General features: G+C 35.4%; 33 protein-coding genes and 17 non-coding genes across 67 annotated transcripts; 30 read left to right on the top strand and 20 right to left on the bottom strand.

Moving 5' to 3' along the window:
* Positions 1 to 1,179: 1,179 nt before the first annotated feature.
* Positions 1,180 to 21,564, bottom strand: LOC137581013 (uncharacterized). The gene is made up of 6 exons (XM_068295167.1): positions 21,104 to 21,564; positions 4,592 to 5,009; positions 2,176 to 4,523; positions 1,979 to 2,116; positions 1,712 to 1,919; positions 1,180 to 1,653 (listed from the first exon to the last, which is right to left on the bottom strand). The coding sequence occupies exons 1-6, from the start codon at positions 21,203 to 21,205 to the stop codon at positions 1,343 to 1,345; spliced, it is 3,525 nt and encodes a 1,174-aa protein (XP_068151268.1). The 5' UTR covers positions 21,206 to 21,564; the 3' UTR covers positions 1,180 to 1,342.
* Positions 21,565 to 28,345: 6,781 nt separating this feature from the next.
* LOC137580236 (uncharacterized) lies at positions 28,346 to 29,297 on the top strand. Its single transcript, XM_068294172.1, has 2 exons — positions 28,346 to 28,460; positions 28,523 to 29,297. The coding sequence occupies exons 1-2, from the start codon at positions 28,451 to 28,453 to the stop codon at positions 29,149 to 29,151; spliced, it is 639 nt and encodes a 212-aa protein (XP_068150273.1). The 5' UTR covers positions 28,346 to 28,450; the 3' UTR covers positions 29,152 to 29,297.
* A 152-nt stretch (positions 29,298 to 29,449) lies between these two features.
* Positions 29,450 to 90,082, bottom strand: Dyrk2 (Dual-specificity tyrosine phosphorylation-regulated kinase 2). 2 transcript variants are annotated; one of them, XM_068294171.1, is made up of 10 exons: positions 89,500 to 90,082; positions 73,929 to 73,989; positions 67,364 to 67,411; positions 44,257 to 44,460; positions 43,179 to 43,557; positions 42,002 to 42,174; positions 41,659 to 41,936; positions 34,221 to 34,359; positions 33,993 to 34,164; positions 29,450 to 32,333 (listed from the first exon to the last, which is right to left on the bottom strand). In XM_068294171.1, the coding sequence occupies exons 4-10, from the start codon at positions 44,278 to 44,280 to the stop codon at positions 31,318 to 31,320; spliced, it is 2,181 nt and encodes a 726-aa protein (XP_068150272.1). In that variant the 5' UTR covers positions 44,281 to 44,460; positions 67,364 to 67,411; positions 73,929 to 73,989; positions 89,500 to 90,082; the 3' UTR covers positions 29,450 to 31,317. The 2 variants fall into 2 exon arrangements, with proteins under 2 accessions (XP_068150272.1, XP_068150271.1); XM_068294170.1 differs by lacking the exons at positions 44,257 to 44,460; positions 67,364 to 67,411; positions 73,929 to 73,989; positions 89,500 to 90,082 and adding an exon at positions 43,637 to 43,794.
* A 72,789-nt stretch (positions 90,083 to 162,871) lies between these two features.
* LOC137580616 (laminin subunit alpha-2-like) lies at positions 162,872 to 164,340 on the top strand. The gene is made up of 3 exons (XM_068294716.1): positions 162,872 to 163,033; positions 163,145 to 164,135; positions 164,222 to 164,340. The coding sequence occupies exons 1-3, from the start codon at positions 162,872 to 162,874 to the stop codon at positions 164,338 to 164,340; spliced, it is 1,272 nt and encodes a 423-aa protein (XP_068150817.1).
* Positions 164,341 to 188,385: 24,045 nt separating this feature from the next.
* On the top strand, positions 188,386 to 223,513 carry wb (wing blister). The gene is given in 15 exon segments (XM_068294169.1): positions 188,386 to 188,943; positions 198,047 to 199,071; positions 199,073 to 199,178; positions 214,485 to 215,844; positions 215,905 to 216,160; positions 216,222 to 216,618; positions 216,682 to 218,372; positions 218,430 to 219,188; positions 219,245 to 219,527; positions 219,584 to 219,734; positions 219,794 to 220,451; positions 221,725 to 222,343; positions 222,402 to 222,535; positions 222,594 to 222,822; positions 222,884 to 223,513. Coding segments are annotated over 14 exon segments (7,725 nt in total). The 5' UTR covers positions 188,386 to 188,943; positions 198,047 to 198,144; the 3' UTR covers positions 223,039 to 223,513.
* Positions 223,514 to 224,495: 982 nt separating this feature from the next.
* On the top strand, positions 224,496 to 229,869 carry ms(2)34Fe (male sterile (2) 34Fe). Its single transcript, XM_068294874.1, has 8 exons — positions 224,496 to 224,794; positions 224,863 to 225,236; positions 225,298 to 227,946; positions 228,013 to 228,629; positions 228,699 to 228,853; positions 228,911 to 229,121; positions 229,179 to 229,286; positions 229,347 to 229,869. Exons 1-8 carry the CDS (start codon positions 224,536 to 224,538, stop codon positions 229,732 to 229,734), a joined length of 4,761 nt encoding a protein of 1,586 aa, XP_068150975.1. The 5' UTR covers positions 224,496 to 224,535; the 3' UTR covers positions 229,735 to 229,869.
* Positions 229,870 to 230,443: 574 nt separating this feature from the next.
* toc (toucan) lies at positions 230,444 to 334,078 on the top strand. 5 transcript variants are annotated; one of them, XM_068295269.1, is made up of 10 exons: positions 230,445 to 230,901; positions 252,322 to 255,428; positions 278,595 to 278,746; positions 295,613 to 295,753; positions 307,082 to 307,270; positions 324,744 to 325,051; positions 326,239 to 326,484; positions 330,240 to 330,435; positions 330,499 to 331,177; positions 331,259 to 334,078. In XM_068295269.1, the coding sequence occupies exons 1-10, from the start codon at positions 230,893 to 230,895 to the stop codon at positions 332,391 to 332,393; spliced, it is 6,162 nt and encodes a 2,053-aa protein (XP_068151370.1). In that variant the 5' UTR covers positions 230,445 to 230,892; the 3' UTR covers positions 332,394 to 334,078. The 5 variants fall into 5 exon arrangements, with proteins under 5 accessions (XP_068151372.1, XP_068151370.1, XP_068151374.1 ...); XM_068295271.1 differs by lacking the exon at positions 326,239 to 326,484 and having other exon boundaries at positions 230,444 to 230,901; XM_068295273.1 differs by lacking the exons at positions 230,445 to 230,901; positions 252,322 to 255,428; positions 278,595 to 278,746; positions 295,613 to 295,753 and adding an exon at positions 306,472 to 306,651.
* TRNAG-GCC (transfer RNA glycine (anticodon GCC)) lies at positions 298,122 to 298,192 on the top strand. The gene has a single exon. It is a non-coding gene; the product is annotated as a tRNA-Gly (tRNA).
* TRNAG-GCC (transfer RNA glycine (anticodon GCC)) lies at positions 303,397 to 303,467 on the bottom strand. The gene has a single exon. It is a non-coding gene; the product is annotated as a tRNA-Gly (tRNA).
* Positions 334,079 to 334,733: 655 nt separating the features above from the next.
* Positions 334,734 to 337,805, bottom strand: Acsf2 (Acyl-CoA synthetase family member 2). Its single transcript, XM_068294715.1, has 3 exons — positions 337,581 to 337,805; positions 335,113 to 336,565; positions 334,734 to 335,046 (listed from the first exon to the last, which is right to left on the bottom strand). Exons 1-3 carry the CDS (start codon positions 337,652 to 337,654, stop codon positions 334,807 to 334,809), a joined length of 1,767 nt encoding a protein of 588 aa, XP_068150816.1. The 5' UTR covers positions 337,655 to 337,805; the 3' UTR covers positions 334,734 to 334,806.
* A 2,441-nt stretch (positions 337,806 to 340,246) lies between these two features.
* LOC137580612 (beta-Ala-His dipeptidase-like) lies at positions 340,247 to 342,031 on the bottom strand. Its single transcript, XM_068294711.1, has one exon. The coding sequence runs from the start codon at positions 342,029 to 342,031 to the stop codon at positions 340,247 to 340,249; it is 1,785 nt and encodes a 594-aa protein (XP_068150812.1).
* A 126-nt stretch (positions 342,032 to 342,157) lies between these two features.
* LOC137580611 (cytosolic non-specific dipeptidase-like) lies at positions 342,158 to 343,939 on the bottom strand. Its single transcript, XM_068294710.1, has one exon. The coding sequence runs from the start codon at positions 343,937 to 343,939 to the stop codon at positions 342,158 to 342,160; it is 1,782 nt and encodes a 593-aa protein (XP_068150811.1).
* A 2,245-nt stretch (positions 343,940 to 346,184) lies between these two features.
* nompC (no mechanoreceptor potential C) lies at positions 346,185 to 376,392 on the top strand. Of its 3 annotated transcripts, none has more exons than XM_068294424.1 (17): positions 346,185 to 347,259; positions 350,103 to 350,204; positions 356,216 to 356,317; positions 358,705 to 358,821; positions 361,002 to 361,094; positions 361,801 to 362,014; positions 362,081 to 362,376; positions 363,060 to 363,362; positions 363,423 to 364,850; positions 365,863 to 366,399; positions 366,464 to 366,670; positions 366,825 to 367,518; positions 367,959 to 368,045; positions 371,274 to 371,503; positions 373,792 to 373,920; positions 374,808 to 374,916; positions 375,270 to 376,392. In XM_068294424.1, the coding sequence occupies exons 1-17, from the start codon at positions 346,876 to 346,878 to the stop codon at positions 375,542 to 375,544; spliced, it is 5,307 nt and encodes a 1,768-aa protein (XP_068150525.1). In that variant the 5' UTR covers positions 346,185 to 346,875; the 3' UTR covers positions 375,545 to 376,392. The 3 variants fall into 3 exon arrangements, with proteins under 3 accessions (XP_068150525.1, XP_068150526.1, XP_068150524.1); XM_068294425.1 differs by lacking the exon at positions 371,274 to 371,503 and adding an exon at positions 370,581 to 370,792; XM_068294423.1 differs by lacking the exon at positions 367,959 to 368,045.
* TRNAG-GCC (transfer RNA glycine (anticodon GCC)) lies at positions 364,905 to 364,975 on the bottom strand. Its single transcript has one exon. It is a non-coding gene; the product is annotated as a tRNA-Gly (tRNA).
* Positions 365,725 to 365,795, top strand: TRNAG-GCC (transfer RNA glycine (anticodon GCC)). Its single transcript has one exon. It is a non-coding gene; the product is annotated as a tRNA-Gly (tRNA).
* Positions 376,393 to 377,054: 662 nt separating the features above from the next.
* On the top strand, positions 377,055 to 406,379 carry LOC137581072 (apoptosis-resistant E3 ubiquitin protein ligase 1). Of its 3 annotated transcripts, none has more exons than XM_068295235.1 (8): positions 377,055 to 377,551; positions 402,295 to 403,244; positions 403,315 to 403,513; positions 403,593 to 403,729; positions 403,787 to 404,512; positions 404,586 to 404,909; positions 404,974 to 405,236; positions 405,305 to 406,379. In XM_068295235.1, exons 1-8 carry the CDS (start codon positions 377,302 to 377,304, stop codon positions 405,405 to 405,407), a joined length of 2,952 nt encoding a protein of 983 aa, XP_068151336.1. In that variant the 5' UTR covers positions 377,055 to 377,301; the 3' UTR covers positions 405,408 to 406,379. The 3 variants fall into 3 exon arrangements, with proteins under 3 accessions (XP_068151336.1, XP_068151337.1, XP_068151338.1); XM_068295236.1 differs by having other exon boundaries at positions 377,056 to 377,551; positions 403,805 to 404,512; XM_068295237.1 differs by lacking the exon at positions 377,055 to 377,551 and adding an exon at positions 390,484 to 391,023.
* TRNAQ-CUG (transfer RNA glutamine (anticodon CUG)) lies at positions 377,941 to 378,012 on the top strand. The gene has a single exon. It is a non-coding gene; the product is annotated as a tRNA-Gln (tRNA).
* TRNAQ-CUG (transfer RNA glutamine (anticodon CUG)) lies at positions 378,508 to 378,579 on the top strand. The gene has a single exon. It is a non-coding gene; the product is annotated as a tRNA-Gln (tRNA).
* Positions 378,750 to 378,821, bottom strand: TRNAQ-UUG (transfer RNA glutamine (anticodon UUG)). Its single transcript has one exon. It is a non-coding gene; the product is annotated as a tRNA-Gln (tRNA).
* On the bottom strand, positions 379,061 to 379,132 carry TRNAQ-CUG (transfer RNA glutamine (anticodon CUG)). Its single transcript has one exon. It is a non-coding gene; the product is annotated as a tRNA-Gln (tRNA).
* On the top strand, positions 379,565 to 379,635 carry TRNAG-GCC (transfer RNA glycine (anticodon GCC)). The gene has a single exon. It is a non-coding gene; the product is annotated as a tRNA-Gly (tRNA).
* On the bottom strand, positions 379,787 to 379,857 carry TRNAG-GCC (transfer RNA glycine (anticodon GCC)). The gene has a single exon. It is a non-coding gene; the product is annotated as a tRNA-Gly (tRNA).
* On the top strand, positions 380,154 to 380,224 carry TRNAG-GCC (transfer RNA glycine (anticodon GCC)). Its single transcript has one exon. It is a non-coding gene; the product is annotated as a tRNA-Gly (tRNA).
* On the bottom strand, positions 380,421 to 380,491 carry TRNAG-GCC (transfer RNA glycine (anticodon GCC)). The gene has a single exon. It is a non-coding gene; the product is annotated as a tRNA-Gly (tRNA).
* On the bottom strand, positions 382,974 to 383,045 carry TRNAQ-CUG (transfer RNA glutamine (anticodon CUG)). The gene has a single exon. It is a non-coding gene; the product is annotated as a tRNA-Gln (tRNA).
* Positions 406,380 to 410,056: 3,677 nt separating the features above from the next.
* Positions 410,057 to 413,231, bottom strand: LOC137580610 (uncharacterized). Its single transcript, XM_068294709.1, has 2 exons — positions 413,174 to 413,231; positions 410,057 to 413,082 (listed from the first exon to the last, which is right to left on the bottom strand). Exons 1-2 carry the CDS (start codon positions 413,229 to 413,231, stop codon positions 410,057 to 410,059), a joined length of 3,084 nt encoding a protein of 1,027 aa, XP_068150810.1.
* Positions 413,232 to 414,325: 1,094 nt separating this feature from the next.
* Su(dx) (Suppressor of deltex) lies at positions 414,326 to 422,561 on the top strand. 6 transcript variants are annotated; one of them, XM_068294612.1, is made up of 6 exons: positions 414,326 to 414,442; positions 418,200 to 418,548; positions 418,612 to 418,754; positions 418,816 to 420,908; positions 420,987 to 421,185; positions 421,248 to 422,561. In XM_068294612.1, exons 2-6 carry the CDS (start codon positions 418,341 to 418,343, stop codon positions 421,515 to 421,517), a joined length of 2,913 nt encoding a protein of 970 aa, XP_068150713.1. In that variant the 5' UTR covers positions 414,326 to 414,442; positions 418,200 to 418,340; the 3' UTR covers positions 421,518 to 422,561. The 6 variants fall into 6 exon arrangements, with proteins under 6 accessions (XP_068150713.1, XP_068150715.1, XP_068150710.1 ...); XM_068294614.1 differs by having other exon boundaries at positions 414,331 to 414,442; positions 418,203 to 418,548; XM_068294609.1 differs by lacking the exon at positions 414,326 to 414,442 and adding an exon at positions 414,460 to 414,612 and having other exon boundaries at positions 418,203 to 418,548.
* Positions 422,562 to 423,209: 648 nt separating this feature from the next.
* Positions 423,210 to 425,148, top strand: LOC137581153 (S-phase kinase-associated protein 2-like). Its single transcript, XM_068295333.1, has 2 exons — positions 423,210 to 423,339; positions 423,409 to 425,148. The coding sequence occupies exons 1-2, from the start codon at positions 423,306 to 423,308 to the stop codon at positions 425,019 to 425,021; spliced, it is 1,647 nt and encodes a 548-aa protein (XP_068151434.1). The 5' UTR covers positions 423,210 to 423,305; the 3' UTR covers positions 425,022 to 425,148.
* A 962-nt stretch (positions 425,149 to 426,110) lies between these two features.
* On the top strand, positions 426,111 to 429,130 carry Kebab (Kinetochore and EB1 associated basic protein). Of its 2 annotated transcripts, XM_068295338.1 has the most exons (4): positions 426,111 to 426,249; positions 426,304 to 426,648; positions 426,707 to 426,981; positions 427,048 to 429,130. In XM_068295338.1, the coding sequence occupies exons 1-4, from the start codon at positions 426,179 to 426,181 to the stop codon at positions 427,845 to 427,847; spliced, it is 1,491 nt and encodes a 496-aa protein (XP_068151439.1). In that variant the 5' UTR covers positions 426,111 to 426,178; the 3' UTR covers positions 427,848 to 429,130. The 2 variants fall into 2 exon arrangements, with proteins under 2 accessions (XP_068151439.1, XP_068151438.1); XM_068295337.1 differs by having other exon boundaries at positions 426,707 to 429,125.
* Positions 429,131 to 438,187: 9,057 nt separating this feature from the next.
* Positions 438,188 to 446,156, top strand: Or22c (Odorant receptor 22c). The gene is made up of 7 exons (XM_068294708.1): positions 438,188 to 438,711; positions 438,928 to 439,118; positions 439,194 to 439,375; positions 441,080 to 441,181; positions 441,402 to 441,554; positions 441,902 to 442,050; positions 446,041 to 446,156. Exons 1-6 carry the CDS (start codon positions 438,188 to 438,190, stop codon positions 441,950 to 441,952), a joined length of 1,203 nt encoding a protein of 400 aa, XP_068150809.1. The 3' UTR covers positions 441,953 to 442,050; positions 446,041 to 446,156.
* Positions 443,821 to 493,343, bottom strand: dpr3 (defective proboscis extension response 3). 3 transcript variants are annotated; one of them, XM_068295336.1, is made up of 8 exons: positions 493,110 to 493,343; positions 485,550 to 486,211; positions 453,839 to 454,305; positions 453,684 to 453,761; positions 452,729 to 452,861; positions 447,251 to 447,614; positions 447,073 to 447,170; positions 443,821 to 444,927 (listed from the first exon to the last, which is right to left on the bottom strand). In XM_068295336.1, the coding sequence occupies exons 2-8, from the start codon at positions 486,028 to 486,030 to the stop codon at positions 444,818 to 444,820; spliced, it is 1,731 nt and encodes a 576-aa protein (XP_068151437.1). In that variant the 5' UTR covers positions 486,031 to 486,211; positions 493,110 to 493,343; the 3' UTR covers positions 443,821 to 444,817. The 3 variants fall into 3 exon arrangements, with proteins under 3 accessions (XP_068151437.1, XP_068151435.1, XP_068151436.1); XM_068295334.1 differs by having other exon boundaries at positions 493,139 to 493,343; XM_068295335.1 differs by having other exon boundaries at positions 493,152 to 493,343.
* On the top strand, positions 468,936 to 470,194 carry LOC137581157 (RNA polymerase II-associated factor 1 homolog). The gene is made up of 3 exons (XM_068295339.1): positions 468,936 to 469,010; positions 469,079 to 469,970; positions 470,029 to 470,194. The coding sequence occupies exons 1-3, from the start codon at positions 468,979 to 468,981 to the stop codon at positions 470,098 to 470,100; spliced, it is 996 nt and encodes a 331-aa protein (XP_068151440.1). The 5' UTR covers positions 468,936 to 468,978; the 3' UTR covers positions 470,101 to 470,194.
* Positions 493,344 to 508,148: 14,805 nt separating the features above from the next.
* LOC137581029 (uncharacterized) lies at positions 508,149 to 509,099 on the top strand. Its single transcript, XM_068295185.1, has one exon. The coding sequence runs from the start codon at positions 508,279 to 508,281 to the stop codon at positions 508,924 to 508,926; it is 648 nt and encodes a 215-aa protein (XP_068151286.1). The 5' UTR covers positions 508,149 to 508,278; the 3' UTR covers positions 508,927 to 509,099.
* A 15-nt stretch (positions 509,100 to 509,114) lies between these two features.
* On the bottom strand, positions 509,115 to 511,410 carry phr6-4 ((6-4)-photolyase). The gene is made up of 2 exons (XM_068295183.1): positions 510,572 to 511,410; positions 509,115 to 510,507 (listed from the first exon to the last, which is right to left on the bottom strand). The coding sequence occupies exons 1-2, from the start codon at positions 511,239 to 511,241 to the stop codon at positions 509,540 to 509,542; spliced, it is 1,638 nt and encodes a 545-aa protein (XP_068151284.1). The 5' UTR covers positions 511,242 to 511,410; the 3' UTR covers positions 509,115 to 509,539.
* Positions 511,411 to 511,744: 334 nt separating this feature from the next.
* Positions 511,745 to 514,681, top strand: LOC137580303 (sperm-associated antigen 7). The gene is made up of 7 exons (XM_068294279.1): positions 511,745 to 511,933; positions 512,004 to 513,347; positions 513,426 to 513,500; positions 513,717 to 513,791; positions 513,986 to 514,092; positions 514,291 to 514,363; positions 514,557 to 514,681. Exon 2 carries the CDS (start codon positions 512,060 to 512,062, stop codon positions 512,837 to 512,839), a length of 780 nt encoding a protein of 259 aa, XP_068150380.1. The 5' UTR covers positions 511,745 to 511,933; positions 512,004 to 512,059; the 3' UTR covers positions 512,840 to 513,347; positions 513,426 to 513,500; positions 513,717 to 513,791; positions 513,986 to 514,092; positions 514,291 to 514,363; positions 514,557 to 514,681.
* On the top strand, positions 513,571 to 513,649 carry LOC137581599 (small nucleolar RNA Me28S-Cm2645). Its single transcript, XR_011033207.1, has one exon. It is a non-coding gene; the product is annotated as a small nucleolar RNA Me28S-Cm2645 (small nucleolar RNA).
* On the top strand, positions 513,839 to 513,917 carry LOC137581601 (small nucleolar RNA Me28S-Cm2645). Its single transcript, XR_011033209.1, has one exon. It is a non-coding gene; the product is annotated as a small nucleolar RNA Me28S-Cm2645 (small nucleolar RNA).
* On the top strand, positions 514,144 to 514,222 carry LOC137581602 (small nucleolar RNA Me28S-Cm2645). Its single transcript, XR_011033210.1, has one exon. It is a non-coding gene; the product is annotated as a small nucleolar RNA Me28S-Cm2645 (small nucleolar RNA).
* LOC137581600 (small nucleolar RNA Me28S-Cm2645) lies at positions 514,399 to 514,477 on the top strand. The gene has a single exon (XR_011033208.1). It is a non-coding gene; the product is annotated as a small nucleolar RNA Me28S-Cm2645 (small nucleolar RNA).
* Positions 514,682 to 514,808: 127 nt separating the features above from the next.
* On the top strand, positions 514,809 to 515,908 carry LOC137580304 (transmembrane protein 230). Its single transcript, XM_068294280.1, has 2 exons — positions 514,809 to 515,072; positions 515,144 to 515,908. The coding sequence occupies exons 1-2, from the start codon at positions 514,863 to 514,865 to the stop codon at positions 515,330 to 515,332; spliced, it is 399 nt and encodes a 132-aa protein (XP_068150381.1). The 5' UTR covers positions 514,809 to 514,862; the 3' UTR covers positions 515,333 to 515,908.
* Positions 515,876 to 521,083, bottom strand: brun (trafficking protein particle complex subunit brun). Its single transcript, XM_068294278.1, has 8 exons — positions 520,474 to 521,083; positions 518,849 to 520,413; positions 518,537 to 518,780; positions 517,416 to 518,472; positions 517,161 to 517,354; positions 516,903 to 517,094; positions 516,630 to 516,837; positions 515,876 to 516,346 (listed from the first exon to the last, which is right to left on the bottom strand). The coding sequence occupies exons 1-8, from the start codon at positions 520,667 to 520,669 to the stop codon at positions 516,097 to 516,099; spliced, it is 3,906 nt and encodes a 1,301-aa protein (XP_068150379.1). The 5' UTR covers positions 520,670 to 521,083; the 3' UTR covers positions 515,876 to 516,096.
* A 97-nt stretch (positions 521,084 to 521,180) lies between these two features.
* Positions 521,181 to 523,783, top strand: LOC137580307 (eEF1A lysine and N-terminal methyltransferase homolog). The gene is given in 8 exon segments (XM_068294283.1): positions 521,181 to 521,336; positions 521,423 to 521,545; positions 521,605 to 521,841; positions 521,898 to 522,724; positions 522,780 to 522,972; positions 523,031 to 523,170; positions 523,233 to 523,306; positions 523,308 to 523,783. Coding segments are annotated over 8 exon segments (2,022 nt in total). The 5' UTR covers positions 521,181 to 521,244; the 3' UTR covers positions 523,644 to 523,783.
* LOC137580306 (SUN domain-containing ossification factor) lies at positions 523,768 to 546,810 on the bottom strand. Its single transcript, XM_068294282.1, has 6 exons — positions 546,475 to 546,810; positions 545,666 to 546,391; positions 528,658 to 528,836; positions 526,598 to 528,597; positions 525,274 to 525,943; positions 523,768 to 525,203 (listed from the first exon to the last, which is right to left on the bottom strand). Exons 1-6 carry the CDS (start codon positions 546,525 to 546,527, stop codon positions 524,437 to 524,439), a joined length of 4,395 nt encoding a protein of 1,464 aa, XP_068150383.1. The 5' UTR covers positions 546,528 to 546,810; the 3' UTR covers positions 523,768 to 524,436.
* A 115-nt stretch (positions 546,811 to 546,925) lies between these two features.
* On the top strand, positions 546,926 to 549,620 carry IKKepsilon (I-kappaB kinase epsilon). Its single transcript, XM_068294520.1, has 6 exons — positions 546,926 to 547,089; positions 547,160 to 548,186; positions 548,242 to 548,521; positions 548,585 to 548,660; positions 548,719 to 548,843; positions 548,907 to 549,620. The coding sequence occupies exons 1-6, from the start codon at positions 547,006 to 547,008 to the stop codon at positions 549,475 to 549,477; spliced, it is 2,163 nt and encodes a 720-aa protein (XP_068150621.1). The 5' UTR covers positions 546,926 to 547,005; the 3' UTR covers positions 549,478 to 549,620.
* Positions 549,621 to 550,383: 763 nt separating this feature from the next.
* On the top strand, positions 550,384 to 553,261 carry CarT (Carcinine transporter). Its single transcript, XM_068294822.1, has 7 exons — positions 550,384 to 550,573; positions 550,630 to 550,854; positions 551,008 to 551,193; positions 551,355 to 551,613; positions 551,752 to 552,343; positions 552,411 to 552,809; positions 552,866 to 553,261. The coding sequence occupies exons 1-7, from the start codon at positions 550,478 to 550,480 to the stop codon at positions 553,140 to 553,142; spliced, it is 2,034 nt and encodes a 677-aa protein (XP_068150923.1). The 5' UTR covers positions 550,384 to 550,477; the 3' UTR covers positions 553,143 to 553,261.
* A 330-nt stretch (positions 553,262 to 553,591) lies between these two features.
* Vps52 (vacuolar protein sorting 52) lies at positions 553,592 to 556,043 on the top strand. The gene is made up of 7 exons (XM_068294366.1): positions 553,592 to 553,832; positions 553,892 to 554,493; positions 554,551 to 554,766; positions 554,825 to 554,980; positions 555,038 to 555,156; positions 555,227 to 555,347; positions 555,404 to 556,043. Exons 1-7 carry the CDS (start codon positions 553,679 to 553,681, stop codon positions 556,031 to 556,033), a joined length of 1,998 nt encoding a protein of 665 aa, XP_068150467.1. The 5' UTR covers positions 553,592 to 553,678; the 3' UTR covers positions 556,034 to 556,043.
* cl (thioredoxin domain-containing protein 17 clot) lies at positions 556,024 to 557,448 on the bottom strand. The gene is made up of 3 exons (XM_068294367.1): positions 557,098 to 557,448; positions 556,922 to 557,003; positions 556,024 to 556,289 (listed from the first exon to the last, which is right to left on the bottom strand). Exons 1-3 carry the CDS (start codon positions 557,243 to 557,245, stop codon positions 556,136 to 556,138), a joined length of 384 nt encoding a protein of 127 aa, XP_068150468.1. The 5' UTR covers positions 557,246 to 557,448; the 3' UTR covers positions 556,024 to 556,135.
* A 126-nt stretch (positions 557,449 to 557,574) lies between these two features.
* On the top strand, positions 557,575 to 558,675 carry LOC137580777 (mitochondrial import inner membrane translocase subunit Tim21). The gene is made up of 3 exons (XM_068294896.1): positions 557,575 to 557,761; positions 557,862 to 558,280; positions 558,342 to 558,675. Exons 1-3 carry the CDS (start codon positions 557,626 to 557,628, stop codon positions 558,531 to 558,533), a joined length of 747 nt encoding a protein of 248 aa, XP_068150997.1. The 5' UTR covers positions 557,575 to 557,625; the 3' UTR covers positions 558,534 to 558,675.
* A 328-nt stretch (positions 558,676 to 559,003) lies between these two features.
* On the bottom strand, positions 559,004 to 560,077 carry LOC137581315 (transmembrane protein 231). The gene is given in 2 exon segments (XM_068295524.1): positions 559,004 to 559,588; positions 559,590 to 560,077. Coding segments are annotated over 2 exon segments (1,002 nt in total). The 5' UTR covers positions 560,007 to 560,077.
* A 592-nt stretch (positions 560,078 to 560,669) lies between these two features.
* Positions 560,670 to 568,092, bottom strand: LOC137581508 (protein toll-like). The gene is made up of 3 exons (XM_068295783.1): positions 567,950 to 568,092; positions 561,184 to 562,874; positions 560,670 to 561,058 (listed from the first exon to the last, which is right to left on the bottom strand). The coding sequence occupies exons 1-3, from the start codon at positions 568,090 to 568,092 to the stop codon at positions 560,670 to 560,672; spliced, it is 2,223 nt and encodes a 740-aa protein (XP_068151884.1).
* Positions 568,093 to 573,015: the final 4,923 nt, after the last annotated feature.

The raw sequence follows: 573,015 nt of genomic DNA, 5'->3' as shown, positions 1-573,015 counted from the left end.
GAAACTGAGACAAAAGACAACAAGAATCAACCTCAAAATGTTAATGGTGAATTAAACACTGCTTCACAACAACAAGAAACTCTCCCAATCAATTCTGAGGTAGACAAATCTCCTTCAACACCATCCAAACTCACTGCCAATGAACTAAAAGCAGCTAAAGAATCGATGTTGGCTTATAGGGAGAATGCTGCAATATTACTCCGTCAAGCTGATCAAATCGAACAAATTTTACAACAGCAATAACAAAACGAATAAAGATGGAAATAATTAAAAAATAAATAGACTACAACATTCACAAATAAATTAAAATTTTTGCTAGCCATTTCAAATATAAATAATCTCAAACTGCAAATGTTTCATGAAGCTTTCACTCAAAACAAAAAGCTTTGCGCAACTTAAAAAATTGTGTTTAACTCTAACAGCTTTGAAAAAACACTGGCGACCTCTAGCCCATAACATTGAGTAACTAACTATGGATTCGGAACCAGTTCTAACATTTCAAATTGATTTAAACTGCGCCAAAAAATAAAGAAACCTTTTAAGGAATAGCCTTATCATAGACAGTGTCTTCAAGCTTTAGAGTAGGTCTTTTCAATATACCTGAAATCTGAAAAGGGTAATCGCTAAAACATTACATAGATCTCACGATCTACGTATAATATTTGGACGGTTTGGTAAATAACAACAACTTTATATGGAGCTAATTAAGTGAATTCTAAAAATTATTTATAAATTGGAAAACATTTGTTGAACATTTTCATTTCATATCAATTGTCTTCGGCATTTTAGCTTTTTAGTTAGAGTACTTTCAAATCAACGTCAGTTTTTCCCGAAGACCAACTTGCTTTCCATCCTTTTACTTGAATTGAAACAACATTTTTAAATTTACATAACTACATATGTTTAATTTGTGTTTTAATTTACAGAATTTCGTAAATTATGCTTCATTTGAAATATTATGCCCAAATAAATTAGATAAAGAAACTTAACTTAAGATTCCCATATTCGTTTTTTATATCTCATCTTTTTCTCTTTTTGTATTTGTTATATGATTTTCGTCTTTTCTTAAATTGAACTATATTTGTAATGACTGATTTTCGTTTTTTAGATGAAGGGTGAAAAAGATACAAAAAAAAAAAAGCACCAATCAAATCTTTTCTTTCGTTCTCTCTCTCTCTCTTTCGCTCTATGTATTACTTGTGCACCAATTGTGGTTTCTTGGCAAGATTTCACTAAACAAATTTTGCATGTGGTTGATGAAGACTTCTCCTCCTACTAATGCTGCCTACATCTAAGACTTAAACATAACAACTTTTGATAATATCTGCTGAATGGTTAACGCTCACGCCAGGATGCCATCCAGAGCATGAATCACTCCATTAGTGGCTGGAATATTGGATGTGACCATTTGGGCGTCATTCACTTTGATTTTGCCAGCAGAGGTCTTTTGTAAGATGACAGTTTTGCCCGTGTAGAGGGAGTCCTTGACCTGATAGAAACGCATGCCAGCTGAGAATAGAGCTCCTGGAACGATGTGCTTCATGGCAAACTGTTGGGCAGCCTCTTTGTCATTGTACAGTTTCTCGAGGGTATCCGAGTCCACATCACTGAAACTCTTATCGACGGGTGCGAAGACGGTGTAGGTTTTGACACCTGCCAAAAGATTTAGTTAGAATTTTTTTGCTAAATTTGGATTTTACTTTACTCTTACCCTTGCTCTGAAGTTTCTCGGACAGGCCAGATGTATAAAGGATTTTCAGGAAATTGCTGAAACGTCCCTCACGATCGGATTGAAGAGTCTGGAGAAGATCACCCACAGGTAGTGGGAACATTACACGATCCACAGCATGGGCCACACCCTGAGGAATTTTAATGTCCTTTTTGTTCAGCACAACCATTGCGCCGTTAATGGTGGTTAACTGAAAGGGTATTAAAAGGAATTAAGTAACTCCAAATATTCGGATTCATTCAGACTTACAGTCACATCATTCCATTCCTGATCGTGCATATTGTATTGATTGACACGCAGTTGTGTGCCAGCCAGCGATACGCCTGTCATCTCGTCCTGCAAAGTGGCTATTTCAAAGGATCCAGGAATAACGTGATGGAGTAGTAGCTGCAATTAAAAGTTATCTATAAATTAAGAGTCCGTCTTCCTTTACAAACGAATCTTACCCCACTAAGCAGTCTTGGATTCGATTGGAATTTCTCTTCGGCACGTTCAGGTCCTCCGAGCTGGACTAAAAGGTTTTTGAAGGCCTTGTCCGTGGGCACAAAAATGGTATAGGGTCCCGTTTCATTGAGTATGCTGTCTAAGCCAGATTGGCGGAGATATTTGGCCATGGCAAAAAGACCATTGGATTTCAGAATTTGCAATAGATCTTCACTTGGATTGGATAGAATTGAACTGGGAGCTCCGGGATTGACGTGAGCAGCCTTCTCTGTGTTCTCCGTGTTCTCTGTCTCTTGGACAAGGGCATCAGCGTATTGTGGTACAGGTGGCAGAAGATCCGTTGACTGGCTAAGATCTGAGAGTCGTTCGGTAACCACTGGCAGATGAGTCGATGGCCCAGTTAGGTAAGAAGATGATGTCACTGGTGATGAATTGTAAATGGGAGCTGGTGTGGTTCTCACCAGACTTGCAGATGCAACGCCGGGCGTGCTACTCTCATACACAGAGCTATAATAGGTTGAAGGTGAGGGAGTTGTTGTTGTTGTGGTCGAGGTGGTTGATGTTCTGGATGGATGATATTGACGATGATTGCTGGGAGTACCGCGTGAAATAAACGGAGCTGGTGTGGTTGTTGTCGTCGTCGTAGTTGTTGTTGTTGGCGCCTTAGTCGTTTGAATGATCTTGCCGCTCTTTATTTCCACCACTTCGTCATTGGGCAGCGAGAGGCGGGATACTGATGGAGGCAATTTAATTTCACCACTGCGTATCCTCTCTAGAATACTTTCTACCTCGGCTCCCGTTTGTTTAGTCTCCTTCTCACCATTAGCTTTAACACCTTGGATCTTGAAACTGCCATCAGATTGTTCTTCCAAGTAGACATAAGTGGCCTTTTTCTTGGGCGGCAGAGCAGCAGGAGCAGGTGTGGCCTTTGGCTTAGAGCTTAAGCCCTCAATTTCATAGCCGTCGGGAATGAGACCACGTTTGGCCAACTCCTCCAAGCTGGGTGGTTCATCCGAGTCAGAGGTAATCACTGCTGAGCTGGCAATGCTGTTGGCTCCATTAGTAACACCTTGAATATCGCCAGCTCCACCACCATAAAGCGCCGCCAGGCTGGACAGGTCCACACCGCCGGGCAATGATCCAGTTGGCAGTGTATCGGACTCTTGAGGATCTGGAGAACGTAGAATTTGTACCTTGCCTCCTCCGGGCAGTTCCAAGTCCTTGCTCTTAGTTGGTGCAATGTCACTAAGGCTCAATTTGGCTTCACCACCCAAAGCCTGTTGCGCTAGAAGTGTTTGCAATTGCTCTTGGGAATAAGCCTTTTGTCCTTGAACCAAATTGGGATCTGTGGTACGAATAACTTGCACTCTCTGACCATTGGGTAGAACCAAATCCATTTCATCGTAAGTCTTATTGCCTGTAAGCGGTTGCTGCGGGTTCTCGGATAGGGCTGCTTTTAGTTGCTTCAACAGATCATCGCGAGCAAAGGTCTTGACTGGTTTCTTCTGAGATGATTTTGGGCCGGGGTATTTGCTCAGTTCCGACTTGACTTGGGCATAGATATTCTTTTTGGGTGTTGTGGTGGCTTCAGTAGTTGTTGTTGTAGTAGTTGTTGTCGTGGTTGTGGGATGTTCTTTGTAATATTGCTGCAAGGCATTACTGAACTGATTATATTCGGTTGGATGGGCTACAGGACGTCCCCTGATATACTGATTGGGATTGTAGCTGCCTCCATTATGTTGTGTAATTATGGTAGGAAGGACATGAGTCTTGATCTGATGCTGTTTATTGAGGAAATCTTCATGTTGCTGACGCACTTTATGCTGAGATTTCTCATACTGCTTGGCCACAAATTGTTCATGCTTCTGGATGAGTTTCTGTTTATATTCCTGATCGGCAGATTGAGCAGTTGATGGAGCTGGAGCATTAACAAACTGATGCTGGAATTGGGTTTGGGGTGGCTGCTGCTGCTGTTGCTGGTAGGTCTCTCTCGATGGTTGAGCTGGAAAAGCTGTGGACTGAAGGTTACCGAAAATTGGGGGCACCGGTAGTCCCAGTTGGGGTGTAAGTTGATATTGTTGCTGCTGCTGCTGGTGCTGGTGCTGCTGCTGTTGTTGATTGCTTGGCTGCTGTTGGTAGACAAATTGAGGTTGTTGTTGCTGCTGCTGCTGTGGGGTCAAAGTCTGGAATGTTGGCACTGGAGCCTGACTGGGCAATTTCTGAGTGGTCTGGGGCAGAATGGGCGAGTTGAATTGCTGTGGTTGCTGGAAGCCAAACTGAGCTTGTTGCTGCTGAAGTTGTTGCTGATAAGAGGGTTGTGGTGGAAAAGCAGTTGATTGTAGGCGGTTATCTGGAAGAAAAAGAAGAAACTTTATTTGATTTGCTTACAAAACAACAAGGACCATGTTTTAAACTTACCGTATTGTTTTGGTCGCTGAGATAATTGCTGCTGTTGCTGCTGATGTTGCTGTTGCTGGTTGCCAGCAAAGTTACGCAAATCCAAGAAGTTTTGATGATGAAGATCTAGATTGCCGCCGGCCTGTTGTTGTTGTGGCAGTTGTTGCTGCTGCTGTGGAAACTGAGGAGCTGTTTGCAATTGATTCTGCGTAGAACGCTGAAATTGCTGATTGCTTTGGGGTTGCTGTAACTGCGGCTGCTGTTGCTGTGGGAACTGGCCAAAACGATGTTGCTGCTGCTGATGTTGATGATGAGCAAGCTGTTGTTGCTGTACCTGCTGACGATGGGGAATGGGCAATTCAACACCAGCCTGAACAAAGTTCTGTTGATTGTATTGTTGCAGATTCAGTTGACGGCGATTCGAATTGTGAAAGGGCGGCTAAAATGATAATCGAAAGAAGTAAAAGTCAGTTAACAAGTTTCCATCGAATAAACTGTAATAAGTAAGACATTGCATCATTGCAAAAAGAAAATAGTCAAAAGAAAACCAGATCCATAGTCTGGTTTTTGCTTACACTTGGCTATTGAATTCACATTTCAAACATTTCCCTCACCATTTGGCCAAAAATAGACATGAACCAGTTTTCAAACTGTTTGCTGTCTGTTCCATTTTTCACTTTTTCACTTTTTAGTTGCGCTTAATGGGAAAAACTAGATTTTGGTGCGTCTTGACATGGGTTACATGGATGGCATAGATTGTGGGGTCCTTGCCATTGAGGGTTAGTTGGTCAAGTTGAAGTGAATGTGCAACTAGTAACAGTAACTAAACTTGTATAATTTCGATTTGACTTTCAGCTGATTATTTAATAACTTTTCAGAGCTCATCATCATCCGCTTTAGCTTGGATCTTTACAAAGTCTTGAATAAATAATGAAAAGTTTATTACTTCTTTGGCTTAGCTTCCTCTTAAAATTGAAGTCACAATTGTAGCCCGTTTTCTTTTGTTTGTCATTATTCCATGGATCTCACAGTGTGACCTGCTTATACAATAACAAATCCCAATCCCCCATGCCAATCTCTCAAAGACAGGGCCCCTGTCCCCGACTCAAACTACTCTCAAATATGCTCGTCATACAAAAATTCGGACATCATCCGCCAGAAATTGCCGTTAGTTATACAACAACAACAACAACAAGTTATGTTCCAATATGTGTGTGTTTTTTTTCTGTTGATGTTTGGTTTATGACTAAACTGCTGTATGTATAATTTAATTGCCGGGTCCATAAATCTTTTCGATGCCAGTTTGTGTCTGATATTCCCTAACCTATCCAAACTTCCATCAAACCACGCCAGTAAAACTCTTTCTTTTCGCATGGTAATTATGTTGTTGCCACTAATGATGCGGCTCATCATCGTGATGACGATGCTGCTGCCGCTGCTGCCACTGGGCTGAAGAGATGAGGCTTATGATGATGCCGTCAATGTTGTCAGTGGGGCGTATTATTATGCAATCGCTATTGTAAAGAAATTATTCAAGTTGCTACAGCTCAGTTCAAGCAACTCACTGCAATTACTGTTTCAAGTGTTCGACTATTCAAGTGTGTTGCATTCAGTATTAGGATTTAGTGGGTTAGTTGAATATATGTATTTAAAACATTTTGGTCACAGACTAGTGGAAAAGACCAGAAACAATTTTCGTAAAGAGAACCTAAGGAGATATTGCAAATATCTTCATATAAAACAGATTTCTCAGATCGTTGTTTAAGTAACAAACAGTAAAGCCATCAATTTCATTACATATCAAAGTGCTAGTTACAACTTCTAAGTGGCTAATCAAGAGAACTCTACTAAGACTTACCCATTTAAAAATCATTCAGTTAACTTGTCGACTCCACACCCCTTATCTAGTGGCCTTTCAATGTCTTTCAAAGCAAAAAATTAGCCAAATTCATTTGTTAGGCAAGGTCAATCAATGGTCTGGCCCAAATACCTCACACAACATACACAAGAGCATCAAAATGCGACAAAAGCCTTAACACTTCGCATCAATTGCAATTGAAGTGTCTTCAATTCAAGTGACAGCCCATGAAAATGAGTAGACAAACAAATCCAAATTCAATGGCTTTCAATGAAACACAAAATTCGTTTCAAAGGTCTATTCCATGATGCCCAAGAGCATCTAAAACATAGGCGAAGGAAACGGAAAAAAAATGTTAAACAAAACGGCTAAAAAATGATTATGAAAGACCAACGAAAACAGTTTGCCAAAAAATGATGAGTACGCAAAAGGGCGTGATTTTATTTCTTTATGACCATTTTTTTATTTTCTGGGGAGAGGCTGTCAATGAAAATTTCACAGTGAAATAAAGTTATGAAATTTTTATGCCATTTCTTTTCGTTGGTTAATGCAAATCTCTTTAGCTTGAGCAAGGTCTGGGCAACGAAAGTGAATTCTTTTAATTGTATTTGCTTTTGCGTAGCTCTTAAGACTTGACGCTTCTGTCCATCAACATCAAAGTTAAACAAATAAATTTTGTTGGTTTTTTTCTCTGTTATTGTGGGCGCCACCAAATTCGCTTTGGACTCCTACTCAAGGCTAGGCAAGCATCAGACAAAGATATAGATACTTAGATAAAGATATAGCTACAGCCTCAAGACACGCAATTCGCATTCATCAGTTGCTGTTGCTGCTGCTGCTGCGTGAGGCATTTTTATTGAATTGGAAAGTAAAACTTGCATTGCATATTTAAATTTATTTCTTACAATTTAATATAATTTTTTATTATATTCATCTTCTGTTTTTTTTTTTTTTTTGATGTTCGCTTGGCACGCAATTTGCAATAATTATTGGGGATTTTTGACTTGAAAATATTATTATTTTGTTTAGATATAATTGTTTTGATTGAGTTTTTGAAAGTATGTTGAGGCTGGCAAATTGAGTTATTTGTTTTATATATGAACAGTGAAGGCCAGTTTTAGTGGTTATACAAGAAGAGGATAGTTGAGAGTATGGGCTAAAATATATTTTAAACTATGCTTAGATATTGGTTTCGATCATGGGTTTTCCCAGCTTAAAATAACCTATTAAATTAATAAAAGTCTTTTAAACTCTTCAAATGTTATTTTTTAATTTCTTTTACAAGTTTACTTTTATGTATTTTTTGTTATTTTGCCTCATTTAAAATCTTTTACTATTATTTTATGCATTTTTTTTATATCTCCACTCATTCATATTTAATGCCAATTACAGACAACAACCGAATATTATAACTAACAAAAATAAAAGGCATCTCTCATCTTATTTTGGTATGCCCATTGCAATTAGCCATATGAATATGTTAATTGCTACCAACTGAAACAACCAGAAGCAACAACTGACCCATTAACACGGATTTTCGCATGCAACTAACATTAAAGATGTGGGTTTATTTAAATTACAATTGAGCCCAGTTTGGGTTTTAGTATATTTCAGATACAAGATGCTAATGATATAATAAATCTTTTTGTGGCTCGTTAAAAGTGTCGGAGTATGTCAAATTAAAGAGCTGTGCGTTCAGATTTTAACAAAATGTCCCCCAAAGTGCAAGTGGAGTGTGATGAAGATGATAATGACGATGCCAGAGCCAAAGAGGTGGAAGGCAACAGGAAGCTTGCCAAAAAAACAAAGTGTGCAACTTTTGCCATTGGCAGTTTTACCCAATTTTCAAAACAACCAAAGAAAAAAAAAGTTAATTTAATTTATTTTTGTATGCCACTTTGTAATTTCAATGCATTAACTTGTTGTATTTTTTGTGGATTTTCAAGTAGATTATGCAATCTTTGTTGCAAATGATGAGATGCAGTTAGCCATCTGATTAAGTGTTTTACAAGCGAGCAAGACAAAAATTACAGGATGATCAAACAACTTTAACTTTATGAAATTTTTATAAAATGAGGTATGGCTTTTGCTTAATTACAAATAGACTTTAAATGTGATATAAAACTCATTCAAGTCGTTACAATCTGTTTGACTATTAAACCAAAAGATGTAATTGTTTCAAATACTTATCTCATCTCATTTTTTGTCTAACTCTTCTCAAATGATCTGCTCATAATCATTTGGATCTCATCTGTTACACAAAAAAAAACAAAAAACAAGCTAAAACATTTGTAAATGATGCCCAATTGTTCAAAGCTTGTTATTCCAGACAAATCGCGCTAATTTTTTAACAATTTAACCATCGTTGTGAGGTAAGGAAATGATAATATCTAACAAGAGTTGACCAAGTTTCTTTTTTTAGGTCTTGTTGATTTTTGTTTTGTTTGAGGCGATTGTTAAATAACATTTGTTTGTTTTTCGTTGTCTTTTGTTAGTGTTTGGATTGCAACTTCTTTTCTTTTCTTCTTTAATGTATAGATAACTAGTTAAGGTTTTTTTTCTCTTATGTTGGTGTAGGCGAAGCTACGCTTGAAGCAATTTCTAATTTATTTTTCAGTTAATTACACAATTTTATGTAAATTTCTCTTTCTGCGGACTAGAGGAGGTAGCATTCTTTGGGCTAATTACCTACATATTTGCCCGGCAATTAACATGAAATGGAATCTCCTCGCTTTGCACAAAATTGCAATCAAGCAATCGTCCAAAGTGAAAGGGAATTGCCAAATGTTTAAAACGATTGACCAACTAAACCAAAAGCCACACAATCGTCCAAAACGAAGCCATCAAATGGTTAATATGCACCATGTGGTAACTGTCAAGTCGAAGCTAACCAGTTCTCAAGTATTAGATCTGTGCATTTGCTAAGCTAAAAGTATTTAAATTTTTCTTACAATCGATGAGTTCGATTTGGCAATAGTGTGGCCACGATTTCCCAAAAGATTTCAGTTCAATTGAGTCATTGAAAATGAGGATAAAGTGATCATTTAATATTATTGGCACACAATAGACGAATAATGCAAAGCAAATGATGGTAAAACTGAAAGTAAATGATTTCTTCTTCTTCTTTTTTTTTTGAAAAGATAAATTATAAATAATATGAGCTTGATACAAAGACGTCAAATGGGAATATTATGCTTTTGTGATATATGAGTTTTTGTATTTTTATGGTGCAAGGTCATGTTGAATCGATATTATTTGAAAAACAATTTGCAATAGAAAGGAAATTTCCTGGATTCAAGGTGAAAACTTATTTAGATTAAAGACTTTATTTAGTTAGGAATTGTTGAAACATTTCTGAATGTGCTTATTTATCAATATTTTTTATCAATCAAACAAGTTCTACTTTGAAATATTTTACATTAAACTCATATAAACTGATATATGTATAATATAATAGTCATATATAATAAATGATCCATTAGCATTCTTTATTCAATTAAAGACATTTTGCTCATTTATTTCTCATTACAAGTGAATAAAAAATATATTTTCAATCGAGTGCTTATGAATTCTTGGTTAGCCTATTAATAAAAAACATCTATTGCATATTTGTTCATTAAAAATTTAAGCCAATTTGTATTAAACATATACAACGACATCTAATGACCCGGTTGATGGCTTGTTAACACATTAGAAATAAACAAAAATTGACATTTAAGTGGCCTAGTTGTCTCACACTTGCCATAATGATTTATTTCTTCTTGTTTTGTCTAATTCCCACAGCAGCGCAAAAACAAAAACACTTGGACATAAAACTGCCAAAAAATAACAGAAAAAAAAAAATGGTAAACGCTTGTAACAACCTTGAGACGTCACCGAATTACCAAAAAAAGAAATCATCAATTGGCCAGCAAAAACTAACAAACATCAACTAGGTACAACCAAGAGTCACAGAGGCCATAGGGGCAACCATGGATGATGATGAAGACGGAAAAAAATCTAGTGCAAGAGACTTAAAGGCAAATGCTGAGACAGGAAACTTAAAAACGGGGCCACCGAATTCCGTTGCCATTGGCCACATTGACAACATGGTTGAAGAAAAAAAAAAAACAACATCTCAAGTTGCGCAAGTTGCTTTTGAAGAATTTATCGTGAGCCTCATTTACTCATTCACCTCTTGGGTAACTTTTAATTAAGCCAACTTGGAGATTTTTTTACTATTTTTGGTTTTGATTTGAACTATTAAATTCTAATTAACATAAACAACATAAATGCTTGGCTAAACTGTCAGACAAATCACTTTCACTGCTCAAGAGAAGCAAAACCAAAACTAAAACCAAGAGCAAAAACAAAAAAAAAAAAAGCGAAACAAAACGAAACCAAAACTGAAACAGAAAAGAAATTTACAAAATTTTCGCTTTCATCTCATCATGCTCCTTCTGCATCTTCTGCCTCTCCATCTTCGTCTATGTGATGTGAAATCAATTATGAGTTATTAACAAATTAGCCGGCAAACTTTAGTCATGTAACTGACAGCTACTCTAATACATCTGATCATCAGCAGTGTGGAGATTAAGTTACGCCCTCTACAAACGATAGAAAAATTCCTATGCCACACTCACTCACAATCGGTTGTAAACTGGTTTCACTCTCTTTTTATTTTTGCTGCCTTCTACCTGTCCGTCTGCACAGGTATCTCACGCCCGGATCTACTCTCATTAGCATAATACCAAGTCAATTTGATTTGACAAGCCAAAGGCATTTTTCGACTAATATGCCAAACGTTGTCGTAATCAAGTTGGTCAAATAATTCGAATAGTGTGTGAGAGAGGGAGGGAGAGGAAACTTAAAATTTTCAGTCTGTATTATGGAACTTTCTTTGTTTTGCCTGATGTTTCTGGCTATGTCTATTAATAGAAAAAAATCTATCATGTAGTTAATAAAATGGAAAAATTTTGTTGCTTGTTCATAATTTATATTGATTCCGATGGGAGGGATTAAGTCTATGACATAACATTGTAAATACTTGATTTATAGCTGAATTAAAAAGTGTTGGCCGGAAATTTTAAGTATGTTATGTACATATATACACAATTCAATTCAGTTTCAGAATTTATTATCAAACAAAGCCCAGCTTTAGTTTTTTGAAAGTTGCACTTCAATTAAGGAAAACGCTTAACTTTATTTAGAGACTAGATACAAGCCAATTGATTTGCTTATCTTGCTATTTAATAAAAATGAACATTAGAAGAGACAAAAATACAACAAATACTCGTCTGTACATACATTATTATTTAAATTGAAACATTTTGTATATAATTTTAAAATTGAATCATATATTTTCAGCATTTTGTACAAGATAATTCATTAGACCTTGCCAAGTTTTAATTCCAAGCATTGGGCTCAATCTCTTGATAGATTAAAATCCATTATGACTAATACTCTATTCACTCTATGCTGATGGCCGCTGGGTTTTTTTCGCACTATTGATCAGACACTGGCCAAAGACGCCAACATTCAAATTGTCAATCAATTGACACTTTCGATCAACTTCACTTGCTATCTCCGACCTGATGTGGGTCGTCGTGTTGGCATTTAATGACAACCACAAGAGCACCTGTCCACCACAAACCCCCAACCCCAAACCCTAGGCGCAAGCGCATTGATTGTCTTTGGCATTTAACAGCAAGCGAACAAAAAAGAGGCAGAAAAGTAGAAAAACGAAAGCGTTTTTATATGCGCCATGCCATGGGCATGAATAGCAACAAATGCTCGAACGTGAAATTAACATGTTGCACACACAAAAGAAAGAAAGAAAGAGAGACAGAGCAGCAAAGAGTAAAGGAAAATATGCAGGAAAAATATGACAAAAACAAAAAATAACCCTAAGACTCTTGGGGTTCAGTGCCTTTTGGGTTTGGGTTTGGGATTGACTTTGCTATGCATGTTGATTGATGATTGATTGATGTTTTCACCAGAGAAAACTGATTTTTTTTCTCCCTTAACGTCCTATGACTTTGGGAAAAACTAAAGATGCTGAGGCATGACACAACAAGAAAAAAAGGCTAACCAACAAAGGTTAGCTTGGGTAAGGTTAGGATAAAAAAAATTGATTGTAAAAAGTTTTTTTATTAGCTAAACTCAATGAGTATTATGATTTGTTATAAGACATTACCATGCATGAAAAAAAAAAACTTTTGTTAATAAATGTCTTAATAAAGTTTTTAAGAGACATACATACATATATGATTTAGAAAGATGGTGGAAGATGGTAAAGGGACTAAACTTTAGTTTGAAAGACAACTTGTCTTTATAGTCTGAGCAATTTAACTTCAACTGTTAGTCATTTTCTTGTAGTTATATAAATCTAAGAAATATTTGTTTTGAAATGTTGAATGTTTGATATATTTTTAATGAGTTAGATAGGGGACATTCATTAATTACAAGAGCTTTGAATGTTGGGAAACGGTTAAGGAAAAGCGAGGAAAATTCCATTTTATAGGAGGGACCCACATTTAAATATTTTAAATGAGCTTTACAATTAAATATTGGTAAATAAATAAGTGATAAATGAATAATAAACGTCTTCATATCGAAAGATGTAGAATCTTGTAAAAAACAATTATAAAACCAATACAATATATATGATGATATATAAAACAAGTCCCGACAAGTCAAGTCACTCAGTTAATCCAAAAAGTTGCCCATACACATACATATGTATGTACATTCCAAAGCCACTGACTAAATTAAATTCATATTACTAACCAAATATAACTTTACGCTTTAGATATCTCTTGCAATGCCACATTATTTTTGCTAGTTATAAGTATTTCTTCTTGTAATGCATTAATTATATGGTATTAGCATTACCCCAGCATAGTTTTCGAGTTGAAGGCTCTCAGACATGCAATTGCATTGCTATCATCCTACAGTCCCCCCTCCTCATACACTTCTTCTCCTAACACCTCATCCGCTTGGCCATATCATTTGTCAGAAGGCAATGCCATTGTTTTTGTTTTCGGAATGGAAAAGAAGGGGAAAACTTTTTTGTGTTTGTTTTCGAATTCATAATTTATCGGTTAGCAGTGCTCTAAAAAAAAAAAAAAAAAAAAAAGAAAAGTCAGCAGTCTGAATGAGTCGAAAGTGAAGTTCTTTTTAATTTTAATTACATTTACTTAATCATTTGGCTTTTTGTGGCTAAACAATTAAGTCATTTCGTAGATTATATCGGGTCTCTAGGCTGGGTTTAGGAGTTTCAGGTCTTGCTTGAAATTCGCCAAATGCTGGAATGGGTTTCTGGGTTTTAGTTGAGTCTGGTCTCGTGTCTGTATTTGTGGTCACGCAAAGCTTTCTCAGAAAAAACCAAAAAAAAATAATGTAAAGCTTCATGCAAATTAAATACATTCGCTTGTGTCGCGGTAGGTCTCTAGGGGTCCGGGTCCGGGTCTGAGTCTGAGTCTGAGTGCGACAAATGTTTTAGATTGCCGCCAAAAAGCTTGCCCACTGAAGTCAGTAAACTGTAAACTTGGTTGCAGTTCGTGACAATATTCAGCAATTACCCCCGTCTCCCGTCTCTTTACTGCAATTCTCCGGCCAGCCAGTTGGCAAAATTGTTGACCATTGTTTTGGTCGGTTACTAACCTCCATGTGTTTGGAATTGTGAAATATATATGTATACACACAAATGTGTGAACGCATGGGCAATAGTTCTTTGATTATTCAGTTATTTGGTTATTCCACTCACTCGAATATTTCGCATATCTTTACTTCTTGCTGGCCCATTAAAATTTCTTTGAAATCGAAAGCAAGAAAAAATTGTTGTTGATTTTTCCTTTGCATGCCTAACTGATGCACTCAAATGAACAGAAAAAAAAAAGAAAAAAAATTAAAGGGAAAAATTGTTTACAACAAAAAAGACCGCAAAACAAATTAAAATTTATTATTTGCAACAAAACGAAACACTTTGAAATGAAATTGCAACTCTGAATACTTTTGCGGTGCAGCAAATTCAGCCAAGCCAAGCGAAAAGTGTTTTCCATTTTTGTTGCTGTTGCTGTTTTGTTGTCTTTACGCCATTTCAAAAGGAAAACTGAAAGTGGCAGACTCTTGGCTTCTACGGGGCAGGGAGTGGGACAATGAAGGCTTTGGGGCTATTCGGTCGGTCGCTAGCGATAATGTGGCATGAAGATGCTCGCCGCAGTCTAGTGTGAAGTGGGTTGGCTGCATCCATCCACTTCGTATGCATAAGCCAGCGAGTGAATGGGTGGGTGAGGGGCTCCATGACAGGTGCTAAAGAGACTCCCAAATTTGTGGGGTACTTTGACTTTGGCGTAGCCATAAAAAAAGGGGCAAGCCTAGGGGCTACCCATACGCAATTGCATCAGAGGTTAGCAAATAGCCACTATTGAAGTGGTAAGCTGAAGATGCGGAAACAATGTTATGCTTAAGCAAAATTATGAAAGAGCTTTTCAGAGAATCTGCTTAGCTTAGCTTTGGTAGGCTTCTTGGTCGGAACAACCATAAAATAATCACAACTTACATTCAATCAATTTGAGTTTTTATACTAAAGGCTGTCTTGTAACATTTGTAAGTAAAAGCAGGCCATGAGACTGGAACATAATCGACACATTCAATATTGACCATTCTGAATCTTTAGTTAAGTTATATACCAATTGGAAAGGGCTTCCTTTGCCTGACAAATATATGGAGTGAACTTGAGTTAACGTTCTGATAGTTAATAGTTGCAACGCTTAATGTAAATAAATGACAATACAAAAATTTGCGGATTCTGGAATATTTTTTGCTCTATATATCAGACTCTGTTTACCTTTTCGACACTTAATACATTGTTACAACACAAAATTGATATTTTCTTAATCCAAAAAGGCCAATTTTCCAAAAGCAGTCTCAAAAATCTTCTATAAAAAGAAACCGCGGACAATTTTTAATTACATTTGAATGAAAATTCTCGAAAAAGAAATTATTTCAACAACCACCAACAATTTTTTTTTTTTGCATAATTCACACGATGAAAGCATTTCAAAATCAATTTGTTTATTGCATCAGCATGTAGCAAAAGCCACAAAAATGTCATTAACTGAAAATGTTTTTGAAAAAACGCAAAAACCAAATGCAAAAAGAAAAACCAAATCAAATGGACAAGTTTCAAAATAATTTAACTCCCACCTCGGCAGTGGCAGAAGGCGAAACAGGCGAAGAAAAACAAATTATGCAACTTGCAACTCGTTGGCCTGGCTTGCAACATCCCAACGGCAACAGCAGCAGCAACAACAACAACAGTTGGAGATTCCCGCCTCGTTTAAATCTTGTTTTTTTGGGAACTCGATGCCAGGCAAATACACAAACGCTTCTTCATTTTCGCGCAATAAACTTTTCACCCAAACAGACCACAACAACAGCAACAACAACAACAACAACAAAAATGAAAGTGCATCAGCCCAGGCAAGCAGCAGTCAGACTGAGAGACAGACCAACAGCCAGACAGACAGATAGTCAAAGCAAACGACCATAACCAGTTGCCCAGTTTTGTGTGAACTCTCCTCTTGGGCTTGGCTATTGCATTACGTGGATGCCTCGTCGGAGGATCGTTTGACTTTTTGGCCATATTTGCCATACGATTGGTAAGAAGAAGATGCAACTAAAAAGCAACAACAACAACAATAATAACAACTTTAAGGAAAAAAACCCGTTTCATGCGGCGTATGAGTAATGCGGAAGTTGACACTTGTCTGGTTACGGATTGCATGGATGCACCACCATCATGGTGGGTGAAAATTGTCATTTTGCCTTGATATATTTACTGCATAGTAGGAGCAGCAAGACAACTAATTGCAGCATACATCAGGCAGCAACTGAACAATTCCTATAAAGCATAATTTGTAATTAGCTAAATTTGTTCAGAAACGAAAAAACAACAAAAAGTAGAAACTATGACAAAATGAGTTTTGTTGCCCAAACGATTTTTAATGACCTGGAAGACGATGATTCAACTGTCGCATTGCCTGTCAATAGGCAGCGATGAATTATGTTCCAGGCCCTTTTATACTTTCTTTTTCGTTGTCTTTGGAGACTTGAATGTGAAATTTTTTTCCGTATACCTTTCGATTAATAATGGCAAAAACAAAACAAGAAGAAACAACTTGAAGCATTTTGTATAATGACTTAATAATTGAAGATATTAAACGAAAGGGGGAAGTATCTCATCTTCCTTAGATCGCTTTTCTCACTGCTTCTCTTTCGGCTAATCAAATGAATCCACTCAAAGATGAAATTGATTTAATGCCCTAACCAGTTGGTGGCCACTTTTTTTCGGTCTCTGTTGCCCTCTCTCATTATCCAACACAAAAAAGCCAATCAAACGGAATCGCATCGAAGCGTTGAAAGAGGGAAGGTGATTAGCGTTCAATTATTTTATTTGTCTTGACGATGGCTAACTGAATGGCAGCAATAGCAATGGCTAAAACCAATTCGATTTACTTATTTGATTTTGTGGCGCCAGTTTAGGGCCAATTGAAGTGCTATAATGATACATGATTAGCTCTATATGAGTGGCTATGCAGACTGTTTGGTAACTTTCATTTTTCAAGCGCCCCACAAAGATCCATTAACAAGTTGTCACTTTACCAACTGAACAGAGACAGCGAGAGAGAGGGAGAGGCCCAGACCATATACTGAAATATCTTTCAGATAAATATGCAACCGAAACACAACAAAACAACAAAATATTTATAAAGATCTCTCGATTGACCCACTTTCCACCTGCCAACGAAAACCGAGGCAGAACCTCCAATGAGATGAAGTCGCAAAAAAACACAACAATAACAACAACAGCATTAACAGAAAATTAAAAGAAATTACAATGAAAGAGCACAACAGTCAGTTGGGGCTGGGCCGCCAATCTCTGTCAAAAAGATACAACAAATTATGGCCAACACGTTTTGAACGTTTTGAATGCCTCACTACCTCAGTCTCAGTTGATTTAAATCTCGTATTAATCATTCGATGATAAGCATTTTACAATAAATTATAATATCTTTAATCCCTCACACTACTGGAAGCTTAACTCACTACATTTTATATAATTTCGAATGTTTGTAGTAATGATTATACAATAATTGAAAACTCAGGAAAATTAACATTCAAGTGTTAAGCATTAAAGTAATCCATCAATGGCACGTTGTCGGTACTTTCTGCAAGTCAATATTTGGAGAAAATATTTCAACTTTTTGTTATGATTTTCAATGAACTGGAAACTACCTTTATTTTGTCAGCTATCACTTTATGTAATCGAAGCCTGTCATTAAAATATATACATATTATGTTGGTAATCATTAGTATTTGTATTAGCATTGAAAACGTTTACTTATCGAGAGAAATATTATATCTTATTATATGTATACCAAAATCGTCTTTAGCAAAAGTGGTTTTCAAGTAAATGATAAGCGTTTCAGAAGCTTAAGCTAACTTTGTTACTGCTTTTCTTAAGAAAGTAAACTCAAAGCCATTGATTAAGGCTACTAGACTAGGGTTCAAATCTTAGTGTTTCGGTTTAGTTTTAGTCTAACCTCATAGTTGCTAATGCTTCAGAAATGGTCATAGTTTACAAGTGTATCCTATACTAATAATAAAAATAATTATGGTATTTTTCCTTAATCAAAGATGTTAAGCTAGACAAATTGTAACTTTTTGAATTTTGAGTAAGACATTTGAGATACTTCCACATGACATGAGAGTGAGTAAATAATAGTGAATCAATTAATGTAACAATGTATGTATTAACAAAAAAAGTAAATATAGAAAACAATGAATACATTGTTAGTTAAAAAACAGAATGTAAATTATTTATATTGGGTAAAAAAAAAACATGAAAACTTTTATCTGTCAAAAAAGTTACATATCCAAAGTAGAGCATTCATTTAATATTTTTCTGTTTAAAGTTTCTACCGAGTTTCCCAACGGAAAATTGGTAATCAATGGCCAAATAAGACCCAAGATATTAGGATACAAGGATATGTAAGTAAGACAAAAAAAAGAAGAGTTTTAAGTAACAATTTTATTAACTACAATTGGTAACAGTAACCAGACATAAATATTGAACTAACGAGCTGACTTCAGACTTTAGTAAATTCAAATCATAAATCAGTAAGTTGCCATGTTACAAATATTCAATGCACAATTGAAATTGATCTGTATCTTTGGCTCGATTTTGCCATTGTCCTTAACCTTTTCTCACTGCTGTTGAAATTTCCTTTTTCTTTTTGAGCTCTTGCACAACTTTTGTCTTACGAAGAAAAACGTGTTGTTGTTGCCGCTTCACCTATCCTCTATTGATATAGAGTTTTGTATAAGGCAATGGCCTTCCGATTACATACAAATAGAAATAAAAAAAAAAAAACGAAAGAAACCATCATTATCATCTTCCTTTTGTCTGAACAGGAACTGGTTGCAAGCATACAGAGACAGAGACTTGGCTATTGCTTTTATATATATGTATATATATATTAACTATTTCTTAATTTCAGCTTTTATTATTTCTGCAGTCGTGTAAACACAAAATTGCTGCCACTACAACATCTGCTACAACTGTTGGGCCCAAACGTCCAGCAGCAGCTTCAATTCATTGCGCCAAGTCAAACCAAACCATGCCAAAGCCAAAAAAAAAAAAAAACAAAGAAGAAAAAAACACTCAACCGAATCCGCATCCCGAGAGTAACAACAATTTGCTGTCATCGAACATGTTCAGTGGGCATACTCATTGTTGTTGTTGTTTTAATTTTTTAATTTTTGCCATTTTATTTAAATTTTTTTTTTTATGTTGGGTTTCTTGGTTTGCTTTCACTTTTGTTTGGGGCCGCAAAAATATTTATGAAGATGCACGAAGTCAAAAGAGGAAAAGAATTAAGAAAATTAAGTAACAACTTATTGAGTTCCCTGTGGAGCCCTTAGGGGGTTTGGCACTTAAATCGATCAATGTGAATGGATAAATATATATATTTGAAAGCAAAGACTTCCTTAAACTGATAACATTGAAAAAATCGCACTAAAAGATTAAAGTTGTTAAGATCTCAATCCTAATCAGATTTGTGCACGTATTTTTGATTTTATAGTTTGAAAAACTTAAAAAAAAAAAAAAAAAAACCCTTGTTAAGAGTAAAATTAGTTATAAATTCTCGCTGTTTAAGAAATTATTTGTTAATGATTAATATAAGTTTCAGATCAAATCTTGAAGATGTTTCTTTCATTGATAATGCAAGCATTAAAAAATATTATATTATGTTTTGTTTCAATTGATTTAAAAAGTTTTTAAGACTTCATCGTGAATTTTTGAAGATTGTTCAATTTCGAAGATATTCTATTCAATTTTATTTTGGATAATTTATTTTTATTTCATTTTTTTGCGATTATATTCTAGAGACCTCAAGAAGCATTCAAGAGTTAAAGAATGCAGATCAACTATTTTTAAAATTTAGAAAATAAAACTTCCTATGACTTGCAATTTTCTTAGGGTTTTAGTTTTTTTTTTTTCTGTGTGATATATTTCTTTGTGCTTTTTTCTTTACTTTTGTTGTATTTGGCCTTTCTTTTGTGTGATTTCTTGACCAGTCCAAGTGAACAGGTTTATAATCTAAACGTTGTCTCATACCATTATGACTTTTACTCTCCGCTTCCTTTGCATCTTCATTTAATCACAATATACAAGACTTGGCATAAACATACATATGTACATATGTATGTATGTATGTTTGTATGTGTGGAGGCATATATAAAAAAAAAAAATTTTGTGAAAAGGGAAAGTTCATTGAGGCGTTGAAAATCATTTTCGTTTGCAGTTACAATTAATATGAAAATTTTATCGTTGACTTAAACAAAAATATTTTGAATAATTGAATTGTTAAATAGGCTCTAAGAGGGTCCCCCTCCACACTGGGCAACCTAAACAACGTCACAGACTCCCCCCAACTTTTGGTAAATATGTAAAGAAAGTCTTACGCAAGTCTAGGGAATTTTTGTTTTGTTTTTGTAGTTGCATAGTTGAGTTTGAGAAACTTGTCTAACCAAAATTTCTGAATTCAATTCCTAATCTAAGCTAGGTAGCTAACTTTCATTCGAGTTCCATTTCTTCTTGGCCTTAAACTGTGTCAAGCATGTGAAATTTTAGCCAAAGTCAATTCAAACCATAAATATTTGCATAACATTCAATGGGAAATGTTATTTGTGTGATAAATATTTCTCTTCATGATTGTTTGGCCATCTATGTATCTGGCCCAAACTGTATTGATCTATTGGCACATATATATGTGCCTTTTGTTAACGGATATGTGGAACAACTGACGACGTCTATGACTTTGTTCAATATAAAAAGAGACGAACGAACGATAACAATTTTAAAGACTGAAAAGTGAATCTATTGAAATGATATTGTTGATGGGAAGTAGTTTATAGCCATCAAATCTAGGTCAAATCTCAAATGTTGGTATTCCACAATGAATCATAATTTTAAAAAGAAAAAATATTTTTAAATCCTTCTAATCATTCAAATCTTTGCTTTAAACTGAACTAGTTAAGGTTTACGAGAAGAAAATTGAAAATTATTTCCATGATTCTGATCGGTTCTTTGTTGGACTTTCACAAAGGATTCGCATCCGACTTACCGCATTATGTAGTCCTGCATTCGGTGGTGGTATAAATCCTTGAGCATTCGCCGTTATCATCCATAGGCACAGAGTGCCCCACATGGCCAATAAAACACGCATGATTCCCAATTGAAAAATGCTCTTCGATATTTTCTTTTAGATTTTTAATTTAAATTTCACAATTTTTTTTTTTTTTTTGCTGTTTTAATTCTCAATAAATTAATGTGAGATTCAAATTTGTTTTGCACTTTTTCGAACTTTTTGTACGTTTCAAATGAAAAACTTTTTTACGAATTATAACACACGGAATATCAACTATAACGTTTTCTATTTGCCTTATGCAAATGAACAAGTCTAAAAAGAATTTCAATTTTCAAAATTCCGTTAACGTGTGCATGAGTGTGTGTGTGTGTGTGTTTGGGTCTAATGTTTATGTTTGTTTTTTTGGCGGGGGTTTTGTGATTTGCCGCAGACACAACTTGTCTGGTAAAAGTTCGATGCTTAACTGAAGATCATTAAACGTTTGGTAACAATTTAAGCCAAGCTTTGCAACGAAGATGCCAAAAAAACAAAACGCCAGCAACAACAAGTCGTCAACGACAGACGATGAGCAGAGACCCAGAGACTCAGTATGGTAGACGAGCATTCAGGGCTAGCCGGCAACATGTTGCCGGTAATGGCAAAATGTTGCACAGTTTCGGGCCAAAGAGAAAGCAAAGAGAGCGCCAAGCGACACAGTGAACACAGTGAAAGAGAAAGTATTACGAGAGTTATGTTACTCATTTGCTCGGCTTATCGAATCCAGAAATGTATTTGACTAGCCAAAAAAAAACACACACACACACACACAAATATGATGCAGACATCATTATTTGCAATTCCGATTTGCGCGATTTACAGAAATGATCACGTAATTACCCTAAGTTGGCGTACTCGGAAGTAAGATTTGAGAACATGCAGAACATTTAAGTTGGCGCAATGAAGGCGTTATGGCCATGAAGAAAAATGCTATGAAAATATTTTAAATTACATTACAATCATGTCTGAAAGCGATTAAAATTGAAATTCCACGACTACTTTTGGCATTACTGATTCATTGTTTTGGTTTGGCTTGTCTCTTTTTGTGTACATGATTAATGCGGAGCTAGCAGCTTCACTGTGATCTATGATTGAGTTGAGTTGAGTAATTCCCGCTGTGATTGTTTCATGAGACGATCTACTCATACTTACATCACTTTGAATAACCAGAAGGTAGCTTTGGACTTGATCGCTTATTGAGAGGATCACAGCTTGAAGCGGTCAATCATTGGTAGCAATGATCTATGGTAAAGTGTTTATCTCTTCGTTTACATTTTTGATGGATTGTATGTAATTTAAGAACTCATAATCTTAGTTTCGGCAGAGATTATTCAATTTTAATAACATACTAATCTTTTAGACATCTTTGAAATGATTTAATTTAGCTTTAGCCTAAAAGTTTAGGTTTAACTAATTTCTCAGTCACATTTTCTTAACCAATTCTCACATCTTAACGATTTCCAATCACTTTTGCTTAGCCCCCCTTCCACATCCGATCATTTTAATTGGAAAATTGATTTCCTCTTGTGCAAGAAGACAAGTCATTCTCAAATCCAGTCACTCCAGGGCATCCAACCACTGGCCCTTATCACACACACAGCCTAGGCCAATCAGTCACTTCAGCTTTCCACACAATTATCACCAGCAATTTTCACAGACATATTTGTAGCAATTAAATAAACATTTCATCGCTAGCTTTCATTAATAAGTTTTTTCATTTTTCATTTCTCAATGAACATGCAATTCTAAACCATCCAAAGACATGGCTCTACGATTGCATAAGTTTTCTTATCTGCCCTTTTTTTTCTTCTTCTTTAACTACCAGACAATGATAATGACTTCCAAAACCGAATGATGGGGCAGATTATTCAAGTCCGATGGCTACAAATTTTCCAAATTTTTCTATCATTTGATGTTCATTCAGGTTTTGTTGTTGTTGTGAAGTATTAAAAACTATGATGAAAAAAATCTACAAATGTTTTCACCTGTTTAAAAATAGAAAAGGAAGTTTGCTGTCTTTTTGATTGTCTTTCTTTTTTAAATCAATTTCTAATGACAATTTGAATGTCTTTACTAGCTTGTTTCCCACGTTTTTGTTTTTCTTCTGTATATAATTGGCAATTTCTATTACCGCTTATGATTTGTCATTAAATGTTAAGTGTTTGGGTCAAAATGGTCAGCTAAAGTAGCCAAAACAGACAGACAATTTGCGATAGGTAGCTAAATGAACATGTTTGATGATCAATTGCTTGAAGGGGAGTGAACATTATGTAAGAAAGACAAAAAGATATTGGTACAACATTTAAAAATGGTTTATTTTATTAAAATTAGCTTCCTGCTAGTTAGGCTAGGCATAAAAACCTTGCATTTATCACATCCTAAACTATTCAACTTTACCTTCAAATTAAGATAAGTTTTAATATTCAAAGTAATTCATTTTTATGGTCATTGTGATTTCAGTTACCGCACCTTAAACAGATGTCGCAACATACGAGGCCCAAGCTAATTGCAACCTTGGAAGTTCATTATTTTACTTATCATTCCTGAGGGACTTTGCTTTTTAGATGGTCAACAGATTGTTAATTGGCAATATCATCTTTTTCGCAAATTGATTGCAATGGTTGAATCTAGATTCTAGATTTTGTCGGTATAAAGATTTATAACATAATCCCGCCCCAATCTATATCTGTATCTCAGATAGCATTAGAAAGAACAATAATTTAGCAAACTTTTCCAAAAACTTTTTCTTCTTTTAGTTTAGATTTTTGTTATATTTAATTGAATATATATGTATGTGTTATCTAAGTTTAAGTTCAAGGTTCCGGAAATAGACTTCCGCTTTATGAAGTCAACTAATAAGTTTGTGATCTTTGCTAAATGTTTGCGTCTTTATACCACGTTTAAGATACCATTCGACTTGATAAAGTTTTCTAATGCAGTTGAGATCGAAACACGTACTACTTATATGTATCAACTTAGGTATTAAAGACTAAAAGATGGATAACAAGAACTTATAGATTAGCTTTGCGGATGTATAAAAAGTTGATGAAGTACATATTATCGAATAGACACTCTTTTTAATAGTGCATATATGAAAACAAAATAAAACGAAATCAGCTTATTCAGCATAACTCATCTTGCCAATAAAGAATTGATATATGTATATGACTTTGACCAACTTTTTGGCTAATTTAAAAAAAAGAAGATGATTTGGTAATACAAAGTTACGATAAGAATGCTTAAGTTGTTGATGCCATTCCCTAAAGGTTCCCAGCCAGTCAATGTCTTTGCAACAGATTAACCAACAACGAATCAAGAAAAAAACCACACAAAGAAACAACAAAAAACCCGAAAAGACTAAATGCTGTACAAATAACCAACAACAAAGTGCTTGAGGGAGAAAGACTTTCACCTTGCGACGAATGATCACAAGAAAAAGAAGACAGCAAACGAAAAAAAAAAAAAAGAAAAAAACACTCACACAGACAGAGAGACACATATAAGAAAGAAGCGGCCTTCGAGAGATGCCATGGACCTGAAACGAACCGAACCCGACCTGGACTGGCTTGGCCTCCACCTGGCAACAAGTGGCCAACTGCAGCAACAACCGATCATGAGATGATCATGATCACCAAGCAGCAGCAAAAGAAGCTACGTCAATAAACCTTTGACTCAATGAGTCTTAAGCGAGCTGCGTCTGGTGCTTATCACTCCAAAAGCCCATCTTTGGTAAACTCGATGTTTTTGCGGTATGTGTTCGGTGTTCGGTGTGAACGATCCGCTCCGATCGTGAGGTGGCGCAACTTTTACTTTTCATTCAAGAATGAGACAGAGCTAGGGATTTTCAACACATTTCTTGTTATTTGTTTATCTTTGAGTTTTTTTTTTTTATATCTTGTGGATTAAGTCATATTTTGGATTGTACTTAGAATTCTACTTTCCCTCGATGAGGAACACCCACGCAAAACACTTGAAATCAAACACACAAAAGAAATGTTGACCGAAAAGTGAAAACAATGTTGGGACAAGCACTCACACATGTCATTGTAGTATCTAGTACAGTTGTGCTTGGTCTACTTTATTAACTTGACCATAGATTTTGTTAATTGTTTAATCGACCATCATTTATTAAATAAATATTGAAATTATCTTAAATACATTTACGGTAATTACTTCAAACTTGCCGCATTTAAATGTTGACCAAAACAGAAAACCAATATTGCTGAAACAGCATAAAAAAAAATTGGCAATCATAGGAAATTGCATAATTTTAAAAGACCTGGAGAAAAAAAAAAAATATTAATAACAAAAACTAAATGAGCAAACTGAGAGCCAGGGTTCCCTCAGGCCAACTCTAATGGTGTCACGTGGAATCATTATTACAGACACCATCGCGGGGCAGAAAGAAATATCTGCTTGGTCTGCGAGTTGGAGAGAAAGAGGAAGTGGGTGAGGAAAGTGGACCGCAAAATAAAAGTTATACAAAAATGTTTTTCTTATTTGGTTTTTTTTTAAACCGTTTCCGTTTGCGTTTGATGAGGCAAAATAGACAAAGCAGATGCTACGCAATATGTTATGATAGGGAATTGAGAAGATGATTTCATTTGCCATAATAACCTATGGAATTAGAGCAACAATTTGAAATAACAAATTGGTTTCCATTTCTTTAGACATATAAGCTCAAATTGATAGGATTGGTTGTCTTCAAGCAACTCCATGGAAGGCTTCAATGAAATTTCCTGGGTAAATCTATTAAAGACTCAAGTTATATGTACATATAATTATATGTACATATTCCATCTACGTTTTAGAACAAACGTAAATCTTAAAACAAATTAAACGAAGCCTAAATATCGTATACCAAAGCGTCATTATACTATCTTCAATTGGTTATTTCATTATCAGTCAAAAGTTTGAGTCACATCTCGAAAATAGGTAAATGTTAAACATATGTACATTGCAAACTTACTAACGAGATGTTAACCAGACTCTTTATCATATACAGATACAGAGTTAGACTTTTCAAATGTTTATAGTAAAAACGCTCGGGTTTCAACTACGTATTTGTCTTTTCACACAGGTCATGGTCAATCTGACATTCAATTATCTAATAGCCTCGAGTGCACCATTGATGCTTCCTAGAAGCTTTCTTTACATGTTGTAAGTACTATCGTATCTACTTGAGTGGTTTAAGTGTTTGGTGTAATTGGCTGTGGCGATAAGAGTCCTCCAAGAAGCAATGCAGCAATGGTGAGTGGTTCGATCGGCAGTTGAAAACATGTCAACCACGTGGACAGGTTACAAATTGCATTGGAAACCGTAACTAACTAACCTCCCATACCGGACACAAGACGCAAACCGAATAAATGAAGCTACCATGATCCATGATTTTTGTTAACCATAATTACTATACCATATAAATTAAATGCAGCATTCAAAAAATCTATATATTTCCAATTTTTATTTCGAACATTCATGCGATATTTTGCCAAATTTCATCAGTGATCTGATTGATCTGAGAGACCGATTATCAAGATCGATTATCAGATAAACTAAGAAGATGAAATTAACTATTTTTACACTAATAATAAAAAAAATTGTACTCACCTCAGAGTTAAGAAGAGGAAGAGGTCTTAAGGTGAACTGCTCGTTTTTTGTTTCTTTTCTTTGTTTTAGTCTCCGATCGTTTATAATAGGTACATTTCGATTCTTGATCGGCACGACGAGACGAGTTCATTTAAGTCGTCCGTCTGAATCAACGCAAACTCTTTCTAGACCGTAAGAGCTACAGAGTGAAATTTTGCATACAGGATTGTATATCGGTTGGATCGCACCACTATATCACGAACAGCGACTTTTCTACTTTTTCTTTTGTTATTTTATAAGCTATTGTCGTAAAACTTAATATGTTTTAGTTTCGTATATTAGTGGCTGTTAACAGTTGTCAGTTTTTTAATAATATTGGAACACTGAAGATAACACAGGCCGACATTTTTGAGGTCATGGAAAAGTGTTTGAAGTTCAATAGGTCTCCTATAGTAATTGGGGCCTGCTCTTCACGGCCCTGTACTTAGTTTTTCTCCATCACGTCAGGATTTCGAAAAAAATGCGTTCAAATTATTCAAAATGACCTAATTTGCAAAATATTATTCCATGATATAGGCATAATATTGTACTAAAAACATTATTATTTTATCCTATTAATATATTAGGCTTGGTTTAACAGAAATTTACAAAATATCAAAGAGTTATTTCTTTGTTATAATGGATAATATCTTACACTCTGGATGTAGTTCTATAATGAGTAAAATTTCAACCAAAAAGTATGCTATAGGGATTCCAAGTATTGTCTGCTTTTTAATTTTAAAGAATTATGGAACTCTGCTGCGTGTAACATATTGTTTATTAGTTTTATCTGCAAACAAGAACTAATTTTCTTATTTTAAAATCTGTTAAAAAAGTAGAAAATTTTTGTTTTAACTTTCTATAGTATACTTTTGGGTGCCTATTTTCCAAGCCCAGATCTCCAGATTTCACAAAATCTGGACGTGATGGACAAAAACCAAGTATGCAGTCAGAATCAGCGTACCCGAATTAGTTAGGAACACCTCTCAAGTTAACGTCAGCAAAAATCATGTCGGCCTGTGTAATTTAGCAAAAATATACTCAAAGAAATCTTAATTTGATTAAGCTCTAATTGGTCTAATTTTTCGAGTTTTTAAAAAATTCATTTCTTAATTTTGAAGTTAGAATAATGTCATAATAATTTAAAACATCTGCTTAATAATTTTTGTTATATTTTGCTGTCTTATTAAAAGCGGTTAAAAATTGGCGAAATATTTGTATATAGTCTGAAAAAAGTTTGTTTACGTTTTTGGGTAATGTATTAAAAATTCTACAAAACATTGATTTATTTCGATTTACGATATCATCAGACAATTTTGCATTAATATACACTCCTTAATGAGTATTTTTAGGTCATTACAATTTATGAAAACTGTGGAATCCAGATCTACCAACTTATTGTAAAGATTAAAATGCGTAAATTGAGATAAAATTTATGTTACATTGTTGAAACGCGCTCGTCTTGTAGCTATTTGTCTAAATACACGTGTTTTTGGTCATTCTGACATCCAATTATCTAAGAGCAACAAGTTATTTTGAGTGACTGATTGAGTCTTATCATATCTATATAGTCGCCTGTGGCGACAAAAGTCCGCTGAGAGCAATATAAAAACAATAGATCGCAGTGTGAAGTCGCAAAGCCTATCTGGACACATAGCGAAAATGAGTGCTTGTAAGTTGAAAATTTTGAAATAATATTAGCTCTTTTAAATTGTCTTCCACTCTCATCTTTAGATACCTTGTTCACTTTTGTAACTGTGCTATTATATTTTACCGTATGCAACAAGGCATACCAAGTGTTGATCTGTGGAGACTATCATCATGGTCTTTCTTTTGCTGATCCACTGGGTTGTTCAGGCTTCTATGTCTGTTTACGGGGCCAATTACTCAGACACGAATGCTCAATCGGACTTGTTTTTGATCCCAAAACGCAAAGCTGCAATTTACCTTTTCTTGTGCAGTGCTTTAATGGCGATCGCAGCGGTGCTTTTCTATCTGGACATCAACTTGAAAATAATAGAAATCCTGTGGTAGACCTTCCTTACGAAAAACCAGCTGCACCGCCTCAACCGTGCGACAAACCACCGCCACCTACACCGTGCAACAAGCCACCGCCAGCTTTATCGACAACACCTCCTCCTTTCATTTTATCAACAGTAGCACCACTTATTTCCCCCAAGGACTGCATCGGCCTTCAAGATGGCACATTATTTGCAGATGCCAAGCATTGTCGTTGCTTCTATGTTTGCCGGCATAATCATGCCAAACGTCAATCCTGCCCGCCTGGTCAGTGGTTTGATCGTGAGATCAAGGCTTGTCGCATTCGTAGTGATGTTAAGAACTGTTTGGCCAACCGCAACTAAAGGACACAATTCAATTCAATTCAACTTGTTTCGAATAACAAGAAATGAGTTGGGTACAAAATGTATGTTGCATACTTTAGGGCTTGATTGTAAAAATTGTAAATTGCTTTATTAAAGTGAAACTTCGGTTTTGAAGCCGACTTTAAGAGCTTTTCGTCAAGTCTCAATTACTCGGGTATACCCAAATAGTTAACGAATTCGAATCAATAAATGATTCATACTTTAAATCTTTTTCAACTTTGCCTTTGTAAAGTTAAGGCTTACTTTTTTGTCCCCGATGATAAAACAAAAACGAAAATTTTTCATTTTGAGTACATAATTTGTTGTATCATTTATTTTTGTTATTGTAATTGATTACATGTTGTTGTTTCTTCGTTTTCTGTTCTATACAATTAATATGTTTATTCATTAATTTAAATTGATTATGTTTTTAGAATTAGAAATAATATGTTTTGTTTTGTTTTTTGCTTTTTAACTTTTGCTTGTTCCTTTTATTTTAAATTTAATACTAAACGTTAAATTCGAACACACTTTGTAAATCAAGTTCTTGTTTTGTTTGTTTTGAAATTGAATATTAACTAAAAAAAAGGATTCACATAATACATTTAAAACCAAACAAACAAAAAAAAAAAAAGGGCGGGAAAGTGGCAGAAAAGAATAATGCATATGCATATCGTAGATAGATACATATACAAAATGTATAAATAATACGAAACAAATTTCGAGAGAATTAAAGGATAAATGTGATGAGCAAGAATTGTTGCCTTGCATTTTGTGTACAGTGATGCCTAAAAGTAAGAATCGAATAAAATTGTATATATATATTTATATATGTATATAGAGTTTCCCATAATACGTATTACACTTTATAGTTGATAATTCTTTGTGATATTGGCCATAATTGTTGTTGTTGTTTGCAAGTTTCATTATATAATAAAAAGTTTTTCAAATATATTCTTGCATTTGGATTTTGTATTAGGTGAGTGATTGAAGAATTGATAAGTTGATACAAACTTACATTTATATAGTAGGTATATATATATGTATATATATTGTTATTATGTGGTATAATTTTTGTAATTTATTTTATTTATATATATATATATTTTGTATTGTATTGTATGTCGGGGTTTCTTCTTGGCCAACTCAGGGCCTTAGCTTACAACTTAACTTACTATCTATCTATATATCGTATATATGTATATCTATATAGATTTAGATACATTTTCTGCCTTCGCATATGTAACTACAATAATAACAGCCTGGATACTGTTGCAAAAAGACATGGAAGCTATATGAAATTGTTATCGATTTCTATCAATACATACATATATAGAGTTTCTTAACTAGATCGGGTGTTGGTGGTTTATTGAATGGATATGAGATGGATTTATGTACCTATATATTTTCTTTAAGTGTACTGCATAAATGTTTATCTAAGAGAGTGTGAGAGAGAGACACTATTAACTAGTTAATGTTGTTCATTTTGAGCTGGCTTCTCTGTGTTTATGTATGTAATTAGTTTTGTTCGTACATAGTATTAAATACATTTTATTATTTTATAGATTATATAAATCAGAAATGTGAATGGCATATGGCATATATAATCCTTATTATTGTTTTCCTATGACATTTACATCTCTAGCAGGATTGAAGGACTTGCAACACCTGGGAAAACTGGAGGGAAGGCTTTTCAGAATACTTTCAGGGAGGGGAAATACAATTATGGCAGTAGTGATACACAAAACAAAACACAAAGAGTAAAAAGTTAATGATAGCATAGAATACTGCAAAGTGTTGCAAGGGAGAAAGAAGATGAGAGAAAGAAAATAATATATATCTACATGTTTTACATATTTTCGAAAGTGCGGGGGAAAATACAACAGCAATGCGCTCACATACAAATACATATTAGACATACATATGTACCAGATCTGTATACATACATATGTAAACATATTCCTCTTACTTAACTTACATATAACAGTTGATTATTCGCGTCTTACTAAAAAAACCAAGTATCTATCGAAACGTTTAGTCCTCCTTTTCCTCGGCCAAATTAGCGCATTGCAATTGCGGCTGAGTACGCCACTTCTAGCTCCAGAAGTCCATCATATTGACCAGCTTGCATTTTTTGAGCTCCAGCTTGGTGGGCCGTGCCCGGAGTCAAGCACGCCCAAAGATGGCTCTGTCGGACACGTCGCCAGTGGATTGAGAATGCGGTACACCAGCTCCCGATTGCTGATTGACACCACCCGAACCCGCATGATGATGATGATGATGGTGTGTGGTTGTCGCAATGGTCGCTGTCGAGGCATTATGATGGGTCACATTGTGATGATTGTGCGCCAAGGTGGATGATCCATATTTGGATGAATTGTTGTTGCTATTATTATTATTTATGTGGCCATGACTGCCAACACCATTGAGATGTTTCCTTGTGGCCGCCGATGAGACATGATGAGTGCTACCACCGCCATTGCCCACTCCTCCGTAGATGCGATGCAGTGAATATTGCTGAACCGATTCCAAATCTGAGACACTTGATGTGATCTTGGAGCGGACTGCTACCTTTTGCATGCTATTGTATTTATCGCTGGCACTCAGCTTAATGTCGGGCAGGTGTCCATTGGACTGGGCATGTCCTTGCAATGGCCTCGACGATGACTTTGTGGTAATGGCCGCATTACTCACTGCTGTCGTATTCGTTATGGATGCGACCACAGGACCATTGCCCGGCGAGATCTCAGCGAAGTTGTAGCACGACGATTTCTGGGATACACTGTTTAGTCCCGAACTCGACGAGCTGGTTGACATGCGGCAACTGCGATGGCGACTGGAGGCGGAGGGCTGCAGGAATTCGTGATGGGCGGCCTCATCGGGCGTCATACGCTCCGCGGGATCCCATTCAAGACAACGCTGTAGGAAATCAATGAAATACCGATCCTGGCAATGTAGGATCTGTGCCAAAGATTTGCTACCCGGTGCCCGTTTTCGTCCCTTCGTATTGGTGATGCAACGTGGCGCATCTCTCGAATCAAAGAACAAACGACGACGTCGAGCCACCGAGATGAGCACCTTAGGTGGCAATCCCAATACTTCCATAATGCAGGCCAACTGCTCAACCTCATTTTCGCCGGGGAATAGGGGAAATCCAGTATACAATTCTGCCAAAATACAGCCTGCAATAAAAAACGGAAAAAGAAAAAAAACCAAAGATGAGTTGACATTGTAATTAGTATTGATTTTCGGTAAAGATTTTTACTGCAGTCCATTCCATTTGGCCTGGTCAGACAAGCGCATTAGCCTTGACTCTTGAGTGGACACGTGCACGTGTGGCCAGACAGTCATACCCTCAGACAGGTTGAACTGACTCTGACTATTTAGAATCAGCCTTTTCTCATCAATACGTAAATTTAATATGCAACTTTTCTAAATAATAAAAGATGACCTTAAGAGACTAAAACTGACTCTGACTAAATGAAACCTTGACCTCGACCCTTAGAAAGTTTGCTGCAAAACTTTATTCATTTTCAATTACCATTTTCTAAATGTGTTGGCCAAATGAAAATAAACTTACAATTTTCTCTATGAAAATTTAATTAGAGCAGTTGATAAACTTCTGACTAAAATAGTTTGAGATGATAACAGATTAATTAAGGGTAAATAAAAGACTCATAAAATGTTTAACTAAAATACAGAATTAACAAATATTAAACTAGTTATTTAAAGCATTTCAATACAATTCTTCGCAACAATTGTTTCTTATCTTTGAATCATTTAGAAGTCCTTTTTCTGTTTGAAATACTCATATGTATGTGAGATACCCGCGACTATTCTTTAGAACGAATAATTAACAAGAATTGAAGCTGATTCCTTAATCAATATTCAATTATGTGGCAATGTTATAACATAAATCTGCTTAAAGCTTTTTATAAGAAATCTGCACCACTGACCGACTGACTAATCGAAACCCATTTCTCTAATAAACTATGTACTTTCACCTGCTTACGTAAGAAGATATCTATTACATCGCATCCTTGAAACCCTTTTGGCCAATTGGTTAAGAGCTCACATAATTCAACACGTAAACCATGTTCATTGGGTCTTGCTATAAATGCTGTAACTCAAACCCACTAGACAGCGACTAAAAATAAACTCACTTGCCTTTTATTAGACTTTTATTACACTTAACCAAACACCACAAGGAAGCAACCTCAACCTCTCAAGCTCATGTCCGTGTGCTTGCACTTAATGAGTCTTTTGTTGTTGAGCAATATTTTTGCACATTTCTTATTCTGCCATTGACCGGACACGGTTGGACGTGGTCGGAAATGGGCGTTTAAATGAATGTGGATAACGAAAGGAGGAGGACGAAAATTATTATAGCATACTTGTTGAGTTCACATCAAACGAATATCTAGCTAACAAGTTTTTGTCGATATATTTTTGCCTTTGTTCTGGCCACTTGAAAAGAGGTTTGTCTAATTAGGTGCGCCATTTCCCCCGTGTTACCTGTTGCTCGCTCATTTTTATAGACTAATTGGCCAAGTGCGTTTCATAGACAATTGTTTTTGTAATTGACGATACTTCTATTTTTGTCTGTTCACGCTTGGTAAAGCATTTTTCAATTACTTGATTTAGTTGGTAACACTTTAAGCTGCATCAATGACCTAGAAACCTTAACTCTCATTCAATATTCAATGCACTAACAGACCGAGAGACCGACCACACGAGGCCACCAGGCAATAAATTTCAGGTAAAAACCACTTTCAATGCAACCTTTTAAAAATTCATTGCCTTTTGCGGGCTTGCTTCCCTTTAATTAAAAAATAACTCACCTAAGCTCCACATATCGATGGCTGTGCCATATTGCAGTCCTAGAATCACCTCAGGTGAGCGATAGAAACGAGATTGAATATATGTATAGATTTTGCGATCCACATAGCAAGAGCTGCCAAAGTCGATGACTTTAATTGAGCTACTGCCACGTTGTTTGAGCAAGATATTTTCCTGCAATTGAAATCAGTGAGTAATTTTTTTTTAGAGTTTTATTTTGAAGTACTTACCGGCTTGAGATCACAGTGTATTATATTCTCTTTGTAGAGCAGACGCAGGCATTTAACTATCGAATTACAGAATCGTCGTATAAGACTCATGCTAAAACCATTATAGTTATTCTTCTTGATTAGTTCATACAGATTGAGACTGCAACGAGACAAAAAAAATACATATAAGTATATTGCTGAGTGCTTGTAGAGTAAATTTTCCAACATCAATTTGAAAGAATATGAGTCAGAGAGGCATAGGGAAACACACAACAAAGTGCACAAAAAAAAAAAGGAAAAATAAAAAGAAGAAAACAATGAATTGAGTATAAACAAACAAAAAAGTGCCGGCCGCTTAAAGTAACGACAGACAACAATAACATGCATTGAATTAATTTGCATTGCATGTCGACGGGAAATTTTGGGCCATACAACTATAACAACGATCCACAAATGTTTCACAATGTTAGAGCAGTCGACAGAAAATGGTGGCAAGTCAAGCCGAAAAAGAGCTGCAAACATTGGAGCAAGAGATCTATGACCAGAGAATTGTACAGCCTTGAAGAGCTTATGTCTTTAAAAAATACCCAAAAAAAAGGTGCCAAAAGTAAGAAGTGATTCTAAAAGCTGATTCACATATTATGAGTTTCTCTTAGCAGCTCGTCGGGGTCACCACAAGAGAATAGAATAGATAGATACCTGAGTAAACATTTAACATTTGTATATCCTAGGAGAAGAGAACTTTTTTTGTCAGTCTTTATCGACTTCGTTCCAAACAAATACCTCTTGGACCACAGTTAACTTCTCATACTGTCTAATCTCTTGTATTGTCAACCCTTTTATTTTACTTGTTTCGCATTCGCAAATTTTAGTTTTCTTTTTTGTTTTCCCCCTCGTTTCTTTTTGTTCTCTTGCGATTAATTAACTGATAACCAAAAAAGAGTTTTATTTGCCCTTCAATGTCATTGCAAATATAACGATTATAGCAAATTGTGGGTATGTGATGCAGAAAACCAAACAAAAAAGAAAAAACATCAAAGTTTGGTCAATTGTTGTTGGCAATTTTTCCTTCTATCCCTCCATTTTTTATATTTTCTTTATTTTCTGCTGAGCAATGATGTTTTTGATTGATTGACGATAAAGTTTGGTTTCGGAGAAACAGCATACATCGTTTATTGACACAGATTCGTCTATTGCTTTGCTCTTGAGCTCTAAGATATATGAGATATTTTCTATCTGCTCATAACTTCATCGACAAGCTTATTGAGATGTGTGTGTGTGCTACTGACGTGCATTTTGTGTGATAAATGCTTTTGACCTATTTGAAAAAGAGCGAGACCAAACAGTGATAAGCCAAGATGGGTGGGAGTAAATAGATAGATGGCCTCAAGGATTAAAGAAACACATTAAAGGACACTTTATTGAAAATATTTTTGAGCACATTGCACATCGAATGTTCTCATAGAATTGAGAAAGTCAAAGACAGACTTAAAGCATTCCTTTTGCTTGGTTTGCTTTATTTGTGACCATGTTTTAAGGACCACAGACTTGTGTTCAAGTTCTGTCACATCATAACAATAAGGACAAATCTGTTCACACTTGCAGGTTTTATTCGTATGTTATACAAAATGTTCGTAGGAGAAATCCAATTAAAAATCATGTCAGCTCCTTACTCACTTCTCCCGCTACTCCTCTCCTATACACATTAAACGAGCTGCTTAACGATGCCTAAAAGCGAGGAAAGCTTTCATGGCTTAACCCGCCATCAAGGACATCGAATGAATGAGTGTCAAAGTGGGCCTGCGGGGGAGAAAAGTGTACTCAAAAACGACCGCAAATGTATTTAATTTGAAAAGTTTTTCATGATATTTAAATTTTTTTGTTCCAAGTTTTGGCTGGCCTGATTTTTATTGATTTTCTTTTTTCTTTTGCCCGGCGAAAAAAAACGGCTATCATAATAAACCAATAAGAAAATCATCAAAATGTCATAATTTCAATCGTTGAATCAGAACAATCATATATATATATATATACATATATTGAATATATATGCAAGACGGTATGTTTATATTTAATATGAAACTGCATCATGACATGCCAATGTCAAAAAGTCCATGAACTTGAAAATTGTTTATATGCCTCGGTCTTTTATTCTTCGTTACTTTCTTTCCCTGCTTTTTCTCTTTTGTTTCGTGCTGAAATTCCTTTGGTAATTTGATTGATTTGCTTTTTTGCCAAAGCCAACATGCAATTGTAACGAGCCACTAATGCCAGGCATTTAGTTAGTATACATCAAACGAGAATAGGAAAAACAAAAACCGAATTACAAATATAACATACAAATTTCGAATCCAACGTCCACATTCAATGAACTCATTCATGCCTAGAATTGTGTCACCCTTGGCCAAAAAGGAAAAACTTTTATTTTATGAGCAAAGCGCGAAGCAAAAAAAATATATAAATGAGAAACATGTATATATCAAATAGGAAAAAGAAAGTAAAAAGTTTATGCCAAAATTGATTGACAGGTGAAAAGGTAGAATGCAAATAAAGGAAACCGACTTTCTCTGTTACCAAAAACTGTTCTCTCTAACCAAAAGTACAGAAATTGTTGAAATTTCACGAAAGATGTAAAGTTTCTGCATTTAATACAGAATTAGGAAGAAAGGAATAAGTTTTAATAGAAATTAAAATAAAAGAAATGCAATGCAAAATAAAATATTTGACTTCAATTTTTCGAAATTGGTTTCATCAGCTAATTTTGTTTTAATTTGCTGCAATTTCTGAATGTAATTCCCATTCCAATTTTGTTTTTAAATTGCCTATAAATATTAATGGAAAAGCATCTTAAAGGGGATCTCGCAAAGCATAGCGACTGAAGACAGGGAGAAAGAGAGAGGGACAGAGAGATAGAGAGAGTAAAAGAGGCAGAGCTTTCTAATTAATAATTCTGTGCCCGTTGGGAATTGCCTGACCTTGATTTTGGCTACGGCTCAAGGATTTTAATCCTCTATATACGTATCTATGTTGGTCTGTGTGTGTGTGTGCTTGTATGAGTGTGGGGTTTTGCGGCAGTTTTGTGTGACATTTTAATTAGGCAACGGCATTTTGTGTTGCCTACTTTATGGCACTTTGGTGACTGCCAAATAACCCAAACATGAAAAAGATTAACAAAATGTGAAGAAAACTTGAAACTGCAAGCAGCAAATCAAATTATGAAATGAATGACTTGACCTTGGTGCCTGCATTTGGGAGCTCACTCTCAATTAATAGTAATTACTGTGCCCTGGCACGACAATAATAACAATACGAATACAAATACAAATACTAATAATAACCTACATCAACAGCCATTCAACTGTCTAACCAATAAACTTGGTAAACAGCTGACAACAGTCAACCACACCCACACAGACCCAACCTGCCAACTAAATAGGTTTACACCCACATTTTAGTATGTTTACTCTCCTGGTAACTCAATCCAACAACAGGCGAGCGAATGATGTCCTTGTAGCTTTACTCTAATTGCAATTTACATGCGTTAAGTGCAAAAATTAATTTAACAACAAGTACATCAACACGTCAACGAACTGCAAATACCCTTGCGAGCCATAACTTGAATGGTCTACTAAAAGTGAGGGCATAAAAGAGCCCTTTCTTATTTGTCCTGGACATTTGCATGACGCATCAATACACACACCCCTCATATATACACACATACATTCACGTTGCGTGTGTTGCATTTTAATTAAAAATCGCCCCCAACAACATGATGACTGACTGACTGACATCCATGTGGTGTTGCTGGCAGCTGTCGTTGAGACCATGTCACTTTCCAGTAAGTCAAAAATAGTCAATTTCAACCATGATGACACCACACAGTTGGAAGCTGGTAAACATTGAGGGTAGAATATTGATTGAAGAATTAAAATGGAAAATCCCAATGTAAAATAACAATTACACATTGCAGCAGATGCTGCTCTCTCTCTCTCCCTGTCTCTTACTTTTACTCTTGCCAAGTATAATTGTTATAAGTGATTCGGCTAATGTCGCTATACCATGGCAATCAGAATTTGTAAAGGAAAAACAAAGCTTCTTGAGATTTGTTTTATACTAGACTTGACTAATTTAAGTTAAGACTAGACATGACGAAGTTAAGTTAAGCAAATCTTAACTAGCTATATAATCTTATTTTGTGTTTGTTTGGTTACTTAGACTTTAATTTAGAGAGGAGAATTTTCAACCCAAGTCAATTTTCTTGTCTTCTGAATCGGTAATTGTTGGATTATATTTAAGAAATCTAAATCCCTATACAAAATGTAATCAAGAGAGTGGGAGATGATTAACTCGAACTTAGTTTTTTCCGAACTAGACATGCCAAATATAGATTTAACTATAATATGGTTAAAAATCCACCAATAACTTAAGCAGAATGTTTAATTAATTACTTAAGACTCCATAAAATACAAATTGGACGGTTGCCCAATGTTTTATTGAGATGTTAAATTGATTTGGAAGCATTTGGGATAACATTTAAGCTTTGGACTACTTTCTCGTCCATGCTAAGACCAAGAAAACCAAATCTATGGCAAGCTCATAAAGTTTACTAACTCAATTTGGCCACAGAGAGAGCAGATAATATAAAGGATGTCTAAATTGATGCCAAATGACACATTTTAAAGGCACAGAAACATGCACACACATACACACACACACAGAAAGCCACAGCTCCTTATTGACCCTGGCTACCTGAAAATGCTTTTGCTGTGTATTCGAGTCCTTGTTCATGCCCATGAGAGAAGGTTATGAGAGAAGCAACCACATAATTTACAGCGACAGCATGAGAATGAGAGCTGCCAAAACTGCCAAGAACAGGCAATAGAGGGCGTTTATTATGGTCCCCATAACTATGCAGCATATTGTGCAGATGACATTGCTGCTTTTTTTTTTGGCCAAGACCAAAATAAAATGAGGATGCTGCTCATGATGATGATGATGATGATAATGATGATGTTGCTTGGGTGGGTGTCAAGGGCCATAAATTTCAGCTTAATGTTGAATGGAAGAACAAGACAAGGCAATATGTCAAGATTGTTGCAAGTGAAAATGCCAACGAGCAGAACAAGAACAACAACTACACTAACAACGGCAAGATAGAAAAACAATCAATGATAAAAGCAAAATGAATTTAATTTTTAAATGGACGTTGACCATGTCCTTGAAATTAAATCAACGAAACGTCTACTTGAAATAATGTAAATTGCAAAGTTGCCAACTTTAAATCAATTTTCCTACATACATCTCCAGTTTAATTTCCATTTGCAAAAGTAAATGATACAATTAAGCCAACTACTAAGTAATTCAATCTGGTAAAAGTTAATCTGAAATCTGCCCCAGCCTTCGGTTTATCCGCATGTTTGGTATGGTGGGGAAGGGGGGTTAAATTAAATTGCGTGCACGTAAATTTAATTACGTAAAACTTGCTACAATTTTTGTTTACTCGTTCAAAACAAACTTTAAAAAGTTTTTGTACCAGTGGTTTGTCAATACCAGAACCTTGCCTTTGCCTCTCTTCTCTCTCAGGACTCCTCCTTTTTGTCGAGTTAGTAGTTTCCACTTTCTTTTTGCATTCCTTTGTCATTTGCATTGAAAACTCGCATCAAGTGTGCCACTTGAAAAAAAAAAGGAAACATCAACAACCAAAACCATTTTGCAGCTAATTAGCCGCAGGGCAAATAATTAATTAACTTTCTTTACAAAGTTGACCAAGTCAAAAACCATTTAATTTAACTACATATATTGATTAGTTAATTTGGCGATCTTCCTTCCATTCTCTATTTCTCCTTCTGTTTTAACGTGATGTTAACCCATTCGGGGGTAAATCAGTGCTCAAAAATGTCAAAATAAAATACCAAGTTTAACTTTGAGGCTTTGCAATTAAGACAAATTAGTTGGCCTCCTGACGGAAATGTCAGAAACGGGCAAAAAGGATACAAATTACAAAGCCTAACTCGCGACCTTCAAAGCACTGAAAATCGCGTGCACCATTTTTAGCCGGTTTTGCTTTTTTTCTGTTTCAGTTGTTAACTGTTTTTTGTTTCTTCCCGCACACAAATAGTTCTTGCCATATTTGCGTTGCCTACCTGTCTAAACTTTGACATATGCAGTCAGGTGAGTGGGTGTGTGAGTGTGTGTGTGTGTGTGTGTGTGTGTGTGTTGTGGATATTAAAGGGTATAAAACGGGAAGTGGGTTGAATACTGCCAATCAATTAGATTTCTGCATTCAGTAAAACCCAATACAACAGGTTAAGATAAATATAGACACAGCACGCGCTAGAATGTACGTGTATGTGGGCGTTTGCATGGCAAATGGGCGTGGCATGTAGGCCACACAACATTCAACATTTTAAATTGAAATTGATAGCCTACTACCCCAAAGGGGTAAATGTCTGTGGTTCGTATTGGCTGACTGCGTCTGTTTGCACTTTTCTGGCATGAAAATAGCAGAGTAAAAGAAAATTAAATAGAAAATAAATCCATTTAGATTTTCATACAATTGGAAGTGCAGAAAGGAAATGCATTTGAAATAGATTATCGCAATCAGTGAAAGGATTTGCAGTGAATAACATAGAAAATGAAAAGCATTCTAATGGACTTTATTGTTAGTCAAGTGTTTGAGTTAATAGCAAACTGTGGCGATAAGAATAAGAAGTTATCTTTCAACGAGAATATTTTTTGTACAAGACTTTAATAACATGTAGATTACCCAATTTATGAATTGAATCTAATTCCAACAGCAAATAAATTAATTCTAATTTATGATAAGTGGAGTTCATAATTGAAAACAATTATAATAACTATAGTTTGATCGCCCTTTATTTTTGTTTTATTTTTTTCCCATGGTTAATTAATAAAACAATTAAAAAGAATCATCAAAAAAATTATGAAAACCACTTAACATTTATTATGGCCATAAAAAAAGCCAAAAAGCTGAAAATAACAAAAGATTTATTAGCTCATGAAAAAGGAAAACCGAAACCATATGAAAACCAAACCACACACACACACACACGCACATAAACACACACACAACACGCAGAGAAAACAAAAACAAGTTGCCAGGCAAATTGGAGACAATTTACATGAGCGTAGAAGGGGCTAACCAACCACCAACCAAATAAGAGGTATGGGACCCAGGCGACTATTTTTATCACATGCCGAAAAGTAGGCAATTATACGCACATACGACAAAATGGAAACAATATATAGGATCTAAGGCAATGCGTGTTAGGGGTACTTGGGAAAACGAAGAAGAAAAAATTCCATATTTCGAGACCAGACCCATTTGATGCCCGATTACTAGTAAACACGCAACCAGTTGCGAATTATAATATGTATGCCCGTAATAGGAATTAGTGGGATATATTGACGACTTTTTAATTGAATCTTTTTAACTCACCTCATCAACTCGAAAGTAATGCACAAGTGTTTACGGAAATATGTGTAGTCCAGCATATGTATAACATTATGAGATCCATCTGCATCCTTTTCTCGCAGCTCATCCAATATATTGAGCTCGACCACAGCCTGATTAAGAAAACGCTTCTTGTTCCTTATAATTTTAATGGCCACATGTGTATTGGTCTTATGATCCAAGGCCCTAATAACCTGACCGAAACTTCCCTTGCCAATTACCTCTAGTATCTCATACCTAAAGGCTATATGATCGTGTTCAATCTGTAAACAAAGTGGACACTCATTTAATGTATATGTAATCATAAAGTTATATGCATTCATCTTACGATCTTGTAGTTGCCATTATCATCGTCGTAGCCCATATTTGTGGTATTGGCTGTCGGGGCGGGCTTATTGTAATTCTTGCTGGCATGTTGGCCAAAGTACCAGACCTCTTTGTATACCTTTAGCTCTTCGAATTCCAAGTCGGTCAGATAGTTGCGATATTTTTTTACCAACTCTAAGTAGCGTAAAGACACAAAAATTATAAAATTAATATTAATAAAATAATTCATCAAAAAATTGTTATTATTCATTTTCAGTGTTATTTGGTGATTGCTCTAAATCTTAGTCCAATCAGATTATCTTAAATAATATTAAATCAAATATCTTGGAAGAATAAAGATTATGTAATCATTAATTTTAAAAACTAAGAAATTTGTGGGTTAACTAAAAAAAATACACAAATAATTATTTTAAATAAAGAAACTATTTAGGGTGGAATTGTTGATTAATTTAAAGATAAAACTTTTCAAAAAAGCACTAAAAATTTAGCTAAGGAGATAAAATTTTACAAATATTCTAGAGACACAAAAATGAAACGAAATAATAAGTATATTTGTATTTGTTGTTGTATTTAGTTCTGTGTATACTTAGAGGAAACTTTTATTGCTGTGTGAATTCTGTGTTGTCTTTACTATTTTGTTTTCATTTGACTAACTATTTGCTCTACATAAAATTAATTCAAAAAGCGAAAGTGTACGGTGCTATAATATTAAAAGTTACCATACGAGTTTTTACATTAGAATTTTCCCTTTTAATTAACTTTATTTTTATAAACTTTTATTCAAAGAGCCTTTTTTCATTTGTTACAAAACAGAAACTTGAACAAAAACTAAAGAATAATTGTAAAATTTCCCATGTGGCAATTCTGAAAAATCTCCTGTTAGCCCTGACCTTTTTTGTACTTTTTGATATTTAGTTTAAGTTTCGTTTCGTTTTTTTTTTTTGACGAAAAAGTATATAATATTAATTAGAGAGCCAACATAGAAAGAGAGTGAGAGTCAGCAAGAGGATTGCGATTCCAGCCAGCAAATAGCTAAGGGGCCTTCTCCACTAATTGGCATTGGGGGTCAGCGATGCAAACGCACGAACGCAAAATCCTTTTTTCCCGCTTAAACAAGCCCAACCACCAGCCTCCCCAAAAAAAAAGAGAGAGAGGAAAAGCATAGCCCTTTTTCATACCTGATGGTGTCATGGGCGTATTGCATTTGAGCTCGGCACTTCCTGTGCTGCTGGCCGAATTGCCAGAGCTGCCACTTCCACTGCTGCTATTCGATTTGGTGGATGAGCCACGCTCATTGCCAACGCCATGGCTGCTGCTGTTTGTGGTTGATGATGAGACAGGTGAACCAATGTTGTTGTTGTTGTTGTTATTATTGTTGTTGTTGTTGTTGCTTGCTGATGTCATTGTTGTTGTTGTTACAATTGCCGTTGTATCATTCGTATGTACATGATTGTTGTGGGCATCTAAACGACGTGTCCCATTGCACAATTGTGGCAAATCCAAACGAGAACTGGACAGACGCACATCGCGTCTCAGCTTCTCGTTGTCCAGCTGTATCTGCAGAGAGAAAGAGAGATAGAGAGAGAGAAAAATGTAGAGAGGAGCCGAAAAGTAAAGTAGATGTTTTATGGCCTACTTTTGGGCTCCAGCTGAGATCTTGTTGCAACGGTTTATAACCCAACACTCTAAATCGCCAAATTTTGCATAACTTTTGGCTAAAGAATAGCGTTTGTAAAGCGTTTTTAATGGTTTCCATTTTTTCATTTCGTTTATTTTTTTTTTTATTAGTATTATTTGGCAGGTGTTTTTAGTTTTCGTGACAGGAAATTCCTTATAACATTTTGTATTTCAATTGATTTTAAGCATGAAACTCGTTAGACTAAATGATTCTTATACAGAGAGTAAAAGAATGAAGAGCATATAAAAAAAATTTCTTCAAAGTCTACAAAGTTTTGTAATTGACGCAATCGTTAAGGATATAACTCTTATTTATTGGGGTTACTATTGTTAAAAATTGTTATAGAAGTTAAGTATTATTATTTTATCTAGGGACATCGGGGGATATCTTCAGTATCATTTCCTTTCACTTTAATTGATTGCATAGTTCAAATTATGATAACATTCGCTTATGAATTTCTCTGAGTTACAATTTATTGTTTAATACACAAAAGGTTGTTTTGGTTAAACTAAGAAATAGTTGGAGCTCATTTTCTTCGTTAGTTAATTCTAAGAATTCCCTCAACTGGTTCAACTTACCGGCATTTCACATCGATCCAACATTGTGTATTGATATTGTTTTTTGTATTCTACGAAAACTTATAGAAATTATAGCACCCAGTGCCCTTTTAGTGGTTGGATTTCCTTTATTCCAAATGTGAAATTATTATTGATAAGTTTCAGTGTAATATATCATCGGTGAACACATTTGCATTTGTTTTGTTTGTTTAACTTCAAGTCGAACTGCAAAGAAACAGAGAGAGAGATGCAGGTTAGAGTGAGACGAACAGATAAATATTTTTATTAATATACGAAATGGACGAAACGAAGGTAAATATTTAAACCCTTGACTTTAACCCCATCGGGGCGGTAACTAACCACAACCAAAAAGCCAAAAAGAGAAATATGTAAGTGCACATCATAAATAAAGGTAAACAGGTAAACAGTTTGAAACGGAAGTCAGGTGAACCGGCAGGCAGTTAGGTTGGTAGGAAGGAAGTAAGTAAACGCGCCGCCTTTTCCCACCCACCAAATCCAAAAAAAAAAAAAAAGAAAAAAAAACATCAACAACCTAAGCCCAAAAACTCATCGAATGTCAGTCAACAGCAGTTAGCAGTTTTCATTGTCAAGGCGGGACCAGGAGCGGCGTCATCAAAAGGACTAACCAAAAACTTTCCTCATATATTTCATTTATAAGGGGTTCGTAGGTCTTCACCATAGAGGCGACTCCCCTTTTCTATGGGGCTGTTGCAAGCGGTCGGCACGGACAGGGCAAAATAAAGAAAAGAAGAAAAAAAAAACACAGGAACTTGGAAACCAAAGTCATGGCCAATTATTAGCTTTTTGTGTGTTTGCCTCGTTTGTGCATTTTGATTTGGGTTCTCCTCCCTTTTGCCCCCTTCCCAATAATATGCATAATAATAATCCTAACCCTTTGACTATGGCCCGCCAATAACCAGCCAAGCATATACTAGAAGAGGGATGGTTGGGTAAGTGCAATGAAAAGTTAACTTTGTTTGACAAGTTTTTTCCAATGAATAGAGGGGCATAATGAATTGGGCAGGCACTGACAGATATTTGATCCATAAATAAAATTGTACTAAAAGAGTTTTTTGAGTGTAGACAAAATATGAGTTAGCTAAATGTTTTTGAGTCTTTTCTGGAACTTCAAAATTTATAGTTTGTAACTTTTTTTAGTTTTATTCATAGTTTTTCCCAGTGTTTTCTCAATTTCAGGTGCAAAGTTTTCTTATTCTTTCTACCTTCTACTTTTCAACCTGTGTTACCTTTTGCTCTCTTTTTTCTGTTTACTCTTTTTTAATGAGCACCAATTCTTTTGGGGGGGTTTTTCTTTATGTTAAATATTTGGTTCCGCCTTTTGCATGAATTGAGGCAAATTTATTGGCTTTTAAAACTTTTCTGTCATAAAATCATAATTTACAGCATTCGTTTTCCTCATCAAAACTGACAGTCTTTTCCCGCCTACTTTCTTGCAATAGGAGTTGTTGAGTTTGAGTTTTGGTCGTTATTTTGCTTCTTTTTTTGTGTTTTTTTGTTTTGCTATTTATCATAAAGTATATTTTTGAGCTGGTTAAGTCGTTAGCTAAGCTTTTCTTTTGCTCTTCTTTTTTCATGATTTTGTTTTGGTGGGTGAAGTTTTTTGGTTGACTTTTAAAACTTAAAGAAAAAGACTCACTCAACCAAATAGTCATTCAGTCAGTGAGTTAGTCTGTCATTAAATGCACTTTTCTCATTCAATTTCGTTTGCTTCAGTTTTGGGTTTTGCAATTTTGTGTAGAAAGCAATGAGTTGGGCAACAACAACAACAACATCAAGCCAGACAAAGACCCGGGAGTCAAGAGTCTTAGTCTTCGACTGAGTTGTCAGTCGACAGTGTCTCAGGTTGTGACTGTTGTAATTTGATAAGCGAAAGTTTTTTGAACCCACTTAAAGACCTTTAAGCTGGTGGCAAGGCTTTTTTTTCTCAACTATTGGACTACATGACTATATATAGACTGAATATAAAAATGGTACACAAGTACAGGGCCACAAATCAATTGTGATCAATTGCAATTCATTTCCAACAATTATACGCCTCGGAAATCAATTCGAAATAACATTTTGCATTGATTTCAATTGTCAATAGTTTGCCATTGCTTTGACACCCACCCGATCTAGAGACATATACATATATATATAGATATCTGCAATAACTATTAATGACATTGAAACTACATAAACGAATGTCTTTTTTGTTTTTGAATTTCAAACTCAAGTCTGACGAAGATGTCTGGTGTTTTGGGTTTGGGTTGTGTTTGGCATTGAACACTTTTTTTTGCATTTGAAATACATGAAATGTCTGGCAAGAAAAGCCTCCAAATTGGCAAGCTAGATTTAAGATAGTGATCTCTAAGTGATGCCAAATCGATCACGTCTCACAAAAATGGTTAGTTTGGATTGTAGAGATCCATGTAGCAGTAAATAGTGGAAAACATCACACCAAAGGTGTTGGCAAGTCTTTAGAGCTTGTAGTTTTTTATCTGTAATCTAAAAGTGAATTGGAAACAATGATTAAAGGTTAATGCTGGCGAGCAATCTTAAAAAACTAAAGTCTCAAACATGCAAAAATCTATGGAACAAGATAAAGACAAAATAAAGTACATATTCCAGAAGAAATTCTGTAATTGACTGTGACACAGGATCAAATACTTTAACTAACTGACCTAACAGTAATAATCTTTGTTTCTAGTTTGGATTTATATAACAAAGTAGAACACATTTTTGAAAGCCAATGTCAATTGGTTTGAAAAAAAATTCTAATATTAAAACGAATTTCTCTTTCGCACGTTTGCCATAAAAGTTTCTTGAACCCTGCCAAAAGAAGCGACAAAAAAATTAAACAATTAAGAAAAGAAAGAAAAAAAATTGTTTGCGGTCTGCCGTTTAATTTCACCCATTGCATAATCCACTTAATTTAGCCAACTCAACTTGACCCTCCCCCTTGCTATAAAAAGTTATTAAAAAAAGTCAAATAAATATCATGTTATTCATTTCTTAAATTTCTACACCAAATTCGGCCACTCAAGGGAAAAATTAAGAGAAGAAAACTGAACAACAAATTGCAAATTTGATACAAAAACTTTTTGTTGAGTCAATTTGTGAATAAATTATAGTTTAGTCGGTATGTCGATCAAAAGCATTCGTTGTGAATTCATTTTTCAAGTGCATTTTGCAGTCTTTTTCGGTTTCTTTTTTTATTATTTTTCTTTGTTTTTTTTTTTTGTGGTTTTTTGTTTAATAAATGTCAATTGCTCATTGAAAGAAAAATAAAAACAAAACAACAAAACGTGACATTTTGTTGTTGACTTTTGACACTTGCCATCGGAGTTTTTGGTGGCAGAAGATTTATGTTTTATATAGCGTTGACTCGGCAAATCTTTTATGTAAATAATCTGAAGTCTTCTTTTTTTGTTTTCATTATTTTGCATGTAGGAAAAGAAACCTTCGACAGCTGCAGCAAAATGTCAAAAAAAAAAAAACTTTTTAATGGTAGGTAAGTTCGACTGGTTGATAGATGGGGAGGAGAGTTGTGAGGGGGAGTTGCCATTTATCAACAAATGATTCGTTTATTTATCAAGTGTCACTTGAGGTAACAACAAAAAATGTACATAAAATTGCCTATAAAAATTCTTTTGAAATCTTTTTCTGATGCTCTCTCAGCGTATCAATAAGCTGTCTATAATTTGATCTCTTGTCCATTGTTCCATTTGATTTATTGAAATGTTTTCTTTTGATTTTCTGACACTTCAAGTATCAGCATGTGTGTATGTGTGTAAAGCGTGAGTGTGTGGCTGTGTGTGTGTGTAAAGCGTGTGCATGAACTGTCAAAATGTCCAATTCAAAATGATTTACAAAGGGGCAGATCTAAATAGACCTATAATGATGATCTTATACTCTGACCTATGGGAGTCTATTAGATTGTAGTTATTTCATAATAATTTTAAAACTTTTAGATGACCTTTTATTTATCTTATTTGATTATAGTTAAGTCCACTTAGCCTTAACTATATCTTTAGTGATATAACCCCCTTATGGGCACTTTAAAACTATCTATCAAACTGTGTGACAAAATGTCAAAAGTTGCTTAAGATTGGTTTAAGTCCTAGGGAATTTTCAATCAAAAATATCTAGTTTTAGTATAAATTGTACAATATTTCTTTTAGAAAGGTAATTTTCTGAACATAGCCTATATACATTTGCAGTTAGGGTATTATAATTTCATGTGTCTATTTGTGGGACTCGAAGGCATCACACGTCAAAGGTTTTCAGCTGTTTGGGGGCAGCAAAAGCAAAAGCAAAAAAATATGCATACAAAACCAAAATTTTCAATTGTTTTCTGAAGGAATTTTTATTATTTTTATTGATTTGTTTGCACTGTGGCCCAAAAATGTCGAACAATTATTGACACTTTGAAAATTCTGTTTTGGGGCGCTTTGATCTTTTGTTGATAAACAATTGAAATATTGTAATTATCATTATTCGTAAATGATATATAACTGAATTACAACTAATAAAACTTTGAATTTTCAACTTATCTGTTGTTAAATGATTAGTTTGAAAACTAGAAAGTTTGAACAAATAATTTTTTTACCATAAACTTTATTGAGGATGTAAAGAGCATTTTTAGCTTTATGCTCATGTTCAAGATTAGCTATTGCAACAGCGAAAACCAAGTGGAACTAGTTAAATTCACAATACTAAAATGTTAGAGCTTTTTATGATTTCTGTGTTCATCCTTATGATTTTTGTGGCCAAGCATAACCGATTCCATAACATGGCAAGATATTGAGTACCTTTAGTTAATGTGGCCAACTCATTTGCATGCCTTTTCCTCCATTGTATGGTGTAATTTAATAGCAGCTTATTGTGTGTGGTTCGTTTATTATAGGAACTAGAAATGTGCATGTTTGGCTTAAATTTCTCATGTAAATCGATTCGATAGGCAGGCAAACCTTTTTTGGCACACATGACCCAAATAAGTTTTACCATAACTGACCTAACCCGCTCAAAGCTCGTTGGGCGGAGGCAATTCCCTTACCATTTAATTATAGCATCATTTGTCACAATAAAAATTTCGGTTAAGTATAAGCTCGCGTGGCCTAGAAAAAAAAAACAAATGGCGAATGCCGAAAACCAGGCGACATGCTATAAACATTTTTCGCTCACATTTAATTTCGCTTAAACATGAAATGGCAGCATAAGTGAAATTTCATTTACTTTTCATTATTATTATGGTTACTACGCTGGCGTTGATGGCGATGGCGATGGCGTTGGAAAAAAGCGGGCCAACAAATCGTATTGCATGTTAGCATAATTTGGTTACGAATGGAAATTTGAATCGGTGTATTAACTGGCTTAACTAGCCACTCGTTCAACAACCAACCAACCACCCACTCACCCATCCATAAGCCACCAAGGATGACCTGATAAACCATTGACCCACTAACCCCCAACCCTGCTAAGTAATGACCTCAACCAACAAGTAGCACCAGAAGCACCAACATCAACAACAACAAAAATGTCAACTAATCGCATATACTTATAGTATATAGATTTCAACTAGTTGTAGTATAGTGTCGACTAAATGGTTGGCGGGGTGGACAACCCATTGCTAGCGGAAACGCCCAAACGTTTTGCATGACAGCTTTGGACAACTCGTGAGGCTTTGGGGGCTATGGTCAACATAAAATTGAGCAAAGGTAATTGAATCAGGTTAGTAAAACTTTAGCCATTAGTTTACTAAAATTCTAAAATTTATAGAAATTTGCCCCAAAATAATTGGACTATCTCAGAGTATCATGCAACAGTTGTTAGACTTTCTCGCTTGACACATAAACCTTAATACCGACAACATAGCAACCCCCTCCCGAACTAGAATATCCGCTTTTCTTTTGGCCCTATGTACAACGTTGCGTATGTGTAATGGTAGTCAATGCACTGTTTAAATAATGAAAAATGCAGCAAACAAGAATTGGAAAAACTAAGCGTAACCCCACCATTTTGACCATTACAACAAAACGGGGGAAAAAAAAAAAACAAATGGCAACAAACAATTTTAATAACTTCCGTTCTAGAAACACTCAGAGTTTGGATTCGTTTCACAAAGACAATGGGAGCCAGTAACAGTCACATGGAGGATTGGATATTGGAGAGAGCCTATGTACCTCGGGGCAGCAGGTTGATGGTATTCCATTGTTGTTGTTGTTGTTGTCGGCTTGGGGGGGAATTATGCTTTATTGAACCTAACTGGGGGAAAATTGTGTGCCCCGTTTTGCTTTTTTTTTCGTTGCCCCTCCTCCACACCACCACCTAACCCATTTTGGGTGTAGAGTGAAGTTTGTTTGTCGGAAAATGACAATTAGCTTGTGTTTCTCTATTTGACAGTTGAGTGCATTTCTCTGTCTCTCTCTCTCTCTTTCTCTCTCTCTCTCTCTCTCTCTTTTTACACTCTTTCTCTATTTTGTACCGAAATGCAAATAGGAAGTCTTTAAATGTAATTCCCAGATTGAGTAATAATATGGATACACAAACGAATGAAGCAGCAGCTGCAAGCCTATTGCAATTTTTTGTTTTTGTTTTTTTTTTTGTTCATTTAATGACTCTTTCGACGTTTGGTGTTGTGTTGAGAAGGCAAAAATGCAGGAAGCAAAAATAAAAACTATTACAAACTGATTTAAAAAGTAAGCCTAAGGGGGCTTTAGCACTATTCATTGGCAATAGCAGATCCAAAAATAAAGAAAAACGCCAGCAACAAGCAAACAATGGAAAGAAAAGCTTAAGGGCTAAAGCTATTTGACTTTGATGGGTAATTTTCTTTCATAGATCAGTAAATAAGTTTATTAGTCTCTACTTGATTGAAAACAAAGAGTAGTTGCATTTTGAAGAAGTTAAGTACTTTAAAGTAACGGATACTGTCCTACAGGTTGAGATAATTCGTGATGCATGGGCCTTGAAAGTATTTTCCCATGAGGCAGCCTTTGGCTAAGCCTTTGTGTTTGTAAGTAAGAAGTTACAGTTTATTGACTAAAAGACCTCACTGAAAGAATTAGTTAGAATATATAGAACTCCTTTTAAGGAATCTTTGATTGTTATAAGTCCTTTCAACACTAAGCAAACTGCATTTAGATTCGATAGATAGATTTTCTTAGTGTGGAGGGTTGGGGATGTTTATTAGTGTTAGTGCTGGCTAAGTTAATAGAGGAAATAGATAAATAGTTTTCCATTTGTGACTATTTGTGGGTGAATCTACAACTGATTGATTGCTGTAACTTTTTATTAAGAGGGAGTAGTCTAATTATGGGAATTAAATCAATTATACTTTCATTATTTCACAACACACTCAATTTAACTCATTCAGTTTATGGTTATTGGTTCTTTTTGCTTAACCTTGATGCTCATTAAAACCACCAACAAGACCCTCAAGTTCAATAATAATATCAACTAATCAAAATGTCACACTTTCCATAGCCTAAAGTGATATAAAAAAAAAACAATAACAAAAATAAAAGCAAAAAAATCTGCTGACAGCTGACAAAACCAAACCAAAGTAACCAAGATGATGTGTAGAAGGTAGACGGGTTGGGAGAAATGATGGGGACGAGGCAACATTTACAATGAGCCATGGAATATACGAGCAATTGCTCGGCGTGCGACAAGCTGACTGAAAGTGATGACAACAACGATAGGAGGGAAGGGGTGGTGATATAGACACACACACCCATCATGTGAGTGTGTGAGTGTGACGTAGTGTCGTGGGATGGCATGGAATCGTATGGGAGGGAGAGAGAGATAGATAGCGAAAAGACCGTGCTCAGATTACAGCAGACACTGACGAGTGGCGACAATTGCCTCAACTCAACTTTTGGCATTAATGAACATGAGCACACTTATTTGAGACGCTCTGCGAGACGAAATGGATGCTGTGCCAGCTATTGCCAGTAGTGGATCTGAACCTGAACCAACAGAAAAAGTATTTTAACACATAATAATATGAAAATAATTGAAGCAATTATTAAAAAAGTTGTCGTTGTCAAGTATGAGCGAGCTGGGCCAAAGGCATGATCAACGCAATTAGTGAAGCATTATATATGTACATATATAGTTTTCTCTATGAAATGACTATTCCTTGACTCTCGTCTCTGTGTGTGTGACAAATGCTCGTTTACAAGACAGGGGAGGGAGACAGAAAAACAAAGATGGAGTTTTAATTAAACAATCCATCAAAAAAAAGTATCTTGTGCTTTAACTAAAACCATTTCAAGCATTTAAATAATCACCAAAAAGCCATCAAGTTCACTGAACCTCATAAACATGTTGACCAATTTGGCATGACAAAAACCAAAAACACCGCAGAACATAAATTCACTTCTGTGTCATCGAAACAAAATGTTTTTGGTTCTTGTTTTTATTAGTATGAAGTCTGAACACTGTGTAGTCCATGTAAGCTGTCAAAAATTAACCATAAAATCAATCAAATAGCCATATAAATATAAAATCATAAACTGAATCGCACTAAAAACTGGTTCATAATTCACCGTCAATCCGTAAATCATGCTAATTTCGGCTGTAAGGTGAAACGTTTATATAGCCATTTGATTTCAACAAAATATAGATATCTTAGCCGATGTCAAATATTTGTATGTAACTTTAAACTTGGTCATAAAATCTTGTTGCATGAAATCTGGCAACTGAAAAATATTATTTCACTAAAAAGCGAAACAAATTTTAGAAGCAAAAACTATTAATTATTTTGTCTGACCTATTGAACGAGTTTTTTGATATAACAAAATACCCCTTTTTTTTTGCAAGTGTATACAAAAATTTACATATTGTAAAACCAAACTGAAAATTAGAACATCAAACATGATGTCGACCACTTGATAATTTCATTAAAAGACTTTTAAGACTTTTACCCTCTAATTAGTTTTATATTCAAATTTGATGCCATATCTTTCCCATCCATCCCCTGCCACTGTCGCTCTCTCTCTCTCTCTCTGTTTCTTCTCATCTAGCGGTTTTGCCATATCATTCACATGTCAAGTGGAAACAGAGATTGTGACCCAAATTTCTCAAGCATTATATTCTTTACTTGATTTGGATTTTTCTTTACGAAAAACAAGACATTTCTCAATCAATTCTTCAAACTTTTGCTCTCTATCGAAATCGAAAGCAATTTCATTTTGCTGCCATCTAATTGTCAAAAATATATAGATATATAGATATATATTTGACAAGCAACTGTCTGTCAATCAAATGTCAATTGTTTGGCTTTTATATTATTTTTAAGGCAAGAAGAAGGGCCACAACAGATTGAAAGTAAAGATGTAAGATGAGATGGGTAACTAATCGGGACCACAATATATATTAACTAAGATAAGAAGCAGACTACCAAATACTCTATATTAAGAAGGAAAAAGTATATTTGCAATTTTAATCTCTTTATTAACAAAAGCTTTTTAAATTCTATCTGAAGGATTTCAGGACCAGGACTTCAAAATTATGTTAAAAACCTTTCCTTTCCAAATTATTTGAACCTTTTGCTTATAGAGTATTGGAATATTTTAGGCATATTAAAACTTTTACTTCATTTTTTAGCATTTGTCTCAAAAGAAAAAATTGAGTTTTTAATTACAACTTTGACATTACTTTGTCAGACTTTCGAGAATCGCATGTCTAATTGCTTTTCGCTTCACAAAGTTTTTAGTTAATTTACAAAACCGAAAAACAAGCAGCAGCAACAAACAAACCATAATATAAATGTGTAACTTCTCTTTGGTATTGTTTAGATGAATGCTAGAAATTGAAATTGCAATTGGTGAATAATCCAAGTGAATGGATTTCTATGCTATAGCCTTGAAACAGAAACTTGGAATAGGAGGCTGGTCTTTGGGGCTGGTGCTTGGTCATCGGACCTAGCCAGGTGTTTCTTATGTAACTAATCATTAAAATGACTGCCAAAACAAAAATCGTCAACAATAAAAAAGACAGAAACAAAATCTTTGGCTTAAATTTTAGTCATCCAATTAAACTGGGTCAAGTTTTTAATTGATACCATGGCGAAAGAAACAAAATGTTAACAAACAATTTGTTTGTTCTCGGTGAAGTTGAAAATGCAGTCAAAACAACACATAAAAAATTAAGCGAAACATTATCGTAAAAAGTTAGTTTTTTAACGCCCTTTTGTTGTTTTTGTTGTTGGGGCCAACAACAATAGGCTTTTCGCAATAACCATATATTTATTTGTCCCTAGATTTTTGTTTCACTCACGACAAGGCTAAAGGAAAAACTACTACTAAAACGATTCTCGAGAGGCTGCTTGCCAAATGCATTTCAAGTTGTTGTTGTTGGTATAGTTTTTGCTTTGGCTTAGTTTTGAGGTTTTTCTTTTAACTGAAGGTTGTTATCCACCCTCGAGTAGATGTGTGCAGTGAATGGTTTGTTATTCAGGTTTTCCTTTTATATTTTGTTCAGTTTGTGTTCTTTTTTCTTTCGCTGTTTTTTTTTTTTTTCTTGGTTTCGGTAAGCTAAGCAATTTGTGGTTTTTATGGTTTTTCATGTGCACGTTGTTGCAGCAGTCACGTAATCGATGCCGTTTTTAAGAGTGAGAAATGAAGATGAAGCTAGACTTTATGTGCTGGCCAATTTGAGAAAAAAGGCCAAAGTAAACACTAAAGATAAGATAAAGTAGTTGGCTAACGGAAACTTTAAGTAACCAAAAGTAATTCCAGATGTGAAAATACTTTAAAGTAAGAAGATGGTAAAATTTCTATTTTGGTGGGTTAATTGGGAATAAAACATTTAAGTTTAAATAATCGCAAGCCAGGCTAAGCCTTAGAGATTATGTCTAGTAATAGGATAGAGATTGAGATCTACTACAGAAAAATGATAAGACAAGATCTGGACAATAATTACTTTGAATTTGGTAATTAGAGTAACGAAATGTGTATAAATATATATTCTTCTCTCTTAGGTTGATACATCTCACCTAAATTAATTGCAGAAACAAATTCAATTATGTCAACATTAAAATGTTTATCCCACGTTAAGTCCAGCTCATCTTTTGTGATTCATAAAAAAAGTAAGCAAATGTTTTTTTTTTTCATTTCGATTTGGTTTTTTAAATCCTAAAGTTAATTATATTTCAGTGAATCGTTCGCCAACCACAATTTGTGATTCTAGCAAACAATTTGTATGGAATTTATTTTAATAGTTGCAAACCGGTTTAGTGTTTCATGCAATAAGTTATTAACAACTTTCCATCTTTCTATTGAACACTTGCAAAATAATTCGTTGCCCTTTCGCCAAATTTTTAATAGCTTGTGAGTTATCTTCGGTTTTATTCCTTTTTTTGATCGTAAATATTCGAAAGACAATAATGACTATTTACCAGTAGGCGAAGCTTACTCTTTCTCTTGAAAAACAATAAAATGTCATTGCCAAGTAACTAAATAATATATGACTACTTCACTACCGAATCCCTATGAAAAACAAAAGTAACCATGTGTGCAAGTGAAAGTAACAGACACAACACTTTCTTGCACACAAAACATTTTCCATCAAGTCAAAAATTAAAGAAAATTTTGAAAAATAACAAAATTATCAACATACAACACTGCGTATGCGTAATATTTGTCAAAAGATAAATTGCAATTGGCTTGTTCAAAGTGAAAACTGCAACAAAAATGCAAAAGCAAATTGCCAATGATGTTTTTGGCTGTTGTTGCTGTTGTCGGAGATCTGTCAGAGTCTAACGGGTAATTATATTTTACGCATTTATTGGTGCATAAAATGTAAATTGCGACAAGATCACGATAGTAGGAGCCAAACAAAGTAACAGCAAAACAACAGCAGCAACTTGCCACAACAACAGCAACAACAGCAGCAACTATAACAACCTGACCAAGTTTGGTCAGCAAAGAAGCGACAACGAACTCAAGTGCATTAACCTTAACAATCAGAGGCACTTAAGTGCATGCGTTTGGCGACAACAACAACAACATCATGAGCAGCAACAGCAGCAGCAATTGCAACTTGTTGGCATGGACCATGATCTTCAAAAAGCAACAACAACAACAACAAAAACCTACAAACATCAGAGGAAAGAAGAAGAAAAAACTCGCCACTCGTATCCACTGTCCAAGCCAGTTTAGCAAGTTTTAAACTAAAGACTGAAGAGTCAAAAGGATTTTAGTCTCTTTGGTTAAAACTTTTTCGTTTTTTTTTTTTTTTTTTGCCCACTAGTTAAGAAACTTGTTAGGGTTTTCGTCTTTATACACAATCACAATTAAGATCAAATGTGAAATGCAACAATTTGTTGAAGAAACAAATTCTTAAGATATTTAACTTTTTATAGGAATACGATTTAGCTTAAGACTATATCTTTCCATATAGTCACAGCTCCGAGTTTTACTTAATAGAAGTCAAAGAATTAAAATCTCCGCAGGAAATTGTAATCAAATTTGGGAAGCCAAAAATGAATTATTTTAAATATTTATTTATTAACCTCGAGTCATCTAATAAAAACTTTGATCAAACATCAGAAAGGTCGTCATGCCATAACAGTTTTCCACAAAAGATAATAATTAATCTAATGCTTTAAATATGCAAATATATCGTTTACTCAAACTATTAATTATTTCCATATTTTTTTTTTAAACTTTTGACAAGTTATCAACTATTTTTATATAAATTTAATGAAACTCTGTAAACTGTACTATTTCATTTAAATGATTTAAATTGTCTTGGTAATTGTTAACTACAATTTGTTATTGCCCCGTTGCTATAAGTTTTTCCTCTATGCTTTCATTTCAACTGATTTTTCCTTTGTAATTTTCATTTTTTTTCGGATTCACCACTCTTTCATTTTGCTTTCCCATCATTTAAATATCCATGATAATTTATTTATTACATTTTAAAGTGTTGCATAAAACCAAAAAAAGAAAATGAAAAGCGCTGACAGATCTCGGCAGTTGCTGTCTTTTGCCTATAAATTTTGTTTTTACTTTCGGTTGGAAAGGCTTTCATATGGAAATTTCTGTGGGACATTTTTCTTTTTTGTTTTGTTTTGCTTTTTATTTACCAAAGATTTTTTGTCTGTCATCTTGTGGTTGTTGTTGTTGTTGTTGTTACTGCTACTATATGTGGTCTTTTGTTTTTTCATGACTTTTTGGCGGTATTTGGCCATTTGATGAGGCAGGCAACAACAACAGCAGCAACAGGAGTGGCGCATGGCGGCAGATTAAGATGATAAATGAATGGATGAATGTCACTTTAAGTGTTTAGTTCAAGAAAGATAAATAAAAAACACTTATGCCATATGAATGTCAATTTCGTAAGAGTTGCATTAGCAAATTTACCAGAAACTTTTCTAAATTGAATGTCTTTCCGATCGCTTAGGGTATCGAAATTGCGATCTTGGTTCAATCTTTTGACTTTACGACTAATAAACAAATGCCTTGACAAATCCCTTAAAAATTTATTTCATTTGTTTATTCACTCATGACTACAAATCATTAAAACAAGACAAAATAAATTTTCTTTTTTTTTTTTGGCAGTTCTTTTTCATATGGGCCTTCATAAATGGGTCATTCTTGTCAGCTGTTGCTGTTGCTGCTGCTGATTTGGGTCAAATGTGCCGAGAATACAATACGAAAATAAAAACTCATAATGATAATCATAATTATTCTGGCCATTTGCAAGACAATAAAAAAAACGAAAATTAAAAATACCAACTCAAGCGATGGTCAAGAGAGGAAGTTGTTAATTAATACTCGTCGTCGTCGTCGTCATCATCGTCATCGTCTTCATCATTTTGTAACTGGAAAAACTTCTGTTTGGTCTTGAGCTTTGGTTTCCTCTATGTTTGGTTTTTAATTAAAAACGTGAAACAAAAACAATATAAAAAAAGAAAAACTTTTGCTGCCTCTTTTTGCGTTCTATGCATTCTATTTCTTCGTCTATTTCTGGCCGAGTAATTTGGTTACATTTGAGTTGTCTTGAGGGTTACGGGAAGAAGAATTAATGGGCCATTTTAGAGGTATGACCCCTTTTCATAGTGAGAAGGCTGCAAAATATGCGGATACCTGATAATAAACTGGCATTAAATAAACCAAATGCCTTTTGCGGTATGCAAGAGATCCAAGAGAATTTTTCCATTAGCTTACCTGTAATGAAAATAAAGTTGTAAAAACTATTATTAACGAAAAACTCGTAAATATAGAGAAACAATTTGTTAAATGAAAACGTTTAGATATTTTTTTTTTTAATGTGTGTTTCTCAAGGTGTATATGAATTCGGATGCATACTTTCGGGAGCATATATTTTACAATTTATCTAAATTTAGTTTCTCTTTCGATTCGACCCAAAAAATTTGCCTTTACCAATGATCTAGTTACATTTTTCTAGCTGCTTTCTATCGACTATCCCGTTTTTTTGTTTCCACTAACTGAAACTTCCGCCCATTTCCTGCATGGTGACAGCTCCTATACACCTAGCTTTGTATCTATCTATCTATCTGTTTATCCATCCGTCTGCCTGAACGTCTGTCTGGCCGCATAACTTTCCTCAAACACACATCGAGGAAAAAGACAAACATCCGTAGCTAAACAGAGCGTATTGCCGGCATTTTAAGGGCAGCCAGGGTCGTCTTGGCTATTTATAAGAACTTTGGCATTTTCTTTATATCTGTTTTTGTTTTTTTGTTTGTTTCGGTTTCAGTTTTGCTTCTGTTTCATTTTGGCATGCAATAAATTTGTGTTTTCTGGTCACTTGCAAAAAACGACAAAAACCAAATACAAAGTTACGCGTTGACAGCTGTCAGTGTCTGTTGCTGTTGGGTTTCTGCCGCTTTGTGGACTGAAAGTATCTCAAAGATTTTATTTCGCTACGCATTGAATGGAGTGGAAAAAAGTGATTTTTAACACATTTTCCAATTTCATTTCCATTGAAAGCGACAAATGTTTTCACTTTTCAACTGCCACGCCCATTGCATTTCCTACTTCTCTCTCTTTTAGAGTAAACAAAAGCAATGCAACAAAATAAATTGAAAACCAACATTGATTGATGGCTTGTTGGTAAGCAATTGTGTGTGTGACGCAGACTTAATCAATTATTAAAACTGTCATTGTCAATCAGTCAAACTTACATCATCTCATAACTGACAGATTGGTAGATCAAGACAGAGTCAATATCAAGAGAGTTGCATTTAATTATTTCCATCAAGTTGTTGCATCAAACCCAACTTCAAGTCAATGAACTGCAACCCAATTTCCTATCAATTTAATATACCATAGACCAGATTTAAACAACCAACCAACCAACCAACAACAAACCAATCAACTATTTTCTTTATCTTTTTGTTTTTGTTTTTGTATTGACCATTGACCAGCATCAAATGGACTGCAATGGACTGCATCATGCAGCCATTTGGCTTTGCCTGCTTAATCATAGTGTGGAGCGAGACTTGAAGACAAAAAGTCGAACAAGGAGCTCACTTCATTTTACCCACCAGCAGCAATTTTGTTGCAGTTGTTGGATGATTTTTTGACCTACGATAAGTTATGCTCTGCGCTTGATTATAGACTCCCCAATATGCTTTTCAATATCGAAGGCATAGATAATTGTGTGCAGTAGATACGTCGCAACAAGGCACCGAAAGGTAGGTCATTTTGAGGTTGATTTCAATGGTAATTTTACATGATTGAATTTTTAAGTTTAAGGAAATTTGTAATACACATTAGATCCAGATGCCCAAAGACATACGAAGCCCAATAGGAAAAGAATGAACCATTTTCCAGCTGACTTTATGCATTTGCAATGCAAAATGATGTCTAAAATTTGAATTTTCAATTTGAACAAAGTGAATTGCTAATTCAAACTCGCTCAGCGATCAAACAAAATAACTTCGGAGAGTATAAGAAGATTTGGTTGGTCATAAACAAATATCCATTGATATTTCCAAATATCGATCAATCCATTGAATAAGATAAAGAAAAACTCTTTTTAACCATTTTGAATGACTTCCACCTGTTGCGATATCCAACTGACTAAGACTATAAAAATACCAAGAAAATTATTCATAAGTAAATAAATACAAATTGGCCAAGAAGAGAGCAAAAGAAAACACTTGAAAACCCAAACAAGAAACAGCAGGGAAATAAGCAAACAGAGGAATACTTCAGTTCAGTTGAGATTAGATCAGATCAGATCGTGTGGCCCCCAGACAAAACGACAATCGACCCAGTGACCAAGTTATGTTTAGTCTAGCACCAAAGAGAGAGAAAGAAAGAGATGGAGATTGGAAGAAAGAGAGAAAAGAACGTGAAAGGAATTTATGAGATTTTCGTTTGCAATCTATCTGAAAAATATACACTCACTTTTATAATAAATGGATTGCAACTATCTAGAACACACTAGCAGAGGCCAGCCAGGCAAACAAATGGGAACAGTATGTGGCATGTGTGTGTGTGAATGTGGCGCCCCCCTGTTGGCTCAAATTGTCATTACAAAACTGAAAATGAAAATGAAAAGCGACTGCTGCAGCAGCAATGGCTGCAATACATGCTTGAACGAGTTTTCCACAGTGAAATCGATATGATCGAAGTGTGTTTGGCACGTACGTGTCCATCTTCACTCGATTTATAAATTATTTTGTTTTATTTTCCAACATAGAGAAATCTTCCCCTGCTTACTGCATGCTGCTTCTTTTTGTTTCGTTACTCATATTTATTCGCTAATTAACGCTTTCCAATTGGCAAATACAACACAAAACACAAAACAAAATGAAAAATCAAACAAAATAATTTTCACGCGCCAATTCCTGCCAATAGTTCTTTCTCTGTCTCTCTGAGTGTTTTAATCAAAGCGTAAGATGAAACAATTTTTGATTATTTTTAGCGAAAATTCACAAGAGCCAAAGGCAAAAGAGAGAGAGAGAGAGGGGAAGACACGTGTCAATGTAAAATAAAGCAATTTCGTACATCATTTTCTCAAACCAAACATCTGGTTATTCTGAACCGCACACTTACTTTGAAGGGGGTTCCCAGCTGCATCATCATCAATTGATACATACTTCAGTCTATCACCAAAAACGAGTTGTAAATTTTCAAACAAATTTGTCAAAAATGCCATAAACAATTTTTACACAAGAAGCACTTAAATGACCAAAAAGATAAAAACATGTGGGTCAAACACTTATAGGGAAGTTCCAAAGTGAGGGAGTGAGAGAGAAACAAAGATGGGGATGGGCTTTTGGAATCAAGTGAGAGCGGGGAGATGGGGAGGAAGACAGCCCACACACCAAGACCGAAACATAAACATAATTTCTGTTCTGCTAAAGTCAAGTTAAGTTCGACTAAAAGATACCCTCTGTTTAGGTAAAGAAACATTTCACATTTCGTTTCCCAAATCTTTTATAGTTTCCTGATCATACCAAAATACTCTATGAAACCCCAATGAATACTAGGGTACATGGCCAATTTATGACACTTCTCTAAAAATACTGAACAGAGAAAGAATGCATGAACGAAGCCCAAATGAGAAAGACCATAAGAATGAATAAAAACTAATTGCATTTCCTGTCAATATAGAGGGGAAAGACACACACACACACACACACACACAGACTCAAATACAACAAAAAACATGCACCAAACATATGTATGTACCTACCACAAGTCATAAATTAACAAAACAACTTCCGATATACCAAAATACGAACAAAAATTTTAAAACACCAAAACAAAGCATAAATTGAATAAAATAGAACAAATGAAGCATAAGCAAACCTAAACAAAAAAAAAAAAAGTAGTTAGTTGTCAAAGGGTCGAAAAAAAGTGAGAGACAAAAAAAAAAGGGTGAAAGAGTTCCATTAGAATTTTTAAAATTTCATTGCGGTTACTGCCATGTTGTGGGAAGTTGTGAACAGAAGAAAAGAGCCGTTAAACCATGACCAAATTAGAGATGAGAACGTGGCTATGTGACTTATCGCAGCGTGACTAGAAATCGATAACAAGTTAAATGAAGGGCAACTTAGACATACATATATAAATATTAATCAAATAAGTTTTAGAAACTTTACCCATTATAGATAAATCTCTCAACAGATTCAAGGATTTATTTATTCTTCTGTTTTAATCGTATTATTCCAAAGATTCGCTATTATCTTTTTAAGCCAAGGATTTTTAAGTGTGTAAACCAAATTGAATCATGTAAATTTTATTTAATAGCTGGTAATATCTTTTAAGATTTAGGATTTAATAAAATTTTCGATTTAAGTACTAAGCAATCAACCTATTTATGGTTGTTGTCCATTCAAACTCATGTTAAAGAGCTAAGTATCCATAAAATACTAGAAATTTGAATTTCCTCGTGACAAGAGTTCGATATTTATCCCATGGTGCCCATGTGCCCCGCCTAGAATCTATGTTTTGGGTTCTGCGGATGACCGCCTGCCATATATTTCACAGTGCCGCCTGTTTGTATACACACACTCATTACACACATAAACACATACATATACATACATATGTGCAATCGACCAACTTTAATTTTTAAACTCCATGGAACTATACTGAAAGTCTGTGGAGCTTGGGAAGCTTGGGAATGTTAATTAGTTCTGTTCTGTGCTATGTTGCCTGGTTTATGCTCTCTGGCAGTTTATGTTGCTTAATTTTTATGCTCTGTATAATTAAATTCCTTCCTGGACTTCATTGCCAGACAAGCAGACAGACTCTACCTCTTCTTCTTGCTATTTTACGATCCTTGGTCCCAATCAAATACAGTTTCTGGTTAAAAAACCATAAAAACTGAAGAATGATATGTTTATGGGGAGACAACTAAAAAAAAGTTGAGAACAACAAAATAAGTAATAGAAGGAAAGACCAAAACATTTTCGAGTTGCTGAAGCGTGTTGAAAATTAGAATTTGCATAAATTACAAGTTGTAATAGATGACGAGTAGAGATGGAGAGGGATAGATCTATTAAGATCTGGTTATGGACTTACTCAGGCGAAACAAATTGTATACAGAGGGAGACAGAATCTATCTAGGTTGAAGGGAAACAAAACGTTTTTGAATAGCCAACAAAATTGTCAAGATCTTTACTCTAAATCACTTTGAATATCTCATGCAATTTGGCATAGATTTTGATACGAATTGCAACTTAGTTACACGTATACATATATAAATTTAGACTGACAGACTGCAACAAAAGGCAAGTGACAGAATGCATTTCCCTTCACCCACCCATCAACCTCTCCCCAAACCCATCACCCTTCACTTGTGCTCTTCTTTTTGTTGCTTTGTTGTCTTTTTTTTTATCTGGCAAGATTACGAAACGGAATGTGAATACACGCCCCGCGTAATTCTATATAGAAAATACTTTTGTGTGAATTGAAAGGCAAAGGGGAAACTAGGCGAAGCCGGGGTGAAAATTGACGTAACTTTTTCGGGCCAAGAAGATAATTATAAATAAACTGCAGATATCTGTGCAATGCAATTCGTTAGCTAATAGTTTGCTAAAAGACAATGCATCGGCCAAAAATGACGTTGCAAATCCCCCAACAAGTCGAAGGTCTTACCTCACTATCGAATAAGTGGTCAAGGTTCTTTGAAATGATTATATTTAGTCATCAATTGCAAAATAAATAAATAAAAATGCGTCATTCATCAATACGAAATCTAAAATTTATGTATGGTTCATTTATGCATAATAAAGAGGAAATTGCAAAACTAATGAAAAGTAACGCTATATCTTAAACAAAACGTGCAAAAAAAAAAAAAGGTTTGTTAGAAAAATCGAATAAATTTTTGCGCATATTTACATAAACATTCATACCCTTTCGATGGGGTTTATGAGTCTGCCATGCATGGACCCTACTTAAATAACTTGGGCACAAAGGAATCAACGAACCAGAAGCGGTCATTGCTTCTTAAGTCATTAAGTGGGCATATCTAATGAGAATGAGTAAGAAAGAAGTTACCACATTGCACCATTTATGAGGGTGCACACAGAAATATGAGTGGGTAATAGTCAATATCTATAAATTTAACAAATTTTAGTCAAACAATGTAAACGTTTTTTAACTTAACTTTTCTTTAAGCAATGCAGATTCAGTTTCTTTGAAATTGGTTTCAGTAATTTGTTAGGGTATATATCTATATACAATCTTGTTAGGGTATATCGATTTCGTCACATATAAAAATGCTATAGACCCTTTAACTCTCTGGCTTCTCTCACACATTGCCAACTTCATATGCTTAGTTTAAGCTTTAATTGTTGCTACGTGTAGTAGAAGAAGAAAAAAAATGTTTGTTGTCTTTGAGGTAATTGTTGCTCATTTGCCTGTTCGGAGTTTGCTTGTTGTATAATGTCAATTACTTGTGATTTACGACAATTTAATGATAGACGACTCCGACTCGGACTCTGACTCTATGACTATGCCATGTGAGATGCCTTCTAGCGAATAAATAAATGCGTTATATTTGGTGAATGGGAGTATACATAGATGAGTTTATGTGCAACATGATGCAGAGAGTGTAGCATGTGATTGATGTGATATTTGCAGTCATTGGTCTTGTGCCCAGTGTTGCATGTAATTGGCCCCATAAAACCTTGCCGAAAGAGAGAGACAGAGGGAAATAGACTAAGGCAATGTCAGCAACTAAATAACAACAACAATTTTTTGGGCTTAAACTTTAAACTAATGTGTTTTGTATATTCATAAGAAATCCACCAAAAAATAACAGGTGTGAGGCGTCTCTTTGACAGTCGCACTAAATAACAATTAACCTTATATGGGGAAAATGGTTTATTTATTGCTTTTGGCTAAGCTAAACTAACGTCATTTGGCTAACGAGTTTGCCCCTTCTTTTTATTTTTCTGCAGATGATCAAAATTTAGCCACACATTGAAAACTGTTCGACAAACTTTTCAAATAAAAATTTGCATCAATTAAAAAGTCTTTAACTTAGTAATAACATTTATAATACAATGGCAAATATTCTTTTAATTATTTCAAAAGGTTAAGAGGATAATTTAAATTTAAAATTTTTTTCAGTTTAAAGCAATAATTTCTCATGATATTTTCCATATGCTCTACTCAATAATCATCCATAGATGGTTATCTCGAAACAATCAAGATCAAATTTACATTTACTGATAGCAGCATCCTAAAATCAAATTTATTTGGTTTTGTTTTATTCATTCTAAAAATTTATCTTCTCATTTTAAGGCTCATTTCACGTGGAGATGTTTTTTCACCATTGTGCACGAATTGGTTTCGTATTTTGAATCACACTACTCTATGGTTGATATGTATCTATGAGTAACTAAGCCAACTGGTTCTGCTTGAACATATCTTTTTCTGTTTGGCTGATTCTAAACCAAAACCGACTACCGAAAGGGAAACGAACTCATTGAAATTCTTGACAGGTTACGCGCGCGAATTGTGTAGAATAACAAAAGAAACAAAAAAATACATAAAACATACAGACATATATACATAGGAAATGAGAAAGAGGAGAGAGAGAAAGAGAGATGGCTCATCTGTTTTGGATATGGTTTTCAGAGTGTATTGTTAAGGGGGGACCACATGTGGTGTGGCAGAGCCATAATCATACGTGCCACACGGCTTTTCCTTTTTGACGCGCCAAAGTGAGAAAAATTCGCTTCATTTCAAATAATAAGCTTATGAACAAAAAAAAAAACTTTTCCATTTCCAACTGACTGACTATATATGAAGATAAAGTTTAATTACACAAAATATATACCCAAATTCGTATGTATAAATGACAAGGAAAACTTTTAAAGCCCTCTCATGGCGTAGGGAAGACCCTCACAACAACAATAGAGAAAAGGCTCAATGACAGGGCAGCCATAGAAATACGTTGCGAGGGAGTTTTACTATGCATAAAGTTGGTAGACAATAAGTTGACACATATTGGAGAGCATTGCCATTGCTTTTGTTGTAGGGTTTTCTGCTTTATCACCAGCAGGAAGCTTCTGGTAAAGTTGAGGTTATTACACTTTCAATCCAACTACTAAAAGAGCAGACAATTTTTTCATTGCATTTGCATTGCGCTTTGATTTTTGTATGGAAGTTGTTTTATCATTGGACACCATTCCACTCATAACTGATTAGAGGGAGAGAGTCGCGCCGTCTGTGGAATTGGGTCAGCAGCCAGTTGTTGACTCAAAAGAAACATTGGCGTCGGCAATATCTAAAAGACTGAGTTTTTTTTTGGTCTTTCTGATATTGATAAGTAATGCAGTTGCACATTATGCATTTGTGATGAAATTGTTTATTTAATTTATGTCACTGAACCACTGTGCCTCTGTGACTCGGTGAAGTACTCGATCTTTTGTATTGTTTTATGGTCTAAAAGTATTTACGATTCTAGCGAGGGTGTTGCAAGTTTATTGCATTCAATGATTTTGGGTAGAGGAGACAGGTAGAGGATAAGGTGCAGCATTTTAAGTGGCCAACATCATCAATCAAGAGGCGATGGCAGTAGGTTAGTGGAACATTGAGTCAAAAGATAACGTTCGGAATAGTAAATGGGTAGAATATGTAGCAAAAGGGAGTTATGGTATTTTTATCGATAATTTCTATTTGTTTATGTATTGTAATTAGACAAATGGCGAGACACAAGTTAAGTCATTTCTGGTAAAAAATAGAGCAAGCCTCTGCTTTTTATCCTCACAGTGAGCCTATATTTACATAAAAGTTTCATTTCTAATATTGAACTCACTTCAGAGAGAATAACATGTTCTGCATTTTGTCACTAACTTTTAATAACTTATACATTCTAATCAAGTTTTCGAATATATCTTATATATTCTATATCTCAACACATTACGTCTTTTTTCGCCTCAGAACTCCGATTTTTTCCTCTTGAATGCTCTCTCAATGCTTGCTGTTGACCAAAAGTCTAATGACCTTTAACTTTTCGATTTGACCATTTCTTGCATAAAAACTTAAGTCTCATTGCCATTCGATACGCCTCCGTACAAAATCCAATTAATTATAATTTTTGTATGTATTCTTTTTTTCGGGGGGTAACCCGAAACTTTGGCAGTTCAACTTACCTTCAAAACAGAAATGTTGATGATTCTTGTGCAATTTCTTCAAGACGTCTGCAAAAAAAAAAAAAATTGAAAAAAACGAAATATTAGATAAATGCCAGACAGAATATTACAATGTGATTATTAATCAAGTATTTGTGTTAACCAACAAGGCCATTAAAATTAATCAATGTAAGTATTACAACTCATTACCATGTAAGAGACAAGTCATATAATAAATTATAGTGACTATTCTACCTGAACCAACAGCAACTAAACACCCACCCAAAACGACCAAAGGAAATGGCATGAAAACCTGTCAACTGTAACGCAAGACAATCAACGAAAATGCATAAATTAATAAAGAAAGAATGCATGAAAGAAATAAAAAAGAAAGAAATAAAGAATAAAAGAAAAGTAAGTACATGATACTGACAATAAAAACCCAAAGTAAAAGTCAGGGTTGGAAATTGAACAGAGAAGGGGTCGGTAGGGTTTTGTCTGGCTCACGCAGCTAATTTCATGCTCAGTTGATTTACCTCACTGCTATAATTGATAGACTTTGTTACTTTATAGTGTGTGTGTGTGTGTGTTTGGTTGTCGGACTAACTAAATGTCTCTCAAATGGTAATATGATAGGGCATTAAACCAACTTTAGTTTAGTTTTGTAAATTACAAAATGAGCAATGGCAAAGAAAAACGGTTAAGATAGGCAGACCTTGATGACAGCCATCTGCTGGATGGAGTTGTAGAGGGGTGGGGCGGGGGTTAGGTGGGGTCATGAACGAGAAATACGCAATGCGTCATTAAAACTTTATAAAGTGAAGAGCTTGACATAAAGCCGTTTCCCTTGGGCGTAGTCATAAGTTGTTGATTCCACTTGGGTAAACATGAGAATATTTGTTTTTTAAATAGAATCAAAAGCGGTTAAAAATGTATTTACATATATGAGGACATTCGGTTTCTTGCAGTGAAATAGTTCTTTGTTGATCGGTTTTGTAGATTTGTTATCTAATTGAGAGTTTCAAAGCTTAAAAAACGATAATATTTCAAAAGCTTCCTTCAAATATATCAAACCTAAGCCTATTTGAGGTGCTTCTTAAAAAGAAAATCAAACACAAAATGATGATAGAACTTGGTGGTTCTTGAAATAGCTAAACTCCAAACATTTTTAGCTGCTTCGGCTTAAAAATGACCCCTAGCCGGATTAAAGGCAAGGTTTCCCAAATATCAAAAGAATTTCTAAAGAGTTTTTGTTTTTAAAGACAAGTGTTTTGAATATTTCTTAGCAGAAAAAAAAACGTTGCTTAAGAATCATGAAAGAACCTTTGAGTATTGGTACTGAAATGAATTAACTAAATAAATAGGTAAACGACGAGTTTATAAGGTTCAACTTGTCAACTACCAAGTACAACCTTGACTTAAACTATGCACATTTATTTGAATGGAGTCAAAGTACTTGTTAGCTATCAAAACCATCAACCAAACTAATAAAAATCAAAAGAGTATTTAATTTAATTGTGGACGTAACTAACTTGCCTAAAAATGTGCCTCTATCTATCTCAATTTGAATATTTTTTGCTCAATCTCGCTCTCCCGCTATCACTTGTTTCTACCCATTGTAATAATTCAATTTAAATCAATGCGCCTTATGACGCACTTTACTGTCATCGTATACCTCTCTCCCCATTGAAATTTCTTCGACGTTGTAATAAATAGAGCAAGTTTAACCTCAAGTTCGTTAGCACCCATAAGATAGACGAAGAAAGTGGTTAGCTCGGTGAGGAAAAAGTCCCCTAAATCGAGTAACTAACTAACTACTACATAGAGTGACTCGAACAAATTGCCAATCAACATTCAACCATTGTCGCTGCTGTTGTCCTCGTCGCAGTTAACGCCGTACATTGAACCTCCTAGCCCCTCCCTACCCTACACCAACCACCCTATCACACAACATCAGGCTCGCCCACTTGTACGCTGTAACAACAACTGATGACACGCACTTTGCGTGTTTATTTAATAAATAAAAATTTACATAAATTTGCTGAAAGAAAATTTGCCGTTTTCTTATTTTTCCATATACCAAGCTCCATTTGCACTTTATGCAAAACAAATTTATTCAAAAACGTAAGGATTTCATGCGAAAATGTCAAACAATATTAAGAAGACTGCAGACTAAGTCATAAATCTATCAAGAATTCTATTAGGTGAGGATGGGTTTAAGTCTAATCTCCGAGCTTATAGAGAACACACCTCAACAAAGCACTTAACCTTGACCCTGGGCGTCTACAAGTAACCCATCATCATCATCATCAGCAGCAGCATCATCATTAGCATCATCATCATGAAGTTTAAAAAGTGCTTTGCATCATCGCTAATAGCCCTAAATATATATAGTAACGAAAGCGCCTCAGCGCCCCTTCTTGGTTGCCTCCTGCTAAAGTGTAACTAATATGTGAGCTTTATAATTCATACAAGAACGACCGCAAATCTTCCAACAACGAAACTCGCATGGGCCTCAAGTGAGTGCCTTTTGATTAATGATGCCACCGCTACTGTTTTGGAGTGAGGAGTGGAATGGAATGGAGGAATTGTACGATATGTTGGGGCCGTTCTGATTCGAAACGCACAACGGGCGTGTTATAAGACTTCCCTCCCATATTCCTCTTTCTCTCTATTATTCTAGTCTATGCATGATGTACGCAAAATTATAGAAGTTGAGACCACTCACTTGCCGAGTTAAACGACTGATTTTAACGACTTTGGTCGGTCGGTCTTTCGGTTGTTCAATCGATTGGCCAAGTCAATTCAATGTTAAGCATATCATTTATCTTAACTGTATGGCTTAAGAAATAAGAACAAAGAATCGGCGGGTCTCCAATTAGCGACAATCATTTTTCATTTCAAATCTGTAGTTTTAGGTTTCTTATATTTTGTGTTGTGCACTTATTTCAGCTTGTGATTAACTCAAACTCAATGTCAACTTGAATCCCTAGCTACCTTTTTCTCTCTGTTTCTCTGTCTATCTCTTGACCAGTTTTTTTGTGTTGACGGTTTTATATCTCACAGAATACAAGTTTACATGCAATTTACATACATTGCAGCAACATTTTGCATTCTTTTGTTGGGTGTAATTATGCCAAATATTCAAATAAATTATCAACTAGAACAAATTGCCAGCTGCTGCTGCTACTGCTGCTGCTCACAGTGGCTTGTTGTTCACATTGTTGCAATATCAGAGTGTATATCAGTCTAGACTTTTAAATACCTCGTTATAAACTGAGGGGCGTACACAATTTTTAATTCAATTTAATGCTTTATTTCGCAGAATAATGAATTCATGTCTTCTCAGTAGAGTGTATTCAATCATTTTAGTCATTTGGTTTATTTAATTTTAATGAAATGCTTTCAATTAATAGAACAATTTTTTTGAACTTGAGCAAATGATTTATGTGAAAAAGGCGTGGCAGACATCTAAAGAAAGCTTGCACCGAATAGATGAGTACTAAATTGTCATAGTACGTACCTAATATACCCTTTCATTATTTTCAAGGGTATGAAAAAGTTTTACATGATAATAAATTTTCGTGTTTTCTGTGCGTCACGAGTAGCACACAAAAATGCGTGTGATGGGGGCGATGGGCGGTCTTTGCTTGGTCTTTTCTCGGATAAGCTGGAGATGCTGGGGCATTGTTTGAATTCTTGCTTTTCAGTTCTCACAATGGCGAGAATATTGCATACTGTAAACTGGTAACAAAAGCCACAAATAATAATAGAGATAAATTAGATTGTTTTTTCTCTATTTTTGGTTTTTTACTACAACAAAAATCTACTGGATACTTTTATGAGTTAACAGAATGGCAAAAAGAAGTAGTTACTAGTAACGGTAGTCTGAATATATTTATGACTAACTCAATTAAACAAGCAGTTAATTTGTTAGTTAGCTATAGTATGTACATAACAAGTTTGTGCAATTTTTTGTTTTTAAAATATTTAAACAGGACATCAACACTGACCGTCTCTAATCTAATCTAATCCTCGCAGAAATTAGTGTTTCTTTTAGTCTGTTCTATGATTGATTAACACACATACATACTTGCAAATAGTTTTCTATCCGAGTTCATTGGATTTCTGAACTTGCTGCACCTTAATCAGGGCACCTGTTTTAACTACAACTTTTGTATTAATTTCCGCATATTCTGGTTTGCATATTGAAAACGGGGGCTAGACATAACTTGATTATTCACATGATTACATATATATATGTATATGTACATATGTATTTATTATTACAATTGGTTATGGCAAGTAATGAAAATCAATCTGCTTTTGTCTGCTCATTGTCTCTTTGGATTTGGCACAAAAAGTTAATATGAAGTGAAACGATTTATAGCCCAAAGGAAAGTCTAACTAACTAACTAACTGGGTGACTAAGTGATAAATCTTTAGGTGAGAATTAGCGGAAATATTATGTTGATATGATATGATGGCGATGGTGGTTAGGGGGTGCGGCTTTTGTTGCCATTGCAATTTTGCCTTCAACTCTCTTTTTATTTTGTTTTGTTTGTGGTTTGTAGCTTTCTGTTTGTAGCTTGCCGACTGCTGCTGACATATCAAATATTTAATTATCGTATGTTTTTGTTTTTGTTTTTGTTTTTTATTTAACAAATAATTCTTTTGCGGTGTTTTTACGAGCACTTCTCGTGTGCAATAACCTTGCCAAACAACCAGCTCAACAAACTTGACATGGAAGCCTTTACATAAAATACAATTAAAGAAACAGAAACAGTATGAGCTAAACTATTAAAGAGTCGAAGTGAAAATGCTCTCTCTAAAGAGCTATTGTTTTTATTCTAAGGACTATTCTTAGATGATCTTTAATGTCCTTTTTTAACCATCATATAATATCGTTTGCTCTATATGAGGAGTTAAAAATGAACTTTTAATCAGACTCAATTCTCGATTCTCCTTCAAGTTAAAAGTCCACTACCCTTATGTTAGAGTAGATTTAAGGCAGAGGAGTAGATACAAAGTGCCAAATCTTAGATAAGTCAGAATCAACTGTTTCTTTATATTTGTTTGCTGTTTCTTGTTGCAAAAAAAATCGCGGCAAGCATGAAAAGTGGCTTATTTAATACGTCGTTATTTAAACGTATTCCGTTTTATTTTATTGTATGTACACATACTTGCTTGTACATACTCGCCTTACTGTGTTTACACATTTCACTCTGATTTATTTTGCTTCCTAGATACCACAAGGTTGAGGTTGACTTTCACGCATCATGAAAATGAAACGTTCACGTATCGGCGTCGTCGTCGTCGTCGTCCAATTCATCGTCATTGTTTCCTTTTACAGTTCTATGTGTACATACATAATTTTCAAATTGATTTCTATTACAAAAATTTGCAATTTGAGTGCGCAACAAGGTTGTTGTTGTAGTAGACACTCATCATCGATACGATACGATACGAGGTTCTTTATATTCTTATCGCCTTATTGAATTTGACATTAATGCTTATTGCAACCATGTGAGACTTCTTTAAGGCCATTGAAAGCGTTTCGGTTTACAATTCATAGAAAATTGCAGCCACACTTTTAAAAATTTGCATTCAAATTGGAAATATGAGTGTGCAACAAGGTTGTTATGGTTAGCCGTCATTAAAAAGAAGTTATTGATGATCCAATAAAGATATTGCCTTCAAAGTTCAACTTGTATAATGAATCTTTTTTTAGAAACTTTGTTCAAATTTCATTATAAATTTACTGCCAAACTATTTTCTTTTCAAATGTATTGTCATAACTCTTTTCAAGTTCAGCTTGGAATAGATTATATGAATCTAATCCTCAGAGATCATTTGATTCCGTTGTTTGATGAAATCACTTATAAAAACTATAGATCTAGATATAATCCACATTAATTTCACATAAGATTAATATCAGGCAAATATTGGCACTAAAATCCAATCAAAGTTTATGGAAATACATTATCCATAGGATGCTATTAAGCAATCGTAGCTTAAATAGTAAAATGCGACTTAAAATACAAACGTCCCAGCCTTCCAATGGTTGAATTCAGACTGTATGTTTATGATTTAAAAAAAAAAATTGATAACATTTCATTTTAAAGTCTGTTTTTTAATGGCTTATCAAAAGCTGTGCCAACCAGTAATTGATATCTGCGATACTTCAAAACATAATCCGCCTTCTGGTCGTCAAATTTATTGCGCCGCATCATAGGAATAAGTTCCATATAAAATTTTCATTCTAACCATTTGCAATTTGTTATGGAGGAATCAGAAATACAGATTTCCATGAGTAATATACTACAGCGAGAAGTATCTACAGCTGTTTGATTATGCTTTTTTATCGCGCAATTTCTTACGCTTCAAATGCAACTGGAATTTGCATACCAATAAAAACAGAAAAAAAGTGAACGAAATAACAAGGAAAATGTATGGTAAATGTGGCGGAAATATTAGACGAAAAAATGTAAAAATATATAAAAAAAACCTGAAGTCATTACGTTTATGTGAACGAGTTATCTGAGTTTTAAAAAACGAAAAATGTTTTTAAAACAGAAAAACTTACTTCGAATTGCTAGCAAATTATTCAGTTTCCCCTTCTATGCCAACGTAGAGCATATAGATATCTGCAAAAGAAAATAAAAATAAATATTAGGAAAAGTTATTAATTAGTATTTCTTATGATTCAACTACACCCAAATTTGACCTACTTCCCACATTCCTTGGAACAAGTTAATTATTTCAGCGATCTGCTGCCCGACATTTGATCTAATATAAACATTAAATTTTTTATATGTCTACCGCTTTTTTCGTTATCTTTGACTGATAGCCTAAATCCACAGAATATTATTTTTACCCAATCAGTACAAATTTTTCTTTTTTTGGGGGAGTTTTTGTGATTCACATGCTAGGCGAACGTCTGATAAGACCGAAAAGAATTCACTATCAATAGGTAAACGCATACAAATCTAGAGTAATAAACATATTACACAATCTAATAGATAAATTTATCGAATTTTTGAGGGCATTGGGGGTACTATTTATAAGTAAGTGTAAAGAGGGTTTTTGTTTCTTAGCATTTTCGTAGGAAAATGTACTTTGAAAGATCCCCAAGGCGTAGAATAAAAAATTAATATCTATAATACAATTTGATATTTTAAGGGTTCCTGTTTGTCGAATCATAACAATCTTTGGCTGTTCCTCTGGTCATAACTTTAAAAATTAGGCCAAGAAACATAATTGTCATGTGTCGTAGTCTTTTAGAGATTCGTAACTAAAGTTATTATTCATTGTTAGGATTCCATTTTAAGTTTTTATTTATCTAATAGCTTGTTATATTATTTGTTAATAAAGTTATCCATTTGTTAACTAACAGCCATTGTCCTGTGAGTTCAATACTCGGCCAATCCCCAAAGACATTTCACTTTAATGATGCTTCAAGTTCCGCTTAGATAATATTTCACCAGTATTATCTTTTGAGGATCATAAATATCTCAGGCTGACCACAAAAAATGCAAAGTTTGGCAATTTATTAACTGCTTATAAAAAAGATTTGCCGCTCCTCCTCTCAAAAACAGGCAAAGAGGAGGCATCAGACGAGAGAGTATGCAAAACTTTGTGGCCATAATCACGTCATTGGTCAGGCAATATATATTTTTTTTATTTTGGTTATTTTTTTTTTTTTTTTTTTTTTATAATAATTTTGCATGCTTAAGCAATTTTTCATATTGTATATTTTGTTTGCAAAGACCGAACACAATCAAAAGGCTTCCTTATTTTGAATGCCTTTGCAACAATGAGGAATATTTACTTTAGCAAGCGGTTTGTAATGGATATTTCAAATGTTGTTTACAAAATGCAAGGCGAATGTGAAGAGAGGAGCCATAAAATATAAATAAATAAAACGCAAGGGTATTCAAGTTTCATTATATCCCAAACTGTGCGATTTTTGAAACGTAGAAACGAGCCTCTACATGAGAAATTCACAAACATTCGAAACTGCAAATAAATCAGGATTATTATTTTTCCTTAAACAAAAAACTTCATTTTGCACATTTAGCATTTTTAATTGCTTAAAACTCGCAATGACTTCAATAAAAACCGAAACTTAAACTTAAAGTGAAAGCGTTGAGCGTTGAAAAAACAACAATTGTAAACAACAAAAAGAAAAAAACAAAATATCGGAAATAAAAATAATGTATTGCAAAGCAATTTTTGTTTTGTTTTTGATTTAGTATTCATGGAATGGAGAAGAGGCAATGAAAATAAATACAATTTTTAAGTGGCTCTTGAGTTAATTGCAAAAAAAATAATAAATAATCGAAAATCATTGACGCAATCGAAATAATAAGTGGTATATGGTACCTACACACACATAGATATAAAGTAGAGCAGTTCGTATGATTTAACTTTCTCACACGTGCCAAAAAAAACATTCATCAAGCCATCCTATTGAAAGACTCAAAATACAAAAGAAAAAATCTGACAATCCGAAGAAGAACAGAAACAGAACAAGTCAAAACACAAACATTGAAAACTGCTGGTGGGAAAATCCAATTAGGGAAAATCGCATAAAATTCAACGAAGCGGCGAACAGACAAACCAAGCAAAAAGGCCAAAAGCCGAAAATGAAAGACCCCGAAAGAAGTGTGAAATGGAAAACCGCAAGCAAAAATTTAATCATTCCTCAAACAGACACGAGGCAAATGAAACAAATTAAGTATACGCAATGTGGACACAAAATGTGTGCAAAACTCTTCTTTCCTTGCTGTCGATTTGTGTGGTGTGAATTTTGCAGTGCAGCTGCTAATACTTACCATGAAACTATGATTAACCGCAAAGTATCTGTAAGATACAAAAAACCCCCACAGAGTGTTGCAATCCTCCGACAGACACACAGTGTGCAACTGTCAGTGATACAAAAGGCACCGAAAACCAAGCCAACGCCGTTGCATGATTTTTTTAAATCTGTTTTTTGTTTTTCCTTTTCGATTTTCCAAAAACTCTCATAATGAAACCGAAAGCAACAAAAAGCTACAAAGGCTAGTCAGCAAGTTGGCGTAAATTAACGTAAAATAGTCGAAAAACAGTTACCAGCAATCGACACACACACACCACACCACACCACACACACACACATACACACCTTGATTTTAAACTGGCAAACACAGTAGTTCAATCATCCGTAAGGAAAAAAAAAGTCAGCTTATGATCTCTTACTCTCTTGTAAAATAGTCATTACGGTAAATGGACATGATTTCGAGGGGAATTGTTGGAAAAGTTAACATGAAATGGTAAGAGAATGAGACGGGGGATGGCAGGGGGCAGGAGGAGTGGCGACAAGTTTCTGGCTAACTTATCTGAATCTATATGGTTTCTTTCAATTTCAAACACGTGCGACGCTAAGTAAAATGTTAATACAAAATTATGATAGGATTTGTGGATGAAAACGAAACAAACAAAAAAAGCCACAGATTGTGTTGGTTATGCCCGATCGACTTTATAATAGCATAAAATATGGTGAGATATGTAGATTAGTCAGCAATTAGGAGACATAAAATGTCTATTACTATGATAATTATATTTGTGAGCAAAAATTACAATACACTTTTTCCTGTATTGAGATGTATGGCACTTACTTGGAAGTAAAAGTTACTGCGGTGACAGCAATATTTGATTATTATAAATAATAAGTTTTCAATAGCTATTCGATAACCCGAAAGACGGAGATTAGGAGGCCAAATTTACCTTTGATATTCCCTTAATGTCAATCTCCTACCTATCACACTGTATGCATATCGATAACATAACATCATAACATTTATTGAAATGATATTTTGCCCCAAAAAGAAAAGGGCCTTAATGTAAAGTTGTAGTTCTGTCCTAATGTGATCACCAACTACTAAAGCTTTCGTCTCGCATGTTGATTGGTATTTTTTGGTTACTTATTAAAATATATAATTTTATACTTTTCATTAATGTCCAATTGCTGTAAAATGGTAATGCGTCGTAGTCCAAAATATATATTGATGAGCATTAATCTAGAGTCGGCAATATCAGAAGAATGTTTAAATTCGGAAAGATTATTTTGTTTTGACAAAAAATTGTTTGGGTTTACAGATATACACAAGATCACAATGTTTGACTATTTAAAGAAATATTAAACAATTTGTTTATGGCAATTAATAAGCTTTTTAATGACTAGTAAAGTTACGAGTTATACAGTTTTTAGTTAAAACTTTAATACACTAAAAAGTGAATGTATTTCGATCCCAATATACCTAGATATTTGAGATCGCAGGATTTAGGTAAAGCCGAAATGAACTTGAGTCTTTTTAGCCACTTACTTTTGAAATCGTCAGTTCTTTAGTAATAACTAAATATAGTCGATTTGAAATGATTAAAAAAGCTCTTACCCTACATGAAAGGAAACCTAGTTTAATTTATTTCAATTATTTATTATTTGGTTTCATGAAAATAAAAATAACATTGTTTCCCAATAAGTTTACAGATTTAGAAACGTCTTCGAAAAATTCAAAATTTTAGATTTTTATGTTCCAAGATTTAGAGCTTGTAAATACAACAAATTCAATGTCAATTCAATAAACATTTTTTATTGCCATGCAATTGTAAAAACGCAAAGTATTTTCCTTTTTAGGTTCTAAGCCACAACAGGAAAATGATGAGCTGCAAACTGAAAACTAGAATATTTAGCTAGACGCATACAAAGTGCAGCATAGAACAGGCAAAGGGAAATGGAGAGACAGATAGATCATGTTGGTGGGGGGTGTTAAGGAGGGAGAGACAAAACAGAATATAAAGCTTTAACTGAAAGACGCGACTTTCGAACAAAGGCGTCGCCTATGAACCTGGCAACCGGTTTTAATTTTTGTTTTACCTCCAACACACACACACACACACACACAGATACGCAGATGCCCAGTACAAGATACAACAAGACAACAAGTATAGTAAGTATTATAGACTACAAACAAAATAGCGAAAAAAAAAACTTGAGTGGCCATAAAGCAAACAAGCCTCCCAGTTGTGAGCGCCAAGTTGATTTGAGCCAAGTTGAGTTCAGTTCAGTTGAGTTAAGCCGGAGTCGAAGTCGGGCTGAAAAGGGCAGCAGACGAGACTGGCGAGACTTGCACTTTGGGGTAGAGACGACAAAATCAAGTTTTTCCTCTTCTTACAGGTAAAGGAGCCAGAAGGAATAGCTCCAAGTGTTTGGTTTTTTCTCTGTGTGTTTCTTCTGGTTTTTTTTTTTTTTGTTGGTCAATGACTGAAGCAAGTCTCCCCATCATTATCATCATTCATTTTTCATGGCTGAGTGCCTTTTGGCCACTCCACTTTGATTGTTTACAGCTGCCGTCGTAGTCCATAAGTAAACCGGTTACGGTTACCCACAGCTGTTTTTTTTTTCTCTCTCATTTTTTTTGGTTTTCTGTTGTCAGTTTTTTTTTTTTTCGATGGTCAAAAAGTCCAGAAATTTAATATGCTTAACGCAGGATGCAGACAAAAAAATAAGTATCATACGGGTGAGATGGGGCGGAGAGGTACGGGAGACTATAAGCTACAAACCAGGAGCGGGTGCGGTTTGACCTAAAACGAAAAAATGATGAAATTCTCCTCAAGCTTCTGTGCTTCTTCTCCTCTTCTTGGTGTGGTTGTTGTTGTGGCTTTTTTTGCGGTTGAAGAATCATTTTAAAGTGCATAAATATCATGAGTTTTTTTTTTTTTTGCTTTCTTGTTTTGTTAAAACGGTAAATGATCTCTGCCAAGTTAGTCAGATTTCAACGACAGCCAAGACGCTGTGTAGTAGCAAGGGGTTAACCAAGAAGCAGCGGTTCTTGTGGGTGATGAAATAACTTGATTGCCTCTTGTGGTCAGTCTGTGGGGAAGAGACCCGCAGAAAGAGGGCGGCAGAAGAGGATGCTAACTAACGGCTTATTCTTGTGAAATTTATGTCAGATGGCCCCCATTTTTCCCTTTTTTTTCTTTTTTTGATAAATGTCTGATGATTTAATTAATATCATTTCTTCGTATGCAGTTTTCTCTCCTTCTCTCTGTCAATTTCAATTAAACTTAATTTTAACCAATTTCACTTTTGGTAAACCTCAATGAAGTCTCGCTGAGTCATCAAGAGATTACCCCAAAAAATGCATCTACACGCATCAAATGCTCAATCAAAAATTTCCAATCTTTTACATCGATTACACCCACAAATCTTTAAGCCATAGAAAAATGTCTTGAGGCTACATTTTCAATTCAATTTTCAGAGTTTTTTTTTTTTTTTTTTTTGGGCCTGTCTGTCGATTGAAACAAACCTAATTAGGCGTCTCTGCTTTGCAATTGTTGGTGGGCAGCTAGTGCAAGTTACCGCCCCTCCTCGCCCCCTGGAAATCTTTCCTTGGTTATGTAACGTACGTACAAGCAAACGAACTTGGGCCTGACACTGCACTTTGTGGCTAATACCAATTTACTCAAAAGCAGCTACAGCAACAGCAAGTGCCTAGAAAATATGTAAAAAAGAAGAAAAAAAAAAAAAAAAAACCTAGAGACAGCAAAAAAAAATGTCAAATGGCACAAAAAAAAGTGTGGGGGCTACGCCTAATGATGATTTAATAGATCTACAGTGTATATACATATATCTGAATATATTTTTAGCCTCCTGTATATGGAAATCTGTTGAGTATTTTAGCCAAGCTTGCAAAATTTAAGCAGAAGTTCATTTTACCCTTAAGACTTTAGGACTAAACTTTTAATGTTCTCATTTTCTACTTTATATATTGACCAATTACTAAATGGGAGAACAAAATTAAAAACAAACACAGCATTTCGAACATTGTTTTAGCAGAAATAACTTGGAAGAGTCTCTTTACAGATAATTATTTTTATAATTGATTCAAAGAAGACTAAAAAAAGACTTCCTTATGCTCAAAACATGATTTATTTAAATTAACACCCTGCAGACACTTTAAAGTGTTAGAGGACCAACTAAAAGTTGTTATAGACAAATTAATAAATTTGGTCTTCAACTATTTCTATATGTACGTATGTATGTAAGTCGTCTAATTCAAAATTCTTGTACTCGTTCAGCTTACTCAAGGTCCACATGCTTCTTTTGTATTCCTCATTCAACAAGCTACCATAAAAAGATTTCAAACAGGTTGAACTTTTCGAGAGAGCGAGATAAAAAAAAATGAAAGAGGAAAACGAAACGAAAAACTTACTTGGCATTGCACATTTGGTGCACATATCTGCCGGTTTCTCTTTATGGCCAAGACAAGTTCTTGGACAAAAAAAACAAAACAACAACAACAAGACAAGATACATAATATGAATAGGTACATATAGTTTAATACCAATGTAAAGTATATGTATATAGCACATCGACTACACTTGGTAGAGAAAATTTATAAGAAATTTTACTGTGAATTTTCTGTAAGCATTATGCATTCAATCAACTTCATCCTACTAGTCTAAAGTGAATGGTTGTGATACGGTAGTAAGGATTTGGTAAAGAGTTTTTAGTGTGGTTGGGGGCGGGGTGGAGTAGATGGTAGATGGATCCAACGAAGCGTGCCACATAAGGTAACATGCAATGTCTGAGCTGGTTAAGTAAAAAGTAATTTCAAGTCGAATTGTAGTCATTATTATTATTAAGATTGCCCACATAATAAATGATGTAAAAAGTGGGCGGACAGTAGCACAAAAAACAACCCAGAAGAAGGGGGAGGAGAGTACCTACAAGTGGGTGGAAAGTGTTTTTAGAGCATGCCACAAACCTTAGTCCAAAAACTTTGACTATAATTACATTTTCTTTTAACAAATAAAGTTAGAAGTTAATTTGGCCTAATCAAAGATTCATCTCCTCCCAACTTTCTGGTTTATGTCTAGACTTTCAATGTCAAACACTTTGTCAGTTGTAAGGTGTTAGTTAAATAATTATATGAGAGAAAATGCAAAACACTTAATTACATATACACAGTGAGTGGCTAAGAATCTTATGACAAAAGTGTAAGTGATAATTAGAGGGGAAAATAGAGGAGAAGGCAAGTGAGATAGAGTAGAGAAACAAATGTTGGATGATTAAAATTTAATTACTAGCTTTTAAAGTAACATTTTTGCGCGATTTCACTTTTTGTTGAGTTTTCTATTAACAAAAGTTTTGTTGCCTTGCCATTTTAGACTTGACCCACTTGTGAATATGAATATATATGAACATATATATCTAAAGAACGATAATTATAAATTGAAGATAGAAATAGAAAGAGAGAGAGAGACAGTCACTTTAACGCCCTCATGCGTGTATCTCAAGATGACGATGACGAACAAATGCGACCAAGACCCAAATAATTTGTATGACAAAAGGAAAACATTTCATTTTTGCCGCTAAACTTGGACTAGAGTATTGAGTGTCTTTTTTTTTTGCATGGTGAATGGTCTCAATTACAAAGGTCTTGGGCGACAATTAAACGCACATTTCATGTGTTATTTTTTGCCGAATGACCTCAAACACGCAAATCTTTTAAACAATTAGTTCGATCCACCCACAAACAGATGACAGACGACAACCAAAAACCAACTATGTCTGTGAAAAGCAGCAGCTGCTGAAGGTCTTCCACCACCATGATCGTCAAAAACAATAATCGAAAAATCAGATATCATATCATGACAATTTGTCTTTTGATTTTTTGTCTCAGTCTCTTTTTGTGTGTGGGTAGTCAAAGAAAAACCTCAAGCTTGGGAAAAATCCAATAAAATAAAGAGAGACAGAGAAATATATTCAAAGCTGTTTTGTCATTTTGTGTTAATTAAATAATTTTGTATAATTTTTAATTTAAAATATTTTTAGTGTGTCTGTCTCTGTGTGTGTGTAACATTGTTCTTCTTTCTATGATCAATTTCAATTGAAGTTGTCAAGCTAGGCCTATTTACCAAGTATATACCAGACGAATGACATGGAAACTGACGTAGGCGCTTTGAATTTCGGAAGGTTAAAAATATGAAGATAGATAAAACATACAATACAACAACATAGACATAGAAGTTGACAAGGTCACAAATCTGAATTGATTGATGAAGATGAAGAAGCCAAAATTTTCTATGATTTTTTGTCAGCTTTAGACATTTTCAAGTGTTTCAATGTTTTAAGGGATTACAATCTTGTAATGAAATATAGCAGATTGACAACTACTTAGATTTTAGAAAAAAATAACTTTTTTCCTTTCCTCCTATTACCAACACTCAAAAATTTCTAGAGCTATCTTCAGTTATGGTTCCTCATTTCTTAGAGAGTATCTAAAGAAGTTGTAAAAAGCTCCATTGTAAACATTGTAGGCAAGATGTTCTGCAAATAAAGGAACTCTGAACTTTAAACTTCATTTTGTTTTCCTTAACATTCTCTTTCGATTCCAATTTTTTGAAATTTGTCATCAAAAAGGACAAATTGAGACTTGATCGCTTTTTTGGAATATTTTACTACTGCAGGGGGATTCAATTGATCCTGTGATGGTTACATAATTTAACTTGTTTCCGTTTAACGTTTTGCTAGAGATTCCGCACTAAATTTTAAGTAAAATTCCATTGTATTGTGTTTTAATCATTCATAAGTTAGTCATTCATATCTAAATATTGCCACCAAACAAGCTTAATCAGACAAACCGAATTCCATTGCATACAACTAAGAAGAATTGGGGACTTTTTTATTTCAAGATTGTGAGTTATGTGAATTTTCATTTAACGACTTTAGTTTTTAATAAAAATAATTTTCCCTAGAAATAAGTAATAACAAGTTTACTCTTAGTAGAGCTTACCCAGGCTTAATTTCATAATTAAACTACTTGTTCTTCACTCACCGAAACTGCAAAAAGAAAATAAAAAGAAAATTAGTTTAATAAACACATTATTATACCCTTGCAGAGGGTATTATAAAATTGGTCAGATGTTTGTAACGCACAGAAGGAGACGTTTCCGACCCCATAAAGTATATATATTCTTGATCAGCATGAGAAGCTAAGTCGATATAGCCATGTCCGTCTGTCCGTCTGTCCGTCTGTCCGTCGGTGCGTACGCGTTTTACTCAGCCATCTTAAGAGCTATCGGGATGAAATTTTTTTTGGGAGCTTTTTTTTTACCCGGGTGAGATAAAGTATGAAAATCTTTGGGATCGGACTACTATATCATATAGCTCTGGAACAAAAATTTTTGCAAAAATTGGAGTATCCCCATGAAATTTACCAATATAATAGAATTTGATATAAAATCTCAGATCCCAAAATTTGACCCTGATCGGATAAATAGAACACAAGTTACAGTCTATATAAATCGGTTCAATCGCTGCCGGCAGCTCTGCTTGCTGCCTACTACGTCACCATCTGTTAACAGAGCACATGCATACACACACAGACGCAACGCTACATAAACTGTATGTGTATGCGTGCGTTGCTTTGCTTAGGGAATGAGGGAAGAAGAAGAACAAATTGTACATAGTATGAAGAGTAAAATTGTTTTGTTTGTATATTAATGAATTGAGTTGCAGAAAAGAAATTTTGAACATGTGAAATTATTATTGTCAAGGACTGCAAGGGTATATAAACTTCGGCATAGCCGAATTTAACTTCTTTGATATTTTTTTATGAAAAACAATTTGATTGTGGGATTATTGAATATTTAACTAAATTTCAGTGTTGTGACTACTTTAATTGCAATTTATCAGATTAATTTTTGTTATTCGTTAAGCATTTATCTTCTTTTAGATTTTAGATTAGAATATATGTTTAACAAAATGTTTATGTTAATGACATTTTGTTTAATTAGCATTTCCAGTTTGAAGTTTAAGTATATTTTTTTCCACCCAAAAGAAGTTTTTATCATGTTCTGACTAATTAAGTGAAGCACTTATTGACTAATTTCTATGTTATCTGTCGACGATAAAAGAAAAACTTGGTTGAATTATATATTTCCCGCATTTTAGCTAAATAAATAAATAAGCTGAGCGGTTTCACAATTAGTTTTGGACGTGATCGAGAGAAGCCTTAGAAATGCGGCAAATACAATATTTGCAATCAGGCCAACACTTGCTGATCGTTTGTTTACTATAGTTTATACTATGAAATTATCGGACGATTGTGACGCACTTGATGCCACAATATACATACAAACATATACGTATATATTTCTATATACAAAGTTAATGCTAAAATTAACATGGCATTCGCAGATCATAAATTAAACGCTTGACAACTGATTATTATGATTTTGTTTGTCTGTATCTTTTGTAAAGCAATTTGCGTATCAATCAGCTGAGCTCCTAAGCACCTGTCTCTACATCTCTCTCTCTCTTTCTATCTCTCTCTCAATCTACTCGTTGGGTTTTTTCGTTAGAGATTCATTCGCCATTTCATGAGAATCATAAAGTTTGTCATCAAAAAATTCAGAGGAACCTCTTCAAAAATTTCGCATCGGTGACGTATTAAATCAGTAATCACTAATCAGTAATTCAGTTTATTATGATTGGCTTTCTGTTGATAAGATTCTGCCACTTTGGCAACCAATTTGTAGTTTTTATGCCCTGTAATCCAGAAAAAAGGTTCAACAAACGAGTATATCACGAGTATATCAGCACAGGAGATTCCCAGCCTCTAAGTTAGAAGTTTAAGTTTGTAACCTAGTCTCAGAAGAATAGGAAAAATAAGGGATATTTTACATCTAGGTTAATATTTCCATATCCATAAGCAATTTGCTCTTCCTTTTAATGATCTCGAAACCTAAACCTAATTCAATATTCCTTAAAGTAATACAAATTTCACTAATTAGAGATTTCAGTGTTGGCAAGTGTAAAACGACGGATAAATCGGCTAAATCAGCCGAAAACAGCTACTTTTAGCTGTAGTTTAAATATTCTTTTTCTTAATTACACAAAAACTAGGCAATAAATCATTAGTACGATCCTATATATATACATAGGGTAAAACAAAGTCGTTGCCACCTTTAATCAATGTCGTTCTTCTTGTCATTCTTGTCTATCAATATTATTACCGCCAATAAAAGTGTTTTTGAAACTTTTATTAACAGAACTTTGGCCCACAGTTGTTTAATTGAGCTGATAATACAGTAGAGTAAAAAAAAAAAAAAAAAAGGGGGCGCGGTTAGTCATGGTAATTATGATAATGTTGAGTGTCGAAAAATGTTAAAACAGAATCAAGCACTTGAACTTCAAGTGGACTCCTCTCCTAAACATTCTAATCAAGTTTTTGGTAAGTACTAGTCCATTGAACTTAAATTCTTTGGGTAGGTCTGAAAATATGAAATTTTAATTTTCTTTTGCTTGATTTTCTAACAAGTTTTTCTTCTCTTTCATTTTTGGCACTTTGTTTTTGGTGTTTTTTTTTATGACCACATTTCATGCAAATTTTATTTGTTGCTTTTTATAGTTTTTTTTTTTTTTTTGTGTTTTTTGTTCAAGATCCCCTCGAGGCTTGCCCATTGGCTGGGCTATGAGGGGGGTCACCTAACGGCACTTTCGTTGACTATTTATTTTGTTTTAGCCAGAAAACTTACTCCACTTCTCCTTAAGTCGAGGCCAGCAACTTTTGCGCACTTCACAAACCAAAAAAAAAAAAAACATAAGAAAACTACAAAAAGAAATAAATACTTATGTATAATAACAATTTTAGGACCGTTAGAGTTCGAGTTCGAGTTTTTTTTTTTTAAGGGGGTTCCAAAATATGGGTTAAAAGCAGCAGCCTAGAGGAACAAAGAGTGAGAGAGGGAGGGCGACTGACTCATATGCAAATGGAAAAAGTCATAAAAAATACTCTCAAACCAACACACATACACCTGAGGGCATCTTCCCCTACGTCATATAATTGTGTCACCATAAGTATGTGGAATGGTTTTTCAGAATTTCATCTACCTGACATCACATGAAAATTTGCATAAAATGATGAGGAGTTCCGTAGCACTCAGACTTTTGTAGTCCTCCTTGTTTTTATACCCTTGCAAGAGGTATTATAAAATTGTGAATGACTTGCTGATAGAAGTCTCTATAGGGCATCAAAACTTCGTTGCACTAAAAACGAGCCGTTTTGTTTTTCGTTGGAATTTAAATGTAAATATTTATAAATATTTAATGAAACTTGAGTTTCATCAAAAGGAATTCCATACAAATTTTATTTGCACGAGTTTTCTAAATGTGTCAGGCACTCGCTTCTTTTTCATTACAAAATAAGAACATTCTAAGAAAACTTTTAATAACAATTACCAAAAAAAAAAAGTAAACAAATTGAATTTTATTCTTATTAAGTTAATAGTGCAATATCTCTTAAAAAAAAAAAACCAATTTAACTTTTCTGTTCGTCAATCAAAATTTGTTCAGTTAGTTTTGACCTTGTTTAATCTACCAGCATTTGGCCCAGGGCGTCCAGTTTTGAAACTCTTTGTGTGGAAGAACTCCACGATTTTTCAAATGAAATGGAAAGTTAACAATAGTTTAAAGCAAACACAAAAACGTGTTGCAAATTGTAAGCATCTGGCAAAAGATTAATAACACACAAAAACACAGAAGAAATATTTTTAAGACAAACCAAACGTTGATTAGGTTACCCTAAGGGTATAAGCCAGAGATATATACATTTCTATCAGATACACGAGTTTTGACGCTCGCTAAATTTCACTGCACTAGAATGACATGAGTTTTTATTTTTTTTCCCTGTCAATCTTTATTTAGTCAATTTCCCAGAGTCGAGAGAAAAAAAACTAAGCAAACTCATTAGCTCTATGGAAACGATTATAAATTAGACTTGTTTCGTCTTTGATTTTTTGAGTTTTTTGCTTTGTTTTGATCAAGCCAAAAAAAGTTTCACCCGCTTGTTTTTTGGTGCTTTTTCTCTCTTTCGTTTGCTTTGATTGTTTTTAAATATGTTGACTTTGGATAGAAGCAACAAAAAGTTAAGAAAGAGAAAGATTATAAAAAGCACACGATATTAGAATTGGAATAAAAAAGAAAACTTAGTTCGACCGAAAGATTCTCTTTTTCGAATATTACATTCTTATTAAAGTATTAAAATAGAGAAGTACGTAGGATATATGTTGATAAGGATGAACTTTCAATGGGATATTCCATTTGATAATAATTTCTAAAAAATATTGTAAATGCCTATTAGAACCTGTTTCGATTATGTTTACGAGGTATACAAAAACATTAAGCAAATGCCAAAAATTCAAGGAAAATCGATTTTTAGGTCTTTGCTTCAAAGATTCTTAATGCTTACAGATCAAAGACCACAAAAATTAAATCAAAATTTTGATGGTCCATAGAGCAACACGTAAAATTAACTTTAATCTTATCAGTTTGCCAGTGTCCCTCTCTCTCCGTCTCTCCTTCTATCTCTCTCCCACCCCATGCCTTGTTGAAAACAAAAAATTATTAATGAATATTCTCAACTGCCGGCTTTTTTATGTTTGTTTATAAACAAAATGCTAAACAATTTGTAAAAACAACAGCAAAAACAAAAGCGAACCAACGAAATAAAACAAATTTTGTGATATAATACACGTAATTATTTTGTATATACAATGTTTTATAGTCCGAATATATAATACATGTATTTGTTTAAAGTGTCATTGTACCCCAGTAGCAACAAATTGCCATACAATTAATTGTGATTATTATAAAAGCAAAAAACAACAACAAAAAATCAGCTGAGATTGTTGATAAGCAGCATTACAAGCCACAAAAAAAAGAGTATACAATTTCAAAAAGGAACAAAAACAAAAAACAGATGTTCACACAAATCGTAAGGAAATATGAGTCCAAAACTTCCGACTAAAATCATTATGTACCCAAAAAAAACCAACACTTGTTTAATTATTTATCTAAGCAAAAGCATGAATTAAACCATTTATTCTAAAGAAATATTAACAGTTTGTTTACTTTTTCAATAGTTTATAAAAAATATGAATCGAAACACTTTTTCTTGGGAAATTTTTAACGAACTTTTTTTTTTTGCTGAATGAAAAGTTCTTTGAAATTAATTTCGTTCCACAAAAAATGCTGCCATAGAGTAATGCAAAGTTTTTAATTAAGACTTTAGCAATTACGAAAATTTGTATTATTATAAAAACCAGAAATAACAACAATAAAATAACTCCTTAATAAAAAAAAAAAAATAATAATAATTTGCGATTTTTATTAAAATTAAAAAAACGAATAAAATTTATTTTCTGAATATTATTTGTAGTTTTTATTATAAAATTAAAAAATATATTAATTTCTTTTAATTGAAAAAATTTAAATAATTGTTTTTTGGGAGTCCCTAATAATTTTTGATAAAAAAAAGAATTACCCTTTCTTAATAGCAATAACAGGGAACATTTTTTCTGACTATTTTTATTATTTACTTTAATAATATTTTATATTTTCGACTTAAACAACTCTCCACTTAAAGAAAAATAGAAAAAACTCCACAAAGAACTGAAATATTTGCAATATTTACTCCTTTGAAATTTGATTTTGTTGAATTGACAACGAAAACTCGTAAACAAACACTCGTAAAAAGTTCTTTTAGATTTTCGAATATTAAACTCCATTTCCATTCACATATTTCGATGTTGTAAGGCCAAAAAGGAACTTCAATATGAAATTTTTTTGTTATCAATATTTCCGCACTCAAATTCGTCCCTGTAACGCACACTCACAATTTGAGTGGCAAAGGACATGTTTCTGAGGAAGTCCTGCAAGTCGTGCTCACACACGCACACACAAACAAACACTTTGAAAGGAAGCTGCACAACTCTCTGCTGCTCTCCTCACTGTTAAAAACTCTCTCTCTTTCTCTCTGTTTATCTCCCATCTCTGTTTAACATTTGCTCTCTCGCATGGAGTGACAACTAAAAACCATAAAAAAAAACTTCATTTTTGGAGTCTGTACATAGAAAATCTCTCACATACAAAATTGTTGCTGTTGCTTTTGCTGTTGTTGTTGCCTTCATTTATGAATGCATGGAGTTAGTGGGGGGGCAGGGGTGGGGGAAGCTTGAGTGGGAGAAGAGACACTGCAAAATCTTTTGAATATAACGTGTGTATACCGTTTTTTTTGCATGTGTGTATGTGTGTGTGTTTTTTTTACCTATTTGGATGGACCGGGATTTCCTTCTTCTTCTCGTATGTCTGATGCTTTCTGCTTCTTCTTTTTCGTCTGATTGGTTTTCTCAATATTAAAATTTTATTGCACACCAAATCACGTAAATTTTTACTGTTAAACACTTTAGTAAACTCCAAAATTGTAATACTAATTATTATAAATTTCTCTCTTTTTGCCTTTTGTTGCTGATTTGAATTATTTGTATTTCCTTTATTTTCAGCGTTTCATTCAAAAAATTTCTTTGCGCGTCGCTTGTTGTATTTGTTTAACCGTTAAACGACAAATTTTCACTTTCAATTTTTTTTTTTTTTGTTTTCGTTTTGAATTTTCGGTGTATACCGCGTTTTGGCTTTTGATACGTATTTTATATTTTTTCTTTGATGACTTTTCTTTCGAAAAAATATCAACAAAAACCTTTTGATTCGATGTGTGTGTGTGCGTGAAGTGTTTTGGGACAATATAGTTGAAAGGAAAACCCGTAGAGGGAACGAGACTTCTCGGTCGTCCGCTCGCACAACCGCTCAGCGCGAAAAAATCTTTTGAACTCCGCCCGCACAACCTTCCAATTTGAAATCAAAATCAACAATAAAAAAAAAAAAAAACCGAAACACACAAAGCCAACCGAACTTCGGTCGGTCGAGCGACGGTCCTCTGTTAACCCTCTGTCTCTCTCTCTCTTCTCTCAAATGCAACAACAACCACAAGGCGCGAACTGAAATGTTAAATCGACTGTTGTCGCTCTGCTAATAACGAGAAATAACAAGCAGCTGCATGAACAAAATACAACAAAACCAGAAACAGAAACGCAAGCGCACAAAGCAAAAGAGAGAGAGAGAGAGTAAGCGAAACAATAACATGCTGTGAGAAGAGTGTGTGTGGGGAAGAGGAGTGAGTAAAAACAAATGTAAATACAATCCGCAGAGATGCCCATTTAGCCATTTTTTTTATTAAAACCATTCAACAGTTCACACAAATTTCAACTTGACTTAATTGACCTAATGCCGGCTCAAACCCAGTTTTGATTAACTTCAAAATGATCGAAATCTAGAGAAACAACAACTTTATATACTTACATTTAAATAACACTTACTTTTTAATTAAAAATACGTTAATACTGGACAACATTTGCCATACCATTTCTTCAACGCTAAAAGTGTTTGGGAATTACAACTACATAAAGCAAAACAAGAACGGAAAAGCTCGCAACTGAAGATTCCAGCTTTTTAATGAGCGTTTCTTGGGCGCCATCACGATAATTCTTGGGCACGTCCGATAATTTGGTTATGGTATATTGTACCATATTCAAAAACGATGGTTAGATGGTGTTTCCGTTTTTAGTGTCTGTGTGAGTTAGGATCTTTTTGAAGTTTACATAAACTGGGCTTATATCTGAAGTTAGTAAGAGTTTAAATTACTTGGGCTAACTGTTAAGAAACTATCCCCAACGCGTAGGCGAATCTAGAAGATAGAAATGAGCAGTAAGCAGTCCTAACATTCCATTTTCATAAACATATAAACAATCTTTTGTAAATTCTGTGGATTAAAAGACTTAAGAAATTTATTCGGCATATAAAAAGTTAGAATAATGAATACTCTTTATCCCTTTGGATGCTTTCCCCCATTTCACAGTCCTATATCCCCACCATTCATCTCTCGATTTTAAGTAGATAAAAGGTTTTATTTTTTAAACTTTTAGTCCTAAATACATAGTTGTTTTATGATCTGTTTTATTCTAAAAACTAAAGCCAACTCATTGAAACTTTTGATTTTCTTAAAATGGCTTTTTGATTTTGTCAACTTAAGTTTTTCTAAGTAAAAAAGGTTTCTATTTTCATCAAATAAAGCTGGTTTGACTCTACTAAAATTATAAACAAATTCTTCAGTGCATCAGGAATACGAAAAACTACCTAACTTAAAGGTGTCGAAGCAGCTGCTTAGGTGGAAGTACCCATAAAACAGCCAGAAATAGAAACAAAGTTTACCATATATTTAGAGTACCTGGATTTTACAATGTTATACCTGTAATTTCACCATTTTATTAGCACCGTTGCACATTTGACTTTAGAAATAAACAATGGTTAATCCAAAGCAATAAATTTCCAAATTTCTATACAAATTTTCTGTACAAAATAGATCCAATTTAATGTTCCTTTATGCATTATTTATATTTCTTTTACTAGTTCTCAAATTTGTAGATGATCACAATGAAAACCATTCTCAATTTGATTGGAATATTTCATAACATTTTATCTGTCAAAGTTCCCACAAGACAAACTTAAGTGCCTGGCCCAATATTAACCACTCAACCAGAAGGTAAAGTTCTTCCACCCTGACAATTTCGAACCACAGCAAACAGGAGAAAAGCCCACATTAAATATACATTACCACGATGTTTTGTGGTATGTTGTGTGTCTACTGTCCGCTGATCGATCATGTTGCATGTGGCACAAACTAACAAACTACCCTTATGGACATCTAAAGTGTTTTATTGTACAATGACAAGAAACTCATTAAATTACATTAACGTTATTAGATGGAACAAAAAGCACTTCAAAGACACAAGCCCGCATTTGATCCAAACGCCCCTGGAAATCGGCCCTAAAGTCATGACAAATCAATGCGAATCCAAAGTTCATAATGTTGAATCATTCGAATGGGACCTGCGGCCATCTGGCAACACAAAAACGGCAAACACAAACGCAAAACCAAACACAAAAGCAAATGTAAACGCAAACACAAGCACAATAATGCAAAAGCAAATGTTTAACATTTTCCCGCTCTCTTTCTCTGACTGACTGTAACTCTCGCTCTCTCAATGTTTGTCTCGTTTTATCCCTCTCTCTCTCTCTCTCTCAACGTGTCTATGTTGTTTTCCAGGTGTTAACAGAACTGCGGGTGGTTCATTTACCGTGTGTGGAATTGTTTTTATTATAAATGAATTATGCATTTGAAATTATAAGTATTTTGACATTTTTTTTTTTTGTTTTAGATTTCATAGAATAGCGACTTTTGGCACATTTCTTGTGATAATGCAACAAAACAAAAACAAACATATACATATATAAAATCCGGATCTGAAATAAACTTCTGCAGTCTCACATTGTTCTTATCATCACCAAAAATAAAAACAACAAACATACCGGAAGACAATTTGTGGCAATACGAAATTTGTATACCCTATCTGATAGACTTTTTAGACAAAACACAAACAAACAAAACATTGAACACCTTTAAATAATATTACTTCATGATGGAATCTAATTAGATTTCTCTCCGGAAATTGGTTAATACAAAAGATCTTTTATTATTTTATCTAACTTAATCGATATCTCAAAGATTATCTAAATCAGGCTTAAAAATTCAAGGTTTGGTTAAAAGATTCCGAAATTATTGTAATAATATCTTACAAAATGCTGTAGTTCTTATGATCCGAAGATATTTAGAATAAATTATATAGAAATTTCACATTTTTGCGATAATTACTTAATAAAAGCAATAAAAAATATCTATAAACTTTGTTTTATTCAAATATTCTGGGTTTAACTTAATTCTGTGATAAACTGATTTAGCTTTTTAAAAATAGTTTTGCTAAAAATTTTGTAAGTCTTTTTAATACCTACACATCTAAAACACATAATAATCATGATATTAATTTTAAATAATATAAATATTTTAGTATTTTATATTATCTTAAACTTTTTTTGGTTACAAACATATGTATAAGCAAAGCTGTAATACCCTCAATAAGTGGTTATGCGATTTGTTTCAATTACAACATGCAAACAGCTGGGCGACAAGTCAAAAGAAGAAACCAGAAAATGAAAACAAGAAATTCAAAAAGAAAATAGGCCAAACCCAATTTGGGTATTTAAATGAGTGGAGAGGGGAAGATGTGGGGGAAACTCGGTACATTACTTACCATATGCAATTGATGTTAAAAACCCAATCATATGTGTCAATATGTTGGGAAAATGGGTTGGGATGATGATTGTTAAGCCAAAAGCCATCCAGATAGTAGTCTGACTGTTTGTATTTGCATAAGAAATGGTTTGTGGAAAGGAAAATGGCAAAAACTTTGATGAAAAGCTGGAATATTTAAGATTGTAAGTTTGTTAAGATCTAATCTGAAGTTTGTTGCTTAGACTGAAATCCTTTGACCCGCAGACTAAATTAAAATAAGTTGTCTTAAATTAAGTAGAATAGATGCTAATAAAATGGTCTTCGGCTTACATTAGACAACACTTTAACTATAACTATTCCATTTTGCAGTGTTGATTTCATCTTTTGTCAATAAATTACCTGGAAAAGTACTGGACATTACCTGATTTTTATTTCGCTTAATACTGACCTTAAGATCATTACATGAAGCTTCAAGCAATTAGAAAATAATTAATGTTCTATCGATATTAAATAGTTTAACCAATTTCTGTAATAAAATAGCTGGTTATAACCTTCAGATGTTACTCATATCACAAATTGCTTTTGATTCAATCATTCACAGACAGACAGACCCAATTATCATTTTTCGGAGCACAACAAGTTCAACAATTCAAAGACATGTTCTCAACAATTTGATGCCCTCATTAAAAACGCAGTCTTATCAATTATATCGCTCTTTCCTGGCACGTCCAGTACAGGTCAGTTCCAATTAAATGTGCTCAAGTCTCAAGTAGCTACCAGAAAGTCTTAAGTATGAGTGGGTGGCTGCTTAACCAACAAAAAAAGTGGAAAAAGAACTTTTGTTTCATCTCAACTGACTCGACCAGAGGCCAGACCAGACTAACACACAAGAGAAATATCATAATTTCTTTCCAAGAAATCAGCATAGGTCGGTCGGCCAAGACCCGTAGACAGACAAACGGACAGACAGACAGAAGTCAGCGCCAATCGCCCAGTAGTTGGAGACAGTAAACGGTTGACGGGGGGGCTGACTTTCCTCCGTTCTGCTCAGTTCGCAGTCGTCATTTCGATTCGATTGAATCAAGACCCCAATGCACGACCCCAAGATCCCAGACAACGCAGACAGAGTCAGCTAAATATACACATCGTAATCAAAAGAAACGCAATGCAAGGAAAATAAAGAAAAAGAAGACTTGCGTAGGATCTGCAAGATGAAGACCCTACATCAGTTCCTCCTCCTCCGTTCTTCTCTTCTATAGACTCTTTCATTCCCTTTCTGTTTTTTTTTTGTTTTCTTCGTTTTTGATAAATGCTGCTCATCATGTAATTTTAAACGCGCAGCGCATGTTAAAACAAACAATTTCCCGTGACAGTGTAAAATGGTAGAAAAGATAGAGACAGAGATGCAAAGAGGGGCAGCAAAATGTGTGTGCCAGATGAGAGGGTGAAGAGGAAGGTAAGGGAACGGGGCAGAGAGGTTAGGCAGCTAATGTAAAAGGGCCCCGCCATCGGCCAGAAATTACAACATGACTCCGCAAAGAAAGCGAGTGTTAAATGCAACTTTTATTCCATGTTTTTCTGTCAGTTTTGTTAAAATACCCTGTAAGGTTTTGTTGTGAGAGAGTATATGTGGTCTGCCATACAGAAATGATATTGAAATTAAGTTTAGAAACTTATTTTTATAGTTTTTCGGGTAATTTGAGACCATATGTTTCCAGGGTCTTAAAAGTAATTAAGTACTTTTCTCTCCTTCTTTTGTGTAACACTGAAGATGGAAAGAGACAACAGATATTCAGGCTTTTTTAAGCGGTAATCAAGCCACAGAATTACAGTCAACACAAAGTATTTCGCTTCACATCAAGATCAGAAGGATATAGACAATGAGATGACATGTCGTCAGTAGAATATTTGTTTTATTACAACAACCTCAGTAAAGGGTAATTCAAAGTCGATCTGATGCCCTGAAGCTTAGATTTTTTTTTTTTTATAATGGCCTAAAGGCCGTCCAAAGAATCGTGTTGATGGATTTCTTCCTGTCGTAAATGTAGTTGGTAAAAATATGTCCAAGCATTGTGCTTTTTCTCTTCTTCTTTTAACTTAGTCAAGTAGTTTTTTGTGTTAACCTTTTCCTTATATTGTCATTCAAAATGCGTTTAAAAGTGAGGGTCTACAAGTGCCAAAGTAATTTGGTTAATATCTGCAAAAGCAAAATTAGCAAAAAAAAAAAAAAAACTATTCAAAAATATTTATTAAATAAAAAGTTAAACATTTAGCTTAGTTAAGTTAACTCTGGAGTTATTTTATAATATTTTAGGCTCTAATCTTTTCAATTTTTAAACTTAACTTACTTTTCCATTTTTTTGGATCACAAATTTCGAAAATGAAACCTTCTGTTGATATCAAAGTCAAATACAATTTATTAAGAAATACAAGTAGCTATTTGTAACTACTTAAACTAAGAACCTTACTGAAAGTGAGTCATTGGAGTTTTTCTCAAAAGATATATCTTTCATTAGAGTTTTATGCGACAATTCCTTTGGGGTTACTTCAATAAATATTCGTACAGAATCGTAAATCTTCATTAATGTGCATTTTAGTGCCGCCCTCAAACCGACATCAACTACTTGAATAGTCACTACAAGCACAAATGAGTCCTCCCCAATGAACCCGCGATGTATTTTGCCTCATTCCATTCCCTTCCAATGTTGACAATTAATCACAAAGAAAATGAGTACGGGTTTGACTGTATATTCTTATTTACTATAAAGCACATGTGGTCCGACCCATAATTACAAGAGTACTCCCCATTCCCCACCCCAACAACCCACTTTGTTGGACAAGCTCAAGCTCTGGTCCGCACTTGAAATGTGGTTGCCAAGACACCGACTCTTAATCGGCTTTCAAATGCGACAGATAATCGGATGGTGGGGAGCGGAAGGGGCTACCGATGGACAAGATGCCCACTCCTTAACTTTTGATTCTTCTTATTGCCTCAGCGTAGTTTATTATCAAGTAACGGTTAATGTACGCATAAATTAATTATTTCACAACACACACACACACACACACAGAGGTCCAAGCCGAGACAAGAAAGTGGAAGGAAAAAACAAAAATCAAATGTCGAAATATGTAAACAGAAGATCAACAAAAATGATTAAGATAAATCTTTTGATTCCCTTCTTTACATCTGAAAGCATCAAAATGCACTCTATGAAATGAATTAAATAAATCAATTTGACAAAGAATTTCCAAGAAACAAATCCAAGAAAATAAAGAGTTTTCTTTGAGAAATAGTTCCAAGTATGTGTCATCCATCCACTTGATTAGTCAAAAGTCTTCAGACTGCACTTGAGGGGAAATGCAGAAAAACTGCACTTCAATTGCCTTGCAAGTAATTTAATATCTGGCTTGCCACACACCAAGGGAAACTACTTACATGGGAGTACAACTTTCCTCTTGGGTGTGCCAAGAGAACAGCCGGCTGGCGGGTGGCGGGGAACGTGGGCTGTGCCGCCTTCGCCTTCGTCTAGTCTACTCGGTGATATGATTTTTTACGTCTCGTTGCAATTGCAAATTGAGCGAAATAAGAAAATTTTTATGAGTTGTGGCAGGGTCTACATGAATTTTCGATGACGCTGTGTGGGAGACGACAAGAAACTGCAACTGCTAGTTGGTAATTGGGTTGACAGAGCTGATAATGAGATGAGGCTAAAGAAGATGGAAATTATCTAAATGTGCATCGCATCAGCAGCTCATTCATGCAGGAAGTTAAAGAAAGTTCAAAAGGGGATAAAACAAGGATAATCAAGAAAATTGGAAGAAAATGTTATAGGAAGCTAGTCTCATTTAAAAATTCTGCCAATTTGATAACTTTTGTCAAATTTCGGATTGATATCAAAATATATAAAGGAACTGCCTCGAGGCTCTAATCTCTATTACAAAGATAATTCCCGGCAATGTCTGTCTTAAAAGTGAAAAGTAAATCTTCGTTTTCCAAATGGATCACTTGGAAATGGAAGATTATCCTTTAATTGGAAAGAACGTAGACAAAGTCATTCTAAATTCTTCTTAATTTCTTTCTTTATAATGAGGACATCTCTAAGTACTGGTAAAACTGGTTATTTTTTATTTAATTTTCATTTGTTATTAAAAATCACTGCCCTTGAAATAATGTGTTTTTGAGATATTTTTGTTTCAATTCTCAATATATATATTTTTTTAGCTTAGTTTACATGTTTGAAAAATTTTCTAATCTTTTTACATAAACAATTTTCAAGCACATTGTTTTATTTAGACTAGATTAGCTATAAATATATAAATGTAATGCAAATTTTGTTGAAAATATATACAAACATAGATACATATGTCTGTACATTTTGAAAAAATATGTTTTCGGTTCAGTTCAGAGACCTTCGCATGGTTCCTGATCTTGACTAATGAAAATAGATTTATTCATTTTAGTTTTGTTTTGATTTCAATTTTTCCTCCACTTGACCTACTCTCAATGCAATTGCCATAATTAAAACCTTCAAGAAACAAAAAGAAGGCAGACAAATCGCGGAGGCCTCTCTATACATTACACAGTTTACAGTCCAGAAGACACGAACAGCATACCCATTCAGAAAGATACAGACCCAGAGGGGAACAGGGAGCGACAGAGAGGGGTATAATCCAGACATAGACCTTACACAATCATGAGATCAACCAAGCAAACCAAAAAGGCCCGACCCGACACTGAAAAACTGCGAAAAAACGATGAAAATTACTCAATTTTTTCTTCGTAATTTTCATGTAATGGTTCAAAGTACCCAAAATTCACTATAAAAACAAAAAATAAAAAAAGGTCAGCTCAAGATAAGTGAAATGTTATGTTTAGTGCTCCCAAAAGGTCGCTTTCTGCGCACACTAATGATTTAATTACAAAAAGGCAAAGTGTGAATTACAATTTTATCCCCATCCCCCTCCCCACACTATTTTGGCGAGAGCAACTACGAAATAAGAGCAAAAACAAATTTGCTTTGCACAATATGAAAAGAAAAAAGGAAATTAGAACGCCTCATAAAATATTTTCACTCAACATCTCGAAAACTATAAAATGCACGCGTTGCAGTGGAAAACTACAACAAGAAAAAAGGAAACAGGCCGCAGCGGGTGGCAGTGGGTTGGATGTGGAAGATAAACACAGCCAGAAGGCACGCAGCACTCTGCCACGGCGCACGGTATACGGTCCAGATGGTTTCGTAACTTTCAAAAAGTGCGAAACAAACAAATTTTAAAGAAAATATGGCGCCTAATGCAGGGCGCTAACAGAAGGTTCCGGCATCGATCTCAAGGGAACCATGAGAGAAGAATATAATAGCCAGGAACTGAAAGTGGTAAGACAGACCCTTGCTGGTTAATCAGCCTTAACTATTCTTTTCTTAAAGAAAACCTATACAAACCTGACAATGTTGTGCCGATTTAAAGGTTATCCAGTGCCCCAAGCATTAAGAAGAAATATCTACTCTTATTCAGTTGAAACCCTAACTAAGGTAGTGTATTTCCACATAGTAAAGCAATATTTATATAACTATTCTTTCTATTGTATAAAGTAATTTCAAGACTTTTAAAAGTATTGGGTTTGTTGTGTATTTAAGGATATAACGAAACGGAGTTAAATATGAGTGCATGTATGATTAGGAAGTTGGAAGTTGTCCTTTTGTTTAAGGCAAAGAATATTATCAGAGCTAACATTCGAATAGTAAAGTAATTCCAAATGTGGTCTAGGAAAATCTAAGTCTAAATTTATTGTTCATGTCATGAATCTAACACTGCATACTTAAACTGGATGTGGCTCAGTGCAGGAATCCACAAAAGAGGAAATTGGAAGAAATTCCATACAAGAATGATAGTTTATACTCTAAAACTAGCGATATTTAAGACTAATATCCTTCCCTTAATTTATCGATTTCAAAATCTACAAGCAATTTTGAACTTTGTGTGGCTTACAGTGAATCCTTTTAAGCAATGATCAAGAACCATTGGAATAGAAGCAGTTTTCTAATAATTGTTCTATTCCATTCTTATAAGCTATTAATTTTGATATTGAACATATTCCAGCCCTCAATCTGAAATGGCATAGTTTCTGCCTTTTTTCCTTTCAAATTTATGCAAATATATTTTCATGCAAAAATCTCAATTTATCACTTTGTGTGCAACAAGAAAAATCAACAAACAAAGAAAACAAAAAATATATATACATACATATACATTTTTTGCAACTATTGTCCAACGCTTTGGGCCTTTGTTATCATAAATATTTATCAGACAAACACTCATGAAGATTCAGATACGCAAAAGCAATTGCAATTTTGCAAAAGCTTGAAAGTGAAAAATATGCGGCACAGATTTGTCTGTTCTGTATTTGGTTTCTGAATAAAATCCAGCAAAATAAATGCTGACTTTTTCAGTGGTACGAGATTTTTGCATTTGTTTATCAATAGTCACAACAAATGGAATAAAAACAAAAATAGTTGGGAAAATGGAAATGGAAAACCACTTTGAGGGAATATTTTTTCTGTTAGATAGACTTTTTTTGGTTTTTAGCTAAAAATAGACCTTGAACTTTACATTTGTCTAAAGGTGAGCAGTTGAATAGGTGGGTGAGACTAACTAGTCAGTCTTAATGAAGTGCATTAATTTTAATGCAAAGCCATTTGAAGGGTTGCCTGGTTCCTTACATGAAATTAATGAGTTGCTGTTTGAGAGCATTTTCCCGGGCCTCTGCTGTTTGCTTCTTGATGTCAGACTGTCTGTGTGTGTGTTAAGTGTGTGTGGGTGTAAATGTTGGGCACTCAATCACAGGACAAACACAGACATAAGAGCAACTGAATTAGATATGTATGAACATAAGATTGAGCAAAGATTCAGTGTCCTTATTATTTTATAACAAACTGTACGAAATTGAAAAAGTTTTTATTTCAGCAAAATCTTTTAAGAATTGCTTGGGTTATTGTATGATATAAATCACATCTGACCCCAAAGGTATGCAACAAAGTTTCAAGCTCCTCTTATTTCACATGAATGCCTTTATTATTGCTTTTATGAAATGTGTATGAGCTAATGTTTGAATGATGCGAGTGAGGTTTGTTTTAATGGATGTCAGTGGTAAGCAAAGGTTTTGCATTTAGGTTTAGATGACGGCTCTTACAGGTAAATGCCAGTTGACATGAGAGCATCATCTGAATGCATACTTTTAGAAATATGAAATTAATTAGTTAATGCTTGAGGCTAAAAGCAAGAGGACTTGATGTTGGATATTTAATCAACAGCGAATTGTTATTAAATCATTTGGATAACTAAAAAATTAAAATGCTCGAATTAAAAAAGTTTTATTTTAGAAGAAACTAAAAGAAAATGCTTTGAAGCCTGAGCTAATTATCAAGCCTTCAGTGAGCCTTTAGTTTTAACTTTCCTTATAAGGTAAATTGTCAGCTTGGAATATTGAAATTCAAACATAAATTTGGTTACACTACAAAATAATTGTTGTTTTGTTGTTTGCTGGAGATAAAATTCATTAAACTTAGTCCTATCCCCAATCTGACTAATATTATATTGCCATTGCTTCTTCAGAACAAAATCTTAGAGGAAAAGCAGCTTAAGTAACACAAAGGATAACTTAGGTCAATTGCTTTAATGCTGATTAAACATTAAACCTGGTTTTGAATCCTTTAAGCATCTTTCAATTTTAATATGTAAGTATATCGAAGTCAAGAACTTTAAGATTTGGTGAAAAATTTCGAGATTTTAATTCAAATCGTAAGTATCGACTTGGTTTCGTCATAGGCACACTTGAACGAAGTTTAGCATAAAAGTAAGCATTCTTAACTTAAGCTAAAAGGCAGCTTAGACGGGTAATTAGAAGGTAATAATTGATAGTTTAGGTTCTATTCAAAATTAAAACAAATTTACTTTCCAAACTTCTGTTTTAGAATCGAGAAGCCTAATTCTAGACAGATAATTTAGCTATCATCAATTTTTTACAGCCACTAAAAATCGAAATAAATAATATCATAATGCAAAAACATTTTATTTTTCTCATGAAAAGATTCTTTAAGTAATAAATTTTCATTTCAACTAACAATTTGTACAAATTTCGAGTGATTTACGATGCTATTCGAATGAAAATCTCATCATCATTAACATCATTTGGCCACTTTTATCTTATTTGTTCTTAACAATTTGTTAATTGACTCATTTCCCTGAGGAGGTTGACACTTTACATTAAAAGTCATTATAAGTTTAAAATTTTTACTTGGAATTTATGATGAAATGAAATGAATTTGTTCATTTTTCTTATTTGTTTGTTTTCATTTCACGGAAGCACGAATGAAAAACATTAATTTTATCTTTTTTCTTCTTTTTTTTTGTTGTGATTTTTCTTATGAAAATAGCCAAGCGTTTTTCGCATGCAAATTTTTGTTTTTTTTGTTTTTCGGTTATGGTTATTCATTTTATTTTGTATGAATGAATTTTTCGTAAGTACCTACATAATTATATTATATTTTCATATGAAAACAAAGCACTAGGAAATGGACAGGTCAGCAACCCGCAGAGAGAAAGATTGCTATAGATGAATGTGGCTTTTGCCTATTAATCAACACATGACACACGGACAGTCAGGCAGGCGGGTGTGGCTTTCTCAAATGACAAATATATACTTATAGATATACATGGACTTAACTGCTAATTGTTTAAATGAGATTTCTTGAAAGCAAAGTCACGCAAAAGTATAATATTCAATGCAATAGCGGAAATTGAAAAATTTCGCCAAAAGCTAAAAAAAAAGGATAAATGAAAGTAAGAAAGACAAAAAAAAGTATCAAACATATAAATTGCATGCTCAAGACAAACAAAGCTTTGCGTGTTGAATTTTTGCACTTAAATTAAATTATTAAGCAGCCAATGACAAGGTAAGGAAAATTGGCTTATAAATGATTTATTGAAAGTAGATAAGACTCCACAAAATGAGTTAATCTAATTGAGTTGATAAGTTCCGGAGCTAAAAGTTTTTGAGTGAAATTTTTCGTAATTTTTCTTTGTTTTACTCTAAAGAAAAAGAGTAGTTTACTTTAATCTTAATACTCCTAAGTAATAATGCAATAAAATTAAGTGAAATATTTAGTTTATATCTGCTTATATTTTAAGAAGGTTTTTTTAGTTTAGACGCCAAAATTATTAGTTAGTCTACATTGCCTTTGGTCATCTTTAATCACACTCAAGATTAAACACCCATCTAATATCTTTATAACTAACTATTTACTAAATAAAAGAGTATACAATCTTCAGGATAACTTGTGAAACCCAACCAACTTTAGTTATTTATTTATTGAATAGCCAAAAAAAACAAAAAGGTAAATCAAAAATCTCTCGCAAACGTTTATAAAAATTATTAGAGTGCGTCAACACCAAACCAGCTCTAAAAATTGTTCACCATGATGATGATGATGATGATGATAATGGTGATAATGACGATCATCATGTTGATCATTGACCGTCACGCCTGATGCCGCCAATACCCATAGAGAAAGACAAATAGCACAAAAAAATAAGAGACCCAATATGAAGCTTTCCAAATTCGTGTGCCGTTTTGGCCAATTGAGTGGGCGGGCAATAACAGAGAGCGCCAGCAAAACATTGAAAATATATAAAATATTTGCGATTTGGCCAACTGATGGCCAGATTTAGATCAAACTAAACATAACGTTTGTTTTTTTTTTTTGTTGTGGCCAGACAGTGGGAAAATTAAATTATAAAATGTGAATAAACTTTTTGAGCCTAAAAATCACACATCAAACGGGGCGTATGAGTAATGCGAACTATGAGGCTAATGTTGATGATGAGTGTGTTGATGTGTTTAGATTGAAACTAATTGATTGGTCAAAGGTTCGTTGCTATGTGCGAAACTATATAAATATAATCAAATTGATCAATCAAAGGGTAAAGCATAATAGATAATTGATGTTAATGGGAACTTTTCCTAAATGTCTTAATAGAATTTGCATTTAAAGGAAAAATTTCCGATGTTACTTTGAATATTCCTAAGAAAATTAGTTTAATGGATTATTAATATCTTCATTATTTTTTAGACAATTAAGAAAATAAGCATTAGATAGTCCAAATTATATACTAAAGAGTAAGTAAACGTCTTCTTTTAGAATGTCAACAAAATTGTCGTTTTTCCATATTTTCTCGCACTTTTGCATATTTTATTATCTCACCATTTTGTTTCTTGCCCATTCTAAATGGTTTTTCTTGCTTTTCATTCCTCTTTTAGCCAAGGCTATGTTGTCCATGACCAATAAAAAACACATTGTACGGTCGAACAAGCCACAGACTTCCATTTCCTGCCTCCTTTCTCTTCAGCTCTAACCTAAACAATTTTTGTGTGTGTTTGTGTGTTTTTTCTTTCTTTTTTGGGCAGACAACATCATCGTGATGGTACATAGGCAGGATGTGAATCGATAAAAAAGGGAGGGAAATGGCATTAGGCGCGTTGAGCGAAGGGATGAAAAACCTTGTAATGGCCAGCCACCAAAAGCCCATCAGGGGAAAAAGTAGTTTGAGGTTGCCTCCCTCGTACCATTTGTCTGTCTGGCAAAAAAAACCGAAAGTGTAGCCAAGTTTACGCTTAATTAGGCTAAAATCTTATCCTAACATAGAAGAGAATGCTGCCAGCAACATTTGATGATGACTCATCTAGGATTTACTCTCGACTAGCTGACTTGTCTGTCGATTGCCAAAAGACAGGGAACGAGCAGAGAGTTGGAGTCCTTTATGTTGATGTAGGCAAGCGCCAGGAGAAAGTGATACATAATGCTGAGCTTTATATACTCACATTTTCACCATGTGAATGGGATTGCTGCCTTTTGTCTGGGCCAAGCTGTTGATTGTTGTAAGGGATTTTCATGGAAATGGCTTTCAATGGCCCAACAAGACAATTTGTGGGATTTTCAATTTTATTTCCTAAGAATAACTAAAAAGTTCTACATAATAAAAAAAAGTTTTCTCAACTTTGAGAAATGTATCAAAAGGACTTTCTCAGTCCATATGGATACAACTTAAAGAAACTAATGTGAAAAACATTTGCTTAAAATTTAAATTTGCGGTGAATTTTTATTGGTAAATAAAAATCTATTCAAAAATCTAAATATATAGAAATTATTTCAGATATTTCCGATTAAAGTCAAAGTTTATTGGAACTTATATTGGGGCTATTGACCTTCCTAAATTTAATCAAGCCTGTTTACCTGTGTTTAAGATACAAAATCTTTGATCTATCCCAAATTTTTTTCCATTGTCGTTCAAGTGGATTTTTGTTGCATTAAGTACTGCCTTTTTAATTCACTTGGAACTTTTCTTTTTATACACTTTTTGTTTATTTACAATAAAATGTTCTATAAAAAGAAAACCAATTTCTTTTGTTTATTTTTCCCATCCTTGAGCTACAAACGAAATTACATACTTTTGAATCAAGTCAACCTGAAAATATTGTCAAGTCCAATGACCTCATCGAGTCGAATTCGATTTGGGGGGAGGCTTGAGAGAAAATGAGTAGGGAAATTTAATCTATGCCCACATTGGAAATTTGATCTTTACGAATTTGTTAATATTTAAACATATTTGCCGAAAACAGCACAAGAGAATTGTCCAACTGACATGTCCTTCTGCAACATTTTCTTGTACACACAACACACAAATGTGTACAAGGGCAAATGTCGTTGTATGGCTCGCAGGTCACATAACCAAGATATATATCATATAATAAATGTATTACATAGGTACATGCATATGCATATACATATATTTGGTACATACAAATGGTAAATATATATACGAAAAGTATCTCTGGCCTCGACAAATGTTGAGTTCAAGGAGACGTCACTGATGAAGTCGTCGCCAGCTTCCTTCACAGCTGTTACAAAAAGGACTCGAGTTCATCTCTCTCTCTCTCTCTCTCGCTCACTGGGCATGCTCTGTAGAAGATTGCATCTCCAGCAACAATTATGCAATGTTAGGCAACATTACGCTTGGCAGAGTTTCTTTGCTGTTATGTTATGGACCTCAGAATGTCTGTTAATGGCAGTCAGTACTTTCCTTTACCTAACTTTCTATTCTTTTGCTCTCTTTTTTACATTTATGACGTCAAATGCCTGCAGGGAAACTCTCCTGACTCAACTTTTCTCTGGTTATTACACAAGAATTGCTGTCTCGTCTGTTGTTGACATTTTTTTACTCAACACAATGACGTCAATTTGTAGGGATGATGCTTCTGGCCATATTGAAACTTCAGCATCAGTTGGCAACGAAAACAAAAACTTAAATTTATGGTAGCTGTTAGAAGGAGTGACTTTACCATCAGGGTAACGATTCTTATACTTATATTCCATTAAGATATAAATAATAGATAAACTAATGGTTGAAACTTTGGAAACAGTTCTCATATTCTAAGTTGTCGCTTTACCAACTCACCGATGAGTATAGAATAGTGATGCAAGAACTTCGATATTTATCGAAAATCAACTCCATAATGATAATATTCTGGAAAGTAGTTAATATATTTATCAGTTTTTGTGAGAACTTGCTTTGCAGTAAACGTATTTTTATACACTGTATATCTACTTTACTTCCGGAAGAAGGTAATTTACTTTATTTAGCTTAAATTAAGTAAGGTATGTAATAACCAATTGTCATATATACTCAGCAAGTTGTTCGAGTAAAGGATAAAGAAATACGTACGCTTAATTACCAATTATAAGCTATTTTAAATACCCATGGAATATTCAATTAAACTGTAGAGCGTTAAATATAACCATATGGAATAATAATTAATAATTTTAACAGCAGTCCCAGATGAAATATACTTCCTATCGGACGCACATCTGTAAAGAACAACTATAATGAAATTGCCACTTTGGCTGTGCATTTTGGCAATATGCTTAAACTTGATTTTGGCAAGAAAGCATGGGATATTAAATCTGAGAACTGAATGTGGTGACGACTGTTCACTAAGTTCAGAAGAAGAAGAAGAAAAAGAAAAGAAAGTCGAAAAGCCGTCTAAAAGCAAAAAACAAGCTGAAGAAGGATTCTCAGTTAAATTTGCTGATGATCTTCCCGATGTTGATGATGGTTCACATGAATGTTTCGATAGGAATCCAGATTGTCAGAAGCCCTTACCTTCTTTTAAAGGCAATTGTTCTGCCAAATGGAGAGTTTACTCTTATATAAGGAAACGAAAAGTTTGCTCTAAAATAGAAAAGGAAAAAGGATGTGAAATGTGGGGACTCAACTACTTTACGAGTCGCGAATCTTGTATTGCGAATTGCCGGGGATTTGATCCAAAAGTTGACTATTCGCCAACCTACGACAGCGAGAAATACGAATGGAATGCTTCACCTGATAAAAAAACCAACGAATTAATTCATCCGCTGGTGGAAAAGCAATACTGTATAGTTAAAGGAGAGAGATCTACATCCGATTCGAGTAAAAAAGAATTAAAGCATACACTGGACTGCAGTGATATACATATGAGTTGCTTTGCTAACCATCCGACTATGAAAGGCAAATGTAAAACAGAGTGGACTTACTATTACTTCAATCATGCAAAAATGCAATGTCAAAAAAAAACTTCCACCGGTTGTGAGCTAGTGGGTGACAATAGCTATTCGAGTCGACGGGTTTGTAAAAACAATTGCATGGCCGTTGACGCAGTCGTAGAGAGCGCTGCTCCAGAAAGCGAAGAATCACCTGATTGGCAAGAAAAGGATTTTGATATATATGCGTATTATCGAACAGGTAGCCAGAATCCAAAGGCATATGACAAGAAGAGGAGAAAGATTTGTCTCGAAATGTACCAGAAAAGAAGAGGACTGAAAAGGCATATTTTATCGTGGCGTAAACCGAAATATAATGATTACCCTAAGGCAAAAAAAGTTGCTTTAAAGCATGAGCAACGGCGTAAAATTTGGCAATTAGCTGCCATTAAAAGAAAGCGTGTAACAGTTAGAAGAGAATAAATAAAATTGCAAATTGCGCATTGATTGCTTTTCAATCCATTCTTTAAAGTTTAATTTTACACATTCAACACCTGAACAATAGAAGTGCCTTAATTTGGCTGACTCTTAAACAACAAAATCAAAAGCAATTCTAATGAAATTTAGCGATTAAGAGTAGGTCCATTGATGAAAACATTGGGACAAAATCAAAAATATATTTACTTATTTAATTAAAAAATGTTTTGCTAAAAGAAATCTGTATATGGTTTATCTATGAAAAGATAAGCAGATCCTTTTAATAATATACATAAATGAATTTGAATTTAATCATATGATGAGCATGTTATAGACATCGGTCTGCTGAGATCGGATCGATAATGCCAGCAATATCTTACACAGCAATATCAATAATTCTGATAACTCATTATTCCGATGATTTAACGCCCAAAGAAAGATATTTAGAGAGTAAATTTAATGCAAAAATCAAACATAAATTTAATAATAGAAACCAAAATCTCTATCAACGGACACCAGACAAAAGAAATGCCTAAAGGAAATTGAAAGAAATTATGAAACGCCATAACGAACATACTTTAAAGTGCATCTATGAAAGTATCATTAAATGTGAAACAAAAGACCAATCCAAAAATAGTTTTAAGTTCAAACATAAATAACCTTTTCATCATCATAATTGATTATTCAACATTTTTGGCTCATTAACGATTACGTAAACACACAAACTGTGACCGTTTTCCATCTATGTATCAGCTAATCAGCGATCAATGTACGACAATATTTTTCTTTACCCATGTCTTCCAAATGCATACGAATTATTAATTAAGAGCCAATGCAACGTTAACTTCAACTTCAAATCATCCAAAAATCGCCCACAAATTTCGCTCACAATTTATGGCCTACAATGGTCTGAACCTTGGTCAACGAAACGAAATTCAACATCAGCATGAACATGTGTGAAGTCACTCCACATTGCCGCCTCCATTTCTTCTGTTGTAACAACAAAAACAACACGAACCCAAAAACTCGAAAAAAAATTGAAAGAAACTAAATGGCTTTATTTTGTTTAGGGAGCAAGAGAGAGAGAGAGTGAGAGACAGCGGGGGCTACAAATAGATACAGCTACCTAAATAAACGGCTCTTATCTATAGCCAACTACATGAAAAAATAAAACACATAACTAACGTAATATTTGAAACGAAACGAACCCAAAAGTCTAAGGAGGATGAGAGTGAAAGTGCCAAAAATGAAGAAGAAAAAAAAAAAAAAAAAAAATAGAAATAAAAATTTAATAAGTTTAACTTGGCCATCGACTTAAATAATACCTCAGGAAACGTCTATAGTTTTGATACTATATTCAAATGTCTCTGTGTTAAGTAGTATATATACTAAAGTAGTATATATACTAAAGTAATAGTCGTTTTATACCTCAAAATGCTTTCACTTTTACTTATCCTAATTGTTGCCCTTTCCATCTTTCTCATTTTCTCCTCTACATATTGAAAATCTTTGTATCCTGATGGGATCCAATTTCCACATTTGGTTTTTGGGTTTCGTTATTACTGAACTAAAAAATTTTGGTAAAAAGTTAATAACTTTTTTAACCCAGCTTATTTTCTGGTTTCAGAGTCATAAACTCTGTGAAAAACTATGTGAAGGAAATTTTTCCAAAAGGACATTTCTAAGTTTTGACTTATTTCCTTTGTTGCTGGAGCTAAGTTTCTTATTCTTTTCTTTTGATAAATTTATTTATTTTTTTAAACTAATGAAATGATGATGATGTTGAGTAAGTAACTTTAGTTTCACTTCTTAAGTAGGATAAATAAAGTTTGTAGATTAAAGGAATTTCTAGCTCATCTAAAATATAATTACCAATATCAATACTTACTATATATGTTTAATAAGTAAGTAATTTATAACCAAAATCTACTTAACCGAATGTCTTAATTCATTCAACAGTATTTTTTTTAGATACTTTTGAAACTCCTTGGTTAACTTGGTATACCCACACTAAAAATTGGTTTGCAGGGTATTTAAATCAACAATAAATAAACAAAACGCACTGCAGCCGGTTTTAACCTCACCCAACCCCACACCAATCACCAGTTGCACCCCCCTGCCTCGCCACACCTCTCCACACTATACATTAGCAACAAAATGATTACCGCACTCGTCAGAGACAACAGAAGCAACTCCAACCTCTTGCTCCCTCTCTCTCTATCTCCCTCTCTCTCTCTCTCTCTCTCTCTCTATCTCACTCTCTCTTTCTACTGCGTGGCCCCATGGACTGCACTTTTTCAAGCGTGCAAGTGAAATTTTCCATATGAGGCAACAGTCAGTGAAATTTTCGTCTCGACTATGAAAAACGAAAAACTCAAAAAAAAAAAAAAAAATCAACTAAAAAACAAAAAAAATTACTTCTCGTTTCTTGGCGCGTGCGTTTTTGTTGTTATTTTGTTTACTGTTGCAGGCTTTTGTTATTGCTTTGTTGCTGTTGTTGTTAGACAGTCAATGACTGCACTCATTGTTGTTGTTGTTGTTACTATTTGTTTATATCTCAACAAGTTGATCAGACTGGGGAGGCAATGTAGTGGGGGGGGATTAAATTCAATAACCGATTTTAGTCTGTGTCTTGCTTAATCAATTTCCTTGGAAAAAAAAAACTTGTGAAAAATAATCTCGAAGGCGGAAATGACTTGCTTTTCACATCAATCTATATCTAAATCCATATATCGACTCATCTCGAAACCCCATTTCAATAATATCTCGATTGTAATTCGTATTGTCATTGCTTTCAATTGTAAAGCTTATTAAATTGATTCGATTTCCTTTCCGATAGATGATTTGCCTTATTTGTCAATTTCAAAATATTTCCTCTTTATGTAAGAAAACAAATTGTGTAGAAAAATGAAAATAAAAAATATGAAATATGAAAACTGTAATTCGAAATATTGAAGCTAAGAATGACTCTAACACTTTGAATATAAATTCAAAGTTCCTTAAATTTAAGCTTAATGAAGCAAGTAAGTCGACTCGTCGACTCGGGTATACCATACACCAGGTGAAACAAATTTTTTTAAATTTCGAAAACCAAATGTACATATGTATGTCTATTAAATTGTTTTTACATGCTTCATACTATGTGCTACCTCGCTGACTCTACAAACACACGAGCACTCTAGCGCCGCCACTAGCCAACGGCCAATTCTGGCCTTGTGGACCGCGTAGTAAAATACGTTCATACGCATATTTTGCATGTTTCTAGTCCGATTTCAATAAAATTTGGTAGTTTTGTAGAAATAGATAAGATTAATTAGTCTGCCGAATTTGAATGCGATAGTCAAAACACTACAGGAGAAAATCTGTTTTTTCTTAATTATGGAGGCGGAAGTGGGCGTGGCAAAATATGAAAATATATATACTCTGCGCGAATACTAAGCCAGTATACATACTAAATTTGGTGACTTTAGCTTTGTTTGTTTTTGATAAAATCAGTTTTGTTTGATTTGCGGGGGCGGAAGTGGGCGTGGCAAAATTTTTAAATAGCCAGTTTCTGCGCGTCTATTAAACTAGTCTGCATACCAAATTTGATGTCGGTAGCTATCATAGTTTTTAAGAAAATCAGTTTTATGTAAATTACGCGGGCGGAAGGGGGCGTGGCAAAAAGTTTAAACAATTAGTTTCTGCGCGCCAGCTAAACGAGTATATAAACCAAATTTGATGTCTCTAGCTGTTATACTTTTTAAGAAAAACAGTTTTATGTGATTCCTGGGGGCGTAAGGGGGCGTGGCCGAAATTCCAATTAACTCTGAACATGTGCATACTACACGAGTATACATACCAAATTTGGTGGCTCTAGCTCTTATAGTCTCCGAGATCTGCGTGTTCATACGGACGGACGGACGGACATGGCTAGATCGACTCGGCTATTCATCCTGATCAAGAATATATATACTTTATAGGGTCGGAGAAGCTTCCTTCTGCCTGTTACATACATTTTGGCGACTTTAATATACCATTTCACCCTATGGGTGCATGGTATAAAAACTGTTTTTTATGCAATGTAATTAGTAAACTTTGAGCAGTCTGACATCAAATTTAATTATTAGAACTTAAATATGTTGCAGCTTAAGTTGGAATATAGATAAATAAATCTAAAATATTTACTGTGAAGCTTAATTAATATTGTTATTAAATAAGTTAAAGTAATGTCTGATGGAAAACTAGAAAAGATTTTATCCGCAACTGACATGAAAAGGAATCTCGTAGAAAAACAGCCAAAAGGCACTTGAAAATTGTCACTAACTGATGAAAACTAGTTGGGAATTATAAATATGCAGGCCAAAATCTTTCCACAAGATCCTTCTTCCTTTTTTTGTAGAGAGCAAGTTGCATCAGGCGAACCGATTACGAATTTTTGAAGTAAATGTGAATCTGTAAAAATTGTTCAGGCATAAATTTATCTATTCTCGTTGATATTTCAAAATATACTAAACCAAAAACTGTCTGAATGATTTCTGCCTTCACAGTTATAAATGTCGATAGTTCTACATCTCTATAACAAAACATTCTTATAACAATTATAGTATTTTTTCTTATTTGACAGACTCAAAATGGTTTCTTATAAAATTTTTATAAAAATGACAACAAATTGAGTTTTGAAAAGTTTTCCATTCAATACTTTAGCAAATTTCAAATGTCAAAACGTTTGAGAGGACGTATTTCTCTTTACAATATAACATTTCTACATTCAAAAGAATAAACAATTTTCAAATAAATTCGAACATTTAATGGAGTCATGCTAAAACTTATTCCTTCTGTTCTTTCCAATGACATATTTCTTGGTTAAATTTATCTTTCAACCTCACATACCTTTCAGCTTTGTGACCATCATAATTGGTTTTCTCCCATTTAGTCAAGGGATCTGTATTAAATGGATATTTGCTTTCAACTTTGTTTATTGCACATTGCTTAAACAATAATAAATAAATACCACCCAGGAAACTCAAAATGAACCTTGGCAATGCATGCAACGAGTTGAATAAGTTACAGAGGAGAAGGAGGAGCTACATAAGCTGGAGGATGCAGTGGAGCATCTGTTCGCCACATGGGCGCTACCTTGTCCTCCCCATTGAACTGTCAGCGGCAATGAAGTCAAATTGCAATTTGTAAATTTACTTTCGTCTGTCACTCCCCGCCAATTCAATCTAGTTCTTGCTTGTAGTTTTTATTAAGTTTTGCCAATTCATTTTCCCAGCTGCATGGGTAAATATATATTTTCCATATGCAAATGCATCTTTGAGATACATTTGTATTTCAAAAGTGTTTCTGTCAAATAACAAAAACCAAAAACAAAAAAAAAACCCAAGTGATTAATAGTCTACGCATCCGATTTATGTGAGGGCGTTACAAAATGGGCGTGCCAGCTGTCAAATGGAAGCGTGTGAAAATTGTTAACAAATTGCCGCGTCGAAATGGTTTTAGAAACCACAACAAAACGAGAAGAAAAACCAACAAAATTTTCATTTGAAAATATTTATAAATATTTTACAAGGCGCTGGCGCTGCATCACTGAAAAGTGCATTTCACAAAAGTGAAATGTGTGAGAAATTGTTATTAATTATTTTTCAGGTTTTCCATTGATATCTGAACGCGTGGGTGGAAAATTAAATTTAAATTGACAATTCACTTGAATGACATTTTGATGAATGCTTTTAAGTTTTGGCTTGATGAAGAAATAAAGAAATTGGAACAATTTGAAATAATTCCAAGTGATAAATGCCAAAGGTAGCAAATTAATTAACATTTCAAAATAAATATTTGACTAACAGTAAGATGGACATCTCCCTTGACTTTCATTCCCCAATTCATCGATGTCAAAGATCCAAGTAATGCATTCTTTATCATATGTAAGTAGGTCACTAGTTTATATAGGAAAGATGATAAATTCAGTAGTTTTACGTTAATTTATAAGACTTTTTATTTAGAAATGGCTCAATAAGAAAATAATCCACAAAATTTAACAAATAAAAAAGTTATTTGAAAGAAACAACTGAAGTAGACTCTTAAAAATGTATATACTTTATGGCGATAAGATGATGTTATGACTTATAATCATTTATTAATGTAAAACGTTGTTCAAGTAACTAAGTTATCAATAAATTTGTCTACTCATTTGTATGGAGTGATCTTTCTTCCTTGAAATGAATAAACACATTTTTCTAGGCTTAGTAAGTTTTTCTCTTTTTCTGCCTTTGCTTGAAATTCTTGAAACCGTCTATAGAATAAAACCCCAAAAGGAATTTCATCTAAATCATAGTTAACCTTTGCTTTAAAATGACCAAATTTGGCTAAAGGCCACTTGGACATATCTTTTCTGGAGTAATTCAATTTGGGATTGCTTATAAGTGAGTCAATTGCCTCAGCCCACACCTTAGGTATCACATATGTTCGTGTGGACAGCATCAGAAACTTCTTCTATAACAATTGGAATTGTTATAATGCAAAATTGAGGCTAAGCAAAGAACCTGCTTAGACCTTGAGCCGAATTGCAGCAATGTCTAATAGTAAATAAAGCCACATCACCGCAATTACAAAAGAAATCACGAATATTGCCAAAGATGGGTAAATATGAACATACATATATAAAAGTAAATTGTAAATGTACTCGATTTAAACTGAGGGGAAATCAGGGTACTAAATTGATAACAATTTACACCTGAAAATGTTACGAATTAAGGGCAATTAACCCACTTGTTATTGTTGCTGGCTGATGATTTTGTCTGGCTTTATGCCAGAATATTCCCGGGGACTCAAAATCTTGCAATTTGCACGTTGTTGTGAATATATACATATATTTGAATACTCTTTGGTTTAGGAGTCTATTTATTTTGTCAAAAGGTTTGTCGATCAGAAAGATTTATTTTTATTAGAGTATTCAATTTGATCAAATCTATCAAATATCTCGACAAAAATCTATATTAAATCTAAAAAATTTTTAAGGGTGTGAATTTCTTTGCCTTTTTTAAGAGTATGGAAAGTGCGGCTTGTGGGGGTTTTCAAGCAAAAGCCATCTGCTCTTAAGTAATTATGTGAGAAATTACAGCTCATCAGGTCGAGACATTTTATTGTTATTATAACATTTTGCAAGTAACTTGAAATACTTTCGCTTTGGGTTATTTTCTTTTTGCGATGCCATTTAATTTTGCTTGAAATTTATGTAGTGCTCTTTGCTTATTCTACACACACGCACTTTCTTTCAAACTTGACTTGAATTCAAGTACAATCTGCTCTCTCTCGCTCTGTCTATTTTGGGTGTTGTAATTTCACAAGATTTTGTAATTTGTGCGCATGCGGAAGCCGGTTTGAAGCGTTAGTGGGCCGGCCCCTCCCCCTTGTGAAATAAATAACAAATAAGATTTTGCGTAAAAGCAAAATTTCGCACCTCAAAATATGAGTCAATTGGTTATTTGTGATTCATTGGAAAGACATTACTTGGGGGTCGCTCATCAACATTTGACAGCTCGCGCCGGTTCATTGTGTTGTTTTTTTTCTTCGCTTTTTTGGAGCAAGGACGTAAAAACCGTTTTATTTTTGAACTTTGTGTATTGTATTCGCTTTCGGTTAGACCTTGTATTTCCTGCTTTCACCCTGTTTTTAGATCCGCCCACGATTGTGCGATGCGATGCGATTCAGAGAGCCCCCCAAATATGGTTACGCTGCTTGAATGTGTGTACTGTGTGTGCTGTGTGTCTTATGGGCCAAAAGAAAGCGTCATTAAAATAAATCAACTCTTTTATATGCCAAATTGTGGGGGGTCGACGGTGTACCATCTGACAAATTCAATTTGCATTTAAATGCAAATTGAAATTGCATCACACTCAATTGGCTTCAGGATTAGAGAGGTCACTTAAGACCTGTTTCCAGTAGCTTAACAAATAAAGTTTTATAATGACATTTGATTTCTATCCTTGAATTTGCAATTGATTAAAGTATTTAAAGACAAGTCACCAGGTAAATAAAAGTCTTTGCAATAATCGTTAAGATTTCAATTACATTTTACCACAAATCAAAAGGAAAACTCTTGCTACTGAATTTTCATTTAAGTTGTGATCAATTTTCTGCCTGCTCGAGACCCCAATAATCAATAATGACCTTTGATTGTCTGTCGGACTGTTTGACTGTTATTTTTCGCATTGTCATTTTATTTTATGTCATTAGGTAAAAAAACATACATACATATAATAAATTAATGTAAAATATTATTCATTCGCCGTGTTGTCTATCAAAATAATTCATTGAGTTGTTTTTGTCTATTATTGTTAGTTGGTTTCATATTTGTTGCTGTCATTGTTTTTGTTTTTGCCATTCTGTTAGCTGCTGTTTGACGTTTGGCGCGTGAGTTAAAATGTCAAACTGTCAGTTTCAACAATTGTCAAGTTTGTTGGTTGTTGTTGCTGTTGCTGTTGTCTCTTGGTGCGTGTCTTAGTCTCTGGTTTGCCTCGATGCTCATTTCTCGCTGCATTGCATTTCCTGATTTTTGCTGCATATACATATAATTTTCTATACCCTGCACTTATAAGATAAATGAGTATATGAAAAAAACAGCATGCAAAATATTCTTAATGAGCTTAAGAAAATTGGCTAAGACAATCAATTGAGCTAAAAAAATCGTTTATTCAGTTAATTTACTCCTCGAACAATCAAAGAACTGAAAAACAAAGAATATTCTTCCAGTCTATTGCATAGTTTAAGGGGCAAAGTGTCCCTATTTCATAGACTTTCTTTATTTGGTTAAAAAAAAGTTCTCAAAAACTTATTGAAATGGGAAATGAGATGAAAACTTGTGTGAATTTCCTCTTTTTTAAATAATGCAGGGTATAACAAAGTCGCCATTTTATGTTGAGGTAGTGATTTTTTGTTTTTGTTTTTACATTTTCTTAACACTTTTCCCTTGTCTTTCCGCTGTGACGCATCTACCCCATTCTCTGTGACGTTTTGCACGTTTCAGTTTTGTTTTTTTGTCGTTTTTTTCTTTGTGTGTGTTTTTCTTTCTTGTCAATTTCCCGCTGCTTTGCACGTTTCCAAGTCGAATGTCACGAGCGAGGCATGTTCAAGTGGGTCAACTGATGGGTTTGGGTGCGGGTGTTGCGAAGACCGGGCCTGGTCTTGTGCTTGATTAGCCAGCGGCTATTACCGACTTATCCACGCCCACCTTTCGCACATATGTACATATCTCTCGTTTGACTATGGTTTAAAAATAGATACAGGTTTTCTTTTTTAACCCTTCCTTTTTTGATCATAGCTGACTTTGTCACGTGTTTGTCTAGCCTCATCAGCTTATCCAAGTCGTTTGTGTGCAGAAGTTGCCTTGTTCTTTACAAAAATCAATATCCATTTAAATCCGGCAAGGTTCTCAAATGCTTCTCAATTGCAGGCGACGTTAAGGTTGTCGTCGTTGAGGTGAGCGTCTGGTTGGGTCTCGAAATTGAGGCTTTTAAGCGGATTAGTTTGATTTTGCAAAATGAGACTGACTCTCTCTCTGTCTCTCTCTCTCTCTCTGTTTTTCTAAATAGCTGGTAAGGTGTTTCATAAAATCAATAGGCTATTGGAATCAAGAAGGTTTCATATTTAATTGAATGTAAGCTGAGCATTGGAAATAGTTACTAAGGAATCAAGAGACAAAAGAAACCAATTAAGTTATCCCTTTCCATTTCTAAGCAAATAGCTTTGAATTTGAAACTTAAGGTAAATAAAGTAGTATTAAATTCATCACCATGGAATTTATAGAGAGAAAATTCTTTATGGAAATTACCGCTCTTATTGATTTAAACCTCTAAAATAAGCCAAAAACTTATTTAAATTAGAAGTTAGAAATCCGTTTGTAGAAATTGGTTAGAAAATTGATTTGATTCATTCGAGGGCTTCTTAACTTTCGCTTGCCTAGTAGTTTTCTATCAATTTAGTAGGTTATTAAGAGGACAAAATTGATTTGTCAGCTTAGAAACATTTGTCAGCTTTTGCGGACAAAAGCTATTTCAGTAGTTTTCCATTTCCACCTCCTAATGTGGTTCGGTCATTTAACGATCTGACTTAAGAGCTTGCTAAAGTGCTAGACATTTCTTCCTGGTCACACTTGCACTCATTGACACACACACCCACACCCACACCCATGGACAGAGAGACAGACAGACGGATAGACAATTTCATTCCATTGTTCAACTTTCTTTCTTTAGTGCAGTCACTTGGACACTTAGCATGCCTTTCTATGCCATGTCATTTCTCTATTTGTGTACAATTTGTTCCTATACATTGAGTTCAACCCACACAAAAAGATGGGTTCATTGCATCTATTCTCATCAGTCTCTTTCTTCTCTTATGTTCTTTTGCTGTTGGTCAATTTACACACACACACACACACACACACACACGCACAGACTGCACATTTGCGACAATTGTTATTAATTTGTAGCTGTCATATCTATATGTATCTGTAACTATATCTGAGTGTAAACTACGTATCTATGATATGGCTTGCAAAACTTGCACGCGACTCTTGTCAAAGCGGTCACATTCCGCACGTTCTGGTCAAGGGGTCAACTAACTGCGGGAATGCCTTAAGGTGTCGATGGCATTTCATTTAATTGATTTTTATTGTTCTTACCTTCTTTTGACATTTTACGAGTATTTGTCCTTTCACCTTAGTAAAAAATGAAGAAATATATATTTTTGCTTACGACAAACTTTTTGGTATTAACTTTTCCTTAGTTACCACAAATCCTGACTAAGTAATATGTCACAGAAAATTGCGTTTGCTTGCCTATGACGACAACAGCGACCTAAAATAGAATCCTTTTACATATCGCATATGTAATTGGCTAAGCGTGTCAGTTATGTCTACACCATATAACAAAATTTGCCATAAAAACCACATATTAAGCCCTTTTATTAGTATGTTGTCTTTCGCAAATTCTGCTGCATACTTTTTGGCAGACAACAAGAAAGTGAAGGAAACAAAAATAAAAGGAAAAAGACACAAATTTGCATTATGTGCGTGCGTCAACAAAATTTAATTTGATTTATTTTGCGTCACGAAAACAAAAGTACCAAAAATTTCTTCTTTTTTTTTAACCAAAATAAAAATGGTAAAAGTTGACGATTTATTTATGAAAACATGTCAAAAAACTGTTGCAGAATTTGTTGTGAAAGCGTGTGGAATTAGATAATTTTGTATGTATATGACGTCAATGAAGTAGCTTATTTTGAATGCGTATTCAAAGTTGTATGAGTTAATAAGTCGTAGCATACTTTGCGGCATACTCGTAAAGTACTAGGAGATACAGTGAGTCTCAAACTGTAAGAAATGAAGTGACTTAAATGATATGATTAAATTAATGGGCTTTATGCAGAAAGACAGTCCTTAGTCTAGAAAAGATTACTTGGTTTTCTTTTATTTGTAACTAGCATATGACAATGTCTATCAGGATGCTTCGGGATGTCCTTAATATTTTGAGCCTTAAACCGACCTCAAGCTGAACTTAAGGCAAGGTTTAGTCTTCTTCAGTCAGTCGCCTACTGAAGAGAAGGACGAGTGCGTAAACGAGTTGGAGTCATAAATCGATCGTGATTCAGATTTGGATGAAGTCATCTACGATATAGAGATAAATGATGAAAAATATGACATTTTACATTTCGAGAGATTTCTGTGAGATTTTTATACTTTTCAAAAGGAATTTAGGACTCCATTCGTAAACTAAGCCAAAAAGTATGCAAATATTATCATATATAAACTAATTTTTAATTTTAGTTTAATGCGTCTTCCGTTGAAAATTTCATTCTTTATATTTTGAATCATAGTTCATGGCTCAAAACCGAATTTCCGTCAATAGTTCTTGGCTTTAACAGAAAATAAATGCATTAACCGTATTCCTTGATCCTTTTCAACTTGAACTAACGATTTTCAATTTTAAGTTAGCTAATTAGCATGTAATTCGTTTGAGTTACAGCAATGCCGCGAAACTGATTCCTTACATTTCAACACACAGAAGCAGAAGGTAAAGTCAATAATTTTCGCAAAACAAGCCAAAAACCAAAGATTTTTATCAGAGTGACAACAACAACCAAAACCAAATTGGCCCAGACTGACTGCTGCCGGAGCTCACTTTGCATATCAAGTTCATGCTGGGTCTTACTGCTTTTGGTGGTGGTAACACGATCATCAACAACATCATCATCATCATGGTTAGCCATGGTCGTAGAAAAGCAATCGAAAAGGCTAAAATTAATGAAGCACTTATTATAAAAATTTAATATAAATACTAACAATTAGTAGTAGTCTCTTAACGAATTTCACGAAGCTCAAAGTTTTCTTTAAATTTGTCCTTTTACCCATTCCACACAGTTATATAGGGGATCCAATCGAAAGCTCACCTGGGATACCTTTCATATGATCTTATTCCAATTTAACTGTAATTTGAAGCAAAAGTTAAATCTTTGGATATTTTGTATGAAGTTTCTTAGTCAAATGTCACTGATTATAATATTTTAGCGGCTTTTAATAATTTCAAATACCTGAATACCTGTAATAAATTTCTAACGCAGCAAAGTCGATGAGATGCTTACCTGTCTGGCAAAGAAATAAAAAGTTTGATCCCCCCTTATGAAATGCCCATGACATCATCCTCATTTTTGGACAACTGCTAACTCGGCTGCTTCTTGGCGTCATGCTTATTGGCCCAGTTGGTTCAACTGTTTGACATGTTTGCCAAGCCGCTTTTGTATAAGTTTCAGGTAAAAAGAACAAAAAGGAAAGAAAAAAGCCTCCGAGTTTTGTTAGGTGAGCAGAATCTCAGGTTTTCGGTTGCAAACATATACAAAATGCGGAAGCTTTGCGAAGGTGTCATTGTTTGGCGATATTCACTCTTCTCTTGCGGATCGGAGAACATGATTGATTGAACCCCGATGGTTGAGAGTTGTGTGAAGGAATGGTAATTTATATTACCACCATTCTCATGCTTTGCTTTCTCTGTACCAGAAATTAAAACACCTTGCCTTGCCGCTTCACTTTAATACCTTCAATTACGCCCCAGTAACGCGTTGCCTCCGATGCAATCTGCTATGTTTAATCAGCAAAGTAAAGAAAACTAAAATGAGACTTGGAGTAGGTGAAGCAGGAGTGCAGCTACAGACTGGAATGTGCTATCAGTGGCCACTGATCAAAATAAAAAAAAAAAGAAAAGCAATTACATTGCCCCCAAAAACACTCTCAACCACTGCGACTCCTTCTTGAACATCTTCAAGCTGACAATGTTGCAGCTAGTCGCGTCTCAACTTACCTTGAACTCAACTGAATGTTGTTGCTATTCCTGCTTCTGTTTCGATGCTCCATGCCTCCTGCCCCATTCCCCCCGCTCAATTATTCCTCATGAGGCATGCAAATTGTCCGTTTAATAGGCGTTAATGTATTTTTGCGATAATTTACAGTTTACTTTAGCGCAATTTTCCTGCCCACGCGACCGAATCGTAAATATTCAAGAAAAAAAATATCGTTTACGTTTTTATTTTTTATTTTTTACGAGTTTTTAATTGTTGGCGCCCAAGGTGTAATGCTTTCAGAGTGTACAACAACGTGAGTTGTATTTTAGTAAATATTTGTAAGTATTTCAAGCAAAGTGTGAATCCTGCAATTAATTAAATGATTCAGCAATGCAAATGGGCTTTTGGGTCAATGTTCGGACCTGATATAGTAAATATTTGACTATATTAGTCGATTTATTGCTCTTAAAGTTTTCGGCCTCCTTTTCTTCTGACTCGATGCGGAATCATCTAAAGCTTAAGATTAGTCACGCGTTTAATTTGGCATAGACTATAATTAAGATCGGAACCAGAACTATGAATACTCTGGTTCGATTGTACTTTAATTTCGGAATTACAGGCAAGGTTCCTGCCTGCTTAAGAAAAAGGAATACCCGGATTAATACTTATCAAAAAGGTCAGGATTTAGACTTGATAGATTTGTTAAATATTAAGATTTCAAAGGAAATGTCAAAAGGGAAAATCATACGAGAAATATAGTCGGCGGATTTCTCGAAACATTTTATAATATTTTGTCAATAATACAAAAAAATAGCCAATGCTTTTAGTCGGTAGGTACTTTATTTTCGATTTTATTCGCTGGAACGATTCAAAAACTGTGAAACCAATAAAAGTTTTCAATGCAATTTTGAAAATAAAAATGTAGTTAAGAATTGACAGAGTAGATCCGATACATGATTCTCGTATATTGTCTCATTTACTTTAAAATAAACCATTAAAATGATTAAAATAATCAAAATTTTTACTATCAATGTATTTAATTCAACTTTACTTCAATGGCCTCTAAAAGTATTTCTGATACACAAAAATTTCTTATTAAGACTTCAATGACTTAATTAAGTCACATTTATAAATAAACGCAATCGTTCCTTTAAGTCTACAACAGGTGAAAGTTTCCTTTGTATTTTTGTTGTGATCACACCTCCAGGACAATTTACAAAGATCGACGAGACAATAATCGAAATTATGTACAACGAAAATCGCTTAATTTTGTGGGCAAGTTTTTCGATTTTGCAACTTTACAGTTATGTATGAATGTCTGAAGAAAGCGAAAGACAAGGCAATTGCAACAACATACGTTAACCTCTCTGTCTGATCGATGGGATGGTTCGTATTTTGACATTATCATGATCATGATCATGATCATGATGCGATTGTGATTGTGATCTTCAGAAATGGTCAAGGAAAACTGATGAGATTTTGGTTTTCATCCATATTTGGTCAACCCTTTTTGCCGTTGGCTAATGAACACCTTAAATGGTCTGCCCAGGAGTTGGAATGTGGATTTATCAAGTTGAATTGAGAGAAAGGTATACAGTGTATGCATACACACACACACACACACACACACACAAAAATAAGTATGTATCTCATGGATAGGTACACGCATTTTGTCACATTTTGACATATCTGTGGGCAAAAGGAAATTCTTTTTATCGCTACTCTAGGCCATATTTGGTGGCAATTAGAGAGCAGAGAGCCCTTTTACTTTTCAGGCTTTTCAAGCTTTCTGGTTTTCTGGATTTTTCATTGGCACGTCTCTTTCCTAGCTGCCCCTTTATGGCGGCGCAAACGGCATATTCCTGGGAAGTCACGTTGATGTCGAAGATAAATTGTTGACAGTTTCATTTAATTGTAGAGGCAACAAGACAAACAGAAAAAAAAGCTCTCGGCCTTTTTTTAATTGCCACAAAAATGTGTGTTCACCATAAATGGTCTTCACGGCGACAAAGAAAATATCCCGATTAAATGACACTTTTATGTAGGTTTTTTATGACTCTATTAGATAAGAGCTTCAAGTGTCTCCCCTTCTCACAGTCTGTGTCTATTGAATATTAATTTCCATACATGCCCACATTTAGTATAATTGATATTGCTCAAGATTACAAGAAGTACCTCAATGCCTGGACAAGAACAAGTTTCGAGCAAAGAACAAGTTAGTTTCTTCCTCACGGAAGTTGTCTGTCTCCTTTTGTCGTCTAATTACCTTACTACACTTGAAGTCTTCATTGGAGTTTCCTTTTTTTTTTTGGGGTTTTTTCTTTATTTTTTTGGTCTTTTGTTTGGCTGATTTGGCATTCATATTCCTGTTTTTACTTTGACCTCTTCCGTCGACCTTTGTCTGCATCTTGTAATTGGCGAAATGTTTCAATTCAAAGTCATGCCTTCAAGTGCTTTGAGTTCCAGGCAAATCAAATACAAGTCATCATCAGGAAAACGTCATTGTGGGAGCACAGAAAAAATAAAAAACATATTGAGAAACTATTCAGGTCAATAGTTTAACCAGCCAGACACCGATGGTTAAAAGTCATGAAAATGGGGATTTCTTATATTTTCTTTACAGTTTTTTCTTTTTGGTTTTTGGTTTTTTGATTGCTCTACAAGCAAAGGTTAACTGCGTGGGATGGTAACAACAATAAATAAATTGACTTGTAATGAACTTATTTCTATAATTTCAACAGAAAAAAAAAACCATACAAGATCCAAAGAATACAAAAACTGAATGAAGAATGGTATATAAAGTTAGTATTTCGAGCAAAAGAAGTCAGAATCAGAATCGCTTTAGGCCAAAACATTTATTAAACAAGTTAATTTAAAATAAACTGTTTTAGACCAATTTCTTATTGTCTTTTAGTATTTCACTCAATTTCTTCATTCATAAGTCCCAATAAAGTAAGATTAAAAGTTAATCCCTTTAAATTTAAAAACCCCTTTAAAATGCCTATAAAAATTCAATATCCCACACACATACTGAGAGACACAGAATAAGAGGGAGAGAGAGCGAGAGAATTGTAGTTAATCAACGAATTCGTTGAGACTTTAACCTCTCGAATTTCTTTCAGCACATTTTACAACTTAATTCTCTACCATTGTGCAGAGGCAACCGCAAAATGCATTCAGAGAAGATAGATAAATGGACAGACAAACAGACAACACAATAAAGAGGAGTAAGAATTTGCATTCAGCAAAGAGTAAGAGAGAGGAAGAGAGAGATGGCAAAATTAACTGCAATCAAGTAAAACGTCATTCAACTCTTGTCTCCCCCATTATTGGCCAGAGCGGAAAGTCAGAGCTGTAAAGTTGCTAAATTGCCAACATTCAAGACATTCTTTCAGCCGCTAAAATCAAGAGGAGATGCGCATCGAAATGGTCTTTAGTTTGGAGTGAAGTTCTATTCCCTGTAGGCTCTGTGATGAACCTTTACGAAATAATAAATGAAAAGAGTTCTCTTCAGTTTCTGCCTTTTTAATTAAGCTAATAAAATTGTCTGTTTTGGGTTTGTATGCATCTCTATTAATTGCTTTGTTAGACACACCAATCAATGAATTGAGGTCATTAATGGTTGAAACTTTGTAAAGAGAGTAGCAAAAAATTGCAATTTGAAATGGATATCCATATATATAGACGAATACATCTTCTAGAACTATTGGTTATTTATTCTGACACCTTTTAAAATGAATTTTAACTATATAACTTACTTATTACTTTTCTTTATATTCTAAATCAGATGTTGCTCTCAAAGATTATAAAGTTTTCAAAATTAGTAAAAAACTACAAAAAGCAAGTTGTGACCTATGAGAAAAGGTTTAGCACCTTTAGGGATAGTAATTGTATTTCCATTGAAGTCCCATTAACTAAGCTAGCTTAGCACAAATATACCTAAAAATAGACTTATCAAAGTTGGCACTCAAACTAAAGCTAGTTTATGTTAACACTTAACTAAAATTTTACCTGCAGTGGCAATTTTGTGTGGTCTTCGTTGGCCATAACATTCCTCTATAATTTAGTCTAATCATTTCTAGTCTAATAACAGAAAGTAGCACACCTTGATGCAACTATTAAATCTCATGAATATATCTGTTTTGTTTTAGTTTTATATTTTTGTTTTGAGCTCTGTCAGACACTTTCCTCTACTTAACGAAAGGGAAATGCCAGATCACGCCCCAGAACTGTTCAATGTTGCGTGACGCGACCAGCGGCAAGTAGGTCAACCACAGAGACAGAGATTTCGAGAGCAAAACAGGAAAGGGGGACCAAGCAGTGGAAGGAGAATCGGGTCCAATCAATGCAGCTCGCATAAAAGGCATTATCAATCCCTCAATATATATGTATATGTATATAAAGACGCCGCCACAGCCGCCGACATTCAGGGCCTGGGGCATGTCGCGCATGCGCAATTACAAAGACCCCCTCCAAACTTCAATGGGTTAACTTCCCCCCCACTTACTTCTCTACAATGATTAAGCTCATTCGTTAAGTTGCATATTGTTTAATGCAATATTATGAAATGATCAAGCTGGTGAGTTAGTAAGTCAGACAGAGACAGAGAGAGGGGAAGGAAGAGAAATATGAGATGGACAGAGAGAGACGACCCCCATTTGGCTTTTCATAATTTATGAGATAAAGCTGTTGGATGCTGGGGCTCATCCTTTTTCCTTTTCAAGCTATTTATAGCCTTTCAATTGAGATTCCCTTAGTTGAATGGGGCATATTGAATATGCTAAATTTCCATTCAGTGAGGCGAATAAACTGCCAATGAATCAATTAGTCAATATCGTTATTATTGAGATTCGTTTGATTCCTTTTTAGGGTATTTCAACTTCGTCATTCACAAACAGATTGCAATTTCATGTATTAGCCTTCAGGCAAAACTATTTTAAATATTTTGATTAAACGAACAGACGACGCCAGTTTGGTATCTTAATGCGTGTGTGTGTGTGTGTGAGTGTGTGTTTGTGTAGGAGTAGAAGGTACAAAAAAAAAAAAGAATATTCTTCTCTTTTCGCTACCGAATGATCATAAATTTAAATTCACATTTAGTCCTTGGTTCTTGCAGTCAATTTACTTATCGTATTCTTTCTGAGTGTGTGTAAGAAATTAATTCGAGACAAATCACTTACTAACAAGCTGAGATTGTGAGAAAAAGACACAACCTTGAATATCAAGTGGAATTCACTCTTCCTCGTGACCCAAAAGGGAACACATGACTTGGCATACAAAATCATAATAAACTCCTTCATCGCATGCGCAGACGCAACCTGCCCCAAAATCATAAAAAATCAAACTCAAAAACTAAGAAAAAAGAAACCAAATTCCTTTCAAATGAGAAAAATATGCACACAGAATTCCTAATCAGAGATGAAGAAAAACTTCTTGAACAAGCCACTTGAAGACCAAAGACCACCCTGTGAGCCTTTAAATGTGTTTACCAATTTTCCACTGACTCTACAAAAAATCAAATTGATCGGAGAAAGGTTGGGGGTGAGAGAGAAAGGGTTCATCTCATGTTTATGACCTTTTCAGTGTCATGCAGCGCATTCTAATATTGACACTTGTTTTTTTTTTTTCTTCTTCTTTTATTCTCCTTTAAAGATATCCCATCTGGTTTTATAGCCACCAGCTGTGCCCTGAGGCGGCGCTTTGAATGGACCTTCTAATTAGAGAATTTTATGAGAAATTAATATGATTACACCCCAAAAAGAAAAAAGAGACGACCAAATTGGTTACGAAATCTTGTAAAATTAAGTTATAATTATGGCCACAAAAGGGGAACTATATATGAATTGGTTGTAATCAGTTGAGAGAGGCGTTATTTTGGGGTAATTTAATTAGCCATCATTTTAAACGATGCTTCACCTAAAGGGCAAGATAACACGTGTAAGAAACAGAAACTTCTACCAAGGAATGATCATCGTTGGCTTTTGTAAAACTGTTCTTTAAATGAGTTTTTTGAAGATCAAGGTAACAAGTTTTCAATATAATGATCTTTGAAATTGGAGAAGAAATATTTTCCATATTTTTGTTCTATAAGATACTTGAGTAAAGATTTTTAAGCTGTGTATTCAAAATCACAAATCTGTTTTCCTACCACAAAATTTTTCGAACATTCGTTTTGATATAGTTTTTGTCTGTTAAGGTTAAAGGGGTTGGTATTCAAAGTAATTCTTGAAAAAGGCATTCCTTTCAAGTACATTTGATAAAATATGTATATTGAATAAAATTATTATAGTTCATATAATAGGATTGATAACATCATTTACCAACCTTGAAAGCAAGTTCAATTGCGGAGAATGGGCAGGGTTAGCGTATATTTTGCTTCCATCTCTTGCATCTTAGACAAGACCTTTGGTTTAATACCAGAAAAGGAAAAGTCTTAAGTTATATTAAACTGCGGATATTAGTTAGCTTTTTAAATCTCATATACTTATATTAATCAGCTTCTTAATAAAATATTTGATAGCAAACATTAAAACAGTTGATGAGCTGTTTGCTCTACTTACTTGGTTAAGATGATGTTTTTATTGTGATCATAAAAGTGCAGGGAAGTAGTGGATCGAGTTAGTATTATGGTCGTTCTAATTTAGGAATAAGTTAGTATAGAAAGGGTATAGTATAGCTAGTAATAATATGAAAAGGTTTTCTTGACTGTGAGCAAAAAAAAAAAATCTAATACATATGTTATTTAAAAACTTGCCTAAACCCTTTCTAATGTCGAACAATGTCTGACAATGGGAAAGGCTAAGAAAAAGTAAAAAATATTTATAAAATTATACAAATTGAATACTAAAATTGTAATGCTAAAGACTTACTTTTAAGTAATAAGTTCATTGACGACTCAAAACATTTTAGTTCGAGTTGAAACTAGAAAAGATGCTGCATACAAAAATGTTTGGAATTTCCGAATCCTTGTATTTAGGGTAACCGCTTTTTGTGGAGACTTGTAAATTGTCTTGGGTCTCTCTGTTTTTAAAGCGCAAACACCCTGCCATAGTCAAAGTAATCATTTATTATTACGCCCCCCCGCCCGACATGACTCAGTTCTCTCACATGTCTGGAATTGGGTAAGTCAAACTTAACATATGTATTTGGACCATTAATCTAGTTGAATACTAGACAAGAAAATCCTTGAGGCATCAAGCAAAACAAATCATTTCCTAGAAGAAAAACAGAAAAACACAATCTTTATAAAGAGTGCTACCTTATGGTCGCTGATCACTCTTGATTTGCCACTGCTTGTTAGCACTTGGAGTGCACTTCACCCACGAAACAGAAACCAAAAACTAACCAGCTACAACAACAGCAACAATGTGGGGGAGGGGAAACAAAAAAGAAGAAATACTTGTCGGTAATTTACATAACAAGACCAGTTCCCAAGGCAGCAGCTGGAGCAACTGTGAACAGACAAGGAGAGACAATCAGTGGCGCTCTAGAAAACCCAAAAAAAGCCTGTCAACGCATAATCCATCAAAAACAATCCCCAAAGAGACAACTGGGAATCGTACTGTATGTGTACATATGATACGATTCCAACAGAGTGGCGAGAAAGAAAGGGGAGCGGAGAGATAGTAGTAAATACCCCTTGGGCGATCGAAATCAATTTGGCTCTTTACCACACCACAAACAACTACTGCCTCCTCACACATGACACGCCCACCAGTTCCAGTCGGTTTATGTTTCTGTCTGTCTGTCTATCAGTCTTTGGAGTCAACTCCAAGCAAATGCCCCACAGGAATTGCGGGATTCAGGACCGGTCTGCAGTCCAGTCAAAAACTTTGCCTAACTCTAATTGGGCATAATTTAAATTCCGCTCGTGAGCGCCATGAATTGTATTTAACGTTTTGGCGCTTCCCAAGTTGGTTGTTTGGTTGGTTGGTCGGTTGTCGGTAAATTTTATTTGATTTTATTTGCTGTTGTTTCTTGCCTACTTCTATTTTGGCTACCGCAAGGCGATTTTCCGCAAAGATCGCAGACAGCGATCCGCATGGAAAACTTCCTTATTTGTTTCGAACTTTGTTTTTATTTACCCAATTCGAAGCTTAATTGGTTTTGCGCCTTCAGCTGAAGAGAGCGAGAACCTGGACCCCAAAAAATGTTTCGATGCCTTAGTTTTGATTAGGAGGCGTCTATTAGAAAATTGAATATATTTACCAATGCTAGTGATTCTAATCCAAAATGGCATCCGAATGGAAGAAAGCCACAAAGGTGACAGGCAGGTTAAGTACGTATGTACATTATGTTATGGAATCTGAACAGTTCGTGACATAGTCAGTGGGTCATTTACAAGAGCCAAGTGAAAGAGCTGGGCGAAAGGCATTTACCTTCATTTCATTATACATCTAAAAACAAAATCTATACGAAGATTTAGCATTGTTTTCCCTGTAAGATCAAGGATCAGGAAAAAAATGTTAATTGGGCTTCATCATTTCATTAAGTATAAAGTGAACATAAATGGGAACTACTTTAAATTGACAATTATCAACGAAAGATAACAGTTTTTAAATATAGTCTAAAATACTTATTTATACTTAATTTGGTGATTTAGTTTCTGAAAATCTAATTTATTGGTGATAAAATGGGGATAAGGGTAAAGAATTTATCTCAATTGCCGCATTCACTTACCAACAGGAAGTTGTCAGTGCTATATCAAATATTTATCCTAACATCCCTTTTTTACTCAAATATATGAAGGTACTTGTGCTCCTGTCATTCTAAGAAATCCTTTTTTTCGTTTGTGGCATTCGAAGGTCAAATGATGCTGTCCTTTATTCGATAACTAGCACTTGCTCTCTCTCAACAATTTGTAAGCCATCATTTCAATTAAGATGCATAAATCACGCCGAAATCAGCAGCCTCATCTGTACTTCCTCATCATCATTATCATCACGATCATCCACTACGTACACATCGTTATCCTCAAGTACGCTCTGGGCACTTAACAAAAACCTGGCAAAGAGAGCTGAAATCCAAAACAGCATTGGGCATGCGCACAACCTACGCAACCTTTCCAAAAGGAACCTTTTCGTTCTTCCAACTCGTTTCATTTGATGCCGCCTTCCTTTTTCAGTTTTTGGGTAAACGAACCAATTTAAGAACCGAGGAAGGGCTTAAACTCAATCCTTGTCAGGCAGCAAAAGGGTTTTGTAATGCAAGTGCAATTGCTGTTTCACGCTTCGACAAACGCCCCTCCATCTCTCTTTCTCGCTCTTCTTTAGTGTGTGGAAGGCAACAAATTGCATTCAGATACAAGCAATGGAGACGACTTCGAACGTATTAGGAACAACGAGGTATTTATGTAAGTGCCACACGATTGAGCTGCAAATAGCCAGCGGGCAACATGAAACGTGCGCCACTGTAAAACACGAAAACGAAAAACAACTACAACAACACAGAATCGAGAAAGAATAGCGACGAACAAAGTACATATCGTATCTTGCATGTTCCTCTACGGATACTTTCTGAGCCTGGCGTTAAGTGCCGCAATTCGTTGCGGACCCTCTTGAACCTGCTAGAGCGGCAAGGATAATCAGAAACGATTCACGAAACTGTCAAAACGTAAAATACAAACAATAAAGTGTAAAACATGTGACGAAGCGACAACGAATGTTAAGAATAAGACAAAAATAACAAAGAACTCTCAAGGATCCTCCTTTTTTTTTGTATTTTCGTTTTTCTTTTTATTTTCCTTGCCACTTTGAGGTGCTCGAAAAGGGAATTTCCCATATTCTAGTTAGTTACTACCTGTAAAGTCAGAAAAACGTCATGAGCCACAGTGTAACAGGTAAACCAAAAGGTCACTACCAACAAAAGCCGGCTGGCAAAATGGGAAATCAAAGAGAAACACAGCCCAAGAGAGTGTGCTGAGAAGAGAGAGAAAGATCGGTGGATCATATTAACAGAAAAACAAATGAAATTTGTATAATTCCATTATAGTTTTAGAATGAAAACAATTTAATTTGCATAAGGAGTTTAATTTATGTTTAATTTTTAATGAAATTTTTAAGAACTTGAGCCTTTGTCTTTAGAAGAACAAGAGACTTGAATTGATCGATTAATAGTTAAAGTTAAGGTTAACAGGTTCTTATTGTATTTAGCTTACTTCGACTTTGGAATTTATATAGTGCATATATTCGAAATAATCTTAGTCCAATTTATTTAAGCCGAATCTCTATTGTTGAATGAATTCAAGTGATCTTACTTCATCAGACATTGATAAGTTTAAGAAATTATTGGAACTCTTTTTATTGATTTTCTTCTTTTAACTGTAATGAAAAATAGAAATTAATGAAATATTTTGGAATATTAGCCGAATAAAAGGAAATTCAATTGACGATTGGATCAATGGAGAACAAATATATAGTTATAATTAGAACAAAGAAGTTTCCAGGACCCATTCAAACATCCTTTTCAATTCATAAATAAATTTGTTAAAAGATGAAGATAATTTATATAATTAAATGCCAGATAAAAACAAAATTAATACTGAATTCTTTAAAATTGCTTAATCCAAGCTTAGATAGGATAAGGATAGGATAGGATAGGATAAGATAGGATAGATAAGGACACATCAAGATTCAAATTGTTATACTTTAAAAATCAAAAATAATAATCAACATTGAGGGTTTTTGTAACAATTATTAAATCGATGACTTTTTTTAAAAATATTTTGGTGCCTGCTTTGAAGTAATTTAATCGAAAGTAAGAGTAGTTAAAAAGTATAAGTATTTATTGCTTGGGGAATCCCTCAAGTCAAAATCTCTTTCCCCTTAATTGAAGCAAGTTCTAAATATATAAAACCAAAGGACATCATCTGAAAGATCTGTCTAAGATGGGTGTTATTATATGGAGATCTTAGTCTTAGAACTACTTTAATTACTCGACTATAGCAAGTGGCTTAGATTAATTGGTTCTAAATTGTTAACTTTTATTTACCTGGATTGAAATGGAAGTGTCTCTAATTACTTTTGATTAATCTGTGTAAGTATCAAACCATTTAGATAAAAAACCGTAAATGAAGGGAATCTAAAATATTCAAAATTACTTGAAATTACTATTTAAAATTATTGGATTAGATAAGTTATAATTTCATAAAGTTTTGCAAATAGGATGTGTTTAATTCATTAACATCACTTCATCAACCTATCAATAGCAATCTATTATTGACAATTAATTTAATCACTAATTCCGCAAATAAAGAGATTATTCTCAATTAGTTGGAATGGAAATAGATGTGGAAATGAAATGCATTTCAAATCACAGTTCAATTGGGATTAGAGAATAAAAGTATCTTTCACTCGTCATAAAATCAAATCAAGAGGTGTTAGTTTTTCTTTTACTTTTTTCCAAGAATTTTCATTCTGCAAGTGCAACAAACATTTCGTAACTCTGCGGAGACCAAATGCGATCCACAAATGCCACAAAACAGTGAAACCAAAACTCACTCATTCACGATCATCACCTTCAGATCGGAGTGCAACGAACAAGCCTTTTCTTCTTTTTGGTCGTAGTCAGGCAAAGAGCCGACACCCGGCCCGGCCCGGCCCGGCCTGGTCGGGACCGATCTACACGATCGTGTGTCGCATCAGTTTGTGTTTGACGGTCGTTTGCGTAGGACGCAAGTTCGAAATACCTCGAGCGCGCTTGGAACGGGAAATCTGTAACGAATCGCACCAAATCTAAATGTAATAGAGATCGGCTATCGGAAAGTATCTCTATCTATAAACGACGACTCGTAGGTTAATTGTGATAGTGAGTCCCCCTTTCGAAATTGGCAATTCCTAAATTGATAAGCATCAAACCAAAAATCAAATCAAATTGTGCATTTTATGCAACGAGAGTGAAATTTATTTTGAAAAAAAACAACAAAAAAATTGCATTGAGGATATACGAAAATAGCAAAAAAAATATTTGTCGCTGTCTCTGTGCAGAAATAAGAAAAATAAAAATAAAAAATGAAACGTGGGGAAACGAAAATAAAATTAAATAGTGCAAAAATTTTCAAATAGAAGTGTTTGAGTGTCTGTGTCTGTGTGTGCTTGAAAAGTCTCGACAAGCGGAAATCGCTAAAAGAGAAATACAAGAAATATTTCCCAACAAAAATAAAATAAAAGAAGCGAATTAAAAAAAAAGAAGAAAATAAATTTAAAAATTAAAAAAAAAAAAGAGTTGTAAATGTAATGCGTATTCTCGGAAATGTGCTAAGGCGTTTTAATAATAATTAAAAATAAATAAAAAAAAAAATTTCAATTAAATACCAAGTTCAAAGTCAACTTGTTGGCCATGTGTGTGTTGCTTTAGCTTTTTGTTTTTGTTGGCCATTAAAAATTTGTGAAAATGTTAACTAGACCAATTTTAAAATGGCCTTTAGCCATTTTACTGCTAAGCCTGCTCATTGCATGTGAGGCGAAACGCAAGTCAAAACGTTTGCAGGCCGTTTCACCGGTCAAGCTGCTTAAGGAGTATGAATTGAGTCTTAACGAAACCTCCCTAGATGTTGTATCCTGGACAGGAGCAAGGATACAGCAACAGCAGCAGCAGGAGCAGCAAGAGCAGCCCAAACAGTCAACGAAAAAATCGCGACGTCGCAAAACCAAAAGTGGTCTACTCATAGAAAGTAACATTTCCACCGATGAGGAATCATTGTCGTCTTTGGATGTAACTTCTAAGAAGAAATCCTCTGGCCAACCATCTCGTCGCAAGCGGCCCAAGTCGAATGCCAATGGTAAGTCTAGCTTCTAAATATGGTTACTCCCTCCCCCCACTATTGATCGATTGCACCAGAAGTCACTGCCCACTCCTGGGCCGATCTCATGTGTATCGTCTCAAACCATATTTGGTTGTTGCTCCACCAAGTTGAAAGAACTTTCATGTGAAAGTTGTTGTTGTTGTTGCTGTTGCTGGTCAACAACAGAAGGAAGAGATTTTTGCTTTTTGTAATTCTATACGTTATTACGTGAGAGGTCCAGTTATGGGCCAGCTATGCGGTTGTCGTCTTAGTTTTAGTCATAGTTCTTCTCTTAGTTAGTTGTTTGCTACGTTTGTTAGTTTGGCCAGCTTTAGTTTTTTCCTTTTTTTTCTGCTCTTGCACTTTGGCTTCACTTTGTTGGTCCACAACTATGTGAACTTGGCTTATTAGGCTGCGGGCATAAGGCCTTAACTAAGTTACCAACTATTGGATCATTTGTAGATACAATTTGCTAACTAAAATTCTATGAAATTTATGAAAATCTTTGACTTTATGTAGTTGCTAAGCATTCCCAAAGCTAAAATGAAAGGCTGAGAGAGGAAAATACTGAAACTACATTCAAAGAATTAAAACAGATCAACTTTAAAACATCTATTTATGTATGTGGTATTCCCGTGTTCCCTTTAGACAACTTCAATTAGAATAAACGACAATTTGAAGCTTAATTTGTGGTATTCTCTATTCATTTCCCCAAACAAGTCACTCACTTTGTTCATACACTTTGGCGCATTCCATCTCATTAAAAACATAACCAGATTCCGCAGCAGTCAAAACAAATTACAGTCTTGCCTCCATACAACGAACAATGAAAACAATTGCCAAGTAATTGAGAACAAAAGATATAGAAGAGGCAACAGCAACAACAAAAACCACAACATATGTTCTATGAGTGTGAGTTTGGTATGAGAAGGCTGCGTGGGTTGTTGTGAAAGGGTCACCCAAAACCTTTTCGTATGGGTGAAAGAAGCAGGAGGATAACAACAAGAACAACAACAATAGCGCCAGCCAGGGACTACATACAATAGGCAATTGTTAGGCCTAGACAAGGATAATAAATGTGGAGGGCATGCGTATGGGCTAATGGAAACATATGTTCTTAGGGCCCAGTAAGTGCCACACAACTCATACACATGTGTCTGTGTGTGTGTGTGTGTGTTGTGGGTGGGGTTAAGGGTGAGGATAGGCGGATTAAACTAAAAATATCTTTAACGTTCTGGCCACGGTTATAAAAATTAAGTGGCTTATCATGTCCATACCAAAGAGAGGAATGAAATAAAATCAAATATATAAATATAAATATAAGACAAACCTGGCCATAAAAATTAAACACTAAATTTCTGTCTAGATTTCAGCCATATCGAAAAAGCATCAGCGATCGGCGTGACGAAATGATTTTCAAAAAAATAAATAAACATATTCAATTCAAATGTTTTATGATAATCATTTTCTAATGCCCGAGTGTGTTTAATAGACAATTTTCCACGACGATTAACCCAATAAGATAAAGAAACAAGAGGAAAAACCACAATCGAAATGTGAATGTGAGGAAAATCTTCATCATTTGTCTTTTCATTTCAACTTGCTCAACTTTCAATCAATACGATAATGATTGTAAATCAAATGCGACTAATATAAATTCTGAAAAACAACTCGATATCAATTATGTATGTAGTTGGAAATGTGTTTAATGAAATGAAAAACCTAAATACGATTCAGGCACAAATTATTTTGCGATTAATTTTCTCGCTTTTTCCTTTTTTTATTTGGCAAACTATTAACGCCCAAACAAGTCTTAATTGATTGATTGGCTTGTTTAGATTAATGAAAATGAAAGTTTTACACACAAGAAAAAAAGATATACATGTCTATATGGATGTGTAAACAGAGGTCTCAGTTCAATTCTTAGAGTACCGAATCGTTTATACTCTTTAAAGTTAAGTTAAGCTTTTTTATTGATGGGATTTATGTGGAAAACTCGTGTATAAGTTTCACAAGCTTCAAAAGACTCAGCTAACCACTTGCCAAATGATAAGTAATAAAAGTAATGAAACTTAATTTAATTTTCCAAATAATCAAAATTAATGAAAGGGCGCTCATGGCAATCTTTAGTGATAGATGGTTATATCTAAATTGTCAATCAAGTCTTTGGACTAGTCACTAGACAGTAGCAGACACTATGAGCTGCTAAGAAGTTAGAGATCAGCCTTAAAACGATTTCAATTCCGGATTCTAATTTGTTGATTTATAAAAGTGACTATAAACTGAGTTTGGAAAAACTATAACATCTTAAACAAAACTCTTACGATATGTATTAAGTTTGCCTTTTATAACTTGTTTAATCTAAACCTTACACTAATCTTAAAAGTGGACCTTTAGACCATGTTGAACCGATGTTCCTAAGCCCTCTTACGATATGTATTAAGTTTGCCTTTTATAACTTGTTTAATCTAAACCTTACACTAATCTTAAAAGTGGACCTTCGGACCATGTTGAACCGATGTTCCTAAGCCCTCAGCTTCTGTTAACTTTAGTTTAGTCTATTATGAAGTATTCAGATCACATTAAGGATAATTTAGTTAAGTTTGCTCTGGGTATAGAAATGGGTCATTTCCATTTAGACGAAGAAAAAAAATCACCAAACAGTATCTTTAGGCTTACTTTTGCTCACTCCTCTTGCCCAATCAGGCAGAGTGACACATTTTATCAGCTCATTAGGAGACAACATTCCTTCCTCCCTCCGATCGATCCATACATACATACATAGGTACATAAGTCATGGCCAATGGTCAATATGTTTGTTCATCGAAAAATATTTGAGAAATTCATTCTTTATGCTTTATCTCTCTCTCTTTCTGTTTCGCTTTTTCATTTTCTTTCATTTTTGGTTTTGTTTGTTTCTTGTTAACTGCATTACACAAGGCAACTTATAGTTGTTATTGTTGTTGCTGTTGCCGTTGCTTCTGGAAATTTAGATTGGTGGGAAAACTGTGCAGCAAAGACCTTTAGTTCCCGGCTTGAGGTCCGTTCGCCCCTCCCCCCTCACCGTCCCTTGTCTATTGGTGTTGTCATTGAGTCTTTGAGTTTTTATTTGTTTTTAATTTTTTATTGACATGTGAAGTTCGTAGAAGTTTAGTGAACTTTATTTTCTTCATTTGCTTCACCCGTTTGAAAAGCGTAAAAAGCAAAAGTTTTTGGACTTGACAAGTGGAAAAAAGCAAAAGATTGATGAAGGAATCCGCTGCTGTGTGAAAAATTGTTAAGAAAAGATATTTGTATATTGGCCAAGAGTTTCTGGTTAACTGAACGAGTGAGTTAAAGTGCATCAAACAATATTTATCCGTGAGATTTTCAATCAGAAACATATTCTTTCAGCTATGTTAAGTTAGTTGGTTATTTTATTCTCTAATCTAATTCTTGCGCCCGTTTCTTGAGAAATATAAATGTTATATTAAAATTTATTGTCTAAACATTTTGATTTAATCTTTCACTCTTTCTTTTTGTAAGTTATGACAATGATATGTGGGATGTGCAAGCATATGTAGATCATCTTCTACCTCTATGATGAAGTATTTCCCCTTTTCGCTTATCGTTTATATAAATCTCACAATTCTCCCCTGGATATGGTTGAGGCCCTTCACGGTGAGAATTTATTTAAATGCACTTTTTTTTTATAGATCATTCGAAACACCTGGCAAGCAACTTCAACTGCAATAATTTGCCCTTTTTTTTGTGAGTTGGTTTGGTTTACAGGAAGTGCAACATCAACTGATGAAGACAGATGGCAAGCAATTGGATTGTAAAATATAAAAATAAATCAGTTTTTGTGAGGCGATGTATCAACTTGATAATACTCTGTATAAAAATTAAGTAGACATAAAATATACAGTGGAAAAAGAGGCTTAGTATTGATATTTAGCTTGGTCAGCATCCCATTGTAGGAGAAGTCGTTGTCCCATCCTCAGTTATTATTTATAAATTTCGCTATTTTTAGTCCTTATTTGCTGATTTCAGACTTAAATCTGCCCATTCTGCACCCTTAATCGTATATTGATCCCTATGTAAGGCATCCTTTAGCATCCAATATATTAACCTTCATTCAAATTGAAAGATATAATAGATAATATAACTTTTCCAGTTCGACTTCACATTTAATTATATGTTAAAACGACTGAAACATCCTTTTGCTCAAAAATCCCTTTTTGGAGTACACTTGAAGAAATTGTATTATGGATATTTGATATTTGATGTTATTTCTTGAACACATGTCAAAACTTCCCTAAAAACAATATACTTAACAACAAAAGAAGGGCACAAAAAAACAATTGTTGAACTCTCATTATCGAGCAAATAAACAAAAGAGTTCGAAAGTTTGTTTTTGTTTTGTTGTTTCTGTCTTTGAGTAATTTGATAGTGAAACTTAATATATTTCTTTCTATAATTTTGCCAAGACTCCCTCTTTTGAAGTCTTTAATAAATAAAGTACTCAAGGAGATTGAAAGATGGGAAAAAGAAACAGAGAAATGGAGAGAGTAAAAGAAAGATCTCCTTGCTTCTCCCTCCAGTGTGAGCATTAAAATATTTTTATAGACCACAGAAACAGAAATTGTAAACATTGGTCGTCGTTTTTTTTTACTTTTTGGTTTTTTCTAAACAGCAAACAAACAAACAAAAGAAAACAACAAATTTTCGGACTAAGGACAGAGAGAGGAGTGCAACATAATGCAACTCCAAGAACTAGGGAAAAAAAGACTGACCAAGAGACGCCGCAGACGCCACAAATGATCTATGGAAATTCCTCAACTTTACGTTTTAAAGAGTTTACATAAATGAGAACAGATTTTCTTATGCTTAATTGCTGATGGGAAGCAAAGATGCTGGACCCCGAAGAAGGCCCATTGGATCATTCTTCAGGGACTTTTGAAGTGGTTAGCCCGCCGTCTCCGCCTGTGAGTGTGTGTGTGTGTGTGTGTGTGTGTGTGTATGTGTGTCTGTTTGCATTGGCCATAAATTAATGTTATAGACCAACTTTTGATAAGACATTGACGCCGGCCGTCTGCTTTCTGGCGGCCACTCTATGTGCCCCAATGGCCACCGGAACATTTAACGGGTCAGCGCGCGACTGTTGATGTCGAGAGAAGAGAACCGGGAAGGGGAAGTGGGAGACTAACAAATTCGAAGCTCGTTAGTTCAGACACTTGAGATAAGACGAGAAATGGTTAGAGAAGCGAATAAATTGTTTTATATTGAGATTCTTCTTATTTTCTTTTAGTTAAGTGGGTCAAATATTTTTAATCATTGAAAGGGAGAAAGATGAAAGAAGAGAATCAATAGAATGAAAGTTTACTAAATTGATTTTGATAATATTAAATAAAATATAGTTTGATTCAATTCTGATTGAATAATCCATGTTTTGTTTCTATTGTTCAGATATTGAACTGTCATAACAAAAGCCTTTAAAGAGATACACACATCAATTGATCTAGCAAAGGATAACTCAAAGAATGAATAAAGAATGAAGTAAATTAATAAGTAAATCTAATATCTTTAAATCTTAAATGTTTCATATTGTTAAACTCTTTGTTAGAAAGCTCTCATCAGGCTTAACAGAACTTATTGCTATTAAAAATTAACTCTAGGTATCTAGTATATGAACATAAAGATCCTTTCTTCTCTCCTGACTTTAAAGACTTTTAATACTAATTTCTGGCTAACTGTAATAATATAAGTTTCATGCCATTTTTCTAAGATTTTAAAACTTGTGTTGAAAACTTAAATTTGTTACTTTAAATTGCTCAATCTCTCAAACTTTATGAATAGTCACAACGAAAATTGTCATGACCATAAGAGACATATCAAAATTTGAATTCAAATCTTCAATAAATCACGACCAAACAAGATTCTTTTTTGAAAACCTAATACTTAAATAAATCTTATGCCAACTTATATGCAGATTCGAAATCAAATACCAAATTAAGTTGACAGATATTGTAAAATGATCTACAACATTATAATAATTAAGTTGATTTCAAGTTAAGGTGAGAATTCTCGTTCGAATGGCATATCCAATAGCCCAATCTCTCACTTGTGTACTTCCTCAATCCAACATTGGTGAATGAAACATTTTTCAGGTTGTCATTTTTCCGTGTATCTATATCATGTAACTGTGTCTTCAACACGTCGGTGTTTTTTATCAAAAACTGTTTTGTCAATATTTAAAGGCGATAAACGATCAGCGTATCGACAACGCCACGACACAACTGTCATTGAACTTCATTGATAAATCGGCCCATAGGAAAAGCGTCGATCGACAGTCCAAAAACCTTGCCTCGATCCAAATGATAAGCTAAACATACAAGCAGAGAGCCAGAGAGACAGAAACACACAGAGGAGTCCTATCCAGACATATCAATTTACCATTTCTACCTGTTGCCCCTCTTGCCATCAATTCCATCGAGTCCATCGTGAAACAGACATCGCTTTTAACGACCTTAAATCGTGGCAAATATTTCAATATCAAGCCTCTGCATGTCAACACATGGAACAACACCCACACCACTCCGAATAGAGATCAAAACGCTTTCCGTTTCGTGGAAGGGAAGTGTCTGCTTTCTTTTGGACGAAGCGAAACACTTGAAAGTGTTGTGTAAATATTCCAAAAACATTCGAAAAGATTCTAAACGAAACGGAAGCAAATCGGTTAAGCTGTCAGGGCTCTGAACTAATTATGCTTTATGTTTGCGTTGAATGAAGATCTCCACTGACTCCTCCAACTCCTAACCAACTAACTCGCTGTGGCCTTTCTTTGAGCTAATTTCTGGTAATATCAATAGTGATGAAAGGAAGCATTAAATGTTTTCATGGAATTGCTTGATTAGTGTTTTGCGTAATTGCACAGGATGTAAGAAATTTCATATCTAATGGGCTACAAAAGACCACCCATTTATGATGAGCTTGAATAGAATTATGGATCAGTTGGGTTATTTAGATCTATGTACTGTTAAAGAGGCACAAACGCGATCAGTTTAATAAAATTATCTTCTAGTATTCTGATAAAATCAAACCGACCATATAACATTCTATTCATAATTGAGTAATTAAGACAATAAAATACTTTGGTGGACTAATAATTACTTAAACTATGCTTCAATTACTCATCAAGGGGTTAGAAATTTATGATTTGATGTTTAAAGGACTTAAATTGTTTTATTAACTTGTTTGGTTTAAGTAAATGAGGCCTTTAGCTCAAGATTTATTACATTATTCTTTCAAAATATATTTTTTCAACAAGTAAATAATATAAGGAAAAATTTGTATATATTTATGATTTATTTTTCAATATATAGAGTTACTTTAATCTTTTATACAGCAAAGATTTATTATAAACATTTTTTCAACACTTTGTTTTTTTTCGAATCTGTTGAAAACTACTCATACATTGCTTACCAACACTTACGTTAATTTAATATTTTTTGATCATTTTACTTGGTTTAAACTTTAAACGTATTTAATCGTATAAAAAGTTAGGTCTATAAGAACTTCTCAAGATTTTGGTTGGTCTAATCCTTAAGTGTTTTAGTTCTCGTTTCCCTCCCCAACGACAAATGCTGACTCATCAATCAGACTCACACACACACACACACATGCGACCTCCAAAGTAAATCCACTTTGTGGTGTATCTTTTAGCCATTTTACAAATGTGCCGACAATTGACGACAAGTTTTCGCCAGTCTATTTTGAATATGGACACGACGACAGACAGTGTGGCGCATCCATCAACAGATACCCCCAGACAAATGCTCAGACACTGGAAATAATAGACAAACGGCCAGCTGCTGAAACGTGCCTCCAGACATGAGTCACGCATAAAGGAAAAAAATAGTTGAAAGATTTTTTATTTAGCCCAACATTGGATTTTCCCTCTCTCACATACTCTCTCTCTCTCTCGTTATCAGTGTTGGGACACTGGAAAATTATGCTGTGAGAAGATTTCCATACAATTTTCTTATTAAAATGCCAAGCATCAAGGAAACAAATTGTCCCCAGACACGCGTTGAGAACCTCTTTGAGGTCCGATGGGGATCAGGTTTAAGTTGAAGTTTTTCCTCTCTCTCTTAGCTGTCGTCTGCCGTTGGTCGTTGATCTGATCTGATCTCTGACAACTCTTAACGTAGTTGCTGCTGCTGCTGATGGTTCTGCCTTCTTTCCTTTCGAAATCGTTTTGCGGCATTTCGAATTGAAACATTTGGCACTGCCATTGATTAGTGTTCTAAATAAATAACTGAATGTTCGTGCCTGAGGCCTCAGGCGAATGGCAATCAATGTGAAATTGACACGCTACATGTAAAGCGATCAGGAATATCGGGAGGGATCAGAAAAACTTCAACGTTGACGCTTGACAAATTGCTTAATTAATACGCATTGAAGGCTATTTGGGTTTATGTTGCAAACGAGTTTTGGTTTTGTTTTTTCTCCATTTTTTTGACATTTCATTAATTAACACTCGTTTTGAAATAACATTTTCATTTTTTTGTAGAATGTCAGTCGTAATTATTTTGCGGTTTTAGCTTATAAGGCGGCGGCATCGGCGGCTAAGATCCTTGAAAGTGTTTTTGCATAACAAATGTGCAAAAATATTTCAAACAAAAGTCAGTCATGAGCTAATGAGAACACAATCATCAATAATATGCAACCGCAAAACTCAGTCAAAAGATTATGACGGCATTTCTCTAAATACATGTTATAAGTAAATGAGTTTTGGGCTACAAGAACAAATGGCATCAAGAGTAGTGCATAAATTCGTAACTCATTAGGCTTTTGTCTTTAGTTTTAGAAAAAACCAAATAAAGTTAGATAATACTTTTTGGTATAACAATTCCATGGGAAAATAGGTGATTGAGGTGTCGATGTGTTACGCTTATCTTTAAACTCAATCACATTTTGTCAAAAGATGCCCACGTTCTGGCTGAGAAAGAGCTCGATAACCTACCACCGAAAAGAGTTAAGACAAGTTACCGCTACGTTAACCATTCGTTTAATTAACCAGCACGTTTTCGGCTCTTGAGTGCTAAAAGCTGGCAACTGTTTTTCTTATCTAATCTCTGATCAACGAAATTGTGTAAGCCACTGAGAGAGAAACACAAAAAAAATTTAAGAAAAACGAAACGAAAAAAAAAATACTTTTTAATAATTTAATAAGCGCCACGAAATCACGAAATGCACTTGTTGTCTGTTGCTGATAATTATCACGATTTATGAACCAAAAGTTATGTGAAAAAAAGAGCTCTCTTATCGAATGCTTGCAATCATTTGCCTTGTAAAGTGCATGAAAAGGCGTTGAATTGTCCATTTAGGTATTAACGGGTAATATATGAGGCATTATCTCATAATGTTTGCCAATCACTTGAAATGCATTTGCGTTCAGCTGTGAGCAAACATTTATCTTGGCCACGTTTACCAACACTGTAAGGGAATGCTGCACATGCGCCAACCCAAGAAATTAATTTTTTGTGTGATGCCGTTGAATGGCTTGAAAGTGGGCACACTTGAAGGAAAATGGGGCATATTGGTTTGGAGTTGAACTTGGTTACCTTTCCATTATTATATCCTATATTCATTCTTGTTCAATAGGACTATATCAAAGGCTAATCTTGCTTGGTGATCAAGATCCTAAACTCAAACAATCTTGATCAAAGTCGAGGGCGAAATGTTTGTCCTAATAAACCGATCTACTTGCATAATCTGGCTAAAACTAGTTTATTTACTTAAAAAACTTATAGGACTCACTTATCCATTTATTAGTATGCGAATTAGAAATGATTATTTTCATGATGACTTTCATATTTACTTTATTTTGTCATTCATACTGAATGTTTGTGATACAAAAGAAATGTTTAACAAGCAAATGACGACTAAAAGCGCAGAGGGAGGCAGGCAAGCGAAGGTTGTTCGCGGTTATCAGCCATAGAACGGTTTGAAGATCCAAAAAACTTAAACTACTTAAAACTGGCTCCATTTTGTTGGACGTCCTAACCTACTGAGTCCAAATTAATGTTAAATTCAGCTTAAAGTAATTTTTTTAGGGTATAGAAACTTCAAAATGATTGAAGTTAACTTTTAAAGCTTCGTTGGGGTTTCGTTTTTGGATCTCACATTTGTTACGTCTGAGTGAGTTTTTTGGGTGAGCTTTGTGATATCGGATATCTAAAGCCGCAAGAGCAGAGCCAAAGGAGACACGAGTCGCCCACACTTTTTGTTTTTGTTTCTGTTTTTCTGTTGCGACTTGATTTTGCCTGTTAATTTGTCAAAAAGCTGTCAGTTTTTATTAATAACTTGTCGTTGTTTCATTTTTTTCTTCGTTTGTCTGTTTATTTTCTTATGCATTCTGCGAGAGTCGCATAATAATGTCATAATTAAATTTATATACTCTGAGTCATTGTGACTAAAAGGGGAGGAGGGAGGACGACTGGCACGTTTGTCGCCAACATGGACATGGTCTAGACATGTGTGGATTAAGTTGTAGATGGGCCATGCAGAACAAAAAAACAACTGAAAGGAAGTTGACTGTGTTAAGGAATTTCTTCTCTGCCCACTCGAAGGCAACTCAATCCATTGGATAATTGCAAAAGACACTATAAAACCATTACCATTTACGACTGCGGTCAATGTTTATGGGCATTAAACTGGGTTTGCCGGTCATCAACTGGCCATTTAATACCAAGCGATCATCTGGCCATAAACAAATTATTTCCCTCGTCCGACAAGTTTATAAAATAAAGTCAAATAAACTTCAATAAATCTCTATTTCTGCTCAGCCCCCCACAAAATAAAAACAAGAGTCAGTGAGAGAGCGAAAGAGAGATAAGGAGTAGGAGTAGGAGTGGATGCAATGCATACAGAAGGAGGCAATCAAGTTGACTTGTAAACTATTTAATTAGCACGTAACGCCAGAGTTGTGTAGTTTTCGATGTTGTGGCAAGTCCGTAAGCGTGTTAGTTTTGGTTGTTATAAAGGCGCCGACCAGGTTAACCCACGATCACTTTTAGGCGCCACTTTTAAACCATTTGATGGCGCCGCTGCCACTGTCAATTTTTTCGTCTCCTGACTGAATTAGTATCCTATGTACATACTTACATATATGATTTTTTCTCCTTTTGTCTGTGGCATTTCGTTTAATTGTCTATATATTGAAGAAATTGCATTAATTGGCTTGTTTACGTTGCATGTCGCTTGACGCCAGTTGATGATACATATCTCTATATATGTATGTATGTATGCGTTTCTCTCTTTCACCTTCTGCATCTGCATCTCCTTCAAGCCATTTCCATCAATTTTGACTACAAATTTTTATCGCCTTGTCTGTTGCCTGGAAATGAATACGAATTGTTAGTTAAAGTCATCTAACCAGTTTTCTAATTGTCAGAAAACAAAAATGTTGCTCTTTGATTAGCAATTAACGATTTATATTTCACTATGGAACAAGCCAAAAAGAAATTCAAGATTAGCAATTCATTTGAATGGCCAATAAACTGTTAAGCTGCTTATAAAAGTCTTATGTCTATTTGAGGATTATTGAATTGGTTATGATGTGAGCAATTGGCTAATACAAACTATATGTTTTAAGAGGAAAGAAAAGTCTAGACAATTGTACAAACCAAAACATAGCCAAACTTAACAAGCAACTTTAATTTAATTTCTATTTAATTGTTACAGCATTTACCAAATAACAGATGATAGATAACTTACTTAATTATACCATACACCCATAGGGTGAAATGGTATATTAAAGTCGCCAAAATGTATGTAACAGGCAGAAGGAAGCTTCTCCGACCCTATAAAGTATATATATTCTTGATCAGGATGAATAGCCGAGTCGATCTAGCCATGTCCGTCTGTCCGTCCGTCCGTCCGTCCGTCCGTCCGTCCGTCCGTCCGTCCGTCCGTCCGTCCGTATGAACACGCAGATCTCGGAGACTATAAGAGCTAGAGCCACCAAATTTGGTATGTATACTCGTGTATTATGTACATATATAGAGTACATTGGAATTTCGGCCACGCCCCCTTACGCCCCCAGGAATCACATAAAACTGTTTTTCTTAAAAAGTATAACAGCTAGAGACATCAAATTTGGTTTATATACTCGTTTAGTTGGCGCGCAGAAACTAATTGTTTAAACTTTTTGCCACGCCCCCTTCCGCCCCCGGAATTTACATAAAACTGATTTTCTTAAAAACTATGACAGCTACCAACATCAAATTTGGTATGCAGACTAGTTTAATAGACGCGGAGAAACTGGCTATTTAAAAATTTTGCCACGCCCACTTCCGCCCCCGCAAATTAAACAAAACTGATTTTATCAAAAACAAACAAAGCTAAACTCACCAAATTTAGTATGTATACTGGCTTAGTATGCGCGCAGAGTATACATATTTTGATATTTTGCCACGCCCACTTCCGCCTCCATAATTAAGAAAAAACCAATTTCCCCCTGTAGTTTTTTGACCATCGCATTCAAATTCGGCAGACTAATTAATCTTATCTATTTCTACAAAACTACCAAATTTTATTGAAATCGGACTAGAAACATGCAAAATATGCGTATGAACGTATTTTACTAAGCGGTCCACAAGGCCAGAATTGGCCGTTGGCTAGTGGCGGCGCTAGAGTGCTGTGTTTGTAGAGTCAGCGAGATAGCACATAGTATGAAGCATGTAAAAACAATTTAATAGACATATGTATGTACATTTGGTTTTCGAAATCTAAAAAAAAAATTTGTTTCACCTGGTGTATGGTATACCCGAGTCGACGAGTCGACTTACTTGCTTCATTTTTATTAGTAACATTCATCTTTGATCTAGCATTTGGATGATTAGAAAGACAAGTACTTACGAAAATAAAAGTTTTTAAAACCTGAAACCCCATTTTAAAGGTTCCAGTCTATTGATGAAATTAAGTTTGATATTCACTTATGCTTTTCCCTTTATTTTTAGATGAAATAACTAATTGTAAGTTAATTATCACAGTAAAAAGAACTTAGCCACAAGAGTTTTCTGTTGTATCACAGATGAGAGCTAAGATCTCAAATTGTCTTATCGTACTTTTAGTCAAACTCAATTTTTTAAATTTTTTCAAGCTAATTTTAGAGTTTCAATCATTGTTCGAACTCTTCCTCCTTCTTCTTTTCATACAATCCCATACAGAATTGTTTTTCTTGCAGTATTTGCTTAGATTTCGTTTCTGTTCTGAGTAACCTTTTCCATTTCATCTTGATCATTTCGATCTCTTAATAAATACCTCAACTGTGTGTGTTAGCCACCCAATGCGTTTGCCACTTGAATTAGTGTCGCTGTCTGCCAACTCCCAACTTCAACTTACTTCTCACTTCCTCTTTCTGCTTCACCCACACTTCGTTTTGGAATTGAGATTCGTTGCGGTGTTGTGAGTCATCGAAAAACAAACGCCAAGTGGCCAACAGGCAGTCAACTTGCAGGCAGCTACCAGTCTTCAAATACCAAATCAAGCATTACTTGCATAACCCAACAAAGTCATCGACCATCAAGCATCGAGCATCGGTCCATCGTCATCATTATCATCATCGTGCAGGCATGTATAAATATTTTTCTAAAACACAACTTGAACATGAAGCCTGAGAGACTTGGACTTGGTCTTGTATGTGGATTGTGGATTGGGAATCGTATGCCAACTGGCACTGGACCTGGGAGTTGGGTGCCACTTGAACACGTCACAAACGCCGGTAGTTCCAACAGGGAAGACATCATCTTGGTTTAGTTGGTTGGTTGGTTGGTTGGGGGACATGGCATGTGTTATTCTCACTGTTTTTTCTTCGTCTGTCCAGTTCGGTTGGTTGGACAATCGGTTAGCGGCTTTTGAAGCACCCACCTTCCAGCCTACCAGCCATCTAGCCTACCAGCCATCCACTTGGCTCAACCAATCTTAACCCGTTCAGCATTTCCCAAGCTCTTTGGCTCCGGCTTTTAACGCAACGCCATGCACCATACTGATGCATGTCCAAACATCCTCAGTTCTGGTCAGTTTGATGTCCAATGTTGTTCTTCTTTACTCCATCTCCATCTTCTCTTTCCTTTATTTTATTTCTTTTCTTGGAAATGCCGTGTGTCCGTTCGTCCGTCCATCCATCCGTCCGTCCGTCTGTCAGTCGTTGTCTTGTTTGTCAGTTTGTTTATTTGTTTGCCAAGTTTTGTTTATTTTCAATAAATATTTGACATTTGTCTATGCATTTTTCCCCAAACCAAAAACCAAACACAACACGAAGGAGCGGGTACATTAATTTTTCAAGTGCCCGCCCATCGGAGAACCCATCGTAAAAAACTTTGTGTTCTTTTTGCCCCCCCCTGTTTAGGCTGCCTGTGTCACCTTAGGAAAAGTTCCAAGTTCTAGGTTCTTGTCACGTTGCATTTTTTTTTTTTTTTTTAAGAAAAAGGCCCTTTTTTCTCCCTTTCGATGTGTGAGACTCAATGCGGATGTTTGATTTGAACACTTCTTTCTCTTTGCGTCTGTCGCGCAAACTTCTCTATGTGGTCATGCGAGATTGTCATTTGTCGCTTTAGTTCTGATGTAATATGAGAAAACGAGTGACAAGTATTTTGGAAAAAGTTCTTAACTTAAGATGTAAAATGTTTCGTCAACTTTTGGAATTGAAGTCTATGGTCTTCTGACCATATCGTTCCTGTTTAGATTTTTCCAATAAATGTTTCCTAATTTTTTACCACTTTCAATCTTAGATAACTAAGGCTTAAGGGTTAGTTTGTTTCTTCAATCTTTGTCCACGTTTCAGAAGCATATTTAGTATCATCTTCTTGTTGTAGCATAATAAGAAATAAACATAGATAAACAGAGTTCAGTGATTTAATTTTCATCTTGAAATATCAGAAAAGCACAATATTTTAGTTGATTTTAATAGATTATTCTCATCCTACAGAGATAATAGATAATTAAGCTAATAACATTTCGTATATGACTCATCTGCTGCTCCTACAAAATACCACTGGATCTCTAGAGATATCTAACAAGTCATTCTAGAACCCCTTAACTTATTTTAATTCAATAGAAACATTGTATATCAGCATCTAATTTAGAAAACCAACCAAAAGCGAATCTTCAATGCTGAATAAGCTATTCGTAACGATCCATAAAAGTGCATATGGCATATCTTTGGCTTCTTTCACCACCTCCTTCCCCTTCTGTCCAGTTATTTCTTGATTAATTACGAACCATTATGGGCACACGCACAGTCGATGAGTCCAAGGAGTTGGAGATGGAGTTGAAAGACTCCATGAAGTTGAAAGCATTTTACTGTTTTCTGCATTTCATTCATATCATCGACAAGCAGCAAGCAGCAGCAACATCAGCACCAGTCCCAACCCAGAGACCGACCATATAAAAATACAAAAATATTTTTCACTATTTTTGGTCTTGGCAGCTGTTTGCATACAAACCCCGACCATAGAGAGAGAGAAAGAAACTTGTGAGTTGAAAATTATAGAGTACGTGTAGCATCGTCTTATTAAGTCGTTTCAGTTGTTCGTCGATTGTGGGTTACGAATAGACAACCTGATTGCCAAAGTACATAGTTATCTCTAGTTATTTTCGACTTCCTGTTCCTTCCCTACTAACTAACCAAAAGAATTTCTCTCTCTCTCTCTCTCACAAGAATCAATTTTCGCCCCACTCGTTTTGCATAACTTAATTTAAATTTTCAGTAGCCAAAAAAAAAAGTAGCAGACATGCATATAATAAAAAAAAACTTTATAATACATGGTACGAGTATAAAAAATAACCCAAAACGATGATGATGATGGCGACGACGACGACGATGATGGAATCCCAATTGACGGCGCGCAGCATGACGAAAGCAGAGTTTATGCATCTCGACAGCTACCGCAAACGGAGGATGAAGGCCAGGATGACTGAAAAGACTCTGGACTCTGGAGAGTGGCATCAAGTGCCGTGACGGGGACCATATCAATAGACTTCACTTGGGAAGCTTTTGCAAACGGCTCAATTACTAAAAATGGCGACAACAAAAGAGTTGAGAGATCGATAAAAGGAAACACTGAGAAAGGGGCGAAAGACACAATCTTAAAATTAATGGAATATTTATATTTTGGTCAGAAGACTCACATAAAAATTGCCATAGGGTTTCTTAATGGAATGTAATCAAATTGTTTTGTTTGGAGGGCGTTGATTCAAGAGAATTGGCCATCAAATTTAAAAGATAATATATTCAACGAAATCATCAGTAAAAAATTCTTGAATATTTTTCCGTAAAACATTTTGAATGACACAATTAAAAAACAAAATATTTCAACTTCTGCACTTAAATGAGAAAATTTATAAACAAAATCTATCAACTTCTGAAAACTAGAATTAATATTTTTTTAAAAGCCTAATTGAAAATGATATATCGTTTATTTTGGGGATAAAATTTAGATTGGAAACATAGAATAATGATTTTTCTGGGTTTTCTTTTTAAAATTTTGATTTTATAATATTTTCTTTTATTAAAATATTAAGGAAATATTCTTTATAAGTACTTAATGCATTCATTTAATAGATTTTTTCTCACTTTCAACCATAAATATATAAACCAATTAATGATCGAAACTTCCCACAATCTCTTGAGAGATATAATTGCAACTACTTGAGGCACTTAAAAAATGCTTAAGTCATTCATTCATTTCTTACTTAACCTTACACCTAAAACAATTTTCTTTCACACAAAAGAAAGATACGAAAATAAGAAAGGAAACTCCCTAAACTGGCAACTGGCGACCATTAAAGTCATCAATAATTGACAGAAGACACGCAATGCCATAAAGCTATACAAATTATCATCCAATCACTTTCACTCTAAACTCTGAATAAAGAAAAACAACAAGAAAAATAGTGTACAGCTTTAACAATGTATGTACAAAACGGATAGTGAAAACTCTAAAAACTGAAGGTTAATAATTTGTCAAAAAACGATCTAAACAAATGCCTAGAAAGCCACTTAGAAGAAGACGAAATATTGCCCGGGGCCAGAGTTCAAGACAAAAGTGTTAAAAGCGGTTTGTGGCTAAGAAAGAGATGGAGAGAGAGAGAGATAGAGAGAGGTAGGAAAATAAAAAGATACAAATAAAATTTATCGGCAGCTGTCAAAATTGCCGCCCAACTTGAGAGCCAACTTGCCTTGGTCCAAATGGCATTTAAATGTTTTGACAAATGACAAATTTGCGGTAGCCAAAAATATGTTTAGAGGCTGCACATAAAGAGAGAGAGATACAGAGAGAGGGAGGTCTTTTTGGAGGTGGTCATTTCAACACGTTGGCTGACTGGCAGCCAATGCAATCGACAACCGAAAAACATTTTCTAAAGTCATGCCTAGACTTGGGTAACAGCCCCTCCACAGCCCCCTCTATGTTGGCCCCTTTTCCATCCCGTTGAAATATTCATGCGCCTTTTCGAATATGAATTCATGTTTTTCCATAGACTCGAGCGCTGACAGCTTAAGTGAGAAAAGTTTTGCTGATTAAATATATTTGACAAATTGAATTGGCCAACTGAAATGTGCCGCCAAAAAGAAGAGAAAAGGTAAAAAAAAAGTTGAATATAAAATTATATCATGCTGTTAAGTGTTTGATAACGAAAAAGAAAAGTGGGCTAAAAATAAAGTAAATTTGTCTTGAAAAACTTTGGCCTAGCAATCGGGGAAAAGTTTTCTCATTCTGCAAGTTTCATTCTTGCAAATTTAAAATGAATTACAAACAATTTGTTGTTATGTTTTTTGTTGGCAAAACAAATGCAACAACTTTTCTATTGACAATTGCCAAGAAAAACAGCAGCCGAAACTGCAGCAATTTTGCAGCTAACAAACATGCAAATTGCATACCAGGTCGATATGTCTGTCTGACTGTCTGTCTGTCTGACTGAGTATGTCTGCCCAGCTGGTGCTGCTGGTGCTGGTCAAGCGATAAAGTTTATCTCGAAAGTTGCCTTGTATGGTCTACCCATGAGATACATTTTTCATGCGTCCCCCCCTCTTCTGTCGCCCTCAAAGAGCAATTGCCAAATCAATAATTCACATGGAAAAACTCTGAAGGAAAAACAGCTGCTTGATTTTTCATTTTAAAGTGATTTATGGTGCTTGAAAGTTGGTCTTGGCATGGGAAAAACTGTCAAAAAAACTGTAGAACCTTTGCGAACAAAAGAGTTAACACAATTACAATTTCTTAATAACTGATTGATGGATGTTTATTTGTTTTAATTTACAGCCCTTCGTCTACTTAATAGCCAACAGGCAGATGATGGCAGTGGCATTGGCAGTCCATCGAACTCTCTTGGCTTGTATCCGCAACTCTTCAATGTAGTGTCACGTGCCACGATCACTGTTAATGCCACCTGCGGTCAAAATGGTGCCGAAGAGTATTGCAAGCTGGTCGATGCCTATCCCCATCCCAATTGGGCCAAACAGTGTGGCACCTGTAATGCCCACTCATCGGATCGCAGCAAACAGCGTCCCATTGAGTCGCTAATCTCATCTGGTTCCAGCTACGATGAAAGCTGGTGGCAATCACCAACTCTGCAGGGTGGCCGACAATTTGAATATGTCACCATCACATTGGATCTAAAGCAGGTGAGTTTTATCTCTTCTTCGTGTCATCTCTCTAGCATCCTTCTCATCCATAAATAGGCTCTAAGCTCTTTTGACAGATGAGCTGTGATCCAGTTTGTAATTAAGCCGCTGACTTGTCAGTCATTTACAAGCGATTTAACACACCAGAGTTTCCCATTTTGATCCATCTTAGGCTGGTCAAGAGATGGTTGGGGAAGGGGCTGGCAAGGGATTATATGAAATATGAGAGCTATGCCAATGGCAAACTGGTTCATCGACTATTCAAATTCTAATGCTCAAAATGGCAAACATAAATTCAATTTGATGGAGTTTTGATTAAGACATATCGTTTTACCTGTAATGTTATATTCATGTAGGTAGGGACTTTCTCTTGAGCGAAATGTAAGTTAAGATTTCCGGGTATTAATGATGGAAAAATATGTCCGAAAACTTAAATTAAAGACGTTGTAAGAACAAATTAAAATATTCATAACTATACTTCAGCTTCTTTTGGACGTTTTAAAAATAGAAAAATGTGTTATGCAGAAATAAAGTGTAAAAATGAAGTGCCCAACAGGAAAAAATAGGTTCTCTATAGTTTCACATAAAAAACAACGAAAAATTAAACTTAAACTTTATTAAAACATTCAGCGAACTCAAATCCAACATCCAATATCGAAAGGGTAAAATAAACAAACAAACGTCATTATCTTAATACTTATTTTGATAAATAAGTTTTTGAGCAAAATAAATCATCCATTCTTACTGATTAAACGGGAAAAAAAGTCAAAAACTTCTCATTGTTCTGACATTTAAATTGTCTTAATAGTTTTCAGGATTGTTATAAGCTATGCAGTAAAATGAGTAATAGTTTTCTTCTAATCTTATTTCTTCACTAACCTGCTTTCTTATTCTCTGATCTATAGGAAGTAAAGAACATCTACATAAACAGTTACTTTAATCAAATCGCTAAAAAAGATCGAATAAGTAAGTTAGATTGAGCTGTAGCAAGTTTAGACAAGCTACTTTCCCACCATTTAGTTCAAATTCTCAACTAGTTTTAGCGTTAAAGTTTCGGTAGGGCCATTGCAATTCTTAAGCAAAGACCGCTCATGATAAATCTTACTGGTTTTTGAAATATCTACACAGACACACAGCTCACGATTGACTTCAATCCGCCATAAAATTTTTGTTTCTTATATAATAGTTTAAATATTTTTCTAAGTTCAGACTGTTTGAAATTAAACAAATAGCACTTCAGGTTTACAAACATTGATAAATGCCATAAAAAATCAATATTTCATTTTGAACTTTGCTCAACTTTTGCACAAAAAAAAAGAGCAAATCAAACCGATGTCATCTAAAAAATTCTGCTGGAAAAATGTTGTGAATATGTCTCGTCGTCACTCAACCAAATCAGCGTAAAGAGAGCGTGTAAATTTTGACACATTCCGTTGATGTCTCTGGCTGGGAGCATCCCACTTCCAATTCCATTTCATCTCCATGCCAATCCTTCTGCACTCTGTTCATTTGATTTGTTGTCGCTGAAATAGGCCCGTCCTCACGGCGTCTGGCCCATACGAATGGCATGGGAACCTTTTAAAACTTGTCTGACCAAAAAACAAAATGTTTTCTTTTTTTTAAATAACAAAAAAATGTAGTTCAACATGTGACAATTTGGTTTATTTTTGGTTTTACTTTCAAACTTTGTGACATTTGCATATCCTCAGTTAGTCATAAGCCATAAAAGGTTATGCTAAAACTAGACACTGTTCAAAATAATTAAAAAATATAATAAAACAAAATAATTGACACAAAATGGCGGAACCAATTAAAATGCTTCTTTCTTTCCTGCCTGGTCTAGAGTTTATTAATAAACATTTTCTTTTTTTTTCTGCATGAGGTTGTCATAAATCTTTCCATACTTGTGGCATATGCAAAAAACAATATTATTTTCATACTCTTTTAGAAAAAGGTATATAACTTTTTAAAGGATATTTTTTATAAACTCGGAATACTAGATTTTGAGAGAAACAAGTGATCCTTAATGAGATACTATAGATTATCTTTGATACGCTTTGGTTAATTTCTCAAGACTTGTCTTAAAAATTTCTTATGCAAAATTGGTTCGAATCCATTTTTCAACATGGAAAATTAGCTTCTGCCCTCTACAAATAAAATACATACATATATAAAGGGTATTTAGTCTTCACTACTCATTGAATAAGTAAGTTTTCGTTTTCATTTTAATTTTAAATCTCGGCGAGTCAGTGCAGACGCTCGTTGCTTTAATTAAGTGCAGTCTTTGTCCGTTGAGTTTTTGCCTCTTCCACCTCCGGCATATGGCAATGAAAGAATTATATCCAAAACATTGAAAATATATACTCTTCACCTCGTTCTGCCTGTGGCTCTGTGGCTTTGCGTTGAGTGCAAACTGCACTTGAAATGTCAACTTTGTGTCGGCTGATGTTAAACAGATGATTTTTCAGCACATAATTGCCATATGCCATACTTAGTAGACGATGGAAGATGGTGAAAGTATCGCACAATCTGAATATCAAGATGATAATGATGACGACGCTGACGCCAACGCTGATGCTGATCTTGATTGGATGTGTCTGGAAAGGATCGATGCCTGGTCGTGCTATGGAATTCCAATTAACACTATCTCAAAAGAAACTATTAGCACTCTATTGAATTTTTAAAAACTTCCTTAAGAAGTGAAAACTGATGCATTTTGTGTGGCCCCCAGTTTGATTTGAATTGTGGAATTTAATGAAAAATGCTTTGAATATGGCAACAATGTAACTTACCTGTTAATTTATGGTAAACAGGGAAGTCTAAAGAAATTTGATTTGGTATAGGAAATCTCACTGGATTGAGGCATAAGGCAAAAGCATTTCCAGGTTAGTTAAGATTCTCAACTGACCAATTGAGACAGTAATGTGATTCACAATTCACTTAATCATCATCCATTAAATTACTACTTAATCTCACTGTCATTTAAACAGATTAGGTTAAATCAAAAGGCACGGATGGTAAAATAGGAGAAATGTATTCAAAACTTACCTATAATGAATTTGACCAACAAATCATTCAAAACTCAAACAAGAATTCTAACTATCATGTGGATCTTCTTACATTGTACTTCTACATTTAAGCTACATTCCTGACTTAGAGGAATAATCTAAATTATCGTATACCCTTAAAAAAAGCAACCACAAACATTTCTCTGCCATTTAAGATATTTACAATCAATGAAACAAGATCCAAATCGAATATATTTGTGAATTCAACCATCATTTGAAAGAATATTCCCAAGCTAATATTTAACAATTAGAATTGAAAATGATTGCCATGCCTAATTTAGGACTTAAGCACACAATTTCAATATAAAATTATTATTAGAAGAACCATTTTTAATGAGGCATCCATCTTTAATAGAAGATTTCCGATATAGTTTTACCAATTAATATCTATTTTCACACATCTGCCATAAGTCACACTCAATTAGGAGTCATTGCCATCATTTCCCATTCCCATTACCAACTCCCCAATGAACACTAATTAGTTTGTGTGTTTTTGAAAATATTTCAAACATTTGTCACAAGATGTTTAAAAACACATTTGGAGCAGAGACAGAGAGAGCCTGATATCTTTGCCACACCAAGCGGAAATTTATGACCTCTAACGAAAACTTGACATTGACGTTGTCTGGTGTTGGTTCGCTTTTCATGGGCGACAAAATTCCATGTCTTTTTTTGGGGAGTTGATTTTAACAATTAGACTAAATCGAGTGATTTTCAAACAATAAAACACGAGAGGGGAAACGACAGGCATGTGTCAACGATTTGACAGCTTAAAATATTTTTCTTATGGAAAAAGGCGACCACAGAGACTGGGGCACTTCAATACTGTCCGGCCAGAACTGTAGCCAACCAACCAACAGTCGCAGCTAAAAACTGTCAGACAGTTTGTGAGTCTGTCAGCCAGAAAGTGAGGCAGTCCGTCAGTTGGCAGTTGGTCTGTTTGTTCGGTCACCATACAACAAAGTCTAGATTTATGCTTCAATGACTTTGGGGCGCGCGTGACTAATTGAGAGTCTAGCGAGCATTCTGAGAATTGCGATTATGTGAGCAGCTTAGGGAGAACCAGTGATTCTCAAACTGCATTCAAGTGATTCAACAAATTTTAAACAGGAAAAACGCACTCAATGCAATTAAGGATGGAACAATATTGAATAATTGTGTTGAGTAGAACTCAAGAATCGGATCAAAGATATATTTTATCATAAATTTAAATAAAATTCCATTTTAAAACAATAATTAAGAAATAAATTAAGCGGGGGGGGGGACTTAATAACGATTGGTCCGAAAAAGTAATCAATATCTTTATAAATTTAATTGAAAGTTTTAAATAAACAGAATTGATATTCATAAGACCTTAATAAATAATTTTATAAGCCACTTTTCAACTCCAGGATGAAAACACTCTTGACTTTTAATAAATAGAATTTTTTGAATTCTTTAAAATATATCAGGAGTTAAATCAAACTGAAAACTGCCTATAGAAGAATCTATAAAAGTATACATTCTATAGAATACTTTTCATAGGGTTAGATTAGTTAGATCCACAGGTCCTGATAGATTCCACAACGACTTTAAGTACCGTAGAGCATATGGCTCTGATATCTGATGACTGTTTCAAACCATCTTTTAGTTTATTAACCTGAAGATTTCTTAAAACTTAGTCAACCAGTTTAAATTTTCTGACCATCTCTGTCAAAATATATTTAGTTTCGATTACTTTTTTTGGGCGGCAAACATCTGAGCAAATTAAAAAATATGTTTGTTTTTCAATTTTCAATGTTTAATGTTTATTTGTTGTTGTAATTTTTTTTTTTTATAGCCATTTAATTGCTTCATTAAATTTGGCCAAATTTGGCTACACGAAAAAAATAAAAGAAAAACAACAAAAAGTATTGACTTCTTGGGCAAGCAAAGACCAAGTTTACGTAACTGTAATTCAAATGTTTGACAAGTTGTTGCAACATTCAACGGCAGCAACAGCAGCAGCAACAGCAACAACAACAACCAAAGCGTGTTACAAGCCACGTTCGGGACGCATTTTAGGCGCAGCAATTATTTTAATGGTCAATTTATTTATTTGTTTTGGCTGTGATTTAAGGTATTTTATTTTTTGTTGTAGCTCCAACGTTTATTTTTTTCTCTCTGAGTTTTCTTCGAATTTGCCTATTAAAGAATGTTTTGAAGTTTATGTTGCTGTTGTTGTTGTTAAAGTTGCCTTTGCTGTTCCAGTGGAATTTGCATAAATTTCTGTAAAGTTTATCGGTTGGAAACTTAACGTGATTGAAGCCTTGCTTGAATTGTTTTCATGTTGCTGATTTCCTGCTACAAGTCGTCAAGGTGGAGGCCAATAAAGTGAAAAAAATGGCTTGAAGGAAGACTAATCCAACTTTTCTGTTTCCCTTATTTAAATATTAGGACTTAAGAACTAAGTTCGAGTTGAGAAATTATCATTTGGATTGATTAACTGAAGTCTTGTTTTAATTATAGTCTTTCTGTTTAACTATTACTCCCAAAGGTAGGCTACAAACTTACCAGCAAACTATCTTTAGTCAAAGTTTTTTCTACCCCAAATGGATTTTTGACACCAAATCATATTCAACTTGTATCGAATTGCAATTGCAATTGGGTTCAATTTGAATTTCAATTCAATTTAAAGTTTAATTGACTTATAATTGAATTTTAGTTGAAGCCAAATTTAAATTGAGCTGAGTTGCCTTTAAATTGAAATACATTTTGAATTTTTTCATGGCAGTTTATTGAAATTTAACATTAATTGCCCAATGTTTGACAGAGTTTAAATAGATAATTAATTTTAGTTAAAATGTAAGAGTATTAAAGAGCAATATTAGATGGAGAAACAATCGAAATTTACGGTATTTCAACTACTTCATCTTAGGGTTTGCATTTAAGTATCTAAAAGAATCAATAAGAAAAACATAAGTTTATCTATTATTTATAAATATTCCATTTAGGAACTCAATCAGTCTTGGTTAAATGTCTTTATGACTATTTTTATATTCAGTTGCAAAATTAAAACCAAGTCAAACAACATTCTTTAGCAATTGCCACGCTTGAATTAAAATTTTAAATGTTTTAATTCCTTTTTTTTTTTTTGTTTTTGATTGTGCAGAAATCTTAATCACATAAACAAGTTAGACAAAACTTGGTAAATTCTGTTTTTGTGGTTTTTTCTCTTCTTTTCGACTGCATTAATGCGCCAATTTGAGAGAGATAAAAACTTGCTGCAGACATGAAAACTTTTCCATTACTTGGGCATGAGCATTGAACTCTTTATGGCCAAAAAGAAAATTTTTGGAAAATATGTCTGCCATATGTTTTGGGTTCATTGTCTTATCTGGAGAACGTGCCAATGAACGAACGCTCTAAATAGAAAATTCGCCTGCAAAAAAAAAAAAAAAAAAATTAAAATAAAATATAAGTTTCTTTTTTTAGACATTTGCCTTTCGTCTAGTTTGTTCGACTAATTTGGCTAATTTATGACATGCAATGTGTCACTTTTTTCTATAACTCAATTTACCGCTATGATGATGATGATTCCCAATTAACTTGTCTATCGAATTGTATGTTTGTGTTTTCTTCAAACAATTTTGTTGTCTAATTTGGTTTTTATCAGTTGACAGTTGATCTGACTGACTGGCTATAACAGGTTTTCGCAAATCGCAAATCGAAATGCAGATATACATATAATGTGGAAATGTAAGAAAAACGTATTGATCAGAAATACAATCTGTAGATTCTCCCTGTGTCTGTGTAAACAAGTTTGTTGTTTGTTGTCTCTGGCTGTCAATTGGCAGTTTTGACCATCGTCTGATAAAAACGTCAAAATGTTACCTCGCGGCTTCGATCCCAATCTGTAAACAGATTCTCACATCTCATCCCATGTACATGAGACGGAGGAGACTTCAATTTACCCACTAGATGGAGTGGCTTCAACCTTTATTTTTCTTATCTGCAACATGTTTCTCTTTCTCGCTCTTTAAATGCCTGGCAGAGGCAGGAAGTCATCGCTAGCCAAGTCACAGAAGCATGAGTTTCCTTTTGGTTTGGTTGATTGTGATCAAGGTCTGGTTGCAATTTAATGGAGACAACATAATTTTGTTATCAGCGATAAGTTATCTGTTAAGGTATGAGTAAGGTGACTTAAATGAACACCAATGTCTAATAAGGTGATATATATCCTAAAGAATACATTCCCTTTCCACTAGCATCCAACAAAAATTAAGTTTAATGACTTCTTTGGCACAACATTTTAGCAATTTCTTAGCCTAATCTAAACAAATTCAAGTCTTTTAATTAAAAGCAAACATTCAATACTTGAAGCCAAGACCTTATCGACCCCATGGGGCTCAATTTATTTGCTCAGAATTCACCTTTTGCTATAAAAGTAATCGTCCTTTGCAGCCTAGACCTTTAGTCTGTGACCGTTGGGGGTAAGTTATTAGCCAATCGGCTAGTTGCATCCATTCAATACGTCTGTGTGTGTGAAACTTGCAAGAAAAAAGGCTGCAATCGAAAACATTTAGCGAGCATTGCTCAAATTGTAAAATATATTTACATAAACATAAATTTAAGAAAATCCTTTAAATGCCAATATTAGGGATCAAGTAATTATCCTATGGAGAGACCCATTCCCTCGAAATTATTGTCTTAGTAAACGAAAACATGGTCCATTCCAATTATCGACAATTATTGGAATCAATCTATCTTGTGTTCAAATTCATTATGTTGCCATGAACTAAGGTATTAAATTATACTTTTAATTTTCTCATTTAACAAACTAGTTACTAAAAATGCAAGCCCTTTGAGTTATTCTTGAAGAAAGCAATTTAAACATAAGACCTTATTCCATAATGATTTGCTAATGGCTTCATATATATACATACATCTGCAATACCTGGCATCATTTTTCTCACTTAATATGTATCTTTGTTTCTTTGATTGCTCTTAGCAAATTTTGATGAAGTCTCATTCAAATAAACAATTTTCAATTTCCCTGATCAAAGTCCGTAGACAAATTGCCGCAAGACAAATAATTTCATTTGGTTATCCCACAATTTTCCAGCCCAGTCAAACAGTTTCCCCTAATCTAATCAGCCTGACAGTTGCTGTAATCGAATACCAGGCACCATGTACGCATGCTCAGTTGGACTTCTTGTAATTTATTTGTTTTATCAGTTCGTTTAAATCAGCAAAGAAGCAAACACAATCCAAAAAGGAAAAAACATTTTCAATAAAATTGCTGTTGATGCTATTAACTACTTAAGAGACATTTCGGGGTAAACAAGTGGCTGTGAAATTTGATAGAGTTGTTTGGCTTCTTCCACAGCCTCATCCCTCTGCTGATATGCCATGACATTTTCGTGAAGCAAATATAATGTACAAAAAACTTAAATCTCTTTTAGATGGCGCCTAGACGTTTGCGTCGTAATCAATTATCCACCTGGCCACACCTAAGTCGCCTCACACAAGTCGCCTCGTCGACAAAATTCAATTGCATGCCTTTTATTGACTTTTCCTATTTATTTATACCCTTGCTCAAAATTGCAATGTGGAGTTTGCCTTGAAGATTGCTATTTAAGAAGGGGAGAAATCATAAAGTTACGTAATTTATTTTCTCAACAATTAAATAAATTCTAGGCACATATTGTCCACTCCTAGAATTGAAGATGGAAAGAAATGAACTTCATAATTGCTTTCAATATAGTTTTACATTTTATTTTCAAACACCCTTTCATTGTCCATTTATTTCTTGCGGATGAAAATAAGGAGCTTCTATTTTATATTTTAGAAAATTGTTTTCTAAGACAATAATTATCACCAGAATCAAAAATTCATATTTGTTTTGTTTTACTTTGTAGTTAATCAAAGACAAATGACAAAAGCCAATTGATCATTCATATATGTATAAGCGAACCCCACTATACCTTTGATGTTAGGTTCGCTGTTTATTTTTTCACAATATAGAAAATAAAGTACATTTATAGTGTCAAACCCAATTAACTAGACGACATTCTTTCAACCGCATTTTACAGTGATGTTTACTAAGTCTACTCATCGATATATGTAAATATAAGATCAGATAACCCTTTGTGGTTGACTTTATAGAAAATATCCTACCATGATTTTATCTGTAAAAGCTGTTAAAGCCAGGTTTCTTACTGGTCATCTTATATGGACTGCATAGGCCACTGGATAACATTCAATAATAAAATGGTTCCGTGACTCACATCTTTTAGATCTATGTTGCAGGTTGAAGATGGACTTTTGAGCTATGACAACAGCGACAAGAATGATTTAATTATTGAAGTTTGAATCGTAAGGACAATCGATAATTTCTTAAAACATTTGTCAAAAACCATAAACTTTCGAATAAATGAAGTGGAGAAGAAATAACACTAAAGTTTTTTGATTTAAATGACTGTGTTTCACTAGATAGAGCTATGAGGGTTCTGGAACCTATTCACTTTTTGTATTTCACTTATATATAATTGCGAAAATCCATCACATTCCAACATGAAAACTAGTTTGAGTTAGCAAGTCAAGGTTGACTTTAAAACATAAAACTTTTACAAGCTGAAATAACATTATGGCATGTCTTAATGACTTAACTGCCAAATACCTTATATGCAAGGGTATATAAACTTTGGCATTGTCTCGATTTCGCACTAGACCTCCAGTTGATCACCGATCTTCGATAGGCGCAACATTTTCAACATCTCGATGCATGCGAGACGTTTTTGGCATTTCGGTTGTTGTTTTTTTTTTGTGTGTTGAACAATTTTTCCAACTTCACACACACTCACGCACACACACAATACATACCTAATATAGATAAATATGTATGTGTGTATAAATATCGTTTGTCAGCTGTTTGGCTGCCGGGCGTAATGGTCCAAACAGCAGGGGGAAGTAACGTTTTGTGGGAGGGAGGTTGCCAGTCGGCAAAATTTATGACGCGACGATGGCAATGTTTTTGGTGGTTTTAAAGCCTTTACAAACGGCGGCTTTTTAGAGGCCTGGCTTTTGGTTAGTAGTAGCAAAGATAGAAAACCAAATGGAAATATCAACATTTTGCGGAAAGTGACAGAAACAACGACATTTGGGTGCGTATATAATTTATAATGCATTTTCGACACAGTGAATGTCAAACTGTAGTTATAGAATGGAGGAACTTTTATACAATGACAGAAATTGATACTTAAAAGTCAAAATACAATAAATGAAAGCAGTCAAATCCTAAAACTAAACTTTATATTTCTTACATCTCTTGCAGACCTATCAGATATTCTTTGTCACCCTGAAGTCGGCCAATTCGCCACGTCCTGCCTCTTGGATACTTGAAAAATCTCTGGATGGCATTGAATATGAACCCTGGCAATATTTTGGCTTAAGTGATGCAGATTGTAAACGACGCTGGAATCTTTCGGGCGAGAATGGCAAATATTTCTTTCAAAATGACACCGAAGTGATATGTTCGACTCAGTTCTCGAAACCCTTGCCACTGGAGAATGGAGAAATTCATGTCTCACTGCTAAAGAACCGTCCGGGAGCCATGGAGCAGACACCGGAATTGCAGAAATTCATCACAGCTCGTTATATGAGAATACGTTTACAGGGTATGCATTCGACGGCAAATTTGGATAATAGTGTGGATTGGCTATTGGATTCGCAGTCATTGGAGAAACGCAGTTTCTACTCCCTCAAACAGCTGAGAGTGAGTGCTCGTCTCGATTGCAATGGTCATGCAAATCTCACAGACGAAGTGAAGGGGGCATCATCGAGTGTGTTGAAGTGTCAATGCCAACATAATGCCTGCGGCTTGCAGTGTGAGGAATGTTGTCCATTGTTTCAGGATCGACCCTACAGTTTGGGTGGCGAGTGTGAGATATGTCAATGCCATGGCCATGCAGAGAGTTGCATGTATGATTCGTTTCTGGAAAAAGGCATTTGCCAAGGATGTGGTAATCACACGGCAGGAAATGACTGCGAGTTCTGCGAGAGTGGCTATTATAAGGAGTTAGGTGCTCCCCTAACAGAACCATGCCTGCCCTGCTCTTGCAATCCACAGAGATCGACTGGTAGCTGTTCGCCTGCAGGTGGAAGTTGCCAATGCTTGGAAGGATTCGAGGGCAAACAGTGTGAGCAATGTGCTCCTGGCTATTATGGTGACAATTGCAAGCGTTGTGAATGCGATGAAAGGGGTTCCATTCCCACATCGGATGGATCCTGTTCGGATAACTGTCAATGTAAGCCCCATGTAGAGGGTAAAACATGCTCACAATGCTCAGCAGGCTACTTTGACCTGAGTGCCGAGAATCCTTTGGGTTGCTCCAACTGCTGGTGCTCTGGAGTCTCGGAGACGTGTCACAGTTTCCAACTTCAAACTCTTGCCTTTGAGACACTAAATGGTTGGCATATAACTGATATACGAAGGAGTCAAGCCACAGCCATTGCTATCGATGTGGAACTTAAACGCTTAATATTTGGCAATGAACTGGATGAAGTTGAAGCCATCTATTGGCAAGCACCGCTGGGTTATCTGGGCAATCGTCTTACCAGCTATGGGGCCAGGCTTCAACTGCAACTCTCCTGGGAGGTGATGAGAGGAGACACTTCTGGCAAACCCACAACTGGACCCAATGTAATTCTCTTTGGCAAAAATGGCCTAAAAATTGCCTATGCTGATGAATCATTTGAGAGCATGCAAGCCGATTTGAATATCATTCTGTCCGAAGAAACAGGCTGGTATCATGTCCCGCAGGACATTAAGGACATAAAAACTCGTCTACGTCGCACCGAAGGAGGAGACTATCATGGTGAGATAGTCACTAGAGCGCAATTTCTCTCTGTTTTGGTATCACTTGAGGCTCTGCTCATACGAGCAGCTTTCCATACCGATCAGGTGGAAACATCCTTGCACCGGGCTGTCATCTATTCCGGTGGCATGGAGCTGGGTGCTCAGGCTTCCAGCCGAGTCGAACAGTGCATCTGCCCGGCTGGCTACACGGGCTTATCATGTGAATCTTGCTCTTTTGGCTACAAGCGAATCTATGAGAATACAACGTCACATCAGCTGGTGGGCAAGTGTATTCCTTGTCCTTGCAATGGCCATTCAAATTCTTGTGATCTTCAGAGCGGTCGATGTGGAGATTGTATGCATAATACATTCGGCGAAAGGTAAGTCAAAAATATCAATATTGTCATGAGCCCTTAACCAATTTTCAGCTAAACCTTAACGCTATAAGAAGCAAAGGTAAGAATAAGTAAGCCTTACATCTCATCATTGCCGATCTGTTAGCTTCTCCCTACTGCAAATTCAGGACTGACAAGTCTCGACTTGAAGATTAGCACCGTTAACACAACTCCATTTAAATCTTTGACTAACGGCAAGGCTGAGGTGAAAACAGTCGTGGTGAAAGCTGATGTAAGCTTTCTTACTTCAGATAAAAAGCTTTGCTCAACATGCGCAGCTTTACTCAATTATTGTACACTTTAAATCTAAGAGCTTAAAAGCTATACTCCAAATTGAAAGCTTCTTAACGGTAATCAAGTAATTTAAACGAGAAATTCGTATTTCCCCTATTTAGGTGTGAACGCTGTCAGCTGGGATTTTATGGGAATCCCCTGCAAGGAACTCCAAACGATTGCAAACGCTGTGCTTGTCCACTTCTCGAAGATGAGAACAATTTCTCGCCCAGCTGTCAATTGAAATCCTACAATTACATGGACCTCAACCCACAATTTGAACTGATTGAGCATGCGGAATACATATGCACACAGTGTCCCGAAGGATATACAGGTGACCATTGTCAGGACTGTGACGACGGGTATTATGGCAATCCCCTCCAGTTGGGCAATAAATGTCAACGATGCGATTGTGATGGCGGACCCTGCAATGTGACGACCGGAGAATGCATTACCTGCCAAGGCAATACGGAAGGATGGCACTGCGAACGTTGTAAATTGGGCTACTGGGGTGACCCTGCTGTCGGTTGTGATCCTTGCCATTGTCACAGCGATGGCTCCGAGAGTGGTCTCTGCGACAGTACGAATGGTCAGTGTCTGTGCAAGCCGCGCTATGCTGGCCAAAAATGTGATCAATGCGATGTGGGTTATGCCCATGTAGAGCTGCAATGCTTACCCTGTAACTGTGATCCCCTGGGAGCAGCCATTTTGGACATTTGCGATCCCCAGACAGGACAATGTGCTTGCCGAACAGGTGTCATGGGTGTCAAGTGTCATGAGTGTCAGAACGGTTACTTTGGCATGAATGTAAATGCCCAACAATTGGAGGACCTGGCAGCCCTCAGGCATGCAGAAAATGATAATGATTGGGAACTGGTGCGATCCGACGATGTAGACGATGATGATGATGATAATCTTGATGACGGCAATCCCGTGGCTTGTGAGGGTGAGTGAAACGAAAAAAAAAAAAATAGATTATAATTAAACTGGCGAGTACAAAGAAAAGAATGTTATGACTATTGCCCACCTATGAAAAACAGATGTGGAATGTGAGTGGGGTGGGAGGGAGGAAACATAATTGAATTGGCGTTCTACTTTAAAAATTGGAAGTGAAGAGTCTGTGTTATATGTGGGGCCTCTCGTGTGGCCTCAATTTGTCTTCTTAGATGCGTTTTTTGATCGTTTGAATGCATATATCAGTCAAATTCTAAAGACGGGCATCTGTTTTTCACTTATTTTTTCATGCAAGTTCATCAAGAGGAAGGTAATAATAAAATTAAACAAAGTCAAATTAAAACACAATTTCAATTCACAAATCGAGAGGAGTTTTTTTTTAGCCATTAAAAACAACGCATTGCATGACTCTTTTTCTATGGTAATAGTATCTACCTGGTTGTAGTTCTCCTTGAACGTATTTTCAACTGTAAAACTTGGACAATGGGTAGAGAACAAAAAAACTTCAAACACACAACTCATCTCAAATAACCTGACTCTGTCTAGATGATGAGTGTCTTTTCCATTGACTCACTGTTGGATGGTTTTACTTGTACTTGGGGCCAGAACTCGTATTGCATAACCCAAAGAAGAGGCATCATATTGTCCATCCTCCTACTCCGCCTACTCCACCTCCTCCTACTGTATCATTGTATTGTGAGCAAGTATTTTCCAAAGTGTTTTACATTATTTTCCCTTTTTTTTCTGTGTTGTTGTTGCATCTAATTGTTTGTCTGTCATTGGCCTTTGGTCATGCCTTAAGAAACACACAAAACCAAAAAACAATATTCATTTAGATAGTTTATGAGCGTCAAATACTAAAAATTTATTTTATGCTACTTGTTTTGTTTGTTTGTCAAAAGTTATGTTGCACAACAATTTTGGATTGTTGATTTTTATGCAAAAAATTTTATAGATTTTTTATTTTCCATGGGCTTTTCCTTCTGCAATCTGTTTGTGGGAGGAAAATCAGCAGATTATCGCAAATGAATATGACATTTTACATATTTAATGCCGAAAGTTATATAACAATTTTAGTAGTAAAGAAGTTTTGGAAGCTGAAATTGTTAACCTTCTTTTTGAATGCCACATTCATCTTATAGCCCAATTGAATATGGCTTAGTATTATAAGGAGTATCTTTTGAATATCTTTGAACCTTTTATAACAATCTCATCAATATCTCATTCATGATAATCTCAAGAAATCGTTCTTAACATATTTTATCCAATAGATCTCAACTAAAAGTCAGATACCCTTACATTTACAGTTGGCTGAGTATTTAAACCAAATTATGACCGAAATACTCAATTTTTGTTACGAAAACTAATTAAATTTTCGACTTAAAACCGTTTTGGCAATATAAATTATGACTATGCATTAAATTTGTCTAGCATAATAGAAATATTTCATTGGTCAAATAAAAATAAACTTGAACATAATTGGTGGAAATTCCACAAAGTCGTCCAAATAATAATAAAGCCACTCACACGCTACACAGTTTGGCAGTCATTGCATTTAGCAACTGGTTTGGCAGTCATCTGGGTCATAAATCTTCTGCACTTCTGTGTAACTCTCCATTAGATAAAAACCACAACCGAACAACGAAAAAATCGAATTAAAGTCAATAACCAGAAGCCAGTTTTCAGGCAAAACTCCTATCGGAGCATCAAACAAACAAACGAAAGAAAGAAAACAAGTAAAACCATTACAATAGAAACTAGTCATGACAATTGGACCGAGATCAGACCACAGACACCCACGTGAATTGCTTTGGAGAAAGACCTGCTAAAAGCAAGAAATGAGAAGAATTGATCCTGGCAATAAATATTAATTTAAAAGGCCAAATAATGATTTGAAGAAATTGATAAGAACAAAAAAATGCACCTTACGTTTTTGGCCTCTTAAAAACTATGAGAAAGGAATTCAATTGATGTAGAAATCAAACAATTCTTTTGTTATTTATAAACTTATTGGGTTTCTTTTTCTCAAGACTTTATTAAATTGGTCGAAAATCTAGTGTAAATTATTTGCAGCTCATTTAAAGTCCCCCCATTATTATTTTTTGCCAAAACCACTCACTTTGGTCATTAGGCAAAAAAAAAAGGAAAAAAAAACCACAACAGTAGCACGTGCAATTTTATATTTTTTTGTGGTTTTTTTCTACTTGATTTTGGTTTGTTTTGAATTTTTACTGTTGTCTAATTTATAACCCACGCATAAAAATTTAAATTCGTAGGCAATTTTTTTCTTTTTTTTTTTTTTTTTTTGCTTGAATTGGTGGCACTTATCTTGGAAAGAAATTAAGCAGCAAACTACGAGATACATTTAGCCGCTGGTCATATTTTGTAATCAGTTCCATTTGCTGCCGCTCACCAATTGCCGCAAGCACACAGTGTGTGTGTGTGTGTGTGTGTGTGTGTGTGTGGAGAGGTAAAGTTACAGCAGACTGCATGGAGCCAGAAATGTTGATGGTTGTCGTTGTCCAGCTTGAGAGACCACAAGCCAAAAACCAAAACGAAAAACCCCAAACCCAACCTCAAACCTAAAACCAAAGTCAAGCCATAGACAAACCACTTTGGCAATCCAAGTCAAGCGGCATATTTGTGTGTAGTTGTTGTTGTTGTTTTTGTTGTGGCCAGCCTGCGTTGACATTTTTATGGACATTGGAATGCTCAGAGTCACAGACTCACAGACTGAGACTGGAATCGACTTCGATTCCGATTCCCATTCGAAGCTCAAATTGTTTCCACTTTGACTTTGTGCCCCGTTTAACGAGACTGATTAGTTGAAAAATTTCAAATATTTGTGTTAAATAACTTAACAATTAATTGCATTTGGCTTGTGCGATGCGAATTTTGTTTTTTCGGCGGTCATTTCAAATGAAGTTATACAATTTGATGTGATATGGCATCTTGGCGGTGCCTTAAAAAGCATCATCAAAAATTTGCCCAAAAAAAAAAAGGTAAACGCACCACTCACTCTACATCACATGAAAAACCAAACAACTTTCCACCCACCTAAGAAAAAGCCCCACCCCCTAAAAAAAGTTTAAAGGCATTGCATGCCATTGCAATCTATAGCCGGAAAATTGGAACATGTATGTTGTAGCTGGCCCATAAATCTTAGACCATTGTCTCCTTTATAACATAGATTTGCACTCGAAAGTCCACAAACGTGGCGCATGCGCGACGAAGAACATTTGTAAGAGCAATTAAAATCACACCACGACCGAAAAGGCGAAGGAGACGACGTCAACGACGACTACGACGACTACGACGACAGCAGCAACAGCAACAGCAACAGCAACTGCAACTGCAACATGGACGTACCAAAAAAAAAAAAAAAAAAAAAATCACCTAAAGATAAAGTTTAGTTACACAGAGACTTGGTTACCCTTACTACTCCTTGAGTGGCAAAAATAAATATAGCTAAAAGTACGTCGTTTATTCCTAAACTAAGTTAAAGCTGATATCTTTAAAAAATATTAACGAAAACCTTTTAAAGTTTAGATAGAGCAAAAACTACAAGGAGTAGGTACATTCATATAGTGAAAAATTAAAGGATATTTATATAGGTATATGAAACCCTTTTCTCGCTGATGAATCAATTGATTATTCCCAAAGAACTTCCAAGTTTATTTCAGCTGGTGAGTAGTTCAGTCATTGTGTTAGAGTGTATCAAACACCTGACCATCTTTAAAATACCCTTAACAAGAGTGCATTGCCATAAGAAAAGCATAAAAAATATCATCAGCAGGCCAAGCAGGCAGCAAAATAGTTATAGATACCGAAAACTCCTTCTCATTGGGAGCGAAAGTCTTGCGGGCCATAAATTAGAAAGAGCAAAAATGAAAAACTTAACTCGACTACAGTTTTAGAGGCACTCGTGCCGTGGCAGCAATTGTAAACAAATTGTCATTTGACAATTACACTTTTGTGTATTTTTTCTTACATTCATTAGTGTCAATTGCATATATATATTTTTTTCCATGACATTTCCAACATTTACCGCTTTATGTGACTTCACTTGGCTGTTTGTCGTTTAGTATTTTTTTTTTTTTCCTGTTTGAAATTATATTGAGATTTATTGCCAATTGGCAATCGAATACGCGAGGATGGCCAAGATCCTCTTGCTCCCAATTGTACAAGTTGAGTTGCTGCTCCATTTTCACTCTGTCTTCATTTTCATCTACTCTGCTCGTCTTGTCGTTTTGTCCATAATGTTGTGCAGTTCACATATTTGTGTGCTGTGACAATTTTCGGTCTGACAAATGCCAGTGAAAAAAGATACTTTCAATATACAACAGATACTTGTCAGAGATGCGATGAGATTTTTTGTCTCCTCAGAAAAGATCTTCTTTTTTTGTCGTTTTTTTTGTTAGTTTTGTAATTGTTTTGACCCAGTTGAGAATTGAGGCATTTCAAATTGTTTGCACATGTGCTTTATGGATGAAGTGTTGTGAGGGAGAGAGCAAATACTTTTGGTATTTTTGCAAGGGAAAATATGTAGATGATCTTGTTGGATATACGTTTTTCTGAAGAAAACTTGTCGCATAGGAATGAAAGGCAACCATTTCTTATTGGGTATAAAGTACTTATTGTTCATCAGACAACAGATTTATAATGAAGTGATAGGTTTCCCAAGCTTTTCTTAGTCTCGTTTGTTTTCCTCAAATTGCTTATCGGATTTTTGTTCAATGATAAGGAAATTCATTCCCTATTAAGTATATTCATGTTCATGTTTTTGTTTTCATCAAATTTTAAACTGTAATCATTAACCGATTTCGATGGTGAAATGTTTCTTTACGTTTTCCATAACAGAAATCGATAAAAATTTATAAAAACTTCGCATACTTAGTGGACGATTTAATAGAAACTAAACAGACAAAAGACAATAAAAGATTTAGAAAAATATATAATAACATCAAAGACATAGAAACAAATTAGTTATGAAATATATTTTTCATCTCAAAATTTTTTTGCTTTTCAAAATTTAGTTAGCAAAGATTTTCTAGTATAAATAAGTACTATAGGTCTATTAAAAATAAAAAAAACTTGTCTTAGGACTCTTAAAGGCTTAAATAATTTAAATTCATTCAAGTCAAAAATAGTTGGAAAACACTATCCCTTATAATGTCCCTTAATGGTTTTCTTAGGTTAAATGTTTGTAATAGGAAAATCTATGTTACTATACAATAAAAGAGTTTAAAAATCTTTAAAATTCCAAAATTTATTTTAACGCTTATATTTGAAAAACGACAGATAGGTAGAAAGCTCATTTGATGTATTTGAGACAAAAAACTGAACTCACTTTTAGATATTTTATAAAATGATATTCAAGAAAGACAATATTGAATCTACTCTTAGTTTTAACTTAATTTACAATCCGAAATCTTAACATTGTGTTAGTAAACTTTCTGATAATAGACTTAAATATATTATAACTTTCAAACTCTTGAAATTATTTGCTTTACCAAAACAACAAGCAGTCAAAAAAATGTTGTCAATTCTCTGAGTACTCCAATCAAAACTTAACTTTTACTCAAACAAATATAATGAAAGATTTATTGAAACCAAAAATTTCAACATAAATTTTATGAAACAAACAATTTACTACACGTTTCAAATTATGGAAATCTTTCTTTCACTCAATGAATCCACAGAAAGCAAACCCAACATAAAGTAACGAATGTACTCTCTAGAAAGTGTATCTCCCAAATAATCTAAGCATTTATTATAATTATCAATTAAAAATGCCAATTGAATGTCTTGTCATTTGACACTTTGCATCATTTAATCAGCGATTACACAATCAACCATAATAAACTTTTACAAAAGGCCACCCAAATTCAAACAAAATATTTGAAAATAATCTTTAAAATATTTACCAAATAAAAATATATAGGGGAAACGTATAAAAAACAACAAAAAAAAAAAAAACTGAATACTGCTAAAGCTGAAGCAATTAATAAATTATTTCCAGTCAATAAACTTTCAAAGCATTGCAACATGTTTTGCTGTGCAGCGTGGAGGCGCCCCGCGGATGCACAAGCGCCTCACCAAGTCGGTTGGTTGGTCGGTTGGTTCATTAGGGTCAGACTATGAAGATTACTATGACGGGAGGAAGCTGAACTGAAGGAGATGCGAGTTGTGAGTCGAGACTTTGTCTTTACTCTCTGTGGGCAGAGAGTATTTACTTTGGCGGTTAATAAAAATTAGTCGGATCGTAAAACTGGGTCTCTCATAAAATCAACTCACAAATTGAATTGCAGTTCATTCATAAACTAAACATGTATTTTGTGATTCTTTTTTTTTTTCTTTAATTTATGAATCGACAAAAAAGAAATCAAAGAATTTGGTTGGAGTTTCTTAAAGAAGTGAGAGGCAGGTGTGAAATTTATCTATATGGACTTGCAGGTGAGAATATTCTTGTGTTTAGTTGCTACTAAATGCAATGGGAATGTTCTAAGCTGAAAGAAGTTTCTATTATGAGGTGAAGGGAATTGCCGTGTGAGTGACATAAGAGATTTCTTAAGTGGTATCTTCTGAACTTTCTCCTCTATCAAGGGGAATCCCTTCTCTTACCTTAAGTACGTATATGACAACTTGTTGGTGTGTTTCTTTTTTGGTTTTAGCGAAACATTTTCCTTTTGCAGTTTTGCTACTTGATTGATTACAAAACGTGCGCCAGGCATTTTCATGGCATCTGCAACAAGAACTGGCAATTGTTTTTTCCCTGCGATTTTTCCACAATGCCATTTTCTTCATTTGCGCCTAACAATGGGAACACTTTGTCACGATTTTTGTGGTCCCAAAAACTCTAACAAGACACGGGCAACATGTTGCTTAGATTCATTGTTGCCTGCTACTATTTAATGTTGCCATTGCTGCTGCTGCTGTTGCTGCCGTCTTGAATTATCACCCAGGCAAGCATGTGTGTGACTTGGGCTCCCGAGGCGGTGCATAACAAAAAGGCCAAAGTCAAAGAGCCTCAACGAAGTGCCGCTCGCTTTTTTCGGTACGCTTTCTGTGCTTTCCTCCAGAGAGTTTCAAGTCCAACCTGCTGATGCTTCAGTCATAATTTTTACTGCCACACGTTGACAATTGAAGGGGAGGGGGAGAGGAGATAGCAAGATTCCTTTTTTATTTATGATAGTACCGAGCTACTGTGACCATCAGCAAGCCCAAACGTGGGCTTTAACATGGATGGGGACCTGGTCCTGGAGCTGGACCTGGGCCATGTGGAACGTTAATGATCTTGTTACCCCTGGAGAGACTGCCTATGTATATGTCGGGGCCCTTTTTGCATGGCATAGAATCAAGAGTCAAGATGAGACCTGTGAGATGAGCTGTGCCAACTAACGAGCCTTTTTTTTGCCGCACCGTTAATTTGTGATTGTGTGCAGTGCTAGTTAGATGATGAATCAGTGTGAATCATTCATAATTGGCGGCGTGAAAAAGGCATTCAAATGATTAGAGTTGCGAAAATGTGTCTAGTGAATGAATTTTTAATAGGAATTGTGAAAAGATGATGATAGTTGGCAAAGGCAGAAAGAAATTTACAACTAAAAGGGGAAAATAGTTCTTCATCAATATTTAAAACAAATTGTCGAATTTGAAGGCAAAGTTATGCACTTGTAAGTTAGTCACACATTCTTAGAGTTTTCTTCTCCCTAATATCAACTTTATTACCACGAGACTATTATTTAGAAGTACTTCATCTTAATTACAGGATGATTCATTTATTAAAATTTCATTTAGTGTAAACTCACAGAATTTTATTGCATTCAAAGAGAAGAGAAGATGAGTTGCAATCTGTTCTCAAGGTACATAAACATTGCCCAAGTCAGTGCAACCACCGACAAATGTTGTTATTCTCAGACTTAGAGGAACTATGTATGTATATACTGTATAGAAAGTTTATATTTATAATAAAACATCAAAAGAAAGTTAACAAATAAAAAAGTAAAAAGATGATGACGAATATTACAATTAATAAGTAAAATCAACTTAAACCTTTGACAGCACAAATCAAAGACAATTCTTAAAGTCAAATACAGAACAGCTTCTCCTTACCAATTCCTAAAACCTCTTAATGCCTGTCTTTAAATACAAATTGCTTTTGACCCGCTTGAGAGTTAATAGTTCCATGAGTTTGTCGCACTTTAGAAAAACGTAAATGAACATTGTACAAACAATTAGTGGATCGCTCCCCTTGGAGCATCTTGATTTTCATCAACATAATGTGAACGTGTTTCGTGCCTTGGACGATTAGCACTTCCCATGCATTTGGCTTGTTGTTGTTGTTGAATTTGTTTAGACTGCTGCACTTCCGTTTCGTGGCCAGCTGGAACTAGAGTCTATCCCCACTCCTTCATGGAAAGATAGAGAGAGGAAAGTCATTCGTCTTTGCAGCAACCACAGCAAACAGACACGACACGTCATCAAGCTGACATTTAAATTGTGCTCTTGATAAAGTTGCCAACATTTTTTTTGTGTGTTTTGTTATGACAAACTATGAGAGAGGAGAAAGAGAAGCAGGGAGGCAGAGAAGGTGATTGCAGAGGAGGAGTGTATAACAAATGGCCAACATTGTTGCCGGCAATACAATGTTATATCTGTTGTTTTGGTTTTTGGTCAGCTGTCATAAGAGTCTCTAAATAAAGGCCTCTAAATCACACATCGTGTATCTGATGTGTGTGGTCCATTTGGATGTATATCATGCAAGGCCAATTAATGTCAGCAATTGTGACAGCCCACAATACGTGCAGTCCTCAAAAAATTGTTCAGCTTTCCAGGTAGTCTCTGTGATATTTTTGTATGCAAATTTCTCGCTTGTATTTCGAATTTGAGAAGGCTCGTAAAAAGTCTATCCGGCGTTTCTTTCTTTCTTTTCATCTTGAGTCATCTGGAAAGAAAGCTGCTACACCTTTTCAACTTGTTTTCCATCCGAGTTCTGTTATGTTTTACGGTTAGTATGTAGAAGTTTTCTACAACAAACAAACACATTAAAATATCATAAAAAAAATACATATATAAAATCAACAACAAAATGCTCAAGTAGTTGGTAGGTACATAGAGAGAGTGGTCAGAGATGTTGTTCCATTAGTCTTTTTATATGAATGGCCGCAAAACATGTCAAATGCATTTAGATAGCAATTGGTTTCAGGGCAAACGTTATGCCGTTTGGGTGGGCGTTAACTAATGCACTTTCCCCCTGGTGCATCATGCTTAATCCATCACCATCTTTCGGCTCGATGGCATGGCACGCAACTCAATATAGCCAACTCCTCCCACTTTATCATCTCATACTCCTTCTCCTTTTCATTGCAAATATTGGCACACACGACAACGTAAATCACAAGTGCAATTAACAACTTAAACGACGACGATCATCCAGGCAATCAATTTGTAGTTGGCATCGTGTTTCTTCTGTGTTTTTTTTAGCCGGAAATTGTTGTTTGCTCAATAAAACTAAATTGCAATTAAACAAAATTGCTAATTTCGAATGATGACAGGCTCCATAAATTGGTTAAAAGTGGGCACGCAAAAAGGGGTTAACATTTTGTTGATAGGTTTTTTTTTTCACTGTTGATTTGTTCAATGAAATTGCCTGTTGACATTTGTGAGAAAACCAAATGAGTAAGTGGGCTTTATTTGATCAATAACCGTTTCGGCAATGTTACAACAGTTTGAAAATTTGATTTGTAATTAAAGTCTGTGAGAGATTCAATTGACTAAAGCTTTAACCAATGACAAATTACATAGATTGGCTAACAAACATTTTGAAAATTGAAGTCAAATGCTTTCTAAATTCCCAAGTACAACATTTAATTTAATTACTAATTGTGAATCTTAAGAACCTCTAAGCGAAGTCTTCATTAACTCAGATTGAATTTATTTATGTTTCTTAACATTTTTAATAACTTTTTTGGCACAGTTACCAATTTTAATGAGGCTAGAATTGATAAGAAGAGAAAAGAGACTTTTAAAATTGATTTTTACATAAAGAGAATTTATTACTTTACTCTTATGCTTTATGTGTTAGTCTCTAATGATGTGAAATACTTAAAGATCTAATTACAATGACCGCATCAAATTTGTTTTTTTCTTTTCTTACTAAATTTCGAACTTTCGCTTGATGGCAACACATTCTTTCTCTCAACAAAAAGCTTTTACCGCCGAGTGCAATAAAAAATTGCAAAAATCAATTAAAATCAAGACGACAGCTGCCCCAACAACAACAACTACAACTTAAAAGAGATGGAGAGAGAGAGTGAGAGAAGATGTTTAGGATTTTTGGTCAAAGTCAAAATTTAATGCATTTGCACTTGACACGCAAAGGAAGTTAGCAACATCTACAAGCAACAACAACAACAGCAAAAATGAAGCAAGTAAGTCGACTCGTCGATTTGGGTATACCATACACCAGGTGAAACAAATTTTTTAAAAAGTTCGAAAATGTCTATTAAATTGTGTTTACATGCTTCATACTATGTGCTATCTCGCTCACTCTACGAACACACGAGCACTCTAGCGCCGCTACTAGCCAACGGCCAATTCTGGCCTTGTGGACCGCTTAGTAAAATACGTTCATACGCATATTTTGCATGTTTCTAGTCCGATTTCAATAAAATTTGGTAGTTTCGTAGAAATAGATAAGATTAATTAGTCTGCCGAATTTAAATACGATGGTCAAAAAACTACAGGAGGAAATCGGTTTTTTCTTAATTATCGGTTTTTTCTTATGGCGGAAGTGGGCGTGGCAAAATATAAAAATAGCCAGTTACTGCGCGTCTATTAAACTAGTCTGCATACCAAATTTGATGTCGGTAGCTGTCATAGTTTTTAAGAAAATCAGTTTTATGTTAATTCCGGGGGCGGAAGGGGGCGTGGAAAAAGTTTAAACAATTAGTTTCTGCGCGCCAACTAAACGAGTATATAAACCAAATTTGATGTCTCTAGCTGTTATACTTTTTAAGAAAAACAGTTTTATGTGATTCCTGGGGGCGTAAGGGGGCGTGGCAAAAAGTTTGAACAACTCATTTCTACGCCCTAACTAATCGGGTATACAAACTAAATTTGATGTCTCTAGCTGTCATACTTTTTAAGAAAAACAGTTTTATGTGATTCCTGGGGGCGTAGGGGGGCGTGGCCGAAATTCCAATTAACTCTGTAAGTGTGCATAATACACGAGTATACATACCAAATTTGGTGGCTCTAGCTCTTATAGTCTCCGAGATCTGCGTGTTCATACGGACGGACGGACGGACGGACGGACGGACGGACGGACGGACGGACGGACGGACGGACGGACGGACAGACGGACATGGCTAGATCGACTCGGCTGTTCATCCTGATCAAGAATATATATACTTTATAGGGTCGGAGAAGCTTCCTTCTGCCTGTTACATACATTTTGGCGACTTTAATATACCATTTCACCCTATGGGTGTATGGTATAACAACATCAGCAGCAGCAGAAACAGCGGCAGAGGCAACGAGCCCAAAAGTCTGGACTTGGATAATGCCTCATGGGCAATAGCATCGCGTAGAAACAAGATCAAAAGGTCGAAGATTGCGCTAACCCAGGGACGCCCACTTTTTCGCACGCTCCGCGCCGGATATGCTCGATGGTATTGTGGTACATGGGCTACATATAGATAGATAAACATAGAGTCTAATCTATAATAATGCAGCTGGCGACCGCTTACAAAAAAAATAGAAAAATTTTCGAAATTGAAAAAAATAGAGGGAGAGAAAAAGTAGCCCCTGGTAAAATTCTTTCATCAATACAAGCTAAAAGCACTTTGAATGAAGAAGCAAAGCACAATTCCTCTTTCCAAAAGAAAGATTGGTGGCAAAAACGCTTTAGGTCAAGCGATGATCATGAATATGCACTTGAGTTTGGTAAGCGTTTCGAACATTTTCCAGTGCGCAGCTCGACAACCCTACGCGTTTAAGAGCCATGCGTAAATCCATTCAAGTTTCAAGTTGGCTTAATGCAAAGATGAAGAAAAAACCAAGACAACCACAATAAATAGTATCAATCACAAATGATCGCAAAACGAGAGAGTCTTTTGGACTGCACCCAGAGGGTTTTAACTGGCCAAACTTGCAGCTGGCTCAATTGCCCGACGATCCTCACCCCCACTCCTGTCCTATCTTCTCTGGAGAAGCTCTGGGATCGCCAACTTCTTCTTCATATTTAGCTTTAGCACAACAAATAATGATTCATGCGAGAAAAGTAGCGGCACAAGAACAGGTTCTAAGTGGCCAAACATCGAAACGTGACTGGATTCAAGACTCAAAGGTAGACTACACAATAAAAGTAAGAAGAAAAAAAAGGACAAAACTAAAGAGCCGGTCCCCGTGGGAGAGCCATGGAAGAGGAAGAGGAGATCCTTTAGCGGCACATGTGCACACCGTGCACATGCATTATGGTTCAATAGGTCAACAATGCGTTGAATGACGTTCACAATGTTGTAGAGAGATGCCATAAACGAAAAGATCACTGCATGAAAAATTACAGTAAGACACGTCAATCCTCCTTGCCCAACGATGGGGAAGCTGGAACTTCTTTCTTCTGTTGTCCAAATATGCGAAACCAAAAAGCCGAAACGAAACCGATTGCGATCGCAACAAATCAGAAGAAAAGTTGTCTTGAATGCGATTCGACGATTCCTCACAGAGACCACCAAAGGGGGACAGGTATGGCCCAAGCAGAGACGCGCCAAATTGTGGCTCAGCATTTCGCAGTTTGTCAAAAAGATGTTGGCGTTTTGATAATATACATACACACACACAGACACATCCACTCACTCACACACTCACTTTGGAAAATTTAGTGTGTAGGATTTCCTGTTTCTAAACAAAGTTTTTCATTTCTATTCGTTTTGGCCGCAACAAATCTGCGGCTGATTTAAATCTTTTGCATTTACTTATTGTTAGTTTGTAGTTAGAGGTTTTAGAAAAAACCAAAAAAAAAAAAAAAAAACTAAAAGATATCCACATGTGGGCTTGACTTTGACACCGAACATTGGTAGGGTGTTTGAAATGAGATAAACCGACTTAAAGTCCACCAAGTTAAGAAAAGAAAAAATCCAAGGAGTCTGTAAAGCTCATTAGAAATCAAAGTCCAAACAACTTTTTAACTGTATTTCAATATGGCTTTGTTTTTTTATCATAAATTTATTTGTCTGATGTTTCGTAAGAACTTACACATTTAGATAAAACTTGTCCATAAGTATAATATTAAAATTTTCACGCATAAGATTATTGTATATTGATTTTGGGTCATGTTTTGATACTAAAACAAGCAATACCTCCTAAAGGTCCAATTAGCATTTAAGTTCGGCATATCCGAATATCGTAAAATCCCAAACGAATGCTATGAATATCGTATTTTAGTTAAATTTCACTTTAAATCACGCAGATGTCGATAATGTTAAGGAAGAATGTCTTGAAAATCTCTTAATTTAAAGCAAGCATCGTAAAAATTACAAATTTTCAATTTCTACCTACAGTGAGCCCAAAAAGTATAGGCACACTTAAAATTTTCATCTTTCTTTCTTTCGATTTCTGTTTTATTCGTCGGTACCCCAAAATAAAAATGCAGTTTTGTAGAATAAGGTTTAAATTATCTAATTCACAAATAAAAATTAATTTTAATAGCATTTTTTCGCAGTTATGTTTAATAAACTAAAAAAATAGGCACACCTTCACGTCAAAAAAGTAATAGCACAATGTCAAAATAAACTAGAAATTAATATTTCGTTGGGCCACCTTTGGCTTCTATGACAGCTTGAAGGCGTCTCTTCATGCTTCCTACCAAAATCGTCATCTCCTGGCTCCAATTTTCTCCCACTCTTTGCTAGGATGTATATATTTTGAATCATTTCTTTCATATTCATTTTATTAGTTAGCTTTACGCATCTTAGAGTTTAGACTTATTGAATGACTTTAAAGCTGAGATACATACTTATATCTTAATATGAGGATTTATTTTGTACAACGATGACTGTATGAATATCGTATCAAGATTTGAGAGTTAGTCATAGAACTCATAATCTTGATAAATATCCCATCATAATGTCTCTTGTACATTTCAATATGGTTTTTAGTATCTTTTTACCACCTAATGCTCGATCAAACAACAAAAGATGATGCGTTGTTTTTACTGCTGGATATGATGCAATGGAAAAAAAAAAAACAGATAGAAAGAAAAACTTGCAATGCTACAAGGAAAACATCTAACAATTTTTCTCCATAATCAGCGAAATGAGCTACAAATAGCTTTAGTTGTCGTCTGCATATGGGCACCGCACCTTGCTACCAGCAGCAGCAGCAGCCGCAAAGGCAGCCACCAGTCAGCAATCCGCACCAGACATGGCCAGACGACGACGACGACGACGACGACGGCAACGACGATGAGGACGGGCGAATGAACCAGGCTAAAGCTAAAAAGCCGGGCCTAGACATAGACCTGGACGAAACAAGCATTCCATACCATGTCACAAATGCAGTTATTTATGCGCTTTAGACATTTCTGACTGCCGCTAGAAGTATTGCCTATCTCTTTCGCTCCCTCGCTGTCTGGCTGTCTGTCTCACTGTCCCTGTCTCTATCTATCTGACATTGTCACATGAACATGTCGCGTTAACCTTTCGCGCCAAACCAAAAACAAACAGCAGGAGGCCCAATGAAGACACAGCGATCAGAGAGAGAGAGAGAGAGAGCGACAGAGAGAGAGAGAGAGAGAGATAGATAAACTCTTTATGCATGTGCAATCTTAGACAAAACTTATTATTCTTCTCTATGGAAAAACTGTCAATATTTTAATTGCCAACTTGTGAGCCGGTCCCAAAGTCCGATTTCAAGTCCACTGCGTGTGTCCGCATTCTGCGGGAAAATCATTTTTTTTTTTTTTTTTTTTCTTCCCCTCTCCAGTTTTTTCCATTTTTCTTCTTTTGCTGCTGCTGCTGGTTGCCACTTTTTCCAATAAAGCAAATCGTCTTGGAAACGTGCCAAGCATTTCAAAAGCTTAAAATTGATCTAAAAGTGGTTTCATGTGGTTCAGTGAGTTTTTTTTTTTCTTATCCTAACCTTTTTGTCTCGCATAAGTGAGCTATAAAAATGTCAAAAAAAAACAAATTTAAAACAGCCAAAAAAAAAAAAAAAAACACGAATTTCTTTTTTAAAATTATGGCCTATAGCCGCGACGTGGATCGCATTTTGAAAGACGAAAGCTTTTTAAATTTCTTGCTTTTCCTAAGAAATTTTACAATAATTCGAAAAATTTCGTATGCAAAAAGGAAAACACAAGAAATGAATCTGATCTACAAATGCAAGGCGGAAAACACACGTGTTGCACCCAAGTGCAGTCAAAGATAATGCTTTTATATGTAGATCGGATCACCCTTTACCCCTGCTTCATCTTGGCAATTGAAAATCATAATTCAATTCTATAAATAGGACAAAACTATGAGGGGCGATCTCGAAACGTTGGCATAGGGTGGGAAGTGAATTTCAAAAGAAACAAGGTCAAGAGCTAGATAAGACGACGAAAGGGGCAGAAATGCGATTTCCTACACTTCTTTTTGAGAATTAAACAGTCGAGAATATCAAATTAAATTAATAGTCCATATGGGTAGTTGCATTGCCTTTGTCTTTGATATACCAGAATCTAGAAAATTTCAATCGATTCCATGTGCATTTGCTTCTTATATCAACTTTATGTTGGCTTCAATTAAAGTTTGTTTAAGATTTCTGCTCTTAATATACTTGGGTTTCTTTTAGTAAGCTGTAATTGTATCTTTTTTTTAATTGGGTTTTCTCTCAACAAGTGTCAACCTTTTTCCATATTTTTATATAAATTAAAGTATTGAGCATACATTTTCCACAAAATTCTAACTTTTTGTAGTATTAGATCCATAAATGCTTAGATTAAATGTTAAATTTAATTTACTTACGTCAACTTTATTTACTTTTACCTAGTTTCAAATAATAGTATAATCACGTATACGCAGAGTACGCCAGCTTGAAAGATAGAACTGCAGTTTTTATAACTCAGAGATATATAATTGTTCACTTGAACGTTTAATGAGATTCTCGAAACTAGATTATATAGAAATAGTTTCTGATCTATGCAAAAAGCAGGGCATAGACTTTGAAGTATTTTAGATGCAGAGGTCAAACAAAAAGTTCTGATGAAGTTGATCGATAAAATGATGATACTTTCCCTCCTTAAATTGGGATGTTAGTTTAATGTACAACCAACGATTTCCCTTTAAAATTCCCGATTTCCCTCATTAAAATGATAAACTAGTTTGGCTAATCAGACTAAAGAGAGATTAAAAAGACTAAAAATATTCTCTTAAAATCTGATAACTAAGAACTAAACAAAATTTTTTTTTTTTTTTTTTTTTTTTTTTGTTCTATAATTTATTTGCAATCTATCCTAGGAGGACAATAAGCAAATTAAGTAAGGGGGGTTAACAATAACTTGAGGTGTAGTTGTATATGTATGGGAGGAAAAGGGATAGAAAAAATAAAAAAAAAAAAAGATATTGGGTAATTATGTAAAGTTACAAAAGTTCAAAATTTAAAAAATTTCATGTCCAGCTAAATGGGGTTCACCAGTCCTCTTCTTGCCTGAAGGGTAGGTCCAGGGGGTGACATCTTTTGAGCCGCCTTGTTTGGGTGCTGTTATCTAGCAGGGCGAGTGCCAGAATGTTGTCATGCGTCTCCAACCTGGAGCAGTGTCGAGTGCCATATCTTTTAATTTCGCTGCTTACTGATGGGACGTTCAGGTCTCTGTGGATGACCGAGTTGCGAACGAATGGAGGCGCACCAACTATTTTGCGGAGCAGCTTGCTCTGGAAGCGCTGTAAGATGTTTACATTCGAATCTGAGGCCGTGCCCCAGAGCTGGATGCCATAAGTCCACACTGGTTTGATAATGGCCTTATACAGCAGCACCTTGTTGCTAATGCTGAGCTGTGACTTGGTGCCGATGAGCCACTGCATCCTAGCCAGCTTCATGTTGAGTTGAACACGTTTGGCTTTAAGGTGCGCTTTCCAGTTTAATCGCCTGTCCAGAGTAAGGCCCAGATATTTGACCGAATCCACGCTCGGGAGAAGGGTTCCATGAAGACTGACTGGGGGGCAGTCGAGTCTGCGTGTGGCGAAGGTCATGTGCAGCGACTTGTCTGTGTTAACAGCGATGTTCCACCTGCTTAGCCAGGGCTCAAGTGTGAGCAGTTGTTCCTGGATGATCGCTGACGCCTCCGTAGGGTTTGGTGCACTGGCAATGAATGCTGTGTCGTCTGCATATGAGGCAATCAGGAGTTGCGGGTGTTGCAGCACTGGTAGGTCAGCAGTATATAAGGTGTATAGTATAGGGCCCAGTACACTACCCTGAGGGACGCCCGCTTTGATGTGCTCTATTCTTGATAGAGAACTCTCACACCTAACGTAAAACCGTCTGTCCGAGATGTATGATTTTAGGACCATGTAGTACGGGGCGGGAAGGAGCAGTTTTATTTTGTGCAGGAGCCCATCATGCCAGACTCGATCAAAGGCCTGCTTCACATCCAGAAAGACAGCGGAGGAATACAACTTGTCTTCGAAACCATAGAGAACCTTCTGCACGATGCGATGGCATTGCTCAGGAGTGCCATGGTGTTGCCGGAATCCAAACTGGTGTTCTGGGATCGTGTTTCCTTCGTCCAGTAGCGGCAACACTCTGGCCAAAAATATTCTTTCGAATATCTTGGAGAGTATCGCCAGCAAACTGATCGGACGGTACGAGGTTACTTCGTTCTCGGGTTTCCCAGGTTTAGGAATCATTATAATCTCTGCACACTTCCATTGGGTGGGGAAGTGGCAGAGATCAAAGATCCTGTTGAAAACGTTGGCTAGTAGCTGTATCACTCTCGGCGGCAAACATTTGATGGTGACTGCATCAATGCCATCGTAGCCAGGGCTTTTGGTTGTCTTAAGACAGTTGATTTCCAGTTTAATTTCCTCAGGAGTAACTCGATCGATGGGAAGAGCCATCTGAAGGGGGGCCTCAAGGAAGGACAGGGTAGCATTGACATTTTCTGCGCTGCAGGTGCTGAAGGGTTTGAACGAGTTGGCTAAATGGGTCGCAAACTCCTCAGCTTTGTCCTCGCTCGATCTGCACCATAGACCATTTTGTCCTCTGATGGGGACTTTCCTGATGGTGGGCCTTTTAAGGTATTTAGTGGCTTTCCAAAGATTATGGTCAGGATGGTTGGGCTCGAGTACTTGGAGGTATGCGGCAGTGGCTTCATTGCGGGCTTGAAAATAGAGTGTTTTCAGCTCCTTCGTGGCACGGTTGAGGGCCCTTTTGTGTAGAGGGTTACGGCTGAGTTGCCAGACACGTCTCAAACGTCTTTTCTCCCGCAAAGCGTTGTTGATCTCGTCAGACCAGGCGAACATGTCCCTCTGAGGTGTTGGTTGGTGTCTGCTGTTAGTTGGGGGGCTACAGGCGCAAGCCGCTTCACAGATGTCTCGGGTAAGCTTTTCCACAATCTCGTCGATGTCCTCTCCACTGTTGAGGGAGGCGTTGGGCTCAGTGATCTCGTCAAGCATAGTTTTAAAATGGTCTATGTTGGAGTTTTTCCTGAGTAGCCTGGTGGTGCGAATTGTCAACTCGACTGGGATGTCTATCCAGAACTTAACAGCGCTGTGGTCGGACTGCAATTCGTGGTCTGCGTTTGTGTAAATGGAGCTGCTGTTGATGCCTCTGGTAATAGCAAAGTCCAAGACATCAGGTGTCTTGGCCGGATCGGTCGGCCAGTAGGTAGGTTGGCCAGATGAATGGGTGGTCAGGTTGAGGGTACGTATGCATGGGAAGAGTGCAAGTCCCTTTGGATTATTGAGCCTGGACCCCCACCAGGTGTGCTTGGCGTTGAAGTCGCCTCCAGCCAGGAACCTTGGGCCAAAACTGCTGAGTGCTTGATGGAACATCTGTGTGTCGACTGCATGTCTGGGAGGGACATAGCAGGAGGCGATGTTGATATTGCCTATGGAGGTGGCAATGTGGAGGGAAGTCGCTTGAAGCCACGGATGACAGAGAGGCGCGTTTGCAGAGTATTTCAGTCTGGACTTTATGAGGATGCCAGAGCCTCCTCTGGCATTGCCGCTTGGGTGGTTAGCGTGCAGTAGGTCATAGCCGCTGACTATGAAATATGACTGGTCTGTGAGGTGTGTTTCGGAGATTAAAAGAATGTCGACATTGTTCCTTTTCAAAAACAAGTCGACCTCTGGCCTACTTTTACACAGGCCGTTTGCGTTCCATAGGACGATTTTGAGACCTATTTGCATAATGATGTCATTAGCGTTACCATCATTTTGGTCATCTGCTCCATTTGGGCCTGGAGAAGTTTGATAATTTGCTCAATATGAGCAACGGTGGGGCCTCCCTGTTGCAACGGCGAAGGAGCATTAATGTTTTCAGCGGGGATACTTGCTGAGGCCGAGTTTTTGGTCACTCCGGCGTAGGACATTCCGGGCTGGGTGAAGCTAGACGGGAAGCTATGAGGCATGAAAATAGTCGGTGCAGCTCGATTCTGCGTGCGTGGTACGGAGCGTGCCTGACCTTGCTCCCGTAATTTTTTTGCCTCTTTGTACACTCGACATCCTCTGTACGATGCGGCGTGGCTTTCCCCGCAGTTTACGCATTCCGGGACCTGCTCGTTGTCCTTGGTGCACTTGCCTGGCTCGTGGTCTTTGGTACATTTGACGCACCTACGCAACTTACCACAAAAGTTTTGCGTGTGGTTAAACCCTTGGCACTTATGGCATTGAGGAACGTCGTTATTTTTTCTCGGCGGCTCGACGGTTACCACAGCATTGCAGAGGCGTTTGACTGAAAAGATTTCCTTATTGTTCGAGGCCGGCTCAAGGTCAATAAAGAAGATTGGCATCGGGTTTTTGGAGTGCCGGTGCTTGGCGTTTGTGAGGTGGCGCACGTTGTGTCCCAGCTTTGCCAGTTCTTCCCGGATGTAGTTCGTAGGAGTGCTGTGGTGTAGGCTACGAATAACAGCCCTGTATGCCCTCTCCTGCTTGAGCTGGTAAGTATGGAACGGAGTCTTTTTAGCCTCTAGCGCAGATACCAGGCTCCTATAGTCCTGAACACAGGTTGTCATGATCCGGACCTGGTCATCTCTGCCCGCCTTGTAGGTGAAATCATCTCCACCAATATTTTCCTTCACGAAGGAAACCATGCCAGTGATGTTGCTCACGTTGTAAATAAAGATGGGGGGTATTTTCGGCGGCTTTGGTGTAGCTGGTGATGGAGCCACGGCTGGCTCTGCCTCGAAACTCAGGCCACTTACGGGGTTGTCGGTTGGGGCAAGCAGGGAAAATCTGTTGCTATTGGCAGCGGTGGAAGATGCTGGACCAGCAGCAGACGATCGTCTGATTTCACCAGGCTCCATTTCGCCTAAGGAGTCAGAGTCCGTGGACATGGAGTCAGTTGATGGGTGTCTTGTTCTCGCATTGGCTGGGACCTTAGCACCCTTCTTGCGATCTGCTTCTGGCGATGACGTGGCCTTCCTTTTGGTTACATAGAACCATTGAGCAGAGCTGGAGGCACTGCCGCTGGGGACATCATCTAATCCCATTTTGATCTAAGTGGGACCCGGTGATATTACTTTAAACTCCCGGAGGAGTAAAATAAATAAGTTGCCTCAGCCTGAAAGAACACCACAAGTTCCAGTGGGCTCTTTGGGGTTATGCAATGGAAAATTTTTTATCAATGCCTAAAAGTATGCAACGATTTTAGCAGCTTCTCCGATTGGCTGGCCAATCACAGCACACTAACGGGGCTTGCAGAGCAAGAACCGAATTTGAGCACGAAAGTACCGTTTATTATTGGTCTTTTTGTTTTGCTACCCAATTCACGATAGAAAACTTTTAACAATTTGAGGCAAATTACGGCTGTTTGTAGTCGACTTGAAACACTAATTGCGAGATTCATCCGCGATAGATGTCCGAACACTTCGACGGTCACAATGCAATGACTAAACAAAATGACTTCTTACAATTAGAAGTGACAGTATTATTATGAAAAGTTTTTAGTCCCTGCTATAAGTGGAATAATTATACAAATTCTTAGGTTTTGAATGGTCTATCCGAATCACCCGACTGACCCTTAGAAACTATAATCAACCTGTGTAGTATACATATATATTCAAATTCATAACTAGATTTATAAATGAACTTTTTACACGTGTCGTATGAGTAATTTGGAGTTCTATAATAAATACTTCTATATCATCACAGAAAAAGTATATATTGTTATAATATTAGGATTATTAAAGAATTAACCGTATTATACCGTCTACTAACTTTAATATTTAATTTTTATCTTTATTAATACGATTATGTGTTTTATATAAAACGACTATATGTACTTCTTGTTAGTAGTCGAAGTAATATTTCTGGGTTTCGAATGGCTTTCATACGAATGTTATATGTTAAATGAACTCACATATATGTAAACATAATAAAAAGATAGAATAGTGTAAAATATTAAAAAAAAAAAAAAAAAAAAAATCGTTTTAAGTTTTTTAGAAGTCAGTGGAATATCGTTAAATACTTTCCCACTTTTTTTTTTAAGTGAAGCATAAATTACAAAAAGGACTTTGTTTAAAAAACGACATTAAAAAAACATTCTATTATGAACATTATATGTATATGGTAAACCAGAGATTGATTTTGAGTTTGAAATAGTAATATAGATAAAGAAAGTTGACGAAAACTTTAAATTACGTAGAATCTAAAATAATTGTAGAACAGTTTTCCATTTAATCCTTTTAGAGATCGTTTTTCATTAGCTTATTTGGTTTGATATTCTCAAAAAACAAGTTAAAGTACATTTGCTAAAAACTTAGTAGTGGAAAAGATTAATATATCGATATTTAATATTACCAAAAAATAAGTTTGAACTATTCACAGTGTTCATTTAGTCCAAATCGTTTTTAATTTTCACATTTTTCCTCATATTTTCTGAGTTTTTAATAAATATATTTCATATTTTTACTTCTTGGTAACGAATTCTCATTGAATTAACGAATATCGTAAGAGAAATGCCTCCAAAATGTTGCTAGCAACAAAAGTTTAAGACAGTATGACCGTTTCTTAGCATAGCCCAAAAGTGCTAGCAACATTAGCACACACACACACACACACTCTCTTTTCTCTCTCTCTCGTTTGGTGGGTCTTTTGCGTTCTCAGTGCTTGATCCCCCAGCAAACAGTTGGCCGTTTGGAGGCTCGCAAGTTGGAGCTGAGCCAGAAACCAAATCAGTTGCAACAAGACGACGCGTGCGTTCGGTTTCCATTGACTGAAACTCGCTTGCGGTTCGCATGTGTCGCGAGTGTCTCGAGTGTAATCCGTCGTGTGTTTTGTGTGTGGGAAATTGTTTATGCAAAAAAAGAATATAAATAAATATATATACACGTGAAAGAAAAAAAAATTAATAATAATAAAAAAGGTTTAAATTTGTTTCTTTTGCAAATTCTACGAAAACGATGAAAAGGGCCGAGAATATAACTGAATAGGCAGTTTGTTTTTTTTGTTTTTCTGTTACAATTCAACTTTTAGAACGCGTGTCGGCACGTACGTAAAGAAAAGGCTTTTCATTTGCCATAGAGATTGGGATTGATTGCTTGATTGATCTATTTTTGCACTTGATTTGCGACGCACGCGCCGTGCCATTCGCGACGTGACTGGCGCTTCACTCCAGTTGGAGTCGACAAGACGGCGATGGCGACTCCTCCTGGGCAATTATGTTGATTTGTGCAACGCGTCTTCGTCTCCATCGGTTACCCTCATCACATCACCACCGCTTCATCGCTTGATTTTCCAATGCTGATAAAGAAAATAAACAACAACAACAACAACAACAAATTTGCAATGCAAAGAGAAGAAAATTGATTTGATGATCGCTCATCTCAGCGCCAAATCTTTTTTTGATCTTGACACGCCCACAATTTGATTATATCTTGCAAAAGTGTTTATTATATGTATGTATTTTTGGGCGTTCACCGAAACGTGAAAATCAAGAAAATAAATATGTGAAATAAAAGTGAAAAATCATCAAAGAAAAGTTCAAAAAACCAAAATCAAAAAGGTGCACAAATTTTGACAGTTGCAGCAATTTTATTTTTTGGAATTAAATCAATTGGTTTATTTTTCTTGTTAATACATTATTCTGGTTAAACGGAGTTTTTTTTTTACAATTCAGTTGAAATTTAGTTAAGCAAAGAATGACAGATATTTGATCTAAACAAGTATTAAATAGTTTTGAAATAAATACTTAAAATAAGAATATAAATTGAAAGGAAAATTAAAATTGATTCGAACTATAAAACTCTTTTTTTGGGAAGAAGAGGGAACAATTTTAAGTAATTGAAAATGATATTGTTTATGAGAAAAGTTTGTCCAATTGTAGTAATTCAAAATTGAAAAAGTCATTACATCGAAGTAGATAAGATTCCAGTGCTTCAAACATAAGTGATTTCAAAACTGTAAACTTAGAAATTCTGAATGAAAATTTCTTCTGAATCAAATTTTTTATCTCATTTAAAGTTGTCAAGTCTTTCCCTTGTCCACAATAAAAATCTCGTAATAATTTGAAAGTTTTATCAATCGTTAATTATAATTCTAGAATTTATATATATTTAAGAAGAATAAGGTTCAAGGTTTGAATGAAATCTACCAGCCCTTTTTTGTTTTAGGTAGCAAAACGAACAAGTTTTGCCCTTAATAGACCCATGATTAAAGCTAAATCTTACTTATGCAGCTCTTGGGTCATTACAAAATCAGTTTTATTACGGAATCCAAGCATTTGTAGTACTAAATGATACACTCATCGCTTTGAAATTCCCATTATATTTCCATCTTAAGCTCTTCACATAAAAGTGCTTAGTTTTTTAAGTGATTTTTGAGGGGCAAACCGGGAGCAGAAACTTTACGATTGGACTGAAAAGGCCTCAAGGTTACTTCTTCATCATTTTATGTAACACAAACGCCTCTGTCTAGTTTCCAGCTCAAATACAATACATTTACATATGTAATTACCAGCTGCTGCTGTTTTTCTTGCCTTAATTAATAAGCAGCTTTTTGGTTAACCCCCTACTCAGACTCAGACTCCTACTCCTCCTTCTGTTCGGAGAGAGACACCTCCAATGAGACTAAATATAGCGTAATAAAAAGCCGCTTAATTAAAAGTACCAAATCACTGACAAAAATGATCAAGAGCTAAAAGATTACGCAAAATACTAACCATAACTCATTAGTAAAAAACCAAAAAAAAAAAAAAAAGAAACAAAAATAAAGGAAAAGCCCTTAAGCTTTGACTTTAAGTGATGATTGGCTTTGGACATCATGATGATTAATGGCCAAGTGAAATAGATTTATGGTTGGCTATCAACTTGTTTTTGTTTTTTCCCCCCAAACTCACTGCTTCGTTCTCTCTCTCCCTCACTCATGTTCTGGGAATGCTAATAGAGTTGCAAGTTGCAACTGGAGCAACAGCAGCAGCAACATCAATGATACCCGGAAATCTTTTACAGTAGTGGCCTTTTGTCTAGAAAACAGATTCTTTTATTTACCTCAGATAAAACATTTACAAGTTACAACAAAAAGAGCCAAAGATAAATTGAACAGAGACAGAGACACAGAGAAAGAGAGGGAGACCCAGAGAATGGCATTTAGTTAAGCTGATAAGCATTTGGTATGCCACATCTAAACAAAAGTTGAAACATTGCTTCATGTACCTAGTCTTCTCTAATGCCAAACTCATGGCCAAGAAAAATCTTTGTTGTTTTTGTTATGATCTATGACTCAGTGTACGTTAAGCGAAATATAATCAAAAGGCGGTAATCCAATTAAATGGCTCAAGATCAACACAGACCGGCTGACCCAATTAGGCTCGCCTTCTCCCCTCGCTCCTTCTCCTGGCCATTGTGTGTGTGTATCGATCGTCATCGCATTGAACTTGAAAGCGGCGGCAAAAGGCGCCTGGTCCATTGTTCGTCTTGATATTCATTGGATTGGCTTGGTTTTCATTTTTTTGTGTTTTTTCTTGTGGCAAAAACAAGTTCTAAACTCCCTAAAATAAAAACGATCTCGTATTGAAGCTTCGATCTAACGGCCGCCCTGTGTCTGTCTGTCCCGGCATTTCAAATTGTAGATCAAAGATCAAGCTATAACAAAAAAAAAGGAGGAAAACAAAAACAAAAATCTTAAATTGGCATACCACAAAAGCCAAAGGAATAATAAGCAAAGGCCCATAACGAAGATTTTGTTACCCTGTAAAACAAAAGTAATTCAAGTATTAAGGATTACCTACAACAGCTAGAAGAAAGAATAATCATTGATCTTTTGTTTAAATGCTTAGATTACAGCTTTTGAAATTTATTTTTATGGCCAACCATTACTTTTTCAATTTAAAAGGCTTTAGTTTGATTAGGCTTTGAATCTATAGAATCGATTTGACGTTCATACGATTTCCATTCTAACCACAAAGTGTACCCACAAATCATGATAGTCTTCTTGTCTTCCCTTAACTATTGAGCACATCTTGCAGTCAGTTGTTCTTTCTTACCCATTCAAGAGATCACTTTAAATTCCCTCCCCCACAGATCATATCACACTTGAATCGATCAAGGAAAACCACCCACAAATTTAGCAAAAGATCACATAAATCTAAATTGCCGATCAGTTTGAAGCGAATTCTCGTCTTCAAAATGGAACTCCTACTCACTGACATACATATGGAATGTGTCCAAGAGATCATTGGGGATCATAAAGTATACACAAATAAACCAAAAATGGCAATCAGTTTTGAAAGTAACCATCTGCCAAATGCATCTTCTTATTTGCATACGAGTGAAATGAGTGAGTGCCACTTTCTATGCTCTAATAAATGAAAAATGAAGAAAATTTTTCAAGTAGAAGCCCTTTACTTTCCCATGGCCCACTTGACACACACGATTAATCACATGACGCGCGCACACACGATCCATCCGATTGTTATCGACAAAGAGCCCCATCAAATTGACACAGAGTCAAAGTCAAAGTTAAACAATGCAACTTGGCTTGAACTCTTCCTTCTTTGGCCAAAACGACAACTTCGACGACGACGACGACGACAACGACAACGACAAAGACGATGATCATGCTGTGTGCGATCTTGACAATCAAGATCAATATCAGGCATTTACAATGTACAAATATTTTGCCTTCTCTACTATCTCTGTCTGCCTCTCTGTCTGTCTGTCTGTTGGTACGGGGGACTCGTAAAACGTTGCCTATTTGCCTCAAGGGTAGAAAATCGAAAGAAAACAAGGCTGCGAGAAAAAATTATAATATAGAAATTATGACGTTAGGTCTATACTCTAAAACAATTTGCAATAAAACTCAGTACAAGAAATCAATGAAAAACTAAATTTTCATAGGAAAATCTGCTCAAATAATAATGAAATAGAGACATGGAGGCAAAGACCTATAGATAATATAATAAACATCTATGTATATGGCAAGATTTATAAACTTATATTGTGTCTTCTGAAAACATTTTCCAATTTTCGCTGGATGGCCTAACTTCTTGCTTTAATCTCTTGTCATAAGGCATATAATTTTTCAAGATTCTTTATACCCTTTCTGATGAAAAGTGTATTTGAAAACCTATTATGCTATACAAATAATCGACCAGCATTATGTGGCAAACCTATGTTAAACAAATTAGCCTCAACCTAGGCCAACTTGAAATGTGGATGAATGGTTGTTTGGACGGTTGGACGGATGCAAAAGAAAAAACTTTGCATGGCCGGAAAATGCTATAATTATGCAATTCCTCAAAGGCGCTGATGGTGGTCGATGGTACCAACGGGCAATGGGCTACATAGATGATGCCCTGCTCCTTCTCCTATATACTCGTAGCTATATATGTATAATCTGCAAATGATTCGCGTTTTGGGGGCCTTACAAATTATTGACTTGCAGTCATAAGTCCCAACGTTGAGGTTGTAGGACTAAATTGCCGTAAATCTTTATTTGTGTGCAGCTACTTAGATGGCCCCTTCCCGCCACCCATTCTTAGACTGAGGTTAACAAGCCGCCAGCGATTAAGTCATTTCTTATGTTGGCTCATTATTTTTGCCTCTTTCGTTGTTGCTTTTTGACCAAGTAGTCTGCGTAGCTACTGGGCTTGTCTGCTTGGCTGCCTGCCTGCTTGGCAATTGCAATTTTTTTTCTTCTCCCCAGTCTAAGCCCAAAATTTAATGTCCCTCCTTGTGGTGAAAACTTGTTTTTCCGCCAGCAGATTGCCTGAATCTTTGTTAGTGAAATATTTTGCCATAGTTTTTATCTTGACAATGGACATCTTGAGCTTCAGCTACAGCTAGAGCCTGAGCTGGTAGTGTCTGGTAGTCAGTCTGTATATGTTTAAGTCCGTGTGTTTTCCTTCCGTATTTGTTTTAATTCAAAGTGACAATTCTACGTAATTAGCTGGCGGTTATTTCTTAACACTTGAATGATTTTTGGAAGATGGAGAAAGAGTGAGAGACCGAGACCGAGGAAGCCAGAAAGGTTTCATCCCAATCTTTATAATATCAAATTTCCACTACTTTATTTGATTAGGTTATTTAGTATATTCAGTTAATACATTTGGACAGTTTTGCTTCTGTTTTAATCTCAAATTTATGTTTAGAATAAGTGACAAATGAATGAAATGAAAATATAGGAAATTTGATCTTTTAGCCAAATAAAATATACTCAAATTTTGATAATTAACTGATATTTGGACTGTTTTTGCCTTAAGTCTTTGAAGTCATATTCAATTTTACATTCAGACATTTTCATTTACAAAGTTCAATACCAACAACCAAAGACGCTTGAAAGGGTTTCAAATCTTGCACTTCCCATATGGGATAGCTAAGAAATATGTAGATATGTTACAGAGGATATTTTCCAGGTAATCGATTTGCTTATGGCCTAAAGTAAGAAAGGTTGCTATAAATTAAATCTTCCCATACTTTTGGTTAATCTAATACATTAAATTTTTGACCTGTTGAGAGATCTTACCAAATATCCTAAGTATAATATATTCTTACCTTTCTATCCATAATATCAGTTTGTTTTCTTAATACATTCTAACTGTATCCTTCAAAGTTTTTAAAGCCTTTTTCTAATGCCTAAATGATATCTTACTAGCGCCTAGTATACAAATCGAACACTATTTTGTTTAGCAAAACTATTTTCTATAGTACATCGAACATTTCAGCCTTTCGACTTCAATAATGACTGTTTCTTTCCGGTTAAACCTTTGTCTGATTGTGAGTCATTTATGTATACTAGAATATAAGTATGCACACTATAGCAAAATCAATTTGCTGGTTTCTAATTTTTACTATTTACTGATGACTAATATTTTGGATGTGTTTTTCTAAATCATCCAGAAATACACGAGTTAAATTTTCACTACAGACTTGTTGGCTTCTCTGATGAAAGAGATCTCGTATGGTGCTAGCTCATATCTAGCCTTATTTAACTCACTTCTAATTGCCGATAATTCAAGGTTTTCTTCACTTCATCTTGTGCCAAACTCTTTCAATGGTTTGAGGCGAGAAAAAATCCTTTCCGCATTGTTTCGTACTTTGTATGCCATTCACCTGCTTAGAGGTTCCGTGCTCTCCTCTGAAATAACCACACATCTCCATTAAATGTAACCCACTTTATGTGAACTGTTGGACATTTCGCACATTTGCAGTGTTCATTTCATTTCACACCATAAACACATTGAAGCGGCGCGCAACTAAAAACAGGCAGGGAAACTCATCTTTTAACGCCTTCATCATACGACTCCAGGAAGGAGAATGGAAATGGAATGGAAAAAGGAAAAGCACAAAAAAGAAAACTGCCAAGTGTTGGCTTCATAAACTATTTGAATATCTTTCAGTGCGGACAAACCACAGCAACGGCAACGGCAACGGCGGTGGCGGCAACCACCCGCTGACCCGTTTGATCAGTCTATTTTGCCCCACCGACTCAACATGGACATGACCACATGTTGCTTCTAATATATATGTACCAGTATTTGGAGTATATATATATATATATCTTTGCTTTCCACTTTTTATTGCATAATTGCAATTGAATTGTTTTGCTTTTTGCGTTTTGGTGTATTTTTTATTTCTTTCTTTTGCTGACTTTTCGAAATGTGTTAATTATTTGATTTAGAGGCTCATGGGCTACCAGATTAGCAAACACATTAGACTTGTTGTATTTGCCATATATTTTGTTTATGAAGACATTATTTTGTTATTTTACACATTTCCTTTTTGGCAATTGTTGTTGTTCTACATGATGCTTTCCGAGCTCAATTAAAGTCTTTGAAATCCAAATCAACACCATCTGATTCCGAAAATGAAGTAGGACATATGTATACAGAGATATGAGGCGCACAGCATGAGATTTTGGAGAAAGGTTTGAAATGGAAAATCAGTGAAATTCGGGTCATCGAAATTGGGTTAATGAGAATGATTTGTGTTGCGTTTTGTTGCCTTTCGGAGGTAAATGAAAATTCTGATTTATAATCGGTAATCAGTTTTAAGTGAGTTTAGAACTTGGTTGAAATTAATCGACAACACTGTTTGTTTTGGATAAATGATGAGGCTATCAGGGATCTTATCAGTATTTAGTCTTAATCGGATTTCCACCATATTTTGTTTTCTTATGTTAGGAGTTTCCAAATATTTAGATTAGAAGCTTAGAAATGGAAATGTGAATACGTAATTTTTTTTCTATTAAATTTAATAAAAATGGCATCCTTTCCTATTTGATTTGAAGGCCCTTTCGCCTGAAATGAATCGTTAAATAAATTATTCTGTTTCACAAATGTGTTGCCCTTTAGATAATTACCTACACCATTAAAAATGTAATATTTTAAAAACATTATGTTGATTACTTTTTGATTCTTTTTTAGTACAAATTTAGTTATCGATTCAAGTTCAGCTAAATGTTTATCCTATTAAAAGAATTTATGTGGCATTAGATGAATGACAAACATTAGAACTTGATTAGCCATTTTAATAGCTTTTCTATCAAGGAAAGTAGTTACTAATTCCACAAGCATTAATAAATTCGTTAAGTACTTCCTCATAGTTCATTTGAATTTCCTTCTCGAACATAAAGACATATTACTTAACGTCCACTTTAAGTTTTTCCTATTTCCTATTGCTTCTCTTAGGAGGTCTACTTCAAAGCCTTTATTTAATAGATTGTTCTACAAACTATCAACTTACGAAATAAATAAACATTCCTAAGATATTAACCAACTTTCTTTTTAAGTGAATTCGATTAAGAACAACAACTGCTCTTATTAAGGCAAATATGTACATTTACCTTACAAGCATTAAATCAAAATAATTGAATAACTTTCATATCTTGACTTTTTCCATTGCCCAAAAGAGGGTCGCAAACCCATGTCAAGACCCCACACCAAATTAAAATCACATTCAATTAAGCACAATTTAAGATACTATATAATTATACACGCACTCTTAGCTCAGTTTCAGATCAGCGTTTATATTCTGACATTTATGAAATTCCTGAAATGTTACATTAATTTGCCACTAAACTGTGAGGCGAACGAACGACGATCGACTCTTGATGAAGGGAGAGAAAAAAAACCGAGACAGAAAACGGTATAAAAGTCAAACAAGTTTTCAACTTGAAAATTTAATTGTAATGTGAGAAATTTAAATTAGGTAGCCAAGCCAAGAGACGGACAGACTTCTCCACCTTCTTCTACTCCTTCCTCTCCACACATATCGGACATCTTCTACTCCCAGACCCACTGGACAATGACTAAGAAACCTTCAATGGCAGCAGCAACAACTACATGAACGGAAGATGCCCAACAAAAAAAAAAAAAAAAAAATTTATGAAAAAATGTTGCTTTTTGTTTTGTAGTTGAGTGAAGACGAGAAAAACGAACGAAAAAAACACACACTAAAAAGATCAAATAACGAAAAGCCGCTAAATTTCAAAGGAAAACAAAAGCTTGCTCACTTTTTTCTACGTTTTTTTTTTTTCCTAATTTTTTTTTTGTTTAATTTTTTTTATGGGGCTCAACTAATTTTCCACTTGTGAATAGTGAAAGAGAAAAGATCTAAAACGATTTTCGCTTGTTTGTCAGTCGCCCATGTTACGATTATTTACGATTTTTTGTGTCTTTTTTTGATTTTGAGATTTTGGCTTTTGGGTGAATCGAAAACGAATTTATTACATCACGATTTCTATTTGTTTGCTTTACTATGATTTCTCAGTTTCTTTAATATTTTTTTTTTTTATACAGATTTCTGAAGTTCTTTTGTAGTTTATGGGCATTGTGATCTCTTTGACGTGTTAATACACTAGACCAAAAATTGGGTATATTTAGTTTGCAATATAGTTTGAATATATGTAAATAATTTTTGCATACATATTTGATAAACACAGCGACCTTTGGGTTATCAATGTGAGGTTTTCTTAGTTTCAAAGATTTTTTTTTTTAAAGTCTATTCCACCTCAACTTCATAAATAATTGAAAGCCCTTGTTTATGTTTTGAAACGATGTAAATTGAACTAAGATTTGCAGCTTCAGTAGACAAACTCCCTCAGATATAGTCAAAGCTCAACAAAAACCTTTCAAGATCTATATGTAAAGAGTATAATATCTTCGTTGTAGTCAATTATTTGTATGATTATGCGAAATTTTTGTTTGCAGCTGGTCTTCCTGGAAAATATTTATGCTCAGCTGGCCAAATGATATAACCTTTTTTTTCCAAATTTCTATCTCATTTGTTTCTTAAATAAAGTTTTCAACAATAAAGTTTATGTGTTTTGCCAAACGAATTTATGTTTCACCAGAGAAGAAGATAAAACTATTTTCGACGGTTTTTTCTTTCTTCAAGTTGGTTTTTTTTTCTGTTTTTTGTTTTTAATTTTAGGTTGAGTCAACGTAAACAAGCAAGTCATTTAAACAAATTGTAACACATTTGTTGAAAAAAAAAATGTTTTTTGTTGCTATTTTTGTTTGTTTTCACTAATTAGCTTGCCACATGTATATGTATATTTATCAAGTGTCAAAAGTTGCTTGATTAGTTAGGGCAAATTGTTTCAAAAGATAAACTAAATGCTGCAACTGTCGGGAATTAGTGAAAAAACTATCTTACGATTAACTTTAGCGAGATGAATAAACCGAATAGAAGCGGCACCACAAACAATAACAACAACAACAACAGATAACAAAATGAAAAGATTAAGAAACTAAACGCAAAGAGAAATGACCATAAATGACAAACGAACTGTCAAAATGACAAGAATAAGATTAACAAAACGACGATACGAAAATACAACGAAATTGCTGCACTTATGCATTTATCTCATATGCATAGCACAGACGTTACAACAGGAGCAACAGCAAACGCAACATCAACATCCACGACAACGGCAACATGTCTTGCCGCAGGGCAACATGTTGCAGCAACATCAACAAACTAGTGTAAATAGTAGTGTAAATATCAATATAAGCAGCAAATTCAATGAAATTGTACAAGCAACAGCTGTGGCAGCGGCAACGGCAACAGCCTCAGCTACAGCCACAGCAACAGCTACATATACAGCAGCAGCAACAACAACAACAGCTGTGACAGCAGCAACTATAACAACGCCATCAAGACGACATAAATGGCGACGAAAGTTGGCCTATCAACAGAATCGAAATTCTACATTAGGCAAAAGACGAAAACTTATGCGTCCCTATCAAAGAAATTTAACGCATGCCACAAGAACAACAACAACTAGGGTGGCAAGTGTTGCCACTACAGCGACAGCAATAGCAACAACAACAACAAGCACATTGATACCAAAGATAAATCAAAAACAACAGCCACGCTTTAGCTATGGCTACCATCAGCAGCAACAGCAACAGCAGCAGCAGCAGCAGAATGTTGCAGGCGTACATCAACAACAACAACAACAACAACAGCAACAGCAGCAACATATTGTTGCTGTAACCCCAAGACCACCGCAACAACAAAGGCCTGGTTTTGCCATAGTTCCAGCCTACTATCATCAACAACATCAGCAACAACACCAAATTCTCAGCAATGTCTCTCAGCAGCAGCAACAACAGCAGCAACATGTCTACGTTCACCCCGGCAACAGTAACATTTTGTTGTATAGCAATTTGGGTTCAATACCACCTTGTCCCCCCCGGCTTGCTGCCCAATGCAGCGGGGGGAATGCGTATTTATCCCCAACAGCAACATTTCATACCCCTGCGACCCACAACAACTCAACGCTCCAGGCATCGGGGTAAGCAAACCACAAAAACTAAAACAAAACTTGCAAAATATTCTCATTTAATTGTCTTCGGGGCCAGTTGTGGACCATCATCTAGCGAAGGAAAGGTGTTAATTACGCTAATAAAAATTGCATTTACAGAAGGCGACAGACGCAGGCAGAGAGACAGATAGATAAAGGCAAAGAGGGAGAGGGAGATAAGTAGAGACCTGGCGCCTTCAATGCCGCCATGTCCACTAATTACCCCCAACGGCTAAAGTCTGTGATAGAAAGCAAGGCTAATTGGTTGAGTGAGAGGCTACAGAGATGATTGGCGGAGTAATCGTAATTAAAAGTGTTGTACATTTTTCAAATGCTTTTTTCCTCGACACTCAACAACACTGAAAGTGAACATTATTTTGCTTTTTAATAGATTTTTGAAAAGTTTCTTTGGAATCTCCATGGATTCCTTCACAAAATTAATAGCCAAATAGGGAAGAGGTAGTCAAAGAAACACTTTTTGAGGATGCTTTTTACGATTCTCCAAGCTTTAGCCAATTTGCTCAGTTCTTTTATCCAAAAGTTTATCAAAACCTACTCAATGCGAGTTCTTTGCATATTTGATCATGTTACCAAATTCCAAAGAGTTTTGAATCAGATTTAAGATAAGTGCATCCTTCGAAAAATTGTTAAACTACAACTTTTCCATAATTTTGTTCTCCATGGTTAACCAGTTGTGCATTCCCAAGACTCACAACATGGCAGAGAATGTCATCATCGCATACCTCTTGTTGGGCGCTACTTTACACACCAATAACCAAATCAAAAAAAATATGCTGGCCTAAAGGCGCCCAACTGGCTGACTTCTCTAACCATATAATGCCAGATTCGTGCTCGTTTGCGGCCATGTCTCAAAGTCTGTCTACCCCTTAAAATGCTAATTGACCAAGAGCCCCCCAACCAGGCGCCAAGTGTCTAACCAAAACAATCTATCAATATGCAGTAGCCAGAAAAACCAAAAGACAAACTATGTATAAACCTATATAGAAAATATATGTATGTATGTATGGCTGTGTGTTTATGTGATATATAAAGTATGTGTAATTTGATTTGCTTGCAAATTTGTTGAGTGAATTTTTATTTTTTTTTTTTTTTTGATTACATAAGCAGAACGACAAGAAAATCAATAAATTTTTGCAGCAGCCAAGTCAAAATCTCAATATCTCCCCCTCCTTTTTGTAAGTGTTTTAGGCCAATTGATTTTTTTGCGCCAGCTGCATATTGAAAATTTTATTTTAGGCCAGTTTATGGATTTTCTCTTTTTTCTCTCTAGGCTGTCAAATGATTTGCAATCAAAATGTTTTTCTTGTAATATTTCAAATTAAAGACACTAAAATTGACGTATCGATAAGCGACATAACTATAATGTTGAGAACAGGTTGTGACAATGTGTTGATGATTTCCAATTCAAATATATTTTCAAAATATTGTTGAAGGTGTTTAACTAATTGCATTTTTATACTCTAATGGTGGAAGTTTGTTGAAAATGTGTAGCAGTTTGTAATATAATTTGCTATGGACTAGAAGAGAAGGAATATGAATATCTTTCTTAGGACTTTATTTGTAGTATCTAAGAGGAATAATATCGATCTGTCAAATTATTTAAACAGTCTCAACGACCAACTAGTTAGTCTTAGTGACAAAATGGCAAGAGTGAAATTTCCAACAATCTTGATATCGGTTTATTTTATCATCTAATGTAATCATCTAGACTCATACATCTTTCAAAATAATTTCAGTTATATGGAATAAACCATTAGCTATTGTGATCAGTTCTAAGTAATTCGAACGATTACAACATTTTTATTTCTTTAATTGAATTACTATTATTGTGAATAAGTTAATACATTTTTAAATCAATCAATCAAAATACCCTGAATGTTGTCAGAAAAATTGCTTTAGTTACAACATTTTTTCCCCCAAACAGTATTTGATTACTAACTAATTGTAAGTTCTTTTCATATACTACGATAATATTATAATGTTGTAATGATATAACGATAATTGTAATCAAATCTATTTCCAATTTAAATCTTCTATAGAAATTATACTCGTATATCAATGATTTAGTTAAAAAATATATAAGAAAATCAAAATACTTCAAGTCCGTTTGCATTAATGAATATAAGGAATACATTGAGACCTCAATTAAGCTTTCTGGCCAACCCAAAATAAACCGCCAAAATCTTTTTACCCAATTCAGACTTAATTTCCAAATAAAATACACAAAATGATCTTAAAAAGAATAATGAAAAGATTAGTGTCGAAAAACTGCTGAAGCTTATTGTCTACAAATTTGACACTTGCATTTTGTCGTTTTGTATGAAATTTATGGCCAAGCTTTTGTCTTTTCCTGTTGTATATAGAGTCTATATTTTCTTTGATCGAGTTTTATGTGCAATTAGCAAGAGCATTGTTTGTTTGTTTGTTTGTTTTTTTTCGTGGCACGTTTCATTGTAATTAAAAAATCGCCGAAAAACGAAACCCAAAACCAAAACTTTAACATGTTACACAGAGAAAGAGTCACACAGAGAGAGAGACAAGGAGAAAGGAGGGAGGCTATGATAAGGTTAGCTTGGAGGAGGGGTAAGACTGCGATTTGGAACACCATGTAGGTGTCTGTTGTGGTTACATGTCTGTCTGCCTATCTGTCTGTCGTTTGGTCTATCTGTCTGGTTTGCCTGGCGTCTTGCATTTGCCGGAGATCTGAGACATTGGAAATGTCAATATTTGTTGCTGCCAAGCCAGTCAGACGCTTGGTCTTGGTCTTGGTTGGTTTTTGTTTGTCTGTATGGGTTTTGTTTATTTGTTTTGTCGCTCACATGTGGCATGCCCGAAAGTTAATGACTTCAACTATCTGCAGTTGTTGCGGTTACTAACCGCTAGAGGGAGTCTTGTTGTAATGTTATTCTATTTTAGCTTAGGAAAATGTGCCACAATGTGTTCATTAGTTTTACCTTCAACTAATAAGGCAGCTCATTGTTTGCTGATGAACTTGGCCAAAAACAAGGGTACTTCATTCATTGAGGAATTGGGTCAAATTATTTGATGTCATGGAAATGCACAAGCGAATTCATATAGAATATATATCTGTACCTAAAATAAATCTGTTTAGAATTTAGTCCTGGACAATCTTATTAAAGTTTTTTTTTAAAGAATACATCAAGAAGTTAAACAAAACCTTTGGATCTCTGTTCCTGGATTCCTTGAAGTCCCTGAAACTCATCAGAAGTAGAGAATGTTTTCTGTTGTGTAGACCAGATTTCAGTGTTTTATAACAACAAAAGAGGCGCTAAATATTCTATTGTAATTAGTCAACACTTTTTCTATCCAAAATGGGGCAAAAATAACCATTTTCTTTTGAAAATCAATCAAAAACTCGCAAAATCTGCCTACAAATTTCTTTTATTGTTAAATTCTCCCTCATTTCACTTAAATTTCAAAATATAGGTTGTTAAAAAAATGTTTCTATATTCATTATTATAACTGTGAATTCAGATATAAATGATAATTTGATTAACAAAAAGTTTGCCATAAAAAGAAAAAGAGACATTTCTGAACCAATCCCAAAGTTCGCTCTCTGTATCTTTATTGCTTTTGACTTATCTTTTCTTTACGGCCATAAACCTTAAACTTTTGCAAATTTATAAACAATATCTTGCGGCACCCTCGCCATACATACATAAGTTCAAACTAAACAAAGATCTTTAACAGATGCATTTCACTTCATTTCGAAAGGTAAACTGCAGTCAAACTCTGTTGTCTCAATATTTTGCCATGAAAGAGAAATATTTTTTCTGCATTTCCCTTTCCTCCATCACACAAATGAAGCACATACATACATATTACGAATAGATGCCAACTTCTTTGCCGCTTCATCACAATTTAAATTTGCAAAAGAAGAAAAATTTTTGCCGTTTCATTTAAACACTGCCGCTCCGATGTTTACGCATCGGCACAAATAACAGACGTCAAACTGGGGAAGGAGAAAAACAACAGAAAATCATTTGAAGTGCATAGATCAAAGTGACCGAGGCGCCAAGCCAAGGCAAAGAGTTGTTGGTGGTTCGTTGCTGTTGTTGTTGTTGTTGTTTTCTTCTTATTTGTATTTTGCTGTCTTGTGCCTGTGGGGCCAGGCGTCGTCTCTGACCTCAGACAACCCGGCACACGTTGCGGAGGAACGGATTCGATGGTGAATTCGTTTGCAATTTAGGCCAAAGAAAAAACCCAAAATCAAAAAAAGAGTTACCAAACAAATATGAAAACGTGACTGCAGAAATACAATTTTCATACCCCTTAACCTTTGAGTTAAAAAGCATATTATATTTAATATAGTATAGATTGCTTTTAGAATGTCTATAATCTTTATTTCGTAGATTAAAGTTATAAACACTTAATGAGTTCTTAATTTTATACTAAAAAAGAAAATTAAATGACTAAAACGCTTCAATTCAAATACCAGAAACCTCAATAATCAACTAAGATGTTTCAGAATTTCATACTATATTCTAGATCTCTTGTAAATGCTTAAGTTCATATACCCTTGCAGACCTTGGCAATAATATTTCTATATGTTGAAAACTGTTTTTCTGTAATTCAATTCATTAATCCTCAGACAAAACCATCAAATAATTCGGGACAAAAGTTTTCTGATTCAGAGAAAAGAAACCTTATTCTTAATATAAGAAAAAATGTGCTAAACTTGCCAAAGTTTTGAGAAATTTCCAAACTACTTAATAGGGTATAACATAATCGATGCCCATTTGGCTGTAAAATTTTATTTACCACTTTGAACTTTGACTTGTCCACAGTTAAGAGGTCTTAATTAAAAAGTGAAATTTCCCTAAGCTTATATTTTTTATTTTCTTAACTATCTCCCCTTTTGTTTTTCCCATTTCTAAGCTATCTCAACATTTCCATTTTCTTTCTCTGTCGTTAGCTGATTAACCTCAATGTAAAGCCACAAATGAAGGTTTCACATTTCCGGTCTCTAATTGGAAATTGATTTATATATCTACATGGATACATATGGTATTTAGTTTCCCATTTTCATTTCCATTATCTCTCCCTCCCTTTTTTGTTGGTTGACTAATTTGACTGTTAAATGAGAAAATTATTCGTACAAGATTTTGAGATCTTGTTTAAGATTTTTGTTTTCTCACTTGGCAACACCTTAAAAAATGTTTTTCTGCTGTTTCGTTTTTTTCATTTATTTATCTAAAAGATATTTCTGATAGTGTTTTTTTTTTTCGGTCGTTGCAAAATGAATGCTTAATTTAAGCGTCAAAAATATAATTTGCTTGCATTTTTTTTCCTGTTGTTGTTGTTGTTTCTTCACGCCAAAAACTTGTTTGTCATAATCAGATTTAATGAAAATTGAATAATAAATATTATCATGCGCAATCAACAACAACAACAACAGCAAATAGGTAAGAAAATATCTTTAAAAAAAATTGTTGAAAATTGCAACAAAGTTTTCAGAAGCTGAAAAATTACCCAAAATGAGGAATTAATGTTAAAGTTGCCGTTTAATGATTGAAGATTAAAGATAAAAATAAGTTATAGAGGCTTGGCGGCTTTTTAAGTACCTTTAAAAGAGAATGCTAAGTCCAAAAGAACTGCATAAAGTTTAGCAATTTTTAATCAGCTATGTATAATAAACTTGGCTAAAACCAAATGTTTGTCTTTTTTGGGTCATAGGTTGAAGAGATTGCAACATAATCGATAAGCTGATTAGTTTTTTTGGCTATAACATTTGTTGAAATAGGACAGTTTCCATTAACCAATCTCAATGTTTCACTAATTTAGAAATCATATATCTATACATATCATATCTAAGAATTTAGCCAAATTTAAAATGTCATCTAAGAACTCTTACTATCCTGGAATTCGTATTGACGAGAAAAGAATACATAAATAAACTTAATGCAGCTCTAATATAACCATTTAAGACAGCTCCTTGTCAAACCTTTGTTGGTTTTCTCCTAAACTAATCGACAAATTTTCAGGGTATACCAACTTCGATCCAAAAAAAGCCGCTAGAATTTGGTTTTCTAATTTATTTACATTTCTTTTTTTAACATTATGAACTGAACTATTAACATTCGTTTTGGCTTTTCTGTCAACTAATTCACCTCCCAAAAAACTCGCTTAATTAAGCAATTCCAATTAAAATCAAAGATTTCAGTTTTAGTTTTGTGTTTTTTGTTTTGTTCCTTGAGACACGCCCACCCAGAAGGTAACACCCACCAATGAATACAGTGTGGTGTGCTTACTTTCGCCTATCGAGAAAAAGAAACCAACTAAACGCAGTCTAAAAAGTTTGGCTTACACTCGAATTGCATTTCCTGTCACTTTGGTCGAGATCAGCTTTAACTCTCTAGCTAAACTTATTGGGTGTGTTCCGTTGCCTGCCTAACTGTCTGGTATGGCCATGTACCCTTCCCTCCCCCTTTGCTAGAAAAAAAAAACTCTATACACACACATGAGACATGCAAAGTTTCATGTCAGAGTCAAGTCAGCCTCTGCGATTGCTCATGTGGGTGGGTGTGTCTCATGGGTGTAGAGATAGTCTGTGTGTGTGTGTGTTTGCGTGTGTGTGTAGTATAAGGCTACATCAACACCAACACCATATCCATAAAGCTAAAGCCAGTTACTGTTACATGACATATGATGTCAAAATATGAACAGCAATCGGATGATGTAAATGATAAATGAGTGGATTTTATGATACCCTTGAAAATTATCAAATTGTTTGCCAACCCCAGCAAAAGTAGCCAAACAAGAAAAATAGCTTAAAAATAAACAATACAACAAAGTATTAAAAAAAACTGAATGATATCTATCAATTAATAATTAAATCAAGATAGATATACTCGTGAGGCATTACGAATTTGAACTTGGCATTTAAGAAACTTAAAGGTCTTATAGGCTTTTGGACTGTGCATTTAAAATATCGTAAGATGTTAAAAATTTGTGTCATAAAATTAAAAAAAAAATAAAAGACATTAAATGAAGAAGTATAAAATACAGCATTAATAGATTTCTGGTTTGGTAATAAATTCCGCTTTACGACACACCAAAAAAAAACTGTAGCTGGAATTTGGGTTTTATAATTTTGCAGAATTGGACAATGTTGGAAATTCTTAAGTCGAATTGCCTCAAAGCTAATACTCATAATAAAGATTTTATATTATTCCCATATTATTTATTATATCCAAAGGAAAGTTACCCCAACATATGTTTTTTATACAAACTAGAGCCTGATTGAGACAGATCTTCCAAGACAGCTTTATACTTCACTTTTCAACACTTTATACTTCACATTGAAACAGATAAACAGAATTTTCCAACACTTATTGACTCAATCAGCTATTATCCACTGACTATTGTTTTGAGTTGCCTAGGTACTTAACAGGTACTTAATGTTTAACAAAAATAGTAATGGTTAACCGATTTGCAATAACGACTATAGTCATCAAACGACATAAACAGTGTGACAAAGACTTTCCAATTTATACGAAATCAAAAACCAACACAGGTCTACAAATGTCTTATTTAATATTAAAAAATAATTTGGTGAATGGGTCCAAGAAACTGAAACTGATTACCCAAAGTTAACTTCACTACACTTAGGCTTAGAGTAATCGAAATCTGGCAAAATCGTTTGGGGTAATTAGTACAAAGTAATTGTTTTTATTTCAATCAATTACCCCAAAAGTAATAAGAAATGTATTATTATTTCTTTTTATCTACTTATAGAAAGTTTGGCCAAATTGAAATCACTTCAACTCTTGTGAATTTAGTCACTCTTAGAATATTTTAAAACTTACTTAACATTTCTTTTAAAGAAGAGTCATGGGTTTATTGTTCTTTTGACATTAATTTCCCCTTATTCTGAATAGTCTTGTGACTACTGTAAAAGAAAACCCTAAAAGACAAGAAAAAACATTGGTTAAACAACTTGGCCAGGAGACTGAAATGAGTTTTTCGCCCCCCAAACCAAATATAATAAAAAGAAAACTATATATTTTCTACAGTCACGTTTTGATGGTTTTTGCCTAATTGCAGTTGATATTTAATTACAACGTTGCTGCCCATTTTGGCTAAATTTTTAATTAACTTTAAGGCAGACCACAAATTGCATATATATATATAGTCTCTAAGTATATATATATCCATTTTATCTTTATTAGCGACATGTATTTCGAATTTAAACTCCCCCAACAAGAGACCAAGAAAACCAAAAAAAAAAAAAAGCGAAAAGTGTTGTTGTTTTTCTTCTTATCGATTAAATGGTTTTTCATTTTATTTTTCTGACTGGTGGGAAAACAACGAAATTGAAAATGCCTCAGGTTATAGCGTGCATAATTCGTGGGTCTCTATCTGGTTTGGATTTGGTTTCATTTTGAAATGGAGGGGGGAGGGGTTTGGTTCGGTGAATTCAACAAATAGTTTCGTTAATTGAAATAAAATTCGATTTGACGTTTTTATGGCATGTGGAGATAGTTTGGTTAAATACGTAAGAAGTTGCGGTTTTTTTTTGTTGGTAAGTGTGAAAGTTGTTTGATTTTCCTTTTTTTGGCTAGAAAAAGATGCAACCAGTTTCAAAAAGTGCAAACGTAAAGTTTATTTACGGCGTGTGAATGGGCCATAAAATATATGGCAGACATTTACAACCGATGGAATGACTGACAAATAAAGAGCTTTTGATTGCTTTTGATTTTGTTTATTGTTAGGTACCAAAAATTTTCACAAATAATTTGACTAAAGAAACTTTAAAATTTACTAGTTTTCCCTCTCCCCGGTTTATTTGGCAACTTTTTGTTATACCCTACTAATAATATTCTACATCATTTTACCTAGATCTCAGACACTTCATCAGTCTAATCACTTGCAAAATATCTAAACGATTCACGTAGGCCACATTAAAAGCCATTCAAGACAAAAATCATCAAACACCACCGCCAAGCCACTTGACTTGTCTCAAACACTTCTCGTCTCTGTGTGTGCTGAGAAAAGCAAACTAACCAACAAAATTTGCCATTATTTCATCTCCTTCTCTCCTCCAAATGATGTGCCAAAAAGTCAGTTTGTAATTCAAAACTCAGCCAAACTAATGTGCATAAATTTGCACGCACAAAAACTGTCAACAGCCAAAAAGCAGCAAAAATAAATAATAATAATAAGAAAGAAAAAAAAAAACAACATTAAACACCCGCCAACACTTTCAATACAAAAAAAAATCTTTAAAAAAATTATTACCAGCAGTAGGAGAAACCAAAAATTGTATATGAAAATTCATTTTTTTTTTTTTCCCTCAGAGGTGCGCCAGAAATTTGGCACGGATATTTTTCTCGGGCATGTGAATGTGACATTTACAAAAATTACAAATTTTCAATCCGATCTGAGCATTTGCTTAGTCTCTTACCACGTCATAATTTATGTTTCCTGCTGCAAATTTTTGAAAATATTTCTTTCAACTGACTTGGCTCATTATTCAATGACAAGCGGAAAAATTAATAAATATTGTAAAAATTTTTGCCACATTTAAAATGCAAATTAATGTGCCATTCATTAGACACTGGCTGCAATTCATCATTTTCCTTCAGTTTTTAGCAGTTTGACAAGCTCATGGACCAAAGGTCAAGCCAAATACCCTGCATTAACATATTGCTATAAAATAAAGAGTGTATTGAGTACAATAAAATAAATCTGTGATATTTTATATATTTTGCAAAAGCAAAGAAGGGTTCAGTGTTGGGAAATGTGCTTAAAGCCTTATAGCTTAAAAATTTCCTTTAATACATCGTCAATAGGACTCATCCCTTTGTGTTTCAATATATTCAGAATAGAAAAATCTTGAGGTAAATGTTTAATTTTAAATTTGGGCTCCTTAGTTTGATGGATAGATTCTGCTTTAGTAGAAGCATTAAAGTTATTTTATTTACAATTGAAATTCTGAATAGTCTGTAGTCGTCGTCTTTAGTCGTTTTGTTACTGAATTTGAAAAAATCAAGTTTTAATATTTCTGAATGGCAAATGAAATAGAATTGTAACAAAACTTTGTACAGAAATCGAACTTTGCTTAGACCTTTAGACTTTAGAGACTTTTTATAGGGTAGCACGAAAGAATAGCTATTTTAACCCCAGTACTATCTTCAGTACACAAGCAGAATATAACAAAACAAAAAAACCCAAAAAAATACAAATTTAAAATTAACATGACATTATCAAAAGTACCATCAAAGCCGCAGAAGGGTCGGTCTTCAATCATCATCTGCTCAGACCTAGGAGACTAGCCCTACCAGTCAGGATCAGGCCTGAAAGGTAGATCCAGAGGGTGCAATCTATTTACTCTAGGAGGATAGTTTTTTTTTTTTTTTGGCAGGTCTGCTGCCAGCCGGTTGAGGTGATTGGTGAGTCTGCCGAGGTGGCAAACTCCGAATCTCAGGACCTCCTTGTGGACTGAGGGGATTTTTAAGTCCCTGTGTAGAACAGAGTTTCGGACATAGAAGGGAGCACCGACCAATCTACGTAGCAGCTTGTTTTGGAACCTTTATAGTAATTCCACGTTGAAGCGACACGCTGTACCCTAAAACTGGATGCCATAAGTCTATATGGGCCTTAAGATGGACTTGTAAAGTCCATTGAAAGTCATTTTTTGTTTTATTTGTTAAAATTTCTTACTTATTTGGAGGTTTTATTCAGCATAAGTCAAACTTCACCTCATGTGACCTCCAATATCATTTTTCTAATTTAAGTAAACTTGTATTCCTTGTAAACTCACTTCGATAAAACTTAGCCATGCAATTAAGAGATATGGCCAAAAAAAAAAATTATATGATGTAAAGCAGAAAGTGCCAGTAAAAAATTTCATAAATTTTTGTGCTATAAGCTTTGCTTTTCGAAGCAAAGTCGCCAACTTTGGCTAGTAATGCCATAGTTTATGATAGGAAATAAAGAGATTTTCATATTGAATTTGAAAATATGTACACACACACACACACGCAAACATATGTATATAAATATAGATACCAACATTTATTTTTATGGCCAATTGCCACTTGCATTTCGACTCGAGCAACTCGTGACTCCTGCCAAATGGCCAGACGATTGCCAGTCCAAGTTTAAAAATAGAGCGCAAAAAAAAAAAACTAGACATAAGTTAGATGGCGCGACATCTTAACGGTTTAACTGTCACCTGAATATGATCACATAAACTATATTATTTGAGATTTGGTGAACAGAAAATTATTGAGACATCAGGATTAAGATGCCGAATATTTATGAGCAAATAAATGAAAAACTAATCGTTTTTTTTTTCCTTCTGAAATCTTTAACACATTTTTGGCGTAACTTGCTGCAACTTTAATCACGATTTTCCAATCTCAAATTAAGACAACTTCTCAGAGATAAATGCATACAATCTTAGAGCTTAATGTTGGCACTTCCATTTCTGAGAGGCCGGCACTTATCAAGGCGCCGGCGCCGTTGACGTTGACGTCGACTTTGCTGATGCTGTTGCTGATCCGACACCCAAACACACACGAAACCATTCATTATGGACAAACCAAATGCCCATAATTAATTTTTTCTATTATTTTCCAAGAAGTCAAACACAATTTGCACGAGACCAAGCAGACTATGCCAAAGACTATTATGACATGCCAAAGCCGAGTTCGATCAAAGAAAGCATAAATAAAATGCGAAAAAATAAGGAACTGGAGGAACTGGTTACTCAGATCGAAATGAAATTTATGCAAACGGGTTAATTAACTACTACTACTACTACAAAAAATGAAACAAAAACAAGGAGTATAAAAAAAAAATGAAAATAATTTGGAACAACTACGTGAGTTTGGGTGGTCTTCACCGCCTCCTCTTGCTCCTCCTCCTCCTCTGCCTCTTGATGTAGCCACGTTCTCTCTTTAGCACCATCTGGGCGATAAAATGTGGGTCAATCCAGTGGGCGGTTAGCTAACGAGACAATAACCTGCAGTTAACTGCAGCTTAACTATCGCCGTCGGTTCCACCAGTTAAATTTGTATTCATCATTTTAACAATTCGAATGCCAAATCTAACATAAGCTCAGTCAGTCACTCAGTCAATCATTCATTCATTCGCTCAATCATTCATTCATTTATGCAGTCCTCAGTCCACAGCGTGTTGCCACAAGATTGTTATCGCAGTTGCCTACTGAGGCTTAATTGCTGCTTGATTACTTGTGGAAAAATATCAATCGACATTCGATACATAAAAAAATACACTAACTTTAATTGACTTTCCTTTGGGATTTTCATGTGGAGAAAATATAAATTGAAAGTGCTTATTGGCAAACAAGTTTTTTAGCCGCTCCTTTAAAATAATTTCTAGCAACCATTTTAAAACCAATAAAAAAAGGAAGCAAAAATATATAAGCCATTAAACAAACCGGCCCAAGAAACATAAAATTTATGTAAAAACAGAAAAATTTATGTAAGAAATTAATAAAGAAATGGTAACCAGCTGATAGATTCTTTTAAAAATTATGATAGAAGACGAATGTTATATTTTGATAGTGTATTTAAATTGGTCGCCTTGTAGATTTTGAATGTATTACACCGACTTTTTTCTTGATCTGAGATTTATGATAATTGATTGTCTTGCGCGTTGGTGCTGCAATTGACCATAAGCTTGCTTTTTCTTGATTTTTTTTTCTCTTCCCTCCTTCGTTTGGCAATCGCAGTCTGAATCGAATTCTACGCACTCGATTCGACTAAGCATAAATCATTTAATCAATATTTTGTGTCATGTTGTAAACAACAAAAGTTGTCAGTCTATGAAACACGTGCTCTAAATTTTGGCTGAAAGGATATATATGTATGTATATAGAATACATTATTCCTACGAGAGTGGTTTCAAAAGTAACTACCTTCTTATATCAAGACAGTGTAGATTAAACATGGTCCTTATTGTTAAGGACTTGTATAACTTATTAGTAGTTACGATTTGGTATCCCATTATAGACACCAAATGTAATGTTGATTTTCTGCCCTACTTTTCCAGCTGCCCTCGCAAATGCATAACTTTTTTGTTGTTGTTAAATCAAATTTATATGTCCATTGCAATTAAACTGTCAATGTTGTTATTTTTTCATTTGTTGAATTATTATTGTTTAATTGATAATTTATGTGAGTTGGAGTTTTGATTTGTGACAGTGTTGAAAAGAGCAAGACATGACATTTCCAGTGCTCAATACGTGCATATGATTAGTTTATGTCCAGAAGTGGCCAATGGTCAATCTCTGTGATAGATGCCCTTCGTCTTCGGAAGCAAATAACTTGATTGTCTAATTGCTACTTACAGCCCACAGCCGGACGAAGACAACTCGTCTCCAACTCCAATCCAATCAATCTCAAGTCGTACAAAACGCCCATACAAAATGGTTGGAATCAAAAAAGACTACAATTTTACGCACATTTCAAGTTAAAAGAACCGTTCAACGAACGGAAGTGCACTTAAAACTGCCCACAGGGATCACTGCTGACCAAATAAAAAACAAAACGTGATCATTAATACACAAAAAAAAAAAAAAAAACTCGTAACAAAATGCAAAAATAGAAACAACAACCCACGCACTAACTGCGACTCTCAAACTGTAAGGCATGACAAACGCAGTTTATACATTATACAGCTTAAAAGGAAGGAATCGTGTGATCAATGTGATTCTCGATTGTAAATCTTAATGACATCATTTTGAAAATCAGTTGATTGAACTCTTTCCGTATTGGCAATAGCCTTTCTCTTAGTCAAACATTGTCGATGTCTTTTCACTTTGGCTTTTTCCATTCATGAAAATGCAAATCTTCAACTCAAGCACTTGACAGCCTAAGCCAGTCTCAAAGATGCAGCCTCAAGTGTCTTGAGGCGAAGTTTTCATCTCCTTCGTCTCCTTCTCAAAGATCCAGACGACGACGACAAAGACAACGCTGCTGAACTACTATCACCAAATCGCCTTCGTCTTGTGTCGCGTGCTAGAGGCTAGGCTTGTTCATATATTTTTATATATGTGTATGTATACACTTCAATTTTGGTTACTCTATAAATTTCGAAAGTTACATGGGAAATTTGAATGAAGCTGAACAGAAAACATCCTCAAAACTTTTGAGGATAAATTTACTTGAATGAAATATGAATCCGTTTGCCAGCCACTTTTCACTATACGAAGGTTGATTGAAACACAATGGATATTTATAATTGGTTTTCAACACAAAATGTTTCTTGTCTTTATATTTCATTATCTTTCCAAATCATAAATCTACAAGACAACGAGGTGTAAGAAAGGATCTAAAAATATAAGATTATTATAAACGTGTTTCCCATTGAATTTGTCTTTGGGTTAAGTTTACAAAAATTAGATTGGAGAAAGCTATGGATAAGAAACTGACTAGATTAAATTGCTATCTCATAGATTTAAATTTAAGAATTCAGAAGCGGAAACGAACTGTCTGGAACTGTCTAGTAACAAATCTGTTGCTATTTGGTGTACTTTCCGACTTATGGAAAAGATCTATAAATTTTGTTTTTCAATTAAATCTTTGAGCGTCCGATTGCATTGCAATATATAATCGGCTTATTTGTTAAGATTTTTATATATTTTGTTTTTTTTTTTTTTAAAGAGCAACACAATTTCTTCATGTCTTTTGCTAATTTCTTAGCTTATATTTTACGATTCAGTTGTTGGAGATCGCGCAATCAATTTGAAAATTTTTGCGTTGGTTTTACCGGATTTATGAATGAATTTATTTTTGGTATATGCCTTCTCCGTCGCCGTCTCGTCAGTCACATATGGATGCATGTGTATGTACGTTTGACTAGGCAGGCAGACTTGTCTGGCTTGTTGCCCACCTCATCCTCCTCCTCCTCCTCCTCCTCCTCCCACAGTTTTGACTCTGTGTTCGGTCCGTCGCGTCGTCGCATTTGTCGTTTGTCGCCCGAATAGGAAACTCTATGCAAATGTGGGCGAGATGGCTGCCTACGCTGGAGAAACCAACCCACAACAACTGCCTGAATGAAGTTGGAGTAGAGCAATTTACCTAGAGGTGACCGGCTACCCGCTGCTCATATGCACATGCATCCAATATGTGGCCCAGTAACCGTAGAAATGAAAGCCAATATTTGATTAATTTGTCCTTGAATGATGATGAGGAAGGGGTTGAAAGTTAGTTAGTTAGTGGGGAATTGAATCCCTTTCCATTTTGCCATCAATAATGTGAAATTATTTCTTTTCTCTTACAGATTGTCATTGCAGTCCCGTTGGCTCGTTGTCTTCGACCTGTGATAAGCGCAGTGGTCAATGCGCCTGCTTTGAGAATGTCACTGGGAGAAGGTGTGATAAATGCAAATCGGGTCACTGGAATCTTACACAAGGTGTTGGTTGTCTGGATTGTCAATGCGATGCTCACGGCTCACGAGGACATGAATGCAATCCATGGACAGGACAATGCGATTGCAAGATTGGTGTAGGAGGCCAGCATTGTAATGAATGCACCGAAGGCTTCTATGGCTTTGGCACGGAGGGTTGTCATCGTTGTGCAGCCTGCACGGCAGAAGGACAAGTCTGTGATCCGCATAACGGTCGCTGCATTTGTCCGAAATTCACTCGCGGATTGGGCTGTGGACAGTGTGTGCCTGGAACATGGGGCTGGCAATCGCGTTTGGGTTGTCGCGAGTGTGAATGCGATCACATTGGTTCCATTGGGCAATTCTGCTCCTCTACAGATGGTCAGTGTGAGTGCCGTGAGGGATATGCTGGCAGAAGTTGTGACTCCTGTGCTGTGGGCTATTTTGGCTATCCAGAGTGCCGACGTTGTGGCTGCGATGCTGATGGTTCATTTGTGCGTTCAGATGGCCTTATAGCTTGCGATTCGAATGGCCAGTGCCCTTGCAAAAGTTTGGTTGTGGGTCTCAAATGTGACACTTGTATGCAGAGCACCTTTGGCTTATCTGCCCTCAATCCAGAGGGTTGTACTCGCTGCTTCTGCTTTGGTCGTTCGGGGGACTGTGAGCAAAGTGATCTATCTTGGGGTCATATACGCATGGCGGAAGCAAGGAATCTGAGTGTCCATCAATTGCATGCCCAGCATGCGGCTGGCGGTGATTATGAGTACATTGTTGTGGTTCAAATGGAGGGTAGCATTTATCATCGACAGGATGCTGAAATACAACGTATGAACGACTTGAATTTGGTTCCCAAATCCACTGGCAATGTATCGATTGGAGCCTACGGACAATTCTATCAACCCTTGTACTTTCAATTGCCACCACAATTCTATGGAGATCGCACAAGTAGCTATGGCGGCTATCTATACTTTACCCTACTCACAGAGGGCGCTCATACACCGCTGGAGAGAAAGATTCTATCGCAATATCCTTTGGTTCAATTTCATTCTCACTCCAAGCTAGTTTTGGATTTCTACGAGTATGAGGCATTTGAATATTCTCTAAACGTCACCCATCGTGTGCCACTGCATGAATCCTATTGGAAATATCATCACAATAATCAGGCCGTGGACAGAAGCACCTTAATGGCAGCTCTTCAGAATGTAAAACACATTTTTCTGCGTGCCTTTGCCTTTGCCGAATTCGATCAAGTTGTGTAAGTTTTGAAAAGAGGAATCTATGGAGGGGTCTATGTTAATGCGTTTACTATTTGCAGCCTGCAGAATGTCCACATGGATGCGGCCATCTATGTTCAGGGCTCTACCAATCTAATAGCCAAGGGTGTGGAGCGTTGCAAGTGTCCCAAACGTTTTGATGGTCTATCTTGTCAGGATCCTGGACGCTCTTTCTATCGTTGGCGCAATTCCAGTGATGTCGACAGTGTTTTCATTGAAGATCTCATTGGACGTGCGGCTCCTTGTCATTGCAATGGTCGGAGCAGTGATTGTGATCGTGAAACTGGCGTTTGTTTGGTAAGTAAAGGAAGAGCCCTTTAAAACTAAGCAGAATAATTTTTATATTCTCGTTTTGCAGCACTGCCGGCAAAACAGCGGAGGAAGTCATTGTCAGCATTGTGCTGATGGTTTCTATGGTGATCCAAACTCTCCGCATGGCTGTCAACCGTGTCCTTGCCCAGAGACAAATAGGAACTTCGCTCGTGGCTGTAAATTATGGGAGGGTGAAGTGAGTTGTGTATGCAAACCAGGTTATACGGGACGATTATGCGAGCGTTGTGAAGTGGGTTACTTTGGCAATCCAATGGTATATCCGAATAGCTCTTGTCAGGCTTGTCATTGTAATGCCGATGGCATTCGTGCTGAAGGTTGCGATGCAGAGACCGGTCAGTGTTATTGCCGTGAAGGTGTGACTGGTTTAAAGTGCAACAAGTGTCTGGCCGAGCGACATCATCTTGTAGAGACTGGCTGCAGGGGTAAGTAGAGAGACTCCATTATTTAGCACGGATTTGAAAACTTTCTCGATTCTTCTTTACCAGTTTGCGACAATTGCACGCTCTTGCTAATGGACTATGTGGAGCTTATAGGACATAAACTACGTCGTGGTCTACACAATATGGATCTAACTGGCATACCAGCTCCATATATGAAACTCACCGAATATGAAGTAGCCTATGACAATTGGCAAGGACGTCATCACGATTTCACTCAAGCTAAGCAGCTTATTTTAAGCTACGACATGGCAGGAATCTCAAAACTCGATGCTCATGCTGAAAATGCTAAATTTCAGTCCCGCAAAGCATTGACCACCATAGGCAAGCGTCAACATGCTTTGGGCTCAATGCTCTCCGATTCTCGGGTTCAGCAACAAAGTGTAAGCCAAATACGTTCTGGGATTTTGCATACGCTACACGATCTAAAGAACTATGGCCAGGGTGAGCAACATTTGAGCTTGCCAACTGCTTTAAAGCAGGCTCGTTTTTATCTGGAGGCTGTTCAAATGCACGACCATCAAGTTTGGAACATACGTAATACCAGCAACTGCGCCTGGATGCATTTCTATGCCACTGGCAATGCATCGGATGCTGCCTTCGATGAACAAGGACGTCTAGAGATGCTCTGGAGAGATCTTAATCAGACCAATTATCGTGTCTCGGATATGCGAATCCAAATTGATCGCACCCAGGAGGTGGAGAATGAAGCCGAGGACATTCTTGAACATATCAAGAACTTAAGTGTTCATGTCAGGGAATCTCATGAAGAGCTTCGAGGATTAGGCCAGAGCATAAATCAACATTTGAATCAGACGTTTGCCGAACAGGGTGAAACTGCCGTGCAGACTATTTATCAACTTCACAAGCAGCTTAATCAAGATCTTAATCAATTGGATGGCTCAGCATCACTTCTGAACTCCACGCTCGTTCATCAGGCTGAACAACAGCGTGAAGTGCGCCGTCACTGGCTGCCCAAAGCCGAGAAGCACGCCGATCATTTGCTAGGGCGTTCCAATGAGTATGCTCGACAATTTCAGCCAACAAGAAATGCAGCTCGCATTGCCATGTTGGCCAGCTCAGCGCATACGAACATCTCGAAGGCCATCAATGATGCACGTCTGGCCTCTTTTCAGGCCAAAGAACGTGTCCACGAGGCTCAGCGTACTCTCTATCCCACAGATGGCAATTCCATGATCGATCGAGCCAGACATTCTCTACATCGTTCGCAGCAACTGCAACAGGAGGCCATTAAGCAAATGCACAAATCGAATGTCCTTAAGCAAAAAGTTCAGCGTCAAGAGCAACAAGTTGAGGGCATCAAGACCACTATCATTGAGACCGGACAGCGCAACAATAACATTTCCAGTCAACTTCAAACCCTGACAAATGCGGCCACTGCTCATCGTCATGCCAAAGATAGTCTAGACTCGGCCCACCGAACCGGTGAACAGATGCGTGCCGAGTTGCGTAAGGTGAAAGAACTGCAGCACTCTATACACCATATGAGAAAATCATTTGCCATGCTAGAACCAGATTGGGAAATCAAACTGGGCATGGCCGAGGAGAATATTTCCCTAACCAAGACTAATCTGCGTCTGGCCAATGTTTCCCTAAGCTATATTGAGCAACAGGCAGCCAGAGAGCAAGATGTCTTTGAGGTTTGGAATAACTCCATGGCCACACAACTGCAACAATTGAGGGACTTGATTGCAAAGGCAAGACATGCGGCAGAGGCGGTAAGTTCCCAAATATAACTTGAGACAAGAATTTTACATTATTTTGACTTTTTGCAGATTGATGTCTCTCTGGAATCGGTGGGACCGAAATGCAGTCGCTTATATCTGCCAGCTTCGTATGGACTAACCACTTCCAATACTTTACATATCAGCTTCGCTCTCTCCAATCACATAGAGAGCTCTCCATTGATCCATGTGGCAGGCACCGAAGGACGTCATATTACCCTGGAGCTCTACAAGAGACGAGTGCGTCTTGTCTGGAATTTGGGTGGCACAACGGAGACAATAACACATCCTTTAGTGGTGCAGACAAGAGATCCCAAGTTCGATGATGCCTGGTATCATGTGGAGGCGAATAGAACTCTTAATCTTGGGTCGCTGCTGGTGCGAAGAATGAATAATTTTGGTGTATTAACTCCAGAGAATCCAGTGATTACCACGGGGTCAACAGATGCGGAGCACACACGTTTTTATCAGTCGCGCAATGAACGCATCTCTCTGGGTGGCTTTGCCTCATCCAAGGATCTACAACAGATGACAAAAGGTCTCAATGTTGTCGTTCATCAGGTCGTGGTAGATAACAAGCCATTAGGTTTGTGGAATTTTGTTGGCACTGAAGGACGTTGTGGCGGTGCCATGATTGGGGCCAGAGAATCGTCAGCTTCATCTGAGGCACGTCATTTCAATGGCCTGGGCTATGCCCAGCTGCAGAAAATGCGTCCACGACCATATCGCAAGCATGTGTTCTCCTTGCAGATGACTTTCCGTACCCTCGATGAGAATGCTTTACTCTTCTTAGCGGTTGATGACAAAAATGTGAGTTTCAATAGAAAATAATGGTAGATGAAATTAAACTTATCTTTCTTTTTCAGAATCGCTCGGTATCGGTAACCTTAAGTCGAGGCCGCATTATGTTCCGCATTGATTACGGCGATGAATCCAAGTTGGAGATAAATACCACCAAAAAGTATAATGTAGGACAATGGATCAAGATCGAAGCGGCGAGAGAGTTCTCGGCCAAACGAAGCACAGAGAATGGCATTTTGCGTGTCAATAATGATCGACCCATATCGGGAGCACCCACTTTGCCCATTAATGGTCATATGTTGCCAGATCTATCAAAGGCAGTGTATTACTTGGGTGGAGTGCCGCCAGGTAAGTGTTTCTATAGTCTATTTAAATATTCAATTCATTTCTTTTTGAATTCACAGGCTTTACATCAGGCACAACCAAAGCTCCAGGAGCAGATAATCCCTTCCTCGGTTGCATGAAGGATGTCCAAGTGAATGGTGAAACCTATGATCCACTTGAGAGCTCCATTTACTTTGGTGTAGAATCTTCGTGCAAGGAAATGATTACAAAGTAAGTATACCCCAAGCACTAAATAAAGAGTGTAAAGCATCTTTTATTTTCAAACTTAGGGCTGGCTTCTCAGGCAACGGTTATCTAGAGTTGCCTTCGCAATCCCTCCGAAAACGAGCCAACACTGGCTTAGTTTTTCGCACTTTACAACCCGATTGCCTACTACTCTTGTCTGCTTATCCACCCGAAGTTCTTGATGACTACGATTCCAAGGATATTAAAGGAAACTATTCCATGAGCCTAATCGATGGGCACTTGCAAATTTGGATTAATTCGGGACGCAGTTTCATCAAAATGTACTCGAATGGCAGTCAACTGAATGATGGGGAACTGCATGTCATACAACTAATTAAAACGGGTCGCAAACTGGAACTAATGATAGACGATGAACTGCAGGACACAAAGAGTTTGAGTGGCACACCAACGGTTATAAGTTTACCCCGAGATGCTGGTGGTCTTTACATTGGCGGTGCACCACCCTTTGAGAATTATAACCCACTGGCTCCGACTTTTGTTAAACTCGAAGGAGCCATTCGCGATGTTGTCTTCAATAATCGAACAGTAAACTTCAACGATGCCATAACTTTTGCCAATGTTCAGATAGGACGTAACGGACCAGTGATGGGAAATCTTAAGAGTGGCCTTTATGATGTTCTTCTTAAGACGGAGCCAATGATTGGCAAGAGCTTCACAGCCTCACCCGAAGGATGTAAGCGGGTAAGTTATTGAAAAGATCATTTTATGCTCTTCATTTTTGGTGGATTGTAGATCGGTGTGGTTGAAAACAGAAGAATATTATCGAAAAGGGAAATCGATTTGCATACACTTGAAGAAAATTAGAAATCAAATTTAGAAACAGATTATAAATGTTGAAAACTTTTATCAAAATCTTTCGATTGGCGTTACCATTGTCTTAATTCAAACTTTTTACCCTAATGAGAAATGATTGAAGAGATATCTACCCGAATCTAGTTTTAAAACCATTCGATTACTCGAAATCGATCGTTAATGTCATCGATCCATAATTTCTTTGGAAGATCAATTTAGCTTCCATTTTAATTTGATTTTTTAGTTTTTTCTAGTGGCATGCAAATTGATTGCATGTAAATAGCCAATTTGTCCTGCTTAACTTAATACGAAACCGAAAAAAAAATGAAAATGTTTTTCTTTGTTCTTATAGGATTTTAGTTGCTAAGCAATTTACAAGAATAAAAAGCTTCAAGCGCTGCGCTGAATATGAAAGCTCTTTTGTATACTAATTTCGCCTAACCTAAGCTACTCTCTATGTGGTCTCTACATGTGGATTAATCAAATCAGTCAAACAATCAATCATCAAAACAAAGAAATCCCCAAAAAATATATAAAAAAAAATACATAACCTCAATATTTAACCAAGAATAAAACTTCATCCCGATGATGGGGAATCATGATTTAACTTTAAGCCGCCATATAAACCTAGTCTCTAAGTTGGTAACTGAATTATACATACACATTACACATACATACATATAATCACACAATTTCTATTAGATATACAAACATGCCTTACGTATCCTGTAAATATATACATACATTTTTAAACATCAATCATTTTTTTATACCTAGTCATAAGTTTAAAAAAAAAATTCAATCAATCAACTGATCAAAGAGACATTATATATTCGCTTTTTGTTCATCTGATCACTCATCTTCATCCAACGCTTTGTGTACGTTTTTGCTTTCATAAATGTATCATACATAATATAATTAACTCAATTATTTTTCACACTTTCAATTGTTATTCATCAATAATAATAATAAAAAATATCATTTTAACCAATGCAAACGAATTTATTTTACTCGCAAAAAAAAAAAAAAACAAAATGTAAAAAATAAACCAAAAAAAAAAAAGCTCAGAACTAACACAAAGTCGTCGTGGGTGAGTTAAGTAACTTTTGTAACCACGGGCCAAGTTAAAACTGAAATTGATTCACGTATAATTCTCTTGCAGATTGGCAGCTATTCATATGAGCCTAATGCCTTCAAGTTTGGCGATGATTTGTATAGCTATTCCCAGTTAAAACTCCCAGAACGACATTTTTGGCAAAGGAATTTCCATTTCACATTCGATTTTCGATCTTTCTATCCGAATGGCATGCTATATTTATCTCCTGGCAGCAAGGAGAAGCCCAAACACTATGTGGCCCTGTTGCTGAAAGATGGCCAATTGGTGCTCATAGTGCGGGGACGTCGTCGTGAGGAGCTGCAGTTGACGGCCAAGCTTAATGATGGTGAATGGCATCATGTGACAATCACTTGCCATGAACGCAAGGTCACCATGTCTGTGGAGATTGGACGCACGGATCAAAAGACTTCGGCCCAAATGAAGGTGCCCAAGAAAATTGGAGCCGCCCAGCTAATGTTTGTCGGTGGCCTGCCCCAGGCACCTGTCAAAGTGCCCGCCGAACTAGTCGCCCGTTTGGAGGCCTTCAAGGGATGTATACGACGTGTGAGCATTAATAATATAACCCAGGATCTGGCACGTCCTGGCAAACATTCAAATGTGGGACAATGTTTTCCCACCGTCGAACGTGGCAGCTATTTCCCGGGCGATGCATATGCCATATTTAGTAAGTGATTGCTTGGAAATGTTTTATTGAAAACTAAATTTTCCCATATTTTGTGCAGAGAAAAACTTTCATGTGGGCAAATACTTGGATTTAGATATGGAGTTTCGCACATCGGAACTGGCTGGCATTCTATTAAGTGTCTCCGAGCCCAATGGCTTTCCAGCGTTATCTTTAGAGCTCAATAATGGAAATGTAAGCAACTAGTTAGCCATGACATGTCAAGAGACTAATTCGAAATCTCTTTATTTAGATTGTTTTCTCATACGATATTGGCGATGGAGTACCTTTGCGTGTGGAGTCGAGTTTGCCTGAGAAATATGCCCTGTGTAACAACAAATGGCACAATGTATCAGCTCTCTATGATGGTGAACAGTTAGTGCTACGTATTGACCAATTGCCAGCCACAGTAAGTGCGGGTAATCTGCGTAATGCAGGCAAAGTGCAAACACGTTCACCTCTTTTCATCGGTGGACTGTCAGGTGAGTTGTCCATTCAACAATATAGGAATCATTTAACTGTAACATAATCTCTTACACATAGACATGGCACCCAGTGGTTCATTGCTTACCCGTGAGAATTTCAAAGGTTGCATTCGCAATGTTTCCATACGCAATGAGAGACGCGATTGGATCGATATGGATGATCTGCATAATGTTTTGCTTAGCGAGTGTCTCATCTCCAGTGAGGACAACTGAGCCAAGCACTGAGAATGTTCCGACTATGCGCCACACACCAAAACTTTTTCCAAAATGTATTGTGATCGAATTTTATAGTAATCAATTTTGTACACTTAATTTTACACTGCCATACATAAGTTTAGGTTTAGAGTTTTTTTTGCAAAATTTTCTTAATTGCCAGTGACTGCATTTCAAATCGAATTTTATTTTCTTTTGATTTATAATTTATTATCTTAATTATTTATCATGCAGTTTTTATTTATTTTTCGTTTCTCTGAAGAGGCTTTAAGTTTGTAATTAATTTTTGTTTCTTAAACTATTTGTTTTAAATGAATCTCCTTTTATTCCTATTTGTACAGTGATTTAAGTAGATATTAGTATTTAAATTTTCATTTGTAAATACCTGACAACAACAAAAACACACAACGGCCATTTACTTTGTAATATTCATGTTATGATTAAGAGTTACTATTCTAATAAAGATGGACTTAATATAAATTGTAAATTCGGAAAATAATCTTCGGTTTAATTTCGTTTCGTTTGTCACTTTAAATAGATCAAAAATAATTGGAAAGTTTTCAAATTTTTGATATGGATATGAGAGTTTTTGGTAGAAGTAAATATTCCAAATATTCCCAAAAAAAAAATAATTACTTTCCAGCTTCTTGAATGTGTAAAGGAAAAGATCTTGGACCCTTGCTTAGACAAACTTTCTCTACGTTTACTTTCGTACCTGTTCAGTTTTTCACTTTACTATATATGTAGTTTATCATCTTTAAAAATTTATTCAACTGTTTGCAGAAACAATTCTGAAACAGCTTGAATCAAGATCTAGACCTGAGAAATCTTTAGAAAGTGGCCTAACAAAACAACAAGCAGGGCCGAGTTTAGACCGTCCTTGTCCTTGTTTCGTGGAATGATGATCTATTCCTTCTTTAGGTTACAGCATCTATCAGTCATCATTCTAATATCTTCCTTTGTAAGTCTTTTGTCTTTTTATGTCTTTTGGTCGTAAAGAAAGCTATTTTCCATTTCCTTGCCATCTTGGCTTAAAAATTTTGAATCACACTCAAGTCTCAGGGGCTAATCTTCAAAGAAAAGAAGGTAATTTTCTTTCTCAAGGAGGAGAGTTTACCTCTTAAAGTACTGAGATGTTGCTATACAGGAGCAATTGCTCTACGTTAAGAAAGGATACATGTAGTTATGAGGTCTTTTTGAAATCAGACCCCATTTCCCAATGAGGCGAAAGATCTAACGATTAATATTTTAAACTTTTTGCAGTTTAGTTTTTGAAGAATTCGCAAAAATCATAGATAATGAGAGTTGGTTCCCGACTCTGCCAAAACTTTTTCTTAACTCACTTTTCATATAGCTTTACAAAAGGACTTTTGCTTTCCTTTGTTTCTCAGTATATTTGTTACCAGAAGAATTTAATGTCATTTAAGTAGTTTTTGTTTTTCATTTGTATACATATATATATATTCAAGTCCTTACATAACTAAAAAAAAACTTAAAATGAGTTTAATTCAAAAGACAGACCGCACCTCTCGCCGTGTTAGACGCTCCCTTCAGGAGCCAGCCATTGGCTCTTCGTATCACGTATATTGCATCAACTTCTATGACAGTGGACTAACTGCAGTCCGCAATGAGTTCATACATCGAATTAAACTTGGTATGCGTCGATCCATGTTTGTGATTGATTTGGAGAGTGAAATACAATCTGCTCAGTCCCACAATAACAAAAGTTTGCGCTTGTCCAAGATCAAGAAACCAGGTAAGTTTTCTCACAATCATTTTACGCAAAGTTTACTATGTGAGAATATGTATATTTTCGAATGCTAGTGGAATTGAAGCCTACGGATCCGCTTATCATAACGAAGCAACGTATTCAAGAATGTCTAGCTGAATATGATTCAGTGACTGCCAAGATCGAAGCCGAGAATAATTTCGATCTCTATCAGTATTGGCTGAAGAATATGCCTGCCGATTTGAAGAATCGCCTCACTGAAATGACAAAGAGAAAGACCAAAATTGGTGGCTCGGAGACCAAACGTGGTGGAGGCAGTGTAACTGGAGCCCGAGTATCCAAGACGGCCAGGAGACAGCTAGGAAAGGAAACTGCAGAAGCCTCACCCATGGCAAAGATTGAATGTATGAGCTTGACGGCCAGAGAGCATAATAGAGTTGGCAAAGGAGAGCCCTTGGCTAGAAAATTGGTAAATAGTTGGGGGTTCAAAAGAAGTTTATATTCTTCATTTAAATTTAATTTGCTTGCAGTATATTAAAGACAATCCTGCATCATCCAAGTTAATAATTATGATTGTTGGAAATTTCGAAAACGACTTTTACACGGAACTACTTAGAGATAATCAGCCGATGCGAGGCATTGTACACTTTCTGCCAGAAGAGAGCGCTTATGACCTGCTAGTGCCACGACCTCGTCGTGAGAAGGCCTTGAAGGAGACAATTGAGAAAATCCAACATGATATACACTCTCTACGCAAACGGACGGCGACTAAGCCTGTGGGGATATTTCAACAACAGTTACCCCAAATGTCCATGTGCCTGGCCACTAAATATTCGAATGAGGTATTTGATCAATTAAGTTGGTATATCTATGATGTGGAAACATTGCGTCAACAATATTTGGACTATTATGTCGCACCCTACCAAGAGACCGATGTGAGAATGGATCCAGCTGAGAATATGCAGGATACTTTTCATATGGTCGAATCGTTGAGTATCCAGGGACATTATCTTAAAACCCAAATGCCAGCTTCATGCGCAGATGAGGGCACAGTTTATTTGTACCTGGAGTCCCTGATGAGTACGTTCGGTAATCCCCGAGAATTGTTATCCGAAGTGGAGGTCCTACTGCTTGCAAATCCTTCGCCAGCAATACAGGTGAAAATTCTCGATAAGATCAAGGTTTATGCGAATGCCTTCAAGAGCATTGTTAAATTGGTGAAGAACGAACGTTTATTTGTGGAACAATCGAATACCCTGCTCACCAGTCTTGTCTCGTATATGGATCAGTCATTTATGAAGAATATATATCACGCTTGCTTGGAATACAATCTACTGCGGCGTTACTTTAATACAGGCTATATAATAGATAGCATGCCATATAAATCATTTAATGCTGATACAGATCCCAGTAAATTACCCCAATATGCGAAACTTTATCTAACCGACGATGCTGTTAATCAACGTATTATTGAACTAGTGAATGAGTATGAAGACTTTACCGTTAGGGAGATTTATCCATCGGTTAAGCTATATACATTTCGAAGAGCTTTGAATGCGGTGATTGAGAACCAGAAGCAACATTATATACCCACACGACTGTGCTTTCGTGACTTTACGCTCTTTGAAATGGAGCAATTTTTACAAGAGCTGGTCACTCCCAAAATGTTTGAAGAGACCCTGGATGAGAGATCGGAAACGCTTGATCTCATGAGTGTGGCAACAATAACCGGCAATGTGGATCATGAACCCATGCAATATCGTCTCAAAGATGGCCAAAATATAAGCTTAGATCCCAGCATCTTTATACGACCTCAGTCACTGAAGGCCCAAAAGATGGCCCAACTGCAAAAGGAGCAAAAGGAACAAAAGGAGCAAGAGCCACAGCATCCCAAGGGTAAAACGATACGAAAAAATCATACGCCTGATAGTGAAATAAAACTCCACAACAAGCAATCGAAGGGTAGCCTAGTGGTAAATGATTCTGCAACTCGTAGCATGGGCAAGGGAGAAACAAGACGCCACACCTACATTGGTCTGGGACCTGATCACCCCATGTTAAAGGGCTACAATCTAGATGACACTCGTCAGACCATCAAAGGCAAGACCTCAAATTATTTCTTTCACGAGGGCGGCATAAGCTTGTACGAAGAGAAATGGAATTTCCGTCAGATGAACAAATTCCTCACGTTTCAGGTGAACAAACAGACAGTTCATTTTAATGCATCGCCTGACAACGTGGGACAAACTTCGGATAATGTTCGCATAACAACCCCACAAGGCATCAATTTGCGTGTCTTGGCCAATGGCGAAGAGTGCTCTAAAGCAGTTATAAACTATCCCAATGGTCTGAGTGTCCATTGTCATGACACTTACACGGAGCACATGTGGTCCGTACCGGAGAGTGAAATGGATGAATCCCGTCGTATTTGTACTCCACATGGTTGCATTATAGTTTTCTATAGCAATGCCGATCTTACCCTGATTATGCGCTATAATGGCGAGGTTTATTATCTCTATAATTATCTCGATGGCGATTCTAATGAAGAGGTCGAGGAGAATAGCATCGAAAACGGTAATGCCTGCTCCACATATAGTACCTATAGCAGCTACAAGCCTATCTCAACGGAGAAAAAGACAAAAAAACGTCGGACAGGGCGAAATCAAACTAATCGAAATTCGGGTGGCACAGACTTAACTGGAATCGAAGCTCGTTCAACTCAGAGTATTACATCGAAGACAGCGGCAGCAAGACGATCACGGGAATCCAAAAATCAAAAGGCTCAAGCTCTCTTGAAGAGCATCGAGTGTGAGCTAAAGTTTCTTAATTCCATGAAGGATGTTTACGGTTTGTCGTATAGACATTTAAAAATTATCACAGCGCAGGGCAGTGTTGTGCACCTGCAGGACGATGGCAAAATTTGGTGTGGCAAACCCTTTCATAATTCCGAGTGGCATGATTATTGTGCCAATGAGAGCTACGCCATGCGAGATGATGGCGTAAAAATAATATGGACTGCAAATGAAATGAGATGCTATCATAGCGATGGCTCTGTCATTAACACACGTCTTGAGGAAGGCTTGGACAAGGGAATTTTAGTTGATGAAATAGATCGCGAAATCACTTCGAGTAGTTCGCATGGTTCTCTTCAAAGAAAATCTAGTTCATCGTTATTCTCGGTGGGTACCCCTAAAAACACAAATCAATCTTATAAAATATATTTATTCGTTTTGTTTTTTCTTTAGAACATAATGTATATAAATGTGCCCAGTAAAATAGTTAGTAATACCAACCTCGAAGTGGAACAATCCAATAACCTTAACATTAATGAAACAACTTCAAACAGTTTTCAAAAAGTGAGTCCATATGTGAGTGAAGATACTGAAATTGAAGAGGATATAGACAGGGATGCACTCTATATTACGTATATGCCCAATAATTATGACATGAAACATCGCATCTATGCTGGAATACAATTCATATTCACACACACTAATGAAAACGATTTGAAGGTTGAGACGACAGTGAATATCCCCGATAATCTTCAAATGCGTATTTACAAGGATCGCGTAACAAGGAAATCGATTGACGAAGTTCCATTAAACGCCCAAGAGCCGGAACGTTTAAGCGCCCAAGAGCCGGAACGTTTATCCTCGGAAGCCGATGCCGATGAGTGGACAAAACCTAGAAAACTCAGTATGCAAAGTCGTAAAAGTAAAATGGAAACAGCGGAAAACTTGACAGAGATGACTGTATATCAAATTGATGGTGATAACATGCATTTAATAATGAATAAGGATTGTGTTTCAATCAATACTGAATTGCGTAAATTTGGTTGCGATGGAAATACGATTCTAGTAAAGTAAGTCCTTACACTAAGAGAACTAAGCAACTCTTTTAACTAACTAGCTAAAACTTCTTTCAAATGCAGCGACTCAATAGAATTAAAGTTGAACTTTTCTCAAAGTCTTTCGACTACTTTTCGCAATTGGGTTGAGGAATTAAATAGTTTTATTAACTGTTTTTGTCCCAAATGGCAGACAGTGCATTTCCTAGAAGCCACTGGCATTGATTGCCATAAGAAAGGTAAGTAATGAACATTACTGGGGAAAACAAGTAACTACTCAATTGCTCACATAATAGGTTTCGAATTAATGAAATCGATTCCCCCGTTGGGTAATTACAATTTTTGTGCTGGCAATTATTTTATTGATGTGGAACGACTGGAAACGGTGCATAATCGCATGAGAAATGATTTTGATTGGTATGACAAGGATATGTTGAAATTTCCACGTTTTCCACTCTACAAAAAGACCACCAATAAAGTCGATTTTCCCTTGGTCTTAAGCACTAAGTAAACAATTTTCTTATGCATTAGGTAGAGTGAAACTTATATTCCTTCATATTTCAGAATCTATGTAGAAATACCCAAGCAATTGGCGAGTATAGATCGTATACATAAATTTATAGATCCCTTTGATAAGATCAAGTTTCGTAAACTGAAATATCGTTTTAATGAGTGAGTCGTTGTATTATTTCTTAATTCAATAACATCTCTTAATCTGTGTGTTCTTTTAAGGGCCGTCCTCTTTCATATATATCCACGTTTGCGGCTTTTGGTTCAGCAGGAGATCAGTAAGCGCAGCTGGCGTAGTCATCATCTGGAGCAGAGTCGTCGTCGTTTTCTCGAACAGCAGCGTCTTAGTCTATATATGGCCATGTTGAAGCATAAAGTCTATCCGAACTATTTTCAATTCAAAGAACACTATCATTATCATGTACGTAATATTGACTTTTTCGAATTCATGGCATCGAAATGTAGCGAAAAGGCCAATCCTGAGCAATACAAAGAGTCAAACAAATCCGAAGAAGAGGAGGATGCAATAAGCCAACATTCAACTGTTCTGAAATTCAAGAAAAACAAAAAGTGCTATTGTCCCAAGTATATAAAGTCCATGAAGAAATAATCGATAATTCGGAGAAGATCTTGTCGCCTTGCAGTTTTTACAGGACTTGGATCCTTATGACTACAATACTAACTACAATAATAATTTTCATCTGTAAGCAAAACCCTCTAAATAAATTTCAGCTGGTGAGAGTAACTTCGTAATAGATATTATCAATCGAAGTGTTTGAATATAGGGATGATAATCCTGAAGAAAGACCTTTGAAGGGAGTATTCAGACCCATAAGAATCCTGATTGCAGGACACTTCAATAGAAAAATCTTGTCATTTAAGGTTGCTAAGCCCAAAACAAACAAATAATCAATATTATCTTATGTGTAAATTAATTAATAGTACCAAAATTACAAAATTAATCCCATTCAAATGTAAAAATAAATAACATAAATTGGTTAGAAATATTTTAGATTCAAACCTTTTCGGTAAATTCGCTGGCTTAGTTTGTTTTCACACCTTTCTTATTACTCGCACCCTTAGCACTATTACTCGCACCCTTAGGACTATTACTCGCACCCTTAGCACTATTCCCTCGTCACCTGTGCGAACATGTTGCAGCAGGCCTCATCGGTTCGGCGTTGGCATCAATTGTTCGATATTCATATTTTTTACGGCTTGGGCGAATTCGGTGCGCCGAGCGAATTGATTTCGCCATGTTGTTGTTTTTTTGTTGCTGTAAATTTACAGTTAGTTTCGGGCGAATTGTTTTTTTGATAGGTCGTGTCTGCGCTTCCGCAAAAGGCAAAAAATGTTTGTATAAGTTAAAAAATTAAAGGCAAAACGCGCCAAAAAAAAAAAAAAAACCAACAAATAAGAAAAAGAAAAAGTTAAAATCAATAAAATAAAAAATATTAACTAAATTCCAAAGAAAAGTTACAAAAATTATAAAACATAAATTTTCTATTCGGCTGCCTGGCTCCATCATAAGAAGTCCGTTTAACTTTTGTGTGTGTGTGTGTGTGCGTGCGCGTCTTCGTGTGTGTTTGTGTGTGTGGATGAGCATATAACTGTGTATGTGTGTCTTTTTCGATTTTACCGTTACAATTTGCAATAAGCAAACCAAGAAAAAAGGAAAAATTAAGAAGTCGTAATTGAAAACGAAATAAGGTTACAAATTTAATTCAAGCGCCTAAAGTTTTGTGTGTATTTCTCTTATCTATCAACCATGGCCAAGGTAAGTGATAAAGTCGAAAAGTGAAGCTAAAAAGCTTAGCTTCTTAATTTTATTAGTAAATTATTTATTTATATGTTTAGTCAGCAGAAGCAGAAACCGCCCAATGCGCTCCCCTTCAGTTGGCAATTTTACTCACTCTGTCTCTCTCCCTCTCTCTTTCTCGAAATGTTTGTCAATTTGGTTTTTATTTTATTTTGCTCGTGCATAGGTAAGAAGGAGGGGGACAGTTGGACATTTGGGGTGGAGTTTTGTCTTTATTCCCCACTTGATTTCCTTTGCTTTTCTCTCCCCCTTAACCAATGTTCGTCTCACATACATACATATGTATGTATATATGTGTGTGTATATGTATAAATTATGCATGTTTGTTGCTTTTTATGCGTCGTCTCGCATTGATTTCCGATGAAGATTTTCAAATCCTTGCAATTTTATGATGTGTAAAATTGCTTAGAACGTCTGCGATGAAGGGGGTCCAAGTGAAGTGGAGTGGATTGGAGTATTGATGGCTCGGGGTTGGTGGGTTGAAGTAAACTTGGTTAACTCAATTTTTTCTGTTTGCGTATTTGCTTGTTGTGTTTGTTTTTTATAGTTTTACGCTCATAAAAAAATGGGATTGTTTTTACTTGCTTACTGGAAATAAGCACAAAAATAGGAAAAATCTTCATTCCAATATTATTATTTTTTTTTTGGGAATTTTGTGCTCTTTGGTTTTGTTTTATGTTAAATTAAGTATAGAGAAATATTTATAATAGAATTGGATTTTCCTTTAGGACTAAGAAAAAAGTAAAAATTTTAACTTTAAATTCTTAAAACTTCTAATGTTTTTAATTTTTGGAAAATTTACTGAGGTTAGTCAGGTAATTTAATCCAAAATTATTGGAGTCTTAGTCCTTCAGGTGATGTTCTATACTAGACTGTTTTTTTCTTACCCGGTTTAGTACATGAGATTTAAAAAACTTTTTTGAGCGATAGTCAAAAAAGCTTGAAATTTCTGTTTTTAAATTAGTTAACTACTTAAATAAGGAATCATGATAACATATGTATATAAAAATGTTGGATTTCAATCAATATTCCAAATAAAAAATTGCATTAAATATCTGAATTTAAAAATTATTCGTCCAAAATTTTATCGTTTGAAAAGAATCCTTACAGAATTTTTATTCATATAGAAGTAATGCGCATTTATTATGCCCATTTTATTTACATAATTATTGGATTTAGTAGTTCCTAGTATCCTTTATTTATTTTGGAACTCTGCATTCGGTGGGTCTTCAAGGCCGAGAGGACTTTATCTATGTTCCGTATTCCATATGATTCCTTTATCAGTCGTATTATGGTGTAAGTTCGAATCTTCGAAAACGGTTCAAAATCATTTCCTTTATTCAAATAAAGCGAAATGTGTAGGTACTTTTTGGGTAAAAAATCTCTAGGGAGATTTTGACACACACATACATTCATATGTACATTTAAAAAAAGAAACCACTTTTTATACCCTTGCAAAAAGGGTATATTAATTTTGGTCAGAAGTGTGCAACGCATAGAACGAAGCATCTCCGACCATACAAAGTATATATATTCTTGATCAGCACGACGAGACGAGTTCAACTAGCCATGTCCGTCCGTCCGTCCGTCCGTCCGTCCGTCCGTCCGTCCGTCCGTCCGTCTGGATCAACGCAAACTCCTCCTAGACCGTAAGAGCTACAGAGCTGAAATTTTGCACGTAGGCTTGTATATACTGCAGGCGTTGTATATCTCGGATTCAGCCGGATCGGACCACTATATCATATAGCTCCCATACAAACGGCCAAGTCACAAACAGTGACTTTCTCAATAACTTCGTTATTTTCTGAGCTATTGTCGTGAAACTAAATATTAGAGAGTTTACTACGCCTATAAGCGACTATGCCAAATTTGATCAAGATCGGGTGACTATATAATATAGCTCCCATACAAACGGCCAAGTCACGAACAGTGACTTTCTCAATACCTTCGTTATTTTCTGAGCTATTGTCGTGAAACTTAATATTAGAGAGTTTACTACGCCTATAAGCGACTATGCCAAATTTGATCAAGATCAGGTGACTATATCATATAGCTCCCATAGGAACGATTGGTCGAAAACAGTGACTTTTGTAAATAACTTCGTTACTTTTAACGCGATTGCTTTCAAATTAAACATTTCTTAATTTAATATATCTGTTAATGACTGTGCCGAATTTGATAAAGATCGGGTGACCATATCATATAGCTCCCATAGGAACGATCGGTGGGAAACAGTGACTTTGATCAATATCTTCGTTATTTCCTATGATTGTAGGCCTTTCTTTCTCAAGCTTAAGCCTTTTTAGATAAAACGTTCTTCCACATTGATGGCTAATAGGTAAGGAAAGAGTTACCAAAAAAGTTGCAAGGGTATACAAACTTTGACGCGGTCGAAGTTAGCCCCGGCCCTCTGGTTTTTTGTTGATTTTTACCAACAATTGCTGCAAAATTGCATTTAATAATTTCGTAGACAAAAAAAAGAACCCTTTCTCAGAAAAAATACTGATAAATGTTGTTTTTGCATCAAATTTTTTATTATGTGTGATTTCTGAAAAAAAAACATTGCGTTGGTTCACTTTTTTTCTATAACTGTACTGCGAATTCAATTTGCATTTCAATGTTATCAAAACAAAAATAAAGTTTAAAAATCCATCAACTAAAAACAGCTGGTCAAAAGGAATTTACTGTGTGGTGATGGTTTATATGTTAAGCGAGACAATTTCAAGCTAATTTAAGACATTTAATATTCATTTCATGGAAATATCAAATGAAAGATAGAAAATTAGAAGCCACTTTAAATTCGTATCTGTATGGACACTTTTTCTATTAAACGCAAAATAAATTTGGATTGGAACTTGACTTTAATAAGTCAATTTGGAAAATCTTTGTAGATCCAGGATAGATATTTCTAAAAAGAAGTGGTGGGAACTAAAAAAAGGTCACATTACAAATGGCTTATCATTCAAACGTTTTGTTTGAAATTTAATACACCTTCATACTTAATATATGTACATATGTACATATATAACTTATTTCAGAGATTATTTTCCTCACTTAACTTAATGAAAAACCAAAATTAAGAAAGAATGCAATCAATCAATCTAGAGTCTCAATCAGGAGCAAAGTGCACACCAGAAAACAATTTTTTCAGTACATTGTGTGCACAGTGTAACATATCATTGAACCTGATGACAAAAATGTAGAAGCCAATTTTGAGTTGGAAACTTAACAATCTTAACTAAAATACTAACACCATTTCAAATATTAACAAACCATAATTATATTCTCGTATAAGTAGTTTTAGCCTATATATATTTGATTTTAACCGTTACACTAATATGGATGACAAAATTCAAAGTCACGATTCAAAATAAACATAAAATATAGAAATTCTTGTCAATTTTATCTCATGGTTTATTTTCCCTGAGAAATTCTTTTAACCTGTTTTTTAAATTTGATTTCCGACGACAATTTAGGGAATATTGTGACACTGTGCACTGTAAAAGTATGCTATATTTTTCTTTCATTTTTTGGGGTGTGTGAGATGCGCGGTTATTTCTTCTTCTTTTTTTACTGTGCTCAAGCAAATTTGGTAATACATTTTTTATGACCCCAAACTCGTTGTGCGCGGGAGAGATTGAGAATGTATTGGCCGAGTAAAGGAAATTTTCTATGTCAGTCAGTCGCGTGTCTGTTCAATGTATTTCAGTTGCTGCATTGACGTGATAAATTGCCTTTTTCTCTTGTCATTCTGAATAAAAGGTTTTTTTTCTTAAAGTATACGGTTGACTGAGGGTTTTTGAAGGATTTCCCGATTCTTTATGGTGAAAATTCCACATTTAAAAGGAGGAAAAAGTAGTTTTTATATAAATAACAAGCTTGTAATAACAAAAAGATTGAGTAAAAGAAACCTTCATGTAATGAAATGAAGGAAATTAAACCATAATAAAACATTTGTTGAAGTGTTTGCTTTGTCCTTGCTAAGAAATGACATGTCCATTACCTTTAGTCATGGAGAGCTTCAAAATGAATTGTCAATTTTTTGATATCTTTCGTACATGTAGATTGGAATAGATTTCAAGTGTCATAAATATTTATTAGCCACAATGTGGTAGACATTTTTCCTAGAGATGTATATATATTCGAGTTGTTTACTTGGTGAAGTGATAAATAAACTTTACCAACATTTAGTGTTTGTCATGTCTACAATGTAATGCAAGTACACACAGAGAGTGGATCTCAGACTACAGGCTCATAAATGCATCCTTACGAACATCCTTGAAGACCTTCATTTTACAGAAATTCATTCTTCATTGCGCAATTGTGTCGGATTTTGGAGGAGGCTTTTATTATTATTCTGCTGTTGTTGTTTGTGTCAACCGCAGGAGCTGAATGCCGCGGCCTGCCTACTTGTCGAGTGCAAGGATAACAAGCACAACTAACAATATTCCACTGACTGTGCTTGTTGCACAGCATGGGCGATGCAATCTTAGGAAAATTAGTTTTCCCCATTTCAATTTTCTTTTTTTGGTTTGCATACTTTTCGGCTGCAACATCTGTTTCAATATGGTGTCCAGAGCAAGAGAGAGAATCATTCTTGGTTCGCCATTTTGTGATTTATTTTCTGTATTGACTGAACGCACTGAAATGTGTTTGCATATTGCCTCCATTGAGCCTGCACCGCAACAACCGAACCCCTTCCCCCTTTCATCATAATTTATGGCCGCGTTTTGGGTCCATGAAAATTTATGGGTAACATTGCAATTTCTATATGCATTCATGCATCTGCATATGCAGAAATGGATACAAATATCCATTGAAACATGAATGTTCATATACAATATGTATGTATGACAAATATCACAAATGCAATGCTATATTTTGCGGTCTTTGATTACGAATGAAAACATGTATGCATTATTGTGAAAATGTTAATTAACCGTGGCTCAAATACATCATCAATAGGATACATATCGATTACCTAATACCAAAATTTTGTCAACTAAACAAATAGTCATACTCCAACACTGATTATCATAATTTTCCCATGAACGGTATTGAATTGAATCGAATATGATATTAACTTTCTGGTCAGGGTGAAAATCAAACTCGAGTTTGAATTCCGCACTTCATTCATACTAAGTAGCTAGCTATTTAATGTCATTCATATCGCGGTGAAACTAAGTTATATATTACCAAGGATCCGTCTCTTCCCGTACATGAATATTTGTGCAGGCTGCACACGATATATTTCGTTTAATTTGAAATTCCAAAGTAAACACGTGTGGGGTTGGCACAAAATATACGTGACTTTCGCCTACCTACCTACCTATGTACTGGACTAGGTATGGACCGAAACCGCAGCCTGTTGTAAGATTCTTAAGCTAATTTCATTAAATATTCATGGCCACGACACGAGCACACGTCAATGCACACATACACTCACACACAAAAGAGGCGTGGTCGTGGTGAGGAATGGGCGATGAGAAGAAAGCCTTAGGTTGCAGTTGGTTGCCATTTGGTGCATTGCCTACCCCCGAGCCCAACCACGACAATGTTGTCAAAATGTCAAACTGGCTGCAAAATTTTTGGTCTCGGGCTCACACACATACGAACACATACAAGCATACACACATTTGTGTGGAGAACGACCGTTGTATAAAGTTGATAGTGTTTATTTAGGCGCAGAAGGAGCATCAGCAGCAGCTGCTAGTGACAAATTATCATTTTATCATTTGGTAGTTTTAGTCTATCTAGTCAGAGTACCAGACCAGCGAGATTGGTAGCGAAAAAGACAAAGGCAGAGTTCAAGGTCATGTTGATTAGTTACTTCTTTGATTGATGGTAACTAAATTAAACCAAAAAAACTCAATCGGATAATTGATGAATGTCTATAATTTGAAAGCCAAACAAAAAACTTAATCTACTCTATTATCTGCTTTGGGAATGCTCTTTCACTATATTGCCTAACTACTTTTAGAATTTTCAAGGATACAAAATTTTAGCCATATTTAAGTTGTAAGCTGTTAAGTTAAGTTGTTGATGTGAAAAATTTAGAACTCAGCCTAAAAGCGGAAGATGAAAATAAGAGCTTTATGTCTTTTTACAGAAAATATTAACACTAATTTTTCGAAAAGTTGTATAAAAAACTTAATGAAAACTAATCAATATCTTACAAGAAAGAAAATAGAAAGAACAGGCGCAAAAGGGAGCTTTGATAATTAAATTTAAACAAATAATAATGTACTTCCATCATTTAACAATATTCTTTTTCCCACAGTATAGTAAAACGTTTCTAAACATATTTAAGATAATTTTGATTATAAATATGTCATTATCATCAAAACTAATGACTTTTTGTCTATACTTTCAACATTTGGCCAAAGTATATGTATTTGTTTTTTTTTTTTGGCACCCCATTGTCTACTGCAGCAATTTTAGTGGTTGTCTGTTGTTGAGATTTTGCCTCCTAATTTAATTAAGTGCGACATGAGAGAGGCAAATGTGCCAAAAACCAAAAAAAAAAAAAAAACCCCAAAAAGGCAAGCTATATGAACCCAAAGTTGCTCACTTATGTATAGACCAGTCATAAGTGCAGACATTGTGAGTGTATTTGTGTGTGTATTTTAGCCGGTTAGAAAACATTTTTCTTGTGGAGTTAAAAAGTGTTGCAGCCTGCTGCATAAATAAAATGGGCGCAGCGATAAAAAAAAAAATAAAGTCAGAGCGATGTTCTTATCGTTATGCCCCAAGGCTATAAAATGTTTTGCCTAATGGCATAGATTAGCATTTTACAAATTGTCGAATACGAAAAGTGTTTTTTCAGCAATGAGTAAATCGAATTGGATGACTTGCTTTGTTTCTTGAATATTCGTTTACCTATTCGTTACCTACAAATGTAAGTAGTCCTTGTGGATAGAAATCTTGCCTCTTTAACGTGTTTTCGGAATCCACTTGAATCGAAATAAAATCTTTTTAGTCCTTGTGTTTTAAAAGCAAGGTCGACAACGTTATAGATGTTAAGCGAATATGGCTAAAACTTTATATCTATATTTTCCCTGAGTGAAGATGTAAGGATTCTGATTTCTAGATCAATTAAAAGTCCTTTAATAATTTCAAAAAGCACGAAACCAAAAAATTCCATTATAAAATTATAAAATAATTTTCGATTGACGAGGCCGCACCACAAAATCTCAATTAAATATTAATATATTTTTTTATGGCATCAATTTAAATTAATTTGTTACATACACACACACAGACACACAGCTCGTGATGGTAAAAGCGCAATCAGCATATAAAATGAAATCAAAAAAAAATAAATCCACACCTAGGTGAGGTGGCCATGGGGCAGCCATAAAAACTTTGATATTCACGAAAATGTGGAAAAAACTATCTGTTTTTTTTTTTTACTTTGCTCGTTGGCTCATAAAAGTGGGAGATAATAATTGAATTTTTTATTCAGGTAAAAACAAAAAGCGCTGAGTTGCAGATTAGATAAGTTTTGTTTGATTATTTTGGAGCGATAAATGGTTGTGAAGCCAAACGTTATCCGCGCTAGAATTCAGGTTAGACTGTGGTTCCTTATTCCTTTAATTCTTTACAATATCTAGTTGTGATTTCCAACTAGTTTAATCGAAACCAACGAGTCTAACTTTCAATTTTTACTGAATCCTTTTTCATTCACTTTAAAGATCACAATACTCATTTGCAATTGTGTCTTAAGTCTTCTTGAAATGGCTCGAAACTAATCACCCAACATGGCAAGAGCCCATAATCCAAGTTCCATATAGAGGCATTCAGAGTGAATGCTTCGTAAAGCCGATTTGAAACAAATTAACCGCACATGACAGTACAGACACAAATACAGATAGGAACCCACGTACACACACATAAACACACCTATACACTCCCACACCCACATATAGGACTCAACTTTGTTCGGATTTAAGTGCATCGCTTGGTTTAGCTTGGCAATTTTCCAGTGCAACAGCAAATCGAAATGGGGGAATACGAATCACCTGACCAGCATAGCCAACGACTAGTTTCACTCCACACACTCCCACCGCCCCCTTTTTGTCCACTTCGTTCACACACACACACAAACATACCCACATCCTGCACGTCATCATTTCGTTGCACTGTTGGCAACCGTAGCCTTGCCCCCCGATGACAGGCGCTTAATTTTCAATTACAAACACATACTCGTAAAGTACTCAAAGGGCTAAAAGGGAGAGAGAGAGAGAGAGAGTGGCGGAGTGCCGGTAATATCATCATGTGGTTATATGGCCGGTTACACCTTTCGTTACATGCACACACACACAGAATATAATTTAACTTACTGCACATTTAACGGTCACATCAAATCATTTATATAATCATTGAATAAATGAGATAAAAGTTTTTAGGATTAAAGGATTGCGAAATTGAATATTTCCCATAATAACTCGAAGCCCCTTTCAATTTCCCCAAAAGTATGCTATATTTAGTAATGGGAATGAATGGAAACTAGAACAAGAAGTAGAAAGAAAAGGAACCCAACTACTAACCCAATTTATATATGTACCTATAAAAAGCACTTGTAATGGAAAAGCATAGTGGAAAACCGCACTAACAATAAAAGCAACAACTATTGGATGGAGGGACCGGGTAACCCGCAATTCTAACCAACTGTTTACACTGCACGCGATGCCCCGAAACCCCAAACTCCCGAAAGCCAAGTATAAAATATATGAACGCGCTGAAGGCGCAAATAAAAACGACGCAAACGGTCTTAAATTACGGAAATACATAGAAAAGCGAAAATAAAGAGACTCAAAAGAAGGAGTAGATGTTTGTGTGTGTGTGTGTGTGTTTGTGTGTGTGTGTGGTTTTACAGTTTGACTTTGTTTTGTTTATAACAATGTAGAGCTTAAAAACAGAACAGAATGAGGTCTTCTTTTCCATTTGCTTTCGAGCTAAGCGAAACTATGACACCCTAACACAATGTTATTTGAAATAAAAAGTTTTGTTTACAACAAAAAACCCCATAATTAAAAGTAAAATGCTTGTTAAAACTTGACAGTAAATCACTGCAGATTTCTGAGAATTTAAAATTGAGATTAATTAATATTGAGAACAAAAAACTGTCTTATATTTTCTAGAATCTATGCCTTTTCGAATCAGAAAGTATATATTTAGAGACACGAGCTAGTAACTTACCATAATAATATTATTAAAATAAAGGCGCTGAATGAAATGTTCAAGTTTTCATTGCATATTATTATAAGCCTTTATTGATGAATGTGACAATTATAAAACACAATTATTAATAGACGATTATTTGCTACTCAAGAGAGGCAAATAAGTTTTCATGATTTCTATTTGAGATACTAATAAGAACTTGAATAAATTGTTATAATTTTGCAAGTTTATTGCAAATTGATTCACAAATGCATAATGACGAAAATTATCATTTGTAGAGTATAGGTAAGAAATGGCTTTCTATTGTTTTGCTTGTCGGGAATGTTTGTTCCTACCGGAAGCAACAAAATGAATTTGCATTTGGGGACTTGGCACAGGCATTTAGTTAGTTTGAGCCAAAGACTAAATTTTATTATAACAATTTCTCACCAGTTGCTGTTGTTTGGGCGACCATTAACAAAGCGAAAGGTGAAATGAGGGGTTAGTAGGCGAAAAGAAGCCTTCGTGTTGGGTTAGAAGACAACTCTCTGTTAGGCCACAGGCGTCCGTTTTAATGCTCATTATAATTATGTGTGTGCATGTGAGGCCTTAGCATTTTTATGGCCGCCTTCCCGGGAAAGAGAAGAAAAAAGAAATCAGCACAAAACAAGCTCACTTAATGACTTGCACACTCTCTCTCTCTCTCTGTGTGTGTGTGTGTGTATGTGTTTCTTGCCATCATTTGCTCATCTTTTTCACCCACATCCTAATTTTCCGACCCGTTTGCCAGCGTGACATTGTTTTTGTATACACATATATGCATATATAAATGAATGTTGTGAATACTCAACACTCAGGTGCTGCTGACATGTCTTGGTCGCATTAAATACTCCTTGGTTGTAAATTATTCTTGCGTTTTTTTGTGTGTGTGGTGAATGGATATGAAGAGTGGGAAAGGCCAGTCAACTCTAGACGTCTGTAGTAAAGTAGAATGCATGGGAAAAACACAACTAACTTTATTGCATATTTCATTTACATGCAAAACGTTTTAAAAAACCCTCATGTATATTTTGGTCATGAATATGTAAAGCTGATTTGCGATATCTTCTTGGTTAAAGTTTGTTTTCTATTTCAATTCTGGCATCCTTGGCAAGCGACTATAACTGCCTTGACCTCTGACCTCACTGAAAACACCTGAAAAGTTGTAGACCGCTCTCGAAAGATTTCACTCTAAGTCTTTTTGCTTATCATTTCGAAACAGGAGTTTGCCATGTATGGTTGAAAATTTTGGAACCTTCTGGGTACAGTTTGAATTTATGTACCTATAAAGATGGAAAACAGAAGTTGAAAGTTTTTGTTGGGAGTGAAATGTCAAGAGTCCAAAAACTGAGATTATAGAATTTTAAAGAAGTAGACTCCCATCGAGATTGAGAGCTATTTGAGGCCTGTGGTTTCCCTACCTACTTTGGTCAATTTCTTCAAGCTTCATAAGAATTTTTAACCACTTTTTCGTCACCTTTAAGTTAACAAACTTTAAAAATGCATTTTATCAAGCGATCTACTTGCTATTTAATTTAGGTTTATGTACAGTTTATACATTTTGGCAAGGGCATAAAGATCCATATGGGTTTCTAGCATTTGGGTACACAAGTATACAAATATCTATGTAAGAAGCATGTATATAAATTTACATTAAGTTTGACATCAAATAAATGTAGCATACTTTTGAGAGCTACTTAAACGACCTTCATTCTTTGTTCATGAATGTAGTTACATTCTTTTACACACACACACAGAGAGATATGTACATACATGTGTGTAGTTTCATTCAAGCTGCATAATTGAGGATGCGATAAAGGGAAAGCAAGAGGAACAGAGACGTTCGAGCATAAAAAACAGAGACAAAGTGGGGGAAAGAGGGCACATTGCAAAAAGCAAAGCAAAGAAAGTGGAAACCCGTTTGACGGTTTGTCTCTCTGCGTCTCTCTCTGTGTGTGTAACTTTGTGTTTCTGCTTGAACATGCACTAAGGCAGCCACACATCCACATCCTGTACATCCTGCACATAGAGGAAAACATTGTCCTTCGACCTAAAAGCAAAAATTTAATGCTAAATTTGTAAAGGCTATTTTCTGTCCTCTTTCTCTCATCTCTGACTTTGTGCCTTCTGGCAAAAGGTAAATTATGGTATTTTGTTTGCCCTCCAGCATATGTGAAATCTTTCAGAATTTTAATGCAATTAACACTTATCGTTTCATCTGTTTGCTTAACGCGTAGAACGTCTTCTTACTTATAGTTGAAAGCTTTCTTTGCTTGTGGTTGAGAAAGTTTTCCATTACGTTCCATTTTTCTGTTGCCAAAAAACGTGAAAGAAAAGTTCCATGTGAACTATGCGAACTGCATTTTGCAATGCGGCAAGCATATCAAATAGACAGAAAGGACCAAAGAGTTTGAGAATGAAGGCAAAAGCAAGTTGTGTTTTGTGCTGCGGAAAAGTTAAGAAACTAATTTCAGCTAGGAAGAGTAGTCATTTCGTTGGTTATTTATGTAACCAATAAAAATTACTTGACCTCATATTATTTTTTGGGAGTTTGCAACACTTTTAAATTAGACTTTTAATTGCCAATGAATACATATACATAAGAACACAATACAAAGTCATAACTCATACGACATGTTGTCTGCTCGTTAGTTGAAAAATGACACAAGAATGTTTTGTTAAACACTGCGCATTTCAATCGTAAATCATTTTGGCTTCTTAGTTTTTGTTTATATACGTTTTGTGTTTCAATGTTGCCAAAAAGGTAAGCAATGTCACATAAAAAAGTCACACTGAAAAACAGTTGATATATGTTTTGTTCCATCTACCACTCTCTCTTCATTTTTGACAGCTACATCCACTGCAGAACTACAGAATGACAAACAAGAAACAGAGGAAAAAATTCAAAAAAAAAAGAAAAGTATTTTTTTTCTTCCTTGACTCTTTTGATGCCCTGTAGCACTGTTGGGGATACACACATACATATGTAGGTAGATAATAGACAAAGGAAAACTTTTTTGACCCTGCAGGGTGAAAAAGAAAAGAATTGTTGATCTAATTGTAAGATAACTTGGACTACAATAGTCATTGTCCTTAATAAGTTTCTAAAATTGCATTCCCCAACGACAATAATTATTTCCATTAAAAAATTGTAATAAAACAAATTAAATTGGATAGTTATAACTTTTGTCCTTGCAGAGTATTCTCAATTCGAGTTAGCTATCTGCACTTTTGTCCTTTTCTTTCTTGCATGTGTTTGTGTGTACGTGACAGTCAGCATGTTTTCTATTTCTTTTTTCTCTGTCAAAAAGCTTCGTTTTCTCTTCTTTTTTTTTTGGGTCAACTATCGAGTGGCATTTGAGCCTTTCAAACTGTCAACGCCAAACGGGCTGCAATAAGGTTTGGATAGGCATTGAAGGTGGTTTTTGGTCTTTGGTGAGTGGCTTGGGATGCGGTTCAGGAGAGAAATCCCTCAAGTGCAGTGAAATTTGATTTCAATTGCCATATGGTTTTGCAAAATATAAGAGGGAAAATTATGGAAACGTGGCAAGAAAATCAACTCCAAAAGGGCTGGATGGTATGGTGTAGTATCTTCTACACGGCTAATTTTATACACTTTAATGTGAAAAAATTGGAAGTAAACCAACAAATAATCATATTTCTTGCATTCTGCATTCTTAATTAGTTTTAAAATAAGCTTAACATTCTTCCAAATTGATAATAATGTTTTAGGCACTGTTACATATACTTTGCATATTTCCATATAACCATTTTTCCAAAGAATACATAAGAAATACGGAAAAAATGTTTTTGAATAATTTAAGAGAAGCCAACACAGAATAAGGAGAAACACTTTTGCCGGAAATGTCTGTGTCGAGAGTGAATGAAAAATTTCTAAGTTTGTATTGGGTCGTTTTATACTTTTTCATAGAAAATTCAAACGTAAAAATGACAAGATGCAAATTGACAAAGCAATTCAACATAATTCACTGAATATGTTAAATAATTTAATATTAGAAACATTTAAATGTCAACTCATTGCATCTTTTATGAAATGTTTATGAGTACGAGTGGTTATTTTTCGGTCCAACACTTTAAAATCTTCCTTCTACACAAAACTTGTTTACAGACAACATTTCCAGCCGACAAAACCGCATTTGATAGAATGCACATGTGTCTGTGTGTACATATGTCGGTATGTACATATGTATGTGTGCTCACATTTAGGTAGACAGACACACTACGACATTCTGTGAAAACCGCAGAAAAACTAAAAGTTGGTACATACACAATGAAATGACAGAAAAGTGTTCTGAAAATGGTTAGAAATTGCAGCTGATGCCACAGAGAACACGCCTAACAACAGCCACGTAAACACAATTGAAACATTGCCTACTGAAAAGACAATAAACATAACCACAAAATGTTCACTAGCTTCATTATTGTCAATTCAATTCATTCGGAAAATGCCAATTGCACAATAATTAAACGTATGCAATCGATTGGAATTGTTGCTAGTAAGAGGGATTGTATGCCAATTTTCAGCTCTTATCATTTTGGCAATTTATTAACTATTTGTTCCAAATGTAAGAAAGTTTATAAATCTTTAAATCAAAGTGCTAAAAAAAACAATTTTTATTAGAATTGTTTTAAATGCAGAGAAGGATGCTAAGTTCTTGGTCCTGTTCTAATGCCACACCGCATTCAGATCACTCAAACAATGTTTATATTTCTATTTTACTTTCATTTTAGCTATCGCTTCTAACAATACAGTCAATACCAAATGCCAAGTCTCTTATTTTTATGGATGACAAGCCAACTAATGGGGCTAGTAGGTTATTCCTCTGTTAATGATTGTGGCCTTGCCATTTACATAATTTATATCAATTGTGACCTTGATTGATTGGATGGATAGATTGCTTGCCACTGCCGCTTATAAATTCCATTGCATGCAATTCCATTAACTTTTTCATTTAATTTGTGTTTTCATTTTCATTTTGTTTTTGTTTTGACCACAACAAATTGTGCACCCGTCTGCTGTCTTGTGCCTGCTGCTTACCGTTGCTCGGTAATATTTTCTCCGTGTTATTCAAAATGCAATGGCACAAAACATGCTTTCAAATCAATTGCAAGTGCAATTTTCAAAATTGATTGGGGACAGCGAAGGTGTGTTTGAAGGAAAAGAAACCGAAACGAATCGAAAGGTGGAGTAAAGTCAAGAAAAAAGGAAAAAAAAAGAAACGATTTACATTTTAAATTTCGCCTTCCATCTGCTTTTTTGTAAATTGCATAAACTTTTTCCACTAGATAGATAAAGATAGCCAGTTGCACGTTCTCGCTGTTGCACATTGCAGCTTGATAAATGTCCTCGTCTTCATCGTCGGCGTCGTCGTCTTGGTATCGGAGAATGGTTGGGTTGAATAAGTTTGGGGCTTGTGTTCCCTGGGGCATGATAAATTATGCCCGAAACACTTCTTACATACCAAATAGACTAGCTTATTTCTAAGCACGAAATAAAAATGTTAAGTCATGAGGGAAATGTGCAGTAATCTATGTATGTGTACTAGAAAATGTCCTTGTCTAAATACAAGGAAATTAAACACACTATATCCCTAATGATTAATGAACTTAAGATTTCTTAGAAATTGTCGATTAAAAGAATTTGGATTCAGAAAATTGCTTACAATTATACAAAATAATAAGAATAACTTGGTCGTGATGTTAAATTCAATATTCTTAAGCGTTAGAATCGAATCATCATATTCGGATATACAACTTTGAAGAGGTCTAACTCGATATTTTTATAGAATGAGAAGCCATAATAAAGATTTATATAAGACTAAAAATAGTATCTACTCACATATTTAAGAAGCTTAATTTGTCTAAGCTAAAATAGCTTCATGGTTGTCTATATTAATTTTGCATAGATGAATAAAGGAAAATTATACCAAACACTTGTTAAAATCCTTACAAAGCTAATGCTAAGCTACTTTTTGTATATTTCGTACTTTGCAATTCACAGCATTTGATAATTTAATCTTCTCGTAATTCCCACTTGCCACACGTGTTCATGCCACGAGGAGAACAGGCAACAGATTAATTGCTGGTTTATTTACCAACAAACTTAATTAAAACAGCTAAAACACATAACGGCACATTAAAATAAATCGTAAAATAAATTCTCAGCTCAACATGGAGAACGTAAAGGGCAGCAGGCAAATACAATAAAAATTCTTATAACAATCATAAGAAACTCGTTTACATAACAACAATGGTTCAAAAAACAAAACAAAAAATTGGCAAGCAAAAAAAAGAAGAAGGGAAATGTAAAATGGCAAATGTTAGCTGCTGTTGCCTTCATTTGGCTTTTGTTATATGGTTTTTGCCTGTTTTTCGCTAGAAAAGCGTTTTTCTCCAACTTTCATGATGGGGCGAGACGAGATATTTAATCTAAGCACAGAAGTATGCAATATTTTTTGTTTGTTGTGTTGGCGTTAGCAATAACAGAGGAGCCCACGAAGCAAAAAAGGGAATAGAAATGAGAATGCAAATTAAAACTAAACAATCGGGCAACCTAAAATTAGAAAGGCGTATACAGACTTGGGCTTAGTGTACAAATGCGAAATACAGTAAAGTACAACAAAACAACTCTCTTGCATGTCCTTTGTTTAGAAAATTCTGAAAATACTTCAATTATCTTGAACTTTGTTCTTGCTTCGTAGTTTCTAAGAAATTTAAATGTTAAAAATACAGACAAGTAAAGAAAATATTATTTTTGTTTGTGTAGTTACCCAACTCGTTGTACATCCTACACAAGTTCACAATTTGCACCACCTCTTGAACACTCAATAAAAGTCGACTTAAAATTCTAAATCGTAGGTAGAATACATATTGATTTTTTCCATGTTGCGAAGTGTGCCGTGTTGAAATCTTGTACTTTAACAGGTAATTTCGTGTCGCAACAGTCGTAAATAATAATTTTTATAACTTTGTTTGCAATTTTATTATAAAAGCAGCCATAAAAAAGAGCAAACGAGTTAAAAGCTGAGCTAAAACGAGGCTAGTGTTACAATAAAATAATATACAGGGCATCAGGACAATGCTTTACAGTTTAAATACTTAAAAGGTGATAAGAAATGTGGGGACATTATCTTGATGATTCTTCTGAATTTCACCATCAACTTTTGCCATTGTTACTTTCTATAGAATTAGTACAAAATATTAGTCAGCTTCTAGCTTGGATAAACTCACTAATAATTTTTTCTTTCTGTCCTTGACATGGTATATTTATTTTAAGAGTTAGCCTTCCTATTTAATTAGACAGAATATCCAAATTAAAATATAGTTAAATGTACATACATACATATATGTACTTATGTAAAAATAAAGATGATTACAATTTCCATTTATTCTAAGCATTTTCTCATTTTTTTCATTTTTTTTTCATATTTTTTTTTTTTTTTTTTTGTTTAATTAAAAACTTAAAAAACAATTTTTGACTTGTGTTGCTCAATTTTAAGAATTTAACTTGTTAGAATTCTTAAAAAAAAATCGTATGTATATTAAATAGAAAAATGTTCATATTATTCTCCAGCGCTAAACAAAAGTAAAAACGACCCGTTAACTATACAGAATAAATGATTCATTTAAAAATATAAAGAAAACAATTTTAATTTCAAAGATTTAACGCTTTATGCTTTGGTTTTGTATAAACTAAGTTAAACAAATTCTTTTGAGATAGGGTCAATTAAGAAATTAAAATTCAAAACTAACAAAACTAAAAAAAAAACTTTGACAAACTTTCAGTTTAACGATTTCTGACCAAGCTTCTATACGAGGAATACATTACAACATGGCTTCAACTATTTTGAGAATAGTTTCGGTTTATTCTCCGGCCATTTGTTAGCAGAGTCGTTCCAGTTGCAAGTGTCCCCCAGCATGTGTTCTGTTTAACTGCTGCCACTTAAAACTAGTCAAAGATACACATAAATTACTAACACTCTCTGTCCCAGGCCGGACACTGTCAAGTATAAAATATGTAACAGGCCATCTACGTTTCACTCTGTCTCTTTCTTTCGCTCTGTCCTCTAAATCTTGGTCTCTATCGCTTAAACATTAATTGTCTGGCAGACGGGGGAAAATAAATCCCACTCTCTATTTGGCCATAAAAATGATTTAATTTTACGCACGACTTGAACAAGTGGCAAACAAAAAAAAAAAACACAAAAATAAAGAACACGAAGGATGGTCATAGCCTAGAAATAGCCGTGGAGTAACGAGGCACAGCTTGTCACATACTCCAAGCATATTAAAAATGTTATTTCTCATGATGTTGTTGTTGTTATTGTTTTTCGCAGACTTTTGCCGAAAAATTTATTATTGACATTCACAGCAGTTGTGTGTCGCAGGACTTACAAAACAACAAAAAGTATGATAGAAATATTCTGCAGATGCGCAGTCCTTTTTCATTTTTTTACTGCACCGAAAAGTATGCAAAGTGAAATATCTACATATTTGATGAGAATTTATTTTCCGTTGCAAACGGGTATATATAATTGTAATGGCAAATATTTACTAGCGTAAATTCATTTATTTCCTGGAAGTAGCCCATGGAGATAAGCCGCTTAGTTTCTCTTGATGGATATTCAGCTAAATGACCTGTAAAAATGTGCAAAAAGAAAAAGAAGAAATGAAACTTGAAATCGACCAATTTAAACTGATTGAGCTGTTGCCAGACTGGACGTTAACATGACTTGGTATCATGGTGTTTGGGAAAAGGGTTTAGTGTCCGTAAATGAATGGCTTAAGTTCGTTGAGTAATGACGTAGACACACGAACTTATCTGACTTGTGTGTTCTTTCAGCTTATCACATTTAATTTGGTAAGCATTAAAAGTCGTAGAGTCTTTAATGTGAAAAGATATTTCAAGCTGATTGATTTAAATGTTTTAAACTCCAAATTTTACTAAAGATTTTTCTTATACATTTATTCGGAATTAGCAATAGCTCCAGATTCGAAATAACAAAGAAAACAATTTGAAATTGGGAACAGGCCTAAACAACGTTGCTTTTATTATAGGTACCTATTGGATTTATCGTTTTCTCACAAGTCAATAAAACCTTATGGAGTAGAGTATGAATATTTATTATTGTGTAAGGCTATGCAACTTGCTTTATCCACTGCCGTTTCATGTTATTCAAACTTATTTTTCAAGGAATCATATACATACTTGAACGCTAAGCTATTTTGCCTTTTCCTATATAAGTGTATGTACATACATGGCTGTAGTTTGCTTTTCATAACCTCGAACAATCATTATTGATTGGCTATAAGAGTTGGCAAATGCAAATTATGCATGCATAAGCCGCCTGTTCCATATACAAATACACTAGCAACTCTTTGAATTTCTCTAGAGAGGGATGGGTTGGGGAAACTAAATCTGACTACAAGTGCCGCCTTCTCGAGCGTTAAACGATATTAATGCCAAAGAGAATTGATGGTAAGGGTGAACGGTGTAAGGAGAACCAGCTGCTGCTACTGCTCGCTTATGCATTGTACGAGTATGTTCGTATATATGAATCGATAAATTTTATTTAGTTCCGTTCCGGCTTTCCTTTGCACGGGACAACCTGTCATGCAACAAGGACATGCGTTTGCGCTTAACCCATATTCATTTCGTTGTTTTTTCTTTCCTTATTGTTTGTTAAACCACCCTCACTTTTTTTCACCACTTTTATTTTGGATCCTTTTGAAATCCTCAGTATTTATTTGTACGTCACTCGTCGCGTGTGTTTTTGTCCTCATTGTTTGATTGTTTTTCCTTTTTTTCCATATTGTTGTGTCTCTGGTGTCTTTTGGTGGTTTCGAGTGCCGTATAAATATTTCGTGACAAATATTTTTGCACCAATAGCAAATTGTTGGGTAATTTTTTCTCCTTTTCCGTATCCACTTCAAATGCCATCAATTTTAAAGCATCTGCTGAAAGGTTTTATTAGGCTAGACATGAACTAAAGTTTTAAAGGATTTTTTACAAAAATTACAGAATGACAATTGGAAATTATTAACCAGAAAAATTTGATTTTTTATTGTTATTTATGGAACTCGATCCGGCATATAGTAAAGGTTTGATGAAACTTGTTTGGTTTTTTCGAAAATGCATTTTTCAAAAGCCTTGACAGGGATAACTCGAATAGTTTCTAACTGATTTGATTAAAGCTGATGCTTCCTTGAGCTCAATTTGTGATCGTAGCAGTCTAACAACCTTTAGCCTTAAGTTTCAATTTCCATTTTCAGAAAAATAGTTATAATGGAAATATATACAGTAGATGTTGATTATAACGATCCCGATTACATCGACATTCCGCTAATAACGCAGCAAGGCTTGAAAGGCTTGAAACAGAATCGGCTATAACGAATATCGGTTACAACAAAAGAATATTGCCGGTCCCTTGCGTATCGTTATAAGTGAACGCATTTAAGTTTTTCCATATGGAACGCCAACGCTTGATTAAACAAACTGAACATATATTTTGGTATCAGAATTCTCTGTCTGAAGCATATGTCATATTCTTTATAGTCTCGGTTGGAATGATTATTTAAAATATATCATTCACAATTTATACCAATCCCTGCAATATAATGATTATGTAAATTCCCTGTGGGTGAACTTATCGATAGTCTCTCCCTCTCTCCTCTCTCTCTCTCCCCGGCCACATTTAATGGGAAAATAAAGCGGCAGCTGTTGGTTTTCGCCAGCCTCGTGTCATATGGCAATAATTATAGCCACATATGGGAGTTGGCTGCACAAAATGAACAGTTTGGTTCCTCCTTTTCTCACTTCTCTCCTATGGCTGGGGTAACTTTTGTGTGCACATTTTGCACTTGATAACAATCACGATGGGGTCGCCAAAACTTTCTCAATGCTGAACCCTCCTTCTCCCTATATCGCTCTCCCCTCTGTCACTGAGAGTGTGTGGGTTGGGTAGTAGTTGCCACGCGAAGGAAAAGTTCAAGGACATTAAGCGGCGTCTGGTTATGAAGAGGAGAGCAGGACGAGGGGCATACAAAGAAGTAGCAATATTCAGCTTGTTTAACTTGTCTGTTGAAAATTGCATTTTCGATTAAGGCGGCTGTGTAAACTGTATTGAGTGCATTTAATATTGCGGCCTGTACCTAAGGGAAGCCCAGATAAGAAAAACAAGAGAGAGAAAAATAACTCTTGTCTATATATGTATAAAAGGAAATGAAGACAAAAGTTTTTCATTCTCATAACCATTTAGCCCATCTTGGGGGAAAAAAAGTGTAACGGAAGTTTGGAAGCAGCTTAAAGAGTTTATGAAATTGATCCAGATAATTATTTTGCATAATTTGCATCATTTTAATCCCAATTATATAAACGGAAAGATGAATATTAAATTAACTAGATTAACTAATATTTTTTGCGTCAAAAACATTTAAACAAATTTTTGGTAGCTTCTGCAAGGGTATACCCTTGCAAAAAAGAGGTTTTTGTATTTGCCCAGGTAAAAAGTTTATTATCTTCTTTCTACCCTAATTCTGCGTCCGGTCTCTACATAGACAATTTCATATGGTCTTCATATATCTATTATAGTTTATTCTCCGACTCTGTTCTTATCATAAATCATCCCCTAGGTAAACAGGTTTAAGCATTATCTCATACAACCACACAAAAGTCTCCCCCCGTTACCAAAATATGTATGTGCATAATTAGCCAACATTGTTCTTCTGGCTGTAAATTCAGCTGTACGCTGTGCCATAAAAAGTTCAGCGTTGCCATAAAATCTCATCCCCAGAAGTATGCTTCACTTTTTTTGTCTTTCCCCCTTTTTGATTCGATTAAATTGCAATTAGCTTCTGGGTAAACAAAAACAAAACCCAAACCACCCTTCAGCATGTGACTGCATAGAAGTTGCGATGACATCAGTAGTTGAAGAATTTCAACCCTCATACGAAAAAGTGCGTTGAACTGGTGCCAAATTGGGCAGCAAAAGGCAACGCCCCAGTGAACTACTTAGAGTATAAAAGATAAAAAAAGTTAGCACGTACATAAAGGATGTGTCCTAGACAGGCGCCAAAACGCAACGAAAATTTATGTGGCAGGAATTTCTTTATGTCTCTCATTCTCATTTTGTTCTCGTCTCTTTCTTCTTCTTGCAGGATCCGGCTACAACAAGAATACCCCGCTTGGATGGACCATCGCGTATACCACCACCGGGGAGCTTTGGCACCACAACCTCGCATATTAAACCACCGACAAATACAGCAACTCTAAGGGCAACAAAAATCTTTCAGGCACCAGCTTCATCCACAACAACAACTGGAACAATTCCCACTAAGCCACGCCCAACCAGCTCATATACACAGAAAGCCTCCTTGGAGAAACTAAGCTCTAGCATCAAACGTAGTGCGAGCGGTGAAAGGCTAAACAATGCCGTGAGTCAAATAAAGAAATATTTTTGGCAAAGCAAAGCTCCAAGTTCTGTGAAAAGAAACGATATGACCACTTCTGTGCCCATAACACCAATGCCAAAGCCCAAACAAACAGTCCTTAAAAACAATGAACCCATGATCAGTAGTACTCCAATGCCATTAATGCGTTCCGAAACCTTTGTATGCAATGAAGATGAGGAGGAGCAGCAGCAGGAAAGTGAACAGAAGGCGGAGAAAGTTGTGGAAAAAGATAAACTATTAAGTCGATGTCGTCTTTCTGCCATAAGTTTTGGTCGTACCATGGATTTAGGTTCGCCTAGTGAGACAAGATCAATCAATAGTGAAACTCCGCCATCGGGCCTAAGACTCATGCATAATAACAACAATAATAATAATCTTACACAAACACTCAATACAAGTCCCTTAACGTCTTTAAAAGCATCGGAAAATCGTGAAAACACTTCACACGATCTCCCAATGAATGCCACACAAACACTCAATGCCAATTTGGGTAGAACAATGCCGGTGATTTGCGGCAATGATGTAACACAAACCATAAGTGGGACCCCGCATGGACTACAAGAGACACAAGTGTACAGTAAAATAGCAAATCTCACAAAGACCATTGATTCTGGCAAAGATCAAGTGGAAGATGATTTGGATTCCACACTGGATGCCACCTTGACGGCATTGGCTCCGGATAAATCAAATATGAAACTGCCATTGAATTCCACTTTGAATACAGAACGTTTGCTTAACATTACGGGTCTTCATTCACCAGCTCGTCATATACAGCTCCTGAATTTGACACGTGAATTTATGGAAGCATCGCCACATAAAAATGCTGGAACATCGCTATATCGTCGCTCTACGCCGCAGCATTCGTTGATATGCTTTAGTCCCAAATCGCCAGGAATTTCACCACATGGCGGTGGTCCTTTGGGTTGTCAGAAGACACCGGAACCCCTGCATCTGCTGTCGCCCTGTGACTTTGGACTACACACTCGAACGCCCGATGGCGAAATGGTGCTCGATAGCACACTAATTCCATCGAGTGCGATCAATAAAAATGGACGTACACGTTATAGTTTTGGTTTAGATTTGCCGGACACAAATTTAGACTGTTCCATCGAGTTGGTGGATAATTCGTTTTCCTCTTCACAACAACAATTGCATCAGCAGCAACAGCAATTATTCAAAAAACAGCATTCATTTGATATGGATGAAAGTTTGGGGATATTGACACCCGATCAAATGAAAGGATTCTTGGACTCGGCACATAATTTGGAATTACAATTGGCAGCGCAACAAAGTAGACAAATGCGATTAGAGCAGACACCATCGCCAGAGGAATTACCCTTGGATCCGGTCGAAATAACCACAACATCATTACTAGCAGCAAGAACCACAACAACCACAACAACAACAAAAGTTGTAGAGAAAATTGAGAAATCCATTCAAGCCATCAGCAGCAGCAGCAGCAGTAATACGAATACCCAATCGAATAGTTTTATAACCAGTGTGACTAGTGTTACCAGCCTGGATACAGGCTATCAAGGTGATGGTGAAATGTCACGCCCTGCCTCACGTGGAGCCTGCGATCATTCGCCCAGCAATGGTCCCCAACTGGGTCGAGTGAGTCGTCAGCCAAGTTTTCCACCGCCGATACCAATGCGACGCCAAGACCCGATGACCGATTCAGATTTCTTTACCGAATCCGATGCCGATGATGTATTACATGGTCGTGGCGGTGATCGTCGTGCTCAAGTGATTGATGGCCAACTCTATGGGCCAACTATGCAGCCAAGTGCCTCGGTGCCCCAGCTAGAGGACTCTTGCATGGAATCATCGGGCATTTTCACTGATGTCGAGAACCGTTGTGACGAGGAAATGCGTCGTCCCATGGAAATGGAGTTTGATATGTCACCCGAATCGGACTCGAACCATACAATGCGAAAGGCAGCCATCCCAGCCACTTCAGCAGTAGGGGGTCAAGGTCAACAGCAGCGACCTCCCAGCAGTTGCCTCTCCTCGTCATCGGCGGCCACAACTCTCTCGAATCGCACCTCCTATTGCAGCGTCGACGGTGGCAGCACTAAAAGCTTTTGCGATGAAGCTTTCAGCAATGTTGGAGTCGTCGGCGATCAGCCCCAGCGATCGTCAATGCTTTCAGTTCAACTTAGAGCATCGCCGCGTCCGCACGCTTCATCGCTATCGTCGCTCTGTACTGCAGTAGAGAATTCAGTTTCAACCACAACATCGTCGTCCGCGTCGTCGTCGTCGTCTCTTGCCGCCTCACCCAAATCGTGTAAAGCGCAAAAACCAAATAAAAATTCAAACCATAATCTTAACTCACATCCAACCACTCCGCGTAGTGTTAAATCCTCTGGAGTAACGCGTAAATCGCATACACCCAATAAATGGGATGCCGTTATGAATAAAATAGCCAGCAACAAGTCGCTAATTAAAACCAATTACAATGATGTGAAATCAAAAGTGTCCAGCACACGTGCTATGACCTCGTCTCCGACAGCAACAACAACAACAACAACAACCAATGGAAGCACCACAACGCCAGCATCGAGACGCTCGCCCTCGGTTACGCCCAAAGCATCGCCAAAAACGACGTTGGTCGTCAAGCGGAGCCCAAGCAAAACTGCCACACCTTCGCCTCCACCGCTCGCATTGGCACGGCAGCCACAGGATAAAGGCTCAGTTGGTGCGAGTGGTGGTGCAGGTGGTGCAATTGGAAGAACGTCTCTGGTGAAATCCCCCACAACGCCAACATCTCCGCCAGCCAAAAGATTGCAGCAGCAGGCGGCGCTTATCAAGCGGTAAGTTCTCAATACCCAAACTTTTTGCATATCTTATCAATCGGTGGACATTCCAAACTTATCTCTCTCTTCCTAAGTTCCTTATCACTCAGTTAATTGATTTCTTTTGTATCAGTTTCTTAACTTTTGATAGGTCTATCGAAATGTTTTAATGGCACATTGCTTGTAAATTAAATAATGAGTTCAGGGTCACCCAAATATTTGATAGGCAAGCCTCTTAAGTTTGGACTCAAGGGAAACTCTTTTATTTTTAATTAGTTATCTTATGATTGACCAAAATGTTAAATCAAACTTAAAGTTTAAATGATGAATAGATGTTTTTTTTTTTTTTTGGTTTTTTTGCTGCACCATAATGATTTTTAATGGCACTATAACAACAAAATCTACTAAACTGCGTTAGGGTATATATATTCAGTCTAATTGAACTTGAACTTCTTTGCTTCTACTGCTAATTGCAATTAAGTATGATTTCATCTGTTGTCAGGTTATAATTAGAATTTTTTGACTTAATTCTTATCATTTTATTTGTCCACTGCGACGGTTCATTCACTTTATTCAAAGTGAGTATAATATGCATATATTAAATGAATTCAAGTTCAAAGTGAATAGATAAAACAAGTAAAAGCAATTACATTACTTAAATGATTTTTTTAACATGTTGCGAAAAGCAAAATATAAACAAATAAAAAATAGAGACTTAGTTAACAAGTAATCATGGGCGTTTTTCACACACTCACACACAATATTTAAATTTGTTTTATTTATTATTCACAGTCATTATTCGCTTTCAAAAATAAATAATTATTCAATTCTATGAAAATGTGTATACAAATAAGTGTATGTATATATTGGAAAGAGTATACGTAGCATTGTGCTGTAGTAAAGTAGTTAAACCCTAATATATACAATGTTTCGGATCAGCTTACTTAAGTCTTCTAAACCTTTGAGACCTCTAATTTCTGAATAAAATAGAAAATTTCATACTAAAACTTTGAAATTCTATAATTTACTAATTGGTAATATTAATCTTTCTCCAAGAAGTAAGGCATAGATTAAAAACCTCTACTTGCAAGTAATGAAAATGGCTTGAATCTAAAGTTCATTAAAGAAATGTATTTAATAGGATGTTTACTTTTGGCAGAGTGTAATAACACTGATTTTCTTTATATTCCAAGTTTGATAAATAAATACAGCAGCACCTTGAATAGACCGTAACATCAAGTACCTTACAGAAACAAATCCGTATCATGTAATCAGAGCCAAGTGTTTTAGTCCACACTTTGTATATAGATATTTAAACTCATGATTTCAATTATGTACACATTGAATCCTCACATAGTTTAGAATTTGTACAAGACATTAATTTAGTCGAGGGACATTGTCATTCCTTTAATATTCCTACAATAAGATGATTTCTTAGTATATGTAAGTAAGAAAGAAACTTTCAAGAATAGGTAACCGTAACCAATCAGAAAAATACAAAATTGTAGGGTATAAACACATTGATTTGCTTTGACTTGAGTTAGCCGGTTATTTTTATACCCTTGCAAAAAGGGTATATTAATTTTGGTCAGAAGTGTGCAACGCATAGAACGAAGCATCTCCGACCATACAAAATATATATATTCTTGATCAGCACGACGAGACGAGTTCAAATAGCCATGTCCGTCCGTCCGTCCGTCCGTCCGTCCGTCCGTCCGTCCGTCCGTCCGTCCGTCCGTCTGGATCAACGCAAACTCCTCCTAGACCCTAAGAGCTACAGAGCTGAAATTTTGCACCTAGGCTTGTATATACTGCAGGCGTTGTATATCTCGGATCGGACCACTATATCATATAGCTCCCATACAAACCTTAAAGTCACGAACAGTGACTTTTCTCAATATCTTCGTTATTTTCTATGTTATTATCGTGAAACTTAATATTAGATAGTTTATTACGCTTATAAACGACTGTGCCAAATTTGATCAAGATCGGATGACTATATCATATAGCTCCCATAGGAACGATCGGTCGAAAACAGTGACTTTTGTAAATAACTTCGTTACTTTTACCGCGATTGCTTTCAAATTAAACATTTGTTAGTTTAGTATATCTGTTAATGACTGTGCCGAATTTGATAAAGATCGGGTGACTATATCATATAGCTCCCATAGGAACGATCGGTGGAAAACTGTGACTTTCCTATGATTGTAGGCCATCCTTTCGCAAACATAAGCCTTTTTAGATAAAACGTTCTTCCACATTGATGGCTAATAGGTAAGGAAAGAGTTACCAAAAAAGTTGCAAGGGTATACAAACTTTGACGCGGTCAAAGTTAGCCCCGGCCCTCTGGTTTTTTTTTTTGCGGTTTCTTATTGCTGTGTCTCGTCATCAACTGAGAGATTTGTCTATATAATTTGTGCCTTGTTGAAACTGCATACATTATTGACATTTGATGAAGCTTCCTAACGAAACGTGAGCTCAGCTCTGATTAAAATCTCTCACTGTCTCTTATCTAATGAAATTTTATAGAGCTGTAATGTATGATATCATGTAGAGGAAGAGAAAGAGAGAGAGAGAGAGAGCGAGACAAGCTCAACTGCTAATTTGTGGTTGCAATTGTTGAGAGTTTGTTGTTATTTTGTTGCCATTCGATGTGGAAAATTTTTAATGGAAAATGTTTTGCATGTTAAGCTAACTACAACAACAAAAATGAAAATAAAACACGACCCTCAGAATACAAAATCAAAGTGAACGACAACAAAAATTTCTGAGGGCGTTTTGTCAAAGTTCATTCGTGTGTTTTTTTCGTTGGATTTCGGTTCAACGATTTCAGTTCACATGACAAAATAACAATAATTTCAGAAGAATTACTAAGAAATTAAGCAGCAACCACTAGACGTGTTTCACCCCAAGTCTCTCCCCTCTTGGCTCCCATAATGACCATAAGTTAATCGCACCAGACGCATGATGTTTAATAAACACGACACGGGTCCAATAAATTAAGTTGCCTCCAATGTGCGTCTTTTTTTTTTTTTGGCATTTAGTTTGCACAGTTTTTGTGTTTACCCTTCAATGAGGTTACGTGAGGATGGTGATGATGATTGCGTCTAGGGGGCTTCCTAGGTGCGGCTGTACGGTTAACACTCATTATTAAAGGCAATTTGGCAGGCCAATGTGGCCAATTAGTGAGTTGTTTGTGTGCTAACAAAAGCATATATGCATATGACGTCACAATTTTGTTTGCCATATTGAAGCTAAACCTTCGAAATGCAAATGTCGGTTAAACAAAATAATTTAATGCCACATTTAATGCTTAAAACACGTTTAACACACGTTTGCGAGAGAAATATTACTGAGTTATGTGGATAACTATTGAAATTAATCTATCCTTAATTTTTCTTATCTAAAGAGCAGTAGATTGGCATATGTTGGCGGATTAGAGTTGACTCAGAGAGCACTTATAGATATACATAAATCCTGCAGATCCTTTTATCAACAAATACTCCACAAAAAACACCTTTTATTAAGTGACCATAATCAATCTTTTTGTTATCTATAGATATACCTACATTTTTGCTATCTAAACTAGCGGACTTTCAGTGATAACATTAATGCATTGAAAACGAAATTTATTTTAACTTTAATCTATGAACGGAAGAATCCCATAGACACTCCAACAATATTCGATACGGAAACATAAAAATGCTTACGGCAACAGAAACATAAGCAAACTTTAAAAAAAAGACCAAAAAAGCAATAATTGCTGTTGGCTTAGACGTTTGTTAACACATGTTATCACCCAAACGGGAAGGGGGCGGATAGGAACAAAACAAAAACATACAAAACGTGTCTCAGTGTGTGTGTGTAAGTTGTAGATAAACAAAAACTAAAAAAAAAAAGAAAAAGTGAAAACCAAAACTTAAACCAAACAGACATAAATTTTATACAAGGTCAAAAATAACAGCAATTAAGCGAGACGCACAAAGAATTACAACGAGCATAAAGAAGATTTTCAAATTTTATACTCAATACAAATGCAAATATTGATTTTGACCAGAAATAGAAGGAAGATCTATCACTCTAGCAGCAGATCTATATGAAAATGGATAAAAAAAAAATTCAAACCATAAAATTTTAAAAGATTTAATAAAGAAAGGAAGTTAAACTTGTGGTAAAGCAAAAAGTAGTGTACTATTTTCCGTTACTTAATAAAGTTTTATAGTTTTGTTTAGGGAACAATATAATATAATATAATAATATTTTTTATCAGTGCTGGACTACGATCAAATATCAATATTTATATGGAGTTAACTCATATAAATCAACTTAGATAAAGATATCTACTTCAATTGATTCGGAGAATTCTTTTAAAATAATTTATTTATTAATTTCAATAAGTCTGTCAAACTTAAAGATAAATAATAAGCTTAGAAATCGTATGACATAAAGAAGAACCTTGGTTAAGGGCTGAAGCAATTTATTAGAACAATCTTTCATATAAAATTTCACACTTAAAAAACTCATTAGATTTGAGCATAAATATCTATAAAAAGAAATGTTTGTGTCTAAAGATGGCTTAAATGAATTAACATCTTTAGTATTACAAAGTCGTTGTCCCATAAGTTAAGACTCATCAAGTTTTCTCCGATAATTATAATTAATTGTAATGTAATTGACTTTAACATAGAGGGAAATCAATAGTTTTCGCAACCTTTAGAAATCAATAAAAGGAAAAATTAAAAAAGAAAATGGTTATTAAAGATATTTTTTGCATTCTGCTTAAAGCTTGTCATGCTGAAAATGATTTATTGTACAGAAAACTCTTTATCAAAGTGAACCCTCTTTTTTTTTTTGGTGAAATATGTCAAAGGTTGAGCAGCCTCGCATAAATTTCACCCTAAATAATACAAACACACAAAACACATAATCTTAATGACAAAATCTTTGCATGGCAATTTATTGAAAAAACATTCGAAACATGCCCATAAATATACCTCTATATAAGTATAATACGCATTGATTATCGCATAAATATTCACACGACGCCTAATTGGCTATGCCGGGGCAAGTTCAGGGTCGAGAGATGGAGCCAACTCAAATGAAATTATAATTTACATTTATCCCAAATTTACTTACCAAAAACAAAACCGAAAACCAAAATGTTACCAAAACCCAAAAAGTTAGAGAATTCTACCAAATTTTGTATACTCTTTGAATAACAGGTTATGACTTATGAATAGTTTAATCATTTGTAAATTCATTCAATTTATTCAATCATTTATAAAAGCTTTAATTTTTTAAATGGATGTACAATTATTTTGAATTGAAACAAACTGCTGAACCAAGTGAATGTACCCCAAACTTATTTGAAACACAGAGTCTAATAAACAAGTTTCAACTCTTTTGTTGGTTTTACTTTTACTGAGTACAAATTACAAAAGCAAATAAAAAGCTTAACAAATTTGGGAATTTTTCAACCATGTTGGATGCCAAAAGGGATTCTTTACCGATGGAAAGAGAGAGAGAGAAAGAGGTAATGTTGAAAAGGCGGTGTTGTAAGGGGCGTGGCATTGTAGATAAGTTTTACATTGAATTTTTCCTGTAAATTTGCAGTTTACAGTTCCCTGTGTAAAGGTTTCTGTGCAAATTGTTGACTGTGGGGAAAAAGTTTTTCCCATTGTAAAAAGGAAAACAAAAAATGCTGAAAACTGCTTGTTGTTAATTTGAGGTTTTCAATCAACAGGAAACGAAAATTTATTCAAATTTGTAAAAATAGAAAGATGTATGTGCTCTAGTTGTTTTTAAAACTGATTCCTAATCAAATTGTATAATTTAGATTTTTCATTTGATTTGGCAATTTCCGTTCTGTTAATCAATTTAGGCCAAACTTTTAGTTTTTCTTTTAACTTTGACTAGAAATAAAAATACAAAGATCATCATAAAATGTGTAAAAATTTAATGGAAAACTATAAAATATCTTTAAGTTATTCATTTGGCCTGTAATTGACCATAACATTTTCTTTTTTATTTTCGTAGTTTTTACGACATTGACCTTTGTCTATGTTGATGTGGTTGTTGTTATAGCCGCTTAATGATGATGGCGTTTGTTGTCTGACTCTGACTCTGATAAACTATAAATGTCATGGTGTTATTAATAAAAGTTGCCCATCATACTCAATTGAAATCATTCAGATGTGAATGCTAATAAAGCCATATCATATCATTCAGTCGGGTTTCTCCTCACTCTTCACTCCACTCCACTTTACTCTACTTTTTTGCTTTGGCATCTTTATCTGCACAGCTGTAAATAATAATGATATTCATGGCAGGGGCGGAATAAGAGTTCAATAGGGTAGTGTCTGGATATTGCGTGTCAAATTTGTTTTTAAAGCAATTCGACTGCTTTAGATTTATCGTTTTCCCCTTCACTACACAAGTTAAAAGAAATGTTATATTAAAGTTTTGCCTGGGCAGAGCCACTTTCTCATAACTTCGGCTTCGGTGTCGTCTCGTATCTGTGTGATTTACCGATTGTGTGGTACCATTGCGGCCACTTCTGAATATAGCAGCCCCTAAGATTCCCCTAACCTCTTAAATTCCCCAAACCGACCCTGTTTTTGACAAATACTTGTCACGTCATAATAGACAACTCTTGTTTTGACAAGTGTCTTGAGAGCTGTCAACACGTTAAATGCAGATAAAAAAGAAGAGAAATATGAACCATACAACGGGGTTAAAATGAAGAGAATACCATGTGAAATATGAAAATATGGCCATTTTACGCCCACTAAAAATGTTGTTGTAATTAAAATATACAACCAGTTTTCTCTCTTTATCTCTTGTTTTCCTCCTTTTTTTAGTCAATTTCATTTTGTTATTATGCAACTTTTTTGGTTTTTGTTTTAAAATTAAAAACCGTAACAAGCCCAATGCACAATTTTCCTTTTTTGGCCGCAAAGATAGACCGCGTGAAAATGTGAAAATAATGGTAAAAATAAAAGCCAAACATGTTTGGACCAAAAACAAAAAAGGCAACCCACCGTTAAGCTCCTCGAGCACTGCCAGAGTCGTTCTTTTTGCAGACCATTTGTTTACATATTTAATAAACAATTTTTCGCATTTTGCAGCTGGGTGAATTTATAAATGTTTAATTACATATATTTTTTTTTCGGCATTTTTGGCTTCTTTCAAAAATTGTTTATAAATATTAAATTAGACTTTGCCATGCCGTGCGGCCAAGTAGATTAAGATACACAAAAATTTTTAATGTGAGACAAACTGGATTGAGTTCAGACAGCTTTTTAGGCGCTGGACAATCAAGTTTTTTTTTTCTTTTCTTTTGTTTTAGTTAATTATGCTTTTAACAACAATTTATAAACAAACTCGTCAGAGCTATTATTATTAAGATTGTGTACCAAAGAGGCGTCCACCTAAATGATTGGAAAATGTTTTTTGATTGTTTAAAAAGTTCTATTCTAAATACTTGTAGCTTCATATTTGTACTAAATAACTTTCATTGATCAAATAAAGTCTCCAAGTTACCAAATACATTAATTTTATACAAATATAAGTAAAAACTATTTAAATATATCTTAATTAATCGCTGAAGTACCAAAAAACTATCCAAGTTTTCTAAAGTTTTCATAAAAAATACATTGTTGACTACTTTGTTTGTCTACTTTCTTTTGTTTTTGAATAAAATAATTACTAAAACTAAATTCGAGTAGTAAAAAGTCATCAAAGTCAGTGACTCGATAGACCCTAAAATAGCAGCTAAATTCGCAAATTTAATTGACTCCAAAACCAATGAGAAAAAATTAATTTTTGCAAAAGCTTAATAAGTTTCGTTTTTAATTTATAGATCAATTGTTTTATGGAGTTTCAATTTACAACCAAAAGTGTCTAAGTAACTCATTAAAACAAATTTGGCAAGTCTTAAGAACAATTCAATTTCAATAAATTAAGCTTAGAGACGAAATGGAACTTTCATTGATTATATAATTTCCGTTTTAGCTTTGGGAGAATTACCAAAGTTAAACTGAGCTCTTGATTACTGTAAATCAACCTGCTTGCCAGGTGAATTATTAAACTTTAATTCCTATAACAATTTTTGGGTCTCTTAGAACTTTGTTCCGCACTTATCTTTTGTGCGCTCTAGCACTTCTTGCCTGCCACAAGCTAATAAACAATTTTCTTTCGCCTGTCACTAAACTTTCCAGCCACGAAGTTTACTTTTACTCTTGCTTTTTGGTTAGTTCTCCAGAAAGGCAAACTTCATTATAATTTCAAATTTTTTGTGTAGCTAAGTACAGTAAACTCGACAGTCGCCACTTGTAATTACAGAGTGGGAAATATTAAAAAAAAAAATTGTCCAAATTGGCATAAATTGTCGATGCAAATGCGTTAGCTCATAGCCCTTTCCCCCTGTGACACTTGTGTGGCAAGAAAAATGAATGCAAATTTAATTCTAAAGGCGTTGCCATTGCTGCCTCTCTGTGGCAGTCTCAATGAAATGCTAATTGACGTCAGAAAATAAAAGTAAGGGATACCAAAGTGAATAAAAAACAAATTGAACATTGACTGCATTTGCATTTAACAATTTCATTAAGCGCTTTTGACCAATTGATTTGGTTACGCTTAAACGAATTGCATTGATCAGAGGGAAATACACAACAAAAAATTGATTGGGAAAAATTTGATTCAGAGAGGGTGTGGGGAGGGAGTGCTGAGTGAGCCAGTTTGCTAACCAAACCAGGCTGTCTGACCCATAGCTATCACTCTATTAAAACTCAAAACTTAGGTTCTGCGAAAACGTGCCCCATTGTAATGATTGGCTCAATGAAACTAGTTATAAGTCAGTCAGTCATTTTGACTGACTTGAAGATTTATTGTGTTTCATTAGAATTCTGATGGCTATTGTCAATGTATAACTTTTGTTTCACCATTTTTTTTTAAGGTCACACCCCAAAAATCAGTAAAGAAACTCGAATAAATTTGCTTAATAATAAAACAATTCTATAGGTAACCCAAAAATGTAAGTTAAGATTAATAGACACTTTATTATATCGAGGAATAGATCTATCTTCTTAGAAATTTCGATTATTTTTCCATGACATTTTGAGGTAACCCAAAAATGTAAGTTAAGATTAATAGACACTTTATTATATCGAGGAATAGATCTATCTTCTTAGAAATTTCGATTATTTTTCCATGACATTTTGAGCTTCTAGGCAAATTTTAATGAGTGAAAATATACATATGTAGCAAGCTTTAACCATCTATCTATAACTTCAATAGATATAACTTGGATATAAGACTTAATTAGTCTTATAGTATAGTAAAAGCTTCTTATAGCGATTTGATGCTTCTATGAGGCTTTTCGAAATCTCCATTGGCTTTTCAAGAACGTATGTATGTACCGTTTATTAATACGGTTAATGCCCTACAATATTGCTGGATCCTGTAGTGTATAGTTATAGCAGGTATCAACTGTATATGTATGTACATATTGAAATACTTTAACTGAAAATTGCGATTAATGCATTTGTAACGATAAGTGAAATTTATTTTTATCCATCAATATTCGAACAAATTAAGGCATAACTTAATTTGGATAACCGGAATTGATATAAAATACATATGCAATATATAAACAAAAGAAATTGACATAAAATAAAAATAAACTTTTTCATTAACTTAGTTACAGTGCAAGTAATATAATTAATCAGCAATGATTTAATCTTGACTTAAAAAAAATTAGTAAGATTGGTTAACCTATCGTTAATGGAGTACACTAACTTATGATAAGTCATTGAAGTAGTTGTACAATTAAGAGTCGCATGTAATATGCATATTATATGTAAAATTTTCAAATTAAATAAATAATTATTACATTTGAATAAAAAGCAGTCGATGAAGTCATGTGAAAACTAATACCTTAAAGCCAGAGTAATTTAGTCATCGTCCAATAAAATTAAACAGCCAAATAGAATACGCATCGAAATGATGATTAAATATTTATAATTATTTAACTAGGTTTAATCTTTAGCATACGCTTTGATTATGCTTGCATTAACATATAAAATAATGCAATTTTAATAGTTTTCACATTGATAATGTAAATAAATCCTAGCACATTATTTATGTAATGCCATAATTAATACCAATGAAGCTGATATTAAATCCCTTTTTTGAACTGCACACACATATGCATTGATGCATGTGTATTTGTCATTCCCTTCTCTAACTGAATTAAGGGCAAACATTTGTGCTTAACCTGAGCATTAATATGTAATTAACAAGCAAATGACCCAAATTTCTATTAAAGTCTGCAGCATCTGTAGTTCTCTCGATGATTATAGTTTTTTTTTTTTTTCGTTTTTTTTCTCTTCACAAAAATTTAAGTTACTCTATGTAAAGAGTCCCACGTGCCCAATGCCATTTGATGGCATTTTAAGTGCCAACGAATGAACAGCTGAGTAATGCTGCGGTCCACGTATTCAGTGGCCTCATCAACATCATCATCATCGCCGCCATCATCAACAAAAAGCTGAAAAAATACGCACCGCATGGCGACATTTGCACCACAGGGCAATTCAGTCGGGAAAAAGGAAAAAAAAAACATAAATTTATGTGTGTGTGGCAAACAAATTGCCTACCGTATGGGGAAATTATTGCTCGTGCAACCAAATATAGTGTCTATCTGTGTGTATGTGTGTGTGTGGGCGGGGAAAAGCTACTAAATGATGGGTGGACAATCTGTGAGACACAAAAGAAACACACACAGACTAGACTAGAGCAACTGCACGCACAGGAATCGATGACAAATCATGAATTTGTCACAGGCCATCAACATCAAGTTAGTTGAAGGAACACCTGCAATGGGCGCTTAGGAATGGGAACGTGACTTGAGAGTCTGAAAGTAATGAAATCGAATTGCATAACAATAACAGTAGTGAATTTTAATTATCGTTATGTCGTTTCAGTTTCTACATTTGTGACGTAATTGCTCGAGAATTATTGTTGTATAATAAATGCGCCAGAGACTGATACAGCAATAAATGATTAATAACTTTAAGAGAGTAAAAAGGGGGCAGAAAAGCAACCAGTGTCCATGGGCGAGAATTCTTCCTTCAAGGCGTATTCAACTTGATAGTGATCAAGGCCGACTGTTAGGGAGTAGGGACTATTTGGTTTTCCTAGAATTAACTTCTTTGAGATTTAAGAGACTCATTTTGATTGCACTTTATAAATAATTACACATTGTGGGGAGCTTTTCCAGTCACGCTCTCATCTCTAAGGGCTTTCAAAGGAGATATAAGCCTTCGACAGATTACGTCATTTCGTTTCCCATGTCTCAAAGGCGTCACATGAACAAACATTTATGCAATCAACGCATTGGCAACCTCCTTGACTTCCATCTGTCAGTTGTAACCGACTCCCAAATTCACTCCAATTCACTTTCTTCTCTGCCTGTTCCTCTCCTCCCATTTGTGTGCTTTCTGTCTTTATTCCTTTGGCGCTTATTGATTTTGTACTTAAGCATTTTTTGGCTTTGGCAACACATTTTGCTCTTTCAATCGTTCGCCGGCTTTTGCCCCTCAACGTTTCGTAATGTGTCAACACAGAATTTTCCACCGTCTCCGTAGCATTTTCTGCCGCCGACGTGTTGCAATCGTTTTTTGTGGGGGAAACTGACGGACGGAAAGACAGACCGACAGAACTTTTATTTTAATTTGTCGCCTTTTGTTGTTTCGAAAATGTTTTACAAGTGACTAAAATTTTCATGTTTCTTTTCTTTCGTTTACTTCTTCTCTTCACTCTTTCATTCGATCTGTTTGTCTGTCTCTGTTTGTGTTTTTCCTCTAATTTTTGATTAATGTTTGTTTGTGCAACAGCACAAAGGCGATTTGAGTTTTTCTAATAAATTGGATATTAACTAATGAGCTTAAGTGATTTGGTTTCGTTTCTGTAAGAGAGCATTGTGAAAGCTTTAGGCTGAAAGAAAAAGTGTTAAGACCTTATGTGATGCTTGCTCTGTGTGTGGTTCTAAGCGAAAGGGAAATTGAAATTGAATTGTAATTTGATTATGTGTGTGAGTGTGTGTATGTGGAAATTATCTATTGGGGAAAGTCATTGATAGATTGTCAATCTGATTGAAAGTGTAAAATGCTTTGAATTACAGTTTTCCCATGATAATGATGAAGATATTGGTAAATTAACAATTTTATTTTTTTGTTTATTTATTAACTCCTTAAGTTATTAGCTAAACCCTCTATCTATACATACATTTTACTAGTTTTTTGACTGAATTATTTATAGCTTAATAATATTTAAATTACATTTAATGCAGTCAAAATTAGTTCCATTTCTAGTTTGCAGCTTTTAATCTTAACAATGATATTAAAAAATCGTAATATATCATTCTCAATAATTCTAGAAGTGAATTTTATATAACTTAAGGACAGAAGTCCCTTTTAGACATTCTTCGAAGCCCTGTTTATGAACCTTTTAGCTCTTGTAGGAAAATTACTCAAACTTTTTAAGAAATTGCTGTGAAACGGTTCCGCCTTTGTTAGTTTCTTATCTCTAATCTAAGAACTTTCATTATCATTATCATTATTTCCTTTTGTTCTTCTCTCACTCTGTACCTATCACTCTTTGTATTTGCAATGCCTATCCCAATAAAATTTCTCTTGGTCGCCCACGCCATTTCTACGTATAGATTTCAATGTATTACTCACTTCAAAGCAAAAAGCAAAGTTCCTAAGATGCAGAGCAGCCACTTAGACGCCTATTATGAGATACGCTCGTGTGTCAAGAAATGTTTCGTCTTATTAAAATATACTTACAAAATCATGTCCTACACACAGGGCACACTTACAACTCATGAATCACATGGCTTATTTATAAAACGACACCGACGGGGCATCATACAAATCCCCCACCAAAAATAAAAGAAAGAAATATTGTAGATCACACACTCACATACATAAAAACTCTATTTTTGCCCAATATCTTTCGCCCGGTCTCATCGGTCCCGGCTAAATCAGCTACTTCGTGAACGAAGCAGCAGCAACAGCAACAGCAATGGGCAAACAAGCGAAATTAGTTCAAATTCTATAATTAAAAGTAGGACTGCCGGCAAAATGTTGCCGCAGTTTTCCAAACGAAGCGCAACCAGTGGAAAACACTTGTTTCGCTTTTGGTTAACCACAAAGAAAATTCATGTTGCTGGCAACTGACTCAGCCACGATGCAACATTATGGCAACATTGTTTGACAGGTACAACAAATACGTCTAACCTAGGCGGAATAGTAAACAATTTTCATAACTCTTATCATTCTATGGATAACAAAGTTAAAGTATAAAACAGACAATAAAGGAATAACGATTAACAATAAAATGCATATTTTAGGATTCATAGTTAAGAAGTTAGTGCAATTTGTATATTCTTTTCTTTTGACTCTAATTAAAATTTAATAAAATATAATAATTTTAATGCCATATTATCCAGTCATTGCCTAACAAAGTAAACCATGTATAACACTAGCTCTCAATACTTTCTCCTCAGGTTAATATTTCCGCAAAAACTTTCGTTTTAGACTTATATTTTGTTCCTGAGTTTAATAGATAAATATTTTCTAGAAAAAAGTTTAGTGAAATTTTAATGTGTTGGCATTAATGAAGTTTTCAACAAAAATGTTTTAATATTTGTTAAAGTTTAAACTTGTCTCAGAGGAAGTTTGTGTAAGAGAAATACCAAGTTTGAAGAGTCTCACAAACTTTTAAAGAGTTTTTCTTGTCTCTACTTATTTTCAAATGCATTCTCCTCTTAATTGACACGTCAGATTTGCTCTTAGGCTAAAATAAGCAAATAGATTTTAGTCATATTCGATAATATTTTAAACTTTAACGATTAGCATTAAATGTAAAAACAGTGCTTATCATCAGTCTAGCCAAAAAATGCTAAAAAGAAGAAATTTATAACTTGGGCAAACTTTTAACTAACCAAATAGTGAATGAACTATGTTTATTCTGTTTAATCAAAAAAGTATTTTATTGTCTTTTTTTTTGAAATTTGTCACTTTTATTAAATTTGTCAAATAAGGTGTTATAGATATTAAATGCAAAAATCATTTTACGATTATGCCGGAAGAAGCAAATCGTTTCTTTCCGCCTGGGTTTGTCCTGATACTTCAAGATTGACTTGAACTAATTTTGGTTTTTGATGTATCTAGGTTTGTTCTTCTCTCCTTTCCTTTTTTATTTTTGGCAACCAAAAGGCTATTTCCAGCTATGAGCTGAAGGCTTTTAAAACTAAAATATAATTATAAGGACCATTTCATTTTCCATTAAGAATTATAAAGTTTTTAAATTATCAATTGATTTTGATTATTTGTCGGTAAATATACTTAAATACTTAGAAATGCTTCTGGGCATAAAAATCAAGGAAATGTGTCTCTTGTAAACATTGTTTGAAATCTAAAGGGTATCTCAAAGCCTTCTATAGCTCCATGAGTAAATAAAACACACATTTTTGATCTTTTATCTTTTGCTAAAAACTTGTCGAAATGTTTACGCTCAGCTACGTCCAAAGTACACGGTTTGAAAAAGATTAACGGTTGCTCAAGCAGAACGACGCCGGTTGTTAAGGCCTAGAATCAATTAAGATTCAGCCTTTTTTTTTTTTTTGTTTGGTTTTTGCTAAAAGTTTTTGTTGTTGTGGTTGTGCCACATCTTCATGGAAATGAGTTGGTGTTGTTGTTTTCCTACTTTTCATTTTTCGCAAAACAAGCGTCGACGTCGACAATGACTACAATGATGACGACGACGACGACGCCGATGCCGACTTTCAAATTAATAAATTTATGCATTTGTTTAATGGACACTTTTCGCTAGCATATTTCCGCTCTCTGAAGTTCCAGCCGAGTGCGCTAATGTAGCAAAAACGAAAACACAGAAAAATAGAACACACACCCATCCATCTGTCCATCCATCTGTCCATCCAACCGTCTGTCCATCCATCTATCTACACCCCGAATTGGTGGCGACTCAACTTCGTGGTTGTGTGTGCCTCTTGTTTGCCAAAGCCATCTAAAATGTTCTTCTCTGTTAGAGGAAGAGAGAAATAAATATTATTTGTTCGAGTGGCTATTTATACAGTTAAATGCTTTTGCATGCTGACCGCAATTTGAATATGGAATATACATACAATATTCTCCATATAGTAATATTATTGTTGTAACATAAATTTGATTTTAATGGCCTATTGGCAATCATACGAAAATACAAGACCCTGGGGAAGAAATATTACAACAAATGTGTGTTTATTGTTTACTTCAAATAATTTTTTGACAAAAATGCGAACAATTTTTGTAATATTTCGAAAAACAAATCATTACACAATAAAGTAAATAAAATGTTTCCGCTGCGTTAATTGTTATGACTGAGTGAATGTTTCTTCCCATGAGAGAAAAGCAAATGGAAATCAAAAATATACAAATACATTTTAAATTTTTTCTGCTCATATGAAACAAATTTGTTTAGAAATCTTTGCCTGGGGGGAATAATACGAATATTGATTGAAATACTCCAATGAATAAGAAATCTGTTGACTTTAAATTCAATAATTATTATTTTATTTACAATCAAAGTCAAAAGAAGAAGCTATCATCGAGTCTTCTTTCTAATGTTATCACCTGCTGACTTCTGCTGCCATCGAATGGCTGGCATCTTAACTCCAACTGTGCTGATTATTTTAATAGCTAATGATAAGAGAGAAAAAGAGATTAGAATAGCTTGGAAGATTCCATCAGTTCGATCAATGAACTTTTGTACGATTTTTCTACACTTTAAGTTCATAGTATGATGCTACTTATACGATTTGGATTTACTTTTTAAGACTTGAGTGGTAAATAAAAAAGTAAGGGCAAAAGGTCTGCTCATCTTATCAGAGAGTTTCTTAAAGACTTTTAAAAAAATAGTCGACCAAAGTTATCTCATAATTTTATTGTATTAAATTATGTATATTTTACTGACTTATTCTGCGACCTCTACAGAAGGAATGCCAAAATAAACTTTACACTTAGATTAGATAAAAATGTCAAGTCCCACAAGTCACCTGATAAAAGAAATTTGGCTACTTTTATCTTGCAAATGTTGTGGCCTTTTAATATACATATGTAAATGGTTTAATTTTTTGTTTTGTGGCTTACAAAGATTTCATTTGTAAGATCTCTGAAATTTCCATTGTTCCACATTCAAGGGAAATTAGAACAATGCCGCTAATGAAAATATGCACGAAGTCTTACAGAGTCTTCCTAACAGAAAACCGCCAATTCAGTCAACGTTCCAACGGCAGCGGCCAAAGCATTTTCAAATGACGCCATAGGCAAAAAAAAACACAACATACGAGTATTTACATTTCTTATCGCCTCAACAATTTCAATTTACACATAGACAAACCCACTCACTCTCTCATCTCTTCGTTCGCCCTCTCTAGAGTCGGCTCTTTGTGAAGTTGTGTCTGTATTATATATATATATACCTATATCTATGACTGAACATCATAGCGTGCCATCATTAAGAATTGCAGTAACAGTATTCGCAATGGTTTCCTAACCTCAATGCTGTCAACTGTCATCAACATCGAAGCATAGTGTAAATTACAATTCCATATATGACTAAATGGGTAAAAGTGTAGAAGCAGTCGAAGCCAAGCATGAGTATGAGTATGAGCAGGTGCAGTCAGTTGTGCCAATTATGTTTGAGTTGAAAGAGTGTCGACATTCTGGTGTGTCAGGGGAAGTTAAGTGTATAGAATGCATAGAATGAAGTATAGGAGAATCGTTCAAATACATTTAGATAGATATAATATGAAAAGCCTTTTAATGTAGGCGACATAACTATCAATTTTACAAAATTTAAAATAAGATGTAATATATTTAAACCTAATTATAAGGTTATCAATAGAAACAAGTTGTGAAAGGAAGATTAAGAGATCAGACACATGCATATGTAATTATCCAATTGGATAATACTATATATTATAGAAAATCGATTTGATTTTGATTTAATTTACGTTTATGAAACTCAAAGACCACGACTAGAAACCATATTAAGTATACGAACTGTTGAACTGTTTAACCTATGTACATATGTATAGGCAATATATAATCTTTCAAGAGAAATGCTGTCTGTTTTTAGAATATTCTAAAAAATCATCAAACTCCCATTGACAAATTCTAAGATTCTAGCTGTGTGGATCTTTGCTAAAGATTCAATTTTATTTCCTTTATCGCCATAATGTTTGCCTCTAATGGAACTACTTTATTCTGAGTTCTAAATTTTTTTTGTAAATTAGGTAAATTATAATACTTTTTTAAACCATTGTTGTTCAAGAAACTGTTAATGCTGTACCCTTATTTCAAACTGAACCGGTTTGAAAGCAAGAAGCAAACTAAATTAAGAACGTGTTAAATCGAAGGCGGAACTACTACCAGCAGACAGAATGCTTCTTAACAACAATTCAACACCCCATAGAAAATCAATATTAGCTCTTTCAAAAAGTACTTATACGGATTGCCCTTCTTCTTATTCATGTGTGCGTTGTGTTGTGTTGTTTTGTTATGTTGTGTGCTTTTTGCCATTATGTGATGCTTCTTTTGTGGTTCATTTTGACGTAAAATTCTGCTAATGTTCATTAATAACTCATGCGTTAAACAAAAGTGTCGTGTGCTTGGTCTGGTCGTTTGAATGGTTGGATGGATGGGTCGGGGTCTGGTTTGGTTGGCTACCTCTTTGTCTCTTTCGATCTCTTTCTCTCTCCATCTAAACCGCAAGAGTGGTTCAAGTTGTTCGTCTGGTTATGTGTATGTTGTGATCTAGACAATGCGCTTTTCTGTGAAATAGACTATGGGCAAATTGATGAGGACACAATGCACAGAGCCATCAGCGGAAAACAAGAACTGAAAAACAAACGAATCACTTCCATCTACATTTAATTAAATTTTTCATTTTCCATACCCTTATCTACTTTCTCACACTTGTTAAAATAAATTAATCAAAATCTAGTTTTCCCCTCTCATTTTTGTGGCTCGTCGTTGAACTGCTAATTAGTATAGGAGCAAGTGCATAAATTAAAAACAAAGGTCACCTAGTTATTTCCAGAACAAAAGAATTGATTAATGGGAATTTTCACAAGCCACAGAAAAGTTGGCGAGCGAGAGACAGAGAGAGAGAATTAAAATATATATGCATACATAAATTCGCATAATGAAGAACTCATTGTGGAAAGGAAGTGAACAATTTAATTATTCTGCAGTGCTTTGAGGTTAATGGGCCAGCCAAAGCAATTGGCTTCGACTTCAATTCGAACAAAGTGAAAGTCCAAAAGAGCATGAAACTAAATTATAGATACAATTCAAAATTCAACTTCAAAAGACATTTCACAAGACCAGCAGCCAGTCAGAGAGTCAGTCATCCAGCCAGTCAATTGCCAATTGCAATTGGCTAAAGCAAAATTTCAATTAAATCCCTTGGAAAAAGGAGGGAGTCATAAGAGATATCAACATCCAGAATCTCATCATCCGTCGGAGTTGTTTGCTTTGTGCATACAAACTAAAGAAATTGCAATCATAATCGCATTCAGTGACGGATTAACCGATTAACACAAATGGGCCCACTTCGAAAAGAAATTGTATCACTTAAATAGATGCCTAAATTCCTCACTTGCCCTAGCCTCACATCTACATGAAGCATCTAAAACAGTTTATAAGAAGTTGCTTTCTTGAATATTGATTCTTAACTAAAAGTTTTATAAAGTTTTGGTTGCAAAAGTTAGGCCCCGCCTGGCCTGTGATTCCAAGTCCGTCACTGACCAAACAAACAAGAGAAGAGGAGCCAAAAGCACTGAGGCACTGAGTAGAGGGGCCACGGGTACTGAGCAAACAGTTTCAACTGCAATTAAGTTTAATGGAAGCTCATTAAGAAAACAAGAATTGTTACCAGCAGCAGCAGAAACATAAAGGCGACTATGGGTAATGGAGCTATGGAGTAGTTGTGGTTGCCAAATGGAAAATTTTGCACACAATTGCATAATATGCAAAAGTCTCCCTCTCATTCAGACTGCTGAAATTATTGAGGAAGCTGCCTAGCAAGTGGCAAGTACCAAAAGCGGAACTCACATAATTGTCATACAAAAAAAGAGTGAAGAGCACCACAGTAAAGAGCAAGGGTCAAATGGGCATAAGACCATAAAATCCATAGTGTTTATGGCTAGAGCCCTTGTGACAATATTCTCTTTTCAATTCTCAATGTCCTCGGATCAAACGACATGACAGCAATTAAAATGCTGCCTGTAGCATCAATAAACGAAAAAAAGAACAATTGTCGGATTGCAATTTGAATGGATGGGCAAAGGAAAGGGGTTCGAGTGAGATGTGTGTATAGCAGCTTAGACAGGAGAAAGCAGAAGAAAAAAAGTTTCGAAAGAAAGCATTTGTTAGAAGTGATGTAACACATAAAGACAAAAGCCATTTAACTTGATGAGTGATAAATCACACAGGATTTTCAATAAATTCTCAATGAAAGGCCAAAGCCCAAATAAAACTCAAGTACAAGGAGTAACAGACTGGCATTTTCAAGAATCAGATAAAACTTTAATTGCTTTTAGTATTGTATTTGCAAAACTCACTTTCAATTAGTTTCATTATTTAGTTTCAATTGGTTTTTGAGTTTGTTAAATATTTATTTAAATTATGAAAGTTTAAAACTTTAAAATACCAATCCTCATTCAAGTAATAAATAAACAAGCAAATCATTTAAATAAATTTAGAAATATCTAATCCTAACATTATCTAAACATTTTAAACTATCTGGATGAATCTCTACACGAAAGGTTCTGTAACTAAAAGGTTACATTTGAAAAAACTAAAGATTAAATATACTTACACCCAAAAATACGTTCGGAAACTATTTATAGGTAACAGACTGTATAATTTTAAAGGTCTAAATTAAAACGAAAATTTAAATTGATATATGCTTAATCGGGGAGCGGTTGCGTGCTTTAAAGTTAATTATGGGTCTCGGGTGGAAACTTGCACTAATATATACATTTCCTCTTTACCTTCAAAATGGTGGCCAACCCATCCACGAGGAAAAGGTTCCTTGTCAAGGTGGCCAAGGGCAAGGAGGACGACTAGAGTGACAGCTGCCGACGACATGAACGGTTGACAAATGTGACTGACTAGCTTAATACGAGTAGAGGGTGAAATTGTCTCATGAGGAAAATGTTGGAGGGGTCGAAGGGAGAAACTGAGTAGCAGCTAGTGTTGCATCGTCTATTTCATTTTACATTAATTTTCTCGACATTTGCATTTCATTAATAATGCATTTTAATTACGAGTTCGTGTACTTTGTCTGTGATGATATAATAAATATTTATAACAACGTCGGAGATTTAAGGCAACGACGAAAAATTAAACCTTAATAAAATGCAGTCCAACGTGACGAAATGTGTAAGAAGTGCTACACGGAAAACTTTTTAAACTTTTTTACCTGGACTAAATGTACTAAATAAAGAATTTTCTACAGGTTTTTCAAATGTCTTTTTGTTTGTGTTTTTTGCAAATGTCTTTAATTCACGGAAAATGTTATTAAAAATTTCCTACAAAAGTAAAATATGTGTAGACCCTCAATGTGTCGTTGCCATGACGAAGCTTTCCTCTTCATTATGTAGAAAATTGCATCTTAAAAGAAATTATAGAAACTTTAAGGCAAATTGGAATTTCTACAAGTCCAATTTGTGTTTGTTTGCTTTATATATATAAAAAAAAAACTATCAGGAAGTCCGTCCTGTATTAATTTTCCATGTTTTAAATATTTACGTTTACGCATTTCCCCCCTTTTGAAATTAGTTTAATAAATTAGGTGAATACTCTTTTTATTTCTCTTGCTCTTTATCTCGAATTCTCCCACTTTTCGATTCTCTCGTTCAATTTCCGCAAAAATGCTTAACGCTTGAGTGCACTTTTTTGCAGCGTGTTTGACTAAGGGGAATTTGTTCGTCACTCAACATTTTACATTTGCATAATTAAATCTATTTACCGGTCAATAGCCCCTCGTTTTCCTTATTTACTCTAATTCACTTGCCACTTTTTCGAAATTGTGTTTAAATAAAGCATAAACTATTTACTTAGTTTTACCTTACTTTTGCTTTACCTAGTCTAAATTGATGAACTTGTTGTAAATATTTATTACGGAAATTATTATTGTAGTTGCTGCTGCGGCGGAAAACTTTTCATTGTAAATTGCATTTATGGCAAGGCTTGGTTCAGTTCCAGGCGGCACCTTAAAAGGTAATTGGGTGACATTCACACACAAAAGGCACATGAAGAAACCTTGACAGTGAAAATGTCGTGTCGAAGAAAGGCCATAAAATCAGCTACGGATGGCTTTTACCGGGGGAAATAAGTTAACATGGTTTTTTTTTTAGCCAAAATTAGAGAATAATTTGCCATTTTAAGTTTATTATAGGTTGGAAAACTTGTTATAAAAATTTACAAAAAAAAAGTTTAAAGTCGTTTATTACTTTGGCTAATTTTGCATTAGCTGAAAGTTAACTAAATGCATTGAGCATTCTGCCAATAAATTGTGGTTTGATCTTTAGATTCATCTTAATCAATGTCATACTTTTATATTTTATAAAGGACCACATAAACCTTTAAAAAAGAAATGCCTAAAAACTAAATGTACCAATTCATTTTTAAATAATTAAGACGGAGTTATTTTTGTACAACATTTAATGATTAGTAGACGGATATATAAGATAGGAGTCCGATAAAATAAATAAGATTTCCGGCTTAGTTGTTTTAGTAGTAATCGATAAAATAATTTTCTCAGTACAAGGATTAATCAAAATTGCTCGAGTATTTCAAAGAATAATTTATTGGGACTTAAGCAGGCGTAAAAATTAAAACCTTTTTGAATTACTGACATTTTTTCTGAACCCCGGCACTAATTATTTCATTTTTGTATATTTTAATTGTGAATAAGTCAGAATATTGAGCTGGAGCTAAAATCTTAAGAAGGGCAATGGGAAGGCTTGCCAGAAAAAGTTAAGACTCGTAAAGGTGTCCATCATTCAAGTAATTGGGATTTTGGGTTTAATTCTATTAATATTTTAAATCGAATTTATAAACTAAATCTAACCGACATTATAGGGCTTGACTTCAAAGAAAATGTATCTCAAATGCTACTTAATGCGATCTACTTACAACATGACACCCCAAACCAATTAGCTCACACTTATGTATAACGGAATCCAATCATTAAAAATTCAATTTATAATCATTATACCTCATTCTAGCCACTCCTGTCCCATATAATTGTAGTGAGTTGTTTTTTGCAAAGTTTTTTTCCCTACCTTTTTGTCTCTTTAGCTCCATTCTCATTTGTCGGCGCTCGAGGCATTAATAATTCCAATAATTGCATTTAATTATGCTTTAAGAAATTGAATTAAATGTTGAGTTGTCATTTTTCCAACTTGGTTTTCCACTTGTTTTTCTGTTGCCCCTGAAAAAATGAAAAATGTCTTTTGTGCAAATTGTTGACAAGCAACTTTGCAATAAAAATTACAGTTATGTCGCCTTGCTGCCACAACGGAAACGCAACTTGGCAATGCTAATTTGGTCTTTTTTTGCATTTTTTGTTTCGTTTCCTGTTGAAAAATTCCTTTTTTTTTTTGGTGCATTGCATTTGCAATTAGTGAATTGAACGGAAGTCGTTCATAAGAAAAGAAATGAAAAGGAAATTTCACCCACTTAACAATCCACAAATAGCCCAGACAGAGCATAAATTTTCGTCATTTCGGGATGGGTTGGGGGTTTTCAATTGATTTTTCAATTTTCACCTCTTTTCTTTGTTTTTGTTTATGGTTTCCTCACATTTTTTATGATTTGCCAAGCGAGGCTTGAAGTCTGGTTTATGCGCATTTTTAAGTGATGCCTCATAAATAGATTGGAAATTAATTTAAAGTTTTCACATTGCATTGGGAAAGTGGTCATAAATATAATTAAATGCGAATAACTTTGTATTAATTTTTATGATTTCCTTTCGTTTTCTGTGCCACCAAAAAGTATGCTACAATTGCTTAAGATTTATTTCTGTTTCTATCTCTTACAGTGGTCGATCGTATAGCAAGGAGAGTCAAAAGAGCTCACAAAGCGAATTGAGTCTACTTTGCAATGTCCCTTCACAGACTGCCACAGGAGCAACACAATCTTCATCTGTCTCTGGCAGCGGTTATCCAAAGCAATTGGCTAAGACTCCATTGCGTAAGTTAATCAACTTTTACTTAATATTTAACTATAAGATAAAATATTTTTTTTTTTGTTATTGTACATTTTTACATCTAGTAAACAAGGCTCTCTGAAGAAGAAAACAAGAGCTGGGTAAAAACTATTTAAGAAAAGAATATTTCTCAAGAATAATATTCAATATTTTGAATCCCAGAGTCTACAATGGCAATTGAATGTTATTTTTTGGGCTCCTTTTGTTCCTTTTCTTACTTAAAAGTCACATATTTATACTCTGAGTTCAATGACTTTCCAGATCTTTGCTCTTAAGTCAACCTAATTACTCACATAATTATGATGCTTTTTATATCCTGTGACGTGGTTCATCAGCCAGGTCCATGGAATCTTCTTTTTTGCGGCTAGCCAAAGTAAACTCAAGTTAATTTAAATACTACACCAAAAATAAAAAACCTCCTTTGGCTACGTTTTGCTTGTTTCCATTCTTTGAATATTATTCACCTTTAGTTCATGCTTCACTTTTTTAAATCAAATTGAATTTTGAATGGGCGCCCACTAACTTTCAGAAAACAATTTCAACTCCGTTGCAAAGTATGCAACACAAAGAGTAAAGCTTTTTTCAAGTTAAATAAATGTTTGCTGCTCTCTCTACATTTCAGTCAATGTTGCGGCAACATTTTTGTAAAGAGACAAATGAAACTTGTTTCTCTCAGGAGAGGCTACAAAAATAAACCAGATATATAAGTATAAAACGTTGATCAAAAATGCAGAACACCAGAAAAGTTAAAGCCGTGAACCGGCTTTTTGTTGTGGCCAGCTGGTTGGCTGACCATTTAAGAGATTTTCTTTTGTATTCAAGAGTATTTTCTCTCACTCTCTATGAGGGCACAAAGATACAAATATATCTGAATCGATAAAACGGCACAACAGAAACACACACACACACACATACACACAAATTGAAGCGTTTTTTGGATTCAACTTTGGCTGCTTTTGTTTGTTATGTGTCTCTTTAGTCGGCGTCGAGTTTTCAATGTTGTCGTGCCGTTCCGTTGCGCTAGTTTATCGCAAAGTTCTTCGTGTTTTTATCGTGATCTTGATTAGAAAAAGAAAATACATATAAATTTCCCACCAAAATTGGCCATGAAATTGTACAAAATGCTTTAAGTGTGTGTGCGTGTGTGTGATTTGTGTGTGAAAGCTATGAAATGATAATGTGATAAAGAGAAAACAAAAATCAATCAATTGCAGGTTCAAAAGATCAAAATGCATGAATCATGAAGTAAAATTAAAGGGAATTTTACAACTTTGCTTTCTGCCATTCAGACCACTTTAATTATGCCAACTTGTTAATGTTAATTTTATTTCTCTGTATTTCTTTTTGACATGTACAATATCTGTGAGCGAAACGAACAGGTTTTCATTTCAATAGAATGCCGGCGGTTGCTGCTGTCTAAAATACTTTTTCAACAGAAACAAAAGCATCGTCTGGCATTTCAAGACCACCGACCACGACCAAAACCATTCAGCAACTGTAAAATGAAACCATCATTTAACCACCTTTTGCTGCTTGCATTCACAATTTCTTCCCCCGAGAGACGTTTCTTGACTCCTGGATGTAACTTTAATATTTAGCGGAAAAAATTCGCAAGCCCTTCATTAAAAGCTCCTATGAGTGATATGAGTTTTTCCAAGACTGTGTTGCCATGGTTTCGTCATTAGTTTAGGCCAACTTATTTGAAGTTACAAAGAATATTCACAGAGCTGAAACTAGTTGAGAATTACAATTCAACTGAAGCTAAAACAGATGGCCAGAAGAATTTCTATATTTCAATAAGTCACTTATTTGTTAGAGTATTCACATATTGTTTTACCTTTTTCAGCTCTGAAATTTTTCAAATTCTTTTTAAAGCCTTTTTTGGTGTTGACACGAAATATGCCTGGAGTTGAAGGTGTTTTTATACCCTTGCAAAAAGGGTATATTAATTTTGGTCAGAAGTGTGCAACGCATAGAACGAAGCATCTCCGACCATACAAAGTATATATATTCTTGATCAGCACGACGAGACGAGTTCAACTAGCCATGTCCGTCCGTCCGTCCGTCCGTCCGTCCGTCCGTCCGTCCGTCCGTCCGTCCGTCCGTCCGTCCGTCCGTCCGTCTGGATCAACGCAAACTCCTCCTAGACCGTAAGAGCTACAGAACTGAAATTTTGCACGTAGGCTTGTATATACTGCAGGCGTTGTATATCTCGGATTCAGCCGGATCGGACCACTATATCATATAGCTCCCATACAAACCCCAAAGTCACGAACAGTGACTTTTCTCAATAACTTCGTTATTTTCTATGCTATTATCGTGAAACTTAATATTAGAGAGCTTACTACGCCTATAAGCGACTATGCCAAATTTGATCAAGATCGGGTGACTATATCATATAGCTCCCATACAAACGGCCAAGTCACAAACAGTGACTTTCTCAATAACTTCGTTATTTTCTGAGCTATTGTCGTGAAACTTAATATTAGAGAGTTTACTACGCCTATAAGCGACTATGCCAAATTTGATCAAGATCGGGTGACTATATAATATAGCTCCCATACAAACGGCCAAGTCACGAACAGTGACTTTCTCAATACCTTCGTTATTTTCTGAGCTATTGTCGTGAAACTTAATATTAGAGAGTTTACTACGCCTATAAGCGACTATGCCAAATTTGATCAAGATCGGGTGACTATATCATATAGCTCCCATACAAACGGCCAAGTCACGAACAGTGACTTTCTCAATACCTTCGTTATTTTCTGAGCTATTGTCGTGAAACTTAATATTAGAGAGTTTACTACGCCTATAAGCGACTATGCCAAATTTGATCAAGATCGGGTGACTATATCATATAGCTCCCATACAAACGGCCAAGTCACAAACAGTGACTTTCTCAATAACTTCGTTATTTTCTGAGCTATTGTCGTGAAACTTAATATTAGAGAGTTTACTACGCCTATAAGCGACTATGCCAAATTTGATCAAGATCAGGTGACTATATCATATAGCTCCCATAGGAACGATTGGTCGAAAACAGTGACTTTTGTAAATAACTTCGTTACTTTTAACGCGATTGCTTTTAAATTAAACATTTCCTGATTTAATATATATGTTAATGACTGTGCCGAATTTGATAAAGATCGGGTGACTATATCATATAGCTCCCATAGGAACGATCGGTGGAAAACAGTGACTTTGATCAATATCTTCGTTATTTCCTATGATTGTAGGCCTTTCTTTCTCAAGCTTAAGCCTTTTTAGATAAAACGTTCTTCCACATTGATGGCTAAGAGGTAAGGATAGAGTTACCAAAAAAGTTGCAAGGGTATACAAACTTTGACGCGGTCGAAGTTAGCCCCGGCCCTCTGGTTTTTCCTCTGTTGAGTTTGTGTGATGAATAATAACCAAAAAGCAAAGCAAAGCAAAATGAACAAAAACAAAAAACATCAACCTCAAGCTCGAAAATCGCATTAAGGTAAAACGCTCAATCAATCAATCAATGAGAGCTCAGCCAAACCAAACGAAACGAGAAAAAAAAACACCGACCAAACAATAAGGGAATCCAGCAAAGAAAAAAAATGTGTTCTTGGGCCATAAATTATGTTGGCGGCCCCCTGAGAGAGCGTAATCATTTTGTTACAGTTTACTCTTTACCTTTCTCACGAAAGTTTCTATTTTTTGCACAAAACTCTAGGCAATACCGTTAGCTTTTGTTAGCCAATGTAAGCAGAAACAAGAGATGCGGGTGGGGTAGTAGCGGAAGAGGGCTAGAAGGGCGGCAAAGTTCATTTACCTATAGTTAGAAACGTGCCTCTTGTTCAAAGTTTGAGATCAGAAATGTAACCCCAACATTCATTATAATAAAGAGGGCTTAGCAAAGCAGGCAAGAAAAAAAAATAAACTAAAAAGAGAGCCCGGAAATATGTCCTATGCCGAAAATGATATGTCCTAGGCCATATGAACCCTTAATAATTGTCATTTTTATTGATTTTTTATAGAAATTACGTTTAAACAAAGAAAATTCTAATTTGAGTATAACTCTAATCAAAAATGATAAAATAAAATTGATTAAATTGGGATGGTTTGAAATTGTTTTGATCTTCTAAATTTCACAAAGTGGAGTGGAGCAGACTCTTTATAAATTTGTCAAAAACTTGAAAGATCTTTAAGTGAAATGAATTTAAAGCTGCTTGGTTTGGCAGTCTTAGGAAACAATAGAACCACAAAGAAGGAAATAACAAAATGCTTTACATATTTGCATTTCGGTTATGTAATCTTTAACTAGATTAACCTTTGTTCCCTTCTCCTCCTCCTAGAAAAAGAACAAGTCGTAATCTTGCAAGACACTTACAATTTCAAAGCAGTTGTTTGAGGTAGAGGAAATCCTTCTAGGACTTCCCGAGGAGCTTTTGTCACTTTAAAACTTAGATAAGGTACACATTCGATTCAGAAACGAAACTTCTATACTAAAATTGTAAGCATAGTAAAGTCATAAACGTTAAGCGTAATAAATCAAATCAAAAAATTCACTGTTAATATCCTGGAGGTGATATTTATGTATTTTGGTATTAGCATTGCTTTGGCTTTCTATAATTATTATACCCTTGCAAAAAGGGTATATTAATTTTGGTCAGAAGTGTGCAACGCATAGAACGAAGCATCTCCGACCATACAAAGTATATATATTCTTGATCAGCACGACGAGACGAGTTCAACTAGCCATGTCCGTCCGTCCGTCCGTCCGTCCGTCCGTCCGTCCGTCCGTCCGTCCGTCCGTCCGTCCGTCCGTCCGTCTGGATCAACGCAAACTCCTCCTAGACCGTAAGAGCTACAGAACTGAAATTTTGCACGTAGGCTTGTATATACTGCAGGCGTTGTATATCTCGGATTCAGCCGGATCGGACCACTATATCATATAGCTCCCATACAAACCCCAAAGTCACGAACAGTGACTTTTCTCAATAACTTCGTTATTTTCTATGCTATTATCGTGAAACTTAATATTAGAGAGCTTACTACGCCTATAAGCGACTATGCCAAATTTGATCAAGATCGGGTGACTATATCATATAGCTCCCATACAAACGGCCAAGTCACAAACAGTGACTTTCTCAATAACTTCGTTATTTTCTGAGCTATTGTCGTGAAACTTAATATTAGAGAGTTTACTACGCCTATAAGCGACTATGCCAAATTTGATCAAGATCGGGTGACTATATAATATAGCTCCCATACAAACGGCCAAGTCACGAACAGTGACTTTCTCAATACCTTCGTTATTTTCTGAGCTATTGTCGTGAAACTTAATATTAGAGAGTTTACTACGCCTATAAGCGACTATGCCAAATTTGATCAAGATCGGGTGACTATATCATATAGCTCCCATACAAACGGCCAAGTCACGAACAGTGACTTTCTCAATACCTTCGTTATTTTCTGAGCTATTGTCGTGAAACTTAATATTAGAGAGTTTACTACGCCTATAAGCGACTATGCCAAATTTGATCAAGATCGGGTGACTATATCATATAGCTCCCATACAAACGGCCAAGTCACAAACAGTGACTTTCTCAATAACTTCGTTATTTTCTGAGCTATTGTCGTGAAACTTAATATTAGAGAGTTTACTACGCCTATAAGCGACTATGCCAAATTTGATCAAGATCAGGTGACTATATCATATAGCTCCCATAGGAACGATTGGTCGAAAACAGTGACTTTTGTAAATAACTTCGTTACTTTTAACGCGATTGCTTTTAAATTAAACATTTCCTGATTTAATATATATGTTAATGACTGTGCCGAATTTGATAAAGATCGGGTGACTATATCATATAGCTCCCATAGGAACGATCGGTGGAAAACAGTGACTTTGATCAATATCTTCGTTATTTCCTATGATTGTAGGCCTTTCTTTCTCAAGCTTAAGCCTTTTTAGATAAAACGTTCTTCCACATTGATGGCTAAGAGGTAAGGATAGAGTTACCAAAAAAGTTGCAAGGGTATACAAACTTTGACGCGGTCGAAGTTAGCCCCGGCCCTCTGGTTACAATTTTCATTTCAACTTTTTTAAACCAGACCATTTTACCAATGATTATGTATGAATGTTTTACACGAAATGCGTAGACGACACCTGTTTCCGGTCATGGTCTTTGATGCTGCTTAGAAGTGCCTCTGGGCTTACGACTGAATCTGAGCTGCTTCTCTACATAGAATACCATTATTGCATCTTGTTCTACGTTTGTTCTCATTGAGTGACTGACTGACGTTAGAAGAAGAATGACGTTTTCCCCTCTTTTACTATTTTCTTCTTTGTGCTCTTTTTCTTAATTTTCACTTGACGTGCTTGTTTTTCCAACATTATCATTATCATATTTGCATTTTTTTTCCAACTCTTCTCATAGCCGTTTGCTGTCTGTCTGAGTTTTGCGGCTTTTGTTTGCTTTGCAATCTCGGTTTCTCTCTCTCTCTCTCTCGCTGTCTCCCTGTCTCTCTTTTAATAATTATGTGAGAAATTGCAAAATAATGCTAGTCAGAAAAATCTTTTTCATTCATTTCATTATTTCTTTTCATTTTCAACTGCTTAACTATGCGAGAAAGTGTTGTGGGGGCGTTAAGTTTTTTTTTTCTGATATTAAAAAGAGAAAAAAAAAGTAAGAAAATGCATGGAAAACTTTATTGCACAAATACAGAAAGTAAAAAAAAAAAAGAAAGGAATTTTTCAACATGAATTGGCAGACAAAGTACAATTATTTGCTGGGAAAGCTTTGCGCCTATTTAATTTTTTTATTAGAATTCATATCCAGTATGGAGTAAAGGTTGGGTAACCGAAACCATAAAGCGTTAACATAAATGTTGCAAATTTCAACATAATCGAAATACCGTAACGATAAATTTATGTATTTCAATGACTTTCGTTTCAATTTGGTTGGTAACAAAATGTTGCTGAAGGCATTTGTCATTTGTTTATAAATAGTCCCTTAGAATACATCTGACATCAAAATGTTGCCGGTTGTAATGCAACAGGAAGAAGCATATTTAACTATAGGAACAACAACAGGTAAACAAACCGGTAACAAAAACTTTAAACTTATCTCACTTCCGTTTACAAGCGTCTTTCCATACCATTCGGATACATTTCCTTTCGTAATAGTCACATTTTCAGGGAAATTGCAAGAAATCGAACTCTTACCCATAATCACAATAATTGACGCCCTTGTACTAAAACTAAACTAGCCCCACACTCATTATTGTGGGTACCTCAGGAACTAACAGAAAATCTGTTTAGTTTAAAAGTTCGAAGCGAAAGAGGAAAACTAGATCGCTGTCAACTTTCACTTGAAGAAATATCCGCTGAATGCTGCAGTAGGTACCACCGCTATGTAATTGTATTGTCTGAGGCGGCGTTGAGGTCTTTTCTTTTCTTTTTTTCTATATTTTGCATAATTTTTTGTCTGAGCTGCTTTCGTTTATTGAAAATGGAAACACTTTTCATTTTTGCCATAATGAAGCGCTTATATGCCATGAATATGTTGGCTAACGCCAATCACAACATACAGCGAAACAAAACTAAAAACCAAAACAGGCCACAAACAACTGAAGTCAAAAAAAATAACAAAATGGGACCACATCAGCTGTTTATTTATATAGTAACAAATTTTCACTGGTCAGTGAACCAAAATCCAAATACACGATGACGGCTTTGATTGTTGTCGATAAGTGTGTGTCTGTATGTGTGTGAGCCTATGTGTGTGTGTGTGCTGCGTGTATTTCTATCGCATTTCAATTCTAGCGTGTCCAAAAAACGCCACAGACATTTTAACGAGCGGCATTTTGTTTGAGATCCAACTCAATTTCCATACACTTTATTTAACATGATTTTTTAGGGTCTAATCAAATTTAAGTAGAACAAAAAAAATTAAGTTTTTTTTGTATCTAAAAGCAATCAAATTTTATGTTTTCCGTATAATTATAAATGTAAGCATCAAATACAAAATTTTTAAACTAGGATTACTTAGGGTTTAGGGCAGCTTGGATGTTACGATCCGACTATTCCGTTTGGGTTATTTAGACCTTTTCATCTTGGCAATAAGCATAAATCTATGTTTCGTAGTGAAAAATTTGTATTTATAATATGTCATCGAACTTGAATTGAAAGGAAAATTTCATTATTTAATATTTGTTGGAGTTATTTCATCAACTTGTTAGATTGAAGTTAATTAAACTATTAGAACAAAAGTATTTAAGCATTTCTGAGCTTAAACAAACAATGTCAAGAGTTTGTCTAACTATTTTAATATCAACTCTTGGCTAAACGTATAAAATATAACTTTAATTTTTAGAGTATACAATAGTCATACAAATGCCATTTTCATTAAGTCTCTAGTTCTTAGTCTCACCTGCATTCAGTTAGCTTTGATTGATCGCAAAGCAGTTAGAGCCGAAACCCACAGCTGTGGGCATCAAAATGTTTGTTGAGTTGTTGAATGAGAGATAAAGCACCCCTCAAAAGACCCGTTGACGGTTGCTCCCAGCATCTTGAGCCTTATCTCTTTAAATAGAGAGGGAGAGGTGTCTTCCTCCACCTATGTGTCTTGACTTTGCCTTATGTTTGGGCACGAACGAATAATGCATTGCGGCTAATTTGCATATCAAAATGAGCCATTGCATGCTTTTAGAGTTGTGACTGTCGGACTGGCTTTGTGAGTAAGTGAGTCAAGTGGTGGTCGTCTTCGTCTTCTAATATTTTACAAGTGGATTTCCTCCATAAAATGCATTTTACGCTGGGGGCCCTTAAGTGAAGTTAGCCCACCCCACAACCACAAGTCGTGGGGCCATATGCAATAAATTAATTGTGTCATTAAAGTCAGAGCGCAATTTCCTGTAAGGCCCTCACAACAGAGCAATTTCATATTGTAATTTGATGACCCACTCGTCGTAACTGCCCAAAATAAAGTTAGTGCGGTGTTCGGCCTGGCACGTGTTGTCTTTTAAACCGAAAATTTATTTGTTACTTATGGCCGAACAACCAAAAAACCGGAAGCATTAAGTTAGTGCTGGGCCTCTGCTTTTAGTCGTCACAATTCATTAGAGGGTCTAAGCACACATAAGTAATACAAATCTTATTTACGTTTCTAGTGTTTTAATAAATAATTTTCGATTTTTGTTTTCGTGTGACTTGTGGAATTTTCTTTGATTTATATATAGTAAAAGTTTATGTGTATATTCATTTCCTTTCAACTAATTACCCAAGTCAACTAATTACATAATTCTTACAACATCTTTTGTGTGAATTTTTCCATATCTATTTGTCTTGAGAACATTTTTCTTATTTGCTGCCTGGCATAATGAGAATAGAATTGTCAACCTCATTTTTCCACAAATTTGCCTTAACTTGGCGATGACGACAACTAACTCAATTAGACATCAAATGAGGTTGTTTGTCTTCATTTCAACACAAAAGACTAAGAGAATGGCATTAGCATTAACATTTGCTATATGTTGGCTTAACAAATTCACACAGAAGCGGCAAAACAAAGAAAAAAAAAACCAACTTGTATTTTGTATAGAAAATATTTCGTATATTTTCTATAACAAATTGCTGCCACTTGCTGCTGTTGCTCCTAGATGAAAAGTGTGCCAGAAACCAAAGCCAATGTGGATATACATAAAAAGATATTCAAAAGACACACATAAACTACATACATATATATATTTAGATATGTATACAAAGTGGTGAAAACGACAAAATTTTAAAAATAAAATTGCATTATGAGCGCATTTGCATTTGTCTGTGCCATTTGCCCCCTTTTTATACCCTTGCAGAGGGTATTATAAAATTGGTCAGATGTTTGTAACGCACAGAAGGAGACGTTTCCGACCCCATAAAGTATATATATTCTTGATCAGCATGAGAAGCTAAGTCGATATAGCCATGTCCGTCTGTCCGTCTGTCCGTCGGTGCGTACGCGTTTTACTCAGCCATCTTAAGAGCTATCGGGATGAAATTTTTTTTGGGAGCTTTTTTTTACCCGGGTGAGATAAAGTATGAAAATCTTTGGGATCGGACTACTATATCATATAGCTCTGGAACAAAAATTTTTGCAAAAATTGGAGTATCCCCATGAAATTTACCAATATAATAGAATTTGATATAAAATCTCAGATCCCAAAATTTGACCCTGATCGGATAAATAGAACACAAGTTACAGTCTATATAAATCGGTTCAATCGCTGCCGGCAGCTCTGCTTGCTGCCTACTACGTCACCATCTGTTAACAGAGCACATGCATACACACACAGACGCAACGCTACATAAACTGTATGTGTATGCGTGCGTTGCTTTGCTTAGGGAATGAGGGAAGAAGAAGAACAAATTGTACATAGTATGAAGAGTAAAATTGTTTTGTTTGTATATTAATGAATTGAGTTGCAGAAAAGAAATTTTGAACATGTGAAATTATTATTGTCAAGGACTGCAAGGGTATATAAACTTCGGCATAGCCGAATTTAACTTCTTTGATATTTTTCTATCTTCTTTGGCCACATAGAACAACTTGCAAGCTATAATTTACTTTTATTCGAATGTGGTTATACCTTGGAATAAATTTTGATAAAGCTACATATATATAGATCTTGGCAATAAAATCTCTAAAAATAAAGCATTGGCTATTCTGTCTAGTATGGAGCTGTCTTATGGAAATGTTAGATATATGTATATCTGAAGTTAGTTACACTATAAAGAAGAAACTTTTACCTCAACTAATTTTTGTACTTAATTTTTTGACAAGATCTGGATTTTTGCTTTATATTGTTGACCAAGTGTGAACCGTGTATTTATGTAGATGGATTCATCATTTATGCCTACCAAACTTTGAATATATTAGATATTGAATGTTATCATATGTAAGTTGTTAGAATAGCCCTTTGTAGGGCTAATGTTATAGTTTATTTATCCTTTTGCGATAATCACAACGTTCTAAAATCCTTATTTTTAAAATAGGGAACAACTGAAGCTCTAAGTGTAAACAAACAAGAGCACTTCGACTGTTGATTCGAAAGGTTTATAAACTTTCGTTTTAGCTATTTTCAATCTTCAATTTTGGCAAATAACTCTCACACTCTTATAGTTTCCATACCATGATAGTACCATATCAATGTGCCCAATATGCCCCAATTTATTTACATTTTTTGTATTAAATGGGTAAACTTAATATGACACACAAATCTATGTCAACGTCTAAATTTGTCTTGGCCCAGCGCCCTTTTTCTTAAATTTACTGGATCGAAATGCTAAAAAGAAAAACACTACAAGAAAGAAAAGAAAAGCGGAAGTTTTTCAATGACATCATTTGCGGACTGAGTTGCAAAATGCATTTATAACTGCATTCTGAGGGGAAGTTTTCTTCGCAGTTTTCCTGCTGTTTGGCCAGCCATTTCAGTTCGGTTTAATGATTTGTTTATCTCAAAATCTAGCAACCATTAACCAGACCGGACACCGAACTGCATTAGAGTTAATGAGAAGAGTGAAGAGGGGGCGGCGGAGGCTATGGCGTATCATCATATATGTATATACTTATCCGCGGCACATTAATTAAAATGCACATTTTCCACCTTTATATCCATGTTAATTGGTAAATTTAGTTTTTTATTGTCTAAAGTTTTGCTGCTTTGCAGTGCACTGAACTCACTCTGATTTATGGCTTTGCAATAGTTTTAGCTATTTTATAGGCCATAGAAAAAGGAAAAGCAAAGATCATAAATCGGACTATTAAATAGATCAAAACGGAGAATATAAAGAAACCGTCTATGGCCATTTGGCACAATTTTCATTATGGTTATCACAAAGACATAAAAATATATGTGGGTTTTTTTAAAATTTTTCTTAAAGATTTTAATAAAAAATGTGTGGGAAAAATATCTTAAATTCCAGACATTTTTTTCTTAATATATTGTATTGATTTCTTAGCTTTGTGTTAATGGGAATTTAAAGATTATATTTATTTATTTCAAGTTTTAGGCGTAACAGATTATAGCAGGCACTCAATTTCGTTATGGGCATTTCGGTTTAATGGTTTCAAACTGTTTTTTTAACGATAACGAAAAAACAGTTGAGTTTTCATTGTTCAGTGTTACTAATTTTAATTTTCCACGAGGTTCCCTCACCGATCAGTTTTACAACAAAATAACCGAAATATGATTGTGATAGACTGTTAAGTTTCGGTTATGATCCAGAAATTTAAAGTTTGGATAAACCACAAAAGAAGAACCGAAATAAATAATGTCCCTATGGCTATAAATTATGCTTCAAAAGATTTGCTTCTTCGGTAATAAACGGTTTCGGTTGTTTATTCTCTTTTTTATGCCCTCCTTTTTAATTAGTTTTAGCTGAGTCACAGCTGGAAATCTGCGTTTTTAGATGGTTTTGATGGTAGTTAGTAACTGCTGCAATTTGCACCTTTTCACACCTTTTGCACTTGCTGCAAACTCAACTTGCTCTCTACACGGAGAGTTGTTAACGTTACCGTTACTGTTGCCATTAAATTATGCATATTTATGCTCACCTGCTCCTGTACCTGCTGAATGCTTCGACCAACTTCCTTTTGTCGCCTGACTGTCTCTCAATTAATTGGTTTTTCTTCAGCGCCATCAGCGCCACATTTGCCTCCACCTGAGCTAAGGTGGGGGAAAAACTTGCAGTTGTTGTTGTATTTGTTTCATTTTTTGTTGCGTGGGCGTGGAGCCAAGTTTTAATTGAAAGTCAAATTCAATTTTTGCATATTAAATTAAATGGCCCCGCAGCAGCAGCAGCAACTTCATCAACATCAGCAACATCAGCCGCAAATGAATGACAGCAAATGCCCTTGAGGGCGGCCCACAATTTCCGCTTGGTGTGGAAAAACTTCCGGCATTTAAGGCGGATCATGTTCAATCATGTGCCAAGCATGTGAATTATGCTCTCTATTTAAAGTTTTTCCAATCGACTGTCATTAAATTTAGAGCATTACAGAGGCACAACAACAAGACAGACAGAGAGAGAGAGAGAGAGATCCATATAATGTGTCTCCCCTTAACATCGAACAGTTGACACCTTTTCCATGGGGGCTAATTTTAGTTTGGCCTGGTCGAGAATTGACATTTGCAGGGCTGCCTGTGCCCATCACTCCCCGCCATCCCGTCTCCCTTTCCCAACCTGCTGACTCAAAAAAGAGAGGGCGCCAAATGTATTTTTAGCCATTAGATTGCGCTCCTTTTGTGTTAGTATGCGTACATAGCTCATACAGTGGGGCTGTATTAAGGGGATTAGATAAGAAAATTTTATGAAATTTTTGTGAATTTTGTTTAAACTTATTTCTTAGAAAGTGACAAAGTAAAGTTCCTGGAAAGCTTTAACAAAAATTTAATCAACTTTAAGTTACTTTAAATTTATAAACCGCTTGAATACATATTTTGAAAATATGAACAGAAATTTCATTAAACAAAAAGCATTCTTGATTAATAGATCTAACGATCTAAGAAGGTTTCATATTTAGTATTGTTCCAATTATTTGTCTACATATTTACCCTTTTTGGCCCACTGTTCTCGACATTAATTTCCCTTTTTTTTGTCTTTGTACCTACTCTTTTTTTTCCTTTTCGTTGTTTGTTAGCCCGAAGTGTTCCCAATAAACCAAATGCTGCCACAAATCATAGCCCGCAATTTGTCAGCTCATTTCGTTTTGGGTTTCATCTGGTCTTTTTTTCCTCTCTCTCGGTGTCTTTTCTTTGAGACTTCTTTGCTTTTGTTAAGTTATGATGACATTCAAACCTGTCAGCAAAGCAGGAGGAGATCTGGTGTGGGGATATGTTGTGCCAGTGTGTGTCTGAGTCAGTTGACTTGAGTTGAGTTGGGGATATGCGGGCCCGCACATAGGCACGTTATAAATTTTTCTTCACTCCACTTGGAAGATTTATTTGGTTTATGTGGCAATAGTTTTCTTGGCTGGGATATAGGAGCACCTGCTAGAATGAAAAAGAAAAACGAGGCCGCCATTTATCAAAACGCTCAAGACATATTTCGTTTGCGAAATTCCTCTAGAAGTTAATACGCATTAAGAAGAGAATTTTTAAGTGAAATGCAACCATTTGAAGTACCCTGTGAAAAAAGATGACACTAATTTATTAAAAAAAAATCTGTCTGATATTAGAATCCGTTTTTGCTCTATTTCAGGCGTTGCTTTATTGAGGTGGAAAAGGTTGCCTCTGCTTATTTTTTCTTTCTTGACTTTTTGGTGAATTCAATAAAAAACCTTTACGCAAAATGAACATTGAGGTCACCCTGGGTGACATGCACTGATATACCCTTTGATCCTAAAAAACAGGGAACTAAAAATTCAGAGATTGAGATTGTTTTGACGGCAAATTTCGTGTCTAGGTTGTGGGTACTATAAAAAAAGAAGGAAAACTGTCTTTCTTTATTGAAAGAGCCATTAAGTTTGTTGGCATTAAACTAGATTTTCTTGGTTTTCAGTGGGTGGCATTTATGAGGCGGCTAATTAAATTGGTTTAATGGCTAATTAACTGAATCCATATTAAAAAAGTTATAAATTCATTTCATGTCACTTAGCTGCAGTTTCCAACCAACTTGAAATGTCAACCTTCAGTTAAATCAAACCAAGACACAAGACCAGAAAAACTAAATATATTAATATAAAATAATAGAAAAAAAGAGGCAAAAAATAATGAAAAAGGAAAAATAGAAAATGCATTCATGCGGCAATTGTCAACGACAACGACGACAACATCAAATTAAATTTGCCGACATCGTCTGGCGAATGTTGTGCGCGGGTGTTGTTAGTGTTCCTCTTCCTCCTTCTTCTTCTCCACTTGCATCTGCTGCTGTTGCTGCTCTGTGAAAGTGAAATTTAAAATATATTGTGATAACTATCTCAATAGATAGAGAGTAAAACGAGTGAGAGACCAGAGTACAGCATACAATCACAAAATGGGTGCACACAGTTCCAAGGAGAAACTGTCGCGTTCGTATTCCGAGCGATATATTCATACACAAATGATCGAACGTGAACGTTTTGGCAGCTTTGGCAAACGTACATCAAAAGCATCGACAAAAGGTGAGTTCCAAATGTCTCCATAGAGATTGATTGAAAGGAGACAATTCAGAAACAAAAAATGCACACAGGGTGAGATCAATAATGCCACAAGAGCCCACACAATACAGTAATTGGCTTTAATTTATAATGTTGAAACGTTAAATATCATTAAATTATATAAAAAATACAGTGGCGGATTCTTTGCCCGAAACCAGGTAAATGAATGAGAATGATAATAACGTATACGCACAGTGTGCCAGCTAAACTTATACCAAAAAAAATAATAAATGGCGTAAAAGTAAATAAGTTTAGTATGACCATCAAAAATTACGTTTAACATAATACAATTATGAAACGATTTACGGATCAAAAGTCAACAGAATTATCTCGGGTCTAACCCCAAACTCCAGACCAACTTAAAACTCAAGAGTTTAAACCATTTGAGGATTTGTGTATATCAAAACAATGTTTTCTTCCTTATAAGGGTTTCCCAACGCACTTCGATCTTCTTTAAGTCATCAAAAAAAGGTTTGTTATCACTCTTAAAAAGGTCGCGCATTTGAATATCTCTATATCTGGCTGCCCGTGGATCGGGACCTACTGTAGCCTATGGGTAAATCCGGCATACCTGGTAAGAAACGACTTTACTTATTGTAGTACTTCACAATGAGTTAAAGTCTAAGAGATAACTTTCGATTTTCGCCTAGAGGTCAGTAAAATCCCAAAAATGGAAATCATAGACCTTGTTAGATCTTATCATAATTCGCTGAATGAATAAGTAAGACATCTTTGCAAACTCTTTGCCTTTACAATTCTCCGCATTACAACATCAACACTTTGAGGCAATAGTTTTTGTTTTCTCTGTTTTTTTCGCACATCATATTGTTAAAGAGGTAAAATAGAAGGGGGCCAACAACGTGTTAAACGATGTCTACATTAAGCGGAAGAAGTTGAGACTGCTTCGTCGACGGTCAAAACCAACACAATGCATTCCCATTGCGGTTGCCGCACAGCTGCATAAAAATCTAATAAATTTTATTTTTAGCTCTAAGCTAATTGTACTAGACGAAAAAACGGGCTAATGGGGCAAGGGGCAAAAGTTGCACGCGGCTTTAGCAAATAATAAAAATGAAAAACTTTTATCAAGGGGAAAGATTGCCACACGATGTCACGTAAAGCTAAAAAGGAGGGCTTATCACGCAGAGACCATTCGAAAGGACGAAAAAGGAAAACTTTTGCTGGCTTACTCTAGAAACAAAAGTGAAGCGAAGAGAAAACTAATTTTAGTATTTAAGCGATAAAAATGCAATTATGAGATGAAATTTTTAAAATCTATTTTCGTATCTCTCTTTCATCTGCAAAGATGCCCCCCAGCAGGAGGGCTTTAATTGTTGGTGAAGAACATGCCATTGCATAATGCTCATCTAATTTTACCCCTTTCCCCCTCCTTTTCCACTTTAAACACTTCAATTATGGAAATGTTTTGCTTTAATCTACACAAAACATTTTGAGTTATCATTAAATGGAATATACCTATGACTGACTGTGTCTCCCTCTTTGTCTGTTTGTGTACCAAAACCCAACCCAGCAAGAAACAAGAGAAAAATCGCTTTAACTTTAAGCCCAAGCCCCAAACGTGTTGGCGCATAAATTATTTTGACATACCCTCCCAAAGTATATGAGTATTGATGGCATACCATTTCACTTTTATAATCTTCTTTATATATATTATTTTTTTCCTTGTCTCGTTTGCAGGAGCTGCCAAAAAGCGTGATGTGCGCAATTTGAGTATATCACCGACAGATCTGGGACCGCCACCAAAGACCCAACAGACTGGCAAGGGACAATCGACACGCAGCAAGTCATCCTCATTGGCGGCCACGCCCACAGCACTACGTAAGTGAAAATTAGTTGCATAACTCATAACCGTTAACCTTTAACTAATTTGCATCACATAACATAACAAAAGAAACTTTGGTTTAACATTTAATGCATGTCTGAAGCGAAATATTGTTAGGTAGTCATTAGATTTGTTTAAGAGGAACATCTTTTAAAATTATTGATTTTGGAAATAGCAGTAACACATCGAAGTTGTAATAACAATAAACCAACAAATCTTATTACTTTTAATTGTATATTTTAAAATGGAACCTATAAAAGAAGATTTACACAACATGTCTATCATAATAGTCTCAAAAGCAAACGAGTGATCTGCTATGCGTTGAGAGTTTAGATTATCTTCTTTAAAGGATTTATAGCAAGCACTTCAAGCATTCTAACTTTTAAATTAAAGTAATTTACAAGACATGTTTAACCTTTACGTTTGGGTTAACTTATTTTCAAATCTAAACTGTTCGATATAAGAGTTTTGGTTATTCTTTTGCGAAAACTATTTGGCTTGACCCAAATAACTCAATAGCCCTCAATGAAACACAGCTAGTTAACAGTAGTTTATCGTCTTTATTTGTGTTATTCATCATGGACGTTCACCTAAAAAAAGGGTTTTTTTGTGAGTCTTTTTATAGGCGACGCAAGTATCAAGAATCAAGACCCAAGAGTCACTGATTTGGTTTGGCCATTGTATTCTCACAAAAAAAAAACTAATGATGTAAGAAAATATCTCTACTGCTGTCTTCATATTAGCATTTGTAACTAACTCACAAGCATTTGGCCTTTCTCTCGATGCAAAAATTAAAGAACTCTCCTGATTGCATTCACAAAATTTAATTAGTCTTCTGCTTTGTGCCCACTAATTAAGCTCACGTTGACCTTCAATATACTTACCATGGCAATGGGAAATTATTCAATTTGTAAAAAACCTTCTCTCACTTTAAATGAGTTGCCAAATAGAGCCCCCCAGCGTGGGGCCTTGCCTTTTTTTTCTTAAATCTCAGGCTTCAATGGTAAAAAAAAAAAACTTCACTCTATTCCCACAGTTTTTGTTTAGTGGACCAACAGCTGGCGGTTGCATTGTCTCCAGGCCATGCGGAGCAGAGCTCTGAGCATCATGCCCCAAAATCAAGTTGGCCATTGCCCCAGACAACAATAATCTGTGCGAAATATGTTGGAAACGTTTTTTCCCTTAATTTTTTTGTTTCTGTTATTTTTGGTTTTGTTGACTCATTCACATGAGTCATCTAGTATTTCCAGTAGCAGAGACACAGTAACAAAAAATTTGCCCTCATAATAAATCCTTATTTAAATTCTAATGTGCGGGACATGCATGTCTCAAGTTGACAAGGGTTCTAAAAGAGAATTCTTAGATAAATATTAAACTAAGTTAGTACTTTAATTTTTATGGCAAAGTTATAAAAGTTTTCTATACAATCAATTCGGTTATCTAGTTCAAGTGAAAGGAGGCATTCAAAGGAACATAAAGGAATCACAATCACAATATAAAGAAGTCAATGTCTGTGGGTTTTATTTGACCACATTAAGAATTCTTTGATTTATTGTAAAAACATGACTTAAGTACGTCATTTTTATGAGGCCTTAGAAAAATGTATATTCTAGTTTTAACTAAAATTTATTTATTAGTCCTTTAAGCCTAACGAGGCTTAAGTTTTAACGATCCATTTTGGCTTTAGAAAAACAATCGAGATGCTTCTTAAATTTGCCAACTTTCTTCGTTCTTCTAGCTTTGTTATAAATTTGAAAGACGATTTTCCTAAAGTTAAGTGAATTATGGTAAAATTCTCGAAAGATCGTTTCATATTGTCTAATTATTATTTGGGTATAGATTGTAGAGGTTCCCATTCACTTAGTCAATACAAAAATCTTGGATTTAGTTTGTTCTATTTTGGTTGGTATACAAATTTATCCTAGACAATATGAAATTCAATTCAGTTATGATATGGTTATAGATTACAAAGATTCTGTTGATCTGAATCAACTTTCGTTTTCTTGATCAATTTATGAGAATTTATCTTAAAATACCAAAAAAAATTGTCTTAAGTTCTCATTACTATTTGCCAACATTTGGCAAGTGACTCAATAAATTATTGTTGTATATGATGGAACATCACTTTGTAGAGAAGTTGCCACATGTTCAATTAAAAATTTGTTGAAAAACAAAACTCCATTATCTCATTGATATTTTTGGCATATTAGTCGTTCATATCTCTCACTGAGTGCTCAGTGTTCTCTCATGACCTCATAAATCCCATAAAAGTGGGCCAGAAACTGATGCACAGTGGGTCTAAATATCAAATGTTGGTGGTTGAAGAATCTTGTCAAGCCATTTGGGCGAGTGAACCACAACGAAGCATCGGTGGTTCAGTGGTAGAATGCTCGCCTGCCACGCGGGCGGCCCGGGTTCGATTCCCGGCCGATGCAGATTGTATCTTTTTTGTGTTTTGCTCTGTCAATTTTTTTTATGGTATTTTGTAATATGTCTATTCGAGTAGAGGTTTATTAGAGACTAAACTTATGCATAAGAATATTCGCTGCAGCGCAGGCAGCGAGAATAAGAACGTAAAGCAGAAATGAAAGAATGTCCGTTACAATTCACAGATCGGATCATTCTAGAATAATATGAAAGAGATAGACATACTGCGGTGGTTATATACATATTTTAACACTCCTTCTCAACGCGAAGTCTATCTTGTACAAAAATTATTTTAATCCCAACATTTCTGTAAACTTTACATGTTTGACCTTACATAAGTTCTTTGTTAATATATCTGAGGTCATACTATCTGTGGGAATGTATTTGATATCTATTACATTTTCTTTATACATTTCCCTTACAAAATGATATTTTATTTCAATATGCTTGCTACGTGAATGAAATTTAGCATCTTTAGCAAGACATTGTGCGCTCTGGTTGTCACTATAAATTATCAGCTTCGCCATCGGCCCGAATCCCATCTCGTTGATCAGCTTTCTGATGTATATCGCTTCTTTGGCTGCTGTAGAAAGTGCTACGTACTCGGCCTCCGTGCTACTGAGGGCAACCAGATTTTGCTTCTTTGATTCCCATGACACCGCCGCTCCAGCAATAAGGAATGACCAACCAGTGAACGACTTCCGATCGTTGCAATCGCCAGCCCAGTCCGCATCAACAAAACAGTGGATAGGAACACCAGTTTTGCTATAATGGAGTCTCACATCTGAGGTACCTCTTAGATATCTCAATACCCTCTTGGCTGCAACCTCATGTTCCTTGTGCGGATCTGAATTTCTCTGCGCCAATTTAGCCACAGAGTGTATTATATCTGGCCGTGTAGTCAACGCCAAATACAATAACGAACCAATGAGTGATTGATAGCGTGTCTTGTCCACCTGACCGCAATCATCGCTATCGCACTTCGTCTGGAACCCAACCTCTAGAGGAGTCGCGTTCGGCTTGCAGTCCTGCATACCATATTCATGCAACAAGCCTTCGATGTACTGCTTGTGGCCTATGGAGACATTGCCAGTCTTGCCATCTCGCTCGATTTCCATCCCCAAAAAATGATGGAGTTCACCGCCGTCGACCACATCAAATTCGTTTGATATGAGCTGCTTTATGTAGGCCACGTCGTCTTTTCTGGTACATGCAAGTATAAAATCGTCAACATATACAACAATAATAGATAAATACCCATTGACTTTGCTCGTGTATATACACGGTTCGCTTGCACACGGAACGAAACCAATCTTCAAAAGAACGCTATCCAACTTTTGGTTCCACTCACGCCCACTCTGTTTCAAGCCGTACAACGATTTATGTAGCTTGAGTACACGCTTGGGATGATCAGTATCGACAAAACCTTCAGGTTGTCGCATATAAACGTCATCTTGTAGCTCACTATTGAGGTATGCTGCAGAGACATCCATCTGGTGCAAGTGCATCTCGTGCTCCACCGCCAACGCAATCACCAGTCTGATTGAGGAATAACGTGCAACCGGGGAAAAAGTTTCCTTGTAGTTAATTCCATATTGTTGACCACACCCTTTTGCGACCAATCTTGCCTTGAAGCGCTGAACTTTGCCACTCTCATCTCGTTTGGTGGTAAAAACCCATTTACAACCGATAACCTTTTTGTTTGCAGGAAGATCAACCAAACTCCATGTCCTAATGTTTTCTAGGTTGTCATACTCCTTCTGCATTGCTGATTTCCAGTTTTCCGACTGCTCTGACCTGAATGCCTCATTTATACAGGTAGGAACAATGACGTCTTTCGCATCTAGTACATTCAGCATATTGTACTCTCTTCGTGGACGACCAGCACGCCCAGTGCGAACAATCTTTGGTCTCCCTGGCCCTCTTCGGGTATATGGTTGCTCCTCCTCAGCATTTTCTTCGTCACCACTTTGCTCATCAACAATTGGAATTTGCTGCTCCACAGATTTTTCTTGGATTTCATCATTATGCTCGCAATCAAGTTTTTCACTTGGCTGAAAGATTACCACATCTGACTCACATGATGATTCTCGACCGTGCTCCAACTCTTTCATGAACTTGTGCTCCAAAAACACGACATCTCGGGATACTACTACGGTCCTTTTGACAGGGTTGTAAAGACGATAAGCCTTGGCAGTCTCGGAGTAACCTACCAAAATATGCTGCTTCCCTTTCGCTGAAAACTTGTTCTTATGAGTTTTATCTAAAACAATAGCTTTCATACCAAATACTTTAAGATGAGATACGCTTGGCTTTTTCCCATACCAAACCTCGTATGGAGTATTGTCAGGCAAAGTTGCAGTTTCTGCTCTGTTCCGTAAATATGCAGCCGTCATTATCGCCTCTCCCCAAAAAGATTCGCCAACTCCAGCATGCACTATCATGCTTCGCGCCATCTCCACCAAGGTTCTATTTGCGCGCTCCGCCACACCATTTTGTTGTGGAGTGTGGGGAACAGTGAGTTGTCTTTTTATTCCATGACTCGATAAGAACTGTTCAAATACATCGCTCAGGTACTCGCGACCGTTGTCGCTTCGTATGGCTTTTATACGCTTACCCGTCTGATTTTCTGCTAGAATTTTGAAATCTTGGAATTTCTGGAAAATATCGCTCTTATTCTTTAACATGTATACCGATACATAACGCGATTTATCGTCTATGAAAGTTGCAAAATAGCGCGCACCACCTTGTGACGCTGTACGCATAGGTCCACAAATGTCTGTATGAATCAAGCCCAACAATTCCTTTGAGCGACTTTCCGAAAACTTCGGAAACTTCTTAACGCAAATTTTACTTTTTGCACACGTTTCACATACAAGGTCATTTGTACTACACATTCTAGCATTGAGACCATAGACCATATCCTGCTTAATCATTTTGTTCAAACTATCGAAATTTAAATGTCCGAATCGATCATGCCATTTCACCAGCTGATTTACATTTGCTTCTGCAGCAAAAACTGTTTTTGTTTTACTTTCAAACAAAAACAAACCGTTGTGTTTCTCTGCGATCATTAAATCACGATTGTTACTGTCTTTAACGAACACTTTGTTTTTGACAAAAATTACTCTTAAGCCATTTTCTGTTGCTTTTGATACCGAAATAAAGTTACATTGTAAGTCTTTTACATATAGCACGTCAACCAACTCGATCGTGATATTTTTGCATATTAGTTCCACTGTACCGCAACCTTCGGCTTCTATATAACTGTCGCCTGCTAACTTGATTTTCTCTTTGTGCTCACGCATACTCGTGAACATTGATTTGTCCGCACACAAATGAGCTGTAGCCCCGCTGTCTACACACCACGCATTTTTCGACAAACCGATTCGTGTTCCAGAAGTAGAGAGCACCGAAAAAGATTTTTTACTGTTCTTTTCGCTCGCGTTGTCTTTTCTCTCTTTCGAACTACACTTCGACGCGAAATGCCCGCGACGACCGCACAACCAACATTCAATGTTTTTTGGTTCTCTCATTGCTTTGTTCTTTTTACCGTTTTCTTGACGCGACGAATACATTTTATTCTCACTTTTCTCGGCTACTTCGCCAATCTTGCGTCTCTCTCCCTCTTCAAGCAATTTAATTTTTAGAGCGCTTAGCGATGGCAACGAGTCTCGCGTTTCTATGGCAACTACAAAATTTTCGAAATCATCACTTAAACTTGCCAACAAAATTATAACGAGCATTTCATCAGGCACTTGTTCCTGAATTTCACTTAACTTTTCTACGACATTAGAAAAATTATTCAAATGCTCTCGAATACTGTCTGTAGCCAACATTTTAGAATACAACAATTGCTTAAACAACTGTATTTTTCTAGCCGGACCGGAGGGCATGTGAATCGCGGACAACTTTGCCCATGCCTCGTTCGCGGTTTTACAATGTTTTATACCGTTGATCTGCGACGGACTTACGCACAACAAAATACTTGCGAGGGCTTTCTCGTCTTTACTGTCAAACAACTCCTTTTGTTCAGCCGTATCAGACGCCACTTTTTTTAACCGACCACATGTCACCGACCACAAATCAGAATGAATCAACAGACTTTTCATCTGTACTGACCATACACTATAATTTTCACCATCTAGTTTTTCGATTGAAAATTGTGTACTCATCTTGAACAAATTAGTTAATCACAAACTTTAATTAACAAAACGAATCTCTTACAAGTCTTTCCGACTAACCCGCACAGTTTTACTTTCTGCTGCCTGGGCCCATAACCTATTCGAGTAGAGGTTTATTAGAGACTAAACTTATGCATAAGAATATTCGCTGCAGCGCAGGCAGCGAGAATAAGAACGTAAAGCAGAAATGAAAGAATGTCCGTTACAATTCACAGATCGGATCATTCTAGAATAATATGAAAGAGATAGACATACTGCGGTGGTTATATACATATTTTAACAATGTCTTTAATTGCTTTTAAATTGCCAACACGCAAAAGAAATGCCCCAGACACAACATGAGCGTGAGCTCGTTCAACAATAATAACTTTTGGCGCATTTGAATATGCAAAACACGTTTCTCTGCCCGTTTTTTTCTCTCATTCATATGCAAAGTAACTGAATAAGCATGCGCGCATTTTTGCATTCACTTGAGATCAGTTGACTTGCGGGCAAAAAACATTTAAATTAGTTTCTTTTGATTTAACTCCCTCTCGTGTATATACATATGTACATATATATAGAATAACCCAGAGGGCAAGAGAACTAAAGACGCGAATAAACAGAAAAGAAGAAACGTAAAGCGGAAAGGGGCGGCAAAGCATATTCTCTTAACGACATAATTTAGATACATTTTTGCAATTTAACTTCATTACAATGAATTTCCCTATTAAAACTAATTTGTGCACTCTGTGTAGAATTTTTATCATGGCAATGCCAAAGAGAATTATTTTATACAGCAAAAACACGGGAAAATATGTAAATAAAGTATTGAAAAATGTGTGAAAAACTTTAAAGCAAAAAAATGAAATTTACAACAATTAGACATTGACCCTGATGGAATCTGAACTAAACAACTGATGCACAGTGGAACTTTTGCTCAAGTTACTGATAAAGATTACAAAAATAAAGGCTAAGAAGAAGTAAGCAGAAAATGTCTAGCGTCAATTTGAATCTATTAATTATTAATAATTAAAAAAAAATTGGTTTGCATCGGCCGGGAATCGAACCCGGGCCGCCCGCGTGGCAGGCGAGCATTCTACCACTGAACCACCGATGCTTGTGGTATAATGTTGCCTCTAATCCACCAACTGCAAAAGCTTCAACATCTGCGAAGACTTTTCCACTCACAGCTCGAGACTCTCGTTTTGTCAGCTGTCTGTACTTCGGAGCTCATTGACCTTATCGCAAGTAAAGTATTGAGATAAGAGAAGAGACAAATGCGACACGGGTTTTATTTCTCGATCAATTAGAATTCTTTGCCTTGTCACTCAGTGATCAACAACTTACATTGCGTAATCGTTACATATCACACATAATTGGCAATCAACACTCCTCTTCAACTGTATATACCATGGCCAAGCGAAGAAACGTGTCTGAAATAGTCCCACGTAGTGGATAAATATCTTTGAGCAACCAATTGACCAACCCACGTCCAACTCGCGCTTACCTTAACTTTACTTCAATTCACTGTCATCAAGAGTGTTTTGCTAAACCGCGATTTTATTGGCATAATTGTGTAAGATTAAGCCAATCTGCACCTTTACCCAATACCCACACACCACTCATGAAATGGACAAAATGAGGAGAGAGATCCGGTTAGGCGATGGTAATTGCTTATCAATATGAAACAACAACAGCATGAACAGATTGTAAGAAAACAAAGAGAGCAAAGAATGTGATTTTGTCTTAATTATTAAAGTTAATTAGGCTAACAATAACTCTAAAAAGTTGTCCATTAGATTAAACCAATTACTTAACAGTTAAAAAGACTAAAGTAAAGACAGAGACTATTACATAGTTAGTTTGACAATTAAGTGACATTCCATAACAAAAGTTTTCAATAAAAGTTAAAAAATTCCAATAGAAAAGGCTTTGACGTATCTCGTTAGTTATTGAAGTACTCCAAATTGTTTGACTCTATTATTTTTAAATTTAGAACAATGCTAATAACAAAGTGAACGTTCAACTAGCCGAATTGAAATTATGATTTTTCAGGCCTGAAATAGCTACACCAACTGCAGGTCAAATGTAAAGATCTAAAATATATGTCTATTTTTTTACTTTATAACAAAAAGCTTTATTTTATATCTAGAAAATAGAAAACAAATTAGGTAATGTATGATCTCATGACATAAAATGTTATTACTTAAAAAACATTCCCAAATGGATTTTTATTAATTTTTTAATAGTCTTTTCTAATGGAAATTGTCAATTATTTAATGTTAGTTCATGCCCTTGAGTAGTTCTAGCGATGTCGTTTTTTATGTTCCGACTTTAAAACATTGTCTTGGGTTTTTTTTTCTTCCCCCTGTTTTTGCAAGGTTCAGTGCACGTTTCTGGCATTGGCCATTTGTAACATTGTAAGTCTTTTTTCGGCATGAAGTGAATATATCTAGAGACATTGCCGCCTCAGACTAGACTTGTACTAGCCATTTATGGCTTCTGGTTGCTGCTGCGGTTAGCATTGAAAACCAGGCACGAGTACTTGTAAAAAAAAAGAAGAAAAAAAAGCATCAACAGCAGAGAAAAAAAAGTTATCTTAAAAGGCAGAGACAAAAAGGCAAACATGAGGTCAGCCAGGCAGGCAGCCAGGCAAATAGACTTGGCCCAAGAGACAAAAGTTGCATGAAAAGCAAACAAAAGGCACTACCAAATTATGCTAATTATTATCACAAAAAAAATAAATAAAATTAAACCTGTATTTTTATCTCTCTTAAAACACAGAGTGACAAGAGATAGAAAAGTTAAAAGAGAAAACAAAAGTTGAAAGAGTTTTACTCTTAAGCTGATCGTTAGTCAGAGAGAAAGAAAGAGATTTCATTCACTCTTACTCCCTCTATTCACTTCTCTTTTGTGCACTCTCTTTAATTACAAATAATAATAATAATGGAAACAGGTGTTTTCGTTAATGTTGCACCTTGTTTCGGTGCTTTCTGTATCTTGTTGTTGTTGCGTTGTTAAAGCTCCTGCCAGCTGCCTGCAACTGGAAACTGGTTTCAGTCTAAGAATTCATTAATTTGGTCAATTTATGACATGGCTCCATGTTCAAGTTCGTGTTGGGGTATTCTTTTGCTGCGCTCCCTGCCTTGTGGAAAGTCAAGTGCATTGATAAACCAAAGACACAAGCTTGGAATTTTATGGATACCTTGGTACGGGATGTAGTCAAGGAGTTGGTCAATTTTATAATTTCGAATTGAATTTTGTTTTAAAACATATTTGAAAGTTTGATTTATATTCACTTTTGCTAAGACTATTTATTTTTGAAGGATATAAGATTAATCAACCTTGATAACGATATCATTTTAATGATGGCAATGAAAATTTATCGATTTGACTTGCTGGGATATCGATGAAGACTAAAGGACTACTGTAATGGTGACTTCCTTTTGAAACTAAAACAATCTTATTAGGTAAAAATCAAAATATATCCTTTAAAACTGTTCTGTCACCCAAAAAAAAAGGACAATAATCACAAAATTATTCTAATTAATTTTTTTGGAGTAATTTATTTGCATATAAGAATGAATATGGGATCTTTTCAATATTAACTTTTCTAAAGGATTAGCCCATTGGTTTTCACAAACTGCTCTACTGGATTTGACCTGGTTCTATCTGATTAGCAACAATTTTAATGCAGTGGCACTCTGAGATTATCACAATTATCATTCTGAATAAGATCTTACGATTCCGATGCATAAGCTAACATTGGAAATAAGTAAAAATTTATCTAATTTGCTCCCAAAGATAACTCAACCAGTTTTAGTATGGTTGTATTGTATATAAATAAATACAATAAACAAAGATCATAATACTTTAGAAATCGTGTTTAAAGCAACCACAAAATATGTTAATAAATCGTGACGTCACTCGATTTGCAAAAACTTTGAAGCAGAAGGCTTAGTATATTTTATCTTTTTAACTTCTCAATAAGTACAAAACTGAAGAAATAAACAAAACCAAATATCAGTCGGAAATTTGCTGTGATGCTGCTGCTAGCAAATCACCAAAAATATTAAAAAAAAAAAAAAAAAAAAAGGGTTTCCCTAGCAAAATTCGTGGCGTTTGTTTTTCCACATTTTCATTGTATTTGTAACTAATAAGTGAGTGTATCTCATAAAGAGACACAGTGAGTGAGAAAATGGGTTTCGGCAAGTTTATCAAGAGGCTTTTGGGCCGCAGTTCAATGCGTGATACAAGAAATAAAGAAAGGAGCAGCAGCCAGAACACAAATCCTTTATACAGTGAGTAATCGTTCCAAGTCCATCTGCAAACTAATATATCTGCTGAGGAAAAAGGGTATTACCTGTCTGACTGCTGTATGATATAGTCATCCGATCTTAATGAAATTTGGCGTAGACATTTGAAAAATGTCCACTCCACTGTGCACTTTGGACATTCATTGGGTTCTTTTACACTCTGTTAAATAAAATCATTCTGCTAACAGCCTGTTGAAAGTTATGAAAAAAAAAATGTGTGCATACTTTTAGGCTGTCTGAAAAAGTACACAAATTTTACAATTCAAAGTAAATTTGTTTGTATTTCACCCCAAGGAAAATGAATTAGAAAAACTAAAAAAGTTTTTATTTTGTAAATTTGACTTATTTTTAATTGCATTTCTTAGATTTATTAAATTTTGTTCTAATTTGATTTTTTTTTATTTGTCAATTGCAGAGAAACGTTTGAACAGTAACACGCTGACAACAGCCACAACAACAACAACAATAATATCACCAAATTCCAAGGGAAACACAAACAAATCAATTCAGAGCAGTAAACAACAACAGACGTCCACCAAACTGAAATCCACATCGATTAAAAACTCTACAACAATTTTGCCTCAGGCTGAGGGCATATCTGAAGGTAAGTTGAAAACATTCAGATACATACATATATCAATTTGTGGCAAAGTGAAAGCATATAAAATTCAAGAGCGATCAATATTTTGATATCAAATCGAATTAACGCATTGCCCAAGAGTCTTTTGTTATCAATTGCTCTCAATCCGCAACGAATCAGTAGTCACTTTTTCGCTATCAACCTAAACTACCTCTCACTATTCCTCTCCTCTTCGTGTCTGTTTCGGCCTCTTTCTATCTCTTTGGGGACACTTTTTGTGTGGTTGGCAAAACTTTTCATGGTGAAGTTGCATCAACGAACTTTGATAATTAAAATTAATGCCACTAATTAGACATTTGGGTAAGTTACATTCAGTTAGACAGAAACGTGCCTCAATAGTTTTTGTGGCCGAGAGCTTTGCTAATGATTGCATATTTATTATTTCCAACTTCTCTGTCAAACCTTTCTTCAATTTTCTCAGGGATACAACTTGCCACAACATAAAACAAAAAGTAGTCATTAAGGTATGTCCCGATATCATGCTAATAAGTTTTGTGTGTGGCTAAACTAATTCACATTACTGCCAAATCAAATCTAATGGCAGTACCTTAATGTTAATTAAAGACTTTCAATTTCGTCGAATAGACTGCTTTATGTATCTAAAATATTATTCAATCAGTATGCCATAGATTGAAGTGGCTTTGATGCAAGAACCTTTAAAGACAAATTTTGAATGAAAGACACTTATTACGAATCTAGTTTGAACTACATTTGAGTTATCTTTGAAGTAACATTTGAGTTAAATTTTGTCCAGGATTTGCATATATGTAAATATCTATAGACTTTTTTTCAAGTTCATATGTACATACATATATACGAATAAGTTGTATAAATCGAGTCCCTTGAAAATTGTTTCTTATGGAGTAAAGTCCTCAACTAATCTTGGTTTTATGTTTATCAGATCTGAACACAAGTATATTGCTCTAATAGCAAAAATATCTTATATTTAAATAAAAACTTTGGTAAAGTCAACCATTGAGCCAATGACAATTAATCATTTTCTCAAAAGTAAGTAATCAAATTCACATGGAGAGATAGAGGACCACACACGTTGTCAAAGAAATAAAAAGGGGGACCTAAATGTACCTTTCCCTCTAACTTACCACACTTTTTGCAATGCAATGGACCATGTGGGGTATAAAATGAATTGCAAACTCAATGGTAATGATCATAATATCCCCTACGATATTGGCTGTTGTAGTTGTAGTTGTTTTTCACTCCTTTTTTTTGGTTACGCATGATGGAGAAGTAAAAGTGTTTAACTGAAAGGTGCGTGTTGATGGTGTTGGCCTGGGTCTTTGATTTCACATATGGCCACAATTCGGCCATTAACTTTTTGCATTATACACACACTCACAAAACAATTAACGGGTCATAGCAGACAAAACTAAAATCAAGCTTGACGCGTGCCGTTGACAAAACACAATGTAGATATATAAATAAATAAATAATTGTTTTGTCAATTTAATTGAGTAAAAGCGTGAAAAAAGGCCATAAAAGAGATGGGCGTCCGAGACGGCCCACGAAACGACAACGAAATCAATGAACTTGATGTGTGTAGGCAATAAATTAGAGTGAAAACAAGCCGCCAAAATAATGGGCAAGGCTTAAGCCAAACCGACAACGGTCCAACTAACCAACCAACCAACCAAACAGACAAACACCCATCAGCAAATATACAAAGTGAAACAACAAAAATCATTTATGACAAAAAAAAAGAAATCGACTATCTTAATGTCCTGTAATTTCTCCTACAGGAATCTGGAATAGAAACCTAAAAGTGGAAAAATTTGCTTTGGTTCGATATTTATTCAGATTTATTCAGATGTACTCAAACTTAAGGGTTAAGCCAATTCGATGGTTGCCAATTCTGATATTCTTCAGTAAAAAAAGTAAAAGAAATACTTTTTAAAGTAAAAGAAATACTTTTGACCAGAAGAAAGGGTTTTTAAGTCATTGGAACAATTTACTAACCCATATACCACACGAAAAAGGGATATATATATATGGAAAGACAATCAAAATTAAATGACAACTTAATTGATTGTCTCTTCAGTTGACGGTGTTAAAGTCATAAATATTGTATATAGTATTGATGATATTGTGCCTAGGAGAAGACTATGGCGCCCAATGTGGGCCACACTCAAAACATTTAACGAACAATTTAACATCAAATAAGCCCAACCAAATTGAGTGGTGGTGGGGTTAAGGCGGCTGCTACGAGGGGGAATGCACTGGAGCATACACCAACACGCTCAGAATAAAACGCCACCTCCGACAACCACTCGTTGAACATCAAAGCAAAAATGTTGTAAAAAAGCGCCAAGCAGCGTATAGCGGCATAAACAAGTTGTGACATTACGAAGCGAGGGCCCGAGGGGCGGCAAATGAAGAGGTGGGGGAAGTAATGGTAGAGGGGGTTAGGTGTGGATGCCGTGGCAAGGTAATCCAAGTGCTTTGTGTGGCAAACACCTGTGAGTGTGGGTCATATACTCATATATACTCATTCATAAGTTTCCACAATTGAAGTGTTTTGCTCTGAAACATTTAGAAACATTTTGAAATATTTAAACAAACATTTTAATTACACAAAGTTTAAAATGAAAGGGAAAACAGTATCCTAATAATTTCAAAGGAAAGGAATAGCATTTACAGGACTAAAAAGTTATTATCGATTTATGACGAATTGTTTTCTTTTCTACCTCATAGAAACTTTGAAGTAACTTTCAGTTTGTCATATAAAACAAACTATCCCAATTGTTTAATGCATGAAAAAGTCCAAACTCCAATAGACCAAACTGAAAATCCGTCAACTTGCATTAATCTTAACGAGCCCTTGTCGTGAGCTCAGTTTATTATAATTAAAATTGCACTTAAAAAATGATTTAACAAAAGAAATAAAAGGCCTTCTAACTGTTTATGAGCAAGAGTAACTAAACTTCGTTGAAATTAATTTTGTGTTTGATTAAAATTTTCACTTATTGTGTGCAATTTCCCTTTCTATTTTTTTTTTTTTTGCTATTTTTGTGGGGCGGTCTTCTTTGCAATTTCTTTGTGTTTTTTAATTTTTAATATTAAAAGAAGAAAAAGTTGACAAAATAAAAAAGAGCCGTCACATCGCGTAGGTAATTGTAGAGACTCTAAGACTTTCGCGTCACACTTGGCCAGCAAAAAAGAAAAAAAAAAAAGCTCTGGCCATTTGAGTATGCAAAAAACAAAGCCGAAAAAAGAAAACACAGAACTGCTGCTAGCTCATTAAAAGCCACGCTCCAGTTAGAAGCCAGCACTATAAAGTTTTATCAAGCTTGCTAGCCAAGTTTAGAGATTTTATTGAATTTTTACCAAGCGACAAGCAAAATCTTTCAAATGCCTAGAGGCAAACTGAATAAACCACTTTGACCCAAATAAATGCCACAAAGTTTCATTAATTATATGATTTGAAATTGATTAACAAAAAATTTGCAAGCAAAAAATATGACAAACAATGAATAATGCCGGATATGGATTACTTTTTTTCCATTAACAAACAAGTAAGACGGAAAAGATTGTATTTTCTATAAATTTTTGATTGAAATGTTAAACCATTTAAAATATGTGACATGAACCTTCGAGTGGGTTTAAAATGATTTTCCGATTGCTAAATAAGAATAAAGTTTCTCACAGAAAATGAACCATCAAATTGAAATAAAAAACTCTTCCAGTTAACTCATTGACTTTCGCTACTTTTACCTTGTGGGGGAGGATAATCAAAACTATTTTAAAGTTGTTAGCTTCCGGAATATTTTGACGTCTCTTTTATATAAGAGCTACCAAAAAAAAAAAACAAAATATGGAAAGTTTCCCCCTTAATACTAATCCATAAAATTTTCCGCCTATACTCATAAATATTTTGCCATAAAACGCAATTCTCACGCTTTATCTGTAAATATTCAAAAATGAAAAGAAAAAAAAATAATTGCACAAGCACAAAGACCCAAAAAAAAGACTTCAGACACTTTATGCAATGTTTTCTTTATATTAGTTTGTCTTTGGATTTGGTTGGTTTACTTAAGTCAAAAGTTTCGTGTGCTTTGGCTTCTTTGCATAAATTTATCTACATAAATACATATCGTGTATATATCTATACAAGTATATAATAAATATGTATTAACTTTTGTGTTTGTCATGCGAATTAAACTTGTGAAATTTTTACATTTATTGCTGATAAATACAAATATACAAAACTTATTTGGGACAATCACAAAAAAGCGCTTTGTTAATGCATTTAATAGTTCTCTTTATTTTTGTTGTTAATTAAGCAATATTGTTATTTCTCTCATTTTGGGTAAACACAAATATTGCGTAATTCTGTTTTAAGCTTTTCCATGTTGTGGATTTTTCTGTGTCTTATAACTTAGAATATCACAAACTGTCTGAATCATCAGAGTGGAACAACATGATTTCTCTTTATATTTATTGAGTTTTTTGAACTGATTTTTAAGAATATTAGAGTAAATATTATAATAAATGTATAAGAGCTTTTGACCATTAACTTTTATTATATTTCAAGCCAAATGCAGATAAATGACACGTCAAAAATTTGAGTTGGTATCGAAATCGAGTCAATTTTCTTTAAAGATAAAGTAACCAATCGAATTTACAAATAAATTCATAAGCAGCCTTTAATGTTAGACAAGATCTTCATGAAATCGATTTAAGAAAAGCTAAACCTGTATATGTATATAGATATTCCATATTCCGATAACAAGTTGAGTGAATAAGAATACCAAATAAAGTTAAAGATTTTTATTGCACTAATCCTGGCTTAATTTATAAATTGGTTTTACCTTTTGAGTAAAACAACTAATTCATAAAAATATATTTAATATTTTTTTAATATAATGTTTTGCAAATAGCTTTCGAGTGTAATGATGATCATTTTCTATGTTAGTCTGTCACACGATTTGTAGGCCTTGTCGTTACATTTTCTTCTGCCATAATTACACCTATATTTTCTTTGTGCCAACTTTTTTTGCTTAGATAGAGATATATAATGGAAACATATTTTTTTGTACAGTTTTTTTTCGCATTTCACTTTACATAAGTTGTGTGTTTGAAGCTTTTGTGTGTGGTGTTGTACCTTGTGGTGGTGGCTTTCAAGTTGAAGTCGAAGTCGCTCTTGGCTGTGGCCGTTTCCTCCGATCTTTTGTGTGGTTTTTCCCCCATTTTTTTGAGTTTGGCTTGTAAAGTTAGTCGCGCGCCGCATTTTCAAACCAACGGACGTGTGTGTGCGGTGTCTGATGACTGCGGGTATAACAGTTGAGAGAGCGTCTGATATAGGCATAGAGATACATATGTGGACATAGTTTGACAGGCACTGCCTGGTGGTTGATTACTATTGCGCAGGCGCTCGTGCTCTTTGGCCAATTTTGTTTTTGTTGAAAATGGGTCTCAACGAATTTGTCTCACTTTTCTATGGTTCATCGCAAAATCTAGATGGCTCCAAAACGGCTTCCATATCAACATATTCATTGCCAAGTGTCGCGGATGTGAAAGAGTTTCGTTTGCAAATGTTAAAAAATCATAAAAATAATGTACAAACCAAAAAATATAACTACAAAGATTATCCAAATGAAGTGAAATATGGCAAAAATGTTATAACACCGAATGTTGGTGCTGGTGGTGGTGGAGTAGGAGGAGTAGGAGGTGGAAGTGGCATTGGAGTGGGTGGTGCTGGTGGCGGCGTCAAAAAGTTGCTCAGCAATCACAACAATAACAACAACAATAGTAATGCAAACAACAAAAATTTAAGTGGAAAATCTATCAAAGCGATGCCAGTCACAAGGATACCAACAAAGAAGGCATCTGCCACTGGCACCGATTTGGATCTATATCGTTCATATAACAGAAAATTATCCTCTTCCTCTTGCTGCTCAACATCAACATCTACATCCACTTTGGCATCAACATCAACGTCCGGCACGAATTCATCATCTTTTCTATGGAACTCATTTCGCTTGCCACGTAAACAGAAATCATCTTTGTTAGATCATAAGAAACGGGGTGGTGGCGGAGGAGGAGGAGGAGGAGCTGCAGCATCATCTGCTGGAGTAGCTGCTGCCGCCGGTAAGTGAAGCCAAGGGAAAAATCAATTCTCCATGCCATAAATTGCTAATTCGCCGTAGAGAGAGAAAAAAAAAAACATTATCTCTCTGGCTAGACATCATCTCGTCGTGATTATCATTAGCATAGCCAACTCTGACTCTGACCCATTTCAAGAGCTTCTTGAGAACAATGTAGGGGGGAATTCTCTTCTTGAATGCCTGGAAGCCAACTTCTTATTAACAACAAACAAAGACACCAAGCGGGAGGGAGAGATGCGAATCTTGGGATAGTTTTCAAATTGTTTTTTGCTGACCTATTACCCTAGGCAGAAAACTTTTTCAAACAACTGTTTAAATTATTTAATACCAAAATTTAGAGATTTTTACATGGTCTTGTTTAATGATCAGCAGTTTTTTTTTTTTTTTCTTGCTTTAAAGCCGATTTTTATTTATAACTTGTCTTCATATTTGTCAAGTAATGGCTTTTTGGCTTAATAGTGAAACACATTTATACATCGAAAGCTATATAGTCACTATATAAGCATACATATGGGAGCAATCGATGTCTTAATTACAAAAGTTTTCTGCAATTTGCGCAAGTCATTTGTGTTAAAGACGTGAGATATCAGCAATTTTTCAGACACTTGATATTTATTTTGGTTTCCCAATTAAGTTAACAATTCTTTTGCCAAAGTCTACCAAACTCAGTTAACACAACGAAAATGGTAATGGAATGACTCCCCATGATTGAAAGTTAAGCCAATTTAATTAGAAATTTTAAGCTGAAGCGATTATTTTTAGTATATTTAAATAAAGTTGATTGTCAATTATCAATTTCAAAAATAATAGCCACCTTTGTTTGAAAATTACCAGCCATAAAATTAGAGATAAAATTTGTATTTGACAGCCACAAATTAGAGCTGAAACATAAAGTTATACTCCGTTTCGATAAGGGTAATTACAATTATTGTCTTTATATATTTCTATGAATATAACAGATCATTACTGATCAAAATTTATGTATTTTGTTGTGAACTATTGGAGTTCATTTAGTATATAGTTTTTAAACCAAACTTTAGATAGTAAGTTAATATGGAAGACTAAACACTACTCTACTAAAGTTCAACGTAATTGTTTTCATATCTGATTTTTATATAAAAAATTATAATATGTGTAATTGCAATGAAAAGTCGGTTAACAGACCCCACTATGAACGAAAATACCTTATCATGGCGACAACTTCAACACTGTTTCAATCGTTGTGTCCTTTTTCAGTAGACTTTAATCAACGAGTCTGTGTTTCGTTGACTTTATGTCGTTATTTTCATAAAAGATTCACTAATTACATTAATCAATTAAATACTCTTAATTATTTACTCGTACAATCTCATAAATTACTTGTCCAAATTTCACTTAAATCAAAAGCTCTAGTCTTTGCGAAAAATCTCCAAAAAGTTTAAGCAAACTTGTTTACCAAAACGAAAGGTTTTGTTAGTGCTCTAGTTTTATTTAAAGTATTAAAATTTTAGTTAAAATTCATATTCAACTTCATTGACATAGGGTACGGACCATATTTAGTCCTTATCAAGCAAAGACTCTAGCCTAAATTGGGAATCTGCAATTAAGCATAGCATTTCCTATTCCCAATTTGTGTTGAGCAGTGTAAGACCAAATCACTTCTCATTTAAAATTAGCAAAGTTGTCTGTTAAGATAAGGCTAAGCTAGCATATTGCCATTTTCATTTGAATAATCAAGAGTCTTTTGACACTTTCCCAACTTTGGATTCTGCGCATGTCCCTCTTTTAGGCGCAACAAGAATATGGCTAGTCCATTCAGAAGAGACAACGACATATGTATCTTGTTTTTTTTTTTGCCGGCCCCTATGCCACAGTCGAATGGACCATGTATTGATTTTTACCGTCTACAAAAGCTTTTTTAGAATGTCTCTCTCATCATAATATGCGTGTTTTTACCAAGTGTGTGTCTGTACTTGGCCACAATTGGATGACTGTTGTTGGTGCTCTGTTTGGGGGCTGTTGTCAACCAACTGAAGCCCCTCCACCCCGTCCGTTCACTCAAATGTAACAATAATAAACAATGACTCATCGCCAGAGCTACCCCAACAACAACAAGTCGACTTTCTCAGTCACTTTCTCTCAGTGGTAGCATAGCATAAAAGTTGCATAATGTTGTATATATCATGCTTCGTTTTTGTCCTTTGACACACTGACACTCATTAGGTGCCCACGAGAGCGAGGGAGAGGAAGCGACTATGAGAGACAAGCATGCGCAGTTCATTCGAAACTGTTATACACTGCTTGTTTACAGTGACTCTCAAACTGTATATTAGTTTAGGGACCTTTGAAAATGAGTAAATAAAGTAAATTAAGAAATATTCAATTTAACTGAGTTCTCAGATCATAAAGACATACCTATTTTATACATTTAACCTAAATTTTCATTCTAAAACTTTGTTAACAGATAAAAATCTAGTCTCGACTAAAATTTAAATTTATAATTTCAGTTTATATCTTCTAATGTATAAACGAATGTTTTAACTTCATTCAACATCTTTATTGAAAAAGAAAACTATTTAAAAAGATACAAAATAATGTTTTCTATTGAATCATTTCCTTTTTTTACATTTTATAGAGCACAAATCTGTTTATTTTATGTTTATATACAAAAATATATTTCATAGATCACCAATCTGTTTATGTATATGTATATCTAGTTTATAATTTTAATGAACATTTCCTCCCTTTTGGTTTTTGGCAATTTCAAGTGGTTTTGCTTCGAAAATTTTCAATTTATTGACCTATTTTGCTGCGCAAATAAAAACAAAAATTTATGTGCCTACCAGCGAAAAAAACCAAAAAACAATTAAATCTCTCAGTTGCGTTAATTAACGGTATATGGGGGCTGCCTGCCTGCGCCTGGAAGCTTTTTGAATTTAACAAACTGTGACCACATGTAGCAGACGCCTTTGGCAGGCAGCAGCTGCAGCTAATGAAGTCAAGTGCAGACTTACTCTTTGTGTTAACGGTAATTCAGATCAAATGCAAGACCCAAGCAGCCGCAGCCGAAGCCGCAGCATTATTTGTGCAACAAAGCGCAACAAGTTGGGGAAGCATCGGAGAGAAGCGTCAGAGTAATCAGATTTGATTGATCAACTCAACTGACTCTGACTACTCCTCTCAGTCTCAAGTTGCTGCTGCTGTTGTGTAGTGTAACTTGTAGTGATTATTTTTGGCCGCTGGCCAAGTTTTATCCGATTGCTGCTGGTCACTCGAACATACAATGGGCGTAGGCTAGCGCAATCACATTAGCATATCGAAAGAGATAAGCAAACTGGGACTAATGTTGTTGAGCTACTTGCATTGAACTTGCAACAAGTGAACAACAAACTGTATGCAACCTTGCTTGGACGGCTTGGTGGTCATAATTAAGGTCGTGTGCCTGTTGCTTGCATTGGAAGTGTGCCGTTGTGAAACCGAACAACAATTGAATACAAGCAAAAAGTAAATAAGCGAAATTAAGATTTAACTTTAATGGATAGTCAAATTCACTTTAACTTTAATAAGTTTCAAAAGCGGAACACTAAAGTTTTTTTAACCAACCAGTTCTTCAATCATTTGAAAAAGAAATTAACGTTAAATAGTTTAAATTAAAAACTATTAAGAACTGTCAAGGCTTAGAGGGTTAATTATAATACATATTATCAGTTTTCCTCAACTGTTTTAGAATAGTTAAAGGATTGATAAAGCATAGCCGAAGAATGCTTATTATACGATTTTAAAAGCTTTTACTTTATTTTTTTCAAAGGATAATGTACTTGAATATAGTTGATATTATTGCAAATTAATGCTTTCAATAAAAAAAACATTCTTTCCCTATTTGTTGAGTATTTTTTCAAGTGTAATTTCATATTTTTCTCTTCATAAGAAAATCAGAGAACTGAAGTATGATGTCAGCTAGAGAAAGAAGCGACTATCTTCTGGAGACATTCAGATGTAATATGGCGAAGCAGAGTCTGTCATTCCAAGCATTCCCAAAGGGGAGGTCACTTAATTGTTATAGCAAGCGAGCGAGTGCAGGAGGCGTATGCGTAATATTATATTTTACACCAACTAAAGAGACTCGAGAAAAAAGAATCAAGAAAGAAAAGAACAGAGTGGGTGGGTTGTGTGAGTGTGTGTGTGTGTATTTCTGTCAAATTAATGACCCAAACATAAATCAAAATTTAATGCTTACCACAAAATCATAGACAGCTGTTGTTTTTGCTACTGTTCCAACGCACACAACACATTTTCTTGGTTTAACTCGAAACAACAACAACAACAACAATAGTAATAATATATGTATAAATAATTATTATACTTATGGGGCCATGCCATCCATGGCCTAGTGAACTTGTCAACGAGTGTTAATTGCGCGTCCGCAAGTGGGCAAGTAGAAAGAAAGACAGCCAGTGTAGACTTCTCTCCAACTAGTCAAAGAGGAAGGGGGAGGAGACATTGTAAAAATTAAATAAATTGTATGTGTTAAATCGTCTCGCATATATAAGTCCAAGCACGAAGTGTCGCCACATATTGGCAAATGGGCGAAAGACTCTGCATAGAGAGAGAGAAGTAATAATAAATTATTCAATTTTCCAACACGCACAATTCCATGAAATTATTATTAAAATTATAACCCACTGCGGGGGGTTGCCTACTGAAGTTTCTGTCTATGCCCAGGCCGTAACAAAGTGAATTGCCAAAACAATAATGATTTGAATTTTGCCCTCAGTGGAAATTTCCAGTTAAGACACAAAGCACTGCGAAATTATGTTAAAATTAATCAAAATTTTGGCGTAAAAAAAAAATTATCATAAAAACTATCAAATTTCCACAAAACTCAATTTGAATTCTATAGTTTCTTTCTATGGAGATTATTCTCACAGTATGTTTCAATTAATTAAGTTTTTTCTTTTGAAAAGATTTACGAATGTTTCTTTCGGATGGCTATTTTATAACCAAATTTATAGACCCAAAACCATTTTCTCACTGATTTTTAAAGACAATTCAAATCAAGGTTAGAACTTGTAAACAAGTTAAATATATTCAGACAGCAAATTCAAGATTTTTACCTGGTATTTAGATATATAAAACTTGTTGGGTCCAAGACTAACCTTTAGTTACTTAGAAATAGCTTTAAAAGACAAGAAGTGAATTCAAATGTTTGTTGAAAAACCCTCCAAACAATTTTCTTTCAGTGTATGTATATGCCTCTTTGTTGCCTTTGGCGATCGTGATATTAATCCACCATATGGTGGAATCGACGCCACAATTAGCAAAATGCTCGTCGTATTTTGTATAGAGCGCGCGCCTCTTTATTTGTATTTTTTTGTTTGAAAATTAAATTCATTAACAGTTTATGTTTAGAACTTTGTGAGTCCGTACACATAGTTTATGTGGTCGTCCGTCGTCATTTTCGGCGCGCTGTTTTGTGAATAGAATTCGAAATTGATTTTCGATTAAAAAAAATGTTTCGCAGTGCAGAAATTAACCCGTGAAGAGGTCATTAAACATGCCCCAAGTGAGATTGTCCCAAGCAATTAAAATCGAATTGTCATGCAGTCGTTAATTGAGTGAAAGAGTCACCCTGTGTGTGTGTGCGAAATTCAAACAAATAGAGCGGAAGTGCACTAAAGAGTCACCCTGTGTGTGTGTGTGTGTGTTAGTATGGAGCATAAAGTGGGCGGCGTAAATATTGATTTGTTGGCAAATGAAATTATGAACTCATCTAATGAGTTCCTTCTTCAGACCTGTGATTATGAGAACGCCGACGATGAGGGCATTGGCGGTGAGTTGTTCTTCTTGGCAGAAATGCATTGTGCGAATCTTCAAAGACTTTCTAACCGGTTTCAACTTGTTCAACATTTTGCGTCGCATTTTTCAATTTTAAGCTTACTTAATAATCATTACGTCTACACAAAATCACATAGAAAAACACATATGTTCATATGTTGGATGACGTATGACCTAGAACTTTTTGCCACACATCAAAAAACATTATTTTGGCATTAGATATTTCATTACTCTACCTCAAATGAGGTATGTTTGGTCTGAAATGTTATTTGATATAAGAGTTTTATGTTTGTTTATTAAAAGTAATAAAAATATTATCATTTACTCGGAAAAGTAAAGCCATATTCTAGTTTTTAATTAAATTTGAGGTTTTTTCTTGAGTAAATATAGAAATGTAATGTCAAAATGTCTTCAGATGTTTCTTCGAAAGATAAATTATATTTTGATATTGGTTTATTTGTTTGAATACTTAAATATATATTTTTGATGTTTCTGATTTTGCGATTGAATTATGATTCACAAATTTCTCATCTGATTTCTTGTCTAGTCTAGTGCTTTTGCCATTTTTGATCAAACTTAGAATCGCTAAACCTTTGAGATTTCATACTAAATTTTTGAATGAGAACTTAAATACTTTGTTTTACCATAAATTTGTCCGTTAATTCATAAATTTTTAAAGGCGTTTGCTAACGAGAATTCTAACGAGAATATCTTTGTTAAAATAATTTTAAGCATAAAACACAATTATCGACCTAATCTAATGTATTCATTATTATAGCCCACTGCAAATTTGCATTAAGTAATATAGTTTGAATATGCAATAAAGTGCATCATCCCATTCAATTGCCTCCTCTTGATTGTTTTACTCAATATGTTTTGTGGCCACCAAAAAGAAAAATATACTTAAAATATATACACAAATGAAAATCCAATAGACACATTCGCTACTCTTGGTCTACAATTTATCTAAAAATAAGCATTAGAACTTGTGCCAAAAACAAAAATTGGTGAAAAAACAAGAAAGAAAAAAAGGAACGATAAGAAAAACAAATGAAAAATTGCGCCAAGCACAAGCACAGCAGGCGGCAACACTGACCTTGGGAAAAGTCTCTCCAAAAGAGACATTTTTCACAACATTTTCATATACTACGTACGTATGTGTGTGTATCTCGAATTGAATACAATAGCCCATTCGGTTCGTCCTTTGATACGTGTCTTTCAACAGCATCTCGAGCATATCATAAAGAGTTGGCCTTTTGTTTTTGTGATTGACATTCAACAGAATCAATCGATGGGGGCATAAATGAAATATACATCCTGTCCTCGAAAAAGTTTTCTTCCCAATGGGGCTCTGCCCTGATTTTTCATTTGTTTTTTTTTTTGCTGCTGCCGTTTGTTTTATTAGTTTTTCTTCTTTATGTGTCAATGTTTACAATGTGAATTTTGTTTACGATAATCGAAATGCCTGCCGCCGGTTGCCTTTAAGTTCTCTTATATATACAAAAATCATATATAGGACATAACATGCAGTTTAATAATGAATGGATTGGTGGCTAAGTATACTTTAAACTGTCAAACTTTGAAAATTTATTGAAGAAAAATTTATTGCTGCATTCAAACACAGACAATGGAGAAAATGTTCCTCATGGAAAATAACAAATTTTCTGATGAGTTATGGGAAAATATCAGTTCTTAAGGAGTGTGCTTCGAATAAGAAACAAGTTGAAAAGATAAAACCTTTAATCAAAGTTATTTCTCTTACCTAGAAGTTGAAAACTTTGTCAATAGTTTTACATTATACTAGGTATGAATCGAAAATGTTGCCATCTTTTAATATTTATTTCAATTTAGAAAGTACATTCAAGTTGTATATGTGTATAAGTAGTAGAAGAAGGAACATATTTTTTGAGTCGTATCGAACCAAAACTTTACTTTATATGTGATTTATAGGACTTGATTAAGTCTAAGATAGATTACTTTCAAAAACATTAAACTAATTCTGAAAGCATTAAGCCTCAAAATGATATAAAAGAAAACCAAGTCTTAAAGCTAGGTAATTGTTTTGTGGGGTTTTTCTCTGCTGCCTTCACTTGTTCGCTCACTCACTCATTCATTCATTTATTCAATGAATTCGGACTTCGGTCAGCCTCAGAGCTCATAATGACGGTTTGGGTTTGAGTTTGGGTTTTGGCTTTTGGGTTTCAATTTCAACTAAAAACTCAACATGTGACAACCTCGTCGCTGCGGCACAGTGGGTTGAAAGATGCCTGACACCGACTGCCAGGCTGGACCGAGCGTTCACTGTGCACTCATGCGGCGAGAGCATTGCATTTGGGCGACAGCACTGAGAAATAATTGAAATTCCAAAATATCATATTTGGCATTAGGCAGGTCGCCTTCCCTCTCTCTCTCTCTCTCTCTGTCTATTTGACTGTCTGTCTGTTTCTCTGTGTGCGTTTGGAAGTTGTTTTGTTGTTTTTTGGTATAGGCTTAACCTGTCTTAACCCATGGCGACCCACAAAGCGTAATTAAAAAAAATGTGCAACTAAAAAACAAAAACAGTCCGCCTGGTAAATGGCATTTCAATTAAATGCGAGCAACAAATAAAATAACAAAAAACAAAAAAAAACACTTGAAACTGGACATGGACATACTTTTGTCCCCCTTTCTCATTCCTCTCTTTTTCATGTGTCTGTTTTTCTGTTTTGTTTGACGCTTAGGTTGAACTTTAATTGCAATTTAACTGCAAATTGCTTGGCTACGATGGAGATGGATCCAAAGAGGGTAGAGGGGAGGGCAGATGTCTTCCCTATGTAGGCGTCAATAAACCAAGTCAAGTGGCTCACATCCAAATCTCAGCTAAATTGCTCAAGATGAGTTATGAGTATATTCTAAATTCCATTCAATCTGATAAGACAAATAGTTCAAACTCAAATCATTTTAGGTAAATTGCTCAATGAGTAAAGAAGAAATAGAATGAATAGAAATGCTTAAATAATCTAAATGGAAAATTCTCAATTCTCCCAATGAAAATATTAAAATGGAAAACATGATTAGAAATTTGTCCATTAATTAGAAGTTCCTCATTCACTTTCTTTTAAACCTCATTGTCAAGTTGAAGAATAAACCAGGGCATTAGTTGGACGAAGTTTTCTAGATCTATTTAAATCGTATCGTATCTTTGTTTTTTTCTTTTGGGAAAATCCACGCGCCTTCCCTGACAACACTTTTCACACCAAAAACACAAAAAAAGCGAAAAAAGAAAAACCGAAACGTTCTCAATGAAAACACCCGCTAAGCTGAGTTTTTCCCCCATAGGGTCGTAAAAATCCCGGCAAAAGTAGTAAAAGGCAAAGAAAAATGGAAACTATAACTACTGAGGTGGTCGGTTTTCGTTGGTCATAAAATTTTCACTTGCTGTGAGTATACCATTCCCATCTAACCCCTAGAGAGGAAGAGAGAGAGAGAGAGAAAGCGACAGAGCACAACAACTTGTTGGCCAGAGGTCGTGAGAAAATCGAAAATGGGAAATCACATTGCAGAGTGCGAGTGTTCAGCTCAGAAGGAGGAGGATTCATTCTGTATTCTGGTATAGTATTTTTGGCCTTGCAATTAATTAGTCGTAGCTAATGTCATTTAATCGCCCAATTGCCAAAAAGAAAAGGAAATTTTCCGCCTGTCGTGTGCCAGACGCGCCTCATCTCACCTGCTGGCGTGTGTCAGGGCCAAGGTTTTAGTTTTGTCGTCTCACTTTTATTAATAATTGCCAAGGAATTGTTTCTCGGAATTATAGCTAGGAAACAAGGCAACAACAAATATTGCATTATATAAGAAAAGTATGAGGAAATCGGTATATGGACGCAATATGCACCCAAGACAAGTCAACTATCCGATCAACTTTGTTTTTGTGTCTCTTGTAGTCATTAAAGATTACACAATTTGTGGGTAAAGCGGTTTCAACCAAGTCCAGTTTCATTCAACGGTTGTCGCCAAATTGTCAAGCCATTCGTGTAACGCTAATTGAGTTAATGGACTTGATTTAAATTTGCAGATGACAATAAAACGGGAGTAGGATTACAAGACATTTTGATAGATGCAACAAATTCAACATGATAAAAGTAATGTAAAGTTTACAAAAAATTGTAAGTCTCCATTGACACGGCTCGAGATTATTGATTGGACTGAATTGAATTTTTATCTATTATTAACAATTTTTATCCATTATCTTCATAGGACTATATTCTAGCTAGTTTATCTATAACATACATTGGAATTCATTCTTTTTATTGAAATATTTTTGGTATATTTGAGTCTTTTCTTATACATACTACACTTTCTGGGTTACTTTTTATAACTAAAGAAATAAAAGTTTTTAGCTGAAAAACATCCCATAGGAATCAGAATCAGACCATACGAGGTTTCAAGATGACGGATATTTGTATGAAAATGAATTTTAATCTCTATTGACTTTCTAAGTCTCTATTTACTGTCCTAAAATGTAGAGCAGACTATCCCTAAATTATGTTAACTTTATCAAGCCAACAATATCTCTCATGAAATGGATAAAATCCAAGTAAAGCAGCAGGAAGCAATAACTTAACTTTGCAGCATTTCTGTCTTGAATCAAATTCCCATTTGTCAAAGCTATTTAAAATAACATTTCAAATGTTGCAAGAAAAAGGCGATTGTTTGGTAACTTTAACACCACCCAGACCCGCCCAATCTTTAAAGTTAAACCTGCCAGAGATGCCCAGGCACAGGCCGGAAGAAAAGGCACGTCAAACTGTATTTGTCTTCTCCATGGTAGAGTGACAATTTTTTATGTGTGTATATAAAATATTTTATGCCATAACCATAAGCAACGCATTGATTATGGTCTGCAGCAGCAAACAAACACAGCAGTAACAACAACAACATCTTCGTGAACATCAGTGAACAACGGCAACAACAGCAACTTGTTGAGGAAATTGTATAAATTATGGTCCGACATTCGATCAAAGCAACAAATCAGCGGTTACTGAACTCTTTCCAAGCCCCCAAAAGAGAGTTTTGTGGTTTGGTTTCTGGTTTTAAGCTCTACAGCTTGTCAAGGCCAATTTGTTTTGGCCACAACGCATCCTTCATTCATTAATTGAAGACATGTAGTTAGTTGTCAGCCTCCTCTCTGACCTATGGGTGGGACTCCGACACTTACAGCTAATCGTGAAGTTTGCTAATGATCATGATGATCATAATGATGATAACGATGATGGTGATGCTTTCCCTTTTGTTGCGGTTTTCATCTTCTTCTTTCTCGTTGTCATTTGCCAATTATTCATTCACTTGTAAATGACTCATAAGTCATTTTGTTAGTTGGCTCATCAGCTCAGCATGATGTTTCTACTGACAAGAGTCTTACGCCTAGAGAGATACACCATAACTTTCCCCTTATATACCTTAATGATTATGTCATATTTATCTAAAAATACTCATTTTTATTCGTTTTGTTTTTTCATTTGCAGAATCCCTGCGTTCCGGCGTTGATCAGACCGAATTGCAAGAGCTACCACCAGCTAAACAACAAAATGACAGCTCAACGCCAAGAGATTCAAAACGGGCTTCGATTAGCAATGAATTGCAATGCATTTGCGGTTCAGAAGTCGGTTGCAATTGCCTCCAGACAGAAGCCAAGGTGAAGAGATGTGAAACACCGCCCAGAGAAACAGCCATTGAAGGCGAAAACATTCAGCTCAATAATGATAATGATGATGGAGATAAGAATAAAGAAAATCTACAGGAGGATGCGAAATTTAATACTAGTACAAATGAGGTAAGAAAATGCCCCAAAGTGAAGAAAAAAAGAGTTCAAATTTCTAGAGTAAGACTCTTTCATAGATCTTTCAATTTTAATTTCGAAACCTTTTTGTTTACCGCTTTGAGGTGTTCTTAGTGATACAAGAAAAACCAAAAAAAAAAAAAACTATTGTATCCAAATAGTTTAAATATAGTTCGATCTTTCTCCGATCTTATTCTCGGAGATCCTCAACGTCTTCTAAATGTGTAATTAATTAACTGTGGTCTTGAATTCCAAATATTCCTCTCGGTGTCTTTGATGATGTAAAAATGGTTAATTAAGCGATTATTTTACTTACCTTATAGATGAGCAGCCCTTGTGAGAGGTTTTTTATATATTTTAATCAATTTAATATAGATTTTTTAGTAGATTTGCTAAGCTAATGGTCTAAAACTTATATTGGTTGCTTTCTGTTAAATATCTTTCTAATTTCTGTGACAATTATTCTATGGAAAAGTACTCGTTTTTCCCATGAAAACTTCATCGGTATATAAGAAAGAGTTGCGAAGAGAAACACTTCAAAAGAAAGAGGATTAAACTGCGATACACTGATACACCTAAAACGCAATTTTTTGATAAACATTTAAGATGTTTTGGATAGATAACGTAAACTTAGATATATTTCGATTCCTTGATTTAAACGATGTGTTAATTAAATATCTCTGTGATGAAATGGGAGCTTAAGAGGTGTGGTTAAAGAATGGAACGGCTTACGACTTTGTACATAAACATTTGGCAGTTTCTTCACTGAATGTTTTGATCTTTCACCTCATTGGAGAAGAGTTTCAGAGATAAATTGGCAGAACAAGAAACTTACTGAAACCATTTTACACTTTCTAAACACTTGTTTCAAACAAAATTTCAAAAACCCTTTTCTGATACCCTTTCAATAGTATGCCAAGAGTTTTGTGACTACAATCTGTTTGTACTTTTTTAAATATTTTTTATTTCGTCGTGTGTAAAGTAAAATTGTGATTTCTGTAGAAAATCTCTGTGTTGTGTGCAAATAAAATTATAGTAACTAAAGTTTCATTTTGAGATGAATATTTTCGATAGGTTTACCAAAAGGGAAATAATATTTTTTGAAGAGGTTTGATCTTATTTTAAAATTTCGTTTTTTACACGTTTTTTTATGTTTGATTTTTATTTGTTTTTATTTTCAGTCGCCAGCAACAGGCGGAGTTGTGGTTAAAATGTCATACAATTCATTACCGATGCTTGCCAACAATTACCTTCATTCCTCTGGGGAAGTTGCCTGCCAATATCCCGCCCTCAAGCCATTCACTGAAAATGGTCTATTCGATTTTGAGCGATTAGCCAAATTCTTTGAGTTGAACAAGTCTGAGCGTATCGAAGAGCATCGTCAAATTTTGGGACTCGCTATTATGGTGCAGTTTATGACAGAAGAGGTGAGTTCGAGCGAGTAACAAAAAGTCTAACGAGTAGCGAGTAAGAGTGAGACAAAAAAGCGTGAGAAGAGAAAGAGAAAAGGATCAATGTTAGGATTTATTTTACTATACACAGGCGCCAGGGATTTATACCTAAGTTATAGATAGACCTATAGACTCCTTGCGTGTGTGTGTGTGTGTAGCACCTTTTGGATGAACTGAAAGTTCACATGGCCATTGTTGTCCACACATGTGCTCGGGGGTATACGGAAGGGTCACCTGCTCTAATAATTTACAATAGAAGGTTTCGTTGTGCCATTGTTTGAAGATATTTGTCTTAAGCTCTGCTTAAATTTGAGCTAATTTTGTTTAATTGTAACAGAATGTCCTAAGCCACCTGGGATCACTTATTGTTTGTCCTAATTAAAAACTGAAATGGCACGAAAGAGATGGTCAAGACCAACAGCAGCAGCTGCTCCAGAGAATCCTGTTTTCCCTTTTGTGTCTTTTTGTTGAACATTTTTGGCAAAGCGAACTGCGTGAAAGCCTTTCTCTGGCATTAAATGAAAGGGTGTGATCCTTCGTACGAGATTTTAATTGTTCACATTATTCTAGGCATATGGATTTTAACATATATTTCAAATAATATATTTTCCACAAGGTGAGAGATTTAACACACGTGTCGATGTTTTTGTTAGGGTTAAAACTAAAGAAGAACAAAAAAGAAATATCTTTTTACAAATAATAAAACCCAAGCCAAACTACCTGCCATACCTTTGCAGACAACCGACCCTCCCTCACCTTACTCTCTCTTCAATCTCTATTAAATATCAATAAACGAGATCATAAAAATTTCGCGACAAAACATTATTTTAACATTTGCATACAACCATTTTACTTGGTAATGGGTCGACAGAGTCATCTTCTCGACTCTCGAGACATCATTCTAAATCGATTTATGATTTCCGTCTCCTGACTTTTCAACCACAAAATGTTTTCCGCCAAAATGCTTCATCCATCTTACATCCATCAACACAACAAGTAGTACGTATCTCTACTTAGGTAGCAAATGTTTCGCAGTTTCCTTTTTTTTCTCCTTTTCCATTCTGCTGTTGGCATTTTTTCCAATATTTTCGAGACAATTGCGTAAATCCATTGGCTTTGTTCTGTAAAGAATTTCCATTGCTTGATGCAAGAATCTAAATCCTTGCACTGCGTTACAGCAGCAGCAGCAGCAGCTGTTTTAAGCATTGTCTATCGATGTCATTTGCAGTGTAGATTTATGCAATTTGAAAGAAAAGTCAGAGAAGAAAAGAACAATCTATTGAAAATTCCAAAGCTACTAACTGGTATTTCTCTATGGATTTAGCTTACATAATACATAATATACGGAAATAACACACAATAGATTTGCTTTTATGTAACTATCTACTTAGTATTCATTGAAGAAAAGTTCTACCAAATCGTTTTGGGAGGATTCCTCATCAATTGTTCTGGACCAAGGTTCATTTTAAGAAGTCTAGTTAACATTTTATAGAGAATTCCTCAACGTACTTAAAATTTGTCTAACAATAAGCTGACTTGGTCTATGAAAGTCCACTACTTCTTTTGATTAGATATTTGATGCTTCAAAAGCTATACAAAGAATTTTATTCTGACAAAGATTGAGATATACGTTTGAAAAGTTCTTGAAGGCTTTTGAACTTTGGAAATCTTTGACAACTTCAAATTTAAACATACTTTAAAAGTTTAGATGATTGAAATTCTAAAATATTTAATCGATGGTTACAACTTATTTCACCTGTTCGGTCAATCATGTTTCGACAAAATTAGGTGATGTATTCATACATTGATGTATACTAAATCAATTCGACCTTTTTCAAGTGTTTTAGTTTAAATACAAACTTCCAAATATGATTTCGATTTAGTCAACCCAAAGATAACCCCTTTCTAATCTCAATTTTTGTCTAACAATTCATAGAGCCCGTTCAGACTTTACCTGTTGATTTCATCCCATGATCGAAAGTAATGAAAGTTTTTAAGAGATGTTTTGCATTCCTTACTTGTTTTAACAACTTGAAAATTCTTCTACTCAGTAAACACATTTCCTTTTGGGGTCTTGATTTTTCCATATTTCAAATAAAACCATCTAAAAGGAAAACCAAATTGTTTGTTAATCCATAAAAATATTTGGGTAACTTGCAGTAGTAAGAAAACAAGCTACCATCACGATGTTGAGGGATTTGTTTCGCTGGAATTTCAAAGATCGCGCAACCAAGGAATTGTTTGTTTTTCAATATATGTATATATATATTTTTTCCCACTAAAAGCCTAAACTGATGTTGTCGTGCATAAATATTTATTTAGATGTGATCCAGTGAGATTTCGCAGTTTGGTGTGAAAACCGACGGCAATGAAGGAAGAAAAGTGTGTAAGGTATTTTACAAGGACACACACGTAGGTCCCAACAAAAAGGATCAGGGCCTCGCACGCGTGTACCTTCGAATATTTTTATGAGGTGAAGGTCAAAGGAAGTAGTAACCATTGCTGGAGGCAATTCAAAATTGTCATACAGTCAAAAAGGATTACATGCAGACAGAAAGCAATGTAAAACTAGTTACACTAGACACTTTAATTGCAATGCCATCATCCAACCATCCATCCATCCATCCATCTCAACTCAGCATGCAAAAACAGGTAGACCAAGGCAAGACCGACTACTTTGACTGTCAACCCAAAAAGATACAAAATTGTCGGACGAAAACTATTAATTCAGTTTGGGACAGTTTGGCGTGGTCTGACAGATCAAGAGTTGATTCGGCCGTCGACTGAGTAAGATTTGTCTGTATTGTAATTAGCCTTCCCCGTTCCACCACTCGTCGAGAGAGGCGCCACACCCAAAATGTATCAATGTAGGCTGTGAAATTGAAGTGTTTTCGAGATATGTAGAGTAAGACGCCCAGTTTTGCCCCCCTTTTGAAAATAGAAACTAGGAGGCGAAGTAAAGACGCGCGTGACCAAATGTTAAGAAACCACATGAACTTGGCCAAAAAAGATCACTAAGCCTTACCAGAAGCCTCAAATCTCGTAAGGCGTAACCTCAGGCAGCCAATAACGCCCCCTCCATGGCCGAGTCCACACCCACTTTGCCTTTTGTTTTTTTTCCAATCGCTGGGGCGGCAGCATATCCGTTTCTATACCCTTTTTGTTAGTAGTATCCTCTCTGCATGTGCATCCTGTCGGACTACCTAAGTGATGTGTCCTCTATCCTCCTACCTGCTGGCTATAAAAACCTCTGCCGAGTCCTAGCAACTCATCAGTCTACTACAAGTATTCGTGTTCAACACATCACCGCGAGCAGAACAAAAATTTTGTTGTAAAAATGTTTGAAAATCTTGTCTTTACCAACGAGAATATATCGGCCGAGACTATGGACTTTGATTTGATCACTTGGTCTGTGCCTAGCACGCCAACTAATATTAACTTTATGGATCAAGGCTATCAACAGTTTCAGGTATGAAAATGATCAAATTTGCCTACTTGAGAATAAGTTGGTACTCAAAACGGCAAAGAGGACAAGAGATTTGGAATTTCCCCGGTTGTGACCTTCGGTCCATTGTTTTAAATAGGGAATTTCCCTGCTGCTCATTTGACATTTTTGCTTTGTGAAAAATAATTTCCACTTGAAAACGAAATAGGTTTCATTTTGATTGAAAATGTTTGACAGGTAAAAATAATATGTTAATTTTTATTATTTTTCTTATATTTATTTATAGCTGGATGCCTTTGCCTGCAGAGAGACCAAAGATCAATGCGCCCGTGCCAAGGGCACACTAGATGAGACAATTACTTTGTTACAACAGACGCAGCGTAGCTGCAAGGACCTGCGTCAGGAGTTACACAACAAGGATCTAGAATGGACGCAACGTGAACAGGAAAGGGATCATCTGCAGCGCAATCAATTAAAGCAATGTAAGTAGAGATAACTGGAGACAAATAGGGGAAGAGAGATTAATTTTCTGGACATTTTTGCAGCTGAAGACAAACTTTTGGAAATGCAAATGATTGCCCAGGAACGTTTTCAAGAACTCAAAACCCAAATGGCGATTAAAGAGGCGGAAACTAAGCAAGCACAAGAGTCTTATCATACAGAGATGAATCATAAATTAAATCTTAAGCAGGAGCAGTTAACAGCTGCTGAGGAGAAAATATTGATGCTACAGCAACGCATACAAAATCTGGAGACCCAAGATCAGGAGTTGCGCGATGAAATTAGTCGAAAGGAGAAGAGTCATGCCAGTCAATTGGCAGCCAGTGCGCAGCGTGAGGAGGAGCTGCAGCAACGTGTGAACACGCTCACCAAGGAGCTCAGCTCGCTGAGTGCCAGCAAAGAGAGCAACGAACGGGAATTGAGAGATCGTTTGGCTCTGTCAGAGGATGAGATCTCCATACTGAGACACACATCACAGAGACGCAGTCCAAGCACCAGTCTGCCCGACACCAGTGCCGAGCTGAGGCGTCTGACCAGCGAGGCTGATAGCCTGCGTTGTGTTTTGGAGCTGAAGCAGGCAGAGATTTCCACACTAACCAAAGCCAATGAGGATCTCAGGCGGGAGAACGATGAGCGCATGCGACTGAGCAGTCGTGTGGCTCTTCTTGAAGCCCAAAATGAGATGCTGCGCACCGAATTGGACACCAAGACGGAGAGGGAAAAGTAAGTAGTCTCACTTTAAGCTTTTCCTTTGAATGATTTCTAATTTACTTTTCCTTACTCTCTCTCTCTCTCCCTGTTCAGATCGTTGCAATTGAAAATGGATGAGATGCGTAAGGCATACGATCATGAGAATATCAAGCGATCCCGTCTTACCTGCGACAAAGAGGTGCTGGAATATCATCTGAAGCAGCGTTCAGAGCGACTGCAGCAGGTCGAGGCTAAATTGCAAGAGGTCTCCCAGGATATAGGTCTGAATTTATCTTCACATAGCCGCTGCTCGCTGGGCCGCAGCTGTGGAAATGTTGAAGATGGCGATGCCATCTCATCGCCACCTTCTTCGCCTGTGATCAAGGGTGTGATCGAACGCAACGAATCGGTAAGCTGGATTCTGGACATGGATGACGATGTACCCAAAGTGCCAGCACCCAAAATTGTACGTCGGGCTGGCTCCCTGCGCAACACCAGCGAACGTAGCCCCACCCAGCGACGACAATTGTCGATGAGTGCCACAACAAATGGCAGTGCCCACCATCATACACACAATGGAACAGCCGGAGGAGGAGGCTCTGGAGCTGGACCTATTCCACTGTCGCAAAGCATGTCGGCGGCGGCTTTGCTGCGTAGCAATCATTCCATTTCAAGCGACACTGACAATGGCATTGGTCAACCATTATCGCGTACTAGATCCCATTCAGTATGCATCAGAGCTTCATCATCATCCTCTTCGTCTTCGGATGCAGCAGTGGCAAACGAAAATGGTCGTCGTCAGCGCATTGAAGATGAGGAACTGCTTATGCCCGAATGGAATGCAGATATCCTGTGTTCGAGTTCACCACAACAGCAATCGGATATGCGTCCACGCTCCTCCACCATGAAATTAACTCCCCGTGATGCTAAACTCTCCAAAAAGTTCCAGGAGATTCAAGAATCTGCTGGCGAGGCCATGGTCTCTGGTGCCAATTCGGAAGATGAAAGTTGCTCAGCCTCATCGGAGGAAATGATGCGCAGCTCGTCAGCATCGAGCACGGCATCGGGTAATGGTGGTGGTTGTGGACTTGGCGGTGGTGATGCTGGTCGACCCAAGCAACCACTTTCCCGCATGTCCATTGAAGAAGCTTTACCGTGCACACCAATGGAAGTCAGCTGGTCCGAGGATGCTGCCGATGCGGTCGATGTCGATAGCACGGGAGCACCTGCAGCCGCTTTGCGGGCATGACAGCCGCCAGGCGATGCCCCCAGATTAAGAGGAGGCCGCGGCATGGGTGTTGGCTATGAGGAACGTGCCGTTATCGAGCAAATAGCCATAGCCGAGACAGCCGAAGAGGCCTATGAATTAACCGCCGCCGACGCCTATGCCCAGCAAGAGGAGCCGGATGCGGAGGAAGATGATGATGAGGATGTCGGGGACGAGGATGTTTTAGAGTTGGAATTGGAATTGGCGCTGCAAGAGCAGGAGGAGTGCGATGATGATGATTTTGAAAATGATGACAGCTTTTAAAGCGTCCAGGTTTAAATTAATTGATGAAATATTTATATACATATAGACAGACACACACAGATACAAAGAAAATAAAAAGTAACTATTACAAAAATTTGATTTCGATTGAACAGAACGCGTTTCTGTATGTAAATAATATGCATTAAGCATTTAACACTTTGAAAACTAATGGAAAACTGGAAAATTTAGCACACAGCAAGCGGATCCGTCACAGTAACCAACCAAAAAAAAGATAATGAAATGAGAAATTTTTTAACAAAGAGCAAGCCAAGGAGCTGCTAAAAGTAAAATGAATGCCAGGCTAAACCAAGTTTAGGGTCAAAATGAGTATAAAATATACTATCTATATACATATACATATATATACATACATAAAAATAATGTTTCAAACTATACATTTATAGTAATGGTTAGCATTTAGCTGAAACAGTATGAATATTTGCAGAAACAACAAGAAATATTAAGGAAAACAATGAAAGAAAATTATATATATTACTTATACCAACAACACATTGAAAATATATATATTATATATGTGTATGTAAATGTATTGATTAGCGATATTTCCCAAAAAAAAAAAAAAAAAAAAAAAAAAAAAATATCAACAACAAAAATATCCAAAATATTGTAAACTCTCTAACCGCAAAACTCGCTGATGATACTCCGCCCCTTCCATCTCCTCTATGAAATTGGCATCCTGGCCTGGCCTCTTACCCTCTAACTCACTTGATGTCCTTAAATTGAAGCCCGCTAATTAAAAATTAATATATATATATATTTAGAGATGATTGTCAAATAACTTAAGCTTTAATTTTGTCTACTCGTATTTATTATTTAGTTTTTAGATGCTCCCTCCCCGCCCCCCAGCCCATAAAAGTGTTAAAATTTAAGAATTTATAATTGAGGATGAAATTATATATATAAATATTAATACACTTAGTTCTTAGTTTACAAAATATATAAATATGTTTGTCTTAGTTTTAGTCTATCTAAATTTAGTTGCAGATTATGTTACCTTCTCTACTATTGTATCTAAAGTTTTTTTTTAATTTCACATTATATTTCTGTTATATCATCGTATTGAGGATTGTATCTAAACACACAAGGAAAGCATGCTAGTTTTGCTAGTGTGATTTGTTTAACATTCAGCATTGTCATTAACTTTTAAGCGATGTTATTATTACTTACTGTTTTCATTCTGTTTGTCTTTTTTTTTATTTTAACTACATATGTGTGTGAAAAGATTCCCTTAAATGAAAAGAGAAGCATCGTTTGAGCGGGGTGTAAGAAAAAAAAAGAACTAAAAACAACTTGAAGCAGCGAAATAAGATCCCTATCAAATATTTTTTGCTAAATAATTTCAAAAACTTAAAATAAAAATAGTAATTGTTTCAAAAACTAAATATGGACATGGCTTTTTTAAGGGTTGGAATTCCTTGGAAAAGGTTAATCAGTCGTAAATAAGTTATAAATCAATATGGAAAACATTTTGAGAAGTCTTTTTTGGATTTTCAAATAATTGACATTCAGTACTTTTTAAATGTTAAAAAAAATATATACTTTACATTAATTTGTATTAATTGGTCTAGAAACCTTTGTTCTTCTGCTTCCTTTTTGATTTTTTATGAAATCTTTTCAATATGTTTGGTTTCTCTTCATGGGATTATTTTTAGATGTTTGTTTGCCCCGCCGAGGAGTTTTAAATCCAACATAACTTTGGACTTACCTAATTTAGATAAAGTAATCAATTTTTTATCTGCCTAAAAGGTTTTATTGCCATATTAAAATATTGGAAAATAATCAAAAGAAACGAAAATCCAAAGGACAACTGAAGCATCGAAGACATCATTAAGTGCAAAGATTCTCTTCGCTTCGCTTTAATCTTTCCACATATTACTTCGGAGTGGAGCGTCCTGCAGTCGAAATCTGTCATCGATCTAAAGGCTCAGACACTCCGGATGGAGAGGCAACGGATCTTGATCAAGCGGTACTTCTTTGCCGTACTTAAAAATGTCTTTCAAATTTCTATATATTTTCAACGTGCAAAAAACTGATTAATTTTTTGTAGGAAAATTAAAAAAAAGAGTTTATTATAGAATCTACAACTTAAGATTATTTAACAGCCTGTGATTTAGTTTTTTTTACTGTTCTCAAACATTTGGGAGAGTTTGAATTTCTGTATTTTGCCGGAAGTAGTCTTGGGGAATGCATCGATAGGCACCACATATCTGGGCACCTTAAAATGTGCTATTTTACCCTTGGAATAGGCTCGCAGAGCTTCAACTGTAAAGCTCTTGGGATCCACATCATTGTGCAGGCGGACATAGGCAACGATTTCTTCACCCAAACGCTCATCGGGAACACCAATAACCTGGAATCATAGAGAAAAAGTAAATTTTATTCATTTAAAGTTTACAGAAATGAGGTTTCGACTTACGTGAGCCTCCACAATCTGCGGATGGGCATTGAGAAAGTCTTCAACCTCTCTGGGAAATATGTTTTCACCGCCTCGAATGATCATCTCCTTGAGACGACCCACAATGCGACCATAGCCATCCTCTTGCAATACAAACTGATCACCCGTGCGTAGCCACTTATCCGCTCCAATTGTCTCTTCGGTTTTCTCCTTGTCGCCATGATAGCCCAACATTGTGACGTATCCACGTACGCAGAGCTCACCCGGTTGACCAAATGGCACACAGTTGCCATCGGCATCTACGACCTTGACCTCTACATGATCTTGCAGATGGCCAACTGTATGAAGGACACTTTCCTCATGATCTCCAGGCATAGTTTGGAATATCACAGCAGTTGTTTCGGTCAGACCATAGACACTGCGCATTGACTCAACTCCGAGGACTTCCTTTACATCCAATATGAGCTGAGGGGACACTATGGCGCCTCCAGTGATGGCCTTCTTAATCCTGCCCAGAGGTACTTGCAGTTGACGTTGTGCACTCACCAAATCCACATACATTGTGGGCGTGCCATGGATCACAGTGCACTTCTCTTTCACAATGGCGGCCAGTGAGTCCTTGGGACTGAATCCAGCTGCGGGCAGAACCAATGTGGCTCCCTTCGACATGCCAGCCATAATTGTGATTATCACTCCAAAGGCATGGAACAAGGGGACTTGAACACAAATTCGTTCGCCTTCCAACTGATTGCGATTGCCCACATGAATGCCATTGTTTACGAAATTGTAATGGGAGAGCGATGCAGCTTTCGGATTGCCCGTAGTTCCCGACGTAAACTGTATATTACATGGTAACTCTGGACTGATTTTCTTTTGATACTTGCTTATCTCCTCCTGCTCGGTTCTATTACTCAAATCCAGGAGCTCATCGAATCGCAGAGCACCCTTCAAGCGGTTCTCGCTATTAATGATCACCGAACGCAAGTGAGGAAATTTCTCACTTTTAATTTTACCTGGCTCAGCATCGGCTATTTCTGGACATATGCCACGTAGAATCTCGTAATAGTTCTGCGATTTAAATGTCTCTGGGGCCACAATAGCCTTAATATCTACCTTATTTAGGCAATAGGCCACCTCCGGACCCTGAAAAGCGGGATTAATACCCACCGATGTCAGACCAGCCCGAGCTGCTCCCAACATGCCCAGATACCAGTGCACATAATTCGGAGACCACAGACCCACAGCATCGCCTTGTTGTAATCCCAGCTTACGGAAACCAGCAGCTAAACGATCAACTTCAGCCAAAAGACTCTTGAATGTGTATCTTTTGCCCTCATGGCATGAGACAATTGCCTCGACATCTCCATATTTACTAACAGACAACTCCAATTCCTGGCCTATATTACGATACACCAACGGTTCCTTAGCCACATGATGTTTGTGGCTAATGCTTGTAGACAACGTGGTAGATAAACTAAAAAGAACAAGAAAAGAAATATAATATTTTAATGATCTAAAGATAACCTGCTCATCTTTTTGCCATTTCTAAAGGCCGATAATGAAACACTTTTTGAAAAATGTCAAAACTTAGATGCTGGAAAAGTTATCATGTAACTAAAGATACTAAACAATTTATTACAATGTCTGGAGATAAATTCTACAATAAATTTCATTTTGCAATCAATTACTAAAATATCTTGGGGCTATGTAATTCTATATTTGATTTCATTTCATTTGACTTGAATAAAAACGTTTTCATTTCAAATCTAGCCTTGCCAGATCTCTCGCCCATATTTGTGTCTTTGCTTTTATCCAGGTGAATGGTTGGTGTCTTGGCTAAATTGAGATTTTAAGGCCAAGAGCTTTGCCATTCAATTATTAAGAACATTTACAAACAAAACGTTTGTACGTGTGTGTGTGTTTGTAACAGATTGTTATTGTTTTATTTATATCTTTTGGGTGTGTGTTTTTTATATTTCTTCAAATTGCAAACGTTCCAAACATGTTTACTAAGCCCTTAAATCGGGAAGGTTTTCTTATCGCTACATGATATTTGTCAAGTTTAAAAATATTAAAGAGCGGAAAATTTTTTTGACTTTTTTCTATCAATTAGATGACCAGTTTTTATTAACAGAATTCTCGATTATATTAATTAATTTTTTGATAATTTATTTTGCACCTTTTGCTCGGCTATAATTTTGACACTTTACAATAAAATGTGGGCGTGGCACAGGAGCGAAGCCCATGAATGGTGAAATTTTTGGGATTTTGCACAACTGTACCACGTAGTATAATGGAATCATTTATATGTATGTATGTATATTGGATGTATTACGCAACTTGGTCACCCCACCAACGCCCCCCTCTCTCAGCCTTATCAGATACTTAATTAATGTATTTAGATATCTGTAAGCTTATCACGCCAACTTTAGATTGTCATCTTGATAACTTCAGTCTACGAGGATGCCTCATTCAAGGACTTAACTCACCTGCGTAGAGCATTGATCCTAATCCCTTGCTTTAGAGCATATTTGGCCACTAATTCCAGTTTTTTGTTCAACATTTTCAATTGTTTTTAAACTAGCTTACGTATTTTCTTCCAGAGTTAGTTTCCTTATTTGATTAGTTATTAATTATGTGGCATAATATTTGCACTTGTATCAGAACTAGTATCAGAATTTAGTATGTATTCCAAGGAGCACATCCGACGTTTGCCAAGTTTAAGAACGAACTGAGCCAAATGCAGCTGAGAGCGAGACGTTTTTGTTTGCTCCCACAATTATCATGATCAAAGTTATCTCATTTTCGTTTTGTTTTCGTTCTCTCTATTATCATGCTCTCTATTTGTTATTATTCTCTATAAAACATTTGCTTTGTTTCGCCTATTCTAATGCCAGCACGTGTAGTTGGTTCTATGGTTTCGGCTGGCCGGCATCTGTTTTGCCTTTTTTTTTTGCGGCATTTTATTTGTTTTTCTTACTTTTTTGTTTTTGTTGTTATTTCGTCACCCTCTACTAAGGGTCCATAGCATGGGGTATATTGGCACCGTTCAACGTTTTGTCAGATTGTTGTTGATGTGACAATTTTCATTATACCTTGAACAATTTGATTCTAAATTTTTAACAATTTTTCAAATTGCTAACTAAATTAAATTTCATTTCAAGTTTTTACTACTTACGTTTTATTTGTTACTTAAATTGAAATAAATTGAATTTTATTCACGTTTTTCACAACTTTTTTCTTCATTTTTTGAAAACAAATATCAACAACTTAAATGTAATCAAAGAAACTTAATGTTTGAATATGTATTCACTTTTAAGAAATATCTTTTGAATAAATATTCAAAAAAATTTTTTAAAAATGTCTCAGACAAGTATATAGACTTATATTGGCAATTTGGATGTGTCTAATTTAATCTATTTTTGGCTTTTGTTTGACACATTGAACAACAAATATTCCAACCATTCAGTTGTCAGCAATTTTTGTCCCAATCTACTTGTCGTAAAAACTGATAAGATAAGAAAAATAATAATAATTGGTTAATTAAGCAAATATTTCGATTATTCGTATTGGTTTTTCTACTCCGATTCCCAACAAAAATATAATATTTCTTTAACATTTTGCTTGTCGTTTAATAATAATGCAAAAATTGTCCATAATTTTGAAATCTTTCAATTATAGGGTATGCCTCAATCGTTGTCTCGATCTTATTTTCTAACTCGTTTTTGTGTTTATTTATTTTTTTTTATGTTATGGCTTGACTATTCAGTTTGCTTTTTATGTTTAAGCAAAAGCTTTCTTCACATCGTTAGAAGTAGGGTGATTCTAAGAAACAGCTGGAAGAAACAGCTTTAAAATGCACATTTTGAGCAATTTTTATAATAATATTTTCCTGAATAATCCAACTGATAGTACCTACATATGTATATATTATATGCACTTAAATATAAACGAATTTCATAAGCTTATTCTTAATGGTATTGGATGGACTTTCTATAGTGTTGTTGTTGTCTGGTAAACATTTTTTTGTTGGACCTAGCGCAATTTTATTTGTCATCTTATCAGCAAACAGCTTTACGTATCAGTCTGGAAGACTTGTTATATGTATTCAGTTTCTTAACCTTGTGCTCTTATCTCTGACAATGAGACGACAAAAACTTTGGAATACCCTAAAGGAAAGAGGATATTAGTGATTAGATAGCGGGATGTAAGAAATTCAATCTTTGAAAGTTTCGTTTAGCAACTTGCAAAAGATTAGTCTAAAATTAATTAATAATGTTTTGGAAAACTTGATCAATTTATAAATAATGCTAACTAAACCAGATGTCGCATTTTTCGATCAACAAACAAAGCTAAAATAAATTTAGCTATGGTTTCCCTTAGAAATTCTTAAGGAACGCTCTTCATTTACCAAGGAGCAAGAAATGTTTCCGAAAGTTGCGACGTGTCATCCAATTTAGATATTTTGGAATAAGAAAAAGAAATGGTCATTGAAATTTCATAGATATTTCTAAGATTTTTCAACTAAATCCAAGAATTCTGACAGTAGAATTGATAAAGAATAAATAAATTTATAAATACGAGTGAATTTGGAGTAAAGTTTTTTGTTGGACATATTTAATTTACTAGTCTTCATAGTATAATGAATTCAGAATTCAGTTCAAACATTTTAATTAAGCCTTTTTCGAAATTTGTCAAATATTTCAAGCCTATTTCAATTATATTTTATTGGATTTAGCCAGGTATAGAAGTTCATTTTTTGAATATTATTTATTCGAATCAATTCACTGAAAGCTAAAGTTAAAGGATTTTCAATCAAATTGTTTGAGTAAAACATTTAATGATATTATGACTATATTATGACTTCCTTGCAGATATTGGATACAGGTAACCTTATTTATAAGGATTAAATCATAAGACCCTGTTTTAAGGACATTAAATTATTAGAACTTAATATTGCACTTTAATTTAATTAATTTAATAATAGTTTCAGTTAGTTGAAAAAAGTATCGCTATATATGGCATGGAGATTCCAAAGTCAGTTTGCATAACTAAAAGAAAGTTTGTTCTATGGTTAATTTGATTTGAAAATATGTAACTTTAAAAGGCAAAAGATTCGTCTAGAGATTGTGACAATTGAGCAAACCAATTACTTTCAATCAAGTTTCCTCCGCAGCTTATTTCCGAACCGAATATAATTCGAATCGGGCTTCTCCCCACTGGATTCCAGGGTAAACAGTTTCTGGTTCTGTTCCCAGGCATCCAGTTCATGGATGCCAATGGCAACGGATGGCTGACGATGCGCTATCATGGACATGAAGTCCAATGCGGTGTCGTTACCGCTTTCAAAGCAAAAATCTTCAACCACATCGCACTTGCAGCCGGGCGGTCGAAAGGAAATTTCATACATAATGTTCACAAAAAGATCGACGTTTTGAAAATACATTTCCTGTGGCAGACTCTCATTCGGCCTGCCGGGTTGCGAGTGAATGGAGCTGAAGGGCACACCCACGGAAAAGGCATGGGGCATACAATATTTACGCATTACGTTCACAATGGGCAGAGTAACACTTAAATTATCGGGTATAACCGCTTTGCAATTGAAGACTCGCTTAAAGGCAGTTCCAACGGTCTCTGTGAAAGGATTCCCTCGCGTTTCATTCAACGGTGGCATCTTATCAATCACACGCAAGTCAGCAGTGTGAACACATTTCAATTGGCGATAAGCTTCATCGAAATGGGACTGAATGAGATATATAACATACCGAAGACTTTGTTGGGAAACTACTTTAACCGAAAACTCGGCCATACAGTGACTGGGAGTGCGTAGGGTCCTTAAACTATCGGAATTAAAGGTCTTCACTTTGTGTATTGAGATGCTTGGCATGCACCAGCGATGCTTGAGAAATTCTGGTCGTGATTGCTCATGAGGTAGACGCTTAATATCCTGTGATTCTTTCAACTCCATGGGGCCGGATTCTATTTTACACAAGATATTCCAATCGTTTTGCGTCAGAGGTGTGACATGTCTTTGCAAATCTTTCACCAGGCTGCCTTTTTTGGGATCCATCAGAGTGTTGAGAAGTAGACACATCTCAGACATCGGATCGGATGGAAATGCTGAAGATGGCAAACTTAATGGATCTGTATCTCTGGCATAGACATTCAAACTGAAGTACACGTAGCCACTGTAACTACTGATGAGCATGGGTACTTTTTCGGCTATCCAGTAGTTGGTGCAGAAAAGAATTAAGTCCACTGATTGAAAAAACTCCTGACGTTCCTCTATCAATTGCCGCAAGCCACGACTGTTTTGATAATGATTGACTTCGATCACCAGACGCACATTGACTGGAATATCCGTGGTATCAGTTAGCCACGAATCGATGGCTTGTATCCATGCCAATATTGGCCCCTTTGAGGTAGCCAATCCCTGGCCAAAGAGCAAGTCATCCTCCTCGATTAACTTAAACGGATCATGTTTCCATTTCCCTAGGTCCTCAATGTCTGGCACATCTACATAACCGTAAAACAAGACCACATTCTTGATTGGTGTTGAAAAATAGTTGGCAAAAAGTACATATTGCATGGATAAATTCCCTTCATTATCCTTTGGCTTAATCTCAACTACATCGACCTCGAATTCACGTTCCTTTAGGTATTGAGCCAAGCGATCAATTATCTGTTTATTCTGCTTGTCATATTGTGCATCACTGGATATCGATTTGATTTTTATTATATTACTCAACTCCTTAAGGAATTCTTCGCTTCGCATGTACATGTTGTCTTGAACCTCCTCCAGATCGACTTCAGTCACAGGTTGGCGATCTTCCAAGGGTAAATCTGAGATGCACATTTCACGCTCACAAGTACAATTTTTACGTTCCAAGGCATCTGGCACAAAGATGCCGCAATTCTTGTGATCACCCCAACAAATCATTTTGGAATTTAGAAAATTTTTTGCGTTTTATTCCGAATCGAAATGAATGTATGTACAAATAAGTCACAAATCAAATACCGAATAATGTAAAAAGGAAAGCCAATTCAGAGTTGAGCAGACTTGTACTTAAAATCTCTCATTCGAACCAGCGAGTGGTTCTTGATCTTTCTTCTTGCGCCTAAATGGCATGCATAGGAACCTTTTCAATGGGCTTTCCGTTTCATCAGGGCCTTTGACCTTGACGGAGGTTTGTGATAACTTTGGTATTTGTAGTTTCATAGCTTTACGTGTGCCAGATGGCAGCATAGTTGTCCGAGCAGCTTCCAAAATTTCAGCGTTACCACGTCGATTGCAATACTCGTAGATCACATCACATTTACATTTCGCTGACAACATGGACAGTTCGTGCATGAGAGAGGCACAGGTTTTCACATAATTAATAAAACACTCAGCCGGTATGGACTCATTAATGATATCAGAACTGTCCACGCGTTGAGTGTAAGGCAAAAGTATGATGGGTTTTTTAACATGTTTGCAAAAGAGACTTGCAATAGGCAGACAGGTGACAATGCTCGATGTCAGCTCTGGTTTGAAATAAAATACATTCTCAATGGCCCTTATCGTGGCTTTGGTGAATCGGTTATCAAAAGGCCAGCTGTATGGATCACAAGAGTCCAAGACGTAAGTTCGCAGAATTGTATTCATTTTTTGCTCTAAGTGCTTGCCATATAAGTAATCTTCGACATAGCCCTGCACCTTCTGGACCTCCTGATTGGGTACGAGTTTAATTGAAAATTTCGCCAATACAGTCATTGGCAGCATGGTCGATGAGCCAGGACGACTAAAACAATTCTCAATGCCATGCATTGTGATATTGGAATGACACCAACGATGCTGCAATAGCTCAGCCTTGCCCAGTTCATAGCGAAGACGCCTTATGTCCAGCTTATCCTTGTAGTCGTAATCACTGAAAGCAGCCGATTCCAAGAGTTCCCATTCGTGGTGCAATAAGGGCTTGACCATTTCATTGACTTGGGTTATGCGTAACTCTTGACGATTATCTACCAAACTGTCCATCAAATGGCAGACATCGGTCATGGGTTCATAGACCAAACCACCAGCTAGGCCGCCCTCTAAATGCTTGTCTGCACCACGCAACTCCATCCCAAAGGTGGCCCAACCTGCCAGACTACAACTTATGACAGGACCCTCATCGTTCATCCACGAATTGTTGCCAAAGACTATTACGTCGACATCCAGAAAGAAGTTCTTTTTTATGTCCATATATTGCTGGAGCCCAGCGCTGCCCATCTCATGCATAGTTTCGACTATAATCTTTACATTTATTGGCAAGTCTTGATGCTGTTTTAGCCAGCATTCAATGGCATTTAGCCAACAGACGGTCATGCCCTTACCCGTCGTGACACCACGACCATAGAGTAAACCATCACTAATTTTCAACTCGAAAGGATTACTCAGCCAACCATCATACATTTTGGCCTTTGCTACATCCAAATAGGTATAGATCAGCAGCGTATTCTTCGTGGGCGATGAGAAGTAGTCGGCAAAGAGCACCTTCTGCAAGTGATCACTACTGCAGACCGAACGACTTAAGTTGATCGTATAATCATCCACATAAAATTTCATTTTCTCCAGACGCTCACGCACCATATCCAAGGCATCCAAACACTCCGGCATATACTGCACGTCCGATGAAATGGTTTTCCTTGCCACATAATCTTCCAGTTCCTCAACGATCTTGTCAGTCGTGTGATCGATCTCGGTCAGCACTTGCCAGAATTGCCTTTGCATCTGTAGACTGTTGCGTTCCACAGGCTTTCGTAGATGCATCTGACAATTCTCACAATGGCAGGCAGTTGGCGGTTCCAATTGTGAGTTATCCTCCATATTTTCATTCGGACGTTCCCATCTAGAGCGCCGAGAAGCTCGCGAAGCGCTTCGCGTCGAAAATCTTCTCGATCCTCTCGAGCCTCTCATTTGGAATTCTTTTTCTTTTAAATTTTCTTGACTAAAAAATTTTTAAAAACAAATTTTGATAATTTTTGTTTATTTGTTCAAAGACAACTAAAACATTTAATCATTTTAATTCTAATCAAGCTTTAACTTAAACCGAAAGATTTGGGAAAAATCTTTTGCTTTCAAAAATAAATGTTCAGTTTTGATTCAAGACTTTCATAATGAAAGAACAGTTTTACACATTACATCTTAAACTGATAACAGTGAGATTTTTATTTAAGAAGTGTATAATGAAAGGAATGTTTAAAAATTTTTGGTTTCGATTCGATTTCCAGTACTTTTTTGCGTGACCCAAAGCCTCTTAAAAATAAGTAAGTTTGTCCTTAACAATTACAGAATTTGTCTATGATTTCTCCTGCTAAAAGTTGACCTCGAGGCTGTTTATATCCAAGCTTTGTCACAGTTCATAAATGTTTATGGTAAATTGTATAATTCTCACTAAGTTTTGGCTTTAAAATGGTCATGGATAGAATCTGATAGAACTTAGATATAGTTCTATATACAGATAAGTTGGTCATTCTTTTTGGTGCATATAAAATAATATTTGTTCAAGTTTGTTAAGTCAATCTGAGAACCGACTTATAAGTAAGGTTTGATATTTTAATATTTTTAGACTTTTACGTATGTTTTGTTTGGATATATATTTGATCACATCTTTTGTTGGACAAAATAGACGACAAATTACAAATAAAATATATTAGGAAACAAAAATTAAAAACACAGTTTTTGTTTTGGAACTAGAGTCGTCAGAATCAAAAAAAAAGTTAATTTATTATTAAATTTTTGCATGTTTTGTGCCAATTATTTCTGTATGTACCTACATGCAATTTTAACTATTTATATTTTATCTATATAAAATATCTTCAATGTTTTTATTTTATTAACTTCAACAACTAAATTTTACTGAACTATTCATATTTAGTTAGGAAATTTCCCATTATAAATCCTAGATGAGAGATTAAAAAGTATTATTAAAATAAAACAAAAAAAGAAGCCAATTCGGGTTACGCCGAAGTTTATATACCCTTTCGAATGCAGGTCATTATAAATTGTTTATAAATTTGATTGAATAAGTTTTGTCTTTTTCAAATTCTTTTGGATTTTATAAGATTTCTATATTAAGCCTACTTCAATTTTTCTAAACTTCTATTGATTGTGAAATATACATATGAATAATGTTTTTCGATCGCTGGTTTTATGCAAGCTATGTATGTATATGTTAGAATAATCTTGATATCATTTATGCAGTGAAATACTTTTAAATCGACACATCTGAGTAATTTAATAATACCACCAAAAGTGATATAATAATATAAAATAGTAACTTCAAGACAAAGATTCTTATGTCTTTTACCAGAAATATTAATAACAAATGTTTATTTGTAAGACAACCCCTATCACATAAAGAATATTGCAATTGATTGATATATGGTTAGTGTGAATAATTGCCAAGATATACACACTAACTTTAAAAACAACAAGCCCATTAGAAAAGATTAATTCAAGTCAAAGCCATAACACAAAAAAAAAAGAATATAAATCAATTTCATAAGTAGATTTGAAATAAGGTCTTAAAGCTCTCGAAATTATTGTGAAATCTTTGTGATAGACTTGAGTAAGCTATGGCAATAAAAAACTTTCAGTTTCTATGTCTTATTAAATTAAATTCCGCATTTCTTTAAGTAGATTTATTGTGGTTTAAGTATTTTGAGAGTCACTGTATTTTAACTAATTAGCTTGATCGTTTAAATTGCTTAGCTTTTGCATATATCTCCTTGGCTAATCATCGAATGCAAATGAGAGAGCAACAAAAAAATAAAAGTCAATTTTAAATAGAAAGAGTATAATTTGGGTAAGTCAGTTAGTGGCATGTTTTGTTTACTTTTTGGCGCCAAAAACTATGTCAAAAACTATTAGAGGGGTGCCAAATGAGCAATGGGATGGGAGATGAGGGATTCAACAATTGTAAACAAACGCTTGCGCCGAAGTTTTGGCGTCCTTCTTCGGGAAAGTTTCTTTCGTCAGGTTGCCAAGGTATTTAGTTGCTGGTGTTTCTCTCGCAGAATGGGAGAATAAAGTTTTCAGCTGGCAAATCAGAAACTCACAGACGCTCGTGGCAGACGGTTGTATAGAATCGCGAGCTTCCCGTTCATAGAAGTGCTAACTGAGAGCAATGGTGTAACAAGGGGAAGCAAAATAGAAAGTTAAAGTAAAGTAAAGCAAAGTAAAGTCAAGCAAAAGCAAAGTAAAGAGGGAAATTCTTGCCGTTAACGCACACGCAACCAAAAACCATAAAGAAGGGCCAAACATATAAATTTTTGTGTAGTAAAAGTGAAGAAAGCAAGAAAAGAATCAAAGTGGAATTATAATGGTAAAACGGATGTGGATGTGGCTCAAGCCCAAGGAAACCTTCTAAAAAAGAAGAAGAAGAAGAAGCAGAAGAACCAGTTTTTGGTAGTGTTTGTGTGTTTTGTTGTTATTGTGTTGCCAATGAAAATGCAAATTGTTGGTAACAAATATTGGTAAAAATGCGGAGGCCAAAAGAATGTGCGAAATAAGCGAACAACCCGAAAGTATGCAACAAAATTTTGATCGAGTCACGTGCGAAATCAATAATAATAATCCAACAAGGATTCAACAAAATGCCAAGATAAACAACATTTAAAAAGCAAAACTAAACTTGAAATTGCAACACGGCAAAAACAAATTGCGATATCTTCTCCACTCCCCCTTAAGTTGTGTGTGTGTGTGTGTTGTGTAATGGACTGACTTGCATAGAGAAAGTCCATTGAAGAACCAGCGGCAACATGTCTCAACCGCGCGGCGGACGCGGTGGTAGCCGCGGCGGTGCCGGTGGTGCTGGCGTGGGACGTAAGACGCCATCCTCATTGACCGGCCCACCCGATGATTCCACAACGCCCAGCGAACGTGCTACACCAGCCAGCAAAGCCGATTCCGATCCCAAGGATGATAGTTCCAGCAATGGCGATAAAAAGGATACGGATATATTTCCAGCACCGAAACCGCCAAGTGCCGGTGCCTCTATACGGGATACGGCCAACAAGGTGCTCGGCCTGGCCACAAAAAGCGAATGGACACCCATCGAAGCGGAACTCAAGAAACTGGAGAAATATGTGGCCAATGTGGGTGAGGATGGCAATCACATTCCATTGGCTGGGATACATGATATGGTAAGTACATGATGACTAACTTCTTTGGAGCAAAAAGGAAGTACAAGTTGTATTTGGTTTGTAAAATCAATTTTGAGCCAACATAAAACAAGGTACAGGTACAAGGCGAAGGCAATAGTTGGAGCACAGTGGTTAAAACTTTACGAAAAACTAAAAGCTATAAGAATTATGTTCCCATAAGCAAAGGAATACATAATTCATAATTTGAAAAAGAATTCTCAGGTTGACTAATTTGAATAAGATATTTTGAGATAAATTTGTTAATTTAGTTTTGAATAGAGAAATAGGAAAATGAATATAAATTGAACAATATATTCTACACCGTATCAACAGAACATATTATAAATTCTATAATTTTTAAAAATCCTGCTAACAGATAAGCCAAAACGTAGTCCTATATTATTTCTTTAGAAAACAAAGAATTTTCACTTGATTAGAAATATTTTCTAGGGCAAAATCACTTTCTGACAATTTCAAATCATTCCTATGCCACTGTATGTCGCCCTTATCAACGTCGCTTGGTGGCGGCGGCGGCATTTTCATATTTGGTTGTTTACCAACCAAAATAACGGAACAGTAGCCAAATAGTTAGTTAGTTATTTGATAGCGCGTCCCAAATGTTTCGCTGCCAAGGCAATGAGGCGCCCAAGTCCTGCCACAAGTTGCTAACCCGCCCACCATTACCCCTTACTCCTTACTCGTAGCGATAAACTCATAAAAAACATCGAAATTGAAGCGCTTCGATTTCAATTTACCATAAAAAAAAACATACCTATATCAGAAAAAAAGAAGGAAAAAAGTCATTCACATAAAATTAGCGTTGCATAGACACAAATGGCAATAAAATGCAAGAAGAAGAAAGTCGAGACGACAAGAAAACAAGAGAAAATAAAGGAGAAATTGGAAAACAACAAGAAGCAAAATCATCGAAGCAGTAGCAGAGTGAAGAGAAGAAAAGGGTTTTCTGTCTTCCTGCAGAAGTTCGGCCGAGTGTCGGCTAGACTAGATATTTGCATAAATATAGCCCACAAACTATGTTAGAAGCTATTTTTGCCTTCAGTTTATTTTCAGAGAATCATTCTCCAGGGCCCCTTTTGGGCCATGTTTTTATGATTGTGTACTTGATTCGGTTATAATTATGAAAATTGCCTCAAAGTCGAACAAAACCCCAAACCATTATGGGGTGAAGAAATGTTTAACCCACAGAGCTTATCAGCTCAAATGTGTGGAAGAATGCGGCACGGCCATGGGCAAAATGCAGGAATAATGATGATTATATTTAAGAATAATTGGGTTACAAGGTTTTTCAATAAAAGAATTTCTTTAGTTTTCTTTATTATTGACTAATAGAATTTTAAGGCCTGATTAAACTAAAAGAAGAATAATTGTTAATTAAATAGAACTTTTGTTTTTATTAAAGGTTTCTAAATTGGGAATTGGAATAAAACCTGCTTATATTAACATTATTTTATACAATTTTTTAAATCTTTTCTAAAGATAAAGAGGCTCTAGTTTGGGAGCATTTACTGTAAGGAAGAATATCCTATTCATTAGACATTACTAATGCTATTTTCCACTAGGTTTGATTAAACTTAGATTTTGGTTTATGTTTTTTGTTTAGATAACACACAAGTGTATATATAACCAATAAGAGTAATAGAAACAAATAAGAGCAAAAGAAGGAAACAAAACTGATTAGGTTTATTTGATAGTCCCTGCTTAAGGTTTGATTAAACCATTTGAGAGACTTCTGAAAAACTTTTCTGTTGTTCTATTACTCTATGAAGCTTCAATAGTTCCTTTTTACCTTTCTTTATATACACACAGACAGGACGTATCTTTCGTTTCCTACTTTTAAAAGTATTTGGCCTTTAATAGTTTATGCAAAAATGTTGTTTCAATATTGTCATACATAGAGTTAGAAGGAGAAGAATTTGCTTAGAACTGACAGCAAAAGCCAATTAAATATGACTAAAGGAAGACTCTACCGACGATAAAAAAGTAAATTAACGAATATGACTTTAAGTTCTGTTTCTTTTTAAAGTTAAGTTGTAATTACAAATAACAGTTGCCTCTAATAATAGCTTTAATTACAGAGAAATTTAACTAGCTAATAGCTATTGGTACCTAAGCCAATTTGTCTTGTATTCAAATAGTAAAAATATTTATAAATTTTTCATATTTAATATATATGTTTCTCTCTTCTTATGCAGTGGCGTAGCCAGAAAATTTTTTGGGGGGGTTAACATGTTTTAGGATCAAAGATATTGAATTGGCTGAATCAATTTTATAAGAAATGAACCAATTTTCGGGGGGGGTTTTATCCCCAAAACCCCCCGTTACTACGCCACTGTTCTTATGTCATTTCTTAAGATTTTGTTAATAACAAGCAAAGAAGTTCTTAATTCCGATTTATATAGACCAAATTTATACCAGACAAAATTCAACGTTTCAAAGTCAGTAAAAATTAAATTGATTTGAAAAATATGTTTAAATATTTTCCTCATTTGATCATATTTGTGCAATATTTTTAAAATATTTAAATTAATCATCAATAAACTTATAAAATTAATATTAATTAACTGCGTAAACATATGAGAATTGACAATTTATAGTTTTAAGCGTTCGTAATTGAAACATTAATAGATTAATTTTTGATTGATAAGATTCTATCTCTATCCATCTATCTATTATCAAATAAAACTTATTAAATACATTTCACTTGATACTTTTTCTGAAGAAGTTTCATTTAACTAAGTTAGCTATTGCCTAAACTTACCTTCCAGTTCTAGTTTGATCTTTTGTTGATATGTAAATTATTTAATTTTTGTTTTGTTTTGCAGAATACCGGCATGACCCCTTTGATGTTTGCAACCAAGGACAATAGAACCGCCATAATGGATCGCATGATTGAACTGGGTGCCGATGTGGGTGCTAGAAACAATGTGAGTACAAACGAGTGTGTGGGACTCCCCCAGAATTTAAAGAAACCTCCAACTAGCGCAATATATTAAAGAAATCGCTGTTGAAATGGGAATGGCGAGAGCGAGGATGAAGGGTGTAGGGTGGAGGGGAAAAAACACCGCTAAAATTGTGTCAAATCAATAAAAACCGCATAATTAAATCTCATACGGGGGCGTCAATGGTATTCAGGCATTTGCTGGCCGCACGCGCACCTCAAGGCACAAGGCGGGAAAAAACGCTGGGTCAACCGAACTGAGATTGGCCAATGGTCGTCGAATTGAGTTAAGTTAAGTTAAGTTGTTATTGGGTGTAGTAGACCACAACAGGCACATATCAGCAGGGGAATTTCGTCAACATATTAATCAGGGATTTGTCCAAGCAATATCCCATTGTCCCTTCAAGTGACTTTGTCACTTTGTCAGTTATTTTTAGATTGTGGACTGTGAATCCCAACACACAAATGAATTAATAATGAAACTAAAGAATTTTATTACATCTATTTTAATTCTTTTATAAGCAATGCCTTTTGGCCATTGTGAGATATGGCCTTTGCCTTTGCCTTTACCTTCGCATGCCGCAATTACTTAGCGCAAAATTTCACTTCAATTGACCATATAACATATGTGTTTGTGTGTGTGTGTGTGTTACTTATGCGATAAAAATCCTTGACCTAATTACAAAATAATTGTTGCCAAAAAAACCCAGACTAGCGGCGAATTAAATTACCAAAACAAACACAGAAAACTAGGCGAAAAAGAGAAGTCAAAGTAAATCAAAATCAGATGGCAGTGTGCAGGAAATGTTAAAGGTAATTTTTGAAAGAAAATAAAGATTTGGTCAAAGTAATTCGTGTTTTTCTTCTTTTTCGTTGTTATAGAATATCCGAAGTGTAGCTACACTTTTGTAACTTTTCGAATGGGCAGGTGAAGGTGTAACTTTTGCTAAGTGAAATTGAAATGTTGATGAGGAAACTGTAAACTAATTTAAAAATAATTTTTTTATTTAAATTCTTGGTCTTGGATTCTTGGTCACTATCAGCAGTGCAATACTGAGAGTTCGCTAGGAGATTAGATTCGACCAAGTTTTGAGTTTAAAGTTCTGTTTCCATTTGATCTGATTGTTAGAGTATAAGTTAGCCAACAATCGAATACGTTAAAATGTTTTATCCATTGTTCCTTTTACTGCGCATTTATGCTTTTTAAGATGCATTTCAAGTTGATTTGTTGAGCAACTTTAATAACTATAATCATATCATTATCCATCATCAGTCAATTCAGTCTACCCATGCATTAGGCATCTTAATTTGCCAAATTAAACTCGTTGGCGGTAAATCAAAACAAACGAAAAACCAGTTAATATATATAATCTTTTTAATTAAGTATTTTTGAGTTTATGCTTAATTAAAAAAGACTAACGTCAATGAGCAAACAAGTTCTAAAAAGTACTACGTTTTTATAATTATAATAATATAAGAGACTGCACAATTTTTTAATATATTTTTCACCTTTTTATTACCAGTAGCTTAGTTGTTGGGCTTAATATTTTGACTTCACTTAAAAGTTAATACAAAAGACGAACTATTCAAAGTAAAAGTTAAGGATTTACCAGCAAAACTCCTTATTTTTGCTACAAAACACTATTCAAATAATATTTCTCATAGAGAGGAAATTTATTCCTTTGTGTGAATAAGTTCAAAAAGTTTTCAATTAAAAAATACTTTCTCATTTTTCTTAATGTCACTTTGATTAGAAAGTAGAAACACTTTTTAAGTTAAATAAGCAAAATTAACAACGTAAGACAAGCGATAAAAAAATTGCATGGTTTGCTTTATGGTTTTTTTAACTTACACTCCGATTCATTAAAAAAAAAAAAAAAAAAAACAGTTTATAGTAGGAATCAACTTTATGGCATGACAACAGAACAAAGAAAACATTCTCTAATTTTTGTTTTTGAAATAAAGAATGTTATTTCAGTGAGGCTAAAACATAAGTATAAACATTCATTATCAATCTCTCCATTTTCTAAAACTAAAAATAAATTGTAGATAGAATTATAAGATGCTAAGGCTTAAGTTTTGCTTCAAGTGTCTATAAGATATACTAGACAATATCGATCATTTCGATGTGACGTTCATATTTTCAACACCTATTTTTGTTTTGTCTCAGAGAGTAAAAAAAGTGGCATGCCAACTTGTAAGGGTGTTCAAAGTTATTCAAACATCGCGTAACTGAAACTTTCACTAAATTGTCACATAAAGTGCATTACATTGTTTGCAACTGCAAAAAACAACTAAAACTAAAGTTATTTAACAAGATGTTTAATGAGTGCCTTGTAACTTTTTTTAGTCCATAATTTGTTAATCTAATAGTTAGGTCTTAAACTTTAATTGACTAATGTTTGAAGGTTTTTTTGTGAGCCAAACCCAAGTACACACTGTAATTTGTCATGGCCCTTATTTCTATCATTTTAATTCTTTTAAGAGTAATTAGAAAGTAAATGTACTTGAAATAACGTCTCACCTAGAAGATGTTATCACATGGCTAAGAGCATTTATGATCTGCAAAACTTAATGAATTAAAATAATGACCTACCCAGTTAGACCTTAGCATTTCAACTTGCCATTTATATGTACATATATCTTTCTTTTTAATATTCTTAATTTTGCCACTAAAACTAATTCTACCTCAACACGAAACACACTCGAATTGTAAAATTCAGCGAAACTAGATGATGTAAGTGGCAGAAACTAATTAACATTTTACAGGGCGTATAAGGATGGGATGGCCGTGTCATTTTGATGGGGCGGTACTTAGCCATGTGGCAGAATATGGTAGCATTTTGCATTTGCAACTTAAAAGCCAATTAATCAAGCACATGACTTCCCCGAAATACGCCCAGAATTTCTAGTGGGGCCTGACCTTTTTGGTCAAAGGCAAAAGGCAGGACCTCGAAGGCGTCGCGTTTGGAGCATGCCAACTTCCGTTATATTTTTATGGCCAATTGCGTCATTAATATGCAATTTTAATTAAAACCGACTTCAAGTACTTTGAAGGTCGCACACTAAGCCGATGACAGCGTGAAAATCTCTTGAGTTAATTTGTCAAATAGCATTTTCTTTTGTGTTTTGTTTTGGTGCGTGTGTCAACTGAATTAATTAACAGAGCATATGCAAAGTCACATGCAAAACTCTGACATCAGTTCGTCTTCCTTTGCCAGCTTTTCCCAATTATTCTTACATATAGTACTTACATTTTTTGTTTTGAAGAAGGTGTGTGACAATGCAAAGTAATTGCTGCTGTTGCTCAAAATGACTTCATTTTGCAAAAAAGGGGCGTCAACTTTTCTTTGACTCTAAACGAAATCTGGGTCGCCTATGCCACCCACCAAAACACCCACCCACAACCCAGCCCTCACTTACCTCAACTCCTTCTATGGCTGGTAAAAAAATGTGCTGGAAAATTTTACGCTTCCGTTTTTGTTTTGTTTCCGGTTTTTGCTTTCATTCCGTTGCGAGCCAAACTAGGTTTTTTTTCTTCAACTATAAAGGCTTGAAGCATATGCATATCTTCCATATAGATACAGGTGAAAGCTATCTATGTAAGAGTGTATGCAAAATAGGAGCGTGAAATATTATCTGTCTTCTATGTTTGGTTGGCATTGCTTTCCTTTACCACAAGTTGTCTTCCATTCTTCGACCCGACAGCTGCATGGAGCAAAAGTCCTTCGCTTGGCTTCTTTGCCTTTGCCTGGACATGTGTCAAAGACGTCGACCTAAGCGTTTTTCGCCTACTTCATTTCGGTCTTCTATGCCGTTTGCCGCATATGCAAATTAGAGCAAAACCAAAACACACAACAAAAATACATAGAGCGGGCTAAAGCCAGAAATAGCCACAAATAAACTACAACCCGCAAAAGTAATTCTCAATGACCAACAGGGGTAACGAAATCTTTTTACCCTGCAAAAATTGCTATTCTCAAGAGCTCTCACAATCTAATTATATGCTTTTCCAATGTAACTTTCTGATGTTATCATCTATCTCAAGTTATACTCAAGTCGAGTACTTAGAGTTTGACGTATTTCAACTTATTTTTAGTTAAGTAGCAAACACAGAATAATGACCCTCATAAAACTAACAAGCTTAAGTGTTTGTTTTTTAATATGTTTTTGTAAACATTAGAATCTTTATTAACAATTTTGAGAAAACAATTTCATATTTTTTATCATCTGAATTAGTCAATATCGCTTACACATATTAAAAAAAAAACATTATTTATTTGAAAATTTTGAGTAAAGGCAAAAATAATAGACTAATGTGGATCTTATGACAAGTAAGGGCAAATTTAATAGATGTCCTTTTTGCTAGCCCCTAGGATCTTAATTTGGAAAGTAATTTTATATTTGTTTAATATAATAAACTAAATTCATTTAATAGCTTTTTTCGTTACTGTCTTTTTTTATTTCTTAAAAATGTTCTTTGTTATTGTCTTCTTTTATCATATTTTTGTCTAAAATTCAACGAACATACCCAAAAAAAAAAAAAATAATGATACTAATGTTACATAATAAATGCTTGGAATAGACAGCATTACACAAAGTTTTGGATAAGTAAAGTTGGTATATCTTTAGCCTCATCTGAAGTTAAAATTAAGTTTATCACTTGGATAAAAAACTGAATTGACTATGTTTAAAAATAGAGAACAGAACTTTCAACAACACGTTTCAATTTATTTCAAAAATAGATAGAATAGATAGATTTTTGTTACTACAAATAAAAGCATACTTTTCGGCATAAATAAATAAATCTCAAATAGTAGATACTAAGGCTTTAGTAGAATTAACTCCCATATAAACAAATGAGATAGAATGCACAATCGTGAATTCTATTCACATAAAACATAAAACATTTAAACTATTAAAAAACTGGTTTTTATATCTCGGATATGAAAACATAATGTCCATAATAACTCGAATGGATGAAACTATTTTGATAGCCACAAAGGAAGAGATAATAGTTCTGTTAGACTACTAAAGAATACATTTTTTTAATTATTATCTTATTTTACTAAATAAATCTCAAATATACATAGCTTAGTTTCAATTAACAGCTATAATAACTAGGAAATCGTTCAATTTAAACCTTAATACTTGGAACAAGAAGCATGAATTTTTAAAGGAAATTCTTAGTCTTTATGAAATTTTCAAATTCTAATATTTTATTTGCATGCGACGAAGAAATAATATTCAAGTAAATCGCTTGATTTTATACTCATTTCTTTCTATTAAAAGTCTTTTCGACGGATTTATGTTGGCAACCTCATTGAATACTGTGCAATAAAGAAAACTCACACACACACACACACACTCGCAAAGGCTCACACACACTCACAGCTATAAGTACATACATATGCATATAAAAATAAAAGCAGTTCACTTCCGTTTTGTGGTTTCGTTAGGCGCTGTTGTTGGTTATAAATTAAGCCGACCCACGGGGCGTATGTGTAACATATTGCGTTATGGCTTATTACATAAGGTAACTAATAAATAAAACCCCCAATTCCAAATCCAATTCCGAATTCCGTTTCCTAATTCAGATTCCCTTCATGTGAGTCATTTACGCTCTAGTTGTCGCCGTCACTGATTGTAGAATAATTCGAAAAATGTTCCCCTCTGACGTTATCTTAAAGCATTTTTTTATAGTAATGATTTGGTCAGGGTCATTTTTAGCCTTGGCGTCAATGCAACTTTTGCATGTGGCTGCGGCCATTAAGAGTTGCTGGTCAGCCAGGCCAAAAGTGAAAGTCTGCATGCAAGATTGTGGCTAAGTAATCACCACACCCAAAAGCCAAGAAACCAACACAACCGAAAAAACAAAAAAGCACTAAACCACTCGCATGCAAAGTGAGTAAGTTGACTTTGACCCATTGAGCTGAGAGGGTTTTACCAATGAATTGCAATTGATTGAAACTCATTTTCTTTTCTCTTTCCTTGCAGGATAATTATAATGTGCTACATATTGCGGCAATGTATTCGCGTGAGGATGTCGTCAAATTGTTGCTAACAAAACGTGGCGTTGATCCATTCTCCACTGGTGGCGTGAGTATATCAATATATACATATATATGTATGCATATAGACTTTTATTACGACGAAGAGAAATTTCTCTAATAGCACCCCCCAAATCCAGGCACTTCATTCGTCTTTCGATTTCTTTGACACGTAAGGCGCCGGTTTTCCTCACTCAAACAGTTTAGAATGTAAGCGTATTGCATACCTTTGCGGCATTTGAAAAGCAATTAGTAGACCCATTCTAATATAAACGCATTCTAAACAAAGGTCAGAGACCAAAAAAGCTAAAGAAAGATGCAACTCCGGGTCTTGCATGTGGCTAAAACATGTTTGTCGAGGACCGCCAATTAACTGGCGACAAGGTTAAGTTGGAGTGTTAAGAGTGAGGTTAACACCACGTTTCTAGCCCATTAATTGGCTTTTAGAGAGTCCTTTGGTGGAAAAACCAACAGAAATTGTGCCTAGTACCTACTGTTTATAAGTTTCTTTTAAGTAAGTAAGTAAGGATGAGAAATAGAGAAACTCAAACAGATAAGAAAAGCATTTTTCCAAACTGTAAAGAAAATTTGCAACGTTTCTTAGACTTTTAAACAGTTCTAATAACGAGAGCCATTTTGATAATAAAAGGGCTTTGAAAAAATTCTTTGCAGTATTTGATAATTGAAGTCCTAGACTACGAATGCAGCCCGAATAGAGTTTTAAAACGTTTCCACAGTCCTCCAAACTTTATTAAACTTTATTAGACAAGACAATAATTACAAACTTTTATAATAATCTTCAAACTTTTACAGATTTTTAATAGAAATTCCCAAAGAAATCATTTGCATTTTTTAAAATTCGTAAGTCAACAAAATGAAGTTTTTCTATAAATCTGCTAGTTATGATATTGTAGATGATAAAGCTAATAACTATTAGTTATTGTCCATCATTGCTAGGACAGATAAAAATTTTACTGATAACAACTATTGGTAGAAGGATAAAAAGGAAAAGAAATTAAACAAAAATTTCTAATTTTCTAATTGTTTTGAGAATTTCGTCAAAGTATCGAAACCAGCATCGATTCATTTAATTTGATATCATAAATAAACAGCTAAGTAAATTAAAGTTTCCACTAAAAATAACTTCATTACCTTAAATGGCAAAGGGATTCTACATATCTATTTGGTTATTAGTATAGATATATTCAACCAAATATATGTTCCTATGTATAATTCTTAGATCTAAGGATTCAATGCAATAAAAATACCAATTTTATTGCCTAAAATAATGCGTTAAAATCGTTTTATTATTCCGTTTTTACGCACGTCAGTTAACACCTGTTTTAAGTTAAATCGAATGATTAACGATTCACAGAGTCATAAAATTTTCAGTTTGTAAGAAACGCGTACTCCATTCGTGATCAGGAAATTCCTTTCTTAGCTTCTTGATGGACTTTCTTTCTTAACCAATGTCTCTAACTCAAGATGGCAAACTTTTTCATATGACCATCTGTACTTTCCTTAACACTGCAGTTTATTAATAAGTAGAAACTTTAGATTATGTGTAGTTGAACTTCCCTAAAGTATGCTATAGTTAATTTACTACTCTCTTCGAGGGTATATATTAGCCGCAATGCTTGTCTTACTCCATTTTTTATTGCCTTAGTCTTCGTGTTAGAATTATTTTTTGCCGCAACTGCAGGACAAATTTCTCTATATAAATTGCTTGGGCGTATTCCTTACGAAAATTACAGATGTTTATCGGAAGAAGAGAGTTCACCAAATACGAGGCCGAGAAAGAGAAACAGAGAGAGGGAAGGAGAGAGATGGGAAAACTTTGTAGGAGCAAGTAAGATGGCAATAATTCTCACACACATAGACAGATGTGAAACTTTTGTTTTAGCAACAGAGCAAAAGTTTGAAGTGTTGGTTGTGCTGGCGTGTGTAGGTAAATTGGTGTGGGTGTGTGTGTGTGTAGGTGTAGGAGTGTGCGTGGCAAACTCCAAAGCCAACACCTAGCCAGTTCCAACACCCTCCTAACCTCTCTAGCCCATCAACCCTAACGGCCTGTCAGTGTTAGTTTTCGTTTTTTTTTTTTTTCTACTTTTCTGGTGTTCCTTCTTTTAGTTTTGGGTGCTGTCAATCTGTGATATGAGCTTAGGTGAGGCAAATGGAGTGAGGTGAATAATAAAGAGAAGAGTGACACGAAATGTGCTTATAAACGCAAAAACGAGCCGTGCGCCTATTCAGTAGCAACTTGAATTTTGAAGCGAATGGCAATCAGTTGGCTTTGAGGTGCGAAACATACATATATTAAAAACCAAAAAACAAACAATAAAGTGTGACCAAAACGCCAAGTGCGTGTGTGCCAAAGTGTGACCATTCCATTGTATGATTATCGTATATTAATGTTGAAATTTTTATATCTCGTTGCAGTCGCGTTGTCAAACTGCAGTGCATTTGGTGTCGAGTCGACAAACTGGAACTGCCACAAATATATTGCGAGCTCTTTTGGCCGCTGCTGGCAAGGATATACGTATTAAGGCGGACGGTGTAAGTGTGACCAGGTGTACATATGTGTGAATGAAGTCATGTGCATAGACTTGGCCCACAAGTGTTGCTCCACAAGTGTTGCGCCACAAACCACACACATATCTTATCGAGTTTAAACATAACTCTCTGTCAATACTCTCTCTCTCTCTCTCTCTTATGTCTAAGTTTATGCACTCTTGCTGAAGTACACTCGAAACTTGTGCCAGGCGGTGCCAACGTAAACAAAGGTTTAATAAAAAATCATCAGAAAACAACACACAAAAATTGAGGGAAAAACGTCAAAAACAACAGCAAGAAGCATAAAGCAAACAAATATTGTTGTACGAAAAATCGATAGGCCAAAAGAATCCGTTCGCGGGTAAATGCATTCATGGAATTTATACCTAAATACGGCCAAGAAAGTCCATCAGAAATGAAAAAAGTTGTTTATTTAATAGGAATGCACTTTAAAAAATATATTTATTTAAAAAATTATAGAAATTTTTAGAGTGAAATTGAATGACTTTCACACTTAAACACAAAATGTGAGAAACTTCATTACTTCTAAACTAATTTCTTCTTCTTTTGATTTAAAGATCTTTTGGTTGGTCGATAGTTCCAACTTTTTGTATATATCAGAAAATATCGATAACTATTCGGCTTTAATGTGGAGAAGTTTTTGGTTAAGACGGACTTGGATTATATTTTTGGAGGGCTTACAAAATTCAGTGATTTTTGAGATGGGCATTTCGTTAGATTGACGAAATTTCCAAAATTTCCCTTATACTTTAAGGACTTACTCCAATAATAGTTTTTAGATTTCGAGGATTCAAAATTTTCTGAAATTTTTTAAAGAAAACTTTTAAAAGACATAGCCAAAAGACTGAAGTCTATTTGAGGGTCATAAATTTCTGTAAATTTAAAGCATTATAACACTTAATAGTCTCAAAAATGTAGAGTCGCCCCTCTTACTTATGCCCACTTGTCTTTACTTTGGAATCAAAGGGACATTTCTGTTTCTCCGGGTGCACAACAAAGACACTTACCAAAAAAAATTCAGACAGTCAACTTATTGTTCCACGTTTCTCCACCTCGTCTGATTAACTTGCAGTTGCCTCCTGCTCCTGCTCCTCCTGCCACCCACAAAGTCGTCATTCATTTTGGCCAAAAACAAAAAAAAAGTAACCAAAAAAACGCGGAACTATTTGTCGCATCACGTGCATGGGTGCAAATGCACGGCAATATTTCCAGTACGCACGCAAACCGAGGCGCATAAATTTACTTTCGAGGGTGGCGGATGGGATAAATTGACTATAGCCAGATATTTGCCGATTGATTGTCTAGACAAGAGAAAGAGAGAGATGGAGAGAGAACGAGAGAAAGAGAGAACTCACGATTGTATGTCGATTGTCGAGCCGTGGCAATGGCAAACGGCAACTTGATTTAAATCAATTAGATACTTTCCATCTATTCCTTCCACCTAGACCAAAACTTGCCATCGCCCCCACCACAAGCAAGCCATTCAAGCCATTCCAATCCAATCCGCACCGCACACTTAATGGCACTGTCAAGGAAAATTAGCTGGATAAAGTATTTAGCTTTCGATTCGGCTGGCTGGCTTCTTTTTTTACACACTAGCGCCCAAAATGGTTTAACAATGACAGCGGCACGCACATGCAAAATTCCCGTATTTCTTGTTCGGTTCTCCGGTTCTCCGTTCTGCTCGTTGCCCAACAACAGAATTCCCTCCAAATACATAAACAACCCGAAAAGTCAGGAAGAGGCAATGAATAAAAATAAATATGGGTACATATAAAAAACAAAAGGGGGTCAAGTCGACCATATCTATACATATATATCTACTTACATACAAACAAACAGAAAGAGGTTTGTACAATTATATATGTATGTATGTGTGTAGATATATTGAGTATAGTGGGTTGAAACAATGAAACAACTTGATTTACTTTTCTCCAGTTCAAAGTTCGAGCGAAAAGTTGCGAAACTTTTTTTTTTTTTTTGGCTAAAAATATCCTTAGAAAAACCAAACATGCAGCCGTTAACACTTAAGGCTCGAATTGGCTAATTGGTTATTTATGATTATGTGTGTGGTGTGTGTGTGTAATAGGTGTGTAAGTGTATGTGTGAAAGGGCTTATCTTTATAGCAATTATATAGTTAACTAACCTATCTCTCACCTAGCGTGGCAAAATCCCATTGCTACTGGCCGTAGAGTCGGGCAATCAGTCAATGTGCAGAGAACTATTGTCGGCACAAACGGCAGACCAACTTAAGGTAAGTTTTTTACACTTTATTTCTGCCCACTTATCTATAGGTTAAATCTTCAGGCCATTCATTGCGAATGTCAACTGTCTGCGTATAATTCAAAAATGCAAATAACCCTTCACTACGCACAGCGGAAGTGTCATAAACCGAGTTCAGAAGTTCTTCTGCGTGTGCAACAGTGTGACCCAGCGACATTGACAAAGTTTTTTGCGCAATTTTCAATTTGGCTGGCAGACAAATGAGGAACCCAGAACTCAGAACTCGCAACTTCTCAAGTGCAGCAAATGCGTGTTGATTAAATTAACCGAGTGCAAATAAAAAGAAGGGGCCAAAAAGGGGTTAAAGTTAAAGCCAAAGTTGCTGTTGGATGTTGACTTTGAGCTTGGCACGCAATGGCCCAGACGGCCAATGAAATTTGGGTCAGTGTGTGTTGCAGCTTTAAACAAACTCACAGTGGCTTGTTTGGCGAAAAGTGTTCATGAAGTTTTATTTTTCAAAATGTTTAGGTTTTTTTCAAGTTTGTTTGTCTATGTAATTTGAAAACTGGAATTCATGATGACTTTTAAGATGAAACTTTAAGCAAACTTTAAGCCACTGTGCAATGGCCTCTTGAAACTGCAATTAAGAATGAAAATGGGTGGAAATGGGGGCAACAACAACATTTGCATTTTACAAAAATAAACTTCTAAACGGATTTTCCCTATTATATATGTAGGCAACGACGGCCAATGGAGACACGGCCTTGCATTTGGCCGCCAGACGGCGGGACGTGGATATGGTCCGTATTTTGGTTGATTACGGCACCAATGTGGACACACAGAATGGGGATGGTCAAACTCCGTTGCATATAGCCGCAGCTGAAGGTGATGAGGCCCTGCTTAAGTACTTCTATGGCGTGCGTGCCTCAGCGTCCATTGCGGACAATCAAGGTAAAGTTACTTCAACCGACTAACAAGTGAGTCCTTCACCTGCATTTTAATGCCATTTATTAACAGATCGCACACCGATGCACTTGGCCGCCGAGAATGGACATGCGCATGTCATTGAAATACTGGCGGACAAATTCAAGGCGAGCATCTTTGAGCGCACCAAGGATGGCAGCACACTGATGCACATTGCATCACTCAATGGCCATGCTGAGTGCGCCACTATGCTCTTCAAGAAGGGTGTCTATCTGCATATGCCCAATAAGGATGGAGCACGTAGCATACACACAGCAGCCGCCTATGGACACACGGGTATAATCAACACATTACTGCAGAAGGGTGAAAAAGTCGATGTGACCACCAATGTAAGTAGCAGAAGTGTCTTAAGAAAACAATCGGTAGTACTTTATAAAATAATGCTAAATATTCTGAAAGGACTTTAGCAGGTCATTTAATGATTGAAATAATATCCTTAGTATTCAATATCATACCGCTTGAGACATGCATAACTTCTAAAAACTCTCTATCAAAATTGAGATTCTCTAGTTCTTTTCTGTACCTTTTCTCATTAAGAGCAAGACATTGCCGGTTTAAACCATAGCGAGGCCTTTCGCTATTAAAATAAGAGGTTAATTTTCAATGTCTTGAATAAAAACCATAAAAACCAACTCGAATATGTAAATTTAAAGGAACAATTTCATGTTCAAAAGTTTGAGATGGTTGGGAGATCTTGGTCCTTGAGAAACTAGTCCTTGTAGATCTGCAGAGATACACTTAACTTTAAAGCTTGAGCTGAACAATGCAGATTTCAAGAAAGTTTGACATTCGCAGGACTAAACAGATTGCCACAAGTAAGAAGGAGTAAGATATTCTCAAGAGTTATAACATGGGTCAAATAGGTTACCAAAACAATTTTTTCTTAGTTCTTGCTCTGTTTAAATACTTTTGGAAATATTTTATGTAATTGGTTTCATCCATCTAAACCATAAGCCTAGAATTAATTGATCTAACTTCCTTTCAAATAGAGACTTACTTGTTTTTGCTTTAGGACAACTACACGGCTCTTCATATAGCCGTTGAGTCGGCCAAGCCGGCTGTGGTGGAAACACTCTTGGGTTTTGGTGCCGATGTTCATGTGCGAGGCGGTAAGCTGAGGGAAACCCCACTACACATAGCGGCACGTGTTAAGGATGGCGATCGTTGTGCTCTCATGTTGCTAAAATCGGGTGCCAGTCCCAATCTAACGACAGATGATTGCCTGACACCCGTTCATGTGGCCGCAAGGCATGGCAATTTGGCCACATTGATGCAGTTGCTTGAAGATGAAGGCGATCCGCTGTACAAGTCAAATGTGAGTAGATGAAGAAAGTGTCTGTGAAAAATTTCTTATGACTTTTGTTGGTGATTGTAGACTGGGGAAACTCCATTGCATATGGCTTGCCGTTCATGTCATCCAGAGATAGTGAGACATCTAATTGAAGCGGTCAAGGAGAAACATGGTCCGGATAAGGCGACGGCCTATATTAACTCAGTAAACGATGATGGTGCCACAGCACTGCACTACACATGCCAAATTACCAAGGAGGAGGTGAAAATACCCGAATCGGATAAGCAAATAGTTCGTATGCTTCTGGAAAATGGAGCGGATGTTACGCTGCAAACGAAAAACGCACTGGAAACGGCGTTTCACTATTGCGCCGTGGCAGGCAACAATGATGTGCTTATGGAGATGATCTCGCACATGAATCCCACTGACATACAGAAGGCCATGAATCGGCAATCGTCGGTGGGTTGGACCCCATTGCTGATTGCCTGCCATCGAGGACACATGGAGTTGGTCAACAATCTTTTAGCGAATCATGCCAGAGTCGATGTGTTTGACACCGAGGGACGTTCGGCCCTGCATTTGGCCGCAGAGCGGGGATATCTGCATGTGTGCGATGCCCTGCTGACTAACAAGGCCTTCATCAATTCGAAATCGCGAGTGGGACGTACCGCATTGCATTTGGCGGCCATGAATGGATTTACGCATCTGGTGAAGTTTCTAATCAAGGATCACAATGCGGTGATTGATATCCTGACGCTGCGTAAGCAGACGCCCTTGCATTTGGCGGCAGCCAGCGGTCAAATGGAAGTTTGCGAACTTCTACTCGAACTGGGAGCAAATATCGATGCGACCGACGATTTGGGACAGAAACCCATACATGTCGCAGCACAGAACAATTACTCAGAAGTGGCCAAACTATTCCTGCAACAGCATCCATCGCTGGTGAATGCCACTAGTAAGGATGGCAATACCTGCGCCCATATCGCTGCCATGCAGGGTTCGGTGAAAGTGATCGAGGAGCTGATGAAATTCGATCGATCTGGCGTGATCTCGGCTAGAAATAAGTTGACCGATGCCACGCCCTTGCAATTAGCTGCTGAGGGCGGGCATGCGGATGTTGTCAAGGCCCTGGTGCGTGCCGGAGCCTCGTGTACGGAAGAGAATAAGGCTGGCTTCACCGCCGTACATTTGGCTGCCCAAAATGGGCATGGTCAAGTGTTGGACGTACTGAAAAGCACCAACTCTCTAAGGATCAATAGCAAGAAATTGGGTCTCACGCCTCTCCATGTGGCTGCCTACTATGGCCAAGCGGACACTGTTCGCGAACTCCTCACAAGTGTTCCGGCCACAGTCAAATCAGAGACTCCAACGGGTCAGAGTTTATTCGGCGAACTGGGTACGGAATCTGGTATGACGCCGCTACATCTGGCCGCTTTCTCGGGCAACGAGAATGTGGTGCGGCTGCTTCTCAACTCGGCGGGCGTACAAGTGGATGCAGCAACCGTTGAAAACGTGAGTCCCCCAAAAAATAGTATAAATAGTTCCCAAAAGCAAAAAATTTCATATTGCATCGGCCGGGAATCGAACCCGGGCCGCCCGCGTGGCAGGCGAGCATTCTACCACTGAACCACCGATGCTCTTATACTAGTTCGGTAAAACGTTGTCAATTTAAATTTCATGAACTAATTTGAATGAACCATGATTTTTTTGATAGCTCGACAATTTATTGTCTATTTAAATTTTGAAATGTTTAAATTTATTATCAATTTTCATTAGTTTATGTCGAATCCATACAAGATAAGGTAAGAAGACTATGACAACAGACCTAGAGAACGTTAGCAAATTTTTCCGCATGGTAACTATAAACTACATGAGATTAAAGCTAAAACTATTCGAGTCAAAGAAGAAGAAATTACAAATACATACTAAAAATTAGATAATACCTTAAGGAAGCATCCTAAGCAAGGATAGATAAAAAATGGGCCAAAAATAACGAATCCTAATCTTAATTAAGTTAGCTAAAATTCTGATTAGTGGATTTCCTCTTCTTAAATGCTTAGGAGTCGATCGTAAGGGAAAAAATATGGAGAACAAAGATCCCTTCTATACTCATCTATCTTGAATACTATTCTTTTACCCGCTCTTACCTTGAGCAATTGTAAATAGATTTTAGTATATTTTATTTAAAGAATCTGTCTTAGCAGTTGCCTTACTTAATCTTAAATATAAATTAATTAATTTCTTATCAATAAACACTTTTTATAAACATAAATAAAGAGATGCCGGCCGACCAAAGTAAAATGGAAAATTGTCAAACTGTAGCCATTATAAATATATTATTAAAAGTTAATTTAAATTCTGCAATTTTAGCCGATCAAATATAAGAGCATCGGTGGTTCAGTGGTAGAATGCTCGCCTGCCACGCGGGCGGCCCGGGTTCGATTCCCGGCCGATGCAAAATTATATTTTTCCTTTTTGAAGCATTAAAAATAATTCATATTTTTGTTTTCCACTTTTTTTTTAGGGCTACAATCCGCTCCATTTGGCTTGCTTCGGCGGACACATGTCAGTGGTTGGTTTGCTTCTGAGTCGATCGGCGGAACTCCTCCAATCCACGGATCGTAATGGCCGTACTGGCCTCCATATTGCTGCCATGCACGGCCATTTCCAGATGGTGGAGATTCTGCTGGGTCAGGGCGCAGAGATAAATGCAACCGATCGTAACGGTTGGACGCCACTGCATTGTGCTGCCAAAGCCGGTCACTTGGATGTGGTCAAGCTGTTGTGTGAGGCGGGTGCCTCACCCAAATCGGAGACGAATTACGGTTGTGCTGCGATTTGGTTTGCTGCCTCCGAGGGTCACAACGAAGTCTTACGCTATCTGATGAACAAAGAGCATGATACCTACGGCTTAATGGAGGACAAACGATTCGTTTACAATTTAATGGTTGTGTCCAAAAATCACAATAATAAGCCCATACAGGAATTTGTTCTTGTATCGCCAGCGCCAGTGGATACGGCAGCCAAATTGTCGAATATCTATATTAATCTCTCTACAAAAGTAAGTCCAGACAATGTATTTCTTTCTATACATATATATTAAACATTGCATACTTTTCTTGTAGGAGAAAGAGCGAGCCAAGGATCTTGTGGCCGCTGGTAAACAATGCGAGGCCATGGCCACAGAATTATTGGCCCTGGCGGCTGGTTCCGATTCAGCTGGAAAAATTCTACAAGCCACCGATAAACGAAATGTGGAATTTCTCGACGTTCTGATAGAGAATGAGCAAAAGGAAGTCATTGCACATACCGTAGTACAACGTTATCTTCAAGTGTGTAATCAAAATATATAATTTTGAGTGCATTCAGCAGAATAGTGTTTGACTCTTGTGGGTATTCGATCATTGTTGGGCTCTATTCTGCTGATTGTGCTGTTCGATTCCTACGCTTCAAGCATCTCTAATTGATCTTCCTTTCCATGTTTAGGAACTCTGGCATGGCTCATTGACTTGGGCCTCATGGAAGATTCTGCTGCTTTTGGTGGCCTTCATTGTATGTCCGCCCGTCTGGATTGGCTTCACCTTTCCCATGGGCCACAAGTTCAACAAGGTGCCGATTATCAAATTTATGTCTTACCTCACCTCGCATATTTACCTCATGATACACTTGAGTATTGTGGGCATAACGCCCATTTATCCAGTGTTACGTCTCAGTCTGGTGCCGTATTGGTATGAAATTGGACTGCTCATTTGGTTGAGTGGTCTACTTTTGTTCGAGTTGACGAATCCATCGGATAAATCGGGCCTGGGCTCGATCAAAGTCCTTGTGCTACTGCTGGGAATGGCTGGAGTTGGTGTCCATGTGTCGGCCTTCCTGTTTGTCTCCAAGGAATATTGGCCCACCTTGGTCTATTGTCGGAATCAGTGCTTTGCATTGGCCTTTCTCCTCGCTTGTGTGCAGATTTTGGATTTCTTGTCGTTCCATCATCTATTCGGACCATGGGCCATTATCATTGGTGATCTCTTAAAGGATTTGGCTCGCTTTTTGGCCGTGCTGGCCATATTTGTGTTTGGCTTTTCCATGCACATTGTGGCGCTGAATCAATCGTTTGCCAACTTTTCACCCGAGGATCTCAGAAGTTTTGAGAAAAAGAATCGTAATCGTGGCTATTTTAGTGACGGTAAGTCCAGACGTTTGCTTGGCTTTTCTTTTCTGATCTTTTTTATGTTTTTGTTTTGATTTGTTTTACGGAATGTTTAAAGTTTTCAATGTGTCTTGATAAGTATCTGTAATCAATGCCTATATAAGTGACACCTCTGTGTGTGTGTATGTACGTGTGTGTGTGTGTGTGTGTTTGTGTACGCTCAATGTTCCACCAAATCGAAATACAACCACAAAATACAACAATTGCATGCTCTACAAAAACAAATTAAAACCTTCCAACCAAAAATAAAACCAATGTTAACCCAAAATCAGTATCCCAATCCGACCCCCTCAATTTCTGAATCCTTTTTGATGTCGCATTGTCCAAACACCTCCGCCCCCTTGTCCCACCACCTGCCACCTTTTCACCACCTGCTCGTGCTCGTTTACTAATTAAATTCTCTATATGCCATCCAGATGATATGCCCACCCCCAGACCTCCGCCCGTGGAGAATTATGTCGATAATCGCTTCAGCGAATTTCGTCGCAAACACAAAGATGATCGTAAGTCAGCTCTCAACTTACTAGCTACTCCTTACCCGTACTTACCCAATTGTTTGGTGGATTACACCACACAGCATATTCCTACTATTTACCAATTTTTGCCTTCAATGTTGTGCGTACCAAAAACCAAAGAAATACTCGTTTTACTACTCGTACTACCATTTTATTTTCCAGTTCTAATGGAAAAAGCAAGACAAACCAAACCAAACAAAAACAAAACCCGTTCGCACCCATCCGTTTAACCACCGTTGTTGTAAGCCTTGCTCGTTTATGTTCTATTCGTTTTGAGGCATGATACTCTACCATGATGGCCACGGCAAACAAATACAAAAATACCCAATAAACCAATAATCCAAGTCCTAAGTTTTGTGCATCCTTGATGTTGTGGATCAATGTTTTCATATACATAGGTATCATGTGTTAAAAAATATCATTTAAATCTAATGATTTCTTCCTTCGTTTTCTTATTGTTTGTTTCTTTAATTCTTTGTTTCGGTTTTGTAATTTGAAAGCATGTTTGTGTTAAAGATAGAAGTAGGTACTTAGAAACTAGATTTTGTTAAGCAGTTTTATATATGCTTTAGATTAGTAGTCTTCTCTAGATCAATTAGATGTCTATTTATAAATTACAGTTTTCTAATTTCATGTTTTTGAGTTTTGAAAATGAATAACTTTGGATCGTGAATCAGCAAAGACTATATTTTATATAAGCCCGTTTTGAAGTGATTTACTTAGCAAATTTCTACATAGGCCAATCTTCAATTCTTGAACTAAACTACTTGCTACATTTAGCTTATTTGCAAAAACAAATGTCAAGAAGGATTTTTTTTAGTTAAATCAGAGTAAAATAGCTTAGAAGAATAATAAATACTACTAATTTTTCTAATTCATTGAATGAGGTATGCATAATATTGCATAAAAGTCAATTTCGAAGAAAAAATTTCATGCATATTTGAACATGTTGAAAGAAATACCCAACATTTAAGATTTTTTTTTAAAATTAATGATTTCAGAAGAGCGAAAAATAAAAAGACATTGTTGGGTGTTATATAAAAAGGACAAATTCCCAAATCTGCCAGAACAAATGCTCAAACTTTGAAAACTTCTTCCAATACCAAAATTAGAATAGATAGAAGTAAAATGAAAGGACAATGTTCTCGTAAACATATTTTAGGCATTTTTCAATACTATTAAGAAATCATTTCACAGTCACTTGATTGACACAGTTCAGAGCTGTTTGAAACTAAAATAAGTAAAGAATTGAATATAACTAAATCTTTAAGAATTAAGAACTTCTAATAGAATTTATCTCTTTTTGGATCACCATAAAATTACTAGTTTCATTTGGCTTGGAGTTGTTTAAAACCAGCTTTGGATAGATCAAAATTGACTTTTTCTCTTTAGTAGCTTTCGCTTCGATGGCTTGTTCCCAAATATATACAGCTTTGGCTTTCTAGGGACAACCACACAGGTTTTCTCTCTATCAAAATCCAAAATGTCATTTATTAGGTTTTCCCTCCAAAAGAAGAAGAAAGTGAAACTCCTAACGAGTTTTGCAGTAAGTTTATAGAGCATGTCAAAATAATAATAGTTACAAAACAATTTTTCAAGATTACAACGAAAACATAAGTGTGTATAATATAATTCTCAATTTGACTATAGATGTTCCATACAATAATGACTTCTTTTGAAAGATTCCTCAAGCACTCTGAGGCATTAAGTTTTATGCTAATTTATTTCTGTATTAGATCATTTTGCAGATGTATTTGATATCTCTTTAATTCGATAAAATGATCAGTTACTATGACAGTTGTAAAACTTGATTATTCTATTAGAAAAAAGTATTGCCTACATTTTGGCGCTTCGATAATAGCTGCCCAGTTTGCTTATTTGTCTTTAATTGTACGTTTTTAAACGGGGAGAATTACAAATTCAAGGTTTTAAAATGTGATAGGTTAATTAAACTTTTTTTTTGTTCTTTTTTTTTAGTTTTCAGTTTATGTTTGCGATGTGTATATCAATCAAATTTCCCATTAGAAACGTGTAAAAAAAAAACCCAACTAAATTTCAATTACTGCATGTTGATGTTTAAAACTTAAAACATAAAATTCAAATAAATAATCAGCTACCTATATATTCGCTCCTGCCAGCGGCTTTCAGCTTGCGCCGCTTGCCTAACAATCCACCGAAATTCTCTGCACAAAACCCAATGAAACCAGTCGAATCGACTCGAATCGAACTCGATGTCGAATCGTTGAAATTTCAATTAAACCAATAAAGATCAAATCCAAATTGCGAACGTGTTTGCTGCTAAATGCTGAGAGCACCATTCACCCAAAAATAAATATTTAAATGTTATCAACTTTCTGCACACACGCCTGTGCCAATAATATATATGTACGTACTCCTTATGTATAGCTAATTAGCATATGTACATATGTATGTACATACATATATGTGTGTGTATATGTATTTCGATACTAATTCAGTCAATTCCAAAATTGTTCGCCTGTGCCACATTCGGCCTTCGGTTAGGACCCATGACGCCATTTTTGGCTTTCGAGCGTCTATTTTTCGCCGTTTTCGGACAAACGACCACCCTGGACATCAATCCCATGCGACACTTGCGTCCCGAGTGGACCGAGGTGCTCTTCAAATTTGTCTTTGGCATCTATTTGTTAGTGTCTGTGGTTGTACTAATTAACCTGCTAATTGCCATGATGTCGGATACTTATCAACGCATTCAGGTTTGTATTGATTGAATGCCAACTAATCTATTTGTGTGTTTTTTTTTCCTTTTCTTTTTTGGTTTTTTTACGCTTCTCTCTTCCCAACATATTTCCCAATCTCTTATGCTTTTAAAACGATATATACAAAAAAACAAACAAAATACTTGATGACCAACAACCCCCAACCAAACCGACAAACAAACAAAATTTTTAACCACAATTGGCGGAATCGAACTTGAACGTGTGTTTCCTGTTCTGCGGTTGGACTAAATGCTTCGGATTGACCAACCCGCAAATCTATTCCAAATGGGCGTCCGTTATCTTTTTATTTTTCAAAATAAATATCTGCTGTGCTTGCCCTGTGTGCTGTGTGTGTGTGTGTGTGTGTGTGGGTGTGTATGGGGGTGTTCTGTTGCTTGGGTCTGTGTGTCTGTGTCCTTGTCATTGGCATTTGGCTCGGGGCTCGGGTTAATCACGTTTAAACGACACGACGACACAGTGCGCATGCATCCGATTAACTCATTCGAGTTATTATTCTTCGCCGTGTTTGGTCAGACGACGACCGAACAGACGCAAGTTGATAAAATCAAAAATGTAGCCACGCCCACTCAACCATATTGGGTTGAGTATCTATTCAAAATTGTCTTTGGCATTTACATGTTGGTATCGGTGGTTGTGCTCATTAATCTGCTGATTGCTATGATGTCAGACACCTATCAACGTATTCAGGTAGTATTTATGCTAATGGCGCTTTATTAATTATATATAACAAATAACATCTTTTAAACAAAAAAAAACTTTTTATTATATACATTTGCCTCTAAATAATTCTTATTCTAGTCATAAGCATTATGTATTTATATAACCATTTTAATATTAATCAATAAGTCTTTTTTTCAGCAACAACAACTTAATTTCTATAGTTGTAGATAAATCAGATGATTATTCTCGGATTTTTTTTGATTCGCGTACTATAAGCCATAATTATAGGCGAGTGATCAGAATTTAGGTCCAAACTCTCTGAGATAGCAAGATTTTGCTGTGGGATTCCATTATAAACGACAAAATCCATTAGGTCAGGAATTTTACTGGGATCAGTGGGCCAATATGTAGGTTTACCGGTTGATAAGACACTGAGGCCATTATTTCTCAAGCATTTATAGAGCTCCTTGCCTTTAGGGTTTGCCAGTCTCGAGCCCCACCAAGGGTGCTTCGCATTATAGTCTCCACCAGCAATATACTTTGTTCCAAGTTTTATGAAGAACTGCTTGTAATCTATCTCTTTAACAATAAACCTTGGAGGGAAATATATGGCAGTAACAATTAAGTCAGCATGCATACATTTGACTTTGAGATCTCTCTTATGGGATCTAGAGTTTCATATATTATTCCATTTTTAACAATTAGTGCCGCCCCGCCTTGGCGGGATGGATGATTTGCACAGTAAATCTCATATCCTCTCAGTTTAAAAAAGGATTTGTTTGTAAAGTGAGTCTCAGATATCAACATTATATCAATATCATTTAGCTTTATACATCTGAATAGCAAAGAGATATATTGAGAAGTAATGCCATTATAGGCTAAGGGATATTCCATGACGGGTAGTTAAAAGCTATTTCAGAACCCATTCAAGTTTTTTGAAGATTTTAATTCCCATTTCCTCCACTATTATTCGATGTTAAATTGAATGAAATGTGAAGATTTACCCACTAAACTATGCAATAGGCAGTCCAAAAAGTCACTTTGTTGATGTTTCAAAATACTTCTGAAATGAAATAAGTAATTCAAGTCACAAGCTTGCTTTATAAATACTTGTTTTGCTACAGGACATTCGAAAAGTTTGTTGTAAGTTTTAGAAAACAAATCGTTTGCCACAAATCACAAGTTTTCATGTAAAATTTGATTTAAATAGTGCATATTTTCATTTGAAATAAATTTGTTCCAGTTAAAGAAATAAATAAGGCGATATTTAAATTTCAAAAGGATTCCGAGTTACGTTTGAAGACGATTCAGAGTTAGGAAATAACTTCTAATTTCAAAAGGAAATTGGATTACCTTCTACAAAACTCATTAACCAACACTTGAACGGCGCCTTTATAATGTTTAAAACAATTTGAAAGCCTCCAATTTAGACATTTTTCACCTTGGATTTTTCAATTAAAGTCTGTTGAGAGATTTTCATTGAGTGTGTTAATTATAAATTCATTCCATGCGAAATCGGTTTACAATAAATAATTCTCTTCTTTTGTGGCACATTCTGTAGATCCATCAACTGCCCAGACTTGCAACTTCCAGGTTTTTTCAGAACTTCTCAAAATGTAGTCATCTCAGAGATACAATCGATTTAAATTGTATCTTCAAGATAGAAGCATACACAGTGACCTTTTAATTAGTTTAGATTGCCAACGATTAAATTATAGTCTGTGACCAGCTTTTGCTTAGCTTTAGAAAACCAATAAAACAAAAAAACAATTAGCAGCGCCAAAACTAACAGCTTTTTGTGTCCCAGTGTTGAAAAACAAATGTACCAGTGTTCCAGTGCTCAGTGTTGACTAACTAAGTAATATGCATGCTTCTTAAAAACAACTATATGAATCCTACAAAGTCCCTGCATGTTTTTGTGTTCTATATTATATAAATATCTGTCTGTGCGTGTTTAGTTTAGGCTAAGTCTATTGCAAAAAAATATACCAATAAATGTCGCCAGGTTTTGTATAACAATTTCTCTTCTTCTTGTGAAATTGCCATCCAAAACAGGCGACTACATTTGTATATTTCTATTTTAAAAACAACCTTTTTTTGCAGCGCTTAAGTTATGTATTTGAAAACTACAAAAAAAATAATGTCAAAGTCTTTCAACTCATTGCCAAAACTCATGCGTCTATTTGTGTTTCTTGTTCTACTTCTTTTCGTCTCCATTCCTCGCCCTTTTCAACATCATCATCTGTTCATCATAACTCATCTCCATCATAATACATGTATGAAATGAAAAAAAACAAAAACCTATGAAATACTAGGCCCAATCCGACATCGAATGGAAATTTGGCCTGTCCAAGCTTATACGCAATATGCATCGCACCACAACAGCGCCATCGCCGCTTAATTTAGTTACCACCTGGTTTATGTGGATCGTCGAGAAGGTCAAGGTAAACAACCATCCAAACAACAAAACAAAAGTGAAACAACTATCCAAAGCTATCTCTATCTAATGAACTATAACTAACAGCGGGACACGTTTGTAGTTTTGCTAACAACGACCTTTTCCCCAACCCATTTAAAGCAATTTGGCAACAACCGCAAAAAATGAATAAATAAATGAAATCCACAATATTTTTATTTAACAGAATGCTTTAAGTGTGTTGTCTTGTGTCCTGTCGTAGTCTAGCACATCCTGTCGAGCACTCTCTGTGATATTTCTATATAATATGCACTTTGCACTTTAACTAGCTTAGTTATTCAGTGTTTGGCAAAGGAAATTAATCGTTTTGATATTCATAATTACTTTAAGAAGGATAAGATGAGATTTAATTGAAAGTCCTTAATGAATCGAATACAAAAAGTTTAGATTTTATAATAGAAATAGTTTTATTTTTTAATTTTCGTTGATAATCGTCTAGATAGAAATATTTCCCGAAGTTCGGATAAAGTTTCCACTGATCTTAAGACATTTGTTTTGGGTCTTTGGTTTTTGATTATCACTTTTCTTACTTTCTTTCAAAACCTTTCAAATAAGTTTTCATTCTTTTTTCTGAGTAAAAACAAAGAAAATTCAAAACGAATACAAATATTCGAGAATGCATTTTTGAATCCAAATGTCCTTTGCCAATCATTGTCTGCTTTTGGTTTTTGTAAATATATATTTAAACTAAATGCTGATTGCTATATGTATTTATAATTGTATTTGTTGTCTCTTGTCTTGTATGTGATTGAAAATGTCCTGTGTCTTACCCCCCTCTGAACAAAAACAAAAAATTAAACCATATCAAAATGCAAAAAACCAAAAAAAAACTGAAACAAAAACAAAACACAACAGGCACGCATGAAGAAAAAGAAGCGTCCAAGTCTGGTACAGATGATGGGAATACGTCAGGCCAGTCCACGTACGAAAGCAGGCGCCAAATGGCTATCGAAGATCAAGAAAGGTGAGACATGTATGTATCGCTGGCAGAACTTTCGTATGTACTAACTAACTCAACACTCCTGGAGCAAATGTTGGTCAAGTGCAAGAGTTTTGTAGCTAACAGCGTCTCCCTCTGTCCCTCCTCTCTCAAATATCTCTACTGTCATCAACTTGTAAGACTTTTTATCAACTGTCTCTCTCTCTCTCTCTGTCTCTCTCTGTCTCTCAACCTATCTGTGTCTATTAAAAACATTGGCTCGCTCTAGCTCAAAATTTAACATTTTCCAACTTCCAACTTTCAAACAATTTGAATTCAATTTCAATATTATTTGTGTCAAATTTTTAATGTTTTATTTATGTCTTCTTACAAATTAGACTCGGTGGCCTTATCGCAGGTTCATCTATCGCCGCTTGGCTCTCAGGCCAGCTTCTCGCAGGCAAATCAGAATCGTATTGAAAATGTGGCCGATTGGGAGGCCATTGCCAAGAAATATCGAGCTCTGGTTGGCGATGAGGAAGGAGGTTCTCTGAAGGATTCGGATGCTGAGAGTGGCTCCCAGGAGGGCAGCGGTCAGGCGCAACCGCCTCAACAGGTGGGCAACAGAAGAGCCGCCGCCATAAAGGCCGCTGCACCGGAAAAAAAATCTTAGAACCATTTAAGATCCTGTAGTTTTATAATTTATTTTTATTAACTTAATCACAACAGAAAAGAGTATTTTGTGTTTTAGATTGTTTTAATTTTACAGCTCGAAAGGAATGCGAATTTGTTGAATGGCAAAGTTTATAATATGTCCTTGCAATTCCCAACGAGTTGTAAGAGATGGCTTCGAATGTGGCTTAGTAAGGGAGTTTAGAAATTAATATATGACTAATCCTTTGATAATTCCCAAACTAAGCCTTGTTCTTGGCAGAGTTTTAGTGTGGTTTCTGTCCCTTTTTTTTTTGTTACTAACTAAATTTCGATTGCAGGTTTAAGCTTCCCACTTCGCTATTCTGTTCTGCTCTACTCTACTCTACTCTACTCTACAAAAATCTTCTCTTCCAACTATCCTTCTCCTATTCTTTCCCCCATGTCTCTAAACTACTACTACTAAACTACCTTCTCGTCTATTCTGACCGCCTGTTCTATACTTTAAGTTAACTTTAAGTGTATCCTAATGCGTAAGCTTAACCTTCCTATGACTCTAAGGTATAATTAATTTAGCTAGAATATTGAAATTGTTTTTGGTAAACTTTAAGCCTCATTCTGATTGAGTTCTTTTGATATTTGATTTAGACGAGAGATGTGTGAAACCAAACAATTTTTACCCCAAAAGAAAAAAACCAAAACAAAAACCAACTAACAAAACAACAAAACAAGTTTTCCATTGTCGAAATTTTTATTAAAATACTTAAGTAATTTTAATGGATCCTTTTTGGACATTTTTAAATGGAACTTCCTAAGCATTTTATAATTAAGCTGATTTTGTAATAGTTACTAAGTGAAAAACCAAGCAAACTGGGCAAAAATATAAAGAACGAACCATTAACTTCACTTGAATTTAGTAAAAAACTTCGTTTTTTTTCATACAACATTTTTTTCATTAGAACAAATTTGGAAAATGATCAAGATTAAAACAAAATTATTTCTTTACTTAGCTTTTTCTTTTTTTATATATTTATACATTTAAGAGATCTATGCCTAAAAATTTGTTAAATGTACTTATCTGTAAATAAATAGTCATATTTGAAAAAAAAAACATTGAAATATATTTATTTAAATATTTTACCATGGTGATATTAATTGAAAATTATTCCAATATATAAGAAAGGTTCTAGGAAATTTAGTCGTAAAGGTGTCCAGCATCTCGGATAAAGCAAAAAGGTTATAATTTTTTATTGACATGGCCTCTATTTAAGATCTTTTGGTATGAGTTTCAAATATCACAAAGATACATTTGATATACTTTTTATCTATACCAAAATACAGAAGGAAATTAAGTCTGTCCCAATGTGCAATTCATTTACCCAAAAGTATGCTAAACATATTGAAAATTTAAAATTGGCGGCATCGTGCTTAAAATACTGGGAGAAAAAATAGGGGGAGCTGCCAGAAAGCTCGAATCGATAAGAACGATAAAATATATATCTATGCATTTCCCACCTCTAATATAAATAAAAATATATAAAACTAGAACAACAAAAGTTTAAATTGAAGTGCATCTTGCATGCAAATGAGCGGAATGAATTGATTGTGCCACAAGTTAAACAACAAATCGCTTGGGAGATGCTCGTCGTTGGTGGATGCTGCAGTTCCAGTCGAAAGTGCGCGCATTGTTTATTGTTTTCGTTTTAGTTGTCAATAAGATTTAAAAAGAAAAGCAATTTCGCATTTACATTTACATGTGCCAATTGAATTGTTTTGATTATGTTGAAACGTTCGTTAAAAGTTTTAGTTGCCATTGTTTTGAGTTTAATGTTTACGATATCCTTGGTGAAGATTGTTTTATTGATTTGGTCCTGGTTGCAACAAACAAGCAACAACTATAATAGCAACAACAACAACAGCAACAACAATTATAACTACAACAACAACAACGAGGACATAGCCCTCACTGTGGATGAATGGTTGGATTCGGTGCAATTGTCAAAATATAAGCAACTCTTCTACGATAAAGGTGAGTGCCAATTGTTCATAAATAAAGCACCTTATCGTAGGTCAAAAAGTTGTTTTCATTTGTTTATACTTAAGTCCCCCCTTTTAGACATCCAACATTACCATTTCTCTTCATTCACTCACGTGTGCGAAAAGTTTTGGCGCTCTGTTGGCTGGCCAGTGCTTAAAAGCTCAAAAAGCTCACCTTTCAGTTGCATACTATTAACAAAATATAAATGTAGAGAGAGATAAAAAAGAACAAGCATAACAGTTAAAAATACTTATAAATGGATAATTCATAAGCAATTGTTAACGAAATGTGAATAAATATTCTTTAATGGTATGACGAGCCATATTTGAAGCAAATGCCATTTAGCCTTCAAGTACAACTTTGCTCATCTCTTGCTTCAGGGTTCCATGGTGTAATGGTTAGCACTCAGGACTCTGAATCCTGCGATCCGAGTTCAAATCTCGGTGGAACCTAAGTAAGAAAGTTTTATTTTTTTGTTTCCATTTATAACTTTATATTATTTTTTTTATTGACTGCAAAATATGTATATACCAGGTGTATACTTACCTTCTTGATTTGATTTATGATTTCAAATTGAAGATATCCACTGCCTGTTTGGTGTATTTGTATATAATAAATAACTACATATGTTTTTGTAATTAAATATCATGAATTTTTTTGAATACAAGTAAAACCAAGTTAAATAGTACATGTTAGACAATCATTTTCATGCAAATCTGAAATTTGGAATATGTATGATTAAACTTTCCCAATAATTATTTCTAAAAAAGTTCTCCCTGTAGAATTCAATTAATTTTAAATTTGCAGAATGCAATTTTCGAATTTTTTGTTAAATTTATAAATGTAAGTTGATCCTGCTGAGGCTGCACAATTAACGGCGGATCCACGATAACTTGATTGATCTTGCAATATTTTTCACGATATAATTTTGGCCAAAATATCAGCGTGGTTCCATGGTGTAATGGTTAGCACTCAGGACTCTGAATCCTGCGATCCGAGTTCAAATCTCGGTGGAACCTAATGAGTTTCTTTTTTGAATTCCATAAATAAACTGTAGAAAAATATATGTATATTTTGTTTAAACGTTATTAACATAAAAGTCATGTATGCACCCTGAAACGTGAATGTATTTTTCGGTCTGAGCACACAATTTTAAGCAAAATATTTAAAAAAAAGTTAATTTCCTATCAGGTTCCACCGAGATTTGAACTCGGATCGCAGGATTCAAAGTCCTGAGTGCTAACCATTACACCATGGAACCGGGCTAAAAATGTGGCCAAAAATATTACGTCAAAAATGACAAGCCAGAAATCCAAACAATTTTTAGTGATCTTTGTAAATTTACAGTTTATATTAATCTCCACATTTCATCTCTTTTATTCACTAACTTTTTTTGGTATTTATTGAGAACCACAAGAAAAAGCGCTGAATTCTTTATTAAGTATTTTTTAGGTTTAAAGTCTATTGTAATACGTAGTTTAAAAAAAATAATCTAAACTCAGGTTCCACCGAGATTTGAACTCGGATCGCAGGATTCAGAGTCCTGAGTGCTAACCATTACACCATGGAACCGCTGAAGACGAAGCTGACAAAAGTTTTCAAACATCTTCGCCAGATAGATAGAAAGTTGACTTGTGCAGAGATTCTGCTACATGCCCCACAAAACTGCAGGACACATTTCAATGATTTATTACTCATAAAACTAATGGTAAAACATTGCAAGAATAAACCAAAACGTTTTGCATTAAAGTCGGCTTTAAAAATATTTTACTACTTGTTCTTTGCGTCCCGTAATTTTAGCAATAAAAACAATTTTGTGATTTGTGAGTCGGAATAATGAGTTCATTTACAAGAAATTTAGTTATCGAATGATCACGTAGACAAAAATGAATATATGTATGTATGTACCCAAATATTATCAAATATCCACGTATGTTTGAGGGCTTGTAGATGCTGCAAATTTCATGTGCCAGACGTTGGGTTTTGGTCATCGGATGAACATAAGCATCGGTGGTTCAGTGGTAGAATGCTCGCCTGCCACGCGGGCGGCCCGGGTTCGATTCCCGGCCGATGCAACTTACTTTTTTTTTTTTTTTTTCTACAACGATGAACTCGATTCAAAAATAATCTTAAAAATGATTCTACTTAATTAAATTCATAAAATATAAATATTTCTATAATGAGTGTGAGAACTATTAGGAATTGTGAACAAAAAATATACAATGTTGCATCGGCCGGGAATCGAACCCGGGCCGCCCGCGTGGCAGGCGAGCATTCTACCACTGAACCACCGATGCTCTTATATTATTTGCGGCCACAGAAGAAAATTTCAGATTAGTAAAATTAAAATAAAAAATTTGTACATAAATGCTGCAGAGATGTATAAGGATATTTCACAAACTATTAATTATTTGGGAATCAAACATTCTAGAATCTAGACAATAAGAAAAGTAGTAAACCATCTGGTCCTATGATTTTAACAACAATTAAATTAATTAAGTTTTGAGTACTGATGTATTAAAAATTTTTACCTTATTTCTAATTACATGTTCTCAAATTTAATTTCCCATTTTTGGCGACATCTCGTATAAGAGCATCGGTGGTTCAGTGGTAGAATGCTCGCCTGCCACGCGGGCGGCCCGGGTTCGATTCCCGGCCGATGCAATTCAGTACTTTTTTTTTATTTTTTAGAATAATTTATGACTTTGTTTCAATTTCATATGATTTATGTTGTCCAAATTTATGATTTAAACATTTTTAAAAGGAAGTTCATAAATTTTACACGATAGTTCTTATAAAAAAACTGATCCATCCCAAGTGAAAGCCGACAAATTTGCTGAATGCAAGCAAAAAATCAGTTTGCATCGGCCGGGAATCGAACCCGGGCCGCCCGCGTGGCAGGCGAGCATTCTACCACTGAACCACCGATGCTTTTGCTTCGACTGTGATAATAACCCAACATCCGCATTTGGCTAGATAGTTAACCTGTGATCAGTTTAACTAAAAACCAGATTTTTGGCAGCATCAGAATTTATAATGGGGGGAAAGTTTATAACTAATGCTTATCTATACATACAAATTTATTTATAGAAAAGAATTTGTTTTCTTGTTTCTATGTCAGAAAACAAACATCAAGTTCTCTACATTGAAATGACTGCTAGACCTTATCTATTGACAATCTGAATAAATTATATATGTATATATTAGCAGTTCATTTGTAATTAGCTCACTATCTCCAAATGACGTATATAACCAACATGAAACTTGACTCTCATTCTCTGGCTAAAAGGATTCACATAAATCTAATCGCATTGAGTTCTAATTTCATGAGTATTTCAAAAATATCACAAATATTGCTAATTCTGCATCTTAAGGCAATTTCAATAAAAGACGCCCAAGCACAGCACACAAACAACCTGCTGGAATATGAAACTTTCACCAAGTTCGTTTTGACCAAGGAAAAAGCTTTCAGTCCGAATGCAACTTCGGCTCTGATTTGTTTGTCGCATCCTTCGGTTTTCATTCACAACAATACGAACCAACGAACAGACGAACGCGCCAGGACGAAACGAATCATCTTTCTGTGTCAGAGTCGGAGTCGGTTCTGGTCCCTACTTTTCGGTATAAAATCAATCGTAAATGTCCTTAAATGCTTAGTTTTGGTTTTACTTTGTAGCGTGCTGGTTCTACACTCCAAACGCGTTTTCGTTTTTTGGTACAAAACAGAAAAAGAAAAAAAAAAAAAAGAAAAAAATAAATATATGTAAAAACAAAACAACAACAAACAAAATAACACAAACAATAATAATAATTCTAATAAAAATAACACGCGCCGAAAATTCAACCGCGTTTGTTTTTTTCTTTATTTTAGTTAGTCGGTTGCCCCTTTGTTGATTTTTCCGTACTGTTTTTGTGTGAAAATATTTCGTGACAGAGATAAATGCTAAAAAAAGCGAAGCAAAACAACATTTTGTTCCTTTTTCTTTTCCTTTTGTTTTTCTGGGGTAGCCCTAACCTACATTTCTGCTGTCATGAATGGCATCCCGTGCACGTGTCGCCAAAGGACTGAAAACCTAATGATGCATAGCTAATCTCTCATAATTCGCTAAGCGAAATTTCGCGCCAAGCAATTTTCCACTTTTTGGCATATTAATTTTTCATTGTTTGTGTGGGCACACAACACAAAAAATTGGATGGGATAGAGGAAAAACTGGAAAATTCGTTTTTCTCGACGCTTCAATGCGCACATGTTTTGCGGTGTGAAAGCCTTCTCCTTCTTTTTTTTTTTTTTTTTTCGGTTCCATTATCCTGTCTAAATAAACTTGACTTTCTGTATATTTTTTTCCCTCTCCGTGTGTTTGCCTTCTTCTGTAAATGCCTATATGTGTTGGTCCAAGTTGAGCTCATTAAGAATTAATTGCCAATTAATTTTGATGGCACTCTTCATTCATTCGTACTGGCCGCTTGACTTGTCCCATGTCCAAGCCCATTTCCATTTCCACTCTCAAATTGCAAATTCATTTTTTCGACCTTCATATTAATTAATGTGTTAACATGGACAAGAAAAAAGGGTTCTCTCATATGAATGTGGTCAATTATGCATAAAATGGTATTTAGGGAATTATTATGCAAGTGTTTATTACCATAATTTACAAAAAATAAAAAAAATTGTTTGGCGTGTTGTAACCAACCACATCATATTATATCATCTTGAAATGAATATACATAAATCGTTATGTCAACTAAATGAAAATGTGTTAGTGTTTATCTATTTAAATACGGATGAGTTAAAGCCGTTAACCAACACTTTGAATAGTTACGCAAATAAAACAACTTAACCAACACTTCGAAAGTTTGGAAGAAAAGCGAATAACCAATCAGTTTATAAACGTTAATACTTTAGTTTAAAATGTGTTTCTACTTAACACGACTAATAAGACATATTAGGACAATCTAATATCTGCCTGGAAGAAAAGCGAATAACCAATCAGTTTATAAACGTTAATACTTTAGTTTAAAATGTGTTTCTACTTAACACGACTAATAAGACATATTAGGACAATTTAATATCTGCCTGGATTATTCTATGGTTCCTTTCGAAATGTCTTAAATAATAACAGTGCTCAGTCTGTACTTAATTATGTGAATGAAATGAAACCATTTCTCATAGAAAACATTTTGAATATTGATTTATGCCAAAAATGTTACGATTCTACACTTTGACAAGAGTCCAAATGATATAATCGATAAAGTTATGCATGCTTTTTAATCTTGGGTCAACAATTGTAACAGTAAATCATTTTGTGAATAAGCACATATTTTCGATTTTTGTAAAAACCATAGGTGAACATATGGTATGTTATAGCAAAAGTAAAGAGATAACAAAAATTAAAAAAAAAGATACGTTTTGCTTAGGTTCCACCGAGATTTGAACTCGGATCGCAGGATTCAGAGTCCTGAGTGCTAACCATTACACCATGGAACCTCATTGAGTGGCCGCTGTCAGAGAACTCAGTTCAAATATTTATGGCTCTAGAACCGATCTTGGCCCAATAACTATGATGGCTAAAAATAGAAATAGCCAAAAATTAAAGAAGAAATGTAAGAAAGGTGATGGAGGGGGAAAAAAAAACACAATCAAAGCAAATATTTGCATATTTCCCCAAAAATTGCTTGCTCAATCAAAAAAAGCAGCAAACGACAACGATTCTCGAGGTAAAGGGCCTTCCTTTTTCTGGTTCTTCTTCTGGCTTGTCCGGTTCGGAAGCATTTAGTTATGTGCGACAAAAACGAAAGAAAAACACGAAATAATTGTTTGGCAAACATTGAGCCATGTCCGACAGAAGTGGAAGAAAGTGAACGAAAGCAGCCAAAAAAATGAAAGCATTTCCAATTCACTTATATATTTGCCTCTGACCCCTTTATTTTTCCTACCCCTCTCATGTATTGTTTTTTTTGTAGAGTTTGCCTGTGAGGAAATTAAAAGGAAATTGCTCTTGTTGTGTGTAGGCGACGGCGGCCAAAGTCGAGAAGCGGTTGAGCAAATTAAAAGGTTTCATCTTGTGGACAGTTCAGGCGCATGGCGCATCAGAGGTGTGGGGTGGGTTAAGGTAGGTGGAAGAAACAGTTAAAAATGACACAAGTGGCAATGACAGAACAACACAACCGACATAACAGCAAAAACAACAACAGTAACAAAACAAACACATGTGCAAATAACAAGAGAAAACCCCCCTATTGTATGTCCTGGCGTTCACACTCTTTCTCTCTCTCTCTCTCTATCTATGGTTTTCTCTTCTCTGCAGTGTTTTCTTCCTGTTGACAGTGGTTCAACACTAAGCCTTTAATATTATATAACAATTGTTAATTATTCTGAAATATAAGTCAATGTGGATATATTTAAAAATAACTTTCCAAAAATCCACTTTCAAAATTCAAGTTATTTTACAAAATTTGAAGCCTTTCAGTGTGGTAACATCAGCTGATTGCATTCAAACGAAAATTTTTACACAAGTTTGACTTAAGTCTTAAGTTTTTTCAATGATTGATTTTCGGGGTTCATCGGATGGCCAAAAATCGTATCTACAAGGACATGTCCGTTAAGAATGCTTCAAGACTTCTATATCCATGGACGGAACCAGAGGTGGAGTCGGGAGAACTGGAGACCCCTCAAATGTCTATATAGACATATATTCCAATAATTATGAACTTTGTTTATCTCTTTGCAACTCCAAAAAGTAAGTTTTCGATGAGGACAAAATGATGTCATCAAAAATTACTAAAATGAGTGAGCTTAAAATCTGGATTTTTGGATCGGAACTCCCCGATTCCTCCATAAACCACATATATCTATTAACAACCATGTTTTAAAGACTTATGACTTAAATGAATTAGGGTTAAAATTGTTAACTGTAAGTCTAAAATATATATATGTAAATAAAATATGTGATGTGCACCACTGTGCCACCCCAATTCGGTCCTCTCCACCCATATCCCTCCTCTTGGGTATGCCAGGCTCGTGTTGTAACAGTTGCCGCTGTTTTTTGCTGTTATGTAGGCCAAAGATGGCTAAGAGAAGAGAAGGACGCAAATAGGCAGACAGCAGACTCCGTTGCTATCTCACTCATTCTCCTCTCTGTCTCTTGTTGGTCCGACATTTGTTATTCCATTGTTTTAGTTGTTGTTGTTGTTGTTGGTTTTGTATGGTAGCTGCGGGGACGCTCTTTAGCGGTTAGTTATCATTATTTACCATGGCCCTTGACGGCATTTTGTTTTCTTCATTGTTGTTCGTGTTGTTTCTAGCTAAAACTGTCGTTGTCGCATTTGTCAGCCGCAATTATTATAATGCAGCATCCAATTCACTCCCTTCGCTTCGCTCATTTCCACCTCTTGTGGTTTTTTCTCCTCCAACCCATTTTTCTCGCAAATTATTGTGTATTGTTAGTGCCATTTCTTCTCGTCCTTGAATGCAACAAAACAAAAGACAACACAAAAAAACAAAGCGCAAACACTTTTCTTGTTTTTTGCGCATTTCAACGTAAAAAATATATTCATTTTTGCCACTTGCATAACAACAATCCAACTAAAAATATTATATTAAAGGCAAAAACAATTTGAAATTCAGTCAGTATTTGGCTTTACACTTTCCAAGGGTTCGATCTGTTTATACCCTAGCAAAGGAATATATCAATCGTATCCTAAAATGTGCTTTAGAATATAAAATCTTATATTCTCAAAATTTGTAAAGTTTTTAAAGATTTTAAAGTTTAAACTCTGCAGTTGCTTTGAGGAAATGTTATAAATAAGACCGATATATCATACAGATTCATCTCTAATATTTAGTCAATAATTTTGGCACTCAATTAATTTCTGCCTGCCTGTCAGAATATCCAATTTCTATTACACAAACTGGAAAAGACAATCAAATAATGTTTTAATTACTGATACATATGAAATATTTGTTAGATAGCAAAGGAGTCTTCATATGAAAAGACTGTCAGAGGTTGAGTATTCTATGAAATATTTAACAAGGATAAAAAGTTTCCATCCTATAATTCAAAATTCTGCAGTTAAGGTCGCTTTTCAAAGGTCTCAAATAATCTTGCTTCAGAATTATTCAATAAGATATAGAATAGATATAATAATAATATACTTAAGATCGTAAAAGCCGCCAATTTCAGTTGGTTATTATGTAATATTGTGTTGAATAATAAAAAATAGGTCATACATAAATCGAAATCAAGATATTTTTGCCATAGTTGAAAAACTGAACATTTTGCCGCAGTCTCTCAATCTCGTTCCCCCCTCTCAGCTTTCTCATTTGTCGTCAAATATTTTTTTCTGCCGTTTTTTTTGCATTAACATAAAGCAAACATTTTGCCCGGGCTTCTATTTCGTTTTGCACTAAAGAAATTTGTAGTCATAAAAGTTTCAGTATCATGCCCCTATATATATATATATGTATATATAACTGTATATATAAATGTATGTGTATATGTTTGTACATCTGTGTGTATATATTGGACTTTTTTTTTGCTGTGCTCTATCCTTTGCAACCTTTACGTACTTATTATGACAAGTTATGGCTAGGCCTGACTTTGCCTTTTGGCTCATAAAAATGAAGAAGGCAGGAAAGAAAAAAAGAAATGGTAGAGCAACATTTACTTTACATGCAAGACAAAGGCGGAAAGAAGTGTGTGTGTGTGTGGTGTGTTGTGTGTGTGTATGTGTGTGCGTGTATGTTTTGGCCACTTGGCGACCCTAAAGCAAATGAACAGCTCACTTTCATTACAAATTCCGACAGTAAACACACAAACAAATGCCAGACATTGTGTATATGTGCAAGAGAGAAAGAAGGACGAAATGAGTGAAAGAGAGAAAGCGAGTAGAAAACTTTGTCAGCTCACATTACCAGACAGAGAAACACAGACACGCACACACACAGACAGAGACACCGCACAGGAGCAGGACACTCACATATTGGTTGAGTAAACAAAAGCAAAAATGGCGCCATCAATGGCCATGATGGTTTTGATCATCATCATCATCCGCATCTGCATCATCCTTATCCACATCATCATTATCATCGTCATCAGGATACTGAGGCAGGGCATAACTTTCAGAGCATCATTTTTCTACTGTCAATGTCGAGAGTGTTATCAATAAATATTTGTTTGTCTATGGGTTAAGTTTTCCGCCTCAATGTGTAACTTTGTCTGTCTGTGTGTGCGTGTGTGTGTGAAGATTTGTTAGGTGTATACCATAAAATGACAACTACTGACAGGATTAGCCTTGGCAAAAGTTGGCATCAGCTACATACATTGTGCAAATGTTTCAAACGTTTCTGAGCATCACCAAAATGAAAGCCAAATATATGTATAAAAATGGGCTTCAAAGACAAATCAATAAACTACCAATTTAATGACCTAGAACTTTATATTAAGCAGCTTCCAACGACTTTGGATGATTTAAACTCAAAAAACAAAAAGAGAAGTTGAAATAATATTGATTTTAGTTCATTTTTGGGATTATAAAGTTGAGTGTCAAAGCCTAAGCAAGATATTTTTTATAGATTTATTTCTGGCTTACATAGAGCTTAAATTGTTGAAAATAAAAAATAATTGTTGTTGTGTATATTCTTTTAATTCACTTCACATATGTCTATCTTGCTTAAAGTTCGTCTTCAATGTTATTTTTTACCTGTCCCCAAACATGATCAAATAATATTTATGGAACATCATACGAATCGTAAATCCATTATTTGAAATCCAAATGAAAATCCAAAAATGAATTCCAAATAGATGAATACATGAAGAATGAAAAATAGAAAATATGCACATACATACATACATTTATAGAAAATACACTAAATTGGCAAAGCATAGATCTAACATAGTAACTAGTTATGCAAATGAAACCGGATAATAAATCATAAATTTGGTTAATTCATTTCATTCGCCTTACTTTACCTAGGTCTAATTTACTTACAAAAAGTGAAATGTTGATTGCCGAATGGCGTGAAAGCATTGAATTAGAAATAAAGGCAAATTCTTGACTAACAATATGTTTCTTGGGCCTTGATCTAGGATTAAGGACTAGGCCGGATTAAGCCAGCACGGGGAATGCAGCTATCAGGCTGTACTTCAGCTAATTACTCACCGAATTCAAAAAGCAATATATCACATTCTAAAATGACAAGTTTTCGAGATTTTAATGAAGTTATAACTTGAAAATAATTTCAATGCTCAAAAAAATTTACTAAATTAGAGACCAAATGAAATTTATACTTAATTTAATACTTTGCTGTTTGCTAAACCTGTTATTGGTATAATCTGGCACCGGGACTAAGCTTACCACTTTCCTAGAAGAGATTATTTTTTTCCAAAGTCTTTGAATTGTTCATTATTTTCAGAAATTCCAAAATTTTTATATAAAAAGGTTTATGCATATATTATGTTAGTCCTTTTTTAAAAAAATGAAATACTTGCAGCTGCATTTGCTGTAGTTATCCTGTAGGAAACCATAATCAAAGTTTAAACATTACTCAACATTTTGAATTTAACTTGTCCAACCTTCAAGTATAGACGTCAAGTAAAAATAAATACTAACACACTTTAACAACAAAATGTCCACATTAAGGGGAATAGGTCATAAATATCAAAATTTTAGCAGTTTAAGAGGTAAACTATCATTCTTGGTGGAACTGATATACCTCTACTGAGGCTCGCCATTAAGCTTGCTTTTTATTTAACAAACATTAAATAAGTTGATTAAAAGAATTTAGTCACACGGCAATTACTAAAAATACTAGAAACTTCATTCTTTAAAATCTTTTAACATAAAGACTTTTGGGTCCTTACGCAAAAGTTTCTATAAAAATTTAGAGATTATAATATTTAAACAAAGTTTAATCATGTCATTGAAAATACTTGCAGATTTTGGGTACAGATTAACAATTTTTATCGAGGGAAAAGGGCAACAAAAATTCGTCGTTACTTTGCTTACTGTCAAGTTTTGTGTTTTTGTGTCTTGTTTATTGGCCATGTCAGGACGGCACGCGTAAACCGTTTTGTAGTTTTTATTGAGCTGCTGTTCTCAGCAATTTCTCTCTCACTTCCATGTAATTGAGTCTCAGTGTGTAAGTAAACATCAGCCAACTATGTATGTACATACATATATATAAAACCCTGACAAACGCATAGTTAAGGAGCAGCACATGTGTACATATATAAAAGTAGGGTTGTATCTGATATACATACGTATATGTATATAAATATATGTTTATAGTATGTACAAGTACTTACGATAGTTGTCCTTGTCAGGTCAACAACAAAAACATACGTTGCCTTTGTGTGTTGTTTCTATATTACTCTTGTTGCATTTTCAAGTTAATGACAGCCATTTAGAGCAGACAAGGAAGAAGGCGGCGAAGCTTGTTTACACTGCTATCAGGCACACACTTAGGGAGCACAAGGAACTGTTCAAGGATGAAGATTATGTGGCCTCCTTCAATGGAGTTTTTGCGGTAGACATTCAGCTAAGAAACAAAAAAAAAAAAAAAAAAACAAAAAATAATAATAATAGAGAGAGAAAAAGAAAATGTCATTTGGCACACACTTTGGGTGCACTTGCATTGAAAATATGTTTGAGAATGGCATCGGCTTGGCAGAGGAGAAGAAAACGAGAATGGCGAAAACGCGAATTTTCCGCTTCTTTGTAGTTGTTGTTGGCAGCTAATGGCGGTTATAATGGCATTCGTTATGGCTTCCCCGAAGCTTAAAATTATAGAGATGACAGCGTGATTGGATAGATTATAGTTTAGTCTTCTTTAACGTTAGACACTTAAATATTTTAATGTCATAAAAACTGTGTTTATTGGTTTAACTTTATTATTAAATGCCACGCAAGAAGTTTCTTGCTAAAATTTTCTCACCTCATAAAAAAAACACTATAATATTTCATCTTAAAGCAAAAATGGCTATAATATATTATTGTTTATCCAGACTTGGCACGAAATATTCTTTGCTTATGAACTTATATTTTTTTATATTAAGGAATCGGTCATCAACTTAACTTTAATTTGATTTATAATTCAGAGTTTTTTTTTGCTATATCTTATTTTCAATAAATTTAAACTGAATTTTCAAGCTGTTGAATGCTTCAATGGAAAAAGTTAAATATAACAACTGAAATCTTTTCTGTGAAGGCTTAGAAAAAGAGTTTGTGTTTTCCAAAGGTGAATCAGTTGAATTATATTTGAATTGTGATTTGATGAATGATTAATAATTATGAATATAAATGAATTAAAGCAAATACAATTCCTGTTTCTATTATATTTTCCATTGTATTAGAAATAAGCACTCAAATGTAAAAGAGTTTTTAATCCACTTTTATGATTGAGATCAAAACTGATAATTTTGACTACAGAAAACATGACGATTTGTTAATGGCCAATAAAATATATTAAATTTTCCTTTTCGATTAGATAGAGTGTTAAATTGTTATCAAATAAATAAGTTAGTGAAAAAATTGTCTACCAGTTTTGACGTTCTTTGATTGGTCCTCAATTGTTGGGCCCAAAAATAGGAAATTTTTCAATTTTTCTCGATGGTGTAGTTTTATTAAATTAAAACTATGCAAAAGAAATTTATATGCTTCAAAGGATTCCTAATGCAATTTCTATTGCACGTGCGCATCTCTCTTGGAAGAAGGAAAACTTTTACTTATTTTGATTTAAGCAACGCTTTCTTGGCAAATGCTCGCAAAAATTCAAAAAGTGAGCAAAAAGGGAAATGGAAAAAGAAAAGTTATATCCGCTCATTGCTCTATTTTTTAATATTTTTTTTTCGCCCCCCTCTGTTCCCCCTGTCTGCTTTTGACAGTCCTTTAATCCGTATGCCCTTAAGTTGTGATACTGAAACCGTGGGCTGGGGTCTGTGAATGTTTTGTTCAACTTTATATATATATATATTTTACATTCTGGTAACTTTTTTTCTTCTTTTTTATTTAAACGAACTTAACAAAAGTGTATTTTGTTCTGTTGGCTCGCCATAGAGTTCCCTTTCTCCAGTTTCCCCCGATCCCCTTTAATCCTGGCGGCAGCTATGCATGAAATATGTCAAAACTTTCTACAAAAAAACAAAACAAAAAACGAGCAGAAACAACAACAAAAGCAAAAAACTTTTTCAATAAATTAAATTAAAAATAAGACAAAATATAAAAGAAGACAACTAACTAAAACTAATCACAATGGGCCTTGGTCATGAGTGTAAAAACATGATTTAGCCATTAAGCTGCAAGCAATTTTAACTAAATTTAAATACGAAAAATGAAAATATTTATATAATAAACTACGACGCGCACAATAATCTATAATAATAATTTTAAAATGTGGTCACCCGAGTCGGAAATTAATTCCATTGCCATGGCCACCACCATGCGACATTCGCAATCTTCATCGTCAGGTGAGTTTCCAAATGAAGAACGCAGTCTAATCTACACCACACATGGAATACTCTACACATGAGGCAATCAAAAGCATTTTTTTGTATGTTTAGCTAAGTTTATTTAAATTTAAGTTCTCCAAACCTAACCCATTGAATACTATTGTTTATTTTGAACCATTAAGTGAACTGATCTATGCTAGAAATCAGAGCTCAATATTAGAGCAGAAACGAAAAACGTATTAATATTCGATCTAACTTTGAGCAGTAGATTAACTTTCCATTTTGTCAGTAAAGATAACTTTTTTTAAGACGAAGTAAAACACACTCCTCCTATTTACAAGGTTAAAGACTTTAGCCTACGATCTTCCTCTTGAATTCTACCAAGTATTTAACATTTAAAGCAAAAATACTATACTTTAAAGGTCATAAAAACATTGATATTCAAGTCTCTACTCTTGAGATCTACATCATATCCATTTTCAATGACGATAGAAGAAAGTTCTATATAGTCTTTAATGTAGTAGAGTCTCTATAAAGTTTTTTAAAGTTATCTTTAAATTGCAATTTTCTTATGACTTTGAGGGTTTTGAATGAGCATTACGTAGAGAAATGAAGACTGAAGCTTATGCATAATTTTCTTTTATAATTAAAAGAAAAGCTCTACCACTTATGACATAACTAAGGCAAATGGAAAATGCCTCATTCAGAATCGAGTCACAAAATGCAAAAGCAAAGGCGAACGCAAATGGCAAATGGCCAGTAAAGTGCTTTCATGCACGTAATGTGTAAACTTTTCTTGGGGTACATGATAGGCATCGCATATATGTATGTGCATATATATGTATGTATGTATATACTAACCCCCATACATACAAACAAACATTCCCATGTATACGTTTTTGGTTAGGTAAATGTGAACACACTACGTGAATATGCACACAATTGTGGTCGGTTGAATAGAATCATGATGGTAAGGTTTGAAACCATTTTGACTATTGGCAGCATTTTGTAAAGGGTAAACCTGGATAACTAGGACCGCAATATTAATTTATTTGATTGATATCGATTGCCAAGTAATCAAAGTTTTTGTATTTTCCGTATCTTAATTCGGTTCTAAAAGAGTTGAAAATGTTTTTCTTATTTTGTGAACCTTCCCGGAAGAACCCATGTAGAACTGGAAATTAATTTTTGGTGTTCAAACGAGGCACAATCCGCAAGGAAAAGATATGTCTCTAAATATAGTAGACAGTAGTAAAGCGGTAATTGATGCTTTTATGATCCTTTAATTGGCGAGAAATTGATCTGTCACACTGTTTTATGGCATTTTCAGTGGTATGCGTAAACCGATATCCTCGACTGTGAGCCTCTATAATGTCCTTCACATAGCTGATGCATACATATACATATATATGTATGTACATACGTAGAAATACAAAACGCACACGTAAACTTCAATTCGCCAAATGCCAAAGTGTTGCAGCTTCGTTTCGTGCAAATTTGTTTATGCGAATTCCCCCCATGAGTGCCAACTAAGTAAGACTGAGGATGTGCCAGAATGAAAGAGAGAGAGAGAAAGCGATATGTACATATGTATATATATATGAGGAAAGATAGGCAAATGTTCCATGTTGTTCAATGTTATCCACGTTTATTCATTCCTCTTTTTCCCTCTGTCTGTATCTCTCTTTTTTGGCCATTAATTGCCAGGCAAAGCCTCCATTGCAGTTTGCTGGCAGTTGGCAAATGTTTGGCAAAGGACGAACCGTTATGCATATGGACACCTATATGTATATGGTAGATTTTGTGTGTGTGTGTGAGTCTGTGTGGGGTTATGTGCAGTGAAAGGTAAACCGGTTCATGTTTGCGGTTTACTACTTACCCGCCGACCAATCCCCACCCACGTCTGACGTCTGCCAAATGCAAATGCAACATTAATACTTTGGCATTATGGTTTTAACCCAATTTCAGGTTCTCTATGCTATTAGCCCAAAAACAAGCCGAAAAGTGGCTTTCCTTTTTTTTTCTAGTTGATTTTGTTTACCATGTTGGTGTGGGTGTATGAGTATGTATGTATGTGTGTGCGTGTGTATGACAGTGTTTCTTTGCTTGTGTGTGTGTTTGTCCATTATAGTTGCAAATTGAGTTTTTCTGTGTTTTATATAACAACGAGCGTTTAATTAAATAGCTTGACAATAAAAATCATATAATGCAATTATTCAAGCCACATACACACCAATACACAAGCACACACACACACACACACACACACGGAAAGCCTTTGTATATAGAGGAAACGGTGATTAAGTTCAGGCCTGAATAAATATCGAAACACACAGGAAACAGAATTTGGCTTTGAAATTTATGGTTTAATTCAAATTTATGTCAGGCCCAACTGTATGCCAGCCATATAAATTGTATAAATTTTCTTGTTTTCATTGGTCGTTTAAATTTAAAATTGTTTAAATTTAAAACATATTGCAGGACTTTAATACATTTATGCATCTAAATAAGGGCTTGCCGATATCTACCAGTTTCAATCTTCTAATGTTCCCACCGAATTACAAGTTGAACAAACTACAAATTACATATACATTTCACTATTAAGTCAGACAGTATCAATTGAATATTTTGACTTTTGAAGTTATAATTATTGATTTTTGATTTGAGTTGAAAATAATTAATATAATAAATCATAATACCAGAAGACATACTGTTAGTTATGAGTTTGCAAATTGCTATTTCATTAACTTGCATTTTGCTATTCTCCACATTGAAAATAATCAAGTTGTGCAAACTTAGTTTTACCACTAACCAAGCTAAACACCTTATAAGAAGGCCAATTCAAAATAAACTAACGATCGAATATACATTCTTATGGACAACCAAACTAAGGTGAACTTATGAGGTAAACTAAATTCTAGTTTGCTTTAAGACCAAAAAATGCATTAATATTTGATACTTAGGCGGATATGATTAAAATTTGTTCACTAGTTTACTCTATGTGTGTTTGGTTTGTGATTATTCCATACTTCACTTTATTTGTGCTTGGTACAAATTTGCACCATTCTCCATCAAGAAAGAATATTGCAATACCAAAATCTAAAATAACAATAAGACTTAAGACTTATTAAGATCTAGTTTAACACTGTTTCAATAATAGAGAGAGAGACAGAGAGAGAGAGAACGGCCAATAATGAGCCAAAGAGGATTACTTTTTGATATTACCGATTTCACTTTTTATTCAAATGCCAAGTGAAAAAGCACTGCAATATTATATTGACCTTTTCCCTTTATGTTGAAATTATTCATATTATTCCCGTCAACAAGTAGGATTAAAACGTTAATTTGCCCCTGAATGAACTGCACACCTTTAGTTAAATCACATTACTCTGTAAAGTACTAAAAAGGAAGTCGAGCAATGACATGTTTAAGCCAGAAATATAGTTGAATGCAGAGTATAGTAAAGTCGATTTCATTTTTTGTTCCACTTTGATTTAAGGAATACTTGTATTGAAGTTCAAAAATATCGATATCATATTTTTTGCATCAATCTTCACACTCAATTGCAAATCAATACACAGCGATAAGTGCTTACATATATGCTCTCTCATCATTTATTTTTCTACCATTTTCTTGGCTATATACACAAACACACACACACACACATATTCTCACATGTGCATGCAATTTAATGCATATTTTTATAGCATACTTTGCAGCTGCTTGTGGCAGAAATTCTTTTGATGCATTGCATTTGCTTGGTTTTTGCGGTTAGCTAATGCATCTCGAACTCAACCCGCAGCTGTAGCAGCAGCAGCAGCAAGAATTTTGCCCCAACAGACCGAAGACCAGGACCACTCAAATTAAGCGACATTTAATGTCAACGTCAGCGGGAATCGAGTGGATGTAGGTGACGGCTGAAAGGGGTGAGACGAACATCTGTTTGCTTTCCAAAGTTGCCGTGTGGCCTGTGGGCTGTGGTTCTCACCATGCTCACCCCCATACCCGCACATGCACATGCCACACACGCAAACATCGTTTGCTGGAGACCACACAAAAATGTAAAACAGTCGTCGGGAATGAAGGGAACAGGAACGGGACGGCTTACCGTGAGAAGATAGAGCAGGCAGCTAAGTGCAGCAACAGCTGCGGGTTAGTTCAAAACGCCTGAAAGACAGAATTTGCTTCAAGTCAAGCTTGTCTGTCTAGTCCCTCCTTAAATGCCCTACCTACCCCTTGTCTGTCTCACACCTGACATTTTTTGAATGCCGACAACGTTGTCATCTTGCTGGTTTTGCTATTCCACCGCAGTTCTACTTCTCTCCACTGAAGCTCTCTCTCTCTCTCTCTCCCGTCTTGCATCCAGTTTGTCTTCTCAACTTTTGTGGCAGCCATCATCATCGTTTGCAGGCAATTGCCGAGGCCAAATCTTTGCCTCGGTCCCAGACGTTTGCCTTGCCCCAAGTGTGAGTGTTTAAAATTTTATTGCATTCACTTATTTTGTATATATAATACATACATACATATATATATATATATATATATACAACTTTGGAAGAACCTGCATTCAGTGCCAACTAAGGTCCCAGCGTGCTTGAATTAAACATTCATTTAGACAAACAAATGTGGCGTACGGGCAGCCTTCAGTGGCATTAGAGCTGTGATTTCACTAAACTAAACCAATTTTCTTTACTTATTCCTTTAACAATGCCAACTTATTGGAAAAATAAACATACACAGATGTTTCCAAGCTTTGAGATCTTTAATATTGACCAATTTATTTGTTTTTACTGGGTTTAATCAAATTGGTAGATAGATATAGATTGGATCTTTTAAAAGTATAATCTATTCTTAGAATTGAAATGTGTTTTCCAACTCTCATATTTATTCAGGATGAATATATAAACTTTTCCATTCTAAATTCAGACCCCGCTAGATCTAGATTGATGCCCAAAATCTCCGTAAACGAAGCAAGAAGGGATACATGCAGATAATTTATATTTTAGCGGCTAATTACATACTCAAGGCTTTTGGCAAAAAAAGGAGCTTTTGGTGTTTCCATTCTATGTGTCACCTTAATTATTTGAAATGACTTGATCATTACTTTTTATGTATTTACTATTAAAGCGATAAGAGAAATTCTTGTCTGGTTAAGGCCGAAATAAACTGTGAGGAAATGATATTATCAATTTCCTGTTACCTAGTTCCACAGCGGAAAAGTGACATAAATCGAGAGGAAACGATACAATCAAGAAGGTTATTGATAGTATCATTTCCGCACGGTTTATGTTTCTTTCCGCTAGAAAACAAAATGAGTTTAAGCTGAATGTCTCTCTCTCTCTCAAGCCTCTCAGTATTCTGGACAATTACTGTCCCAAAGATGTGAGAGTTATAATATATGAGTTAGGTTAATGAGTTTAGGTCCAACATTGATGTAAAGCATCATTAATTGTTTCGAAAGACGTTAGATGATAAAGTCACTGAGATTAGATTCAAGTATGGATCTGCAAAACAAAAGGTGGTTACAAGAGAAAAGTCTCACCTTTATAGAATGACTAGAGAGTCATAGATATCACCCAGGCATCTTATCTTAAGCCAAATAATTTAGTTATTTTATTGATTCTGATTTCAGAAGTATGAGGTACATATCAAAATTTTGTATATATCAACATACAATATAATGTTTTCAGAGATTTCTTTACTAAATTATAGAAATTTACATTGAAAGCCCCCAAAGAGCTAAAGCAGCCGCACACTTGGGAGCCCTCATAAGTAGACATATAAACGCAGAAACATACACACACCACACACACAGAAACACACATACACATAAACTGTGGTGTTGGTGTTTGTATGCCGCACATTGCGTATACGTAATTTGCAGAGGCTGTTGCCAAAGTGGCATTTGAATTTATGCCGCCACTTGAGGCGAGTGAGTAAGAAAACGAAAGAGAAGCAAGAGGAGCAGATTGAAGTTGCTGTGGCAAGATGTCAGGGTGGAAGGATGCTTTATTTTAAATTAAATATGTAAATTCCACGCTGCTGCTGCATCTGTTTGGTTTTGCATATATATGTGTGTGTGTGTGTGAGTGTGTCTGTTGCAGACAGGCATTATAAATTATTGTAAGCAGATGAAATATTTGTTGTTTGTCGAATGCACCAGACCTTGAGATGAGTTCGTGATAAACTATCGGAACAATAAGCTTTCGAAAGAAATAATAAAAATTCCTTTAAAGTTTTTGTTTTATACCCTTTAAAAGTACCTAAACTTGGGTATATAAAGCTAACGAGGGTAGGTTGCACAATATGTGCTAAAATCAATTTTTTGTTCTGTTAATTTTGCGGTATTCTCCATCTTTAAGGCAATCAAATATTATTCAAGGATTTTCCAGTCTTGCCACTTTATGGCATGAATAAAGGAGCAGAATCATTTTTCTAGTTTGAAGATTTTTTTACTTATTTCTAATTGCAAGTTAAATTAATATGCATTACACTAGAGATTAGGTCATTTAAAATGATGTTATTTTAAAGTTAACCTAACTTAATCATTTGTAGGGTATTTAAATGTCTTCAGTTCTCAAATTACACACTAAATTTTGTTGCTACATTTTCTCGCTTAAGTTTTCATCTCTAGAGAGCAGTGATTGTGCGAAGGATGTGAAAGTTATGAAATATTTTCAAGCAAGAATTTCATCTCTGCACACAAGCAGAAACGTATTTATACATATACGCAAGCACACACCCACACACACTCACAAACAGGATGTCCTCGCTTGAAGAGGAGCTGGCAATTTTATCATTTTTCACTTTGGTAAACAAACACAAAAAATGATGGCAGAAACGAAAAATAACAAAAGAGAAAGAGCAAAATGTTGCGGCTTTGTTGTGCGAACCTTAATCGCCCAGACCAGCCCCCGTTCCCCGCCCCTCGAGCTTTTATACCCTTATGCCCCTACCTCCCTGCAATTTCCCCGTTGAACACATTGCGATCGAATGTCATTCAAATTGTATTTTTTTTTTGTTTTTTTTCTCTTTTTTTTTGTATTGTGCACAGCCTCCAGCCTTATCCTCATCCCTCGTCGTCAGGCTCCTTTCACTTGTTTTGTCTGCATCGTGAGAGAGAAGAGAACAATCGATAAAAAGGATAAAGACAAACAACAATGCGCCAAGCTGAACAATAAAACACACACACAGACACACACAGTTAAACCCACACACCGATAGATAGGGGGAAAAGGAAAAGTATAGCATAAATAAAGGCGACTCTTGGCAAAAGGAAAGGCAAACAAATAGTTAGTCAGTGGCAGATCCCCAGACAGGGATTTCCAGTATGACTGCGCATTTTAAATAATTATTAGCAGTTTGTTTTTACAAAACAAATCTCAATTCTGCCAAGGTTCTCTTATAGTTGCTTGTTTTTAGTTTGGTTTGCTAACAGAAACATTTCAACTTCTTTGAAATAAAAATTTATAAAATCTTTCAACTATTGATGACCCCCTTTAATTGTTACGCCTCTGCAAACAGTAAAATCATATTGTTTACCTCGAGCAAATGAAATATCCTAACAAAAATACGGACAAAAGGACTGCAGACTTTCTGCAGTTTCATTCTGTTCAAATATTAACATATTTTGATTGATGGAACAAGTAGAAAAGTTTGGTTGTTGCACTTTCTATTTAATTACTGTGTAAATTAAATAACTTATTGTTAGTTTATATGTATCAAACTAAATTTGCATTTGATAACTTTCTAACAATATTTGTTAAATAAATTGATTTAAGATATTAATGTTTTTTAAGACAAATTTTTTAATTTCTTATGGGACAAATGCAATTTAACTTATTAGATGGCATCTAGTAGATGTGATTTAATTAATCTAACACATTAAGTAGATAAGTAGATCTTGATAGATTTAATGCTAAATTTAAGTTTTTAGACCTGATAGTGTTGAAAGATTACTCCGCTGATTAACTGAAATATTTGGCTTTTGCCCTTTACTGAGTTAACTCTCTGTCTCTCTCTCTCTATCATCTCTCTCTCTATCTTTTCTCTCTCTCTCTCCATCTTTTCTCTCTCTCTCTCTCTCTTTGTGTACTTTAAAGCTAGTATTGAATCCTTACTTTAATAAGGATGCTTAGGCAAATCTAAAGCTGTGAAATAGGTAACAAGGCAAAGTATTTATAGTTTTCAATAACTCTTTAACATTTCGTATGCCTTGTAACTAAAACATTGTCAATGTTGGCTTCGACAAACTTTAAAACAGGGAATTCTTGTACTGCTTGTAACATATTTTAGGGGGTTAAGTTAGACCGGGTTTGCAGCCCTAGATCAGCCCTTTTAGGGTTGTATTTCTTTTCCACTTCTGCTCTGGATTTTGATTATGTTTTTTATAATTTGTTCAGTTTGCTCCAGTTGCTTATTATTTTCATAGTTGGTATCCCTTACGACTTTCCGTTCTGGATTATGATTAGTAACAATTGTCTAGATTTTATATATAAGTACATAATTTGCTGTAGCTCAAAATACACACCTTGCTTATGCTTAATGAGTTGTCATTTCCCGCTGTTATAAGAGGTTTTATTTAGTTACTTGTCATTATTATCTGTGAATCTCATCTATCATTTGTTGGCATTTATATACCTAAATATATACTTCCCTTTTACACCTACAACGGATTCGGAATCATTTTATCTTGATGTAGCCCAACAATCTCTGTCCCTGTCTATGTCTCCTTTAGCCATTTGCCTATTTCATTCTGCTTCAACTGTCAAAAAGCGGCCTCATCATTCAGCCGCTGTAAATTCCCCCAAAAAGTTTACTCACTTGACATTTATCATCATCAGCCTCATCATCATCATGGTCGTCGTCGTCATCAGCAGCCCTGCATATTGCGCGCTTTAACCTTCAGAAAGCATTTTCATTAAGCGCACTCTATCTCACCCACCACCCTTACAACCACCCATAAGCCATTTGTGTGCGTGTGTTTTTCATGGAAAGTACTCGTACCTTTTCCTATCGCCTTTTTGACTTACGTTTTTCCTTCTTTTTTGTTTTTTCCCAATTCGTCTTTTTGTTTTTTTTTTTTCTTGGATTTTAATTAAAAACGATTAGTAATTCTCGTTAAGGTCAGCTATTAAATATGCAACACAAATGCTTTAATTATACAAATCTTTTTCCTTGTCGAAGTGAATTTAAAAGTTACTTCTCATTGTTTGCACGTCCAAAAATATCCAAACGGAAGTTATTCGTTTCGCGCGAAATATTCAGAGGCGGCAAACAAAAGAAAATTGGTAACGAAATGAAATCGTTTTTCGAATGTCAGGCACGCAAACATCAGCCTTACTCCTGGTATACCTATTCATAGATACAAACATACATACATATATACATCTATTTCTATGTATGTAGATTATTTGTACAGTTGGGCCCCCTAAATGGGTTACGCCCACAAACCGCATAAGCGGTGGGGTTAGATGACTGGGTTAGTTTGGATTCAAGTTAGGCTAACATGTAACTCGTTTTGTGGTTTTCATTTTGTGGTTCGAATTCCGGTTCGATTTAAATTTTAGTCTTGTTTTTTTTTTTTTGGTAAATGTTTATCTAATGGATTGTTAGTTTAAACAAGTTCAAAACGTAAGTAAAATTAAATGGACTAAATTTAGTCAAAAACTGCTGGCAATTAAATGAGGTGATCTGAGTAAAGGCGGGAGTTCGCATACATTGAACTTTGACTATCTTAAACATTACTTGTTTTGATCAAATATTTTTATGCAATTCAAACATTAAGAAGTATGAAACTATTTGAAAATTTTACAAATACAAACGATGGTTAACTATAACTGTTGATTAGAAAAATCATGATAGTTACTTAAAAAAATGCATCCACTGAAACAGCAAAGAAGAGATCTGGTGCAATTTGTGGCCACATGTAGTCAATGGGTTTGGGATCTAGTCCTTTTCTTACTTTATTTGATCCTTTAACAAACAATCCCGACAAAATGTTTGTTTAGTTTATACCCCTTGGTATCCAGTAGAGAGGGAACTAAGAACAATCCTTAAAAGGTTTAAATAAAAGTATTTGTAATACGAAATACTAAATTTCCATACCAGAAATCTTTCGATACCTTTGAAAATGTTGATTTGCACTTTCTAAGCATCAATAATTCCAATTAATTAAAAGCTAAAAGTAAACTATTGTAAATTTTCTAAAAATTAACCAAATTATAATATAAGGGCTTTTTGTTCTGAGAAGCATTCTGCGAATTGCCATTAAAATGCAAAGTTCTCATTTATTTTGCGTAAGCTAATAATACCAAAAACTTTGCTTATTGCAACAATAAGGCCAATCGCAAATGTTCCATACTAGCTCAAACTTTTCTTTGAGTCCAAAGTATAAACAGAAAGTTAAAGTAGAAAATACGTAAATACTAAAAACGAAAGTCAGTCGTAGGTCGTCCGTGGCGCAGGACCTCCCACCAGAAAAGCTCAAGCTAAGCCTTTAAGCGCTTCACCTTGATGAAGAGGGAGGAGCGACAGATGGGTGGAAGTCAGCCACGAGTTTTCGAGAATACCGTATGCGGGTTAGAGAACTGGAGCCACCACATTTTCACCCAATGATGGCATTCAACGATAAGCGACAAACAACGCATTAAATGTCGTTTTCGGATATAGTTACTTGCGCCTCCATTTGCCTGTAGTAGTCGCTGCTGCCTTGGCTAAAAGTCATAAAAAATTGAAATATAATTGATTGGCCCATGTTAACGAAAGTTTTCCTTCTTTTTTTTTGTGCTGTTCGTTGAAAGTAGGCGGCAATGCCGGCTTGACGATATTGACGTAGTCGCCGAGCCAAATTAGTTTGCTGTTGTAATTTTAGACACCATCCGATGTGGGCATACGGATATTTGCATTGCCATTGCCATCGCCTGATGGATGATGACAAAGCCAACAAGAGGACCCGCATACACTGTCAGAAAGCAGAAGTTTCAAATTGCACACCATACCGCAAAACTTTAACAATTTAACTCAATTACCAAGCAAACTTTTATTATATCTAGGCCAAGCGCCTGTCCCAGTAAGAGATACGCAAAAAGTTTATAAATGTTTTTGTTGTTGTTTTTTTTTTTTGTGTGGGTAAAACCACTGGAAATGTATTTTGAAAACTACTAAACTAAATGCAACGAAATGGCACTCGAAAAATGGAGAAAACTATTTAATTTCGACTGGCACTAAACGTGATTTAGGTGAGGAATCTTTGCTTAATTTTCTTTTGTTCTTGTTTTTTCATTTTAGGCATCTCTTCGCTTTCAAGCTGTGGGGATCCGGAACGTTTGCCAGAGTTGCCACCCTTGGATGAACAACGATTGCAACGGGCCGCTTTGCATTTGCAGCAGAAACTTATCCTTAGGGAATGGCTGAAGGATCATCGTATGCAACATCATTACCAACGATTGCTGGCAGTGGAGGTGGCCTCACTGGAGGACGTCTATTGGTTGGAGGATTCGCGAGCAAGTAAAATACTTGGCAAGGATTGGCAACTCTGGTCGACGGCACGACAAAATCTACCCACATCGAAGGCCCAATTGGATGCCCTAAAGGCCCAGCTGTGGTCAACGGTAGTGAAATCGAGTCAGCATCAGGACGCGTGGACATGGGGTGGCATGTTGGTAGTCTCTGTATCAGTTGCCGGCCTGGTTACCCTAGCAGCCATGACCCAACCGTCATTGGCCCCCGAAGCACGTCATTCGTTACTACAATATGTTACCGGCAAGTATCTTTTGCCGGCCAATTGCAAAGTTCAATGGAATTGGAAGGATCCGGCCCGTGTCGGAGGGACCATGTGCTTTGTGGTCCGATTCTTTCAACGCAACGGTCAGCCTTATCCCATCTGTGATACAGATCAGTTCTTTGTGGAAGTCACCGAGGGTACACGTAAAGTGGTTACCATCAGCGAGTTGGGCTCATCCACAGATCCGAATAATGCAAATATAGCCAAGGTCAAGTTCACAGTACGCACAGCAGGACAATATAAGATTTCAGTCCTAATTGGGGCCAGTCACATAGCTGGCTCACCATTCCTAAGAAATTTTTTGCCTGGCGCCATCGATGCACGACGTTCGCGATTCGTACGTCCGGCCAGCACGGTCATCTGCTGTGCTGGATCTCCAACAATGATGCACATAGAACCCAGAGATGAGTTCGGCAATGCATGCCTCTTCGATCAATCCGATGAAGCTTTGCAGGTAAAACAACCTTACAATGACGTAATCTGTTCCTTTTTTCTATGGGCTTTATGTTGGATTGTTTGTTTAGGGCTATCAGGTGTCCATCTATGATTTGCGTGGCATTGTGGTCACAAGTCTTCAACAGGCCATCACCTTTACCTATGACCGTGTCAATTCTCGTGTCTCAGTCACAGCTCTATTTCCCGAACCTATTTGTCTGCGAGCTGTCATCAATTATAATGAGCAACAGCTGCCCAATGGTGACTTTGATATCATTGTTCTAAGCAGTAAGTGCAGACATCTAATGAATCTAAATGTCCATCTATCATCACTTGTCATTGCTTTTGTTTTGTGTTGTGCTTTTAGGTAGCGATACAACATTGGTGCACAAGAATATTGCCTCACGAAAGCACAACATATGCTATGAAGCCAAATTATTAAGCATTTATGGTGCCGCCAAGAGTAAACCCCGCAAAGTGCTCTGCTATGTGGGACCTAAGCAGGTGAGTGGAATGGAATAGACTCCACCTTTGACCCCTCTACCAAATGTTGAGGCTCAGAACTCGTTGATATTTCAGGTAACCATCAAGGAGATGATATTGAAATTTATACCCAAACGTATAGCAACATTCCGTCTCTGCCCGTCGACCAAATTCCATTTTTTGCCACACTTGGTAACCCAACTCCATGGACCTGTCTTCATTATCGATGATGGGGCTCAACCGCGCATTGAATTGGCCTCCAAGGATCGTAATATAATTGCGGCAACTTTTACACATTTTCTCTTAAAGAACATTGGCGGTTCGGAGACATTTAAAGATAAGCAAGACTTCTTTTATCATGAGGTGCGAAAATTCCATTCCAGTTATTATCACGAGAAGATGACACTGAAAGTGCAAAGGGATAAGATACTGGAGAGCAGCATGAAGGCAGCCAAAGGATTCTCAGTATCGGATTGGTGTGGCAATTTCGAAGTTACCTTTCAAGGCGAACAGGGCATCGATTGGGGTGGCCTGCGACGTGAGTGGTTCGAATTGGTTTGCAGTTCTCTGTTCGATGCACGAGGTGGCCTTTTCTGTACATTCCATGATAAACATCAGGCATTAGTTCATCCTAATCCCACAAGGCCGCCACAATTGAAATTAAAGCATTTTGAATTTGCTGGCAAAATGGTGGGCAAATGTCTATTTGAGAGTGCTCTGGGTGGAAGTTATCGGCAATTAGTCCGAGCACGTTTCAGTCGCTCTTTTCTAGCTCAACTAATTGGACTGAGGGTGCACTACAAGGTAAGAATGACTATAAAAAACACTTGATAACTCTTTCAATTAACACTTTTTTTAAACTTCCCTATTTCCCCAGTACTTTGAGCAAGATGATCCCGATTTGTATTTATCGAAAATCAAATATATTCTGGACACAGATCTCGATGCTACAGATACGTTGGAGTTGTATTTTGTAGAGGAAGTCTATGATGGTAGTGGTCAGCTAAGCAAGACCGTTGAGCTTATACCAAATGGTGCCAAGACTCGTGTAACGAATGCCACAAAGAATCAATATTTAGATTCTTTGGCCCAACAACGTTTATGCAATAGTGTCAAAGAGGAAGTAGATAGTTTTCTAAAAGGTTTAAATTCCATAATACCAGATAATCTACTCAGTATATTCGATGAGAATGAATTGGAGGTGAGTTAGGCAATTGTTTCTACTCAATATTCATAGCCATTTCAAATGTAAATTTTTCTTGCAGTTACTTATGTGCGGCACTGGAGAGTACTCAATCAGTGATTTCAAGTCTCATCATATAGCCAATGGTAACTCAGCCGAGTTCCGGCGAGTTCTGGGCTGGTTTTGGGCTGGCGTCAGTAATTTTAGTCAAACCGAAATGGCTCGTCTATTGCAATTCACAACAGGCTGTTCACAATTGCCACCAGGTGGTTTTCAGGAGCTAAATCCGCAATTTCAAATCACAGCGGCACCAACATTTGGCAATTTGCCCACGGCTCACACTTGGTATGTTCTGGAATTTATATAGATATTTGCATTAAATTTAACGATTTATCTCTTAATTTGCATTGCAGCTTCAATCAACTTTGCCTGCCAGACTACGAGAGCTATGAGCAATTTGAGAAATCTTTACTTTTGGCCATTAGTGAGGGCAGCGAAGGCTTCGGCATGGTCTAAGCCATGGTCTAATGGAAATTTGTTCTCTAAGTTTACATGTGTAGCAGCTAAAGCAAAACTGTGTTCCTTTTTGCGCTTTATATGTGTCATTTTTTGTATTATATAAACTACTAATAGTTAGTTGATAAGTCTGCGTAGTGATTCAGTAAATGGAAGAATGAAAATCGAAATTGAGATGAAAGATGCTTTGCCTTTTTTTTGTTGCATCAAACAAATGTTCAATTGTTTCTACAAAATTATGTCCTAGGCTTAAATCAAACCAAAGAAAAAGCAAAAATCCAAAGCAATAATAATAATAATAATGAAAAACAAAAATCTATATTGTTTAAAACGAGTCAAAAAACATAAATATATACTGAAAATGAAAATGAATTATATATCATCATCAAAAAGAATGTGATAATTGTATTATAAACTAATGCAAGTTAATCGTATATAGTAAATGACAAAATAAATCTTTAAACCTTAATCTCAGACCTAAATCCCCCTCCAACAAAAAAACAAAAGTGTAGAAATTAAAAATCAATCGATAAATTTGTATACTAACTGTATTTATTGTTAGCTGTGCTGTGTGAAGAAACAAAAAAGAACAACAAAATAGAAAATCAACTCAATATCGAATCTCAAAGCATGAAAACATTCAATACAATACCTAAGTAGTCGAAGAACAAATGTTTATATTGCATTTCAACTAAGTATAAAATGAATATAATGTAGATACTTATACATATAATATATAGTAGAGAATCCCCTGGCATTATATCTCCCATATAAGCAATATTGAAATAAGCAAAACTTATATAGAAAGTTTTTAAATGTTGTTGAAATGCAAATCATGAAATCAATGAATCGTCTATGGATTTTGTAGTTGTTGAAATTATAAATGGTATGAAAAAGCAACTTGATTACAAGCTTAAATCACTAACCTGAATCAAGTGAAATAATAAATTAAATAATAATAACTATTAGCAATCAATATTAAAGCATTTTTAATTATATAAATCACTTTGGCTTAACAAGGTTATTATAATAGGATATCAAAGATGTTTTTGATATGATTTTAAGATTAGCATTAATGTTTTCACTTTGGAATCAGCATTTCGGATTTGAAATTGATAAGTCTTTTTGATCTAATCGTATGTCTAAGTTGGCAGTAACTTAGTTTTATCGTACATTTTCCATTTATAATGGCAAAACTAAACCATTTTCCGTTTTAAAATTATTCGAAGAATGAAAACAATATAATGATAACAGTAGTAGATTTCATGGTTTATTTCTACATATCTGACAATAAGTTCAAACATGGCTCGCTTACATTGACTTAAAAAGTTTAAAGAAGTTTATGACATAATCTTGGGATGTCTTTCCGTTTTCAAAGAGTCCAAATTGATACTGGGAAATTCTTTCGTTTTTTATTCGGTTTTTATTAGTTACTTTATTAACTTACAAAAGGCTACCCTTTTATTTCCAGTCTAAAGTCGAAAACAAGAAACTTCTATCGACACACTTACAGAAAATGAATTCAAGACTTAGAATTAACTATTTATCTCTGATAGTTTTATTTCTATATACTTATTTTGCAGTGAACGGACTAGGCAAAGTTTCCAGGAATCAAAAATATAAATTCCGTCCTTATGAGATCGTTATTTAATTTGATAAACTTAGTTAATTTGAAAACAGTTTTTGTCCATCAATAGGTTCTTGTTTCAAAAAACTTTTATTATGACATTGATTGATTATTCCTTCTGGTATGTATCCGATTATGAGATCAGAAAATGATGAGCCTTTTTGAGACTCCATTCTGTTTGCCTGGTAACTTAAAATTTTTGCAATACGTATACGAAATGTTGTATTGTTGTACCGGTATGTGCCACAAAAAACCAATTTATGTGTACTGGTGAAAATTAACGCTTCTAGAAACCGGTGCTATAAGTGTCAAACAACTTTCTTTGCGGGCATTCAAAATGTTTTTTTGTATATCGTTTCGTTTTGTTTGGGTTTCCTGCCCATTCAAATGCCCAAAGGTCATACACACATGTGTATGGGGAAATATGGCTAGGGCGTCATATGGATGTTAATGAACTCTTCCCATAGCAAGAGGGAGTTATGCAAGATACATTAACCATTTTGTTGGCCGATAAACTGACTTTAGCTTTAGCATAACAAAAACCACAAAAAATTAGCCAAGTGAAATGTGAAATGTACACAAAATGTATTTCTATCTGTATCTGTGGACATTTCTCATAGTGAGAGTTTTAGTTATTTTTATGCGTGAGTGACAAATTTGTGTGTTTTATTGTTTGTGTGTGTGTGTGTGTGTATGTGTGTGTGTGTGTGTGTGTGTGTGTGTGTGTGTGCACCAACATTTAAATTTTGTAAACAATTATTAGCAACTAATTAGAGTATGAAAAATGATTTAAAGGGTTGGCGCATGCCGTCTCATCTCATTTGCATTGAAGGAGAAAGTGCATTTGCCTGAGACGAAAACTATCACTTTTCTTTTTTCTTTTTAGATGAGATCCACGTGCCAAGTGAGCAGGTGACAAATATAAAAAGAAACAAACTCTCTAGAAGGGGTCACAATTACATTGGGTGGCCAATTAACCCTTTCTTCGAAAGTAAAAGTTCATTAAAGTTTCTTAGAACAACTCAAGTTAATTGTGGTTGACCCTTAAGAGAGAGGTGAGAACTATTAAGCTACAAATTCGTTGAGTTAGTTTGAAGAAAAATAAATACCTATAATTAACGCCTATTATTAGTAATTATGAATACTTGTCAGATTCAAACTACTGAAAAAAGTTTTCAATTCTTATTATATTTAAAGAATTCGCCTAAATTTCCTTAGAAACAAAAGACAAAGTAACATTTTGAGTATGAATAAGGAATTTTTCTTAAGTTCTTGATGGAGTATTTTTTATATGTTTTAAATTTATTTATATTTTGATAAAACTTTACAATTTGCAATTGTTTAAATTGAATAATTTGTAGCTATTAAAAAGAACTAATTTTATTTATTATATTTTTTATATAAACATTTTTCTAACATACTTTTCCATCTTTATTATTAAAATTGAAACATTTTTTTGGCCTTCTAAAGCAAAAATTTTGTTACAAGTTGTAGTAAAACATATTGACTGTATTTTAAACCGATTTCAAAAAGTTATATATCGCTTAAATTAGAATTTAGTGTACTTTAAAATGGAATCCAACACTTGAAAGTTATTTTTAGACTTCAGTTCACCAAATTTTAATGCAGACATCTAATTTAAAAGCCTTTTAAAAATCGTTTAAAATTTGGCAATATTAAGATTATATTTTCAGAACTTTTCAAACCGAATTTTTTGCCCAAAACTATATTTTGGTAAATGAATGAATATTGAGCCGACTTTTCAGATGTCAAAAGTCTTTCAACATCGGCCCGTAGCATTACCTAATCATTTCATAAGGCTAGTTCACTGCACTGTCTAATTGTAAGTTGATTATATTTTAATGTTTTGTCATTATATCATTCTGTATTGTATAAAAATATATAACTATATTTTGAAAATAGTATTAATTCATTGGTTTAATTTATTTAACGTTATTTTGCCGATTTTAAGAGTTTAATTTCTTGAATTCTCATTGAATATCTTCCTATTCAAAATTTATACTTTTTAGAGAATTTTTACAAATTAAGCATTATGACTTTTTAAATAAAAACTGAATTCAATGATTTTTTACTTTAAGCCGTTTATAAACTCATAAGCCATCTATTGAGGTACTTATTTAGCTTTATCTATATAACATCTTTATTGGCCAAGCTAATGCAAAGTGCGAGTGTACTTGAAGTGGATTAAAAAACAACTCTTAAACCAGAACCGGTTGATGTGAGTACACATGAATATGACAGAGTACACTCTGAGTACACTTGCACTTGATTTTTGTTTCAATCTATTTTTTGGACAAATTAAGTAGATCTCGTTTATACGTTATCATCATAATTGAACTAGATTTTTTGTTTTGTTTAAGTACTCAACTCTTTGCTTTAGCGCAAATGCCAATTGTTTCATGTAATATGAGTAGGAAAACCTACTATAAACGAAGTTAAAGAAGTAAAAGCTTATTAAAGACATTAAAAAAGTGAAATTAAGGTAGTTTAGTTTAGGTACCTTGGTCAAATAAATGTACAGGAGCGGAGTGCGGTAAACAAGCCCTTAAGGGTTGAGAGCGAAAGAGAGAGACAGAGAAAAGGTTATATATATGTACTTGAGGTCAAGAGATGATGAAAATAAGAGATCATTAGAGGCTTTTTCTTTTTGCATGTCCCTGACATACTTTAATAGCTTTTGATTTCATTTAACTTGCTTTAATTCATTGCTAGTCCGCTACTGTTTAAAGAAAAACCTTTAATCATATGACCGCCTGGCATATATCACGTCCAAATCGTGGCCACATAAAGGTCAGTTTTGTCCAAGCTGGTTTTAAGAACCTAAATAATAACTTTAAACAACTTTCTCGTGAAATCGACTAAGAGAAAAAAACGAGCAACTTTTTGGTTTATACATTTTCTTTAATGTTTGTCGTTCAACTAAAATTAAAATAAATAAATTAATAATAACTTAATTGGCAAATGTGGCAAATTCTTAAGGACTAAAAACATTCCTTCCCCCTCAGCCCGTACATTTCGAAGCCAAGGTGCACATTAGAGTTTTGGGGCAGAAGAGCAAACTCTTCGAACAAGTCATCTTGTGGCCCTTCATTTGACCCTGGGCATTTTTATAGCATACAAAATAGCTGCTTATTGATGTCTGATCGGGTATTTTGTCACCCTCTTTGCAATAGTATTTACGCTTCTTCACATTGCCAGAGGATGAAGATGATGAGGATGACGAAGACGATGACAAAGGTGAACCATTGCCAATATTGCTAATGGGCGGCAAAATGGGTCGCATGGTTGTGGTTGTGATGTCGGGTAAATTTACCATATATGAGTCCATGGCATCTTGCTCGATATTCGGTTGGATCATACTCAAACTAGCCAGACTTGGCCCTACTGTGGGACTACTACTTTGGCCATATTGTTGCAACAGGGCGGCAATACTCTGGGCTTTCAGGGCCGCATCTTGCCGCCGCTTGGCCTCACTCAACATTTTCAGAGTCTCCATTTGCAGACGTCTATTGGCATCGATGGAGTAGCCATTGAATAGGGGCATATTTCCGCACTGGGCATACGTCTGGGCATCACATATGCGTGTCTGGCTATTGAATCCTGTGTAGGGTGGACATGAATAGGACAAGACTTTGCCATCTTTTTTACTGCAGACAAAGTAACGTGTGCAATCTGTTTGATTGGGTTGTCGTACACCTGCTTGACAGGTGATTACCTCCACATTGCCCAGCTCGGACATGGCCGCTGATGACTTGGTCATCAGGGGTAAAATGGATTTTTGAAAGACATCGAGACTGATGAAATTGCCATTAAAATTGACCAACTGACCACCAACACCTCCACCGCCACTCTGACTGGGATACTTGAGTTTGTTATAGAGATTCATAGTGGGTTGCGGATTGCTGCTAAACATATTTAGTTCCATATTGCCAGCCGAATCGCTGTAGATGCTGCTACTTATCGTTGGTGTTGGCCTGGCCAAGTAGGGGGAAAGTGAATGAAACTGATGCTGCTGCTGCTGCTGTTGATGATCCATATATGACGACGATGAGCTCGATGGAGGTGCTAATTGCTGGCCCATGCCCAGAATATCTGAAGAACTGCTGACGCCGCCGCCGTTGCTGCTGCTGCTGCTGCTGTAGGTCAGTACGTGAGGCGATTGGTTTACATTCATATAGTTGGCCTTAATCATATCATCATTTCCCATTCCGGCAGCATCGAGAACTTCCATGCTTTCGATTTTTTGTGAATTGGGTCGTATCTTCACTTGACCTGGTTCCAACTGACTAGGAAACATATCCATCATGGGCCTTGGCAGATTCAAATTAGTGGGATAGCTTTCAGTGGCCGATTGAAAGATGCGATTCACATTATGCTCATTGAGATGCGGACTGGGCGTATAATATGTGGAAACTGTCGCCGCTGAGGGTTGCTGTTCAAAGGGTCGCGGTGTGGTTAAAGTGAATTCCTGTTGGCCATAGGGTGAATCATAAAGACTGGCCATCGTTGTCAACTGGGACAGAGTTGGCCTTGCCGTGGTCATGTAATCCGCAGTGGCATGTTTATCCAAACTGGGATACATGCCCAAACTATTGCCATAGGTATCCAATACCTCTTTCTCTCCCGAATTAGTGCTGGACAAATGAACTGGTATTACATTATTGTGTATAATGGTGGTACTTGGCTTACTGCTGTAGCCTCCCTGGCCATGTTTCTTGTGTTGCGGCGGGGCATAACTCATGGGTGAAGGTGCATAATATTGTTGAAATGGATTTCCCCCGTGAGGAGATATGAAAACTGGTTGTAAAATAGGCTGGGCATAGGCATAGCCCGCATTGGGCAAGACTTTGGGTACATTTTGGGCAGCTATCATCTGTTTGGAAAGCTCTAGAACGGTTTTTAAAGTATCTTCCGAAATTTTTGGTTCACTATGTTCGTTATATTCATGGCTTTGACTTGTGTGGTAAGAAGGCATATTCTGTTCATTGCTCATTCCATAGGAGGATGGCCCCGGTGGAAGGGCAAACATTACAGAACCCTCTGGTCGATTCACTACAATCTGAGAATTGGCATACCCTGAACCGGAACTGGAAGTGCCATGCATGGAAAAGGGTAAAGTATTTGATAGCATTAATTTTGTTTCCGGTTGCATGCGATTCTTGTTAAGATGCTCCTGTAGACTGGTCTTATTTGGCGATGCTTCAGGCAGTTTTGTTGTCGTTGTGGTGGTGCTGCTGCTGGTGGTGGTTGTAATCTCCAAGGGTTTTGGGGTAGTTCCATCATTTGTATCCCCAGCGTCTTTGTAGTTGCCTTCGGGTGACAATTGATCAAAGTGATTTTTAATTTTGAAATGCGCCAAAAATGCATTCAATTGATCGGGTCGCATTTCCACTTCAGGCTTATCCGTCTTTTGATATTTTTGTTGTAGTCCATCAATTAGCTGAGATAATCTTTGCAAATGAGCCGTCAAATTGGGATCAATGGGTGATCCTGGCTTGGAGCTTTCGCTTACACCCTGTACTTGCTTCAGTTCGGCTTTCAGTTTCTCCACTGCCGGATCACCTTCACGATTTTGTACTGGCAATGTACCATCCAGTTCCACAAGTTCACCATCCCCACTAGAATCGAAATTATGATCTTCCTGATGGGGCCGCTTCTCCTGCTCAAAAACCTCTTGCTCGTGTGACTCCTCACTACTTAGAGAAGCATCTACCACTATTTTAACACTATCGTCATCCAAAAGTTGTTCACTTTGCTGAGCTAATGGCGCCATATCGTTTACAATCAATATATTCGCATCGGCCTGTGGGAATTCAGCGGATTTTGATGGATTTGCCAATTCGCTTGGTGTTATGCATTCCCAATCCTCTCCAGGCAATACACAGAGACCCATTTTATGCTCATAGACCAGACCTTCGGAGCATTTCGTAGGCACCCAGACATGAGAGTTGGATGTCAGTTCGCGGCATTTATAGTAGGCATCGCAGCGGGTTTTGTGTTGTCGTGTCTTTTCAGGACAGGGCTTACCTTGAAAAATAAAATAGAAAAAAAAACGTGAGCGGAAAATCATTTTCCCAATACAGATTTGCATTGTTTGCTTGGCACTTTTCTCTTTTACCTTCCGAAAAGTAAAATAGACCCGTTAATAGATATGCATATATCACTAAAACACGCATTATATTTAAATAATATCCTTTGGGTTAATCCTTCTATTATTTGTGTGGTCGTAATCCCTCGCGATAAGTCACTTCCGCTGCGTACAAAGCCCGCGCCACGAATGACTGCACATTCAACACGGGTCCGACATTAAATTTTAATAATTTTCACTTTGGCTGGCTCTGCCATGGGCCAAGATCCATCGAGTTGTTGGTTCTCACCTACATAGAAGAAGAGAAATGGCTGCAAGACCAAAAAGTCTCCGGCCAAAATGTGTGAAATTTGAAGAAACCAGCAACTGCGCGACTCTCTCGATAAAATGTAGAGCGAACGGAACTGAACTGAGCTTGTCGTTGATTTCGGGTGTATGTATATTAATTGTTTAAGTAAATAACATTTCCTACTACACAAACACGTTGGAAATGCGTAAAATGATTGCAAGCAATTTCACTTTTTATGTCATTATCATACAAATTATTGCTCATATCTCCAAAAGTAAGTGAGAATTTGTCCCACAAAACGTTATGAAATCGAAAATGTTTTTGTTGAATTAGTTATTCTATAACTAAACAGAATTTCAGAAAGTTCAAAATTTTTGAATAGTCTTCTCTAAGAATAATAATTTAAAATAAAAAAACTTTGTTAAAATAATTTTAATGATACACATTTCTAAAACATTGTTATACACTGATTTAGTTGGTGTTTTTAAAAAAGCTTTTTAAAATTATTTAAATGTTACTTAATTACGCTGTTTCTTAAAACTTTATTATACACCTAACTTTACTTATCTTTAAAGCTTAACGGGTTTTTGGTATTTTTTGTTTTGCGGCATGATACCCTTATTTTTCATATTTTCAACCAATTGCTTATCGATAACTTTGCCACTATTTCCATTTTAAGTAATAGTGGGCTAATTTTCTGAAATATATAAATTTTATTAATTTACTTTTCCATTCGGATTTAGATTTTAGTTTTTAATTTAATTTTAATTTTTTATTGATCCCAAAAAAAGGCACAGTGGAGTTAAGTCTATTCCTATGGACCTTCTCCGGTATCAAGACTAGCACAAAAATGCTGATTGGGCTACTTCGATTTGGTAAAAGAAAAATTTATCGAATAAATTTACGGTCACTCTAAAACCAAAGAAATTACAATTAAAAGAATTTATTTCGTTTTTCGTGGTTTTAGTTTGTCATTAGTTAATTATTAATATAAAAATATTGGAAACAAAGTGAGTTCAGTGATTTGGTTGCTTTTATATAGTCGTGATTGGAAAAACCGATACATCGAAATCGGGGAAAAAGAAACATCGATGTTGCTTCCAGCACTAAGTCGAGCCCAAGTAGCAGTAACAAAAACAAATAAACAATTAAAATAGCAAACAAATCTATTGTTAATTTGGTAAATTTCAAATCCAAGTGTATTATGAAATAAGTGTAAATACTCTGCATAATGTGAATATTATGGTAAAGAGCAAGGAATTTCATCAACACACCAACACGCACTCACACACAGACTTGAAAAAAACAAAACACACACACGCATATCGAATTATAGCAGGTAGAAGCGAAAGGAATAGTGAAAACGACGAAGTATAAGGAAGAGAAGGAGGATATAATAATATATACATAAACTAAAAGTGCGACACCTGAGAAACTAAGTAATTACAGAGAATTGTTTGCGGGCATGCAAAAAAATTAAAAAGAAGCACCCACTAAGTGCATTGGAATGTGTGTTGTGGGGAGGGCAACTTGGTTAGAATGAAAGAGAAAGAAAACTTTGGTGCTCCCCCTACCCCCACCACACAGTCAGAGTTGTCTTTTGCCGCGACCTTTGCCTCAATTACCAACCAAATGAAGTGACACACATACAATTGTGGTATATGATGACGGGTCAGGGGAAGCGAGGAGTGAGTGAGAGTTAGTACGTGTCTATATAGGTATATTTTTGTTTTTTAGGTTCATTTCATATGTACATATCGAAGTAGGACTAGTTCTTCAGGTGACTCGACCAGTCGTACTTCTCCGCCCCCCTCTTGCTTCTCACTCACTGTCCACCACCCAGTCGACAGCTGTTGTCTGTCCCCGTCTCGCCTCGCTGATTACATTCTGCGTTTGTTTTTTTTTTTTTTTGCTTTCCTCTGATAAGGTTCACTTTCCTCTGTTCACCCTCGTTCTCTTTGTTGCAATGGTCATACACATCCATACAGCCATAGATATATATTCATTGTTTCCCGTGCTGATAATATAAGCATTTATTAATTGCTTTCTATAGATAAAGGTCATCAGCTAAAGTAAAACATCATAGCAAAGTAAAAGAACAAACCACCAAAACTAAAAATCAAAATCAAAGTGCCATAGCAACTTTATGGCATATATTTTTGACCATTTTTAAACTAACGAATGAGTTTCATTGAATATCAAGCTGAGTTCATGATATTCTTTATCATTCTTTGCCTTTATGCTGAGTCCGCATAGCCAGGGCAATACTTGGCTGTGACAATACAGTGAATGCTTCTGTGGGCGAACAGCCACGATAGAAGTATTCTTGTCCGCCTGCGGGAATTGTTCACGGACAGTGCCAAAGCTCGGGGGAAAACTTAACCAAATTACAATCCAAAATACATCAATTTCGATATCCAAGACTATTTTCAATCCTTAAATAAACGATTTCACCCCAAAAATCTACAAACAGATCCGACATTAGGTATAATATGTCCCTATATTTTAAAGTCATTAAACATATTGATTGACGGATTCAGACTGATAAGCCAACTATATTCATTCTCCCTAAAATAGCTGCCATGATTGGTCCCGAAAATAACTTTACCTAAATGTATTAATAATTATTGGCAAATATGTTAATTAGCAGTTGTAAAACAGGACCGAACTTAGAGACTAAGGTGCCTCGGGGCTAAGATATTTTTAGAAATTATTAATTGAAAATATAAATAAACGGCTTATTTTATCTTCCGTTGAAGTTAAATCTAGTGAATTTTTACAAAATTAGTTGGATATATGGATATATATCTAGCTGTGATAGAAAATGTAATAAGATTGCATGACATATCGAAATTAGTCCGATCCCCTGCAAAAAAACATGCAATTGTTTGACTAAAAATATTCAATATATCAACTATTTATTTCCCACTTGCTCTATACCCTTGTTCTATAGTATATATTATATGTATATTCTCATGAAAAGAGATGTAGAAAGAAAAGAAATGCTCTATTTAATTTTACAATTTAGTTGATGTTTTATGTGAAACAAAAGAAAAAAACCCTAACTAAAATCACCTCGAGTTTTTATATGACGCTAATCACAGTTGTCGACGTGGTCAAAATGAATCAATAATACAAATTTTGCACTTGCCCAACAAAGTCTTGGCCATCATACCCCAACCACAACCCGTTCCCCAATCCTACGTAACAATCAACAATTCACGTGCTAATAATAATAATAATAGTGGAAAAAATCAATTTCAAACAATTACAAACTAAAATTTAAACAATTGAAGAAGAAATCGTAATGGCATTCAATTTACAAAATATTTATATACATACATATGAATATATTGCAATAGTCATTCAACATTTGAAATTGTATGTAGGGTAATATACTATATACTATAGTATAACTGATGAGTCAGTCAGTCGCATTTTGCCGGCGATTATTATTATACAATCAATGGGTTGGAACTGTGTGTGTGTGCTATAAAAAAAAAAAAAAAAATGAAATTATACACTCTGCACACTCACCAAAAATATGTGTGGAAAATTATTAACTTCAAAGCAAAAAGAGGAAAAAAAAGCTATTTATTTGAGTTTTTGGTTGACAAGAATTACTAATACTAAGAACGATAAATATTGCAAATTAATGGTACATAAATCTTAATGATTTTAGAGAACTTAATACAAATGAAATGATACTATTTTCTATGTACAGTGAATGCTCTCGTGAGCGGACAGCCACCGGCGGGGGGAACTAGAGAGAGTTCACTGTACCAATCAGCATTAATGTACATATCATGCCAAATCTAACTATATCTTATCTCTTTACACAAATTGCTATTTTTTTGTTAAATGGATTAGAAAACTTAAATTGATGAATATGAAGCTAGTAATTACTATTATATTATTTGAAATTCCTTATAAAAGCAATATTAAGCAAATAACATAGGGCTTAATTACAATTACTTTTGGTATATAAAATATAGATTTAAATCCTTCATTTATATATTTAAATTTGGTGCATATGGGTTCCCTCTGACTTTTAAATTGAAAGTAATTGTAATTAAAGAAAATATATTGACAGTGTTTGGAGTAGGCTCAGAAGGCTCAAAAGTAATTTACATGTTGCGTACTAAACTCATGCGAATGTCTTGGTAAGACCGGGCTATGTAGAAAGTTCCTTGACTTTATTTACACTACCAATGAGCTTAGGCTCTCTCCATCCATGTCTATTGAGATACCAAAACATCTCGAACAGTTTTCAGAGAGATGTCTACTCTTTTAGAAACGAGAAGCATTCTGTTTCTTAATCTTCTAAATTTGTGCAAATTTTTCTTATCATGTAAAATTAAAATGATAATTTACTTTTTAGAAAGCTAAGCTTAGATTATACGTTCGAGAGCAAACTCGTGGACAGGAAACGCGTGCCAAGCTCCAAAAATTCGCAATTTCTTTATGCTTAAATTAGGCTTACTTCTATAAAATATAAGAAATATTATGACGGTAAACTCGAGTCAATAAAGTCTTCTACTAAAGATTTTTTTTTAAAATGGGGAGGTATTACTTTACCTGGCGATACGAAAACCTAGTAGATTATGAATCCCTCGTTTGTTGTTAGACTCGTTCTCTCTCAATGGTTGGTTGGTGCTCTCTGTTTTATTTTTTGCCATGACAATCTTATCGTAATTTGACTTTTGATAAGTTTTATATTTCTTCTTCTTAATTAGCTTATTTGACTTCTTTGTAATTTTTTTTCAGTAGTATTCACACAAAAAAATATTGGGGAGCAGCTGCAAAGGAGGAATATAAGAAAAATATATATAGTGGAGTATATAAGAAGAGGAAACAGGAAAGAATAGGGCCAGGGGTCAGAGAGGACCGATATATAGAAACGCTTAAATGGCCGATGGAAATGGGCTGCCAGCAGGTGCAGCTTCCGGTGGCATTGATGCCTCCGGACAAACAGTAATTCGTGCCGCTGCCGATAGTAGTACGAATACGACAACAACATCAAATGCTGGGGCCACCGCAGCAGGCGTGGCCAGCGGCAGCAGCAGCAGCGGGAATGGGAGTGGCAATCAAGGATATCATCAATTAAGCGTGACAAGTGAGTTAATGGTGTAATTTACGAATTTTGCCCTCTCGTCATAATCGTTTACTTTACTTTTAGTTGAGGAGGCATCACTACGTAATAATGGATTCCTAAAACCAAATCCATATGTGGAATTATTGATCGATAGCAAAAGTAAACGTAAAACGGATTTGGTCAAGAATAGTTATTTACCCAAATGGAATGAAGAGTTCACTGTTCTGGTAAGTGTGTGAGATTTTGTTCCTTACTCTCTGCTTAAATCTTTATTTTTGCTCTCCACAGATCACTCCCAATTCGACGCTTCATTTCAAAGTGCTCGACCATTCAAGTTTTCGCAAAGATGCCATGCTGGGTGAACGAATTATTCATTTGGCTCACATTCTACAGCATTATAATGGGCGTTGTGAGTTCTTAGAGCTGACAATTGACCTCTTTGTGACCTCCAAGTCCCAGGATAATAGACAAACAAAAAGTGGTGAACTTGTGGCCATCCTGAATGGTCTCAAGCTGGATATGAGCAAGGTGCAGCTACAGCCGCAGCAACAGAATGGCAATGCCATTCAAGCAGTGAATCCTGTAATTAGTGATGCAGCAGCCGCTGGGCGTAGTTGTATGATTTCCGGCGGCGTAAGGGCCAGAATGCGTTTGCGTTCCAATAGCAATAGAGAAGGCGAGATGCCAGCCTCAACGAATCGTTCACCGGTGCCCAATGGAACAGTTGATGCACGACGAAGTGGAGCGGCGCCCATTTGGGAGCAGCAACAGCAGCAGCAGCCGTCCTTGAGAATGGTTAATGGCAGTGGGACAGCAACTGCTTCGTATCCCCAGCAGCAGCCACCGTTGCCGGCACCAATTCAGGCCAATCACAATGGCAGACCTCCTTTGACCCAGATGTATGCCAATGGAGTTGTTCAAACAGCGGATAATGTAACACCAGCTGCGGTTTATATGCCTAATGTAATGACAGCAGGAGTTGGAGGAGGAGTGGCCGTGGGAATGGGCGAGGCACAACCCGGTGGAGCTGTGCTCCCAGTAAGTCAAACCTCGGATCCTCAGCTGCAACCACAACCGGCTGATGATGAGCCATTACCTGCTGGCTGGGAGATACGATTGGATCAATATGGGCGGCGTTACTATGTGGATCATAACACACGATCCACTTACTGGGAGAAACCGACACCCCTGCCACCCGGTTGGGAAATACGTAAGGACGGACGCGGTCGGGTCTACTATGTGGATCACAATACAAGGAAAACCACTTGGCAGAGGCCCAATAGCGAACGACTAATGCACTTCCAGCATTGGCAGGGTCAACGGGCACATGTTGTGGCCCAGGGCAATCAGCGGTTCCTGTACTCCCAGCAACAGCAACAACCCACTGCAGTTACCGCCCAGGTTACACAGGATGATGAAGACGCCTTGGGCGCTCTGCCCGATGGCTGGGAGAAGAAAGTGCAATCGGACAATCGAGTGTATTTCGTGAATCATAAAAATCGAACCACTCAATGGGAGGATCCCCGCACACAGGGTCAAGAGGTGAGCCTCATTAATGAGGGACCATTGCCGCCTGGCTGGGAGATTCGTTATACGGCTGCCGGTGAACGTTTCTTTGTGGATCACAATACTAGACGCACTACATTCGATGATCCCCGTCCAGGAGCACCCAAGGGAGCCAAGGGTGTGTATGGTGTGCCGCGCGCTTATGAGAGAAGTTTCCGTTGGAAACTCTCGCAATTCCGTTACCTGTGCCAGAGCAATGCATTGCCATCGCATATCAAGATCACTGTGACACGTCAAACGCTCTTTGAGGATTCCTATCACCAGATTATGCGCTTGCCGGCCTACGAGCTGCGGCGTCGCCTGTACATTATTTTCCGTGGGGAAGAGGGTCTGGATTATGGCGGTGTTTCCAGGGAATGGTTCTTTTTACTCTCCCACGAGGTGCTCAATCCCATGTATTGCCTCTTCGAGTATGCCAATAAGAATAATTATAGCTTGCAAATCAATCCCGCCTCCTATGTGAATCCGGATCATTTGCAATACTTTAAATTTATTGGTCGATTCATTGCCATGGCCCTGTATCATGGCCGATTTATCTATAGCGGCTTTACCATGCCCTTCTACAAACGAATGTTGAACAAAAAACTAACTATCAAAGACATCGAAACCATTGACCCGGAATTTTATAACTCCCTAATCTGGGTTAAGGACAACAACATCGATGAGTGTGGCCTCGAGTTGTGGTTCAGCGTCGATTTCGAAGTGTTGGGACAAATAATCCATCACGAACTTAAAGAGAACGGCGAAAAGGAACGTGTTACGGAGGAGAACAAAGAGGAATATATAACACTTATGACCGAATGGCGAATGACACGGTAAACCAAGTGAAATATTATTGTACTCTTTGATTTTTTATTACAGTTCTCTTATTTTTATTTGTTTGAATTCCTCAGAGGTATTGAACAGCAGACGAAAACCTTTTTGGAGGGTTTCAATGAAGTCGTCCCACTCGAGTGGCTCAAGTACTTTGATGAACGAGAGTTGGAGTTGATTCTTTGTGGAATGCAGGATGTAGATGTTGAAGATTGGCAACGTAATACCATCTACAGACACTATAATCGCAACTCCAAGCAGGTTGTCTGGTTCTGGCAGGTAAGTTCATCCGTTTTGTTATCTTAATTAGTAGTGGCTCTCAAACTATATTTATATTTTAGTTTGTACGCGAAACGGACAATGAAAAAAGGGCACGACTTTTGCAATTTGTGACTGGCACTTGTCGTGTTCCTGTTGGCGGTTTTGCCGAACTGATGGGATCGAATGGTCCGCAACGGTTTTGCATTGAAAAGGTGGGCAAAGAGACATGGCTGCCGCGCTCGCATACATGTTTCAATCGTTTGGACTTACCGCCTTATAAGAGCTACGATCAGCTGGTGGAAAAACTGACATTTGCCATTGAGGAGACTGAGGGATTCTGCCAAGAATGAGTGGCAGTCGATTTGTGGTCGGTTTGTTGATTAATGTTTAATTCCAATTGATAACGTACACTCCCTTCCCGTCCTGTACCGTCCCGTCCCCTACCCCCTGCCCTTTCCCATCGTCGTCGTTGTCGTTCATGTTACTGTTATTCAATTATTACATATGTATTACTTATGTATTCCTATGTTCGCTACCACCTAAACAAAAGAACTATATATATATAGTTTGAGAATTGTATACATTAATCTTTCGGTTATATTATCCTACTGTGTCCCAAAATCATATTTGCTGCTGCTACTTGGCGTTCAACGATTTCTTAAAACAAAACACTCTAGTTTGGCTTTTTCTTTTTATAAATTATATCCAACAGAAATCAAACAGGAAAAGTTTTATTGTATATAATTCAAATTGTTAAAAAGAAAACAAAAAAGGGAAATCACATTTTTTTCTATTTGATAGTCTGCAACTAACAATTCTAAACTCGATCAAGTAAAACTGTTTTAAACTGTTCAAAAAGTTAAAGAAACTATATATTTTAAATATATTTAGAACAAATACACCCACACAAAGACACAAAACACTTACAAAATATCGTGAAAACTTGATACACCGCAAAAACACACAAAAAAACAAAATATATATTAGATTTTAAACGAAAGTAAAATGGAAAAAATGAAAACGAAGCAAGGCACGCAAACAATACACTTACATAAATCAATAATAATAAATTCAATATAGCAATAATTGTTGTTACACAAAAGAAAACAAAAAAAAATAAATATGTAAAACTATATAAGCAAAAACAATTGTAGAGATCGAGATTATGGCAATTCGCGTAACTATTTAACTAAAGGCAATTTTGAGTAACGAAAAAGTTGTGTAAAGAGCAGATAAGTGGCATATGCGTATATAGAGTTGGTTATACGATTATATATAAATATATATATATATACACGTACATGTATATGTATATATAGATTTTATTTAGTTTAAAGCAATGTGTAATGTATTATAATAAAATAAATGCAAAAATTATTTAGTGATATGCAAAATATGCGATTAATCATTTTAGATATCGATAATTTATTAGAATTTGGTAACCAATCTAATAAACTAGAATCAAAAACAAGACAATTACAGAATATTATAAGTCTCCCCAGTCACATTATTAATATTGTTCCATTGCAAACAATATAAATGAATTTTATACGCAATTACTTCATGTTAAAATATATATAAACTGTATAAACCGGGTTTACAACAAAATACAGCAAGTAAAATTTATAATTATAATTATAATCGAATCTGAAAAGTGATACAAAAGCAACTCCTTAAAATTCCCACAGTTTTGCCATGCTTTGCATCTTATTGACCTCTATCTGGTCCTTCATAGAATGATGCAAGAAAGCTAAGCAAAATCTTCCTCCTTGCTTCCTTATTGTGGTATTCATTTCATCTTTCAAATACTTCTTCTGTAAGCCAGCCATTCAAAATTTGAGTCGAGACAACTGACTTTACTATTCAAGCATTATGAATCGCAGCGTTATTCTGTTAAAAGATGCATTGAATCGGTCAGTAAAGTTCCTTAAGTACTGGATATATGGATTCCATCAATCTTTTAAAGCGTTTTGCGTCCACCTGTTCAAAGTAGGTGCTCAGTTATACGTAATGTATAAGCAGTCATTTCAATTCCTGTCAATTGCGCATAAATCATTTTAAATTGCCTGTTATCTAGAGTTCAGTAACAAAGTACATATATCTAAGAAAACTGCGGCTTATTCAAAGACAATTTAATAATGGATGATTTTGATAGCTTTTATGGTTGTTCACGTGAGTTGATTATTTAAAATTATATATTTGGAGCAAACCACCATAATCTCCTTGGAAATCCCATTGCAGTCAAAACCCACTATAAAAGAAAAGGATTGTGCTACACCGAAGACAATATTCCAGTCCAAAAGTTATTTCTTTCCAACATCCCGAAAGATCTAAAGAAGGATACGTTAGTTAAACATTTTAATACCTTTGGGGGTGTCCAAAGTGTTCAGATCTTTTACAAAGTAAAACAACCTTCAATGCGAATGGGATTTGTTCTATTTGCAAATGTGATCGGCGCAGCCAGAGCTTTAAAAAATAGTTCTCATCGAGTGAATGGCCACAAAATCAATGTCCTGTCGGCCCACACTTGGCAGCAACCGGAGATCTATGGGGCTTCAGAGCCCACAACTGCCGGCGATGAGTCAGGGGAGGCGTATATTTTAAAGATACCTGATGATTGCCTATTAATGATTATTGATTTCCTTCCATTGGCAGATCAATTGTTCTTTCAACGTGTTTGCCAGCGTTTTCGCTCTATATATCAATTAGCTACACGATGCAAATATAAAACGGTCGATTACCAAATGTTTGAGAACAGGTCCCATTGGTATATTCGAGAATTTTTTCACATACTCGGGCCAAATGTCCAGCATTTAAATGGTTCTTTGAGGCAAAGGTCTATATTTAAAGGCCCCTTGTTAAAATGTTTTGGAGGAAATTTAATCAACTTGAAGTCATTGAACCTTTCGGGTGCCAAGTTGACAAAGGACAATTTGACGAAAATATTTTCCAGTACCAATAAGTTGGAGGAACTGATGTTAGATCATTGTCGTCTGGCGGATGAGAGTTTGTTAGCTTTGAAAGACTTAAAAAATCTCAAAACACTTAACCTTGCCTTCAATAACTCTCTCAGTGGCCTTAATCTGGAGAAGCTGCCCATCTCAATTGAGAGCCTGAATCTGTCGTTTTGTTTTAAAATTCAGCCAGACCCTATTATTCAGATGTGCGAGTCTTTGACCAAACTATTGAATCTCAGCATTGCCGGTGTCGATCCCAAGACCAATGATCGAAATTTTTACAATAATCTAGTAAAACCAAACCGTTGCCTTTCACTTCAAGTTTTGTCAATTTCCACTTATGACCAATGCGAAGATATAGCCGAATTACCTAATCTAAAGAAAATTCACATAGCCAACGAAATGCCAGAGATATTTATTAATACAGGACTTTTCGATCAGCTTGCAATTTTTAAATCCCAACAATTGGAAGAATTAAAAATTGATGATGCCAACCGTATTAATAAACAAATGCTTCTGCAAATAGCAAAGTTAACTGGATTGAAGACTCTTTGGCTTTATAACGTGACTGACGTTGATGATGATGTCGTCGAGGCATTTACCAATCTAAAAAAACTGGAGAGGATCAATTTTGATAGGGGTTATTTTAGTGATTATAATATTTTGCGCCTGGTACTTGAATGCCCGAAGTTGAAGGAGCTGGATCTTCGATTTTCTCCAAACATAACTCGAAAATTAGTGGACGACCTAATTGTAAAAATTCCATGTTACTACAAAAAAAATGATCGCGAATTTCCCATAATTCTTTGTCTGGCCGACATTCAGTATTATGATTGTCCCTATGAGGCTCCAGGTCAGGATATAGTCAAGATATTGTGTCACCATAATTATCTATAACTACTTAATATTCATTTATATTATTTACTTTTACGATCGAATGTTTTGCTTTAATTTCAAATCGTTATTACGAACATGTTCATACATATTTAGAGATTAATATCTGCAGCAAATAAACTGATTATACTCAACGCAGTTTTGACCAAAGAGTTGTAAATATTTAATAAGTTACAATTAAAATTTAGTTAAAATATGCATAAATCAACACGGTTAACCCAAACGACCAATGGGGAGTTCTAGGCCAATAGTATAGAAGCTAGCCACAATTCTGCAAATGATGCCACCTCCAACATCATCATTACATCAGCAGGTGGTCATATCTAAACTATACATTTTTCCCACCTGGGTGGAATTTTTAACAAGCTGCTTTATTATTTATTGCGGTTAAATTGCAAAAACGCAGCAGTCACAATAAAAACAGCAACAAGGACCTTTTAACGGGATTACAGGTTGTTTTGTGTTGTACCTGTTCCTGGCGTATTTTGTTAGTTTCCATTTGCTGCCTTCTGCATTCCCCAATGTTGCTCCATTGTTTTGTAATTATGCGCCCCATTATGGGCGTGGTCGGCTTGGAACTGGGATACAAGCTCACAGCGTGTGCTTTTCATGCTTGGGGACTTTCGTTTCGACTTTCTGCCTTCGTTTTGCTGCAAACAATTTTCACTTTCATTTATGATTTATGAGTTTTAGTGAACCTCGCAACAACGTCTTTTAAAAATACAGAGAATTACGAAAACAGAGAGAGAGAGAGCTTCATTAAATTCTAGCAAATTTATATAAACACCTTTTTTCAAATAAATATTTGAAGTTAACAGTTACTTGAGCGCCAAAATTAACCAACACTGTTTGATAGAGATGAAACAAATGTTAACTATCGTTCTGGATAAAAATAATATCGGACAGGATAAAAAAGGGTTTAATTTAAAAAATACAACAAAGAAAGTTTTTGCAAATATTAAGTAAAATATTTTGATGGTCTTTTGAACGTTGAGCCGCAGTCACATATATAAAATTTGAGCGCCCTATGATGAATGCTAAACAATCGATAGCATCTTACAAGCAATCGATGAATAATCGATCGACAATCCACGCCTATCGTTGGCATATCGATTATTATTGTTTGTAAACAAAGTTTCGAAAATTTTTTGTTCAAAATTATGGACATTCAGCCTAAAAGAACCGAAGAACTTTTACTCGAATTACCAAAAACTCCAATAACCCATGATCGGTACGTCACTTCCATTAATATATTAAATGTATAACTAACAAATCTTTCACGAAGATATCCAACCATAATGATTACTCCTGATATGATACCGCGCACGGAACCCCGCCCACTGCGCACTAGAGAACTACTAGAAAGGCAAAAACAAGAGGAACTAAATAGACGAACATCTATTTCCGCTTCTAAAATTCTACAGGGACCAATGAAAGCCAAAACATCAATGGAAGCAGTTGATGCATCCTATTCAAACATTGCTTACTATCCGATACGAACTAAGGAGCTAGTCGAGCGACAACGACAGGAAGAACTTGTTAGACGATCCGCTTTTGCAACTAAAACTTGTTCTAAAACATCAGCAAAACGAGTGCCGAATTTGGTAAAAACCCCAATAAACAATGAACGGTATGCCACTTACATCCATGAATATATTGAGTCTATAACTTGAAAATCTTATATGTAGAAATCCAACCATAGTGATTACTTCTAACGCGATGCCCCGCACAGAGCCTCGCCCACTACGCACTAGAGAACTGCTAGAAAGGCAGCAACAGGAAGAACTAAATAGACGAACATCTACTTCAGCCTCTAAAATTCTAAGGAAAACTGTGGAAGCCAAAACATCAACGGATGCAGTTGAATCAACACCCACATTAGCTAACGCTCCATATGCATACACTGCTTACTATCCGATACGAACTAAGGAGCTGCTCGAGCGGCAACGACAATATGAACTTGGTAGACGATCAGCTTCTGCAACTAAAATTACTTCTACAGTATCAGCTAATCGAACTCCAAATTCAGGAATTTCAATAAGCAGGCGGGCATTGTCTTTTACACAAACTCCAGATGGACCAGAACCTGTGATGACCAATAAAATCAAACATTTGGCATCACAGCTCCAACAAGTGCGTGGATTACAGAATATAACAGAATCCAAATTACGTCAACTCACCATAGTGGATTTCCTAAAGATATTGAATCACACGCTTCCTTGGAGTGGAGCCATTGCAAGAGATTTTACATTGGATAAGTCCAACTATGTAAGTGAAACGGTCAAGGCCCTAAAAAGGCTCAAATATCCATACAAAGTTAGTCAATCCTACCTTAAGATGCCAGGAACCCGGCATGGATTAAACTCTACTATAGATATAATTGAATTTCTAGTGGATTTTGGTTTAGTTGGAAATATGTCCAAGATTTTTGAACTATCTGATACTGAAACATTTATTGAGGCAGACGAAACAAATGAATGTCATTCGGATGCAAAAGCTGAACTTAGTTCAGTAAATCATGACCTCAAACATTTCCCGATTGATCCGAAATTAGAACAAGTTTTAAGTGACAAGAATCAAATTGAAAAGGAATTGACTAGCACTCACAACGATCTAAAAACTTTATTAAAACAATCTGCTGAGCATTCACTACAGTTTTCTCAACTCTTTGCTGATCCTGATCATGTTAAGAAAAATATTGAAAAATACGATCTTAAAACATTGGTAAAACAATCTGCGGAGCATTCGTCTAGATTATCTCAACTTTGTGCTGATCAGGACCAGCTTAAGAAAAATATTGAAAATCTACAATATATGATTCAAAATTAACATCATCAGGCCCATGAATTGAAACTTCCATGCATTCAAGGACAAGAGTTGAGTAAACGTTTTCCAATATTTAATCTTAATTTGAAACATTTTTCACAGAAACTAATTGAAAAGGTAGAAGTTTTTAATTTTGTAGGATGTAATTTTGAGTGGCAATATCCAAGTATCCCTAGAGGAGTAGAAAAGCGTCCTCTTTTACTGCAAACAAATGTACAAAGAGGCAGTCCAGCTCAATAATTTTAATTGATTTACTCTTACCATAGTTATAACATAAGTGGTTCCGTTAAAGGGTATTAGATATTCTTAATTTAATTTATCAAATGGTGCTTTACGTTGACATTTGAAGAGTATATGCCAAATAAGAAATACAAAAACTTATGTTTAGAAATTAGCATAAATTTATTTTTCCATAATTTACTTAATTATCAAATTCAAAAACTTTTAAGTGTACGCTGAAACAGATTTTCTCATTATTGAATTCATGTGCTTGGATATCAATTTCAATGTCAAAGAATTAAGCTTAAGTTAATCGTTAAAAGTATATGTAAATTCGCTTTAAATTTTGTTACAATTCACAGCTGGGACTAGGTGAGAAAGAGAAAGGGATGGATGGAGAGAAAAGTCAGAAGAAGGGGCTAAAGAAGTTGAAGAGAAAGAGCATTCCACTACTGGGGTTTTAGGATTTATAATACGTTTGTGTTTGTGCCTTAGAGTGGAACTAATAATCTTATTACTCAACTGGAAGATATGCAAGCTAGCATTTAGAAACTGTTGCAGCTCAGTTTATTCGCCACACACCCACACACGTGTGTGCGTCTGCGAGTGTGGGGCACACCCATCCAGTAGCTTGGCAATTAAACAGTGTGTTGCATAAATTATTTTGTTGTGCGGAGCAAAATGTTTAAAGCCAACAACCAGAAATGCAAGGAAGTGTAATAAAATACATGAATTAGTGTAATGGAAATGCAAAATCCCAGACAACAAACCAAAAATTCTTACACAAAATGCAAATTCAAAATTTTACTCATCAAACAACACTAAGAAAATGTTGCGCAAATTAAACAAAAACAGAATGAAAATATAATCCCAAAAATGTTTATACTTTACCTACAACAATTCACATTTGTGTGTGCATACATTCATACGTATGTATGTTTGTATGTATGTGTGTGTATTTATGCACTTATTTTCTGACTATGATAATTGAAACCAGAGGGCCGGGGCTAACTTCGACCGCGTCAAAGTTTGTATACCCTTGCAACTTTTTGGTAACTCTTTCCTTACCTATTAGCCATCAATGTGGAAGAACGTTTTATCTAAAAAGGCTTAAGCTTGAGAAAGAAAGGCCTACAATCATAGGAAATAACGAAGATATTGATCAAAGTCACTGTTTTCCACCGATCGTTCCTATGGGAGCTATATGATATAGTCACCCGATCTTTATCAAATTCGTCACAGTCATTAACATATATATTAAATTAAGAAATGTTTAATTTAAAAGCAATCGCGTTAATAGTAACGAAGTTATTTACAAAAGTCACTGTTTTCGACCAATCGTTCCTATGGGAGCTATATTATATAGTCACCCGATCTTGATCAAATTTGGCATAGTCGCTTATAGGCGTAGTAAACTCTCTAATATTAAGTTTCACGACAATAGCTCAGAAAATAACGAAGGTATTGAGAAAGTCACTGTTCGTGACTTGGCCGTTTGTATGGGAGCTATATTATATAGTCACCCGATCTTGATCAAATTTGGCATAGTCGCTTATAGGCGTAGTAAACTCTCTAATATTAAGTTTCACGACAATAGCTCAGAAAATAACGAAGTTATTGAGAAAGTCACTGTTTGTGACTTGGCCGTTTGTATGGGAGCTATATGATATAGTCACCCGATCTTGATAAAATTTGGCATAGTCGCTTATAGGCGTAGTAAACTCTCTAATATTAAGTTTCACGACAATAGCTCAGAAAATAACGAAGTTATTGAGAAAGTCACTGTTTGTGACTTGGCCGTTTGTATGGGAGCTATATGATATAGTCACCCGATCTTGATCAAATTTGGCATAGTCGCTTATAGGCGTAGTAAACTCTCTAATATTAAGTTTCACGATAATAGCATAGAAAATAACGAAGTTATTGAGAAAAGTCACTGTTCGTGACTTTGGGGTTTGTATGGGAGCTATATGATACAGTGGTCCGATCCAGCTGAATCCGAGATATACAACGCCTGCAGTATATACAAGCCTACGTGCAAAATTTCAGCTCTGTAGCTCTTACGGTCTAGGAGGAGTTTGCGTTGATCCAGACGGACGGACGGACGGACGGACGGACGGACGGACGGACGGACATGGCTAGTTGAACTCGTCTCGTCGTGCTGATCAAGAATATATATACTTTGTATGGTCGGAGATGCTTCGTTCTATGCGTTGCACACTTCTGACCAAAATTAATATACCCTTTTTGCAAGGGTATAAAAATAACTTCAATTTGGCCAAAAATTAACTATTTAACTTTTATTTCAATTTATATCTCTTTCGAATGCAATTACATTAAACTGAGTTTCGATAAAATGCAAATTGTTTGTGGAGTAAAAAAAAAAATATGGCTAAAATTGGGTTTATTTTTATAGTTTATGTAGGTTTTTTTTCGGCTCTATATAGATTGATATGTTATCTATCCCACTTAATTATTTGATCTCTCTGAAATATTTGTCAACTTTATAATTCCAAAAATTAATTCAATATATAAAACGGATTTATTTTCAATATGATAAAATATTTATTTTATTTTTATGAAGTTTCATTAAGATCTGTCGTAAGACAATAATTAATATTTATTGCAGTTCCTGATTGACATACAATATTTAATTCATTTCAAGTTCAAAATTCGAGTGTTTGTGAGGGAGCTAAGAATGGAAGATCCAATACATTTATTTTGAAATCCAACAGAGCCTGATTTTAAGTAGATTTAGATTTCAACCCTTATAAATTCATTATATTTATTTTCCTCATGTTGGCTAAAATTCAGTCTTGATAAACTTCAAAAAAGATTGAAGTCTAAACAAAATATTGAGAAGTATGTAATAAATCATAATCCGCTTAATCTGTTTAAAATGTTGGCGTTTCAACTTGGCCTAAAAGAGTTCGGTGAGAATTACTTATATCAGAAAATGAAGTCATTATTGTGTTAAAAAATGGCTTTGAAGGTTTTCTTTCCAATCCGTTCAAGTTCTTAAATGAAACATATTAGACTGCATTCTATTAATTATTATATATTTTTATTTCTTCTTTATTTATATGTATATGATTTAACCAAAAGTTAGTTTTTTTCTCCAATAGTTTTTTTCTTTTTTTATCTCCAATGTGCTTAAAGGAAATCTGAAATCTAATGTTTAAACTGATTTTGTCCTTGACTATGTTTTTATGAATAAATTTACTAAATTTATATGTAACTAGTGTGTGTTGTGTCATAACTCGACTTATTCTTGTCATTCTCTCCCTCCGCCTCCCCCTCTTTTTCTATCACTGTTTGTGTGTGTATATGTGAAAACCAAAGATACTTGGCTCACCTCTTTTTCAACTTGTCTAACTAAAACTTTGGCTAAACAATTATGGTTTAAGAGACAGAGAGAGAGAGAGTAAACTATGTAAATTATATAATATCATAAAGCAAACTGTAAGCAAGACACAGCAGAAACCGTCACAAAGGTATTCAAAAGGGTGAAATATATCGCACATCGTAAAGTTGGCAATTTAAGCCAATAAGAAAACAAAAGTTTATAGATGCAATATGATTAGTGGGTCAAGTAAAATAGGTTTTGGTTATTGAAATAGAAATATTGCAAAATTTACTCTTAAAATTAAAATTTACTCTTAATAAATGACTTTTTCTTTTGGGCTAAAATACTTTCCAATCATTCTTTTATTGGCTGATTGAATTATTTAGCAAATATTTGATTAACTTGTTGATTATAGTCAAGTGACTAACCACAGAGACTAGAAGAAGTTAAAGAGTTGCTTGGAAGTTAATTACAAATTGTAGAGTTGATTAGCATTTAGTTTAGGTAAAATTAACCCCTAACTATATCATACTAAAGTAAACCGTTTGAAATGTTAACAAATAGGCAAGCCTTTCGGCCCATTTCTTGTGCCTATATTTTGACATCTTTTAAGCATATAAAATGATGCCATTTTATTAGACCAAAAAGACGCTGCCAAACGGAAACCAAAACATTTGCTGCTGTCAGCTAAAAGTAGTAAAAATATACAAATTGCCATTGAAAAGTTTCTCGTTGGTCAAAGAAAAAAAAAAAGAGGAAAAACTATTTATATCGCCGAGTTAAGTTAAACCTACAAATCGCACCACGAAAGCAAATCAAATTTTGTATGCGAAGCAAGGAGCAAACTGCACTTTTTATTTTTTATTTGTCGGTTCGTTTTCGTTTTTTATTCCTTCTTTTTTTTTGTTCTTTCGCTGGATATGACTAGCTGACTAACTGTTTTCTATAGACTTCCGTTGTCCCTGGCTTACCACTTGAAGGATAAAATAAAAAACTCCCAACATTGTCAACTGCAGTAACAGGCAGCAGCAGCTGAAATGTTAGAGAGGAGTGCACTGGAGTGAAGGGTTCGCCAGGACGATGTCCAGAGCCGATGTCGAGTCATGCCGTTGCAATATTTATGCAGTTTAACTATGTTCGGTTCGCCATGTTTGACAGATTTGTGATACCCTATAAAATAGATGTACTTATTTTGGGGGCCATGAACTATACAAAGGTCTTTGAATACCTTTGGGAAAAACATTCAACTTAAATCGATTCCAAAAACTAAATGTTTGGATTTATTATATGGAGCTTTACTTTTTTTCTTTTAACCAAATAAATTAAGTTTGCCTGATCTATTTTTAATAATTTATATTTCTTTTTCCAATAGATAACAGGGGAAGTAGACTTTCAAAAGGAATTGTGAAAGGATTAATCAATTCTTCAGTCACTTCACTTCAGTGTCGTATAAAAAAAATAAGCTTTTCGGTGGAGTAATGTTTTCTTTCTTTCACTCAAGGCAATAGTAATGATTATTATAAATTAAAGGATATAAGTTTTTGTAAAAGATTATTTCAATTTAGTATAGGTTTTAGTAGATGTTGAATACCTAACTGGTTTTACAAGAACTAACGTCTTAGATGGTTACTACATCCTTACACTAGCCTAAGACTCGAACTTCAGTTGCCATTATGATTGGCAACTTGGACATCTCATATATCGGGGACTATATAAAGTTAAATTAACGAGTCTCCTAAAAAAGAAGTTTCGCCTTAAATTAAAATATAATATTTACTTTTTCTAAGACTTCTTAATTCCTGGGGCAGCTGCCTCCCCTCTAGAGCGTTAAATTCTATCATTTATTTTTTATGAACATGCAATTTTATATATAATTCTTGTTAACAATTCCTTTGATTAATTTCATTTTAAGAAAAAAATTCTATTCGGATTGTTTTTTTTTTTTGGAATTCAACCTAAAATGTATAAAAAAAATTCAAAACTGCTTTAAAATCTCCTTTATCCTGAGACAATCTTTGTAAATTGAAGCTTCTTTTTTTTAATTTTTTATGAAAGTTATAAGAACTGAAGTTCTAACTGTTTTAAATCATAAATAAAGTATATAGTTAAAGGAAATAAGAATCTGTTTAGACAGATTTAAGTTTTAAGATAAGAACATTCTTACGAATGTATTTGTTCTGAAAAAGAAAAATACTGATTTCTGTTGAGAACATTCCTTGCCTGTTTGCACTGTTTTTATATCTTCTTCATTCTCCATCCCTTTCAAATAAAAATTGCATAGAAAAATGTTTGTTAGATTTAAATAAAAATTTGTTCATATCGATTTTAATTTAATTTGTTTCCATGTCCCCCCTTTCAATGTATTTGTAAAGTGAACAAACAAAAAAACTAAATTGAGGAAAAAAAGTTTTTTTAGGGTATTTGTAAACTTTTGTTTTTACCATTTGTATCAGTTTTTTGGCAACAAATTTCAACGGTATTTTACGTCCCATTTTGGGCTTGAAGTGAAGCTGAAAGGACAACGAAAAGCTGTAGCAGGTGGCGCGTGCGTTGCGTTTAAACGGCAATTGCATTATCAGTAAATTATATCTGCGGTTGGGATGGGCGTGTCGGCGCTGTCCCGGAGGATGAGCAGTAGGAGGAGGTAGTTGTGTCTGTCTTTGCCTCACATGTGTTGGCCATGTTTACGGGTCGCCTGTGGCCATGTTTGCCTTGGCTTTGGCAGGATGTTGTTGCTGGGTTGTGTCTACTTCTGTGAGTTCCTGCTGGAACGTTTTGCCATTGCTCCTGCTTGTTTGTGTGCGCCATTTTTGGCGCTTTTCCTGCTGATTTATGCAAAACTGTGGCATTTTTCAATTGCATTTTACGCCCTTCCTGCAAGTGTTTGCTTCCCTTTGCGTTTGCTCCTGCCTGTTTGTGTAAATGTACAAATGTGTGTGTGTGTGTGAGTGTGTGTTGTACAATTTTCACACATTTGTGCAACTTTGCTTTCTGAAATGTGCAACACATTGCCCTGCTTATTGTTAGAGCAACACCAGAAGCAGCATCTTTTCTCTCTTTCTGTTCCCAGTAAACTGGATTTTTATTGCCAAGCATGTCTCTCCTTTATATTCATCCTCCTTCTCTTCCTACTCACGATGTGCATAAGGATTCATGTATCTAACGTCTCCACGCTTGGTTTTGCGCATTTACTACCAAGTTATAACTTTCACGTGGGTTGCTTTAGTAGTAGTTTTTATCAGTTTTTATTTTCTTTTTTTGCATACCTTCTTTGCCTTTGCATTTGAATTACGTGGCAAAGCCCATAAAAAAACCCTTGTACCTATGAGGCCATGAACAACTGAGAGGGTAACGGGCCGCGGAGGGGAGGCCAATCTCTATTTGCGATTTGTGGTGCGTGTCACAGTTTATATGACCATCTTGAATATAGTTTATAGGATGAAATCTCTTAACCTAAATGGCCTGTGAATTTTTTACTTAAGTAATCTTACGATGACTCGAAATAAAGCGAAATTTGACGCTTAACTTAATTTCCTTTTTCGTTTAAGATGTTTTTTAAACTCCAATTTAGTGAAAACATATGCAATATTTGGAGAAATATTAAATAAATTATTAGTTAAATTCATTTGTTTAAAGTTGAGCTACCGTTTCGTGGCGCCAACAATACAAATGTTTTTATTTTTCCTCTGATTTGTTAATTAGCTTCAATTTTTGGCAGCTAATTGCAGAGAAAATATGACTAGAATCATACGCACTGTTGTCCCACACCCAATTACATCCTGTTGCATAATCAATGGCGTTAGCATTAAATGTGTGCTACTTTTGGGTGAGAGAGACAGACAGAGAGAGAGAGAGAGAAGAAAGCCATTGAAATTTATTGCCACATAATTCAATGGTAGCTAGTGACGATGATACATGGAAAAGCAAAAAGAGAGAAAAAAATCCCAGCCAAATATTTTCCAAATATGAATGAATGTGAGTTGCAATTTATGATGGTATTTTTTTGGTTGGTTTGGGATCGGTTAAGAAATTGAAATTGAGGCCAAGGCCATAGTTTTGCTGCCAAAAACAGCAAGAGTAGTAGAGGCAGCCACCACAAAGAATATGAATACGACAACGGAAACGGAAATGCAATTGTCACGCACACATTGAGAGAGAGAAGGGGAAGACGAGCCAACCGAAAGCATCACCAACTAGAGATAGATAACCAAACGTCTCCATTTGAGTGAAATTTTAATGGAATAGTGCTGTACTCGTCGTCGTTTCTATTTCAATACGCAGTCTCAGGGCATAGAGTTAATAAAAGGGCAACCCCAAAAGGGCCAACTGACAGGCAACAAACCAACATAGAATAGGCTGACCAGCAAATGGCAGTGAATTTTTGGAATTGACTAGCGCTCCCCCCATCTAGTCCCATAAAACACCCTCAACAATGAATCACCAATGGCTGGTGTTAAAGGTAAAAGGCTAGCTTGAGTTAAATTTAACCCAACCAAGAAGGAACTTTTAATCATATGCCCGCCCTGTTTTAGCTTTTGTTCAGTTGCAAGCTGAAATATATTTGATATTTACCAATATGCAACTACACATTTTTCCTTATCACAGTTTAGGTATACATATGGGCTAGTGTCCCCCTTTTGGCCAACGCATAAATCTTTGCCTCTTGTTTAATCTTTCAATTTGCATATTACATAATTGCTTGGATGGTCCAAGGGTCCAAACAGGCAGAGAGAGAGTCCATGTTCCTATGCGATCATCAGGGGTCCTTGGTTTATGGCGAAGCTCTATGCAATATTTGCATGCATGGAGGGAAAGGGGAAAGGTTTACTGGTCAACTGGCAAACACTTGACGTGCGCTTATGCGGCACAAGTTGCGCATACGCCGAGTTGGCCACTTATTGAATATGCTGATGCACCCAATATGCAGGTGTAGGATGCTATGCCCTTTAGCTATCTCTTTCGCTCTCTTCGTTGTTGATATATGTCACACAGACTTGCAAAATAAACTGCAGTAGGTGGGTGTGTGTGTGTGTGAGTGTGTGTGTGGCCTACTTACTCGCATTGATACCTCCTGAATAGGCGTTGATACAGTTGTTCTAACAGGATTAGCCTTAGCTTCTGCATAGACTTGGAAATGGACATGTGGTTTTGATGGATTGATTGGCCACAAGCCTATTTACTCTACAACCTACAAATATGCCTCCTACCTTGTCATATACTTATATAATAAGATTGTGCTTTAGATTGTTTTTGAGCTTTTGCAATGAAAAGGAAGTTAATGGATGGAAAATAAGTATATTGAAATCTGCCAATTGCACTGCAAATACAATCTCTGATATTGCCGACTGTTGCTCAAATATTGTAATTGATTTTGCCTTTAACAACATTTGCCAATTAATCCCATAAAAACAGTTCCAATGCTTCGTTATGCAAATTGAAATTCTTTCATGATATGTCAAATGTCGTTTAGGAACATTATTTGCTTTTCTCAATTCATCTTTGGGCCACATTTCATTGGACAAAGTCAATTATTTTGTTGGCAATCCAATCGATTCTTCGATTTTAGTCCTGTTTTAAGTTTACCCATTATTGAAATAGTTTGCATTTTTCTTTTAATTCCTTTCAAGTACTTTAACGTGTGGTAGGTTACGCAAAGTAATAAAAATTAACAGATTTGTAACAGTTTTAATGTCTTAATTTATTTTTTTCAATATGTTTATTGTATTTGAATGATGTTTCATAAATTTATTCGATTTCCAATTGAACGCAAAATAAGTTTTAAAGTTTTATATGTAATTTTTGGTCTTTAAAATATCATTTTAAGAAAACCATAATTTGGGAATCTCACTTCGTCTCATATTATTGGTAATTGTAAGGATAAGAAGATGACAAAGTCTTGAATTATCCTTTATTTCTGATTAACATTTTTTTCAAACATAAGTCAAATGGAAATTCAAAAGAAATCGAAAGAAATCATTTGAATTTTCTTAACTTAGAATTAGGTGTACTTACATACTTCTGACTTTATGATTCAAAAATCATATCATAAATACTCAGGTTGTTGTCCTGTAACCTAGTAAATATTTATATAAATGAGACTCAGCAAATAAATAACTGACTTCTTGGAACCCATTAATTAGGGCGTGACAGCAATTTAAAAATAAAAAAGAACAAAATTTAAGCAAACAGAAGTAAACAAAAATCTCAACTTTTTACCACCTAACAATTAATTAAATTAGTATTCGTTTTTGTTACTTACAACTTTTTTTGTTCTTCTATTTAATTGTTGTGCAATAGACACAAAAAAAGGAAGAGAAAAATTCCATTTACAAGAGATGGTAAAGTGGGGAATAAAAAAGTTGTAGCAGAAGCTAAAAAGTTAAAGTAAACAAATAGAAAAATAAAACCAATCTAGAGGAAAATAAAGAAACGAGAAATGGTAACCATAATCAAAGACAAAGAAGGTGACACGCAAAGTGGAAGTAGGTGAAGTGGCCAAGGGATGTCAGACCAGTCAGACCAGGAACAGGTCAATGGAATGAGGTCCTGGTTCGCCTGACAAGTGCAAAAGCAGACGTAAGCATAAAAACAATTAAAACTTTGACTAAAGTCAAAGGCAAGCGGCCAACGGCCAACGGCCAATGGCCAAGTCCAGGCAATTAGCTTGGGGCATATAAAAAGCAGGCTAAAACGAAATCCCAAGTCCTGTCTGTCTTTTGCTTTCGACACTTGCCCCGTAGTAGTTGTTTGGCCAACGATACGGATACCAAACAAAACAATGATTGACAGTTCATTGAAACTAACGCCAGAACCATTGATAGCCCATAGTTTCTATCGTATACCACGCATCTCGGGCTTAATTGTGGGAATTTGGCCCCGATGGAATCGTCCTTGGTATATCTGTTTGGTATTTCTTTTCAGTTTCTTTGTGGTTTTAGTTGGTGCTGTGGGGGAGAATCTCTATGGATGCTTACACCTGGACAATTTGGTAATTGCCCTGGAGGCCTTCTGTCCCGGCAGCACCAAGGCCGTTTGTGTATTGAAGATGACCATATTCTTTATGCATTTGCCACAATGGCATAGTCTGAGTGAACGTCTACGCCATATGCTTTATGAGAATCAAGATGAGGTTAGCCAACGTATGCTAGTTGGTCTCTCGACGACAGCGAATCGCCTTAGTCTGCTGCTACTTGCATCTGGCAGTACGACCAACACAGCATTCAATGTTCAGCCTTTGATAATGGCCCTGTATCGTTGGTGGCAAGCGTTGCCAGGACAAGTGGAGTTGCCGTTTAATATCAGGTTAGTGGTCAATGTGTACAAACAACTTGGAATTTAAAGGAGTATACCTTGCAGTGTAATCTAACTGAAATGTGTTTCGTTGTTTACCTTTTGCAATTTCAGTTACCTTTGATGCAATTCCCTTACCTTATCGACAAGCCGTTTCAATCAAATCTAACACTTTGCTCTAATTCCTCCATTTCTTTGCCTTTCTGTGTCTGTTTCTTCGATGTCTAGTTTGCCGGCCTTTGCCATCCAGCAGCCCATGTTTCCGTTCACCTATCTGCTGTTGACTGCATCCGGTTTCTGTACTGTGTTCACATTCAGTTTTGTCGATGGTTACTTTCTGTGCAGTTGCATGTACATATGCGGAGTCTTTCGGCTCGTGCAACAGGATATTCGCAGAACATTTGACGATTTCAGGGAAGGTATGAAAGGTTCAACTATAAATTGAAATTGTGGAATAATGGTTTTCAATGGTTTTTCATGGTTTTTCCATGCAGTGAATGTATTTACAACTTCCATCAACAATGGCATACGGCAAAAGCTACAAATTATCATCGAAAGACATAATGCTATTATCGATTTGTGCACGGACCTAACGAGCCAGTTCACCGTTATCGTTTTAATGCATTTCCTGTCCGCAGCTTTTGTCCTGTGCTCGACCATTTTGGACATCATGTTGGTAAGTAAGCCCTTTTTGGTCTTTCGGACCTGGTCGACGACATCGTCGTCGCATTGGCGGCCGTTTAAAAGGTTTTCCCTGTTTGTCATGTATTTCGGTTTCTGGTTTTGGCCTTTGCCTTCAACGGAAAATTTATAAGCGCCTGAATTGCCACTGTTACTGTGCCAAAAACTTTTTAATGCGCCTTTCACACGTTTTCCGGCGGTACTTGGGCACAAACTCACTGGTTTTAAAAAGTGCGAGAGATGTGGGGTGTGTATGGGCGGTGAGGTGGCGTGGGGTGGGTTGGGGTGCTGCGGTCGCCAAAGGGAGTTCTTGGAAACGGGATAAATATCTGCATGCATTGCTCTTTTGGTGTTTCGCTTCTAAAGTGGTTTTTCAGTTACTTGCTTATCTTGAGTTTTGTTTAACTAAATGATGAGCGCTTTAATTCTTTAGCAAATAAAATGTATCATTTTATTAACAATTAAGGGTATTTAAATGTGTCTCTGAAATTTCAATGAAACTAGTTAAATATTTATGGGTAGAAGTGAGAAGAACAGTGCTGTATGATTGAAGTAGAGTTTCCCTTTCTTCGAGCAGAGAGAAAAACATTTTCTATAGCAAATATAGCAAAGTACCCAATATGTACTTAGCAAGAATATATTTAAAGTTTAAGGCACTTATATTTTTGTTCCTTATACCTCCAGTCTTAGTTTATATTTTTAACCATAACTTGACAATTTTTGTACCCATATCAAGTTTAATAGCTTTAAATGGGATTGCTTAATTTCAATATATTGGTTTATAATAATATTTGGAAGTACCTATAACCCAACGTCTAAATTGTTTAAATATAGTTCTCTGTAAATAGTCAATTTGTGGGAGACTATAAAAAAAAAGGATTTATGAGATATTTTCGAAAGGTATGAGAGACTTATATAAACTGAGTTCAAAAATTGTCTTAGGTAAAGTATATTTCTCACTTGTAAAAGAATATTTTACGGGGCTATATTTTAACTGGATGAATTGTGAAAAATTTTGCTAAAGAAGTTCTGCCTTTAAAGGTCCCAAAAAGGTTCTTCAATGTCACGATGATTTCTGTCGAATATCCTTTGAAGTGAAATTGTTGAAAATGAGTTTTAAATTTAATTTTTCCAGTAAACATATGTCGACTCACGTCGGAGACCGACTGTCTTTTTTAAGTCAGAGTTTTACACTTTATAATTTGTTTTGTTGAATGCTTTTCAGAAGAGTTTTTGATTAGGCATTTGAAGTAGAGAATGTGTACAGTCATTTTTAGTATAAAATTTCCCCTACCAATGTCCTTAATAATAGATGATTAACTTTCTAAAATCCTTATTAAACAAGTTTTTACATATAAATGAAACAGAATTTGTTTTACATTTTAAAGCTTTAAGTTAGGATGAGGTTATTATAAGAAAAAACGGTTTAGTAGTATTCGATTTGTAGAGTTATTATTTACTTTCTTCCGATTAAAAAAACAAAAATGTTAAAGTTATTGTTATTGTTCTCATTATTCATATTTATACCACTTTACCTTAGCAATGAAAATTTCTGATTCCGAGTCTATGGTTTAATCGGTTTCAAGTACAAGTATAAATAGGAATTCCTTTTGCCATTACTACAAGTGGATCCTTTCACTAAGAACCTTTCTTTTCATTTACTCTTATTGGTTTTTTTTTTTTTGGTTCCCATTTGCAGAACACATCATCATTGAGCGGCTTAACCTACATCTGCTATAGCATTGCGGCATTAACCCAACTTTTTCTATATTGCTATGGCGGGAATCATGTCAACGAAAGTGTAAGTATTACTTTTTGTGCGGTTCACTTTTGGGTTTTTTCTGTAATTTCAATTTGGCATGAGCATAAAAAATGATGGCGTACTTGTGATAAAATTTTAATTACACAACAAATTGTTATAGCAATTGCTCCTCCACTTGCACACACTCTGCCACACCCCTCGCATGGCAACCAACCAGTTTCCTTTTGATATCTATTTTTCTCTCTGTCATGTTTGCCAGAGCCTTGCCGTGGCGGACGTGCTATACGAAATTGAGTGGTATAAATGCGATGCCAGGACCAGAAAAATGATTTTAATGATATTGCGACGTTCGCAGAGGGCCAAAAGAATTGCGGTGCCATTTTTTACGCCCTCATTGCCAGCCTTCAGTTCGGTAAGAAGAAGCGAGACAAGTGATTAGAATGGCACTCATAATTTTTGATTTCGAAACTGAAAACATGACCAACAAAAAATATTGTGCACTTAGCAAAGCTTGATATATTATTTGGCCTCTGAAATGAATCCTTTTGGGTTTTTTCAAATGTCTTAATTTTCTTTTTGAAGCGAAATTGAGTGAATACCTATTTGAATTTTTTTATTACACTTTTATTAATAATCTTACACCTATTTGGCTCAGTGTACTTACTTTTGGTTCACATTTCTATTCCTATGGCATCCATATAAATTTATTTGTATTCTCTTTTTTTTCTGTTTGTTTTTTTCTTCTTTGCCTTCTCTCAGATACTCAGCACAACTGGCTCATATATCACACTGCTGAAGACATTTCTATAAGCCTATGTGGCGTATGATTGATATCCTGGGATTGCAGATTTGGCATCGCAATTCCAATTCAAATTCAAATTGAGACAAAGCGATACGAGCTTATATGTGTATGTTACATTCTTTCTCCTTCCTCCTTCTTCTACTTTTTCATTGTTTATACAAATTAAACAGAGAAATCTCTTAACTTGCCCAGCCTGGCCTTCTCAGTGCAACAAGTTGTCTTTTTTTGGGTGTTATGGTAATTATTTTTATTGAAAAACATTACGAATCAAAACTAATGAAAAACACTTGCGGCTATGGATGCCTTAATTGGGTCAACATTTCGCGTTTTTATGGCCCCACCGAGCTCAACTTATAATCATTTTATCCTGTTGTCTGCAGGGAGCAGCATTCGTTGCTGTTGTTATTATTATTATTATTATGATTTTTTCCCCAACGAATATCAATTAAAATTTGCGTAGAATTTCAAGCATCAACTGCAGCAGAAGCGCCGCCTGCTTAAGACGTTTATTAAAATTAGTGAAAGTTTTTCTCGTCTCATCTGCTTGAAGGTTTTTTCATCCACTTGTAGAAGAACAACTTCTAGCGAGAAAGGTTCGAAAAGTTACTGGTCTCTTAAAACTGTATTTAAAGGGTTACTTGCCTCTATTCGGCTGTTGACTTCAACTGAACTTTCCATTAAGTGCTCACTTATGACATTATATTCAATTATTGAATATCAGTTCTAAGAGAGCTTAGTACAAGTTGAAGAACTAAAGAATTAGTTTACTTTTCTGTCTTACCTCGTGTTGATATTTATGTATGCAAAATGTGTTGTTAACAAAATTATGCAAGAAACATCTATTTAATGCTCGATATTAAACATCAATTAGGTTAATTAACTAAAGAAAACTTGGCCAGAAATTAGCTACCTTTATAACAACTGCCAGATGGCAATTATTAAGGGAATATATATAAACATTTGAACAATTGTTTGGTTACAAAGTTACAAATTCAAGTGAATATTTTACACATGTTTAGGTTTCGCCTTGACATTGCTAACTCAAATGTTTCTCTCCCGACTTTCCATTAAAATTGCTGTAAATGGAATATATTGTATAAATTGTAATACCACAGGAAACGAAGAATCAGACTGTTTAGTGATATTTAAAGAATTTCCAGTTATACATACATGTATGTTATATGTAGACTAAGTCCTTTGATTCTAAAAGTTTTAAGTTCAAGGATATCAAGGTCATAAATTATTTATATAGTTTTCTATCAAGGGCCTTATTTGGGTAACTCAGTCCATCCACAGAGACTTTAACATCCCGGTGAGATGGCATTCGGTATCTCTCCAAGCTAGATACCCAAGATAGGGCATTGGCCCTATGCATGCAGACCAGACGTCTGAAAAGATGTCACCCACTTGCCACTTGACCTGCCATTTAGACCAGAGATGAACTGGTGATTCTATCTCCATGTCATGTTTGACTTTGATCATATTTGCTTATTGTTCAGATTTGAAGAAATTAAAATAAATACAAACTAAAAAAAGGCAGTATCTAAATGAACTCTTTAAGTAAGAAAAGAATCCATTATATTTCATATAAATAGATTTGAAAACAAATTGTGTATTGGGCTCTTGGTTAGTTGGGCCTTAAGTTTCTTGAGAGGATCTTAAATAAAACAGTATAAATAAATTCATTAAAAACTCTTACCATAGGCCAAAATTTATTGTGTTGTATCGAGCTGAAAAGCTTTAAAAATATTTTAAATTAATAGATAAACATGAATTTTTCCAGAAAATGAATTTAATGTTTCTGTTTTTTTTTTTTTTTTCATTTTGTTATTTATTGAAAGAATTCATTCCATTGATTTATTAATTTTTAGGTTTCTCATCACATAAATTATCTAAAATCTGCATTTTTTGTTTGTTTTTGGTTTGTTTGTTTAGTTGTCGCTTAGGTTTAGTAAATTCATGCCTACAATTACTAAGTTTTGTATTATTTTTTATTACAATTTATGACAAATGAAATTGGGTAAAACGTTTATGCATAAGTTTTACGCAATATCATTTGAATACACCGACTTAAGAGTTTGTGTATGGTTTTTGATATCAATTTATTATTAATATATGTATATATATACTCGTATAAGTTAATAGTAGATATATGTTTTAGTTTCTTATACTTTTAGAGGTTCTGTCCACATTTGTGTGTGTCTTTTTGATCTATTTATATATTACAATTTTGTGAGTATCTGTGGATTTTTGTGAGAGACTGTCTGTTGGAGTTTTTTGCTAGAGGAAAAAGTGAAAACAATAATGAAATAAAACAGTAACACACATACAGATACAAATGTATGAAAAACAGCCGCATCCTTGTGGTATTTACACAGAGTTGTCTCCTGTCCTTTGCATGACTCTTGCGTCTGCTTCTCCTCCCCCTCCTCCTACATTTTACTGGTTCTTCTGTTGTGCATTTTTTCATGCCTTTTCACTTTCACTTTCTCACAATGAAATGTAAATATTACAAAAAGAAACACATTATGCTTGAAAGGCAAAAAGATGAGGAATAAAAAAGGGAATATAGAAAAGAATGAGAGAGATAGGACGAGAGAGACGAAAGGAAAATAAAAAATAAAGAAAGAAATGTCTGCCTTGTTTGCCTTTCCCTTTGGCAATCCACAAAAAAAAAAAAAAAATGAAGGAAAAACCAACGGAAAAAATATATGTTTATATATAGAAAACGAACTCAAAATGCCATATAATTTCCTAGCTGCAATAACGATGTTAAGCGATGGGAGGAGAGAAACCACTGCTGAGAATGACAGGGACTAGGCAACTTTCACCAACAGAACCAAACACGTACCCAAGCAACCATATATATACTACTACTTTGTCCATTGGAGGACCAACAACAGACAGAGACTGAATCGCAGCTTCAAGTCGAGGCCACACAAAGCAAATCCAGCACTTTTCTGCATCGCTGCGGGATTCTCATCTGTAAAGAGCACATAGAATGGCAAACGGTATGACATGTGAATATTTAAAATTTTGCACCCAGAATAAACAACTTAATTTAATTGTGAAACTCAGATCTTTCCATCTCTCTCTCTCTCTCTACATACATATATACACATAAAGACAAAAAACAAAGTCTCGCTTAGATTAATGACATCTTCTTATGGTTGTGTGTGTGTTCGTGCCTCCATTGTGTGAGGTTTTCTAAAATATTCTTCATAGAGCATCATTTGTCAATGCTTTATTCCCATTGCTTATTCTTCAAGCAAAAAAAAAAAAAAAAAAAGAAAGAAAATATGTCTTTTTCATTATATTCTAGAGTCACAGATTTTTGTCAAGTCTCTTGACGATTCCAAGGAAACTCGTATTAAGCAATCTTCATTGGAAAAGTCACAGAAATCTGATGATGTCTTCTTGACGGATAGTAACGTATTAGGAATACCTTTAAAATAGCAAACCGATCATTCAGTTTGGGATTATTTTATATATCTATGTAATAAAAAAAATAATGTCGTATCCCATATCGAAACATAACATACAGATATATCATTTGAAAACAAAAAATTTGTTTGTTTCTCATTGTAAGATCAAGATTAATAGCTTCAGTTAAGTTCACGGATCGGTAGAAGACAAATCAAAGAATCTTCTCATCATTAGCCAGAAATTATAAAATTTTTAACATTTTTAGTTCCAAACTATTTTCATTTGTTTGATCTAAGTTTTCATAAACAGAACGATGTTATATAGCTCAAGAAAGTTTTAGCATTTATTGTATAAATTTTTGTAATTCTTTTGATTTATTATCTAGTTTTTATACCCAAGTCTTTGGTTACCATTTCCCATGTTTGTTCGTCGGATGGCTTCCTTTCATCTACCATTTGTGCCACGCGTTTGTGGCACATGTGGCATATGATTAACTGCCTTTTCTAACTTGTCTCAGACATTTAATCATATTTATGATAGCTTTAAATTGTCGACATTTTTGGTGTCGGTTAAAGACTTCTAAATATGTAAATTCTTTTCATTTTAACTAAGTACCAAACATTTCGTTTAACATTTGGACATCAAAATGCACTTCAATTTGTTGTTCTAGGCCATAAAAATTCAACGACAACGGATGAAGATGTGGAAAAGCGCGTCAAAAGTTTACGATGTCCAAATGCCCTTTTTTAATAGAGGCTCTGCCTCATTTTAAGCTTAAAATGTCTTAATTTGTTGCCTAATTTATGTATAAAATATGCAAAGTTCAAATGACATCTTCTTGTAGGCAAGCTGAAGACCATTACTCATACGCCGAGTGGGCTTGCCTATCTTCGTGAGTAAACAAACAAACAAAACAAACCAAACAAAAGATAAGTAGACAAAAACCAGCTAGGAGTGAAATAGTGTTTTTTTCCTCTTCTTTCTTTTAGTTTTTCGTTGCCTATTCCAAATGAAGGATGAATTTCACTTGGACACAGTGAATGCCAGGAAAACGACTACAACTAAGTTGGTATTAGGCCAGGGGCATGTAAATAGTAAAAAAAGTAATAAAAAATTTAATGAACGAGTTAAAGTTAGGGTAAGTCATTGACCCAGCTTCTTGAAATGAAAATATCCTTAACTGAGGCTATAACTTACACAATTTGCATTCTTTGATATGGCCGGAAATAAAACTATCCAGAAAATATTTTATTTTCATGTTTTCATATTCGTTCTTCTTAGTTAATTTTAGCTTTAAATTTTAGTTTAAAATTGAATAATGATCATACAGTTTAGATGTTATACAATTTAAAACGAAAAGTTTCAATTTTCTAACCGCACAAAAGTGTTTAAAGTTTTTGTATTATTTGGAACCATCTCTTTTAAGACTATCTCAGAAATTTCGAAATTGCTTTTTCTTTCTTTCCTTTCATTAATGCTAAACTTTCTAAATTGGTCAGATAATTTGATCTATATCCCAAACTCCAATCAATTAGAACCAATTAGAAATTCAATTTGCTTACAAACAGTATATAAACATATATTTCTTGCTCACTGTAAGGACTATTTGTTGTTAGTTGTGACAAAGCGGCAAGTCGGGTATATAATTAGAAGGAACAGTTAAAAGCACCTGAGCCCACTATCCACTCCATTCACAACTCACCATTAATCACATGGACCAGTACACTGGCACTGCTCGCCGTTGTGGGCTGACATGTGTAGTTGCCAGTATCCGTTGTCTGGGCATTCGAGATGCGTAGCCTGGCAAGGTGGGGATTAGTGGCAAGCGCCAAGTTAGTTAGTGGCATCGGAAAGAACCTAATTAATAATTGGATACCCACCTTGACTTAAGGGTATCACCCAGCTGCGATTCCATGGCGATGCGTGTGGCAAAATCCGTTTGCAGATCCACACTGAGAACCTCATTGAGTGAGGTTTCCAATTTCCTGGAGTCCTCCAATGAAGTAGAACTCTGCTCCGTTTGTTTTGATTGTGGTTTGCTGAGCTGCTGCTCCTGCTGCTGCGGTGCGCTGTCATCGTCGGCATCGAAGGGTGTGATCATATGCTCACCTCGATACCAATAGATGGGTCCTATATCCTTAACCGATGGCTGTTGCACCACACAGTTCAATATGATTGCACTGCCGGCTTTAAAATGCAAATCATGTGGTCCACTAATGATTGCCTTGGCATCAGGTGAGATTTCTGTTAAACAGTGGGAAAGACATAATTCCATCAGTTCCATCAATCATTATGAAAAATAAATCCTTAAATATTTTTCCATTTAAACTTTTCAATTCACACTCATTCGGTTGTATAATCATTTTCAGCAATCGATTGGCTTCCCCCTGGAAACTTTTAATCATAAAACTTTATGGGCATATGTAAGTTTTAAATTGCACTAAAATTGAAGTGGGTGCCAGATTTTTGCATTACACGCACGCACACACTCCCATTTTTGGGTCTACCTACATATGGGCATTGCCACGTTCTCCGCTCTCTCTTCTGGCCCCAAAACTGGGTTAATAATCATATTTATTATGCATTGGACTGTACAAATAATAATAATTAAAAAGTATATCCCAACCAAAAACAAAAAATAAATAAAAAAACTACAGAAGGCAAGTAAAAATATTTACAACAACAATAACAGAAAGTTTTTCACAGTGGTAAAAAGTGGTAAAAGTGTGTTCAGTTATAAGTAAACGAGGCAGTGAATGAAGAAATGATGTAAGTTAATATATATAAATCAGATCAAGGTATCAGATATTTCTCTGATATTTTCTGTAGATCTCCAATAGACATATAGAATTATGAAAAAACCTCTTCAATTATGTGATTCAGGAGGAAACGTTTCTTAGTATAAGGCATAGGCTGATCAAGGGCCTTTAAATGGGGAGAATTCTACTCCCAAAAGTATGCGATCAGCAGTTCTAAAATACGCCTTTCCAATGACCTATTGATAAAATATATTCTTTTCCTTGATTCTCCTTGATTCAAACATTGTTATAGACAATTTTAAACGCACAAGGCTCATGAAAATTTCTAGATTTTTTGAAAGCTTCCCCATTTTATAGCCATGATTCCGCCTTTGGTCAAGATTACAAGATTACAAAAAAGCTTTCAAAATATCTCTTAATTTGCTGATAATCAAACCACTGTGCATGGCATGCCTTGGTGCATTGGTCGTGCCCATTAAAGTGCATATCATGACGATTACATGAGTTTGGCGGAATGGGGAAGTATGCAGTGTCTGCAAAGGATCGTGGCGACATTTGGTCTAGTGGCTGACTCCCTGTTCATTTATACCCCCTTCCCAGTGGCCTTCATTTCCTCTCTTTCAACTGTCTGTGTGTGTTTGTGTGTGTGTCTGTTTGTTGGGGTCTGTGGCATATGTTGCATATATGCTAGTTTGTACGAGTGTGTTTCTTTCCGAGTGTGTGCGTGAGAAAAATCCCACTGCACCATTAAATACGTATGTATTTGTATATTCGGTGAGTGTGTGTGTGCTGGTGTTTGTGCAGTGTCACTGCGTTAAAGGCAATTAACACCCAGCCAAAGAGACGGTCGCTCTGCCTCTACTCAACAGAAATGCACCAGCAACAATTTTCCTTCTCACTATTTTTTCATTTCATTTCGGGATTTTCTTCTTTTTTTTTTTCACTCACTCTACCAACAAAAGTTGGTAGAATTTTCTTCGTATTATTTTCTTTTTTTTTTTACTGGGACAGCTGTCGGTAAAGTTTTTCATGCATTTTGTGTGGCCGTGCATGAAGTTTTTTAATTTAAATATTTTATGAAAATTAAATGAAACGTGACATTAAAAATTCGTTACGAAAGATTGCAACCTTAGATAAAAGATGCAATTTTCATAAAATAATCAATTTAATAATCTAAAGAAACGAAAACAACAATAAATATTTTAGAAAATTTATTACCTAGAGTTCTTAGCTCAAAAATTAACCATTAACTTTTGGTTTTCTTTATCTTGTTCTCATAAATATTTTCCTACTTGGAAGTAAGTTTTAACTAATTAGTCGTAATTGTCGGCCACAACTTTTAATAAGCATGAAACAATTTATACCAAAAACTGAAACTAAAAATTACAAGCAGACTAATTAGTTCTGTATACAATTTTTGTGAAAATTTGGAAAATGTTACAGCAAATATACAATTTTTTTTTGTTTACAAAATTAAAAGGTGCAAATTAGTTGCTCTCCTGCTCATTAAAATGTAAATTAACTTTTCACGACATTTTTAGAAACTTTATTATTAAATTTAGTTCAATATTTAATTGAATGGTAAATTTTAGGTAGAAATTTCAATAACCAGGGCACTCTGAAGGTTTAATTTAAAAATTCTTCATCTCCACTTCGAACCAATAAACTGACTTAACTAAAAACTTAAACACTCTCATTCCGATTACAAAGATAGCAAAACTTTACAGTCACATTTTTTTAAATCTTTATATTAATTGCATAAGAGCCGCAATTATTAATCAATCATGTTGTTAATTACAATTAAATATTGAGAAAAAAAAAAAGAATACGCACATAAACCAACGGGTATGAGATCTTATAAATTATCTTCTTAGCTCATCCATACCACATACTCGAAATGGCATATATGTTTGGTGGCCAAGCTGAATTTATATGAGCCACATAAATCTTATGGCAAAAACAGTGGAAAAAGGCAAAGTTGAAAACAAAAATGAGAAATAAAAATCGGCCAGTTGGGCACATAAATTTACATAATGACATTAATTAAATGCAATACAACACAGCGGAAGGGTAAAAACAAAAAAAAAGGTCCAGAACAGAGGCGGAAAAGGCGAAGAACGCCAAAGGAAGAGTTAAGGTCCTTGGGAAAGTCACTCGTACGACACGTATGCCGATAATGTTATTAAAGGACGTCGCCAGTTTGCCACTGACCAGTCGCCAGTAGACCAGCGAACGCTTTTGAAATTGTTTCATTAACGTAAATTAAAATGCATACGGCCGTAAGGAAAATGTAATCGTAAATGCGTTTGTTCCAGCGCGAACAACAAGGACAGAATAATGGCCATAGGCCATAGTGAGACCCGGACAGGACTGCATAATCGGAAACTTAAAAAAGGATTGCAAACTGATTTGCATAAGTGGCTGACAACAGATGCCGACAGGCATTCTCAGTATTCTGTTGCCGGTAAATAAGTTCTCAATAGTCACTTGGCTTGGTTTCTTATCGCAATCGAAATAGCCACTAGCTTTTCCTACATATAGCCCTTGAAAAGTATTCAAGAAGTCGCAAAAAATCTCATTAAAAAATTACAGTGAATAATGAATAAAATTTATCATTCATCTTACATATATATTCAATCATTTATTCATCTATCAGACAAACTATATATCCACTATAGAAATGATTTTGACTTAAATAAAGCGAAAATTAATGAGAGAACTAAACAAAGGTGTTTAAGAAAAAGGAGAAGTTAGCCGTGGCTAAAGATGTATTAACTATTCATTCATTCATTTATAATGTCATTAATTAATCAATTCGGTCAACATTAACTTGCTGACATCTTTTATCGTTTACCCATTTTGCGGTTGTATTGTCGTGTGACAAGGTATCTACAGTGTCTGCTAATTATATGCATACCCATTATTAATGAGTCATTAAAACGTTGAATACATTTCCGATCATGCAGCAGAAGCAGTCACATTGGCTTACTGTGCGAATCCCGTTGGGCTTGACATGCTAATTAACTCTCCCTGGGACCCATCACGGCCAACATTAGTAAGCATCTCATGTGAGGTTCAACAGGAGCTCCACCTGCTCTGATGGCCATGAAAACGTAAACTTTCAGTTTACTCTGCTGTTTTGTCACCCGTCGGCACTTTGGGACCTTGTAAGCAACAATTTTCTTTCTTGTTTTTTTTTTTTTTTGGTGTTTGTTTGCTTTTTATTTTTTGTTCATTATTTATTTATGGGCAAAAATACAAAATTAAAAATGTATGCCCAACGGGCATTTGAACGGAAAATGCACACGGACCGCTCTCAACCTTAGACGGAAAAGCTTTGCCGAAAACCCCAACACCCAAAACTCAACCCCAAGCTTCAGCCTTTGGGCTTTGGCAGTCAAACGAATGAAATAATCATAATTGCTAGCTGCTGGCGTAGCGCAAAACGAATTAACATTTTAAATAAGCATTTAAACGGTCCAACCAAACCGGGCAAATGTGTGCAAATACAAGGGATCATCTTCTGATGAATGCACAAAAAGCATTTCGCGTATTTACCAAGTTAATTAAGTGGAAAATAGTCATTTACATGGGGCATCATGGTAAACAACTTGTACATTTACGGGTTACAAAGAGTCAGATATTCCAATTTCTCTTTTAGTGTTCTACGAAACGACAGGACTAATCAGCCAAAAAGTTGAAGAGACATTATATTACTCTTTTGGATAAGTCTATATATGTATTTACTAAACGACTTTAAACTTATTGTGCTCTTTTGGGCATTTAGTCAAAGTACAATAATTATCAAGAAGTTAATTTTTCCCCGACGGCTAATGTCTTTCTACATGGGATGATCACTTTCATTCTAAGTAGTGCTCGATTGATTCACTAGCTTGTTTACTCAATCACTTGTTCACTTACCGATTTGTTTATTCAGTCACCCTTTGAATTATTCACCTGTTCACTCAATTAATTAAGCACGTACCTACTTTATCGTTTACTAGATCACTCACTGACGTGTTCATTCGCTCAATCAATCGTTTACTTTTTTGACCACCTCACTAAATTGTTCATTTGCTTTTTGGCTTAGAGCAACTTATTCGCTTTTGTTTCACTCGCTTGTAATCTCACTTTTTTATGAACTAACCCATTTATTCACTTAAGCACTTGTTCACCTACTTTCTTTAGTTGCTCCTTGACATATATTATCTGGCTTGTTGACTAACGCCCTAAGCTTTAGTAATTAAGCACTCTCTTCATGAACAGAAGAGAATAATAGTTCGCAATTCGACTACTTGTAAATAGTCGAACAGACACCTGTTCAGTTAAAAGTGAGCAACTTATCTAATTGACCAACACCCCACCAACTATGATTTGAATAGTATAAACTCAGTACACGTAATTTGTTATCCCAATGATAAAGACATTATTTTTTTTAAAATTTTGAAATATTAAAGTTTTCTTGTGTAAAATAATCATTGAAGAATCAATTAGCAGTCTACACCCCAAGATTAATTAATGAATATGTATATGTATACCCAAATTTCCATATTTTTTTCCAAATTTCATTCACTTTGGATGTCTTTCTGATTTACTTACCAATGATATTCAATTGAAATGCCATGGACATTTTCGGTTCGGTGTTCACCTGACACTCGTATATGCCGCTATCTCTTGCTTGGGGCGCCTTTACATGCAACGTCCATTCCCGTGAATCCTTCGATTCGGTTACCTGACACAGACAGAGATAGACAGACGCGAAATGCGGAATACATTTTCAGTTTCATTTTCAATTTAACCATTATTCAATTTTCTCCCATTTCTGCTGTCAGTTGCCATTTACAACTTACAAGCAAACAAATATTTGTTTGTATATACAAGAACACAGAGAGACAGAGAGAGGTAGAGAGGGAGAGGGACAGGGAGAAATGAAATAAAAACTTTCACGAATTTTTGAGCGTATAAATTTGCATGAGCTGCAGTTATTATTCTTTTTGGGAAATATTCATGAAAATTAAACAATTATGCGAATCGATTGTTTATTTGCTTTGTTTATGCTGAAGCTCAGCAGGAAATTATTACGTTAGTCTCTTCTTTTTTTTAAATTATCCATTAAAATATGTTTATGCCAGATGAAAAATGTATGTGCCATAAATTGGCATAGCAACAAGGGCTTAACTATGAATTAGAAATAGCAATTTTAATCAGAAATGTTATAAACAATTACATAAAATAGTAATTATTATGGTTAGGTACTTTCAACGTGTAAATAAATTATGTTAAAATATTCTTGAGCCATGTCGAAAAATTTATGAAAATTAATCTCTTAATATTGTAATCAATTTCAATGCAAAAATGGGTTACATTTACTGAAAAGTCACTGGAAAACAATATTTAAATTTATAATCTAGAACCTCAATGGATTTTATATCAAAAGGACTTCTGTAAAAGGAAACTATTCAAGTGGGTGTTGCCCATTTGTAGTCTTAGATGACGCAACGACAAGTCAAAGCGATCCAGCGAATTGAATTGAATTTTTATTGAATGAATTTACCTGGAATCGTTTGTCAGAGGTGTATGTTGCAGTGCCAACGGTCAGGATATGCAGATCACGTTTACGTATCCATGATACCTGTATGTGAGGGACAAGGGAAATTTGATTAACCAAGATAAATTTTAAAACTGTAATACATTAAGTTTCACACTCACCGACTTATCATGCAGACTATCGACACGGCATTTAATTATTGCCTCCGTGTGGCCAGTTCGTCCTGTGATATTCCTTGGCATGCCAAAGTCAAAAATTGGCAACGACTGTCCAAGGTCTGTTTCCGCCACCGCAAAACCATCTGATGTAGCCGAGGAGGAGTATGAAGAGGAGGCGGGTGGAAATCCCCCAAATGGGGCGAGCAGTGAGTCGGGAAAGCCAGCCAGGAAGGCTAAACTCTTGAAAGTGTGATTCGTGGCTTCCGTTTGTGGTGGCGTCTGCACCGCAGACAAGGACGTTGAAATTGTTGCTGTTGCCAGTGTTTTCTCATCGTCATCAGCAGCAGCAACGCCAGCATTGAAGTCTTCCGGTTGCCTTGTTGTTGTTGTTGTTGTTAGTGTTGTTGATGTTGGCATTCTTGATGTCGTTGTTGTTGTTGCAGCTGCTGCTGCCACAGCTGTGAAGAGACCTGCCAAGTTGTAAGGAAAGCAAAAAGACAACAAGAAAAAAACCCAAATTAATATGAGACTCTACCTCATCTTTTATCATTTCTCTTCCGTTGGCGGTTTCTCTTGTTATCCAACACGAATTTACAACTGGCCCTCTTTGAGCCATTTATCTTGTTTGCCCTTTTGATTTGTTGGTGGCCACAAAATGTAGTCAACTTTTGGGCGCAAAAAGAGACGAAATAAAAAACCAAAAACACATAGACAAACCATCAAAAAAAAGGTGAATGGGTTTTACCCATTTTCAATTTTATCTACAACAATTTGTACTTTTTGTCTTTTGACCATATAAGAACAGTTTCAATTTTCAGTTCAGCGAATGCAACAAATATCAGATTCAATTTGTTTATTAAATGTTTTACACAAACACGATCTTTCACACATTATATATATATTTGTATATATTTATAAATGTGGCAGACAGTTAGGTACATATAAATGTTTTAAAAATCAAGCACACGCCATGTTGCATCTGACATTGCAAAACTATGGATAAAATACAGTTAACCAAATAAAAATTATTTTAAAAATTAGAATTAGTTGTTCAGGATGTTGAAAAAATTTGTCGGTTTTTCACTTAACTTGTTTTAGGCTATGGAAACCTTTTTGCATAGAATATGATTTTGATTTCGAGGCATTTTCTAATGCCAATTTGTGGTTACTTATTCAGACAGGATATAAAATTATTTATATATCTTTTTGATGCAAAGAGGAATATCTATTTGTTAAATTAACTTTTCAGTTATTTTATTAACCGCATTTTATCTTATTTGGTCTTATTTGGTGTACCAAATTAAATTTCTTAAAGATATACATATAAATTGTCTTGAATGTAGTTCTTTGTTTTCTACTCAAATTATTAAAATAATTCAATAACCTGTCAGAAATTCCATTACAATTTGCTTTCAAATGAAACTTTTGCTCTGAGCAATTTGAAATTCCTGAAACAACCTTTGTCCTATTTTGGAAAGTTTGAACCAAATGTCTGAGTCCTCGCCACATGATGTCATGCAAATGTTTTCGTTTTGTTCAGCTGTGTGAAAATGAAGTGAGAAATTTGTATTTGCCTTTTTTTTTTCTTTTTATTTTACATTATTGTTTGAAGATGATTGTGCGGGGAAAGGGCCAAAGAAATGGCATATTAAAAATCAGTGATTTCACATGTTGCGATTGAGGCTGCTTTATACCCTGTAATCATGTGCTCAAGTATTTCAAATTTGAGGCGTTGCACCCTTCTCAATTAGAGCATGATCCTGATTACAGCTCTCTACCCCTTCCTTTAGTAATTTTTGAATCGATTTGATTGATTTATCGAATTAACTTTTTAAGCCAACTTAACCTAATTTCATTAAAATTCTGACCAAAACAAAAAAGTTAAGTTAGTAATGATTCTTTTCCTTTTCACATAAGTCTTAAAATAGTGTATACTTTGGTCGTCTTGGCCTTTATTTGCTTTGCCCTCAACCGGACTTTCTTTTGGTCGAAACATTTTCCTTTAGCTATTTCCCCAAATGGCTTTTAAAAAAGCATTTGAACAACTTTGCTTTTCAATTTAATGTTTTTAGTTTTCTTATTTATAATTTTGTTATGGATTCGGGTTTTTTTCCAGCAAAAGAGAGAGAGAAAAATCAGCTGAAGAAACTTGCTAAACAAATTCACCAGACATTTTTTCAGTGGAAAAAAAAATGTTTTGTTAGCAATCCACACGAGTGTGTGCTGAATGCGGGAGGGGAGCAGAGCGGGGAATCGGATGATGGCAACGTAAGCCGCAATGTTTTTAGCAATTCCTTTAGCATTTTTGTTGGAAACTTTTCCTTCTTTTTTTTTTTTTTTTGACTAGCGCTAAGCCGCCGTCTATGGGCATAAAAACTGATTTCGCATTGCAGCCAACAACGGGACAAGTTTGTTCGCATTTGTATTTTTGGCCAATGTTGGTTGTAGGTCGCCCAACCGGGATCGAGTACCGGCAACAGCATCAAAACCAGGACCCAACGACAAGCACAAGGGGAGGATGGATGGAGAGGAAGCAACTCGCTGCGCCACTTCACGCGTTCAACAGCTTCCGGCAGTGCACAAATACAGAGAAGCAGGACAGCCAGTGTGCTAGGACATGGAACAGGACACATTTGCAGCTGCCTGCGATTTGCTTGTATGTGTTTGTGTATGTGTATCTGTGTGTGTGTGTGATATGCCTGCAGCGCTCATGTGCATTTGGCAAAGCACTTAAAATGACAAAAATAACAAAAACAACAACTGAAATAGACAAAGAGACAAACAAACGAACAAGTGTACAAGGTGGCCAACCATCTCGACGCGTCGCTAGAAACTTGGGACCAACACAAAAAAATATTGAAAAACGAAAAATAAATAAATAAATGCCGGAAAAGAACATAAAGATTTTAAAGGGCGTTCCAAAAAGCAGAAATTTATCAAATTGCATGATTAAATTTTAACGAAAAAGTAAAAACATTAAATCTTTAAATGCTAAATAAGAAAGGGATGGAGGGAAGGGAAAGGATTAATAATCCAACCACTTATGTTTTCTTAAAAAACAGTCTATAAAAAGTATAGTAGGATGCATATAATAGTCCTACCATACTTAAATAATAATCATACTTTTAATTCCTACACAATTTAGCTAAATATTAAATACAATAGCCCCAATTCATGTTTGGATACCCCTTATACGTCAGCAATTAATGTTGCATTTATCTCATTTCAATGAAATCGAAGACATAATGGGAGATAATCTTTAGTGTCGGGGTATGAGAATTTAAATTCATTGAAATAAAACTTTGCCATCCCTGTTAATTGATACGATGCAGGATTAAAATGTTATGACAGTCATTAAACTGTATTACTACTGGAAGTTATGTGCTTATCTTATAAATTAATCGACCTATGAGTTGCCTTCTAAAATAGATCCAGTTAAGAAAGTGCAAGTTCCTATTATCCTATTCTATCTTTTCACCATTTCTTGAATGTTTTCAACTAGGAGATTTCGCAAAAGAGAACATCTTTGATTATAGTCCTTATAGATGTATTCATATAGACCATGCCATGCATATTGTCAACATCATGTTCCATTTACGACCAACGGACAAAAGCAAAACAACGTGAGCCAAATAAAAATGCAGCCTAATGTCAAGTGCTATATAGAACCAAGCTGGGAGGATAAAATTGAAGATGAATTAAAATGGCGATGGCAATTGAAAATCAGCACATAAATACCAATGGGAAAAGAGGTAGAAAAAAGTGTCTGAAAACCATCAGAGTTGTACATACATAATTCAGTTCCAATACTAACAATATTGATACTAGTTAAAGTATAGCAATATATAGTAGTTGACACTAAAGATCTATTAAGTGGGTCACACAATAGATAAAATGTTTAATCCACATTTAAAATGTGAAAATATTTCTTATCAGACAATAAATTTGATTTACTGAAAAATGCTAAGCCCAAAAGCTGAAAGTCACTTGACCCATTATTCGACCTAGTCATTAGGTATTATTATTGTTGTTGTCTTTAAAAGTAAACTCAACCAAGGCCAAAGCCAAGTAAATCCATACCTCCAAACATATTTTTGTGGTATTCCAAGTCGTATTTTTCGAAAAATTTATTGCCTTGGCAACCTTTACGATGATAAGCTTAAAATGTATATTCAAATAAAATAAATTTGGCACAATGATCTCTGAAAATTCAGTTTGCAAAAATGTGAAAAATTCAAGTTAAGTTCAGTAAACATTTAATTTAGTTTTGGTCCTGAAATTTATTTTTCTTTCTTGTTTTGTTTTTGTTATTTTTATGTTATTTATTGTTTATGCCTTGAGTTCTGTTGAGTCTTTAGACTCGAGTGCACAAACAATTGACAATGGCTCCAACAGTGTCTATAAAAATAGCAAACACCAGACGAATTATAATGAGGCAGGCAGACACCAGCAGATGGGTGCGAAGACAATGGAATGGAAAAGAGTGGGAAGGGAAGAGATGCATAGTTTGGGGGCTGGAGAAATGTGGCAGTCCACGTACAAGAAAAAATCCTTGATGAGGACACGAACAATCTGCGTGTTCCTTGTACATTGTTCATCGTTAACACTTTGGTAATGTCAAGTCATAAAATGTTCTTATACTTTATGCTTTGCTCCCTTGCCCCCTGTAGTCAGCCTCGTATTGCAATTAAATGCGCAACGAGTCCTTAAAGGCCGTAAAAGATGGACGAGAAGAACAAAAATGGACAAAAAATGGAAAGTAAAGCAAACACATATAATTTGCATATAGAAAAGAAAACTATTTTCGGCCATCATTTGATGTTGTCAAATCTGGTTTGGTTTTTTAGGCCGGGCGAAGAAGAAGATGCCATGCAAATTTTTTACTGGCACAGTTCTCCTTCAAAGGACTCTACAAATCACATGGCACACGTGTCGGGATTTGGGATTTGTTTCACTTTAGTCTCAATTTTATTTTTAAGGTCCTTTTTCATTTTTTTTTTTTTTAATGTTTTTCGTTCGTTCGTGGGTTCGTTCATTCGTTTGTGTGTGAAATCGAGCGCAAATGTTGTATAATAAAATTCAATTTGGCATTTCTTTTAACTCAATTTATGTGTCAAGTGAAAGTGGATTTGACCGGACAACAAATACGGTATGTGTTTTTTCTGTTGTTGTTGTTGTTATGTGGGCGTATGTGTGTGTGTGCATCCAAGTTATAAATGAATTTATGGCTCTCGCTATGTGTTTGTATTTGTGTTAGCACAAAATTAATAGCATTTGTGCCACAGCCATTGCCCCATCATGATGGTGATGGTTCCCTCTCATCCTGCCAACATTTACTCCAGCTGCTGTTCCCAATGCTGATCCTACTTTTACTACAACTGCTACTTCAAACTGATTGAATTAATGATGTCAACATTGCAATAGAAAGAGAAAGAGAGCAAAAAGCCGAGGTCGTGGACAATTTTAATCTATGACGCATATTCTGCCGCCTTGCAGTTATCAGCATGGCTGCATTAAACAAACCTGCCACAGGCTTGGTTATCATATTAAACACAATTCATTAAAATTTAGCAGCAGCTGCACTTGAATATGAATTGTTTCAGCTGATAAAGATATATGTATCTATTCAAACTTCCATTGTTTTTCAAATATTTCTTTGTTAAGGACATTACAAAATCAGAATTTCTATTGACCCAAAATGGGATTTTAAACTTAAAATTGGTTTGATTAGTGAAAACTCCGAAAGGAATATGCCAATTTTAAGCATTTTGAAATCGGTTAGAGATATGGATCAAGATTTTGCGGTTCACTATCTCAATATAAAGACCAAATTGAAGCTTTACATTAACATATTACAACTCTTCACTAACATTATATAAAGATAACCTAATAATTACAATTTCATAATGGGAAATCGATGTAATTTGTAAATGTAATTATAATATAAGAAGGTTAGTGGTCGATTGAATTAGTAGAAACAAATTGGTTGACCTGTTCCTACATATTAAAATTATAAAGGGTGGGCTTTCAAAAATCCAACCACAAGTGGAATGTGCACTGATATAAGCCATGAATTAAACGTCTATGTAAGTTTAGCTTCAGTATTTCAGTATTTCAATGCATATGTATTTCTAGTTTTAACGACTTGAGAATCATGAGTTTATTATAAACTAAATAAAGATTTCCCCATAACCAATTCAAGATATGTTTGTTCATTTATTTCTCACTTCACTTGATAATCAGATAGACTCTAGATAAATTTTTTGGCAGATTATTTAATTTTAATATCAGGTATGCATAAATGCCAATGAATAAACATTTGAATACATTCTATTATAGACTGTATATCTGTTTAATTCTAGATCACTCATTAAAGATAGATAACATTGTCTGCATATATTAACAATTTCATGTGCATAATTTGCTAATTAATTGTTCAGACTTCATTGAACGGCCTAAAGCAGATATTGATACATTTTGTGATTATAGTTTAAATCAATCAATGGTAAGGAAAAAAAATTGTTCAGCTTCAAGGCTCAGAGATCTCAGATGGAGCAAAAACAGGATACAAATGTAGAAAATTCACATAATCAATTTTGGTTTTAGGCTTGTTGGCTTCAGCCCATTCATTGTTCATTGTTCAGGCTCGAAGTGATGCAGAGGCAAACAGAATCATAGCTTCAACTGCTGATGGATGTCTCTGGAGCAATACATCAAACCAAATTAGCAGTTTGTGTGTGTGCGTGTGTTCTCCATGCTCAAAAAGCCAAAATTCAGATGCAGATATCGTAGAAGTGGGTGGAGGCATGAAATTTGCTATACGCACAGTGAAGCTCAGGTGCGCTTCAGGGGAGACAACCTGATAGAGGACGACTGCCAAATTGGCTTTTAGGCTAATGCCAGAAGCAAGGGCGTAGTGATCAGAAATGGGGTGCATTTATGAAAGAAGTTATTCTCACTTATTGAACCCCCTTGGCTGGGTCTCTGGATTTGAAGGACATGCATATATTAGCCTGGCTATGTTTCACGTTGAAAGAGAGAGAGAGAGAGTCTGTTGAAAATGCGTTAAATGCGTTTGATGTGCAGAGCCCGTCTAATGTTTGAAAATTTCCATAAAACATGCAATAAAAGCGCAAGGACAACAACAAGGCCAAGCTCAAAAAGCCCGAAGAATGGAGTAAAGGAACAACATCAACACACGCACACACACACACACATATAGAGAAAAACACTCTTCTTCGTAATAGAAAAAGTACAAGGGTCTCCCGGAATAAAAGCATAACAAGCTAACGTGTAACGAGGCAGCCAGCTGAAGCTGAAGCTGCAAATGAGGCCAGGACCCAGAATCCTGAAGGAAGGTTCTAAAATACAAGGTGCAAGGTATTGGCAGAGACGGGCTTGGCTGCTATGGAGGACATGCCAACATCTCTCGACAATGTAATGCTTCAATTTCGCTCGCAAACAGACATACTCACCAACACACTCACACACTATACAGACATTTGCCTTCGTTTTCAATTGTGAAATCTAAAGAAACTTGGGGGGAAAAAGAGTTGGAAACGGAAACGGAAATGTTGGCTTAAGCCACGCACGCTCTTCCATATGTTCCAGGCGCACACACACACACACATATGAGAGTGTGTATAGGTGTGCGTACATATATGTGTGAGTGGGCGTGCAAGACTATTTACATTGTCACACTTTCATCACATTGCACTTCGTTTCACTTTGCTCAACGCTTAACTCCATTTCAGCATTCAAGTGGCTAAAACTAAGCATATGGGCGTTGCCTAGGGCGTGGCCGTCTACAGACAGCTGCTCTTGCTCAATTGCATTATCCGTCTCCTGATGGATGAATTTGGAACCCTGACTATACTGACATCCTTCCCGTTGCTACTGTTTCTCCACACTACGGACTTTTTTATTGCACTTCAAATGGTTTGTAATTTGGCAAGTATAACAAATTTTCAGTTGCTTTGCAGGAAAATTGCAGAATGTGCTTGAAACGGATAGAGCTAGGGGTGTAAGGGGATAGTGTAATTGAATATTATATATACTTGGTTGTAAATTTTAGATACATGTAATAAAAGAAAAGGGCACGTAACGGATATTTGATTGTTTTGAAGGGAGGTGTAAAAAGTAACAAGAATGAACCGAAGGACAAGAGAAAAATGTACTTCTTTCATCTTCTGCGTAGCACCTTGAAAAATAACTGCGATAAATTATTATCTAAAAAAAATGAATTGCAGCAAAACAAAAATCCAAGTATGAGATTGTTAGAAATATTTTTTAAGCAGTCAATGAAAATGATTAGAAATAAACACCTAAATTAAAATGCTATGGTTAGATATTATCAAATATGACGAATTTTACTGACCTAACCCTAATGTTGTTATGTTAAACTTTGCACTGATGACCTCTCTAATTTTACTATAAAGGAAGTGCATTATTCTTGATGGTCAGATACCAGTTGTAGCTGCATTGCTGTGTCCTTGGCGCCCATCTCTTCCTTTGTATTCTCCCTCCCAAGTCCACTAGACAACTATAAGTCACTGGATTATGTGCTAATGCCTATTTACATATAAACAAATAACCATTAAATCAAATTAAGAAATACCAAAGTCTTTCATTCAAAAACATAACAAAAATCTATCTTTTAAATGTTAAATTTTAAGGTATACACAAAATTCTAATACTCTTTTGTTATCTGAAAAAGGAAACATGTGTTTTTTTAGCGTAAAAGTAATATTCGCGAAATTTTAAGTTGGTGTTTTGGTTGTGCGTGTAAATAGCTTTTCTGTGTTAAGTGGGTTCGACTTATATATACATATAATCTATTGATTAAGTCAACGTGCAACAAAAGCGGCGCCAAATACAACTAGCATAGCCTACTTTTAAGGGTTCCAAATGAAAATGTTTAAAGCTTAAAACTTTTATTTGTTCAGCAATTTAATATATAAATATTAGTCTGTATATCAAACACAATTGCATATATCATATATAAGATAATTGGTATTATTAATTGAATAAATAAAAGTTTAAATTTTCTTGCTCTGGGAACACACTTTCAGTTGCTCACATATGTAATTCAAAACAAAAATGATTTACAAATGTAAATAATTATGTATATTTTGGGGTAAATGCAAAATATTAATTTGATCTAGTTCCCCAGTAGATTAACAAAATAATTTTCACAATAGACTTTTCGCACAAATGCATTGCATCAATTTCAAGTTATTTGATATGAAATAGGCCGATATTGTAATGATAAATTGAATATGTAAACTTAATTGTTGACTTGTTGTGAATGTGGTGAATTCGATGAGAATACAAGCCATTGAAGCCATAAAACCAAACAAAAGAAACTGATCTGCCAATTAGTAGCGTTGAGTAAGTTAATTGTGTATCTAACACATATTTGAATGTAAATTTTGGTAAAAACAATAATGTAGTGCCCCAAGGAGTTGATTCAAATATGTATTGTAAATGTATTTGTGTCTGTCTATAAAACAAATCTTAAATTTCTATCTCACTATCTATGTGTTGGCACTCTCCGTCGCATTGTTTGGACTGCAAGTTATCAGCTTGCATGCGAAAACAGAAATCTGTAGTGAAAGTTGCTTAATTGTGTCAAAGAACAACAACAGCAACTTGTTCCGCAGAGAAGAAGAGACTGAGTTAAGAAGCAGATAAGCATAAGATTATGTGTGCGTGTGTGCATGGGTGTAAGTCTTGCGCCTTATTTAATTCTAATTAAAGACCGCCAAAGCTTAAACATTAAGGACTAACCGTGTCAAAAAACCACAAGCTAAGCGCATACATTTAACAACTTTTCAAAAGGAAATTCCTTCAAAAGTGTATAAAATTGTGCAAAAAGTGTTTAACTTTACTAAAGGAAGACTGTTTCTTCCTTATTATAGATTACTTACTTTTAAAGATCACATTGAATCCTTTCTAAAAACGTGCAGAATCGAAAGGTCGAAACTAAACTGGCTAATAAATGGCATAAGCAAATTGCCAATAAGATGCAAACAGGCACTACATAATGCCATAGTAGCTCCTACTTGGAGAGTCCAAATCTAAGGAATGGCTGCAGATTCTAATAGAAAAAAGGTACAGGACACCTTTTACAGAATCGAGATATATAGTATTAATTTAGCAAGTAAAACTTATATTTTTAGTTTCTGCTTGATCAAAATTCTTTTTCTTGCACATTTGGAACAAATCTGAAAGCTAAAAATGAGTCAAAAGTCTAGAAAATTGTGCAGAGTTAGTAAGGTGAGAGCTTTGCGGGGTCCACAATGTTTGAAAAGTACCTACTCAAAAGTTTAAATGAAAAATTTAATGTAAATATGTATGTATCTACATATGTTACTTATGTGGCGAATATTTGCTTGCCTCTCTTCTCTATGTACTACCACTTGTCTGTCTATTTGTTACACTTGAGTATTCAAATTAACCTCTATAATTTACTAGACGTGTAGCTCATATTTGCAACATTGCCCATACACACACTACAGCCCCCCTGCCCATCTGAAAGGCACTTCTCAGAGAATAAAGCCAAGAGAAATTCAAGTACAACGAGAATCCGGTAAATTGCAATTTACCTTTGTCTGGCCAAAACAAAAGTAACTACGTACCAAATACTCAAATACTCACTTGGCAACCAAAACCTTACATTGGGGTTAATTAAATTTTATTTTAGTTCCAAGTGACCGCAACAGCTTTTGTCAGCCGGACGGCCAACAAGCTAGCCAGCCAGTAAGCTAACAAGCCAGAAACAACAAACATTTATTATGCTCAGGTCCTGCAGGTCGTATACGTGATACTGTTGAGAGTTTTTCATCATCTTCGTCACTCTACATTCTACAGTACATCCACTCCGATTTGTTTTGAACTTATTCCACTTTATTCACTCTCTCTTTCTCTCTCTCTCTCTCTCTCTCTCTCTCTCACCTGCATGAGTGAAAATTTTATGCATTGGCTTTGTTATTCTGTATTTGCTCTTTTCTTTCTTTTGGTTGTTGTTGTTGTTGTTTGTTTCATACTTTTCGTATTCTAATTTTATGATGAGCCTTATTATGGCTTTTGTGCATGAAACTTTTTCAAGTGCCTTTCAAATTGCCTTGATGAGTGGCAAGGCAAAAAGGAAAAAACTTTCCATCCATCCAAAAGGTGAACGATGCAGTCGCAATAAAGAGAAAACTTTCTGCGAAATTCCCAATAAGTCCAAATAAATTGAACTTTGAGCAGTTTGTTTATTGATTAATAAGAATTTAAAATGGAATTACAAATTTCAATGTTTCTTTTGATGCATAATTATTTGCTGCTCACATAAGAAAGAAATTGCAGTGGCTGACGATTTCGAAATACTCTCTAATGAATTCATTCTAAAGACTACTTTGAAGACCCACAAGTTAGACCAATTTTATAAAGGATTTCCACATCCCTCGGATTTGTTTATTACAAAAATTAAACAAGATGAAAATGTCATGCATTTAACGACTAACCTAATGACTATTTATAGCATTCGTTTTATACCTTAAGGGAATTTTAATTTTAGTTCATTGTCATACAAGACAATCCTTTGTATTTAGCTTTCTCTAATAATCCCAACGCCCTGAGACAGAGGCAAAGGGTATTTTGGCATATGATAATGTTTGTTAACAAACTAATAACTAAAATAATAAACATATATCTAATACTTGCCATATTTGCATAAGCCACAAAGCTGTCACAACCACAAAATATTCATGGAAAATGTATTTAGATATATCTAATTTTTTTTCCTGCATTATTAATAATTATTAATTATGCATAGAACAAAAGGTAAATATGGGAATGAGCCAAAAGCGAAAATAGCCAAAGGGCAAATAATGAAAAAGCTCTTAAATTTTCATTCTGTTGAATGAAAGAAAAATAAATTATAAATAATAAAAGAATGCCAACGAAAATAAGAGAGAAAAAGTCAACATTTTGGAGGGTGTGGCAAGTGGGCTAAATGTGCATTTGTAAGAATGGAGGACGAAGTAAGGTGTTGAGAGCTGTGGAAAACCACAAGGCAGCACAGGAAGGCGAGAAGTGAAATAGCAATAACAAATTACTCGACCCGTAACCACAGTGCAATCAATTGTAGTGGGTACCAGAGGCACAAACAAACAAACCCACTAACACACACACACACACACCGCCCAGGGGGAAGTGGGTTAATAGGGGGAAAGGGAGGAAGTGCCTGCAGAAAGCACTTTATATGCCGAGGTAATGGCGCTTAATAAACGTCTTCACTCGAGTGAGCAGGAAAAAGCCAGCCGAGTCAACGGAGGCAGGAGCAAAGTAATTATGATTTATGCTTCTTCTTCTTCTCGTGAATGTGTTGTGGGTGGGGGCGGGGGCGTCTCTAATTGTGTGGGCGTGGTCTGGTTACAATTATGTCCAGGCAGCCTGTCTCCGTGTTTGTATGTCTGTCTGGTGGTTTGGCTGCTGCCCCGAAAATAGTAGAAGTCCAACACGACTCGGACATAAAGTAATTACAGCATGCTTTTTGGTGTAAACCAAACACGAAGGATCCAAGGAAAGTGTCCTGATGTAATGCATGCTAATGCGGCTTGTCATCCGACTCCATTGGCCACGTTCACGTTGCTTCGTTCGTCGTCCCAGGTCGTGTTTAGCCATTTGCCTTGTCAGCTATCATTAAAATAATTCAACTTGACCTGAAACTGAGCTAAAGGATTCCTAGATTCCTGGATACCTGAATGCTTGTCGTTGATGTTGCTCTTTTTGCTGCTGCTAATGAAAACGAATGCTCGTTGAACCTAAGTCACGCCTACAAAAATGAAATCCCCACACTAACACACACACACACACACACAAACGCATTCCTACATACATACATTTGGCATAATTAAGCCTTCTATGTCACAAAAAGGATTCGGCCATAGGACAATTGAAAAATCAGAGAACGGGATAGGGACCAGCATTTTCATTCATTTGCCACTTAATTAGTAAAATGCGCGTTTAAAACCGACTCATGGATATGGGCGTGGCTGCTTAATTACTCTGATGAGGTTGTTGTGTGGGAATTCAGTTGCGTGCCGCACAGGACATTTGCCAAACAGGATACAGGTAACAGATACACAGTAAAAAAAAAAAAAAAACTAAATCAATTTACAACCTATCAACTGTAACCTGGCCAAGATACCCAACTTAAGTTAATTGCTTTTTAAACGTTGCATTGTATTCTTAAAGGACTTACTCGTGTCTTGTTTTCACTCCCTCAGGATATTGGTAATATCATTTTTGTCTACTTAAGAAAATAAAAAAACAGACAAAGTAGCTAATAACCAAACTCATTATTTTTCGAGTCATTTTTTAAGCCAATATGAATGAATTTATTGGTTTAGTCTTTAAATAAATGAACTTTATTTGAAGTACTTATCCCTCAAGGTATTATAAGTATAGCAAGGTCATTAAAGATGGACACTTTATGGTAGCATTATAAGTACTTCAGATATTTATACAAATTTAAGGAACATGTCTTGAATGAAATGTTCAATTTTAATTACTAAATGATTTGCATTTACAATTGATTGGCATAATCGAGTTTGTTAATGGAACTTAAATGCCAAATAACTGTCTAGAAGACAAAATTTTTGTTTCCATTTGCCATTAGGAGACCATCAGATGAGCAAGGTCAAGTCCGAAAAGGCGCTTAGCCGTCATAAATTTAAAAGACAAAAGCCTAATCGCCTGGCTAATCAGTCAGCCATCAAAATGGACTTGAGAGGACAGCCTTCAGTGTGAAAGGCTTAAACGAAGTGAACACTGAAAAGCTGCGTGCCAAGCTATCATTATGCTGAAAAATATTGCTTAGCGGGTACTTAATCAACACACACCCACAACCAGCCACCCACACGCACACATTGAAATAAAGAACGGGGCGTGGCCTCCTACCATCTCGGTCGATTTAATTGCCCCACAGACACTTCAATGTCAGCATAAATTAAATTTTGATTTCAGGAACTTTGCCTCTAATGAAATTCCTCACGCAAATTGCACAGCCTCAGCCAACTGTGTGTGTGTGTGTGTGCTGGTTGTTGGGTAGGAAATCTAACAGCCACCTCCCTCGATTCCCTCCTGATGTGATGATGAGTTCATGATGCGGCACCCCTGGATTGAGTTTTGAGGCCCAAGTTTTAGTCATTGCTCAGCCATTGTCGCATCAATTAATTTGGCACGAGCCAAGCCACAGCTCTGGCTCACAAAAAGCTGGCCAGCTGGTCTAGCTACTACTTCTTGGTTCACCTCATTATGACCAACAACAATTGAATGTAGGAGCGCGCACGCGGAAGCGGTAGGCGTGGCACGTGATGAGCTTACGCCACACTGCGTACGGGAGAAGTGGAGGGAGGATGTCAGGGTTCATTATGGTCGTTGCCAAAGTGAACTGGTCCAGGCATTTGTGGTTTAAGAGAGAGATTTGTTCACAATGACAAGCAACGAGCAGGCTTTAAAGTTGCTCTTCAACCCAAGATGAAACTTTCGAGGTGGGTGGCGCCACCATCAGTGGGTGTTAAGATAATAGGTAAGAGCCACTAATGCGTTACGCCGTACTGAGATTCTTTTCTCGAATGTAAGTAAAGTTTTCTGCTGCTGCTCAACCAATCTAATCATACTGTCTCTAATTTGGGGTGAAAATTTAATCATTGTATTTAAAAATCTTGGAAAGTTTGAAATTTTGTGGCAAACAAAAACAAAGAGACCGCCTTAAGCAGTCGTCAGCATAAACAGAAAAATAAACAAATTTGGTCAGATTTGTATCGCGATTTCAGTCCTTTGAAATAAAATAGTCTTTATTTTAAATGATAAAACAGAAATTGTTGTCAAGTCATCTTGTACAGAGAACGCCTTGATAATTCTGTTTCTGTAGGGGCAGTGTTGTAAGCTTGCTAAGTTATGTAAAAGTGTTAGAAACTACCTTTTCACTGACCTATTTTTAATTGTGTCGAATACCCTGGCTTTAGTTGATTCTAGAATTGTTCAATGCTCTTTGGTAACTCTGTCTAAAAGGAAAAGTTGTCAAATATTTTGCTGACACAGCAGAAAAATCATTGTGCAACGAGCTACAGACTATTGAATATCACAAAATGGAAAAATCCAAGAAAAAAGATGATAAACAGTAAGTTAACAAAAAAAATTACCATAACTATTAGATTAAAAAAACAAGTAACCATGAACCTTTATTAGCAACCAATTTCTTGGAGAAATTGTCTACACCAATGAGTTACCCGATTTGTCCGTGGACTGCAAATTTCTGCCTTGTGGCAAGGATCTGCTAGACTATACCATTGAGCCTGTATCTTTTCCCGAATTGGAAGCTCAACACGTCTTTCATTTCAAGGGTCTTCAGAGTCTCTTCAATTTGGATTTGGTTAATCAGCAAATTTATGACCAACCACTGAATCCATCAGCACAAATGGATCCACGAGATGCAGCTATTCTAAATGAAATTGAAGCTTTGGACTGTCAGGCTCGCAAAGCGAAAGCAGCTGCACTCGAACATCCACGCGCCCAGGAGTTTCAGCTGATGTTTGCCAAAGAACGGGCCCATGTACCACGACCACGTACCAGTCTTCAGCGTGCACCACCACCTCCAGAGTCGAAGTCTAAGAAGGTCGAAATTGTATCGCTGCAGCAACAGAAGCAGCTAATTAATCAGACATTCAAGAGTATTGAAAAACCTCTGGCATGTCATCCAACCAAACCGGGAAGTAAGGCAAAACCCATTGCCATATTGCCCATATTTCCTGATTTGAATCTTCAGAACTTTGAATTCGTTCAGGTTCTATTTGATATTCCACCAGTGAATATACCAAATAGTCTGATTAAAGATTGTGGCAGTTATTTAATCAATTTTAATGCCCACGAGCCTGCAAATCGCAATGCAGAACAAAATAGTTTCTACTATATCTCCGATCAGCGATATACAGCAGAACGCACTGCCGAGAATGCGGAACGCGGAGAACGTTTTATGCTCCGTGAAAAGGAGAACTCACTGTATTATATACCCGTGGATCGTCACATTAAATTGCGTAGAGAGAGACCACGTCCTCAGTCTTTGACCAATAAATGTCTGTTGGTGAGTTTTCTTTTCCCACATAATTTATTGAAATTTTTAATTTGTTATTACCTCGTAGCAAGTAAAACGTGTCCCAGTTAAAAAAGATGGCAACAAAAAGAAGACTACATCCAAGGAAACTAAATCTTAATGATCTGGCTGGCATTCAATTGTTCAATGGACAACTGAAGAAACAAGGATCTCAAGTTTCTGTCTAATCTACAATAAAAATGTTCCTTGAAGTCCTTTGATATTTTTACGTTTCTATTAATACTATTGGGTCGCAGATTGGATTTTATGATAAAATAGCTTTTTTTTAGTTATTGAACCAGATACGCAGCAGCAGGACTTATAAGATAAGATTAACTTGGAGCTACAACAGCAAAAAACAAAGTTGACATTCTGAGTCTAATTTAGTTAAAATTCCAGCTTGGGGTAACTTCCTTAACTCCGACCTTCCTTGACTCAACTTTTGGCAAAACCAATTTTCAATTGAATTCCTCTTATCTTTGAGTAAGTTTCTTTTCTTTTTGCCAAATCAAAAGTCAGTTAAATCGAACAGAAACAAAAAATGTAAAACTACAAAACAGATTTCAGTCTTTTGTGTGGGCATAAAACTTGACCTCGGTTAAACTGGCTGTTTCAGTATGTTGCAGAGTCAAGAGTACAAATCTGTTTAATTAAGGCCGAAGTCTGGGGTCTACTCCTGTGCTGTGAGTGATGAGGTGTTGGTTAGCCTTTGGGGTTGGCAAATTGCTTGGTCAGTTCTTTGTTACCCAACAAGAGGAGTTCATTTCATTTGCCTTTTTGCCTTTTTTAGAGAGAAAAAGATTGAGAGCATGAAAAGGAGAGAGAGAGAGAGGGAGAAAGAGGGGGCAGTTTGGTTTATGTCCAGGTCCGGGCTTGGATTCGGTTACGGATTCGGGCTAGGTGCCAGGGCGATAATTTGTTGCCGGCCAGTCGCAACCTCTCGTAACTTACCCAACAGCCCAAAGTGAAACTCAATTTATAAATGGAATCGTTTACTTTCCTTTCATTCTTTTCCTTTCTTCTCGTTTTTTTTTTTTTTTTTTTTATATTTGTGTGTTGCAGAAAAGTAAGATTTGAATTTGGCTGACTTTCATTCTTACGTACTCACTTATCGCTTGATAGATACACTTGGGTCCATTTGATTGCTTTGATGTATGACCACCCAGATTTGGGCGAGGCTCCTCCTCCACTTTAATATGTTAAGAAGGTTCAATGCACTTGAATTTGTATTTGTTGCTTTTGATGTTCGGACATTAGTTTCCAAAAAATATTCTCATCAACAAACGTTAGTTTAGTTAACATTTTGCTTGGGTATAGCAAACTTTAAAGTGAGCAAAAACAGTCCAACCGCACAACTAATCTACTTAAACCAAAAAATATATCTTTGAAAATGTTTTGGCAGCTGCCAAACCAAAGGGAAATAAAATTCCACAACCAAAGACTGCAAAGAGGAAATGTCATAAAAAAAACTTGTCTATTTTTTTTTAAGTTTGTAGGTACAGAAATAGTTGGCAATTCAGCTTAGCCAGGAAATGTGTGCTTCAGATTTTCAGGAAATAGTTGCCAGACAGCCACAAAAATTCTGAACCATAAGTAAAATAAATATTGACAGCAAGCTAATACCTTACAAGTGTAACTAAAATTGATGGGAAATTTAATCACTTAAGAAACTGAGGTTGAAATTTCAATATTTAGTTAGTATTTGACAGTTTTTCCCTCTTCTAGTTTGGCTTTGAGTATAAACTTGAACTTATTAACCTTTAAATGTATTTTTAAAGTTTTATTTTAAACAGAAAATTAAGCTTAGTAAATAAATCAAATTTGAATTTGATTGGAATATTAAACATAAGTCGGACCTCCTAAATCTAAAGACCCAAAGAGTCTAGAGTCAAAAGTCATTGCTATTTCCTGACCTCAGCCCTAACGAACTTGCAATAATATTTTGTGTATATTACACATACGTCATGTTGACCCAAACCTTTACTTCAATGTCGCTTCTTCTTCTTATTTGTGACATTTAATGCTAATGTATTTAGTTTTTTTGCATTTTAAAAATTTTAGTCCAATTTATAGCTAATGTAACAATAGAATAGTTTCTCTTTCTTCATTAAAAGTATAATAGTTCAAAGTGTCATATCTTTTAGCATTTTTGCCATCCTTGCCAATTTACCTGCCATGAAGCAGGGGAAAGGACTACTAGACAAGTAATCGCCTGCGCGTGCCAGCAGCTGAAGCAGCCATTTTGCTCTGGGGTCAAGTGTAAAGTTAAATAAAAACGCTTAGCTCACAAACACACACACACACACAAGGGCAAGATGAAGAGCAAAAAGCAGGGCTGGATTTATGTTGAGCCTTTTGTTGACGTTGGCATGACTGCCAGTTGCCTGGCCAGCATGTCCAAGTAAGATTTGTGTCGGGGGCAAACGAAGTCCAAGGCGAAGAATGCACAAATATTCACATTACACAGCAAGAAAACGAAGCAAAAAGAAAATTCCACCAACGGAGTGGGCGTCCTTCATCCGCCACTATCTGGGCTCTTGAGTATGTCAGTTAATGGCTAAAATGATGTCAAGTCAAAAAATACAAGAAAAAATAAATAAAGAAAGAAACTAATTTCCTAAGATAGTGTCAACTGCAACTGCTGCCGATGCTCCTGGTGGTTGTCCTTGGACTATTTACTCCAATCTTCAAGTGTGTGGCCCACTCGACTGCATTAGGTGAAGAAAAATGATGGCCAAAACGTTGACCATGATGATATGAAATGAGCTAATTGGAATGCGCTAAAGTATTGCAATTTCTTTAATTCTTTTTGTGAGATTTTTTTCTCATTAAATTGCTCTTTGTTTCAACACCTCAGCCTCATATCACCGCACAAAGGAAGAGAAAGATAAAACAGTTAATTAAACCAAAAATTTGCTTAATCAAAAGTTTTTGCCATTTGGCCAGGCTTTTTGTTATTGTTGCGACTTTGGCATTGGTATTTACTTGGCGTCAGCAAAAGTATTTCATTCTCATACAGTCAAAGGCATATAAATAGGTTAATATCTACAGAATGGAAATAGTTTATACAAATTAAGAGTTTTTTGTACTAACTTTTGATTAAATATTTTTAAAAATATTAAGTTAGATCAATTTTTAAAGCAGAACTTAACCAGTTTAAAGTTTAATCTTCTCTTTCACTAACTTTCTATTGTATTAAAGATGTTGTACTATTCAGGTTGAAACTTTACAAGGCCACGTTCATTATGAAAAGTGTGAAAAAGTTTAATCTTTCGAAAATTTCCATACGAATAATTTCAATGAATATTTTTTTTCCATATTTTGTTCGTTAGTTGCAAAGTAAAAGTGAAATATTTAAATGCCCAGCGGTGTTGATATATATTTATTTATTGATGAGTGGGAAAGGCATGTAACCACAAATTAATTGGCTTGGTTAGACGCCCGCAACGGACCAGAAAGCTACATAAAACTTTGCCGTCTCGATTGATTGATGGCCAGGTGGTTAGTGGCCACATAGGAAATGGAGACGGAGAAAAGGTGAACACACGGGAGCTCAAACAGCTTGCTTCGTTTGAAAACTTGATGAATATTTATTTTTCTTCAGGAATAACCACAAAAGCCTAAAAACTTTTCGGCAATATAAAATTACGATTTAAACACATTTTTGTTTATGAAATTTAAGTAGATTTACCGGAATTCTCGACTCTTTTGTGATTCCCTGTAAATAATATCCACTTCTGTTTACTTAGATCCTCTGTATTTCATCATCAAATATCTCTTCTTAATATTAATTGCTATAATTCTCATTTTCTATGGCAAAAGTTCGTTTGCCACTTTATCATCCTGTTCCCCGTTCATCTTCTGGTCTAATAAATTATGTGGAACAACTCTCTCATAGAAATCAGCAAACATAAATTAAAGTTTCCAATCATGAATCATTAAACTATGCAACAACAACAACAAGAACACAAAAGTAAAAACTTTTCCCTCAGACAAAAAGCACCACAATTTCCATGGTATATCAAGAAATTAAAACTTTGACCAACTATTTAGATACAAATCCGAGAAATGGTCAACAAAATGGTTAGGAAAAAAAGGGTCAAATATTCAACAAAAAGCCAGCAAAGCCATAGAAACCACCAAAGAAAATGTGTTAATAAAATGAAAAAGAAGATTTTTTTGAATTTAAAAGACTAAAAGAAAGAGGCCAACACTCTTTTGGTCATTGAAGATAAATAAAAGAGAAAATAATTCATTCAGTCCTCACACAGAGCTTAGGCAACTTCAAAGCTTGTGAATCCAATCAGAGAATTGTCGACTAGACGTCAAATGAGACAAAACAAATGACTCTATATCTTGTCTTATCCTCGAAGATGTTTTAAATATGTAAAAGCTAAAAGAAACAAGCTGAAGGCTTAAGAACACCCAAGCCAACAAAATCGATTGGAGACGAAACTTTTCTTACAATCTGCTCATAATTTTGTTCTTCTACTTGATATTTATTGCGGCAAGGGCTTTCTGTGTATACATACCCATGAACATATGCATATGTGTGTATAATGGAAAGGAAGAATCCTTGCACACATTGCACTTTCCCAAGTTAACGCAGAAGCCAAAGAAGATAGTAAAAATGACTCCTCTTTTGCTTGCCGCAACGTTCAAAGCAATTCAATTTCTGTGCATACATATATTGAATGAAGAGGTCGTTAGAATGTCTATTTTTGCTGATTATATTACAATTTAATAAATAAAACAGTGAGAAAAATACTTATATGAATACAAATATTTACTTTACCCACTTGTATCTTTGGTGTCTAAGTCTACCAACCACCCGCCCAATCAAACACCAACTCTTACCTTATCTCTTGGTCTACTTTAGTAAACATAGGAAACAAACCAGCGAAAAGCGGCTATGCCCACTTATTTTAGAACAAATATGTGCTAGAATGTATATATTCTTACTGCTGGTTTAGATCAAAAAAGAGAATAAAGAAAAGAATCAGGTATAAAGTTAAGGAGAAAACGAGGCAGAGAGAGATAGAAAAAGGGAAACGGAAAATGTAATAGAAAGCGAGTTTCAGATGCGTATATTTGTGATTTCATGTCCCCTGTAAGCCAAAAGCATATACTTTTATATGCTAAAGCAAGCAAACTGAAATATATTTGCTTAGACCATCCAAATATATATTCATTATCTTAATAGTTATCAGAAAGCGAGTTGCTCTTCCAAAGCGAATTTACTAAAGTTAATCATTTTTACGTTTCAAAAAGATGGATAATATAATAATTTAGTAAAACAAACAAAAGTAACAGCTCCAACTCTCACAACTAACAAAACACAACATTTAACAACTCTGAATAACAAAACAATCAGGAATATTCTGATGATTCTGATTAGATATGACAGCTTTTGTTCCTATTTGAAAATAAACATGTTCATTGATTCGCTATTAAATTGTTTAACTTTAAGATATTGAAGTTTGTGAGTGGTGAATGAAAACAACAGCAAATCGAACAGCTCTGCAAATTCTTTACAGGATATTTTTTGTTCGCCAAAAACCTGACTGTATTCATTTGTGTAACAGTAACAATAACAGTAAAAATAAAAAGAATGTAATATAAAATAATAATATAAAGTAAACCAGTAACCTCAGTTGCAATTGTAACATGTCTCAGGAGCAACACCAGATGCTGCTGTTGCATTCAGTATACATATCAGGATGTACGCGAATGTGTGTGTATTTGTGTGTTACTATGCCCATAGAGACTATGGGTAAAATAACTTTGCCATAAAGTTTGTTATAACAGCAACGCAACGCAACACAACACACACACACACACACCCAGAAAAAATACACCCACATACAAAATACATGCCACAAAACTTGCACATTCTTAGTCAGCCTAACAAGATGAGTCCCATGTAGACAAGGTCGTGAGTTTACAATCAGCGTTAAACAAATTCTTTAAGGCTTAACATTTGGTTATTAAAAAGGCAAAGCATGCAAATAAAATGTTTTCAAAGGTGATTAGGTGAACTATTTCTTTCTCTTTAACAAACATCTTAAGTTTGTGAAACATTTGACATTTATTTATTAAAGTTTTCTTTTTAAGGATTAAGTTAAAGATTATACTTTATTGTGCAATAAATTTTATGAATTCTTAGTTTACTTTAATTGCATTTGATTTTATGTTTAAGAAACCGTAAACCATTAATCGAAATGAAAACGTTTTAAGCTACTCTTCTTTAGATTTTAATTTGTATGGACTTGAAAATAAATAAAAGATTTTCACTCATACACACATACAATGTGAATGCATATATTTTTTCTCTAATTGAATTGTACTGAGCGAAAAGCTTTCTTTGACCTTTTTAGTAAACTTTATATTAAGTTTCTTTCGTTAAAGCATTTTCCCCTTTATTCTGTTTGCTATTTTTATTGCAATTTATTTTATTGCCGGTCTAGAAATACATATATTTGTACAACAGTCTATCTGCCTCTCTATCTCTCACTGACTTTGTCCAAAACTGTCTGGGCGTGTGTGTGTGTGTGTTCCACATTCGCTTTAAGCTACTCGCACGCAGAACACAAATAATGTTGCTGCCTGCTTTTGGGCGCAAAATGCCAAGCCAAGCGCAATTAATGCGCCATCTCTGCACTGCTCACACCTGTATGAGTGCATGAATCTCCGACGTGTTGAGGCAAGCCGCAACAAAAAAAAAAAAAACAAATGAAAAGAAAAGAAATAACACATGAATGGCAAATTATTTTTTTTTTTTAGCATTGCAGCTTATGCTGTGAGTTTTTTTTCTCTTTTCTGTTTGTTGTTGAATAACTAATTCCACACAGTTTTCTGCCAAAAACTTTTGCAGTTGAACGACTTCCGTGGCCTGTATATACTCAGCATGAGGGCATGAGAGCATGGCAGAATGACGATGATGATGATGATGACGATGTTGGTCTTGTGGCTGGCTGTGCCATTGTTTCTTTTACACAATATTTATGTTACGGTTACAAGGTTTCTTAGGCCCACATTTACTTTATTTTGCTTTGCTATATTTTACTTTACAGACCACTTGGCTTTTCTCTTTTTTTACACAATGCTCTTACCATGAAATAAGAAAAGGTCTATTAAAAATGGTTAAAAGCTTGCAACACATTAAAGGATTTGTCTTCTCCTGCATGATAAGTCTTAGGTTGAGGTAGAGTCTCTGAATAGGATTTCAGCACCGCAAACTAAAACACCATCTTCATTCGTTGAATTCAAAATATGAACTGATTTTATTAACAAAAGTATGGAGTTTATATAGGGAATCTTAGGCTCTAGGAGGTAACAATTGTTCTTAAAATATCTTATTCTAATGAGACTCAAACCCAAGATTTCGGGGGTTGAAAATTATTATTATTTTTGGGCACGGCTTCGGCCACTTGACATCCTGCCGTTGTGATATTTTGGGTTAGTTTAGAATTACAAGTGTTTTTCTACAATGTGTGTGGCTGATTGTAATTCTAGTCCTATGCTAGATTACTTGTTTGTGACAAAAGTACAGTTGTATTATGTTTTCTTTAGTGCATCTGATTTGGTGAAGCCGCTTCAGATGAACACGATGTTTATTCTTAAACAGTCTCTGTAACTCAAGCCAAATAAGTTTTCCATTTTGATTTCTCATAAGTGGAATTATAAAAGGTTTGAGTTAATTTTAATATATTAAATTTGATCTAAAGGATAATGAACTTCTCAACTGTTAACTAAAATCAGTACAACTTAAGTAAGTGTATATTCACTTCGTCATTGCTTAATCTCAAGATTTTGGTTTTCTTTCAGTCAAAGCATAAACCTAAAATAAAACACACACGCACACACATACAATGACTCACCACACCCAATTCAATGCCGGAAATGCTTGTTCTCAAAGGTTTCAAAATGGTTAAAAGCTTTGCCAAAATACATTTGTGTGTGTCTCCGTGTGTGTGTTATTGTGTCTGAGTGTGCGTGTGTTACTGTGTGTATTGGCAAGTATATGTATATGGCAGTAAGTCAAACAAATCGTTTGTTAATTGGCTGTCATGTATTTTTTATCTTCTTTTTAAATCTCGAAAATTTGCTAAAGGGCAAAAAAAGAACACTCATACGCCATGTTGCCAATAGAAGGAAATGGCATTTGCCTTTGATTACCTCTATGGCTTTGATATTCAATTGATTATACAGAGATAAATTATAAAACAGAAAAAAGTATTCTTTAAAATTTGTTAATGACTTCCTAAGTTAAAAAAATATATTATTGACATATCAAACGAATATAATTTCCCCTAAAAAAAGACTTTGCATGTCCAAATTAATGCCAATAATTAAAACTCATTTCTTTAATAAGATTTTTAAATTCCAAATAAAATACACAAAATGCCATGGTTAAAGCCTTTTTTAAGACACATTTTCGACATAGAAAAGGACAAAAAAAGGCCATTAAATATTCCACTCTTTGCCCTTTATAAAAATGGCTTCCCATCCGATGAATACAATTTCAATTATGCATATCAAACATATACATATAGACATATATTACTCGTATATATGTGTATAGATAGATATTTACATTTTTTTTCTTGATGCCGCAGCCTTTCAATTTACATCAAAAGAAACTCTCACCAACTCAATAAAAAATGCAGCCAAACTAATTTTAAAATAATGTACGCTAAAATAACAGAACAGACAAGTAAAAAAAAAATTAGATGGCTAGCCATTGTTTATCTATAACGAAATTAAAATACTCTACTTTATTTTGTATCGACGAATTAACAACTTGGTTACGATATTTCTTTAGGTGAAAAATAATCAAAAATCCTTTATATATCGATCTATTATTCTTAAGTTTGGTTGATGTTCTAATAAGAGTGTGTAAAACTGATCGTAGATCAAATTCGGATTTGATTAACTTAACTTAATTTATAGTCAGAATCAGTCATAAAGTAGCTAAAGACCAATAACACGATGTTTTTAGAGGGCAATATAATAATTGAAATTGCCGAAACGTTCTTAAATGTAATTTCTGCGTTGGGGAATTAAAGCCTTTTTAATATATATTTAAGTATGTTTAGAGGCTTAGAACAAAGCTTTAGCGTTTAAGTAGTTTAGCAAGGCAAAGTAATGTTTCTGTGATTTTAACAGCAATCAAACATTAAGTATATTAAGCAATTTCAATGGTCTTAATTCTATATTCAATTTACACATATTAGCTGATTAAGATATCTTAGTTAACAAATCTGTTTGTTATTAAAAAGTTCAAAAAAACAACCAACCAACATCTGTTAATGGCTGTGCCTGAAATTTTAGCTAAATTTTGTGTTCTTTCTGTTGATCTCTAACGTCCATACGATATGCATAAGTCCCATTTGCATTTGCAGTGTATAAAAATCAAGTAAAGAGTGTGAAAAAGCATTTGCTATACAAAGTGTAAAATTAACATGCAGCGCATTGAAGAAGAGCTTCAACGAATAAAATGCAAAAAAATTTCTGCTAGAAATTGCAATTTAATTAATGAAATGCGTTACAGGCAGCAGACAAAATGAGAAAGATAGATGCACAAGCAGGAGAGGAGATAAGTATATAGAGCACACGGTCCGGCACAGCTGAAAAAACCGACCATCGGGAATGGTGAAGAGTGAAATGTGGGTGAGAGAAAATGGGAAAGTGAAAGCTGCATAGCATAGCAATGGAAAATTACTAGCAAACCAAATTAACCAAATTAGCAAGCTGTAAATTTTTAGCCAACAGCTGGCAAAATGCAGCAAATTAATAAAGTTTCACATTATTAGAGTAAGAAACTGAACTAATTTTTTGTGTTCGTTTTCAACATTTGGCAGGTTTTTTTTCTCTCTTTTTTTTGGGCATTTGCCCAATTTAATTTTGCTTGTAGTTCTTAAGCAGACGGTAAAGTTTGGGAGCCGTTTTTTTTTTTTCTCTTTACTTTAGTCCTTTTTTTTTGCGTTGTTTGCTGCTTCCTTAGAGCCCAGTTTCTTCGTCTCGAGCCTGTGTTTTAAGTAAGTTCGGCAAGTTCTTTGTGTAAATTATATACGCACCAGAAAAGTTTTTTAGCTTGAATTTATTGCTAAGGACAGAGACATGCTAAGTTTCCTTTACCACTCGCCCGAATTCCCTCACCTACTACACACTTTACTTTGTCACGGCAAAACGGATGAAAGGAAAATAGAAAAAAAAAAACAAGCATACACATCTAAAAGATATGCAGGATTCACACAAACGCATCCTGCAAGCAATTGGCCTAATTTCATTCCAGACATTTGACTATGTATGTATGTATGTGTGTTGGTTGTGTTTTATTTGTTGTTAGTTTTTTTTTTCTCTTTCGTACCATCGCGGTAATGGCCACCGTTTAGCTTATGGTTTCGGTTTGTTGACACAGGATATGCACGGGATGTTCTGCCAGGATGTGCCACATTTGCCGCCCTTTTGTGGCATTCGGCACTTTTATCCAAAATATTGCGCATATTGTGGATAAATGTTGTATTTTTAGAGCTTAATGTCGCCAACATGTTTACCTATAGCAATAAATTTTATAATAGTTTGGCAGAATTTTGTTTCTACCTTTTCGTTTTTTATTTAAGGTTTGGTTTCTGCTGAAAAATTTTGTTTTTATTTGATGTTTTACATAATTAAGTTCAACTTTTATGGCATGTGTGTTAGGAAACTTTCCCAAAGCTCAAATTGTTGGCTCAAGGTAATACATTACTTTTTATTTTTTGTTGGCTTTATTTAATTTGATTTCATTAATAAGGGGAACAATTTTTTTCAATGTTTGTTCTTTTTTTTTTGCGGTCAAGTGGTAAAAAGTAAAATAAAATAAAATGTAGAGAAATGTTAGTTAAACTTGCAACTTTTATTATTAGATGTAATTTGAAAGTTATGAATAATATTTATATCAACAAAAACTAGAGTGAATATAGAACTTCATTCTAATACGATCTCTGTAAATAAGTTGTGCGAAAAGTTACTAAAAATGCAAATGAAACTAAACAAAAACAAAAGCTGAAACTGGAATTCGTTTTAAAATGCATATCTGTAAGCTTAAATATTCATTTAATTATTAAAATTAGAAGAGGCCAGTAATATGTCCCTTAGTGTCTCTTGTCTAATACTTTCGAAAATGAAGAAGAAAAGACCTAACATTCCACGGAATTTAAAAGGTATTAAGGAGCAAATTATGCAACTTAATAACTTAAAATCTAATATTAAAACTTAAAACATTTTTATGCAAGTTGAAGTAATAACACTTAAGAACTTTAAACAAGTAAATAGATAAGTTAAAAAAACTAATTGACTTTGTCCTGTGTGAAATTGCTTGGCCAGAACATCTTTCAATCGATTTATGCCTTTTTTAGAATACAATTTTTTTTGCCATCATCAGCAGCAAACAAAATTTTCTTAAGAGCAAAGTTTTATGCTTGCACATAATTTTTGAGTAAAACCTATTACTATCTATGTACACATACACACACATACATTCACGCTAAGGCGATGACACGACGAGGGACATGAAGTCTGCGAAGGATGAGAGCGACCCAGAACCAAGAACCACTCAAACCACTTTTAATTGCATTTAATTAGCTGCTCGTTCGACTTTCACTTTTTAGTTTGGCCCCAATTTTTGTTCGACTTTACACTTTGTTATCGTCCGTCGGCGTAGTCCTCGGTCGGTTGTCGTTCTGCGTACTCCTGGCCATCCTTGTCGACACAAGGACCGCAAAAAAAAGAAAGAAGCAGAAAATTCGAAAAGGAAGAAAATTCTTGAAAAATTATATATGTATGTAGGTATGTATATACTTTCTTTATACTTATATAGAAGTTGACCGACATAAATTTCATTAATTAGTTGAAAATTTGCTTGAGCATTTTTGAAGATTTGTTAATGCTGGTTGGCTGCTGGCCCAATTTTCATTTTAGGCCATTTTCATCGTTGGTCATTAACAAAATATTTATGAGGCTTGTTTGAAGTAAGTAAATTGCAAAAAACTGGCCAAGATTACCATGTAATTAGGCAGGGAAACGACAACGTGAAAATGAGATGACGTAATCCTTAATATTTTATCCAGTTGTGCCCTAACCATAAGCAAAAGGATATCTGAAAGTCATCAAAATGTGTATCACAAACAAAAGAAGGCTATATTTTGAAGCAAACGATTATTAACTAGAAGTAAATGGATATAGTAAGATAAAATAATTTATATCAAAACGTTTCTCTCACAAAAGTAAAGGGTATGTCAAAGTCAAAGTCAAAGTTTTACAACAATTTAAAGACTAACTTCTTGGGTATTCGCTTGGGCATTTGCCACAAATATTTCATTGTAAACTTTTCACGCCCTTCGCTTTGGTCTCAAGTGTTCAGGCAATGAAACGTAAAACAACAACGACAATAAAAACATCACCGACTTGACCAACTTTAAGGATCACTTTAAGCCTCAGACATCAGCAGTGTTTGATAAACAAACAAACTTGTTTAATGTTCTACTTTCCTTTCCTTTCCTTTTCTTACAATTTTTTTCTGTGTTATTTTGTGGCTCAAGGATATGCCAGACATAAACCAAAAGCACAACGCCCCGATGCCTTTTCGAATCGATGGCAGGAAACTCATTTCATCATTGACAAATTCTTCTCCTCTTGGTTATTGAGAGGGGCCAAATCGAGAAAGATTGAGAGGGCAAATACAGAGTAGACAAAAAAAAAAAAGAAAAGAAGCACACAAAAATTGGCAACCTACTGAGAAAATGGGGATAAATCAATTGAAAAATATTAATGAATTATTTATGAGATAGGAGAGGCAAAGAGAGAGAGAGAGAGAGCGAGAGAGAGACCAAATAGATTTGGGGTGAATAGAAACGAAAGGCAAAGAGGGGGGAATGCAGAACACTGAACCACAACGCCAAAGGAAGCCCCCAGAGGAAATAACCAGAAAACACAAAAAACCCCACCACCAACTGAAACAAATCGGCCAAAAGAAATAACTGTGAAAAAATTACGCTGGAGACTAATAAAACAAGATTATTGCGGTAAAACCACAGACAGTTGGTAAAGTTGAGAAAGGAGAATTTGCTCTACCTCTCATGCTTTCGCTCTCTCTGCCTTAGAGCCACCTCCGAGCGGCATGCAACTAGACAATGAGCCAGTCATAAATCACTAGCCACAGAATGGCGTAAAGTGAAACGCGGACAGCGTAAAACTGCATTTGTGTGTGTGTGTGTGTGTGTGTGTGAGTGTGCGAGCAATGCAGAACTCTCACTCACTCACTCACACATACACCACAAAAGCTAGGAAACATATATCCTTATGCATTGCAGAAGGATGCTTTAGAGGCGAAACCAACTCGCATGCATTTAAGCAGTTTGCCTCAGTCATGAAGCCAATGACAATGATGATGATCATAATGAAGATTATAATCACAATTATGGCAATATGAAGCATACTGCAATGTATTCTAACCGCATATACGCAAACAAAACAATATGAAAGTGTGTACGTATACATGTGTATGTATGTAGTTATAAAGAACAGAACATGTAAACATTCAATATTGACATGAAATCAATAGAAATATGAAGATTATATAAAGGAATGCATTCGCTTACGGGGTGTTGAGGAATTCAATCAATGACAAAGCTATCGAGTTTAGCAATTAAATTTTATCAAATCAATTAGATATAAAATCATAGTATTTGTAAACTACTTCAAAAAGTTAACTTAGTTGACTAAAATTGTTAATAATTAGTAGACACGTCTAAAGTAATTGTTTTAACATTTACTTCATAATGTTTTGTGTGCTTGTGATATATTCTTATTGTATGTAGGCTTTGATCACATTTAAAAGGCTTCCCCTAATAAAACGTTATAATATTGTTTACTTTAGCGAATTATAACTAATAAAAAAAATAAACAAACAAATTTCTAAATTAGAAGCCAAAAAATATAACTGAAGTCTAATTTATATTATGTATATTTCTTAATAAAATTATCATGGAGAAGTCAATGCTTTTGTTCTTAAAACATGACACTTAACTAATTTTCAAAATATTCATTTTATAGAATTACATTCGTACAATGTGCTTTTTAAGTGATATGCTTTGGGCCCTTTTCAAGCTCATGAAATGAAAAGAATGCTCCAAAAAAGTAGGCAACAGATTTTCCACACATAGTTTTAGAGCCATGCTCATGGAAATCATGGTGTAGTGTTAGTCCAACAATACTTATACAAAAGATTGAAGGTCTTTTTTTTTTATATTTTTACAACTTTTTGATACTTTTATATGTTTATATTTTGTGAAAGTAGTTTGTATAAACTAAATAAGCGTTTGAAGTCTATTTCTATAAGTTCCTGTTGTTTTCACTTTGCTTGCTAAAAACGTTTTTCAGTTTGAAAATAATTGATTATCTTTGACAAAGATGGTAATATGAAATCGTCACATAGATACTACTTAACAATTGATTGTAAATGAATTCCACAAATTAGTTGAGATATAAATTTAGTTGAGATATATCCAACTGTTGGTGTAAGTATGAGTCAACATTAACTACGGCAATTCAACCTATAGACAAGCTAAAGCAGTCATGAGATAAAACAGAGCGATCCGATTCGATTATGGTAAGCTACATTTGGAGATCCATCTTAGACATATCCAATTCATAGTGTTCAATCTTAGACAATCCAATTCATAGTATTAAATTTCATAGTAAATGATTCATTGACCAATATGCATTGCTCCAAATCAATCTTTTAGTGCTCATATCAAAAGATTTGTTTTTAAAGTCAGGACATATGAAACAAATGTGCCAAATGCTCAACCCGGCACAATCAAAATATTGTTGAATTAAATTGTACTTGTTATAGTTAGACTTTAACTATCCAAATGATGGCCAAAATATGAAAACAAATTTTAATTGTTTCATCTATTCTTAAGTTCTGTATAAAGTTGTCAGAGAAAGAAACTTTTCAGATTGAAGTACTTGGCCATTTAGCAAAATGAAATGGCCAAAAGAAATATATGACTTAAGTATGTGTGAAAAAATATTTTCCAAGAACCGTAATAAACAAATTTTTCAATTTTTATGCAAGCATAAATGTTTCTTACTTTTTTCTTTTTGCATTTATGAACAATAACAAATTGTATACAAATGAATTGTTTCTGCTTGAGCTGCTTTTATTTCTTGTTGTTGTCGTTTTTGTTATACTACTCTCCCTCAAGTATGTCCTTCTCTCCCTCTCACTCTATGTGTAGAGTTAACTATGTATTTTGCATTATGCATTAAATGCAATTTGAACTGTTAAAAGCATACTCTTAACGCTATTCGTTGCCGGCTTTGGACGTTTATGGCCATTTCTGCTTATTTTCGCACGCACACGTAAACATAATTTGCATTGCTGCTGAAATATTATGGCAGTGGCTAAAAAGTATGCAACAGCAATTTTTTATTATTACGCTAAACAAACAACAACAAGGACAAGGCAGAACACAAAAAAAAAGTTGTTGAAGTGGGCAAATGAAAGAGAGAGCGAGCACTTACCGTTATAAAATGGCCAGAGCGAATGTTGCTGATGTTGTTGTTGCTGTTGCTGCTGTTGCTGTTGTATTATGCTAAAAACTAACGCCATTATAATAATAACTGCCCGCGTCCTGCTTTGGTGGCTTCTTCTAGTTGTTACTGCTGTTGTTGTTGCTGCTGCTGCTGTAGCGTCAATGTCGACGCCAGCAGCAGCAGCTTGGCTTGGGTTACGACGACGATGTTTTTCTGTTTTGTTGCTGTTGCTGCCGCTGCCGCTGCTGCTGCTGTTGTTGCCGCCATTGGCGCCGCATAAATTTATATTGCGAATTTGTTTGTATTGTTGTTCGTTATGTTGCTGCTTTTGTTGCCGTTGCTGTTGCTGTTGGTTTTGTTGTTTCTCTATAACTATTGCCTCCGGCATCCAGCTACAGTTAATAGTTTTTGTATTTGCTTGAGTTTTATTTGCCGGATTTTTATTCGAAATTGCTTGTTGCTGTTGCATTTAAGTGTTGCTGTTGTTGCAATTGACGCTGTTGCTGGTATTTCTACTGCCGATGCAGTCACCGTCAACTTTAACATCATACTGCGCCATTGGTTTGTTATTTTTATTTATTATTTTTTTTTAGTTTTTCCCCTTTGTTGTTAGAATATTGTCAATAAAAAGTCCTTTTAGATGTTGCTTGCTATTCGGGTCAAGTATTATTCACGTTTTGTATAGATTGATATTGGATAGGTCATAAAGTGTTTTTGCTTAGCTTATCAAACTTTTTATAACTAATTGTTGAACAATGAAATCGAAGTACTTCAAAAAAAACAAGAGCAAAATTCATTAAACTTTTGTTCAAAGACTCAACTCAGATTAGTTTTGAAGTGTATTTCAAAATGCTTCTTTTAGTTTTTCTGATAAAAATTGCAATATGTATAAAAAGATTAGCAAAATTAGCATTGCCTTTAGTTTCGGGGTCATAATGCAAGTTAGGAGATCACTTTACGTAAGGCTAAGCATGAATAAAAATCTGTCAAAAACGATTCGCAAGAATAATGTTTTTTCTAGAATTTTGAATTATTTTTTCAGACTTTTTTATCCAATTTCAATTTAGTATATTATAAGACATAAAATACTTGGACATAAACGAATTTAGAATGATTATACAGAAGTCATTCTTTCTTAAGAGGGCTCTTATAGCCCTCAGCGTTAGCTAATCTTTGCTCTGCTTTTAATAACGCATCAAAAGAAGCATCCAAATTATTATGTCAGTAAGAAAAACAATGAAGAGCATTTGAATCATGAGTTGAGTTTATTAAAATGTCATGGAATTCATCTAACGTTTCAGAATCGTTTTTTGTCGGCCTGTGCTGACAGGAATACATATGTATGTATGTATGTGACGTTCTGTCAATGAAATAAACACTAAAAGGCAATAACTAGATATTTAATATAAATGCACTTGACATACTTTATGTGTGCTGTATTTCTAATGACAATAAAGAATGCAATCATTTAAATTGCAGGTCATTTGGTAAAAACAATATATTTAGCATTTCGTTTTTTATTTGTACAATTTGCTAAATTTACCATTAGCATGGATATCTAAATTTCACAGCATGTCCACTACTATAATTACAATTTTCACACCACACACACACACACACACACACATAAACATATATCTCGGACTAATCAGAAAATTGAACAACCCATAGAGAAGGCATTTTTTTAACCCCTATTTATTTATTTTCCATTGTTTGGCCAGTTCAAGTGCAAAGCAATAAATCTACACACACACACACACACAGTAGAGAATAAAATGGCAAGAATAGCAAAGTGTTCCGTGTTGAATTTCATTCGTTGCATCATTAATTACACAATTTTGTGTTGGTAGTTGTGTGTGTGTGTGCTTAAAGCAGAGAAACTTCGGGGCATGCCACGAAAACCGCATGCGGCCGCAATTCGATAATAAATCATTTACCTAGCGTTTGGATTCAAAAAAAACAAAAAACAGAAATAAAATTGAAAGGGAAAGTAAACCAAACGAACTGAAATGAAATCAAAAAACCACAATGTTTACCCTTTTTTCTCTGTTTTTCATTTTTTGTATTTGCTATGGCCAAACTGATAAGGATTAAAAGGATAACCACCATACAGAACAAAGAAAAAGGCTTGAACAACAACAAACCAAAAGGGGGTCAATTGTGAAATGTGCAAATAGGCAACAACAAAAAAGCAAACACCAAGACAAACGGTTAAATCAAGTCCTTGGCTTACATAGCGTATACGTTATACGAGACAGAAATGAGCATCAAACGACCCACGAATGCAATTAAATTAGAGTAAAGTAACAAATGGCTTAAATAAGCGTAGACCCAAGCAGAGAATTAGTGGGACGTATAGAGGGAGAGAGACAGAGAGAAAGCAATGTTAACTGATAGCAAAAGCAAAATAGAGCACAAAATGGCAAAAGTGGCGAAAGCAAAAATGGAACACTAAGAGCGCAGGTAGTAAAAGCGCCAAGTAAATGGGCTAAACTTTGGTATAGAAACACTGCCATGGCAAAACAACAACAACAAAAAAATAAGAACAAAAGCGTAAATGCAAAAATAGAAAGTTCTCAGAGTTCTTTCTCTCTCTTTCTCTCTGGAAAAAGCAACAGATGAACAAGGACAAAGCAATGAAAATGAATTTAATAATTTAAGGTTTTACAGATGGAAATAAAAGATGGAGATTTTAGTGCAGTGACAAAAGATTTGTGAGAATTTAAAGAAAAATCGTACAATGAAGTTCTAGCTAACTAAACTAACTAACTAACTAAAGAGTGTTAGGGTAGATAAAACAGATTGCCATTTATTTATTTATTAAGGTCTTCTTTTTTGATTATTAAAATTTCAGTTCAGTTATTGAAAACCAAACCCTCATCATGCAATGTCAATAACCAAAAACTTTACCCTTAATGATTTTAAATCTAAGAAATTTAATTTTGAATTTTAATGAAATTCCTATTTAAAAACAATAAGTAAGCATTTCCTTGCCTTTGGGAGTAACATTATTGTGTATTCCACGATATTACAATAAGTAATACCTATTTACGTCTACCCACTCAATTAAAAACAAGAAACGTAAAATGATTTACATTTTCAAGTGAAATAAATACATACATTTAGTAGGTTCTTTGTCTTGTAATTACTTCACCCAAACGAAAAGAAAAGAATAATTGAAATGTTGGAAGTGAAGACATTGAATAGAGACCAAAAAAAGAAGAAGAAACAAAATTTGTATTTATTGTGTGACTTTTTGTTACCGTCTCAAGGCAACAGGATGCCGCTTTTGACAAAAGCTGCTTACGATTGACACCTGACCATTGTCAGGGAATGATAAGGAGAAAGAGCCAAAAAAAAAAAAAGAAAGAGAAGTAGCTTTACTTTTAGCAACGTTTTCTTCTTGCTGTTGTTTTTGTTGTTATTGCCGTTGCCTTGGGTATTGGCAAAATCAATCAAGCTGGTCAGCTATGCGAATGACATAGAATTTTATTCATTTGCCTGAGCTAGGTCGAAGGTCACAAAGTCTTATGTTCGGAGTCACTTGAAGTCTGTCTGGACGAGCACTTTTCGACCCCAAAAAAAGGTAAATCTTTAAAGAAATTTTAAACAAAATGTGTTGTCTTTAAGTTTGAGACTGATTAATTACCTTGGCTTAAAGTAATCTCATAAGAATCATTAATTATTGCATAGAAACCATTATGCGTTTTATGAGAAAGTAAACAAAACTTTTGACCTACAAACTATAGTTAGACTTTCTCAACGTATGCGTGTGTGTGTGCGTGTTTATTTATGCTAATCTAGACATATGTAGAAAACTGATGAAATTCTATAGAATAATGCACTTTGGCAGGCATTTTCTACCTCATCTCTATGTATGTGTAGTAGTTGGGTCCTGGGAAGCCGCTTAACCTTAGCTCATGTTCTGAAGCTTCTCCACCAGCTGTCGCTGTGGTTGCCTAACACACACACACATTCGTCCCTTTTGCTACGATTTTACTCAGAAAATTTTCGGGAGGTGCAGCAATGGATGGGCGATGGATAATAAAAACCAGTTTCCTGAAAATTGCTTCGGCATGTGCTGCTGCAAAAAGGTTTTTAATCTTTATGAAGCATATTTCAAATATGTATCGCATGTTGTATATGTATGTGGGCGTGTGTGTGTGTGTGTGTGTGTGTGTGTGTGCACACGTGTATATGCGTGTATATGTTTTTTATGCTCAACGTTACACGCAAGCTTGACATATTATTAAGGTTATTAAAAAGCATTTTGTTTACTTTTCGTTGAGTATTGATTGACCTTAGTATGGGGAAAACATTCATAAATTAATGCCGAAACATTTTCTTTATTTTTAATTTATTCCTCAATACATTTTGAGTTTACAATTTCTTCTTGTCTTGACGAACTTTTAAAATTGGAATATATATTTTTTGGCACATTAAATTACTGAAATTCATGGATGAATGTTTTAATTTTTGGGCAATTCTTTTTGGCTGATAAAACTTTGCTTACGCTATGCCAAAGTCTGGAATCTCAGAAGTATTTTTTATAGCCATGTTTGAATTCCTTCCTAACATTTTGACTATTGCTTAGTTGATTTTTTATACCATACACCCATAGGGTGAAATGGTATATTAAAGTCGCCAAAATGTATGTAACAGGCAGAAGGAAGCTTCTCCGACCCTATAAAGTATATATATTCTTGATCAGGATGAATAGCCGAGTCGATCTAGCCATGTCCGTCTGTCCGTCCGTCCGTCCGTCCGTCCGTCCGTCCGTCCGTCCGTATGAACACGCAGATCTCGGAGACTATAAGAGCTAGAGCCACCAAATTTGGTATGTATACTCGTGTAGTATGCACATGTTCAGAGTTAATTGGAATTTCGGCCACGCCCCCTTACGCCCCCAGGAATCACATAAAACGGTTTTTCTTAAAAAGTATAACAGCTAGAGACATCAAATTTGGTTTATATACTCGTTTAGTTGGCGCGCAGAAACTAATTGTTTAAACTTTTTGCCACGCCCCCTTCCGCCCCCGGAATTTACATAAAACTGATTTTCTTAAAAACTATGACAGCTACCGACATCAAATTTGGTATGCAGACTAGTTTAATAGACGCGCAGAAACTGGCTATTTAAAAATTTTGCCACGCCCACTTCCGCCCCCGCAAATCAAACAAAACTGATTTTATCAAAAACAAACAAAGCTAAAGTCACCAAATTTACTATGTATACTGGCTTAGTATTCGCGCAGAGTATATATATTTTCATATTTTGCCACGCCCACTTCCGCCTCCATAATTAAGAAAAAACCGATTTTCTCCTGTAGTTTTTTGACTATCGCATTCAAATTCGGCAGACTAATTAATCTTATCTATTTCTACAAAACTACCAAATTTTATTGAAATCGGACTAGAAACATGCAAAATATGCGTATGAACGTATTTTACTACGCGGTCCGCGGTCCAGAATTGGCCGTTGGCTAGTAGCGGCGCTAGAGTGCTCGTGTGTTCGTAGAGTGAGCGAGATAGCACATACTATGAAACATGTAAAAACAATTTAAAAGACATACATATGTACATTTGGTTTTCGAAATTTAAAAAAATTTGTTTCACCTGGTGTATGGTATACCCGAGTCGACGAGTCGACTTACTTGCTTCATTTTTTTTTTGGTTTTTTTGTGGATGTTTTAAGTTTTTCTCATCGTTTCTTTAGCTTTCGACAATTTAATAATTACAAGATTAGTTTGTTAAGGATTCTAATATATTGTTTAGGACATGCCCATAACTACTCCTTAAACTGTTGTAAAATTTTTAGAGCCATGAATATAAGCAACTACATTTATAAGGAGAAGGCAAATCCTTCTAAATAAAGGTTTAATAAAGAAAGAACCTTAAAAGCCATTTTTTTTAGAACTTACAAAGTCTTTGTTAATGAAGTCAAAAACATAACTTTTCAATTTTTTAAAGAAGAAGATGATGAAATGCTTATTGTCCTCTTAAATACAAATATCAAAATGACATTCCTGTATACAAAAAAGAAACAAATTAAAAAGATATCACAAAGCCTAAGAGAAGTAATTAACTAAAAACAAAACTTACAAATCGAACATCGACGTAATTTGACAAACATCTTTAAAAAATAACTCAAAAGATTCAAAGAAATGACTCTAACGAACAACACAAAAATTATGAAAAGTGTTCTATCACCTGTTCTTTCGCGTGTAATGCAATGACAAAAGGAATAAAGATTTATGTTGTATATTAATAAAACAGAACTAAGTTGCCATTCAATTAAAGTAAGTTCTAAGGGAAATGTTGTTTTTATTTGCCGCAAATAATATAATTTGCTGAAAGAGTCTTGAAAATATTTAGCTTTAAGTGGCAAAAGCTGTTATTCATTCAAGCCATATGTTGCACGGATTGTCTATAACTACAGCATTCTCTCTCACTCTCTCTATCACTCTGCCTCGCTTTGTGCTATTATCCTTAAGCCAGTTAATCCATGGGAACAACAAGCAAACTGTGAACAACTTCTGCCTCTCACTCGCACCCACAAAGAACACAAACAGTAAACACAACTCAAACACCTCTCGAGCCACCCAAATCAGCAAACCCAACCCCAGTGAGCCAATCTTTCAGGCAACCCAACTAAACAAACACTTTTCCATGCACTTGTCGAACAAGCGTTATTAAAGCCGCCTTCTCTCATTCTCGCATCGAAGAAACATAAACCGAAACCAACAAACCAACAGCAAAAAAAAAAAAAAAGGACCATCGCATGTTTGGGCCACATTTCGTAGGCTTAAATTTACGAGAACTCAATTCCACTCTGACACTCGGGACACTCACAAACACACACTTACACAGCCTAGCAAATAAAAGCAAAGTATAGTAAATTGCTTGACGATTTTCGCGAATTATTTTTTCGTATGTGGACCCAAATAAGTATGCTATGCTTTTTGAACGCCTCAATGCACATAAATCACATGGGAGGGCAATTGAAGTCAAAGAACTACGTTTTAATATCATACACCGCATACAAAATGTCAAACATTTTTATTTATATTGACACAAACATGGCAAATATTGGTTCGTTGGCTCTCTCTCTCTTTGGCTTTGCTTTCTAGCCGGTCACGCACGGTTGCCAATGCGATTTGGGTTACTTAATTTCATGGTTAATCCGTTACACAATGTAAACTGTCAATTGTCAATCGGCAATGCTAATTGCCGATGCATGTCCATATGTCTGTCCATTAGTCCGTTTTCACTTCAAATATGCAAAAAATCCTGGCATAAAATTGAATGTTTGTGTTCGCTGTCGATGATGTTGATGACGAGTGCATCGCCTGCCGCGTTTGTTGATATCTTTCACAATTGTTGTTGAAATGTTCATGAATATTTAAATTTCTATTGTTGTTTTCATTGTTTGTTCGACGTTCGTCGGTTTTCAGTTGTCGGTTGTCGATTGTCGGTTGTTGTGCGGCTCTTTAGGGATTTCCCCCATCATCAACAACAACTACAACAAGGATACACAATAATAACAACCACAAAAATCCATTGCTTGTTGCCCTTGCCTCGTTAACGCACTTTTCTGAGACAAACCATCGCATGGCCTGCCTCAACTGCAACTTATGTAGATTACGCGAATATTTTTTCTCGTCACTCGACTTTGTGTGTGCGTGTGTTTCGTCTTCCTTTTCCTTTTGGCTTTATTTTTCTCTTTTTTGTTGAACCGATTTCAATTTATTTTTACACGTGTCACACTTCCGCAGCCCCTGAACGCCGTTAGACTACTGCTGGTTGCTACTGCTGCTGTGTCTGATGTGAGACGAGAGTTTTGGTCTGTGATGACGATGGTTCCCACTGCCAGGATAACAACGAAGCATAGGCCGAGGCAACGACAACATCAGCAGCAGCAGCGTCAGCAGCGAAAACAGCAGCAACAGTCAGTGAGCCGAAGGCATAGGTTTAAATCTAATAAAGTAGCTTGATACGATTCCCCTCAGCCCAACGAATTCGCCTCACTCCGAAAATTCTACAGTAAGGGGTTGGCCATAGAGGATAACAGAATTTCTGTTAACCTGACTGTAAAGTCTAGATATTTAAAACAATTTCAGAATATTTATTTACTTAAGAATATTCAGTTAAAAAATCTTTACTAGGACAACCAGTCACTTTAAATATCTCCATTTCTGTTTTAATTGCAAGACTTTGTTTATAAATTATAATATTAGAACCTCCTTAATTCAACGATGAGCCAATTAGTCTAATAAATATTAAACAATAGTTTTATTGTTATTTGAATTTTTCTTTGCTTTTATTAGTCTGTTTTTAAGTTCCAATGGTAATTAAAAAAAACAAAAGATTTCTTACTTCAAAAGTTCAAATGTGTATTTTTTATTGTTTTTAATTAAAATTCATTACATATAGAAACCTTAAGCTATCATTTAAATTCTAACGTATGTTGTTAGGTGGAAATGAACTAAACTTAAGGATTTTTAGTTTTTCCACTTGATCTAAAATGGAAAAAGGTAAATTCATAGATACTAAATAACCATTATTGGTCGCTGCTAAACCATTTCCTTAATCTAAAATTGATGTTAACGTTGTACTAAAAAGTCCCTTGTCCAGAATGTCCCACTTTGTGTCCTTTTAACAATATTTCGTGGGGAACTAAAGGACTAAGAGTACTAAAAATTACCAGTTTTTGTCGCCACATTTAACATCGACTGAGCATTTTCAACCCCTGTAAAATTTTCTTGAATTTCCTTTTCAATCGTTAGTTAAGGGGTGGAATTTTCTTTTTCAATAAGTCTTTCAATAGTAGGGGAAATTTAGGAGTGAGTTTTCACTGAAGAAATTTCATATTCTATATTTTTAAAAGAAATCGAAACTTGTAGACAGAAAAATGCAATATAATTTTAGATTTTAAGATGCAAAATACATTTTTTATGGGAATTAGAATACAAGGAGTCCAAATCGGTGGCCAAAAAAAGTCCATTTGAAGGTTCGTTGGGACTTATTTTCTTTTCAAAACTTAAGATTATATTCCACTATTTTTAATAACACATACTTTTGAATTAAAATCATGTTGATGTTGTATTATTATTATTTATATAAAATATAGTCTCAAATGAAGATATTTTTTAAAGCCCCACAAAAATTATATTTTATCCTAAAAGAGAACAAATCCAATTAACTAATACTTCCCTTTGATTTGGAGGCCAACAGTGGACGAAAATGGGATCATCTAGCTTTTCTTGGGAATCAATTTAAATCTCACATTTTTAGAAATCAATTGAATGAAATATTTAACACTTATCACTGATTTGCTTTAGGGTCCCTTCCATATTAAATTAAAATTAAATATGCCAATGCCTGGGATATTGATATAATTGATTATAATTACAACTACCTTGCAATTGGTGTCACCAATTAAATTTTGCTAGGATGAATAAAAACTTTTCCCTGCATTGCAAAATGCATTGACATTTGCTTGCCGTCAACGCGAAACTCTATCAAGTTATTTTGCACACACACTCGCCCACACACACACACACTATCTCTGTCTCTCAAGGTGAACTCAATTGAATTCTCAACATTTGCACATCAATTATTTCACAAGCAGCGCGTCGAGTAAGCTTTTTATGGTGCCAATGCGGAACATTGAAAAAAATATATACATAGGTACATATAACAGTTAGTACGTAGGCAGGTGGATATACATGGAATATGAGTATATATACAGTTAGCCGGCACTGAAAATCAGTCAACCAAAAATTGTCATAGCGTCAGTTGTAGATGCTGACACTAACTTTTGGCAATTTAATTCAGAGGCTGATGAAAATTTGTCCAAAATTGAAGACAAAATCCAACATTTCCTAGATTATATTGCAGAAATTTTGTTTAAGTCTCAGTCAATTATATAAATTTCAATGTAGAGCAAACCCATGCAACCCCTAGTAAAATAAGTTTCCAAAATACTTTCTTAATGTCTGAAATTCTAAGAAAGAGTTTAGCTATTAGATTAGTAAAAAAAAAACTTTTTTAACTTCACGCTCATTCTTATTAACTCAAGAAGAATAGTTTTATTGTTAAATAATTTATGTATAATTGACAAACTATAATTTATTGCATGTATTTCCTAAGATGGTATCATAGCTCACACTGCCATCGCCAAGGGAAAGAGGAAATAAAACTCTAACCAAGTCAATGTCAAAATTGACAAACAGAGCGAAAGAAAAAAAACACAAACAAAGACAGCTGCAGGCTAATATTTTTCTATAGTGAAGTTTGCATACCCTCATAATATAATCATTCATAATCAATTTATATCTTATATTACATTATATCAGGGTTATACAAGGACATTCTTTGGTCGATTCAAAGGGACGAAGCTGGCAACTAAATGAACCCAGATTATAAGTATACTTCTATAAGGAGTCCATCCTTAAGGAAAGTTTCTGTTTTTCAGCATTTTCCATCTTCTTGTCATAGTTAAGCTACCACTTTAAGTAAGAGGAGACTAAAAAAAGGCATCTCTCATGTCTGCTGATGAATTCGTGGCAGTGGCATAAATCCAATGACAAGCATTGAAAAAATGCCCAAGCTAATACATAAAATAACACAATGCAATACCAGAAATATGAAAACGGGTAAAAATCCTTCTATAAACCTCCACCACCGAAAAAAAATGTCAGTGAAATTTTGGTGGCTCTAAATTTTTGGCGCCAAAACCATACGAAAAAAAAAAAATAACCAAAGTGGGGTAGAAAAAAGAGAGAAAAAATAGAAAACAAATCGTGAACTCAACAGAAAAGTCGCTGGAAATTTATTCAGTCAACGTCGAAGTTCATTTGAGTGTCATAAATCAGTTGCTTTCCACTTTGCCACCCAGAACCAACCCAAGGCGCAAATGGCAAGGAAATTTGTTGTTGATGGTGGATCAGGGGGCGAGTATATCGGTGTCGATGTCGGGGTAGTTGTGGGCGTGGGCGTGGGCATCGTAGGGGCATATAAATGACAACTTTGACTATTGGCTGCCATTGCACGTACAACAAAAACTGCAGCTTGGGCACGATTCTGGCTACGCCAAGTTGGATGATGTTGCCATGGCCATGGCATATTTGTGCAGCAGCAAAGAGAAAAAAGAAACTATAGAAAAAATATTTTCGAAATCGTTGCTATGTAGAGTCAAATGTCAGGAGGAATCCTGTCTAGCGCACACTCACACACAAACACACGCAATCTAAAGAAATATCTTCAACTGTCTTTGTATAATATAAGAAACGAACTCCAACAAAAAACAAACCATGTTATAAATCAATTTGAATTGCGCGAACAGTTTAAAACGACAAACGATTGCAACAGGAGCGGAGAACCAAGAGAAAAATAAAGATATTTGCTAAAGCGGAAAATTCTGTTTATTTAGGCAATTTTGTGGAAGAAAACATTACTGTTTAAAGTGGCTCAACAATTTGGCTAGCAGGCAGTGATTCTTGGAATTATTTTACTTTTGTTAGTTTCCGTTTGAAAAGCGATTGGAAATGTTTAAACTTATCTATCGTAGTAAGTAGAAAGTTGAATCTCAAAGAATTGTAAACGAAAGGATTAAAATAAGGTATAAGGGATTGAAATAAAACTTGAACAGATGTGATTGAAAATATTGGAAATGGGTGTATTGGCCTTTTAAAAGGTGCAGTTTGAAGCAATGACAAATCGGTGGCGGTGCTATTAACACTGACTCTAGTGGGCGGGGATTTGTTTAGACTCTATTAATTACATAAACAAATGTAGTTATCTGAAGCTAGGCAAAAGGTTGGTAGTTGGATACTGTATGTCCACGAATTACGGACAATTCGATTGAATAATGAAAATTCGATCTGTCACAAATCTACCAAATCTAAGAGATAACAGTGCACAGTCCATTTGCCATTATATAGTTATAAGCCAAGTTAATAGTCTAACTCCTCTACTTTTTATTATCAGATTTCAATAGAATTCCGGCAACATGCATTCTGAAAGACTTCAACACTTTCAATTTGCAACTTAAGCAACTTCACTCAAATGCTCCTTTTTATTCCTTTTCTTGTGTGCCTGAAGAGTCTTGAGGCTGCTGTGAAGTCTTCTGACCTCTAGAATGACCACAGCAGCAGAAGGAAGAGTAGCTCAATTACACCTGGAAAACACCTTTATCACTTTGCCACACTCTAGAGTCTGTCGCTTAGACGGTCCTCTTGAAGAAGTCAAGAGTGAAATTAAACAAGAATGAGAGCAAAAAAAAAAAAAAAATCATCGGACAAGGAGTAACTGGGAAGAACATCCAAAGCAAAACGTAAGCATTTTCCATCTGGTCAGAGGAGTAACAGCAGGCAAACTGCTGCTATGGAACTAAAACTCATAACGGAAGTGATGATGATGCTGATGATTTCCGCAAACAAATATTTCGTTTGTTGTGCTAACAAGCAGTGGTGATGAAGGGGGTGGAGAGGTGGAACAGGAAGGAAGAAAGCTAAACAAAAAAATAATAAAAGGTGAAATGAAGAAAGAATAGAAAGAAAAAACAAAGAGCAAGGATCAACATTAGCCCAGCATTTTGGAATGGTTTTGGTATGTTCCACTGCCGCCAGGTATAATATGCCAAGTGTAAAGTTTATGCATAAGTGTGTGTGTGTGTGGGGGTGTGTGTGTGTGTGTGGGTGTTTGTGTTACCTTTTCGCATACAATAGCGTGCGCATGTGTTTAAAAATTTTTGCACCTCTCTCGGCTAACCAGCCGCTTCTTACTTCTTCATTGTTCTGCTTCCGGTTTGTGGTTTTTTGTTTTTGGCAGGCTGCAGCAAAAATGAGCTCAGTGGGATAAATGGAAACATCTACACACACAAACACACGCACACACACATTTACTTTTTTTCTCATTCTCATTTTTAGTTATGCAAATGGGTTAGGAGCATCCCAAAAACTAAAAAAAAAAAAAAAAGAATATGAAATAAAACAACAGCATCAAAAACAAAAAACGAAACAAGAAATTCTACAAATAAAACAAAAATATATATAAAATATGAAAGTCCTTTTGCCAACTGGGACTACTGCATGCAGCCCTCCTGTGCTTGACACTTGCAGATTTAGCGCTTCATTTGCAGAATGCTCCGGCATCAGCAGCTGACAGAATGAGGGTGGCACCCATGCCTGGGTTAGTTTACGACTTTAAGCATATCCTTATTTGTTGCCAAGATTTTTTGAGCACAAAAACAAAAAACCAGACTACCCATTAAACTAAGCTTTTAGTTTAAGGAAAAAGTTGCCCAAATAATTATCTCAACATGACATACAGAGTTGTCAATTGGAAAGTCAAGGAACTGCTAAAGTTAAGCTTTGGTCAGAGAGAGTCATTTGATGAACTTCAATCACTAATAAAAAATCAATGTCTTGCTGGCTAAAAGTGGGCGTTTAAAATGTCTGTGATGAGAAAGTTTCAAACAAACATTTCAAGTGACAAACTTCCGTTCATATACTTTTTAAATTAAAGAGTTTGTTCAGAAAAGCAAAGGAGCTAAGATTTGTTTCCACTCTCTGTCCTCCTTTGAACTCATGGCCGAAAAAGAGAAGCACTAAAGTCTAAAAGTTAAGAACCAACCGAAGCCATTGGCAAAATCATAAGAAATTTAAAGCTCCAATTACACATCTAAAGAAATTTCTAGTATATTTTATGAGTAAACTTTGCGGTAATTGCATCTGATTGAAGATAAAAGGAATATAAGACTCTTAATTATAATTTTGAATTGATTTTTGCTATATCCACTCATCATTCACTCAATCCAGGCATGTAAGTGGCCAGCTATGGCCAGAAAGTGCAGTTTGGTCTTTCTTTTTGGAAATCGTTTCCAAATGATTTTGAATGACTTCGATTTATAAGAAATTAATGTGGTTTACCTGTAGAGTTAGAATATTACTAAAAAGGCTAGAGAAAAACAATAAGGATAGGCTAATTCTTAAGAACTTAATTTCGTTCTATACAATTTAAGTTTAAATTCTATTTCATTTAGCTCTTAAGAAAAAGAATTCAATTGAAAATAAGTTTAGTCTAATTTTAGTTATAATTTTAACCCGCAATCGGTGACGGATTAAGCCAGCGAGGAGCCTAAATATACATATGTCAGAAAAATATATGGAAAGATACAGATATAGAAAGAGAATTTCCAGTGTGAAAGTTAAAATATGACTGAAAATTGGCCATAAACTTTTCGCAGAGATAATGTTTAATTTTCTAATTTTTATACACAAATTTTTCGGTCATTGGCAATTTTTTCGTCAATTTTTAACCGATCTTAAAAAGTTATATCGAAATTTAAAATGACATCAAAAAATTGAGTATTAAAAAAATTTTAAATATCAATTTCGATAAATGTTTGGAACTTCCCCAATGGGAAAATATAAAAAACGGCGAACAACGGCAAACAAAATGGTTTAAATGGAATACCCATAAACTTTTGGATTGAATTCTAGCCCATGCGGAGAATCTACATTTAGAGCTTAATTTTGAAAATATAATGAAAAATTAAAATAAATCAAGTGGTGCATTTACGCTAATCAAAACATGAATCTATTGTAAAATGTAATGCTGCTTCTTTTACAATGTCAACATTGATGGCATACTTAACATGTCAGCAAAATCATATGATGAATATTTTAACGATTGCCAAAAATGTTTCGAATGCAATCAAAAATGCGCAATATCAATAATCCAGCAAGCATCCATTCATCCATTCATTCGTTCATTTATCCCTTATGTCACTTGTAGTGGCTCCAGGCAGAACTCTTTCTCTTTTGTGATGTGGCATGTTAATTGCCTGTATTTGCCTATATTGCATAAATAATTATATCCTTTTCACAAAAGACACAGAAATCCGCGAGCTAAATACACACAAATATTACAGGCATGTGCAGGGAGAGGTGGAGAGAAATGTTGGAAAATGTACATAAACGAAATTGAGCGCAAATAATAAGGCATTGAAAATGATATTGACTCGACACGGACACGGACACGAACACGGACATGGATACCAAATATAGAGACTGAGACAGGCAACCGGAGACGTAGTTAAGGAAAGCGATTAGCAGCCAACTCAATTTATGCAATAGAAAACTCCAAGGAAATGAGGAAGAAAAACTGGGCGAGGACGAGCCAAACAATTATACTGATAAAACGTGATTGATTATGTAAGGCCGAACAGCATTTACAATGATTTTCTAATACTCTAACAACTACATACATGGCCTATGCGTTTTGTAAGGGGTTTTGTAGATAAAATCAACAAGGTAAAGGGGTAAGTACTTCTGACCAGGTTATAGGTCAGTTTCCAGAGTCACATTATTAACACCAAAAAATAAGTTTAATTCTAAATTCAGTATTTTCATAATTTCCAATACAAAAACGCCTTTGTGCTGAATATATTTTTCGATTTAAATGGTCTGCTCAGTTAATTACTTTTATTAACTTATATAAATTCAAGTGGTAAAATCTAGGTCTTTTATTCTGACCCCACATAACACCTTAAAGTATCCACCAGACACTCGGCAAAAGTTATTTGAAATTTCAGAGCATTAACCAATATTGTTTTATAAGGGTATCTAGAAATTATGATGATTTAGAGTGAGGGAGAGAAAGACTTTCGTTTCCTGCACCAAGAGCAACAGAGCAACGAAAATGAAACGAAAATTTTCAATCAATGAAATAATTATATGTCGTTCTATGTGTGCAATGGAGTGTGCAAATTTTCAATCAACTCGGTGGCAGTCTTCGAAAATATTTTCTGTGTGGCGCAATAAAAATAAGTGAGGACAGGCCCCAATAGTAGCTCCTGGCGCCTGCTCTTAGTATGGGTGTCTGAGTGTGGGGGGCGAAGGGAAAGGGAGTGAAGGGATCCACCCAGTACTGGTACTGGAGTAAAATCTACTTAACCAAATTGATGACAATGCGATAAGTCAGACGGCGAGTTAAGCTGCTTAAATGCTTATAAACTGCCAGCCAGAACCAACCAAACTCAGCCAACACACACTTACACACACACATATGTATATAGAGGGGAAAAAAGGAAGGTGCGTTTGGAAGGAAATACAAAAATGGATGAAACGGCATGGAAGGGGCTAAAAATATGTGCATCTACTTTATATGATTCTTTCATATTAAGCCACATACCCATCCAATGCCAATTGGTTAAGCACAAAAACTTTTTGGCTGGCTATGCGAATTATTTGCTCTGCATATGCTGAGCCTTTCCTCTGGCTTGGAAGGGATGGGGTTCGGGCCTGCTTGCTTGGGTTGCATAAATTGTCGTCATGCCATGCCGCATTAAATTCAGCCCTGGCACGTACAACAATTTGAGGGAAGAAGCCGGGCCATCTCCTTCATAGTATCCATAGCCTTTGACCAAAAATGTTTTGCCAGGTAGGAATTGTCGTAAATATATCAAACATTCGTTCGTGCCATAAATAAGGAAAATGCGTGCACTTTCTTTACCTATAATTGGCAATTTGCCTTTTGCTATTCGTTAGTTTTGTCCCATTTCATCTTTCACCTTTTAGCAAAAATGTGTTCTTTGACTTATGAACTACAAGCGAATATACCAGAGACAGATAGAGGGGGCGGAGAGCAAAAGCAAGCTCATTAGCACTAAAAATATGTACTAGAAAATTTAACTTGGAAAAAAAAAACATTTTTTACTTGACTTTCCATGGTTCTTGAATGAGACTTTGCCTAGAGATTCTAATCTTTCGATCTTTAACATTAAGATTAAGATTATTCAAATATTTCCTTTTCCCTTTCCTTTAAATCATGATCCCATCAAACCATCAAGTAAAGATTTCTTCAATTGTGAAAGTGATTTTTTTTTGTTCTCTTTTGGAAATGCATTTCGGAGAAATATTTGCACTTTTTATACTTTGGCCGAGTGCCATAAACTTTCTCCTGGTCAAAAGTAGAGCGCCAAAAGAAAGAAGAATAAAAAAAGAATCAAAGAAACAAACAAGAAATATAAAAGTTAATGCTGCATTGTCAACCGCAGAAGGTCAAGCTGAATTATTGATTTAGACAAATAGGTCTGCCATGGATGACTAACAGCGACAACAACAACAACAACATCGATGAAAATCAAATTCAACAAGCAATGGGGAAAAGGCGAAGAAAATTCATGCATTAAACATTTGTCAGTTGCACATTGTGAAAATGTTGGAAATTCGTCTATGGGGAAATTGTCAAGGCAATCGATGAAACATTTCAACTTCAACAATTTTGTTTTTCCTCTATAGATGATACATATCAGTATCAATTTGACCCCAAGGACTTTAAATTTCATAATTTGATAACCGTGTCTGTGTGTAGTCGAAAATTGAAATCCTCCAATGACCCTAAGCATTAACAATAAATGGATTTCTTATAATTTTTATACAATTTCTTTTATGTGTAACGGTTTCGATTGAATAAATTGTTAGAAAACTGCCAACTACAAAACTAAATGTTAGTCAAAGCAATTTACTGGACCGTAAATCATATTCTCCAAGGTAGAAATGAAATTGATTTATATGGCATGGCCCATGATAAATCATGTTCCATAAAAAAGAAAATAAAAAGGTAGACAAAAAAAGGAACACAAGCTACCTAAATGTTGATGGTATATAGTAGAAAACAATGTCAGGCTAACATCAAAGTTAAGCCAAAAAGAAGGCTTAGAGTAGGGTAACATGGATGGAAAATAAATAGAATAGCATACAAAATCCAACATACAAATAAAGATATATATATTTTTATTAAATGTCAACCCTGAAAAGAGAATCTATTTAGCACATGGAAGACTGTTTTCAGTGTGAATTATTTGATGAGTCTTCGTGATGCTTAACAAGTGATTATTTTCACAAGAACTACTCTTCGATGAAACATACATAAGTCAAGAGTTAGTCGAATCTGACCAAGAACACAAGAGTCATATGAAGTCCTGGCTAGGAACCCATTTTTTCCCAACCTAGGAGTCATTTATGATCAGAAAGTGAGCTATTTTATCAACATTTATATGATATTCAAAGAAGATTTATAAATGATCAAACATTTCATAAAGTGGTGCTGGATGGAAAGTTAGAGTTAAACTTAATTACTTCGAGTTACTTTTACCTTTTGAATGCTTAATTGAAGTTTATGGCTTTGTCTTTAGTTATCCTTTTGTGTTAAATTAACAAATGAAAGATGCAATAATATTAAATAAATTTAAGAAAATTCCGAATTCCTTAGGAGACAAAAAACTTTACTTCAGAGATTTGTTGAAGTTAAAAATCGTCAAAATTTCTTCTATAAGCATTTGGTATAACGGAGAGTGTTGCAAACTTTTCAAAATCAGCTAAATCTAGTCAAAGGCCTATATAGGAAAATGAATTGAGAGAAATACCTTCCTAATGTATGCAATAGTTTATTACCAATCTTTTATTTCATCAGATATAGTAAGTACCTACTTTTGGAAAGTCGTACACCTAAAAACCTTATTTAAGCAAAAGTACCTACTTTTGGAAAGTCGTACACCTAAAAACCTTATTTAAGCAAAACTATTTTTATTTCAATTTATCAACCTTTTATCGAATACTTTTTAAAACTAAGAATATCCATAAGAATATCCACTAAAAACTCTTTATAAGTTTGAGAAGTTTAGTAGAATATCCATTTTATTCGAGAATATATGTATATATATTCTAATGAGGTTTATCTTATTATTGTATTGATGCTCGATTTATTTGGCGATATTAAGTTGAAGTTTGATGATTGACTACATTTTGAAACATTTGTTGAAACAGCTTTGTACCAAGTTCTTTGTGTGTGAGTCAATAGTAAAAGAAACCATTGGGTTCCCGCCCCCTACTGTATGCAACAGAAGAGCTGCATTCCACAGCGCAAGCATTGTTTTGTTGGACCGCCAGCAAAGAGTGACCTTTGCCAAAAATTGAACTTTTACTTGGTTTTACAGGGGATGCAGGGGCAGTAGAAGAGGGCATGGTGCACCCCGGGTGGTATTGGGAGAGAGAGGAGTACTTAAATTAAAGTGAAAGTACACACAAACCACACTCTGTTCGGAAAGGGAAGCAGTTCAATAGTTTGGCCTTACCGTACAATGAAGAGTGAAAAGGAATATGAACCATAAATAGCAAACAAATGGTCACATGGGAACGCTTTCTATAAAGAGGAGAGCTGAAGAGAAAGCAAGAGAGAGAGACAGAGAAAGCTGGGAGTGTATAAACAAAACCACAAAAGCAATAGCAAACAAAATCGAGCTAATTACGTTTTGAATGTGTGTGTGTGTGTCTCAGTGTGTGTGTGTTTATTTACGTATTTGTTTATGTGTGTGTGAGTGACCAAAAACAATTTGTTGCCAAAAATTATCTGCTAAATTAAGCAATTTCAATTCAACAAACGAAACGTAAAAGCAAGACAGCAAATCTAACGATTTTCTTTCATCCCAACTGAAACCTGAATCCCAAGCTCAATTACGTGTGTGTTAGTGTATGCATGTGTTAGGAAGTGGAGTGCGTGTTTATGTGTGTGTGTGTGTGTTAGGTGAAAAGGAACTTGCACAAATCGCTTGCTAAGTATCTCATAATGGCCGCTTGGTTCGGCATATTCCCACAAGCGTGGAGTGAGTTTTTTTTTATTAGATGTGAGAACTCTGTCTTGTCTTGGCCATAAAATAATGCAAAATGCAGCCATTGTAGCAGAATTTCATTTTGTTCACTTGTACAAAAGTTACCCTCAAAAGCTAGTACTTTAGCAAATATGAAGAAACTTGTATATTAAAAGAAGAAAAAAAATCATTTAATTACTTGTACAAACCACATATTTTTCTTTGGTATGAGAGTTTAAATTCGAAAAGTGCTTGTTAAAGATTTGGTTTCATGATACCAATCGCCTTTTTGAATGCAATCCCAAAATCTGTTAATGAAAACTTTAGTAGCTTCTGATATGTATTCTGACGTTTGTTATCTATTTTACCATGATATCATAATTATGATTTTAGAAATTTTAGTTTTTAGAAGGTTTTTGGAGTTCCTTTAGTCAAATTTTAAAAAAAATGTCAAAGAAAGTAAATGTTGTAGTGTTTCTTATTTCAAATTTCTAATTGAAAATCTCGTTCACTCAGGAAAATTTCAACTTAAAGCCTAAAGATTCCGTGTTGTATAAATAAATTAAGTTCCTTGATACATTACTAAAAGCGATGGCCATTTGTTTCTCAAATGAGACATCATTATGGCAAACTTTTATCACACAGAGAGCCTAAAACTATGCAACGAAAAAAAACAAACAAACACCATAGAAAAACTAAGCTAAAGCAAGGGACAAAAACGTATAATTATTGACAGCGAGCTACTCGCTTTTCGACCAGGTGAGCCGTATATGTTTGTGTGTGTGTGTCATACTGTTAATGATGTTTTGCAACTTCACACACAAACACACACACACACGTGTGTATGTATGGAGACCAGGCCACACACTTTTAGCATCCAATTAGCGGCAAAACGGGTTCCAAGCGGGCATTTTTTCTGTTTTTTCTTTCTGTTTTTTTTTTTTTTTAGCCATCTGACTGCTTCTACTGTCTAACAAGCACTCGAATCGCTCTTTTTTTTTCGTTTTGCACGGCAAAACTCACATATGTTTCACTGTGTGTGTTTGGTAGTTTGCACACAGATACACCCACAGAAACACCCTCGAGCTTTTGTGTGTCCAGAGGAGCAAACAACAACAACAAACATAGAGTTGGGGCCAAATGAAAAATGGCAACACTTTAACTTTTGAACGGTGTGGCGCCTCTTCTTTATCTTTTTTTTCAAATGCGTTTTTCCTTTTTTTTTACATAATAGAACTACTAGTATTAGTAGTAGTAGTACGACTGCACCAACAACAACAATATAAAAAACTAAAGCAACGTGCTAAAGTGAACCAAACTCCAACTGTTGGCTTGTGAAAATAAAGTCAACAACTGTAAACTTTTCCGACCAAATGTTAAGCACTGTCGAATTCCAATTAAGTTTTAAAATTGCAGCAAATGAATAAAGGAATTTTATCCATTTTTGAATTGAATATGGGTTAATCAACAAAAGAAATGGAACAACAGAAACCATGTTCAAGACAAAGAAGCAGAGAGAGAAAGAGAGAGAGACAAAGGGAAACCGTCTTCTCTCGACCCCTGCAAGTAACAAGTTTTCAAGGATTTCCCGTTTCTCTTTCATTCTTCCTTTTTTTTTTGGCAACTGCATTCAAAATTAAAAGTACATGCTAGTGCCATTATGGAAAGTAATAAACCAGACTGAAGCAATTAAAACATTTTCATGTTCCACAAAAAAAAAAAGAAAAATATAGAAACAAGTTCCTTCTCATTTCTCTCATCACAAACTTTAAAAATATTTAAGGAAAGGAAACAAGCTTGCAGGAAAGGTGTAAAGAATGTTTCAGATGAAATGACATAATTTGACTATAGATATATAAAGATCATTTATATACAAATTATTAAGGCATAAACAATTCGTTATTGTTAGGGATAACTATAGGAATACATTTTCTCAGGTAGATTTAAAGAACTAAAATTAAATATGAAATAGGTTGATTCGTTTAAATTGTATATATTCTATGTAAGTATATCTTATGTTCTTTATACTCATTAGCACGACCGATTCTCTCTCATTTAGAGTTAAGCATGTTCTCTCTCTCTCTCTCTCTCTCTCTCTCTCTCTCTCTCTCTGAAATAGAGCAAGCCTGCCACAAATACCAACTATAGGAACAAATATATACAAATATAATATAAATCTGCAAATCCTTTTTCTATTACCAATGTGATGTAAGCGATTTTAAGAAGATTTTACTTCATTTCCAAGTTAACAGTCTCGAGGTATGTACATACAAGCATAGATACTTTAAGGGACGGCTAAGTTGGCTAACTTGAAAGTTAATGCTTTTAAGTTAATTGTTTTGTTGCTATTATTTTAAATTTAATCGTAAAAATCATCGAAATTTTAAACCATTAATCTGAGTTGGAAAAAAGATCAATTGAAATACATTATTCTAACTTATTTTTGAATTAATGCCCTAAAGATATACCAAGGAGTTTGTAAATAAATATTTTTTTAATCTTCCATTTCCATAACCGATTTCAAACAGTTATAGCTCAATTCAATCAAAATTTAATTCATTTTAAAAGTGCATGAAACACTTTAATATTTATACAAAATTTGTTTCGACATAATCAATACAAGTAAATAGAGCACTTTTTTACGCAAGTTGTCATTAGGACAGATTGGAAGACATTATTAAAACTTGAAAATACTTAAATACATGAAGTTTTCAAAATATGTACTCCAAAAACTGAGCTAAATTAGGTTAAGGTTTATTTAAATAGTAGATTGTTCATATAGATAAAAAGTTTTTCCACTTCAACGGCTAACGGTGAGGAAAGGGTAATAAAAAACTTTTCCTCTGGTTTTTTGAAAAATTTCCTAATCTACTTAGCCTTGACTTTAACTTTTCATTCGATTGCCTAAGTTTATGATTTCTGTATAGGAGAAATTTAGTCATACAGCTCCGGGCAAATCAACGGCATCTCCTTACTTTCCAAAAAAAAAAAAAAATAATAAAAAAATTAAATTTTCTTTTAACAATTCCAAAAAAAAAAAAAAAAACAGAAAAAATAAAAATGTTTCGATTCTTGCGTGTAGTATCTAAAAAGATTGTTTCAGCCCCCAGGAACATAGCCGTTCGCTTGGCCCAGCGTACCAACATGTCCACCAGTCTGCTGTGCCGTTCATCAAGCCGGAAGCAACGATCCGATGGCATCAAGGTGACCGACATCGACATTTACGATCTGGCCAAGGGGGATAAGGAATTTACACGCAATTTTCTAACTTCCTTGAGTGTGCTGACTAAGGGCATTGTCAAGAGTCCAGAGAGTTCCACAAAACCAGAGGAGACAGCCGAAACAAGCTCTATTGGGAATGGAGCTCCTAGCAGCAGTGGTTCAAGTGGTTCGAGTTCAATTCTGGACAGAGATGGCAATCCGATTGTGCCAATTGAGATCGATGGGTGGAGTCAAAACTACGAGGATGGCGATCTGACAGTCCAAAAGAACAACTCCGTGGACATTGGTAATGACGAGGAATACAAACAGGAAATGGCCTTGAAGGTACCCGAGCAGCGTGAGGGTCGCTTTGAGTACAAAGGAATCAAGATCACATTACCGGAATCGGCGTCCCAGGACATTGGCACCTACCGCTTTCGACGAGATGCCGAAGATTTGGAAACCGTGGCCGATGACATTCGTGTCGTCAAATATGACAAGAAATAGAAAAAAATTTGTGTTGGCATATTGTTCACTAGCTTCAATTTCGTTACGATGCCAATTTGACCAAAATTGATTTCTTTTTTAGACAGTTACAATTACAAGCATTTAGTGGACAATATTTTAAATCTTTGGATTTCATATAAAAATGTTAAATAAAAGGGATTGCAGTAAACTTATCGAAGGTCTTTAAATTTTCTTATCTAGTTAACGATTCATTCGTTTAATATATTTTTCTAATATATTTCAATATATTCAGTTTCAAACATTGTTGATACCATAAACCCTTTAACACATTTTTGGTTTTTGTGTTGAATTTACAGCCAAAAAAAAACAAAAATTCAAGTTAATGCTCTCATTCAAGCTAATCTCCGGGGTTTTTTGCAATGCTTTTTGGTCAAATGATATCCGTGATTATGCCTTGGATAAAGGATACGCCAAATAAGGTTGTTTGTTGGTGATTTATGCGATGGCAGGGCAAAAGAAATGGCTGCGTCTTGGTCTCAGGACTTGCTGTTCAGTCTTTTTATAATGGGCCACATTATTGACGACGATGTTGAGCCAAGGCCAAGGAGGAAAGAAAAACTCAAGAAAATTTATGTCAAAATTACTTACAAAATTACTTGCGTCTGCGTTTGGCGGCTCCAGCAGCTTTGTTGCCCTTTCGTTTTCCTGTGGCCGAGCGATCATCTTCCAGTTCGTCGTCGTCTTTTAGCATGGAATCCTCTTGTTTGCCTGTACGTACTTCACGATTGATTTTGTAGGCCTCACTCATCTTTTTGATATTCTCCTTGTGGACAAACTCATGCTTAACTATGCGATGGGGATAATCCTCACCGAGAACACAACCGTATTCCCGTTGAGCCTGCAATGTGGCCAACCAGGGCTCATAGATTTGTTTGTTAGGATAATTGGCCAGTTCGGGACAATATTTTCTTATATAATTCCCTTGAGGATCAGTTTTTTTGCCAAATGCCACCGGGCTATAGACACGAAAGTATTGATGGAAAAATGCCGAAGCCGATAGCCACATCCAATTTCCGGCATTCAAAGCCCAGTCCTGATCCAAAAGCAATTGCTCAAACACCCGTTGACCCTCCTCCCATGATATCCAAAGATCTCCACGTGTAAGAAAACACGCCACTGCATGTCGTGCCAAATGATGGATCCAACCCTCTTGCCGCAGTTGACGCATTATGGCATCGATAAATGGATAACCAGTGCGTCCATGTGTCCAGGCCTCCAAGTGTTCAGGGTGCTCCTGCCATGGTATTTGCAGGCAGTAGACGTTACCCAACATGCGATCAAAATTTGGCTCTGCAGCTGCCACAGTGTAATAGAACTCACGCCAAAGTACTTGGCCAATTAGGGAAACCGGCGGTTGAGAGTGTTTCGGGTGCTTTTCCAAAATCTTCTTGAGACGCTGATGAAATAGTCGTGAGCTAAGGCAGCCAAATTTAAGGTAGGGACTCAACACTGTTGTGCTTGGCTCCAGGGAATTGGGCGCAGTGTTGGGCTTCTCGAAACGAGCCACCCAATGTTCATCATTAAGGGAATCCTCCATGCGACGCAAACCTTCTGTTTCACCTAAAAAAAGTTAATAAAGGTAAAAACTTTTCATATTTTGAAGCTTAGTTAATTTCTTAATTACCACCCGGAAATATATTTGGACCCAATTCGTTGGGCTTCTTGACCAACTGCTCCTGGCTAGGACAATCGTATACTTTATCATTTTCTTGCTCCAACTCATCTCGAGGCGGTTGAGTCAGAGCATCCAGCTTCTCTGGCTTATCCAACACGTTTGCCAGCTTCAATTTCTCGACCAATGCCAAAAACTTTTGATACGTAATAGGAGCTTTGCCCAGATTCTTGGCAATTACCAGCTCTGGATTGTATATAGTATGCGAACAATGTGTCTCCACCTTAATGCCCGCCGCCTTGGCTAGTTTCTGTATAGCAGCATCTCGTGTCTGGGCATATGGTTCGATGTCCGACTCAAAGGTCAGCAGTTCTACTTTCCAACTTTTGAATAATCGAGGAAAGACCTCAATGGGTTTGCCCCTAACAACGTACAGGCGAGAATTTAATTGTCTTAGCTGCTTATCCAAATCTTCAAGGGTTTGCTGGAGGAAACGCCACCGATTCGCTCCAACTTGCATCCAGTCTAAGATCCCTGGATCTAAGATAAATATCGGACGCACATAAAACTTTTTAGGGGCCGCTTGAGCTGTGGTGAATATTTGCATCAAGGCGGGATTATCGTGAACCCGCAGACCCTTACGGAACCAATGGATAAGTGTGGCTTTTGTTTTGGCTTCCATATTCTCTTCCGGCACGTGTTAAACAAAGCTATAACGGTTCTTTATTCCAATTTAAAGAGAAAAGTTCTTATTCAAATGCAGAAAACACGCGCGACTCTGCGTTAAAGTGCTGCCAACTTAATGCAAACTTGCACCGTGACGCTAAATCTATTTTCCGTACATCGAATTAGAAATACATCTTTGTTATATACTGTCTAAATTAAAATCAATAAAACAACAAAAAAGATAAATATGTATTAAAAACTTTGTTATATCAATAAAAATATTATATTATTTAGAGACAAATATTTACTTTATGTGAATTATAAAAATTTTGTAACAAAAAATTGCAAATATATACATTTTTGTTGCTTTAGTAAGATCTTATTAAGATTTACATCTCAGTAGGTCGAGTCTAAATTAAAAACTATAAATGAGAAAAGCAAATTATCCAACGATTATTGCACATCTTGAAATTTGCCGCCAACTACTCAAAATACAGGTTAACACTAAGTTTTCTCGGTGCAAACAGCTGATAAGGAAATCAAAGATACCAAAATTTGTATAGTTTTTTGTAATAAGTTGGTAGTTCCCTTGAAACTGCACCGGCCAATAAATAAAAGAAAAATAAAGGTTTATTTTTACACAAATAAAACAAATAGTTGGGACTTAATTGCTAAACAATTAAATCTAATAATAGACTAAACAAAGTAGTGAGTTTACACTGGCTTGGTATCGAGGCAGAATCAATAAAATAATACGCCCTCTTCTTGAATTTTATAGCGTCAAATAGAAAGAGAAAAGTTTGGGGGCAGGGGAAAGGACAGACGGTCATCAAAATGGACCTCCTAGACTCCATTCTATCCTCCATGGACGCTCCGCCAGCCACAAATGAGCAACAGAAGACGCTGATTAAGAAACAAAGGGAAATGATGGAACGCATGCAAAACAAACAGAAAGAGGAACTATTAAGATTTCGGAAATATGTAGAGGAGCGCATGGGCCGCTTTGCCAAGGATGATCGATTATGCATTGAGTTTCAGCCGCTTGATAAAGTGCATCGTTCAGTTATTCATGAAATAGCCGAAAATGGAGGCTTTATTGCCATGAGTTTTGGACGCGAAGATGTTGACCGACATTCGGTTGTCTACAAAAAGGAGCACGCCCCCGGTGAAGATGAGGTGACGGCCCGTCGCAATGGCGATGGATGGAATGAGGAGATAGCCAAAGAATATGCCGAAAGGCGGAAAGAACGTCTAGAGCAAGAGCAAAGTGAGCAGGCCGAATTGGCAAGCAGTAGTTCGGGTCCCCAATCCTTGGACAACACCGAGCCAACGGGTTCATCTAGCGCCAGTGGCGAGATCAAACCTACATCGAACTACAAGGCTAAATATGCTCATCTTATAGGTGAGTCCGCTGCTTTACAAGCGGCTCGCAAAACAGAGACAAATCAAAGCTATGGATTTGTGCCGAGTAAAAATAAAAAGGACATGCGTTCCATAGAGCAAACTCTGGCCGATATTCAGGCCAAAAAACGGCTCAAGCTCCAGCAGCAACAGGAACAGCAAGAACAGCAGCAGCAGCATGAGGAGGAGCCACAGCAGGGTCCTGTTGATTAGATTAGAAACCGTTTCCTTAATATTTTTTTTGTTAACAAATCCAGTTTTAGTCACTTGCGAAGAAAGGAAGTCGTCAGCAGACTGCCATGTTAACTTGTAAGCAATTCAATATTATTGTTGGCCAATAGGACGCATAGAAATAACAATAACCTATAAATTTTTAGAACAAGTTATATATATATACTACGTATTAAACTGCAGTGTCCAATTCGCAATATCTATTTATATAATAAAAAAAAACAAGAAAAAAAAATAAATTACTGGTAGATTCAAAACATTGCCCTAGTGCTGGAAAACAGTGGAAATTATTTCTAGACAAACACTGCTCAAATACTGGGAGCCTACGGTCTAAATTTGCAAGGCCTGTGAAAATCTGGTAACACTCATAATAAGCACCACGTGTTGAACGGAAGAAGGTTGGAAAAACATAAAAAAAATGTCAGGGAAAACTTGTGTAAAAATGGATTTTAAATGTTCAACAATTAACTCTAGCCTACGAGTACGAACTGTAAGTTGAATTTTAACTGATGTATCTGATAATGTAATATATTTTTAACTAATCCGTTATGTTCCATATTGTTTTCAGATGGAGCACCCCTATGGATGTTTGAGACTTTTTGGACATTGATTCAAACAAATGTATCTTAATAAAGGTTAATTTGTAAGTATCCAATCTTCATATATGTATGTATGCATATGTGTATCTTTACACACATTTTATGTACATATACATACATATGATGAAAAGTTAAGATAGGGACATCTGATGTCTATGACTGATTTATCTAACTTGATAGTAGAGCTGACTTTAAATTAATATTTGCTTAGGAATTCAGTTTGATGATTTTACCCTTATTTATCAAGTTTAATTTTTCAGATGGAGGACCCTAAAAAACAATGGACCTCTTAAACAGACATAACCACATGCTTATATGAATACATCGAATCTAATGTGAGTCTTTAAAAGTTATCCTTATTAACAAACTAGTTACATATGAAATGTATATGATGAATAACTTAGATAGGGACAACTGATGTCTATGAATGATTTATCTTAATTGATAGTAGAGCTGACTATAAATTAGTATTTGCATTGCATAGGAATTAAGTTGATTTTGCACTTATTTATACAATTTTATTTTTCAGATGGAGGACCCTATAAAAACAACGGACCTCTTGATCAAAGATGATCATGTGCTTATCTAAATTCAAATCGAATGATGCACTGCCATTCTAAATGCTTCGAATCTAATGTGAGTCTTTAAAAGTAACCCTTTTTAACAAGCTAACTAGTTACATATTATATGTGTATGATGAATAACTTAGATAGGGACAACTGATGTCTATGAATGATTTATCTTAATTGATAGTAGAGCTGACTCTAAAATAATTTTATAAAGAAATGGAATTACATGATTTTCCACTAAAGTATGAAAATATATATTTTTTAGATACTGCACCGTTCGAAACCGTATTTGCTATTTAAAAGTGGAAAGAATTTGCGCTGGAGATTTAAAAATGATTGTAAGTACATTATCAAAAAAAAAGAAGAAACTAAAATTTTTATGATGAATACTATAGATAGGGACAACTGATGTCTATGAATGATTTATCTAATTTGATAGTAGATCTGACCTTAACTTAATGCAAAATAACAAATTTTAAATTTGCTTTGAATACAATATTAATTCTCCATTATGTTTGTCGTTTTTTACAGATGCCGATGCATAATTGTTGTCGCCCATAACAGTGACTTTAAGTTTGTTAATTTAGCATTTTTGTAACCATTAAAAGCAAAATAAACTAAAATTAGTGTTTTAAATAATATCGTAACATTTAAAATTTGTTAGTGGTTTTTTTGTCATTTGGTCACATTAGTAGCCGCTTGGCATTTCTAAGTTTGCGAAATCTGGTCACACTGGATGGATGAAGCAGCTGTTTTTGGGGCTAGCCGGTTTTGTTTTTATTTTTTATTGCAAATCCAAAGCGAAACCACCAAGATCTTCAAGCTGCCAAATTAAAGATGATGCCCACCAAATCTGATTCACGCCGACGACTCAATGCCGGATTACACGTAAATGATGATTGCAAGGAGTTTGTGAAGGTTTCCGGTGGAGATAGCGAGGTTGATGGCTTTATAAATGAACAGTGGGTACCACCAAGTTCCGCGGCGGAGGAGAAAATACCTTGGAAAACCATATTCATAATACTCACATTATTTGTAGGCGGTTCCGTGAGTGCCAGTTCATTAGTCTTTCCAGTTTATACATAGTACATAATATATTGCTCATTGTTCTCTGACAGATTTGCATCGGTTGCGCCACTTACGATTGGCTAATGGATGTGAATCAGGAGCGCTCTGATCGCATCTGGGCCTTGCTCATCATTGGGGCCCTGACCATTATTCCTGGTGGTTATTATCTGATGGTGTTATCTTGCATTTTATCACATCGTCGTGGCTATTCCATGGATGATATAAGACGCTTAGGTTAAGGATCACAAATTAGTTTGTCTATAATAGATTTCTTACTTTTGTTTTTGTTTATTGCAATTACATTTACTACATTTTCATTGGCATAATTTGTCTCAACTCTTGTCCAAAGTTAAAGCAACAATCTTTATGTAATTATTATAAGTTATAACTCCGATAACTATTATTTTTCTTTTCTTTTTTTGTGTTGTATAAAAATATTTTGTATATATGAATTGTTATCAAAATGTTTCATGTGTAACCTTCATCATCATTCTAGCTACATATTTATTAATATATTTAAATGTTGATAACTGAAACGGAATATAAAGCAATGTGAAATAAACGCGTTTTCATATCACATCACCCTTTATTCTCGCCTAAAGCTTTACTCGTATATATTTAGATTTATATTATGGCCGTTCTTTGTCTATCAAGCAATATATATGTATATCCGGGATTATATCGTTTATCTGAAGGTATTCTTAAGAGCGTCTAAATTGTAAATTAATTTAAAGCCAATAATTTTGAAAAATTTGAGCTTAAATTTAAACACTGTTATATGATTTTTATTTTATAAACAATTGCTTTTGATTTCATTGTTTTGTTTTTCTTTCTTTTCTTTTGATGGAGTAATAAAATTGTATATAAAGAAGAAATTGGGATAGGGCCCAATGCGTACACATACATACATATATAAATATAACAAAATTAAACTACAATTAACAAAAATTACATTGTTTTCTTTTGTGTTATTAACGGTTCTTATTTTTTTTTTTTTTTTTTTTTACTGCTCAACAACGGTTACCTCAATGGGTGGTATAAACTTCCAGACATGGGCCTGTTGCTCATCATAGCTGGCGGAGAATGTTTCTAATTGACCTATTTTATTTGTGGTTGCTGATGTTGTTGCTCCGAGCTGGGGTTGCGGTTTTGTCGAGCACTCAATACTGGCCTTAAATCGACCAGGTGTAAAGAATATCACAGAGCAAGTGTGCTGCATATGGTCTTCTCTCTCCAGAATAGGAATGACAATTCTACAATATGAAAATGGAAATTATTTAGGTAAATAATTTTACAAATATATGTATTTCAAATTTGTAATAATCAAATCTTGTTTTGTGTAAGAATACCTTAAACTACCCTATATTAGCTGTTCAGTATTAAACAACTAATGGTCTATCTGGTTTGATAATTTTCTGATCAGATTTTACTATATTAAATCCCTAAGACGTTTCCTAATTACTTTCTGATCACATTTTATCCGAGATATATAATTACAATTCTATTTACCACAGCAAAGACTAACAATTGCCTTACCTATTTGGTCCAGAAATGGCCACGCGTGTCTCTAAATTATAATTCTCCATTCCATTCAAATAGTCCTGATAGAATTTAATGCTCAGCACTAAATTCTTAAGCGGTTGCAACGATTTATTTGTCAATTGAATGCTAAGCAATGCACATTGGCCCACAGTGCACATCATTTCGCTGTGCGGCTGCACGGGAGTCTCACGGAAGGTAATGTCTGCACGATAAACAAATAAAATTATTTTAAAAGCTTTCTTTTTAATCAAAGGTTTCGTCATTTACCCCACTGCAAGGGAGAAACTGTGGTCAGGTCAACCATGGATTGTGCCAGCACAATGCCACGCAAGGAGGCGATGCCTTCTATATCCGTTCCCGTCAATAGCCAACTAATTTTTACCCGCTCGGCAATATGAGATGAGCAAAGTTTGCTTAGAGCATCGTTAAACGAAAGCAATTGTGTGCGAAAACAAAGTTCTGGAAGGAAAGAAATCATTTCATGAGTTTTACTTTTCAGAAGTAACGAAAAGTGACAAGTCTTACCCCTTTCTAGATTCTCCGCTGCTTCCTGCGCTCGTGCCGCGCATACTTGCTCCAAGGAACAACGATCCACTGGGATGGGCACACGGCAACTTTCTTTGGCCTCGATGAGTATATTTTTGTTATCCGTATAATTGAGCGACATCTCTTGAGCGGTTAAATTGGATATATCCAACACTAGATAGAACTGAGAAGCTCTACAAAGGGAAAAATACATTAACGTGGTGATCCTCAGAGTTTAGATAAATCGTTACTTACACCTCAGCAGGTAAAACATCCCATCCAGTGACTTGAACACTTGGCATCAATTCCAGATTCACAGAAACCGCACATTGGCGACAATAGCCGCCGATTAGACCTTCACCGCCTGAATATTTTAACCGTACTTGAGCCTCAATGTGTTGGGAATATTGTGACCCTAGGCTAGATGGTCCTACAGCTCCACCACCTGGCTGCAGACTGAGATGGGCCAGAGAATGTTGCGTCCCCGAGATGGTAGAACGAAAACTCGAATTTTGCGGCTCCTGTCGACTGCTTCGATGTTGTGGCGAACCTACCCTTGAGGGTAAACTTGCATGACCAGAAGCTGACATGGTTGAATAATGCGTTAACGAGGAGGATCCTGGTCCATAATCCCCAGCCGGGCAGCTGGAATGTAATGAGGCACCGGCTCCGGGCACAGGACAAACAAAATCGGCGTCAGCATAAATGTGCAAAACAAAATCTATGGAAGCCTGCGGTGGTACGGGCAATTTTGCTTGCAAAGCCTCATTATCAAAACTAAAGATTTTCTTTTGCACATCTTGCTCCACATTGGAATTGATGTTGATTTCCAAATATTCCAGAGGCAGTGTGGAGCTCTCATTCGTTATGGTTATGGTACAACTAGAGGATTCACCATTGTACAACGTAAGACTGGCCGATGTGACCACAATGTCCGAGCTATTAAGATTGCTAAATGTCGCCGTTTGGGGCAGAGATGTCTTTACCCCAATACGTGGCAGGGCGGGAATCACTTCAATTAAATAATTTGGCGGAAAATTGCGTCCACGCATGTGTTTCAGTCGGCAATTGGATTTAACGCCCAGAGTGTGCGTGCTAAAACCCTGTAAATCCAATTGCCCCGTCTCGATGGGTGTGCCATGCAGTGACACATAGGTGGGCACATGCGGTTGCAACACAATGGTTTGCGGTATCGATTCAAAGACCACGCCATTGGTCAATAGACGCATATCCGTAATGGTCAGTTCAAAGGGCAGAGGATTACGCAAACGAACACAGACCTCACTCAGATCGTTTTGGACCCAAAGAAAAGCTAAAAACATAAAATGACTCATATTATAAGATGGTTAAGGATATTTCTGTGCTTATTACTTTACCGATTTTATTTTTATCCTTTTTCTTATCCCTTCGATCCATGGAATTGAAATGAATTGGTGTAAAAAGAAATGGACCACTATCCGCTTTGGCTACTTTAATCCTTTGTGGCCTTAGATGGGCCGCTAAATCCTTAACACTTAGATCCATACAATAGGGAAGATCGGTGAGATTGGCGGGAGGTATCACAGTGCCATTCTCAAGCACCAGAGGTACGGGTGATCCCTCGCATTGTGCACTTAAATTCTACAGAAGATGTAAAACCACATTAAGGTTAAACAAATAATTAATTAATGAGTGGACGAGTTATTCACCTGCAATTGGACAGCCATTTCACTTTGCTCTGTGGTGGACATATTATTCCATTGCGTTTGTAATAGAAATGTCATATGCCTTGTGGCTAGAGCCGAATGTCCTAATCTTCTGGCAGCTGATATTAAACTTTGCACTAAATCAATTTGCAGTGCTGGCCAACCAGATGAATTTTCCAGTACCTCGAGCGGATCCAAAGAAAGTAAATAACCCGAAAAGCTGCCCAACATTAAGCGATAACTTTGATTCCAATCCGGAGCCTGACTACCTTGCTGGACATGCTTGAGGGCGGCCAAACGTTGAAAGAACGCTGCTTTACGTTGATAACCAATTTGCTGATAAAGATCCGTAATGACCTCAAAGCGCTTGACCCGTTCCGGTTCACTCATGCTCAGATTGATGTAAAGTATGTTCTGCAAGAACACGGCCACATCCAAGGGCCGATTTTGTTCAATGCAAATCCTTGAGGCCTTCAATGCAGCCTCCGTCTCAATGGTGGCCGCATGACGATATTTACTATAGTTAATGATTGCCTTTCGATAGAAATTGGTTATCTCCTCCGGCTTGAGTATATTCAAAGGCAGTTCACCATTCCGGGTGGCATGCAGGGCGGCCGGGGCAGATATTGTGGATGTGGAAGAGGATGATGAATTTGTAGTGGGTGTGCCAGAATTGGAGGAATTTGTTGTGTTTGTCACCAGGGAAGATACCGATGAGCAGGAAGAGGAAGTCGAAGTCAGCCGTACATCGTTCATTTCGGGAGGATTGATTTTCTTTGTGGCATCACTTGCACGCCATTTCTCTGGCGTATTCCTTAACGGAGATGAGGTACCCGCTTCTTGGAGCGAGGCATTTCTATGAAGTGTTTCAATCTCCCGCATTTGAGGATACAGTAAAACCGACGAGGCTGCACATAAGCCCTCCTCAGTGCCACCAACCCACAGGGAATCGCCGACAGAACGCAGTGTCTCATTGGCATTGTGATACAAAGTCAAAGCATCCTCGACTAAGCCCGCTTGCAGGGATAAATCAGCCAAATTCTTCATCACTCTACCCACGCAACGTTTGCGATTATTCCTTGATTCCATATCCAAGCCAACAAAGTCCCGCTTCTCGAATGGAGCCAGCAACAGTTGAACTTTATCTGCCTTCTCACGGGATCTTTCCAAGCGACGCGATTCCAGCACCCAAAACAATGCCTGAACAAAGTCTGAGATGCGGCCATCCAAGTCGGAGCAAGCATCATGCTCACGATAGAAAAAGGCTTGCGATTTAAAATTCGATGGCGTCGTGTAGTCATCCTGTAAGCGATGACCCTCCTCCTCGCCCTCTTTCTCGTCGGGACCAAAGAATATGGCACGAAATTCGTATAGCGTGCTACCATAGCGCACCTTTAAAGATTCATGCTGACGACAGAGCTCATTGAGTTCGGTTTGTGTCTCAAATTTGCCAATTGTTATGAGTCCCAGTAAGCGGCGATGGGTTTGAAAGTCACCCCAATCGTTATGCTCCACTGGATGATCATGGATAAAGCGTACCCAGATTGTACGTTGATGACCACTAGAATCTAGAAAGATAAAGATTGAGATTAGTAAGCGACAGGTGTGATAGATGTCGAAGCACTCACCAGTCACTTTGATTTGATTGACACGACGCACTTTCTCAAATGCCCTCTGCAGGACACGGGCCCGGGATGGCCCCACACCTCGGAGGAGTACCAATAGACAACTATGATGCAGGGCATTCTGTTCATAGTCGGGTCGTGACATAACTGACTCCACGTTGCTACCATGAGACAGCATAAGACCAACTGCAGAACGCATTTACTTTGCTATTGGAATCGATACTCTGAAGGGAATTTGGATCCTTTCAATGGGGTTGATCCGCCTGATCCCAGCCCGAGGCCGGTTAGTAACTGCCCATTGTCTTAAAAAATAGTCGGATAACTCCTACTATTTAGTTCAGCCCTCCCCCTTTTCCGCCTGCTCCAGTGCTGCTGGCCTTCTTTGATGATGATGTTGCTTTTGCTTTCACTTCGCACTCAGTTACCGCCTCTTTAGCTCTTACTCTTGGACAGTTTGCCTGTGCCACATAGACTAGAGTAAAGGTCAAGTGGTGGTCGTTAATAATTTTGATTGATTATTATGTGAATTATGTAAATTCAAAACGAAATAAAACGAAAACAATTTAAGATAAACTTTTTAATGAAGAAATTGTCCAAGAGAATAAGTGCAAACGCTGGTCACATTATTTATCTCTTGCCATTATTGTTAAACCACTATTTTTTACCCACTATTAAATGGATTAGCGGTGCGCCACTAAAAATCACTGTATTCTTAAACTTAACATGTGTATGAAACTTTTTTTAATTTATTTTGTTTAATTTAAACTTAAAACAATGAATTTACTACCAAAAACTCGAGAGGAATTCGCACAGACCGACTACTGGAATGAGTTCTTCAAAAAGCGAGGTGAAAAAGCTTTTGAATGGTAAATGCAACAATTGTTTGAAACGTTTAGGACACGTTTTGTTGTTATTTTGAATTTATATGTACATATACTTATTTTCCTTATAGGTATGGAGAATATTTGGAGCTATGCGATCAGATACACAAATACATTAAACCGGTGGACAAAATTCTAATGCTCGGCTGTGGTAATTCGAAATTGAGCATGGATATGTATGACACCGGTTTCCGGTATGAATATCGATATCCATAATATATCTTTCATATTAACTAGCAATGTACATTTTTAGGGATATTACCAACATTGATATCTCGCCAGTGGCTGTAAAAAAGATGTTGGAACTTAATGCCAGGACAAGGCCGGATATGAAATTCATACAAATGGATGCCACAGCAATGAGCTTTCCGGATGAACATTTTTCAGTGGCCTTAGATAAGGGTACATTGGATGCTTTATTTGTCGACGATGCGGAAGAGACCAAAGAATTGGTCAATAAGTACTTCAAAGAGATTCTAAGAACTATGCGGTACGCATGTGGAGGCTATGTTGCGTGCCAAAACTCTAAACTTTTGACTCTTTCAGGAATGGCGGTCGTTATGTGTGCATATCTCTGCTTCAGGAACATATTCTCAATTATCTGCTCCAGTATCTGCCTACTCATAATTGTATGCTTCGCATTGTCCATTGCCTGGGCGTGGAACAGTCCAATAAGGAAAAGAATTCCGATGATGCCTTAAGTTTACCCGTTTTTGTGGTAGTTGCAACTAAGTTTAAGAGCCTACCCATGCCAATATTGGAATTTGGTTTGGCCAATGATAAAATGCAAAGATTTTCTATTGCCAAAGATTTGGCAAATGCTGTGGCATCGGTGCAAAAGGCTGCCTTGGTATGCAATGGCCTGGCACGCTCCAATCTTGCCGGACACAACGAGGTGACCATGGATTTGCATCGTCCGGGTCATGAAACGCCACGTTATACCGTTTATATCTTAGATCAGCCACCATCACGTGGTCTTGGCAAATATGCAGCATTCATTGTGCCTCAGGGCAGGGAAATTGAATGGCTTTTTGCTACTCCAGCGGGTCGAAAGAAACTTCAAGCATCGGCCAAATTTCAACGACTTGCAGTGGTCACTTTACATCGTGATCAGATCTACAGCACGCTGGATGAAGTGAAATCAGAGCTGGGTGTTAGTATTAAGAACTTGGCACCAGCGGGTCTCACCGACCAAATTCCTTATCTTTCCCTCGGTTCGGATGTGGGCAAGAGAGAAACTCTGATAAGTGGTTTCTCTAAGATATCCGGAGATTTTCGTATAGAAGAAGTGGAGGCCAATGACAAAACGTTGCGTCGTCTTATATTTTTAAACAATCAATTTGTCGTCCAGTCCGAAGCTTTAGTAAAGACAAGTAATGGAATTATATCTTTATGTAGAATAAAAAATAATCTTATGTTCTTTTTCAGTAAAAATCAAAGGTAACAAGGAGCGTAAGAAGATTGATTTTGGTTATTTGGCCTGTCAACATCATTTGTATATGTCTGTGGGTGTCCAACTGGCTACAACCCTGCAGCATCCGCAAAAGAATGTGGAAAAGGATGTTCTAGTCATAGGCCTGGGTGGCGGTGGCCTTTGTAGCTTCCTTCATGCAGCTTTGCCGTAAGACTAAATAGATTTTTAAGTCATTTCGTTTAATAAGTTTCTTTCTTCATCTTAGCCAAGCAAGGATTACAGCTGTTGAGATTGATCCCATTATGCTGGAAGTAGCTGAGCAATATTTTGAGCTTAAACAGGACAAACGTCTGCATGTGGTTATCGATGATGGTCTGGCCTTTGTGGAAAGATGTCGAAATGAAGGTATAGCTATATATTTCATATTTCTTCTATGTCTTTCTATAACTTATCCTTTTTAACTTTAGATATACATTTTAATGCCGTACTGTTTGATGTCGACAGCAAAGATCTCTCGCTGGGCATGAGTTGTCCCCCCGAAAAGTTTCATAGCTCCTGTTATTTTGCAGCATATCAAAGAAATCATTGGTCCCAAGGGTCTCTTTATGTTAAATCTCGTTTGCCGCGATGAAAGTTTGCGAAGCGAAGCCTTGGAAAATTTACAAAAAACCTTTTCGGCTGTCTGTAGTTACAAACTGGATGAGGATATTAATGAAATTGTATATTGCGCCAACGATTCAAAGTACAAAACCATTGAGCAATGGAAAAAACAAATGGGAACAGCTGCACGTGGTCTAAATGGGGCAGTCCGTGAACATAAATTGGCCACTGATGATGCTCTCGAGGTGGCCGAGTTCTTGAATGAATTGAAACTTTAACGTTAATCGAAATTGTGACTAATATTTTTAAGAGATGAACATTTTTAAACTTTATATAGATATTTTTATAGAAATCGCAAATGTTGAATCGAAAATACACCCTCAAATAAATCGTAATACAAAATTGTTGTTTAAATGAATGTAAATAGCATTTATATAAATAAAAAAATATCTAAACTATTTAACTAAATAAATTGCTAATTATAATAGGTAATAACAAGGATAACTTATTCATTGATTGGCAAAGAATTTGCAAATTGTTTTTCGTTTCGTTTTCACTTAAATTTTAAAGTAAAAACTATTTTTTTTTTTTTTTTTAGCAAGAATAATAACGAGGCTTGGAATAATTTAAATTAAACTAGTTTCTATGTTCTGTTGATTTCTTTTAGAGATATTTTCCTAGTTGTTGGGCAAAAGTATTAAAAAAGGAAAGCTATAAAACTATATAAGTACTACATGTTAAACTTCGTGTTTCATTTATAAATCATTTTTTGTTTTGTTTTGTTTTCATTTTTACAGTCATTTTGCATTTGATTGCAACATACATATGTAAATATATATATATATAGGAAAAAAAGGAACTCATTGAAAATTTGTTGGAAAATTCCATTGTAATTTCCCGCCACAATTTTGTATCTTTTGCATTTTCGTTTCATCATAGAAGGTGAACACAATGGTTAAAAAGAAGTTAGAGGAAAGTTAAGTATACTATATATAAACAATCAATATGTTAAATAATAACTGGGCATTATCAGTTGGCTAAACCACTAAATTAAGCTGAATAAAACGTCAATCAAAAGACTTTTCGAAATATATTATTAAACGCTCGTTGCTTTTTCTTTGTGGTGGATGAAGTGGTGCTGCCACCACTGCTGCTATTACTGCTCGTGGCCAATGGAATCTTTTGGATTAGGCCATTTCCATTGTGATTAACACTCTCACCGGACGAGATGATGGCCTCGCCAAGTATGCGAAATGAATTTTCCGTTGAAGTTAAGGGAAATGGAACTTCCGATAGCGATGCGCTATCCAAACTATTGGCATTCATTCTAGCGGCCAGTTTCTGTTGATGCTTTTCATTGCGTTTCAAGCGATACCATTCCCAGGAGGTGGCCTCATGGGCTGAATGGCTATTTTTAATGCCATCATTAAAACTGCCACCTTTGCTCTTGCTCTTGCCAAACGGCGACTTGAAGAAACCTGGCGAAGACAAGCGACGTGTTTTTTTGGTCGCCGAATTGATGCTGGTATTATTCTCCTGGCCAGGACCTACTTTGCCATCGACTGTATCCAAAATTTGATAGCCTGATGGACCGTCAGGCATAAATTCATTGTAAGCCAAATCGCTGGTTGGTATAAAATTGGCCAAATCATCATCGTCAAGTATCAAACTCTCATCGTAATCCGTCTGCGAGGGCTCCTCGGAGTGTTCATCCAGCGGCGAGTAATTGGCTGGCGCAGATTCTTGTCGTTTAAGGCCATTTCCTGCTCCCATTGGCTGAGATTTCTTTTTATGGGCTTTGATTTGTGGTGGTTGTTGCCTAAGACTTTTCAATGTATCTGAAAGGTGGGAAAAGAAATTATTTGTAATTATTCAGGATTAGGGAATATTTTTGTGAACTCTACTTACCCACATCGAAGAATTTATCTGTAACTGATTCCTCTTTATGCCATGAATTTTTTGCTCCCTTACGTTTGTGTAGCGACGCCCGAGCGCTGGCATTTAGCATATTGGCTGCGATATTATTATTACTGCCATAGCAAACGGATATCTTTCGTTGCCTCGTTGAAGGATCTTCTGCATTCGATGAACTATCGCCGCATTCCTTAAGTATAAGCATAGCCTCTTCGCTAGGACGACGTTGTTTCGCCGGCGATTGTTGCAACTCACCCGTCGCCGTCATTTGTTCATAGGATTTGCGACGACTTAGCTTCAGCTTTTGCTTAGATGGCGATGTGGCTGCTACTGTGGGCAGTAACTGTTGGGTCTGGCGTCGCAATTTGCGATAGTAGACTGTGCCCATTACCAGCATGAGGAATATGCAAGTGCCCACTATAATGATCACCAGTATGCAAGCCTGCACTTGATGGCTTAAGGCACGCACTTCACCGGCCAATGCGGCACTTTGCTGCTGATAGAGTTGCTCCTGTTCAATATAGCGACGACTTTGATCCTCTAGGGTACGCACTGTTAGCGTCTGCTGGGTTAGAGTCTGTTGTAGTTCCTCCACTTGCTTCTTATAGCGCCGCGATAGCTCCTCCAAATACTGGCCAGACAGCGACATATTGCGTTCGAGAGCCTGCAAAAGACAAAAGACGAAAAGGTATTATTATTATTAAGGCGAGCTGTTGTTACGCCAACGCCAACTAGCATGATGACGTTGGTTGGTGGGTGGTGAGGGGTGGTTGATAGGTAACTACTTTTGCGCGCAAAAAAAACAAAAAACTGTTACAAGGATGAAATGGAGAGCCCTTGGGCGGGGCCAATACTGAGCTGCCGGAAAGTAGCTACCTATTGTAATGGCTGAACAACACGCAACTTGGCTATAAACAAGACAGCTTGGGGACAATGAACTAGAGAGAAAAGCTGGCCTGGGAATACTCTAACTTATAAACAAAGCCGGACAGGTTTGGACTAGAGTTTTGATAAAAGCTTGATATAGTTATCCTATCCAAACATACAATAGAATATCTTTAACATTTTAGGCTTACACTGACACTTTACACTTTTTCTATGGTTTGGATACTTTTTTCTATAGCAAAAATAGATCCTAAAGCTTTTGCTCGAGCTTCTTTGATACTGAATCTAAATTTTATTTATTTATCTGACGTTTCTATAAGGAAATATTCTTTAACATGTAGGAGAGTATTTCTAAACGTGTGTTTGTGTGTGTATCTGTGTGTAATGACGCACATGCTCTCTTGCTAACCACTTGGTAGGTGCTTGGACTTACCTTAATACGATTTGAGAGCCTTATGAAGACACTTTCCGACTGTGCTCCATTCGCGAGCTTTTGTTGTAGGTTGACGCCATTGGAACCGCTTGGTATAGCACCACCGACAGTGCCTACTCCGCCGCCATTGACAACAGCAGCAGCAGCTGCTGCTGCTCCACCGCCAGCTGTTATCGATGCTACCGTTGTGGTTAGAAGATTATCAATACTCTCCCAATTGGCTGGATTTGTTTCCTCAATGACCAGATCCGAACTGCTAGATGGTGTCTCTGTGGTGCTTGAAGTGCTTGCGGCTTCTGTCGAGCTATCTCCAGTGATGCTTGCCTCTGTGGCCAAAGGAGTTGGAAGTTCTTGGGTTGGACTTGGAACAGCCTGAGCTTCCTCTATGACAGGATGCACATTAAAGATATTAACATCTGCTGGTGTTGGAGGTGATTGTTGGCTGGGCTTAGAGGCAATTGGGTGATCAGAATGCGACGGCATCTCCTTAACAGGCAACTCTTGACTATTTATGGTCTGCGGATTAAGTATTTCCAAACTTGGAGTGGAGCTTTGAGATGGCAATTCAACGGTTTTTTCTTCTTGGACAATTTCCTGGCTTGTCTCGGGAGCATTTATGTTAATCTGTTCTTCCTTTGGTGGCAAATCGAGTGGTTTCTCTAAGGTTCCTGCTAGTTGCTCCACTGTTATATTGTGTTCCACTTGTAGAAGCTTGCAGAGAGCTCCAACTTGCTCCGGCGGCAACATACTGACATAGTAACTCTTTCGTTTCGCCCACGTAAAGGTGAGTGAGGCGCTTGTCAATCTTATGCCATATTCCTCTTCACAGATTTGACTTTTCAGTAGATCCTCCCTCAATTGGGGTAGCTGGAGAAGCAATTGCAGTTGATGAAATTGACAAGATATCAAAGTGTTGACACGCTCAACCAGTGTAACATTGCAGGGGGCGCAGCTAAACGGATCAAATGATGCAGTGCGACAGAGCAACGATTCGCTTGACCATTTAAATGCCTTGGTGGGCTTAACTAAAACTTCGGCGGCCTTCTTCACAATTTGCATAACAGCATCGGAGGCACTTTGAAATATGTTACCACCACCTCCGCTACCAGCACCACCACCACCCCCACCATTACCACCACTACCTCCAGAGCCACCACCAGATGACTTATGTGATTGATCCTGTTGTCCACCAAAATCATCATAGAAATCATCCAGTTCATCGTTTGGACGAATTTCAGTCTCGAATGCCTCATATTCTGATGTTCCGAATACACGAAACAGCGAAACGGGACAAAAATGTTCCTTAGAGTAATGTGAATGTATATCAACACGAACAAACTTCCCAAAGAGATGAGGATGCAAATCAAATGTCTGCACGGTGCGTTTATCTTCCGCAGCAAATCGTCCCACATTGCTCCAATCTCGAGTGGGAAATCTCTTGGAAACGGCTACAGTGAAATTTTTCGGTGACGAACTAAACAATTCAAAATTGGCCAATTCGACTTTCTGAGCTTGAATTGCTTCGCATAGTTCCACGATAAACCAAATGCGACTACCGCATGTACTCAACATATATTCATCACTGGAATGACTCAACACGGCTCCCGTATTGGTGGCATCTGCATTGGAAGCTATTATCTTGGCCCCACAGTCGGGTGATGCGTAGTTTTTGGCTCGCAATTTCAATGTGGGTGGCTTGCCATTACCCGAACTGGTGGCATTTCTTCTCTGAGCAGAGTTATTAACCACTTGTTGCTCCAGCTCCATAGCCTGCTCTCGACTAGCTTCGGCTTCCATTTGCTTCTGCGCCCACTCTGAGAATACGGGCATGGGTACCTCCTCGGTCAAATTGCTAGTGGCTACATCACTATCATTCGCTTGACTAACTCCATTATTACTTGTTGTCAAAGTTTCGTTAATGCTGCCTTCAACAGGAGTCAAAATTGATTCATTTGTATCCACACCTCCTCCCGGATCATTTATTTTCAATATTTGCTCATCTGCAAGGAAAATAGGGAAAGGTTTTTATATAAACTATAATAGTGTAATTTAAATCTTACCCTGCTGAGGCATTTCCTTGGAGTTTTCCTCCTGCTGTTCGCGTGGATCACTTTTGTTACTGGCTGTTGCCGTCTGCTCAGCCTTGTCCAGGATAACTGCACCCAAACGGTTCTTTATATTCTCCAAGGGCAGCTCAGTAACCGTTACAGTCGGCAGCTCTGTTATGATCTCAGGAAAGCTGAAAAATGAAGTTAATCTATCCATTAGTAAGGAAAACAACTATACACTTTAAGAAATACAACAAAGTCTATAGAAATTTGTACAATAAGATGCACTGTTAGGATAAACCGTTTGTTGGAAAAAGGATTATCGCAATGGTAGTTACGTGAACAGCTTGCTTGGATCTACCCGCCGTTCTTTTTTTCTGCCTATTTTCGTTACTCGAATCGTTTCCCTCTTCAAAGAAACTTTCTTTTCTCTTTCAAATTTAAGCATAGTTTTATCCTAAGCAGGGACCACTTATTAACACTCTTCCTATGTTAATTTTTGATCGTAGATTCATCTATCACTCTCTTGATTTGCATATGTTAAAGGAATTATTGTTATCATTTGGAAATGTTTTAATTATATTAACAAATTGTTTTAAAAGTCCCTCATTTTTATTTTTCCCTAATAATTATTAGTTTAACTATAAAATTACATATATTGAAACAAAAAACCCACTAACGCCTAAAAAATATATCAAGATACATACATATTTCAGTTCAAATTTTTAATATGTAAAAACTTTATTTACAAGATTGGTAATGATAACAGTAATATTAGGGGTATATGTATTAGTAAAAACCTCTTCTTTGTTTTAAATTTAGCTCACCTCATAAACACAGTCGATATGGCTATAATTTGTGAGAACCATATTATCCAGAAGAATATTAAAAACATGGTTAAATTTGTTTTCAACTTTTTCAACTCGCTACAAATGAATTTCATAACGCATTGTAGCAGCATTTTGTTAACACATTAGAAACTTTAGTTAAGAAGCACTTGAACAATGAAATAATTAATTTATTTATCATAATGTAGCAGAAGTTTTGCCCTATTTTTTGTTTCTGTGACAACAGCTGTGACCGTGGCTAGAAAATATGCTAAAGATTGTGATCTATCTATCTGTCAGTTTCTCACTTTGATTTTTTTCTCTTTTTCGGGAGGTGAGAAACCGCCACGTCGGAAGTTTACTTAATAACTGATAATACTGAAAATGATTAAACAAAAAAAATGTAGTTGTAGGTGCTGCCAGAGCAATGTAGACAGAATTTGTATCAAAGGCGCGACCAAGTTTCAGCTGTTGACGCCAATATAAAATATACAAAAACTGAAACGTTTGTTTTAGCGAGCAAACAGCTGCAGCTTCTACTTCGAAATGAGAGAATATATAGTATATACTATACTATACATTACAGACGATTTCGGTGCCAGTGACATGAAAGCGAATGCACGATTTAAAAATTCACTTTTTAAGATTGTATGATAACAAATCAAATTGCAATCATAGCAATTAATTAACAGCCCATAATGAAAACTTTATACTCTTGCAAAGAAAACAATGAATTCAACTAATCTACTTCTTTGGTTTGCTTCGAAAATAAGGTCATGTTAATCATAAATGGGTTTTCAATCAATTTGACCATGGTTTTTACAAATCTATAACTAGCATGAAATTAAAGATTTGTACAGAAAGTATATTCTAAATGTTAATATTCTGTATCCATTTTTTTTATACCAAAAACCACGTGACCTATGGATACTTTCGACACCTCTTGTATTTTTGGTTTATTATGATGACCTTTTTGAGAATGAGAACAGAATATTTCATAAAAAAATAATATAAAATTCGACTTGTCTATAAAAAAAAGTTATGAAAACGATAACTAATGATGTGACATTCATTTAAATACTTTTGAACTCAACTGTGTCACTTTTAAATGTTTTTCAAAAGTTTGAACATAAATAATAAATGCATTATTTGTTCATTTTTGGCACTTTACAATTTCAAAATATCTTGCCAATTATCTATTCAAACAGAAATATTTCTAACAAGCACGTGTCAAAGAATGAAACAAAATGTAATGCAAAATTGTTTATTTGTTTCAAAAACAAAGCACAACTTAATTGACATTATATGTGTATATATTACATATATAAATAGATAAATTTTCTATATATGTACAAGTCCTTCAAAATTATGCCAAGTGCAAAAAGTGCGTATTAAAAATAGCAAACAAAAAAGACCAAATTATAATTATTCCGTTGACAAGATTGTGAATAGATTTTACTATAAATAAATTATAAAAGAAATGTGTCAAGATGAAATGACAAACAAAGGCAAAATTTAAATTTTTAAATACTCTAGCAAAAAGCAAATTAAATAATTTTTAAAAAGTTTTTTACTAAGAAACATCTCAATACATTATTTAATTGGGATTTTCTGTTGTTGATGATAAGAAAGACACGTTTCGTGTGGGAATTCACTTAAACAGTTTCTATGGAATAGAAGTATCAATGAACCCTGTAGAGATTAAACTTAATAGAAACATGTTTTTGTTGCTGATTAACATTGTTAATTCTAAGTGCAAGGAGTAATGCAACTCTAAATGCATAACATTTTATTGATTTCTTAATATCTTTCACTTGTAATCAACTTCAACACTTCTTAATACCCAAAATTGGGCACAAGGCAAAGCTTTTATCTGTTCCTGTTGAAAATAATGTCATGGGATGTGCAAATAAATAAAATTTACTATATAATTACTGAAAACGAACAAGAACAATATAATTTATGCTATTGTGATTAATTCTTTTGGCTTGGCTTGGTCACTGACCGCATTCAATAAATTTATCGGACAATAAAGTACATACATATGTATGTATATATACTATAGGTAAATGTCGAGCCTCTTTACCCCAGGAAGTATCTATGTATTTATTGTCATTATTATTATGTGAATGCATGTACTATGGAGATTTCCTGCTTCAGAAGCTTTGCTCGTCATTCTCAGACTGTCTCATTTAAAATTTTATTTCGCTTTCGGGAATTTCCTATTTACGTCAAAGACTTTAATATGGATTATAATATTTTTCAAATACATACATACATTCATATTTTTATACATTTCTATATATAAAATGTGTTGGTATTTAATCAGTTTGTGTGACACATTAATACAGTTCACATGACACCTAGAAAAAAAAGGTGTTCTACTTTGCGTATGCGTGATATATAGACCCTAAACAGAAGTTTAGGAAGCATATTAAGCAAACACCTTACTTTCTCCCTTTTTAAACTCACTTTCACATAATTGGTAAAAAGATCCTAACACTTGACTATTTATGCTTAATTTCATTAGCAATGCCATATAATTTTTTTTTAGTGATTTCTGACTACCAATAAAATTAAACAAGCCATCAAAAACGTATTAAACTAAACAAAGGAAGAGGTAAAAAAAAACAAATAATTACTAACAAACAAAAAAGCGTAAAAAACGTTGAAAAAAAGTAGGTAAATATCGCATAAGGTTTCAACAACTACGTAAATTGCACACACACACACACAAGTCACAAAGACTATTAGAATATTCTTTTACAGTAATAAATGTAATAGGCAATAACATATTTTATGACTTTTTTGTTTAATTTAAAAATAAAATTGCAATACTTTATGTTTTTGTTTTAATATTGGTTTTTTGAAAGACAAATTTTCCAAAGTTATTATTTAAGTCTATTCTTAGTTCACTTTTGTTTCTTTAAATATCATGTGTCAAAATATTAGAAGCACAATTAAGACGCAATATCAAAGACTGTCTCTCTCATACTCTCTCCCTCGTCAGCGAGGCACTAGCTACATATATCTGTCTCATATTTGACGCCCATAATTGTACTTTCTTCCTCCCCTTTAACAAATCTTTTGCGTACCTTGAATGAATGCTTAAATACGAAATATCGATTAAATATGTTTTAAACTGATAAACTAGTTTGCATAGAAACAAATAAGCGGGCAACGAGATGACCAAGTGACTATCCCTGGAGATTTCCAGGATTATGATTATTTGGTTTTCTGAATGAACAGCCGATTCTAAGCTTGATATTGGAATAACACACAAACCATATACGAAACTCGAGATAAAAAATGAATAGATGAATATAATAATGTCTAAACACCATTAAAACTTTGGTTTATAAGAAATAAGCTATAAACTAGGTACATACATGTACATAGCACTGTTTACTAAACATTGCTCATTCTGCTTAGTACATATCTTTCCTTCGAAGTGAGACAATTACTCATATTGTTCCCTTGCTCACTTTTTCAGTTGCTTAGCGTAAGAATTCGAAATTCTATTTTGATAATTACATAGATTTTAAAAAAATCTTAATAATTATTTATGTTCTTAAATTTTAAGAATTGATGGCTAGTTTCATTATATTAAATAATTCTTTGATATTGTTTTGTTATTATTTTTTTTTTTTTTTTATATAAGTAGGCTTAAGTAATTGTTCGGTCATGTTCGCTTGTAACCTCTTTAAAATCAAAAAAATGTATTTTGTAACCAATCAGTTCAAGTGCCCTTCCGATGAATGAGAAAAAGAAAAACACAGGGAGAAACAAAAAAAAAACTATGCCACAGCAACAACAAAACAAGATGAAAAACTTATAGGAAGACAAGTTACGAGAGCGCAACGGACGCGTCACCTGACGCCTCTGCATCATCTTAACTCTGGGCAACTTGAGATGTCTAGAGGTGGGTTCGTCCCCATCCCTCCCATCTTTACTACTCCTTTTCTCTGTCTCTCTCTCTCTCCATTAGTTTGTCGTCTGCCCCGTTTTGGAAAACCTCAAACGCTTTTCATGAAAAAGTCACGAAAAACACTTGAGCCGAGTCTCTGTAATAATTAGCAAAACATTTGTATGCATTTTTATTGCATAATAAACAACTCATCACATAAATATAGTAGTTAGGGCACCTTTGGAAGCTAACAACGGTAATGCTTATGTTTCTTTAAGTTTTCACTCTAAGCTAATTAAATGAACTAATCCATCGATTAGTTAGTTACTTGTGGTGCCAGTCACAAAATGTCAATGACTAAACTGCATATAAAATTGGTGAAAATTCTTAGAGCGATCAACTAATTGATTACCTTTTAAAGGCAAAATTCTCAACCAGCAAACCCACAACTTATGTCAACAGTACGCCCACAATATAGCCAGGTATAAATACATATATATACTACCCAGCTGGTGGCTGATAGATGGCATATTTATGGCTTGTCTTCTGTCTGCCGTGAGTCGGCATCAAAAATTCACAAACTGCAGAAATTGTCTTGGGCACTAAGCCAGACATTCAGCTGAGTGATCGAGTCAGAGCCAGAGACAGATAGAGGCGAGCTGGAGGAAGGTGCCACCACATATTGGGTTAGCCCCGTTCCGGCATTTTGCATGTGGCCTACAAGTTTGTCAGGAATTTCTGGCTTTTCTTTGACTATTTGAATAACTTAAGGCGCATAAAATAAAATAATTATTCCATTTTTTTTTTGCCATGTGTGAAAAAGTGAAAATATGGTATACGCAATTTTTGACTAGTTCCTACAATATCTTCTCTAAATGTTAGAACTAGTTTAGCTGGATTACTCTGCGTATACGTTATTAAATGGGTAAATGAGGAGGGCGTCTGATGAAAATTCACCATTAAAGCATTAGACAACGATAGTTAAACTGACAAAAGCATCTTTAAAATACTCTTGGAAATATGTTTTTAAATTAAAATTCTATGGTTTGGATTTTTATAAAAATTAAAATTCTCATTTACTGAATAGAACTCTCCAGTTAGCACTTGAGAATCATATTCAGCAAATGGTAATTTTTAAGAAGTTTCTCTACACATCATTTTAAATTAAATCAAATATCTAAACGAAAAGTGTGTCTAGTTTGTCCCAGAACAATAGGTTTTTCTAGGACTTATTTTAGGTTTATTAAGAATATGTTGACTTTAATAAACGCAGAATTTTGAAGCTTCAATTAAACACCAGAACAAAACTTAGAAAAAAAAAAAAAATTTTTTTAAATCAAACAATGTTTAAACGTTTTGCAATGAACCTTTCTTCTTAAAACTAACATAGATCAGGTCTAATTAAGATCTTCTGTAATATATTACCTATCTTTTAAAGCCAATATTAAGTACAAGCTGATATGATATCAAGATCGATATAAAACTAAGTTAAATGTATTAAATGTTCTATTAAAGTCGGTTTTCGAATACAATGTTGATATTTTTCAACAATTTTATTAATGACGAATGCATTTAGTTTATTTTCTCGTTGCATCACATTCAAAAATGATATATTTAGATTTGATGAGACTTTTTTTTTACCAAAGAGACAAAGAGTAGAAAAACAAAATTGTTTTTGCTCAAAATATATTTTTAATATTCAACGCTGAAACAACATTCTTCACATACGTTCATATATGTATCTAATAATTTTGTAATTTTACTTCTTTTATATTTAATATTATTTATTTTAAATATAATTTTCACACATCTTACAAATCAAATCAATGAGAAGATCAAAACTGGTCTCACATTTCCATTTCTGATTAATACAAAAATAATAAAATATTCCAAAACTCTGTTAATGATCATTGCAAAACGTGCTATCATTTAGCGCTAAAAATTTAGTTAATTGATGTTCGTTGAACTTGAATGCTCGAAAGAAAGTAGATCAACTATAATAATAATTAGTTATCAATGTTAACTCATTTAAAGAACATAATGTGTAATTATGAAAAACAAAACCTTTCTTAAAGAAACAGTTTTTTGTTACATCTGTTTTTCCAGTTTTAGTCATTATAGATAAAAACTTATCGCAAGTGTGTGCGTCTGTCTGTGTGTGTGCTTTAGATAGTATGTATTTAGGTTTTAATTTATGCCAAAGCAAATAGTTTTAAGATTTCGCACAGTCGAAAAACTGGAATTGTAATGATGATGATGTTGCTTCTACGCTTTTTAATTGATGAACAAACTCAATTATAGACAATTTGTGGATCTTAATGGTTTGACATCCGGTTAGTTTTTTAGTGGATGTGATTGTCAAATAAACTAGAACAAATATTTGTTATTGTCAAAATCAATAGAATTTGAGACCTATTTCTTATTTTTTTTTTGTGGAATATTTATACAATAAACAATTGGTAACTAGCAAAAAAAAAAAAAAAAACCAAAATCAATAATCCAAAAGAGGAAATTGAAAGGTCTGTAGAAGGATGTCACAGCTGTAGTCAAGGACTTCTACACACATTGCCCACATTATTATTGAATTTACATGAAATATTTGTGTTTCAATTGAGTTAAAGTGTTTCTGCTTCGTTCAAGTGCACAGCGGGCACAAGGACTAAAGGAGTACACGCACAAAAAGGATATATTATTATCTATTAAATAGATGGTTAGATGATATCCTTCAGTTCACTTCTTTTTACACAATGCGCGGCACCACTCAAAACCGAGAGCCACCACCACACACCACACAGCGGAGGCGACAAAAACGCACGATCGCACCACTGGAAATCGAAATGAGAACTGAATTGTATTAACGGAGTAAACTCTAGGTAATTGTGGTCCAAGTGTGCAGAAAATTAACCGGCCATATGTCGCACACACACACACACATACATTGAGACTCACCAGAGAGACATAGAGAGAAATACAAAGAGAGTGGAAAAACAGATTTCTCACTGTCTCCCCATTCACACACACCAATACCATCAGCTAGAAAGAGACTCAAAACATTCGGCATCATTTGTAAATGCACTTGCAACAGCTCTGCCAGCTGAGACGTCGACGTCGACTGCAATTTGCCGGCAAACTTGTCACACAGCATTGAGCTAGCCGACCACCTACTTCCCCCGCACTCCTTGGGCCTGTCTGGGCACAAACTAAATTTGATAACAAGAAAGAAAAGCCTCTGAGAGAAAGAGATTTTCACAACACACACATACACACACAGCCTCTCTTTGATGATGATAAGATAAAATACGCAAATTGCAACTAAAACTAACCATTCATTTGACTTAACCGATCTTAATATGGCTATGACCATATACAATCAACGATTGAAATTATTTTTTAGAGTCATTTTATTTAATGCTTCGTGTAATCATTCGATTAATATTGGAAATTTTAATAATTGAACCTTATTTTTTATCGAACAATTTAAGAGTCAAACAAGTTCCTTCATTGTTTCTCGTTTTGACTACAACCAATTTCTAAAATATTATTAAAAATGAAAATTTTGTACATAAGTACATACATACGATTTGCGGGTTTATCAATCAATTTTGAAAATGGCGATTTGACAACAAATGTTTTAACTATTTTGGTTAAAGGAATTCGATTATTTATATTGTGCAAAAATTAAAGTTTATATGACTATCTGATAAACAAAAGTCAGTTTTCTATTGCGATATCTAAAAACCTTTAGCGGGGGCGTCTTACAAATTGATTATATAATAAAATGCTTGTGAGATCAGATCAAAAATTCAGCAGTTAACAATTTTCTTGACACTTTATCGACATTTGTTCCATTAATCACATACAGGAAGAAAAAAAATGTAGTCTATTTATTTATTATTTTCTGTTTTTTGAGTTTAGCAAATCATAGGGGAAAAAATGCATTTGATTGGCAACTTCATGACTGTTGCCTACTTGAGCTCCTCTACCACCCACAAGTCAACAAAAAATTGTGTCTCTGTGATAGAAACGCAAATTTTGTTTTGTAAAAAAATATTATTTATTCCAGACCAATGTCTGGAGTCTCTCTCTTTCTCTCCCTTTGGGGCACAGCTGCATTATAATGGGGCAAAAGAGTAAGCAGAAAGAAGAAAAAGAAGGTGTCGGAAACGACTTTTAGCCCCCACAAAATGAAATGCAGCACAACAAACAGCTTCGCCTTTAAAGCCCCCAAGGAAGCAAAAAAAAAAAAAAAAAATTTGGAGTCTATGGCATTTGTTTGAGTGTGTGATTTGCCTTGTGACAGGTTTATGTCTAAATCTGCAAGCTGCAGGACCATTAGCATGGCAAGGCGTGGGCAAAAATTTACAAGAAAAAAAATTTTTTTTTTTATATTTTTATAACAGATAGATAAAAATCATCAGGATATTTGAGCAAGTTGGACAAACAAAATATTCAAAAATATTTAATTGCCACAAGTGTAAAAAAGACTAAACAAAAACACACCAAAAAAGTGAAATGTGGCTCATAAATTGGCCATGCAACCGCTGGCAAGTTGCAAACACAAACAACATGCAACACTCCAAAAAGTCCTATAAAAAAATTAAAAGAAAAAATAAAAAAAAATTGGCAAATCGCCGCTAAAATGCCTTTGATGATGTTGACTCCTTTTGTCAAAAAAAAAAAAACCTTAAACAAATAAAAAGGTTACAACAACGGGCCAACAGTGTCAATTGAATTGAACGACGATGCCAACTGCGGTGGCGGCTGCTGGTGCTGGTTGCCGGTTGCCATCGCAGTGAGACGCCTGCATTGAAAGATAAACACTTGTAATCCGAAAGTGTTTTCGAACCCAAAAGGCGCTTACACAATTGACTCTAACAACCAGCTACATTGAGCACACACACGAGTTGTTAAGTGGTTCGTGGCTTAGGTGTTTAAAGAAAGAGAAGAGCGAGAATGGGAGAGGTGGAGAGATAGAGGGAGACAGAGACATGTGGGAAACGTAAAAGGTTCGACGACTACGTCTGTGGAAAGTGCGGCAAGTGCAAGTGCAGAAACGATTTTTATCTATCTTGTAGTTCGAGATGCTGTCAAAAGATGCTGTTGCGGGTGAAAACCAAGGCAAAGATCAGGCCAAATAAGGCAAAAGCAATTAAATTTCAAGTTCAATAGGTTGCCAAATAATTGACAAGAACCGGAAAAACGCAAATATAACTGCCTATTTCTCACACATCTTAACACAGACATCAAAGCGTAAAAAAGTAAAAGCTTAAGAAAATAAAAATAGTCTGAATACAAGTAGTTATTTTTTATATTAAATACTTTCAAAGTTGTTGACTAGACCAAATCCTAAATGAAGAAAATATATTGAAAGACACTTGTGTTCAAATGTAGAATATTAATCTTTAGACTAATGCTTTATCAATTTTCTTGGAATATGCACAAAATGGCAAACTCCGGAACCTTTAAGCTTTTTTTCCTTTTATTTAGTTGTAATTCTCAACTAGTTTTAGCGTTCAAGATTACATAAAGCACTAGCAAAATTTGTAGTCCAAAGCTGATAATAAAACTGATGCTTTCCGAAATTGTTTTCAGACAACCTGTTTTCTTTTTGTTCTATCAAATAATTTGTTTCGTAAGATCAAGCCGACAATGCATTTCAGCATGATTTTGAGCAAGTTTAGCGAAATTATCATTAGTATTATATAAAATCGACAAGATCTTACTTATTAATTACTTACTGATAAGCACATGCGGAATAGAAAAAGTTTCTTTCGCGTAATCAGCTTTTAGGTCTTTGAAAAACTAATTTTTAACGACTGATTTTGATTTTGATTAATTTTCTGAAAATCCTTCAAAATGTCCTGCCTTTAGCAGCAACATTAAACACAAGTAAATTTAAAAGACGTATGAAATGATGGTCTTTCAAACTAATTATTGTTTAATGTTTCAAAGTTGTTTAAAAAAATGTATTTTTGGCTTTTTACTTTGTTTAAATAAGTTCAAGAGATCATTACAATAAAACTACAGAAAAACATATGTAAAAACAACTGGCGCCTCTCACCTCTTACCACCAAATTGGTTGTAAATATGCCAAACCTCCAAAGCTAAGTATCGATTTTGGTTGGAACAAATTCTCAAATAGTTTTTGGCTTTTGAGTAAAAGTAGTGCAACTTTGTTTCAGTATTTAATAGGCGTAGAAAAGAGGAATGTTTCAGTTATGGCAGAACAGTTTAACTAGAGATTTTTTAATTGCTTGTAATATTTAAAAAGGAGATTGTAAGCCACCTAAATGAAGTTCCTTTCATTTAATAAAATTTTTTTCTTCAGTGCAATTTACACATTTAACTAAATGGTGCTTACAACTAAATTGAGTTTCGTTTTCCAATTAGTATTAGACAAAAGTTTGCCATTATTATTAATAAGATTATGTAAGACGTCTATTATTATTGTTTGCACCCATTTGTCTGTGGATTTAACATAAATTATCGGATTTCGTTTATATGCCAATTAACGGAATATGCCTTTTCATTTTCATTCACTTCATCAACAACACAAAAGATGAATTTAATGAACGAATAAAGAGCAAATAAAAATAAAAATAAAATTGAGCCATTACTATTGGGAAAAATATCGTTAAGGTACAAGAAAAAAATATATATATTTTTATATCCATTACGTAGCTACATAAATAATTTTTAACTATGGCTTAAAATATATTTAATGATTGATTAAAATGAATTATTATACAAAAACAACTAACAAATTCACCAATAATATTTAGCTTAAGCGGCTTTAATGGAAAGTTATGAGGAAATACTTCCACCTACTGAAAAGGGCTTCAATATAGGAGAAATCTATCTTTTTAAATTTAAAAACTAATATTTTCGCTTAAATACATTTGACACTAAATATCTTTCAATATTCATTTTTTTTCGTATGTCATAAAATTTGTTTAATGTGTAGACCATTTAAATTTTTTTTCAACAATTTTATTAAATTGCAAGTTGTAATTTATCAGGATTTTTGAATCATTCATGCCATCTTGAATCTCTCAAGAGGTAAAATTTTCTCCCAACCATTTCTATTGACAGTAACCGCTTAAAAAATGCTTATTAATTTGTAAGTATCACAAAAAAATACAACAAATACAAATTGAATAAAAACTGCAGCTGCCTCAACCCACCATCTTCCCAATCCTTAGTGCCCCATGGAACACCTACGCCTTGAACATTTTTCACTCTGCACGATGCCCAACCAACCAACCGAACGGCGGCTACGCGTCTATGTCTATGTCTAAGGCATTTTTTCGCTAGAGACTTGATAGAAAAAATGCCGGCAAATAATAAAAAAAACACAACAACAATAACCGGCTTTTCCGAGGAGACTTTGAATGAAAGAAAAAACAAGACAAAGAGACAAAAAATGCAAAAGGAATGTGATGTGAGACAGGTGAAGGCGTATGTATGGTACAATCAACGCATGATCATGCTACTAACTTAATCAATGCAGCAGTTAGACAAGAGATCAGTTGATCGTTGTGATCAACAATTGATGGACGAAAGTCAACGACGACAATCCTGATCATCATCATCATCATCATGACGACGCGCACTCACAATCAATTAAGTATTTGGAGAAACAATTTTTCTATACCCTTGTAGAGGGTATTATGATATCTGTTCAGGGACTATTTGCCTCTCCGTTTTAAAGTGGAAACATATAGAAACATCTATGTATATAGGTGTATGTATGTATATACATATGTCCTTATTAGTACGATTCCATAGCACAACTATAACATATAGACATTGATTAATGGCTGACATAGAGTATCAACGCTGCCGGATTAAGCTCCTTTTATATTTTTGTGTTTTTTATTTTGGTTTATGGTTAATTTTTTTGCTGTTGTTCAGATAGATAAGATCATTATGGCATAGCCATGATCGTTGAGCGATCATTGACAGCAAATGTAATGTAAACTGAATTAGTGATGGACACGATTAAGCTTATGATATGATCAAGTGACATTTCATCTACAGGTGAACCAAAATTTGATAAGACTTTGTCACACAAATTTGATAAAAGTTCCAGGTCAAATTCAAGACTAGATCTACTCGTTTTATAGCCCTCTTATCTTGAAGTTAAAATTGAACATTGTTAAGGCTCATTGATTGATAGTTACCGTATTTTTCGAAACTTTTTAATCTAGCTTTTCAAGATTGTTTTCTAATAGGAACTTTTATACTAGCAGAGTGATTAAGTGCTGTTCTTAAATTTAGTATTAACTAAATGAAGTCTTTTTTTTATACATGTCATTTACTTTATAGATATATGTACATATATAACAGTTTTCAAAATTCGGCAAATTTAAAAATATCATAATTTAAACGTTTCTTGATATTAATTAATAATCCTTAGATTGGTATAGCGAAATTTAACCAGAAAAATAGTATGATTCTCATATTTCGATGAATCTCGATTAATGATATTATTTTTGTCATCACTAAAATTGAGGCAAGGCAATTCAAAGACTTAACCAGCGCCCAAATCGTATTTGCATAAGTGTCGAATTGAACATGATAATGTGTTTTTGCCAAGTTTGATTACCGTTCAGCAAGATCATGATACATTTGAAAGCAACAAAGTTTAATTTTTTTTCTTTTTATTATTTTTTTAGAGAGTCCTTTACAACAAGAAGAAGAAGACGACGGCGACGAAGAAGAAAGTGAAACGATCTGCGACGATCACCTGCCAACTACTCTACACACACATTATGTGTGAATTGTATATGTCTGTCTGGGGGGGGAAAGACAAACACTTTGCCAATTCCTTTCATCCTCCTTCCACACCCCCTCCTCCAGCCCATCTTATCTCAGTGGTTACTGGGGCTATATTTTCATTCTGAAAATTTATATGCCTAAATGAAAGTTGCGGGGGAGCGCTCAAAAGGTTGAAGCATCAAATCAAATTTTAACACTTTGATGTTAATAAATTGTGAAAAATGTTGAGCAAAGCCTTTTAAAGGATCAAAAAAACAACAAAATCTATAGCGTTGGCGCAACTATCTATATTGGCTACCCACAGCGATGAATTGTAAACGCAGTTTCATTTTCAAAATTTTGAAATGGCCACCGCCAATATATTAAGCCTATACTGAGAGAGAGAGAGAGACAGGCACAGACACACAACCGAAAGAAGGACGGACGGGAAGGTGACAGGAGGAAGAGGAGATTTGACGAGGAGGCATTTAGAAAGTACGCGCGCGCGCACCACTCACAAAACAAAACAAAAACACAAAAAAAAAACTCAAAAAAGAAAGAAAACCCGAGGAAAATAAATTGAAAAACTGTAAAGCAAATTACCGGCAAAAGGCTTTGTGACAAGACATGGCGTGGGTGGGTGGCTGCTGCTGCCTCTCTGAAGCTCTCCAGTCATCCAGTCGTTATGGTCGTGGTCATGGCCTGGCATTGGGTATTGGCTATTGGCCGAATGCAAAAGACTTGACTCAAAACCTCTCTTAGCGTTAAATAATTTATTATTTTTAAATATTTTCTACCACATGTCCATGCAAATATGTTTCCCTAATTAGCTCGAGGCAATCAATAAGGAAGCAACCAGAAAAAGCAACGCACCGAAAAAAAGAAAACTAAAATCTATTCTAACTGAAAAAAAAGTACTTGAAAAAGAAAACTTCATTGAACAGAAAGTTTTGTTGTTTACAATTTATGGCCAAAACCATGTGAAGGTCGTTGCATAAGAAAAGCTTAAAATATTTTGATAAAAATAATCCAGAAAGCTAACTCTATCGGTCTGTAGCTGTCATCCATGCAAAAATCAATCATGGAGCCCTTAAAAATTGTATTTCCATGTTCTGTTTTTTCTAACAAAAGGCCAATATCGCTCAATTGATATATTTAAAGAGTTGCTGGTAACCGAAATGTTAACTAAATTCGTAGACCAATCCAATTAAGGTCCAAATAGGTTTCTGCTAGCCCCTGTAAATTGTTCCTCGGTGCGCATTGGAGGGATCAATATAACTGAGCGTACTCAAAATGTTGGAGAATATTGTAAAAATCCACTTGCAACTAGTGCCACATGTTGAATTCAATTTCCCGAAATTCAAATTGCAGCTCAAATATCTTTCATGGAAGGAAATGGCCCCCTCTCACCACACCATAATATGTAAATACATTCCTCCTCGCATTTGGCTTTGGTGACGGGTCAAATTGTGTTCCTCCTTTCTAAGACAATCTGGTTGAAGATTAATAAAAATGTTTCAAGACTTTTGTTTCCAGGCCATAAAAAAGAGTCAATCTGTTTATTGGTAATCGATGTTTTGTTTTCTTAGTGTTAATGATTAGGTTTTCACATCAATTGCGTTTACAATAAATACTAACTTCCAAATTTGGACTTCGATGACTGTTTACCAGCTAAATCTTCCCTACTAATAGGCTAAGGTTTTTAAGTAGTATTTAAATCACATTTTTATTACAATTTTCCAAAATGAATTTTAAAAAATATCTTATTAGAAATATCATTTATAAATGCTTATCTAATAACTAATGCAGTACATAAGTTATTAAGTAGGACATCTTCGTGCTCTTGAACAAATTGAGATTATAACAAACTAACTTGAACGTAGCTACTTAAGCAAATTAACTTACACGAGCTAAAAATTTAAATTCTTTCCCAAGTTTCTTTTACAATAAGTTGCTGACCAAATAAGATTAAGTAAAGCCAGCTACTTGCCAGACTGACAACAAATCAAAAAAAGTAATTATTAAAAGTACAAATGTTTACAATTAATTTATATCATATTTATCAATATTAAATTACGTTTAATGTCGTGAAAACTCTCTATCAATGAATGAGATGGGAAAAGTTGAGTTAACAACTGTTTTTCCTCCAATACGTTTCTCGGTAAGATATCGAGCAAACGTTTGGAAATTGTCATTAGTCGAAAAAGCGAAAAGCGAGCTATTGATAAATATATTGGCAAAGTTTTGTCTATTTTTAGGAACACAACAACTGAAATGCAAAACAATTCAATATTGACCTTGGGGCCCAGTTAAGTGAGAGGCAACTTTGTTTTTTTGTTTATATTTATTTTCCGATCGCATTTTAAGTAGATTTTGTTTCATCTTTTGACATGAGACACTCTTGAGAATGAACTTGAAAATCGTGCGTAAAGACGAACGACGTGACAGCACACAGCAACAGAAAAAAATTTGATAAGAACTTACACATAGAAATCTGTATTATAATCCATGGGAGTGGTAAATAGTTTCAACCATATAGCTGATAAGCTTTCAATTTAATAAGCGAACAGCAAGCAGAGACCAGCGAGGGCAATGGAATGTGTTTCACACAGTTCCGCAGCGACTTTTCATGTATTTATCTAGTTCCGTTTTTGCATTTATCAATTTCAACTCAAATGTACATGATTTCAATATGAATTCCAATAATATATACTTTAATGATAATATTTTGTAGCCATTGATTGATTTCAACATTAAGAAACGAACATCAAAATATATGTTGGATGTGTATATATTTGTATAATCCCAAATAAATTTAATGTTCGCCATAGAAATTCAAGGAAAAAGTAAGAAAAGATTTACCCATTACCCATAAAAAAAAATTAAATGAATTAAAAATTATTTAAAGTATATCACCTCTACTTTTCTAAGTAGTCCAACAGAAGTAAGTTAAGAGGGGGCCATCAACAAGTAATGGAGAAACGTCTTATCTATTGCCCGCTCTCTCTTTTTACTTATCTTCTCTTTTTACTACATTCTTACTCTCATGCTTTATTGCGTTTTTACTACACACACGTTCAAGTTCAATGTAAACAAATGTCACGTCAATTACAAAATGTGGGAATATAATTTAATTGATAATTTAAATTACGTATGTGCATACGTAGTTTCATAGAGACGAGGGAATCTCCCAATATGCAAATTATGTAAAAAGTTTATTCCGATTGCTTCATTATTAACCTTTCAGAACTTTGACATTTACAACACAAATTTGGATTAAATTAAATTGATTAAACAAAAATACCAAAGATTCAAGTTTCAGTCTTTTGTTTAGGTCTAATATATATATTTTATTTAACATGGTGAATAAATAATGATTTTAATTGAATCATTAATGTCCATAAAATAAAAATTAATGTCGTTACATCTGGATTCATGGGAGAGGGTATACAAAAATCGCATATGTCATTACCTGCTAGGCATCAGTTTTTATAATACGTTTATTTTTTATTTGCTTTTTACTTACCCTTTTGTAGATTCTTCTTGTTGTTGTTGCTGTTGTTGATTTTGCTTTGGTTTCAGCTCAGCCTCGAATGGCATTTCACTAACACTAGGCACTTTATTGAAATTATTATTATTATTATTTAATTGATTTTTTGGCACTTGAACTGCGGCAGCGGCAGGTTTGTCAGTGTGTTCCAACGATTTGTCGACATTGACATTATCTGCATTATAATTACTATTTACATCAGCAGCAGCGGCGGCGGCAGCAGGAGAAGGCATCGGAGGCGCCAACACTGACGTGTCTTTTGAAATTTCGCCTTCTTCTCCACTCTCATTATGGGGCAGCTCGTGGGGCGCCGCTTCATTTGTTTGTGCTGTTGTTGTTGGCTCATGGCCAATTGATTCCTTTATCGATTCCCTATCGGGCACTTGACTTTTTTCTACTTCTGTTACTACTTTTGAATCTACTTTAGCTACTCCTTCGACTTTATCTACTTCTATTGCTAAAATTGGGACTTTTTCTTCAGCTGCAATTTCTGTTTCTTTTGCAATTTTCTTAATTTTTTTGTAATTTGGCAATACTTTGTCCTTGTCTGGCGGTTCAGGCGTCATTGTGTCTGGCTTGAGTGGCGCCTCCGTTTCTGTCTGTTGTTGTTGCTGTTGCTGCTCTTGCTGATTGGTTGCAACTTTCGTTGCAGTTGATGTTGTAGTTGCAGCTGCCACATTGTCGTAGAGCCAAAAACAGCAGCTGCAAAGGAGGAGTAAGGGAGAAGAAAACAGGAAGTCAATTGGATATTTTCTACAAACAAATCAGACCTAAACAAAACGTACCTTAGTAATAAATTTATATACATAAAACGCACCAAATGCATGCGTATAAGCATTTTAATTTGCTGTTGTTTTATATTGCTTTGTTTCTAATTTAATTCACTTTCAATTGCTGAATTTTTAAGTCAGTGCAAAACTGAAAATTAACCGTTGTTTTTTGTTGCCATTTGCTGTTGAACAAAATAGATGAGTGTCCCCTAGAAATTGATGTTACACTGCTTCCTTAATTTTATTGCAAATATTTGGCATTTTCTATTGTTTTCTTCTTTAAAACTAATAAATAAATTAAACAACGAGCGCACACAAAAAATTTGTTCAACGCGACGGAAAACAACAAAAAAAAAACTAGAGATGGGCACTAAGATAAAACCACATGTTATCGATTCTAACGAAACTGCGATTTATTGCGAACGGTCACGGTCGATAGCAAATCGGGAACAATCGATAACAAATTGCAAATTTATGCTTGTTGCACTTGTTGTGACGAAATGAATCAACAAATTTCAAATAAAGTAAATAAAAATTAAAAAGACCATGTCATTCCTACGTGGATCAGTCAACTATGTGTGGTGCACCACCAGTGTGCTGGGCAAAGGAGCCACAGGCTCTGTCTTTCAGGTAAGCTGCGCGTCATCCAAAATGTCTTTACATTTCTCTAATACGTGATTCCCCTTTCCTTCTTCCCCAGGGTGTTAACAAGATAACTGGTGAGTCGGTAGCAGTTAAAACCTTTAATCCTTATAGCCACATGCGGCCAGCCGATGTACAAATGCGTGAATTTGAAGCCTTAAAGAAGGTTAATCATGAGAATATTGTCAAGTTGCTGGCCATTGAGGAGGATCAAGAGGGTCGTGGTAAGGTGATTGTCATGGAACTCTGTACCGGTGGAAGTCTTTTTAATATTCTTGATGATCCTGAGAACTCCTATGGCTTGCCCCAAAATGAATTCCTATTGGTTCTCGAGCATCTTTGTGCTGGCATGAAACATTTGCGTGACAACAAATTGGTTCATCGTGATCTTAAGCCAGGAAACATTATGAAATTTATATCGGAAGATGGTCAAACCGTTTATAAATTAACCGATTTTGGTGCTGCACGTGAACTGGAGGATAATCAGCCATTTGCCTCATTGTATGGCACTGAAGAGTACCTACATCCTGATCTCTATGAGCGTGCCGTTCTACGAAAGTCTATACAACGCTCATTTACAGCCAATGTAGATCTTTGGTCCATTGGTGTCACACTCTATCATGTGGCCACAGGTAATTTACCATTCCGTCCCTTTGGGGGCCGTAAGAATCGTGAGACCATGCATCAAATTACGACAAAGAAGGCTTCCGGTGTTATATCGGGCACTCAGCTATCGGAAAATGGTCCCATAGAATGGTCAACATCATTGCCACCCCATGCTCACCTCTCGCAGGGTCTTAAGACTCTGGTTACGCCCTTGCTGGCTGGCCTGCTCGAGGAGAATCGCGATAAGACTTGGTCTTTTGATAGATTCTTTCAAGAGGTTACACTTATACTGCGAAAGCGGGTCATTCATGTGTTCTATATGAATCGAACGAGTTCTGTTGAAGTATTCCTGGAGCCAGATGAACAAATTGACAATTTCAGGGAACGCATTTTTGTTCAAACTGAAGTGCCACTGGAAAAACAAATTTTGTTGTTTAATAATGAGCATTTGGAGAAAAAGGTTACACCCCGAACAATTGGTAAGAAATAATACAATTGAAATGATGCAAGAAATTTAACAGCAAATCTTTTCAGTCAAAGCATTTCCGACCACCACAACAGAGCAACCCATATTCCTCTATAGCAATGATGATAATAATGTTCAATTGCCAAATCAATTGGATTTACCCAAATTTCCAGTATTTCCACCAAACGTTTCCGTTGAAAATGATGCCAGTTTGGCCAAGCAGGCCTGCAGTGTCGGTCATGAGTGCAAGAGACGTGTGGATATATTCACAACCATGGATATACTCATTAAAAAGGGTGTAGAGCAATTTATTGAAATGCTTATAACCACCATTGGCTTGCTGCTAAAGTAAGAATACATGTTTACTATAAATTTCCACAAAGATTAACCTTCTATACCTCTTTGTTGTAGGAAAACTGAAAGTTTTGACAATCTCTTGTCCACAGTTATTGATTATGCCGATGTTGTGCAGAGCACGACCCGTGTGGTAATATTACTAACAAGCCACATTTTATATGGTAAAATTAAATAATTATTTCCTTCAGACCAAAGGTGATCAGGAATTAAAGTCCCTCTTAAATGTATTAAATGCAGTCAAAAGTGATTTTGATGGAGCAGCAGATGTTATTACACAAATGCACAAACATTTTGTTACAGACGATGAACTAAAGTAAGTGAATTTATCCTAATTTTAACAATTCAATTAAAAATAACCTTTTTGCTTTCATTGCAGTGATCAATGGTCATCATCGATGCATGGCAAGAAATGTCCCTGCCGCACTCGTGCCAGTGCACAGGCCAAATATCTTGTGGAACGTTTACGTGATTCGTGGCAGCATCTGTTACGTGATAGGGCAACACGCACTTTAACCTACAACGATGAGCAGTTTCATGCTCTTGAAAAAATCAAAGGTGATCATAATGGCAAACGCATCAAGGCCCTGCTAATGGATAATGTAAATCCGGCTGTAGCCCAAATTGCTGAATGTCTGGCCGATTGGTATAAATTGGCACAAACAGTTTATCTAAAGACACAAATTTTGGAAAAAGATGTACGAGATTGTGAACGCAAATTGAATAGCATACGGGATGAGCTCTATCATGTCAAATCGGATCTAAAATTGGATGTCGACACAAAGACCATAAATAATAATAATCAATTGGCCAAAATTGAGGAGCGCAATAGATTGCGAATAATGCAACAGCAACAACAAGAAGTAATGGCTGTTATGAGAAAAAATAGTGAAGTGATTTCATTGCTAAGGCAATTGGGCATTGGAAATGGAGTCGTAGACAACTCATAGCAACAGCACACACAGACATTTTCCTAGACTTAACTAAACATTCAACTATTTTGCATACTATTATATACATGTATTTGTGTTTATATTTTACTTTTTGAAGTTATTGAAGTTAAGTTAAAAAATATACATATTAAATTTTATAATTTGGTCTTTGAAAAAAAAAAAAACAACTTTGGTGCTTGGTTTAACTGGAATAAAAATTAATACATATATGAAAGAAGATGAAAATGAATCTCTGAATCTAAATACAGAGATTAAGAAACATATTTTTAAGGTTGAGAAATTCTTTTTTTTTTCAAATCGCAGAAATTTGCACACATTCAGTTTATAAATGTTTATGATAAATTTACTTTTTGAAATATTAATGCAGATTGAAAAAAGTATTATTAAATAATAAATCATGAATTTTTCGTTTATTTTTTATATTCCAAGGGTTAACTAAAGACTTACTAACTAGAGCTTCATGAAATTAAGATTTATTCTAATTAAAAATTGGTATTTAAAACATTAATCAGACATTTTTAAAAATAACCAAGGCATTGGCATAGATTATAGATTAACAAAGTTAAGTGTTTTAAAACATTTTCTAAAATATTTTTCTCTGGTCAATTTATTTATCTAGATTCTGATTCGGAAAATCTAAGCCTTTGTCATAAAATCAGATCATTATCTCTGTAAGATCTAAAGTAACTATTTCTTAATTCCTTAGACTGCATCTATGTATATATTAAAGGAATAACATTTTCTTGTTTTTATGTTTTTAAGTTTCTTAAATTAAAGATGGAATTTATTCATTATATTCAAGAACGGATCCATTAAGTGGCGCCCTCTATTTTAATTTTATTGAAGATATTCCAACCCTTTTTTTTGCAAAATGTCAGTTGACGTTTTCTTTGTGGGGCTTCTTCTAGTTGAAATACATTTTTGCATTGCATACAAGAATAGACGTAAATAAAAACAACATTTCTTAGTTAAATTCGTGCCGAAGGAAATCTATTCCATGACTGAAACTGTGGACAGTAGTGATAATGATGAATATGATGAGTTATCGGATCTACGACAACGCCAAAAACCCGAACCTCAAGTCTCTGTGGATGTAAATTGAATTGCCAATTGTATAAGCCTTCTTTTGATTATGTTTATACGCATTAGGAGGCCTTCGATTTGGATGATTTGCTACCCACAATTGGTGAATTTGGCAAATATCAAAAACTTTTGGTTTTTGGCATCTGTTTGCCTGCTTGCATACCCTGCGGATTTTGTGCCTTTAATCAATTATTCATGGCCGACACGCCAGATGATTATTGGTGTCGTGTGCCTGAATTGCTTGACTTTGACGTGGAGCAACGTAAATATTTGTCCATACCCAAGGAACAGGTGAGTAATAAAGCAGCCATATGAATGCATTAGGTCTTTTTGGGGGGGTTGTCGCAATCAAGCAAATTCATTGATTATGCGTTCAAGGAGGGGCTGGGAAACAAAATCGAAATGTCGATATACAATGCATTTTTATCTCTTTGCATTTTGCAGGAAAATGATGACTTTGTTTATAGCAAATGCTTTACCTATGGCGTCAATTGGACACAATTGCTTGATCCCGATGATGTGGATCACTACCTGACAACACTGGAACCCAATACAAGCTGGCCATTGATTAAATGCAATCAAGGCTGGGAATATAATACCAGCACTGTTTGGTCATCCATTGTGATCGATGTGGGGGGCATGGAAATACCAAATCAAGTTCCCCTTCATAGAAACATCTAATAATTTGCTTGCTATAAAATAAACCATTCCCTATCATCAAAGAAGAAGTTCCTAAGTTAGATCATAACAATCATCTACATAAAGAGATATAATGTTAAACAAATTTTCAGTTTGATTTAGTTTGCGATCAGGATATATATCCTACAATTGGTCTGGCGGCACTTAACACTGGTGGTCCAGTGGGAGTTTATCTGTTTGGCCTACTCAATGACCGTGCCGGTAGACGACTATCCTATTTCACCTGTTTAGCCACATTATTGGCTGGCAGCTTGATGACATCATTAAGTAGAGATTTCTGGACATGGGCCGGTAGTCGAGTGATTGTGGGACTTACTATACCAGCTGTGTATCAAATACCATTTATTATTTGTAAGTGAGAGCAGAGACGTTACTGCTGCATACATTAGGGGGGTTGATCTTGGATATTTGAAAGCATTGCAGATTGAGTAATGAATTTTTGAACTTGTTTTGTCTTTGAATGAGTATCCTTTTTATTTTTTATTCTAGCTCTGGAACTGGTGGGTGAGAATTATCGATCGTTTGTAACAGTGATGACCTGCACTTTCTATACCTCGGGCATTATGCTGCTATCGGTGGTCACTTATCTCGAACGAGATTGGGTACGCCTTTCCTATTACACATCTCTGCCATTCTATGCGTATTTCCTGTACATGTTCTTTATGCCCGAGTCACCGCGTTGGCTATTGATGCGTGGTCGCTTGGAGGAAGCATTAAAAATTCTTGAGAATATGGCTCGTGTCAATGGCCGACAATTTCCAGAGGTGGTCCACAGTAAACTGGAGGCACAGATCATTCGAGATAAGTTGAAGAAGAACAAGAAAAAGGTGGCTAATGTCGGTCTAATGGATCTCTGTCGTACGCCCAATATGCGTCTGAAGACAATTTTGATTACATTGAGTTGGTTTGCCAATGAGACTGTCTATCTGGGTCTAAGTTATTATGGCCCATCATTGGGTACCAATCAATATGTAAGCTTCTTCTTGTCCGCTGTGGTGGAATTGCCAAGTTATCTTTGTTGTTGGTACTTTATGGACACTTGGGGCAGACGTTGGCCTCTAAGTTTATCCATGATATTGGGGTAAGTAAGAAGCGAGTTTAATAAAATATTAGGATTTACATTTCAACTATTTCTCATAAATTTTAAGGGGCGTAGCTTGTGTTATAACCGTGATGCTACCCGATGATGCCGTCGATGAGACTCTGGTACTCTACCTGATATCTAAGGCTCTGCTTTCTGCCTCATTTCTCATCATATATCCTTTTGCGGGAGAATTGTATCCCACACAAGTACGTGGCATTGGAATTGGTGCCTCCAGCTATATAGGCGGTTTGGGTCTAATTGTCATCCCATTTGTGACTTATCTGGGCAAGGAGAATCTAAAACTGCCCTTAGTCATAATGGGTTTCGTTTCCATGTTGGGTGGCATGACGGGTCTTCGTTTGCCGGAGACTTTGCATCATCGTTTGCCCCAGACCGTGGAGGAGGGCGAAGAGTTTGGCAAGGATTGGCAACTTAAAGATTGCTGCTCTTGCAGCAAAAAACCGTATGTTATTGATGGTTTGATAAAAGTGTAAAAAATTCTTTATCGTAATTCCACAGAGATGTACTGTCGCCACCCACATCGTATGAAAATCTAGATGTCTTGGCAGGATCTTCAAATAATGCCTCTGAAGTGGAGTTGGAATTACGCGATAATCGTCGCTTGAAGCAACAGACAAGCAGAACGGATGAGCGTACACCTTTAGACATGCCAGGGCCTAGTGTATCGGGTCGTCCAAGTCATCGTCCTTCCATGAAACGTCTCGTGCGTCAGATGAGCATAATGGACACACAGCGAATGCATGATGGCACAATGCAGCTAACGCATTGGATTTAAGTGCAGTTGGCACAAAATGGAATGTTTATTATTTCAACTTTAAAGAAAATTTATAATACGCTAAAGAAAAAACTTGTTTAAACTTATACTTATTTACCATAAAAAATTGAGTGAACCGTAAAAAACTTGGGTATACAATTGACAAAATATCAATTAGCTGTTGCCATGTTCTTTTACAAAAAGCAATAAGGGACTTCCCCTGATAAAGATGTTTAAAAGTCTGTGTAGTCCGTCTGAAGAGCTCCTGATTGGCATCTGCACTGGGCCTTGGGATCTCTTTGTTTTCAATTTTCTTGTTAACAATTGCATCTACATATAATGCCGATGACAAGACAAGCAAATGACGAGTTATTTCCAAAACAATAATTCAGTTTAATTGGCATTCGATTGAGGTGGGATTTCTTTTGAAATGGCTTTCCATAGGGATGGCACTGCAGACCCAACTTTGTTATCGATAACTGGAAACAGCTGTTGCCAAACAAATGACATCAAAGAAAAATTAAGAAACTTTAAATTGTTAAAATTCAATTTAAAGAATGTCCACTCCAAGAGAATTGTCGTCGCCCCCGATGACGGAGCAATTGGACAATGAAGAAGTGCGAGAGATATTGAAAAACACCACCGACTTACGCCAATATTCTCGACAGATCGAAAAGGAATTTAAGGAAGTGGAAAATAAATCCATTGAGGGTAAGTATCTTCACATTGAAACGTCTACAGTTTTTGTCATATGGCCATATCCCTTTCAGACTACATAGCTGAGTCGCAGAACATTGCCAATCTGCATAATCAGATTAATGATTGCGATGATGTGTTGGAGCGAATGGAAAATATGCTAATGAGCTTTCAGAGTGTCTTAAACAATATAAGCACTGAGATCACACAATTGCAACGCAAATCGGTGTCCATGTCGCTGCAGTTGACCAACCGTCAGTCTGTTAAGGCTCAGCTATCGCAATTCATTGAGGATATGGCCGTATCCGAGGAGATGATTAATATAATTATGGAGACACCGGTAACAGAACGTGATTTTAGTAATCAACTTAATGTTCTTAATCACAAGCTGTCGCTGGTAAAAGAACTAAGCTTTAAAGAGTCAAAATCCACGAATGATGTTAGCGATGTCCTACACAAATTGCGCCTTAAAGCCATGGCCAAAATTCGCAGCTATTTGCTGGAACAAATCTACAAGTTTCGCAAGCCCATGACTAACTATCAGATACCGCAGAATGCCATGCTGAAGCATAAGTTTTTCTTTGAATTCATCTTGTCGAATGAACGTCAAGTGGCTCAGGAGATATGCAGTGAATATATCGATACTATGAGCAAAATCTACTATAGTTATTTTAAGGTAAATGTCCTATTTTTATCTCTAAAAGATTCACCAATAATCTTTATTTTCCTATAGAGTTACTCCACCCGCTTGGCGAGTCTCAAATTTGAAGAATCTTGCACCAAAGACGATCTCATGGGCATTGAAGACAATGCATCAAAGGGTTTATTTGCGAAGACGACAAGTTTAAAGCACAAAAGCACAATTTTTACCATAGGCAAAAGGGGCGATATACTTAATCAACAATTGGAGGCGCCCATTATAGTGCCCCATGCACAGCTTAAGAATCGTGTAAGATTTTCTTCGAACGAAGGGAAATGTGATCTTTAAGTTACTTTTGTTTCCATAGTACACGGTTGAAGCTCTGTTTCGTTCCGAACAATATGCTCTGGTCGACAATGCGTGTCGTGAATATTTATTTGTAACCGAATTCTTTATGGTACGTGGAACTCAGGCTCAGGATTTATTTAATCAAATTATGGGTAAAACATTGACTCTAATGATTGTAAGTAAACAACAAAGTTTCTTGGAATAGTCATTAGATAGTGTGTTGATTTTATAGAAAAATCTGGAGACATCAATTCACGATTGTTATGATACAATAGCCATGTTCCTGTGCATACATTTGATATTTCGCTATCAGCTTATGTGCCACAAGCGTTGTGTGCCAGCTTTGGATAAGTAAATTTAACATATTCCAATATAAATATTAGCCATTTAATAATCTAAATAAATAATTTATTTTTCTAAGGTATTGGGACTCCTTGCAGTCTGTGATTTGGCCACGTTTTGAGCATGTTTTCCGTTTGAATATACAAAGTATACACGATTGTGACCCAACCAAGTTTAACAAGGAAATGGGACCACATTATGTAAGCATGGAATGCCAGGAATATTTAAAATAATAATATCTCGTTTATGTTTTAAGATAACTCGGCGTTATGCGGAATTCAGTGCCGCAATTGTTGGTATCTCAGAACATTTTCCCAACGAATTGGTCAGTCGTCTGCTCTTGGAATTGCAAAATGAAGTAGAATGCTTTATTTTACGCATGGCGGCCATTTTCCCCACACGCAAGGATCAATTAATCTATTTGATTAACAATTATGATCTCGTTTTGGGTGTCCTTATGGAGCATACACGTGATAATTCCAAAGAGGCAGAAGCATTCCGTGAACAGGTCAATGCACGCAGCGCTGATTATGTAGAGGAGATATTGGCTCCACATTTTGGAGGCATCATACAATTCGTTAAGGAATGTGAACATTTTCTTGAGAAGGAACAGATGGATGAGTTGCGTAAACAGGAACGTCGTAGCTTAGCCTTGGTGGCCAGTTTCTCGGCGAATTGGAAAAAATCACTGGAGGAACTAAATCGTGAGGTTCTCTTATCATTCCCATCGCTGTTGACTGGTTCACAGCTGCTGCAATTAGCTTTAGCCAGCTTAGTGCAATACTATCATCGCTTCCACAAACTCTTGACACCAAATGCACGCGCCCAATTGACAAATATCCATGTGGTCATGGTGGAAATTAAAAAATATAAAAGTAATTATTGAAACATGTTCACACGACGCATTTTTAATCGATAAAATAAAATTTCAAAAAAAAATATTATACTCCTAACATTTGGATGGTCTGGGAGAGAGGGCGGGTACCCACTAATCTTCATCCTCAAACATCATTTCCACAAGATCCTTGTTCGAGCAGCGTTCGCCATCCAAACGTTGAGGTGATTTCCAGCGCAAAAGAGTCGGCAAGAAAATCAAATGTGTGTTGGGATCCTTACGGAATGGACAATTCAAATCCTTCCAGCTAAAAATGAGAACAAAATTTATGGTTTACAAGTTTAGATAAAGACCAAACGTTTGGGAATCAAGTGCCGCCAACTCATCATAAAAGCGTTTTATACTCTAATCAGCTGGAATTGCCTCTGCAATTGCTTTTATCATGAATGTTCTGGATCCCCCAATGAATTAGCACTTGAAAATTGATTTCGTCATAAAACATTATACATATATGTATATAAATGTGTACCTAAACTTTTAGATTAATCTCACATATTAGTTCACCTAAAACTAATAGGAGCATTAACAAAAAGTATCCGAAAAATGGATAAGCTGTCGATGTTTTAATAGTAAGAACATGCCAAAAAAGTAGAGCATCTTATCTACATACATACATATTATGCATTAATTTTGTTTTTTATCAAATGAAATTATTTGGCTAAAAAGATAACCCACTTGCTGTTGTCTGAATTATCACTTTACAATGAAATAATTTCCATGTCACGGTCCCCTGCATTGATCAATCTATGTATTTATATAGCACTAGACCTTTCGAAACGAGTTTTATACACATGCGAAATGTAAGAGTAAAATATGTGACTCAGATTCTACACGAAGGGTTTCTTTAAATCTTTACCAAACACTTGATTGTCAACTTACTAGGCGCGTTCGCCAACATCCACATGCACAAAGTGGGAGTTTTGTGGGGCCTTTTGGAGGGCATCATGTATCACCGGCTCGGCTGTAATTGCAATGAAAAGCGGTTTTTCATTTGTGGTTAAGTAATTGTAATTGAAAACCGGCACCCATGGCCAATTGGGTAGGTGTTAACTAACCTTTAACACAATAAGGACACCAGCTTAAGCCGTTCTCGTCCTTGCCACCGCTAAATAGGACATGAACCGAACCGTTTCCATTGCCCTCCAGTTCCTCCATTTTCTTGGAGAACTCTTCGTATCCCTTGACATTGTGTGTGACCACCATAATTTTAGATTTTTTTAATGTGTTGACAAAATCCGCGTAGCCGCGTCTTAAGAAGATACCAGTTAACTTTGGGACCGACGTGATTGTGCACTTTTAAGTAACTGCCTTTTAATTCTTGTCGTGACGTATATTTATGGTTTTTTTTTTTTATTTTGTTTCTGCTTTAGCTTTGAGTTAGTGCTGCAAAACCATCGATGGACCGTCTATCGATATATTTTTCATGCTAAGGTTTGAGTAAAAGTTCTAAGGTTCAGTCGAGTGTTATCGATAAGTGCTTACGCATCGTTAATCGTTAGTCGAAATAAGTAAAATTCACCTCGAACAGCTGTTTGTTGTCATTGTATTTTTACTGCATTTTTGTTTTTGACTTTCAAATCAAAATGTCGCATTTATTGCGAAGATTTGTACTCCAACGGCATAGACTATGGCCCCTGCAATCCACAGTGACCGCTAATGGTCTGAATATTTTGGCTGCCAAGTTCTCGAGTAACTCGCTTATTTGTCAAAAACTCAAAGGTTTGTTTTAACGTAGACTTTCGGTTATTGGCTTATCACACATACATAATTTAGGCCGTATTACGTATCAGATTTGAATGGCTTCTATATTATTTTTTAGATGCCGGTGGCGAAGGGGCCTTGCAGCCTTCAAGTGGTGGCGCAGGAGATGTTTCCACTGATGTTCGGCCAATTGGCGAAAAGATCAAAGAGAACACAAAGACAGCCAGCTATACGGCAATTATATTGGCCGGTCTCGGAGTGACGGGGATAATGTTCTATGCCATATTTCGCGAGTTATTCTCTGGCGAAAGTCCGTGCAATGTATATGCCAAAGCCCTGAAACGTGTTGTCGATGACCCGCGGGTGCAAGACGCTATTGGAGCACCCATCACTGGCTTTGGGGAAACCTCACGTCGGGGACGTCGTCAACATGTGGCCAACACAACATATGAACGAAATGGTGTTCCCCATATGCGTATGCAGTTCTATGTGCAAGGTTTGCGCAATAAGGCAACAGTTCAGTTGGAAACAAGAAGAGTTAGTATATATAACAATATCTTCTACCACCAACTCATATGTTTTTCCCCATAATTTGTAGAATTCTTCGGGCAAGAGAGAGTACCGCTATCTGTTTGTGCAATTGGATCATTATCCTCGTACCACTATCGTATTGGAAGATAATCGCGCCTTAGACACAGTACCGGATTCAGGATCATTATCATCATCATCTAACTCTACTGCATCTCCCTTTGGCAGCTTGGCCCTGATGTCAAACAGTAACCAGAAGTAGAATAAGTCTTTTTTCATCCAATCGCCTCAAATTGTTTGTATATGCTTTTGCTTTTTTCTTATTTATTTTGACTGATAATGGAAGTCTTAAGCCCACTAAACAAAAAAGAATTATTAAATTTTGAAGCCATAACGTAAGACAATTGATTTTTCTTAAAGTTAGTTGAGTTTTTTTCTGCCAACTAATTATTGTTAATAGATTTTGTAGATTTAAATCCAAACAAAGTCATGAGTTGGTTTTAACAAAATTGTAAAAGAAGTGAAAATCTTAAAAACAGCCGAGAAAACTTATAAGTTGATATTGAAGAGAGTTATGCAAAATAAGGCTCAAAAGTTGTAAATATGTAATGTTCAATGAAATAAATATCTCTACATTTCAGTTGAATGCAGTGAAATCTATTTAAAACACATACTTAGAAGTCCATTTAATGTATCAGTTTATTTTATATTATTTGTAATTTGATTACTCATTCATTCGCCAATCGAAAAGTTATCCATTTCCAGAATGGCGCCCGATTCGTGTCAGTAGAGTTTCTTCCATGGTATTATCTCCCAGGAGCGTATAATATGACGTCCGAAGAGAAAATCTTTCAGCTTATTCATTATATAGAACGATATACCAAAGAATGATGCAAAATATAACCAAAATTGTCCAAGGCGTTCCCAAATGCTTAGATGATAACGTGCCGCCACTTGAAGTATGTCCAATTCCAGTTCTATAACCAGACCTGGTTCAAATTGTGGTGAGGTATTACGTTTATAGGCTTCCTGAATGGCCAATTGAAAATAGGCTGGGTTGGCTTTTACCTGAGCCAGCAGAGATTCCATTTTGTATTGGGAAATGTCCGAAGTATTTGAGGTTCCAAATTGTACAGAACGAAAATGTGTTTTAATATTTCGTCCTGGAAAGGGGCAAGTAAATTCCACATATTGTTTCAATTGCAGTTCTCCCTTAAGATGTATACGACCATTTCGTAGCTTAGGCATTGGTTCCTGATGGGCCAACACAGCGGGCGGAGAGAGATCACACTTGTGCCGTAACTGCGCCTCAAAAAAAGAGAAGTAATTGGAAATCCACTAGCGGTGATTCCAGATCCTGTAGTTCTAATTGGAAATGTGCCCGATCTGTAATCGTGTCGTGATCAACATCATCTGTCCAGTATTTGCTAATAGCACAGCTATTCGAGAAAGAAGCCATCTGGGCGTTAAAATCACTGAAGCTGCTGCAGGCCACCACTGTGGATGACTCTGTGCTGGCCACGAATATGTATTGGTAATCAAATTTCACATTGGGCTGTTCATACAACACACGGGATTCGGAGATGCCGGAGTAAGGGCTTAGCAGCGAGACCAACAGAACCGGCAACATCACAGATAAGGCTATGAAAATCAGCACCAACAGCGAGGCCATGGAGCACAAGGAGTTCTTATACACAATGGCCGTGTTAGTGGTGTGGAGTGGTATAAATCTCATTTTGAAAGATTTCGTTATATTTTCCAAAAGTCTTCTTTTTTGTTGGTTTTTAATTCTGACTTATGGTTGCCTTGGTGATGAGAATTCAAAACAGTTGAAAAACGTTTGTTTTTCGACACTTTGGCGCCCCCTAGCCTAATTATGGCTAAACAGTGTGACCATGCGCAATTTAGAAACTTAAAAAAGATGAAAAATTTCTCTTCAAGTGAAGCTCAAAAAACAATAACAAACAAAATGGATTAAATTGAAAATATATTAAAACAATTCAAATTAATTGAAATTTGAATCCATTCAGACAAATGGTTAAAGTCGGCTTAAATGGTAGCAAAGTTTTTCTTTACACAAATAAAAAGGTGTGAAAATAAAAGTTAGAAAAATTATTGAACAAGTGATATCATTGATCTTGCATAAACCTTTAAAACAAAAAAGTTATTAAAATCTTAAAAGCTGTGGTTCTAAATGCTATAAACAAATATAAAATGAAAAATACTATTAATTTCGAGAAGCGAAAAATCTTAATAAAAAATGGATATAATTAAATTTGGTTGAACAGACGTACATTGATACATCAAATAACTGAATAATATTGAACATATGGCTAAATCTCCAAGGGATGATCCTGAACATAGTCTGGTTAGTGCAATTCTTTCCTATTTACAGTATTTAGGTTTCAATATTGATCATCTCCATTTCCTCGCACTCATCTAACATCTTGTGGGGCAAGGCATAGATGAGCTTATTCCAGAAGTTTACATCATTTTGCATCAGATAGGTATTAAGTTTCAAATAGCTTTGTAGTTCGCCGTCGAGTTGATCAAAGTTCTCCACACCCGGATAGATGATGACAATTAGCCGTTTATACTGATCCTTGGAGGTGGCATGAAGGGCCAGACGAAATTCCAGGCGACCCCAAACGGACTTTAGGAAATTTTTGGTCATTAAGATGACAATGCACTTGGAGTTCTCCACAGAGTGGCAAATGCAGTCAGGAATCGGTTCACCAGCCAGCCAATCTCTTTCGTAGAAGCAGAGACGAAGTCGATTGCGACCATGTTCCAATCTTTCCACATACTCCCCTACGAAATGCGAATCCTTGTGACAATAAGCCAAAAAGCAATCGGTTCACCAGCCAGCCAATCTCTTTCGTAGAAGCAGAGACGAAGTCGATTGCGACCATGTTCCAATCTTTCCACATACTCCCCTACGAAATGCGAATCCTTGTGACAATAAGCCAAAAAGCAGTCGTATTTGGTCTCGGTACCCTTCTCCAGACGAGTGGTCAGTTTCAAGAACAATCGCTTCTCATATAGCCACATTACAATGGACTTCCAAAAGCATTGCAGGAAACTCAACAGACAGCTCAATATTATAAACGATGTAAAATAGATTACATACCGGGGAATTTTTTCAGGGCATAGATCCTTCTCCTCTAGGGAAACAAATAATCGAGAATCGTGACATTCTGTTTTACATAGGTCCTTGATATTCTCTGCCAGATTCTTGGCAAATCGAAAGAAATCGATTTCTTTGCAAAGACAAGTCCAATTATTGCCCGATATAAAGATGGTCAAACTGGACATATTCGATTTTTGTGTCAGAAACTCTCTTAGACTATTGTTCAGTGTACTCAGAGAGTTGTTCCTTATATCGAGGAGTTGAATGTTTGTAGGAAGATTCTCTATCCTTTTTATACTATTGTACCTCAAGTGAAGTTCCTTCAGTTGATCAAAGCTTTTGATTTTGGTGGACCCATCCAAGGACTGTAGATTATTATGTTCAAACAGAAGAGTGGCGTTCTCCACGATGGGTAGTTTCGAGGGTATCTTCATCAATTCCAGATTGCTGCAGTTGATAATGAATTTGTGATTCTCATCATCTTTACAACAGATGCACTGATGTGGGCAATATTCTTGTCCACTGCATCGCCTCAAGGCGGCTTGGTATTCTGGGAGGAAATCTTTTTTCATATAGGCAAGAAATTTGACATATTTACAACTGCATTGCCAAGGGTTTTCTGATAACTGGACCTTGGTTATGTTTGATAACAACTGTGTCACATCGTCGTCAAGACCTGTGAAATTATTTTGCCGAATGTCCAGGACTCTCAGATTAGATGGGATTTGATCCAGGTGAAGATGAGAGAGATTGTTGTTTTTCAAGTGCATTTCTTTTAGAGTGGAATTCCGCATCGATGTGGTTGAAAGAGTTTCTATTAGGTTGTTATCAAGTAAAAGTGATGAATCTCCAAGTATATTATTCGGCAAAACGGGAAATATTTTTAAGGCTTTACTTGTGCAGTTGATTATGAATTGATCTTCATCTGCTCCACTAACGCAGCAGATACAATTACTCGGACAAGGTCCTTTCAGATGGTAAAAGTGTATAGGAACGTCAATTTTAATGAAGTGATTGGCATCTGTAGCTAGTGGCCACTGGATTCGAGCTGTTCCCAGATAGTCAAGGTAACTTAATAGATTTGTGTTGTTGCAATTACATTTCCAAAACATTCCATCATGAGCCAGAGTAAATTCATTTTGACGTTCCATTAGATACTTGGCTACATTTGAATCCAAAGATGATATGTTATTATTTCGTATATCCAGCCATTTTAAATTTTTGGGCAATTGATTTATCTGTATGTTAGTCAGTTTGTTATTGGCCAGATTAAGTCTCTTTAGGTTATCATAGCCCTCTAACGAAGTGTTTGGTAATTGTGTTAGACCGTTGCTACCAAATAACAGATGTGTTGACAGTGTCTTAATTGTAATAGGTAATTTGGGAATTTTTAAAAGTCCTCTGGAACTGCAGTTTATTGCCAACTGTTCAAGTAATTTGTCGTAAGTACAAGCACACTCGCTGGGACAACGTCTGCCATTTATACCTCGATTAAAATAACAGTTAATAAAATCATTGTTAAAACAAATAAAAGCTGTTATATTTGTTTCTTGTATCCGTTGTAAATAATGGTAATCGATATTAAAGTCAATAGTGACAGTTTTTAGATTTTTATAACTTTCAATATACTTGACGTCAACTTTGTTAAGGTAGGTTTTTAAGGTTAGTGCTTCCAAAGTATTTTGAAGTGTAGTAGACCTGGAAAAAATTTAATTAAATAATATACTTAAATGCATAACAAATGAAGTAAGTTGTCTTAACGACTTTGGTATACCATGCACCAAGTGGAACAGATATTTTTAACTGCCAATACCAATTGTACACACATACATATATGTACATATGTATGTATGTATGGTGTTCATCGAGCGACGAACATGTCTAAACGAGACTCGTCTGTTGATGCTAATTAAGAATATACACATACATACATAAATATGGGGTCAGAAAAGCTTCCTTCTGCCTCTTATATACATTTTGACGAACTTAATGAACCAGTTGATCCTGTCGGTGCATGGTATAAAAACACATTCGAAAGTATTTTGAAACAAATTCAAACCGACCTTAAAAAATCATTGTTGTCCAAAGTGCACCCTTTAAATTCTAATTCCTTTATTTTTGTTAAATTTTCAAAAATCTCAGAGCTTAGATTTTGAAATATTAAGTTATTAAAACGAATTTTCTTCAACTGGGTATTACGTTGAAAAATATCGTTGTGAAGAACGAGTCTGTCTTTACAAGAAATTGTTATTTCTTGTAAATTGCTCATTCTCTCTGATAAATAATCGTTAAAAACTTTTGAAATGTTAACTTGTTGATTTTTATATTGAGTGTCGCACTTAATTGTTGTTCGTTCTGGCCCGTTGAAAGCAATAATATTATCCTCCAATATCACATGTCCATTTTGATATAAATATCCCTTCACAACTTTATATATACCAAGAGCTTTCAAATATTGAGTAATTTGATATGGTGTATATTGTTCAACAGTTTCCATAGAGTGTTTTATATCGAGGTGGCTGCCGTATAGCTTATTTGGCGATTTTCGAAGTTTTCTAAGCTGTGTTAGGCTTACTCGGTTGGTAGTCCAAGTTATTGTAATTAACATTATGTTGGGGACAAATTTTATTTCCATTTTATATTTATCTGTGATCACAATGTTTTCAATTTTCTTGCACATTTTGTCGTTCTCACTAACATTGCCTTCTTTACATTTATTGGCACAATAATCATCACAGTAATCGTCTCGGATTGAAAATAGGAATTCTACATCACATAAACCAATCGCCAAATATAGCAAAAATATATTAAATGTTTTTAGCAACATTTCAATGTTCACTCACGACCAGATGAAAGTTCGAAACTCAACTGACTCGGTCCAAAACTGAACAGAACAAACGACGACTTGCTTACAGAACCTCCAAGAACTCCAAGAGCACATCTATACTACAGGGATTTGATAACGAACTTTGATTTTAATGTGGAATTTCCATTATAAGTATTGATATGTATATTGGGCATTTAGTTATATGTTTGTATTGAATGATATAATTTTATCAAAATTCTTTCAAAAAATTTTTAATCGACGTGCGATGCAATTACCATTTTTTTATTTCGCAATAATAAGCCGAAAGACAGAAGTATAATGTTTTAAAATCTTGTATGAAGCTTATCTTATTGTTAGTTTTATTATATATACTCATTTATTTATGAGAAATATTTAAATTTAGTTCCATACCAAATGCTTCCGCTTTAAAAAAAAGATGCTCTCAATCGCTTTATTAGAGCTACACCCCAACTTCATCGAGACACATCCGTTCCGGGCAATAAGCCGATACAGAAAAAGTATTGATTACACATAATTATAGGATCTCTATATAATGCCTTGCCCGAACAAAAATATAAGAAAAGCAAAAGGAAAAAGTAAACTCGCCAAAGAGCTGCAGAACAAAAAACAAAACAGAAAAGGAAAAGGGCAAACCACTTGACCAACATTTGCTTACAATTAAGACCAACAACTGGTTTCCAGAGCCACAGCCAAAGTCAGAGACAGACTCGTCCATAGCCTTGCAGCACTTTCGTGTGCACCACATAAAAATCGGAAGTTAAGTTGCAGTTTGAAATTTAATGGGCTTATTTTAAAGAGTGTTGAAAGCGCAGCACTAAAAACAAAAAACAAAAATGGAAAGTCACCGCCAAAAAGAATTTCAAAATGTGGATTAATATCAACCCATTTATTTTTGATTATTTGCAAAAGCTTTTTATATCAGCTGAATGTTTTTTATGTAGCTACATGTCCAAAACTATTTCAAACTTTATTCTTAGGGGATTAATAATTAAAATTACATCCATTATTTTTAGAATTTAATAAAAATAATTTTGAGTAAATTGAAAAAAATATAAATCCAAGAATCTGAAGAAATCTATTTTTAAACAATTCAAAAATTTTTTAAAAATAAAAAAATATTAAGCACGTTTTTTTCTTTATTTACAACCTTTGTCGATAAATTATATAATACATTCGAATGGATTTAATTGGTTTAAAAATGGAGTCCAATTTATTAGTTTGTTTTAATAATCTTAATGCATGCGATGAAAATTTCCAAATATTTAAAATCCAAAGATTCAAATTTTGTAATCTTGATGTTATATCAAATAGAATCAAAACTATAAAAATGAAATGAATCAATTTCAAGTTAAGTGTCCCACTGTACACGAAGACGAGAGGCGAGACTACGATCAAAGAGAGAACGTGAGCGTGTGAGAAAAGACGAACAAGACGGTCGTGTGTCAGGTTTTGCGTCATAGTCGGATGTAAGGTCAAAGTCGAATACAATAGACGGGTGCTTAAAGTCGGACACTAAAAGTCCAGCGCGAAAAGTCGAAGCGTCATAGACGGACGCCAAAGTCGAGCCGAGCCAAACGTCGATTGTCGTTTAGCATAGTGTAATCTCTATTGAGTCGTATTTTCATGTAAACCCCCTAGACTATCATTACATACATATATCGTAAATAAAACCCCACATATATATACCGGAACAACCAGTTCCGGAACAACCAGTTCATCCATTACAACAGCTCAAATATTTTCTGCAATTTTTTCTTTTAATCTATTTTTTTACTAGTCAATGCTTATGCCTTTCACTACATAAGGCAAAGGCAATTCTATGGCTTTTGAGTATAATGACTTACCATTACTGCAGAAGGCTTATTAATTAGGAATTAATTTTTTTTCGCATTTGTTATTTAAGCCAAATACTTTTTGATTGATTAGTTAAGAAGACAAAACATTTGATTTTTCAAAAGATTTTCAGTCAGTCTAAGTTTTACAATTTTATTTTCTCTCTGGCATAGTGATGATTCTTACATTCATTCTTTTCTATTGGTAACGAATTTTTTGAAATTTCTCGCCAAAAATTGTTTAATAATTATTTAATGTTGGAGATTGAATGACTTATTTAGTTGAATGGAACACTTATTTGCCTGGCTTAGATACTTTTATAAGTTCTTTTGTTATTCACTTGTCATGAAATGTTTTCAAAGTTTTTTTGAGCGTTATATTTATTTTGGCAATTCAGTTGAGACAGCGTGACATGTCAGTTTTGTTTAGTTTTTGCATTGTATACAGGTCTGTTGGATTATATGTACATATGTTTTTGTGATTTGTTCTTTTGACTTTTTGTTGTGACACATACAAAAAAAATGTTCAAAATATGTGGTAAAAATGATGGACATGTATGTCAGGCATAAGAAAAAGCAGTTAAGAAAATGATGAATAAATAAATGAAGCAAGCTTTTTGACAGTTACACTCTCTCTCTCTCTCTCTCTGACAAGTTTGACAGTTAGACAGTGTTTCGATGTTTTGACTACAATTAGTTTGACTGATTCCACGTGCCAACTTCAGCTGGCCAATGGATGCCACTAAACACACTTAAAGCTTAAGCTTAGGGAAAAACCCCCACAAAAAAAAATCAATAATTTATACTTCCTGTTTTTCTGCTTTTCTCTGTTTTTTTTTTTTTGCATTCGCTTTTATCTGTCCCCTGCATTGCCACGCCATTTAAAAAAAAAACAGAAAGAAGGAAACTTTGGGGCTGTATACACCCAAGATGGCGAGCAGACATTTGAAATTCAGAGCACGAGGCCTTCGAGTGAATGCCAGCACTGTGCCCATATATCCTTTTTCAGCGAAATTTTAGCTTTCACTCGTTTCGCCTACGTGACCGTGTTTGTCGACGAATTGTGCGGCAACAGGAGCAGCAGAAGGAGCAGGAGCCATAGCTGTTGAAGTGGCAAATTTGCACAGCATGGCAAAGCGGACACAATGTGGAAGGATGCTTGGGGGGTGGCCAAACGGGGGAGCCAGTGTGAGTTGGCGGCGAGAAAGTAGCAGTTTATTAGGCTCACCAAATTAACATGGGACTACTAATGACTTTTGAGGTAAAACTAAAGGGAAGCGCACAAATTCAGGTAGATGTTAGATGAGATAAAATTTTGAAAAGTATTCGTTTCCAAAGGCAAGAGAGAAAAAGAAAAATGGGTCTGAAATCCTAAGCCCAAGCCCAAGAAAGTATGCTATGATTTATTTCTCCTGTCATTCCTGTGAAAGTTGTCAACGAACTTTTCATATTTCGAGTATTGAGTATTAATGAAATGTTCAATTCTCAATGAGAAGCACAATCATCATCGTTTTACTTGATTCTTTCATTTAAAAAAAAAAAAATTACAACGCCTGCGCGGATTTATTTCAACCCCGTTTTTATATTTGCTTGCTGGATGCTGGAAAAAAGGGGAAATTTTCTTTCTGTGTGTGTGTGTTTTTTTTGAGTGTCCGTTTTACGTATCACTTTTTTTTATATTTTTTTGCTTGTTTCCCTTAGGAAATCAAAAGGAAAGCGTATGCGATGCCGTTAAAGTTACTTAAATATTCAACATTCGTAGCTAGTTCAAGATATATTCATAGTTCATGTGTCTGGTAGGTATCTATCTATGTACATATATAGGAAATTCCCCTTACAACACTCAAGTGGAAATGTGTTACATCTACGTTCCCCTCTCCTCGACACCGCCACCCAAAAGACAGAAAACACACTCGGAATATTTCCAGGAGGATTGTGGGTGAAGAGAATGGGTAAAGTCACTCAAGGATTGCTGGAGACACTCGTCCTTCTCCGTATTCGGTATCCTCATGCTCTCACTATGTATGTATATATATATATTTGACAATCCAGCCGCAAGCATATGTTACCCGATAATTTGCCGAAAGTTTTAATGAAAGACATGGGAGTCATTTTTCCTTGTCTCTCTGTCTCTCTTTCTTGAACACTTCTCTCTCCCTTTCTCCCTCTCTTTTTGTGTTATGCGTAAGTTCGTGTTTGTATGTGTGAGTGAGTTAATATCTTTGTGTAAGTCTCTTCTTGGCTTTGTCGCCATTTTGTGTCTGTGTTGAAGCAAATTTGATGAGCTTGAGAAAAGTTATTGTCTTCTGGGGTTGGTTTGAGTCGGGTGTCGGACGTTTGGGGGTCCATATAATTTTCATTTTATAAATGACAATTGCAGAAATGAGTTAGCTGAGTGTCTGTAACTGTAACTGTAATCACGCCATATCTTTGTACATACATATATCTGTTGAAAGTTTACAATGCTTTCACAACTGTTGGCCATCATTCAGAATACGTTACTTTTTGTGGTTTATTGCAATTTATTGGCATAACATCGATTTAGTTAAGTGTTTTCTCATTTCGCTGATATAAATGTTACTGAATGATATAAAGAAACCAATTTGAATGAATTTGAGGGGTTTTATTTCAGAAAAATTTAATTTGTAAACAAGAAAAGCAAAAAGAATTAAGGTTAAATAACTCCTTAATTGAGAATTATGATATCTAGAATCTAGAGAAATTTTTTGGGTCAACGAAGGCAAATACAAATACCTAAATCTGTAGATCTGAGTTCCTCTAACTTGTCGCAGTTTTGCATATTGAATTTCTATGTGAAGGACGTAGAACTCCTTGAAATTATTAAAGTAATAAAAGTTACTTTTTAAGTGAAAATTATTTTATTGTTTGCTTTAGGCTTAATTATTTAATTAATAAAAGCAATACTAACAAAATTGACCAATTTTTAAAGATTGATTCTAATAACTTTAAACCTTAGATATAGTTCTTGTTACCAACTAGTTTTTATACCTCTCAATATAGAGAACATTTTTCGATTTATTTAATAACAAATTTTTGCAGTTTTCGTTTGCAATTATGGATAAAAAATGAGATACATTCATTTTATTTTATGCATTTAAGGGTTTAAATGTTTAAAACTAGGTAAAAAAAACCTCGGCAGGGCTTTACGTACATTTAAAAAGTTATACAACATAAATTCGAACCATTTACCAAGTTTTGGTAATAGTTTTTGATAAAACTAAAAATTGGTATTAAAAATTCTCTTGTATTCCTATTGTAATAGGTAATACCTATCATTTACAGCTCATTTTTGGCTTAGATTAGCTGATATACATATGTACATATGAATTTATTTATATAAATAATGGATCATTTAATTATAAAATTAAATATTGAAATTTTTCGAATTTAATGTAGAGTAAAAACTTTTGATTATTTTAATACTCTCATTTTTATTTAACTGCTACAAGTCATAAATATCTGCAAGTTGGGTAAGCAAAAAAATATGCATATAAATCGCCGGAAACAACCAATTCAGCATAACCCCCTCTCCCCACTCCCCACTCCCAACCACCATCAGCATATCCCCCTCCCCCACCATCCTTCCAAATCCGTGTGACAGAAACTGGGCGACACTATGTCATGCAAAAATAAACAAATGAAGTTTGTTTCGCAATTCCAGTTTCATTTTTTTCGCTTTTTTTTGGTTTTGTTTTTTGTGTGCTGATGGATTCAAGCGCCATGTTGTTGGTAATAAGCGCAAAACTTTGACAGTTTGTTATCCGCATTTGCTTCTGGGTATTTGGATTTCTTTTTTTTCGCAATCTCTCTCGCCCTTTCCCCCAGCGAGCACCTGTTAAAAAATTTTATTCTGTTTTTTATTCTTTTCTAGGAAAGTGACAGGCACCGACGAGGCACTTTTCAAACGGCAACTGCTCACCCGGGAGCCAATGTCCACCGGTGCCTGACGATGAATGGATGAATGCGGGATATGGAGGGATATAGAGTGGGGGGAATCGACCAGAACCAAAGAAATTAGAGCAGGAAGAGTATTTTAAACATGTGCATGTAATTTGCGGTTTTCCCCAAACAAAAAATAACCAAAAAATATTATACCTACTTTTGTGTGTGTGTGTGTGTGCGTAATACTTTTCTCACCTTTTCTCCAGTTAATTTTGACGGATGTTGCACTCGTGTTTTTTTCTTGCCTTTTGTATTTCTGTTTTTTCGATTGAAGTAATTACAGTTTAAATGTTTTTTTTTTTTTTGTTTGTTGTTTATTAAAGGATATGAAAAACGATATTTTGAGTATGGCATGTTTGCGGTTTCATTGGGAGTCATCGGAAAATGAAAATATTTTTTTTTGAAGGCGTTGCCGCCACAATTAGTGGCATTTATGTCAGAGATGATGGGAGTTTAAGGAAATTCTATAAGCACCCTACAATTAGAAATTCATAACTAAAATGGTTTTACACAACAATTGATAGGCACCTAAGGTGGGTATTATTTCATATTCCGATAATATTAATCATAATAAAATGTTATTTATAGTGGCCCTGAAAACGACCACCAATAAGTGCCCCAAATTTGTATATCGGAATATAACATACTAGAAAATGAACTGAGTTTTATATTTATTCTCTAAAGAATTCACCTCGAACCGGTTAAGCATATTTTCTAACAATTTAAAGTTCGCTAAAGTCAACAACTTTTTTATTATCTTTAAGAAAAGGGAGGAAAAGATCTTTATTCAATAATTCAAATATTTGCTTTTTAAAAGAATCTCTCTCTTTTATTTTGGAATTGTCTTTTGCTTTGAAATAGGGCTTCAAGTTGATAAATTGATGAAAGTGATTTAGACAGAGGTGTTGGTAAAGAATAAGTTAATAGAAGCACCTTTAACTTGGTCCTCGAAATTGATGAAATTTGAGAAATGAGTGATTAAAGAGTCCTTGCATATTGTTTTTGTCTTATACATATGTGCCAAGAGTTGCCGCTGACCATTTCCTTTATCTTTATAATATCTCATTGTTAGAGTACCAAATATAAATGTATGTACATACATGTATTTAAACTTGAAACAACAATCTAAAATTGGCTTCGTTAATAGAAGAACCTTTAATCTTATAATCTAAAGATCTCGTTGGCTTAACTTTGCTTTGAAGTGATTTGACAAAGAAATGGGTCATTGTAGTTCTAGAATCAACACAGGGCCTTTCATTTAAAGGTATAGAGTTGGATTTCTTATCATAAAGTAGAAGATGTTTCGTATGTTACATATGTCTAAACATTGGTTTTGGGTTTTTATAAGTAGAGACTATTTATTGAATAAAATGTGTTTCAAAGGGTCTTCTATACTACAGAGCTCAGCTTTTTTTCTAACTTAAAAAACCATTTCTATGGCAATACTTAGACAGTTTTTTAACTTGTGAAAGTAGCGACATCTGTTGAATTACAGCTTTTATTTAAAAATGTATAATAACTTTGCTAAGCATTGAAACTGATGCTAGTTGATCATGTGTTAACAGGCAGGTCTAAGGAGTTTCGCTCTCAACTAACAACTAGCTAATACTAAATTGGGTATAATGCTATGAAATGGGCCTACTTAAGTTGGAAGAACACAACAATTAAAGAATGTACTAAAATATACATATGTATATTAGGGAAATAATGAAATAATATGAAATTATTTTAAGAAAACTTAACTAATTCAATTGAATGCCAAAGAGTTTTTAGAAAAAGCGGCAATCGGCGATAAGAGTTTTATTGGATAACTACCTGAACTGGTAAAATTATTATTTTATGTAAATTTCGCCTTGAAATGATAAATCTTTTTATCTAAACAACAATCTTTAAACAAGAAAATGTTCTTAAAAATGGCATGTTAAAAGTAAATCCTTTTTAGACGACTAACTACATATATAATGACCATAAGTGCTTAGAGCAACAGTTTCATATGGACAATAGTGGGATACGTGTCTCCAAAACGATTGCAAGTGTGCGTCTGAGTGTGTGCGTCTGTGTGTGGCACTCTTAATCGCCTTGAAAACAACAACAGTTTTAGCAGCAGCAACAATAACAAATGGCAACTATATCCTTACGTTAGTCCTTGCGACATTCATAGTCTGACCAACGAACAGCAATTAAAACGGATTAAAAAGGCAACAAACTGATTTATGAGCCAAGAAACTCAAATAACGACACCACCAATTGGCTAACAGAGACCAAGAGATTGGTATGGAAAAGTTTTTAGCAGTCCTTTTGCTTGAAATATACACACACATACATACTAACTATATGGTAGGTTACTATTGTGGGGGTTAAGGCACATTCGAAATTGAAATAATTGCGCATTGAGCAATTTAGAAGAATCACAGAAGCCATTCGAGTGCGTTGTATTTGCTTTTGTGTTTACTAATTGAGACCATGTGAGAATGTTTCGAAGAAACGCACAGAAAACGGCTCGATCTTATGATATCCCATAGTGAAATTTTAAGTGATGATTAAACAATTTTTTGATTCAAATAATATTTGAAAAGGATGCCTTGAATAAACCGTTTATTAACGTGACTTTCATTAGAAAAGATATTTAACTTTTATGGAAAGATAATTTGACCTTCTTAAAAACCGATTTCATTTCCAATTTGTTTTAGAATGAAAAGTACTAAAAATCGAATTCATTACTTTCCAAAAGGTAAACTAACACAAAAGAAATCTACATAATCGAATCGAAAGAAAGTCGATGCTGGCAAAAATTTAGTAAAGAAAATTAGCAGTTTTCATTAATTTTTGTTTATAATTTTTTTTTTCAACTAATCTACTCAACGATTGATATTTGTATGAGGTAGAAAATATTAGGCAGCAAACAAATCGCCATGAGCCGCAGCAAAAGAAAGCTTTGTTACTGCTGTTACAGTCGTGGTTGGCTGTGTTG

The sequence above is a fragment of the Drosophila tropicalis genome, unplaced genomic scaffold (genome assembly GCF_018151085.1).
Source record: "Drosophila tropicalis isolate 14030-0801.00 unplaced genomic scaffold, ASM1815108v1 contig_845, whole genome shotgun sequence".
Classification (NCBI taxonomy): domain Eukaryota; kingdom Metazoa; phylum Arthropoda; class Insecta; order Diptera; family Drosophilidae; genus Drosophila; species Drosophila tropicalis.
Note: the sequence above shows the minus strand (reverse complement) of the source record. Positions and strands in the feature narration are given on the sequence as shown.

Coding starts and splice junctions, on each gene's coding strand:
- LOC137580611 (XM_068294710.1), bottom strand. CDS start 343,939: ATGGAGGATAACTCACAATTGGAACCGCCAACTGCCTGCCATTGTGAG.
- Kebab (XM_068295337.1), top strand. CDS start 426,179: ATGGACATTCAGCCTAAAAGAACCGAAGAACTTTTACTCGAATTACCA. Junction 426,250..426,303: donor ACTCCAATAACCCATGATCG/GTACGTCACTTC, acceptor TCTTTCACGAAG/ATATCCAACCATAATGATTA. Junction 426,649..426,706: donor ACCCCAATAAACAATGAACG/GTATGCCACTTA, acceptor TCTTATATGTAG/AAATCCAACCATAGTGATTA.
- CarT (XM_068294822.1), top strand. CDS start 550,478: ATGACTGAAACTGTGGACAGTAGTGATAATGATGAATATGATGAGTTA. Junction 551,194..551,354: donor GGTCATCCATTGTGATCGAT/GTGGGGGGCATG, acceptor ACAAATTTTCAG/TTTGATTTAGTTTGCGATCA. Junction 552,810..552,865: donor TGCTCTTGCAGCAAAAAACC/GTATGTTATTGA, acceptor GTAATTCCACAG/AGATGTACTGTCGCCACCCA.
- LOC137581153 (XM_068295333.1), top strand. CDS start 423,306: ATGGATGATTTTGATAGCTTTTATGGTTGTTCAC. Junction 423,340..423,408: donor TAGCTTTTATGGTTGTTCAC/GTGAGTTGATTA, acceptor ATCCCATTGCAG/TCAAAACCCACTATAAAAGA.
- toc (XM_068295269.1), top strand. Junction 295,754..307,081: donor GGCCACGCCCACAGCACTAC/GTAAGTGAAAAT, acceptor TGTCAATTGCAG/AGAAACGTTTGAACAGTAAC. Junction 307,271..324,743: donor GGCTGAGGGCATATCTGAAG/GTAAGTTGAAAA, acceptor TTTCATTTGCAG/AATCCCTGCGTTCCGGCGTT.
- brun (XM_068294278.1), bottom strand. CDS start 520,669: ATGCGTTCTGCAGTTGGTCTTATGCTGTCTCATGGTAGCAACGTGGAG. Junction 520,414..520,473: donor CAATCAAATCAAAGTGACTG/GTGAGTGCTTCG, acceptor TTATCTTTCTAG/ATTCTAGTGGTCATCAACGT. Junction 518,473..518,536: donor AAAGGATAAAAATAAAATCG/GTAAAGTAATAA, acceptor TTATGTTTTTAG/CTTTTCTTTGGGTCCAAAAC.
- dpr3 (XM_068295336.1), bottom strand. CDS start 486,030: ATGCAACAGCAACAAGCAATTTCGAATAAAAATCCGGCAAATAAAACT. Junction 447,171..447,250: donor GGTGATACCCTTAAGTCAAG/GTGGGTATCCAA, acceptor CCACCTTGCCAG/GCTACGCATCTCGAATGCCC. Junction 444,928..447,072: donor ACTGGTCCATGTGATTAATG/GTGAGTTGTGAA, acceptor TGCTCTTTACAG/ATGAGAATCCCGCAGCGATG.
- nompC (XM_068294424.1), top strand. CDS start 346,876: ATGTCTCAACCGCGCGGCGGACGCGGTGGTAGCCGCGGCGGTGCCGGT. Junction 350,205..356,215: donor ATGTGGGTGCTAGAAACAAT/GTGAGTACAAAC, acceptor CTTTCCTTGCAG/GATAATTATAATGTGCTACA. Junction 366,400..366,463: donor ATATTAATCTCTCTACAAAA/GTAAGTCCAGAC, acceptor CTTTTCTTGTAG/GAGAAAGAGCGAGCCAAGGA.
- LOC137581013 (XM_068295167.1), bottom strand. CDS start 21,205: ATGCGTGTTTTATTGGCCATGTGGGGCACTCTGTGCCTATGGATGATA. Junction 5,010..21,103: donor ATGCAGGACTACATAATGCG/GTAAGTCGGATG, acceptor TTATCATTTTAG/CCGCCCTTTCACAATTCGAA. Junction 1,920..1,978: donor AGGAATGGAATGATGTGACT/GTAAGTCTGAAT, acceptor ATACCCTTTCAG/TTAACCACCATTAACGGCGC.
- Dyrk2 (XM_068294170.1), bottom strand. CDS start 43,756: ATGGAAACCATTAAAAACGCTTTACAAACGCTATTCTTTAGCCAAAAG. Junction 34,360..41,658: donor ATTACTTTCGAGTTGATGAG/GTGAGTTAAAAA, acceptor GTCTCGTTGCAG/TCTCAATCTGTATGAACTAA. Junction 32,334..33,992: donor CATCGATATGTGGAGCTTAG/GTGAGTTATTTT, acceptor TTTTTATTGCAG/GCTGTATTTTGGCAGAATTG.
- LOC137580777 (XM_068294896.1), top strand. CDS start 557,626: ATGTCGCATTTATTGCGAAGATTTGTACTCCAACGGCATAGACTATGG. Junction 557,762..557,861: donor TATTTGTCAAAAACTCAAAG/GTTTGTTTTAAC, acceptor ATTATTTTTTAG/ATGCCGGTGGCGAAGGGGCC. Junction 558,281..558,341: donor TTCAGTTGGAAACAAGAAGA/GTTAGTATATAT, acceptor CATAATTTGTAG/AATTCTTCGGGCAAGAGAGA.
- Vps52 (XM_068294366.1), top strand. CDS start 553,679: ATGTCCACTCCAAGAGAATTGTCGTCGCCCCCGATGACGGAGCAATTG. Junction 554,767..554,824: donor ATGCACAGCTTAAGAATCGT/GTAAGATTTTCT, acceptor TTGTTTCCATAG/TACACGGTTGAAGCTCTGTT. Junction 555,348..555,403: donor AGGAAATGGGACCACATTAT/GTAAGCATGGAA, acceptor TTATGTTTTAAG/ATAACTCGGCGTTATGCGGA.
- Acsf2 (XM_068294715.1), bottom strand. CDS start 337,654: ATGTTGAACAAAAAACTGGAATTAGTGGCCAAATATGCTCTAAAGCAA. Junction 336,566..337,580: donor AGGATCAATGCTCTACGCAG/GTGAGTTAAGTC, acceptor TGTTCTTTTTAG/TTTATCTACCACGTTGTCTA. Junction 335,047..335,112: donor CGCAGATTGTGGAGGCTCAC/GTAAGTCGAAAC, acceptor CTATGATTCCAG/GTTATTGGTGTTCCCGATGA.
- LOC137581029 (XM_068295185.1), top strand. CDS start 508,279: ATGTTTCGATTCTTGCGTGTAGTATCTAAAAAGATTGTTTCAGCCCCC.
- IKKepsilon (XM_068294520.1), top strand. CDS start 547,006: ATGTCATTCCTACGTGGATCAGTCAACTATGTGTGGTGCACCACCAGT. Junction 547,090..547,159: donor CCACAGGCTCTGTCTTTCAG/GTAAGCTGCGCG, acceptor CTTCTTCCCCAG/GGTGTTAACAAGATAACTGG. Junction 548,522..548,584: donor ACCATTGGCTTGCTGCTAAA/GTAAGAATACAT, acceptor TCTTTGTTGTAG/GAAAACTGAAAGTTTTGACA.
- LOC137580612 (XM_068294711.1), bottom strand. CDS start 342,031: ATGATTTGTTGGGGTGATCACAAGAATTGCGGCATCTTTGTGCCAGAT.
- LOC137580306 (XM_068294282.1), bottom strand. CDS start 546,527: ATGCTTATACGCATGCATTTGGTGCGTTTTATGTATATAAATTTATTA. Junction 546,392..546,474: donor TATATAAATTTATTACTAAG/GTACGTTTTGTT, acceptor CCTCCTTTGCAG/CTGCTGTTTTTGGCTCTACG. Junction 528,837..545,665: donor CAAGAAGAATCTACAAAAGG/GTAAGTAAAAAG, acceptor TTCATTTTTCAG/CTTTCCTGAGATCATAACAG.
- Or22c (XM_068294708.1), top strand. CDS start 438,188: ATGATTGACAGTTCATTGAAACTAACGCCAGAACCATTGATAGCCCAT. Junction 438,712..438,927: donor GAGTTGCCGTTTAATATCAG/GTTAGTGGTCAA, acceptor TTCGATGTCTAG/TTTGCCGGCCTTTGCCATCC. Junction 439,376..441,079: donor CCATTTTGGACATCATGTTG/GTAAGTAAGCCC, acceptor TCCCATTTGCAG/AACACATCATCATTGAGCGG.
- LOC137580304 (XM_068294280.1), top strand. CDS start 514,863: ATGATGCCCACCAAATCTGATTCACGCCGACGACTCAATGCCGGATTA. Junction 515,073..515,143: donor CATTATTTGTAGGCGGTTCC/GTGAGTGCCAGT, acceptor GTTCTCTGACAG/ATTTGCATCGGTTGCGCCAC.
- cl (XM_068294367.1), bottom strand. CDS start 557,245: ATGGTGGTCACACACAATGTCAAGGGATACGAAGAGTTCTCCAAGAAA. Junction 557,004..557,097: donor GTGTCCTTATTGTGTTAAAG/GTTAGTTAACAC, acceptor TTGCAATTACAG/CCGAGCCGGTGATACATGAT. Junction 556,290..556,921: donor GATGTTGGCGAACGCGCCTA/GTAAGTTGACAA, acceptor TCTCATTTTTAG/CTGGAAGGATTTGAATTGTC.
- LOC137581157 (XM_068295339.1), top strand. CDS start 468,979: ATGGAAAAATCCAAGAAAAAAGATGATAAACA. Junction 469,011..469,078: donor AAGAAAAAAGATGATAAACA/GTAAGTTAACAA, acceptor AACCTTTATTAG/CAACCAATTTCTTGGAGAAA. Junction 469,971..470,028: donor TGACCAATAAATGTCTGTTG/GTGAGTTTTCTT, acceptor ATTACCTCGTAG/CAAGTAAAACGTGTCCCAGT.
- LOC137580616 (XM_068294716.1), top strand. CDS start 162,872: ATGGAGCAGACACCGGAATTGCAGAAATTCATCACAGCTCGTTATATG. Junction 163,034..163,144: donor ACTCCCTCAAACAGCTGAGA/GTGAGTGCTCGT, acceptor TGCGGCTTGCAG/TGTGAGGAATGTTGTCCATT. Junction 164,136..164,221: donor CGAAGGAGGAGACTATCATG/GTGAGATAGTCA, acceptor CATACCGATCAG/GTGGAAACATCCTTGCACCG.
- LOC137581072 (XM_068295235.1), top strand. CDS start 377,302: ATGTTGAAACGTTCGTTAAAAGTTTTAGTTGCCATTGTTTTGAGTTTA. Junction 404,513..404,585: donor GACTGAGGGTGCACTACAAG/GTAAGAATGACT, acceptor CTATTTCCCCAG/TACTTTGAGCAAGATGATCC. Junction 405,237..405,304: donor TTGCCCACGGCTCACACTTG/GTATGTTCTGGA, acceptor TTTGCATTGCAG/CTTCAATCAACTTTGCCTGC.
- LOC137580303 (XM_068294279.1), top strand. CDS start 512,060: ATGGACCTCCTAGACTCCATTCTATCCTCCATGGACGCTCCGCCAGCC.
- LOC137580610 (XM_068294709.1), bottom strand. CDS start 413,231: ATGCGTGTTTTAGTGATATATGCATATCTATTAACGGGTCTATTTTAC. Junction 413,083..413,173: donor TCTATTTTACTTTTCGGAAG/GTAAAAGAGAAA, acceptor TTATTTTTCAAG/GTAAGCCCTGTCCTGAAAAG.
- LOC137581508 (XM_068295783.1), bottom strand. CDS start 568,092: ATGAGGATACCGAATACGGAGAAGGACGAGTGTCTCCAGCAATCCTTG. Junction 562,875..567,949: donor GGTGTCGAGGAGAGGGGAAC/GTAGATGTAACA, acceptor TATAAATGGCAG/ACGTTGTCCCAGCGAGTGTG. Junction 561,059..561,183: donor GTATGTGGAAAGATTGGAAC/ATGGTCGCAATC, acceptor AAAGATTGGAAC/ATGGTCGCAATCGACTTCGT.
- phr6-4 (XM_068295183.1), bottom strand. CDS start 511,241: ATGGAAGCCAAAACAAAAGCCACACTTATCCATTGGTTCCGTAAGGGT. Junction 510,508..510,571: donor TCCAAATATATTTCCGGGTG/GTAATTAAGAAA, acceptor AACTTTTTTTAG/GTGAAACAGAAGGTTTGCGT.